This window comes from Numenius arquata, chromosome 3 (genome assembly GCF_964106895.1).
Source record: "Numenius arquata chromosome 3, bNumArq3.hap1.1, whole genome shotgun sequence".
NCBI classification, from domain to species: domain Eukaryota; kingdom Metazoa; phylum Chordata; class Aves; order Charadriiformes; family Scolopacidae; genus Numenius; species Numenius arquata.
The window spans coordinates 15,207,688-15,784,403 of NC_133578.1; the positions used below are offsets into that span (position 1 = coordinate 15,207,688).

A 576,716-nucleotide genomic window follows, 5' to 3' on the forward strand; every position below is an offset into this window, starting at 1 on the left:
AGACATATCTGTGTGTACATGAGTGTTAATGCATATATACAGAGATATATATTAATGGCATTTTCCATCTATCATAAATACAAGATCTATTGACTCAAAATTAAAGTTAGAAAAATTTAAATTAAGAGGAGTCTTCTTTTTACATAATGAAAGTGATTATCTTGGGAATAATGACTGATCTTCATCAGTAGCAATTTAAAAAAAATTAGGATCAGATAGTTTAGTTTTCATGGCAGAATTTAATTCAAGTAATAATTAATTTGAGTTAGTATTGTGACTGGGTTTTCAGGAAAATCAGCTTAGATGACCACAATGGTTTCTTCTGGCCTTAGACTCTATGAGCAGCATTTACTGAATAAAGAAAAGTCATCAGATTTCTACAGCACTTTATCTGAATTTTAGGCAGACTTGCATTGCTTTCACACAAACACACTGTAATCATTTGCCAAACAATTACTGCGACATGGCACATAGAGCACTATGATTGAGTGTCACGGCAGCCAGCAACCGAAGATGCCTTTCATTCAGTAGCAGAGTGTGGTAACAAATAAGCAGTACTTACAAGAGAGGGTGTTATAACTTCCTATGCTATTAACTATAGCTCATTCATACGTAGACTATTGTCAAAAATCAATGATACTAGTATCACGCAGAAGCTGTATATTGATATTCATTTTTCTCTGGAATATGGCTATATTTTATATCCCTTTCATCTTAGGCAACCAGCTCCTTGGCTTGTGCAACTCAATATCGTTTCAGTGAAACTGCAGTGATAGATATATATTTATACATATATACACACACATAGGCACACATACACATCCATATTTTTTTTACCTTGGACTAGATTTTGTCCTATAAAACTTTTGTAAAGTAGTGCTATACACAGTATAGCAGGGATAATTTGTATTGTTAAGGTCATATTGTATTATACAGTCAATATTGTTTCTCTGAGCAGCATATCCCATATTTTTCATATTTTTTTTTCAAGGCTGTCTGCACCCTGAGAGGAGAATTTTGCACCCAATTGGCTTTTTTTAAGAATAAGAGTTGACTACAAAAGGTCTGGTAAAATGTCAGTGTGCTCTTCATAAACTTTCCATCATTCACCTTTTTCCTTTCTTATTGCCTTTTCACTTCTTGCTTGACTTTTCCCAATTCACAGCTCTTTGTTTTTCTCTTGATAGCTGGGGTTTTCCAGCCAACACCCAATCCACTTAACAGATGGCTGGCAGGCAGAAACCAGATGTGTTGTGAATCCTTGTCCAACATTATGACTTTGGCTCAGTTGCATCCATGGCTTTTCTAGGCAAGGGTCCCAGATTTCAAGAACCCTGCCTTCATCCTCTCTTGGCTTCAAGTATGTTGTACCAGGGGGACTGACACAGAAAACAGGCTAATGGTGACTGATACAGCGTATGCAGAGAGACTTGAAATTGAGAAAAGGGCAGTCTCTGACACGCTCATTTCAAGGGGAGTCTCTTTAAACACCCTTAGTCCATGTTAGATCTAAAGTTTCAGAAGCAATACCAGCATTCAGGAGCGTCCAAGCTGGTGAACTGGGTGGTCCTCAGCAAACTTTTGCTGGAACATGTCTATGACCTTGAATGCATGCTATATAGGTTGTAATAAATGTTGTCCAGTTGGTGTCAGAAAGTTTTTGTTTCTCAAGGCTGATGTGGAAAAAGCCCTCCCCATCGTTCCCTGCTCTGTCTGATGATTGTGAATGAACAGGAAAATGGACACAGCTGTTAGTATCTAAAAGCAAGTTCATGTAATACAGGGCGGTTTGCACACACTCCTTGTGGACAAGAGGATTTTTTTTTATTTTTTTTTTTTTGGCAAATGATTCCAACTAGTGTAAGTGCCTTCTGCAGCTGATACAGATGATGAGGAACCATTGCCCAGTGGAAACTAAGTGCAAACCGATTAAATGAAGTTGGTCTGGAGTGCTTGTTATGATGAGAAAGCTATCCTGAAAGACTTGGGGCTGAATTTGGTTTTTGTATTTACCATCACAGCCGTCATGACCATCTAAATCTTTTATTATAAATCATTTACTATTTGCAGACATCTTTAAGAAGCCTTAGTGTGTCAGTTAGAAACTATATTAGTGGGAATTGCCTAATTTTGCATCAACATACAATTTTCCTGGCCTTTGTCTTTGTTACAAAGTGTCCTCCGGAAAATGTGATTTAATTAATCTCTATTCATGTCTAAATGCATCATAGTTCGCATATCACTGTGAAAGATGATCCTGTCTGTTGCCTTTGGTCATAACTGAATAATGAAGTCTCTGGCACCTCGAGGATGGAAACCTTGGAAGTCTGGGTCTGAATTTGGCAAAGTAAAATCTGAAACCTGTCAACTACTATACTGGTCATTGCAATACTGATCAGCTAAATATCATAAGGGACAACAGCAAACTGTTGCACTAAATCAAATGCAAAATGTAATGCGCTGACTCGCAGGCAGATCTGTCACGCTTACCTGGCAGAGTGAGAAGGGCCCTAGTAAGACAAGTTGAAACTGGTGGATTTCATAAACTGGTTCATCAATGCACAGATGATTCTCTACAATAAAATAACTACTTTACATCTGCTGTAATAATCTGAAGTGATTCTGTTTTCCTCTGTGACTGAAGGAGTTGGTCATGGTGTGCTGTACTTTTCTCTTTTGACTTGTCTTCCATTTCAACATATTCTAACAACATCCTGCTGCTGCCTGGTTTTATCACTATTCCTAACAGTTTCTAGCCCCCTCCCACAAGTAGGACACTCACCACTAACTTCCAAATGTTATCCTGTGAAGTACATTATGTGGTGGGACTCATCCCCTTTAGCTATACAGGACTTCAGCACAGATCAGAGCAATTAACAGGTTAGGACCCAAGTAGCCCACAGTCTTGGAGAGTTTAATGGATGCACTAGAAGGGACTCCTTGTTTTTCCAGCTTTCAGAATTTAAAACCTGCTCATCAGCAGTTAAACCTTTTTGACAGAGCAGAACATGATGCCTTCCTATGAATCTTAATGGATTGCATTTGCTCCACAGCAGTGTTTATAGTGAGCATGATTTTATACATGATTTGTTAATTAAGCAAATTACTGTTAACAGCTTTCTCAAAACCCCATTACCTTTATATCAATTGACTTTTTACAAATTAACATGATTAATTTAAAAAGCATGAAAAATGAGAAACAAGACTAGGAATATAAGGATGAAACTTAAGGTCACTCTTTCTGGATGTGGAAACAGTTTCTTATATGAAATTTTCATTAACTTTACACAACAAAAGGAAAAAATACTGAGAGAGAGAAAAATTCAGTCGACTGTCAACTTACAGTCAGCTTTCAGTTGGCTTTAAAATCACCCCAGAAAATTTGGAGAAAAGCCAAACCTGACTGAGGGCTAAGATTTAAGAACCCCTTCCAAAAAAAAAAAATAAACCAAAACACCAAAAACCCCCAAATGACTACCACCACCAAAAAAAACCCAACCAACAAACAAATAAAAAAAAACCACAAACTAAGATTATGGATTCTATTCAGAAATTCAAAAGCTGACTGGATGACACCCAGAGCAGCCTGATCTGGCTTTGAACTTGGCCCTGCTTTGAGCAGGGCAGGTGAACCAGATGATTTCCATAGGTCTCTTCCTGCCCTGCTCTATGAATCTAAGTATCTGCATTCTCAGTGGTGAGGATTAGCCTGGGGAACACACATATAAAGGGAATGGGGCTCTCTTCCATTGCTTCAGTTTGGTAAGGGAGGATTCACTCGTCAGGCACAAATCAAAAGGCTGGAAAAGCGGGGCTACCCAAGCTTCTGCAATTTCAGCTGGAGGAAGTAAAGGAAAGAATGTGGAGGTCTTGCCTGATAACATTACATTTATAGACCAGCAGCTAGAGACCTCTCTGTGTGAGCTGCTGTATACGCTTGCAATGTGATAAGGTCTCTGCCTTGAAGAGTTTACAATTTAAATAAATGAACCAGAAGGGAAGGGAACAATGTCTGTATTGTTCAGATAAATGAAGTGTATTAACTTTAGGTTAACCAGGAAGTCAAGAGAACTGAGTTTAGTTGTCAGAATCTACGTCCATCATTTGAAACATAAGACCATCTTTCTACTTCAAGTTTCATCAATCAAGGGGTGTAAGTGCTACTTGAAAAAACATAGTTCCTCTGTACTTTTTCAGTACATTTCCTTTTTCCATTTGACTTTGTGTTCATTCAGTTTTCCACATCCTTTTGTATAATTATCCAGACAACATCCTGTTGTTAGTGTGGGCATCTCAGGCAGTCATAGGGGAGGGGAAAAGTGCATATAAGAGAAAATCTGTGCTTGTCAAAAATTGGCTTGGGGACTCTGGAACCAGCACAGATCCTGAAACTGCTTTTAACTTTGATTTTTGCTGACAGTGTTCCTGCATATGTAGAAAGAACTGCAAAATTCCAGTCTGCTCTGTGTGTTTATTTCTCATTTTATTTTTACAATGTATTAGAGGCCAGTTACGGTAGTAAATTTCAGTACTGCAGGTCTGTATGTATTTGCTGACCTTTTTTTTCCATATGATAGAAATCTCTGACAGCTGAAGCTTTTCTGTATTTTAAAAAAGTCAAACAGTTAATGTCTTTGATGGGATATTGTACATATTCTGAGAACCTATAGGACCTTTTCGTTTCAGATTCCAGAGGCAGGTAATGACCTTTTAACAACATGTCAGTCCCATGTAGCCCTTTGGTCTTTGGGGATGCCCCTGGGGTATTGTTAGTAAAGAATGTAATGCAATGTAGCTAAAAGTAGCGTAGTCCTCTTTAAGTCAACTAAAATAATGACAATAGAGTATTAAACAAATGAATAAATGAAATACAGGTGTTTCTGACTTTGCAAATCTCAGCTGCAGATGGCTTTAATTCCCCTTCCTATTTCTAAATGCCTTCATTATGGCAGTATTCATGATTATGTCCTTTTCTGAATTACAAAAAGATATTATCAGATGAAGTAAAGCTGGTCCATTTGTGCTCATACTCCTATTTTTACCATTGTCTTTCTTTCTGTCAGAAGAGAATTAGCAGTTTGCACTCATAGTTCCTGCAAAGGTCCTGATACCTCTAGTCTTGCAAAGTAGAAGTCTCATTTCCCCAATGAGAATTCTTACATGATTCATCTAATAAGTATGTGGTCAAGATTTTGTCCTTTATCTTGGAGTACATATTCTTTTGTATAATGAGTATGGATTGTGCCCACAATGAGGTCCCAAGTTTCAGTACTAATCAAAACAACATGATAGCACTTAGAAGTGACCCTGGGATCAGGATCTCATTAGTTTTTGTGGTTGGTTGCGTCTCTTCAAATCAGTGAAAATTCAGTTCTTACCAAATAAGCTGAGGCAGAGGCTCTGATATTGTTCTGTGTTTATAAATTCTTGACAACAACTATGGTTTACAGCGAAAAGATCATTCATATCAATACTCATATGGCCACATGAAGAAAAAGTTTCATTATATACAAGGAAAGGCTATTTTAACAGAGAACTGACAGTGTGATCTGAGATGTATTGTCATTGTCATATAGTAATGCAGAGAAGTGAAAATGACCCCTAAAGTATTTCAAGTACTTCTTCATTTTTTAAAAAGCTGATAGTCTGGCAGAGCAACATGTATTGGGTTAAAGAGAAGGTATCTTGCCTTTGAGTAACTATGGAGGAGCTGAGGTTGGATATTAATTTTATTTTATTTTTTCATTGTTTAATTTAGAAGGATTCGGCACACATTTGAACACCCATTCAAATCTCCATCCTGCCATATAATATCCATATGAAGCTCCTACTGGGAAGTATCAGAGCTATGGCAGCTTCTACTGAGATACTACCCGCAGTTATAGTGCTAGTAAAACAGAGCTGTATAAATGCAGTAAATTTTCATTTAAGTGTCTGTGAGTCAAATCCTGTAAAGGAGAGCGCAAGCGGGATAATCAAGCTGGTATCTCAGGTGAGACTGAAGGAAGAGTCACAGTGCAGCATTCAGCCCCCTGCGGTACACTGTACAGATCCCTGCAATGCAACCAGAAGGGCTTTACATTTCCTGCAAAGTGATTCTTTAAAAACAAAGCAATGCAGCGCAAGGAGCAGTTGTTTTGTTAGCACTGAAACAATCTTATTCAAACAAATATAAAGTGGAAGAAAAATGGGCATAATACAGACCAAACAAAACCTTTAGTTTTTCTTATTTCTTTACTGTCATTGAAAATGCCAGTCAATTTATTGACTTCATAACGACTCTTGTGGTGTAGGTCTAATCATCATTTTCTGGTGGAAACCTGTTCTTTTCAAAAAATGTCTTTTGACTGGCTCCCATTGTGACTTTTGTTCGACAGTGTGGATGAAGTGCACCATTTTTCTTCCTCGGTGTTGTTCCCCCACCAGAGGAGGATGTCTGTGTTTGCTTAGCATTAATTCCTCTGTAACCTCAAGAAGTGGACAGAATTAGTTCATTCTGAGCATTGCGCTATTGCAAGGCGACTGACTGAGTCTCAGGATCTAACCTAGCACATTTAAAGCAACCTCAAGTGTATTCACACAACACTGCAGACTGCAGTATAGACGTATCCTGAGTAAAGTACCAGGAAAGATTTAAAGAGTTTCTTCATATCTCGTGTCTTGGGAGTTATAAAATGAAAAGAAAAAGGGGGGATCCAGGGGGAAGATGTGTTTCTGGGAATTGCAGCCAGCAGTTTGTCAGCAAAGTTTTATTTTGTTATTCATGTCTCTTCGTTTCAAATAGTAAATCATGCTCTGAGGAAATGGGCCTTTAAAGGACTTGGCCATGGTGCTTGCTTCTTTTCCCTACATTGATGAAACAGCCCTTCCAGTTTAAATACTATCTCCTGATCATGTAAATCCAGGCAGCCCAAAAAGACTGCAGAATTTAAATACATACTGATGCCTCCAGCCAGATTTTGATGGCACTAGCTGTAGGGAAAGGATGTTTTTTCAGCTGAAAAGCCATCATTGCCTGTGTCCACAGTAGAATGACCTCAGATTTACAGCAGTGTAGCTAAAAGCAATTTGGCCCACTAAGGGTGTCATCCATATGGCCCAAAATCCTAGTCATTTAGGTGTCTCATAGGTTGAATAGATCCCCAGAAGTATTTTTTTTTCAGTTGCCCTGTTGATTTTACAGGGACCATGGTCCATGTCTGTTTATGAGAATCCTACTAGGTGCTTCTGTCCATTTCTAGGTCCCTAAACATATATTAAAATATGTCCTTCTCAGTCTTGCTAGGGGAGTTTTAAGAGCTTATTTCCCCTTTTTATCATTTCTCTCCCATCTAAAACCCCCAAGGAATTAAGGCAGAAAGGTCTTCTTAACAAGTTATTGTTGGTTTTGTTGTTAACAACTGCCACAGAACTGGCCCAGGAGCTCCACAGGGCTTCAGGTACCAGTGTCTGCAGAACCAGAGCAAGGGGGATTTCTGTGGGCCCCAGCAGAAAAAAATAGATCTTTGTTCCAAGATTATTCTTTAGTCTTCAGTCTCACATTAAGGAAAATGCATAGTGGCATATAGATCTTAGTGGCATGGCTGAGCCCCATGTGTGGTTTCTGATATTTTTTTTTTTTGAGAGTAGCTTCCAGGGAAACGAGGAGACAAAGCACAAAACCCAGTTGTGCACTACAAATTATTACAAGGTAAGGGGAAATGAAAACAAAATGAACTCTTGTTCCAATTACTAGCTTTCATGTCAGTATTTCCCTTTTGGCTCACTTTGTTGCTAATCAACAGGCAGAGTCATGGAAATAAAGCAGGACTGTAATGCCAGGTCTTTGGGACTCTGATTTGGATGGCTGGGCAAAGGTATCAACAAGACTTAACACAGATCACACTCAACACCAAATCAAATGCCAGGGTGGCCCTCAAAGGCTGAGTTGAAGAGAAGATGAGAGAGAGGCGTGTTGTGCAGCTGATCTTAATAAACTGAGAATATGATACAGTTAGTAGACAATTGCCCTTTGACAGGTGAGTAAAGGAGAGGTACAACTGCTTAAAAATCAAAATGTTTTAGGAGCTCTTCAGAGACAGCCCTCCAAATAAAGAATGCCAATAGCTATATTGAGCTAAGTAGTTAAATACAGCAGTGTCAGTTGCTCTACTTTTTATAATGTTTTGACTATTACTTGGTGGTAAGCAGTAAGGAGTTTTGAGTTCCATGTTAAGGGTTATGAAAGATTTCCTATATCACCATGGAAAGCCACTGAGGACATATTTTTAAGACTCTAATGCTTTTAGGAGCCTCCGTTGTGGAAGCTGAATCCAATAAACTGAATCTAGAAACAAGGGACCAAAATTATCTAACTATTTTGAGGGCCTTGACCTTAATCTCCCTGTGGTATAGTTTTTCCAAATATGATATTTGTTTTTCGCAGAGCTGGTCTGCAAATAATATAGCTGGCATTCAGAAGGAAGTTAGGCTGTAGATGAAACTATAAATCTGTGTTTGGAAACATGAAGACGGGACTACATCTCATTGTTTTGCTTTGCTCTAATATTTTTGGTGTTGCTACTAATGCATTTCTGTCAACTGAGTTCTACAATTGTCACCAACTTCCTGTGGTATCTATTAGGGGTGAGTAAAACTTTTAAGCCACATTAATGAAAAAAATGTTCATCTAAATCTGAATCTGAGCCAAGTATAGGAGACAGTTATCCAGAATGCCTTAACCTGAGATTTTGCCAGGGCTATAAAGTAGGAAGCATGGTCAAAAATTGTCCCCTTTTGCTTCTACTCCTGAATCCTTTCCTAACCTTTCTTATACATACAAAGCTTTATGATTCAGATTCATTTATCTGACTTTAGATACAGATTTTAAATGAGGTCGTATTTTTAACAAGTTGAATCACAATCTAGGGATACCCGTCTCTCATCATTGACTATGCAGCTTGCTTCAGGCATCTAGGGTTCACATTAATTGCCTCACTTTAAGTGTTCAAAGCTAAATGAAACTGATTCCACCTGAACAGAGTATTCTCAGGAGATTTTCATTAGGGTACATAAACTGAAGTTCTCTATTGAACTTCCTAAAAAGTTGGGGAGATGATGGACGTTGCATGTCATGAATTCTTTTCCTTTCTATGCAGGGGAAAAAAAAAAAAAAAGGCAAGGTCTGAACATTACTATTGAATCCATATAATTCGTATCATTATTTTTATGTGGAATTAAGAAATGAATGATAGATTTGTCCAAAATACTTTAGTGTTTAAAAGCAGCAGTACTAGGAGCAGTTTACATCACGTCAAATGCAAACACCTTATGAATATTCCATTTTATGGCTTGTTCTGCCCTACTATTTTCAACGATTCTGCCTTCTGACAAATAAATATTTGTTCTACTTAGCATTTCAAAGACAGCCAGGAAAGAAGAAGAAATACTGTAACTGACTGTTATTGTCATTGTCAGTGGAAAAAACAGGTATCATTATAGAGACATCAAACATTTTGGGGCAAAAAATCCCAACAGCTGTCTGCTGTCAGTGATATGCCAATAGGAACATAGGAACACTGTCTTACTTCAGAGCATGTGTTGGCTGGCTTCAAGAAAGTTAATATTTTAAAATACTTCAGATTTGTAATAGTCCAAAATATGAAGTTTTGCAGGATACTTAGGACACAAACGCAATGTAGTGCTTTTTTTTTTTTTTTTTTTTAATGATGAAAGCGCATTATAAATTATTGTGATGCAGGACCCCAGAAAACATATGCTGTCAGACCTGTGCTGGCTCTCTGCTGGCCTAGCGTAGATGTTTCTGTAACAGGCTTTTGAAACAGAATAGGCTTGCATGATAATTTCATATATACAGTGTATATTTTTAAAAATTCAATAACGACCCTCTGATGAGACCAGAAAGGAAAAGATCTTATGGAATGCTAGGTGATCATAGACATCATCTAATAGCAAATTTGTAAATATGATTCTCCAATACAAGCAAAATTGAACTTGAAGTTATTATTTAAAAGATTCCCATTGGTGGATGCAGGAACCATTTTTTCCTTATTTATGATTTCATTCACTTGATCTACAAGATGATCCCTCCCCCCATTCCTCTTCAGTGGCCCCAGTGTTAGCGCGTGATCGTCTTCAGGGGAAATAGAGATGAAAGAAGGAAACAAACAATAATACCATTCCAGAAATAGCAATGAGGTACTAGCTGTAAACCACCACAGATGATCACATCTTTGCACTCTGGGATGGAATTTACTTGCATTAATATTTCCTGATCTGAAAATTAATACATTTTTAGCTTCTCTTGTTTTTACACCTCTTTGTGGTCCAATTTCCTATACAGCCAAGATGTTAATGTAATATTTTCAGTCTCTGGTCCCAGGTAATTTTCTTATCTATTTTTAATGGGATTAGCATAGAGTGTGCCATGTCTTACTTTCAGCTATGAAATTTTAACTGCATATTGAGTTGTGTTAGCAAGAGTTCAGCCAGCAGGTGGATGTGAATGATTGATCCCCTCTATTCACTGCTTGTGAAACTACATCTGGAGTGCTATGTTGACTAACTGGAGGGACTTTAGAGGAGAATCACTGAGAAGGTTGAGGGATTGGATGTGCTAGGAGAGTTGTTTTTTCAGTGTGGAGAGGAGAAGGCCAAGGGGAGTAAGTATCTTCTGCCCTCATCTTCTCTATAAGCACCCATTAGGAAGTTAAATCAGACTATTCTCAAATTACAAGGAATTGAGAGGACCTGGACACAAGTCACACCAAGGCAAATTCTGGTTGGATATGAGGGGAAAAAAATCACAATAAGGGTGGTTCAGCCCTCGGTCAGGATGCCCAGAGAAGTTGTAGAATCTCCATCCTTAGAAATATATTTTAAAAAAAAAATAATTAACTGAAATGTTCCTAAACGCCAAAAGAAAGGGGGTTTTAGACTAGAGGACAGACAAAAAAAAGAAATAAAACCCACACAAATAATTTCAGCAAAGGATATGAGGAATAAAAAAAGGTTAAATTTTATTCCAGAATCTTAGCAGAGTTTGTGTAGGTTTTTCCTTGTGTCTAATAACAATGCTATACCTAGTATATCAGATGCAACATCTCCTAACACCTTTCCACCCCAAAATTACAGCACTAACTTTTCATCCTACATATAGATGACACCTAGACCAGAGTTTAAATTTTGTGTTCTTTACAGGAAAGAAATGGAATAACAGATGGTTCCAATTAAAAAACAGCAGGAGAACTATTTTTTTTTTTAAACTGAGCAATCTGGGTCATGAGCAAGTACTGTTTTTTCTCTCCTGCTTCATCTTGAAATTGCAATGAATTCTGAAAAAAAAATCATAACCAGAGATCTGTGAGATAAGAAATGTAATTAAGCCTAGTAGGAGTCAGACTCTTCTTTAACACCTTTAAACAGATGGAAGGATGGAATGAGGCCTAAGGTAATATCAGATATCCTTTGGAAAGTGGGAGAATTGCATTCATTCCTCAGTAACCACTGTATTCCACTGTTATCCCCAATGGATTGGATAATCTGGCACTAAATGCAACTATTTTGCATTTTTTCTATATAATTTGTTCAGTATACAGACTTGGGGGAAATTGCTATTTTTGTGTTCCTAAGCAGAACACAAGTGGTGTTACAAGAATTATCAGAACACCTCAAAAAGTGCAAACACACCAAAATAAAATAAGAATCACTTTCTCAGTCTCCAAACTGCTCACAGAAATAATCCTGTAATTTATTCTATTATTCACTCTATCAAAGGAGTGTTATCATGGCCAAGGGTTGCTTGTACAGGGAACAAAGGATTCCTGCTGCAATTGGTGAAGTCATCCCAGTTCTGAAGGGGGCAGAAATTGGTGATGAGACATGGATTCAAATCTGATCTTCGACACAATTTGTTGTAGCAGCTATTGAATATTCAGGACATCTTTGGTAATCAGTACCTATTTCTTTAATCGGGGGCAGTATTCATTTGCATAGATGACAGAAACTAATTTCTGTTATCACATAAAAGAGCTGCTTTTTAACTCCAAAGGGCCAAGAATTTTCTTGATATCTAAGATGCCAGGTTTGCTGAGGTCAAGCCAGAATAGCAATCAATCCTGTGCGTAAAGCATGTGCTATGTTCTACTCATAATGAGAAGCCACCCACTTAATACTGGAAAATAAATACATAGATAAAAGTAGTTATTTAAATTATGAACAGCACCAGCAGTTTAAAAATGGTCTTTAAGTAATTAATTTTTAGCAACTAATAAATGTCTTTAATAGTAATTAAAAGCTAATTGAATAATTTCCTCAGGAATGTATTTACTAATGGTATTTCTGGAAATTCCTTTTCCTTTTAAATGTTTCATAACTGTTGTTGAGTAATTAATGTTCACTAATTAATTTTGAAGTAAGAGTCCTGACCCTTCGAGCAGTCTAGGAATGGAATTCCCTTAGCTGATGTGTATTCATTTAAAGCAATTCATAGTAAGACCAAAAAATAGTATGCTTATAGGGGGAAAAATATTGGTGCCTTAGACTCCTGAAACCTATAGATTCTTAGTGAAGTTTATCTCCTAGAGGCATGTCTGCAAGGATTCAGGCAATTGGACATAGGGTCGTGCTTTGAGTGACTTGGTGATGAGCCACTACTCCAGTGTGGCATCCATGAATAGATATTTAAGTTTTTGCAGTTCCCAGGTTAAATGAATTAACTGAAAGATGACAGTGTTTCTGAGTAGAATTTTTAAATGTCTCCCAAGTTCAATGGAAGCCATTTCCTCTTTCTCTCCTTGCTAGATTCTAGCGAAGAGGGAGCTTTCATAAAGCTCGGGAACCGGTCAGTCCGAAGGGGTGTTCACGGCACCTGCAGCTATAGACAGACCCTAACGCAAAGGTAAGGGCTCTGGAGGCAGCCTTGGAGGACTGATGCACAGTTTTTGCAGTGCCCAGCAGCAGGTACATTTAAAAGATACATTACATCTCTGCTTTGTAAAAGAGCATGGATGGAGATTCAGTGTGTGGGGGGCCTCACTTCCTAAAGACCTCGGCAAGGCTCTCTTAGCCACTGCTCTAGGATTTGGAAAGAACAGGCTGTTTCAAATGAATTATTTCAGGCTTAAAGTACTTTTTAAATGAAAATTTGCATTGTTTGAAGGTTTCTGAGCGTGTCTCTCATCAGGCACAATTCCTCTGTGGGCTACAGCTTATAATCATATCTCTGGCTGGATTTTTGGCAGTAGGATTAAATATGGATGTTTTAATTTTGAAAGCACAAGCCGAAGCTCCAATTTCACAGGGTCAAATCTCATTTCCATTAACAATGGCTGTAGAAGGGTCAAAAAGCTCTGTCTCAGTCAGTCAATATTACAAGATCACGAATAGTACAATGAATGAGTTATAGCTGCTTGAATGCACATGACCTGTGCTCAGTGTTAATTGACTTCAGAGTGACAATTTGTGGGTATTAAGTCAGAGCATGTTCTTAGTCCATGGATGTTCTCAGTGGCAGAGTGTTCTCTTTAAAGCATATTTTTCAATTCATGTATATCTGGAAAAGTCAGCAACTAATGAACTACTGAAACCATCCTAAATCTTGAAAAAATATTAAGAAAAGATAAAATAATAATTCTTTCCTACCATTGGAATGAAAAACATGGATTGGGTTCATTATGGTCTCACAAAGATAACAGGCTAAATAAGAAAAGGAAATAATCTGAACCTGGTTGGAAAGGTAGGCCCAATTCGGCTTTTATTCCTGCTGTTGTAAATCTGGAGCCACTCATGTACAGACTGAGGGTGGCCTTTATTCTTAATTGCTGCATTTTAGTGCTATTTATTCAGCACAAAAAGGGAAGGAGTCAACCTGGGAAGCAGAGGTGGTGATATCTGCAAGCTAATACTATATTGTGAAAAAGCTGTCTTTATAAGTGTAAAGAAAATACTAATGACTTCGTTGGAAAAATAATTAAAGGATATTGGTGACATTTTTGTCAATTGAAAACATATATTTTACTTGCTTTCAGTTTATGAAACAATGACTAATTTCACCAATTAATTGCTCTGATGGAGAACAGTGTATTTTAAGTTGACATACCCCTTAATTTTACATTATGCTTCATGAACCTAGTAATTTTAAATGAGTATCATTTAATTCTGAGGACAATGAATGAAATAAAGGAGACCTGCAAAGTTATGATACAATACAGAGGAGTTTCTTTCACTCCAATCAAGCCTATACTATTATTTTTCTCCTGGTGTTTTTATAATATATTATTCCTCAAAAGTCACTGTGAGGTCATTTCTACAAAAGCCTGGAAAATCCTCAACTTGCTAGCTGGGAAGTGCAGCTCTGCTTACTAATCTTGCCTCAGCTTTGAGTCATCTGTGGGTGTCTGCAGCAAACTGTGACTGTTCCCTCTATACCTCTGCAGTGAGGATGGAGGCAGGTCTGTCACAGCGTCGTTGCTGCTCCCCCAAAGCCCTCTCTGGCATTCTCAGTGCAGGACAGGCACGTGCTCTCAGTCATACACAGGAGGAACACTGTGCACGAATGACTGAGTCTAAAATAAATAAGGTGACAGCAGCACAAGCAGACCTTTGCTGGGGGAACAGGACCGGGTTGTCTGTCGTGACACTACCCCAGGCAAAGACTCATCAGGTGAGAAAGGCAGAGGGTAAGTAGAGAAATGGAAATAAAGTGACAGATCAAGTTGCAGCAAAGGCTAATAACACATATTGGATTAAAAATACAGGTTTCCTGAGTCTCAGGTGAATCTGTTAAACCTAGGTTTATCTGCTCATCTAGCCCTCATTTAATTTGACCCCAGTGGGATTCTGTGTGAGAGCAAGGAGAGAAGCAGGGAAGGAAAGCAGCAGCTGTTGCTCAGACAAATGCTTAATTTTCCTTCTGCCATTTATGAAAGTCTGTGCAACCAGCACTGGAAATCCCATGGCAAGTTTGCCCAGGAAATTAACTCAAATGACGTATTTATTCAAACTGTGGGTATCTTTCAAGTAACTCCCCCTTCCAAAAATCAAATATTCTCATGTGAGAATGTTGTGACTGGTGAAGGTGAAGGGCTTTTTTACTCTCAGATGAAGAACAGCACAATATAAAGCTGAGATCTTGCTGCTTAATGCTAGGGTGGGGCTATCAAAGTAACTGAGAGCAAAGTGTGTGTGCTCAACATGCTGCCCTGTGCTTTCCAGGTATATTCATTTGCTTCTTCAAGTGGTTTATGTGCGAATGAGACTTAAAGCAATAAGACAGAGTGACAGAGTGTGTCTGCAAAGTGTTGGGCATACCATATCTTGCACTTCTGAAGGTGCACTTTGTGTGAGGGGTTATTTTGCCAGTGTTAGCTTACCATCTAGGTGCTGGATTTCTGAGGCATATTGCAGAGGTGGCAAGTATAGGCTGGATCTGTGTGTGTGTGTGTGTGTTTCCAGTACACACCATTTGTTTAAAATCAAATTCTCTACCTGAAAGTGGTCTTGCAGAATCTAGTTGGTATGGACAGGGAAATGGTTTATGCTGTGTAAGACTCCCTGTCACAGGTGCCTTTGGGGAAGTGTCAGAGAATGAGTAAGTGCTTCCCAGACAGCCTAAGCAATATAGGGGACTTGCAGTAACAAAATAATAATAATTAATAATAAATAAATAATAACAATAATAATAAGTAGTAGTGAAATGAGATGATGCACAAGCAAAATTACCTTCCTGTACTTCCCAAATGCTTCTTTTTTTTTTTTTTTACCATATTTACCTTTAAAAAAAATAAATTTTCATCTCCATCTGCTTCATGGATACATAAGATGAGTCTTTAAATTTGAGAACCGACAGAAGGTCAGTTGTCAAGGCAGTTATCCAGCCAAGAGGTATGAAACTTGATGAGCCAAAGATAATTTGGCACTGTTATATCAAAAAGACTTAAATTCTGTGCATCAATTAAATACCACGAAGAGTTAGCTGAGCGGGGAGAGAAGAACTTCTTGGCTCTTCCTATGTCACGATTAAAGTGTAGATGAGGTACTTCTATGATATTCCCGTTGCTCTTTAATGTTTGAATAAACTCAGATTCATGGGATTAGAGAGGTTCAAGCTGATGGTCAGTTAACCAAATTCACTCTTCACATGTTGCTTTGGAGAAAGAAAGGATAGTCTTAGGAGTAAAATTGAAGTTTATGACATCAAGGAAATGGTCTTGGATCTGTTCTCTGCTATGGTATTTCTTTGCTGGGATGTCCACTTAGTTGACTTGTGTCTCAGTTTCTTCACTTATCTGAAATAAATTGTACATAGCACTTCCAAGTCCTTTGAAGTTTAGCACTCCCTACTGCTATTGCTTCTTACAGCTTGATGCTTTCTCCAAGGCTTCTCCAATTTTGTACGTGGGTGCACAGCCCTGGTAGAGAATGAGGAAGATGAAGCCATTCTGCTATGGTCTGCTCTGACCCTAGCTTTCTCTTCTTCCAAATGGAGATAATCTACCTCTTGATATTTATGTTTTGGAAATAAACTGTACAATAAAGATGGAGTTAATGAGAACAGATAGTAATGAGGGATGAAAAACATGATACAACTTTGCCTCTCTTGGGAGGGGGAGTTACGCAGAGGACGCTGTGTTGTTAATGTATGTACTAGAGTGATGAAGAGAAACAAAGTTTCAAACAATCAGGGGAAGAAACAATGTTACTTGAAATGCCTTTGATGTCCCCGACTGTACTGCAACTCCTGACCTATAAACTTCTTGCTTGACCTTGGACTTTGCATGCGTGCTTTTCTGTTGTAATTTAGAAGCTTAGGTCTGCAGTAGAGGGAAAGAAAATAAATCTTAGTTGGTTACTGTTTGTTACCAAACACTAGCAGAGATTAGAACATAGATTTCTCAGCATTTGAGAGCTGGGCAGTGCATCTCTCCAAAGCATTTGATGTCACAACCTCTGGTTTATTAATGTTTGAATACTTCTGGCTTCTATGAGACCATTCTTGCCAGAGAAAAGTCACCATCATGCTCCCACATTGCCTGTTGCTTGGTAATTAGCCTGTTCTTCTGGCAGTGAAGATGTGAATTTGAATCCTTGTTAGGGAAGGAATTGATTAGATCTTACTCTTACTTCTTACGATTCTTATTCTGACTAAGTGGAGATTATTAATAGAAGCCAATGAAATGGTAAAGGTACCAATGCCAGCTTTTCTGACAAAGTTTTGTACAGAGCTCAACATGTGTCCTGGGTGTATTTACCAGATGGACAGCTTTTGGCCAGGGGAAGCATGTGTTTGATGTTCCTGAGGAGATCTGGGTGTCTAGTTCATACTCTTTTAGGATGAAGACAGTCCTGTTCAAGCTCAGCAGTAGAACTCTAAATACCCAAGTGATCTAAAATTGACCTCTGTGTAGTGTGTCGGTGACTTGCATGGAGAAGTGTTAGCTGAAATCAGGGATCAGGGGCTGTGGTTCTGGAGTTGGAAGCATCTGTTCCAATGTGCTGAAGTATATTCACAGATCCAGCCGTCAGCCTTTTACTGTGAAAGTGTATCATCAAAACAATATTATTTGGGAGGTATCCATACCTTCTCAAGTCATTTAAGTGCATTAGTATTGGTTTCAGTAGAGTGATTTTCCTATAAGCTGTCAAAACTTGCTGGGAATATTCAATTTGACTGTAATCAGAGGCCTTTGGTGAGTAATAGGACCTTACAATAGAGCACTAATTATATGAGGGATGAATGAATCTTAACTGAGTGACAAATGAACATGTCTGTCAGTGATACCCTGGCACATATCAACTTGAAGTTCATTCAGATTCCTCACTTATTGTGTTCCCTGGGCACTGCTGAATTACAGTCTCCTTAGGTTCAGATGTTGTACATGCATTGGGTTTGACAGTGTCACTATGGGATCTTTATATTTTAAATGTTGCTTTAGGCTTAAAAGGAGAAATATGTCAGTAGAAGTCTTTGCAGCTTGACAGACAGCTCTGGATTCACCTTGTCAGTCAGGTCTTCCTAATGCACCCTGCTCTGGAAAAGGAGAGTACCTTCTCAAAGACATACTAGGCTGAGCCCTGTGCTTGTTATTTCCTGTGAGATTTCTACATTGAAATGTCTCATGAGTCATTCTGATAATTGAGTACCACCTGACACAAAGCACAATGGGCTTTATGCAACTTCAGATTTCCATTTGGTATGAATAATGTACCATTAGGTATGCCCTGTAATGATCACAGAGGTTGATTTTTATTTTTTTTTTAAACTTGTTAATTTTACCAAGTTGAAATTTATCATTAAACAAGCACTAAGAGTCACTGGGGTTTCCATTCCATGCAGCTCAAGTTTATTTTTTTCCCCTCTTGGCCATTTTTGAACTACAGTGAAATTTTAACAGGCTCTCTTGAGGTCCAGAAGAACATGCAAAGTTCAGCTGCTCCCTGGTGTTCAATTCAAGAATCCCCAGAATAATGCTGTTTGGTAAGCAACAGTAATTCTCATTCCCTAATTGCCCCTGTTTCCCCTTCATATGTCTTGAGGGAAGACTAATCCTTGATGAGTGATAAATTTCCTTTCATGGAGTTTTACAGCATGGTTTAAGGTCCCTCTCAGAGAGCTGGTTAATTATAAATCACATGCAATTTCTGGCAAAGCTTAGGGATCTTGTGTTAATGATAACTTCTTGACTTTTTTTAAATCAATGTAAAAGTTAGTAACAAAACACTTTACAAGGAATCAGCTGTGTTGTTGATATCTTATGTAGCCTAAAACTAAGTTGTTAGCTGTCCTTTTCTGAGATGAGAGAGCTTTTAGGCTGCAGATAATGTATGGTCTCAGACAGTCAGGATCAGGCATGCCATAATTTTCAGTCTTTAAAATAGCAGTGATGTTCTGACAGTTCCATGGGATATATACCCTTTACCAAACAAAGAAAACAATTTCACATTTCTCAATCCAAAAGCCATAGGAAGAGATTCCTCTTTCCAGAAAATCAGCTCTTTCTGAGGAAAAACAAAAGCTGCAAAAGAATTCTGATCTTTTCATAAAGAGACATGAATATTGCTGTTCCAGGTAATTATGAAAAAAGTCATTAAAATTGAAACTCTCATAGCTATGAAGGAATGCTTGGTGTGACATCTATGTATGAGAAGGGAAGGATTGCACTTATAGATTTAGGGGCAACTCAATAAAGGTCTTGCTTTAACAGTGTTTGCATATGGAGACAAACAGTAAGTAAATAATGATTAAAATACTTGACAATCAAATACTTCTAAACAAAGGTATTCTTTGGAAAGTACTTATGATATATAAAGCTGGGAGCCAATTGTGCAATTTTTAATGCAACATGACCATGATCTTATTTTGTTTATTACTTGCAGGAAAGTTGTTGTTCTACGTGGGAGGATTTTACGTTTTACGTAAAAGGATTATGATAACAGATATATACACAGATTCATTCTATGTAGAATATAACTCAAACACTTGAAGATTTTATAATAGTTAAAAAAGATAATCTTGTTCAGATTGTGGCCCAACACCCATCATTCAGAAAAAAAAAAGATCAATCAAATCAGCATCGTGTTTCTTAAGTACATCCAATATAGTTTCTGGTTAATATCAACAATTAAATGCTTTCCATTTATGGAAGTGGAATCAGCAACCTTCTTTAAGCAATTATAAAATGTCAATCTGTTCAAAGAATTTGAGTAAACATTGTCATCTTATTTGCCTCTTCCAGCACAAAATGTCAGAAGTTTGAAAAATTCATAAAATGCTTCTCATTTTTTCAGACTATTTTTGGCAAAGTCTCCCTTTTGGTAAAAGTTGAGAACATGTTCGCTCAAGTAATGAAAGGCAAAATAATTTTAATTTCAGATTTTGCTTTTGTTTCATGAGTGACTACCATGAAAATTTTAAAAGCTTAAATACGAGCTTCTGCCAGTCTGCAGACTTTCAATATTGCATGGAGTACCTGTTTTGTTGATCGATTTATTCCTCCCCTTCTCTCCTTGGTGAGAGTTCAGATTCATTCAAACAGAATAATTTCAAAATGATTAAACTCAGTTTACAGTGCTGCAGGTAGACTTTCACCTTTTTCTGCTTGGTTAAATTACATTACCTTGGAGTAACCGGCTAGAGAATAAGTTTGTACAACCACTTTACTACAAGAGGCATTTTACTGATGAACGTAACCCTATGGCTGGAAGAAGGAATATTCCAGTTGTTGATCAAAGGAGATCATCACCAATTTTGATGAGCTATGTACTTCTAGCTGTTTTTCTCCACTTAATCTCTTCAGAACAATACTACTAGTTGAGATGCACTAATACATGCTGGATAGGAACCAGTTCCTGAACCAGAGCTGTGGTTTTTAACATGTAAGACACTGGGAAGGGGGGGAAGGTTAGAAGCTGGAGGCCTAAATGATGCTTTTGAAATTGGCCACTTAAAGTGAAATTTTTTATTTGCTGAGAGAATTTTTTTTCAGTAAATGTTAATTTACATCTGCTCTCTTGAGAGATTCTGAAATTACTAAGTTTTCCAAACTAACTTGCTGTTAGGAACTCATCTCATATCCAAGAAAATTAGGTTATTTTGTTTTGCTTTCTGTCCTCCTGTCCTCTTGTTTTACTTCAGATCTGTTCACAGTTTTCCATGCCTCACATTTCCCACTTTTTAACAGCCATATCATCAGCAATAGGTGGGGAGGAGGGCTTTCATCCAGTCTGGAATTTTTTCAGTCTCACTGAAACAAGTCCTATGTAACTGTTCATCCTCCTCTCCCGGACTTTCAGAGAATATCTGAATTGATATTTTCCCCTCACACTGGCTAATCTCCAAGAGCTTGGTTTTGCTGCAAGATTCCCCAATCCCCACTGTCTTGGCACACATCTGCCTTACGGCATATAATGTTCCTTTTATGAGCGATCCAGCTGCAAATTACCCTGACACATGGGAATTTTCTTATAGTGTCTCGTTAGTGTAGCTACAGCAATGCCGGCAAAATCCACTAACCTCAGGTATAGGACATACTTGGGTTATATCAGCATTCAAGACAGGCTGTACCCAACTACAAAGTCTTGAGTCCCTTCATGGTAGAATTATTTCTTTGAGATTGCCTCAGCCAGAATTATTTGGGGATATGAGCCTGCTAAAGCATGGCACCCATTTACAGGGCCGTTTGCCAGTTTTCAACAGCATAAATCACACTGAGAGCATGGCTCTCCTGGGAGCCAGTTGTCGGGTTTGGAACTTGTTCAGCAAACAGCTTATCTGGAATAGGAGAAGGGTGGTTTTTTCCTGAGTTACAACACATCTTTCTGTTTACAGAGCATCTCATACTGCAGTGATCTATACACTAGAAATTAATGAAGGCTGAGTTAAAATTACCAAAATAATGCTTCGTATTTATAAATGCCAATGTTCTACATGAGTATGTTATTTGTATGTATAATCTCCTCTAGCTGAGGGAATATGGACACTTGAAATTTTTTCTCATTACCTTTGCTGGTTTTAAGTTTTTGCCACCTTCTTCTCTCCCACAAAAAGCTATTTCCCTTTTTAAGCAAGATCATGCTTTATGGGCGTAAAGATAGGGCTCATGGACAACCTTGTATGCTCTATGGGAACAAAGGTATAGACTCAGCATGAAAGGAAGAGCCAGAGCTGAAAGGCAAGAATCAACCACCAGGTGGATCAGCGATTGTGGGACTAGAGTAATGAGAGCCATGGAGGCGAAGGACCAATCGAACTGACAGGTTTTAAAAAGCTTACTTTTTCCAATGACTAATCATGCCAATGGCCGGATTACTTTTCCAGCTGCAAGGATAGTGCACCAAGGTGCACACTCATAAACCCTGTTTATTTTTAATAATTTGAGGTTTGAATTTAGCTAAGAGGATAGAGAACTGGAGCAAGTAATGAGAATAAGTATCCTGATAGCCAAGCACCAAAGCTAGCTCCTGCCCTTCTCTGGTGACTGGGTATTGATGCTTTCTCTAAATTGCCCTTTATATATACTCATCTGTAGAGTATGACTCCTTCCCACACTTCAAAAGGCTTGGGTGTAAATTGCTTGCTCTGGGTTATATCATCCCTGGTCAGACAATGATCTTTGTGAATCCTCCTCCCAAACAATGTGGAAGAATGTCTGTCAGAATGTAAGCGGTGGCTTATTCTGTCACTGCTCTACCCTGCTGTAGGCCATGGCCTTGAAACAAAAGGATGTAATATAGATTACTGTAGTCAAGGTAACACCATGCCTTTAAATGGTTCCCACTGTGCCTCTCAGAGAAGGAATAAAGAAATGCCTTATGCTCAGCTGAGTAGGACCTCACTCAGGAAATAAACCTTTTTCACACTCCCCTGAAATCCTATTTTAGGTCTAAGAATAGTGATGCTACAGTTTAAATGGCAAAAAAAATCTGCTTAAATTTCTTTTGTTGGCATCTGCATTGTTAGCGCCCCTTCCCTCTATACTTTAGAAGCAGTTTTGTTAGAATACTGCAGCATTTACCTTTGCACTGCTGGCTGATCAGCGCTATGCATAACACAACTAGTAAATACTCAGGGTATTTAAAAGAAAACAAAAAGAATTTTTGTTCTGGTTTTTGCCAATTTTATTATTGAATGACAGATTTCTTTTCACTATGATGCTTCTGGGAAGAGGGTGTAGATTTGTATTTTTCAGATTTCAAAAGAAAAAATGCATCCAACACTGGCTAAGAAAAATTTTTTAGCCAAGGCACTGCTTCGTAGAACAGTGACTGCTTTGAGATTGTGGGATCTTGTGTTTTCAAATGATGGAAATTGTAATTATTCTGCAAATTTAAAGAGCAATAATGAATGTGTTTTTCAGGCTTGTGCACACAGGTAAATACCTGTAATAAAGATGAAAGTTTTCCTGTAGCTCTGCATGTCAGTCACAGTGCTACTCAGCCCTGAGTGCTGGCCACGAGGGCTAAACATAGAGCTCCTCAGACTGTGTTTGGTCTCCAGGATGAACTGGAGCAATTTGAACACTGGCCTGAATTAAGCAGTTGTCGGCAACTCTCTATGTTGCGATGTCATCTGAGAGATGGCAGCAGATGACAGCATCTGTCCCCTGAATGTTGGAAAAAAGAACCTATTCTGTACCCACTAACACCAAATCTGCTGGCTGGTCCTAGATACTTTTTTGTAATCAAAGGTACCAGCTTAGAATCAGCTGTTGAGAAAGTTGTCCTAATCCATAGACTTGCAACACCAAGTGAACTTACATTAGAGAAACTAAAACACGTTTTAGTCTTCAGGTAAGTGTATTAATGCTGCAGGAAAAATAAAACTGAGATTTAACTTCCAAAGGCAGAAAAACATGTTCCCTGGTTTTCTTTTCTGTTGCCCAGAGAGGTGATACGCTTAGTTCTGAAGAACCATAAGACAAATGCCAGTCTGGCCAAAACCACAACAAAAAGAAACCAAAATGAAAAAAAGATGTTTATTCCTCTAAAATTTTCTTAGACGTTTTCCTGGGGTTTTTCTCCTTTTCTCCATGTAGTTCAAATGGAGACATGGGTTTATATACGGTACAAATACATATTTTCATGTATGAAAGAATTTAAAACATCTAAACAAACCTTAGTTTTTCAACTCTCATTTTGATACTTTTGTGCTTCAACTACGTTTTGCTTCTGGAGTGGAAGTGGCAGGCATGGAAGAGAAGAGGAAAGCTTATCTCAAAAAAACCTTCTGTGGTATTAGTGTATTTGTCTTCTAACACTGCAACGTCCAAGATAAGTGTTTATAATAGACTTGCAAAAGTACTACATAACTCTACTGGTCACAGCATACAACAACTTTCTTGGGGGAAATTCTTAAAAGCGTGTGGACGGTCACGCCAGGTCCAGTAATATGTATTTCTGAAGCATGAAAAAGCAAAAGGATTTCCTGGATTGACACTTCATTTGTGTAAAACGTTAGTGGGTCAGTAAACTTACCTTATAAACATACCAGGAGGTTTTTTTGCATCCTCTCAGGCAGTTTGAAAAGATATTCGTATTCAGAGCAGCGATTTAAGCCAAAATGTCTGGAATAGGTAATGTGATTGGTAGTGTTAAAGGCAGTGACCTTTATCTGACATGGTCTGACACAGCTCCTTCTTTGGTAGAGGCTGTGTTTGAACGAATCTATCATTTAATGTCCCTAAAGCTGGTGGTGAGCTGTAGAAAATGCAAAGGAAATACCATTCAGATCTTTGCATTGTGATTGGATGCATCCTATGCTGGTGGTGTGATTTTTAGTACATGTGCTTTGTTCACTCTTTTGAACATCTGCCACAGACAGATCACATGTTTGAAACCCTATAAATGTGCAATACGCAATTGTATCTCCCCAAAGATGGACAAAACCCATAGAATTTTACAACTTTTTAGAAAAGATACAACACAGGACAGGGATAATGCAGTAGGCTGGGATGGCATAGCCCAAGTGGGGCTACAAATAAATATATGGGGAGGGTTTTTTGATAATTCCAATCAATTGTGGTGTTCCCCATTAGACAGCTGTCTTTGGTGGCTACTCAGGATTTATAAAGATGGACATCTATTGACCTGAGTACTGCTTAGGCTCTACTTTTCATCATTAGAGCTAATAATTAAATGCTGGATGCTGATCACTCCAAGTAACATTTGCAGCTTCAAAATTTGTTTGATAGCTCAAAGCAAATGAAAAAGAAAATGATATCTGGAATTGTTTCCAAAAGTCTGTTTTTTTTCAGATTAAAAGCTGAATTTTTAACTTGAGGAAGACATGTAGGCTTGAGAGAGACTATGATATTGAATGCATGGTTCTGGGAGAACAAAAATTAAATCCTAGCCCAAGTGATTCAAAACACCACTGCCATTCTTGTCCAGTTTGAGGAAAAAGTGTCGTCACTGCTGAGGCTGTTGCCTCAACTGCAAGGATATGTGTCCTTTTTTGGTCATTGCCAGGGCATTCTGGGTCTCTCCAGTTCATTTATTTGATGAGAAAAAAGTGTTATTTGGCTGCAAAGTACTTCTGCTGACATGAAACGTCATTAGTGGGAAACTGCTCTGTCTACCTCTGCTGTTACAGCTGCAGAGTCAGCCATGTCATTTTTGAGAACGCCATGTAAAGCGCTCACCAGTACGTGGTGTTTCCCAGGTGCCATGTCATTTCAGAGCTGGAAGCTGGCAAATGTATTGTGTTTCTAACAGGTACCCCTTTTCTTTCATGGCTACAGTGTGAATTACAAAATGCATGTAGGTACTTTGTGTAACTGCACAAAGTTTAAATATTTTGGTTTTTTTTCCATGGTGCAAATCATAGAAATCCCATTGGTTTGGTGCCTGTTCAATCTCAGCACGAACTACAAGGACTTTTATTCCTTAGCTTTTATATCTGAAGTATATGTAGCTTTCCTGCATCTGAATCTTTTATACCTTCTTTGGTTAAACATATTTCCCAAACTGTAAGTGAAATCTGCTTTTAGCTTGAATGGCATGTAGAGTCACTAAAGAAATAAGGATAAAATGTACACTTAAAACACAGCATCAAACCTTTTGTGTGGCTTGGAGTCACATTGATTTACAATATTACTGCTCTTATTTCCAAATCAACACAATCCTGAGAGGAGTCATCTTGGAGAGAACAGATTAACCAAAAGTAAATGTTGCATCAAGGGTTTTTTGCTGCCATTTCTTTTACCTCATGCAAATCTTTTTGTGTTATGATTTTTATGAGTTATGATGAGGTGGCCTCCCAAATCTCATGAGGAAAGAAGAAATTAAGGCGTATCCCAGCTTTCTGCTATGTATCCACAAGACTTGAATGGGCTAATGAATCAGGAATAAAAGCCTCCTCTCGGCTGCAGAGGAGAAGCTCAGACTCTCTGGGATATAGCTTTTTGCAGCTTCCAACCTCTCTATGAGGGATGGAAGTTATCCATAGGACTTCTAGGAAGAAGGCTGTCCACAGGGAAATAGAGGGACGGAAAGGAAAAAAGGAAAATAGAGGCTGGTTGTCTCATGGCATGCCTTGAAGTGAAAGCTAGAGGCCTGTCAGTGGGTGCCAGACTAAAAAGCAGAAGAAAAAGGGAACTTCCCTGTCTCCCAAGCAGGCTGTGACAGGGAACTAGGCAGGTGACCTTTTCATTTAAATGGCTATTTTTGTTGCAAATGGCTGTTGCCGTAGCTGCTTCATACACTTTTAAAATATTAATTGACTACAGAACAGACTAGAAAATGTTGTGGTTTTCAATTGCAGAAAATGAAGAAGAAAAAAAATATACCAACAAAACATATTTTACATTTGTTATTGCTATGTTGAATCTTATGGTAAAAGCTAATATGTCCCAAATAACTCTCATGGGTGATACTGCACTTTGTGAGCAAAGCGAATAGAGCTGGCTTGTCACTGAGTCGACGGCCCAGAAACTTCTCTGTGGCTTACAGAGTCTTACCATAGCAAAGTGGTGGAAAGAGAGTAATCACTTCATCTTCTTTATGGATATGCTGGCACATGTCCCTTGTGGGCTAAAAGCAGGGGGGGGAAAAAGGGAATTTATACACAAGGTTTGAGACTGTCCAGCTTTTTAAAATAAATCAGCCTGTGTTGCTGTTGGAGAACATGCACTCCATTCAGCTGGAGTGGAAATGCATCCTGATTGCCTGTGAAAAATGAAACTGCAGTGCCTGACCTTCATCCATAGAAAGCAAGCTCAGAAGTCCATGCCCAGATCTGTGCTGGCTAATTTTTTTACATCTGTGTGTGAGGATGCAGAGCGTTGAGGCATCCTCAAAGCATCAGCTTGACTCCAGGAGCACTAGAGAAGGATTTAAGCACTGGGACAAGTTTTAAGAAAGCAGGACATTTCTGTGTATAATGCTGAGATTGACCAGTTGGGGTTTTAGAGTGTAATTGTCTGCTATATAGGCTGAGGCACTTCTTTGAGACTCTGCTTCTTTCAAAAAAAACACAGGTAACGTGGCAGCAGAGAGAAGATGTAAATAGCTCCTTGATGAGACAGCCCTGTAATGAAGCAAACACTCTGGCAGTCTCGCCAACTTCTTTCTACAGCAGTTCCCTCTAATTACTGGGAGAAAACAGGCTGTAGTGAGGAAGGAAGAGCAGGAAAGAGCATCTTGAAATAGTAAAGGACACAGGGCGGGAAACAGAGGATGAGGCTTGTGAGCATGAGATCTAGCACTAACACCAGCAAGAAGCTTTCCTGGCCTGTGAAGCTAAGGCACAATACTGTCCACTGGAAAATTAATCAGGGGGAAAAGTGCTTCTGGTGCAATCATCAGAGTTATTTAAATGCTGTGAAATCCCCTGTTGTTATTCAGTTGACAAATAAAAACTATATTTGTTATAAGCAGCTTTATGCTTTGAAAAAAGGATTCTTTTAAGGTTAGCTTAGCCACCTTATACGAAGGGGGACGAAGGGGGACGGAAGGGGGACAAAAATACATGGCTGTGACTCTGTTCAGCAGATAGTCTTCTGTTTTCATATAGATATCAGCCGTGTTATGTTCCTGTTGTATAGCTCGCTCTTTGGACAGCAAAATAGAGGTTTGTTTTGCACTTTTTGATATATCAGCATTATTCCACCAGATTAATACAGAGAAAACCTTAATTTACTCTGGTAGATATCATGTGATGTGTTTTCACTCAGAAGGATTGATAAGAAGCACCTTGAAGCAGAGCAGATATTCCTGTCTTGTTTTATACTTTACTGTGACCATGGAGTCTGCCAAACCAACTGGCACTTCCTCACTGCAGTCTTCTGTATGCAAAATTATTTCCACAATATCTACTGTACATCCATCCAGCCCTGACACATTCTGTTACAAATCCAGCCTCCGTAACTCTTTTAAACGTGGTTCTTCTCCATATGAAGGATAAGTATGGGATATACTTGCATTCTTTAGTGCTCTTAGTACATATGACTGCTTCACAGGCATGACTTTTGGGGACCTTACAGAGAGACTGAGAAAATATTATACCTTTGATAAATGTCTTACATGAATCTGAACAAATAATTCCAAAATCAAGGTACTGTTTTGGTCTCTGTTCAGCAATAACAAGTACATTGCAGGAATGAGAGCTTTGTAAGTCTCTGAGTGGGTGGCTATACTCTAAACACAGGTATCTCCAGATGCTATCCTTGAAGCCGAGTATATAGTTCTTTAGGTTTAAAGGCTTATTCCGAAAAAATCCTTTCTCTGAGCAGCTGAGGAAGGTCGAAGAGGAAGGTGCCTGTTACAACCTGTCTGACCAGCAATCTTGCAAGATTTGACAGGGGCACTGTCACGTTTAGCTCTCTCATCTCTGCTAACTGGAGCTCTTGTAGCTATTCTGAGCCACTCAGTGGATCATGCTGGAAAAGAGAATCGAATCCCAAAGTGATGCCTCTTGGGGTGAGAAGAGGAGATGGAAATCACTGACAAGAGCATGAATCAATTATTTTGATGGTCCTGTGCAAAAGCAGAAGCGTTTTAGAACAGTTTCTTGTGGCTGTTATTCACCGGTTTGTACTTCTGGAACCTTTAACAAGTTCTTACGCTGGATAAATCCTAGGTGCTCCTGGCACTACCGTGTGTATGAAAGAATACGATAAACATTGCTCCTGCTAGTATACTACATAATGCAATAATAAATAAAGGTAGCAATAAAGCCTGATGCATTTGTATCACACTATGCAGGCAAGATCAATTGATCACATAAATGGTGTCTCACTCCTGAAATCACTACCTCTAGGAAGAAACACCACAAGTGTTGTCACAGTGCAGAAGAATTTGAGAAAGGAAAGGTAAAAATACTAGCTACGACTGCCTCAGTGCATAAATTTGTACAGTTGTAATAAATTTATCCACTAGATTCTCTTGCTTAGAAAATTCAGGGACATATCTGATTAAAAAAATTCAGATCAGTGATGATTATCCCTCTTTTCCCAATCAATACAATCACCCTGGCAGGGTAGCTTATTCAAAAGCACTCATCACATCTGCTTTGTGTGTAGAAAGACTCTTATCACCTCTCTGTGATTTTATAGTGGTGAGTATTTTTCTAATGCTTCTTCCATTTCGGGCACTGAGCCGTGGATCAGGGTCACAGATGTGGTCAGAGAAAAACAAGCATGATCTACTGTGTGTTTGTGAAACTGAAAACTTTGAAAGTTATTGTGCTCAAGGCTTACAGCAATAAATTGAGCCTTCCTAATAAATCACAGGCCTGTGTTTGCAAGCTGGGGTGTATAACAGATCCTTGCCTATTGACTTTCACTGGGGTTACTCACTCCTGCTTTCTTCAAAACACCCCATTTACATCTCTCTCAGTCTAAAGACTGTATTTCTCTCTCCTTTTCTGCCGTCAGGAGGCCTCTCCTTCTTCATTATCTTTCTTTCAGGGGCTCTGTGTTTATCTTTGTGTGGCAAACATACTTACTTCGGTAGAAAGTATCCACTATCAGGGCAGGGTAAGAATACAGGTATACTTTTACTTAAACATACATCCAATCCTACTGCCAGAACCAGATTTTCCATCCACCTACACTGTTACATTTCAAGCCTTGCTAAAATACTTTTTTCTGAACTTTTAGTCATTTTTGCATAGTCAGAGTCCAGACATAGCTGGTGCTTTAATAAGAATCTTAACTTTATGTTGCGGGCAGACAGCTGCCTGTAGCTTGGGCCTATTAATGCCTAATGTGAATCAAAAAGCTCTTTTTCATCTCACAACTCTACTATGATTCTGTAAGCGTTCACGCTCTTCCTTATCTTTTGTCCTGGCTGAGAGCAAATCACTGAGGAGCAAACTCAGTGCCTTCCTGCATAGGTGCAGTGGTTGCCGTGGGTGTAATCAAGGTAGGTTGTAACCAGCTCGATAGAAGTCCTGAGCAACCTGGTCTGATCTCATAGCTGAGCCCACTTTGAGCAGGAGGTTGGACTAGAGACCTCCCAAGGTTCCCTTTATCCCAGATGATCATCCCATGATCCTGCGATCCTGTCCTATGGTTGTAGGATCTTACTTGTCTGCACCAGCCACTGTGGCTTTACCCCTACAATGCTCTCAGTCCAGGGTAAAGGAACTTAAAATAAGACATACAATATATATATTTTGGTATGGATTAGGTGTACTCTGAAGCCTGCTCTGGGCTACTCAGGCTTTGTTAGTCAGGCCCCTAAGTCTTGCAAGGACTTTGAAGAAAGGAGAGGAACAATGCAGTTACTTGAGCTGCTATTATTTTTTACCTTGCTACATTTTGGGCCATCTCACTTGGTTCTCCAAGGTTGAAGGCAAATCTATAAGAAGTCACTAGAGAAGTACTATTATCTGAGTGATACAGTCAGTGTGCTCACTGTAGAATCAGCCTTAGTGAAATGGAAAACTGAAATTTAGTCCAGATTGTCTTGTGTCTCAGTTTTCTAGAAAGAAATTTCCCTATTATTCACTTAACCCATTAATGGCCTGAAACTTCATTAGCTCAATGTGTTACAGTCCTAGGATGTTGTGAAGGACTGTGGGGGCCAGCTCCTCTAACAGTAGCCTGATCGTGCTTTGCTAATTCCAACTCAAGAGCCAGGACTGCTCATAAACATATTGCCTATTTATCAGCAAGGCAAGTATTTTTGCTTTCTTGCTTTTTCCGTTGCACACATTTTATGCTTGAATTCTGTTGAAAATTCCTTTTTTAATATAATCGAATAGCTCAAAAATATTCTGTGTGGTTGCTTCTAAGCTATGATATCCTTACTGCTGCTGAAGTTATTTGAAAACAATGCTTCACCATATTTCATTATTGAATTTACCTGTGGCTGTCTCTAGGGTGAACTGAAAATAACAGCCACCTTACCTCTAGAGGGTGGCTTAGCCAACCTGAAATCTAAATCCAAGCAAGTAAGACCAGATCGAGTATCATTCTAGTCATATCATCGATTGCTTTCTCTGGCAAAAACAATTCAACACCACACGTATTGACTAACTAATTAGGGAGGGCAAAGAGGTACAAGAAGTGATTTAAAAAAAAAAGGATTTAAAAAATAATTCCATAAAGTATCTTTTTATATACACTCAGCACTGACTGGGCATTTATCAATGGTTTTAAAAAATCCCTCTTTCAAATATTTATGTTAATGAACATAGGGTTAAAATTAATTGCCAGCAGAGCAGCACTGCAGTTCTTCCTATGCAGTCTGTGCTCTGGACAAATCGTCATTTTAAAACATGCCTTTTCTATCAGAGTGGCAAACAGATACCTTAGCGATCACATGGAACTACACCAAGAATAATAATGACTATTTGTTTTTTATTATGAATTTAATATTGTTGAAATGCTTAGCTGACAAGTACATTTCCAGCTCCACATGCAGTGAAATCCATTTTCATCAGCCTCTGCTTTGGGAGATCTATGCACTGTAATACCATCTATTAGAATCTATGTGCTGTATCATTGCACATTATGGATAAACTTACAGATTTTCACCTAATGTTTGGGGGGTTGTAAAGAAGGAATAGAAATACAGAAAATGCTATAATCTCTTTAGCTCCTTTATGTACTTCATTTACAAAAAATCATAAAATGGATAGTAAAATATTTGCTAGTACTTTGCAGTCCTCAAATGGCAAAAATTGAATTGTATAGTGTCTCACTTCTGCAGAAAGACAGCTTGAGTCCCAGGAAGGCAGCCACTGAAAGAAATAGACTTTTTAACTGGTGTGTTGTAAGGACTAATACAAATCTCATACCTGTCCCTGCATCACTGGGATTGGAACGTTTGGTGTTTACCGTAAATCCAGAGAAGTCAAACAAATGTGGGCGTTTTTTGTCAACCGAGGTGAGAGATTAAGGGTATGTTTTGATAGCTGCAAAGGATACAGTTGAAGTGATAGAAGAAAAACTAAACAACAGAAAGTTTCAGCTAAACTGATTTTACATTGTAGTAGACGGCTCACACTAATTGCAGCTCAGCTGAGGAACAGCAGCCTTTTAATTCTGTGTTAAGTGTATATCACAAAGTATGTGTTTTACTAGGAAAGGCTTTGATTCAGTAAAGCTCTTGAACCTTATCAGTGTCATATTTAAGTGAAGTGTATGTTTCACATTCCAAATCAGAAACGTCTCCCAACCTTGTAGTTCCATAAAAGGAAAGAATCTAATGGATTTTGGATTGTATTATAATGTAACATGCTGGAAACATAACATTACAGTCATCAAATAGTGTCTGAAAAACACTGTTTCACAGACTTTAGAGTTTCTATCTTTCTGATCAGCCTTTTTCTAATTTCACCTCTACCTTACATGAACCAGTCTGTCCAGTCTAAGCTGTTTTCATTTCAGCTAGTGGAAAAACAACTCCTGCCTTGATTGTACCATCCACAATAGCAATGTAGGGATAATCCTCTTTCTGGTGCAAATCATAATCTGAACATAGTTAACTCATGCAATCTGTGTGGATTTTATGTTTTTTTTCATCCATTTGATGACACTTCAAGATGACTCAATAGAGACAAGCACATGCCATTGTTCTACTATTTTACAAATTGTTTTCTGTATCTCTAGGCAGAAAATCTTTTCTATTGTTTCAGAGGGCTTAAAAATTCTGTGCATTTCATACTAATGTCTTTTATATGTATTATATTTTCTCTTATGCAATATGTTCTTTAGGAAATGTAAATATATACATCCTGACATTTCATGCCTGAGGTAATAGCCCAATATTCTCATTCTGGAATCCAGCTCTTTATTAATGAAATTTTAGAAAGCCAAAAATAGAAATGAAGTGCAAATGCAAAGCTTGGAATTGCCTGCAGAATACACAATAGAGAAAGATTTTATTAATTTAATCTTTAATAGGACTTTATCTGGCAAACAAGTTTGTCTTTGTTCACTGAGGGAGAAAAGCCTTCATTAGCTGCATCTCCTTCTCATTGTGTATTGGGCTAATTTTTGTACTAAGTTTTGAAAAACCATCACGTCTAGTTAACTTGAGCACTTAGTCTCAGTGAGGGAATGCATCCACGTAAGAAAAGAGAAGCAATATCCCTTTTTACCAATAGAGGGTTCTGTTCACCAAGGGGTTTCCCTGTTACACTGCTCGTTGTTGGCACTTCTATTTCCAGTGTTTCACCGGTGAATCCTCAGGAATCCAGCGGTGAGTCCCCAGCTGTTGGTGAGTGAGGTGGCAACTCTGTCCTGGTGGGAGAGGTGGGGACCATGGCATGGTCTGGCCATGGCATGACAGTCTGATTCCTTCTGATTGGGAAGTCATCTCTACTAGCCAAACAAATGCTGGAAAGGATGGAAAGTCCTAAATCCTTTGTGGGAATTAGGCACCTAGATAAAGTGGGGATATATGGCTCAAAAGACACTCCTGCACCTGCACAGGTAAACACTTCTTTTAAAAAACTGCATCCACAGGAGCAACCATAAACAATTTAGTGCAATCCAATCTAAAGTCTTTCTGTCCCTCATGTTCAGACTTTGAGACTGTGCAAAGAAGGAAATCAGGCCTTACTGAGGCAAAGTAGAGGCTGTGAGAGGGATGCTCACTTCAGAGTGGGAATTCGTTCTAGTTCTGGCTCACCACACCAAGCACAAGACATACTTTTCTCATTTAAGAGCTAGGACCCTCTTCTTACCTACTGCCAGTCAGGAAATCAGCAGTGCTGAAGTGAAATCTGTAAAGTCATAGTCTTGGAGCAGCTCCTTTTGTTGAACATTGAGTTTTCAGCTCCCCTGGACACGGCCAGGTTTTAGTCATCTCTCTGGAATACATATATTTATGTATATAGGATCTAAATCTCCTCTGACTTTCTCACATTGATCATTGTGTTTTGGGCTTTGTTGATAGACACTTGGAGGTCAATTATAAATGTTACATATAATATAGAATTATAAGTAAACATTTGTCCTTAAAGAAAATTACCAGTCCTGTCAGACATGAATATGCAACTGTTTAGAGTGTAATCAGCAAAGATTAACTTTTTTATTTTTTATTATTACTCTTGCAGTTCTTAAGGCATGCACATGAGCTCATAGAAACTCTGCTATTCTGTAATTGCAAATAATAAAACCATGTTGTGGCTGACAACTGTGGAGTGGTCACAGTAGAGTGACTATCTATAGTCTAAAGATATCTATTTAGACTAGATATCTTCCTAATATCTAGTCTAAATCTACCCTTTTTTTAGTTTAAAACTGTTACCCTTTGACTTTCAGTCCCTCCATGTGTTCAGCAACGTCTGACATGGCAGAAACACTGGTGAAAATGGGCATAGAACTATATCTAGATCTACTTTGTTTTGATGCAAATGAGAGATTAAGTTCGGGCAACTCAATCCTTTTTTTGAAACAGGATCAGTGATGCTTTGTGTTACACTTCCTATGGAAATAGGGTATTTACTTTTAAATGACTTTTCTATTATCAACCTGTTAAGATATCCAAATTTATTAAACAATATAGCAGGCGAGACAATTGCTTGAACTCCTGTTACAAAAATAAGCCAAATCGCTTATTTATCATTTATCTGCTTCTCTCATCTGTCAGTCTAATTTTCCTGCCTCCACTGATCATATTTTCACTGTCTGTTCCTTAACAGATTTTGTTTTGATTGCTTCTGTTCAGATTCTGTCTGTCATCTCAGTGTCTAAGCCGACCATATGTTAGCTTGACCCACTACCAAAAAAACTTCATTCTGAGTTCACTTGAGAAGTTACTCTTGTTATTATTTGAAGATTTATTAATTTGTCAATGGCGTCTGGTTCTTTACCACCTGCCCTGAAATCTGCTCTTGTTTTTTCACTGCTGGGAAAAAAATAATAATAATTTTCTGCCTTCATATATAATGCAGAAATAACAACTCTTCCAGCCTTTCTTCCTACCATAAGGTGTATAATAACAAAACAGAATCTTTGTGCTACTAAAATGCTTTCTATCTGAGATACACAATGGTGAAATAGTACTATTGCCATTTTGTTGCTTCAGAAATTGAGGCACAGATGAACAGTCTAATTCAGCTGATGTTAGTCAAAAGGATGGTGGTAAAATGAAGACTGCTTCCAAGCTTATCATCGATGTTGGAGAAATAATTAAACTTTCTCCTTAATCTTTGGGGCTGCAGAAGTCAGAGAGAAAGCATAGGCAGTCTTCGAATCCTGCCTTCTCCGACACACTCTATATTGTTGGTAGAACTCACTACCTCCTTTGTCTCTCCTGCAAAAACAAGGGAGGAGATGCTGAGGAAGGATACCCATCACTGGCTACTTTGCTTATCTGTCCTTAGCACTGGCCTTGAGTGGGGTGATGGACTGAGCCACTGCTTCCTGACTCTTCAGCTCGTGGCATAATGACAGGACTGTTCACTCCGACTGAACAAAAGAGACACCCAGGAATGAGTGTAACCGGGGGTGTGTGCTTCCTTTCCACTGCTTTGGCAATGCCCCAAGCTTTGCATTTTTAGTCATTCACTGTTGTCATAATAAATCCCTCAAAGCTTACATCTGAGCCTTGTCTTTGTGCATGAAAATGAGAGCTCTACAGCTTGTGCCCAAAGCTGCTTTCTTTGTAATGAATTGTCCATCTTCCCTCTTTCATTCCCTGCTGAAACACAGCTAAATATTGTGTTGCATTGAGCTTAGCCCTTCAAAGCAGAGTGATGTATGAGAGTCATAAATGCTGGAAGATACCCATGGGAACACACTGAAGATACCCCTGGGGAGGCAGAAGGAGAATGCTGTGCTAGAAACAGGTAGTTATTATTTGAATAATGCAGAGATGTAATCTGAAAATTCGTTCTCACTGTAGTGTTGACCGGGAGATAAGTAAGGCTGTATATCTGTACCTTGATCAGGGTTCAATATTCATTCCTATATTTTTACTTGACTTTATAATTCCTACCTTTTCCCTTCAACTACCCAAATGATAAGCAGTGCATTTGCTAAACAGTTGTGTTGTTTGTGTTATCTCTCCACTCGTTCAGAACTATAACAGGATGTTTATATACTGAGGAAAAACCTGCCTCTCATTTACTCTGCAAAGCACTCCACTGCCTTCACAGTAACTGTAGCTGCAATTATCATTGTTGGCATCCAGAGATAGTGATTTTTCTATTTACACTTCATGCCTGGCCCTTGTGAAGTTTAATAAATGAAGTCAGCAGTTACATTATCATTTGATAGACTCATCACCCGATAGTAGCTGCTGAAATACGCAATAAATAAAAGTCCTAGAGGGAAGGAAAGGGGTTAGAAAAAACAACATTATATGTTTTTTCAAAGAGAATTGCATTTTTACCCTGTATGAAGAAATTTAATTGCAGGTTTTCTGTTTTGTTTAGTCTTTACTTTCTTTTGTTATTTTATAAGTCACCTTCAGGAATTCATTAGTCTAAGTAAAATTTAACTCAGGGTGCAGGACACAAAGCAAAAAAGAATAACAGGAGGAATGGCCTGGAATTTTGCTGAGATCTTCACTGGCAGTAGTTGAGTAGGGCTTGTGGTTTGTTGATAAAGACACATTAATTCAAATCCTGCCTCCAGCAGCCTTCACTAGCAGGCATGTTGTGATGCTCCTTTGGTGGGCCTTAAGACTATCCTCTCCACAGAGCTGGAAACAGCCCAGTCAAGATGAGATAGAAAATATTCAGCCTTAACAGCAAACACAACCAGATCCTCTGGAGGCAACTAAGTCTTGGTAGTGGAGCAGTCCTTTCTATTGTGAAATCAATGGCAAAAATCCTATTTCAGCTCAAGGATGAAGACAGCTGGATTTTACCAATTATGCCAAGAATTTGCCTTAGCGGTTTTGCTATTTGAGCCCAACAGCAAACACTATCATGACTAGCAAGTGCTGAGCATAAGCTCAAATAGACTATTCACCACTAAGCAAATAGTAATACCCACCTACGCACATGTATGTTTATCCTGGTACTCCTCTCATTACATTTTTCAAGTAGACAAGTGACAAAGTCATTGGAAGAGGTTAGCTCACTGGTTGTATTATAGATTCTCTGTAGTGGGAATTGAGAAAATACTAGCTCTAGTCACTGCAGAATCTTAACAAGAAATGCATATAAGCTAGATGAATGTAGATGAGAAAAAATATGTTGGTATGTTTTACTGTCAGCAACTGGAATGGCCACTCCAAGTACCAAACACACACATATTTAGAAGTACAATGCATGGGTACCGCTATTATTAAAGACACTAATAATGAAGAAACATCTAAAATAGTTGTGCAGTTTAATTCTGAATAGTCTCCGAGAGCTGCTTGATCTTTACCCTCTGTAACATAGATTCTGTCGCCTGGAGATTCCTGGATTATTTGATGAGGTCTTTGCAAAGATTTCATTTAGGAAGAAACATGGATGGATATGCGTTCTTCCTCTCAGCCCCCCACCCCAAGCACAAGGAAAAGAGTTTAGGTGTATGTAGATTTGGATTTAATGTGATTTCTGTTCCTTTCCTTTTGAGACTTTATGTTTGTTTTTCTTCCTTATGCTGTTAAGCTTATTAATTTCTTTTTCTGCCTGCTTCAAGGATATAATAATGAGCACGAATCCAATATTTCGCTCGATCTTTCTTCAGGCACAGGCAACAGCAGCCTCTACCAGAGAGCAGGGATGTTTGGTTCTGAACCCAGGTTCTCTTCTGCTGAAGAAGCTTTGGTTCTTCAGCGCTCTGAGGACAACAGCTGCAGCTGGGAGCTTAAACCAAAAATGATTGCTGTAAGCTGAATTAATTCAAAAGGACTCAAGAAAGGTCTTGATGAACTAATAAATCCTAGGAAAAGTAGTATCCCTTTTCCCACGCAGAGATGGCCCCAAGACCATCTTTGCAGTTGGGGCTAGTAATAAATAAAGCAGTGATCACCTGGCTCCCTAGTTTGTTCTGATTCTTAAAAACATGTAGGCAACTTCTCTTTATGTAGATTTCTAATTCTTAGTCAACTATTTAGTCTTCCTTATCAGTGACACGTGGAAACAAACCCTACAACTCGAATAGAGTTATAAAGCAGGTATGTTTATTGCGGCGCCGGGTGCAAGGGGGATTTCTCCTCCTAACTTGCACACTGGCTCGTAAAACAAGCATCTATTTATGATAAAAATCATACATATTCATTAATGTGGGCTGGGTTATTATAATTAATTCTAAGAAAAGGCATTACTATTCTAATTATTTCTAGGAACTCATTATCATAAGTCTCCTCCCCTTGCCACATGCGTACTATCGCCTGGTGGTTGTGGGCCTGGGTCTTCTGGAGGAAGGCTCATAGTCTTCTTCACCGTGTACTTTTACCTTTGGCTTAGAATGCTGGGCTGGCTGGGCCCCAAACCATGAAACTGGTCCCGACCAGATGGACACTTTACCCAGACAATTGGATTCCTCCTTAGCATGCAGGCTGTTCCTACTATCTTATACACAGGGCCATTTCTTTATCTTGGAATGCTGGGCTCCTGGGCTCCGAGCTCTGTTCTTTGCCAAGCTGTACTAAATCTACACTAACGACCTTTAACCATTCATTTTCCGAATCATCAGTCGGACCTTTCTGAGTCCTGTCTTCACCAAAACAATGCTCTAGATGCCAGTAACTACAAATATCGCCTATAAATACAAATATATATATAAAATATACATATTTACAGATAAGATGTATATGAATATTTGAAAATATAAAATAATACTAAATATAAAAATCATCCTGCCAGCATGGATTTATCACACATTCATTTCCAAGCTGTGTGAACTATCTCTGCTTTCATTTTTCTCCTTAATGAAATGGAAAAAAGGTGGAAGGCCTTAGAAAATAAATAAACAACGGCATGCAAGGCATTGAAATCACCCAGAATTTTGTGCAAATTGTGCAACCCATAAAAACCCAAAAGATTGGTCTCTGTAAGTTTAGATAGCCAAAACTCAAAATGCACTTAAATAATAATAATTAAAAAAAATCAGCTAAGCCAAAATGTTCACAGCCTAGCTTGCGTGAAATGTGCTATACTTCCAGTTTCCCTAAAATAATTTGATTTTTAAATATGCTTTTTAACTAATGCTCCCCACAAGACATTCGCCACTAATCATTCTGCTGGTCTCAGATGATCTGGGAGCAGACAGAAGCTCACGGGTGAAGGCAGAGAACATGTGAAATGTCTTTGTCTCACGCAGTAGGCAGTGTGATGGCAGTTCTGCTCCCAGCCCCACTGCATCACCAGCCCCGCTGGGCTGTGTTGCAGAACAGTTAATGGCAGGACAAATGCAACTGGTGGATATAGAAGTATGCCCCTCTGGAGCCAAGATTAATGCCTTCCCATGATACAATATATGCAGATTTTTTTTATTTTCAAATTCAGTCCTTTTTATTATTCCCCAATGGAAAAGCTGAACAGAGCAAATAATGCTTGAAGAGATCATAATTAAAAAAAATTTTTTTTTTACTACTATGAAATCATGCTACAATATACCGTGTTCACTAAATAACTACTGAATATGTTTCTCTATAGAATGAAGCAGGTTGTGTATTTTATTAAGGGGAGCTGAGCTGTTAGGAAGAAGCAGTATAATTCTGAACAACGGTCACAATGAATATTGTTAAAGTCACCTAAAGCCTGTAAGAGCCTATTGTTTTTCTTACATGAGTCTGTTCTTTTTCTTCTGTGAGTTTTGCATCAAGTCCATTATGAAACATTGTCTGCTGACACCTTCCTGTTCCGCAGAGAAATGGGCTTGCTGATTAAACAGTCATTTTCTGTCTCTGAACTGAAACTTATACATTATGGATGATCTGATTGAAAGTTTTCACATGAAATCCTAGTCACTTTTATATCAATACTAAAACTGCCATTAAACTCAATAGGGTTAAAGTTTCTATCTGGATCCTTCAGGGAACTTTGGATCAGATTAGAATGTTAAATCTAACCTGTTCCCAAAACAGGCAGAAAAAAATTTGAGAACACACACATGCCAGGAAATTCAAAGTTAATATAACGTTGATATTTAACTCACCTTGGGAGCCTTTATTTTTAGAAACAACTAAGATAAGGAAAAGATGGTGCCTGTTGAGCCTTAACAGGTTTTGTCATTTTGCATTGCAGAGTTACTTAGATCTTAGGTTTTATATTATCTGTGAATATCAATTCCAGGTTTGCAATTCTAAATACTATAGAGCAAGAAAAGCTGCTGAAATATCACCTGTCTTTATGGTGCTGAAACAGGCAAGTGTGTTTCTGAGATGTCAAAAGCAACTCAAACAATACACCAAATCCTAATCAACAGAAGTCATCATAGTTATTTTTTTATTGCTCTCTACATCAGCTTGTTTTCATAACACAGACATTTCACTTTTTGCAGGAACAGATGTATTTGTGACTATTTGCACTGAAATATCCAAACATTACAGTAAAGCAGCAATTTACAGTTGGCTGACTGTGTCTCCTCTTTAGTATACAATTAGTGAACAATGAAAAACTCATTATCTTCTTATTTCATTACAGTCAGGGAAGCAAACAATTAAATTTGGTGGTTTAAAAAAGATACAAACAAACAAAAAGCGTGTTGACTTCCCAGAAAGAACAAAGTGCAAGTCTTTCCATCTACAGCACTCGGGTGAAATTCATCAAAGGGGTGCATTCTTAAGCAGAGTTCCTCTTAAATGCTTTCTCTTAACTTTCAGGCTGAGGTAGAGAATGATAGAGAATAAACTTACACATCCACCACCATCAATATACTTATTAATATATTATAGTGTGGTACATGTGTAACATATATATGAATCTAAGCATCTCTGAAGTATTTTAAAACATAGCTTTTCTTTTTTTCCTTTCAGACTTGGTTAGTGTTTAACTTAGGCCATGAAGCATGGATCTTTGTTTCTGTCTCAGGCTCTCTAACCGTTGCTGTTTCATTGACCAAATAAATGACCAAATGTTGCTCGAATCTTGAAAAACTGATGTATACAGAAGTTTTCATATTGCAGAAAGGCATGAAAATGAATTTTAGCATGGAAGATTAACCCAATTTTAACAGCTTTAAAATACGCAGTTTCTCGTATTTACTGGTTTCCCACTTGTGCTTATGTTGCTAAAAAGAAATAAAAAAGCCAGCTCAGTGAAATCTAGGCATGCCACATATTAGTACATAGAAGTCTGATTTGTCTTTTTCTCTTATCTTCAGCTTCCCAGTATTCATTTTTTCCATCTTTCTTCTGATAAAAATCAAACATATAGGAATCTTCACTGTCAGTATCTAGACATTCATATTTTGCTTGTGAGGTAGAGCAACTGAGCTGATTCCCAGACTCAGAGGTCAATCTGCATCCCTTTTTTATCAAATCACAGTATTCTGTTCTGCACACATTCTCATACGTTATAGATAGTGTAGCTTGAATTTAGAATTCGCATGGTAGACAAGGATTGATGCTTCTTATACAGGTCCATCAACACAGAATTTTGCTAAGCTATCCACTCATATAGTTCAGTGTTCTGGAATGTCTTTCAATATTTTTTTTTCCCTTTCTTTCTTCTGCCTCATCTGAAAAAAAAAAGGTTGATTAATTCATGGTTTTCCTACAGTCCAGACTCTTCTGTAGTATACTAAACAATGTATGTCCTAAAGTCCTGATTCGTTTCAGGTTGTTTGATCTCACTGGAGCTACTTACATGCTTAACATTGAACAGAGCCAAAGGGTACAAAGCTGCTGTAGTTGCAACATTGTGATAGATCTTTTCCTCTATGACGCAGGGTGGTAGAGAAAAAGATGTTCAAAAGCAGAATGAGTTGTCAGTTCACTTACTTCATGTTGATGTTCACAAAGAATCAAGAAGGCTGTAGGGATCTAACTTTCTTTTATGAATTCAGGCTTACTTCTCTTTCACATCCTGTGTCATTCCTCAGTTATTGTTTCACCGCTCAATATTAACTGATCCTGTTCACTTGTTGCCTTTCAGCTTAGATGAATATTCTCTTTTAAAGCCTTAATTCTCTTCTTAGAGGAGACTCGCTTGTGGATAGACATCTTGCTAATAACTTCTTATGCAAAGTTGATGCAAGGTATTTTTATTCCGTTGTCTCCTTCTCCCTTAATTGTGCCTTACTCTGATAACATCAGTAGGAAAATGCTGAATGTAAAATTTCATTATGGCATTCTATTTAATATCTGGTCTGACTAACTATAAAAAAAAGTCATATCTTACTGCCGGTTAGGGGTTATGAAGCACTAAGAAGTTCTCAGGTGGAAGGAAATACAGAAAGGTAAAAGATGCTTATACTGAACACCACAGTAAAAGTCACATCATTCTTTAGTACTTAAAATGAGCATGTCTAGGTGAATGCCTAACTGAGAATTAATCTCAAGGTAAGCATCTAATTGCATCTCCTTTTCCCATGATAATCAGAGGACAGAACTAACATCGGGAAGGCGGGTCCTTCTGTGTGTTCTGCAATGGATAAATCTTTCTCTGTCGGTGCCCATTGATATTGAGGGAAGATAGACAACTCTTTCTCTGCTCTGATTATTGACAGAGAATAGCTGATTAGTTTCAGATGGCCATACTTTCAGGTATCAACAGTTTAGGTGAGGTGAATCATTCCTTGGTGATGGAAGAGCAAGTATAAATTTAGGACAATACATCATGGCCTTTCCCAGCCTGGGAAAAATCAGACTGCTGCAAAGAGTAATTTTTGATAGCACAACACATATATCAGGTTTACATGATACTTAGGAGAACAGATTAGATTAATTCATGAGGTCCTTTCCTTATCTCCTGATTCCATGCATTTTTTTTTCTGAATGACAGAAGCCAACAACAGTTGTTTTGAAGAGAGATACAAACATCAGAGCAAAAGCTACTGAAAATGACACTGATTAGAGCTGTTCAAAATCCCTGTCCCATGGGAAATGCTGATATTTTGACATATGTTTTCCTCTCAAAATGGGATGAGAAAGGTTTAAATACCAGCAATTCTCACGGTAATTTTTTCACAAATGCTGAAATGAAGAACAAATATTTCATTTTGAAATAACTATACTTTCAACATTTCAAAACATCATTTGAAAGGTTTCATTTTGCTCTCAGGTTTTCACCTTTAACATACATATATTTGTATTTATATGTATCTCTGTGTGAATGTATATTTGATGCTGACTTTTTACTTTTGAGAAGAAAATAGTAATTTCAAAAATACTTGCATTCTTTCAGGAAAATTTTTTGGCCACTGCATTTGGTCAGTCATAGTTATGGCCCACTAGCCCCTTTCCTAAAGGGAATCTGGACTGTTGAGTCAGTCACCATGACAGAAAGCAGGCTGTTTAAGACAGAACTCTACCAGGAAACAGTTCACAGTTTGGTTGTGAAATCCTTCTTCATAGTGACTACATTTTATTGACCTAGCAAGGGGCAGGGAATAATCTAATCAACATCTCACATGAAAACTTGCTAAAAGAAATTATCATGATAGCTAAAGAAATGCAAATAGCAATTTTACCCATACTGTGTCCTCTGAGCACTTTCGTGGTGCTTTATACTAAAACAAAATGGCCTATATTTTCTTATAATTTTCTCTATAAAGATATATGTATATTTATCTGTGTGGTGCACTCTAAAAATGTTTTGAAATCTGAAATACCATCCAATGTTTAAAAAAAACTGGTGTAAATAAATAGACAACATTATTAAGGCAATAATGATATTTTTAAAATTGTTTTAAATGAAGAAGTCTTTCAAGTGTTACTTATGAGAGGAGGAAATTTTACAGGTCTCTTACTTTAGGTACAAGTAAGAAAGACAAGACAAGAAAGACCTCAAATTCACACATACGCAGTTTATAAAATAGTGGCACCTTTCCTGACTTAATTTATTGTCTGTGCTCAGAGACACAAGACCCATATTTTCTTTTCCCAGTAATCCAGAAGCTTCTTGAAACTAACAATGATATTGTCTCTAGGTCCCTGTTTGCAGCTTCTATCTGGAGCTAAATCCTGGTGTGAATTTATACAAACCTGCTAAAGAAAAACTTTGAAAAAGCATTTAAGACATTAATGGAAGTTAAGAATCCAATTTCACGTTAAGTATTTTCAGGGTCTGTAATCACTGAATCACTATTATGTTTTAATTACTTGAGGATAAAGAACCCAGAAGATACTTCTTTAGCTTCCTGCCTTTTTCTCTGCCTTGTTTATTTGGAGCCTGAGTATTTTAATATATGCTGTTTCTGTGACTCTGCTTAATACCTAGGACACCAGTGGCCCCTATGGCTCAGGCTACAGGCTGAAATTGCAAAAGATGTCATTAAAAATACAGCAGGAAATCAATTTGGTGACTTTAGATTGGTTCATAATGGACATTTTTGCCTCTAGCTCTGGATTAGACTAGAACGTGTCTGAAAAAAAGAACATCCTGTGAAATCCAAATTGTCACTGATCCAAAGCCCATGAATGGCAATAAAAAAAATCTTACTATTTTTATTAGGATTTCAACCCACACCTCCATGCTTCAACTTTCACAACTGTTAGCCTAAGATTTCTTTCAAGTTGCAAAAGAAAAATACTGTGTGTCAAAAATAGTAATATGAAACAAAGAGACAAAAAAAGTTTAGTATCATAAGTGAGTCCTACACAGTGATATTTGCATGTTTTAGATTAATACAATGAGATGACAATTTATTTCATGCAAAAACCCTGTGACGGCACATTGTTACTGCAATTTCCTGTCCTTGAAGGAAAGTATTAACCTTCATTGTGACAATGTACAGAAAGCAGCACAAAGTAACACCATGTATGCTTTTCAGGTATTTTTATTTCGGATAAAATATCTGTATAAAGTGGGAATGGACTCATTGGATGCATATTTCACCCGTTGCATCCTTTGAACATCCAACTTCTTTGTCTATGGAAGTGACTGTTCAGCCTGTGTGGCTTGCCCCAGCATCAGCCTCTACACAGAAATAAGGGTTTAATGCATTAGCTGTGCTGGGGCTTTGCTCCGAGACCAGCGTTGAAACTCTCTGCTTAGTATTGCTACGTGTAGGTTTGGTGTAAGAACAAAGAAACAAAAGAGTGTAGAAAAATGTAAGTAAAGTATCTTAGTTAGCACCACAGATTAAAAAAGACTAGCCACAAAAATTGTTTTCCTTTTATTTCTGGATGTATAAAGATAGTATCTCCAAAATACTGTATGTAGGCATGCCAAGCATATTTGCATTTTTAAGAAATATATGTGTGCCTTTGGTTATGTTTATATATAAGCACAGAATTTCAGTTTTGATTTTATATTTTTTCTTTTTTTTTCTTGTTTTTAACTTCTTAAACATTCTTTTTCTTACCAAAATAGATAAAGGAAGGAGATAAGTCAACACACAGTAGTAAGAATAATTATATTTTTCTTTACTTTACAACACAGATTTTGGTTTTGTGTGTAGCATTTTAGCTCTCGTGTAAATGGATATTGCTAATCATCAGTGCAATCTGAATTGTGGTCTGTGAGTGCAAGCAAAGCTGGAGAAATAATAAGAAACCCACAATCCAGCAGCAAGCAAAGAAGGACTATAAATGTAATTCTCTTACCAATCACAAATGCAACTGTGCAAGCACATATACAGAGAAACACTGCCACTCTCTTAGCTATAAATCCAGGGTTTCTAAGATGCATTCCTTATCTGTAACAACAGTTATTTCCCTTTCCTATGTATACTGGCTATTGCACCTTATCCTACCCTGGGTTGCTGATAGAGGTGGATGAACTGGTTCAGATGAAATTAGAACTGACCTAAATTTTCACCCCTGGCCTGAAATGTGTTATTATCCATGGCTGAAAAACCTCTGATATTTTCTCTCTTCTTCTATTATTCCAAGCGGTTCAGAAAAAAAGCAGCAAACACTGAAAACCGAAGAAGGAAAAAAACAAGCAAAAAACGCCAAATGTGCGAGATTTCACGGGTTTAATCTGAATAGATCTTCACAAAAGCATATAGAAGAAAATTCACCTATCTCTGTTTGGAGGGATAAAGTTCTTTTGAAATGAATGAATTTGCAAACATTTCTTCCAAACACTAACAACTTTTAACAGTCGTTTTTTTCCAGCAGCTGATGAGTTTTGGGTTAGGTGTTTCTGGAAATCCAAAGACTAACTCTACAAGCGAAAAGAGTAAGCATCCAGCTGTTCCAATCTAGGATCTGAAAGCAATACTTTGCAAAAATGCTTATTGTCAGCTGTGATGCACTTATTTTTAGAAACGAACATTGCTACCAAAGGTTGTTCTCATTCCCAACTTTCCCCTGCCTGAGGGTATGCTCGTTCCACATTCCCAAGGTACGTTTGCAGCTCATGTAGTTATATTTGCTTTAGATGTAATTTAGCAAGTGCAGGTAGCAACAAAAATGAAAGAGGAGCTGCAGAGAGTCTGAAAGTCAGCACTGGGATTCTGGGTGCTTTCTTGGCTTGCTAGCACACCACAGCCTGTGCTGCTGTATTGTCATAGCTACTGCTACAAGCTAAGCGATGGAAACTTCAGTCTCCTGTAATTGCAATGCTGAACTGCAGCGTAGGTAGACACCTACTTTTCTCTCTCCCTGGCAGAGCCTATGAGTGACAGTGTTCCTCCATTTCAATAAGAACCAGAGATTTAGGGTTTTGGATCGACTGGTTAGCCAAGAAATCCACCCAAAATGTATTATCTCATAATCTTTTGACCCACAAACATGAGCCACAAGGCATCAGAATATCTAACCAGTGGCTGAAATCTGAAAAGCTGCAGTTTCTTCTGGAATGACTTGTTATGGTGGACATACCGCATCACGGCTTCTCTCTCTACCTGTGATTTTAAAAAGTGGTTTCTCAAAGTCAAGCAAGGAGCAGTGATCTTTTCTAAGAAGGATGTGAAAGAGGGAGATTGGTTTTGAGTTCCTGTCCCTACTAATGGCTGCAGGGAGCATCAGCAAGAGAAGAGCTTGAGAGGGAAGGGGAATTTCACATTTGTTCTGCTTCCTCCTGTTTCCTCTCCTCTTCTGTGAAGCGGATATCCTTCCCTGAACTTGGGGCTTTGAAGCTTATTTCGGACACTGCTCTGCTTTTAATAGGAAGAGCTGAGAGCCCATTACTGTCAGGAAGGGTTTCCTCCCACACGTTATTAACAAATGTTGCTTCCTGTCTTTCTACTTTAAAAGGGCGCACACTATGACCACAGAGCTCATGTTCCAGTTCAGCACTTATATTATACCTTGATGCCACTAAAAACTCGGCACCACTGGAAATAGAGAGATCTCACTGTTATATTTCTTCCTTCAAGTTCCCAGGCCAAAATGATCAAGCAGGTCAGAATTTTCCTGAAGGTCAGGAGACCTTTCCTCTGAAAGCAACTGCATGACCCAAAGCTAATTCCTGACTTTTCTTGCTTCTGCTTCATGGCTCAGTCTTGTTAATTTAGACTGTAACATTTCAAAAGCATTAGTTAGCTCTTGATTATGTCTCATACCTGGGGCAGAGCCACAATACGTGGTTAGTTAGGACCTGAAAGCACTACTCTAATTAGCACTCCCACTGTGCAGAAGGGTGCTTTCCTGGGGAGGGAGGGAGTCAGATGGCATTTGTGGAAAGAGATGCGATATGTTCTTCCAGAGACAAAAGTTTCTATTAAGGTCCATTTAAAATGAAGTGTCTCCCTCTCTCCAGATTCCTCCCTCTTTTCATGCACTGCCAGGTGCTCTTCTGTGCTTCAGTGCTGAGTCACGCAGGCGCTGCCTGCTCCACAGTGCCAAGTGACACCATCTGACAAAAAGACACATCACAGTTGGACTGAAGATGTCTCTGCTTTTTCTGAGAAACAAAAAAGAAATGGGACTTCTATGGCCCAGCCTGTTATTTATAATTCTAACTCGCCTTTGACTCCTAAGAAATGGAAGTGCCTGTCACTAAAACTCTGCTTTTTGAGGTGTTACTGGAAATGTGAGCATAGCTGCAATGGAAAGGAAGGATGTTTTCTGTGTTAGTCACTGGCTTGGGAAAATCTGCACTGTGTTCTCATCTCGAATCAAGTCCCTAGTGTTCCCCTGGGCCGGTCATTCAGCCTTTCAATGGGTCTGCTCCATGTCTGTGAAATGGCTTCCCAAATATGTCCTCTCTTTTTACCCTGTTTTGGCTTTTTAGACTGACAGCCCCTCACTGGGAAGCCAGGCTATGGCTTAATGTTAGCACAGCATCTAGCCCAGCTGAACTTTATTTCTTGCATCTAGCTGGTATTGCAGTACAAAGCAATAATTTTGTGTCCATGCAAAAGCTGTATTAAAATGACGGCTTAAAAAACGAGGACTTAAAGTGCTCCTTAAGGATTTAAAGCATGCCCCTTTGTGGAAATGCATTAAGATGCTGCCTTTAGAGTGTCTTTTATTCCTAGAAGACTGCTGTTTTCTTTCACACAGAGAATGAAATGAGCTTAGAGAATGACCCAACTGATCAATATTTTTTCCAGTCATTGAATCAGTGGATGTTGATTTTGTCTTTTATTTTCTTTTTTTTTTCCCCTGAAGCCTACTCACATCTTGCAAAGAATGCATGATTGATCTCTTCATACAATTATGAAGTTCTAGGGAACTCTTGATCAAAACATTAAATTGCTCCAAAAACATGAATTAAATAATGCAAGCATTATAACCCTTAGTATCAGAAGAGAGGGCAAAATTAATTTTCCATATAAAAGAGAGAACTTATGGCATGATTAGAGGTATGTAGCAAGTCCTTCTGCAGTAGGGCAATAAGGGATGAATATATGCTCTTCTGTGTGACACAGAAGCTAGATGCACAACACTTTATGGAAATTAAATATCCTACTTTGGAGTATGAGTCTTAAGCTGCTTTTCCTTTAGCTATGGTGTGATTTCTTACGAGCTTTCACATCCTACTTTACAGGTCACTTGTACTCTAACATGTCATATTTGGCATCTTCTTCTTACTCTTAACTTTGAGAAACATGGAAAAACATTAATTTAAATGATATTAGTAGTCTGGTGGCAGTCCAATGAAGTTCCCGCTGACTGAAAAAAGGGGAGACATACCCCCATTTTTAAAAAGGGAAAAGAGGAATACCCAGGGAACTACATGTCAGTCAGTCTCACCTTTGTGACCCCCCAAGATCATGGAGCAGATCCTCCTGGAAACTATGCTAAGGCACATTGAAAATAAGGAGGTGATTGGTGACAGCCAACATGACTTCCCTGAAGGCAAATTGTGCCTGATAAATTTAGTGGCCTTCTATGATCGCATCATAGCGTTGGTGGATAAGGGAAGAGCCACTGATGTCATCTACCAAGACTTGTGCAAAGTATTTGGCACTGTCCAGCATGACATCCTGGTCTCTAAATTGGAGAGACATGGATTTTGCAGATGGACCACTCGATGGATAAGGAACTGGCTGGATGGCTGCACTCAAAACGGTTATGGTCAATGGCTCGATGTCCAAGTGGAAACTAGTGATGAGCGGCGTTCCTCAGGGGTCAGTACAGGCACTGTGCTGTTTAACATCTTTGTTGGCGACATGGACAGTGAGATTGAGTGCACCCTGAGCAAACTGGCCGATGACACCAAGCTGTGTGGTACAGTCAACATGCTGGAGGGAAGGGATGCCATACAGAGGGACCTGGACAGGTTTGACAAGTGGACCTCATGAAGTTCAACCAGGCCAAGTGCAAAGACCTGCACCTGGGTCATGGCAGTCCCAAGCACAAATACAGGCTGGGCAGAGAATGGATTGAGAGCTGTCGTGAGGAGAAGGACTTGTGGGTGTTGGTGGATGAGAAGCTCAACATGAGCTGGCAGTGTGTCCTGGCAGCCCAGAAAGCCAACCGTATCCTGAAGTGTGGCCAGCAGGTCGATGGAGGTGATTCTACCCCTCTACTCTGCTCTTGTGAAACCCCAACTGGAGTACTTGCATCCAGCTCTGGAGTCCTCAGCACAGGAAAGACATGGACCTGTTGGAACGGGTCCAGAGGAGAGCCACAAAGATGATCAGAGGGCTGGAACACCTCTCCTATGAAGATGGGCTGAGAGGGTTGGGGCTGTTCAGCCTGGAGAAGAGAAGGCTCTGGGGAGACCTTATAGTGGCCTTCCAGTACTTAAAGGTGGTCTACAGGAGAGATGGGGAGGGACTCTTTATGACGGAGTGAAGTGACACGATGAGAGGTAACAGTTTTAAACTGAAAGAGGGTAGATTTAGATTAGATATAATGAAGAAATTATTTTCTCTGAGGGTGGTGAGACATTGGAACAGGCTGCCCAGGGAAGTTGTGGATGCCCCATCCCTGGAAGTGTTCAAGACCAGGCTGGATGGGGCTTTGAGCAACCTGTTCTAGTGGGAGGTGTCCCTGCCCATGGCAGGGGGGTTGGAGCTAGATGATCTTTAGGGTCCCTTGCAACTCTAACCATTCTATGATAAGATGAAATCGCTCCTTCCATCCCTACATTGGTGAAAGAACAATAGTAGATACTACCAATGATTTCTGGAATCCTCCATTTAAACGAATGGGATTTTTTTCTCTTCAAGGTATACTATCAGTTTTTTCTGCAAACTAACCTGGATTGTGGTTACCCTCACTTGACACTTTGCAGATTTTTGATCTCATAACAATTTTGCTTTTTTTTCATTTAGTTTCTTTTTGTTTTCTAATGAAGATGGAAAATAATTACCAAAGTGGCTACTGGATCTATTTCCTTCCTCTCATTTGATTGCCCTCAATCCTTTCTTAAAGGCATTACACATTGGAGCCTGCAAAAATCAAAATAGTCAGAAGTGCCTTTAAAAAATATTGTTAATATATATTTGCAAGTATTTACACTTCTTTTTTTTCTTCCTTCCAACTTTATGCAGTACATATTGCTTACAATATATCTCTTAATCCAGATCATAAATGAAGGGATTATTCTACCCCTAAGAGCCAAAGCTGTTTATTGTTTTCCTAAAAGATAAATGAGGAAATAAATAAATAAGCAATGCAGTTGAATTCCCCTTGAGATGGAATCCAAAACATTGATATAAAAACAAGGAAGGAGGAAAGTCTGTGAACCTGCAAACAACTTCCAAATATCATCATTAAAGAGCTTGCAACTTTTAAAAGAATGAAGTAAACACAGATGGACTAGCCTGGGATTCAGTCCGAGGGAGAAGTGGTTTCAGATGTCATTGCAGAAAAGGTGAGGTGGGAGACGTGAAAGTGAGATTAAAAAGCTGGTTTTGAGGGCAGGAGCTGTGAAGTAGGTGGCTGTCTCCTCCATAGCACTGAGTGACCAGGAACAATGGGAGTGAGCAGATGAGAGAAAAAGAACAGGCCCGCCAGATTGGTGAATTCAGGGCAGGAGAGCTGTGCATAGGAGACCTGTTCACATACTGTGCCTTGAAATGCTCTGGGATGTGTGTGATACTGGGGAGAGACTGACCCAAAACTTGTGTAAACTGCTCGCTGGGCTTGTCTAATGTCTGCTGTTCTACCATAGACATCTTGTGAGACCTTGTCAGACATATCGTGAAGTCTGCACTCTACAGCCAGCTCTTAGGGACAGTATTTAGTTTAATTCATCAGTTTTTATGAACACACCTGTTCAATTTCACATTTGCTTGTTTAGCTCAGCAGTGTCCTTTCTAATTCTGAACGGTGTTCAGCTTGGCAAACTTCTGTCATTTATCTAATCTCTGTTTATAATCTCTGCTATGTCTTTTTTCTGTATAAAAGCTACCAATCGCTTGTAACTTGACAGGAGAATTCAGATACCATTTGCCCAACTTTCCTTTGCATAACTAGAAGGTTTGATCACCTTTCATTTTCATTCCTATCAATGTCACCTTCTCTTTGTCCACGAGCAAAATCATAAGCTAGCCAGATCTTCCCAATGTAGCTTTGACGTGGTATTAGTTTCTAACACAGAAGTAGAATAATTTCTACTGATTCTTTATGGTCCTAAATTCTTTTGTATTTCCTAACACATCCAGAAATTATTTTCTTTTTATATTTCCAATATTATAATTTCTCTTAAAGGGCTTAGACTGTCTTTTTTTTTTTTTTCCCCCTTCCTAACACAGAAAGATTAGATTCCTCAGTGAAAAAGACATAAAAAATAACATATTTCATAAACACTGACATCAAACTTTCAGATCATTTTCTGCTCATCTTCTGGGCCTGCAAGCTCAGGTACCTTGCCAATAGAGGTAGAAAATAGATCCCTCTAAGGTACCGTCCAACTAAGATAAGACTTCAGTCCTCACATGAGAGCTACTGCCTCCCATACCCATACGTTTGGTATGGCAGAGGTTTTCTATGCAGAAGCATCATTACTATTTTAGTGTCAAAAACCTTAGATTAATCTGGCAAGATTGGAAAGTATTAACTGTTGATGTTTATGACCTCACTGAAAATGACATGACTTTTCCCATTATTTCCTTTGCCCCCTTGCCTCACAGCCATTGCTGAAGCTGTGCAGGAATAGGAGAGCAGAAAGAGGATATGCAGAGCTGTCCCTCTGTTTAAATTGTTGCTGACAACACACCTATGTCTGTGGTATGTTCTTGAGGGTCTTTAATATTTCACAGGACAGAATAACAGTTGATCACTTTTAAAATCTGTTCTAAGCAAGATCACTTTCAGTGGGGATTGAATTCTGGGTTTTACACCATCAACAGTACTAAACAGCAAAATACTGCAGCAATAATAAGCTGGCAGCAAACACTGGGCACATTTCAATCACTTGACACTAGTCTTCTCACTGAGATCAATACTTTTCTCCTCCTCCTCTTCCCTGTTTCCCCTCTCCTACCTGACTATGCATATGTAACAATCAGTATGTTCCCACCATCTTTTAATAATCTTAGTGAGTAGAGGTCCTGAACATTTATAATCATCTTCACTTTCCTCTGGATCCATTTTATTCCTCACATGTGCCTTTTCTTTACATTTGATTGCACTTTTCACTATATAGCTTATCCATTTGCTTCTTTCCCCCCACTCTAAACATATTTATTGCTAGGTAGCTCACAGCCCTTTGGGTATACATTAATTTACGTAGGAACACTTTCCATTTCTCCTCTGTGTCCTTTACCTCTGTTGCCTCATTCCATTGATTTCAGTGAACACTTCTTACATGTCTACACAAATTATCTCTGCTGAAATTCAGTGTCTATATTTATTATTATTTTTTACTCTTTTTATGGCCCCTATTACTTATACCATACATTCTCCTCCTTTCATCTATCATCAGTTTGTGTTACAGTAAGCTAATCATGAATTGCCTCCTTCTTACAATTCTTTTTGATCATTTACATGGTGAACTGTGTATAGAAAAAGCTCCAAGAAGCTGCCTACCAACTACTGGCTCTCTTTATATACTAGTAGGATTGGTTTGAAAAATTCTTATCTTTTTTTTTGGGGGGAAGTAGTTTTTTAAAAAAAATATTATGTGTTTTCAGAATGCACATACTTCATTTAGGAAGTGTTTTGTTTTTTTTTCTCTTAGAAAACTGAAAACCTTTTGGGATAGTTTACATAAAAAATCAGTGTGCTATGGGAAATCTAAAAAAATAATCTCAACGTTGTAGGAAAAATAAATCAGTTTTCTGACCAATTCACTCTCCTGAAACAAAATTGCCTTTTCCTGAAGACGCCAAAACACGCTTATTAAGAATGTTTTAGTGATATTTTCAGCTTTTCAGGTAACATAAAAATAATTACCAGGGAAGATCCTGACCTGATGTGAATCTGTTCTGTTAAAATAAGTGGAGTTTTTTGATCAGGGAAGGGTCTGGCTTGTGGTAATCCTAATTGTGAATCTTACAATTTTAGGCTAGACTGATTTTGATATTCTGCCTCATGCGATATAAATGTAACTATTGGCTATAGGGTGGAAAAGAAAAGAATTAACCTTAATGGCTAAAGATGAAACTCTTAACTGAAGCTCCACATACTATTGGAATTGTTTCCTCAAATCTAGATGAACTGTCAGCTGATAAGAAAAATTACTGTCATGGATTCTGTTACCCAGCTTGGTCTCTACCTATTGACAGGCAGCAGATAATTTTCATCAGCAAAGATTGGTGAGACATGATGTTTCTCATGAACTCAATTGATTTCATGCTCTTGGTGGTTTCATGCTCTATGTGGTGGTTTAGCTCCCTAACTGTCCTTCCACTGACTAAAATAGTGTTACTCTGTACTATCGCTTTGGATCGTAACTCTGGACTTGCGTTATATATGCCAGAATTTTTTATTGTTTTACCCAGCGTTATCACTACATTGCAGACCGACAAGAACTTGGAGCCCTGCTGTGGGCCCATGGTGAGGGAACTAGTTCTCGATTCAAAGGCTGGGGAGAAGTACACAGATCCAAACTGATGGGCCCACAGCAACTTCACATGAGTAGAAATAGGTAACACCCTCTCCTGTCTTCTTGAATAAATTAGTCACCTCATTCATGCCTCTCTGATGCCCTTTTCCAGCTTATTGTTGTTTCTTCCACTGCTTATCCACAAGAACATCTTGGTTGCAATCTCTCTGCCTCCTAGCTACAGAGAGTTCCTCACTTTAGTTGTATTTTTTGTCTGCCAGCTTCTGTGTAGATTCTCACTGCAGCTGTATTTTTCTTCTCTCTCGCTCTGCTTGTGCACAGACTCTCCTAAGTATACTATATATTCATTATGAGCTAGAGTTACCCGTATTGTAACTCTCAATTCTCCAAAGCCCAAATGTATGACTCAGGCTTCTGAAATAAGTGAGAGAGACCTAGAGCAAGGTACATAGCAAAAATAGCGGTGGGAATGATGTGAGATTATTAGATACATATATTTTTTTAATTAGAGATGGTCCCAAACCAAATCAGTCATTCCCAATGCACTGAAGTGTTGGGCGAGTTTGATATGAGATCTGAGTATGAACTTTGCAGTTCAGCCTCACCTCTAATTTTAATATTTATACAGTTTTCTATAACCTCCCCTGTGAAGGTCAAAACTGATAACCAGTTATCTAAGCAGTGTAGGATTTTACAGCCAGCATTTGTGGACCACCACACAACTATATGGTAGAAATGATCACTGTGTTTTATCTAGCTCACTAAAACAATGAGAGCTTTTAATATGAACCTCTTATTGGGCAAGACAGTAACAATACAAGATGCCCTGATGAAGAGGCAGCACCAACTGCCCCCTGGAGTCCCAGGAATCAGTACATGCAGTTGCGACTTAGAAAGAGTCATAATGAAACCTTTATTTTCTTGCTTGTTCTGTCTGTGCTAGCAGTGAGAAAATGGAGTCATACAGGGGGCAGAATACCTGCTCAATATGAAATGTAAATAAGACGCATGGAAGGGTAATCAGGCTTTAGTCTATTCGGGCCAAAATAGATATCTGGGTGGAATATTGTTTCCCTTCACTGTCCTCAGTTACGAAGAGGGTATACAGCATCTGGAATAGCTAGAGGTGGTGCACTGCTTTCAGCCAACAGGGCCACAATACAAAATGAATCAAGTAGCAGTGCTCATTTCTGCTATACTTTTACTGTGCCATCATATCAATCAGTCCCTGCCAAGGCTGCCCATCTTCAGTTACTCATTTCTTGATCACATTAGGATGTATCCAGGCTCTGTTAGAGTGTGTAAAATGGAAAGCCTTTGTGGGAGCTTATTTGTAGATGTGTTGTTTGTCCTTCTGGGGCTGTCTGCACTTAGGGATAACTGTAGGAGGCCTGTGTTCTGGAAGTCAGAAAGGTGTTATGGGATTGCTCACCCAAAATTTCTGTGGGCAGAATTCCTTTGCTTGAAGTTTGAAGCATGACGTTAAGTTTGAAAAATGAAGGAGTGTGGTAGGAAAGCAAACTTCATCCCCAGAAGCTCAGCTGAATTGATTTTATTAGGAGATACTGCTTACAGGCTTCGGTGGCTTGTAGGTGACCTGAAACTTGACTCAGATAATCAATTTAGACCTGGCTGTGGCCTCTGCTGCTTCTTTTATTTGTATGTGATGAACCTGCACCCCTTCTTGTCAGAAGCTATTGAAAAGATGAACATGCTGAAGATTTTGAGGTATTCAGTTTTTCTATCCATAATAAAAGAGAAGCACTTTGAAAAGACATTCTAACCTTCTCTTTGCCCTTCTATCAAGATTTTCAAATTACTTTGCAAGTATCACTATTATACACGATATTCTTATTTAGTTAAAACTCCTTTTGCAGGGTGATGGCTTCAGAACATGGACCATTAATTTTATGTAATACCTCTGACATTTTATGGCTTGGTGATGGGGCTTCAGTTTGCTTTCACTTTCCATGTGCACATGTATTTATATTTGTGAATTACTTGTATGTACTACTGTGTATTTGTACACACACACTTAAGTGTATTTGTGCACACACACTTAAGTGTGTGCGTGAGCGTCCATATGCACACATCCTCAGAGCAGCTCCAGAAGGAGAATGTGTTCAGTAGATTAAACAAGATACGGTTCTTCACGCAACATTTCTCCACTTCATTTAATCTCAATATTTTTCAAATCCCATTTTTAAAATATCCTTTCTCCTTTGCTTGTACTTCTTAATTTCCCTCTACACCTAATACTGAGTTTATAAACTGTACAAATGTTTTAATATGTCCACCTTGTGGTGTATTCCCAGGACTCTTGTCTGTACTTTATAGCAGAGATTGCTTTTTGTTCTGTGTTACTTAAGGGCTCTGAGGTCCACGTGGCAGGAGAGAATGCAGTTCTCCCAAGAAGTGCATGTTGGTATCAACTGAAATCACCACTATTTTAGAAAGAGAAAGAGTAGAAGACAAATGTTGTAGAACTCATTGATAGAACCAAGAAGTCATTTTTCCTATAACCTGTTTAGTGAGTAAAAAGGTTCTTGATAGAGGAAGTGTTACCAGACAAGGACATTTTTCTGAAGCTTTTTCAGCTGAGTATTGGAATGGTTCTGCTGGTTGAAGTCCAGTGGGCTGAGGGCTGTAGGTCCAAGTATAACATTTTGCCTGCAATTTAGAATAAGTTTTAAAAGTTTTGATTCATTGTTAAATGAATTTGTTTAGCTTGCTTCAAACAAAGATTCCTATTGTCCTCTCTTTGTATATAATATGTGTGTGAACACATACGTGTGCATACTGCTTTTTAGCATTTTATCTTCTGCATAAGTCAGCCAAATCTCTGAATGCCAGGTCATATGTATATAAGGTCTAGCTAGGGCTATAAACCTGGCCATGTGGTTTAAACACCAAATCTGACATTGAAACTGAGACAGCTGCAGTAACATACATCTATAACTTATAGGACTTCAGGAGCTTTTTCATTCAAAGGAGTGTAATTAAGTTCACTATACACAATCACACCAGCAAAATCAAGAAAAGACTGGAAGGCACGCTTATTATCATTTAATATAAATAAGGTTTGATTGCTATGTTACAGTTTTGTAGGTAATACAGGAGAATGCATTTGTTGATATTAAAAAGATGAAAACAAGCCTGTAGTGTATTCCTTTTTTTTTGGTAGAAAATAATTGCAAAAATCTTGAAGTACTCCTGAGCAAGCTCTGAGATAATGTGGGGTCTTACAGCAACACAGCCCAGAAATCACTCCCTTACAATCATTGTATATGCACCACTGTCACACCATCATAAGAAATGGATGACTCCTATAGTTGTAAAGAAGACAAATCTGAACAGATATATGCAATGAATCCAGCCAAACCTGCAACAAATAATTACCTTTTCAAGAGTCTGAGTGGGGTGAGACGATCTTAGCATCCCTAGACTCAAACCTTGATATTGTCACCCAAGGCTTGCTCAAGAATTTTTCCCAAATGAAAATAGATTGAAGGATTAAACATTCAAGTCACAATGATTCAATCAGAATCATTTATTTATAAGTCATTTTGCAAAACACTCTGTATATTTTCCCATCTCTTTCCTTTCATGCACTTTGAGCCTTCTGGTATTGTAAACACTGCATGCATTATCATTTAGAGGAATTCACAGTGGCTTAATAAGGAAATTGGGAGCATCTTTCATTTTACCTCTCTAAAAAAGCTACACCATATTTAAAATGCCTGTTAATTATATGTGAAGCAAATGAAAAGTTGACATGTGTATACAGTGAGAATGTGTGGCCATTCCAGGATGTCTGAATTTATCTAGACTATCCTTCTCTTGGGGTTTATTTTAAGTTTATTGCAAAGAATATCCATATTAGTCCTCTCCAACCGTCATCTATCTTTTTGCCTGTCAAAAACCTCTCCTGATTGTCTGCCAATCTTTCCCTTGATGTCCTTGGGCGACAAGAACAAATAAGGTATAAAAAACCCCTTTATCTGATGCCTGAGCTAGTTTTACCCTCTCCAGGCCAAAGTCTAGTAGGCACCATAAATCCTTCAGGGTAAGCATTCCTGCTCTGTGGATCACCTGCCTTCCATGGATGATGAGTGGGTTCTCTCCACCACTCTGTCAATTGATTTACTTCCGTTGCAACCACATTCACATCCTCGGTTCCTGATGTGTCATAAACTTAAAAAGTCAGATTTGGGTCTGACCTTGAACCCCTCATCTCAGTCACTTAGAAGTCTACCCCCAATCACTCAGTTCTGGATCAGAACCAGCCTTCAGAAACTAGGAAGAGAAGGGGCTGTCTCTGAGGAATGGGTTTATGGGCATGTCCCTGGAAAGTAGTGCTAATGGCAGTAGTTTCTGCCCTCAGCTACCCTTTGTTCCTGTTCCCACATCTCCTCTTTAGCTGTGTCACAGCAACTTTGTATGGGACCAGGCAGAGAAGTGAATAATTGAATTGACCCAAGATAAAACTAAGCCTTAAAAAAAAAAATAAATGGGAAGAGTATTTTTAACATGGATAAGCCTCTTAGATTGGTTCCCTGCCAGCCTCCAAAAACATCTATATAACACGAATATAACAGCATAAAGAATAGATGGTGCAGGGGTGAGAATAAATGTGCATAAAGTTGGAGAGGAGGTGGCACAGGACGGGTGTGAAATGCTCTGATGAAAAATGCCCTTTGAATCATGACAGTACTTCAACTAAAATACAGCCCTCTGCAAATGGCCTTACAAAGGTGTCACTAAAAATGCAAAGAAAGGAGGAAACCAGATGAGGAGTAGAAATCCTTGGAAAATATACAGCAAAACACTTGAGTTTCCACACAGCTCAAGTTCCAGCTTTGTGCCTCTGTTTTATTAAAGACTGTAGCTGGTTCTGTATTTCCTGTATCGTTAGCACATTTCCAGTGGTAATTGCAGAAGGTGAGGGCTGTTGATGCCTTTAAAAATGCTTTAAAACGCTAGTGACTCAGAGCTAAATGGATATTGTTCATTTAAACGTAGTGCTGACCAACAGAGAGATGTTGTGTGGTCCGTTCTGCTACTCTTTTTGATGAATAGCTTGAACAAGGTGAGGAGTTGTGGATCAGAGAAGCTGTTCTGGTGCAAAAGAAACTTTTCAATTGGTGGCTTGCTTTGCCTTCTCCATTTCAAGTCTTCTAAGCTTATAAACTAATTTCTGTATTCATCCCATTCTTTAAGAATAATCAGCATCTTCTCCAAGTTATATATTTAATTGTAATTGTGAAAACATCAAGAAAGAGACATTGGGATATTGCAATAAAACAGGTTCCTTCTACTTCTCACCAGTGAATGGAAGCAGTGTTCCACCACTGGTGTGCTGACACATGGTTCTTTCTCCAGAGCCTTTCCAGAGACCTGTTACGCATTTTGGTCCTCTGTCTCAATGTTACATTTCCAAGATCCAGGCCAGACCTGTCCTTTAAAAGCAGTACTTTGCATTTGTATTACATACATATATATATGTATGAAATTATATGTTTATATGTATAGAGATCATACATCCACTAAATAAATTAGGTAGGAAGCTGTGAAGCTGGCCCTGCTTTAGGTAAGGTGAGGTGTGTTGAGGTGATCTCAAGTGTTAGATTCAAAGTTAAATGAGTTTATTTAGGGGTATATATTGTTTGAAATATACTTACGTGTGTGAAAAATATCACACATATAAACACACATCTCTATATACATACTAGGGTTTAGCTCTGTGAAAATTGAACTAGAATCTTACAACTCAAAGCAGTACAAGGGGATGATACATAAATGTGCTATTCACTACACAACTAAAGTCTTCATTACACACACTCGTACTGATTTTGAGTATAACACAGCTGTATTAGCCTGAAGAGAAATAGAGCTAAGCTGAGGATTGCAGTCTAGTGCTTTCTTGTTTAAAATGTTTACCTTTAGATTTTTTTGAATGCTTGCTACCTGCCTCCACCCAGCTCTCTTTTAGATCTCTAGCTGATAGATATGTAGCAATGAGAAACGATTTAGAACTTAAGTTACTAATGACTGAATTGATCATAGCAGCTGAATAACATATGTTTACAGCTGTTCAGACATTGATAGTTCCTTGCCTTTGTATTAAATGATAGTGTTTATGGACATGTAAGTTTTGAGCTGTTGAGGCTTGATTCAGATCTCATTTCCCATCAGCACTAAACTGGCATACTCCTATTGGTTGCAACAGAGTTTTTCCATGTTTACCCCTGTGTGTAAGGGGCCAATCCATCCTTTGTGAGTTTTACTGCTGCCATATATTAATGTGTGCTGTATCTAGCCTGTCATTTTTTTTATCCTTCTTTGCTCTCTGAGTTTATGAGTTAGATCTCTGCATAAATGTCATCATATAACATTGTGCTTTGAAAAGCCTGTTACTTATTAAGAGTGTGAGTTTACACTGCTGGGGACATTTTATTTTCCCACCAGGAAAATGAAAATGTCATTGAGGTCTAACCAAACCCCTGAGCTTTTCAGACAGAAGAAAATTGTTTTTAGGATTCCCTGCAGGACCTGGTAGCCTTTGTGCACATACCATATGTCTGAAATACAATTTCCCCCTCATTAATAGCCCCCCACCTCTTCCTAAGGAAGCAATGACATGATATTGCACATTGAGGCTCCCAGTTCCTATGTATTACTTTGCTTGTTGAAAGATGTGACACTGGAGCTATGTAATTATCCTGGCAGGAGTCATCACTACATTTTGTGGCTGCAGCTCTAAGAGCTAGATTGCAACCCCAAGTGCAGCCCTGAGCAAGGGATCATGTCTAAAAACTTCCCGTTTCCTGTGCTCCTCTTAGAATAACTCAGAGGCACAGTGTTGAAACATGCCAGCGTTTTCCCACTCTGTCCCATTTAGATCTCATCTGGTTCTCTGTGGCTGGCTGTGTTGAGGTGCAGAATGCCTCTGGGACTCTACCACTGACTCTCTTTCACGCTGTGTAAGACTGCAAGTGGGCTTACTTTCAAGACTGGATTCACCCACTATCCACAAGGTTAACCTTCAAGCCTCTGCTCTTAAGCCACCTTGCTCCAAGTTCTGCACTCATCTGACAGGGAGGAAGCATTTGACGCTTGACCACCGAGCTTTGTCATATTTATAAGCTCCAGAGGCAGAGGATGGCCAGAAGGGGTGACTGTCAGGTCTAGTAGGTGATGTCCTGACCTTGAATGCTACCCTTGCTCCAGGTAAAAGGAAACATACAAGTGAGGCTCTCAAAAGCCACAGTGAAAGCTGCAGAGCTTGCAGCGGCTGAAAGATGGAGTTATCCTTTGGTACCTTCACTGGCTTGGGTCAGAAAAGCTGACTTCCAGAGGAAAGCCCATGAGTTAGTTTAGCTTTGCCTGTTGCTGTCCCTGAGAGACTCGCTGCAGTGACACATCTCTTGGCGACAGAAGGATGTGTGGGTTTGTGAGCCAAAGAGGCAAAAGCACTGCTGTAGCCCTGCTCAATCACTCAGCAGTATTTAAAGCTGTTTCAAAAATGATAACGGAGGAATAAGCCAGAATTACTGTACCTGCACTGGGGCTTCCTTTTCCTCATTGCTGAAAATGGAGTCAGTGCACACTGTAATTCAACTGGTCCCCTCCACAGCCGAGAGGTTCCTCTGAGAACCTCTACCAGAAATGCTGCCAACATTTCACTTTCTAAAGACAAGATCATGGGAAAGGAGAAGTGACTCACAGGCATCTTTCTCTTCTCTGAATTTGACACTGCCAAGAACCTATCCCATAATGGGTATTAATTTCAAAAGCAAAAAGACGATGATCACCGGAGTTAGAGGCAGTAGGAGTTCTGGACTGAACATTATTTTTGTTAAATTTCAAAATGCATTTTTATATAGTTAGTTCTCCACAGTAAACTTTGCTTCTTCTTTATATTTCCTTATTTAATTCAATGAATTATCTATACACACATATTATATTTTTGTTTGCTTATTTTGTGTGGGTGTCCAGAAACTGGAAAAGTTCTGTAGAAAGATTAAGAAGTGGTTTAAAAAATTGTTCCTGCTGACATTTCCCAAATAAATTAATGATATTTTTGAGTAATTCTCATCTGTGTATTTTGTACATTAGATATATATTTGTCAGCAATTGTATATTTAAATTAATTTTTTTTCCTTAAGACTGAAGTGAGTCTAAATTGAAGCTTAAATGCAAGTTATTAATCACATTCACCAGAGCAGTTAATGAGATGTTTTCTAGCAAAAGTGAAAATGGGAGAATTTGTTGAGTCATCCTTGCCATTCAGGTGTCTTGCCAAACCTGAGGCAGGCTTCCTGTGGATCTGCTTGAAAGCAAAGGATGCAGGGCATCTTGGATGAAGTCAGGATTTCGGAAGCCCTGGAGACCTGGGTCAAACCAGAACTGCAAACCATTGGACTGATCTAGAGAAGGGCATTAATTCCACCGAGCAGCTGCAGATCTTGCAGTACATATATGCCTGTTTCCTGAATAAGTATTTTCAAATTTGTTTATCTTTATTCAAAACTAAGTTAAATAATAATTATTATAAGAATAACAAAGCCCTCAGAAACTGAGTGTTTTCCTTTTTGGCTTGCTTTATTGAGATTAATTCAGTGTTACACCATTGCTTACATCATTCATCTGCAATGCAAAGCTGGAGGAACAAAATGAAAACTCAAGCTATTCCTTTCTTTCCAATTCATTAGCAGATGCAATGAGCATTAATATTTATCCAATAATTCTGTGTTTCCTACTGCCTCCAGATTTAAACAAAGACTAACTTTAGTGGACAGACTCAGTTGTTTGTGAACAGAAAACTTTGTGAGCTACGCAAAAATCAAACCCTTCCTCATCTGCTATGGCCAAAGACAGAATTCCCAGAGAAAATCACAAAGAGATGGATAATATATCTTAAGTAGCTAACAGAAAGTAGAACTGGTCATCACTAATCAAGAGTATTCAGAATTTTTCAATAAGCAGTGATCCCATCTTTCAGTAGTGGTGAACAAGTAACGTAGAGTGACAGTACTGGATTGTGCTCTTGCTGTTGGCTTCAGTTGTCGGTTCCAAGATTCTTGTGAGTGAGCAATAGTGACGAATCCTCACTGGCAATTTGCCATCCATGAATGCCGGGTTAGAGAAGACCACTAAAAGGAATTAAAAAATCATATGAAAGCTTTCTGGATGCATCTCAAAACAAATGCAAAGAACATATGTAGCGAATAAAAAGAGATTAAAGCAATGTTTGGAACATGGAAGGTGAACTTTGAGCAGCTGAAGGAGCATCTTGAAGCAGAAATCCATTCCAGGCAGAGAGAAATAAACCCACTTAGATTACACAGAGATTTGTGGGATTATACACAGAAACTGTTCAAAATTATCTGGCAAAACCAACGAAAGCAACAAATAGTTTGACATCTGCAGACAACTGAAGTCTTGCCCAATGTGATATAAGAGGAGAAGACAGGAAGATGGGAAAAATCATTTGAGCAAGAAACTCATGAAAATTTACAGACCATCTGTGGGTTTTTCAGCTTGGAAATATAACAGCAAGATGCTAGAGAATATGACATGGAAATTTGACATGATACTTCTCATTCAGGAGGAAAACTTTGTATTAATTAAAAATTATCTACTGACTTCAGTTAGTGTGGTCAGGTTTTAATCCTGTGTTGAATCAGGCATATTTTATTTTAGTAAGGAGGTGGCAAAGCTAAGGGAGTTTTGCCCATTTACCAGCCTTATCAGTTCCAACTGTTGTCTGGTGTTCTCCTTACTGAGGCCTACAGCAGCGTCCTCACGGCTCTAATGCCCCCCTCACTGCCTGTTAGGATCATGGCTGAATTTGCTCCTGGAAATACTGTAAAAATGTGATGATTTAACATGGAAATATTATGGGAACATGGAAATACCTGGGAGATACGTTTAGCTTCATGTTAACTTTGTATCCCAAATCAAATATTAGGAAGATGAACAATGAGGGGAGTTTCAGTGGCAGATAACCTCAGAAAGGAGGCTCACGTAACCGGGTAACAGAACAGTTTATTTTGGCCTAGAGAGGATAAGGAAGAGGAAATGATCTACTTGAACCGACAAAGCAATTAAATGCATTAATAAGGGAAGATAAAGATACCAGGAAAATATTTTTGACCTGGTTGAACTAGATACAGAAAGAGAGGACTTTTTTAGCATAACGGGGAAAAATATTAAACTTGAGTAAGACTATTACACCTGCAGCTAGTAAAGTAGTTATTATTAATACATTAAGAGGAAAAGTGCTCAATAAATATTTGTGTTCAGTATCTGGGAAGAAGAAGGATTAACTTTTAGCAGGTGAAAATAATAAAACAACTCCTGGTCCACTAGTAATTAAGAACTTCAAAATAAAACAAACTTTCCCTACAAGGAAAATATATTTTAAAAGAGAAAGCTCAGACGAATTCACTCAGGAATCCCAGGAGGTTTTGTAGAGAAAATCTTTGTCTAGCCGTTAACTTTGATCCCTGGAGAAAAGCCAAAAGCCTGGAAGGGAATGTAACTGATGTGAGTAGCCATGGAACGTTAGTCTACCAGCAATCCTATGTGAAATAATGGAAAACTGATACAGTATTGAATTAAAAACAATTAAGGCCTAGGAATGTAATCAATGCCAAAGTTATTTTATGGAAAATAAATCTTCTTAAACAATTTATTTTCTCTGATGACTTTAGAAGTTCAAGAAGTAATAGAAAAGATGAACTACTCTTAAACTTTTCTGACACATTTGATTAATACCCTGCAAAATACCCTGAAAAAAATAGTAGCACTATATAATGTTAAAAGGGCACACATTAAATTGATTAAGAATTGGCTAATTGAATTGTTTCACTGCTGGAAGTAGCAGTTGTTATTCAGTAATTTTGTCAGTAAGATGTGTGTAACATTACTGCTGCTAAAACTGTGACCTGAGATGAAGGGTGGCAGAAATACAAGTGATGGCAAAGATGGAGTAGATAAAATACATTTTAATAAATAAAAATTCAGAGTTTCACAGCTTGTTGCCGTAACTGGAAGCTATTCTATAGAGTGAGGGGAAGAATACCTGGAAAAAAAATCTGTAAGCACAAAACTCTCCTTCCATTTCTGGTATGATTCTGAGCCAAAAATAAAATTACAATATGATCTTTGGATTTATAAACTGGGCAGCAGTAGCTATAAGGAGGTGATTTTTAGATTTATATATTATACCAAAAGACTGATAATTTAAAACTGTCTAGTTCTGGTCATATTTTTAATAGGTTGTTGCAAAACTGAAGTAGATGCAGGAAATAATAAAATTTAATAGAGAAAAGGGAAAATGTCTTACAATGAAAGAGCTTTGTGGGCTTTGAGTTAGCATCTGCTTCAGCGTATAGCCTTTCTTTAAAGGATGCTCAGCATGAATGGGAATGCATGGATAGAGAGACAGGATGCTAACTGGAAGGTGTAAAGCAAAATATACCTTGGGTATTGTGACTGGATGCAGAAACTTGCTTTTCTTAACTTTAACCCTGTAAAAATCTGAAGTCTAGGCTTATGTTATTTCTCTAGGTTCTTCCCCATGGACAATGGGAAGATATCAGCACCTTTTGAAAATGACTCATCCATTTATCTGATGCAACATTTTAGGTTAGGCTTGTGTCATGCTCTATGTATACACCATGCTCCATGGGTCACAGAGAGCCTGGGTAACTAGATGCTTAAGTTTTAGAAGGCTAAAATTAAATAGAAAGAATTTCACCTGTAGTTCTTCTCTTGAGGTATGAGAAACCATAGGCCATCATTTTTGCTGGATTTTTGCCAAAACTAATTGAGAGATCATGGATCTGTATTAGTTCTGCATGCAGTTGTAACCATGGCTGAGAGCCTGGGCATGTTACCTAAAGAAAAAGATGCCTTTCACATGGCTGCGCAGCGTTTTGACAGGTTTATGTCCAGATGATTCTGTGTTGAAGAGGAGGGAACTTTCTGTATGTATCTGTGCACTTAACAACTCAAATTTCTCATTCACATTCTTCAAACTTTACATATCCAAGCAAGTTTTTTGCAGAATTCTCAACTGCCAGGAATTAAACTATGATGCCGCAAAATGCCTTTGCCATCTGTGAGTGAATAAGTCATACTGAAGTTTACTTCCCCAAAATGTGCCTGCTGGTTACTTTTGTACAGTAGCAATACACTCTGAAATTATGCCAGTTTATTTTAATTACTCAAGCTTATTATTCAGACCACTCTCTGAAGGAAGGCAATTATCTGTAGACACAAATGCAATACTGTAGTAGATGAGCCTTCTGTGATTAGAACAGTAAGAGCAATATTAATCATATTATGAGATATTACAATTTCTATTTCCTTGGATCAGGAGGAAAGAGAGAGACACAATTAAATTTATTACTGTATAAATATGTCATGTTTATTCAGCCACTAGATAGGAAATATCTCATTTTTTAATAATCCTGAATTGAAATGCATTATATTTTCTTGAAATGCATTTTTTTTTTTCTTAATACCAATCAGAAATTGTTTGGAGGCTGCTTTCTTCACTTGTATCAGAGCAACTTCATTTAAGCTACCTCAACATCTGTTCCTGTGTTGTGAGAGTTGTATGGACCTTTTATTCTGAGAAAAGGGAAATAATTGTATGGTTATGAGGGATTTTTCTACACAGAATCACAGAATTGTAGAGGTTGGAACAGACCTTCAGAGATCATCTAATCCAACCTCCCTGCCAAAGCAGGTTCACCTAGTGCAGGCTGGATAGGAACACATCCAGGCACGTTTTGAAGATCTCCAGGGAAGGAGACTCCACAACTTCTTTGGGCAACCTGTTCCAGTGCTCTGTCACCCTCAAAGTAAAGAAGTTTTTCTTCATGTTGAGATGGAATTTCCTGTGTTCTAGTTTGGATCTGTTGCCCCTTGTCCTGTCATGGGTGCCACTGAGAAGAGTCTGACCCGATCCTCTTGACACCTGCCCTTTAGGTATTTATAAGCATTGATAAGATCTCCTCTCAGGCTTCTCTTCTCTAGACTAAACAGACCCAGGTCCCTCAGCCTTTCCTATTAAGAGAGGTTCTTCATTCCCTTGATCATCTTTGTACACCTATTTAATAAAACAATGTGATCCACAGTTATTTATTAATTAATTCTGTTGAGAAAGGAACAAATCCTTTCTTTTCAGAAAGACATGTTTGGACCACCTATGAAGCAGTAGAGATGAAAAGAGAGCCAAGCCAAGCTTTTGAGTGTTCCCTGAATGCTTCAGATCTGTGTACTTCAAGAATATTTATTGATGATACAATGGGCTGGAGAGAATTCCTGGAAAAGAAGAGACAAAATTAAATTCTGAGATTTAAGGAAACCAGGTGCAGATGTGCTCCTTAATAGATAGTTCCAGTAGGAATAGCATCAGGATTTCACCATTTCATATGTCCAAATTGCCAGTTACGCATTAAGAATTATTAGCATGTATTATTATTTCCTTATGAGTCAAATTAATATTTCCGTCCACACAGGTATTATCCTCTTTTCTCCAGATTGATAGGAAATTATGTCTAGATATCAGTCTTATTTTCCTTCCTTATAAAGTGCATCTTATATGTAACATGGTAATTGGACTCAGAATATGTAACTATGTAACATAGAATTAGACACAAAAATACAAAACCAAATCTTCTTTCTAGATTTTTGAACAAAGAAAAAGATTTCTTTACGTTATTACAGTTAAGCATTTCATCTCTGTCAGGTCATGTTATTGACACAGCTAACCTTAGAAGGATGTTCCAGGAATCCTGTTAGAAAATATACTGATTTGTGTCTAATTACAGAAGAAAAGTTTCAACCTAGTACAATTTGGGAGTATTTCTTTCTTGGTCCATTCAGTTTGGAGTGCACGCTGATCTCTAAGTATATGAGAATGCCTGTAGTTGTACTGTTGAACATTTTCATTGAAGCTTGATGGAAACCTTAATGGAACCTTAATGGAAAGACCCAAGGAGCTGATGGTGTTTGTCAGATAATAACATATGGATTTGATCACAAGAAAAGTCACTAACTTCTAGTTACATGCCAGCCGGACATTTAGTTTGAGCTGGTTGTCTAGGATCTTTCTTCAATTCGTCAAGAGAGTCACATATATTCCCAGAACAGATATGTGGATCCCACCAAAGGCTCCAAGAAGATCTCTCTTATTTATATTGTTAACAGCCAGGAGCAGAGAGCATCTGTTTTTATGCAAGGTCTGATGTCACAAAGTTTTGGGGGGTGACCTGGACACGTCATTTACATCATCTTAAAAATTAGTAGTATTGGTAACAGTATTTACAAGGATTTTTGCAAATGCAATTTGTATAATAATACGTTGTTCTGCATCTTGGCAATCTGATGCAGCACGGTAAATTTGGGATATGCATATATTCAAGTGTTAGCAAAATATAGAATAAAAAGCCTATAACCCCAACAGTAGGATTCTTTTTATCAAATATTTGGTCAAAGTTAATCAGACTGTAGGAACAATACGAGACTAAAAACTGAGATGCCAGAGTGCTTGAAGGGATGAATAAACCATCCAAGCAAATTTAATATCTTAATCCCCGGACTACTATGAATATCTCAGGGGCCTTTTTCAAAGGCCTTTACAGAATGAGGGAATGGATGACAGGAGACAGATGGTGGCAGAAGAAGCAATGGGAATGATACTCTCTGTTTCACTTCTGCTTTCTGCTGGTGTAAGAATATTGGTGCCATATTGTGTATTGTACTGGCACATGAGAGATCAGAATTTGACTGTTGTAGAATCATGAAGAGTATTAAAGGAACTGTTAAATGGGAAGTCCCACCTGGAGAGAATAATTATAGTATCTGATATTTGAGATCATTATAGATGTTATTGTTTTATTACCATGGATACATGACTCTGACGTTACAGATAATGTCTATTTTGTCTTTGCTTTCTCTTTTTTTTGTTTTTTTGGTGGGATGTTGCTTTTATTACTTTAGTGATGTTGATGCAAAGTAACATTTTATTCCTTTTGTTAATGTGCTCAGGTAATTAGAGGGTTACATTAGACTACTGTGAGTTCTTGTAGTCTTCTGTGGTTATGATCAACCTTAGCAAAATGAAAATTGTGCTTGCAGATGAAACAACATCTAATAGAAGCCAATGAAAAGGAGAGAGAAAGTAATGTAACTGACTAATTAAGAGCCCCATCTGTGTGATGATGGGACAATACTTACCTCAGAACCACTTAGCCTTTCTGTTTTTGTCCACTTAAGAGTCCATTATACCATATTCAGCATAGAATTATATACTCCAGGGAATGTACTCAGCTGAAGTACCTACATTTCTTATATCTTCAAGGTACATGGCCCTCATTATACCCCTGGAGTATGTAATTATCTTGTAACAGCTACACACCTTGGTGCATTTTATGATCTCCTTAAAATGTTATATTTATTCTTTTCTTCTAAAGCCCCAGGCAGACAAAAAGTTGGTAACAGAATGATTAAGGTATCTTGTTACAAACTTAGAGCTTTGAGTTTCAGCCCACTTGAACTTATGTGGAGAGCTTCCTCCAGCTGGCAATCTTTTAAATGAGAATCTGATCCCCTGTCTCAGGGAAGTGGTTAATATTGAATCTAATGGGGTGATCTGACCTCTTGCACAGGGTCAACCCACAAAAGAAGTTGGCTTGCTTCTGCCATAATAGCACAGCAGACTATTGAGCTCCTGGGAGATCTTTAACCTGATATTATTCGAGCAAAAGTCATCAACAAATGTATTATCCAAATCTATGTGATCCCCTGGCTGTTAAAGATAACAAAGGTACTTTTCAGTATCTTGAGGGGAGGGGATTTGATCAAGTGCTTGCAGGTTTTGGTTGCCTTCACATATGAAAAAGTACCTCTGCCATCCTCAATTCCCGTTTTTTTCTGAGCGCGCTATAGTAGAACTCCCTATATGAAGATGTTCTTCAAGCATTCTTGTCCACAAGTTTAATCTATATGTAGTCCCCTTTACATCCATATTTTTCTGAATAAAAACTCAGAAGATCCTGTTCCTGTGGCTTTAATTAGTGTGTGCTTAAATGCTTTGCTGGGCAATGATATGGAATGCTCGGTCAGACATAAAATAAATAAAATTACCACATGCCGCAACACCAGAAAAAGGCCAGTAATTTCCATTGTTCAGCTTTCCTCTATGGGTAAAACCATTTTTATATGACCTTAGAACATAAGAACAAAAGTATTTGCTCAGACAAAAGATCGATCTGTGACTGGTAAAAGTGAAATCCATGAAGGCATAAAATACTAGAGCAAACATTTCTCAGAGTGTTCTCCTGCTCCCCAAGAACATTCAGCTTAGCTGTGTTTGATATACCTCAATAGATTTCAGATCCATGAAGGTGTTCAATCACCTGTAAGACTCCTGTAAGTAATGTTTAGCATCCAAAATATTCTGCGTAAGGAGGATCATAGCTTATTTATACACTGAATAAAGAACGACCTGTGTTTTGTTTGTTTGTTTTGAACCCAGAAACTGACTTCATTTGACATTCTTTAGTTCTTTACTGGTAGAAACAGTGAAAACGTATTCCTGTTTGCCCTGTTCTGTAATTTTGTAGCCCTCTATCACTTCTGTCCTTAATTAGCTCTTTTTTAGGCTAAGTGGATGTAGCTGTTCTTTATTTGGCAGATGTTTGACAGTTTGACCCTTATTGCATCATCTTTCTGTCTCCGTAGTGCTGCTATCTTCTTTCAGAGATGGCAGACCAAGCCTTCCTGTTGTAATGGAGATGTTTAAAATGTCATTACGATACTATGTTCTGTTCTTTATGTTTTTGCTGATATTTGTTTTTTGATTACTAGTGAGCACTGAGGTGAAATTTTCATCATTATCTGTTGCATACCAAGAACTCAAATATGAGTAGCAATGGTCAGTTCGGAGATGTCTTTTTATATGTAAAGGTAAGGTTTATGGCCCCAAGTGCATCACTTTACATTTACATACACTAAATTACATCTGCCATTTTACTTCTTAATCATGCAGTCTCATTAGATTCTTCTCTGTTTTTCACCATCAACCCTCAGCTTTCCTATCATGAAAATTTCTGAATGATCAGCAAACCTTTATCACCTCACGAATCCCTCTCACAAATCATTGATGGCTGTTTTCAATGAAACAGATCTCTGCAAGATGCTACCAGTGACAGCCTTTCCTTTGCACCCAGTTTTAGTGTTATATTAGTTCTCCTTTTTTCTTAGGCAGAAGCATCAAACCAACATAAGAACACTTCATCAATCACAAGATCTCATGCAAGTTATTGCTTCCTGGCAAAGAGGGTAAAACACAACAAGGCTGTACTCTTGTTTTAAATTTACCTTTGGATTTTTTCTCTGTTTTGCATTACTCTCAAAGCTAATTCTCATTTCCTCCAGCTGTAAATCTATCATGACTTGCATTTAAATAAATACAGGGTTTTTTTCTGTGATCATTTGAGAAACTGTAAAACACTTCAGCCGTTCACAGCAGAGTTTTACAAATCCAACACTTGTACCACACTAAATACAGAGGTTTCACAGTGAATTGCATGGATTTATTCCAGATTTACACCAGGAGGGCATAAGAGGAATGTGATTCAATCTCCTACAGTGATTTTCATGCCACTTGGAGTTACTAGCTGCTAAACAGAGGTATCTAATACATATTTACTTTCTATATATTAATGTGTTGCCCTTACCAGCACATTTATGGTCAGTCACAATAGGTTTTTGCTGTTAAACTAGTTGCCAATTGTGATTTATGAAAGTAAAGGTGTTCACATATAATGGTAGAAAATAAAATCAAATCCTTCCGGTTTTCAGTGCTTTTAACCTTTTTAAGCAATTCTCCTCATTCTTGTTTCTTTCTTGCCTTCCGTATGTATTGATTTTGTGTTGTATGGTGATTAACAAATATACACACCTGATGGGATTTCAAAAATCAGAAGCTAACAGTATCTAGAGAAATCAGTCAGTCCCAAAAACTATGAAAAGAAGAAACCAGTTAGAACACTTGTTGCACTGCCATAATGTCTCCAACTAAATACTGATTGCTCCTTCATGTGTATTTCCCTGTGCTTTGTCGAGAGTAATAAAATAAAATTGTTTTAAATGATCCATGTGATGAAGGTTCCTTACAATCCCTGCAGAATGGAGACTGCTCTCCAGTCTAATGGATCTACCACCTATGTATTTTCTTGTTACTCACCTTAAATGCTCCTTTTCTGTGTATAATTCCATTAATTCCAACTTTTATGTGGGTTGCCTAGACACCACAGTGAATGTAATTTCAACTTTATTAACTAGGATGTGGTCTGGCTTCCAGTAGTGCCAAGTAACCAACCAGCCATTCTTGAATCTCATAGATATTTTCTGACTTACCAAAGATGCACAAAAATGCAGGTTCTGGTCTACTAATTCAGCTGTAGGTCAGCAGCACATCTGCAGCTTATACAAATTCATTCGTGCTGTTCTGAAAGTGTGGGATTGAGGAAGTGTGTCCTTGCTATGTGGTTGGTGTGTACGTGTCACATCACCGATCAAGATGACAGAGGTTGTCGAGCATGCCAAAGACCAGCTTTGCCTTACTGTCTACACAATCCTTTTCACTTGGTGTAAAATGGCATAACTTAAAGAAATAACATTGGTTCCATGAATATTTACATCAGCCAATCTATCCTAGAGAAAGAAGTCGAGCCTGCAGTGAACATGAAAAAGGGAGTGCAGGCTTATAGAAAGGCCTGGCCTGGTTTTAGTGGTAGATCAGCTAAGGCACTCATTAAAAACTGCTTTTCAGCATTCCACAGATTTTTCACTGCTCATATGCAAACGTTCATTCTTACTTGGGTATTTAATGCTTAACCTCATGGGACCATAGCGTGTCTGAGCTGAGTCAGTGAGTTGCTCAGTAAGGGTTAATCAAAACCTCGGAGGGATTCACTGGCAAAGTTGAAATTACAATAGTTACCTACTTGCTTTGAGGCTCTTATGTCTTTTTATTTTGCAATTAACTCCTTTTAATTGTTGCAAGATCTTGGAATTTTTCTATTTCTAAATCTTCCCATGTTTTGTAGGTATGTCCTCTCTGCAGTAAGAAATGAGGAATTAGTCTAGTTTCTGTGTGATTGGCATGGAGGCTGTATGTCTATCAGATACTAGTAGAAACTATTAATCGTAACGATAAGCCAATCAAGATGATACTTTATCTAGAGGAATGTGCTGTGCCTGTTGCACACTGATGGGAGATTAAAATTCAGCACTGACAGCTCTATGATTTAACAACTTCTAAAAATGACAGTTAAGGACTCATTCCCACAAATACCCTTCTGGTTGTTTACTCAACATAACTCCAGCATCTGAAAGTAGTATTATTCCAGAGTCAGTCTCAGCTGTGTTACTTTGGTCTGTTACTCTGAAGCCCTTGTTCATGCAAACCAAACAACTGTGGATCTGAGCCAGAAATTTTCCCTCTGCTGACAGCTGTGGCTGAGGTTGGAGGTTTTCCTGAGTCAGGGTCTTACTGCCGCATCTATTTTCAGATGATCTTCTTGTTTTATTTCTTATTGTCCTGTTGCAATATATTTTTGTTTCTATTTCACTTTATCTCTCATGTCCATTTTGATATTTTCTTCCTGGGAATTTCCATCCGCTGAATATGTATGGGCAAATTTGCTTTCCCTCATCTCATTACCTGCATTTGGTCAAGGTGAAGCCTGGGCTGATCCCTGCTCATTTTTCTAACCTGTCTCTTTCTCTTTGTATGATTTTCCCTTTCTCAATGGTGTTTGCAAGACATCTCAATTCAGTTGGATCCACAGACTTTAATTAATGTCCTGTTTGTTTCTTCTGCAAGACCATTAATAATGCTGTTAAGTAAAAGCAGGCCTAACACCAGTCCCTTTCTTCCTGCTGAATGTAGTGTCTCATCTTAATGCATGATTATTTATTCTTAATTCCTGTTTATGATTCTTTAGCCAGTTCTCAGTCAACATGATATCATTACTTTTTGAGCCATGGTATGAATGATTGTGATTCAAATTTAAAACAATTCCTGGAAGAAAAACAAAAGCTAATAAAAATATCCATAAACATTGTTACTGCTTGTTTTATTGCAGGTTTGTGTAAGTATTATAAAAGAAGTTTATTATCTCTTTTTCTAAGTAGTCTTCTATATTGAGGTCCCATCTCTAGGATTGTTGCACTGGATTCGTGCCATTGTAATGAAAGCAATGGTGAAACTGGTTCAAATAAACAGAAATATTCCTATCAAATACAGAGCAAACCTGAGTCAAGAGCCAAAAGCACAGCTGATACTATTTGTTATAGCTCTAATGAAATTAATAATTTTAAGTCGTTATTTTTACATCAGGAAAATTAAGCATTGGAATGACCCAGTATGGCATTGGGAAGATTTTTGTTTGTGCATCTTTTCATCAGGACGAGGTATCTTATTTGAATATGTTTTCTTAGCACATAGTTCAGCCAAAAATTATGGGTCTAGCTGCAATGCGTAAGGCTCTTTGGCTTGTACTCTACAGGCGGTCTGTCAAGGTTAACATTTATGATTTCTTTTCACCTTGAAAACTGACAAGTTTATGTTTGATAGCAGCTAATGTTCTTATGTAAAATCTTCATAAATGGAATATATGTATGTAATTAAAATACAACTTTCTGTTATATTTCAGCACTGCTTTTCCAAGATTATTTAGATCAATAGCAGTATAATATATAAGCTCACATGGGGAATAATATGAAACAGTCCTTTCCTTGCTAGCTTCACTCAGTCTTGAAGAATCAAATTTCAAAACACTGCTCCAGCCATTGTATGTTTATTGAAGCAGAACAAAATTTGGGTACTATTTGAGATTTGTTTACAACTGCAAGCACGACAGCGTCATTCTCTGTCCCTGGGGCACAGCAATGGAGAAGATAAATAGGATTGTTCTCCCCAGGAAAACCTGACATCAAAAGGAAAAAAAAAATACCTTTCCCTACCACGGTCAAAGTGGAACATGATTTAGAGAGACTTATCATAGCAGAGGGTCTAAGTCAGTTCATATGAAATTACCTGTTTGAATCTAAACTCATCACACTCATGCAGTGCTGCACCTGACCTAATTAGCCCTGAGTGATATAGTTGTTCTGTATGTGGATTTGAATGGACTCTTTACACTTTTAGTCCCAGAGTTACGGAAGTAGAGTTTGCTTTTTATCTGTTCCCATTTATGAGCGCAGTTCTACCAACAGTGCCCTTACGGAGGGCTGAATAGGGTAAAGTAGCCTTCATACTGGGATCTAGAAACATCTGCCTAGGAAGAAAGTGTGATTTGCTGTGGCTATTGCAGGTGTGGGAATACCTCACCCCTTGGACAATGTAAACTGCAGGTCACTCGTAGGGCCAAAAGGAATCTCTGCTCTAGTTTCCAAGAGTACAGCCAGGCACAGCGAGAGCATGGTTGCGACTGTCACCATTGATGCCGGCATAGATTTGTTTGTTGTGACTTTTTGATATTCTGGGATTATTTGTACATTTTAATTAGAAGTGCAGGTCTGTGCTCAGAGCATGGCAAGGGTTGCTTTGAAACCATCAAATTTTTCTTCCACAGCTTTGCAGCATCCCAGTAATACTGGGGGTGGGTTTCTTTTTCACTTTTTTTGCTTGTAATGTAGGATGAAAAACGATGAGGTAATCTGCCAGCCTTTATGCAACTGGCAGATGGATTATATTAATATCATAAGAACATATTGTTCCCAATGCCTGCTTAAAAGAAGAAATGCTATATCAGGCCTGGATTCAGCAAAGTGCCAATGCACGTGCCTGTATTTATTGCTCTTTAGCAAAGTAGTTATGTACGTACCTGATTTAATTGAAATGGATGTTTTAACTGGTTTTCCTCTGAGGTGCAGCATTACCAGTACATGAGAAAGTTGCTTTTCTTTTGCCAGTGTTTTGCTTCTGATTGGTTAATAACATTCTCTGACCCAGCATGATGAAGTGCTACACACGGCTTTCCTAGAGTAACTACAACAACACTGTGTTGATATTTGGGTACATGAAAGATTATAAATAAGAGCCAGGACTTTTCAGGATGTGGAAGACAATTTCCTTTGCTGAACTGTGATCTAAAATATGTGTAAGACGTCCAATAAGGTTGAGTATCTCATACATTGAGATCCCAACTCACTGAACATCATCTCAACACTGTTGATTATACATAGTTACTGTACAGATGCCATTTATGCATACTGTCCCTTCAAACTTCACATTAAGGAGAGGAGTGTAAGTAGTTGGTGAAATCCTAAATTCAGAATAGACATTTTAGTGCACAGATAATGAACACTGATACATCAGTAGCTTTCTCATAACTACTATCCTATATAGGCACCCCTGGTATTTTCTACAGGTATTATTACATTCATCTATATATGTTAATAGCTCTAAGATTCCTATAAAGTGCCTTGATAATATATTGCTACTGCAAACTTTCACCTTTATTGTTTAGAGGGACTCAGAAGTCTGCAGATGACTGTTTCTTATTTTCTCAACAGGGGTCTGCAGAACATTTCTCCTTCTCTTCAATGGCCTTGCTCCAAATAGAGCAAGGAAGGTTTCTTCTTTTATCTAAGAATCACACTGCCAACAGGGAAAGTGCAAAAAGGAATATTTCTGACTAGATTGTATCTTCCTTAGCTCTCCTTCCACCTATGCAGCAGCAGCAACAGCATTTCTAAGCTTTGGACAAGCTGCACTAAAATTAAAATGGGTTTATTTAAAAACCTCTCCGGTCATCACACAGAGAGATCATAAGGGACTGGTGGGAGGTGAAGAGCCTTTTTCATCTCCTGCAAATGTCCTGGGTAGAAAGTATTACTTGTATTGTAAGACGGCAATTAAACAACAATAAGTTAACACAAACATAAGCACAGGAGTTGCTCTTTCATTCTTTTTCTCTTCTTTTCTGAAGAGAGGGATTTAACTGTGATACTAGGCCATTTCTAGAGGATTAACAACCTGTACCTTTAGCCAATCTGTTCACAGGCTCTCTCTGCATTCTGTTCAGCTATGTAATTTGGGCTTGCAAAATGCATTGAATCAAGGAAAAAAGAAAAACGCAATTGCTCTGATTCTTCAAATTGTTCTGCATGGGATATTTTATTAATATTATTTATTTACGTATTTATTTATGCACATTGTTAGAGCATGGAAAGCCTTTGGCTTTGTCATGTCAGGCACTTTATTGACATATAACAAAAAAGACAGTGCTTGAAAACTTTAGGGTCTAATCAAAGACCTGCTATGGTCTTAGCTTACAACTGTGGGGGCTCAAGTACACAACTACGTGCTGATTTTAGGCAATGTAGGATCCTTTTCCTCCAAATAAAACGGTTTTAGGTGAAACAGAAAGACAGGAATCTGAATGCTGTGATTTCATTGCTCCTGCCTTCAGGAGACAGCTACCCTTTCAGAGGCAGGGACTGTGGAGAATATATTCATCAGGGAGGGGAAGAACACTGATGGATTTACTAGTGTCTTCTTTTTATTTTATTACCAAAACAAAAAGCTGTCTTTTTGATATACAATTCCATAGGTTGGCTTGTAGAACACGTAAAGTGAAACACTGTCAGGACTGAAATTTAATCACCTTTGACTTCAGGAAGGCCAAGATTTCAATCCAGCATGGGTTTCAGTCAGTGTTTTAGCTTAGGTATTCAAAGGCTGTGTTCTCTATTCATATGGTTTTGTTGTGGTTTGGGTTTTTGGTTTGGTTTGGTTTGTTGTTTGGTTTTTTGTGTGTTTGCTTTTTTTTTTTTGTAATTAATTATAACCTCCAGTACCTTTTGAACCTATTGACGAATTTCAAGCAAATATGTCAGGCAGGCAGTTCTCTCTCCTACAACTTCATGGAAGTTGTCACCTGGCTAGAAGAAAATATTTAAATACTGCTCCTAATTGCAGAAAGCCAGTTCAGTCCCTTACCCATTTCAGGAGAAAGAAGCCAGTAAGCAAGTGTATACAGGACACTGTGGACAACTATACACAGGCAGCGCTTGAATGTATATGATCTAGGATCAAATGCAGATCAGTTTAGATACAGTCCCCCTGCTGTTTGTTTAGTGAAATATTTAAAGGATGTTGGGAGACCTTAAAGGAGATTAAGGTGTAATACAAATACCTAAGGTGCAGATCCAGCTCCAGTTCTCACCGACCCTGTGGTTATAAAAGACTATTAATTCTCTAGAGCACCTCGTCTCTTTCACACTCATTTCATTGTACTGGACTTTCATCTGGAAGAACTTAAGCCAAGATTTTTAATTCAAATTAAGAGATATTTGGAAAAAGCTACATATTTGTAATATCTAAAAGACAGGATGGTCTCTTTTGTATTTCACACTAAAGAATTTGTAACAGGATCTTTACTGAAGACCTGGCCTTGCATTTTACCTGCCTGTTGCTCCTGTCCCTCTGCTGACACGTTACACTTTCATCGGAGTTTATAACCAGGCTAAGTCTACAGTAAAGTGAAAAATTACTGCTAATAATAAAAGAAAATAATACAGGTTAATCCACCATTGCTGAGGGGACACACACTTAGAGGTTTGATTGCTTAATAGAATACAGAGCCCTAACCAATATTATCTATAAATCTGTGGGAGCAGTCTTTGCTAATAAGGGACATTTCTGTCAGCACCAGTACAGCCATCAAAAGTAGGAAGGGGAGATGCTGAGGAGGGAATGACCTGGGACATGACTCTCATATGCCTTATTCTGACCTGTGAGGAGACAGCAACATTCAAAAAGGAACAAGGTCTGTGGTCCATTTCTTGTACTAACACGCTTGCACTTACTCTGGCTTATAAAATATGGCTAAAGAGAGCTGCAGTGCCTGTCACTGGAAGGTTGGGTAGTACAACTACCCACAGTGTATTGATGCAAGCTGAAATCCTTTTTCTACTGGAGGAAATGTTAGTACTTATGTATTCTCACTTTCCCATATTAACTATTAGAACAACTTGTGAGGTACAGGTTATGGCAGCTGCCTTGGTGGTAGCTGATGATGCAGTTCACATCTTTGCAGAGAGAGAACTGGAGTGACCGCAGATGTCTATCAGGTCTGGGTGACCCTTTCATTACATAACTGCTTGAGAAAAGGGAACATTGATGTGTCCTTCTGAAATACCTTGTGTAGTGGTGTTCAAACTACTAAATAAGTGTGGAAAATGTGTGCTAGCCTGAGTTATTGCTGAAAGGAGCACCTCTCACTGAAAAATGCATAGGGCTTCGGTACTGCCAAGTTTTACACACTTTGGCTTTGGCACCTTTACTACTAATTATTATTCTAAAAATTCAGGATCTGCGGATGCTATGTATGTTATGGGGCCTGAGGGCTATGACAGTGAGATTTGGGCACACGCTCTCTCTGGTAAATCTAATCTATGGCCTTCCTTCCAGATTGCACATTGCTGAAGTAGAGCAGATCCTTGTACAGCTTAAATCATTATTCACTTCCTTGGCTGTGGTAGGATGCTAAACACTCACATTTACTGTGAAAAGATTAACACTTGCTCATACATAAGGTGGCAAAAGAGCTGTTGGTCCTTAAAGATTCTGTAGCAGCTGCTACAAATCTGGAAAAGTTCCTCCAGGTAAAAGCACAACCCAATCTATCGCCTTATTTCTGGGCTTCCTCTGTCAGCTGGGACTAATTAAGATAACCAGACTATAAAATGGCAGTGGAAAGCATTTCCTGGCTTTTCTGGGGTGAGTTTTGATGTATTGTGAGCGGGGAGAGAAATGGAGCATGTTAATGCTACTGGCCAGGGAGAAGGGGAAGTTGTGGAATTCGGTGCTCTGCTAGAAACTTGCCCTCTTAATGAGGTGATCATAAAATGCCAATTCCCCAAAGCAAGCACATATTTTTGTATAGTGTCTTTATTTTTATATGAGGTTGGGATAGCTATTTTTCCACTTTCTCTGACAGCAGGCTGACCAAATACCACTCAAAGGAGTATTGTGGCTGCTCTATGCTTTCCTCTTTCCTTTGGCTGTACAGTTCTCAATTAGCTTTTAAGTTGCATTATAGATCTGCTAAGAGTTGTGCAGTTAAATCATTAATTACCTTCTCAGTCAGCTGGGAACTCAATTTCACTTTGGTTTGCAGTTTGTGCTCCACAGTAGATTACTTAGCTAATCCATAAACATCTTCAGACAGTATAATTTAAAGAAGTTAATGATGAGGAAGTTTAGACAATTTTATCACAAAATAATTCTTAGTTAGGCATGTGAAATAAAAAGTGTTTATGAGGGAGAGGTTTTTAGCTATGCAAATATCGGGCCAGTCATGTAAGCAAATGGAATGAAAAAATATGTGAGATTGTGAGGTTTTTTTCCCCCCAGTGAGTAAGAAAACTGTTGTTACTGACATTATTGTTGTTGTTATTATTGTTATTTTCTGTCTAAAAGATTAAGAGAGAAATAAGGATTCAGCAGAATAACTGGACTGGGAGCCAAAACATCCGAGGTTGTTTCTAGCTCTGTTCCTGACCTGTATTCTAAGTGAATCTCTGTGCTTCTGAGTTCTGGTTTGTTTTTCACCCTTTGTCTTGCCTATTTAAATTAGAAAATCTTCAGCTCAATCTGTTTCTGCTGCCTATATATTTATACTTACCACAGTATGGTCTTAGATTCAATTTACATGGTAAGAAAAGATTCTATTGCTACTAATAAATATACATTCAAATGCAGCAAAGCTTCTAGGTGTATTGTGGGTTTTATCTTGGGATGGGGGTGGAGGCAAAGCTTTTCAAAGGCTGTTGATTTCCTAATTAATCTAATTCCTCTGGTGTGTTTCAAGGCTGCCTCAGTCCAAACATTATTTGTTTCAGAGTATGGAGGCCTGGACTTGTTTCTTCAGACAGGAGAGCGAAGCTACCTAGAGAGACTGTTATCACCCTGTCTAAATCATAAGAATAACAGCAGAGAGAAGTAGAGATTTCTAATAATGTCTGATAATCATTTAGTAGGAAGCAGGAATTCCAAGAGGAATATTTGGGGGCTGGTATTAAAGGATGTTTTCTAACATAAATTTTAAAAAGAAACATCCACTAGATAATTATTTTCTGAGAACTGCTAGGGCACTGCTGCTAGAGGTATAAAGCATTTAAAATTAAAGCTGTCACTTTACCACGTGTTCTCAGATAGGGGAGGCCTTAACTTTCCCTACCAAATAGACTGAAAAATTGTGAACAGGCCTTCAACCTATTTTGCTGTGCTAATGACAGAAAAGTTGTCTTGGAGCAATTATTTTTCTCATGAGTTATGAAACTGGAGAGAAGATAGGAGTTGAGAAACTGATGTGTGAAAATGGGAGTAGAATTCCCAGTGAATGCAAATGTTCTGCCCATCCAGAAGATGAGTGAGACTGCTGCAGACTCAGCCCCTCTAATCCAAAAGGGAAACGGAAGGAGATTTTACATCTGGGATGAAAACGGTTGGAAGACAAACAGAAGGGCAGGCTGAACCATGCAGAATTGTTGTAGATAAGTTGACAGTGTTTCTGACCATCTCCTTTATGGATCTGAGATTTATTCAGATCAAGCCTGAACAGTTAACAACATAGCATTTCAAAGAAATTGGTATGGTATATACAATAGAATGAAAACATAGAAGCTAAAAAGAGGACTTTGGCTTCTCTGGTGCAATGCTACTTGGTTTTTCTTTTGACTGTTCACTGGGACAGGCCAGCATGCCAAAAGTTCTTTATGTTCCTTCATTAATAATTTGCCTCCATTATGTCAAGCTGTCTTGTTCCTCTTGTGCTGTAAGGGGGTGAAAGAGCTCTATTTTGTAATTATAATCATTTCACTATTATAATAAAAAGGAAAGGTTTTGTTGGAAATACAGAATTTTCTCAGTCTTCTGTAGTCGAATTTTAGCCATGACTTTAGACAGTTGACTGATTTATTTACAATGAACTATTAGATATGCTTGAAGACAGCAGCAATACATTTTACAGAAACACTTAGAAAATGTACATTACTTCACACAAAGTTTTAAATTTTTGATTACAGATCATTTCAAAATGAAAAAACTGAAAAGTTCTATTAATATTTTGAGGCTTAATTTTTTTGTCTGAAAATGCACCTTGACAAAAATTGTCAGTCTCAGTATTTTGATGATGTCAACCAGCTCAGGAAGGTATAGGGTAGCATCTGATGTATATTTTCCTCCCATTTTTAGATACATTTTTCATTTGTCCTTTTAGGAAAGGATCTGTGATTTTTAAATATTTGCAAAATTGCTTCCATTCTGGTTAGCCAAGCAACTACAGGACCATTTTTACCTTTGTTGATGAAGGCTGAAGGGACTTGTTGCATGCCAAATTAACTGTCCAAATAATATGTTTATACCCCAGCTAAAATGCAGGCACGTGATAGGCATCCTTCCGACTACACTAATGGCTGCACCTCTTGTGCACTCCTGAGGATCTATTATGAATCTTTTCATCTGACTAAAAGTCATGTCAGGTGGACCATCTGTGTATTCCATCACATTCTTTACCATAGCTTTTGGCATTTTAGTGTGTTATAATAAGCCCTGTGATCTACCCCACGGTGTGTTATGCTAAAAGAACTGGCCTGCATGGTGTTTGTTAATTATTTGGATCCTTGATGTGTGAGGAAGGGCTCACCTGAGCATGTTTTCCCCTGTCTCTACTTCCTCAGCAAAGAGAGTGAAATGTGCATTTTGCATAATAGAGTTTGTATTTTTCTAAGAAACTTCCAAGGGAAGGAATTGTACACAGCTTTCTGAAGTCCTTATAAAAGGGTTGGCTTAGCACAATAGACCTAGTACAAAGGCATGTTCCACATGGCAAAGATATTAAAGCTGTTGGCTTTTCTTTCCATCCTGTTTTTTTTCCTAGAGGTAGGTTACAGAAATTTAGCTTTAAAAGGGAAACTCAAGAAGGTAAATTCACTCGGTACTGGATCTCTTAAACAAGTCATCCTCTCCCAAGGAGGATTTTCTATCTGAATTGTTCCCTCTTGTTGATGAAGAGTATCTGTAGAATTTGGCTCTCCTACAAGTACAACCATGAATAATGCATGATGACTAGAAAAGAACGGACAGCAAATAACAACAGGAAACAAATACCACACTTTGCAGGACAAATTTCCAGGTGCACAATAATTCCTTCTAAAATCTGTGAACCTCATGGGATTCTCATATATTTTCATGAACACCTGCAAGCAATAAATATCCTGATGCCGCATATTGCAGCTGAATTTGCTGCCTTCATTTGTAGGGGGGGAGAAATCATATTTGTATAACTCATCTATCTCCTGTGTCAAGCTCCTCTGCTCTGCTTCGCAGTTCTGCAATTCAATATAAATAGTGGGATAGTTTGCAGCTACCACACACACTGAATAGCCTCTTGTGGGGATCATGTTTGCAGGTAGACAGAGTAATGCCACAGGACCTGATTAAGTTTGTAGGGAGTAATGAACGTGTTGTTGATAGCAGTCTGCTGTGGGACTGAGCCTTTCTTCTCTCTCCCATTCAGGTATCCCACATCCAAGGGGTGTAAGAAAGGGTGATATTAGCAAGGCTTTTTTTGTGGTTATCCCCACAGTGAGGATTTATTCCGCCAGCAACTGTAATTTCTCCCTCTCTGCCAATTCTGCAGTTTTATATTGAGGTAACATTGATAAGGCTGTGACAGCAGTGGCTCTAGGAGTTAAGATTCCCTAGCAGATGAAAGAGCACATTTGAGGACAGGACCCCAGCATTGACAAAACAAGTTTGGAAAACAATACAGGCCTTCTCTATGAAAAACTAAAGTAATCTGTGACATATGATCTTAGTTAATGCGTATGCAACAAATGCTGTGGGGTTTTTTTTTCAGTTGAAAACAGCCTTGAACTGGAAAAAAAAAAAAAAAAAAAAAGAAATTACCAAGAACTTGTGATGTGCTGGGTTAACAGTGGAATCTGATGGGAAAGTCAGAGAAACACCTTCCAGGATGGCTGAAGTTGCCAATTGAGGGAAGAAGGCCAGGGTCATCAGATCAACAGATTGTAATCCAACTCAAGAAATGCCCTTTGATATGAAATCACTTCTGTTAGTGTTTTCTCATTTTGCACTTCTGTGATTGTGTATTCAATTTAGCCAATGAGAACACAACCCTTTACTCAGCTCAGTGGCAGCAATAGCAGTGAAATAAGAGAAAAGCCCATTGCTTTTACTTCAAGAGTGTTGAAATAGACTCGAGAACCTCAAAGGCACAGATAATGTTGTGTCCCTGAAAACAATGGATCCAAGAAAATGCCCCAAGGACAGGAAAAACATGTGAATCCCAGGACAATTCCATCTTTCTGAGGCTTAGTCCAAGTCTATGTACCCTCAAGCACCAAGTCTGTGTAACCTCAAGCAAACTTTTCTGGTTTGTACTTTTCAGTGTCCATGTTGTTACAACAGAAGAGAACTTTGATTTGGACACAGATGCAGTATTTCAAAGTCTTGAGGAACAGGACAATATGGATGTATAATTCATTCTCTATTCATCTCATTCTGTCCAGTCCTTCCAGGGGAAAAAAAAACAACCCAAACTTCTTCCCTTAATCCTGCTGGAATTCATGTTCCCTTCACCCCAAGGGGGACTAATGCCCCCATCTGATCAGTGTAAAAAACATTTCCCACAAGTTTTTCTGGGCTTATTAATTTACCTTTGTGCTAAGGGGTATTTTCATGAGAAAGTGAGTGGGTCAAAGTGGCCTTTGTGACAGATTGAAATATATCATGTTGGGTTTTTTTCCATTAAACCCTTCAATAAAGAATGCACGCACTTGGACAGCACAGTGGCTTTATAATCTGTAAATGGAAAACCTGGAGTTCATTAATCAGACTGCAAACAACAAGAAGGTGAGACTCAGCCTATGGCTGTATGTTTTAGAACTAAAACTTGTTAAAATAAGTGGTATATTTTACATATTTTACTAGCTAAGAAAGCACTATGTAAATGGAATCAGACTAAGGAATAGTGCACAACTTTTCCTTACTTTACAATACTATTCCTTAGTCTGATTTCCCAGACTGAGATAGAAGTTTTGTATTATTGCAAGAAAGGCAAAAATATTCAGGAAATTACTTAAAAGCAAATGAGCTGTTATTCCATGGTAGTGCCTAGATTTCCATCTATCCACGTTTTTCAAGCCTAGTCTTGTAGTTTTATGTGAAAAGGCTTACCTGTACAGACTAATCTCAAATCTCAGGCACTGGGGATGCGAGGAGAGGGTTATATCTTCTTGCTGTCTATTCGCTGTGGCCATCAGTTGCAAAGAGATTGGCTGCAAAGACCTCCTAATCCTTGGAGACCTTATTGCAGCCTTTCAATATATAAAGGGGGCTTATAAGAAAGATGGAGAAGGAGTTTTTATCAGGGTCTGCAGTTACAGGACAAGAGGAAATGGTTTTAAAGTGAAAGAGGGTAGGTTTAGATTAAGTATAAGGAAGAAGTTTTTTATGATGACAGTGGTGAGACACTGGAACAGGTTGCCCAGATAAGTTGTGGACACCCCATCATTGGAATTGTTCAAAGTCAGGTGGGACGGGGCTTTGAGAAACCTGATCTAGTGAAAGATATCCCTGCCCATTGCAAGGGGGTTGGACTAGCTGAACTTTAAAGATCCCATCCAACCCAAATCATTCTATGATTTACATGCAGAACATCTGGGTGCTGTATTGAGAGAAAATAACCTTCTCCTCAAAGAAGCAACATCCTCCTGGGCAAAGCTGAGAAGGAAAGGTGGCAACTTTTTCTTATACCTTTGAAGATATTTAGTGACATACTGTCCCTTAGTATTGTAGGATGCTGTCTATTCTGTAGTGGGCAACTGCTTCAGTCTTAGAAAGTTTGTAATTAAAAGGCAGGGAGTAGTATCTGGAATAAACAAAGTAGAGGAGGAGAAGGGAAGACACTTGACAATAAAGATAGATTAATCCTGACTAGCTGCAAGCTTACTTTGTAGCAGAGCAGTGATTGTGATCCCAGAGAATTTAAAAAAATATTTCCTTTCTGGTTTGGACAGATAAGACAGCAGTTAAGCAGGGTGAGATGGATTTTCCACAAGGGAGAGAGCAGTCACCACTGACACAGCAGGCAGCAGGGTGAGAGGACATGAGGATGAGAAGTTGTCTTCACAGAGAAGATAACCAAAGTTCAGGGACATCATTCTAGCTCTAGACTACTAAGTAGATTAGGTTGCAGTAAAGCTATGGGCAGTTTTAATACACCTTGAATCAGTTTAAAAATTGGTTCCTGGAGAGGGTGGAGTATCCTGCCTACCTCCCAGATGGGTGCCTGCTTCACTGGCACCATGCTGAAGTGGCAATAAAAAACTGGAAGAAGGAGGGCAAGTGCGTAGTGAGCAAGGCCAAGAAAGGATGGATCTTTCCTTATGAGGGAAACAGGGTGAAAAAGCAATAATGATCTACAGTTGCAGTGCTGGGACCTAAGTAGGCTGGTGGATGCTCAGGGCAAGGAGCTTCTGATTCATTACGAATCACATCAAGCTCTTAAGAAAGGTGGTGCTGCATGCACCCGTACCCCAGAGAAAGCTAAGGCCAGCGAAATTGCCATGGCATGGTGAAGGGATGAAGGCTGAGGAAGGGTTGGCAAAGAGAAGAAACAAACCTGCTTTTTATGCAGAAAAGATGAACGTCAGGCTTCTAAAATAACGAGTTTAATTTCTTCAAGTCAGTTTTATTTTGGTCAACAGCAAGGGTCAGGACAGAGCATTAATACTACACTGTGTACTAGTGTTTGCCAACTGCTGTACTGGAAATACATTGAGCTGCTTGCAGACTAGTGAAACAAATAAAAATAAAAAGAAAGATTAAGGGTTTGTAAACATGACTGCCCCATAATTCATGGATGATTTTCCTCAAAGTATATATTCTTTTAATGAGCCTCCTTTAAATGCAGTGATTGTAATTTTTGGTAAGCATTTTCCTTTTGAGAAAGCAATAAAATGTAAGTGATAACATCAAAAATATCCTTATTTCAGTTATAGTGCACAGTGTTTCTGACTGTAAGTTAATGGTTTACATATTAATTTTCTCATCTCTCTGTTGGGCAGAAAATTGCTTTAATATAAATGCAGTTAAATTTGTCAATTTATATCTACACAGCTTAGGTTTAGAAATTTATTACAAGGAGTATCAAATTGTTTCATAGCAATTTAGCAGCTTTTGTGGAAGAAAAATGTGTCAAGTTGGAGGTTGAGGTAAAATTTTTCTCACATTATAATTAATGTACTTTTTATGTTTATTGTCTAATCAATTATTTTAAAGGTGACTTGAGGAATGTAATAAAAGCGTTAGGCTGATTCTTGGAAAAGTTAGGCTGGGCTTCTGAGTGCGCAGAGCAATTTTATTTTTTTTAACCACCCAAATAAAAATATTTAAAATTCACTTTTTACAAATAAAAGTAAAAATGACAACAATTTTGGTTCAAAAATTCTCCCACTGTTCCAGCAGGTGAGAGAATAAGAAGGAAAATAATTTATATATTTTATTGACTCAGCTTTCCTTTTGAAAACCATACTTCTGTGCCAATAATACTGTTGGTCACTCAATCAGCAAAGTAATAAAGCGTATTCTTATGCTGGAGGAGTATAATATCAGCTTCATTGAGGCTGTTCAGAACCATTCCAGTGAAGGGACAAAGTCTAATCTTAATGTTAAGCAGTTCTTTGAGTTCATCTCTCATCCAGTAGTAACCAATCCTGAAATGCTTTTGTAACTTAGATCATCTGCGTAGCAATAATGCTATCCAAAGGGACAATAGGTGTACTTACTCTTGAACAGCACTTCAAGGACATTTTTCGTTAGAGACTTGAATTCTCCTATCTCATCTGGAATAAATCCCACCCAATAATTAATTGAATATTATTATTATTATTATTACTATTATTATTACTATTTTGCATCAAAAGCCACCCCTAGGCAATGCACTGTAAAGGACTATAGTTTAATCTCAAGCCTAAGAAAAGGTTATTACACCAATTTCCCATACTGGGAAAAGGGTGTCTAGAAGGAAAATGTGACTCTCCCTCTCTCCTCCCCACCCTGCTTTTTGGAAATTGTTCATGGATTTTCACTAGCTCTATTCTCTGTAACATCCACTATAACTAAGTGTACCAGTTACATTGATTTGTGTTCTGCCTGTGTGATTCATGGCATGCCAATGTGGTCATTATAATTGAGTTCCAGAATGAAGATAAGCAAGAAAAAGATAAAGCGATAACCTCCAAAAAGCTAGAGATTAATGAGGAGCACTTTAGTCCCTAAGAAGGTGGTGAATGCCTGTGTTTAGAAAACTTAGGTCTGCGTAACAAGGGGTAGAAGGTAAATAGCTTTTACTATGTACATGTCAAAAAATAAATAAAAGTGTACAATTGTACAGTTAAGGCAAGATTTGGAGAAAAAGAGTGGCCCACTTCCCATTTGACAACATCACCTCCATTACTTTTTTACTCCTTTTCTTTCTGCTGCAGGGTATCAGCTAATTATCAGAGTGAAGAAATGTAACAAAATTTAAACATCTAAGTGCCAATATCCATTTCATAAAATATACTCATTGAGGTACTGAGTTTTTCTTGCCTTAGCATTGAGGAGGTCCCCAGGTTTAAGTGTAGAAGAATATAACCTTCAAGGGGAAAAAAATCCAATCTGGACTTTAGAATTACCAGTGGTGGTGAATCTATTACACAATGGATCTCTTATATATACTACTGAGTCCTTTGCATCTTTCACCATAAGGCTCATCTTCCAGTGAACTCATTCTTCAATTTTTGAGTATCCTCCTTGAATGTCAACTCCAAATTTGTCATAGGATTCCAGTTATACCATAATATGGATACTCTACTCTTTCTCAACTCGTTTTGTCTTTAGCTTCAGGTATTACTATATCTGTTGGCCATGGCATTTCATTGATAACACAAGTTCATTACATTGCCACCAAAAACTCAAAGCCTGTCCCAGAAACTATTTTTCTGAGACAAAGCTTGCAATCCTATGCCCAGGAACACCTTTGTTCCTAAATGCGTGGTTTCAGATCTGGCCATACTGAAACACAGAATTTGTTGTACTCCTTTTCTAAAGTTCATGTATTAAAAATGTGTCCACTGAATAATTCACCAGTCCCCTAATCTTTGTATTATCTGTACCATGTCAGTGATGGATTTATGTTTTCTCACCAGTCACCGTTTAAAAAAATGTCATTAGTACTGATCTTAATATTAGTCCTTCAGAGTCGTGCAGACCCAGGAGGAGCTGGGCTGTTTGGTCCTGACCACTGTTTGGCAGAAGGTGCTGGTCTGTATGGACTGCTGGGCTGATACAGTGTTCCCAATCTTTTGTTATTTTACACCATTTAATAATGAATGCTTATAATCATTCAGAAATATAAATTAGCGCATTGTATATCCACTGAACACATGCTGTGTTGATTGTACATTGTTCTTAAATAAGTGGTTGCATGGTACCAAGTGAAATGCCCTACCCAAATCTCCTACATTTATTAATGGAACTCATAATATCATAGAAGGGTATCACATCTATTTTTCATAAAACTGTTCATTGCCATTAATTATTTCAACTTTTGTTAATTCTTTATTGAGTCTTGTACCACTGTTCTGGTATTTTGCCCAGGATCAATGTGAACCTGACAGACCTGTAATTATGCAAGTAATTCCATTTACATTTTTAAATAATGGCATGCTACCAGCTTTTTCTAAGTTCCTGGAGCTTTCTGAGAGAAAAAGACGTTTTAAAAAGTATGGATGTTTCACATGTTCTCAGTTTTTTCTGTAACTTTTTTAAAAAGAAATGTTAATATTTTTTTGTATATCAAATACACAGATTATATTTCCAGTTTTCCAATTTTTTGGCTTTCAGTTCTCCTCTCCACTTTCCTGCTTTTTTTCCTTCCTCTTTTACTGAAGTGTTTCCCATTTTACCGTAGAGAATGGGCTGGGAAGAGAAGAAGCTGGAAATAGGAAAACCAGTGATATGTATCTTGAAAAAAGATCTGATATGTATTTATTTTTCATTATAAAGATCTTGAGGGTTCTGCTTTTAACTTCTATTAATTAAAAACTGGAAAGTGAAAATATTAAACATTAACAATGTGAATATAATTTTTAATTTAAAAAAAGGCATTAAAATGTCAAGTTTTTTTTAAATACGGTCTTAGAGAATTAGACCTTTCTCTGAACACCATTTTTATCTGCCTTGCACAAAGAAAAGCATAGCTACTTTAGTTGGTGAATAGGAGAATTTAGTTCAGCAGTTCTGGAAAGCCTAGAAGGAGTGGTCTCTCCCTCATCTAATACCAAATGTATTCTGGATAACAATATTTGTCTGGCAAAAGAGAGTCAGACTGGAAAACGTCTGCTACCTCAGGAAGCCTGGTCCCCTCAGTCGGTACCCGTACTGGATGAATGCATGTGTCAGGAAGGGGAGATATCTAGCAAAGTGTTTTGAAAGCAGGAAACCACTTGCCTACAAAATGAAATGTAAATATTTTAGGACAAAAAACCCTACAGATTTCATAGAAGAGTCACAGAGACCTATTTGTAATATTAATTCGCTAATAAAGTCAGGCAATTTACAAGGTTGAGTGAGATTTTAACTGTTGTGGAAATATATTAGCTGGCAACAAGCTGTAATACAAAGTATATATGGATACAGCCTGTCTCAGAGCTTGCTAAATGCTTTGTTTTTTATGCCATCTGTGTGCTGCTATCTTTATCTAGCTGAGGATTTTGTTTATACATCTATATTTAGTACATTGAAAAGAAGAAAAAAAAAAAATAATGGTTTTGTTTTATTTTTCAAATGAACCTAGGAAAAGATTTAATGCCTACCAGAGTAGGAAACGTGGGCCGGGACAGACCTCAGGGCAAAATTTGCAATGATTTTTGTGTAAGCATCTGATATTTGTCAGAAGATAATATTGATGAAACAATCCTAAGTTTCTTTAAGAATTTCTTTCATAGGATGGATTCAGGTTCCTAAACATATGTGCCTAGGTGACCCAAGCATCTGCCAAATGTTGACAGATACAACAGAAGACCTATGGGAGCTGTGTCCAGGAGTAGTGAGGGCTGGAGTCAAGGAACAGCTGTATTAGGATGTGTGCAACAGAGTTCAGACACTCTGCAGGTGAGGTGCCAGAAATATGCATGGACGGAGACTAGAAGACTACTGGGTTGAAAGATCCTCAGGCAGGGATGGCCATGGGGCTTGTATCTTGAAAGAATTGGGTACAGAGGGTTGGAAGGGTGAGGAAGCGTGTACCCTGGTCACCAAAATATCTCTTGGTAGCTTAGTTATGAATGGATCTTGACTAAGATTAAGGCAGCTATTATCTCATCATGTAAATGAGAAAGCAATGACACCTATCATCTCCTTTCCATGGGAAACGAACTAGCACTCATTTTCGATTAATCATTTTGTAGAAAATGAAAACCAAAATACTCAGCTGCCTTTTTGACCCAGACACAATACTGTGAGCTATTTTCTGTATAGGCAAAACCTTTATGTAACTAGGGGATGGGCTGTGTGGGTGGGAAGACCTGAGCTCCAAGCTCCTCTGCAAACTTTCTATTAACATCGGATAAACAATTTCCCTTCTCTAAGCCTAGTTTGTTAGGTGGCATTTGGTAAAGGGAGGAGTAAGGCGCAATAAGGTTTTAAAAGATGCATAGATTGAACCAACATCTTTCTTGCATGTGTCCCTGTAATTCTAGTGAATTCTATAGGGCAATTTATATTTACCGAGTGAATGACCCAACATTCTTGTTCCTTTAGAGTTTTAGATTTCCTTTTTCGTCCTTTATGTCCCTTAAATCTACTTTCTGGTCAGAGTTTGAGAGGATGTACATGCATTTCTTCCGCCAATCAAGGAGAACAAAGACAATTTTGGCTTAAACTGGCTAGGAATAACATTAAACTGGAAATAAGAAAAAGGGAAAGATTTGTACTGTAAGCTGCCGTCATTTGATCAGTGGTAAGCATTTGTTTCTATTGTGTGGGCAACTTGAATGCTTGACAGCACATCTGATCAGTTGAGTAAGTTTTGCTTTGAGTCAAGCGAAGTCTGGCCTGTGCTGGGATTTTCTGGGGATTTCATTAGTAAATCTTTCTTGCAGTCCATGGTCTTCACCAGTTTTCCACTCTTGCATTTATACCTGGGGGAATATCTCCCAGAAGACCTTTCTCCTAAAGTATTCTGTGACTTTTTCTAGCAGCAATATAAACTAAAAGAACATTTGTCTGTCCCCAATACAAAGGTAACACAGAATGCTAAATGAATGGATTTTTAACTCTTTATACTCTTGATTCTTTGGAAGTTTCTCTAGGAGTGTGCTGGTGCGAGTTATGATGGATCATTGTGATAAGAGCCTGGACTACCTGTGTTGCCAGGACATATCCCGTTAGAGATATTAGAATGCTCAGTTTTAACTCTGCTGATCTTACTGCTTGATACAAGATCTTAAAAGACCCTGGAGTCATGATGACAGCTGGGATAAGAATGAAGAATGTAACCATATGGTGCTTTTCTATGTTATAGGATGCAATTGCTAAACTTGGCATGGTTCACTTTGTGAACCAAGAATGCTGGAGACAGATATATCATAGGCAGATAAAAAATCTTGCATATCCAACACAAGACTGAAGCTCACATCTCTGCTAGAACTGTTTTGATCTTATCTACAAATTTATCCCCATGCTATGCTACAGAGCTGTCAGTTATCAGTGGCGTATCCGCTGAAAGGCTGAAGTTTTGGATTTTAGACCATCAAGAAGTAGAATTTTGCCACTGCTGAGCTGAGTGACAGGTGACTTATTTTGTTCTTTCTACACAGCTTGTGCTTGTGACCTCCTGTAGCACGGACAGCTGCCTATCTTTTAAAATTACCAGCCTCTCCAATCTATTTTGTGTGCCTCCGTGTAAAATAGGATTAGATGAGCGGGAAATGCAATGTATTATTTTGGAGAGACCATTTTCAGCATTTAGCTTGTAAGCAGAGCCAGTCATATTTCTTGCTTAGCAAGTCATTCAGACTGATAGAGGTGAACCAATCTCCGTTGTCTAAAAAGAAAAACCAGAAAAATAAAAGTACTTAAAATTCAGGCTTTTGAAACAGCCTCCTCATAATGACAGACAAACCAAGATCCTGAACTAGAATCAATGAACTGACTTGTTCGCCATATTAGCCACATGCAACAGAAAGGAATGAAAATGGCTTCCTGATAAATCATTCATACCTTATAAATGCATTTGCATTGCTTTATGCTGATACATAAATGCATGGGCACTTAATTTAGTCTGATGTCACTCTCCAGTCTTAGTTATGGTCTCCCATGCTCCTACAGTTACTGTGAGACAGGGCAAGTGCCATCAACTAGGGAAGAATGAGTGGCACAGCATATTTCTAGAGTAGGTATAATTACCATTTTGTGTGCCATTTAATATTAGATTAAAAAAAAAAAAAGACATCCTCCAAAGGAACCTATTTATTATTTAAAAGCCCCCTAGGGTATCTTCTGACATGGATTGGTGCTATAGCAAAGCAGAGGCATGAAAGCAGCTGAAAGCAGACAAACTGTTAAGCAGCATTTAATCCTTTATGCATGTTTTATACATAAACAAATTGGAATGTGTAGATCAATGTCCTCCAGCTGTTTTTCAAACACCATTCTGCCTTCATTAAAGATTTAGGAAGGAAGTTTCCAAACAGATATGATATCGGGAAAAGCAGGATAGGATCTTTTTTTTTCTTTTTTTTTTCCCCTGAGAGGTTTTCTTAAAACCACCACTGCTTCTCGCTCGAGTAGCAGTACATTGTAAAGTGTTCCTTTGCCACTGTAGCCTGCACATTAAATGTTTTATACAGTCATGTCTTTTAGTGCTGAGTCCCGTTAATTAGACAAAAGATATGAGTCCCTGATAAAGTGTCCTAAGAGAGAGCCAATTTGGCCACATTGAGTTCACACGGGAGTCATAAAATACCAGACTCAAATCAATTCCATGTAAACTCAGCCTATTTTCAATGACGTAGTGCTCTATGGCTCCTTGAGCATTTATTCTAACAGCCACAGTGAGAATTCATTGATTTAATCAGGAGGAAGGCTTTTCAATTTACTCCTCCTTGTCGTTAGAGGTCTCTCACGTACTCCTCTCTCACTTCCTCTCCTGCACTCCTCACTTTTCCAGGCTGCACTCCTCTTTCCCAGCCTGGTGGTACGTTTGGGTTTCAGAGCAGGAACTGCCAAAGCCAGGTCTCTGTTACAGCCACCAGAAGGTTTTTAGGAATAAATAGCTTTTCTGTATCTTTCACTGAACTGCCGTTGGCTTTACTAGCCACACACCGATTATAAGTCCCCAAAGCTGACTACTCTTCCATCTAATTGCACAAACATAAAAGGACAAATGCAGCGACTTGCTGAGACGTCCTGGCAGGGAATATGGTCTTGTTTCCTGACTCCTTTGTCCATTAGCACATACCTCTGCCTTCACCACATCCCATTAACAGCAACTTGAGCTTTCTGGTTTTACTTCCTAGATCTGTGCATGCTGAAGACACCAAGCACTATCCTGAAACCTCTGTTGGAAATACAGGGATTTGAGTCCTGTGCAATGTCATCCTTTCCCTCTGTCACGGAGAGCAGCGTCTCTGCCACACTTCAAACCTGGCATGTATTTCAGTCAGATCTTTTACCTGGCTACTGCCTGCAGCGAGTTAAATGGGCTGCCACAATGCCAGATGGGTTTGTTTCTTGCTTTCGTATTACTTGGCTCCCTCAAACATACAGAACAGAAAAATACCACTTCCACAGCAAAAGATGAGCTGGGATTTCCACTCTGTGTGCCTTGAATTTAGATTCCTGAGACCTGATTATTTAGAGGTGTTTGCAGCAGCACTATAAAGTCAACGAGTCTTGCAGATGTTCAAAAGCTGTAAAAATCACACACGCACAAGCACCTAGAGACTTGCCAACTTAAAGCCTTCTCAGCAGCTGCTGTTAGATGCAGCTTTCATTTACCCTTTACTCCTACACTAAGGTTATTGCTATTTAGAATTAATATACAGCTGCTGTATCACAGACCTGGGGGGGGGGACAGTTTTGTAGTGGGTGGGTCCTCTCTACACAGAAGGCTTGCAGAACACTGTGAGGTGAATGGTGCCATATAAATGTAATAGATTAATAGAGCACGCAGCCTGTATTGCACATTCCCAGTGCAAAAGCACTCCAGCCTTCCTAGCTGGAGAAATTAAAATGTAAACACAAGATGCTGCTTTGCTACATTCACATCTGGTGTTGTGGCTGGTGTTTTCCTGTGAATATTTTCAAAACAGCCAGATTGTTCAGAGCAAAATTGCAAATACCACATCTGCTCCCTGAGGCCTCTGAGAGTCTTGCACCCAGATGAAGGCAAATAAAGGGAAACTCAGCAGCACTTGATAACATATCAAGAAATCCAGGAAAGTATAGTAATAAGCGCTTTGGCTGATTTTACATTAGGAAGACAATTGCTTTCTGACAACACAGGTTGCATACCTGAAATCTCCGAAGTATGAGATTTCATGCCCTTTATTGTATTCCAACTATGTTTGAATAATATCATTTGCATCCTAATTATCTAACTCCATCTGAGGTATAGAAGTAAGGATAAATATTAGCTGGAAACTCTGGGCACACTGTCTTTCACTACAAGTTGCTTCAGAACATCTCTGTGGAGCAGAGGAAAGATACATTCCTGCAAATATATATAGATAGACTCAAGTAGTCGTCACTGAAGTTCTTTCCCAGTCAGAGGTTCCCACTGGCTAAGACAATGATAATAAATCAGGAATTTACCATCAAAGAAGAGATTTGTCATGTGCATCATTTTCTGCTGACATGAAGCCAGCAAGTTGATCTGTCTTCCAAATCATCCGCAAGGTTGGAATTCCTTCTTTCTTTGTCTTATCCTGCTTCCAGGCTGCATGGGCTCTACCCTAAACCCAGGTGATTTATAGATGCCTCTTTCCACTCTTTTCTCAGGTCTCTTTGCAGTAACCTAAAGATCCAAGAATGAAAATGTCATTTCTCACAGATCTCCTAGCAGGATTAAAAAAAAAAAAAGCTGCCTGTAATTTACCTCCCCACTGTGTGAAATCTTCACCCATATTTACCAGTGATATATCTGGATAGTGCTGCTTGCTCGCAGGACTATTAATAGAAGTTGGCTTTAGTTGAACCTTAGTGAGAAAAGTGATAATAGAAAAAACTTGATGTCTACACAGTACAGTCTGTGACTGCAAAGATACTTATAAACTTGTGTGCGTGGGCTTGAATTTTCAACATCCTCTCAGCGCCAGCTAGTGTTAAAATGGTCGACATCATACCAGCTGCAATTGAACCCAACAGACCAATCTAGAAATCACAACAACCACGCTAATGTGGAGTCCTAAATGTAATCTGTATAGTACAGCCAGCACTGTCTTGCATTGATTTGGTGTTGCTAGAGGACACCCATCCACCAAAGTGACCCTGAGGTATGATGACTTTAGGGACTCTGCTCATGGCTGTGGGCATTTTTTAATTTAGGCCTGGATGTCAATTCAAGATCGCTTTGGATACAGAGGACTAATTTTCATACGAAGACTCAAGATTTCAGTCCATTTTCATAATTGATAGATAAATATGGCCTTTCTCCAACTGGAATGGCCATACACCTGCTCCTTGTGGTCTCTTCTTGACTCAGTTTTTTCAGTAGAAGCCACTTTCTGGAATCCAAATACACTTGAGCAATAAGATAAAGCAAGAGGGGCCAGGACTGAGATGTTCTGTTCTTAGCAACCAGCTAACTTCCTTCTCTTAAACCAAACTCTTGTTTCCAGCTGTGCATTTGCAGCTTTCTGTGACCGATAACTTTTGTTATTACATTTTATTTCAGTGTCACAATAAATATTTTGACAAAAATTTCTTTGACTCCTTGTAAGATTGGATGCGTTTTGTTGCATGCCAGAGGTAGCATATAGATAGTGCAGTTTCCTTTTTAACAGGCACTGGTTTGATTGCACAGGCTGTAAGCTGTCAGTTTGGCTCTCCAAAGAAACACAAAACACAGAAAATGAGTACAAGATATGTTCTAAGGTGTTACCTGAGCTAAAAAAAAAAAAAAAGGAAAATGGCCACTAAATATATATATATACACATTCACTTGACTTTAAAGCCTATCAATAATCAATTCCTAAAAATGCTCCCCCATCTTTACCCAAAATCAAATAAGCAAGCAAAGAAAAACTGTTTCTTTACTACTGCTGCAGTACTCTACTTTTCTCTTGCTGGGTGAGATGATAATTTTTCTAGTGGTATTAGAGTGTCTCTTGTGGCAATTTCAGGTAATTATGATTTAGTAACAAACCTGGAAAATGCATGGAGAAATTACCATAAAGTTTAAAAATCCTTGTTGAGAGCAAATGTCATAGGAAGGTGGACGGGCAGATTTTCTCTATTCTTTGTGTCACCTTCTATCTTATTGAGAGAAAAAGAATATAATTGTGAGGAGTTTCTTCAGATAACTTACAGGCCTTTTCCTTGGGCATCATCTGAGGGGACAGTCGGCATGAATCTAGGAGTGGATGGATATCTTTGCATTTCAGCCACCATATCCTTGCAGGGGCTCTTTGGAGGGGAACAGGAACCAAATGTGCTGGAAGGTGGCGGCAAGTAATATGCAGATGTATATGCAGATGCAGCCGTTCACAAAATAAACCTTTCCTGTTTAATGATGGCTCTGCAGGCTTAGAAATGTTCCTCTGAAGTGATCTACTGAAGCAATAGTGACACAAAACCAGAGGGGCAAAACAAAAAGCAAGATGACAACTCTGGCAGATTTATGACAAGAAACCAGTCTACCTCTCTCTGAGTGTCCCTATCTAGCCCAGCCATACAACTATTTCTTTTGTAAAGAGCATCTTTTGAAATTTCATAAGGTAAACTTCAAACTTAATAACTTCAGTTATTAAACCAAAGTCGATTCTTAACTGTAGACATAAAAAAGCCTGTTTGCAGACCTGGGGACTGAAAGGAGTGCAAGCCACCATCTGAACTTCCTTCATATTGCAATTGGTCACAGACATCTGACCTCCTTTGGCCACAAGAAGCATATTGATATCTCCAATGTGTGTTCTGATTCTACAATTTCTTTCTCCTTTTTCCTCTGCTAATTCTAGCCTTTACTATGAAGGTCATTGCTGCTGCACTGTGCTAAGTGACAGCCAGGAATGAAATGGAAATAAAAGTTATATAAACTTTGTAAAGGTGAGAAAACACCTGGTGTTATCACATCCTGCTTGAGCTCTACATTCTGTCAACAATCCATTAAGCTGCTCGTAGAGTGAATGGCAGATTTAGGTATAAGCCCCTTTTAAAGTACATTGTCTGGCAAAACAAACCCAGAAATCTGTATTTGCTGGATTGTTGCAAGGACTACAATTCTACAGTAAGATGTAAAACTTAAAAAACAGAATTTAAGAGTCAAGCCTTGTCAGCAATATATAAGCATATTTATTCAGTAAACTCAAAGATAATCTACTTTTTGAACAACTGCTTTCAGACACAGAAATGAAGTAATTTAAATGTGCTTGAATGAACCTCAGGTTTTGAAAGAGAATACAGAAAAGCACAAAGCACAGAAATAAGGTCAGCTAATGAAACTAACTTTTGTAACAGCTGTAAAGTAACCATTTCAGTGAATCAATATTAGAGACCTGGTATTTATGACAATAGTTAACATTTTAAGTTCAATGCACTGTACAGTCAGTAACTGATATTTGAAACAAGGAAAGCTGGAAAATACTTATTTTTGTGAGTTTTAGAATTTGTAATTAAGGATACTAAGAGATGCAATTAAAGTGATTTGCCCAAAACCAAAGGAAAATAAAAAGTCAGTGGAAGAATGAGGTCTAAAAACCAGGACTGGATGATTTCTACTTCTGTATTCTTTCTCACAGACCTCTCTACTTATCTTTTAATAGAAAAGCTATTATGAAATATTGAAGTAGATAGTCGCTCTAGCTATCCTTTCAAATGATTCAGCTCTACATATTCCATGGAGTGCAAACAGTTTAATTTAGAATGCTGGCCTCAGGGAATACCCAGAAAAGATCAGAAATAATCTGCCCCCATATTATCTCTATCGGTGCTTAGTAGTTAAGCACTGGTCTCACAACTTTTCTTAGCTGCAGTTTTTCTTACTCAGGATTCTAAGTGGCATCACTTGAGTGCCTCTAATGATAACCAGCATGTTATTTTATTTACCTCCAGTATCAGCTTGTTTCATTCATAAGACACCTGCTACTAGGCACAAGAAAGTCTAGATCAGGGTTGTGATTCTACCTCAGTATGACAGACTTATAAAGTCCCCTGTACCTGTGCTCCTGAGGCTTCCCTGAGACTGTGGCAATAGCAATCTCTCTTCTGCATCAATCCTTGGAGCCATCGACCAAGTCCAGGAAGGTATGAACTTCCCTCCTGAAAATCACCATGATGCCACTGACGGTCAGGAGGGGTGCAAGTAGCACAGGGAAGCTTTCACTTTCACAGCCAGTGCATGATCACCAAACCATTGCAATGTGATAAAACCTGGACGCATCTTTCCTTCAGCTCTCTTCATCTGGGTTTCACTTTCTCCCAGTGAGTTTTCCCTAGCATGTGCAAGTCTTAGCAGGCACAAGTGAAGAAGTAAAGTGAGGTCTGGCTACAGCTGAACATGATGAAGCACATCCAGCCTGAGCCAAAGAGTGGGGGGATTCATCTTGTCTGCCTGAAAGATGTCCAGTCCAAGCCTGCTGAAGAGGCTCTTGTAGTCACTAGAAAGAGAGAGGCATTACATCAAGTGAACTATCACATCTTAAACTAGGTGTCTACCATCAACGGAAAGACTCTCCCACCATTTCTCAGCTCAGTCTTTAATCAGTCAGCAGAAAATTGTTTGCCTATTAAGTAATTGCATTTAGACAGAGTGAATTCCTACTGAAACATTTGCCATACCACAAAAGACTTCAGAATTTGAAAAAAAAAAAAAAAAGTAAACAACAAGTAACAAGTTAGTTAGCTTAAACTTACTCTCTCTACCGTTTGGAGATGTCTATATCTTAAAGCAGATCCACCCCATTCAACAGCCAAAAGAAAGCATTGACTCTCGACTTTCTCTGTAGCCTTGAAGAAGTACCATTTGGATCTAACATTATTATTTCAATACATACTTAAAGATTATATTCACTTTCTCACCTTCTACTTAGTATCTCATCTAGTGGCCAAGGTGCCTTCACAGGTCCCAGGTGCAAAACAGTCTGTGGCCTGGTTCACTGCTTCCTTTTCAGAACACCTCAGAAAATTTTTCATCCAAACTTCAATAAAAGCTGAGCATCTACTAGAAGAGGATTTAAGTGGTGTATGTTTCTTAGACTAAAACCCTGCAATGTCCGGCTTTGTTCAATCCACCTAATTTCTGGAGGAAGTCTGGCACCAGCAAAAAAGCATTTAAAAAGATAAATAAATAAGCCTTGGCTTTGCTTGAATTGCTGAATTCTTGTTTTTTATTCTATGTCTTTAGTGTTATTACCAAACAGGCACAAATTGTATTACGAAATCATCTTGTTCACTCAATAGTCTCATCAGCTTAAGCATTTTCCATAAACAATTTCTTAAAACTAGAGATTACACTTTTTTCTTTTTCCTTCCTATTTCTTCAGCTGGTCTGAAGGATAAACAGGTTTTAAAATTGAATATATTTTGAAGGCAGAGTTAGGAATTTGCATGTTTATTGGTTTTGTTGTTGTTTGTTGCTGTGCTGTTTCCTCTTCTTCATTATAAATGAATAAGTTGCTTTTATGCAGCAAACAATTTTTTGCCTGGCTAGCCTGGCTCTTGCCATCACAGAAGACAAATTTGCAACCTCAGGATTATTTTCCTCTTGCTTTGGTCTTTGTTCCTCTAACCTGTTGCACATGCGGATATCAGAAGTGTTGCTCAACATGGGCAAGAGATTTTTCTTTCATTAAACTACCGAAACTGAGTTAATATACTTCCCCTTTTTAACTAGCATTCATTTATATTTGGTGGGAAAAGGTGGGAGGGAGAGTATTTCATGTTTCCCAAAGAAATGCTGGCAATGAATTAAAAAAAAAAAAACGCAACAGAAAGAACAGGGGGAAAGAGCATTAAATAGTTCTGTTCCTACTTGTTTCCAGATTTACTTATTTCTTATTAAGGGGAGAATAGAAAGTGCCCATGGTAACAATGCTAACTCTGTCTCTGAGAGGTTACAGAGAGCATTTGGCCCTGAAGGACACGAATACTTTGGGAATGAAGTTTTCTTTCTGTTATAGATTCATAATATTTCAGGTACCTTATGACTCTGATCATTGGTTTTGATCCAGCAGTTGAGAAATAGTTGAGTATAGTTAGCTCAGGCATCATTCCTTAAAACATCACATATGGAAAGGCAGGAGCTCAAAATCTTTACCTTCTGATTGATGCAAACTTGATAAGTAGAATAAATAACTGGCCTCAGCCTCGTTATTTATGGCCAGTATCCTCAGAACTGACATCACCTGAGTCCAGTGCTCAGCTACACTTGGGATCAGAATTCTTTACTCATTACTGAAAACAACACAGTGGTGCAAGTTATTTCCACAGGCTGCTGGCTTTTGTCTTAATGCGCAACTGGTGTCATGTGAAGGGAATATCTCAGAAGGCACACATATGGCCATATGCCTTAGTCTCTATGACAAGTTACAAGGAGAAAAGGCAATAAAAGAAGCAGCATGTTGAATTGAACAAATACTAAACTCTCTGGCATAGTATCAGCTTGAAGATTGAGTGTCACAATTTCCTCTCTTACACTGCTGTCAAATAGGTCACGTGGGAAGCTGCACTGTCCAATGGTTATAAACTGGTTTGAACTTAAACTGACTTTTATTTCCAGCTTTTACTCTCATTTTCTATATAAACTGAGACAAGTGACCCAACTCCTTCTGTCCTTATCCTATTTGGACCACAGGTTAATCAAATCTGGGAATGTCTCTCTTGATTATATTCTCAGCTGAGATCTCACCACTGTCTGATTCCAGTAGGGAGGTAAAAGACAGAAGAGTGTTAGAGCCCTGAATTGTCTTAAGGTTTGTTGTTGTAACTTTGTCCACAAAATGGCCGCAATGAATCTCCAATGTTAGGACCCACAATTGAGTCTTCTGGAAAGTGCTTAGCTGGTCTTTCTCATTGTACGCTGCATTGTGGGTTTTTGGTTGGCTACACTAGCATTTTCTCCATTTGCAGACTTTCTTTTTGATGGTCAAACAAGGCTTTTACCTTAAAACTTCCTTCCCTCCACTGAGCTGAATGGAAATTTTTTTTTTTCTACAAATGCAAAAGAGTTTGCAGACCTCGGAGAGTTAAATCACACCAGTCGCAGGAGTGATGGTAGAAAGGAAATAAAGGTTTTACTGGTTGATTATCTACACAGAAGTTTTTTGAAAATGAATATCCATGACGTTTTAACTTCAATTGAAATACCACCCATTTAAAACAACATATCCCCATTACGTGATTGTGTGTGGACAGTGAGTGGAGAATAGCATTTCCAATTCAAAATGCAGGGGAAATCAGATAGGCAGAACATTACTGTCTGGATTAGAATTTGGTTCTGTTACCAGTTATTAGCTTCTAATACCACAAGTTTTATACACTCACAAAAACGCACACACCCATATGCGTATGGAAATGTATGTGCTGCATTATGAGCCATTTCCTCCATTATTCAGGAACAAAATCATGCTTTTCTTCCAAATTATGTCTGCAGAAACAGCCACAAGGCTTCATTAATACTCCCATTCCCACCCAGAAAGTTTGAATAATTCTACAGGTAAACTATACATTGTGAAAGTATTGAAAGTTTGTTCATAACTGCTGAGAAATTAATAGAGGGGAAAGTAGGGAGTAGATTTTCTTTTTAACAGAGCCAAGACTGAACAAACAGAATAAGCACAGTTGCTGTTGTTTGCCAGCTCTTAAAAAGCAACATTCAACCCTGACAAATGTGCAAAAACTTAAAAAAAAATAATGTTAAAAAAGACATTAGAGTAAAATATTTAACAGATCATTTCAGTCTCACTGTAGGAAATCTTTATATGTACCTCTTGTCTCATATTGCTAGCAATATTATGATTTTGTATATGATATGTGTTTAGGCTTTTGGGGTAATTTTTTTATTCGTATTTGGGTATTTATGATATATGGGTTAGAGTAGTGTCATTCTGAGTTCTTTTACTCATTATTGTCTAAAAGAGTCCTGGAAAAGCACCATATCTCTTGCTTAGTATCTGTTACGCCTAAAAAAAATAAATTATGACATTTATTGAATTATTAAAATTGTGACATTTTAAGAAACTAAATCTGATTTTCTCCAACATTAGGAAACTTTTCCCAGGACCCACAGAGGCATTTCGGCTTCTAACTCCCAATTTCACTGGCAGAGCTGACTAGAGGGGTTTATCTACCTCAGTTTAAATGAGTAACAGGTTCACAGTCTCTTTAGAATATCTAAAATATTAATCAGAATTATTTAGTGGATATAGTTTTAGTGTTTTAAATTCCTCTTAATAGGGACAGTTTCCACTACAGTTCTTTTTAATTATGGATTATACGCATGAATTCCTGAATGTAAATGTTGCTAACCTTGAGGCATTGGGCTAACTTATTTCTGTCCATGAAAAAAAAAAAAAAAACAAACCCAAAAAAACCACCAAACAAACAAACAACAACAACAACAACAAAAAAAAACCTGAAAAAGTTGGAAAAGGAAAAATGTTTCTTTCTATAATTTTTAAAACTTTGTAATTTTTTTTCAAATTTTTATAGTGTTTTCTAAGTCAAATAGTTTTGTTTCTCTGAAATGACATCTTATGTAGAAATTCCTGCAACTGCAGTTTTTTTAAATAAATGGATGTCCAGAAGAGGAAACTTTTCCTTCAGATCAAGCAAAGCACTTCAGTCTACTCGAAATGTGTATGTGAGAGGAAGAGCTGGTTGGGTGGCTGTATTCATCAGGTTTCAGAACTATTTCTGAAAAGAAAACTATCACAAATTCCTGCTCACTAATGTTGCTTCTGAGGAACACAGGACTGCTTGTTAAGTTGTGTTTGAGACAGTTACCCACGTGTTAGCACAGTATTAATAACAGTATAGCTGAAAGAGTGTTGGGTTCAGCCTGGGCTGTAAAAAGTACCCAGGATGCTGACTAAATATGTAGACTTCTAGACAATCTTGATTTCCATGGACTGCATTTATTGCTTCTATTTTTAAGGCCAGTTTGTCCTAGACTAATATGTCTATACAAGCTTCTCTCTGCATTATAAGCTTGATTTATGTGGGTAGAAAAAATGGACTTTTAGACCCAAGTTTTGTATCTCATTACAAGAAATCTTTAATGTCTCGTTCCAGCTCTTGTTTTGAAGAAACGTAGTGGTTTAAAATAATAAATTGGTTCCTGCAACGCTTGAAAAATTTGGTATGTTTGCATTAGGATCAAGCAGCACAACCCCGTAGCTGACAAAATCAGTGTAGATCGGTTGTTTTCAACAGAGTGGTTTTTAGGTGGTATCTGCCTCAGTGTTCCCTGGTATACCTCGCATGCTTCCTAATTTATAGCTGTTTTTCTATCCTAACTTTCTCTTCCTCTGTCTGTCATTGATGTTTAAGAATTAGATGCTTACCCAGGATGGCTTCACACGTTTGGTAAAGGTTAGTCAATCCATGAAAGAAACAATAGGCATATGACTTGTCTGTACCAATATAAGGTACTGTAGATTCATTGCATTGCACATAATAATGAGTGAAGCTGAATACCTGCTGATAACTAACTCCTCACTGACTAATACAACTGCTCTTCCCGTCTGTGCAAACCATTAGTGAGCATAGGTGTGCTTCTAATTATGTTATCCACAAAGAAAGGGTGAAAAATGAATCTTTGCAGTAAAAAATAAATCCCAGACTTTTTATGAAGACCAAGAGAGATTTTCCTTCTTGGTTGAGACTAGGGCTTAAGCACTGCGGTAGATCAAGGAAAGGACGCTTCCCTCCAGTTGCCAAAGGTGTTTTTTCTCACCACACAAAAAACCACAGTTTTTTTCCCATGAAAAGACCTCCCTGAGGTCTTCCTTTTCCACAACAAGTTTAACATCTCAAAATAGGCTCCTGTTGATTTACTAACGTATGAGAACATATAATTTGAAACAGAAATTAAGCAGGCAGTAATAAAAATTAGATATCTCTTCCATATAATATAAGACAGCAACATTTCAAAATAACTTTACCAGTTATACTGATAAAAGCTAAATCATATTCATATTTGCAGACTAAAAGATTCATGTCCCTTACATAGCCCTTGCACCACACCTTCATCTACAGAGGTAACTTTTAGAGGCAGAACTATAACTCATTCTCAACAGTCACTCAGTGGCTTAATGTCTTGATCTGTGTCTTAAAATATGACTATCATGAGAGTAACACTCCTAACTCCCTCTTAATGATGAAGGAACACATACAAACTAGTGAGCAAAGATGATAAAATTATCCTCATTTCTTGTAAGAGGCCAGAAAGAATTAGCAGAAAAGCAGGACAGACTATTACACTGAATAGATGTGGTTGCATAAGTACAAAGAAAAAAGGCTTGGAAAATTGAGCTATTTATTTATCTTGACAACAACGTATACTTTTGCACTTTGCATCATGCCAATAAAGCCTAATTTTGCTCTGGAATTTCATGGTGTATCCCGGTTTTCAGAATTTGTGAATGTTTATCATTTCAATCATTTAGAATTTGCGACAATGGCAGGGATTACCTTGATGGGAAAGAATGCCACTGAGATGTTCCTTGTTACAGCTTAATAGCTTCACAAGTAGATACTAAATTTGCTAAGATGAACTGTGAATTTTTTATGGTGCTTCTAAAAAGTCACTTGCCGGAAGCATTGCCCTTGGAAGCTCCCTTGATTTATCTGCCATGCTATTACACTATTCGCTCTCCAGACTTGGCTTTTGCAGGGTAACCTGAAACAAGCTGGCACTGAACACTCTGAAGGTCTAAGAAATGTTAAGTGTAAGTAAAAGAGCTTGTGATCTGGTGAAACTGGAAGCAGAGGAAACAGAGAGAGGGTAGGGAAGCAGCACTTCTCATTCATATTCCAGAGCACAAAATGTGCTACTCTCAGAGGAGGAAAGTCAGTGAACAATGGTTATAAATTAATTAATGCTTCATGGACTCCTAATTTTATATCTTTTGCATTAAATAGTCATGGAATGAAATGCATAAACAGTACTTTTATAGAAGACAGGGACCCACATTTCTCTGTTTCCAGGTGAGTGCCTATCGCAAGAACATGGAGTCAGGCTCTGCTGCACTCTCTCCCATTCCCTCCAGTCTTTTGTGCAATGTGAAATAGGTTTTTACAGGAGAAATTGAAAATGCCAACTTACATTAGCCAGTTGATTAGTAGTTATTGCACCCTCAAGAAGAGTGGATTTGCATCTCAAAAAGAAGAGTTAAATCCAGGTCTCCTCCTTTTCAGCTGCATGGTGTAACTGGAGAATACTTTAGATGGGTGCATATTGTGTATAATGCTGTGTGGTAGATGTGCCCCAACAACATTTGCTGAATTGTGGGCATCTGGGTGATACTTGGAGAAATGCCTAATGCGTGGACCACAAAGGGCTGAGGAACTAAGTACTCCTTGTGTGAGTCAGACCGGAGGCATTTTTTAGTGTAGCTTGTGGAGAAAGAGAACCAAAGCATTTCACCTGCAAATTTTTATAAACTGTTCACACACACAAATAATCATAACACACACAAAACAAAACAACAACAAAAAAGCAGGGAAAAAAAATAACGCCCAGCAGCCCAAATATTGTTAACGGTATCTTTTATGGTAACTGTGTAGTGGTCCTGATTAATTGGTCCCTTCGTGCCCAATAGTACACAGTGGGGAGAGCAGGGGTAGTTCCTGCTTAGTAAAGCAGTAATAAGCTTGCTAGACTAAGAGGAAAATGTCTCAGTACAGGTCCCAGCTGCTACGGGACAAAAACAACCAATGATCTGAGGTTTCCTTAAATCCAGGGTAAGACACTGGATTTCATTTATGTGTGGAAATACCTGTTGCAGGTTGAGACATCAAGATATCAAATCACTATTAGCCTTTCAGAAATGCCTGTTGGGAAAGCAGCTTCAATAATGTTGACTTTCCACAGCCTCCACTGTTGCCAGCTATAGCCCTTGATAGTAGGTTTATCATTGCTTTGAGAGAGGCAACCTGATCTCTCTCAGGCAGCTGTTGTTTTTTACCCAAAGAAAGGGCCATTTTTGTAGAGTAACACATAATTTGTTTAGCATTACCCATAACGTTTTATGATGGCTTTCATAAAACTCCCACTTTTTGGCAGCTTTTCTTACCCAATAAAGTGTGTAAAGGAAGGAAATAGAGCCAAGAATAGTTGTTCTAGCCATCACCAGAGCACTTGGGATAGAGGAAAGTCCTTAAATATGGGGGACTAGCTCAGAAGTGGGTGGAAGATAATCTGTGTGAATTTGCCTTTAACAATTTTATTTACCCTGGCTTATTTAAATCTATTTTTATTTCTCTATCTCTGTAGACGTGTGTCTCAGCCTATTTTTTGCCTCTCTATTTTTTTTTTTTTGTAGTTTTAAGCTTTTGTGGGAGTCAAAAATGGAAGAAAAAAATGAAAACTTTCAGGGCTCTGACAGGTGTCCTCTGACAAATCTTTCTAGGGAGGTTGAAAATGTTATTTTCCCTAAGCTTGCCCCTGCCTCTCTTCCCCCACACTATGTAGAAGGCTTGACATAATCCAGAAGGAGCCTACATGTCACATTCACTGACTGACAACCTGACCCATGAGCTTAACCCCGTTTTATCAGCTGTTCAACCTAGGAAGTAAGGCTGGGTACTGAAGTTGATAAACCTCCCATTTGCCTTCTGATTCTGCTCTGGAGGTGATCCTATCTGGCAGGAGAGCAAGCACAATAACATGTTAAATCACTGCAGGACTCAGACAGAGGGTGCCTGTCTGAGATCTCAGATCCCTCTATCTAGCTCCCTGCCTCCCAGCAAATTTCTGGTATTTTAGAATTTTCTTGTTTCTTCCACATCCCTCAGGGAGGCTAATTTCATGGCTCAGTGCATCTCCACTGTCCAGATTATTGTTTTTCCCTTCTGGATACTCAGCCTGAATTTTCCTCTTACACTAACCTCATTAGTTACTTGCATGATTAGACTAAGTGTGTGAGCCTGACAGAATGTGAGGTCCTTGAAAACCCTCCAGTTTTGGAGCGTGTGGGTTTGCAATCTGCATTTGAATTGGAGAATATTCTGATTAAGCGCTCTCCCGTTATGGTAATGAATCATTAAAGTTAAAAATAATTGAAATCTATATATAAAAGCAACTACTAAGGTAAAAAGAAAACATGTACAGCTCATTGTTGAAGTGATCTGGCTGTGAATTGGGGATCCCTTGAATAAGATTCTTCACATTTGTATTATAGGCCATCTTCTGGCGCTTCAATGGTGGTTCAAAGGTTTTGAAACACTTTTAGTTTATTTTCTTAAACAGAAACTGCAGTTTCTACTTAAACTGCAATGGCAAGAAGAATTTAAGGACAGAAAAGTATGCTATTTTCTGCACTTTGCTGTTGGAAGTGCCCAACGTTTTTTCATAGTAATGCTTCTCTCTTCCTCAATTATTCAGCGTCCTATCATCTACTATTTAATTGGATGCAGAGAAAAACAAAGAAACCTAAAACCTTCTACTAAACCCTGCAAAATAAGATTGAATTCTCTTATATCTATCATTAGGTGTTTCATGAGAAATAGAATAAAAACAAATTAATCATTCATGCAGTTATGTCCGTGTTTCTGAAATTAAAAATAAGTAGTCCTGGAATAAGGGGCTAATAAAAGAGCGTTCCTATTGATGTCTGTCATGAGGATGATCCTCTGCACGTGGGGGTTCCTTTGGGTCCTGTGTGGTTTAGACTCACAGATTGGCATCTTTCTCACAGAAGCTATTCATAACTTCTCTTCAGCACACTCACTCTTTCTCACAAATCTTGTAAGAACTCAGTATGAGACCGTGGCCGTACCATGTAAGCAATGGATCTAATCAAGGTTAATAAGCTCCGTTTAATAAATGAGCACATTTTTCGGGGCATCTATAATTTTTTCTTCATTTAACCACCTCATTTAAAAAAATGCCAGCACAATGGTTTTAAATACTACAAATTAAATTTACTACCTAAATGAAGATCATTGATATCACAGACAAGCAGGAATAATTTAGACCTTAATTAGACCTCTAAGGGTAATTAATTTTCCAGTGATATTTGGTATAAATATTCTCTCTTTAATTTATTGAAGTAGAAATCTGCGATGTTCATGCATCCAAGTATACTCCAGTTATAAATAGAAAAGTTAGGAATGCCCGATACCATTTTTGTTCTTTTTTGTTGTTGTGTCAGCAGACTGTGGTATGAAAGTGGTACAAATACAGCAGTTATGCCTTAAAGGATTTAATAGCTGAGGCCCTAATCCATAACCACATATCAGTACGTGCTGGCATTTAACATAAGGAGTTATATTTGAAACCAAAGTCATTGAGTATGTTTATATAATGGGACATAGCATATTTATTCAGTGGGTCCTAAGCCATTTACTGAACTAAACCTAAACGCCTTGGAATCAAGGACATGAAGGAAGTGGGTCAGTGTTTTTTCCATGTAATATTTCCAAGTGGTCTGTAGCTAGGAAAGACCAGACTTTGGCCAGTAGGCTTGCATTTGTTGTACAGGATCCTGCAGTTCCACTGGAAAATACTTAGAAATCTGCAAATGAAAAAGGCTTAACACTGTGAGCTATTAATTATGAAGTTTCCATAGAAACTTCATGATTCCCTCTTCTTGAGAAATGAGATAACTTCACGTATTGTGAATGGGAGAATGTAGTTATCGGGAACTAGCTGTAACTTGCTTGTATATCTTTATATAAAATGCGGTAATGGAAGAAGGGCAATGCAATGCTGCATATACCTTTCCCTTTTCTAGTTGTTGCATGGGATTGTTCTTTTCAATACTTCTGTGAAAGTAGGAGCCCATTGGTCTCTTTAAAGAGATGTGACTTTCAGAAGCCTGAGAGATATCAAGGTGGAAAAAATTTCCAAGCATCTCAGGCATAGGATTTAAAGCTTAGGATAAAAGAATAAAAGATTATTGAGAACAAAGAAATTTATATTCTGTGGTGGAATCTAAGACTCCATGATGGATCCAAGGCTTGCAGCAATCAGGGCATACTTCCACCGGTTGTGGTCACTGTTTGGGTAGGACCTTGATTTCAGCATTTCTCCAGCCTTTATATTTTAAATCTCTTCTCCAAAATGGAAACATCATATACTAAAGTCTGTAAATCAATATAATTTTCCATTTTGGGCTCTTCTATTACACTCTGCCAGTCTGCTCCTCTTCCCTGTTTTGATACTAACAGTGAGCTGACTTCCCTGCCTGCAGGAGCTGCCCAGCTCCTCTGACTCTCATGAGACATTCGGCCAGCTCACCAGACTTTACTGCTTTGCTCTCAGGAAGGTGTTTAAGGTATTTAAATTTCTCCAATTTAAATCTGAGCTGCTGTTTTCTGCCCTTCCTGCTGGCGTTAGCGTGGGAGTATTTTCCAGAAGCTGATCTGGTCAAAGATTAACATGGTCCAAAAAAAGTGATTAGTTGCCTCAGTAAGCAGTGACGTCCAGAGCAAAGGTGTGGAGTCATCTGTGGTGGTGGTGGTTACCCAGAGGCACTTCTGAGTGCAAGTGCCTTGAATTTTGTGAATTGTTGCAAAAATTACGGTGGGTTTTTTTTTTTATAATTAGTCAAAACAGATCATCATTTTCCCCCAAAATTGACAGGCTCACAAATGCTGTAGGAAAATATGGTAGTTCTAACTTCATTTAAATTTCCTCTAAGAAGATGAGAGCAGCATTTCCCAAAAGCTCTAGTTGAGCTTTTTTTTTTCCTTTCTATTTTCCTTCAGGTTTCCACTAAGTGAATAATAAATGTGTTTTCCTCAGAAATTACATGCCTACAAGTGAACTTCTTTCTTTATAAGCTATGTAAGAAACCATTTCTCCTATTGTACCTGCATGAATAATATCTAACTTTACACAAAAACTCATTAAATGTTTTTTTTCCAAAACAAAACCTAAGCAGTAGAATGTAATACAAGGATTTGACTTAATAGGACACTATGCACTTCTGTAAGGTCTGATTTTTTACATGCTTAAAAAATAATAAAATGAGATGTACAAAGTAAAAATGGCTAAGAATGATAAAACAGATACTGAGATGACAAGTCCTGATTCTTCAAAGGCACGAAACAGGAATATTTTTCTCCTGATATTAGTATTTCAGGTTGGCACTACTTTAAACCCTTAATTTTTTAATAATACATAACAATTTGGAGTTATTTGTCAAGCATTAAATTATCACCCACAATTCTATTAGAAATTAAATTAAATCAAATGATCAAATGTACTAAGCATCAGTCAAAAGGTAAAAAAAAAAAACCAAAAAAAAAACCCCAAAACTCGAATCCAAAAAAGGAAACCGGGGTAAAGAATGCAGAAGTCTAGAGATAAAAATATAATGTCATTTACATTTAAAAAAGCCAAGGAACACTGTGTTCTGATCAGGCAAATGCCGTAATAGTATGAATTCAAGACGAAATAGCATAAACACTCAGATACTAGTGACTTTCTGCACCATCTGAGACCAGTCATTCTACATCACTGAGTCCGTGACAGGAAACACATGAACCACACAGGCCACCAGGAATACACTAATCATTTACTGTCTTTGGGTACAACTTTGCATAGTATCTGCAGAGGTGCAGAGCAGGTGGAGGAGGGAGAGGGAAGGCTGGAGAGTAGCCTGGGATCTCTGGGTGGGAGAGACTTGGCATCCAGCTCAGACAGTCTTGAGGGTCTGTGTAAACCACATTGTCCTGTCCCCAGACAGGGCAGGGAGTTGGATCAACGCCTGAGAGGCCCACCCTTCAAAATGTTCTCAGTAATTCCCATGTTCTCCTGTACACTCAGCCACTAAGTGCTTACAACCTGGTCTTCAGACAAAACAGTTCGTTGCCATGACTCCCAAATTTTCTCCCACATGTATACAAGCATCTCTGAAGCCACTTCATGCCATGCAGGGCCATGTCGGGGTTACAGCACGAGGAAGGACCACATTCACTCTGCCATCACCAAAGCGATACCTCCTTTCCTCACCATCTGACAACTTCATTTAAAATTTTGGCTTCATTGCAAGTCCGTGGCAAGATTCCCGCTGGATACAGAGAGAATGTGTTGTCAGTACTGACTGCAAAATCATTAGATGATGGAGAAAGAGTTGATCTCAGCCTAACGATGCAGCAGCGCAAGTAATGCTCCCTGGGATTGTGAACAGGCTGGGAACCATTTTCTCTTCCTGGGAATAATTGGCACATGTGAACCTTTTTAGTAGAGGTTGTCACATGTCAGGGGAGGCTACAGTCCTTCATAATTTTTGAGGTGAAAACCAAGCGATCTAGGACTCTTGACCGAGGTGGAGAATCACCTTAGTTTAACCTCAGCGTTAAAAAACTTGTTGCACACTTTGCACAGCAAGTTTGCTGGCTTCAGGCACAACACTTATGAGGCTTTTTGCTCTTGATTTGCAACAGAGCAAATTTGCTAATTCACTCATGCCTGAGTAATAGAACACAGAATTCAGATGTCTTTAAATAAATGTAAATGTCAATTATCAGTAGCACATCACTCTGGAGAGGGAACAAGCTGCATAAGATGCTCAACCTATTCATGTGGCTGGAAAGTTTTTCTCACTGACAATGACAGAATTGACACAATTGCTCAGTTTCTTCCTCTATTTTTTTAAAAAATAAATTACCGCAAACATAAATATTTGAAATAAAGTACAAACTTTTCTCAGTGCTCATCCCACTGTAATGCAAAATTTATTCAGTGGCAAGGAAGTAATCCTCTTAAGATCAGCATATGAGTTTCTCTTTCTTTCTCTCATGGACTTGCAGCTATTCTTACTTGTCAGCATAATCAGGCAGTTCCTTTCGTTGATCTGGTCCAATGGTCAAAAAGCTCAGGTAAAAAAATACAAACCAAAGCAACTTCAACTCTGGGATGAGCACAGCCAAGTACATTTGATTTCTAGTATTATCGCAAGGACACTCTCAGACTGGAAACCGCCCATTTAAATTTTGCTGTTTTTCTCAGGGAAAGCACAGATTCTTCCTTCAGCAGTGCTTTCTGTAGATTGGAAAACTCTTTTCAAATTGTTTCGGTGGGGAGCAAGGACTACTTCTATCTTGTCTGTGCTGTAAAATTAGCCTTTAGATATTCTTAAACACATAAAAATGAAATGATCCTTACTGAAGCAGGAAACTCAACTCCAGTTTACCAGCTTGCCTCTCTGGTGCAATCTAGTTGTCTCTTGAGGCTTTTTAATTGCATTCAACAAATCCAAATGCAACGATGGCAATGCCAATGAAAACTGCAGCTTGCTAAGTCAATATAAATTACTGCAGCGACCAAAGCTGTTGTAGTTTTGACTTTTTAAGGCCCGAAAACCAAAGAGTTGCAAAAAAATATAGTGGATGGTAGATATTATCTTATTTCATGGATTGCGTTTTTGCTATAAAGGGATTCTCTTTCCTTCCTGTCTTCTTTCACAAGGCATTTTGATTTACAACGGTTCTGGACAAAAGAAGATATCAAGTTGCCTCTTCCACTCTTCATACAGCAGACTGTGCATAACCTCTGGGCTGACGCTTTCAAAACCATAGGGTATCCGAGGTTTTTGCCTCAGATGCAACAAAATGAGATAAGAGATGGATTTAAGAAGTATAAAGAGCAAGAAAATAAAAACAATTGAATTATTAAAAATAATAGATATTATTTGAAATTTAAGTAAATTTTAATTTATTAAGTGTTGAATATGCAGATCAGTGGCATTTACAACTCTGTGGAGGCTGATGGTTTGCTGATAATATTACTCTTTATCAGAATGAGTTAATTAAGAATTGCATATCTAGTGCTTAGCACAACCTATGGATAAACTATATATTTAGCTTTAAGGCTCAGCCATTTAGGTCCAGAAGTGCTCACAAAGCTTTATTGAGCTCAAGGCAGTTTCAACTGGGAATGCTGTTAATATGAGCATCATTCAGATATTCAACTGCTCTTCTATCTGGAAAAACATTTTCTCATCTTGCTTTAAACCTAACAGAGACTTCTACTTGATTTTCCCCTGGCATTTACTAGAGCTTTAAAATTAATATGTTAACATACAGTCAATTATAGCTTCTGTTAATCACAAATGCAATGTTCAAAAAATTTCCTACCAAACTGATGTGGATGAAATTTTGACTTCAGAACTAATTCTGCTTGAGTAAGAACTGAGGTAATTTCTGCCTTTAGTCAGCACATACAAAAATGTAGAGAGAAATCCACAGGTCAGAACCTCAGCTGACACAGCCTGACACCAGCCCTCGGGTTTCTTGCAGCTGGAGCCAGGACTCTCCCTTTCTCATGGAGTTACCAGGACATGAGTTATCCATCCACAAAATGGGAAGAGATTTCCTGCTCAACTCAGTTACGTTTCAGACACATGGGGGATTCCATTTAATTCCTGGCGATCTCTAGTCAGATGACAGTGTCATCCTCATAACAACGAGGAGAGAACTTATGGATTGCTTCACTTGGGACTCTGTATCTGATTTAAAGAAAATGCCAAGATGCTCATCAAAATATGAGCATTTATCCCACCCCATTGTTTCAGGATGGTTTGTTTATTGTCAGTCCAGTTCAAAAGCAGACCCTAAGGATGCTCAGTTGTGAAAATAATGATCTTTGAAATTAAACCTTTAATGCCTCATTTTATTTCTGCAACTGATTTTAACAACTTTGAGATTACATAAAGTGCCTTTCAATTTCGTACAGAGTAGCTCAAAAATTATGGTGATAAAGGAAGCCTTATATTACATTAGACCCCTTCCGATATTAGTTATTTAACTTTGAGTATACAGAGAGTATAAATGGATGCATTTGGTGATGGTAGTTTCGTTTTGATGCGAATCAAGAAAGCATTGTTTAAATTGGGGAAATGGTGGTGAATTTAAATTGCCAACATTCAGATAGCTGTGGGTTTGAAACACAGACAGATACTCCTTCAAATCTGTGGATTTAGCTAGAGAATAGGTCTCATGGACAGCTCTTCACGCAACGATTGCAATGCAAGGTCCGAATGCCACTGGTTTTGAGAATCCTGGGATGCACATGACGTGCTAGACCAATTCAGTTGTGTATGATATTCACATCCTCCAGCATTTAGTATCTAAATTAAGTGTTTTGATTAGGATTGATCTAATTTATACAAGAAATAGAGAAAAACCCTAGTTTTGGTAAACTGAAAGCTCTGTTGTTCAGGTAGGAAGTACAAACATCTCATTTAGGTATCAAAACTGCATGTTAAGTTTATAGACCGGTCTGTATAAAAACACTCTGCTCCACTAGAAGTAGTAATAGGTTTCAGTTTGAGCTGTTTCGATCCAAGTTTCCGTTTTGACTTGTGAGCTAGAAAATGTCCATAACCTTCCAAAGAGCTTTACATTTCCATTTGTTTACTGAAGAAGAGAACTAGGGTCTTTGAAAAGCATCTTTGAATATTTGTTTATACAAAAGTTGCTGTAAAGTGCTAGTTATTAAATGCTTGCTGGGCTTAGTAAAACACAGATCTCTCAGAATTAAGTAGATATGCCACTAGCAAAAAGACATATTGAATAATAAAATGCTCAGTATGCCTAGCATTGTTTTGTGTAACTCTATATTTATTTATAGATTTTGACTTTATAATAGGTTTCAGTGTATCTCTACTTTATGGTTTGCCAATGCACCCAGAGGGAAGGTTCATTCTAATCAAATTTAGTATCACAAAAATAAGCACGGGAACAAATCAACAAACCCCTGGCATTGTAAACATTGTAAAAAGACAGATGATTATGTTGCTAAGTTTCTTCTACCTTGAAACTCATTCTCCATGGTTCAGCTGTTGCTGCCATAACCATGCAGAGCTTCTGTCTCTTGTTGGAGTGCTGTCCTTCAAGGCAGATAGACACTGCGTGTGGGTAGGAAATATGGCCAGCTGAGACAGCTCTGTTCGAGTCACTTGTTGGAGACAGGCCAGTGAAACATCTCACGTCACTGAGAAATGGCTGAGAGGAAGTTCTGGAAAATAAATGACCCCTTTGTTTTTGCTCATCAAAACCTGTTGAGAGGAATCCTTTTATAGATAAGTACACAGACGTGGCATTCGTGACTGCCTTTAACAGTATCTTTGAACTGACTCTCTCTATTTCCTGTGGGAAAGGCCATTTAATCCTCTCCAGGCTTTCCTAAGCTATAATAGCATTATAAATTATTTTCAGGAGTTTCTGTTTTCTCATATTTAGCAATATTGCTAAGTGATTGGGATGCGTGCACAGGTGGCTGCCCTTGCCCTTGCCATATGTCCTCGCTGTGGGAAGCTGTGCTGCCGACACAGTGCCCCAAAAAAGGGAGAGTCACTCTGCTGCTGGGTTAACACACCCTGGCATTGTGCTGAAACTCTTGTGTTGACTGAGAACTTTTGTATTTCCAGAAGGTGACTGTATTTTGGGGCATATGAGCAACAGGAATCTGTGTGAAGAAAGTTGTAACTAGGTCTAGGTCAATCCTTAATTATAGAGTTACTTGGAAATTATTTTCTATTTTGTATATAGTTAGTTATATATAATATATATAAATAATTACATATGTATATTTTTTATTTTAAAAATTATATATTTCTCTTGAAATATAATTCCTCAGAGTAAAACCAAAGCCTTTCAGAGTGGTTGGCTCCGAAACGTCTCCTGTTTCCTTCTGGAGAGCGCCCACATCTTCCCTAGTCTTGCCTTTCTCTCTGATGTACTTATAGAAGTTTTTCTTGTTGTCCTTGATGTCTCTGCCCAGGTTTAATTCTATCTGGGTTTTATCTTGCCTAATCTGGTTCCTGGGCACTCGGACAGTTTCTCTGTATTTGCTGAACTTGATCTTTGGCTTCATACATTACCATGTAATGATGATCTCTTCTGCTGTCATTAATTAATATCTCATTTAGGCAACACAGAGAGCATAAGCACACAGATAGTCCTAAAGGAACAAAATTATCCTACAGCATTTATTTGTTTGTTTTTTAAAAATGACTGCTTAATCTCCAGATAAGGAAACACATCCACAGCTACTGACACTGGACCAAATTGCTTTCCTTGTAACACTTCAACATCTCATTTACTTGGGGCTGAAAATTTCCCAGCTGAGAATCTGGCCAAAAATATTGCAAAGTTTGACATACAAAGAAGAGAGTTAATCTGCTGAGGAGAAAAATGAAACTGAATGTGTTGCTGGAAAGCCTTTTTTTTTTTTTTTTCTTCACAAAATAGAAAATCTGCACATCTAATTTCATCATGTTGTAACTCCTTTGAGGCCACTTGATGTTTAGTCATTAGGAGGACTTGCAGCATCTCTCCTTAGGTGCACTTAGTGGATTTAGTATTTCACTTTTGTGGCCAAAAAAATGTCATTGGTGTGAGGAATAGCACAAAACCCATAAACTATAGACAAGGTGAATTTGATTCTGTCATTTTCATGACCATGATCTTTAAGCCTTAAAAAGTTGCAGCTGGCTCTATTTCACCCTGTTCTCAGTATTGATGAAGCAATAAAAGGTGGGTATTAACATCAAAGAACCAATATTCGAATAATTGTTTAGCTATGTGGGAGACAGCTAAGCTGCAGTCAAAAGTACATAAATTTGAAAACCACATGCAAGCCCATGGCTGGAATCTATGGAGAGCTGTCAGAAAGGGCAGGTTAGAAAAAAAATAATCATATAGTGTAAATGATCAGAAACTATTATTCTTACCCATGATTTATCTAGTGTTAAAATTGTGTTCAGTGATCTACACACAGGTATGAAGATACAATAAGAAATCAGAGGGTGAAGAGACTTATGCAGTGCTTAATAATGCAGACATCACCATCTAAGCAGGCTCAGTGGGAATATATTTTGCTCATCCTTTGCTTTTCAGTTTAGGTCACGACACTCACAAGGCTCTTGAAGGGGCACCTAACTTTGCAAGCCAGGCTATAAGTAGTGGTGTGGTAACTGATCCGTGTTAAAACTAACCACTTTTGTCTGCCGGGCTAAGCAAGGAAGGTGCCTTTGTGCTCATATGTGGCTGCAAACTAGAGCAGATGAAATGTGGGCACATATTGTTCCTTTCTGCTGCTTTTGCACTGAACCAGGGAGCTGAACCTGAATCTTCCACGTCCCAAGTTGTCACCCTGCCACCAGGGAATACTTCACTGAATGCCATTGCATAATGAATGGAAAAGCAAGCATTTCCTTGCTCCTGCTTTGCAGGCTTGTCTACAGCAAGCAAGGACTGTGCCTTATGATATTTCTACAGAAATGTCATTTCCCTGCATAAGTGTTTCTGTGCCAGAATTCCAGGCATTGACTCTAGCAAACTTACACTGGGATTATAAAAAAATCTTCCTGGAGGCAGTCATCATACCAATTTCCTTGATTTCCCAGCAGCTCAGACTTCCTAGAGAAAATCAGGGAACAATGATTCTTCCATCATTAAAAGTCAAAGCAAAGCAGAAGAAAATGTATCTCAGAAAACAAACCATCATAAAGGGTGATAAACTGAATGTGGCAGTGGGACTTCATCTCTGATTCCCTAAAATGAATGAAAGCATAGATTCAGAGTCCTGGGATTTAAAAATTATTTCCTTGGGACCACTGTTTGTCAGGGACATTTCAGCTACTTACAAGAGCACTCTTTATTTCACACTGTAGATTACATATGCGGCAAGGTCCACATCACAGCATGTCATTTCTTTAGCTAGTATGAAGCATCACAGGCTGTAGATAGATGTTAACTTGTAGGGGTATCCCATAATTCACAGGAAGATTCAGCTGTTCTGTCTAAGAGGGTCAATTCCTCAGTCTACAGCTTCATTTACTATAGCAATTCTAGCCTGGATATGGACACTTAATCTTTTTTTCATTATTATTATTCTTTCTGAACAATAGTAATTTCTAGGTTGAGGATACACCACAGTAATCCCTTCTTTTCTCAAAGGTTGCATAAATTATTAAGGTTTTATCTTGTTTTGTAGGAACCACTACAGCATTCGACTATTTAAAAAAATGCAAAAAAACCCCCAAAACTTCCATTTTTTAGCTCAGCTTTAGCCTTCTATTAAATAGCATCAGGAGAAAAAAAAAAAATATTAATCATTTCCTGTTCCATATTCAACTACTGGAGAATGACTAAAAGAGAAAAAATGCCTATTGTGACAAAATTTGACCACAAATATGTACGTTCATACCTTATTTTGATCTTTATTTAAAAAATGTGATTTGTTGTCTTGATTTCTAAGGCCATGGGCTGTTGAATAGGCTACTGTGGGACAAGTCAAGTTATTCCAGTTTGAAAGACCTGCAGACATGTCTTGAAATCCCTGAATAATGAGGTAATCTTACCACAAGAGTAGAAAATTTACATTAAGATTATTTGAGATTGACTTTGACTGTCTTTGGATTCAAAATCTTCCAAGCACTCAGTCCTCTTGTCAGTACAAGTGAATTTAACCACTCCAAAGAGGACCTTCCTGCCATGGGAAGGCGAAGGAAGGAGGAAAAGTCTCACGGGGCTGAGCTTGCCATTGAGGTTGTCTCTGTTTCTCCTTTTTCATCTCATTTTGTATGTGTCTTATCTTCATCCCTGGTTCAGTGATTGGAGTTTTGTAGAAATATTATACCACTAAGTGCAATGTGCCACAATGTGCCACAGCCTCCCCCATACCTGGCCTGATGGCAGATGGGAAATGGGTGCAATAGATACGCTGAAAATTTTCTCTTTTTTGGCATCTTTTTGTTGACTCTTTCTGAGGTGATGGCTACTTACCCGGAGGCAGACTAAGTCTGATACTTGTGTGTGCATCAAGCTGACGGCAGCTTGGTATTCCTGTTGTGAATTTTTCTGGAGCACAGTTATGTACAATTAAATGGATTAAAGATCCGTTTGAATTGCAACAGTCTCTACAGATTGTGTAGAAGCAATAAGGCTTTAAAGAAAATAAATGGATCTGGATATGCCAAGGTTCAACATGTGCAATAGTTCCAGCATGAGCACGAGAGGGCTTCTTAATTAAAGGGATGGGGGCAGGCAGCCTGCTATCACAGTGTGGGGTCTGAAAGTACTCTGAAGATGGCACTTTACAATCATGAAATGTGCTCGTTTGACAAAGATGCCTGCCTGCCTGCCTGGTTTTAAGAGGTGATTATCTGACTGGCAAAGGATCACATCAGCAAAACTCCTGAATGCTACTCTCAGCTGAAGCCTGCCCGGATCCCTGAGGGAGCACATAAGGGTAACGTGTATTAAAATGAGGTTCCTCTTGTAGTTTTGGTGGAACAGCTCCCTGACATTACATTTTGGATCGCAGCTTACCCGGTGCAGTCAACTTCTCCTAAAACTGCCGATATGAGAAAGGAACTTACTGTGAAAGGAACAGCAGCGAAAAAGCCAGGCTGCCTTTTGAGCATTGCATGGCTGCTTTGTACCTGTGTACCAGCGTGGGACTCAGCAGGCATCTTAAACACCTGTGATGGTTTTCAGCTGTTCAGGGAGTTAGAGATAGACACTGGGAAGGTAACAACTTAATAAAAAAGGGCCCTGTGTGGGACAAGTCCCAGGCCCTCTGGAAAGCTTTTCTTGGTTAAATTCATTTCTAAAGACATATTTGTGGTTTTTTTGTAGTTTTGGTCTTCTTTGGTTCCCTTCTCCCACCTTGGAATTGTGATGATGAAGAAAAGACTTTGAAAATTTAGGTCACGGGCAACATATTTGTTGCTGCTAAGGAACTTTGCAGAGCACATTGAGCAACGTGTCTCCTAAGGACTGCTGTTATTCCCACTCTGTGGTCTCCCTTCCCAACACACAGACTTCCCATCACTGTAATTTGCCTTTGCACATCTGGAAAACTGTCCTCAGTGATCAGTTCGGTAGAAATACCAGGAGACAGACAGACAGGTGTGTTGCTGGGGCCAATTTCAAGAGTGAGGCTGAAGACAAATTCCAAGGTTTTTGTGTTGCGATCAGTACAGCAGACCTGATGAGACTGGTTATTATGCAAATCAGGTGCAAGGCCACTGTTTCCACCTCTGTAGGACTCACTACAGAAAAGTGAGAGGCACAGGTATATGGAGGGTAGTGTGTTTGTGTGAGTATCTGGGCGTTTACACAGGGGACCAGTTGAAACTCAAAGCTTTGGATTAGCAGGAGGCTGGTATTTTTTTTTGGAGCAATATTTTCTGTTCCATGCTTTTGTGTGATATCTGGGCCGTATGAAGCTGTTGTTTTGTCCCAGGTTTGGGCTCCTCCCTGAAATGTTCATGAGGCCTGAAACCTCTTTAGACGTGAAAGGTACCACTATTCTCTTCTCTGATACCCAGGTATCTGTAGCTCAGATATGCTATGTCTATATTCTTTCTTCTCTGCAAAAAGACAGTTATTCCATATTAGAAATATTCTGAAATAAGTACCATGACTCAAACAGTAATTAAAATGGGAAATTAGGAATTTTGTTATAAACATCATAATGTAAAAAATGTGTCAAAGGAGAGCATTACACTGAAAAAGAAGGTAATGCAAAATATACAGAGATGTGGACATACAGAAAATATTTTATGCAACTGTTTAGACACATCAAGGTATGGAGAGATTGTGTTCAATCTGTCAAAACATATTTTTCCTGTTTCTGATTAGTTTTATTTTTAAAATAAGATTGTGATGAAAAATGGAATTGTTGCAAGGTCCATGTGTTAATAAAACACTAAAACAGGCGTTTAAACTATAAGAAATTGGGATCAGTAGAATGACTCACTTGTTCAATGTTGAGTACTTAAATAGATTGATGGAGTGGGGTACCTTGTTCTCCAAAGAACAGAACTCTTAATTTCTTTGTTAATCAGTGTTATCTCATTCATTACATTTATAATGAGTATTCACAAGCAGCAAATCTTCTCTTTCTTATCTTTGTCAAAGCATATGGTCCTAGCAAAGGAACCAAGATAACAGTGGCAGAATGCAGATGTCCTCTAAATTCAGGATGCTGAGTTGTTACGTCCACAAGAGCCGAAGGGAGCCTTAACAAAATTTAACATTTTATGTACCGTGGTATTGTGAAAAGGAACTAATTTTAAAGCACATCTATCCATCCAGCCTTTGATAACCTATGTGTAAGCAGACCATGCTTTTAAGGGAAGTGACTCTTGGTCCTCAATAATGCATTTATTCCAAAAGCCACAGACTATAACAAGGGATAGAACTTGTCAGGAATCTTCCAATAAAATATTTTCATTGAAAATGCCAGTTAATAGGAAGAATACTTTTCACAAGTTTCTGCTTCAGGGGACCTCTTGGTGCAATTTGTTTTAAAAATCAAGATTTTCAGAGTAAAGCGTTTCATGTTGAAACCATTTACAGATGAAGCAACTTATTGTTTTAAAATACCAGTTAAAATGCAACTCAGATAAAAATTATAAGCATCGCATAATCATGTAACAGTAATACTTCATTTTTCTCAGCTATAGTTGTTGTTTTACTTTTTTTTTTTTTTTACTTTTTTTTTTTGTTTGGTCACATGGAATGCTGGATCTGAATATGAGTTTAAAAAAAAGTTTAAGATTCTTAAAAACTTTAGATGGGTGGAAAATATTCTTTTAGGATAAAGATTCACACTTTTTATCAGTGACATCCTAGTATGCAGACAGGTCAAAACTCAGATCCCAAAAGATCAGTGGATGTGTTTCTCATGTTGATTTCATAGACACATTAAATGTTTGTCTTTTGCTTGGTCATAGCATCTTCCTCCGTAATGGTTTTATGTGGACTTGAGAGTCTAAATTCCTAATTTAAAGTTCCCTTGATCCTTGCACTTTGAACATTGTTAGTTGTGGTGCTATTTATCAAACATACAATTTTTGAAGTTCCTGCTGAATCTGCTTCCCAGGAGAAGTCTTTTCTTCTTCAGGCCTGACAGTACCATAAATTATTTTAAGATGTTATAACCTTCTATATTTACTAGTGAGTTATACTGCTAGTTAAAAGAGGCTCTATGTTTCTGAGGAGTCTCCTATCTGATTGCCGAGAGCAACATTCTGGAGAGAAAACTCGGCCATTGGTCTTGAGCTCTGATATCTCATAACAAATGGTCTCAATTAAAGGCAATTCAGTGAAGTCTATGGAAATATAGTCATTTATCAAAACCTGAGAAAGAAATGCTTTGAGAACACAATTTGACTTCATTTTACAAGGTACAAAAAAACATGCAGTACAAATAAAACAGAAAAATAGCGTCACACGAGGCAAAAAATAACATAATACAATACTTAGATGGCGTGTTTTTCCTGCACTTGAAATTTCTTTCCCAACTTCATTAACAATTTGCAAACTCCTTACTTACAGTAAGTACTTGAATGAATGTTCATTTAGGTCTATCTAGTCTGTTTTGTTTCTCTAAAATCTATACTTAATGCCACCTGAGTGAGAAGTTACTGGCAAGGCGAAGGGCTTGAAAAATTAAACAATTTTACATTATGAAGAGAGATAGCCCTCCTGTCAAAACTCAACTGTTTTTTCAGGTATGGAAATTGAACATCATTGCAATTATTATCATAGTTTCGTTCAGCTCCTTAGGAATCATAAGAAAAGGAAGATGATGACATGCTAAGAAGCAATATTTGCTATAGTTGTATTCATCCACAATTTAATAGCAGTTTCATAAAAGCTACCTCAAAACCAATGCATGTATTTTGGACAGAAATTAATGTGTTACATCAGAGGTATTCTTCTAAGTTACTATTATTATAAATTGCTTTGCTGCTTCCTTATAATCCACTACACTTCTGCTATCAGAATCATAGGTCCAAAGAGATACATGATCTGTGAAGTCTTAAAAATGCGTTAATGGATTGGCGGGGTCTTCTGTGAATGGACTGCAGACCTCTGGTGCTGCTCAGACAGGGGGAGTTTTGCATTTCTAACTACTCAGCCTGAGAATAGAAGTAAATATGTGTAAGCACAATATCAGGAACCATCTGCTGGAAATGTCCCCGTAGAAAACAACCTCCATCAAATTTTGCCCCTCTTTTCAGGGCTACCTAAGGGGAAAGGCAGGAGGATGCTTCTAGCCATGGGCCACAGCCCTGATCCACCAAAACTCCTCTCAATTCCTTCCCTCCCCAGCAAATAACTGCAGTGTGTGCTTAACACCCACCCTGTAGGATTCAGACATATGGCAAAAAGGACTTCCGTGAATGAAGGCCAAAATACCTAATGTTGTGTATAAGCACCTCACTTTAAGGCAGGCTGATTTGAAAATATTTTTCTAGCTCCTCCCCAGGCTGCTTGGTGTGTTTTTGGCTGCTGCAAGCCAATAAATAACAAAAGTAACAATCATAATAAATAGTAAATATTTAATATTGTAAAAACAACGTTGCTGAGTACACAGCATTTTGAGTGACAGATGTGTATTTGTTAGTGATATTAACTAAATGGAGAGTGCCTTGCAGTTTCTTTAATAGTCACAGAATTAATCACACAGATTAATAATGCTGCCACTCACAGAGGGAAAATGATTTCTCCTCAGCACTGCCTTTCTTCTTGCTAAGAATATTTTTGGCCAAAGTACATGGTGACACATGAGGAAGTACCCCAGCTTCTTTAAACTAATTTTTTAAGTTTTTACACGTCCACTTCAGAGACTCAGTTTTTGCATCCAAATAGGATGTGGTCCTTATGCTGGGAAGCCCAAATCTGGCCCACGCGGGGATTGCTCATCTGATGCTGTACAATGGGAGTGAGAGTTTCTCCACCCAAACACGTCCTGGACTTTGCGTAAAACAGCAGTATGTGAAAAAGGATTATTTTTTTTCCCTTGCTCTAGAGAAATACCTCTTGAACAGGAAGGTGGTTGAGACTTAGGAAGCACAGCTTAGAAATGCCTTAGCTAATCTCGATGTAGTAGACAGAAAGATCAGCACAGCAGTTTGGGAAGGAGCACTGCACACTGTCCTTTTCCCTGGCCAGCCTAAAAAGGAGACAAACTGACCTATGCTGAGCCAAAGTCAAGGGCAGCATTTTGTTGAATAAGCGTTTACGGTTTCCATGCTCTCCCTGCAACTGCAGCTGGTTTCCACACAAAGCTGATGCACTTGGTTGAATGGATGACTTGGTATCCAGTCAGACTCCGAGCAGTAAAGGGTTTAGCATGAAAACAGTAGTTTGAAAACTCAGCCTGTGTGTTCAAACATCTGTATTTGATGCAGCATTTTCTGGGCCATATAAAGGCCAGTTGAAACTATACCCAGCAACAACGTTGTACCCTACAGGATCAAAGTACCATGTAATACCACGTACTAAATAAATTATGGTTAGACTGCTGGGAGAGAAAGCAAGGTCACTAGCTTTCTATAAGAAACCTTTACTTTGGAGTTAATAGTCTGCGGTAGCTTGAAATGAGGGATGCAACCGGCTAAATTGAAGCTAGTCTTTTATGCATACCTCAGGTGCCAAGAGAGTTTTACATACACTTAGAGAACTTTACATTGCCTTTTGAAAACAAAGTAGATTTCCTTTGAAAACTGAAAGTTTAAAAAAATTCCCTCTCATGCTAAAAGTATGGTATGAAGCAATTGTTTTGCAGAATAGTCCTTCTAGCAACCATGTGGAATAGCAAGTCATACATCATGCAGCATGACATAAAAGTAAAATTCTAAAATTCAGTATAATTCAGCCAGCAAGGACTGATGAGATTTTATCTGAGCCAGCATTTTGAGATGAGATTTTATCATTGATGAAATACTGCATTATCTCATCAGTATTTTTTTACTTTTTACACAAATTTTATGCTGACGCCCCTCAGTTTCAAACTTAAAATGCAAGGTGACTCAGGACAATCACCTTCAAAGGAGACTTTTCTGTCTCACATAAATTAAAGAAATAACAGATTTATACAATGTCCTGTTGTAGAAAGGGTTAAGCTGAGTAGTGTGGCAGCTCAGTATCCTGGTTCTGTCTCCAGATGTGAATACTTGACAAAAAGTTAAAGAAACAGAAAATCTGAAGTTATTCTTCCCTTGCCTCTATCCTTCCATTCTTCATCAATCAACACTTCGGAGACATTTTGGCAACAGGTTGCATTCAGACCATTATGTTTAATAGCAGCTGATGAGTTCGGTCTCCATGTGTGTGTCTAATCTTTTTAATTTAGGCTTTGACCCAAAACAGCAAGATGAGCACAAGAAACTCATAGACATCCAGGCTGGTCCCTAGCATATCATCATGCAGGCACATCATGCATGATCTGCTTTGCTATGTGAGAGCTTCTTTCAGAGGCTCCTGTGCCTTTAATTAAGCAATGGCTTCAGCAGAGACTTTTTTGGAAGCAAGATCAATTGCTCTCCATCTTCAGAGCACAAAGGTGCTTTGATGGGGCTGCTGATAGTTTGTGTGTTCGCCACATAACAAACTCTGAAGAGTGAGTAATTCCAGATCAGGACATACAGATTGCTCAAAGCTCCCTGCCAGAGCGGGTTCAGAATATACTAGATGTAATTCTATTATCTGATACTGACCTCGTTTTTCAGTTTATTCCTATACCTGAGACATTGTTTTGATTGGGATGGGTATACAGACTGGAACTCGTGGTGTCCAGGCCCTTTCCAGCTCTTCAAAGTGTTATGGTAGGCTCCATGGAAACAAACAGATATCAGTGATGTTATCCAGAGCTTGAACTAAGTTTCTTTAGATCCTTCTTGGTTCTGTTTTGTTTTGTTTTGTTTTGTTTTTTCTGTTTTGGGCTTTTACTAATCATCTTGGCTTAACTGAATGGGAGACTGCACTGTCTTTCATACAGGTGCAAACCTAGAGTAACTGTGACATTTTAAGTGCAATTACTCCACTCTTACATTTAGGAAAATGATCTGGCATGTTTTCTAAAGAAAAAAAAAAAAAAAACAAAAAACCAAAAAAACTGAAATTCTCACCTAGATATTTAAATTTTTGATTTATGGCAATGTATCCAGTTTATGTTCCGATTTTTCCTGGCATTTTATTGGGGAAGGAGGAGACATTTGAAAACATTTTTGTTGACTTTTTTTTCCAAGGGTCATGAGACAATTGTATCACAAAACATCACTGCATCTTCATGAGCACTGTTGTTAAAAAATAATACAGCAGTTACTGCAGTCAGGCTCTGTATGCTCAACACTTCAACTAAAACCCTTAAGAAAGAATTTAGCTGTCCAGACAGGTGACAGGAGAAGAAAACACAGACAGATAAAGTCACTGAGTGTGTATAGGAGAGGAATAAGAGAACCAGGTAAAGGGTACAGAAATCCTGTTTCATAGTCTGCCTCAGATGATACTGTAATTTCTCCTAAAATATTCATTTAAGACTAGACAGAAAGGTTTGATTTTTGAGAGAAGTCTCCTCCCAGATTTTTAAACCGTGCTTCAAACCCATGAAATTATCTCCAATATTTTTTCCAATGTGACTGACACTGCTTTGATGTATGTTACTTCCAGTTCGGTTTCTTCTGATTATGTAACATATGTAAAAATTTAAAATATACAGTTAAATGTCTGAAAGTTCTCTTGTTTTTAATAGGATTTAGATTAAATGACATTAATAAACAGCCCTTTGTGCACAATTCTTCCAGAAGAGTTGCAAAAGCAATACTAAAAAGCCCTCTCAAAAACTGTAACTTCAAAGTAAGGTAGGAGGCTCACTGTGGTTTCATCTTCCTCCAAATGCCCTATTAATTCTATTAAGCTTGAAACCTCAAATCATTTGCTGCTTCTGTGATCTGGCCAGCAAAAATATTACTTGTTCTGCTGGCTGGTGGGGAGCTGGCAACTACTTTTTGCCTTTTGCTAATTCCATTTAACCAACACAGTTCAGCATAAAGGAGCAGAAACTGAGTCTTCGTCTGTTTTGTTCATCTTTAACAAAATTGTCAACCATTTCCCAAAGCCCTTCTGTTATAACTAGTTCATTAAAACGAAAAACTACGTAGGATCTTTTTCTACGGTCATATTTGTTGTGAAGTTGCTGCAGGGACTCCTATGGGGAAATTGTCCTGACAGCTTTGATGCAGAAATACTGTAATATAGAGATTATAAAGTTGATATTACAGAACATCAGCTTCTTCTCTAGTGATTATAAAATATACAGTTTACCAAAGCACAGGGAACTTGAGAATTCCCCAGTGCTCTTCATGGAAGACTGTCAAAAATAAATAATCCAGAATGACAAAAAAAAAAAAAAAATTAAACTCTAATAGATTTCATAAAGAAGTGATAAGTTATTAAATGAAAACATAGGGAATCTGCGTGTTTAGGTTTCACTTCCTTCTGCACCTCTTTGTGCCTGGTATTCATGTCTGACTATTTGTGTCTCCACTATTTTAATTGATCGTTTCAGCTGTAAAAAACATATGTTGTAATTGGTTTAGAATTATTTTAAATAATTTTTGTGTTTTGATTTTTCAGTGGACAAAATAACTTTTTTTTGAAATAATATATATTCCAATGGAAAAATATTTAAGCAATTTTAATATTAACAATTGATAGGATTTGGTATATGTTTTTGACATGGTCTATATTTTCCTTTTAACTTTGGATCACAAGAAGCAAAACATTCTTCAGCAATATGTCAATTAAATATTTTACCTATTGCTACCACCTATAGATGGTTGAGTTCAGCCCACTATACCCTTCCTTTACATTTGTCATGCTTTTTTTCCCCACGCTAATCAGGCTTTGCAGTCTTCCATGTGCTGTTTACTCAGTGATTTCACTTCTTCCTTTCCAATCTCTTCTGCAAACTCATTTAGCTACGCTACCCTCTCAGTATAGCTGTCTCCATCAGTACTATCTGCTCCTACTCCTCTGCTAAATCAGTAAATAAGTAAACAGTTGAGAGCTGTGTAAAACAAAAGTTATGTGATCAGCTTTCTGTGAAAAAGCAATGCTCTCTTCTCATATTTATTTTCACCTCTCCTAGCTCTGAAAGTCTCCATTATGGATAATGATAGAAGAAATTGAAATAGCTTAATATTGTTTAGTTTAGAGAGAGGCAGAATCAGAAAAATCACAATATAGAGAGACATGACCTGAGGAAGGTAAATCTGACATTCTTATTTACTCTCCCAGAACAAAGAAATTATTCTGTCCAGATGTAAAATGCAGAGGATGAATTATTGCTCCACAGAGCACGCTCTGGGGCTCACAGCCATGAGATATTGAGGGCAAGATAAAAATGCTGCTTTACAGAATTAGTCAGTATAAACATAACACCATGAAGAAATATGGTGGTGAGTAGAACAGCCGGTGAATATGGGGGATGTCCTTTTATTTATTACAAGCCCTCCTGGCAGTTCTGCTTACCCACCCCATGCTGGACTCTTTAACTATGACCAGACAATATTACCCTTAGGCAGCTCAAATTGCCTAAACCAAGGTGAAATTAAACTGCAGTTTATTGTCCTTGGGGTCATTAATTTCCCAAAGAGGTGCAGACACATATTCAGGGGACTGGTCCCATCAACCAGATCCATCTTTTATTTTTCTAAGCTTTGCTTATGTTTTAAGAAATGGAGACATAAGGAGTTGCAAAGAGTGAGATCTCTGGATCCATATCACTGAAACTACCATCAAGTTTAGCATCCACAGGTGCCCCATTGGTCAAGAAGCCTAAGAGGACACATAGACCCACTCATGTATTTGCATCCGGAATGTGCTTCACCATTTGAGAAGCAGCAGGCAGTGACAAAGCACAGAAGCCTTTATATGTCTTCCTTACAAATTCAAGACACCGCTCTGAAAACTGATCAGTCCAGTGTATCTCTTGGCCATTAAAGCAATCACAAGAAAAAGAAGGAAATCCATAATTCATATGCCTCTTCTTAAGATCCGATTTCAAGGAACTGGAACATGCTATTGTTAATATTTAAGCTAAGATTTGAAGATGAAAGGAACAGGTGTCTGAGGTAGCCATAGATTCCTTCACAGGCTGCACTCAGCAGAGAGATCTGTGGCTCTGCCTTTACTGCAGCAGGTCAGCTTATAAACTGCTACAACCAGGGGAAGTGTTACCTTTGATTTTGCATTAGTGCATAAACTTTTTGTAAAACATCTGTGAAATTTCTGCCCCTGGTCTGCCTTTTCAATATATCACTCCTATTTTATAGAAGAAAAAAACACACCTCTGAGTTTCAGAGAAAAAAAATATCAGATAGTCTATGAAGAAATGAAAACACAATTTAATATGAACTGATTGCACTGGTAACATCAATTTACATTAGAACGTTATGGTGTTGCTCACTTATAGGCTTATTACAAATCTCATAATTTGTAGACTATTTCGTAAAGTTCCAGCTTTTCATTTTTTTCAGAATCAAGAAACTGCAATGTTTTACAAGTTTTGATAACAAAAAAGTAAAACCCAGCTTCAATAATGTACATTGGTGAAGGTTAAGATAACCATCTGAGAACTAGTCACTGAAATCTCACTCAGTGATTTTCTTGATTTTCTTGAAGATGTAGGTGGGATATCATCTCAGCGTTCAAAATGAAAAAGGAACAAAAATATATAGTCTTTCTCTCTATTAATTGCATTTTTTTAAAAATTGCTCTCCAAAGAAAAGGAGGGCAACAAGAAGTAACTTCATCTTAACCTGCTGCAAAGATCCCCCAGAACAGATGTCAGCTGTTTGAGCCCAGACTGAGCTCTTCCGGCTTCTACCTAAACCCCCAGGTATCACGGGCAACCTTGAGATCTGCATCCTTTACCTCTAAAGCCATAGTCAGGCTATTTCATTTCAAAACCCCTAAGTCACAGTTATTACAGAGTGGTTTTACTGCAAACCTTTGCTTCCCAGCCATATACATTTGCACTGAGACTCAGACTTACCATTATTCATCTGCCTCTTCCTAACGTACCAGAAAACTGTTCCAGTACCTAAAATATGAAGTCTCTGCAGAGTTCCAGATTAAATGCAAGGGATACTGAAAAAGAGCAATAGTGTGCTCACCTGCAGCTATGCAAATGACAGAGGCAATGTATCCCTTAACTAACTTAAGTTTAGACAGACTGGAGAGTTTGAACAAAAGTTTGCTCATTTCCTTCCTTTCTCCTCTTCCATCTTTTGTCATATTGACATTAACCGTTTTAATTCAGTCGGTGTCCATTAGCACAGTAATTATCTGAAAGTTTAGAGCTCGGATTAGCAAATAGCAATTACTTTTTAACAGCCTTCACCAGGTACTTAGAAATAACTAACAACATCCACAAAGGTTTTCTACATGCCTGCAGTTTCTCCCAAGGCAGACACTTCAAGCTTCAGTTTCAAGTCTGACTACAAAATGCCTGTCATTTAACTCTGGGTCAGATCTCAGAGCAGAACGAACATAGAGCCTGAAAAGCCTTGTGCTTCAATGCTTTTTATTTTTTTATTTCCAACTTTTCTTACATAGATCATATCCTTATATTAGTTGCACTTATTAAAGTCTAGAGCACCACTATGTAGTCAGTGGAATAATCAGAGATCGGTATCACCGTAACCAAAAGCACAATACAATTTGTTATTTTCTATTGACGTAAGAAGCACCATGAATATTTACAACACTGAATAAATATGTTACACTTAGATAGTGCTACCTTGTATTTCTAAAGTGCACTACACATATATAAATGTACTCAGCATAATAGTTATAAAGAACAGCATTCAGTTCTAATGCAGAACATCTCAATGTATCAGACTGTTTGGAAAACTGCGTGAAAAAATGGAAAGATTGTGGGAGAATTCTGATCTATTAACTCATTTGCTGGACTTGTATAAGCAAATGCATGTAGCCAGGAATTTTCAAAGACAAAACCTCTCATGAATTAGTCCAAATTCTTTAATAAGCCTAACAATTTCAAAGCTGAGTTCTCAGACTGCTAAGGTTCACATTCTTTTTTGGGTTTATTCTGCCTTCTGGCCTCTTCCATTTTATGCAAATATAGATGATTATAAATAGCGACACATACACTTGCACAAAGATTCTTAATAAAAGATGGTGAATAAAAGCTTTTAAGAAGGTCTGTGTGTACAATTTATAGCAATATGCCAAATGAGAAACAAAAAAGCTGGCAGGAGTTCCTTCCTTCATCGTTTGACAAGAACAAAGGAGATAGCAGAAGATTACACACAAAGGAGATTTTAAATGCAGAATACAATCTCTAAAACAAATGTTAAAATAACACCTCACTTGTACAAAGGAGACAATTCAAACCCGACTTGAATAATCAGGTGCTCATTTTAAAGAGGGAGATGGCTATCTAATGATCTTTCTCTCCTTAAGTAGATTATCTGACCTCTGTGAAGGATGATCCTTGGGTTTCTCTACCGAGTTCAACAAGTCATTTACTAATTTTGTTTCCGCATCATGTGCTGTTAAACAGTTTGGCACCTGTGAGATTAAATGTAGGGCTGATAATACCAGCCATATTACAGCTGCAGTCAGGTATTTTTTCATGCAAAGCTGCTTTTTTACAAATTCCCTAGTGAAACTTCTTAGATAATGTGCAAAATAGTATATTGAATTTTCTCTTTTTCACTGCAATGGAAACAGAAGTAAAGCTCAGTGTCTGGTGGCCCCAAACCAGCCAAGACACATCCAGGCCACCACCCATCATAAGGTCAGAACCACTAGGTGACAATGCCAAAAAATCTAGGCAACTCCTTTTCTGCCCACAATGGTAGAAAAAAAACCCCACAAACCACTGTTAAGTTGGAAAGGGATGTCCGTTAGGCACAAGGACAGGACTACCAGGAAGGGCTGCCAGAGAGGACCTCTCCTTAGCTGTCCACTCCACCTCAGCTCAGCTCTGTTGCAGTCCCGCTGTTGCAGCTGGGAGGGGTGGACTCCTTCAGCCCACTGAAACCTCCAAGAGGTTTGAATCCTGGAATGATGCAAAGAGAGCCCAAGCTTGGCTTTTGATAAAACCATAAAATATTTCTAGATGCCAGAGCTGAGAGCTGACAGAGTTGGTGTGGTCAAAGACCGTTTTTCATTCCCCCTCATCCTCTTGGCTCCGCTCTAGAGGACACATCCTTCCCATGGCCTTTTTGCTCTTGAGTGGTGGGGTGGTGCAGAGCTCTTAATTCCCTCAGACTGGGAACACAGCTTCAATTTCAAGCTTCTGAAGTTGGCAAAGAGTGGGCCACAGGCTCAAAGGATGAATTTAGTTTGTCCCAAGACACATGTGAGCATTAGGAGATGCTGTTTACTGACATGCTGAGATTGTTTGGGGAGGTTCTTTGCATGACTGGAATGTGTACATCATTACCATTACATGTTTCTACACGTAATGGTAATGATGGAGATTCTTATGAAGCAGCTTGAAAACATGTGTGAGTTTAATTGATACCTTTGCAGAAGCTAGTGAGAGCCTGAAACAACAACTCGTGGGTGGGGGGAACTGGTCTTACTGTAAAGCTGTTCTGGGCTAAGGAGTTTGCTCAATGCTTAGTGAAATTCTGCCTGTTGCAGGACTTGCTGCCCTCATTGCTCCCATGCTGCATGGAGCATGTGCCTTACGGGCTACATCGGGTACTCCCGTGCCTTAATACATCTCGTAAGACATGTCACAAGTTATAGGGCTGGGTAAAAGCCTAAATCACTTGTATGATCAAAGGATATGTCAGGCCCAAGCTTTTTTTTTATTTTAATGTTGTCATGAATAAACATGATCTTCCAGATTTTATAGTGATGTTGGAAGGCTTAGGAACCCCAAATCTGTAGGGAGTGGATTAGCATTCCCTAATCCGCTTCAGATGAAATGAGTGGGGTAAACTCAATCCACTTTCCTTAATGGTTTAATGAGTTGGTTTGAAGCAGATTAAGGAGAGGTCATGCAACCTCAGTGTCTAGCAGAGGGGCAGTAAGAAACATTTAACAGTGATTTGCAGAATGAGCATCTCTTTAACTGCTGTGGTGATCAGTGACTTCTTTCAGTGAAGAGGAATCAGGATTGCAGTCATTTTCATATTAACAGTTTTAATAGTTTAGTTCAAACCTTTAAGTGTGAAATAGTTGTTCCTCTTGGAAAGTCCTTTCCAGTCTGCCCTCCATATTGTATCTCTTACCAGCTGAGGAGAGGCCAACTCACTGTTCCCACTGTCCTGGTACCCATTTTACTTACTTGTTAAATTTTCAAGCAAGCACTTATAGTTTTCCTGCCATTCCCTCCTGCTGTCTAGGAGAAGTTTTCCAAGGAACCCACAAAGTCAATTCATTGTCCCCTGTCTGTTCCTCTGTTAAAATGTTTTTCAGATATCCACAAAAAATATTGACAACAGGTAAATTGTGAGACCATGACTTATTCTACTTTCAAATATTCTGTTGGATTCTGTTTTGTCATTCACCTGTTTTCTCTTATTTTATTTTTTCATGGAATTGGAATGAGTGCCTTCTTTTGGTTCCATATTTTTATACTGTGTTCACAAAGTCCTGCCTCAAGTCTAAAATTTATGAAGACTGTGATAATACTACATAATGATCAGGAGAGCATGAAATACTCCATACCATTTATTCTCCATGCATCTGGGATCTCACCACGGGGATTTCAGAAGAACAGTGCATGCATTTCACATACTGTTTCTATTTGATGTTCCAGTAGTTTTTTGTGAGAGCTGGACTGTTCAGAAAGCATTTCTGGCAGACAATGCTAAAATATTCACCAGTCTCTTGGTCTAATTCAAACTCGCATTTGCAAATTGCTTTCTTCCTTCCTAATTCTAAATGTCAGAGAGAAAATAACAGGTGTATGCCACTTTAATATTTGCTGTGTTACTTCTCTTAAAGTACTGGAATTGCAATGTATGTGCATTTTTAAGTGTACTCCAATTATCTACGGTTAAACAAGGAATCTCTATAGTGTTAAAATACCAGCCTGCTGACGTACAAAAATTACTTCCTGCAAACATTTTATTTGCAGAGCTGTTTGATGCAATTGAAGATTTTCCTGGAACATGAGAAATTGGGATTTTTCCTGGTCTTGGGCCTATATTACACAATGTAGCTCTGTGACAAGGATGCCAATTAGACTGCTGGACAGGGACTGCTGAAGATGAAGCTTTGCAGCATCCCAGAAGCATGTTCTTGCTACGTGATTTCTTGTTCAATGCTTGTCTGTGATCTCTGCAAGTCTCATATGTAGTTTGGCATCATTGTTTTTCAATCAATAAAACCATTTATATCAAAGAACCTCTCCAGAAGGAGACTTTATGCTCTTACTGAGACTGGCATGAGCAATGAAGACAACCTATTTTATTGATGATCTCTTGATCTCTGTCATAATTACAAAAGAATAGTAACGACCCAGGAAGCTGCTTTGAAAATCAACATCAGCTTCTGTTGCTTGGATTCCTGTTTTGTTTTGGGTTTTATCTTTTCAATATACTTTGGGAAATAGAAGGAAAAGATTATATCTGAAAGTTCTGTTCAAAGAGTGAATGGAGATTTAGCAGAATACCTGAGAACATGCATAAGTATAAGCTCATAAGTAGTCCTGTTGAGTCACATTCCTGAAGTTTTCATGTGGTTAAGTATATACTCTTAAACTGGGGTCAAAGAGAAGTTTGTGAGGCAGCCAAGCAGCTGAGGAACTAGACTAGGAGTCAGAAGTCATCATCCAATTTCTCCCACAAACAGAGGCTTTTACTGCAACCCTGTTCTTGCTTATTGCATCCTGATCTTATTCCTACTGAAGTCAAAGTGGGATTTCTTTGGATGAATCCATTGTGAGCTGAATCAGGCCCATTCTATCCATATGCCTCAGTTCGCTGCAGGTCAAAACAGAGACTGTGATATTCTCTGTTTAGCTGTGAAGGATGGGTGCAGGAGCTGACAAAGACATATTCAGTTAAACCTTTTTTTAGGAGACTTGTGACCCCTTAAATCACCAAATTCTCATTCCTGCCTCTATTCCTCTGTTGCATGAGTCAGTGGGCATGTAAATAAATAAACGGATACATAAACCTCTGAAGTTCTTAATAAAATGTAAATTGATAAAATAGATTAAATAAAGAACAAACTTTGGACATTAAGCACTGAGAGATTAGTGAGTGATTTGCAGTTTCTAATTATAAAATGAAGGAATTATTTTACTAAAAAATCCCTGAAGACTAAAGAGTTATTGGCATTCCTCCACTGTAATGCTGAATCTTAGCTGTGTGGCACATATCAGAAAGCTATGACTTATCAATCGGGACGCACTGATTTCCCAATGAACAGCTTGCCACATTGGTTAATTGATCTGCTGATCCGATAACCTGGGGCAGATCAGCATTGTCTTGGCCACATCATGCTTTCAAGCTTGAGACCAAACTACATACGTAGGCAAAGATTGATGGTAGGTATCTTTAGACCAATGAATAATCATCCGGCACAGTCAAATTCAGAGTGTGGTCTGTCATCAGGAATCACATCCAGTTCACATCCTTCTTGCAAGCTCCAGGCTGCCTTACTCTATTAAAGCATATGAGCACCTGCTGATTCCTGCAGGTTTTTGTATTCAGCAATATCCAGCAGGCGGCTGAAACAAAACAAGAGCCTTAAGCACAATGCCACTGTCGCCGGTGACTGCCTTCTCCATTTGAAAGGAAGAAATTCACTTCCTGTGCTATAACACTCCTGACAAACTGTATTCAGAAATATGGCCATCTTGTGGCCACAACAGAGATATGCTGCTATTATCACAAATGTTGCCTTTCTAAGGCCGGTAACAGTTAACATTTCTCATTAGTCGTATGTACCTGGCACAAGCATGTGGTTCAACAGAATTACTCCCCCTAACTTGTTTTAAAACATAGTTTATCACTGGGTTCTGCTGGGACATAGAGGCCCACATCCTTGCTTAATATAAATCAGTGTAGCACTCTTTAAATCAATAGAGCTACATCAATATACACCAGCTGTGGGAGCCATTAGACTTACACCAGGACAAGATCTGCTCTGAACTGCTGCATTTTTTTCTGCACATAAGCAAGATGAAACTTAAAGGAGATCATAGAAGTTTTTCAAGACTTTAGAAATCCAAATTCCTTTACTGATTATTAGTTATTCTAAAGTTATATTAAAGTGAAGTTTCCCCATAGACTTTTATTTAGAGGAGTATTAACAGGACTGATAGAGAAAAGGACAAATGTGTAAAAATCATCACTGGTAGTTTCAGCTCTGATGCTTTTCTCTTTTCCCAGGAAAATTTGAAATGCCCAAGGTGCTCTAAGGATAATAAAATGTAGGGAATGGTTTACTTTTGAGGAGTGACAAAAAAGACCAGGACTCAGGCCTCAAAAAGAGGTACTGGATGCAAATCACAAGTAGATCAGGGAAGGTCAGTGAGGAATGATTCTTCCCTGCTTTTCAAAACACAAAACTTGGAGGAATCCAATTAATGTTCAAGTGATGGGTTCCAAAGAAAGAGGAACATGTAATATTTTGCAGGATGTGTTAATATGGCTCATGCTGCAGAAGGCTGTGCATCCCACAAACTGTTTTTGAGAAATACATGAATAAAAAACTACACAAAGACTGTCAAACACTAAGACATTATCTCTGACTCAGGAGGTTTCTAAACTGCAGATTAGGTGAAATCTGGGAAGACAGAGTGAGAACGTGTTATTCTTTTCTTGATTATACCCTTTGTCCTTTGTTATACTATTTCTCAAGTATCTGTTACTCTCCCTGCTTGGACACTGGATGCTGAGCTAAATGGACTGACTGGCTGTGACTGTCCTGATGTTCACGGTGTTTATGATCTCATGTAGCTGATATCGCATGCATTTGAGATTGCATTGATTCAGTACTTCACATATTTCAAGGCTTACAGGATTTACCTCTCTGACAGGGGCATAACACCTAAAGCAGTGTGTCTGGACGATGTTCTACAGCCTGTGAACATGGGCAGACTCAAATCTCCCACAACAGCTAATCTGTAGAGGCTAACAAAGACTCTCCCTCCTTCTAAAAATAGCTTTTAAAAAAATTGCTACACTTGAGGTGACAATAATGGTGTAGCTCAATAAGCAGAAAGAATCTGAATCCTCAGCACCATAAAAAGGAGTCATTTCATAAAATAACTCAGATGAAGAACAGAAGTGAGCTATAAAAATAGAGCATTAATGTTTCATGACTGAGGGACACTGCTAACAAGTACTAAATGTAGGGAAGCCAGGAAACATAAATAATAATTTCTACATCAATATTTAATCAGAAAATTTATCTTTAGTTGTTATTTCTTCCCATTATTTTTATTATTTGGGTTCAGTTCTCTTGATGGGATATCTATCTGATCAAACATTGCTGTGGTAGTGTGGTGCTGATTGGTAATTGCATAATGAACAGTGGCTTGAAGGGCAACTGGGGTTAATTTTCACTTAATACTATGGGTTTTAAGGTGAAAGCAAGAAGAAAGTCAGTATTTGCAGTTGTTCGAGGGCCACATATTTCATATTCTCTTACTGCAACTCATTTTGTTTGGGAACCCAGTAGAAACCATAAAATAGTTGTCAGTTGTTCTATTTGGGATTTGGGGTTTTTTTGCCTTTCGTTACTGTGATACCACAGCTATTTGCCTTCTTGCATTTGAGCATCACGGTTTCTAAAGGCTTTGTGCTGGCGACATTATCAGGAAGAACTTTGAAGCAATATTTTGAAAATACAGACGGCCAAAGACTAAACATTTCCAAAAATATTGCAGTAATTAGGGGACCTAACTTCCTTCAGCCTTTAATTAAGAGTCTTAATTTTATCCTCACAGTTTTGCCAAGATTAAATAAGAATTTGTTGTAGAGCAGAGACTTAAGCCAGATCATCTGAACTCATCTGTGACTCATGGGACTCATGCTAAGTCTTTACGCTCTCTAAAGATTTAGGATTTCCATTACTGGATACATATCGAATATCAATTCCTGGGCAAAAGCTCTTGTAAGTTAGATTGTGTTTTGAACCAAACTTTTTAGCAGTTTCTGTTCTATCAGGGGCATCTGTCACTCCCTGCACTTACCCCTTCTGCTCCAGATCTATAAGCAAACACGACTACGTTCAGTTGTGCATGCTTTGCACTAACACATCATTGGCATTTCAGCTTTACAATATCACAACTGACCTGATTTTACAGGTCTAATTTACAGGTCTAATTACCCTACTCTGGTGAAAGTTTGTGGGATTCCCAGAGACCCTCAAATGGAGGGGCAGGCCAGGACACGAGGGATGCTGTCAGGGAATGGAGAAATGCAGAGTCACTTTTGGGTGCACTTTGATGAAGCAACAGGTTAATAAACCCCGCAAGTGAGGTTTTAGATCTTTTAATATTAGGTAGACACATATTGCTGGAAATGAAATGAATTGTAGTCAAGCCAAGAAACTGCAGTTTTTCACCTAATTCATAAACCTTCCACATCCACAGTAATTCCGTATCCTGAACTCAGGCTTCCATGAGGCTTTGCTGTTGGTAACTAGACCAACTGCTGATATTCACAGAATGATGATGGTGATCATAAAATGAAATAAATTACACATTTTTTGAAGATGGGGAACTTATAAGAGAATAAATGTGCTGGAATAAAAATCACACAAAAAAACCCTTTTCCTTTGCTTTCCTTGATGTCTTCGTTATATGCTGGTTTCAGAAGTGGTGAGTTGCCTGAAATGCAAACCCAAGCAAACACTAATTTTGCTGACTACAGCCATGTGTATTCTAGTAAATTATGGCCTGTGCAACTAACAGCTGCTTGTACAGTTCCCAAATTGTGTTTATTTTTTAAACTTTAAAGCCCCTAAGTTTTTTTTTTCCCCAATTTTCTTTTCTTCTGCTCTTGCAGAATAGCAAAGAGAGAAAAAATGTTCCAGAGAAATTTGACAAGAGCTAGCAAAAGGGAAAGGCAGAAAAATAAATAAAGGAAGGCAGAAAGATAGCTGACAGCTCACTGCTCCTGTAGGGAAACTTCACTTTTTATTAGGAAATGCATTCATGTACTTTATGGTGACTTGAGCCAAGTGCTGAGTTAGTATCTGGACAGAAAAAAAAAAAAAAACAAAAAAACAAAAAAACCCGCACTACAAGATATTCTGTTATTTTGTTATGAATGATCCTGAAAGATTCTCACACATTTTTCATGAGTATTTCGCAGGCAGAGAGGCAACAGTTAACCCAAGTGTCTTGGGTATTTCTAGTTGGGAATATTAACACTGTAACAGAGGCCTGCTGTAGTGAGGAGCACAAATGGTGCATTCAGAATTTCAACTTTTAGTCAGTCGGTGAGAAAGTATTATAAAATCGCTGCTTATTCAGCTTTGCCATTTGATTAAAAATTAAATTCCTAGGTAAAGCAAGTCTGGAAAAATTAAAGGTGTCTTAAACCAACAGGTGCATATTCAGTCATTATAACTGACATAACATGTGCTGTAATGTACTGAGAAACCTGTAGTACTGATTTATCAGAGACCCAAAGTGCTTAAAAATCAGAACAGAAAGGGAACAATAAGAAATAAGAGGTTTGAACTATAATTCTCAAGACCTGAGAACTCGCTGAAAGCTACTTGCACTGACTTCTACCAGAGACTGCACAGAGACAAAACTTCTTGCCTAACAGTGAGAGACAGCTCACAGTCTGGGATTCCTGAGCAGAACTGTTCTGCCTGGTTACCTGATTCCTTATAGAATCATAGAATCATAGAATCGTCTAGGTTGGAAGAGACCCTTGGGATCATCGAGTCCAACCATCTACGCTACAATACAAAGTTCTCCCCTATACCATATCCCCCAACACCACATCTAAACGTCTCTTAAACGCATCCAGGGATGGTGACTCAACCACCTCCCTGGGCAGCCTATTCCAATGCCCAACCACTCTTTCTGTGAAAAATTCTTTCCTAATGTTCAGTCTAAACCTAGCCCATTATGAAAAATGCTATGAGAAGGCACAAAGCCAGCTGGAGACTGGCTGATGATCATGGAGCCTGTGGCTCCTGCCTCTTCTCACCTCCCTTCCCCATGTGTGTCTGAACGCTGTCTGAAGACAGCTTCTCCAAGCAAATCTGGGAGCCAACTGCTCCATGGAGGGTGCTCTGGAGGGCAGAGGAGCAGAAGCTGCTCATGGTGGAGACCAGGCATACAGGCCGCCTGGCCTTGAGGGTGAAACAGATGCTCTCACCATTCCCCAGCACTCCCACCCCTTTGGGCTGGAGGGTGTCCCAGTGAGCAGCAGCAGAGAGTGCTGCATCATTTGACAAGTCAAAAAAGCTGTGATTGTAGCAAATGAAAGGGGAAAGAAGGGGAGTGAGATATGAGTCCTCAAAACTGGTGCTCGCCCACATCTATGTAGCATTAGTTAGCAACAGGCACTAAAGACAGCCACAGCCAGCTGCCTAAATAATAGGATGGTAGGAGTGTCAAAGACAATTACAATGTCCACTGCAGGCAGGCAGTGCTAATGCAGCAGCTTCAGTGCTCTTAGCCATCCTGGGTAAATCTGCACCTGCATTAGAAACATACAGATCACCAGTAGCAATTGCAAACACAATAGCAGCCCCATCAAGCCAGACCAAAGTCAGTCCAGCCCAATGTAATGTCTACAGCAGTGGCCAATGTGAAGGGTATAAGGAAAGAGCAAGCATGAAGAAGTAGCATAATCCGTATAGTGCTACCTGAAGGTAATAACACAAACCAAACAAGGACAGGAACAGATGAGTCCTAAGAATGAGAGAAAAAAGGCTGCATAACAGTGCAGGAAGATTAATACTAGCCTGCAAATATCAGAAACTATTCACATCATATAATGGGGGATGGCAAAGAAGATAATAGCAGTTAACTCAACAACTGTCTGATAAGTGATCCGTAATAGGATGTTATTAGATGTCCCTGACACACTGTGAATTATACACTGATAAAGGAGGCTGTTCCAAATGCTTAATTGTGCAATTTACATTTTGTTTTTACAATAGCTATGAACAAAAAATGCAACCAAAACTCAAATAACAGCATAAAAAGAAGAATCACAGAATCACAGAATATTTTTGGATGGATGGGACCTTTGAGATCATCGAGTCCAACCAACAGAAAACAAACAAACAAAAAAAACCCCCCCAAAACCCCAAAACCAACCAACAAAAAAAAAACCACGAAAAAATCCCAGAACACCAATCACCAAAACCAAACCAAAACAAACACCCACAACCACACCCCACCCACAAACAGACACAAACCAACAATCTCGGCCACTAGAGCATGCTAGCAGAAGCATCTCGGTCACTAGAGCATGCTAGCAGAAGAAAATAACTTCTTTTTCCACCAGCTTCGTAGTATTGTACTGGTCTCCTGACTTTTAAACTATTCTTCCATCTATTTAAAATGACCTTTGAAAAACCTGTTTAAAGATAGTAGTAAAACAGTAATAGTATTTTCCCACTTCCAGAACACAGGAACACAAAATCCTTCAAAATTTCTTGCATCTCCCATCTACTCCCTGTCTCTGTGCAGCAGGCAAGTAATCATTAGTTCTGCTGTACAAGTGGTTAAACTTCTAATGAGAAGAGCTTTAAGACTGGCCCCAAACAAGACAGAAAATTTTCTCCAGTTGTGAATATCTGCAGTTGTATCTACTGGAAGTGGCATGAGAAGGTGCACGGGTTTTTTGAAAATTTTGCCTGTCAGGAGTTAAGGGCAGAAGCTACAATGTGCTGCTCTAACCTTTGGGTTTCCCCCCCAGAAAAACCTAAACAGGAATAGCTTGTGCTCTTCTTTCTTTTCCAAATGCTGGCTGCACTCACACAGTATCTTCTCCAGTATCTGCAGTAGACCTTCATGTTCTTTTATTGACTTCTCATAGCATTTCCTAACAAAAAATGTTGTGTTGTTTCCTTCACACTCACTTAAAAAGAGTGTTCTAAAATTTCATAAAATTAGTTCAAGGGAAAGAAAATTATTTTGAAACAGCAAACTTTTCTGTGTGAAAACATCCTGAAAAGCATCCATAAGAACATCATCAATTTAAAACTTTCCAGTCTCTGTGTGTTGATATAAAAAATAGCATTTTTAATTTTCCCTTTTTTTTACAAATGGAAAGCAATAAAAATCATTATATTTTCTGCAGGAGGCACATTATCTTTTTTTTTTTTTTTATTTCTAGAGCAACTCCTATGTGCAGTTTAAACAGAAATCTGGAGCAGCAAAGACTATTTTGAAACCTAACTTTGAAAGGGATAGACCTAACATTAAAGCTTATTTAGCAACCCCAGGACAGCTCTGTGTTCACAGTAAGGGTGGGAGGTGGGCTTGTGCCTTGCTCTCTCAGAGTCATGCCTTTTGTTTATTTGCTTGGTTGGTTTTGGTTTTTTGGGGGTTTTTTTTGTATTTTATAAAGGATTTCTGTGAGAATAAAGCCACTTAACTTTCTGGGAAGAAGCAGCAGGGGGGTGCTCTGAAGAAAGGATAAGCCCTGGTGCAAGCAGGGTTGCATCAGCTCTTGCCATCTTCCCTGATGAAAAAGCTTGCATCTATGTCTATACATACACACAAACGCACACAGAGAGTTATTATTCAGGCTAGCAAGGACTGTGATTCTCAACGGAAGTCAATGGAGGACAAGAAGTGCTTGTGAAGCAGCTCTTCACTTGTGCTTGGTCAAAATCAGAGCAGCAAAAGCACTCACACATGCTGTGTTGAGGGCTTGGTTTCCACTTCTCTTCTAGTATCTTTTCTGCTTCTGGAAAAAATATCACAGCTTCCTACTCTGACTGCAATCACTTCTGTGTACTGAATCCCATCATCTGATGGTGAATTAACTGATTCTTCCATTGCCTACTCCACCAAAATGACAGCACAGGCTTTCAGAGGGCCGAAAGACATCAGGTTATCTGTTTCCAGCTCTGCCCCACAAATAGGTGAATGCTGGTGATGATCTGTGATTTATGATAAAGAAATTAATGGATATATACATTTAAGACAGAAGATATACTATTTTAAGATCTTTTGCATAATGCAAGCCATAGATTTTTGTGAAGTAACTCATATGCTAAGCCAACAACTTCTGGTGGCATTGAACCCTGTCTGTTCGAAAGGGACCAAATACAATCAGAAGACCCCAAGTACCGTTCTCTAGGTAGGTTGTTCCAGTGACACATTCTAAAGTAGAGTGAAATCTCTCTTCTCTTTCTGAGAAATGTTTTTGGTTTACAGTTTCAAAAAAAGAGCTCTCGGGAAGGCATGAATTGGCCTTGCTTTATGGCTCTGTGCAAGTCTTGTAAGATGTCCGTCTAGACCCATTACAAAGCTTAAATGGACAGAAGTGAATATGAGTTATTTAGTTCTGTTGTGTTTCAAAAAAAATAAAAACACAGTTTCCTTGACTTTTTTCCCTCATAAGAGCACATTATTGAAAAAGGCTACCTTCTTCCCAATTAAACATCTATGCTTTTGGTCAGGCTTTGCTTTATGTATTTATTTTCATTTTTATTCACACTTTTAACATTGTGACAAACGGCAGCATGACATGGAGACAGAGATTTGAAACAATTAAAGCTCCATACATGAAAGGCTTGACCAAGATGAAATTTGGTACATAAAATGCTAACTTCCTCCTTCTACCCTTCTCCATCCTAACTGAACCCCATGCCAGGCCCATCAATTTCAAATGGCATAGGTGTAAATCATGGATGCATGCCAAACCTGGAGTTAATTTTCTGGGAATGAAATATAGTTTACATATACCCAGGACTTGGAGTCTGAAACTCATTAGTTAGATCTTGCATCAAAAATTATGAAAGAGAAAATAAGGTGGGGCAGGAGGAGTCACCGCACAGACTTGGTTGCCCTGAGGTCTTCACTAGCTTTTGGGCCACTGAGTTTATATCTACACTGAAAGAGTGAGGAAGGCTCAAGCCCTGTGTAGCTCTGGGATTCTGTACCTTCAGTGCACACCGACAGCTGCAGCCCTGCTATAAGGTGCACTGCCCAGTGCTGTGCTAATGCACAGCTGGGTATATGCTGCTGGGCTGAGTTTTGTGCTTTGCTCTAAGGTCCTGCTCTATCCAGATCACACGAAGGGAGCTTTCAGTGTCACTGAGTGTCCTCAGGCTCCTCTCTGCCAAGAGCTTAGCTTGAATTTGCCTCTGAGGAATAGTGAGTCTGGAGAGAGGCAGGAGACTTCTCACCCTAACAGCCAGGCTGGGAGAGAAATAACCTCCGCAGCTGCTCTCCACTAGCCAAGAAATCCTGGAGATGATTTTTTGCTTTAGTTGTGTTAGGCTGCCTTGAGATATCTGAATTCCAACACAGCTGGGGATCTGCCTTTGCATTTTCAAAGCACTGTGCAAGCATGATATAATTAATTGTCACAAAACTCTTATGAAGGTGATGGATTGTATATGGATTGTTCCCTACTAATCATAAAAGAGAGGAGGCTTTAAAGAACTAATGGTTTGTACTTGTTGAGCTTTCTGTGTGAAACCTTTCTTATCAGTGTAGTATCTGTATCACTGCGTTACCAAAATGCTCCAGCCAAGATCCGTGTCCTGTTGTGCTAAGCACAGCCTGTGTGGTAGATTTTGTCAGCTTCTCCCAAAAGAGCTTTTAGCTTACGAAAAAAAGAGGGGTGCAGAGACCATCAGAGGCAGAAAGCTGATATGCCTTAAGTAACACAGCTGGCTACCAGGAGGGCTGTGGGCTACAACAGGAACTGTTTTATAGCAGACTATGAGCCTCTTCCAGGGTTGGTTACTGTCTAACTTATTGTTGCTGATAAAATATAACAAAGACATCAACAGCAACTCCAGCTTGCACCCTGAAAAAGCTAGGCTTTTCCTCCAATGTCAACATGATACCCTGAGATATGTCCTGCAATCTTTAAACAGTAGTAGAATTAAGTTGTATACCATCCTTGAGAGCAGGAAAAAACAATAAAGTGTGAAAATGCATTTTAAATATTTAAAACCAAAATATTTTCAAAAGACAGGAAAAGACAAGGGAAAAAGGCTTTTGGGTGTGGCTTTTTTTCCTAATTGCAAATAATTTGTTTTATGCAAAGTCATATAAATCTAATTTCAATGGCTAACAGACTATTGTAATCTTTAAAATTCCCTCAGAGGATCCTTGCTCAAGCTCCATTTAGTCTTTTTGGTTTTGCATTACTGGTTCATCCTACGTACTATCACAGCACATATCATGCCTGCAATTTCAAGCCTTATTAAAATAATCATTTTTATCCCGAACAGAGAGCTGTTACTTACCACTGGAAATATATTATTAGCTCATCCTAACTGAATCGCTCATTCCTCCCCAGTAGAAGTTAGATGCCTGTCAACATTTCAATATTACCTCTAACATTTTGAGACTCTGTAATTACAGAGAATTTTGTTGGTGGTTTGTTTTTAAGAAATAATAGGTGGAAAATTCTGTCTTGTCTTTTCTGTGTGGGATATGAAGTCCATAAAGGAAGGGGAAAATATATACCAAGAAAAGAAGGCATATTTCACATTCTAATTTATCCAGCAGACATATTTTTTTTTTTTGTGAGACAGAAATATGGGCAAGGACCTCATATTAATCAGCTTAATTCAGTGGAATTACAATGGGTCTCAGATCTTTGAAACAGGAGCTGCGAAAATCCTTTTGCCCCTGTAGTAGTAACCAAATGTATGCCAGCCTCAATTTAATGCACACAGAGACGTTACTCCAAAATGGACGCCAACATAATTCAGGAAAAACATTTAAGAAAAAGGAAAAAAAGAAAAAAAGGATTTCCAGTAGAAGATTATGCAGAACCTCCAGAGTGATGAGCAGGTATTTCTCAAGGTTAGGGTTAAACTAACAAAAGTCATAGAGAAGGATGTGGCAGTCCAGCCTGACCTCCACGATGGCTGAATTTAACAGGGCTTTCTGATAAGGCTACTCTTAATGGTTTCTTTTGTCTTATTTCTATTTTCCTTTTTTATTATTTATAATTTTTCCCCCTTATTATTATGCCTGACTTTACATTTTTACTCAGCAGTATTTGCATTAGGAAGGTACTGCTCTGTAGTACAGGTTTGTTTCTCATTTACTATAATTTGTGCCTCTGTTTGGTTTCTGCACAAACTGAAAAATCTGCCAGAGGAAGCTTAAGATGGCAAGATAAGAAGAGAGATGCTGGATCGTTTAGTCACAGCCATTTCATACACAGATGCAGTAGGGTATGTGCACCAGGATAACTCATACCACAGCAGTATGAGACATCTGCATGGAGCACACGACCTGTGCAAGCCTCCTACCCCTCTAGAGAGGTAGTAACTGGCCAAATAGGAAACCCTACAATGTTTAAAATAACGCTATATGCCCATACTTAGGCAGCTGAGTCCCACCCAAAGAGCCTTTAGTGATGGAAAAAAACCACTTCATCAAATACAAAAGAGCGATAGAAAGTACACATAGCAAATAGCAAATACATTTCAACATATATACAGATGAAATATGAAAGCAGTAGGCCAGATGAATCTAATCTGTGGTTGCTTCACTGTCATAAAACAGCCATAGATCAAGAAGAAGAGGTTGTAGGGAAATCTTGCATAGAAAAGTTTGAGCATTTTAGCCATTGGCTTTAGCCCTGCAGCTTTCTATCAGCAATATTTCCTCCATGCAGCAAAATACATAGCCTGCCCTCCATTTTTTAAATCAAGGGCAGACAGTGACAGGTGAAGATAGGTTTGTAAAGATAGCAATAACAAAACAATATGTAAAACAATGAAAAAGAGTGAGTAGGAAAATTACCCATTGTGGGATTGAAGTGTTTCTCCCAAACTAGAGAACAGGAAGCAAAACTAAAGACAGCAGAGCTCTCACTGGAGCTCTCTAAGCCTGGAGGAGCACTAATGGAAGAGTCAGAAAGCAGAGATAGAAACAATGCGGAAAGTACAATAGACTTTCAGGGAAGAAAGAAGCAGTTAAAGGGAACATCAGTTGCAATCAGAAAAAAACCCACAAACAACAAGTGCAAAAGAAAACCAAACCAAAACTGCAAAACCAAAGCACCTCACTGATGATTTTAGGAACAATATGAGAACCAAAGAGATCATGAGGAAGGCCATAATTTGATGGCACATGACCTGACTGGTCCATGAACTACTTGAGAAGAAAAAGGGTGTTGATAGAGTGGTGGGAAGAAGCTGAATGAGGCAGAAAGCAGTGAAAAGGATCAATGCAGGAAAGAACAGGAAGAAATGGTGTAACGCAAGACACAAGTACAGCCATTTTCTGTCTAGACAAAGGGACAGCAATAACTTGCAGCAAGACACAACACCTCCCTGGGACACAATTTCTGTGACTGCATAACTTCACAATTACACTCTCAGTCATGATATCTTTACAAATGGGAAAACGGCATGGAAGGCAGGCTCTTTACCACTCCGGGCTTCCTGTGCACCTCAGAAAAAAGAAAATTCTGACATCAGCAAAGTAACACTCAAAGTATATAACAAACATGACTATAACCTACCACTGAGACGCCTGCCTACCTTGCCACCCACACAAAGAACGTACGTGCCTTTTGAAATGAAATTCCCCTGATAATTGCAGCTTCTCTTCCAACAGACAAAGAATATATCTGTTTGCTGATTAAAAGACTTTTAAAAAATCTCAGCAAAGACTATGTTTGTTTTAAATATTTGCACAGTGGGGTCTCTAAGGACCAAAAATACTCCCTCCCCCCTGAAAAAAAGAACTAGCCCAGCATGGCATGGTGACAGAAATGACAGAACAGCAAAGCATCATGTCAGGGAGATGGAAGGTTTCAAAAGGAAAAACATAAAGGTACCTCCAGATTTATCCAAGTCTATTTTTTTCTTTGAGAATTGTAATTACTCAACAGTACAAGATTTCTTCTTGAATGTCTGCAGGGGGTTTTGAGGGTTTTTTTTCCTTCCCTTTCTTGACAGCACCTCCCGCTGACATCAGACCAACAGTCATTACCCCTTCCTAGTAATGTCAATGAAAAACTTAACAAATATATTTTTGCATTGTATAGCTCATCTGGACTTGAAGAGAGAAATCTGCAGCCAGCAGAAAGCTCAAGGACTTTACAATGATTATGCAATCTCCTGTTCCATTAAAATAACTGTTTATCTTCAGAAAAGTATATAATAGAGAAGGAAAGCATATAATTTAGTCATTCAGCAGACAAAAAGTCAAATAGCAGAGAGCTTGTGGCCAGATGCTGATCTTTCTTGCGTTTAGGATATTCTGGAATTGGGGGATGTTTGTTGCCCTTCATACTGGTGTGAGAAAATTGGGCCCCATACTCGGGTGAGAAAAAAAGCTCACTAAACAAGCCATCAAAAAAAACCCAACATTAAAATCACTGAAATTATTTTTAATGTCTTTGGTGGGGTTTAGTTCAAGCTCTTTCAGACCCTTCTGACATGCAGGGGATCCCTTGTTCAACACCTACTGAGGATGTTGCATGATGCCCTCTCACCTTAACTCTTGATGTCAAAAAGGCAAAACTTTTCTAAGTGTCTTTCTCACATCCACATTATGGTTTATGCTTTGTGATTTGACATCACAGATACAGATTATGTAGTGCAATAAAGGTGAGATCTCTAAGAGAAATAGCGCTAGGAATCACTTTTTGATTTCAAGTGTTGATGCCACTGTAGAATGAGATATATAGAGAGATGTGTGTATACAGCACTATCTGCCTAACAGGATTATTTCCAGTAAATAGCCTATCATCTACAGTTTAAGAAGAGTTTATAAAAAAAAAAAAAAAAAAAGAAAAAAAGAAGGAAAAATAACTGTGAAGATTAGCAGAGAATTAAAAAAATCCATTTGCTCCATGTCCTCTTCATTTTATGTTATCTTCTTATGTATCAGTGTGAGACAAGCTAGCACAAGATCCCAGAGCTAAACACTCCCGATTTCTCCAGGTAGTTTAAAATGATACAAAACCTTTAGAATTTGGCTTCTGCATTTTTCTGCTTTTTATTTTAGCACCATATGACATCCAGCTGATGTAAGTCAAGATTAAAATTAGGTGGAGCTATGCACAGTTCCATCAGGGGATGCTCTAACCCAGAAAGTTTAAAAAGTAGTTTTCAAAATAGCAGTTCCCAAGGGCAATATGGTATATTCAGCAGGTTTGGGAACTGGGTAATTCTCAGAGAGGAGTTTCTTCAGAAATCTGGGGTGCCAGAAGCGTAAACTAGAGTTATAGCATATCACCTAACAAGCACAACATCACAGATTTCATCTTGACCTTTCGTTTCCATCACTGCTGTGGTGATAGAAAAGAGAAGCGATTCACTTAGGAGTAGTGAGGTATCTGATCTTTTGTTAAACACCCCTTTTTCTCCTGACACTGACCAGTATTTTAATTCTTAAGAAATATATTTTCTAATTCAGGACCAAAATGATTGTTAAATGGTCCATTCATTCATTTAAAAAGATTCAAAATCTCCAAAGCTGAAACCAGTATGTTGTAGTTTTGCTGAAATCACTGATGTGAATTGGTATCAGTTTTTGTGAGGTACCTCAATAACGCAATTGTCTCCAGTGAATATGTGTCAGCAGACAACTGTATCCACTTAACAAAATGGATGTATCAGTAATGTTAATCCACAGAATGCAGCTTCAGTAACATGTTTTTGTGATAAAGGAATTAACCCTCCATCTTCCTAAGTTCTTTGTGACTCATTTCCTTTTCTTATTGTGACTTTTACACACTGATATGCTCACAGACCTCTACAATTGTCTCTATAATGGTTGACCTATGGTGATATTGTGCAAGCATCTGCAGCTTTCATAGTGGAATCAGGACTACAGCACATATACACATAGATGGGGAAGAAGGTGGCTGTTTCTCAAAGGCTTGTGGTCTAAATGGACACAAAAATAGATACAAAAAGGAGAAAAGTGGAGAATAACGATTATAGCTGCTTGTAGTCACTGCTCAGTCTTTGTTAAGGAGAACCTGATGGACAGAATAGCTCACGTTCATCCCTGATACAGCTTCACTAGTTTTGCCATGTTAGGGATACTTATACTGGGGAATAATTTCACTTGTATCACTGTCACATTCATATATCATTGTCTGACAGCCTTTCAAAGCTTTATTAATCAGTGTTTCATGCAAACAGTTAAAAGCAGTGAAGCTGGAATTATGCGATCATTGTCATAAAGTGAACAGTATATTGCATCTTGTTTATCCATCTGCTATAATTGCACTATGGGAATTGAGTTGCTTATCATAAATGCAATGACATAAGTGGTACTAACACATGTAGAGGGTACGTGTCAATACATACTGCTAATTTCCACATTTCTTCATATTAGACAACATTAAAGGCTTCTATGTGGCACATCTGAGTGCCTGTGGCCTTCCTATCATTGCAGACATTCTCCGCTCCCTGAGTCTGCCTGCAATGAGCATCTTAACCCCTAAGATGGAGAAACAAAGTCAAGTAAGGTGTTTATGCCCTACTTTGCTGCCTATTTGGATAAGATTTGAGTTGTCCCAGCTGACTATCATCCTCTTGAGTTGTTACATTTATGAAACTGATTTACATACTGAAGGAGAGGTAATAGAGGACATAGATTCCAATTAAGAAAGCATAGGCAACCTGTGCTAACCTTCTGGCTCTGCCACTTTCTTTCTCTAGGCTTTCTTTCTCTGTGGCTTAATCCTGTCCTGCATACATCTCGGTGACCTTTGAAAGTGAGCCTGAATCCAGTTTTAAGCTTCCTATTCAAACTGTGTGGATGATAGGTTAAATTCTGGGGCTTTGGTGAGCTCCAGGGTATGGTTTGCTGCACTTCACCCCTCTGTCTCTGCACACAGAAGGTCTCTCTTCATGTGAGCTCAATGAAATCTCTGTGGTACTGTTTCACACTGTCTACCTGAACCCCGACTGATTCAACATACATCTAAGAACAGAAAGTTGGACTGATTGAGATTTTTCACCCCTTCATGGGAACCTAGAGGGACCTCTTTAAATCCTGGGCATAAAAAATCTCAGCAGCAAGTTTGATTTTTTTCCTTACCCCGGAATTCACAACATCATCTATGTATAGATAATTATCCTTAGAAGAAGCAAAAAACAGCCCCTGAGAGTCAGAAAAAAGTGCATCGAGTAGGATTTTTTATTTTGGCTTAGTTTTGATAGTAGTTGCTCAAAATCACTAATGAATATATTTTTTTTTAACTAATGCAAAATACATTGATTGCAAAAGAGCCTCTGAACATCCACCCCTCTACATAGCTACATTATGTTAATATTCTCATGTTGTCAGCAGATCTTTACCGAGTAGGAGGGATTCATTAACTCCAGTGTAATCTGCAATCCAGACTGGCGGAAAGCAGAGGCTTCCTATACCTCAAGCTGGCTCAAGTCAGAAGTAAGATGAGTGTGTCTGACTCAGGCCTACACATTATGGTATAATCAGCTATCCCTCATGGAGTTAAAATCACTTTGCTTTGAAAAGACAGTGGTAGGTCTACATGGAATTGTTTCATTCTGATGCAAATGCAACCGCTTCCTAGAGGAAATAAACATTTTTAGTCAGTAAGTATCAGATAAATGGATCTCCTACTGAGGGGTGAGTTTACCTTGTTTGATTTCCTGTTCTACACATATTTCTGTGTATGTCTCCCTGCATATACATATGTACCTATATATGTGTGTATATACATGTGTATACAGCATAACGTATATATATATATGGGGATTTTTGTAGTTTAGTCCAGACTAATTTCCAGCCCAGCCCTCAGCAAAGACTTTGTCCAGAATAAGCTCAGAGATACTGTGACTAAGGGAACTCTATTAGTTCCATTTTTTGTTCCGTGTCCTTCAACGTCTGCATAAAAAAATATGAGAGCAGCAGCCTTAGGAAGGCAGGCTGGTGTTAAAACATGGGCCCAAGACCCTGAATCTCCTGTGCCTACACTGATACGTGAGCAACACAGGAGTGCTCAGGAGCTGCTCATTCCTGCAAGATTAAACCTAGAAATCCTGACGGATTGTGGGAGAAGGTATATTCATTTACTCCTCTTTTTCAGGGAAGTATTGCTTGCCATTATTCTGAGTTGGCTCCTTCTGTCTAATTGCAGCAAGCTTAAAAATGACCTAATGATTGCATTAGTTTCCACATAACTTCCCTCTTTTCACTCCTCTCCGACCTCTACCCATAACAAAGATTAGTGAAGGACGGGCAGAAAAGTGAAAAGAATGCCTGAATGTAGGTTGTCATACCCAGCCCAGCTGTTGCTAATAATAATTTTCTGAGTGCTAGCACTAGATGAGCCATTTGTCACGAATGATTTATTTGATGAAATTAGCTCTTTTTCACTCCTTGCAAACTTTCTCTGCAAAATGATGGAGACATTCAAAGTTGTTCGTTATGTTTATAGGCCCAGGTGATTGTTTCTCTCCTCAAGCATGAGACTATGGATTAGTGGTGCTCTGAGGTGCAAGTATTCAATAGAGACTAATGATTTTGGATGTCTCTCCTTCTAACTGTCCTGTTTGGTCAGACAGATCATGACACTCATATTCAGCAGGTAAAGGCCCAAATCATTCTGCAAAATCGCCCCTTAAGGGATACCTTGGTTGTTCATGCAAAATCTCTAATTGCTTCTGAAAATTTATCCCAGTGTATATTCATTACATGTCATTACTCACATCAGTGACATGGCAGATATTATAATTCCATGACTGGATGACTGGATTTCTGCAAAATGGAGTCTTGGTAACCCACTAGTGAATGACAAATGAAGATGCCTCCTTTATGTATGGAAATAGACATTCATACAGGTAACAGTGTCTCCCTTCTGACTTTGTGGCCTGAACTACAATGTCTATAGAATAGAGATTTTTGCTAAAATGCCTCCCCACCTTCTGCCATTTTTTTTTCTCTAGTTTGCCTTGAAGTTTCTAAGTATTGTAAGGCAGACTCTGGGCTTTGACCTCAGCTGGGACTCAATCTTATTATGGTATGTTCCCATTAGTTAGTCAGCTGTTCTCCAAGGATTACATCCATCATGTGACACCTATCTGTCCAGGGACCTTTTAGGGGTTTCTTCATTCTAATTTGTTTTGCTTTAAAATAGAGAGGAAAAATTACATTATTTAGTTCATGTATGAGTTCTCTCTTCAGGACCGATTGTGGTTGATGAGGTCACAGGAATGATTTTTGTATTTATGCCAACACCTCATGAAGTACATCCTTCTGTTGGACACTGGTGGACAGCTGCTTCTGGGACAATAAATGTGCCAGCATCACATTGCATTTTAGTGAAAATATGATGTTGCTTGGGGAGAACTGGCTGGCCCAGCTGGAGCTGACCACTGTGTTTGGTCAGGAACCAGCACAGAGAGCAGACCATGGATGGTGTCCTCTGTGACCTCTGTGACTCTGTCCTGAACTGCAACATACACTGTCACCAGAATTGCACCAGGAAGGCGTGTGTCCCATATAAGGCCTATTGAAGTCCCTAGGTAATTTGTAGCCATAGCCATTTGTAATATTATTTAGTTGGGTTATTGATCTTTTAAGTCCAGTAGCTGTATCTGGTTGTGATTGACACAAGCATCTTCATAGGCAGAGCAGACAATGTAATGGAAGCTGGAATACCAGCAGACAGTGGTAAAATAATATGGGGAAAGGTGAGGGGGGGGAGGAGGTGATTTTAGTTCTTTGTCTTCCAATAATCACCACACAGCTTGATGTCTGATTTCTTTTACCCTAATCTCAGCATGCATCTTAAAAATGCTACTGGCCATCAGATTATCCCAGCAGATCATTAAATTTTCTTATCCTCTGGACTTGTGTATACTGTGGAACTATCCAAGGATAATGAGCAGCCTGCTGTTGCACTCACCTGGTTGGGGTCGATGTGTTTCATGAAAGCTCCCCACATATTCTCTCTAATGAATGAGTCCTTTCTTTTCATAGAGGAGAACTCTAAGGGAAAAAGAGAGGTTTTTTGACATGACCTTTAGGGTTTTTTTGATCAGAAACATGATATTCTTCAGACAAATTCTTAGTTATCAACAGGAAACAGCAATATGTGATCCAAAAGTCATGTACAATAAAGTTTGTGGTGGAATGTGCTCTTGGAAATTCGTATACATAATGCTATTCTCCTTCCCTGGATGCTATATGATTGGGGTCAGACATAAAGCTTCCAGCTGCAATTACCCAAACAGCTGGATTGATTGAATTCATGGACTAAACTGTTATTGCTTCTAGTGGCAAACTCAATATGGGTTATAGCAATACTAATGCTGCTTACTGACTCTAGGAAAACAAACAAGTGTATCTGATCACAGATAAACTTATGTCCTCAAACAAACCTTTAAATAAAAAAGCTTTTTTCTTCAAAAATGTGTACCCTTATTTCCCTTGTGGCAGCCAGCTTTTCCTACTCTTTCTTATGTTTTCACGTCCTTCTGTTGCTCTCTTATTCATATTCTCTCATCTAATTCCCACAAATGGTTCCTTCTGCTCAAATAACAAGGCTCCAGAGTGGCAGAACAAACCTGGGTAGGACACCGGGGCTGAAAACTTAAATGCTGAATTTCAGCAATTTGTCACTTGCAGTGTAAAGCCAGTAGGATAGGAACAGCTACTGGTCTAATGCTGCTCTTGTTCCTCTCCCCATCATGCAGGTCATACACTGCTTGTATCTTGAGCAGCATTAATGTGGGCACTCAGCTGCCATCGAGGAGGAAGACAATTGGATGCCCATGTTAGGCTTTCTCACCCAGAACTAATTAGCCCTTTCTGTACAGTCTCAAATGACTTCATCATGATCTACACTGCCTCTGAAATTATAAAGGTGCTCATACAATCACCATGTGCCAGACACGAGTGTATTTCTCTTCCTGTTACCTGTGCCAGATGAGGTAGTGTGTGTTCCCCTTTAACAAACAGGGAGAGAACAAGGCTATAAATTAAAAGTGTCAAAGAAGAGGCAGGAATTGAAAGGGAAGATCTCAGGGTCTTCACTCTTAAAGTCAGCTTTGCTTTCATCAAGGAGGAGAAAATGTGCCACAGTGAAGGGGAGAGTTAGAAAGGAGTTATCACTGAGTTGGGAAGGAGTGTTCACTATATGCTTCACAAAGCCTTCATTGGTTGCCAAGGCTTGCAATGCCTTCAGTGGCAACCATGGCAGTCATTTTGAACAAAGTCCAGATACACTAAAACTGAATCAAAAACTGAGTTTTCCCCAAAACTCAGGGTACCCAGATCTGCAGCTGAGGATGAGCCACAATTTTTGTCTGAACAGCTTTAATAGTGATTAATAAATTTACTCTAATAAAAATCTTGCTGGCAAAAAGCCCTTAAACGTGACATTATTTACATAATTTCCTGCAAAGAACGGCTGCGTAGCCCTCCACTCCGGTCATAACTTCTCAGTTGTAGTGTTCCTGCACCCAAACATTCACAAATCTTGAGGCACCTGCCTGGCATTTATGATACAAAGGAGTTTATGGACGAGGTGGGCCTCCGGGAGACCAGCACCTCACAAGTGTGACTTGAAAATGGATGGTGTAACCAGGGTCGAGATCCTGCAGTCAGATCCATATTGGTGACCACTGGGATGCATTGCAGGATTGGGCTCATATTTATTGATAGCTTTTAATTAGTCTACATAGCTCAATTCCACATCTGCTTTCCTATAAACAAGCCACTAATTAGTTCAGTGAGTCAGTTAAAAAGTGTACCGTTGTGCCAGAGAGTTTAAAGAGACACTGAAAATATTTGAAACACAGTCCATTTAATTTTAATTATTTTTTTAAAAGGAAAGCATGAAAAAAACCCCATATTTAGTCTCCTTCTTCTGAATTCCTCTGCTAATTTCAGAATAGACAGTTGCAAAATTGTGACTGTGTCAAAGACTTGTGTGTCTCCAGAGCAAATCCACTCTGGATTTACGCTTTCTGATACATTCTACTGCTTAGCTTTACTCAAGCGATAGCTCTGGAAGCACTGCTAGCACTTCTGAAGCTTGCTTACTTACCTGAAAAAGTCAGTTTAATGACATGATTCTCTTAGTACTCCAGCCTCCTAGCCTAATGCAGCAAAGTAATAAGGTTCTTGGTTTCTGGGCCAGAGTCTTGTATATGATCTGTACAACTTATGGAGAAGATGAGATGTTTCTGACTGGGATCAGAAAACATGAAGGTGAGACCCTCTCTCTCCCCACCCACTGGGGGAAATGAGCAGAGCTCACTTCCTTCCAAAATGGGCCTGCTCAGAGATGATCGTGTCTGTGCCCTCACACAAACATCTCTCGGGTGATTAGTTGAACACCTTCTTCAGGGCCTTAGGAAGGGACAGTAGACACCTCACACCTCATCTACATGCGTTAGCCTTGGACTGACTCCTGCCCCTAGTTTCTGAAATCTCACTGGGCTCAGACATAAGTGAAGCACAGAGCAACCGGGTCAAGTCTTTGCATGAGCAAAGATGAAACCTTGGTGTGTGCAGATGTATTGAAAGTGAAAAATGAAAGACTTGGAGAGCTCATTAGGCTTTTAAGTTGCTCCTAAGTCTTGGTTTTGTCTGACTAAATCCTTTATTGACTCTGAGTGAAAACCTCAGTGCTGGGCAGCTATCCTTCCTGTTTAACCTTGTGTCGCTTGTGTCACTTGTAACAACAGAAGGTGAAATAATTAGGTCATTTTTTAAATGTGAACTTTTGCTTTCCAAGCTGAGTGCTCCTTTAAAGCTAAGGTGTCCTCCTGACACCCCTCTTTGATACAGCACCTAATAGCTAAGCACGATGTCTTTCCTCCACCCTCCTTACTTTTTAATATGCTGGCTGAGCATGCCAGCAATTTAAACCTCCGCTCTCCATCGGCAAGTCAGGATGGCTTTGGTGAACAGTCTATTTCTTCTGATTATTCCTCGCCATTGTGAGGGATGATGGCTGAGGACCAGCGACTTTCCCCGCACAAAGACTTTAATGGTCCAAACATACTCTCCTTGCAGATTACAGCGGAATCACTAATGCAATTTTGACCTGACTTTGATGCAGCACTCTATTGATGTGGGGTGACGCCGTAGCAAAGCAACAAGGTTAGATCTCAGCAGTGATTAAGCTGGAGTTCCTGAAAGGACGCCTACCTCCCGGGTGCGCACGGAGGCAGATGGGGACAGCGCAAGGTGCCGGCTCAAAGCTCGCTCCAGGTGCCTGCGCACAGAGGGCAAGGGGAAGGCAAGATGCTTTTCAAACTCTGCTTTCCCGTACCCCTCCTCTGGAAGATAATCCCAGCCTGTTCAGCTGCTGAGCAGTTGGGTAATCAATCAATCATGAAATCTGGTTTCGTCAAGCATCACCCTCGCCAGCCAGGAGTGGGTTGCAGCCCTTGGGTGTGGGTCTGGTCTGGTCCGCAATCCCAGGGGCCACCTTTCTTTTCGGGCTGGGGGGCACTAACGAGAGCTGCCTGCGACTCTGCTGGAACCCCCGGGGCCACCTCCGCTCACTTTTTAGGAGGTCTAGGCAGGGACGCTCTAAACCAGCAGTGACAGGAGAGCAGACCAAGCACCAGCCCCATCTGAGGCTCCATTCCCACTCCCCGGGGGTGAGGCTGAGCCCCGGGAGTGGGGCTGAGGTTTGTGGGGCTGTGGCGGCACTGTATGTGCCAGGACATACACGTATATTTTATGTATGTGTAGATAAGATATCCATTTATAAGCAAACAAACAACTGAGCTGGGGGCTCTTTAAAATGTTCCAGCCACAGCTGTACTCAAAGGAGGGGGAAAGGGAAAAAAAAAAAAAAAGAGAGAAAAAAAGAGATTTTTTTTTTTTTTTCCTCCAGGCTTCTGATTTACTCCGTGACTCTGATGCTTATCAACAACGCGTGAAGATTGCAATAAGGATCCACCCTGGAAGGCGAGGAGGAGTGACTTCCAGGGGGCTGGGAGGAGGAGGTGGAGTGCAGCGCGGCTCTCGCCTATAAGGAGGTGCCCAGCGCCCGGCTGCTGCTTCCCAGCCGCAGCTCGCAAGGTGAATTTCCGCGGCAGCAGCCGGGGGAGCGGGCTCGGCTCGGGCGCTGCCGCCGGCGTTTGGAGCGGTTCCTCCAAGGGCCGCGGAGGAGGGTCCCCCGACCGGCTCCGGCTCCCCCTTCCCCGGGAGTGCTTGGATGCTGGATGGAGTAAATGAGCGGAGGAAGAGGGAGCGCACAGAGGCTGAAAGGCGCTCGGAGACCGGGACCGGGGGAGACAGGCGGGCGGCTGGCTTCCCCCTCCGGGGTTGAGCATGGATTCCCGAGCCTCCGGGAGCTTCACTCTGCTGCTCTTCAGTTTTTGGCACCTGGGATTAACTGCAACAAATTGTGAGTAGCGGGAGCTCAAGGAGTTGCCTGGGGTTGGGGCGGGAGGGGGGGGCGGGGAGGAAGAGATAGGGCAAAAAACTCCCTGAAAAAGGGGGTTATTGTAACGTGACCTCTAAGAAAGTTAGCCCGGCTCCGGTTTGCTAATGGAGCTTAGAAACGCAAAGTTGCTGCCAGATGGAGGAATTTGCTGGTCACCGTCCTGCCGGTGTGGCGGTGGAAGTGAACGGGAGCCGCCAGAGCCTGCAACGAGCCGCTCGCTGGTTTTCCCTCACGGTTTCCTGTCATTCCGCTGGCCACGTCTTGGTTTTTTTTTTTTTTTGCGGTCAGTGTCGCTGCCGCTCTCCCTGCCTCAGCCGCCCGCCGCCGGCCGGGACGGGGCCGGAGCTGCCGGGCTGGAAGGGGTCGGTCCTTCCCGCATGAGTCGGGGGTTCTGGGAATTTGCGGGCGCAGCCTCGCTCCATCCCGTTTGGCGGAGCAGCGCTGGTGGCACCGGGGATCTTTCCCCGGCCCGGCCCGGGGGGCGCCGTCGGTTCCCACGGGCGCGGCTGGGTCCCGGAGCTCGCCCGCCGTCCCCGCCCGCGACATCCCGGGTGGGAAACGGTTGTTCGTTCCCTCTTCCTCGGGAGATCCCCTGGGAAGTTTCCCGCGTATTGCCGCTGGCCCTACGGGCGGTGCCAGCGGGGTCTGTCACCGCAGGCGGGAGACTCCCTCGCCGCTGGGATTTGCGGTGCCGCGGCGGGCGGGCACCGGCGGCGGCTCTACGGGCGCTTCGGCGAGCCCGGGTGCGGCCGCGGACCTTCGGCACCGGTGGGCCCGGGAGCGCTGGATGCTCCGTGACCGGGGAAGGGGGCGGACGATGCCGTAGGGAGCGGGGCCCCGCGGTGCGCGGCCTCCCCCGCGGACGCGGCCCGTCGGGCGGAGCTGGGCGGGCGGGGGCCCCGCCGGGGCGCGGCGGACGCTAGAGGGCGCTGTTGCCCCGCCGGCGGCGCGGGGTCCCGGCCCGTCCGGTCCCGGGGCGGAGGTGCGCGGCCAGCGCTGCCTTCCCCTCCTTCCCGTTCGCTAATTGCTTCCAAACGAGCCACCGCGCTGAAGGCGGCGAACTTTTTTTTTTTTTTCCCTTCACCCCCCCCCCCCCCTTTTTTTAATTCTCAGTCAATTAAATTACCGTTAATATGTTTTAATAATGTTCGCGAATACTAAATGGCAGGCGATTTAAGGCTGAGGCTTGCCGTTACTGATGCAGTCATAAAGTTAATTCCTAACACTTAAAAAGAAACTCTGCATTAATGAGTTTTACTATTTCACGGGTGACAGTTTAATTTCCCAGTGCCAATAAACATTTCCATTGAATACACACTGCTTCCTAAATATTTAGGAGTCAATCTTTTTAAAGCGTAATGATCAATGGTTTTATTATACTGTACAGATTTTACTTATTCATTGGGCAATGAATTAGCATGGAATCAGCTGTAAGTGCTTTCCCAGGAGCTGAGTGAAGGAGCCTGTGAATCTGTAATAGCTACAAGTTCCCTAGAAACCTCGTTAGATTCGCATGTGAAGATATCTGTGTGCGTGCATGGACCTCAGTAATTGCATCCAGTATGAAAATTCATCACCTTCTTAAATAAATCATCTCTGTATGTTGGAGCTCAGGGAAGCCGTGCTCCCTTTCTCAGTTTTAGGCTAAGAAAGATTATATATGAGCAAAAATATTGAATGTTATGTGCCTATAAGTAGTATCCTGAAGTATATTTAAATAACTACATAAAAGTGCCATTGGTCTTAAGGACTACTGAGCTTTCAGGTACCCAGCAAACTTTCCAAAAGGAGAAGCTTCCAAATCCTGCAAATGGGAAGCTTCAGCGCAGGCCACTGTCAGAGCAGAGGTCCTTCTATTTAAAAGCCAAAGTGCAAATGGGAAAGCATTACTTCTGTGCCTTCCTCAATTCGAAGTTTGGCCAAAGGGATCGCATTCAGATGCCTATACTGATATATTTACAGTGGCTTCAACAAGCTTCTTTCTGACAGATTTTGCAAATGAGAACAGAACTGGGGGCAGTATTTACAATGGAAAAGGAGTATGGTTCTGGGAGGAAGAGTGCAACTTACTTAGTTTTCTTCCTAATATTTAACATGGCATTAATCTAATTTGGGTTTTTTTCCTTGCTTCTACATTAGGAATAGCTTAAAAATGATTCTTCTCTCATTATTTAGTTTCTGCAATGTAAAAATACTGAGTAAGTCGAAATTTTCCCTACCGGTGAGATATTTGATTCCAATTTCCTCTTTGGTAATAGTTTTTAATTAAACAAAGAATTGCTAAAGAAACTGCTTTGAAACACAGCTCTAGGCTAGGGGTCAGCAGACATCATTATAAAGATCAAAATTACCAAATGCTAATAAAACATAAGAAATTCCTCCCACTTTGCTTTTTGCAATAATTTATTACATTAGGTAAATAGAGTGGCAATAGGATTTCTCTGCAGGATACTAATTACTAGAAAATGAATAAATAGCCATGTACATTACATTGGAAATGAGTTGCATACGCTATCTTGGGGAACTGAAACTTCTACATTTATCAGGTAGACAAGGAGACACAAAGCCTTGCCTGCTACATGACAAATTAGTTGCCCTTTAGCAGCATGTTCTGTGGTCTGGAAACCTTAGTAGCTTTGGTAAGTCTAGAATTCCAGTTGTATGCAATTTTCTTCTCTTCCTTTTCCTTTTTAAAGTTGGAGGAAGGGTGAAATAGTGAAAATATGAAAAGAGAAATGAATTTGTCTTCCCCAACTACTTTGATGTAGCAGGTCAGGGCTAGTCTGCAGTTCTGAAAAAGAATTGCTGGAGCTTTCCTGGTTTGTGATCTTCCAGCTAGTTTGGTGTCGTGTATCTTAGAAATTTTTCCTATGGTTATTTTACACATTATGGCCCCCTCTTCCTTATTTATATCTTTCTTGACTGAGGTGACCAGAAGGGTGCAGCAGATTAAAACACCTCCTGGAGAAGTGGCACCTTCTAACTCCTGTTGCAAAAATTATTCTCAGAAATGAGTACGTTTCCGTTCCTGAACGTAGCCGCCTCTTCCTACCAGAGAATCACTAGCATTTACTATCCCAGCTCATTACTATTTATTATCTGATCATGAGACTTTCAAACTTTGCACTTAAACCTGGTCATGACTGTCAGTCAAAGATGCAGAAATTCCATGTGTGGTAGAATCAGATCTCTTATTCAACTTCATATTGAAATATATGGTCAATGTATTAAAATATATGGTCTACTACTCTGCAGCAGATTTAGATGTGGCCTTACAGGAGACTGTCTTTAATAACTGTATTCAGTTAAAATGTAGGTAGAGCGTGTCTGTGTTTCTATTTGTTTTGAAATGGAAAAGAATGATCTTTTTGGCTTTGAAGAAAACACATTTTCTCAGAGAAGGAGACTTCTTTTTTTTTTTTAGGCAACAATAGTGTTGACTATGATTTTAGTCTTCCTTTAAAGTGATCTAAATTGATAATAACTGTGCAGGAGTCAGACAAGTATAAGTGAAAACTTACAGGAGAAATCTTGACTCTGGATACTTGAGGCCATCACGATCAGTAGGTATATTTGGGACTTGTAACAGCATGAATGAGACCTGTCAGGTCAACAGTGGTAAAGGCAAGAGGTCTGTTAAACAGTGACCTTTCTACCCATGTGGTCAGAAATGTTAAGTTTTTAAAAGATCTGCTGAAATAGGTAGAATATTGATCATCTGATCTCAGTCTGTGGCTCATTTGCTTGCAGGCTGAATAAAGTGGATCAGACACACATCTCTGGCTTTTCCTCCGGCTCCAGTACTTAAATATTCTTTACAAGAGACTAGCATTCAGGCATGCTTTCCTCCTTTTAGTTCCATACAGGGAGAAAAACATATGCCTTCAGATGCAACAATGAAGAAATGGTACAGAATAATGAGATTTCCTGAGAGAAAGGCTGTGAATGAGATTCCTTCCACGGCAAAGTCCAAGGGACCCACTGCTCATCAGAGCCGTGCTCTTGCACGGCTGTCATTATCTCGCATTCAATCAGTTTGACTCAACTAGCGCTCCTTAGCTTTGAACCAGTCTTAAAGACAGTCTTTCCATGGACTACAATGGTCTTTGGATTCTGCATCCACTAGGCAGATGGCATTGCCAGCCCACAGGAATCTATCCAGGGTTATTATCAGCGCAGTATCAAATACATTGTCTGCTTGGACAATTTTTTCTTCTTTTTTTTTTTTGCTCTTAATGTCATACAAATGCAGTAGGATTTTTCATATAAATTAACAGCAAGAACAAATTGTTTTCAAATGTGCTTGGTACATTTATACAAAGTATAGACTTCAAGTGGAAAATATGGTGACTCTGGGTAGAACAACACCCTTGTCAAGCACTTCCAGGACATGGCAAGTACAGGCTTCTGCCAACACCCCAGTGAGTGTAGGACTGGTGAATGTTTTTTTAATCACTATAGTAATTCTTTCACCAATGGGAAACTTAGGCAGTGTATCATAAGTAAGCCTGGAGGTAGATTCTCACATTGATTATACGTTTAAGTATCTAAGATAAATCCTTTGGGGTCAATTGAGTTGATACCATATGGTGCGATCATGCCCTGTGCTTTGTTGTTAGATCATATTCATATTTGCCCTGCTATATGTAATATTTTCTAAATCCATGGATTTCTCTTGCCCGCCCTCCCTCCCCTTTCTCTGCTGCTATTTGAAGCAAGTGGGGTTTGGATAGCTGAATACCGAAATGAATAAGAATCCGAAGGCAGGGGGAGTGTGGTATGGCATTTATTTATTTTTAGCCCCCAAAATGCATTTTCTATGTATGTGACAGGTTTCAGCTCACTTGGCAGAATTGAATTCCTGTCTTAACCCCCCTACCTCTGAAAGAGACGAGAATGGGAGTAACACAGAATTGCAGGTATAACTGTCAGCATCACACATGACAGGCTCTCTATTGCATCTGCTTTGCCTTAGCCTACCAGCTCTGGAGTCCTACCGAATGTTCAAGGGAGTGGGCTGGCTAAGTAGGGTGCCAGGACACCTGCTGTGCTTTTTTTTTTTTTAATAATAATAAAGGACTCTGCTGGGTTTTTCCACCCCCAAAATTGGGGGAAAGATATTCTGGTCCTGTAGCGTTCACTTTTTCAGACTGCTGCTGTCTTACTGATACAAAGGCCACATTTGCATCATGTCTGTAGGATGTGGTTCTTGCTGGACACGTTTCTTCTGGGCCTAAGCAGAAAGGAGGGCGCAAAAAAGAAAAGATCTGGTAGATCTGCATGAACGTTTTCTTTCTGCTGTCAGTAAAGACTAAGAGATATGGACTTGGTTTTTTCATTCTTATCTAAACTCCCTCTACTCAAACCAAGAAGGAGGGAAAGAGAATAGTATAATCCTGATGTGATAAATGTTGAAAATTGCAGGCAATTCTTGCAGGCTTTGAACGCATCACTTGGTAAAGTGGGAAGCATCAGTGGACCTATTAGCATGTCTCAGTAGAGTCAGAGGAAAACAAGAATTTTTTTGTACACAGTGCTCGACTGATATCATTGATAATCTATTTCCTTGTATTAGTCTTGTCTCTGAATTTTCTAATTGCCCTGTGCTGATTCTTGTGGGCTGATAACACCATCTGTTCACTGGATCAGTGCAACTGATGATGTTTCCAATAATAAAAACACTGCAATATAGAATCTAGAGGAAAAAGAGATGCCAAATTTATTTTTAATTATCCACTCTGTTAAACAGTTAAAAAAAAAAAAAGGTAGTTCATAATGTGGTGATCTAACTGCCCTTCTAAATAGATACACATAAGATATTTCAGATTTTAGCTAGTATTTGCTCCAAAAGTAACTTAGTAAGAGAGAGCATGAAGCCATTTGTAAATGTCATGAAGGATCTTGCCTGATCTGTATTCCAGGAGAGGAAATCCCATTTTTCTGACTGTGTTTTGCCTCTGCATGATACTAGCTCTTTCTCTACATTCTTACAAACATATGCTAGAACTCGGATAACTCGGTCCCTTTCCTACAGAAGTTTCTGCTCAGAGATTATGAACGCAGGTTCTGAATAAAGCAGTGGAATTCTGCATGAACCTATCTATTTACAATACAGAACAGGTATTACAGTACTGGTTGGTTCAATTATTATTGTATTTTGTAACCTGTGAATTAAAAGCCTGCAGAGTTGACTTTTTTTTTTTTTAATTACAATTGTAGTACTTTAACTGAAAATAAGATACAGAGCTCGGAGAGACAATGTAGCCTTCTACATAATGGTAGCTTTTATTTTATTCAGTGTTTCTCTACCATAATAAAGACCTCACCAGTTCAACCTCTCAGTCTCTAGTGCAACGCAAGGGGTCTCAGCCTGCACAGGCATTCAATAACCCCAAATACCAGCATGGTGCTACAGAAAGGGCAACAGGATGGGATGAGTTCATGGACATCTGTGATAGAAAGCTTTTTCTCCCATGACAGGAATAGTCTGTGGATAAAATTTTGGAAGAGGTGCTTGTTTTACTCTCTTTCAGACACTGTATATGTATTTGGAGACTGTTTCTTGGTTGAGAAAAAGGCTTTAGTGTTCGAAAGAAATGTCAAGAAATTATTCATGTGGCAAAAGCTGCACTGGTGTCTTAGTCTCCTTCTGTATCAGTGGCAGCATACCAGTGTAACTTTTTTCCTCATCCTATGCACGTGCCAAATCAGAGAAAGGAGTCAGGCTTGGAATCAGACCCCTGTGTGGCATTGTGTTAGGGATGGGAGGAGGCTTCTAGTGAACCAGGGTGCAAATGGGTTTTTAAGTGACCTAGCAGATTTTTCCTTCAGTCTAATTAGATTTGAGTCTAATTGAAACTGGGTTAGGATAACAGCAACTCAACGATTTCTGTTTTGTCATGAATGGTGACTACCTAAGAAGCTAAATTTAAAGTAATATTCATCAACATCACTGTAATTCAAGATAAGGACATTGCTTCAGCTCCAGAATTGTGTTGGTGTGCTTGTATTGTGCCAGGGAAGTCCAGGTTCCCGACCATAGAGGCTGGTTTATCGATGAGTTGGATGGAAGTGCTGGAGGTTTGCTGGGAAGAGTCTCTGTGACTCCCTTCTATCATAGTCAACATCAGACACATTACACCAGTGATTAGCTTATAATGTGCCAACACTGCTTCTGTGCTGGATGACACAAGTCCAAATTTGAGGTTAAGGGGTATTCTTAATGAGCATCACTGTTACATGGATTCATAAGAGCAAGGAAAAGCTAACTTTATAATTGCTCATTCAATGCCATTCTAGACCATAAAAGGTTTTTAGTGGCTGGTGTTAGTGCACTCTTTTCCAAACTGTTAATTGACTTGGAACTGTGTGATCTTTATGGGATAAAAGAGCATAGAGTTGCAGTGGGACACACTGCGCTCCTTTCAGCCTGGTACCCAGAAATACTCAAAAGATATTCAGCAACACCCACAGCAGTGGAAACTGAAGAATAACTATGGTATCATTCTAAGGAATGCTTCCCTTTTGACATTGGTAATTAGAGTTTAGCATAGAGCTCCAATGCATGAAACTGAATGGTATTCGATACTAACCATTGTGGCACAGTAGGAGTTGGACTGGAACGGAAATAAATTTGTTTTCATTCTGTTTTATTGTGTGTATTGAGAAGGATGGAGTGTTGGCCCTTAGGAATTCTGGAGCATAAATTTTTCTTCTAAAACTATTCAGTGCACTGTGTTGCCAATACAGTAGTAAATAATAATAATAATTTTCAAATGGGTAGAATCCTCTCTTTGTTCCCAGCTGGGCAATAAGGAGTTGATAAATGCTGTACTGCCTGGATAAGAATTGGCAAGTTCCATTTACTTCTGCTCTAAATGGTGAGGCATTGTTCCTGGATGACAATGGTTCTTCACTGATGACAGCTCGTCAGCAGTCCATGAACAGAGAGAAATACCTTGTGATCTATGTCAGCAGTGACATAGCTGTAGTCACTCCTGTATTAGTTTGGTGATGTCTCTATATGTTTGGGCCTAAGTTGCCCCTACTTCTGATGCAGATGCCGTGAGCCATTGCTCCCTGTCCTCCTAGGTCATAAAAACAACCTACTGAGCATTAATAAGGCTATTTTCTTCCTTCCCTCCATGCAAATTTATCAGCAGAGCAGGAGAGGAAATGGCATTTTTTTTACTGGAAAAATCTGGTTTGTCTAAAATTATGTATAAGGATAGGAGCAGGAGATGGAGTCTGTTCTTTGTATGGAAAGAGGGGAGGTCACAAAGGATCTTCCAGTTTGCCGTTACTAGTGGCAGCTTCCTAATGCACTCAGTGAGGAGGTCTGAATTAATGGTCCAAGTGAGTCATCAGTGAACCGTTAGGAGTCACATATTCATTTGTAGTAATCAGGATTGATTTATGAATAGGACAAAAGGGACTAAATATGCTATGAAAATGCATGTTGTAGATTTCCCTCCTCCCCTCCCCCAATGAATAATTCATCCTCTTCTAGTATCCATGAAAACAAAAACACTGTGCACATAAGAATCCATTTAAAAAGTTAATCCCACAAATGGCTGAACACAGAGAAAATCAGCTTTTGTTTTAAAAGGTAGATTTACTCAAATCTTCTCTAATTTGATTTGCCAGTGGGGTATAATTTAAGTCAAACAAGTTAGCAGCATTACTTGCTATATGAAGGTCTAAATATTTAATAGATTATGAGAAATGCCTGCCCCACAGGATAATGAGCTAAGGAGCGCTCATTCTCCACAGCGCAGAGGGTAAGCTAAAGCCAACAGTCATAGCAAGCAAAATGAAGAGTGAACTTCTATTTACAGGATATGATCTTCTAGAGCTGGCCTTGGGACCACTTGTAGTGCACCTTCTATTCTAAGTAATCCTGAAGAAACTACCTCTATGAATAATGATAGTAGCTTTTTGATAGCTGTAAGAGTTCATGGTCTTCCCATGGTCTCTACGTGTTTGTGATGATGCCCCCAGTGAAACTCTCCTAGCCAGAGCACATGCTCTGGAACATGCAGGATGCTGGGTACTCAGATAAACCCCATGGACATCTGCCCATCTGCTCCTGGACAGTCATGTCAGCAGGAGGGGGAGCACTGGTGCCTCTACAGAGGCTGGTGCTTCAGCAGAGCTAAAGTGTTTTGTCTGAAGCTGCCTAGGAAGTTTCTGAAAAAATAGAATATGAACTTGGGTGTATTGGATTCTAGGTGGGCATTTTACCCGTAGGCTGCCCTACCCTTGGTGCAACTGCTTATGAGGACACTAAACAGAGCGGCAGAAAGAAGGGAGAAAAGAAGCCTTAGACAGAACAGTGGCGCTGGATTTCTTCTTACCTGCCCCAGAAAATGCAGAGGGGTTAGTTTGTGTTGTTTTATTATTTTTTTACTTTTGTATCAAAATAGTTTGCATTTTAATTTTAGAGGAAGAACCTCCTTCAGCAACCCCTAGCAAGATTAAACAGCTATGGCATTTTTCACAGAGACTGTTTGTTTGGAAAAGAAAATGAAAATTTGATGAATTTCAATCAGATGTAGCTTGCAGCATTCAAATATTTAGAGATTATCAAATTCCCTTTTCCCAGCTCTGCTTCTTAAGTGCAGAGCTCATCTTGTATGTAATATTAATTCTCATTATTCTTGGACAGTTGCTCACTGAATTCTTGTGCAGACTCAGTTCATCTAGGGCCTGGTCTAAAGTTCCTGAAAATGAAGGGAATGACTTGTACTTGAATTTCATATCATCTTTTCCTCGGAAGTCAGTTCATCCAGTGTGTAAATCCTTGTTATTGTTCTGCTGTGAAGTTTATTCTCCTTAAAACCTGTCTGGCAATGTATGCAATACAAGATGTGTTTTTACCCGTCAGTATGAAGAACTATTCATTTTCCTAACGGTTGCTGCTCCTTTTGAGTACATCATATGAGAGTGCATTGGCCTGCTTCTTCATCATATTCTATGCCAACCTTGTATCCAACTTATTGACAATATAATAAGTTAAAGTTGCACACCTTTTTTGATTTCTTCTTCATATATTTTACCAACAGTTGTTCTGTTTCCTAGGTCCTCCTGTTCTGTTGAGTTGAGGTGAATACTAGGCACTATAATGCTTAGAATTATATTGTGATAACTTTTTAGAAAGATTACAGAAAACATTTTAAATGGTCTGAAGAGCTGGCAGACTAAGGGTATTCCTAGTTGTCTCTCTTCCAGGCAGGTATGAGCTTGCATTGCTGGTGCTCCTGGGTGGACAGATGAAAGCTTGTTTTCCAGCCTGGAAAACACATAGCTAGTTTTTTTTGTTAGTAAAATCAGGTACGTGAGGTTGCTCGTGACAGTGTACAAAGGCGGCATAAATATATTTTAAAAAAGTAAATCCCACAGTTTTTCCCGTCCCTGTCTCTATGCTCTGAAGAAATGCACTGAGCCATTTCCTTTGTTTTGTGGCCTAGTTTTCTGGTGGAGAGCTACTGTATGGTTTCTATGCTCTAGGAAGGCCACCAACGAATTTAAGAGTTTGACTCTGCCATTCATGTGAAGCATATAGGCTGGAACCAGGTATTATAAAGAGGAAAGGATGAACTGAATCAAGCTGAAAACTGATATTGTCAGTCATTCCCGAGTTCCAAACTTCCCTAAAATGACTAACATTAGACATTTTAACTATAAAATTAGATTTGTTTGCAAATTATAAAGTCTTCTCTTTGAAATCTGCATCTGGTAGCTGGTATTGTTCCCTGGGGCCTCCTGCAGAGAGGCTGCGCGTGAGTCGAAGTAGTCTATTTACTGCATCATCATGAGTTTGGATTACAATCTCCTTTACACACTCGCGTTCAGCAGTGAGTGTTTGCAAAAACCTAAGGTGTTTTTCAGACAAGCAATGGAGATGTGCTTTTCATCTGTGCTTTTGCTCAGGAGCTGCAGTTGGCTTTGTTGGGCAAGGTCCACCAATATGAAAAAGGCTTACCTCAGCAAAATAGATAGAAAAAAAAAAAAAAGATCTGCTCACTAAATCATAAGCAGTTTACCAGTTTCGCTTATTGAAGGAGGTATAAACTTCCATGACTCGTTGTATTTCACAACAAATACATTATTTCACTTGCTTTGACAGCCCTGAACCAAACTCCACCAATTCTGTCATTGGGTCCCGGACATCAATGATGACTTGTGCGAATTAAATAAGGAAGTCCTGATTTGACAGCCTTTCTCTGATTACAAGCAGACAGTGAGTCAGAGCTATAACAGAACAGATTTTCCTCCTACCCTCTCCAATCTCCCCCTTCAACCTTAGTAGCATCTGATTTATAACGCCAGTTTTTTTGCAACTTCATCTAATTAGCACAGGCTCTGGGGTCAGTATTCTAACACCTGACAGACTTTGCAAGGGAACACCACAATTACAAGTGCAATTATCTGTTTTTCTGCTGCACTGAAAAATGTAGCATATGAAAATTAACATAAAACTCCTAAGTGTTAGGATGACAGTGTGGGTGTTAGAGGGAGAGGCACCATCTTCAAATTTGAAAGGCCTGGGTTTGATGCTTGATTTGTTGAAAGTTTTCTTGGGCATCATTAGGTGATGTTTAATTGCTTTGAGCTTGAGTTTGCCTGCTTTATCTCATTAGGGTTAAATGTTCATCTCTTCTAGTGCATACAGATGTACACCTAACAACAGAGGTTAGAGAAAGTGGCTTTTATGCTAGGCATTAACTTAATATAAGCAATAATGCTGTTAGCACACTTCTTTTAAAAGTACTGACTGCATCAACCAATAATGGAGTCTTTAAACTGTTGTGATTGTGCTGGCTCTCCCTGGTGACTTCCACAGGGGTCTGTATGCAGCAAATTTAGGATCTTTGTGTAAATCTACAATTATGCAGTCTTCAATGTGAGAGCTATGGGCTGGTTGGCTGTGAGCCAGGAAAGCAAAATTTTTTTTTTGAGCATTGTGCCCTTCCAGTCATTTCTATAAGGGATGTGGGCAGATTCAGCTTGCGTCTCCCTACAGAAGCATGTAAGCTTTCACTGAGTTGCCTGCACTGGTGCTGAACTAAAATTGTGCGATGGAAATAGTGCGTTCATGTTAAGTTAAAGAATAATAACCAGTTAAATGTGACTATGAAGTACTGTCCTGTGATAGCCAAAAGAGCTGCACAAGAGAAGGGTTATTCCTTTTTATTTCTGACATTAAGGAAAACTACAATCTTAGCTTAGAGGAAATTTAGAGCAAATCTATAAAGTCATGTTCAAGCTAAGCTTTTTAAATTCCAAGACAGGCACTTAATTCAGTGTTCAGGCGGGGAGAAAAACAGTTCACAGCTGGAAATGCCTGTTCTTCTCTTCCACAAGACGCACAGAGAAAGGTAATTGATTTAGACTCCTTCAGGATAGAAATGGGTTTTCTGTGTTAGTAAGTGTGAAGCACAAGGTCTTCATCCTAGTAGGAGGATCTCTTCATGCCAGTGATGATAACAGTGGAGTCTCTGCTCTGAAGTCTACGTATGAATGCATCTCCTGCCTCTTCAGCTTATTTGTAACTATGTCATTGACTGGTGACAGTCTTTGATGTCTTTGAGGAAATAGCTTGTTTGATGAGAATGGCCAGACTATTCTAGTCTGGGGCTAGTAAACCAATCCTTCAACTCTGAGAAGAAAAGTCTTTTTGGAATAGCCCTTAACTAAGAAATAGGAAACTCGCTAAGCTGATATTGAAGGCAAAAAGTTTAGGTCGTCTTAAATATCCATGATCTATGTGGATTTTCTTCAATGAGGGAATAATAGTGATGGAAAAACCTTCCTCCTTCCCATGTCTGTAACCTACTTGGGAATGTAAATACATGAAAGAAGGTGGAAGTCATTCATGATACTCCAAAGCACTACATTAATCAATAAGTCCATTTATTTCATTGAAGCTATTCTTTTATGAAGCAGAGTACCAGATAGAAAGTCTGAGGCTAGTACTAGTATGTTTAAAGCCAGATACAACCATATGATTATCCCACTCCATGACAGTTATGTCAGAGTCATTAAAAACTGCTTCCTGTAATAAACTTACATATACTAGCAAACAAAGCTTCTGCTCATACTTAGTGTAAGTATTATGATTAAACAGCACATAAGACATAGCCTCACTTCGTTCACTGAAGTGACCAAGAAGATCAAAACAAAGTGAAACAGTCATCAGCTATGCAAATGAACAAAGCTTATAGTGAATCTGCCTATGTTAAGTCAGTAATTTGATGGGCTTTTTTTTTGATTGAGCTTCCCTGGGGGGAAGGAAAGATTTAATTAAAAAAGAGATTCAAGGGGAATTCAGAATAATAAGTCATGTCTATTTTATCTCTGTCAGAGCATTGGAAAACTGGTGGCTGCTGCTGGGACAGGTTGAGGTGCAAACAGGAAAGAAATAGGACCATCTCCTTCATGAGTTTGGACCTTTCCATCAGCACTAATTACTGTTTTCAAGTCTTCCCTCTCTTGACAGCAACAGAATCGCCAATGGCTGCTCTTCCCCAGTTTTGTCCTTTATTTCTTTTTTCTAGGTAGAGCAATTTCAATTACACCAACTTGTCAAAGATCTGAGATCTGGCAGGTTGCAACATCAAGCTACCTAGGTGTTGTGGTATCATTTCAGCTAGATTAAAAGCTGAGTCCCTCAAATATTGAAATGCTGGCTGAATCAAGTGTCTGTCAAATAAGTAAGGTAATAGAAAAGACCTTTCTGAATACAGAAGAGCACTGGTATTTTACAGGTCAGTAAAGGATTTGTCTCGGATGTCTTCTAGAAATGGCTGAATAGTTTTCTAAGGTTGTTGGTCAGTTTTCATGAAAGAACAAGTGAGAAAGTGCTTCTGGTTCTGTTTCTAAGAATCTTTGGGGAAATTATCTTCATTTTTTTCAGTTCACATTATGTTTCTGTGCCTGATGCTCTTTTTATTTAACATTTAAATACCTGTCTTTGTAGTTTGAAAAGCAAATGGCTACAGAATCTCATTAGGACTACTGAGGTTAGGTTTTACAATATAAACATGTTTCACTTGAGTCCAGAGGATTTAATTTTTAGCATATTGTTTAGAAAAAGCAATAGCATACTTAAACAATGGTAAACTGAAACGAATACTCTGTATGCTCACTGAAGTCAAACATTCCAGTAAACAGTATCAGAAGCCAGAATGGTTCTGGAAGTATTTATACCTCCCATAGACTGAGTATTGAAAGTATGTAGAGCTGATGAAAATAAATTCTCCGTCTTGCCCTTCCTTTAGTGGAATTTGACTTTTCTTTCTTTCATTGTCATCTAAATGTTGGTTCCTCCACCTTGAAATCAAATAAAGAATGCTCAGCCCTGACGATGAGACATCAAATCCTCAACACATGCTGCTCCTGAATTCTGGTGACTATTCAGTTCACAATTTCCCATTGTAAATGGTACGCTTGAAATTTGATCTCGAATCGGTATGTCCAGATATTTCTACTGACTTGTGTTGTGCGTTTACTTATATGTGACATTTTACTGGGAAAGTTGTACGTGTGCATACTTTCAGTTCTTTGGACAGAGTAGGATAATATTTTAGATGTCATTGCTTTTATCAAAACCCATTTCTTTACAATTACTAAAATAAAACAAAAAATGAGGTGGTGGAATCAAACAGAAATCCACTCATTTCCATCATTACATTTTATTATTGCCTTTGTGACACTTTTTATTTTGGGGAAGGAATAATTTTCTAAGATTGAGTAGCTACAATATTCTGCTTAATCAGACATTTATAACTTTTTTGAAGATGAGTCATAAGCAATTTGACTCTCGTATGTAATCCTGACCAAGAATTTCTCTAATTTGTGACTTTGCATCATTTCTCATTTAATAATGGCTAGCGAGCCTCTGATGCTCTGTAATACCAAGAAAAAGGTGTTGTGGTGACCTAAAGGTAAAGGAATCTGCTTTGATTAAACTCTCCCTGTTTCACTGTACAATTCATGCATAGAATATTTTGTGGTGTGAGGGGTAGGTTATCTACTGATTGTGTCCCATTTTAAGAATATCAAAAAGGTTGCCTAGAAAGGAACATCGTTAGTTACCCGTACACCTTCTGAGCCTTCAGCTCAACATCTTGCTGCTGTTTCTGGCAAGAAGAAAGATTGCATCCAGAAGGACCTTTATGCAGGCCATGTGCTCTGATTTCTGTCTCCACCATTTAGTTTGTTCTCTCACTGGTTTTCAACTTGTTTTCAGTAGCACTAACCTCTTTCAACTTGTTTTCAGTAGCACTAACCTCTTTCAACTTGTTTTCAGTAGCACTAACCTCTTTTTTTTTTTCTCTTTTTTTTTTTCCTCTTCTTGCTTATTCTGTTCATCCATCTGATTCAATGACTAATCTGTGTCTCAATGTCAAAGAAACCAAGCACTGAGCTGATTTTCCTCCCATGATCTCTTTAATTCTCATCACTTTTAAGTGCAGTATCACTGTCCTATGTGTCCTTCAGGTTTACCACTGTAGTCTCCCCTGGCTTTCCGCAGTCACTGTCCAAATCTTGTTACTTTTTCCTCAAGATTAAATAGTTTTCAACCACTCCGTGTCCTGCTGATAGATAACAATCCTACCTCTTCTATTAGAGGTGGTTGATAAGATGGAAAGTGTTTATGGTGAAAGTCTACATAAAGCGGAAAGACAAGGGAAATGGAGGGTCCTGTGATATAATAATAACAAAAACTAGGAGTAATACTCTTGATTTCAGGGAAATCACCTTCCAAACAAAGAGACACAGCTCCTGTTAGAAGAAGCAAAATATAAAACTTTATTTGAAACTGCAGATCAAGTTGCTTATGTTCAGGCTGAATGAGCAGCTCAGAGATACAGCAGAGTCTGCTTTATCTGCTTCAGTTTAGCACCTCTCCTCTAATCTATTGCTTATTTGGCTCTGGAAAGTCCATTCTTCCGAGCCGTGAGGTCCAAAATCTTGTAGAACCTGGCATTCAAAGTTAATCCCCGTTTCCTTTGAATGCTTTTATATTTGCACACAGGTATAAGGGTGTATATGTATATAAACATACACAGGTAATTATCTACACTTTATGTATATGTATGTGTATTTTTATATACAAACATGTACCTACAAATAAACATAAATCTATATGGAGGTTATGTGGCAGCTTTCAGATGTTCATGCTCAAAAAAATACTAAAAATCTGTACAGAGTTAATAGAATGCAGTGTGCTTCTCTGGAGACTGGAGAGTTTCTTTACATCTCTTTTACTGCCTCTTTATGAAGCCTGTTTATGAGTCTTTCTGTGGGACTTGTTGCATTTAGCACCTCATCTGACAAAAAATTCAGATACTAAATTTTGAATTCACAGGATTAGAATGTTTTAAAAGATTTTGCAGTTAAATCTAAGGGATAAATATGCTGTCTACAGACTTGTCCTTTCTGTGAAAACTATATGATTGTCCTATGTGGTAATAAGGCTTTTAAATTACTGCAGCTAGTAAGCCAGCTGAACAAGGACATCTTTAAGAAGAAAAGAGATCTCTTGTGTGGGCTTGAACAAATTACCAACTTGCTCCATGCCTCTTCTTCTGCTGGATCTTCCTGCATGCTTTTCAGAAGTAGGTAGAGTGGCTTGGTAGTGCTTTAATCACGTTTTTCAGCCTCAAAAATGCTAACTCAGTCAAGCCACAGAAGACTTGTCAAGGGATGTTTTGACATAACATTAAAGATACTCAGTTTATGGAATTAGTATTTTTATTATTCCTTTTATCTTCCAATGATCTGAATCAAACCCCCTCTTACTTTGTAAACTGTTTTTATTATTTCAATTTATGTTCTCTTTCAGAGTGGAGTGGGAGGATAATAGAATGACAACAAACAAGCATCCAAGATTAAAATTTTCACAAGATAGGAGGACATAGTTTTTAGTTCTCCTTGGATCTAACTGGCTTATTTTATAAAATATGCTAGGTTTTTTGTTTTTAAGGAAGAATTGTTGTAAGATAAAATATTTAGCATATTGTATCATATTTATAAAAATGAATATATAAATCAGATTTCTGATAATGAAGCATGTTTACAAACATGCAATTCCCTAGAATATAATTAAGGTTAACTATTAAGCAAAAAAACCCAGATACATATGTTTGAACCATCATGTTTAGAAATCCACATAATTTTCCTCCTGTAGGATGGGAAAGTAGTTACTACAGGAGAATAGTAAAAATACAATATGAAAAAGCAGATTCATATGAATATTCATAAGCACAGAGGTGCCTACACCAACACATTGACACACTGTACATCAAAGAACAAGTAAGAGCCCTGAAACAGCACTGTGGGAGGCACTCTGCCAGAGCCCTTCTGTATGCTATATCCACCTATATATTGGTTGTAAATATCCCACAGCTTACTTTGCTCATTCTTGTTGGCAAACACAGGGCTTAAGTGAAACGATCCACAGCTACCCTCGGGTGTCTCTCATGCTTGCTTTTCTGGGTTTATAGAGTATCTTATTTTTCATCCCTAATCTCATTACCTTGCATTCTCTACAGGGAGCTGCACAAGACTCCTATTTGCCAATAAGACAAATCCACCTGTGTTATTCTGATTCTGATTGTAACATCTCCTTTAGTGGTTTGTGTGCATATGTGTCATCAAGAACAATACTGGCACAGGATGAACTAGGGAATACTTCTCAATTGGTATCTGAAGTTACTGCCATAAATCTTTCTTGTTAGAGTCATCTTTCAAACATGCCTTTTTGTACCATTCCTAACATGACCTTGCTCTTATCTCCAGTGCCATATCATGTGTCTTGGCAGATTGACCATGCCAGGAATGACTCAGAAGTGTGACATTTGGCCGGTGATGTCCTCTTATCTTCCATTCCTGGGAAGCAGAAAACAGCATGGTGGCAGGATTTCCAAAACTTTTTTTCTAGTAAGGCCAACCACAGGTCAGAGAGCAGCTCAACTGTTTGCCATCTGAATTATAGAAGGCAATCAATATGAAACCTGTAATACTTTTCCCCTGTGTACTATTTAACCTCTGTTTTCAGTATGTAACTCCAACCAAGACTTTATCTCTTGAAGACTGAGTGAAGGAGGTTAACTAATGTTAGTATAAAGTGTAGAGCTGAAGATCCAGAAGATATTACTCTAGAGATGGGTCCTGTTTCAGAGTCCATGACTGGAGCTGAAGATACCCATAACGTGATGGCTCTCAGTGCAATATTTATCCTGGTAGAAAACTGAGGAGAAGGATGAAGTTTAGCTGTGAATGTTAAATGTTATTTTTAAAAAAAAAAAAAAAAAAAAAACAAACCCCATGGATTTGTGGTGACTCCTTGCTGTGAACTATCTCAGGCAGAGATAACTGGGCATATGGAGGAGGAGAGAGTTTTAAATCCTCTTACCTTTCATAGGATTGTGGACCCCAAAAGCCATTAAAAGAGGGAATGTATGCAGAGAAAAAGCTGCAGAGCAAAAATTACTTCTGCAATGCTCTGAGAAATGGGCCAAGCATGTCTCAAAGTATTAGAATATGCAAAGGTTTGGCAGTTTGAATGAAAAGTTTCGTTACTAAGAAGTGGGTTTGATTTATTAATAAGGAGGAGACTTCTCAGTTTTATTATTAGTTCAAAGAGCCAAACAATCTTCCTTTTCTACCCCCTTTCTTTCCTTGCTTTCCCTCCCTTCCCTCATTTCATTTCTTATCTTTGTAATTTTCTCAGAGCTGGAGTAGTTTAAAAAGAAAATGAGTCCTTCTATTTGGAGGGATAGTAATAGAGAAGCAGGAAGGAAAGACTTGATCATTGTTTTTTTACTTCAAAACTGGTTTCATTTTTTTTTTAACATAAAAATGAAAATTTCAATTCAAATGGAAATGTACCATTCAAAAACTTGGGGAAATGAGGCAGATTTTTTCCCTCCTCTGTTCTTTAACGTTTCTTTTACTGTCTCTGTAATGCATATCATTAGGCTAGGAATCTCTGCCATTTAGCCTGCTAATGGCAGTGGACTGAAACCCCCTTTATCACGTAGTGGATTCAGCCTTGTATCACCAAAGTGAGTGGAGATTTGTCAGCATCATTTTAGCATGCTGGCTTGATCAGGTGATGCTATAGAGATTCCTATTGCTGCTCTGCATTATCTTTCGTGTCTTGCAATTTGTGCTATTCATACAAATTGCTCCCAATGATGGTATTCAAAGCCAAATTTAAACATACCACTAAACCATGGGAACATAGCACATAACAACCTACAATGAAATCCAAGAATTATTGGATCATATGATCACCTCTGGCTTTAGAAATACCTAATGAGTGGTAAATGCAGTTCAGTTCAGCTAAATGTTGAATAATGAGCTCAAACAATGATGAAAGAAAGCTGATCTGATGAAAGGGTGGAAGCACAGTAAGTGAGGAATAAATGTGGGAGTTATTAAAGAAATGTCTCCTAAAACTTTGGAGAAAGAATTTAGGCTTGCTGCAAGGGAACAGCTTAGGCAAAAGAAATACACAGCCAGAGGAAAGCAAGCCACAGGACAGAAGATGTGTTTACCTGGACTTCTGCAGTGGTGAACTGAGACAGTTTCCCTTCACAGACTGGAAAAATTGCTCAAGTGTGAAGCATCGGTTAATCTCATATTTTACCTCACAAATTTTATTTAAATCCATAGGGAGAAGGGGAGCTGTCAGTCAGATTAATGAAGAGTTATAACACCCTCCTTGGGAGAGAGAGTAGAATCATCATTAATTGTGGGTTAAGTGGTCTCAAGATAGCTCATAACCCTCCAGTTAGCACCACCTATGTCCATCATTTGGCATGGAAGAGAGTGGGTTACTGCTCAGTCCTTCCACCCTTGGTCCCAGCCCAATTTAGGTACAGATCCAGTTATTACCTTTTTCCAAATAAGCGGTGTGGGCAGTACCTGTGTGTTTTCCATCTTTGGTGCCCAGGCCTTTCCCCCTGGGGAGCTTCCTTTTCAGCCACCCAGAGGCTCTGTCTCTTCCTGACACTTCAAAACAGAGGCATGCATCCAGGTGGGGAAGTTCTTCTGTATCTGAAAGCTGAAGCACAGCTCTTCCTTCCAGCATGCAGAAAACTTCCAACAGGGCAGGGATTGGTCTCTTACTGATCATACAGCAAGTTGGAAAAACTGGGGGAAAAGGGTGATGAATGAGCTTCCCCACCTAATGACAAAGAAAAAGTATATTTTGGGAAGATATTCACATTGAGATGGTTTAATTTATGCATCTGGTTCAGCCACATACAAATGATCTGGATCCAATATACCCCAGGATACTTTGTTCTCTGAATATGGTTTGTAGTTCCCTCCACATTTATTTCCTTCTTTCTCCCCATAAAGGGAGGAGAAAAGGAAGCTTTTGAATCAGTGGGAAGTTTTGATATTTCCATTTGGGATGAGATGCAGCACCTAGTTTTTAAAAATATTTTGTTGTTCAAATAGATTATTTTTTTTTTTTAGGAACCTTCTAAACAATCTTTAGTCAAATAATATTTCTGTGAAAGGTTTTTTGACCAGTTTTAGATACTTTCATTACAGCTTTCCTTAGTGAGGTATTTTCAGTAAGAGAAAGTCTTTTTAATTGTGGTAAAAGTCGGAGACATGCAAATACAACCTAATACGCTCTGCTGAACACTGTATAGGGAAGATCAACTCAGCGGATGCAAAACACTAACGCATCAGCACTTGACATTCATTTATTTTCTGGTGCCTGCACAGAGGAGCTGCTCGTGGAATCGTACCGAGTGTGCTGATTCTCAGTTTCCTATTTGATCTCAAGAATACAGCAATGGAGAAGGAAAATGAAGGTTGGAAATCATAGGTGCTGGGAGTTGATGAGGCAGTCTAAACTATATTGGAAATGGTAGTAGGGAGGTCAGAGGCAAAGAATGGAGCACATTTTGGGGAAAAAGAAGCAACATAAGAATTTGTCTTTGCTATGTTTCTCTTCTTCCTTATACTCTTATCTGTGATTCATCTCTATGAGAGAATTCTTTATGTAAAACCAGATTTACTGTGTGGTCTGATTAATGCAACTTCAATGCTCGCTTTCTCAGAGAAACATTCAGTCTGTTAGAGGCTTCAATGTGTCTTAAGTGAAGTAATACACTCTTGGCAAGGGTTAAACAGACACCAGCACAGTAGTACTCAATTTGTTAGCCCCAGTGTGCTCTGTAAGCAATTTCTTTAGAAGCTTTAAATTGAGGAAAAACACAGCTCTATATTAGTGACCCTTTCCTTGCCTTTCTTTTGCTTCAGTCTCTTGCTTGTCTTGTAAGTGAATGAACTGTGAGCAAAAATTCTGTCCACCTAAAATATAATTTGCTCTGCATGGTGCTGAATGAATAATTTATTGAGCTAACTGTTTGAGTAGAGCATGTCGAAGCACTTGATCAGATATCCTTGACTGCTTGGATGGGTGACAGGGAAAGCTGAATGAACTATTTTCCATCAGCTTTTGTGGTGGTATAAACTTAAAAGCAGCAAAACTGTTAGACAATCTAGCTCTATGTAGTCTCATGTGAGCCAGGACGCAGAGAAAATGACAGTTTGGCAAATAATTTATTCAATCAATCTTCCGGTAACTTTATTTTAAGCCTTCTTTTCTTTGTCTCTGATATACTTAACACTGCTCTCTGCATGTGGGATTTCAGGTAGTTATTGAATATTTTTTTTAAAAAATGTTGTGTGCTTGCTTCTGGTATTATTTGATATGCTACATTTATCAGTGCAGGGACAGCGTTTGTGTCAGTGATGTTGTGTATTCTAAAATGCATGGCACACAAAAATTATTGATCCTTTCAAGAAGCCCAAATGATTTTTACCTTCGCCTCAGGCTCTATTAGCAATGTGGAAAATTGAAAAGGGCTCTCAAGAAAAAAAGCTAGTGTAAGATTGAAACTGCAACCGAAGAGCTGTCAAGTGGAGAAGTACTTATGAATTATAATGAGAATGATCTAAAGATGACATTATCCTTTAGGAGTTTGCTTAAATCTTCCCTCCTATCATATGACTCACAAAGGTCCCTTGGAACAAACAAAACCAAAATAAGAGCAGTTTTAGGAAATGTGTTTAGAGGAGGTGCACATTAAATACAGAAGGGCTTATAATATGTTGTGCAGTAGAGAGAGGGTTGGAGGAGTGCCAAAGGAAAGCTTCGAATTATGAGGCTGGCACAGGGGTCCAAGGTAGCTTCAGCAGAAGTTGTCCACAAACTTACTTTTTATGTATGTTGGATACAGCCTCCAAAACTTCTCAAGACTTTTCCCATTACGCTTCCCCATGTATTTATATCCATGTAGACGTTTTACTCTGCTTCATATTTTTGATGGAAGGAGAGTCCATTTCTGATACTCGTTTTGGTTGTGTATTGAGTTCTGTGTTGCACGTGATCTGAGGTGAAATGAAACCTATTTCTTTCTGAAGATTTCTCAAATACCTTTCATAGGGCTGCACGTTAACAGATATGTTAGCATTCACTGGTAATAATATGAAGGAAAATACTATTACTGTGAACTGTATGACTGGAGTAGAGGGCCACATTTTGTCCACAGGAACTGGCCGTAAATACCACTCAGCTGTATTTCAGGTAGAGGGAATTATTTTTCCTTCAGGCTGCAGATATTTTTTCTGTGTGTTGAACTCTTTCATATAACTTCTGCTTTTTAAAAAAAACAGCAATGCCAAACCCTGGCAGAAGATATAGAAGGCAGATTTTCATTTACCTTTATACCTAGAAGGAATGCACTCACCTTTGACAAAACAAGTAGATTTTTGTTTAATTGCTCCCATGTTGACAGAGAGGATGAGAAATGCAATGAACAGCAGGTTCAAAAGCATTTCTAGGATCAGAAGAATGATTCCATCAGAGCTGTACTTTGGTGCTACTAATATCACTTTCCTGGATATCTTCCAGGTTATATCTCTTTAGGTTTGCTGCCAGAGGAAACTATTTAGTTTTACTGTTGTCAGCACTGTGGAGACTGTGTGGATGCAGAAAGGCACACTGGATTTTTCTCAGCTTCCATGCTTTTGAGAATATATATATATGTATATACACACACACACACCAGAAAATTGCTGGCAATGAGCTATGTGAAGCAAGAGAGGCCTAACCCTTTCCAGATGCATAATCACTATGTGAGCAACCAGTTAGAAAAAACTTAACTTGCAAGTTATCGTGCAATCCACTGAGGAAAAATAAATGCAGAAAAAGGAGCAACCTTTACAACCACCACTCTGAATACAGCTTGAGTACTGATCCAGCCTTCTAACAGAGTTTAGTGTTCTGGTGATGTGTCCTTCCCTCCTGCCCACATTACAAATGTACACTTCATTCATGAGTAATACATGAACTCACAAAGCACCTGTATTTACACAGCTATAAACTGAATTAATTGAAACATGATTGATAAAAGCTTGTCCAGGGAGATGGTATTACTAATTAAAATATAATGCATTAGAAATACTGTAAATCAGTTTCATTTTACATCATTAAGTATCCCAGCCAAAATGTCCAGTAGTGACTGATTAGAGATGAGATTCCTGTATGATTTCCGTTGGCTTTGCTTTTACGTGGAAGGGGGACAGGGTCTGGCCATGGGTGTTTCTCTGGAAGGGAGACTTGGGAGGGATTTGGTGTTTGGTTTTCCCCTATGCTGTGTTGTTGTTTGGCACTTGTTCGGCAGGCGGGGGGTAGCAGTCATACCAAGGAGGGGTCTAGCCGCCTGCTGCAGCCATTGTCAGGCACCAGACCCTACCTTGTCTTTCTCTTGAGGGTGCTGAACCTCATGTGTCTCTCTGCACATATGGACAAGAGCAGCCTCATGGTGCTCTCTGTGTGCACACACAAGTATGTGTTATTAAGAAAACAAATATTTGGGTCTGAATTTTAAACTCAATATCCCAGTAGAGGTCAAGAATATGAATTGCTTCATCTTCTGCTTTGTTTGAAGCAGATCTTAAAGAAAAGACCTTGTGTGTGCATCTTTCTTGTTAGATGTCTAGCTAGCAGTATTTGCTTTGATAAGTTATAACACTGAAGAAATGTGGTTGAGAATTGGCATTTATCTAATTACCAAAACTTAGACAGATGCCTCGTTTAAGGAACCTTTTTAGGTGGCTGAGATCATGAGTGAAGCTGCCTTTTTTTTTTTTTTTAATTGTCAGAGTTGGAAGGGACCTCTAGAGATCATCTAGTCCAACTCCCCTGCTGAAGCAGGATTGCCCAGAGCATGTTAGAGCATGTTACTCAGGACTGCATCCAGGCGGGTCTTGAAAATCTCCAGAGAAGGGGACTCCACAACCTCCCTGGGCAGCCTGTTCCAGGGCTCTGTCACCCTCACTGTAAAGAAGTTTCTCCTCATATTTAAATGGAACTTCCTATGTTTTTTGCTTTCTAATTATTGTAACTATTTTTAAATTAAAGGCAAGGTTCCCACACACTTCATTACAATGTATGTGAGATAAAACCTTTCATTTTGTTGAGATAAGTAGCACTTTTTAAATACTGCCTGCCCTCAACACAGTATTTACACCATCACATTACTCTTCGTTCCTTGATACGGAGTGAGTGCCATTGTTCTAAGATACACTGTCTCCTTTTCAGAGGGCAGCAGGACACCAATCTCCCATTCAGAAAGCTCAGTAAAGCACCTTCTTTAGACATTAAATTCCACATTAGGACATAATCTCAAGCTTGGGGAAAAATAAGGTCTTCTTGCCAGGTTGTACCTTATCACTTGGGAAGCCGTTATCAGGGTAAATGGATAGTGTGGTAATTACATTTCTGAAACCTTTCCCCAAGAGAAAATTATTTTTCACTGATTAAAAATTGGTTCTCCTGGTACAGGCTTGGTGCTTGGAAATAATTTTGAAACAGCTGCCAGTGGTTATATCATTTCATCTTTCATTTTCAGGCCACTTTAAATCACTAACTTTCATTGTTAGAAATTTTTCAAATCCTACCATGTTGCCCAAAAACAATGAACTTCCCAATCCTGAAGGAGCAATATGGATGATTTTGTCATGATCTGTGAAGTGTGGCTTGGCAGCAGTGTTGAAGGCTACTTTTTGTCCTGACTCTGCAATTTGGAGGAGGAAAGAGAGGGAATGGCTCTTCCTTGCAGCACAGCTGAGCTAGCTGGAGTGAAGGGAAAAAGAGGGACGAACAGTGGAGAACTTGTCGGGGAAGTGTGATCATGTATCTGCAAATATCACAGGCCACTAGAAGAGCAATTATCAGATTGTCCTAATGGCAGACACAGCCATGCCCTGATGGGAGTACAGGGTTTTTCTAGGGACATAGAGAAAACATTGAAAAAATATTCTTAAGACAGAGGTTGCTAAAGTTTTAGTTACATGCTGGACTGACAACAGGCCTAAGGAAATAAACTGTCCATTTAGGACACTGTGGAGACATGGGGAGACTTGTTAGCTGCAAGTTTTCTTTACTTGTAAAAGTGTTTTTTTATTCTAATTTACCTGTAAACAAAGTTTTCCAGGTTGGAAACTCATTTGGGATTGTGGAGGTACTTCAGGGAGAAGAGACAGGCATGCCGCCAGGTCCACCTCTGGTCTCACTGTGGTGGGATCCTGTTGGTGTAGCTTAACCAAGGCTGTGCATGAAGACTTTGACCTTGCTTGGTTTTAAAAGCCTCATGGGCCTATGTCTTCACACGTTTGTCATAATCCTCCTTTGAATTCCTGTGTGTTCCATCCTGCTGTTACGTCTTCTCACTAGTCAGGATTGAACTTCTGATGATGGGCCCTGCCCTTGTCTGTAGAGACTGGCGCAGAGGGGATGGAAATGCAAACGAAGGGGAAGGGGCACAGGGCTCTGGCCCGGCTGGTGGCTGTCACACTGCTCCCTGGTAATTTCCTTGTGGAAAAGTTTGCACATCAAGAAAATCAGCATCAGCCGTGCCCCAGGGACAGCCTTGTCAGCTTGTCTTCTCTGCAAAGGTGAAGCTTGTTCTTTTTAGCTGCAGAAATTATTTCAAGATAAAAACTTTCTTTTAAGCAGCTTTGCCACTAGTGGGTGTTGAATGTGCATACACCAAGGAGTGACCGGAGAAGTACAAACGGGTTTCTCCTGTCAGAATCTACGTGGAGTTTTGTTTTCAGGGACATTCCCCATGTCTTTAGCTCTGTTCATACCTATTTTTCATTCACACATCTCCTTTAGTATGAATGTAAACAACACAATATGAATATTCATAATAATATGAACAGGAGTAGGGAGAGGTACTGTACATAGTTTTCCTCAGTATTAAAGTTAAAGCACTATTAGAATTTAAAAGAGGTTTTAGGTCAGAGTTTGGGCTTTAGTTAGGAGATTGAGGAGTTGCATGTGTTGTGGTTCAGTGAAATTGACCCAACCAAGTGCTGGGAAAACACTAGGTTAAAATTTCACAGGTCATGGTGTAAGACAAACTCATACTTCAAGGTCACTTCAATAGCTGACCTTTCCAATGGCTTGCTTTTAAGGTCAAGAAAGCAGAATTTCTTCATTCAACATCTGATGTCCCCTGTTGCATTGTAGTTAGTTTGACAGAAATTAATTCACAGTGGAAGTCTGCAGAATTTTGTGTGATTTAAAGGTCCTACCTCAATGTGAACTACTAACACGGGCAAAAATTCTCATTAATATAAACCCTAGTATGTTCCTAGCCCTGCTCTTAACCTTTGCTTTTGTGGCTATATGAAGAAATTTATCTTTGAGAACAAATAAATAAAATGCAGTGACAAGAAGATACTTAATGCATAGTTTTAGCTTAACGAGATTTAAAATCTTTCATCTGGTAGTCTTAAAACACGAAAGAAGAAAAAAGGTCACTAGAGAACACCAGTGATGACAGATTCCATGCTTTGATGCAGTTGCTCTTGGGATTGTTTCTCTTGCTTTCTCAATATCCTGCATTTCAAAACGTGATGGGGAAACAAAGGTGGAAAAATTTTCGTTTGGAATTTTTGCTAATTTGTAAAGGCCAAAGCCTAAGTAATGTACATTTCTCACTATAATTCCTCAGCAAGTTCATGGAGCTGTTCATATGAAAGGTTCATTAGGGATCTAATCCATCTCTCATGCTGCTGTTGTAATGAAAGTAAGAATTACAAGGACGATGAGATTTTCTTCATTTAGGGGAAAAAGGTGCAGAGCTATTAAAACTCTCACCATCCTAATTAAGTTGTGGAAAAAATATGGGCAGAATCTTCATGGCATTTACATTAATTGCACTTAGGTTGTGGCTAGTAATAATGGTTTCATTAACGCAAAAGTACTTTTGGAACAATATATAGGAGGCTTCCATTAAATGGAAGACTACTGCATTATTTTTATTTATTTATTAGTTGGTTAGACATAAAATGAATCCTACAATGATGGCACATAGACAAAGGTTGACTTTACACAAGTTCATTGATATTTTACACAATACAAAATTTGAGTTTAATTTCTCCTTTTTTTTGTATGTGGAAAAAAAACCCTTTACAGGTGAAATAGTTTTTCTCCTCTATGTCTCATTATCTTCAGTATGATGACGTTTGTGGTTATAACCCCAAAAATGATTATTTTCTTCCTTCCTTTCAAACTGTTATGACAGCAACAAATTTCATGAAAATGTAAGATTCTTGCTTGAATGTATCAAGTTTTGCTTCAGTGTCTGCATTTGGGGGCTTTGCATGTCTGCCAGTAAGGGCTTTTCAAGAATCCATCTGGGTTGCTCTGGACAAATGGGTGTGATTTATGAAGGAAGGTTTGAAATGTTAAATACATATTTCATACATTACAGGTGGGTGTGAGCTGCCTCTTGATGGAGGTGGGAAGCATACTTAGTCTTTATTGCCCATTTGACATATTCACATTACCACACAGATATCAACTAATCATTTCTGTAACTCTAAGGTAAATTAATAAATGTTGTTAATCCCATTTTTATACAGGAGGAAATGGATGGATTGCCTTGACCCTTGTGAAAAAGTAGGGGCAGAGCCAGGAACTGAATCTCAGTTATTACTCACACATAACCTCCTATCAGTTTTTTTCAGCTCATCATTACCATCTAATGCACTGAACAGACATTCATAAGGTAAACAGTTGTGCCAGCTGGAGGCATCAGCACCTTTCTTTTTCATTATGACCCCTCTGCCAGATGCTATACTTCTCACAGTTGTGCTGCTGGGGGCATTTGGGAGAGCTTCTCCTTCACTACGTTGGGACAAACTGCCTGGACTTACTGAGCTGCTTGGAGCAGGAAATGTTGACTTGGTCCAGAGCAAACAACAGGGGAAGTGCAAGATCCTTTTTGCCAGTATGGGAGAGGTAATGTCCAGATGGCAAGTGGTGACAGGCTGTGGGGATGAATGGCACCTTCAGCCAATGAGGCTTAGAAGAGGTTGTTTGTCTACAGCATAACAAATGAACCCAGTAAGTAAAATGCATAATTCTGAAGAACTTGGTATTTTCAATTAAATTAGTAGAGGTTTCTGATATATGAATGATTGTCTCCTAGTCATATGCATAAAAAAAACCCCATAAAGATAGTATACAAGAAAAAAAATGACCATAATTACCACCCAGGCCAAATGTGAATTGTTTATCTCTAAGAAGTAATGGGCATCCTCATGTTACCCTGAGGGACCTGCTCTGAAGCACAGCCCTAGTACCCCTGCTCAAGGGATTTCCATCTGACAAATAGGTGCTTTTTGTGTGTTTCGCTGTAGCCAATCAATAAATATGATTCTGCTTCTGTGAATGTTTGACTTCAGCTTATTTTTGAGGAACATGCATATTCAAATTGTTGGGTGATAAGTGTGATTCATGTGATTCTTTTCTAATGAGTTCTTAAAAACTTCACATCACCTGTAATTAACAAATTTATGAACAGATACTGTTGTTCCAAGACTTAGTCTATTAGGTGTTGAAAAGTAGCAATGCACTGAGCATCTGTTTTAATTTTTCTTCCTAGGTTTGTAGTGACACAACCTCCCCCATTTGCTTGTTTGGTCTTAACTGTATTAATGAGAGTAACTGTTCCTAGGATGAACAGATGGTATGTTTTTAAGACAGACTCATGACAATTCAGTAGAGGTGAGTTTGGGGAAGATGTAGAGATTAATCTCTGCTCCAGTTATGTCTGTCTTTAGGTTCAGAGCCAGCTCAGTTGTAAAGTTGTGATGATATTTACTAAGTTTAGTTTGTAAATTTGTAAATGAGACATTCAGTGTAAAGATAGTAAAAGGTAGCTGCGCCTGACACCATTAGGATTTTGGGTGGCTTTCAGGACAGATGATGTATGTGACAAATTGATTGAGAAAAAAACTGTGTAAATACACAGTAAATTAACTATATGCTCAGACAACAGTGGGATAGGATCTATTCTGCCAGCCTCTAGAGAAGTCCCTCCTTAGATTGTTTATATATTTACTGATATTGAGGGTCTTTGAGCAGTCTTGCCACCTGTTATAAATAATCTCATGGATTTTGCTTTTGTTGTACCATCAAAGGCAAGGAGGAAGACCAAACAATGCCAAACATCTCTTCTCTGTTATTCAGGTCTTTTATATGTGTAATTACCTTTCTTCAGTCATTTTGATGTTATGGAGTAGGTGCCTGAAGCAGCTACAGTTATGTCTGGAATTGACAAGTTGTTCATTGAAGAACATCCATGCAAGAGTCCAAATTCCCTTCTCTCCTAATGCTCTAACTGTGAATAGACAAGTGCTTTTTAGGGCTTCTGTATTTGCTTTTGGATTTCAACTGTAGAATGGAACTCCAAACCCACTTCAACAAAGCACAGAGTTACTAGCCTTCTGCTGCCTTTCTTTCCTTTTTATTTTCTTAGCTGCTTCGTGGTACTCCGTAGCTGATACAATTTTCTGACATAAATATAGCAAAAGGCAACAAGTTGATCCTACCAATACTATCAATACGGAAATAAATCGGTCAGAAAATGTGAAGAACTATCTTAAGAAATACATATCTCCTTTTCACTCGGATAATTATCTATTAGATTTTATGTTTTTAAGACCCAAAACCTGCTTTCGGCTGCCTAGTTTAGGGCTGGTGTTGTTGGGATATCCAAAGACACCGATAGCTCAACCAATCCAGGGGAGATTCTCTTTCAGAGTCATTCTCAGTTTTGACCTGTTTCCTCCTGCACTGGAATCTCATAATTAACACATCCCATGCATCATTTCAGGTTCTTTTAGGATCATGCACATTCCAGGCAATTGTATGTGTAACTTTGAGACAGACAAAATACTGGCAGCAAGTGCCTCTCTGGTGGGAGTTTCCTTTCTTCCCTAATCTCATTTCCTCTTTCCTGAATGCAGTTATTCAAGCTGCATGGTAAGGATTAAATTTATCCTTTTGATATTTTCATGTCCTACAGCAGCATAATTAAGATGGCATTGCTATATTCATGGTTTGTTCAGTGGAAAATCCACCAAGATCTTGAACAGTATGTTATGTGTGGGTTGACTTCATTCAGGGAATTTAAATTGGATCCATTTCATATAACTGCATATGGCAAATAATTCAATGTAAAAATAAACATCTTGTCCATGTAAATACCACTCATTTCAACTGACTCTTATTTTCATGTTTCTTTAGAGCAATTACTGCCTGTCAAGTTGTTGTATATATATTTCCTGCTGTCTTGGAAAAAAACCCAGTGTATTTCTTAGCTTTAATTTCTATTGCACATTTAGCAGGGAAGTCTCTTTATGTTACAGTTATAGATAAGGACTAACAATCAAATGAAAATACATGTTGTAATTTGGATTTATTAATAAAGTTAGATTAATTAGCAATATGCAGAGCTCATTTGAAAAACCAGAAAGTTTTGAAGTTTAATAGGGAGTTATTAACCAGTATCATTCCTTCTTTAAAATGTCAGAAGGAAGAAAAGTACAAAATGGAAAATAATTGCACAGAGTCCATGTGAATGACTGTACACTATGAAAATTATTAGTGTGAAACAGTCATCCAGGGCTTATCAGTAAGAAATAGTACCAAAAATCAAAAAGGTACAAACAATTTCTGAATCAAGCACAAAGGCACAACCATCTGAAATAGCCACATCTTTTTCTTATAGTACTTTTTCCACTGCCTAACTACTAGTGAAGATCCCAGATTATAAATATAGGGATTCCCTTTTGAAGTTGTAACTATCCTGATCCATGAAACAAACAGAACCACAGATGAACCAACAGGACCACATTTGTGCTTTCATCTCTGCTCTTGCAATGTGTTAATAGGGTACTCACTTTTTTTCCCACAAAGTTATTTGTTTTTCTCTTAGTGGATATCACAACCGAGAATTAATCCAGCATGGCTACATTTCTTCTGTATTTTTGATGCAAAAGACCCTCTGTGCATTAAGAAAAAGTATATTTTTGAGTGGAGTAACTAACTTAAAAAAATATAAAATTAAATTAATCTTTCTTCCTTATGCTGTGTTGCATCTCTCTACAGTGACTACTGAAGTAAGCATAAAATGGTTTCATTCCACTTGCAATCAGACTTGTCAGTTAAGATTCAAAAAGACATGGTCGTTTATAAATTTCAGTGATGTTTATATTCTTCTTATAGTCTTATTAAATATGAATCTGTAGAATATTATGTCAGATCAAAGATGGAGCTTCTGAAAGAGGCTGATCATCAGAAAGTAGACACAACTTTGTAGCTGTTAGAACTTATGGACAAATCTATGAGTGAAGCTGTCTTTATCATACATAAAATCAATCTGAGAAACTGTAATAAGTACAGTGGAAGAGAAACAGATCTGGAATAAGGAGATCCATGAAATTCAAAATTACATAGCGAGGGAGAAATGACCAGGAAGATTATTTGCTGTGCTATCAAGAAAGTAATTTACAAGAGTTACAGGCCTTATGGTAATTTCCATTATCTCTAGACGATTAGGTACACATTCTAACATATTATGAAAGCATATATCAGTGTCACCAAGAAGAACATAAAATATTCTTACAATGAAATATATAGCTAGTCTTGCACTAACTTCAGTGGAGCTGAAGGAACAAACTCGTGTTTGGAATATGATCATTTTGCTCTATAAATAGTCAAAAACCATGTTTCACAGCCAAAATGGATCACTGCAGGAGTGTGAAAATCTCTTCCCCCCATATATATTAATGCACATGTGTTTCAGGATCATTACTCAGATGGTTAGAACAGGTTATGGAACTACAAGAATCAGTAGCTCAACCTAACAAAGCACATCTGAGCAATATATTTCTACAAAAGTATCTGCTAACTGAGGATGACTTGATTTACATGCAGATCTCAAGCTATGTGGTTGCTTGTATCAGGAAAGAAAGGTAAGGGAAGCAGGAGGGAAAGAATAGAAAAGCCCGAACTTTATCAGAAGTGGAAGTGAAAGAAGAATAAAGTTCTAACATTTAAAAAATTACAAACATCTCCATCCAACAGCAGTCTCCTCAACAGGCTCTCAGTTGTAAAGAATAGAGCAAGTATTCAGTGCTTTAGAAAGTATAGGTGATAGGAAGCTACAGAATGATAAGACATAGAGTGAATCATTACAGTTGGAAGTTTTCCTTCCAAAAAATGATGGTTTTGGCCAACTGAAGCTGCAAGTGTATTTTCTCTTTGCCTCCATTCTGTGTTACAAATATTGGATACAATATTTGGGAGCCAAGCAAGCGAAGAAGTACATGTATGAGCATGTACACATGGGGTTAATTACCATCATTTCTATATAAATTAGGTAAAAATAACCTTGAAAAAATTCTTATAGCACATATATAAAACAAGCTGGGAAAAACTAAACATATTGTAAAGGAAATGCATTCAGGATATACTTTCTGTAGCCTGTTGACAATATCACCTAGCATCTCAGCCTTCGTGATTATTTTAAGTGGATTCAATTTTTTTCACCTCATTCTCATCATTTTAAGATTGACTGAATGGACTTTCTAATATTCTGTGCTGGTTTTTATATTCTATATATTCAAAATATCTTTGTCTGAGAGTTTTCTTCAATGAAAAGTAAGGTTCCCCGAAGCTCATCTTTATAATTTTCTTTCTGCAGGAACAGTAAATGAAGCATTTTGTTCAAAATGCTTTACATCTATTAAATACTCAGATAAGACATGCTTTGATACATCACAAAATTGGATTTTTCAGGTTCTTAGTGTGCTTATTCTCTTACTTAGATCAAGGTTTCTGGATCAGTTATGTCCCTCATGATGTGCTACTGTCTCCTTCCTTTCTGATCCCACCACAGAGCATCATGAAAGATGAACTCTGAACAGAGACAAAGAAAGAATCTCACAACTCAGAGTGGTATAGTTTTATGTAAAAAAGAGAAAATAAGCCAGCATTTCTGCATTTCTCTGTTTATCTTTCCTGTTTTGTGAAAAAGCTTGGGTTTATTGTGTAGTATTTATTTGGAATGGAATAACAAAATTTTAGGATTTCAAGAAGGAATAAAGTTTTTATTTTGCCTTAAAATTTCATAAAATAAGTAGGAAAAAGACAGGACTTTTCTGGGGAGCTGGCATCCTGAAAAATGAGGTGTGTTCTCTGTTTCACTGAGTACACTTGTGTCCTTCACGTTTCAAGTGTGCTTAAGTGTGTTTTTGGATTGAATTCAGGGGTAAATTTCCTTTCTCAAATCTTGTAAGTGGTAATGCAGAAATAGGGAAAGTCTAGTAAAATGGATTATGGCTGGATGGGGAAAAATGAAGGCAAGACAACCGTTGTAAAATCTTGCTGAGTATGCACTGACACAGAACCCAAGGAGAAACGTTCACCTGGAAGGTTTCATGTTATTGCATGACCCAAATTTCTGTGTTCTCTTCCTGTGGCACAGTAGCTTCTTGAGGTGTTTGATACTCTGTGTTCAAGGTTGAAGTTTGCTGTTGAGATGTTGGTTTGCAGACAGAACAGTGCAAAGTAGATACAGACTGCTGCTCTTTAGTGCAGCATTGCAGTCCAAAGCACAGGAGTTTATTTTCAGTTAATGTATGCTAGAATCATATGGGACATAAGAGAAATGATCCTTGTTAATACTGTCATTTCCCAATGCTTTAGGAAAATACACTGCTAACAAGTTTTCTTCACAGTCCTGTACTGCTTCACTCAATTTATCAGCTATCAAACTTTCAAGGACTCCCCAGGCTGTGCCAAGAATTTGTATTTTGATTCTGCCCATTCCTGTGATAGTGGTGTAGTTTGCAATGTAACGCTTGGCTCACAACTAGAAGGCTAGGTAAAACTTTGCATGAGAAAAACACATCCAGGTACCCTCCAAACAATAACTTAGAGTGGAATGAAATTAAGCAGTATGGGGAAACAACAAATAGAAAGCCTGTAGTAGTTTTTTTTAATGAACAGAGAAATAGAAGTACTTGCAAAAACACCAGGGCAAAACTTAGAAATCTAGCTTTATAATACTGGAAATGCTCTAGGCCTTTGTGGTCTGGCCCATACTGACAGGATTGCAAGTGTGACCCAGTTATGCCTGCTCAGCTGTTACCAGGTGGCCACTTATACCTGGGCATCACCTGGCAGAGACCTGCACCTGCTGGTGTGGGATAGGTTTCAGGGGAAGTTTTGGAGAGAACAGCCTTGGAGATGAAGCTGTTGAGATGCAGCAGTGAGGCATAGACTGAGAAATCAGTGAGAAAGCTGAATAATCTGCCAACGTAGAGTTTCAGGAGGAGGCTTGAAACTGTATAAGGTCAGTGTTGTGCCTCTTTTCTTCTGAGTGGGGATACCTATGGGAAAGGTGGTGGTTTTCAGAAGTTAAAAAGCCCCAGGTGACAGCAGGCACTGGCTAGGAAGTGTTTTATGCCTCTTAGTGCAGTCCTGTGATACCTTGTGACATCTTGGAAATGCTCTGTTATCCTGGCATGATTTAGCCCTGAAGTGTGATAGCTCTAAGATGATGAAAGGGGCAGGTATTTTGGTCAAAAACTGTTGTGGGATGTTGTTTGGGGTGTCCTTCAATAGCTGGTTATTTAGTAAAAGTCTGATGTTCCTGGAAAATTAGCTTTGAACTGCTTACATCTGACTTGAGTGTGGAAGTGCGTTATTAAGTGTGTGGAGCTTGTGCTTCTTGTGCTGCTGCGAAGTCTTCGTCTCTGAATAATAACCTAAAGTAACAGTGTGGGGCTGGCAGGGATCTGTCAGGGAAATAAAGCTCATCTAACTGTGGGTATCTTATTAAGCACATCATGCATGAACATTTAGTACTGTAACTTTCAATGGGATCTGTGTGAAAACCAATCAAGATAGGCATATAATAGCTAGAGATAAAGACATTCTGGTGCTCGGAAAGCAATGGGGAAAGCTGTTAACTTCCATGTTCTTGACTTTAGCCTCAAATAGGTTACGAGCCTTAATTTGTAAAACGGTAAAAGGTCAAAAGAATTCTAGAGTTTTAAAAGCCTTTCAGGAGGAGGAAAGGAAAGCTGACACTTCTATGCGGTGTAAGGGAAAGTATATTTGAAAATAAGTAATTTGGAAACTGTAGCCCTTATTAAGCAATAGGAAAGGTCTGAGACTGAGCTGAATCTGCAAAGAGGTCTGCTGACAGTGGCAGTTCCACTTAGGTGTGGGAAGCCAAAAGCAGGGCTAAACTTGGTATGGTGGCTGACCAAAATGTGCTCTGCAAGCATGGCTAGCAACTGTAGATGGGAGCCTGAACAAAGCATTGCGGCAAGCTGTGTTTGCTTTGTTTTTCACTGTAAATGTAAGTCAAAGAATGAGTGAATCATCTTTTTGCCCACTTTTTGCCCTTACTGTTCTGAATAAAGGTGGTAGCATTTTGGGAACAGTGCTACCATATTGGCTCTCAAGGAATAATGCACAACCTCAGTAACGTACATGTTTCAAGAAACAAATTAAGCTGTCCTGGTACTGTAGCTTTGTCCATTCACTAATAGGTGATGTTCTTTAATCATAAATTGGCAGTTGGAGTTTGTGTGCAAATGAATCTCTGGAAGAATCAAGGAGGCTAGATGCTCATCTGGGTCGATCCTACCCTCCATTTTTTCTTCTCATTTCTTACCTAAAAAACCCCCAAAACAACCCAACCGAAAAAAACCCCACCAAATAAACCAAAAAAAACTCCTTACCTTTCCTCCTGAGCTACTACATTAGTAACATGGTCACTCAAGGCAACATATACCAATGCTTAGCTGAGGATGTTGAGGTGGGAAGGAGGCATTTGCATGTTTTGTAGAATAATGCAAAATTATCAGCTATTTCTGGGTTTGAACTGAATGTCACATCTGTAGACACTGGCATTGAATTTGTAATGGCTACAAAGCTGGGAGTTCACAAGCTGTGACCAAAGCTTTGTTCCAGAATCCTGTGCTTAAGGTTGACATGAGGCAATTTCCCTCTTTGTGCTGCAGGGTTTGTAAATTTATATAGTACCAAATACAGTAAAATCCTATTTCTTTTTGACAGCATACTATGCACTTGGCATTCTGACTGTACCTCAATTTTGTCTGCTGCAGAGATTCTGTGTTCCTCTTATGAAATGTTTAAATAATAAAATCCATTTTTAATATTTAAATTGTTCAAGCTGTCATCCTTAATTGCTTGGGGGCTAGGGACTTTTTGAATGTTTGCAACAAGTTGGACAAACAGCAGGTATTTCTTTGCCCACTTGTCTACTTCTTTCTTTTTTTTTTTTTTGTTTTCAATGAATTTTTCAGAGATTGCAGTGCAACTACCGCAGCCCAAAGAGGCTTCAAATGTATAGTGCTCCAAACAAAAACAGCAGGAGTATGGACTTGCAGAGTCTATGCCACTAAATAAGATGGGTGTCAAAAATAATGAGGTAAACTAAGAAGATATTCTGTTTGCTGCCCAAAGAAAAAGGGGAAATTATGCCTATTATTAGCAAAAGGAACTGGGAGTGGAAATGAAGTGAATTATGGAAGCCTCGGCTGTAATAAGAGCAAGGCAATAAGTGAGCTGCATCAGTAGAGAGAGAAGTAGCACGCAATTTTTGCAGTATTTATTAGTAAAAGGGAAGTCGCAAAGATTAAAAGATAAATGACTAGTTTGGAGAGGAAGGAGTATCTGAATTTGTTTGTTGCAGTAGAAACTCATTGAACAATGAAAAAAAAGAAGTGTTGTCCATGAAATAAGTTGTTTGGATGTTTGTTTTTTTCTTTTTTCTTTTTCCTCTTATTCTTTCAGCTGAAATGTAAGAGTGTAATTAGGTTAGTTTATTCTGAGAAGTCAGGGTAATGACTGATTTATTTAGTTGTTGCTGCACTTGGAACATAAACTAAGAGCTTGTTAGAACTGTCCTTGCTAGCTAATTTGGCAGTTGAAGAAAGTCACGTTGTGGTGAAAAAGTAGAAAAATACCTTCCTGGCTTCTAAAGCTGTTTAATTAGTAGCTACCTGATTTTCCATTTACTTAATAATTCTTCCCTCCCTTTATTTTTCACCTAAATCATTCTTATGCTAGCTGTAACAGCTTTAGCTTCAGTAGAATTTGCTCATTGATTAGTGTTTTTTATTGGTCCTCCAAGGTAAGATGTTTCTGAAGGACCATATGTGTTGTTTGGAGGAGGAGGTATGGGTCGATCTTCCAGTAATACAAATCTATGCCTGGGTCATAGATGCACCATCACCAGATCTTGTAGTGTTTGATGCATGTCTGTGACCTCTTCAAACTGCAGTTTGGTCCCAAAGCATGCAGACAAGCTAATCAATGGAAAGTGGTGTGTGATGGCATTGAACCATGGTTTATTAAAGCAGTGGATGAGAAGGAATCCAGACTATGAATTCAGAACAAGAACTCCACACTTAGTGGGGCAGTTTAAACAACTCATTTTATTCTTCTGTAGCAGGTGGGCAGGGAAATATTGGAAAATACTTTGAAAGGGGTATATCTATGGTGTTTCCTGTGCCTAACACAACTGCTCACTTAAGTATTTATTGCTTCTTGAACCTTTTGCTTTAAACAACTTTCAGCCCTTTAAATGCTTGCTTGTCTAGAGAGACCATGAGTTGCTGTGTTTATCTGTTGTCTCTTGGTAGAGCATAGTCCTTGTTCTAGTCAAAAAGTCTGTTTCTTCACTCAAATTAATCCAGGCTACGTGGGGCAAGGAAATCGCCATCTAATCTTCCAAAGTAAAAGATACATAGTGTGTGGTGCAGCATCTTCTTCATGCTACAGGGGAGGGTGGGTTCTTTTTTTCTCTCTAGATCTGGTCACAGTATAACTTATTACTTCCAGATTGGGTTATTATTGGGTCCTTAGCACAGTGAATTGTTGAGTATATCCTATTGGTGTTTCACATATTCAATTTCCTTCAATCTCAAAGCCTGTTGATAGGACAAGATGTACTACAGTAGTCTTGCTCCATTTGTGATTTACTGAGAATATCCTATTCCAAGAAAGCTTAAGGAAGATCATCAAAAGATCTACAGAGAATATAATCAGGCACTGCTTTGTCTGAGAAAAGGTAAGATGGGATCAAAACCCATCTTGCTGATACAGAATTATCAACTTGCAAAATGAAAGGAGACGCAAAGAGGAAAATCACTTGTGAAATCCTCAAAGCACAATACTCTATAATTCTAAACTATTGTAGTTAGTGTCGTCATGCTGTAGTGTAAGACGCTCTGGAAATAATGAGAGTGCAACACAGGATTTGCAAAAACATTAAGTGAATTTTATTGTTGTTCATTTTTAAGCATTTTAAATCATAGTAGCTGACTCTCAATAGATTTTTATGTTCCTTAAATTATACTTAGCAGGTCTTTATTCCAAAGCATTTGAACATGTATCATTTTTGTAATGCTTCTCTTCCTTGATGAAGCATGGCTATGTTATCACTGTACCTTTGTATAATACTGTCATCTTTTAGCAGGACAATGCCTCAAGAGCAAATGCAAAATTTTAATATACTTTAAAAATTGCTGTTATCTCCCTCTACTATGGAGGACAAATCACTCCCTTTTAGTGTATTGAACTATGTCTAGGCTGTCTCAGAAGCTGGTACAAGTATTACAAGTACACACATTCTTGTGTGTGTTTTAAACTTATTTTCAAAGTGCTTTTTGACCACTTCGAATTTTTGGCTGAATTGGTGAGAGTCTCCACAGATAAGACTTAAGGTTTTGAGTTGTCATTTGGTTTGTTTTTTTTTGTTGTTGTTTTTTTTTTTTTTTTTTTCAAAATCTAGAGAAAGGAGAGGTGGCTCTTCTGTTTATTTTTATAAATGATCTGCATTATAATTATTAGGGAATTGTCAGTGAGAAGAAAAAGTTTTGTTTCCTAATATGTCAGTAACAGCTGTCAGTGTTACACAAGTGGGTTGCATATCTTACAAAATGAAATTAAACCTTTTTGAAAATACTTCTTTCTTAGTCATATAGTAGCATTGAGAAAACAACTTCTGCCAAATTTAAAGGATTCCTGTGTCCTGTGTTGTTTTGCACATGCTTTGACTAGAATCAAACTTCTCTTAAAAAGGGGTTTTTATTAGGGAACTGCCTGTGCACCTTCACCACCTTCCAGTTCTGGATGATGTGTCTTTGCAGTTTTTCCCACAGGCTGGGTGCTCAGGGAGAGGGTATTATGTTCTGCCAGTCTGGAGCTTTAGGGCTGGAAGGATAAAGCTAAGATGGTTGCTATTTTATTTGCTCCTTATTGACTTGTATTTGTCAAAGGAAGTGCTCCAGAAGCTGGAAGTCAAGTGGTGAAGGAAAGCTTAGATTATTAGTGTTGCTGGTTACTTGTGGTAGAGCTCAGTGCATGCAAGTATTGAGTGTGAAGAGTGTGTTTTGGGGAAACTGCAAGGACTGGTTCCTTTAAATTCTATTTTCTATTCATAAATTTTTAAGAGAAAATACATGCTCTTTGAATTATGCAGAACATGTTGGACACTCATGTTCTTACTCACATTGACAGTATCAATAGTGGTTGTGCTTCTGTAATACAGTTGCTCTATATTTGCACAAGAAGTCAAGCAAGTTTCCAAGGAGCTTAGCTTTTCCCTTCTATAGTATGGTTTGCTGCTGATGCAAATAATAAACATTCATGCAGCCTCCCTTTTTAATTCCTGACAGCTGTAGGCCCCCACATTTGGCATTGTTCATTCCTGGCATGTTTAACTACATTATGGCCTGTTCATTTAATCCTAAATAATTCAAAACGGCCATTAAGATCACTCAGAGTTGTGCTTGAGTGTCTGCCTGGGGAAGCTGAGGAGGGTCTAGGTGATGAGTCAACACAAGAACGTCTCTCCTGATGTCTGATCACCGGGAAGAACCTTGAGTGGAGTAGGACTCTGTGAATGGAAGAAAGTGAGCTTGCACCGTGTTCGTTATCCACAACCCAGATGTATTTGGGGAGTTTTTGTAAGCTTTTGGTGGGAGGATGCCTGTCTGGGTTTAGGCTGGTAGCTTAGCAGCTTTGTGGTTCTGAGGTGGGTGAGCTGGTGGTTTTTCTATCTCCAGTGCGGTTCCCTGCAGAAACCTCTCTTCAGTCTGGTGCATTGTTTTCAGCCTGCAGTGTGGGAGAAAAAGAAAAGGGTAAGAAGTTGCACATCCCATGTCAATTTATGACCTCAGAATAACAAAGAAGGAAAGGAATTTTGGGGAAGAAGGTGAAAGAAGGACCGTAGGTAACAGTTTGGAAGCTGCTGCTTAGATATGGTAACTATCAGTTAAAGCTTTCCAAGTCAGTTTTCAATAAAAAACATTTTTAATTAAAAAAAAAAAAACCACAAAAAACAACCTACCAAAAACTGATACACCAAAATCAAGTCTCTGAAACAGAATCGTATTTTTTTCACCAGCCTCATTATTGCTTTTCAAAATTGCTCATGTAAATGAATTTCTCATTTTAAATTCTCTTTCTCTTGCAAATTCAACTTTCTTTGCATGAAACTTTAAGATGAAGCTTTAATCTACAGCTTCAGATTTCATTTCCAAAGAAAAAACTTTAGAGTGGCATGGGAGAAAATCATAATGAACCAACTGGGTTTGGGTGGTATATCTGTGGATACCATCTTGGAAAGCTCTATGTTCCCGAGAAAGGAAGGGGAAAACTGTTGAAAAACCTCTCTTGAATTTCATTCATATTGGATGGTGAGGAATTGTTTTTTCCTCTTACCACATCTAGTTTTAGACATGTTGGAGCTGTAGAATTAAAAAGATATAAGGAAGCATTTATCCATGTAAAAAATGTTTCATCTTTTTTTAAAAAAAATTTGATTCTTTTAAAAAAAAACAAACAAACCACACTTTAAAATTTTCTTATTTCATCCAATAGTTAAGCCTGGAGGTAAATATCTGTCATTATTCTGATGTATTTTTGGGGGGAGGCATTTTTTTTGTCCTTCTTAATGGTATATTTCGGGTTGTTTTTTTTTCAGATGAAACAGGATATGTCATAAGCCCTACTAAAATAAGCTCCTAGTATGAAAAGAGGTTTTGTTTTACATTAGCCTGCTGCTTGTCATGTAATCATCTGAAAATGCGGAGAGGAGGGAAGGATTTTGAGAACTCAGCTACTTAGCCTTCCTGTGATGAAACAGATCTTAATTTACTCCTAAATGCCACTGTGGGCTGTGTGTGGTTGGTTGGAATTTTTTTTAATAAAATATGTCCTGTTGATGCCACTTTCAAGCAAGGGGCTTGCTGAAGGGGACACTAGGTTCAAGATGGCTTATGGAGAAGGGAAGCGTCAACACTGTCGAGGTTTGCAGCCTCGTTTGTCTTTTCACAATGGCCAAGGCCTTGCGGGGCAGGGTGTAGCTCTAAGCTGTAGCCACTTTGTCATGACCCTCCTGCGAGGGGAGGACTGTGTTCTGCATGGCTCTTCTGGGACCTCTTGGCAAGGTTTGGGTTTTTTGTTCTGTTTGGGTTTTGTGGGGGTTTTGGTTTTGGTTTTTGTTTTTTTTTTTTTTAATTTCCTGAAACTGAAGGTCATCTTTGAATACAACTCCTACTCTATCTGCACCTCCAGCATACAGGCTTTTCTAGAGAGCATGGCAGCTTTGGCCTGCATCTCAGGAGAGCCTGCTTTGTTTTTTACTCATTCAAAGTCCCCTGAATCTGTAGGAATCACTGAACTGATTGTGCCAGCTTGGTCTCTTCAGAGATGCCATGTTTCAGTGAGAACAATACCTTCAACAGCCACTTCCTAGGAGTAGCATTTCATTGTGTTTCATGCTTAGACTTTACACTGCAGAGCTCTGTAGTTTGTGGGAACTGTTTGCTGGAGGCTGACATGAGCAATGGGAGCTAAAATTGTACCTGGACCACATGAAATGATTGCCTTTCTTTATCATGTTGAGCCATAACCTATTAAATGATTGAGAGGAACTGGTTTCAAACTTGTGCAGTGGTGTAAAATAACAACTTTCCTAGAACTTTACACATGGGATGAAAAGTAAACTTTTATTTAGAAACAGCTGAAGCTCTTCATAAAGGCCAGTCAATATAGTCCATACTGGGCGGTTGATTTACGCCCTCCCAAGTTAAAATAGATGCAGGAAAGAACACTAGGACTGTAAATGTTGTCCTCATTGTAAAAGCACAAAAGGTCAAGAAAAGAGTTGAATGGGGCCCTCATGGCTTCCTTTCAGTGTTCAAAAAAGTAGTTGACACGATAAATAGGTGTCCTAAGCAGCTCTGTAATTGGCTCATTATTTATCTGTGAGGCACAAGTACAAACCAGTCCGACAGGGTAGCAGTTGTTGAACTGTACACTGGGCATGGATTACATTACACGCCCTATTGTTCAGTTTAAAATTAACATGCCATAATCCTCATTAAAACATCATATGTGATATTTCATCATGGTTATTATGCAGTTCAAATTATACAGGCAAATTGTATTACTGAGATACTTTTAATAATGCAGCACACTGTAACAGTTGCATATATTTCAATTAGAAATAAGATTATGCCTGTAGGACAATTTAGCATTTTGTTTCAGCTTATAAGAAGTTAAAGTAAAACTTCATAGGGACAAGGCTTGTCTGGCTTTTTTGTTTGTTTCTTCTTATTAGTTGTGGATTAGCTGAGGTTTTATTCTTTTTCACACATCCTTGCCACCTCATTCATAGTCTTTCAGCTTTGAAGCTGAATGTCTGGGTGAAGGTGGAAATAGCTTCAGCAGGACAGGCTCTGCGAGGGGAAAATTAGTCTGGTTCTGACTACCTTTTATCTCTTTCTCTAAGCATACAAAGAAATTAATTTTCACAGCAGCCAATCTTGCTCCTTCTACCAGCTTTAAATTTACCATAGCTCTAGAAATCTAAATTTAGTGGGTCATATTCTTATCTTAGTCAGAGGAACCTTGGGCTTCTTTTTGCTGAGGAAGTGGCTTGATAACATAGCTGTCGTCATTCCCCCTCCTGAGTATCACCTGGGACTTGATTAAGAACAATTTTCCTCAGTGCTGCTGTCATCAAATGTTGCTGATGTAGGATGTCACACAGGTTCAGTTCTGGTCTTGCTGCGGTTTTCAGTGTTCATCCTGAGCCTGGCACTGTTGTGCATTTTAATGCAAATCTGCCACCATATGTGAATTGAAAAAAACCCCATATGTGAATTGCCTATGGAATTTTTACATGAGCATGTTATACAGGAACAATAACAGGTGCATAAAATAGAATGCAGGTACATGTTTATGCATTCAGGTGCTCTCATTTTTTTTTTCTGCTGTTATGGAAATGCCTTTGTTCTACAGAATAGCATAATAAAAGCTGAATTTAATTCTAGTTATGGAGACTGGAGCAAAGTGTGTGTGGGCTTGCATTACAGTTGAGATGCATGTGAACGGTAGCTGCTTGTAAATATGTATTCTTGCTACAGATAGGCTCACAGTCCTGCTAGCATTGAAATTGCAGACCTGTGAGACAGGTGTTCAGTACTGTAAGCCAATTGAAGATGTATTCATACATCTCTTGTGTTACAAGTAGCATTTGGTGATAAATGCAAGAGTGAAAAAGTATAACCTATCTACTCTACTCCCATATACTTTGTGTAGCTGTATTTATACCCAAGAACTATTTGAGGTGGGTCAAGTCCTCCATATTTGCCTGGTGTTGGCTATTGAAGGTTAAGGAAAATTCAGTTTGTGTCTTCTCTCCTTCTCACAACTAGACACTTCCTTGACCAAGGTAGACCTGATTATTTCACTGAATGTTTTCTACTTCTAATGCATTGAGAATATTATGTTCTTTAGGGTGATCTATAACTCTCATGGGGCCAAAACGCTCTCACAGACAATGTCACCATCTCAGTATAGAAGGGCATACTTGTGCTCAGTTACACAGAAGCCCAGGAGCAATTTTGAAAAATGCCAGCTGAAGACTCTGACCAGGTACTTGTGCTGTGTTTAATAAGAAAAGTATTTACAGGGTAAAATTAACAAGCTCATCTGGAAAGAAAGGGGCTCTTTATATAATCTCAAACCCTGTAATTGCAAACTAGAGGTCATCTCCTTTAATGCTTGCTTATTTAATTTATAATGAAATAGCTAAGTGCAAACTGGGTAGTAAATAAGGGTCAGTTTGGTTTTCTAAGTTCTGAATTTCGTCTGCTGAATGAGAAAACATGGACAACAGGCTTGAGTTCAAATAATAGTCAAATTTCTCTTTGCTTTTCAATCAGAGAAAAGATACTTTATGGGAGACTAGGATTTTGTAGAAACTGCTTTTCATAAGCAGGAAATCATGACAGAAAACTTCCAGCCAACTTTAAGATAACCTTTTTACTTTTCTAACTTCCATTTACTAGTACTATACATTAAGGGAATTAGAAACAAATAAGAAAAAATGTTATAACTTTGGTATTACCTACTTGTGCTAAACTTTATGACTTGTTTGCAGTATCTTCTACTGTCTCATTCATAGTTCAGGACTTGTCCTTGTTTGCTTGCTGAGCATTGCATAAAAATAAATCCTCCCTAAAAATGTCAAGTCAGTCTTTTGGTTCAAGTAATTGGCATGAGGATGGAAACATGTCAAACTGGGTTCCCAGCACCACAGCTTGTCTCTGAAGGAGATGTGGGAATATATTGATACTTTGTATGTGATCAACACTATTATTAGGAACAACAGCATCATTACATAAAATGAGTTAAAGACATAATCAGAAAAAATAACTTTACTGTAGAGTCTTGCCCATTTCTAGATCCATCCAGTTTGGATGATTCAAGGCCCTGGTTGAAACTAGAAATACAATTCTTGTACAATAGCATGACAGAAAGTCTTCCTTCTATAGTGTGAGCTGAGACCAGAAGCTGCAGATGTCTAATTTGTTTACCTCTGCATAATTTATTGTTTAACAGAAGAAATTAAAAGCCTCAAGTCATATTTCTCACTGCAAAGTTGAATTGCAGTCTGGAAGTAAGTGCAGCCATGTTTCTGATGATGAATGCCATACGTATTTATTAGTCCTCACTTAAAAGATTACTTTAAGTCAGTATCAGGCTTGTAAAGTTAGCACAGAATTTTACTAATATGAAAATATAAAATCAGTTGACTTTCAGGTGTGCTTGTGCTTATAATACTTGCTTAAATGATAAAAAATATTTTGAAACACCACTTTCTTCAGACCTTGGGAGTGAGTGACAATAGAAGTTAAGGTAACATTTTGAATCTGATAATCTAAGACCAACTAAGCAGAGGAGAAGATTTTCTGTCCTAATTTCTCTGAAGGCGGGAGTGCTCCAATTTCCCTTCACTAAAACCCTCCTAAACCCTTTGTGTCTTTTTGAGAATTAACAGAACTTTGTGCATCTTTGATAAATTTGATTTTTAGGTCTCAGCAGCTGGTACTTTACCTCAAACTGACTGTCTTCATCTTTCCTCCTTGCAGGCATGCATATTGTAGAAAATTTATTTTAAGGTCTTCAACCAGGTCAGGTAGATCTTGGTAGAGAAATAGAAATGTAATCTTTTGTTGTTGTTGTTCCTACTGTGATTTTTGGTGACCACATGTTTTGAGCTGTTTTGATAAAAAAATTTTCTGCAGGAATTCAGTTGGAAAGAAAGGTGATGTAGCAAAAAAAATAAAATTAAAATCTTGTATCCTTACTCTTTCTCTCATGCAATCTATGCCTTTAAACAAATTAATAACTTAATGCCTTGTACACAGGAGACTAAAAATAGGGATAAATCAGAGCTGACACTGGTCTGTATCCCCCACTTTGCTCTGGGAAGTCCCTAAGTATTCATTAAGCCAGCTCTGTGGTTACTTTGCCCAACAGCTGGATGAGAAGAGCTCCAGGGTGGTAAAGGCACTTTAAAGGGCTTTTAGATCGAAGCCCTTAAAGCCTGGATTTTGCTCTAACTAGCATTCATACTGGCAAGCAAAAGTTAATACAATATGATGTTACCAGATTTGTTCAGTGAACTGGGCACAGTTTTGGAGGCTGGTCAGTGGAGAGTGAGAGGGCGAGAGCAGAACCTACTTTTACCTGCTCTGAATTGAAGAAAGCCCCAGTAGATACATGAAGGTCAGCCCTCCCAAACCCCTGTGCTTGCTCAGCTCCGCGCTAAGCCTTTCTCTGCAGACAGGAGGCAAGTTTATGTAAGATTTAACCCTTCTGTGTAGGAAGGGCATTAGAAGCTGTCTTGCTACTTTTTTAGCCAATTATAAGATCTCCTGGCCAGATGTGAGGGTTGAATGCCTTTCTCTTCTATTTTCTGCTGTATGCACTACATATTTTCTAACATGAGCAAAGATGAGTGACCCTGTAGAAAGACTCCTGAGGATGATGACCCTTTGTATCATTCACCCTACAGACTTTATTACACAGGCTTTGATTTTTGTCTTGGGCAATGAGTGACCCGGAAGCCCCACAGTAGCCAGTGATCCTAGGCTGTGTCATGAGGGTCCAACCAGCATTTCACAAACATCACTCATTCTGGCACTTCTGGGACTTTGTGCCCTTTTGTTTATTTAAAAAAATGCACTAGTGGTTGATTATAGCACCTTTAAATAGCTCTAAATCTGTTCCTGAATTTACTTACTTCTCTACAGCAATGCATCGCTTGAAAGTGCTCTCCAGTGAAATAGCTCACCGCTTGTAGCCCATGTGTGCTTTGATTGCTATCATTATCTGTATGAAGCTCCACTTCGCCACTCAGTGTTCGCTGTGGAAATATTCACTGCTGTGTTGACAGTGATTAAGTACATTTAATTCCAGCTCGGACCTAAGAGGTTTTTTGTTTTGTACAATGAAACTCTTTTTATAAGATATGAAATAAGGTAACTACCCCAGTGTGCAAATCTAAATCAACTGTTATGTTGCTTCATTCTTTTTTTTTTTTCTGTTTCTTTATTTCATTAACTCTTTGTTCAGTTTTGTCTTAAGCTAAAACAAGATTTAAAATAATTGAGATCCCTGTTACTTTTTAGCAGAAACATCTGTGGAGGCAAATGCTTTTTAAACTAGCTGGAGTTATGGAGAGGACACAATTTCCTGCATGCATGATAACTTTCAGTGCTACCAAGAGACGTTTTCTTTTTTATAGATATAGGTAATATCTGGTGGGCAGAAGTAAATCAGCAGTCAAAGGCAGTCTTCATTATGACAAGGGGATTGCAAAGGACTGCAGGTGAATTTGATGAAGATGAAGGGTTATCTCTGTTACTTCATAGTGAATAAGCTGCTTTCAGTGAGGAAATTGGGTGTCCTGTTCTCCTACTTAATACCTGAATAAATTAAAGTAGTGCACAAACAAAAGCCTGGACATTTTGGCCTGGACTGGAATTTTTTCCATCACATTTCAGCTTAAAATTAAATAGTCCCAAGGTGATAAACTGACCTTCTAATGAAGGAAAACTTAGTAAAGATGTAGATTTTGATAAGCTTAGTTGTAGGGCAATGAAGGGCAAATGCCTAGTTTTTGAGCCCTCATGTTTTGCTGAGTGACCAAGTATGTTAGTACATGCTAGTTACTAATGCATGGTTTTTCCTCAGAACTTTTGTCTGGTTAGCTTGTCCTTGCCCGCAAATCGCATCTTTCACCAAGACATGCTCCCTCAGCCTCAAGGAACTGAATGAAGTTTGAATGGTGGAAAAAAGGTGTATTTTTCCCTTAAGAGCTCAAGAGCTGTATTCAGTGGGACTTCAACACCTTCACAGTTTTCTAATAGTAGCAGTTATATAGTTTCTATTTCTAGCATTGCTTGAAATAATACTCTTGGGACGAACCTGAATGATCTGTTTTGTTAACATTCCCTGAGGCATCGCTTTCCCTGGGCCTACCCAAATGTAAATATCAATAAAACTGGGCCTGGCATCTCCTCTGCCATTATTACAAATTTTTCCCATCATACTGTAAGTACGATGGGCTCTGCGTAGGCTGTGCTGTGTTTTACTATGTGCTATGCATCATCCCTGCATAAATTGATAATCACAATGAAGTAGCAATTAGGGATGCCTGGTTTTGAGACACTATCACAAAGCATGTGAAAATGGGTCTTACTTGCTTCCAGTTGAGGCTTATTTTAGGAACAGAACTGGTTTCTGTTCTTGATGTATGGGCTAACCATACATATGCCTGTGATCCAGGAAAATAAAGGACCTTGAGATTCTGCTGCTGCTTCTCCTTGTTATGGAGGCACCCCCAAAATGACTTCATACAGATAATAAAGTTTAATTTGTAACTAAATCCAAACAGCTGAAAACAATGAGACAACAAGGGTAGCTGAAATAATAATCTGATAACATTTAACAAATTGTACGTTTGATGCACCAATTGGGAAGTTACTATTGTACACCACCACCTAAGAAAAATGGCACGTAAGAATGACGATTCCAAAGTGTGCACACACTCACTCACAAGGGAAGGCCTCTCACGCAAGGGTACCCAGAAGATGTAACTGCTCACCCAAAGAGAAAGGGCTCACTCAAGGATATCCAGGAGAAGTATTCACTCACCAAGGGGGAGGAAGGCCCTCAGTCCCAGGAAGCTACTTTGGTTGACATTTTGATCCAAAGGGAGGGCTTCCAATCACAGACTTGCTGCTGCCAGGAGAACCACTCAAAGGTGGTCTCTGGTGGGGGCCCCTTTTTATAGTCTGGTTGGAGCTGAACTATAGTCATCTATTGGTTGTTGTCACGTAGCTTTCATTGGTCAAGGTGTCTCCAAGGTGGGCTCTTTGGCTGAGGTGGTCTCTGGAGCTCAGGCATCTAGGGTGTGTGGCTGGGGGTTGTTTGTCTACCTGACCAGCAGCTCACATGCTTCCCACCAAAAGAGCCACCGTGCCCCTGTATCACGCCGTTAAACCCACAGGGTGGGGGGTGCACACTGGTCTGCACCTGAGGAGTGTGCATGCCTGCAGCAGCCGCAGTGTGCTGCCAGTGGTGTGAGAAAAAGAGTGTGAAAGTTCCAGAGTCTGCTGTGTTAAGAGCCCTTGCCCCTGTTGGGGGGGTGTGTGTGTATGTGGGTGCTCCTGCCACACCCCTAACAGCTAATTGCTCTCCCCAGAACTTAGAGGGTTTTGAATATGTCTTTTTCAGCCCTCCACATGTAGGGAAAGTAGTGTAATAAAAATTAAAGTGAGATCTTACAAAAGGGGAAGGTAATATTTATTTACAAAATGTTCAAGCAAGTTGATTTTACATGTTCATACTCCGCACTCATAGATTTCTTTCTTTCACGTCTGTGTACTTGCAAGTATCAAGATGAGTGCATCCAAGTGGACTAGTTGCAGAGAATAAGGGTCAACAGCTGACAACTTCTCATTGTGTCTGAGAGGTACCTCTTGATAATGGTGACAAACTAGTTTCTGGAGCGGTCCTTTACGGTATTTGGGAGTAATCAGCTCTTGCAGGGTGGTGCTTCGCCTCAGGACCTTGCTGACTACAGCTTCTGTAAATCTTCATCTGAGCTGCTGCCTATTGTCTGTTTCTTGGTTTGTTTTTTTTCCTCATTTTGAATATGGAGGAGGTCTGGCCTCCTTTTTGTTAACAAGAAAAGGATGGATACAGGATATACGTGATATGTTGTAACCTTCTTGCCAATGCTCCCTGCTGGGAGGATACAGAGTCTTCTGCTGATGAGCCATCGTTCTGTGGTTGCATCAGAGTGCAGGCTTTGTGGCTGTGCTGTAAGCAAGATGTTCCTCTGCATTCCTGCTAGAACCAGTATCCTGGGAATGGAGTCCTTCATTATCAATGTAGGCTTTTTTCTTTTCCCTTTGTGCTGCTTTCTGATGTTTCGCACACATTTCCGTTCATACTTCTTTCACACCAATCGCTAGATAATATTCCTGTTACAAAACTATACGGCCATCGGGTAAAACATTAGGTACAGGTGTATGCTTTGCTTAAGTTGTACTTCCTACTACAAACTAGCTTTTGAAAATAAGGTTATTTTTCTTTTCCCTCAAGCACCCAGAATGCTTATTAATAAGTGAAAACTTAGAAGAAACCCAACCAAACAAAAATAAACCCATACACACTTTGGCTGAGCATGCAGTAAGTTATTGCTTCTGAAAACTCTTTTTGGATTGTTATAGCTTCCTATTGGCAGCATAAAAATCCTTAAATTCCTTGTGCAACATTAAAATATAAACTGATAAAGCAAAACAAGTTACTTTTTTTCCCCTGTGTTAAGCTGCATTAAACTATGTGGGTTGAAAGGGAAGACACTGGTATAAAACTATCCTTGAAGGTTTATTGCTAGTTGTACAGTAATGCATAGAATTGTGGCTGTAGCTGTACAGGTAAGTGTCTTCTAGAACAGGGGCATCTCTTCTATCTTAGTTTACCCCACATAAGATCCTGACCATTGTATTGGGGTTTTTTTGTTTATTTTCTCCAGGAAAGAATTTCATAATATTTCTTGTTTAAGTCCCTGTATCACTGTCTTTAAGACCCAACAGCTGAAATAGCAGAACAATTAAAAATAACAGAAGGATTATTGGCAGGGGAAGACTCTGTTGGAAATACGTGCTGTAATGTTTATAAACCTCTTTAAACTATTTTCATTTAAAATCAGAGGCAGAAACTTGTGTGGATTCTCTAGGCAGTTTTACAGGGCTTGCATGACACTTGGGGCTATGTGCAATTTGCTGGGAGTGATGGATGATTGATTTTGTGCTAAGAGAAAGTGGATGGCTACATCTGTATGTGTTTGAGTTCAAAAATCCAGAAGTTAGGTACATGGAAAGAAAACATTATGATGAAGAGTTGAATTTTGCAGAATACAAAATTAATTGGAGGATATGTCTATTAATTAGTTCCTGGGCTGTGCTTCCCCCCCCCCTTTTTTTATTCTTTTTAAAGTCATTTCAGTTCTCTGTGAAAGGTACTAAAATTAAAAATTTGCCACCTTCTCCTACATCTTGCTTTTTCAGTGTGAAGAAGCATTGTAACTTTATTTGAAATAGTCAAGAAGAAAGAAATAGGAAAAATTAATTACCTACAGTATTTGTTGATTATGTTTATAGTGTCTGGTTTTGTCAGTGAATAGGTGTTTGCAACTTGATGACACTGAATCAAAGGGCAAACCAGACTTTTCAGTTGTTTGAAATAGTCTAAAATGTGAGTTTCTTGTTTCTGTTGCTGTGTCTTTTTTTTAATTGCTCAAAATCTTTCATTTTTGAGAGACAGATTTTAATCTTTTCCTAATTTGCTTTCTTAATTTCCTTTCTCAGTTGTATTCCTCACAGAAACGTGAGGTGTTGGAGGAAAAAAATACTACTCTAGAAAAGCAGATGATCTATGCACTTCTCACTGGGAGAGAATCTTTTTTCTTCTTTTTTTAAAGTGAAAGTTGTTGGGTTTTTCCTTTTTGGATTTTTTTTACTCCACGTTTTGGAAGTAGAAAAATAATTTAGAGGTTGTTGCACTTCTAGTGCAGTTATCTTACCATTTTGTTGGCCATAAATTCTGCATATTGCAATGCTATCTAAGGAGTGCTGACAGACCAGTGCTTAACTTCCCTCCTTCACTGGGCTCCACATCTGCAGTTGTCTGATCTGTTGTATGCTCCATGTAAGTATTTCTGAAAGAAGCAGGTTGCTTTGTAGATAGCTGTTTCTCTGTGACTAATACGTTTACTGCTTGTTCTCTCGTCTGTGAGACTTGGACAGAACCAATGCTCTGTGGGTTAATAATGTGATAATCTGAAAAAGTACTAACCCGGTATGCTACAGTCAAAGTAGATATCTCAGACCTCCATAGGTAGGACTCAAGTCAGAGGTCATTCATCTTTTCAAAAAAAACCCCTAAATCCACAGCCTTCAGCTGGAGTCCATTTTTCACTGTGTTTCCCTCTTTACTTGCCTTCTATTGATGCTGGCAGATAGCACCATTGTCCATACTTGGTTTTAGACCTCCTCCTTTCAGAGCTGCATAATATTCAGGAACAAACCTTGCTGGCTTTGGTAGCAGAGAACTGATGTGGCTTACTGATGGTTTCCGCTTTGTGTGGCATCAGCACCAAGGTCTTTTGTTTTTTCCCCTCCATAAAATAGCAACCAAATATAATATTAGCTTATTTTTGATATTTAAAATCTTTAATGCATCTCTTTATGTCCCTTTTTCCTGTTTTTTATCAGCAGTAGTACAGAGTCCACAATGCTACATAGAAATGTTAGTGTTTGGAGATCTTGACCGATAATGGATTGTATCAAAGAGGTGTAATGAGGTTCACAAGGTTGTGCGTTTGCTCTTTCCATGAAAAATATAAAGGGCTGAATCATGCATAGGAGCCTGTGTTGGGTTTTTGGTTTTTTTTCCTTGTCATCTTATCAGCACAGCTTTACTCTTGCCCATTTACATAGCAATACCATTCGGTGGCTTGGAGGGATCTTAAAATAACACCTTTGTTAGGGTTCTTATGCAGGCAAAGTGCAGGAAGGAATATTTTCAGAATTGCCTTTGGGGAGCTGGATATAGTCAGTGCTGACCCTGCAAATGTTCAGAGATGAAAATAATGGTTGGATTACAGCAATTCACAGTGCAGGAAGGAAGCACGAGATTGCACATTAAAAAGAAAAAAAAAAGGTCCTCATGCATTTAAAAAAAAAAACAAACCCTGAAAGTTCTTTCTTCTATCTTTTGTTTTGTAATTTGCTCTTCTCTTTAAAAAGTACCTATACACATTTTAAAAAAAACCCAAAACACCCCCTTAAAAAAACATAACCAAATAATGCCAATCCTCAAATAAGTTTTCCAGCACTTTATCTGTACTCTGCTGTGTGTGGTGTAAGAATGGCTGTGCAGAGTTGTGGAGCCAGACTTATGCTGGAGGTTAAACAAGGTGATGTAACAGTCCCTTCAAGCCTCAGAAATGTGTAGATCTAGATACAGAGTGAGAGAGTGTGAAATGCATTAGTAGGAGTTTCTTTCCATACCACCCACAACTAATAGCCTGCTGGGACTGATCCCAAGTATAAATGAATCCTCTGGGATTTGTATTCATGTCTTTTGAATTGGTAATGAAATGAAGCCTGCAGTGAAATGCCTTGGTGGAAAAAAGTCAGTGGCAGCACTTGGAACGTCTAGTTCAGCAAATCGGAGACCTGTGATTCTTTTCCTTTGCATGTTAATGAAATCATCTGCAAAATCATGAAGGAATAGCCTAAAGGCAAACTTACTTAGGATGTTATGTGGTGGTCGATTTTCTAGCAAGTTTAGCAAAAACCAAGGAGTAAAATAGCAAATGAGCCAAGGCTTGGAGCACGTTGTCACAGGACAGGTCTCAGCGCTGTCTCAGAGACTAACACTGCACTGCATTGTCACATTGTAGAGGCATGTCTGGAGGTCCCGAAAGTGGTTATGCCATGGACTTCTCTGTCACTGGTAGCTGATTCCTGGTGGCATCAAAGGTGGGCAGCAAAGTTGCCTTGCTGTACAGCCCCATGCAAGATGCTTCCACTGCTGCTTTCCAAAAGGGAGGAAAGGATGAGCCAGAAGCAGTAGTGGCAGGGCTTTCTTCAGGCCTGGGGAGGCTTCAACTTATCTGAGAAGCTTTCATTGTGCAGCTAGCTGTTCCCTGATCCTTTGGGAAGAAGGGAGGAAGGAGCACTCCAGTAGGATCTGCTCTGCAGGCTACCATCTCTTAACAGTGAGCATGCTGAAGTGTGACTGGACCATAAAGAGCTTCAGAGCAACTTGATAGAAATGACCTTTGAGTCCCAGAGGGTGGTGGGAGCTGTGGTTAATACAAAGAGGGGATGAAGGCTATTGACTATAAATGTTAAGAACCATCAATAACAGAAACGAGCATCTTCAAGTACAAGAGAAGAAGTTATAAGAAATTAGTACGAGTTAAGCATGGCCCAGTCCTCAAGAAATTCTAAGAACAATGGAAGTAATATTGCTTGATAAGTTTCACAAAAAGAAATATGCGTCTGCTTACAAAACAAACTTTATTTTGTGGAATGCCTTAGTTGTTCCAGTTTTGAGCTAAAAATAGGTTTTAGTCCATAGTTTGTTCAAGTAAAATGATGAAACGAGAAATGTAACCTTTACTTGTGTCAAACATGTAAATGGCAGGTCCATTACAGAGCTACATGGAAATAATTCAAATTTACATTGTAAGTTCTTAAAATAAGATATTAAAAAAATATTTTTCTACGGAATTACTTGTTTAAAAGATGTTCGTCAAGTGGAAATTCACTCTAGAATATCCATGGGATTTAAATACACACGTATTCAGGTCTTTTTCCCCAGGAGAGGAATGCAGGAAGATACATTGAATTTTGTTAGAACAAGTGTTGGATACTTTTAGTTTACTGCAATACTTTTCCATCTTAGTTGTTGATTGGACTTTTTTCAGTACCCAGTCCTTTGAATTAGAGAGATAAGTATAGCTTATTTCACGTGACAAGTTGGTAGGAGGGTGTAACTATTTGGTTTTTTTTTTTTATTCCAAACGTTACTGAGATTGCATGGGAAAAAAAAAAAGTAATGGAACGTATTAGGAAGGAATGGTTGATTTGCAAGATTGGAAATGAACTAGTTTTCAAAATAAAAAATGTTCTAAAATTATCAAACTTTCCCACTTTTCCACTTATATTTTATGGGGGATTTTAGCTATGGAATGCTACTTAGTTAAAGGAAGAAGTTAAAACTAAAACTGTTTACTAGTGGTTAAAAAAATAACATAAAACACGATAGCAGGACTCAGAGACCTCGTCCCTACTTGTGTGATCAAAAGGCACTTTTCCTAACTGAGGGCTGTGCTACGAAGAGAAGTGTTATAATAGTAAACGTTGCCAGAAATCTGTTTGGACTATGTAAGGTGTGAAAAGCTTAATTATGAATGAGTAAGCACACTCTTGTTGGCGTGGAAATGCAGAAGCTAATTTTGCACCTGTCATATTTTCACGCTGCAGTTGCTTGGCTTATTAGCTATTACTTTCTCATAGCTCCAAAATCCAACCTCCTTTCTCCATGCTTCCAAAAATAATAAAGTTGTGCTTTTGGTAAGGGACACTGCACAAATACTTCCTTGTGGGAAGCGGGGGTGTGTGCAAGACTTTGTGCCTTCTTTCTGAAAGTCTGAGCACAGGTTACTCACCTTTTGACTTCTATCCCTCCCCTCATTGAAACCAAAGGTTTCCAGATGACGTAATTCAGAGGGCTGGAAAGTAAACAGACCTCCTGAAGTACTCTAGATTGTTTTTGCATACCAAGTTTTCTGAAGTGCTGCCTCTCCTCCAACTCTAGCTCAGGCGTCCTGGTCTGTATGACTTTTATAGAGAAACTATTTTTGAAAGCAGACTTGAGTTGCACTGATCTGGATGGTTCTGTGCAGAACCAGTGTCTTGGGCATACAGAGTACACAGTGGAATCTGGGTCATAAATCTGGCCAGAGACTGGAGCTATACCTCTCCGTTGAGTCTAGAAGGCATAGTTGGGTATAAGCTCACAGAGGGAAAGACCTGATGCCTCTTCCAACTGGAAAAAATAAAATACTTTGGCTTCATAATGTATCAAAAAAGGTGATTTCTCCTTTGGAATATGTTGGACATGAACTCTCAAGTAGATAGGTATTCTTGAGACACATCTGACCACCTGTAGTTTTGACAGGTGGAACTAATCCAATTGATGTCTGAGATGCTGTTAAAGCCTGCAAAAGATTTTATTTTCTGGACATAATTACATGTCTGCCTTCTTTTGCTGACATTAACAATATGAGTCAAGTTTCTAAAGGCTGCCAGTGACATGAATTACTACGAAGCTGAGAGAGAGTATGTGCAGTGACAATGTGTATAAAAAAAAAAAAAAAGCAGTTTCCAGGAAATGAAAGCAAAGTGCCTTTGACTCATATGGAAATGCCATGAATTTATGGATATATGAAACAAAGAAACTTGATAAGTGGCTTTGTTTTTTAGAAAGTAAAAATGATTCAAAGTATGGGAGTTGTCCCATATTGTATATCTGTTGTGCAGTGACGAAACTTTCCAGATGGAGTTGTATGCAACTTGAACTTCTCAGACCAGCTACATGATAACGTGCTTTCCTCTAATATTTATTGAATTTGATATCTGGGGAAGGGGCAGGGAGCTGGCAGGTTGGGTCAGTGATAGGGGACTTGACACCAAATAACAAGATTCTGTTGAATGACTTGGGTAAGGCTTAGTGCGTCTTCACAAGGTCTTATTTGAGTCAGTAAAGCTATATGATAGCACAAGTTTGGCACAGTGATTATTTTAACAGGATTTATGTCGTAGCTCTGAATTCTAAGTGCTTTGCAGCTACCCATATATGCGTTGTATGTACTGCTTGGTAGGCAGGTCTAATGATGGGGAAAGGCAGTGCTATTTAATACATTTCTCCCCCGTGAATTTTCTTGATTCAACAATCTGTTAATAAAATTAAAAAGGGTATTTTCAAGCTAATTGTCATTAAATCTTTCAAATTTTGGAGAAGAACCTCAGAGTCTTCAGCAGATGGTTGGAAATGAAATGCACATTGGGGGGAACAGAGGCTCTGCCAAATCTGGACCTTGCACAGAACTAGTCAAATAAACAGAAGTGAGACACAGCAGGGATGGTTTGGAATAGGCTTTATTATGGCCAGAAAGCTTCAGGCTGTGAATGACCTAATCAACCTAAGCTCCAGACATGTACCTAAATTAGCTACTTCTCTACCATCCTCATAGCACTCCATTTTGCTTCATTCAAATACTAACAGATCTGAGCTCTTTTAAAAATGGAAGTTTAAAACTGTTCTGGCTTGTCCTCTTCTCATTTTATTTGTCCTATTCAACTCTCCTAATGCCTGTATTCTTAATTTTCTCCTTTAGTTTCCCTGTCCTTTTCCCTGACTCAATTCAACTCAACTCAATAGCACTTTCCATGCATTTGATGAGTTTCAAATGACTTGTTCTTGTGGTTCTACTGCAACAAGAAAAGCAGTAATGGAAGCAGAGCTGTTTGGTGTTGGCGGGCTCCAGAGGGCAGTTCAGTTCCCACATCCCAAAGGATTTCTGTGTGACCTTATTCAAGTCTCCTGTCTCGTTATAATGTTTGCAATGTGGACATAAAGTAACATGCCTAGCCAGAGAAAGGGAAGGCATGCTTTGTGTTTTATACAGCACCATTCCAAAGTGGTCTCTTGCATTTCCTACCCTGCATGGTCCCGACTTTAGTTAGGACTGCTGTATGTTACTTGAATAACAAACAAGCTTCGGTTCATTTAACTGGACTTGGCGTGATTTCATATGTGCTGCCCACGGACATTACTGTGCGTAGTCCTGCTAGGACAACTGTCTGCAGAGAGTATCTATGAATGTCACAGGGACATGGATTTGTTCTGAAAACACTTGTGCAGACAAGAAACAAAAATGAAATAATGTGACTGATCACATTTAAGTGTTAGCCAGGGCAATGACAAAATGTTAAGTAAATAACTGCTAAACAGCATTCTGTTGGTGACCCACGTTTAAGGAATGGTCCAGTGTGAAATTCTGTATAGCAACAGATTGTCATTGTGCTGTGAATTTGGGTAGCAAACTGACCTAGCTTTATTTAAAAAAATAAGATTATATACGTGGCCATATAAACCTTTCTCACTTGATACTTTTTATTCATAAAAGATATAGTGTCATGGCCTTTGAATCAGTCTCTGCTTTATACCAATAGACATGAACTTTTGAAATCTTTTTGTGAAAAGTAAATTACCTTTGAGAGTGAGAAAGGCTATTTAGGGTGTTTGATGCGAGTACATAAAAAATCACTTGGATTTAGAAGGAATTATTGCCCTGGAATTCAAGGAGACAGGAATTAATCTGACGTACTAGGTGCTGGTTTGCATTGCCTGAGGTACTATTCCTAAATTCTGAGACAACATTATCACGGTTTTGGCATGAATTCAGTGGTTGACACAGTGATATGCAAGGGATCATGTAATTTCCCTTTGTCATTCTGGTTTCAAGTGTCCATAGTTGGAATGATTTACTAGGATTCTAATTCCCTTTATAATTAGTAGGCATGCTTGAGCCCACCGGCTTTTATTCAGAGCCCATTGAAGCTAATGGAGGGGAAAAAAAAAATCTCTTTGACCTCATTTGGCATTGGCTCAAGCTCTTTGTGGCTGAAGCTGATGGCTTCATCAAAATCCACTTAACCTTCCAGGGATGAGTGTGTGACAGGGACTGCTCATGTCATTCTGGAGCTTCACGAGTTTTCTGGGACGGGCTTGACCACTTTCCCTCATTATTCTCTTTATGACCAATCTAGGTGAAAGGAGCAATTAGAAAAGTAGCAAAAGCCAGTGTGATCTCTTGTGTGATTTCTAAATATATGTGGTCCAACTTCAGCATCTTTTGGGCAACACAGGATTCATACAGTTAAAAATGAGTCTAACAGAGAAATATATGCCTTAGAATTAAATTCCTGACAGGTTTCTTATCTTTTTTCACAATTTTGAAAGTCCCTGAGGTTAAAAACCAAACAATGTTTTGCCCCCCCTCTTATTCAGGCATATTGCTGAATCTTGCCATATTTTAGATGTATCTCCAATGAACAAACCTACCCAAATAAACACCTAAATATAAGCAATTACATATCATGCTGATTTGGAACGGATTTATTTTTTTCAAGAAAATAGGAAAACAAATAGGAAGAATACAGATGAAGAGAAGAAAATGATCTGTGCTCCTTAACCCTTCCCCAAAGACACGTGACAAATTCTATATCATCATCTCTTTAGTCTAAGGCTCTGCATTATTATATAAACAAAAATTTTGAGATGTTATCATAGTAATTTTTTTTCTATCCTGGAAAATTAATTTCTCTGAAGCTCTCCCACTTGCATTCAGCTTAGTAGGACACAGAGGGTGGCTTTGATAGAGTTTCTCCAGGCTACAGCCCATCAGGACACCAGAAAAGCTTCTTTATTCCTGAATGCCATGTTCTATAGTAAGATAGGATAGATTTAATGAATCTAAAAAGTGGACTTTGCTTCTCTTCCCCTAAGGGTTAGGGAAAAGACTTACCAGCACCAACATGAGTCTTGACATGTGCCTGGGAAATCCGTCGTAGGGAACGCAGCCTGAGCGGGGGGGACTGGAAAAATGACCTCTGAGGGTCCCTCCCAACCTCAATCGTTCTGTGATTCTGAGTTTCATGAGTGATTCTGCTCAGTGGCAAGAAAAGGAGTATGAGATGGTTGTTGACTACTCCAGGGCAAAACTGAAGGGAACAGATCTCTCACACCTTTTCACTGGACTGATGTACCGAGTTAGGATGCTGTAAATAACCGCTTGTGAGACAACTGGACTTTGCATTTCTTGGGGTAGAGGCCTTGGCCATGGATCTTCTGAAGATATATTCCTGGTCCCTTTGATTAGTTCTAGCAGTAAGGAAAGCTACTTCCACCACTGAGGGGTACATTTTCAAAGCTATGTGCAGGCTTTGGTGTGTGACACCATTAAATGTTAACGTGCGTTTTCAAACAAGGAGCCTCAAGGCTAGAGGTAGCTCTTTGATCTTTAAAAAGCTTGCCACATAGGGGAGTGAGTTTGAATGTATACTTATGTGTGTGAACACTTGCAGGTAATTAGATTTTAGTTTCAGGGCTGCAGGACTTTGCAGAAATGATTCAGGTTTCAAAAGGCTCAAAATAAACATCAATTCCTATTTATCTCAAGGGATTTACAGGGGCATAAAATAAACTTTTAATGGCTTGAGCCACGCTTTATTAATTGCTTTGTTGAAGAGATAAAACCTGTGGGAGTTTGTGTATTAAAATGGGATGTGAACCAGCAGAAATCTAAGCAGGATCTGAAATTGGTTTAAAGAGAGTAAGAAAATACACAGCTGAGCTTTCCTCTGAATTTAAAAGATTATTACCCTAATATACACAGATTCTTTGTTTTTAAGGAAGCATGCCTGGATTGAGCCATAATTATATGTGAAAGCATTTGAGCTAGTCATTCAGTATTGAAGGAGTAGGATCTGTCTAAACAAAGTGACAAGCAATTAGGGAGCCTGGAGGAGCTGTATGTTTGTCATATCTGAAAATAAAGTTATCAAATTATTACTCAAATTTTTCCACATCTGACAGTTGTATCTACAAAGGCTTCTTACCGTAACTTTGCAAAGATGCCTCTGCTCTGTTTTGTGTATTGTTTTTGACATAGGGCAGTGGAACATAGGGGTTTGGTTTTTTTTTTTTTTAATTGAGACTTTTTTATTTTCCATAAGCAAAGTCCATCACAAGGAGGACTACTGATAGAAGGTGAACCCTTTTCCTTGTTGGGTGAAAAATGGCCTCTTTAGACAAAATAAAAGGTAGCTGATTGCTGGAGTTCTGCTGGCTTTTAAACTGATACATTAATCAATACTTCAAATCAAAATTGCCATCTTGTATTTCCTCTTTTTGATTTTTTTAGTTGCTTGAATTTTCACTGTGTTTTTTAAAATGAAGAATGCTTGGTTTTATTTAATCCCATGTGAAAGCAATGCTGCAGTGCAGTCCTTAGTGTAATTTTACCTCTTAATTCTGTTGTTAATGTTTGTGAGCTTGTTGCAGAACAAATTTTGCAAAACTCTAGTCCTGCTATGTTCTGGTTATGACCCTTTCCCTTCTTTTTCTATTATACTGTACTTGCGTATGTTATGAGAGTTTTCTCCTCCACCCTCCAGTCCTCCTGTATTCTGTGCTAAATCCAGGAGAGCCGCTGGTCATCTGTCTTTTTGAAAATGTCTTTGGTGCAGGAGACACTAGATGGAATCAAATTATCATGATAATAAGTAGATATGTTTATATCAAGTTTGTATCTTTGCATGTAAAACTTCTCGTTGATTTTGAACAGGACAGGAAAGTGAGCCACTAACTAGATGTGACAAGTGTGGCCTTGACACCACCACTCTAGCTGGCTTCTAAGATTTCCACTAAGGAAAAAATCTCGTTCTTTGGGATTGTGAAAGGCATTCCTGGGTTCATACAGATTTTCCTGGACACTGAATTAAAAAGCATCATCAATGTGGATGAAGGGAACATGTATGCTGAATCTATTAATAATATATAATATAAATATTATCTATTTTTAATGAATCTTTTGGGGCATATTTGTTCTCTAAAGCATCTTCAGTATTGACTGAGAAGGATACTGTTTCTGCATACAAATAAAGTTCAGTTTTTGGTAGTCTCTGCAGGTCCTGAGTAGTTCTGCATTTTCATCCCCAGTCCTCAGCTTGTCCTCTGTACCCTCAGGCAGATGCATAGCTCTCACCCTTGCTTGCTATGAGAGTGAGAAATACCTTTACCTCAGACTGTTGCTGTCCTGACAAATGAGGGCAGGAAATAATACATTTGAAAAGCTGAGCTCAGCAAGGTTCAAGTCCTGAATGGGTTTGTGACTGAACTAGCGATTAAAGACATCTTTACCAGTTCATTTTCTGGACCACAAGCTCATCCTTACTAACAGCTCTAGGATTATATTTGGGGGTGATGGATAGGGCATCACTGGGAAGGATGGTGCTGCCATCACCCTCATGGAGTGCCCCAGTCTTGTGTTTGCTTGCTGGGGAGTCCTTTGTCCTCACGTTACTAACTTCTTCTAGTATACTTGCATAATGTCAATTGGTGGGTCAAGAAATACCTTTCACTTACAAGAAAAATTGATGATAGAGATGCTGAAGTGAGTCTAAAGTCATGGGCCAGAACCGAAGTGATCTGAAGGCTGAGGATCATGATCATTCAGTGCCATGGATCTTGTTCAGAACACGGGCTTGAAGCCTGATGTAGCATAAGATTGTACTGAAGGCTATAGCATGAGGGTCTCAATACTGATTCCCCAAATAATTATGGTTAGTTAGAGAGAAAAATCAAAATTTGTGTACAAACTCTCTTGCTTATTTGACAATGTGTCCTGTCTAAGAGATCTATAGGTTTCTTTTCTCCTGTGGCTCTAAAATGCCACTGTGACTGATGAAGAGAGAACACCCTACCCTAAGAAATGCCTGACAGAAAAGTTTCATCTTTAAACTGACATCAGAGCTGCTTTCACCTTGCTTAAGAATGGGAATTTTTAACTTTTTCTGAATCCAGTCCCTTATCTGAACCATTAACTTGCATACAAGAGTCTTAAAAATTGGTGTTTTGGGGCTAAATAAGGCGGTTTTGTTGGAGGTTATTGAGACATGAAATGATTACTTATCATCCCTTGAAATGACATTACATTTAAATGCAATGGTACGTGGGCACTTTCTGCTACCTTCATCTCTGCTAATCCTTGCTCACAGCCTGCAAATTGAACATTCTCTCAGCCTTATGGGATGCACTGAAATTCTCAGTTATAATTGCTTTTCAGTATGCCACCCTGCATGTTACACAATTTGACGTGGTTCTCGTCAAACCAGAAAATATCTAGTGAACCCCATGCTGTCTGTTTTTTTTTTTCCCTTTAATCAGTTTTATCCATGAGTTCACCAAAGATTAAAAGGAAAAATAAAAATTGAATTCACTTGACCATGATTGATTTGAAAATTCAAGGGACAACCTCTTGGTTATTGATGGCTTTTAAATTGCTGTGCATTGTTACCTGGGTATGCTAGTGAAATTCATCAGTATTCTACACCTTTCTAACTGCTTCTGTTGTTTGCTTTGAGACAGCAGCTTTAAATTTAGATGTACACAAAATAACCTTAGCAGACCAGATATGGCATTGTCTTGAAAGTCTTTGCGATGACTGCCTATATAAATGAGCCTTTTTCTGGGAAAACCAGAGCAGAAAAATCTTGTTTGAGAATGAGAAAGCTGAGGCCTCATCAAGTTTCTCACATGATGGAAGTTGGCCAACTTCATTGCCCTTCTGAAGTGGGGGATGGGTTGAAGAGAGAGAGAAAGAGAATGGGGCATCACACTGATACAGACACTCATGGCTCGTGCTCCAAGGTGGGGCTGTAATGCTGCAAAGAAACTGAGAGTATGTGAACCATAGTACTGTGCTGGGGAAGCACAGGCAAGAAATTTATAAAGGGCTAGTTTTCCCTTAACTTCTCTTTTTACTTTCATCCCTGAAATCATGGAAATCAAGGTCCAGTGTGAATCCTGAAAAGGAAACCCACCATGGTAATCAGATCCTTGGTTTTGTTCTCTAAGGTACCCCTATGAAAACACTGCACCTCCGCAAAGGCAGAATTAGATAATAGGAGTCCTCCCTTAAGGGTCTGAGCTTATGTGTCTGTGATCGCAGGTGTGAGGGTGGTAAGCAGTTGGTGTTGAGATGCTCCACTGAAATTTGCAGCAGTGCTGCTACAAGCATGCTGAATTTGAAGGTCACTGGAGGTGTGGGGAATAGCATAGACGTTTGTCTGTATGAAAGACCTATCCGGTTTGGAAAAGTAGTCGGAGCTATATTTCCATCTCATGGGGCTGAATATCAGGTGGTAGAAGGTGGCACAACGCTGAATATCAGGTGGTAGAAGGTGGCACGACGCTACTTAGATTGCTACAAGCAATTATTTAGCTTAGAAGCTATTCTATTTCCAAATTAGACTAGAAAATGGTTTTCTTTCTCCAATAGTGTTAGCTACCTGAGATGGTTAACACTCCCCCTCCCCTGCAAATAAACCACTTGTGTTTCCCAAATTGGTTTTCATGTCCCAGTCAGCATGGTAACCTATTTGGTGACTGCTGTTGTGCAGAAAACTTTTCTTTATTTCTCTTCTGTTTTGCGGTGTGGTTTTGTTGTTGGTGGTTGTTTTTTTTTTTTTTTTTTTTTTAAATAAACCTTATCTTCATTGAAACAGGTAGTTATATTCCCATTTAAAAAATTGTATTTAGACAGGTTGGAAAAACTGATTCACCAATGAATTCCTGAACAATCTTAACACTCAATAACACCAGCAGAAAATCTGCCTTACCCTCTCTGTATTTTAATTTTATGTTGGTGGTTGCCTGTATTGAACTCAGTCCAGCTGCCTCCAACTATTCTTACGTTTTTCTTCTAATAGCAAGCCTGGGAGCCTTGCTGATGGGTGCAGATACATCAATATTATTTTTCTGTAAATTCAGTATTGTTTTAATTGTACATATTACAATATTTTAAAGCAAATGCTGTTCTGGTTTTTGGAACCCATGGTTTAATTGATGGAGTCCTGAACTACTCCTTCAGTGATGACCTCTGGTGAACAGGGAATGCTTGTAGCAAAATCTGATGCTTTTGAAGGACATCAAGTTTATGTTTTTATGAGTACTATTAAAACTTCTGAAACTTTAAAAGGCAATCTTGATCTTTGGAATATATCGACTACTTTGTTTGAAATGCACAAGTACCAAGTCTTATGTAGGCCAGGATAAAAAGGATGCTTGTGATGCTGTCTGGACGTAGGAAAGGGCCTCTGTGTTCTTGGATTGTATTTTTCATAACGTAGCAAAAACTTCCCTGTGCTGACAAAATCACGTCTGTGTCTTCCTCTACAGAAAGGCAATCTCTGCCTGTATTGCCCTGCCATGGATTGAAGGGTTTTATACTGTCCGTCCACTAAAGTGTGTTACATGTCAAAAGGGAAAACTTCGGATATAAAAGCTGTTCCATCCACTGGGTCAGCTTTGTTGCTTTCTGACCTCAGGTCAGAGATCAGAGAACTCTTAAATTAGCAGGATCTCGCAAATGCAGAAGGAAAAGGCAAATAAGCACAACAAGCATTATATTCTGAGTAGAAAGTAGTAAGAACCCCTGACAACTGCTGTTACACCCACTGAGAGTAAATTGCAGCTTTGGACAATGATATGCTTTGGCAGGTTTGTTCATTGGAATATAGGTGTTGACAAGCTGAGTGTCGTGGTTTAACACCAGCTGGCAACTAGGACCACACAGCCACTTGCTCACTTCTTCCTCTAACCCTGCAGTGGGATGGGGAGAATAATTGGAAAAATAAGGAAAACCTGTGGGTTGAGATAAAGACAATTTATTAAGTCAAGTAAAAGCTGCACATGCAAGCAAGGCAAAACAAGGAATTCATTCACTACTTCCCATCGGCAGGCAGGTGTTCAGCCATCCCCAGAAAAGCAGGGATCTATCACCTGTAACAGTTACTTAGGAAGCCATCACTCCGAACGTGCCCACTTCCTTCTTCTTCCCTCAGCTTTATATGCTGAACATGATGTCATATGGCATGGAATATCCCTTTGGTCAGTTGGGATCAGCTGTCCCAGCTTTCTCGCCTCCCAGCTTTTTGTGCACTCCCAGCCTAATCTCTGGCAGGGCTGTATGAGGAGTAGAAAAGGCCTTGACTGCTTAGTAACAGCTAAAATCATTAGTGTGCCATCAACACCACTCCCATCCCAAATCCAAATTGCAGCACCACACCAACTGCCAGCAACAAAGTCAACTCTGTCCCATAACTGAAAACATAACATTCTCCACCCCTTATTCCATCATGCTCAGGTCCCATGCTACCCAGTACATCCTCATTAACCACTCCCCTCCTTCCCATCCTTTGGTATAATACACAGATATCATTCCCGTAGTCTGTGGACCACCCCTCGAAAATGTCCGTTGAGTTCATTTAGTCCATGACTCTGGGGTCCGTCTGTCATAACAGTCTTTCAGGGCAGGAGAGATGGTGTGTGGTGTTGAATTGTTGCATGCTGCATCTGGAGCTCACAGCTAGTGTATCTGGTGTGGCCCATGCCCTTGGTCTGCGGGTTGAAGATGTCGATCTTGAGAAAGTTGCCGGGCATCAGTTGTTGAAGTCAGTTCTGGTTCCATCACCGCTGCATTTTGCTTGGTTTCATCAAAGTTCATTCTTCATAAATTTGGGCGATTCTCACTATAATACTTATATACATAGAGCAATTGTAGTAGTGATGACATATAGTGGTAACTTATCAATTAACATAATACAGTTTAATTCATTGGCTATTCTCACCCAAAATTAAATCCCTTTGAGGTACACATTGGACTTCCGCATCCCACTGTGGCAAGGGCAGGGAGAAGTGAGGGAGAGGCTGCATGGTCCTAGTTGCCAGCTGGGGTTAGACCACGACACTGAGTCACCACATCCTTTCAACGTGCTCTTTTTTTCTGTATAGAAATAACAATGATTTCAGCAATTGTTGAAATCTTAGAGAATCCTCTTATTCAATGCATTTCTGTGATGGATTTGCTGTTCATTGACAACAGCTCATTCCTGTAATTAAAATGTCTGTGTTCTAATGAAAAGCATATAGTATAAGATAAAGTGATGGATACCTTCATTTTGTAGATGCAGACATTATGGTTAACCTAAATGGCATGGACTATGGCAGAGCCAGAATTTGAGAACATTTTTCCTGAAACATAAGACTATTTTTCTTAAACTAATTTTTGTTGGTAATTGGCTTTGTTGTTTGACCCTCTTGAAACTAGTATTGCTTGTGTATATTATGGAGCTGCATTGGTGGTTACTTGAAATTCACATTTTGGCTTCATAAACCCAAGGGTCACGTGATTGCTCTGTTCCCCAAATTTGACACATACTTTATTGTGAGTAGGAGTTAGACAGCAGACATGCTTGTTTCAGTAAAAAATAAAAAAGACCCGGTATTACATCTGAGTTTTTTGAGAGGCCCTTGCATTACTTAAAATCAGGCTTGACCACTTTTTGTGAGACAAGGTTACGTGTGCAGACTGTACCATAAACGGATGCTCTATAAATGCACTGATTAATACTTTTACATCAAGATTTACTGGCATATGTAAGAACACTTACGCAATTTACAGTCGTTTAGAAGAGTTCATGATTAGCTTAACTAGTGATGTTTACTTGCAGTGTAGTGAGGAGGGAAAAAGGAATGTTGTTGTGTTGTTAAGTACTTTCTCTAGTGTCTTATATCTTGAAAAATACAGCATGCCTTTCAGTTAACAGATGGAGTTCACAGCTGTGCATGTGAGTGTAGCCAGTCTCTAGGAAAAAAAAAAAAGAGGAAAATAGAAGGAATTTCTCTTTACAGAAAACCAGTTCTTTTTTATTTTTTTTTTCCCTCTTCATCTTTCCAAGAATCACTAAGATATTCATGGTAATAGAAATACTGTATGTGGTAGACCTCGTGAGATGCTTTCTGTTAAGGAATCTGGATATGGAAATAATCTCTCAACCTCTTCCAAATCTGTAGCCATACTCTGTGTTGCTGCATTTCCTTCCTGTATCTTTTGTGTGTATTTTTTTACCTTCTCCCAGAAGCTCCTCCTTTTCCCATACACATACACCTCATTGGACTGTAAAGGTGGAAGGTTAATTTCCACAGTCAGTCCCGATATTTATTTCTTGTCTTTACAAAGGAGATTTGTAGCTGCAGAAGACAGGAGAAAAACAGATGAAGTGGAAGGCATCAGTTGTCACTCCTGAGCACTGTTAGAGGCATGATACAAAATGCATGGTTTACGTCTTTAAAACAAAGTATGCCATTAAGTGGGTAATGCTAAGAGGAATTTTATCTAGCCTATAAATACCAGTGAATCTTTTCAACTTCAAATCCCAGTACGGAGACAATTTACAGTTGCAATCAAAATGATGCACACAATTTAACTTCAGCACCATCTGTAACTCTGCTGGTATTTTAATAATGAATAAAATTATATCTTGGCAACAAAAGTCCCACTTAAATAAAATACCTTTAAGTTCCAAGCAAAACCTCCAAGAGGCAGCTGCAAGGCCTCTGATTTACCCTGAAATCTCCTTCATGCTTGCTATAAAATATATATATCTACATTTAAATAGCAAGCTGCGGACAAAAGGTCTGTGGGATTCTGTGAAACCCTTGTTAAACTACCTCTGAAGCTCAGGGGTTGTGGAACAGGCAAGGTTTTGCACAGCTGGTCACATCCACTCCTGCCGTCATTGCACAACTTGTATCTGGTTCAGCAGAGGCATGTGGGCAAGGTCCAACCTGGGAGCTCTTTGCTGACGTGACAGGCCCTGTGTACTTGAAGAAAAGCATCTACAGGAGGCAGTTATCTTCCCTTAAAAAGCCCTTTATTACTGTGGGATGATGCAGGAGGCAAGTCACATCCTCTTCTGAATTCATCCTTTGGACTCCATTGTGAGACCTACCCACACCAGTTTCTGGTTATAATTTTCTCTTCTTTTTCATCTTCAATTTGTGTATTTTACAAAAAGGAGGTAGTTTTTGCTCTGTAATAGTTTGCATGCTGGGTCTTTTTCCCTACGCTCCCTTCAGCTGCATTGTTGAATGATACTAGTCCCATGTTCCTACTCTGGATACTGCTGTCTTGAGGTATTTATAACTATTTCATGATGCTTATGCTCACTAATAGAGCAGCTGCAGCATAGACCACAGGCTTACTGTGACTTGTCAAATACTTTCCATTTATGGTGATATCAGATTGTTGGCATAAGTATGGTAGTATTTATCCTGATAAAAGATCCCGACTAACAATATACTAACAGGTAGAAGTAATGCAAGCTTCACAGTCAAAGATTTTCTGCACATTTTTCTCAGTGAAGGTACAGGGCTACTAAAAGCAGTTCAAATCTGATGTATGGGAAATCTATGGAGCCCAGGGATTGGTGATCTTTCACTGATCGTGTCCTCTTCATCAAAGCTTTCATTAAGGAAATGTTAGTGACCTTTCTGGATGGCCTTCACATGTGGAAATCAATATGTTTTGTCCCACTGACTCTTCAAATGGACAAGGGAAATAACAGCAGGACAGGTTTGTTAACATATCTCAGTCATGGCTGGTAATGATCCTGCCTGCATTCCAGGGATTGATCCTCTTTAAAGGACAGGGTGAAAGAAACACTAGTGTAATCACGATGGGGTTTTGGGTTTTATGGCTTCCTAAAAATCTTGTGTCCTCTAATCAGAAATCTCTTAAATTCATATTGGTTGCTACTGCTGAATGTTATCTCAATCTTGAAGAAGTTATAGATGACATCATACCATACCTACCAACACCAATCTAAAACGTGTACTAGAAGAGTTAGTAGAGTTGGACTGAATCTCTGATTTCTATGCAAACTCAATTTTGGTAATACATTAGCTGTGTTTCAGAAGCCTGCTGTGCTTCAGAAGCGTTTGAAATCCTGTCTCTCGAGTACTTGGATACATTTTTCTCAGTTATTTTTTTAATCTTGTCACAGGTGTTGCAGGCCTTGACAAAAGATAGAGCTTAATCAGATATTTGGGCAAAAGACCTTTTCTGAAGTTTACTACTTTATGGACTATTAGCTAAAGCTGGTGTTATTTTGCATGTTTCAAAGGAGCCCAAGAGTTTTGGTGTCTAAATCTCACTTGGATGCTTTTGAATTGAAAAAGATTTGCATTTGTTTTTTAAAATAAATGGGTTTGAACAAAATTAAAATACATGGGATAAGGGAGAGAGAATATTTTGTTGTTTTTACTTGGAGGGCAATTAAAGCTCCAAGAAAGGAATCAAAATCAATAAACCAAATCACTTCATAATAGGTCTGTGAGTTTCTCATTGGTTTTTTGTTAATTTATTATGGTTTTCTAAAAATCAAAAGTGGAGAAAAATCAGAAAGAAAGAGTTGATATTAGTAAATATTTTTCATTTCAGGAGCAAGATTGCTGATGACAGTCCTAATAATACACATGACACCGTAAATGCTGTCCATAATTGCCTGTTTCTCAAAAGCCAGCATAGTCAAGGTCAACATCCATTTCTAAAATGCAAGTCAACGTTTGTATTGTTATGTAATTTGCATGAGGAAGATGGCTTATAGATACAACTAGACACCCTTTTATTCACGTTTTTTTTTCTTTTTTTTTTTTTTCTAATTACCTGGTTGGCAAGGAAACACAGGAGAAAACAACTGGCTAGTAAATGCTTTTCTTTGTGAGTATCCAGATATTTTAAATGATTCTGTAGTGTGAAATTTTATTTGTTAAAAACAATGTGTTTAATAGACATATAATGTAGTTGACACAAAGAAGCAAAGTTCTGGTTCAGACGGGCAAACTGCTAAGGCAAAGGAGTAGGGTCAGAAACTAGAAACCTGGGAGCACGTAGAATAAAGGTCCTTTTCTGTCGCACCAAGTGAGGGAGGTAAGTCTCTTGAAATGTGTGTGCTGGGATTATGTGGTGGGAATCAGGAAACTTTGGCTTTGCTTTTGGATTTACCATGGGTCTTCTCTGAACTTGCATAAGCAGAACATTTCATCTCTTTTGCCTACACTCATCACAAAAGGAAATAACAACATCCTTTTTCAGAGAGTTTTGTGATCTTGAGAGGTGTGTGTTGGGTGGTTTGTCTGGTGGTTGTGGTTGCTTTTTCAATTCTGCCTTCTCATGGAAGTGGGGCCCATGGGATGAGCCTCACTGTATGTGCACATCCTACCTTTTTGCACCTTGTGGCTTCTTTCAGCTAAGTTTTACAAAAATATATGAATCTCAAATATGTACACTTTGTCTGTCTGACAAGGGATGTATCAGAGCTACTCTGCATATGACCTGGATTGTTGTGCATGTACAAGTTGACAGTTGCATCTCAAGCACTTTACTGTACTGTACTTCGAAGGTTCATTTGGCATGTAAAAGCTGTGCCATGTCCTGCTTTGTGGGTCTACGTGTGTAGAGCTGTCAGGTGCAACCTCCAGTGTTGTTAGTTTTGACTGAGGGAAGGGCATCAGAGTATCCATTCAAAAATCAACTTAATTGGAGGAAATTCCTGGTTCCACTCTAAAGTCAATTGATGTTACTCTCTTTATCTATTGAAAGTTGGACTGTATTGGTCCTGGTGCTTTCAGAACTATCTTCAAATCGTTAATGCTGCCCTGAAGCCTTGTAATTACATGTTTTTTATAGTTAGATATGAATTCAGGGAAGGATTCCTGGCAGCAGTGTTTTGGTTTTTTTGTAGAGGATAACCAAATAATGATCCCAGAATTTGGTGTGAAAATGATACTGTAATGCTGTAGATCCAGGTGAGTGTGTCTGGGGACAGAAGCAAAGGATGTGGAAATACAGACAAAGCATCTGGTAGTTAGAGGAGCTAATTGTCACTTCCCAGGCTGCAGCCTCCAGAGATGCCCGGGAAAACCTTAAATGTGTTGTTCTGAAATGATTTACACTTGATGCTGTGCTGAGACACTTGGTGTCCTGTAGGTATCCGATCATACCTTCGGGGAGCAGTGAGAACCCAGAGATTGTCACTGTGAATCTTGTCATGGACAACTTGTGGATCACAGGCTGATGTGCTGAGCTGTCTTGTGGTCCAGGAGCAACAACAGGAAACTGAAAAGATCCAGCACTCTAAACGCTATTGAAATTTAAGTCTCTGCATTTAATTATTTCCAACTTGAGATTTTAAGCATTGCTGAATAGTCATGTAGATCTGTTGCTAAGACCTTGAACCTCCTTTTGAGAGGTTTCCAACCCCTCTGTTGGGTTTCATAGAATGCAGAACTTTGGGTGAATTTGGTGCCCCAATGTACTTACCATTTGACATCTTTAAGTCACTGTTCAGGTCAGCAGTGACGGTGAATTTATTTTCAGAGCCTTATTTTAATTTACAGATTTTTTTTTAAGTCCAGACAGAACAATTAGGGCCTGACCTCATGCCGTACCAGGGGGCACGGCACTCCACAGACCTTTTTGCATTGCTGTCAGAAGGTCTCTTTGAGATTTAAAGTCTGTAAATGATAGAGAATCTGCTCAATACCTTGGTAACCTGTTTTGTTGGCTAATTGTCCTCATGGTCAAAACATCAGTGGTATACTTGTCCTTAATTTGTCTAACTCGCAGATCTTATTAGGAATTTTTGCTGATGGTAACTGAGGAGATGGAAAGGATTTCATACTTAGGTTTGCCTTTTGAGGTCCATCGGTCAATGCACTGATATGAATTATATTGATTACTGATTTTCCATATAGAGCTGGATTTTGATTACAAAAGTGTCTGGGCTGTTCTAGAGAGTCGTTGCAGAAAGAGATGAGAAATATTTTAATGTGATCTGGCTCATTATGGGAAAGGTATTATCCAATTTTGGATCAGTCCTAAATTTGCTGTCATAACTATAAAGTAATTTTTGCTTTCATTCATTGCCTTTTGTAGCCCTGCAATATCATTAATGTATTACTCCCTGCCCCCCTCCCTCCCATCCTTACAAATTGTATATTTACTCTGTTAGTGCAGGAACACTGTGGTGCCTGAGATTCTGCTAACCTGCAGGACTTTTCCAGTAATTAGATCCATGTTTGCTCTGTGGGAGATTCAATTAAAATGAGAGGGTTTTATTATTATTATTATTATTCCCTACTGAAACCCCGCACTATGTTCTTGAGTGTGTATGTGACAGTATTGTAATGAGCAAACTTACTTTACCTAATTCCATCCTTATTCAAACATTATGGACTCAAAAATCTACTTGAGCATTAGTCTAACCCGTCTGTCCTCAGATAAGGATGTGAAAATAAGAGGGGAAGGACATAGTAGACTACTCATTTGAGCAAACAAAACAAATTTGGCTGTGTATACGGGTGTAAGCCTGGGGGAGAAATGAAGGAAGCGTTCAGGTTTTGTAATTACAGTGCAGCATAGGACTCTTGTGAAGGATGGGACACACTTTTACATGTTGCAAAAGGCCAGGTGGCACATCCTCGTATGTCACTTCCATGCTGAAGTATGAAGTTGTAACTCCTACATTACATATGTGCTCTGTGGAGAGACTTAACACAACACCTGGGGTATTCTCTGAAGTCTGCCAGGGCATTACTACATTCTTCCAGTGGCTTTTGCAACAAAAGTAGATCATCAAATTTCATTCACTGAAAATAAAACATTTTCTAGATTTTTCAAGTATTCATTGTCTCAACAACAGCTTCCACCCAATTGCCGTCCAACCAGACTGTCATTCTGGAGGTAAATTTCAGTCTCGCACATGAATTCAAGCACAAGTGTGCTTTTTATGCAGTCTCTGTCTACTAAGTAGAAGCAAACACCACCTCAAGATAGCACAAGTTGGCATATTTGTTGCTCGTGTGATGACCTCTGTATGCTTTGTTTTTTTGCTTTTTTTTTAGATAATTGTGATGATGCATTGGTATCTCCCTTACCTTCAACAGCCCTTACCAGTTCCTCTGAGCTCTTCAGTACTCACAGTCCCAGCTTTGCAAAGCTCAACAGGCGAGATGGTAAGGTTGCAGTATGAAATGCCTAAACTATTCTTTTTATTCACATTTACAAAGAATAACATTTTTATGTTGTTTGTATGCAGTGTATTCAGAGCCAAGTTGAATAGAGCGGTTAATTTATGCTTCTGAGAGAGCTCTATTGAGGAGCAATTCTTTCCTTTATTATAGAAATCTTCTATTAAATTTTAAGCTCTCCACTTCTCTTCTAGAAACATGCTGAAGGAACTTCAGATAGTCTTTTTGCTTTTGAAGAGTTACCATAATCTTTAGAGCTTGAAGGTCATTAGGCTTGAGGCCCTATTATAAAATGTAGGTGTTTTTTAAAGCTAATAGCAACTCGTTAACATTCCAGTGGAATGCAATGATTATGTAAATCTGCAGAAATAGTGAAAATGAATGGAAAAAACTTTATGGACATTTGCAATGAAGATTGTTTGAGGCCTAGATAATGAGCTTGCACGCAAAATGAAAATATTAGGATCAAACTTGGTACAAGAAAAGAGAAGTTGGCAGTATCTAGGGGATCATTTGGCACCACATTGCAAGTCTGGGTTGTTGGCTCCCGTCTTATTCACAAGTTACAGGCTCTAAAAGAGGACAGCCCTGTATTATCACATTACATATACTTTTCATTTTAAGAAACATTAGAAAGTATACTACTAGAAAAAAGGTTTTAATTGAAAATAAATGAGAATTTTCCTACTTAAAAAATCTCTGAAACATCTGTTTTAATTAAACATCGTTTGATAAGTCTGTAGAAAGACAGTAAAGGTCTCTCTCTTAGATGCTTGGCACTAATGATAAGGAGTTGCTAGGCTGTTAGGGAAGTGTTAAATGGGAGTTACTATACCATAAACTCCTGAACCAGAGTTCCTCAGCAAGTAAAAGTAAAGGTACTTTAGCTCAACATAAAGAAAATTGTAAACATTGAGCATGATCTTTGAGTTTGCCCTGCCTTTTGTCTTCAACTGCTAGCTGGGATGGTGAATAGATGTGCTTGTACGATATTGCAAATATCTCTAATGACTATTTTTTTCTGCCAAAAAGAGGAAGAGATTCATAGTCAATATTGTTTCAAGGCAAGCTCTTGCCGTACTGTATTTTAAAGTGATACTAGCAAAATCTAAAATAAATTGACAATGATTGCAATTTAAGGGCAGAAGATGAAGTAGGTCTTATTTAGCTGTGCCAGTGTAATTTTGCCATGTAGCAGGCGGTAAGATATTCTGGTTTTTTAGACATACAGTATTGCATTGGCAAGGTCCACACTGTCCTTTATCACAAAGCATGAGAACAGGAAGACAGAGCATTGAAACTGAGCCCTAAGTAAGGAATTTGTGTCAGCAGCTTTTTTTTTTTTCTTTCATGTTTTGAAGGCTTATGCGGTAACTGATGAGCTAAGCCCAGCACAGAGAGCTAGAAGCTAAATTCTGTCTTGTTTAATTTTTTGTTGCACAGACTTCTGTAGAAATGCACAGATGTAGTGCCAGCAGAATTCATACGGGTTCCTTCACCCCCCCATCTACCAGTGCTTGCATCTTGGTACATCTTGGGTTGGAGGAACAAGCGCAGGTAGATGGGTGGTGAAGGAACTTTCTTTGGCTGGCACTTGAATACAAACAGTAGATAGCTTTACAAGAAATAATATTCACTAACAAGGACTGTGCCATGGATTTCTAATAATGTTGGAATATTTTGATGAGTTGGCTCAGCTTTCTTTGTAATTGATAAGACAGTGCTGCAAGGAACAGTGCCTCAAGGTAGAAAGACAGATAAATCTATTTGTTAATGTAAATATGAATGCAACAGGTGAAGAATTTCTAAAATACAATCCAGACCTACATCGATAGAAAGTTCTAATTCATCAAGTTGATACAATAATAGATAACAATAACTAAAAGGCTGTTGCTTAAAAAAAAAAGCCTGCAGCAGTGAAATTTGCCATTAAAATAAAATACCACAGAAACTACCCATGAGTAAAGCTTTGTGTGAACTGCTGAAAGCGCTCAATTAAAATGCTGATAAATATGTACTGGTAATAGTAAAGCAGTTAGTATAATTCTGATAAATATGATTCTGAGGTATGAAATATATTACTTACCCATGGGAGAGACTAATCGGCCTTTTTGTTTACAGTAAATAAATAATGAAAAAGAATAAGAAAATTGCTACAATATGACTGTATCAACTAAGCTTTTTCAGTTCTCTATTAACTCTCAGCCTGAGTAGTCAGTATAGGCAATTATGTATGGGAATATAAAACATATATAATGTCAAAAAGAATTTGTTTTATGGCCAGGAAGTGTTTGATCTGGGCATTAAATTAAAATTCTGCAGCAGGGAAGCACTTAGTTGCAGCAGGAAGTCCAAGAGTTTTTAGCACAATATAGAGCCATTTGAGCTGTTTGTAAGGCACTGTAGGGTGGAAACAAGCATTCCCTTTGCTTCGTATTAATGAACTACAAATAAGTATGGGCATCCTGAGTGGCCCTGTGGAACATCAAGGAGCATTGACTGCATAACACTGGGCTTAAATGCAGTTTTTGGAACAATTACAGCAAAATGTACAAATGGTCTGTAAAAGAAAAAAAAGTATTTGATCATATTTCTTGGAGTCATATAGGTCTCCAACTGAGAAACGATCCGATCTTTGTTCTCCTCATATTTCTAGCATTATGATTTGTTGCCATGGAGAATATGAGCAATATATCAGATTCCAGTGGTACTGTTTCTCCACTAGGGCATTTTTTCCATATCATGTTGAACCTCTCCCTGGAAATCATCCACAGAAAATGTGAAATGTACGGACTGTGAGGAATGATAGTGTAGCTCAATGTGCAGAATCCTATCAATGTCAGTGGGAATCTGGTGGGCAGATTGGGAAAATTGTATGCACCTCAGACACGATGTTGTAAAGCATTGACTTTATTGAGCATCCTCTTGGGTCTGCCCTGACAAACGTTCCCCAGGGTGAGCATCACTGGTGGGCAGAGGAGCAAATGGCTGTAAGAGAGTTATGATAATTTGGATGTGCTTTTTGGTACTTAATAAATATGTATGTGGTTGGGTGTTGACATGCTATAAGGAATGATGTGCATAGAAGAAATTTGCAGACACAGGTCATGCTGGAAAAAGATGCCAGTATCCCTTGTGCCACCTGCTCTGTATAACAGAGCAAATATGGAGGGAAAAAAGAATTATTGATTTTTGGCACTCACAACAGTATTTGGTGAGGATTTGGGAAACCCACAAAAGTAAGCAGAAGTTACGTGTTTGCTTTACTAGCAGAAGTGAGAGAGACCCAATGGGAAAAGCATTAGTTCTGCCCTCAGTCATGCAGCCAATGCAGCTTTGTTGTTGCAGGGATTTTAACTGCCGTTCTTACAAGCCAGTAGAACTACTGTCCATCTGTGGAAATGGTAATGGTAGAAGGTTTGGGAGAGGGAAATACAGTGGATTTTTTTCCCATGGGAAAAGGTGTATGAAACAGTTGCTTTTCTGTAAAGACGTGGTCTGTAACTGATAACATCTCCCTTGCAAGACCAGCTTCTGGAGAGGTGATGCTATGAGCAGGTGTCACTGCTGTGTCCTGCAGTGTTTACATCTAAACAGTGACATTCCCAGCTGACAGATGTGCTTATGTGAAGAGATGTGCAGTGCAGAGATGCCGTGTAATCTGCAATTTGAGAGTTTAAACTCAACACAGGTCTCCCAAATTTCCATTCAGTGTGTATCATTTGTTTGACTTCGAAACTGTAAGCCACTTGTGCCATGCTCAGATTGGAAAATAGCAGTGCATCGTAAAGCCAAATACTTTGTGGAAAGCTTATCACCTTTCTGCCACCTCTAGCAGCAGGAGGGAGAGAGCATAAACTATATAGAGTAGATGTTAGTTATGATGTTTAACAAACTACTGGAAAGTATTTGTGTTAATAAGCTTGGCTTAAGTTATGTATAAACTAGAACACAGAAAGCAAAATTTTTTTTTCTTTTTTTTTTTTAATGGGAAAGTCATCAAACAAATTACTTGTTTTAAGTGTTTTTCCTCGATCTATCTGTTCCTTTTTAGGTTGTAGAAAGACAAATATGCTGACCTTTCATTTAATATTTACTGAAAACATCTAGAATAAGCTCTTTGGAGCATTGAGGGGAACAACTTTGTGCCACAGACCTGCCAGAACTTCTGAACTGCATTTCTGTTTCCTGCCAGTTCCTGAAATAAAACTGTAAACAAAGCAGGAACTATCATGTTCAGACTCCCTTTGGATTTGTAATATCCAGTATCCAAAATAAAGTTTTCCTTTGGCTTCTGTGTACATTAGCCACAATTCTGTAGGAGAAATAGGCAGCCTTTTGTCTTTGAAAACAGTTACATAGTTTATATCTTAAAAGACAGACAGAAATATTCTTTATATGGCATTTAAGATTAAAAAAAAGGGGGGGGGCAGACAGGGATAAGAAACTTTGTTAGAATTTTTAACAAGTACTATAGTCTTATATAAGCTATACGTATGTATGGAGTTAAAAGAGAGCTATGAAGTAGTCAGAGAAGAATTGAGTGATGAAATTCCTAATATTCTCGTTAGGTCTTTCATGGCATGGTCATAAGGGAGAGTACTCTATTTAAAGCAGGTAAAATAATGATAATGACGATGAAGACTTCTATTGTGATTGAAAAAAGTAAAATAAAGCATGGCACTAGCAGGCAGTATGCATTGGTTTGGTTACAAACTATTTTCCCTGGAGAGTTGTTGTAGAGAAATGAAGACTGAATCATCCAGGGGAGCAGGGACAATACTCAGTTCTAGCTATGGAATAAACACACTTCTGTTTCAGGAATTAGGACTAGATCCTATCTTAATGAACTGTAAATAATGAAAATTCTAACACTTATTCTTAGACAAAGGAATTTCAGTTGTGAGTTAGAAAATACAATGCAGTCCAGGAAAATCAAGAAATTTTTTAAAGGGCAAAGATATTGACATTGAGTTCTTTGATATAAACAACATTATTGATCTTTCATCTTAGTTCACCTCAATAAACTCTTCTTGGAGCAGCTTTGAAACAGATCAGTTAATAAGATTATAAATAGATGAATTTATCATAATATTTTAACAAAAGTTTAGTAATGCCTTTTGTTTGGAAATCCATTCTTGGAATCATTCTTGAGTTTACATGAGGAATTGTTAATGCTTTACTCTCAATTCTGTATTTCCCCTTTTCCTTCCCAATGTGATTTGTGTTCACTATAATCACAGAGAAATGCTTTTGTAAACTTCACTAATAATGGCAAAACAAACGAGACGATGGGTTGCAGAAGCAGTGACAGCCTGTAAATTTGCTGCTTTGGATACTTTGTTAATGGCTTCTGTGCTCTTCATAGCTGCATTGTTCACTTATTTGTAAGGATGAAGTGAGCACTGAGTCTATATGGAGAATAAATGTGTGCAAGTAGAAAAAAATTAAAAGAAAATAAGCATAGCCTATAATTAAGGGTGTAAAAGAAAGCAAGAGAATATAAAAGAATATATTCCAGTCTGGAAGGATTTGCCTTTTAACCATAAGCTCACATTTATTGTAGTGACTGAAGTGGTGAAATTCAAGCAGTGGTTGCAGTTCTGTGTTTCATTGGCTTGGCATTACCATGGGCCGCTTTAACCTCTAAAAGAATTCAAGGGATAGTACGTAACTTTACTTTTAAAGCATAAAGACGATTTACAATCTATCAGCTTGCATGTGATCGTGACTTCTGAAGTCTCCATTCCTGAATGGACAAGTGGATAATTTGCAACTTGTGTTTGTCCTTATGAAGGTCTTGTTTGTTCTTTTGTTTAAGGTAAAATACATGTTCACTTAACAAGTGTCTTGTATAAGGAAGAGGCTACTTTCCAGTGTGAAGGCAGTCCTTTTAATTGTTCAATTGAACGGTCTCTAGCTTTACAACGTATTATCTGAAGTACATTTACAACCTGTAATTAAACCATTCTTTCAAATACATATTAGGGCATAAAAAAGATAACTAACATTTTTACATGTCTTTCAAAACATAGCAAAAAAGATGATGTCAAAGCAAATGAAGAAGATGTCAAAGTTAGAAATCAGCATTCCCAGATTTGTACAAGCATGTGAGTAGGGGATAGATACAGTTTTTTTTTTGTGACTGAGGATCTGCCAACCTTACTGACAAAGAATAGATTTCCTTAAAAATTCTTAGAAATCCAAAAATCCTTTTTAACTTTAGATTAATTAAGGAAACCTTAGGGAAACACACCTCGTGTAGCATATTTCCTAATGCAAAATATGAACAAACAACTGTATGTTCAGGAAGTCCACTCCTCTGTGATGACCTGAAATAATAACATGGTGCTTTCTCAAGTACAAAGTTTTGTGCTGTCATTGCCATCTAAATTATCTTTGTCCAATCTCTTTCAGGAGCTGGTGGCTGGTCCCCGCTGGACTCAAATAAGCAGCAGTGGCTCCAGGTTGATCTGGGAGACAGAGTGGAGATTGTGGCGGTCGCTACCCAGGGCAGGTATGGGAGCTCAGACTGGGTAACCAGTTATACGCTGATGTTCAGCGACACCGGCCGCAACTGGAGACAGTACAGACAAGACGACACCATCTGGGTAGGTCTGAACTGTGGATGCCTGTGGCTCCATTTCTTTCTGCTTCAGGCTCGTTTTGGCATTTGCAGAAATGGCTTCGGTTTCAGATCAGAGGAGTGCTGTTGTGGTGAGAGAGCAGACCTGAGCACCTCTACTGGGTGTTTTGATCTAAATGAGTTATGTCACCGACTGTCTGTGTAATACACGCTTAGGCCCTCAGGACTACATTGTTTTTCAGACTATGAGGATGCTCAGGGCACTCAAAATGACCTGCATGCTTCTGTGCCTGGTTGGCTTTGATTCAGGCACACCGGGGTAAATGGGGCTAATCACCTACATACTTTCTCCAGGAAATAGGGAAATTAACTCTGTGTCTTATGCACGCTTGCTGGCCAGAACAACAGAGGTCATGCTGGGGGAGGTGGGTGGTAAATTGCTCCTTGCCTGGAGAAGGCTGGAGCTGCAGCATGAGTTGTGGGATGATTTAGCACATCCACTTAAAGTGCTCAAGGCTTTTCTTGAAATTTTAATGCAGACTTGACACTTACTGTGTCTCATGTTCAATGTGTGGCCCGGCCAGGTGCTGTCAGTAGGACTTCTTGCAGCAGCAATGCCCCTCAGGTGTGGATGGAGAAGTTTAAGTCTTCCTTTCATATGGAAAATGTGAATTGTTGGTAAATTGTTAACAAACGACAACATCCTCTCTGTGCTATATTCTCTAGTTCTGAGGATCAATAGCCTTGGTAGCATGACAGTGTGTGGTGGTAAATGAAACATATTCTTCATGAAAATAAAAAGGAACGTTGTTAAGTGTGATCAAGCAGACTTCTGTTTTTTGTCTTAAATTTTCCTTTAGTTAACACCTTGATTAAATGTTGTGTCACAAAAGCATATTTTGCTTCCAGAAATAACATAATGATTATGAATGAGGAGAGTTGTCATCCAGTAGGAAGAAAGGAGAAGGGCTGCTGGATTTTTTCCTGAGAATGTTGCTGGCAGAGGGAATGCATGTACAGGGAGGTTAACTTCTGTGGTTTAAAAATCCATAGCATTAATGCTGGTTTTGTTTTATCATGGTTTGCTTTAGGGAAAGCTAATGAAATCCTTCTTCCTTTAGAAAGGCAACTTTGGTCCAAAGATGGTCATAAAGTTGTCAAGTGTGGCTCTGCTTCAGCTGTCACTTATCCAGTTATATTAGGCTGGTTTTGCTCCAGTTACTTCTATTTTTTTAATTATTTATTTTTTGTGTTTTCATTTTTAGTGTTTAAAAACAGTGGATTTTCATTCTGGTCTGAATATAGTGATCGTTTAGTCTCGCTCTGGACTTCCACCCTTGGGACTCAGAAATCCAGAATTGAGATATTTTTACAGACTTGGTATCATTAAGTGCTTTCTTCCCTGGAAATATTATGTGCCTTGTTAAAATTTTATATTAAGACAAATTAATTTTTTATTACATATCTAACGTTTCAGTCATTTCCATTTTGGAAACTCTTGACCTTTTATTTTCTTTCAGAAATTTTTCTTCTTAAAGGGAAACTTGAAAAGACAACATAAAATTTCCCATAGCAAATATTCATGCCCTAAGGATCCAATTTTGTGAGTTTCTGATCTGGCACCTAATATTGCGCACAAGACTAAGAACAAGCCTAGCAGGCATTAGACAGTGGATTAGGATTTATGAAGAACCTGAACTCTCTTGTTTTACTAAGTGGTCAGGCATGAAGGTGATTCAGAGCAGACCCTGACACAAGTTCTAAACCTTCAGTAGATCTGGAAGCTTGCATTCTGGAGAGTTAATTTTTTTTATGCTTTTCTAATGGAAACCACCCTAGGCTACAGAGGATAGTTTTGTATATAATCAAGGAAATAAGAAATAGAATTTTGATGTGGAAAAGGTAGTGCTGGGGGAAGGATTTGGTTATTCTTCCCCTCAGGTTAATTTCTGAAAGTCACACTGCCCATATGAGCCAGTAACTTACTTCTAGTCTAGAAGAATGATTTGCTCCATGTCCCCAGGCAGAGGGCCTGAAGGGATTGTTAGGGTTCATTGCCAAACTTTGGTATTGGAAGAATCTGATAGTGAAAATCCAAAGTGGGCTCAGTTGACATTTCATTAGACTCCACAGTCCACATTAGCTGGCAAGTCTCATTAACACCTATAAGCTTGTATGCCTGCCCATTTAATGAATGGAGATTAAGAATTACTTCTGTGCAATTTTTATTCAAACTAAAGAGAAAGTTGATTCTTTTTTTTTTTTCCTGGCACTTTTGGTTTTGTTTCACTGAATTAAATTAGATCTTGAGAGCCATTCAGAGCACAAAGAGCAAAGCCAAAGAGGCTTTCAGAAGCGTGTATAGAATTATAACTTCTGTTTTATTGGTAGTAATCCTTTCCATAGGCTTTTTTCTAAATAAGAAGAAAAATAGAAGTGTTCTGTCCAGCTGTATGATGAATGTTTTTCTATAAAAGGCAGACCTTTGGCTGAAATGAAAACATCTGGGCTGTTAAATAGCTCTAAGGGAAGTTGTACATTGCACACCTCTTGGAAAGAACTTTCACCCTTGAATTAAGGGAGGGCAGTGGAGTGGGCTGTTTCACTGGGATAGGAAAGGAGCACCCCAGGGTAGCCTCCATTGTCACACTCTGTGACAATGTACACTGTACGAATCTGCCACAAGATTGCTAGTTTCAACCTTAGAAATCTGTATTTCATTCTTTTTGGGTGTGTCAGGGCGGTCTGTCAAAGCAGGATTCAAAGTAGGAGTCTCCTACATCAGGGCAGGTTTACAGTTTACCAGGTTACCTCTCATCCAGAGGGAGTGGAAAGGTTAAAATCTAGGTTTTTGTGGAAAATACACCACTTCAGAAATCTCAGGTGGTTGGGTGGGAAACACATCCTCCCTGCAGGCTTTAACTTTGAAGTTTTTTTTTTCTCAGTCCTTAGGGCAGGGTTTTAGTACGCTCTACAGCCCTCAGGACTTTGGTCTTTTTAAGGTTTCCTCTTTAAATTTTTGTGTATAGCTAAAAAGGCTAGAAGTTTACCTACTTTATTGCTTTTTGGTTCAGAAAGCTGTGCTGTTCCTAACTTTAGAGGTGGTCAGCACTGACTCATAGCTCAGACGGGGCAGTAAAATCGAAATCATTGCCTGGAGACTGTTAGATGACGTCTGCTGTATCAATGTAAAATATTGATATGCACTGGACCTGTCAGGTTCACTGATACAGTTTCTACTTTAGTAAAACTAGCTGGAAGTTTGTGCTTTGACGTATGGATATTACCGAATATCTCACAGCAATTGCTCATTAGTGACAATTTATCATTCATTTACAGCTGTTGAAAGGGGAGATCATGTGTCCGTATAAGGGACCTACATAGTTTGGTGAATTTTTTTGTTTTCTGAAGCAATATAACTATGTGGAGAATAATAATTACTGAAGTGCTGAAAAGAAGGGTGTAAGAAATACCTGGGTTTCAAGGGAAGCATTTAATTCAAGCAGAAATCTGAGGTTTCACTTTGTTTTAATTTGTTTGCATTCCAGCAAAGGAAAACGAGGTCTTGAAATTTTTTCTCCAGTATGACTATTAAACTAAAACTGCCTTAATCTTCACTCAGCCCAAGTCAGATTTGAACTTCAACTTCTCCCAGCCTATCTGCATGACCCAGAGACAGAGTTATGAGGTATTCCCAGCTGGCTGTACTGCAGCGCTCTCTTGGAGGAGGATGTACCAGCACAGACTTTCCCTGCTGCATGTCATGGGCCATCGGCCAGGTTTGGTGGAGACAGCAGGAAGGCAGTACCTCCTTTTGTAATCCCCGAGTAAATCTGCCCAGATGAAACTTTTCCTAATCATGTCTTCACAAATGTCTGATGCTCCATATTGCAAGTAGTCCTCCTGAGGAGTAGTTTCCAGCCATCTGGGTGTAGGTTTTGTCCACCCATATGGCATCTGTGTCCTTCAGTGCATCTGAAACCTGGGTACATAAATTCTTTATTGGGCTGCCAATAAGACAGACATTTGCACACCAGTATATATGACATATGACTAGTAAAAATCCCTTTCTCTTTATAGAGATTACAAGGCTTATTATCCTCCTCTCACTGCATGCATACAGCTCCCATCAACTTCACCGTTAATGAGCGCTGCATAGACAGATCGCGAGGAGAATCAGAAAACCTCTTACATTTTCACTCAGCCTGTGTTTATGATGTTAGTAAATTCTGCAGCTGGAGTTGGAGACAAGACAGATTAGCCATTTAAAACCAATTTTCCAACCCCATTTGTATTTAAATAATCTTGTTACAAAAGGACTCTGTGGTTCAGAGCAAACTCGACTTATAATTATATTTTCCATATGGATAAATCAGCTGTGTGTGGACACAGTAGCTATTGATTGGGAGACATAAAACATAAATCTTATTGCTTGTAACAAGTAAATGATTTTTCAGTGTTTTTAAGTGTTGAATAATTCAGAATTTACTTTACCTGCATACGCACCACAGCTTGAGTCAGTCCAAATTGTGTATATTACCGGGACAAAAGTGTGGGCTGTGATACAATGCTATTTAATTTTAGATAGCAATTTTTATCCTATCTATATTGAAAAATACTTTACAAAGCTGAAAAACACAATTATGCAGGAAGACATAATGGAAAGGGGAGGGAGCAGGCATAGATGCATGCAGCAAAAGGAGAAAAAAGATGTTCTTTCTCTAAAGTTTTGAAAGGAGAAGAGGAAGTTGTGGAATTGGAGATAAAGGGAGACTGCTCTGACAGTGGCAGAGAAGGCTCTTATATTAGAACAATGAATCTGTGCAGAAAGGCACTGAAGGGGAAAACTGGCATAGATAGCAAGGAGATACTTCATACTGTGCAAACACATGCAGGTATTCGTGCATATTAAGTTTGGAGCTGACTGTTGGTGAAGCTTCTTACACATCTGCTGTCAACTGCACATAGAAAGGAGAAGATGGCCTCTGGTGGAAGGGGAACTCTGAGCTCTAACCCCAAAGCTGGATCTCAAGACAGGAAGTGCATCTCAGGTATTGGACGGTGACACCTGGGTCATGCAAAGTACAGAGAGCTTTCCCCATGGAGAAGTGCCACAGTGTCAGTCCCGCTTCCTGCAGGTGGCAGGGTGCTGTGTGAGGGCTGGAGAGCTGACAGGAGGCTGAGGATGCATTAGGAATATGTAATTCAGAGGGGAGCAGGAAAAATGTTTAATAGAGGTGATAAAGATCCCTTGCAAGCCCTTTCCTCAGGAAAAAATTTGCCTGCATGTGTGAGCTTTTGCTGAACCAGAGCCTTTTCTAATGAAATCTAGAGGAGGGTCACTCTTAATTGGCTTATAAATCTACAGGAGTGCTGTAAACTTTCCCATTTCCACTCTAGCTGGATAATGATTGTGGAACTGTTTTGGTGAGTTAATTATCGTGAACATAGTTAGAATATTAATCTTCTTGTCAGATTTATAGTTGTGCTAATTTATTCTAAAGCATCTTTTAGCTCCTAGACCTAACACCCTCCAAGTAAGGCCAGAGCAAAATTCTACCTGTAGTGATGAGAAGTCCTGCATTGTTTGCTTGGATTAGAGAATGAGTTTCTGCTTGTCTTGTTGCAATGTTTCCTGCTGTACTGGTATTCAGATATATTTAATCTTCTCTATGCACAGTAATTATTGCCAGGCAAATAGATGTTAAACAGTAAGTATCTATGGATTATTTTCTTTTCCATCACCTTTACTCTAAGAAGCAAAGAAAAAAAAAAGCCAGTTGCTACTTTCAAGTAGGAATGAAGGAACCAATTCAGTCTTGCTGCAGGGAAGCAAGGCTTTTCAGAGGTTTTCATCGCTTTTCTTTTAAGAGCTATGTTATTACAGGTTTTGAAGAGGTGACCATTACCCATTTGTTGTATTTAAGACTGCCTAATTCCGAGATGTTGTTTGGATGTTACTAATTTGCTTCTAATTCTGGTTTAGCTTACTGAGCTGGCTGCAAACGTGGCCTCTTGAGCGTGTTCTCAGGAAATCTGTCTTTCTTGATACTGCCGGGGCAGTTCTCCCATTGGGAGGATAATTCAAAGTGTCAGTATATCTGTTTTTGTTAAATGCACTCTGTATGGATTTATGCCTGAATAAAATGGATATACTTAGATTGCAAATTACCCTTTAGTGTTGAGATATCTGAGTTAGCCTTAAGCTAACTGAATTTTGTATGAATTCTGTGACCTTACAATGTGCTTTTATAGTTGGTTAACTGTAAAGTGATATTAAGGTGAAGTCTAGAGAATGTGATGCTGATATTAACATGATATCTATCAGTAATGTCTTCAGTAATTCTCCGTGCTTGGTATTTGGCAGCAGTTCACCCTGACCCAGGAAACTGCAAGAAATATGGCTATTTGCAGCCTGTGCCATTGTCACTGACCTCCCAGTCTTACTCCTTTGCAAGTTGTTTGAAATTTACCATTTCTGTAACTGTTTAGCACAGGAAGTCTGTGAAATGTTCCTTGATTTCTCATTCCTGTATCCCAGATCTTCTGTATGATCTTGTCTCTCCACTGCTTCTTCTCACCTATAGGGAATGTAAGGTGTGAGTCTGTCGTGTTGGCTCTAACGGATTGGAGTGGAAAAAGTGGCTGGCACGCTCCCGGTTGGTGAAGTCTGGCCCTAAAACATACGCCTCTTCCAAGTGTCTTCAGCAGATTTGTCTGCCACAGCCAGAAAGCTTTTGTTTTCCCTTCCAGGCGTCTACTAAGAGGGTGAATGTTAGTGACAGCACACTAAGATGACTAATGTGGAAAATAGTGAACATTTCCCATCAGATGGGGGATTTTAGCCAGCACCTCCTTTATATCAGTAGACCAAGTTTCATTATTCTTGTTTGCAAATCGTGTTCTATGGTATGTGAAGCTATAAATAGGTGCCTTTACAAATTATAAATAAACACGGAACAAACAGTGCTTCAAACCATTTGTAGTTTCACCTCTGGTGAGCAAATGACCATTTGCAAATGGGCTAAAATGAGAAAGCAGTGTAGAGCAAAGAACAAACGGTAAAGCTATTTTGCTAAAGGAAAATGCATCATTAATTTGTTCGTAGCAAACAATTTACAAAGATTAGCCAAATAAAAATGTCCTAGGGATAAGCACTAAAGCTGATCCGCCCACAGCTGAAAACCATTCTGAAACAATAATAGTTGGATTGACTGTGGTGCTGCAGAGAGAAGTTACCTGACTTTTCAAATTGCTTCCACGGCGATAGATACTGAACCAAGAAAGACCCTTTACAGAATACAGTATGCAAATATTTTTCTTCTGCACTTTCACAGTGAATTCTATGCTGCTAATTTCCATAGTCCTTCTGGGTCATATTAATCAGGATTGAGTGGCTTCTGGGGCTGGTAAACAAGATCTGGACTTTTTATCATCTTAAAAAGCCCATTCAAATTGAATGATTCTAATGCAAATAGCTCATTTGTATTGTGTGCTGCTGAGCATCCTGGTAAAAGCTAGATCAGTGGCTAAATGCACAAGGAGGAACATTCAACATCCTCAGGAGTTGTTTGTGCAGGATCCTTACTGGGAATATGATGGGAGCTTTTGGGGCCTTTCCTCATGGAGTACGTGGAGCCAGGACGATGCAAAAAAAAAAAAAAAAGGCACTGCTTATCAGCACAGGATACACTTCCAGAGCTCAGGTCTTAACGAGTTTCTTTGTAATTGTAGATTTTGGAACTGAGAATGTCTCTAGTTGTCTTAACATCCAGTTCTTTTGGGGAACTTGCTAACAAGAGTACTCTTACTGTATTATCATGTACTATAAAATAAGACAGGTTGTCCTGCTGCTGAAAAGTGTCACTTCTACTAATTAGCTTTTAGATTAGATTAATCCAAATAAATAACTAGCTTATCAACTTTTGATGAGTAGTTTGATTTGGAGTGTTCAGGTCTTCAGTAACTGCTCTAAGATTGTACCTGTTTTGGTCTGAGCCCTTTCTAAACTTTGGATTATTCATTCCTGTAGCAAGAAGTTCATGAACAGAGAAGTAGAAACCTGTTGTTTGTGATTAATGAAAATGGCACAATAAGAAGACGAGGCAAGCTATAAAACATTGCAAACCGCTCTAGGACTGGGATTTTATTAAGATATTAAAAATTGTTAGAGAATTGGCTAAGCAAAGGAGTGTGACGTTATACAGGCACCAGGTTTAGTGGTAAGACGTGCTAGTAAACTGGTGAGCACCGTGGAAGAAGAAAGAAGATTATTGCCATGATACCTGAAATGGAGATGAGACCGAGGAGGAGGGAGACAGACAAAGAGGTAGAAAGCTGTAGTTAACCAGAGCTTCAATACCTAAGATTGGAAATAAAGAACTTTTTCATTATGTCTTCAGTCAGCATCAGCAGAAACCAAGAGTCTCTTATTTCTGCTCATCCTCTTCTTGTCTCCTTGGTTAGCAGATTTGTATCCCAGTTGGAGTTAATATACTTGGTGTTTCCTGCTACTAGACACCCGTCAGCTCCAGAGAGTCCTCTACAAACCATTTCTGAAATAATTTCTTGAAAAAGGTTTGTGTTCATGGAAACTTTTCATCAACGGCATTCAAATTGGACTTTTTCACAGTGGCCCTGCAGGGGAGATGGAAAATCAGGTATCGTGCAAGGGCCTGGATGATTTAGAGGAAGGACCATAATGTATTAAAATTTAATTTTCTTAGGCTATTTGTGAAACTTCCCTTGTTCTGTAAGTCTCTCCAGTTATGTGGGTATTCTGCTGAATTTCTCCTTTATGCTCTGATTGGAAGCCTATTGTTGTCACTGGGGTCCTTCATTTTCAGGGACCCCAGAACTCTAAGGATAAAGAAAGGTACTGGCTAAAAGTCTACCCCACATTTCTTCCATGGATGAACCCAGGAACCAATTACTTTTTCACTTTTTTTACTGAACTGACATACAAAGTAGAAACTGATGTTTCTGCTTAACTGAGGTGACCTTGTTACGTATTAAAAAAAAAAACAAAAACAAAAACAAAAAAACCCAAACAAAGAAAAAAAAATCGACCCCCCTTCCCCCTTCCCAAATCCCCATCGATCTAATTAGAATTGTCTGACAGGTAATATTTTCTTGCCTTTGTGTTAATCCAGAAGTTCTGTAGATTTCAGTAGATTTCCCTCCCTCACAGAGTTCCAGTAATTTCAGCAAAACATGGTTTTATTTTTCAGAGGCTGAAAAAAGAGGCCTTTTTTTACCTTGCAGACAAAACTAAAATTATCTGGTTTCATTCTCATTCAGAAGTTTTATCAGATATTTTTTTTCTTTTAGCTGCCAGTGCTTGTACTGGTATATTCCAAGTCTGGAAATAGTGCTGCTCTAATGCCTAATATAGATAAAATATAAATATTTAACATACTTTATTATAAATGTTTCCTAATTACAAAAGAAAAAATAATTGGTGAGATTACTGATATTGAAAAAAATGAATACAAGTATTATTCTTAGTATGAAGGTCCTCTTTTAATACAACGCCTTTCCAAATGTGTGGTGTATGCTTTATGCTCTTTCAGTGCCTTCCAAGTTTTATTGCATGGGAATTTTAAAAACACTTATAGTCATTAATCTTGAAGGTCATTATACCAATTGTACTTTTGATTCTCGAAGTGGCTTCTCGAGGGAATTGGGAAGGATAGAGATCCTTAGAAGATCCCTTGAGGTACAGAAAAAGTAAGAATAAAAATTGGTATCTGCAGAACGAATAAGTCTCTCCACATTCCTTTGAACTTTAACTTAACTCTGAAACTTTTTAATATGCATCTCACACTTCCAGGGAGCTGCATACACCTGTTCTGCAGGATTCAACTTATGCTTGTGCAGTTAGTAATCAAAGATAAAAATGAAATAAAAAAATAAAAAAATAATAAAAAAAAAAAGACAGAGTAAGTCCTGAAGTAGTATTACATGAAGAACTTTCATCCTTTAGGGAATAAGTATTCATGACCTAGGGGTAGTAAGGTAGTCCTGGAAATATGATAAAAGGTTCTGTACGTATACGTTTACAGCTTGGAGGAGAGATGAGATTCGGCTCAAAGAAAAACTAGTCAACCTGTTGTACTCAGGGAACACTTAATGTGAGTGACTTATTTTTATTTTAAATATGCAGACTCCCACATCAGTGATAAGAATGGGCAGATCTTCTCTGGAGAAAATTCTTGCTTTCCTGAGATGAGATTTGGTAGACTTTGGAGAATTTATGTGGAAAGACTGGCTGTCTTGGAGGATTTCATGTTTAGGTTCAGTTCTCAAAAATAATGATTTCACTTACTTCCATTTGGAAATTAGACCTATCAGTTTAAAATATGTCACGGTTGCCTCAGGAGGGTCTACGTCTTGATATAATGTAAAGAAAGCATCCAAATTTTTGCCAGTTAACTTAAGAAAGCTGATTCAAAAGAACTTTACACCTTCCACTTGGGAGCTGTTTTGAAGACTAAAGCAATTCTGGCAATGCCTAGCAATTCTATATAATCTCTTTCAATAAATCTCCACAATCCAAGAGGTTCAGGTCCTTTCTGATGGCGCTGGGATCATAGCTGATTTTGGCTGATGCTTTGAAATCTTTTCTTTGGGTGATGTTGGGGGAGAATTGAGATTCTCGAGATTACGGCATAGAAGTTTTATAGCAATATCAAAGGAAAACTGTAGTCTGAATTCTGGATTCAGGTTTTCTAATACACTTTGTTGTCATTAGGAGGCTTTCTAAACATCTAAACTGTGTCCTACATTCTCTGTGTCAGATCCAAACCTCTGTTTTTCTGGTAGTCTCTGGGCACAGATGCTCACACTGCACTAAAGAGCTGGTCCACAGTTACTCAGCTCTCCTTGTCAAGTCCTTCAGAGCGAGAGCATTTGTATGCCATTGATAGTATATGTGTGGTGGTGAACAAAATCTTTCCACTAACAGTATCCATTAATGGTAATACTTGCAAGTCGCATATGCTTGGCAGATGCTTCTTGGTGCTTTATTGTTTGCAATTCAGTTAAAAAATAAATAAATAGGGGAAGCAAAGAAAAAATGCCTCTTGAAAAGCCTTCTCTAGTCTTATTGTTCAGTAAATAAATACAGATAGAATTTAGTCAGGAGAGCAGATGCCAAGATTCATCCTGTTTGAAGGATATCTTTCAGATATTGCCTTCTTGTATCAGCTGGTGCTTCAGATAAAAGATTTGCTTTCCAAGGAAGAGAGCACACTTCAGTGTTTTTATAAAAAAGCAGTCTCTGGAAAAAAACTATTTTTTAGAAATTTAGAAAAAGTGTCCACCTTATGGCTTCTAAGTTGTTTTACAATGGAGTCATTGTTCAAGCATCTGTCACTGTGTTCGTTACATGTCTTCACCACAGGTCGTTTTCCTTGCTTTTAATTTGTGTCCCCGATCTATATATTCAGGCTTTTATGTGCATCCAATATGTGGTCCTTTATAAACACTCTCTAATCTCTTTAAACTTTGTAATTTCAGCTTCTTCCTTGTTACAAGATCACAAACACGCAAATAAAAACATAAATGATTTATGCTGAGCAAGGTTTGGAACCAGTGCGCTGGTATGTGTAGCCCTTTCTTCGTTTTGTTTTCTCTGGAAGGAAAATAAAATATCTCTTTCTTTTGGTGTTGAGAATGCTCAGATATTACAGATCCAGAGTTAGATTGTTTCCCAAGTTTCTTAGTCCTTTACGTTGGTGAAGACAGCTGAAGGGTGCAGCTGACTTCTGTAGCGAGCATATTGTGTTAACAAATTACATCCAACAAACCATAACAAAGTTCAGCCAGCCAAAGAAAAAGTGATCCCTGTAGAATGATTTTGAAAATTTCAAGTAGTTGTGATTTGTATAGCAGTCACGTAGTTCATGATTGACACATTTACAGGCAGCAACTTCTTGTTGGCAGTAAACCTTCAGATTAGGTACTATAGTAAGGAGAAAGCATGCTCTCCCATCCTGCTATCTGCAGAACCTGTGGGACTCATAAATATGCACAAAGAAGGGAAAAGATAGTGTCTGTTAGAGGAACTGATTCTTTGACATGGAGGTCGTGTCTAGTAGCTTCTGGGTGTGCTGATGAATTTTACGCATAGGAGGAGGGAATTTTGTGTACTGCAAGAATGCAAAAGGCATTTTCGCAACTTCAATTCATGCTGTTCCCCTTCCTCCCCTCCCCCCTTTCTTTTTTTTTCTTTCTCTTATTTTACATTTTCCCTTAACTCATCTATCCCATTAGACTGGGCCACATTAGACATTAAATTGCTTTTGGTTTTGGTTGTTTTTCCAACTTTGAGTATATATTATAGTGAAAAGGATAGCACATATTAAAACCTAGGTAACCTTTACTTTCCTGTATAGTTCAGAGGGGTGTTTAATTTCTCTATGGAAATTATCAAGTGGAAAAGGTTCTAAAGACAATTATTGAGGTTTTGGAAGTCCTCATTATCTTCTTTTTACCATGGCCACTTTCTGGTACCTCTACTTAAAGCAAGTAGTAACTGACTTTGAACAATGCTTTCTAAAATTTGTGAGATTATTCAGGTACAAGTAACTATATTTTAGCCCGTGATCTGGAAAACATATGGACACTTAATTTATGCATTTACATTTGCAGAATGAGCCATGAAGCATAACAATTTAGAAATGAGGAAATCTGAAATGTTGATTCCAAATAACACTATAATAAAATTTCCGGTGGTGGCAGGATTTAATCCCACACCTGTAATTAGGTACTGAACGTGTTGTGGAGTAAGGTCTATACAATTATATACTTGCTGAACTTGAAAGCTTGAAAGTTACTTACTTAGTTAGTTACTTAGTTTTTTCATTTGCTGTGAAGTTTGTTTTCCTTCCCCTCCCCCGCCCCCCGGAAAACTGTTTCTCTGCCTATTACGGGGCTTTCTATGCCATCTTGAGGGCTTTCTTGCCTACATTTTGTGACTGGCCAGAGTAATTAGAAGCAAACATGTATCGGCAGTGTGATTTTTAAAACAAGATGCAGCAGCACATTGGTATGAAATAACGTCTTGACTTCTCACTATCCTTCCCCTAACTTTGTTTCTTCTTTTCCCTCTGCTAGGCTGGAGGTCAGCTTTTGGTGCTTAGCCTTGGTATTTGAAGGCTTATAATGGTACCTATGTTTATAATCCATGGACATTTGGTTATAGCCTTATAAAATATGTCTGCTATTTCAGCCTGAGAAATATATGCATGTGGTAACACATACATCATTATAAAGATACAGATACATCATTATAAAGGTTAACAGAAATGGTGATCTGCAAGGAATAATCTTATGAAATTACAGATTCACAGATATTTAAAGCAGGTTTGAAGAGTTATTGGCAAACATGCAGAGCAGTTGTGTGTGTGTAAAAATAAATTAAATTCATAGGACAGTGGAGAAGCAAATCTGAGACACGGAGGGAAGGCAGAGTTTCAGGTGGCATTCATCCAGCCATATCTGCAAGAATGCAGCAATGATGATTTATAATTACTGTGATGAAAATAACGATGATTCTGCTGCCACGTTTTTACCATAGCCTCGGGAGTATTTAAGTAATTATTTAAGTAATTATTCGATGATCAGTTGATTCTACATATTCACAAATTTAGCTATTTGTCATAATTGGTTTAGTCCCTTGGACTTAGTCCAGACTCTTATTTCTTACCATTGGTTGTAAAAGGGAAGTGGAAGGAAGCAGATTTCCTCTAGCTGCATATTCCAAATCAGTTCCAGATTCCAAATCTACCCTAACAGAACCCTTATTATTAATTGCACTGGTTGTTTATTCTTCCAGGTTTATAAAAGCAACAAACAACAACAACAAAACAAACCCTCACACAGAAGACACCTACATTTCATCTTTGGAGATGCTTTCATTGGGTATCTAAAAATAAGCCCATTCACACTTCAAAGAACCCCTTTTCTGCACTGTATCTGTATAAAAGCTGGATGTTCAGTGATAAATTAGACTGAATTTGGGGGATCCAGGTTTCATGTTTGGTTCCATTCCCACCAAAGCCTTTCCCCCATGGTCCCCATCCCAAAATTGTCCTTCAAGAAAAACTCTTGCTGATCTCATAGCCTGCAAAGCCCTTGTTAATTATAAAGCCATTTTATCCTAGACTGCATTTTTGATAACTTTGTAGCTGCTGGAAAATATTTTTTGCCAACTCCTCCACCCTTCTCAAAAAGATCCTACCAAAACTGAAAACACCATTGGTTTTGAGGTATGAAAAGAAAGAGGGATACTAATGGGTAGCTGGTGGGTTTCCAGGTATATGGCCAAATTCTTGGATATTACTACACAATTGCACATTAAGTTGTATACTGATTTTGCTGCCATTTTCTGTAACATTACAAAGTAGCTAGAACCCTTTTGCTGCCTTCTAGGGACTCTTATGCATTCAGGCACAAAACTTAATGCAGCATCAAATGGTCCCAGAGGGTTTCTTTGTCTGGTCAGCAGCAGGCACAGCCATAAACAAAAGATCGCAATGCCACAGATGAAGTAGCAGTGCAGTCAATTCTAGATGTCTGGCAGCCCTAGACAGTGAGGCATGGCCTTTCTTTTATCAATTTGTCTTTAATCCCCCCATTAGACATGTTTCTTTATCATATGTTAATCATTACTTTCCTGGCCCAATTACACCTGCTATCTTCCAAGCACGTGTTTATTTAAATGGGTTCACTGTAATTCAGTTTTGGCAAATAGGCTGAAGTTTTCCGATGTTCTTTATAGCTGGCTAAAGGCTGAAATCCCAGCATTTGTATTGCTCAAATCACATAGGTCTTTCGTCTCTATGTAGCCATATATTCCTGCTACCTTGGGCCATTCTTCTAGGTCTTGGTATGCTTTGGACCTCCTTCAGGGATGAAAGCACACCTGATCAACACCAAATGCCTCATCTCCTGAGGTTCTGCCATGATAAGGTGAGTGGTTTTGGCTCAGAGCTACATTCAAGTTCCCTGTTGTTTTCTGATTTTCTGGTCCAGTGAGCCAGAATGAAATGTTTCTTTCACAAGTAGTAGCAAACAACAGGAGAAATGATGGCTCCATGGTGAGGCTTTTTTCAGATGAGACGCAGAGCTCAACCCAGGTCTTTAATTTCCAAAGGAGCACAGTTGTTTCATTCCCAAGGTACCCGTTTCTTATTATGTCACATTCCTATCTTCTGGCCACTTCCATTTGTAACAACACCAAGGCCCCTGCTAGCATTGGAGAACACTGGGTGTTTAGTAGGTCCACCTTCAGTAGGTCCAGTGTTAAGCATCAGCAAAATATCTGACTGCATAGACTTGCAGCTCTGGCCATCCAGAGAAACAGAGTTGTAGGAAAGTGAGGAACCTTAATGTCAAGAGGTCAAAGAGTTTAGGAATCTCCTAGGTCAACCAGATGCTTTGCTGAGAGGTTTAGAATCACAGCTTTGAACTTCAAAGGCTTAAATCTGCTCGTCCTTTTGCAAGTCTTTAGATGAATCGAGTTTTATAGTTACATAAATTTTGGGGCAGTGGTAGAAGGGACTCTGTTCCATCATGAAAGAATTGTAATGAAATGTCAGTAGACTTAGGCAGATCAATATCACTCTTCTGTGCAATTTTTAAAAACCAAAGTTGCAGCAAAAAAGCCAGTTATTGCAGTGCTACTTAATTCATTTGGTAATAGAGTGCATTGATTGATATTGTCATAAATAACAAACCGCTTCATCTGTGCCTCCTCAACACCCTATCATGTTATGCATACAGGCTAAGATGAAAAAAATAGCTACAGCTCTTCTGAGCCTCAGGCTAACAAGCCTTATTGATTGCACTTGTCATGAGTAATCTAAAGCTAAAAGATAGCAACCCACAGGATTTGTATATAAGCATCATGGGCCAGGTTTGAACCCAACATATTTTGTACGTGGGTAATGCCTGTAGAAGCTATGCTGGTGCCTAGACAACTGACATGTTTTACTGGAAACCAAGTGCAAACAGAAGACTCGTGTTCTGAGCAGTGATTGGCAAAATCAATCTTAATTAGGTTGCAGATATTCAAGGCCACTTCTAAACCTGAGCCTTTTCTTGATCTCCTTTAATTATGTATTCAGATCAAAGTGACATCCTGAGCTATTATCCTGCTTGTTAAACCCACTCAGTCACTTGTTGTCTGAGCAAACGCATCTACGTTTTACTAAGCAGAGTAAATGGTTTCCTCTGTCAGTCTACTCTCTGTGGGAGCTGTGGCTGTGTCCTTCAGTGTCTTGGTTTCCAGAGCTCATTGCAAAGCTTCAGAGTAACTTTGTACAAGCTGCTTTTGTACTCAGACCATCTTGAACTGTCCTTTGGCATTTTCACCCCACTGCTGGGTTCCAGAGGCACCTGCATTCTGGGTGGTAGATCAGCGTATTTTAAAATAATGTATCGGGGAACAAAAAATGTTACTTTTGTTTGCTTGTTTGTTTTTTATCTCAAATATGAGCTGCCACTCATGTGACTACTCATTCCTTTGCACTTCCCAGGAAGAGGCAGAGAAGAGCATGTTAGGGGTGGGAGCTGTGTTGCTTGAGTTTACTAATTAGCAGGGCTGACATTCAGGAGTACGAGAGGAGCAAAGGATGCTTAATCACAGAGCATTTCAGGGCTAATTTGGTGTTGTACACATGATCTTTTCTCTAAAAACCTGCTTCAGACTGATTTCTTGGGCCTCTGTGGCATACTGAGGTGTGAGATGTTCAGTGACACTGAGCAAAACACCTGAGCTAGCATAAAATCCCCTCAACTTGCTCATGGGTAAAATAGCAGGTGGAACGGGAAGGTAACAAATCTGCTAAAACTATATTTCTAATATATTGAAATTTATTTTTTTTTTTTTAAGAGGGATGAGCAGAACATTGTGAGGCAATGCACCATAATCCTGGCACTGCTCATTTGGTAAAAAGCTAAACTATATATGAAAATGGAAGCTAGAAACATTGCAAGTGTTAAAATAGGGGCACAGTGGAGATTATGCTAATGAAGCTGTTTGCTTCACATGGAGATCAGCACATTTCAGTGTTAATTTAGACCAATGAGTCATCTTCCCTGCTTATAGAGACTGTTTGGCAGAGCTCCTTTTGTAGAACCCCTTCCTCTTTCTTTCACCTTTCATTTCTAATTTCTATTTTTTATGCACTTCCATATAGCTTTGCTGCTTCTATTATTTAGTCTTTCTTGTAAAGTTTTGCTGGATGTAATTTCCATATGTACTTGTTGTAGTGTTTCTATTAACTTTTATAGCACATGTTTTGTTGCCACTTAGCTAATAAACATTAATGTTGTGCAGACAAAAATTATACTTTGCTACTTTGATAAGTAGCAAAGGGAACGCTTTGGTGCCAGTCCTGTAAGAAACAGTTTTCAGGAAAAAAAAAAAAAAAAAAGAAAAAAAAATCTCTCTCTCAAAAAAAGCTCAATTTCATTAAGCTTAGTCCTCTGAAAGTCACTGTATCCTAATTTTGTTAGAGGGCACAGTCATGTCTCTAGAAAGGAATTTTTTCGTTTTCCTTTGACTTTAGGATACAACTGAAAATTCTGGTCCACTACTGCTATCAAAAAGAAAGCTGTAAGTAAAGTTGGTTGTTTTTTTTTTTTGTCTGTTATACTGGACCTTGGGATTCATTCTGTGACTCCAAGAGTCATTTCTAGGGTTCATTAGTCCTCGTGAGCTTCAATTTTCTAGTAATGTTTGAGTCTGCAAGACCTGCTACATAGTGAGCAAAACTTTAGAGAACTCTTTGGAAGTACCTACAGAATAATGCTATTCATGTGCTCATATGCTGTAGTTAGTCTGAATTTGCTTTCTTCAGGCTTTGGTAGTAGTTTTGGTTTTAGTTGCTCCAATATAATTTCTGACCCCTGGTGAATTCATCACTAGTATGAACTAGTGCCAGTGTTGTCCAATTTTTAAGCTGCTCTCGTCATCTCATCATCACCTTTTGTACAGGAGTGAGACATACCTTGAGTTTCCTTCAGAAAGGTCCCGACAAGCGTCCTGGCCAAAGTGTCAAAAGCAGAGCCAAGGAGGCAGGACTTTTGGAGGAAGAAAGGAGTTTTACTCTGGACAATGCAGTGTTGGCTGATGAGAATACAGGGCCCCAAAGTATCCTATTGTGTGCATGGATGCATGAAATCTTTCAAATTCTATTGTGTATTAGTATTAACTTTTACTCTATTTCATCTTTTAATTAGAAAGAAAAGTTGGGGTTTTTTTGATAGTTAATATGGTTGTTTAGTACCGTTTATGTTTTTGGGCTGCAAACATTGCAGATAAGTATTTTTCTCTCTTTTTTTTTAATTTTATTTAAAATTAAAGGGAGAAGAAAAAAGTTTGTTGAACTGATAAAATTGCAGGCCTACCTAATTGGGAGGATCCTAAGTTACGTGCTGCCTCTTAAATTCATTACTGTATTGATGAATATACCTTATCAATTTTCAATACGTAGCCCTGCAGTGCTATGAGTAAATTAAGAATCCAGGATTACAAATAATTCCTTATTACTCACTTTAGAAAATAAACATTGCAAGCTTCACTAATAGTAGAAAAATCTCTCTGTCTTTTCGTATCTTTTATTTGTGATCCTTTATATTTTTTGCTTAAGTTTTAACATGTCCTGGAGTTTCCTAATGAGAGAGAGGTTTTTTAATTTTTTTTTAATTTTCTTTTCGTTTTTGCTTTCTGGGTAAAATCATGACCTTCAACTTTCCTGTATCACCGCTGGCTAATCACCAGCTTTCAAATTAATATTCTTCTGTGTAAGTGATTACTGCAGCATGACTTCACAAAGTTTGCTTGAATTTTAGCCCAGATTCATGTAGGTCTAGATTTATGATGCATTGTTGCCAGGTGTCCAAGAGGGATGGTTACTTTTCCCAAGGCTATCAGATACCCTCAGAAGTAACATGCACATTAGCTGTAATGTTTTTCTTAGTTTTCGTGATCTGAGTGGCCTGGAAGCATTAAGAAACATGTAAGGATGCCTGGGATCAGGGCTGGATCTGACCTTTTAGTACCCATGACAAAACAGAGGGCAAACAAATCCCTTCAGAAAGGAGTTAACATTAATTCCACGCCACCTCCCTAAACCTGCCAAAGGTTACGACTCATCCGGGCTATTAAGATGCTAGTGTTTGCAGACTCAGAGAAAATTACCGGCTCTTGGGAGAACAGTTCTTTCACTCACCATTAGAAATTTGTTTCTAAGGTCTTTTCTACTCGCTTTCTCCAGATTACATTCATGTTTTGCAATGATAACTTGGTGGGGCACTGAATCTATGTTTGAGATAATTAGCTATTCTGCCTTTAATATGCACTTTACTTTCACTTTTTACAGCGTACCATTATCTTTCCCAGAGGTATCATGTTCTGTTTCCAGGCATGCTGACTTTCTATCTACACTGTACGGAACTGTTTGCAGTACTAATACTTTTGTTTTAAAAAGATGTATAAGAGTTGTTATTACTGTAAGCTCAGTACTTTGTTATCATTGCTACCCAGTAACAGAGTTGAAGAAACTGGAGCATAAACAGAAAAAAGACTTACCTGAAGACTTACAGAAATCTGAAGTGAAATACAAGAACACAACTCAATGTTTCTTGATGGAGTATTTCACTTATCAGGTACCACTCTGTGTCTAATCACAGTTTGGCTGGATGGATGCACGAAGCCTAATTCTGTTTTCCCTTGGCTTTTTCTTCAGGAAGTGAAGGGAAGCTCCCATCAGTGTTCTTAAAAATAGATTAGACCTTTATGATGAAAGAAACTGATGTATTTGATTCTTTTTTGAGAAGAACATGACCTAAGTAAGACATTTCCCAAGGTTCTCCAGACGCCCTAAATGCAGGACTTTGGAGAAACTGTAAAGCACATCTGCCCATACAGCCAGACCTTGTCTAGCCCCAATATCAGCATGAATCACGTCATCTTCCTCCCTGCTATTTTTCCTGGCATGCTTATTACCACGGGAAATCTAGGGACATTTGCCTGGAGGGGCACACGGTAATTTCCAAGAAGTCCCCCCCAGTGGGCACAGAAGGAGGGCCAGGACAGCAGGCCTGCCTCTGAGGCTCATCTGTTCTGCAGTTCAGGCAGAGCTTCTGTATTTGCATTTTCAAACTCCAGTAGAGATTTCTGTAAAAAGAGTCTATTAGCAGTCGTGACTGGTAGCTTCAAATATGCCCTTTCCTTACTGCGGGCTGATGGGCGTGTAGCAAACTATAAAGTCATGCATAACATTTACAATGGTGAAATACACCACTGACATACTACAAGATTTTGATTTGCTCCAGGAACCAACTCTGTGACTCATCAGCATTTTATGTAAATAGGATGATTTGTTTTCTCCTACAGACAGTAAAAATAAGAATGCAGTTAATGTTCTTGATAAAATATGTTAAAAAAAACTAATCCACAAATGTAGGTTTTGGTTTTTTTTTCCCCTGAGATGACAGAACAAGAAGATGATGCAAGAAAATTGTCCCATGAATGCTGAGTTTTCTTCCTGTTGCTACCTTAAATTAAAGCTACACTATATTAGTACACAAACTGTAATGGTAATCTTGTATTCCTGAGATACATGTGTAATTCAAACACATAAAAGTGCTGAGCAAAATCAGTGTGCTAGCAATGCCTGTGGTATCAGAAGAAACAAAGTATTCAGGTGGCTTTCCAAAGCACAGCCTGGGTGTGCTTCTCTATTATATTTTTTTCTTGTGGTAGCTACTTCTGAGAAATGTGCAACTTTGGTGTTTTCTCTCTCCCACAAAACTCTCCACTCAGCAGATTTTTTTTTTTTTTTTTTTTTCATTATGAAGCATTTGGAAGTTTGCATTGCTTGACATAGGGATGGAAATCTTATATTCATATTTTATCAGCTTGGCAGTATGTCCTTGGCCAGGACTGGGGCATCTTCTTCAGAGAAAGTGTAGAGTGACATTTTCCCTACTGAAATGACAGTGGGCAAATCTCTAGCGTTGACACCACACTGTATTAAGCAGTTCTGCAGTTGGGTTATTATGATGGGCCTTCTCTGTTTTCAGCTCCTGTTTTCCATATCTCAGTTTATCATGGCAATTTTGTTCCTTCACCCCATTCTCTGCCATATTGCAGAGAGGTCTCAAATGCCTGTAAGAAAATCTCCTGAGAATGTGAAAGTAGTTTGATTATTGTTAGATCAGTGAAAGAGAGTGTCTCCTCCTGTATTACATGTGTAAAAAGCTCCCTATAGATTTCAATGTTTTTCCTATTCAGAAACAAAATTAACTGTACTGTTAATTTTGTTTTTAATGGGTGATATATTCACTCACCACAATAGAGAACACTCAGCTGTGCGTGTCGCAAACTCACAGATCTCTTAATAATTACATTCAGATATACAACTATGTACAAATATAAATAGCAAGGCTACAAAGTCAAGTAGAAAGTTAGGAAACGGCAAAACTAGTTGCCTGGGCAACATTAGCCTGGTTCCTTTAATTGTATGCATTTTGATCTAGGACTTAAGGGCCAGATTTCTCCCCCCTGCACCTGCATGAGGGATGCCTAAGAGGGGAAAAAAGTAGCTTCAAGTTTACTAACTCTCCATATGAAGTGTGAGATAACTATAATAAGGGGCTCTCACAGAACTCCTGTAATAACCTTTATCTTTATTGCATAGATGGAAGGAAAGGTCAAGATCTGTTCAACTAGTATCTGTGTGTGACAGACTTAGTGTTAGCTCCATGCTTTGTATACATAATGTGTCCTCAGAGATTGCAAGGAAAGCAAACAGACCTCATCAATTTCTCTAATGATTCCTCTGAAAGATACTTTTTTTTTTCCCCTTGGTTTGTATTTTTAGCTCGCTTTAACAACACCTCTATTACCAGGCTGTCGGAGACCTCATACATAGAATTTATGTTGGCTTTCATAAAGAAGAATTAGATGCTATCTCAAGGACAGGCTCTACTTTTAATGTCATTAAAACTAAATGAGTTATTGTTGATATTCACTGAGGAACAGCAAATAGAATTAGATGGAGAAAAATCTTAGTGATAAGAAGAGGTAGTGGCTTTAAACTGTCCACTGCAGGGAAGAGGTAATTTATAAGCATTGCTTTCTTTAATGTATATGTAACCTGTACTTTATGCAGTGATGGTTGGTCCTATTAATCCTAGGAGAGGGATGGAGGTTATGGAGAAGAGGTGTGGATTTTAGTTATAATACTCTATATTTCTTCAGTAGCACTGAGAGCCTGGCTGGGCAGGTCAGCCCCAAGCATCCTCAGCGCCTCCGAATGCAGCAGAGGAAAAGGCAGGGTGTTGGGATCCACTGGCTGCTGGTACCGGTTCCCTGTCAGAGTGCCTGGAGGAAAGCACAGCTCATGGAAAGGGAAGATTTTAAGTACGGTGGTGAAAGATGGTGTTCATCAGCACAAGATGAAGTGATACCTCTGATCTGAGATCTGTATTCTCATGTTTCTTAGGGTATAACTGGGTATCACTGGATGCTTTTCAAGTCTAGCAGGAAAAACTTCAGTCTTTATTAGGATAAAGAAGCAGAGCTGGGGCAGGAGTATTTCACACCGTAGAGGATTCCCACATCTGCACACTTTACATTTAAATTTATGCTCTTTGGTTTAAACTGTCTGGCTCTGTAAAAGAGGGAGGAAAGAAGCAAAGTGGGGTTGAAGATTTCCCTGTTCTCACAAGGCTTGCCCAGGCTCACAGGAAAAGCAGAGTACTCTGTAGAGAAGAGAGAGTTTTATAGAAGTCTGGGAAATGGCTGTTTTCTATGATAATCCCACCTGTTTGTAGATCTGTGCTACAGACATCAACTTTATTTCTTGTATAACTGAGAGCTCTTTAACTGTTACCTCCAAAGCTGGAGTGAAGCTGAATATAGAGATCCCACAGCATGTTCTAAGGACTCAAAGTGTCTGGGGAATAAAATGAGGCATTGAATTTCCTGGTAGGCAAGAAAGTGCTACATATTTCATTTTATGTCTGTGGTATAAAGACTAAGAAAGTCTTTAAAAAAAAAGATCAAAAGCAGATGCATTTATATATAACATGTTAATGTATAAAAGTTTTGTTGGGGCGTTGTGGAGAGCTATTACAAATGGAGAAATGTTAAAAGAACATTATTAAGCTGTGAAGTTAGAAACTTGAAGGATAGAAAATGTCATTGCAAACTTAATTAGACCCCCTAATGTGTATGCAGTAGGAAGGGCTTTTTAATTACGTGATCACAAACTATTTTTTGCACAGCATCCTCCACTCACTTCAGCAGAGAAACTGGGTAGTCTTTAATTAATGAGCAAGTATTCAATATTTTGTTTTCTCCTCAATACGAGGCCTTAAGTTTTATTCACTGTATAATCTTCAAACCTAGCTCCAAAACCATAATTATTTATTTCTTGATGGGAAACTCTGAAGTACCCTTCACAAGAAAATTTGTTTCACAAATATTTGTTTATTTTTCACACCATCCAAAAGGGATGATGGGTTATTATGATTTTTCAGACAGTGACTTGAATCACAAAGAAAAAGCATGCATTGATTTGGAAGCTTAGTTTAAAGCAAATAAAACTGTGTTTCAATACTTTATATGCATTTGAAGAAAAATTTGAGTTTACTTCAGTTGCATATACTACATGGTGAAGAAAATCAGATCACAGAATTTTAGATAGAGTTTTGTTTTCCCCCTCACTAGCTTAGGCTGAAAAAAAGACTTCGACCTGTTTAAGGAAAAAAACAAGTGAGAGCAAGAATGTGCCTTGTGCCACAGGGAGATGTTGGCTCCCTAGCCATGTCATTAAGGCACTAAACTGCTATCTTTGAGATGGTAGAGAGCTGCATTTAAAATTGTTGCCGTGAATCTGAAAGACCAACCCTTGTGATAGTGAGAGGTAGCTACCAAAATAAACATACCTTCTCTATTCCCAGGAATGTATACTTCCTCTGCATTTAAAAATTATGGGATAGTATTCCTGGCAGTTGGGGCCTGAACCTTTTGCTGATGAGGAGAGAGTCATGCTCGCTCCTTCTTCTTGGCATTTCTGTCTGCATTGTTTACTTTCAATTGTACCCTTTCCACAAGGTGGCCTCACTCAAATAACTTACGGCACAGTAGTATAAGTAGTTGCCCAAATGGCAGGAGGAGTGACCTGTCATTTGGAACACTGAGTCAGTGTCTCTTGCTTCCAGATGGATCTGTTATTAGCGGTGTTAGTGTTTAAACCAAGGGGGTAGAGGCACCAGCACTAAATGTAGTGAGCCAGCTCTCTATCCTTTAAGGCACAATTCAAAACAAGGCTCCAGATGGTCCTTCCATTTCCATTTAAATGCCCACATTCCAGGTGTGAATAAGGATCAATAAGGATTTGAGCCTAAAATTCCCCGATTATGTTTGAAGGCTCTGAAATATCAGTTATTCTGACTTGTTCACATACGAGACTGTAGAAAGTCTTCCCGTGAATTAGCATTTTTTTATTATATATAAACAGTATTTTAGAACAAACCTTTTAATGGTTTTTTACCTATAGTTTGTCTCCATAAAACTGATATCTCATAATTGGTAGTTCGTTCTGTCTCTGAGGTGCATGTGGGATTAAAGTGTATTGTCCCAGGCCTTGTAAATGAAACATTATTTTCTGGCTTCCTCTCCTCTTGGTCATTCACTGCTCAAGCCCCAAGTTCTACAAGGATGAAGGTGTTAGACTTTAATGAGGAGCAGCATCTAACAGTAGAGTTTTCTAGGAACGTTCTCCACTGCTGATTGAAACCAGGATCGTGAAGAAATAATAAATGACCATGTAATACAGAAGAAGGGAGGAGTCCACAGTAGTCTCTATGGCATTGAATGCCAACATTTCATAGTTTTTTAAGTATCTGCTTGGCAGCCTTAAGATTTTTGACAAAGGACGGTGGATGGATGGGTATGCATGTGTTGGTCTTCAAGCATGTAGATATCTGTATGTCCATGCTTTAAAAAAAAAAAGAAAAAAAGAAAGAGGTGGAATAAACAAGCCCTATTTTGTAGCGTCATTGAGTCTTGTGTGGCTCAAAACTGGGGAACTAGAGTGAGAAGCCCATATCTGCTGCTTTTAAACACCTACAACAAGCGTGAACACCTTGTTTTTCCTTGTCTGACCATTGGTAAAGCATCCTGAAAGACTAGATCAGATGTTTTTCAGAAAGACTGCACAAAAAAGATGATACTTTTGAAATGAGAACGGCCACAGTAAAATGACATTGTAATGGCCACAGTAAAATGACCCTTGGTCAGTTCTATGAACTCTAAAATTTTTTGAATTGGATAAACCATTTGAATAATCTGCTCTTTATCTATAGGCAAGATCTAGGAGAACAGATCCAAAGGGGAACATAATCCTCAGAGGTGCTCTCACTTATCCTCTCTAGGATGCCTGCTTACAAAAGTAAATTCTGTCTGTTGGGGAAGGAAAGGATTAATCTGTCATGGAGAATTTAGCATGCTAATTGCTAGGAATTTACCTCAATCAAAAACACACAGAGCAGCTACAGGGAAGAATAATAACGGTCTCTGGATTACACTTGATTCCACTGAAATGTGGCACTCCAACTTGTGTCAGTAATTTCTACTTCTAGCCAGGTAATCAGGACATTTAACTTGCCAAAGAAATAAAAGTTATTTCAGGTTTAAACAAGCATATGTAATTTGAACCAGCATGTTTATTTTATTTAGCCCTACTGAAAAATAGTTGACGTTACTTAAATTTTAAGTAAACAGTCTGTATCTTTTAGGTGATATGCTGGAGTCTGAACCTGTTTATTTAATTCTTTGAAGTCTCATGTGACAGGAAATAACATAGCTTTGCTGCAGCATCAAGAGATCATCAATGCTTATTAATTTCATTTATCGGTGAGAGGCTCACCCTGAACTATCCCCCACAAAAAGATTGTGCAACATCCAAGCAGGTTCTAAAAGTAGACATTTTTCTTTATTAGGGTTTTTTTTTTCTTTGGGGGGGTGGGGAGTGGTGAGGGGGCAGATATCAAAATCCATCCAGTCCATTAATTTCCTTTTGCAAGCTGTTTATATTCTTAAAGCGGAGTATTGTCACAACTCCTCTATCTGTTATTTCCTCCACTCTTTAGCCATTCCAATTTCTCTATACCTTGGAAAAAATTTGTGCATTTAATTTTGGAAAATTATTTCAGTTTTTAGCACTTTTCTGTGATCTCACGTTTCTTGACACCTACAATTAGTGGCAATTACTTGGTGGACTGTGGATAATGATTTTCTAGTGAAAGAGACAGAAAATATGTTTTTACATTGCTATTACTTTATAGCATTTTTACAGAAGTATATAAAGAGTTCTCAGCTAAGATCAGAGCTGTGTGCTGCCATGCACCACAAACATCCATCAAGTGAGACGATTTCTTCTTAAGAGAAGTTGTAAGTAGGTGAAAAAGACTGACAAGGTATTATTACCCCTATTTGACAGATGCGGAGCCAGGACTCAGGGACTCTCTGGACTAAGTGACAAAAAAAAGTAGTGTGGTAGTGTGTGACTCTTTGGACGCTGGTGTGGTGCATTGTTCAATCCAGGGACCTGAATCTGGAGCATGGTAGAAATTTCTTATGGTTTATAAAGTTAAGTTTCTTTGTCGTGGAAAGTGGGATGCAGAAGCAGAGGAAAGATGGGTACGCAGTCAGTATAGCATTTTGAGACAAGGCCAAGGTATCCACATGGACCAAGGAGCTCGGTAAGTGCACTTCAGATGTCACCAGAGAGACTGTGCCCAGCCTATGAGCAGCCCACATGTGTTAAACTACAGACTGGTGAACTTTTCTCCTAGCGTTTAACCTGTTAAATACCTGTAATGGCTAGTTCTGAAATATTTCGGTCTGGTTGTGTATTGCATCTGTGGTGGGTTGCCCCTGGCTGAACATCAGGTGCTCATCAAAGCTGCTCTATCGCTCCCCCTCCTCAGCTGAACAAAGGAGAGAATATATAATGAAAGTCTCATGGGTTGAGATAAGGACAGGGAGAGATCATTCACCAATTACTGTCACAGGCAACACAGACTCAACTTGGAGAAATTAGTTTAATTTATTACCAATCAAAATCAGAGTAGGATAATGAGAAAATAAAAACTAAATCTTAAAACACCTTCCCCCCACCCCTCCCTTCTTCCTGGACTTAACTTTACTCCTGATTTCTTTACCTCCTCCCCCAAAGCAGTGCAGGGGGATGGCGAATGTGGGTTGTGGTCAGTTCATCACACATTGCCTCTGCCACTGTTTCCTCCTCAGGGCAAGGACTCCTCACACTCTTCCCCTGCTCCACAGCATGGGGTCCCTCCCACAGGAGACAGTCCTCCACAAAATTCCCCAATGTGAGTCCTTCCCACAGGCTGCAATTCTTCATAAACTGCTCCAGTATGTGTCCCTTCCATGGCGTGCAGTCCTTCAGGAACAGACTGTTCCAGCATGGGTCCCCCATGGGTTCACAAGTCCTGCCAGCAAACCTGCTCCAGCGTGGGCTCCTCTCTCCATGGGTCCACAGGTCCTGCCAGGAGCCTGTTCCAGTGTGGGCTTCCCACAGGGTCACATCCTCCTTCAGGTATCCACCTACTCTGCCCTCCACAGGCTGCAGGTGGATATCTGCTCCACCGTTAACCTCTATGGGCTGCAGGGGGACAGCCTGCCTCCTCGAGGTCTTCAGCATGAGCTTCAGGAGAAACTCTGCTCTAGCACCTGGAGTACTGCCTCTCCTTCCATCTTCACTGACCCTGGTGTCTGCAGAGTTGTATCTCTGACATATTCTCACTCGTCTCTTTGGTTGCAGGTGTGCAGTGTGTTTTTTTTTCCCCTCTTCTTAAATATGTTACCCCAGAGGTGCTACCACCATAGCTGATGGGCTTGGCCTTGGCCAGTGGTGGGTCCATCTTGGAGCCGACTGGCATTGGTTCTATTGGACACGGGGGAAGCTTCTAGCAGCTTCTCACAGAAGCCACTTCTGTATCCCCCTGCCTCCCACCCCCAGTACCAAAATCCTGTCATGCAAACCCAATACAGCGTCTTACCTTGCAAATGCTAAAGTCAATCATATATATAGACTCTATTATAAAATGCTTTTTCTCACTGTCATTAGAAGTCATGTATTTTTTTAATCTTAGGAATAGCATGATGCTTTTGGGAGAAACACACCCAAATTTCTTCAATTCAGTAAACACTGGAGGTTCATGTGCTCTGTTCCTTGCTTTGGTGGGGTTGCGATAGCTTGAACTTGCCTAGAGATGCAACAGCCAAGCATGTCACTTTGTGGTGTTCATTTGGAAGGACACTATGCAGGAATGCTGAATTAGCCCTCCTGTGCAACCCGAGATGAGCAAGAGTTGAGTGATTATAGTGTCAGAATGAGAAGTAGTTCAATGGCATATAAGGGATATAATTTCTGTGCATACCTCAGGACTTGGACAACACAGACTGGGCTGTTAGTGGAGATCACTTGTGAGAGGAAATACGATTTCCTGACTATCTGTAATAATATTAAATCTAATTCATATTTTTGTATTCATTGCTGAGCATTATGCAGACTTGGCAAGTCATTAAGGACAAAACAGAGTTACTTTAAGATACGCTGAGCACTGAAACACAAGAAATTGAGACTCCAGATTTAAAAATGTAAACGCCAGGGTTATAAGCAAGAAGTTTGTGGGATAAGTGAAATGAGCACACTGCTGTCTTGGAATTTTTGGTGCCAGGTTGTAGCCTGAGAGAGTCTTTCTACTTTAGCTGCTCTTCAGCATAAAGTGTCATATTACTGCAATAAATTAGATACATTTTCTTGTACACTATTTCAAGGGACAATAGACGATAAAGCAATTGTGGAAAAACTCACGCTAGCTGTCTGCCTTTCTGCATGCTAGGGAGTTTAAGCTGTCCTATTTTTTTTTAAAATGTTTGCTGTCCACCTCCTCTGCCTACCTGAGTGCTTTTTAATACATCTATTCACCACTATAACCAATTTCAGCAGTATTGCTGCTTTGCTAAAAATAGACTCCAAGACCATTTTCATTATCCACAGTGTGAATTGTTTGTTTTAACATGAAACTACTCTGCTCCAGTACTGTCTCTTAAATTGCATGTTACTGTAACAACCACATCCACCCAAAACATAGTGATTGTGACTGAAGAAATGCAGTTCTGAATCATGAAGTGGAAGGCACAAGAGTTTAGGTGTGAGTGAAATCAGCTTTCATTTTGCATGTACCCACACACAAACACCATTGAGAATTGTGATTACAACATGCTGTGTCTTCTGCTCATAGAATCATAGAATGGTTTGGGTTGGAAGGGACCTTAAAGATCATCGAGTTCCAACCCCCCTGCCATGGGCAGGGACACCTCCACTAGACCAGGTTGCTCAAAGCCACATCCAGCCTGGCCTTAAACACTTCCAGGGATGGGGCATCCACAACCTCCCTGGGCAACCTGTTCCAGTGCTTTACCACCCTCAGAGTAAAGAACTTCTTCCTTATATCTAGTCGAAATCACCCCTCTTCCAATTTAAAACCATTACCCCTTGTTCTATTGCTACACTTCCTGACAAAGAGTCCCTCTCTGGCTCTCCTGTAGGCTCCCTTCAGATATTGGAAGGCTGCTATGAGGTCTCCCTGGAGCCTTCTCTTCTCCAGGTTCATAGCAATGCCAAGCCAAACTTCAAGTGTGGATAAAAATATTTCCTAGTGAAATGAGCAGGATTTTAGTGATGAAACAATGTATTCCTGAGAATCATTTTAATTATATTCTTTAATCATGTTTTCAGAAGGTGATATTGTATGTATATCCAGCAGTTGTATATATTCAGCAGTTGCATTGTGGTTCTATGAGTGTTGTCATCCAGAGTAGCATAGACCTCGAGAGGTGAGCTGGCTTTGTGCATTTATAGCAGTGTCAGCCACTGCTTGTTGCTGAATAGACTCTCTTGCTCCTTCTCATCCCACCTTGCCTTGTAAATCCAAGTTGGTTGCCTACTGTAGTGAACAGGCTGAAGGACAAGGACTGGCAGAGCCTTCCTAAGGAGCTGGTGGAGACCATCAAGTCAGCGTGATCGAGACAAGTCAGTGGTATAGTAGATGCATAAACAGCCTTGCCAGTGGTTGCTGCCAGCACTTGTGAAATTGCTTTCATAATTCCCGCATATGATAAGGGCGGAGTAGGACATCAGTGGAGAGCCCGATGGGCAGAATTTTCAGTGACCTAAAATAACGTTGCAGATAGTCAGTAGGGCAGACTTTTACTTCTCAATACGGGTTTTTGAGGAGTATAGGTTAGCTATTATTCTCACAGGTAGGAATTTTTGAGCTTTGATGCCAACTACACACTGCCGCCACCATCACACACCACCATCCCATAAAGGAAAAAAAAAGAAAAAGCTGAAGCTTTTGAAACTTCCTTGTACTCTTCTTTTGAGAATCAGTTCAGTACCTTGATTTGTTTAGTCTGGGTCATGTTTCAGGCCCTCTTAGATCCATATCCCTCCAAGCAAGCATTCAGAAGGTTATTTATGAGACTGAGATCAGGAGCAAACTGCAGATCTTTTACAATATTATGCTGTCATTCCTATCTAGGAGAATATAGTACAGTTTGTCATACAAGAATTATCTGTCCCTTTAGGAGCTCTTGAAATAGATAAGAGACTCCTGTTCTCCTTATGTATCTAGGCAGTGCAGGAAACCATAGAAAGGAATTAAAAGGTAGTTACGGTAGCCTAAAAGGACAATAAACTCATAGTTGACATTAATTATGTTCTTATGAGTTGATGGGGGGCAGTTACTGACAGTAGCACATTTAAGAAACAAGATATTGTCACTGTGATATTTTTGGCTGGAAGTAGTTATAGTAGCTACTGACTGAGGCTTTGTATTAAGGTTCATGCAAAGTATAGGTTTTTTTATTCTTAAAATCAAAGAATATCAGTTCCAGTTCCTGATACTGTGTTACTTCAAATCCCAAGGTGTTAGTGAGTCTCTAAGCTACATAGAGACAAAGGATGTCTCTACTCTGTATATTAAGATGTATCTTAGTATTTACCTTCTGGTTTCAGTGGAGTTGCAAAACTCCAACAATTATTTGCAAGTACCCTCATCAGTACCTTCAGCAGAAAGAGGTTGTGTACCATCCTTCTAGAAGCACTTGTTGCTAACGATGCATGAAGTGGTAGGCAAGTGTAAATAGCAAATACAAGACTCAAGGAGAGAAGTGGAGATTAAAGAAAACTTTTTTTTTCCCTAAACTTTCCTCTTGTTGTAACCCTGTGTTCAAATTTTAAGTGAAATTAAAATTTACCGGCATCCACACTGATATGCTGACATAAAGAGATGCTACCTGTTAGATTTCAATAGGATTGGGATTTGAGGCAAACTGCAGGTCCTTACTGCACTGCCCAAACCTTCCTGCTTTAGGAGATGAGGAAACTGATTAGAGGTATTTACACTTTCTCAGCTTCCAAAATGTTCTGTTTTGAATTTTGTTCCTCTCAAGAAGATGTTTAAAAATATGTTCTGGTTTTTATTTGTATTTAACAAGAAGGTTGTGATTTGAGATAAAGTATTGATTTTTACATCCTGCTACAGGCTCCTGTCCTCGCCTTGGGCAAGTTTCTCTGTGGTTCAGTGACCTATTATAACAACAGGGATGAGAATTGTCTGCAGTCAAGCTTTTGTCTTGTTGGTGTGGACTGGGAGCATTTTGTAAAGGACCATACTTTGAATTACCTGGCAGAATGTAATCTGATTTCTGGTTTGGGGTTTCTGTATTCTAGTGACATACTTATCACTGAGCTGTCATATCATCTGGGAGAAACGGTTGAATAGCTATAAACTTGGTATTCTTTTTCCAACATCAGTGTTTCCTTATTTCATTTTTTTCTTGTTTAATTTGCTTCCTTCATCCAATATTTAAAACTAACAAGCATAAGCAAACACAAAAAAAAAACTTGAAAGGCTAAAACTCAAATGAAAAAAACCATCCCATTTATATAATTCAATTAAACATATTCTTCCCATGATGCATTGGGGAAATATATTATTACAGACACAAATCACTTTGTAGTGTTGTATTATTAACTGCTCCTGGGACCAGATGATTTTTCTGCCGGAGTAGAAGGAAGGAGAAATAGGATGTAATGTCAATTAACCTAATTGTTATGGGTCTTTCAACACTAGTATTTCTAGTTCCTAGAAAGTGGATGCAAAGATGTGTATATTTGTGCATACTGCTACAGGCCACATTCCTGGGTAGGGGTCTGCCCCAAACAGCCTGGAATTTGAGGACTGAAGATGTTACATCGTTGTATCAAGGAGACGTGGTGCCCCACGATGCAGAGGGCTGGTTTTGGTAGTGTGAAGTCCCAATGGTCAGAGAGGTGCAAACATTCAAGCACATTTCGGTAGCAAATAGGGATTTTACTAAGATGACATTACTAGGGTAGAGAAAACTCTTCAGGAATTATTTGAAAGTTGTTTTGCTTTGCTGATTCAAATATCTGTAGATTTTGTTAAAACAACCCTGTAAAATCACCACAGTAGGAATAAAGAAATGGTGGGTGAAGGATTAGGTGATTCAAAGCAGTCAATCCATTGCGCTCAGGCGGGAGAAAGAGATGAGTATCACCAGCACTGCAGTTGGCCCTTAGGAGTTGAAACAAAGAAACGTGTCTAGTGACGTCTTGCTCAAGATCAGAGATGGTATATCACGCTTTGAGAAATTAGCAATGGGAAGAAGCCAGTTTTTTACTGCATATCCCTTTATTCTGAAGCCTTCGCTTCCCCAGTATTCTTTCCTAGAGATTCATGCCAGTTGTTTAAAATGTCTTTAAAACTTTAGGATTTCTAGATCTTTGGAGAGAGTTTAAAATGCCCTGGAGATATTACAGGTGATAGCTGTGCACGCATCTGCTCGAGTGTTAAAAATATACTGGTTTTATTTAATTGGATGGTGGAAAGCTAGATTTCTCACATCGCTCCGATGGCAGATTCAGGATTTTACGTATGTCAAAACAAAGCCATCTGGGTTTGTTTATCTCGCTGTTAGCCTTTTGCAGGAGTCCAAGTGCCTATTTGAAAACCAGTGCAGCATCAACCTAACAAGTAAACAGTAAGTCATGCTATAGTTCCTTCCAGCTTCTTGGGCTGACGTGGAGAATTGTTTGCTTACATAAGTGGTGGATGAACGTGTGTTAGTCAAAGTTGTGGAAACGAAGACAATGTAATAAAAAAAACCTTGGAGAACATATGAATAAGAAGACTGAGTTTTAAATGTTCTCACAAACATTCTCTCTTTTTTCTTTGACCCTTTCACCTCTCAATCCCTTTGGATTATATAAAATATAATTTTATTTTGGATTATATAAAATTTATTTTTGCGTTTACAAATGCAAGATTTATCTAATACAAGATTGAGTTTTTTACTCATTTTACTTCTGATTTAAAAAAACAAGACAAAACAAAACAAAAAAATAAACCAAAAAAAACCTGAAACCAAACATGTCTGCTTGAAATAACAGAAATCTGGTTTAATTGATTGAAGGTAATTAACAAGATTGATTGCTCATCCCCCCCTACAATCTAGTTTAGAATTGTAGATTGTATGAATGATAAATTTGGATGGTTTGCAAAGTTCCTGGTGGATCTTTGATTTGAGATTAGGGTTTTGTAAAGAACTAGGGAATGGAGTGCTGAAACAAAGCTAACAGATGGTGCTGTCTCTCCTTTAAAGAGACCTCCAACTCATCTGGCAAAACTCACTGTTTTTCTGTTTGTCTAGGAGGCTAGTAATCTCTCCTTTTTATGGTAGTTTGGGAGGGGAATAGTTTAACAAAGCTCACAGAACTCATACAAGAGAAATTAATACATAATGAATGGGGTCTCTAGGGCACAGATCAGGTTAGTCTCCAACAACCAAAGGAGTTTGTAACATTTGATAGTAAATGGGACCCAAAGTCCTTCCAGCTCAATTTAATTCTTGTTTTGATGTGGCAGAGCTCATGGGTAGGTTTCCTCAGCTCTATGCTCTCATTTGCTTTGTCTAAATTGGGGCATGTATCAGCTCACGCGTTGTCCTAAGTACCAGGCTTGGAACTTGCCATTTGCAACATCTGAAGATGCTTGAAGAAGTTTTCACTCAGCATGATCTGATCGTGCCTCGGGTGCTTATGATAAGGAAGTGATACCTTGTGATATCTGACCCAACTGTGGTGAAAACTAATGCCAAGGCTGACCTTAGAAATAAACCATGCCTTTTCTATGAAGCTTTATGGTACAAAAAAATGAAAGAAGAGTACACCTGTTTAAAATATTCAGTTCTGTTTTTATTTGGTAGATAACACTAGCTCTCGTTAAGGTTAAAAGTGCATCCTGGCCCTCCTGATTTCTGCCAACTGCTTCCCAAAGGGTGAGAGAAGGCCAGTAGCTGTCGGGCCTGGAGACCTGTGCCATCTCCATCTGCTTGGATTTGGAACTGGAAATACCATTAGACAGTGAACTTTGGAGAAAGTCAGCACTGAACAGCAAATCCACAAGAGCTGCCGAGTATGGTACTTTCCAATGGCTGAGATAAAGCCCTTTGGCTTGGAGACACCTAAACCTGATACACTCATAAGTGTGATTCAGTTTGTAAGGATGGTCAGCTAGGAAGGAGTGGAGTGGAAACCAGTGGGCTTGTGGTGCAAAATCTGTATTTGATTTCCAAATAACCTTGCAGTTACAATCCCAGGTTCTGACTAGTCAACTTATGGAGAAATTTTCCTTTTGAAAAATGAACGATGTTGGTACCATTTTTTTTTTTGTTCAAAGGAAAAGAACATTTTTGGTGATTTTTTCAAAGAGAAACTTTGAAATCAAATTAAATTTTTATTGTTTTTCAGATTTCTTCTGCTCAGTATAGTTGTTGCGGAAAAAGACAATAAATAAATAGTCCAGAAATAAATTTAGTTAGTTTGTTGTTGGTTTTTTTGATGCACAATTTCCTATAAAATGTCAACAGCTCTAAATAAGAATTTTTCTCAGTCTTTTTCGCTGAAGGAAAAAGAGTAGAAATTTTGCAACCTTTTTGTCAGTAAATGCACTGAGACACTAAATAATTATGAATCTCAATATACCTGTCTTTATCTAAGAGCTTACAAGTTTTATTAGTTTTGTAGTTTCTGTGGTCTTTTTTTTTTTCTTTAGACGGTTGGTGAAGTGATCAGCAAAATTTAGCAGAAGATTTGACATTTCACGTAGGCAGACCTAAAAATTGGACTAGAAAAGACATGTCCAGGAATCCCCAGCAAAATGAAAGCTGCTGGGTCCACAAGTTGTCTGAAAATGCTATTAGTTGTTTAGCTTTTTTGTGCTAGTAAACATGAATAATAGTACCCCAATCTCCTGCTATGTCTGTTATTATTATTTTATAGCTGTGTATTGTATTCCACTTCAGACATCTTTTTTTTTCAGGCTAAAAAATGTCAATCTGCTTAATCTTTTCAGACTCTGAAGATGTTTTATACTATTGGCCTACCTTCTTTTTCTATATTTTTTCCAATTCAACTACATCTTTGTCAGATGGACAAAACTTCACGGTTTTCAAGTTGTGGTCATTTAGCTGTTTATATATATAACATAATATTGATGGTTTCTGGTTGCTCGTTTCCCTCTTTTTCTAGTAATTCCAAATATCCTCTTTGAGGTTTTGGCCATCTGCGAGTTCAGAACTGATGCTTGCATCCAACAATTTACAAGACTTCAAGATTCCTGAATGACAGTAGCAGATTTCCAACCTATTTTAAGAGGTAGTGGAGTGGGGTGTGTGGTGAGGATGATTTGGTTTGTGTGCTGTGGTACTTTGCATGTGCTGACACTATTAATTTTCCAATTTAGTGCCTAATCATTCAGTATAATCAGATCCGTGTGCACCTTTTCACAGTCAGTCAGTATTTTTACAACCCACCAAATTTCATGTTAGCATGAAGTTGTGTCAGTTTTCTATATTCTGTGTTTTCTTTTGTATGGCATTTATGAAGTCAAGAAATAGCATAGATCAGACTAGGTCTCCCTGGTGTCCACTGATAATTTTCTTCTCAACCTTTATTTCCTTTCTTTGTTATTTTCTCTAATAAATTACTAACCCATAATGGCACCTTGCCTTTTGTGAAGTATCAGCTTGGATTTTTGCTTTTTATCTTTCAGTGTTTATCAACAAAAACTCGATGAAAGTGCAACTGCATAGTATCAATTGTACCGTCATTATCAATACATAAATTGATTCCTTTGAAGACTTTTAATAAATTTGTGAGGTCTATCTTCCATCCGAAAAGAAAACCCAAGACATCTTTTAGTCATGATATAATGATCTGCTTGTTTACTTATTCTGATTTATGGATTTATTTGCATGTGGGTACCCAGGCCTGTCTTAAAGCCCTTTAAAACGTGCTTCTGCATTTGCCACCTTCCGTCTCTCTGGTAATGAAGTAAATTTCCTTGATAAGATAGACATCACAGCTAATAGGTGAGCAATTTTATATTGAATTTCCTTCTGGAAGAAAATTAACAGAGTTTAGTGGCTTTCTTTTGTAATTTTATATGTTAATTCAGCACTTCAATTTAAAATGCTTTTTCTCACCTGTTTTCCCAAAAGAAAGAACTTAGAGATGAAAATATCCTAAGCTGTATCCTGCTTGGTTCAGATGCAAAGAATTCATTTAACATCTCGTCTATGGCCTTGTCGTCTTCAAGGCTGTCTTGCAGACTTTTTCTCAGGTTTTCTTCCTATCACATGTTTAAAAAGGTATTCATTGTTAGTTTTTATGCCTTTATATAAAATTACTTAATATTTTTTGAATTTCTACATTATGCTGGTATTCTGTATTTACAGAGCTAATCGTGATTTCCATTTTCATCATTTAATTGTGACTACTTCTTTACAAGGAAGCCTTCCTACTTCAAATAGATTCTTTTAGTCTCTTGTTTTACCAGATTGTTTTTATTCCCTTCCTTTTACAGAAATTTGTTTTCAGAATGAATGGCAAGTATTTATTTTGATTGTCTAATATGATGACTTTAAAATACCTCTATGGTGCTTAAAATAATTTTTCCTGCTTTTACTTTTAATTTCTAACTATCAAGTCGTAATTTTTATGTATTTTCTCTTTTTGAAATTAATCTCTGCTTTAGAGAAATATTTTTTTCTTTGTGTGCGTTTGTGTATAGCTCTCCTTTTGAGTGTGTTGAATTTCAGTGTTGTATGGCTGGTGTTGCAGAGTACCTCCTCATAGCGGTGTTTTCATCCTGAGTACTGCTTAAGTCTAACATGAGCATTGCGTCTCTCTGTTAGGTATCTTGCTTACCAACTCCAGCAGTTGTGAATTTCTCTTTTCTAAAATTCGGAGTTTAAATCACTATAGTAGATACCTTCCTATTCAAAGGTGACAGAGGTCTGTTTTCTCTAGGCATGGATCTTTTTTTACAGCTTTATCTACCATTGTGTGAAATAATAACATCACCTGATCATGTTCTTGGTAACCCAGATCTAACACTCGAATGTGGAGAATTTCAATCCATATAAGTATTTGGATGATCAAACTCATTGTCCCTGTTGGGTTCTAAACTTTTTTTAAAATGTAGCACCTTTCTTTTACCAGTGTTTCCCACACCGTCCTTAAGTCATTTGTACCCTGCAGCTGCACTGCCTCCTCCAAGTGTCTGCTTTCCACTAACACGTCTGCTGGGATTATTTTCAAATGCACAAGGCATTCTCCCAGGTTCGTTAGACTTCCAGAATTAGCATGTATACATTTGACATAACCCTGGAGACCTGTATTGACATGCCCTGCTTAAATGGGACTTGACTTCCCGAGACTATGTTTTACTGGTTAAATGTGTGCGTCTTTTCCATTTCTGTCCTATTCCGCAATAAAGAATAAAGAATTTGGCTCAATTCATTCCTCAATAAATAATATGAACAGCAACATAGAGGGAAATTGAACTCTATGAGAATGCTAATCTGAGACTCTCCAAGGATATCATTTAATAAAAGATCTGGGAACCTGCAGAATCGCTGCATATTCTTTTAGTCATAGTGTGTTGATTTAGTGATGTTTTAAATAACTGTTGTCTTAACGCTGTGTTTTCTCAGCATGGGTACCAATTCAGGTGTTCATTAACACTATGCTGCAGAAACCTGATGAGTTCAAATGTGCATGAGACTATAGCATAGATGCAGATGCGGTTAAGGACATAACAGTGTCCTTCTTCATTAGAAGATAAATTTTCGTATTTGCACAGTCCTCCTCTGTTTGGTAGAAAATGAGTTCATCTTGCTGAGGACTGAAGAGTGAACACACATCCTAGCACAGCTTATTATGCAGGCCTCACAGTATGCAGAAGTTTTGAAAGGAAATCCTGTAATAGGTTAATTTTCCTCTCTGTGGGTTGCATTGTCTAAAACACTTATTTCTTTCTTATCTTTGTTACTTTTCAAGGTGTAGCTACTCATACTGCTTTTGGGGAAAAAAATAAACACAACGTCCTCCTCTTAATATTTTCAAGATACTTGGTGTTTCTATTGTTGTTTTAAAGGCAAGCTCTTTCATGGATGCAACTCATGGGTCCTTTCTTTTACCTACGATCAGGAGATTAAAAAGAATAAAAGAGCCCTGTGTGCTAGATTTCATGCCTCAGGAGAAGGGCTTGTTAAGCAGCTATTGTTTTTTTTTTATTATTTTAAAAATTTATTTATTTATTCCTTCCTCCCTCTGCCAATCTCTTTTTCCGTATTTAAAGGGAAATGTTGGTACCATTAAAGAGACTCCTAAGGTTTCTAGTTTTAAAATGCTTTCCTGGCTATGGTTTAGGGAAAAAATGTATGGAAGAGAAAGGAGAAAGGGCAGCTTGCAAGAAGTATGGTAAAAGAACGCTCTGGTATTAAGAGGCATTTTATTGAAATTACTGACATATATTTTTAAAATATAATTCTCCTGTTCCCTTCACTTAAACCATTTTCCTTCACGTAAGTCATAACTCTGATTCAATTTCTTTAAAAGTATCCATTAAGGTAAATCTTGGGCTGCAGGTCCATACAGAAATAAACTATTTTTCTTAATATTCTTACATCTCTCAAACAGTGTGTGAGGCTCCTGAGCCTATTGCCACATAGTGCAAGGCTCAGAAATACTATGTTTAGCAACACAGTGATCATGCTCATTTTGAAATATGCTTTTTTACAAAAAATTTCTAACTCATTGAGCAGTTCCCATCTTCTTTTCACTTCCAAAATTAAAGTTATGGAGTACTTTTTATTTACGGCCAACTGTGATCTTGGACCTACTGAATGTATCAAGACTTGATTTAATGTCCTACCATAACAACAATTACAGGACTTTTGCATATGCAGGCAAAATTTACACGTCGGAGTCAGAATACCAGGCTGCCTCCTCCTGGGATCACTAGGAGCATGTTACTTTTTTTCATGCTGTAGTTTAGAGAATATCATGGTCTTCAGAGCCTACTGCTGGGGATTTTTTGGTGTGGTTGGCGTAATAAAATGTGTGGTTGAAACTTAATGGGTAGACACGCATTTGGAAGACATTGTCCGTATGACTGCAGAGATGATGTAAAATCTCATCTTACTCTATTTCAGGAGGAAGAGAAGTGGTTTAAGTTGCTTTTCTGTCCTGGATATTAATTTAATGTAGTTCAGTGACGGACTCCGGTGTGAAAGTGGAATGACAAGACTCAAATGTAGGATGCTGCAATCATTACAATTATGCTTTTTTAGGAGGAAGCTATGCCAATTAGATTTAACCCTCCTGTGGTAAGAGAGACATCTATATAACTCACTAGGGCCAAGACTATGGCCGATGTACACGAGCATAGTTTCACTGCTCTGAAGTGTGCGGTAATGATTAATGCCAATACAGCGTATAACTCATGGTGTATTGACACAGGAGAATTTGCAGTTTAACAAGGAATGGTTAAAAAGTCTAGAGAAATACATGGGCAAAAAGGTGTATTTTTTTCTAATTTGCAATTACATGGTGGCTTTGTAAGCAGACCATAACAAACCTTAAAAGCAATCACTATAGCTAGTAGTATTTGTAACCTCATGTTTATGTACTTTCTGATGATGGCATTCCTGAGAGAAGACCCTATGTAAGATAAACAGTACAGTGAGATCAGTCCACAGTGCCCTTTTGAGTGCCTTTTGTGACAACACAATTGTTGTTGTCTTGGCTAGGATGTGAACTTTCTCCTATTCAACAGAGGAAAAATACAGAAGGAGGCGTATAGGAAAAAATATGTGTGTATGCATGTGTATTTCAGTGCATTATAAAACACTGGAGAAAATCAAGCCTACCTGTTCATCCTCTTCCACAGAATATTACTTTACTGATCCAAATGAAAATGACACCAAAATTCAGAACAGGGAAATAATGTAAGATAATGAAGCACAATATTCATCTAAGGTCACAGTTGCATGGAATAACTAACACCTCTCTGGTGTCATCTTGCTGGCTCCGTCTGGCAAATTATAACCAGAGAGATACCAAGTGTACAACGCTAGCTATTTAAACATGCTTTGATGAAGCTAAATACAGGGAAGGTTCCCAGAGTTCACCAAAATTGCCAGACATAAACACATTCACTGCACTGTTAATCCCACTAATTTAATGTAAAGCATGAAGGTCTCCATGAGATTTATGCAGAACAGCTGAAATCTATGATTAATGTTGGCAGTGGAAAGAGCAGTTTCAGTCTGTTGGCTAAGGTTAATCTAGTCAAGGTACTGGAGAAATATTTATCCTTTGCTGTGATATAGCCTAAAATACTATCTATATGTAGGATTGCCTTTAAGATGAAGTACAGGAGGCTGAGTAGAAACAGGAATTAGCTGCCGACTTTTAGCTGAGACTTGTAATTTACGGGTTTAATTTTGCTGCTTCTTGCTTCCATTATTATTAATTTATGTAGCAGTGATAATAATAACAGTGATAACAGCTTCACCTCCAAGTGCTTCAAAGACAGAGCTGATTTTAAAAACTAAAGATGGGGATCGGTTCTCCATCACTGAAATGCAACTATATGTGAGATGCAACATCACATTTGTATGCACACTGTGTCTCAGTAGGACAGGGAAATTGCACTTGGTCCACTGCTGGGAAGAAGTGCAGCCTCACCAACTACAGGTTGGATAAGACAGTTGGGCTACATCTGTACGAGTAAATAGAAGAGCACAGGGACCATTTTCTAGTCCTGATGTCAAATGATATAGCTCATATATTATCCATTTGGTAAATTCTCTTTTCTTCAAATGAGATCACCGTACCCAAGCTGCCTATTGGGAATGGTCTCTGGTGGATGTGATATCTCAGACTTTGCCAAGGTACAGTCTGGAAGACTTTGGAAACAGATTGACACTAATTCAAACTGTTTGGAGATCAGACTGTCCATTCCAGTATAGAAACCTAGTATTTTGACAGGTGCTGCTGACCAAAACATGAAAAGAAATTAGAATTTTCTAGGGGTAAATAAGAACAAGAGAAACAGAAAAGAAATAAAGCACAAAGAATTAAGAAATTCTGTAATATTTTGTTTCATTTTCTTTGGTCTAAATCAAAATGTTTCATTATCCTGAAGGGACCCAAGAAGCTTCGTGTTTTTAATGTCACTCTCATTAAACTGATGTTTTCTGGATTGATACAGACATAAAACAAATTATTACACAGATTGTCTTAATGTATAGTCTTTGAAAAAAAATTAAAAATGTTTTCTCTTGAAAAATTTTTGATAGTGTAAAAATCTGGTTTTTATTGGAAAATCTGTGAATATTTCTACTAACTGTTAGCACAAGGATAATACACAACATCCTTAATATAAATGTGGTTTATGTTGGGCAGTCATCTATCTGAGGCTAATGATGTTGTTAACGGTATTTGTTTCCTGTATTTGGGAATTAACTAACCAGAGAAAAGGTATGCATTCAGTGTAATGGGGTAGATTAGAGGCAAATAACCTTCCCACCTGAGCAGATTATTCAAGGAAGTGATGAAATAGTATGGACACTGACACATAATTGTGTCTTCTCTCCCCTGGACTACTCTGCTACGTGCAGAAACTGCCAGTAGCTTAGAGGCGACTAGTATTTAGGAACCAAGGTGGACATTGCATTGCTGAAGCACAGCAGTCAGCCCCTCAATCAGTATCAAATGTAGTGCATATTTCCCAGTAGGACCCCCACTTGATAAGCTGTACTGCAGCCATTTGTTTTAATTCTTACTGTAGAGGGAAGTTAAACTACCTCTTTGTCAAACTTTCACTTTTTTTTTTTTTTTTTCTCCCATTGGGGCTGGAGGAATGGGAAGGGAAGCTGTCACTTCCTCAGATATATGTTATGGGAGGATAATTTTGACAGATACCTCTTCTATTTCCCCCCTCCTTGCTCCTCCCTAATAGCAGCTCTGACTCTGTGCCAGGGGATATTGGTTTTGAGGCTCTTGTCAAAGATGGGTGTTTCAAAGAGGAAAATGTAGCTGCTGATAAGAAAGAAGAAAAGCAGAATGAAGGCTTCTCTTTCTGAAAGTACAATAGACTTTAGACTAGCTAGAGTCATAGTGTTCAGCCTGGAAGGGAACACGTGAACCTGGAAACAGGCAACTCGTCTCAGAAGGTCGTTAACCAGAAATGACTGGTTGCATTTTGCTGTGAAGACCATGGTGCATTAAGAGAAAAGACAGACAGGAAGTAGAAGGAGATGCTCGGAGGCGAGTGGTGTACTAAGAGGACACATTCCGCCCTCCGGTCCCTGGACCAGGCTGGCAGCTGTTTCCTCTTGGGCTCAGACTGAAACCAGCTTAAATCAGTGCATAAAGTTGCTATTGAGTCTCCAAAAAAGGCAACTTTTTTGTACTTGAAGTAAAAATATACTTCATTTTTAGAGAGTGGTTGAAAGAAAATTGAATGAAAATTTAACTTGCCTTTTGAGAAAGAGAAGTGAGAAAACACGATGTATAGGTTTGCTGTCCATGTGCCAAATGTGGCTGTGTGGTACATGAAAACAAAGACCCGAACTGCAGCTCTTTAAGGAGCTGAGCAGTCCTCCTCGTCATCCTTTCCGTGTCCCCATGGTCTGACCCCCTCTAATAGCAAAAGGATTTTTAAGGCCACATGCTGAAAGAGGGCAACTCCCAGGGGCCAGGTCTTGACATGCACCCCTGGGCTGGAGAGCTGCTCTTAATGCACCCTCCAAATGAGGTGGAGCTTTTAGCAGCTCCCAGTCTGGACATGGGGTGATTGAGATGACAGCAAAGCCATTTCACTGCATTTCTTCAGAAAGGCTATTAACAGTTCTGGCTTGATGTGTTGGGCAGGGCTTTTTCCATTACATAAGCAAAGCAACATTTTTCACTGTTGACATGCACGGTATGTAGGAAAGATAAAACGTAAGAAGAACGTTTAGACTTTGGAGTTGGTTTTTTTTTTGTTTGGTTGGTTGTTTTTTTTTTATCTGTGTATAATCTCTCTAAGTTCTACAGCTGGGCTAAGGTGAAAGGGGGAGTTTCTAGAATTGCCTGAACTGATGGTTGTTTTTGTTTCACAACAGAAACTAAATGGATTTTTTAATTTTCATTGGTATAAAAAGTCAATGCAAACCTGTCCAGGCCCAAGGTGTTGCTAGCAGGCACTGATGCAGTATAATTTTTATGTGAAAAAAACCCTGCAGCATACCATTAAAATCAGAGGCTGCTGAGTTTCCATATGGTGCGTTTCTGGCTGTATTGTGTCCTTGTCATGGTAGCATTCAGTCTCTTTCCACACATAGAAGCAGAGACGAAGAGCCCTTACTGTAACATGGTTTCAGTCACTGGCTTCCCAAAACCCAGATTTAATATCCACACTCAATAGCCCCACTGAGTTACATCCCAGGTAATGCAAATTTGAGCAGAACTAAAATCCTGTTGCCTCTGGAGAAGGTAAAAGCTATCCTTGGGTCAGAGTTTATTTCAATCTAGAAAATGTGAAAAGCTAGGTAATGCTTTCTCCTTCCTGTTTCAGGTTTTCCTGTTGTTTCTTAGTTGGAAATTCATGTTTGCTTTAAAGTGCATGTGCACTTAAATATTTGAGGAGGTCCTGGGAGGTATACACCAGGAAGCATGTTCTGTATCACAGTGCTAACTCCTAGCTCCTGATCTTGCTCATCCTGGTAAGGAAGTTTAAGAGGGAGAATGATATTGTTTTACTCTAAGGATTGCAGTTTGGGGATTTATTGCAGGCTTAGCTGCTTTTTATCTCACTTTGGTTCCTTCACTAAGCTGCTGGATAGCTTGAATTAAGTGCGCTCCTGTCCTTATTTCTTTAGGCACTGGAGGCAGCATACTGCTATGTCATGGGTGAGATTTGAAGGTGGAGTGCTCTTTTCTGTGCTTGTATTTCTTTCACTGAAGGTTGAAACGTTGTAAATTGCTAACATCTGTGTTATGTGCCCTCTGCACATTCGTAATCTGATTTTTTTTTTTTTCTTCTTCAGCTCAGTTCATCAGAGTGACTTTGGTAGAAATGAGAGTATTCAATACGTCTTAAAATATCTCCCCTAGAAGGTAGTTAACCTCAGGTCTGCCTGCTCACTGCTCAGGGCTGATTGTGCCTATGTTGCTGCTTGCATACTCATTTTGAACCCATCCCGTTACCTGCCTAACAAAGTGGGAGAGCAAAATATATTCAGCAGAGTCATCATGGGAACCACCTTCTGCAGCTCTGTAGATAAGTCACCATTTGCTGTGCTGGGGAGGCTGAGATAACATGCCTCATCTGATACTGTCTTTTGAGTTGATTAGGCTTTCATGAGCAGACGCTTTTCTTGTACCTGACTTCCACTTGTGTTTCTAAGGGTGGAGACCAGTCTAAGAGTTTGGCCAAAGGGTGATCTAAAGTTTAGCACATCAGATCTCACTGGTATGATCTGACATAGATCTGAATTAATACATGAGGTAGAGAAACAAATGTATGTCTGCAGGGTTATTAAACAACTGTCATATTTCACCACAGTTGCGTGACGTTTTCCTGAACTACCCTTGAACAGCTTTTGGGATCTCCTTGAATGGGAAAGTTGTATAAACAGCCCATTCATTTGAATCATTGCTTTTCCTGAGGGAGTCATACGTCCAAATTCCAGATATCGGTGGTGGGTTTGAGATTTAAACTTCATTTGAAAGTTTTATTTTTCATCAAAACTGGAATTCTATTTTGTTCCGCTTCAGTATAACTCATGAACCAGGTGGGTTGATCTCTGGGAAAAGCGTTGTATATACTTGTTTCCTTCTTCCTCTTCCCTACGTGCTGACAGCCGCTGCTGAAGAGGTGGCACTGGTCTGGTCGGACCCTGCTCTGAACCACCGCAGCTGTTCCTACCTCACCTCTTTGTGCCAGTGGGACCTGCCTTTGCTGGCTCATAAAAAAAGCTTCATAAAATATTACTGTAGTGCCATGGTCTGTGTCACAGCAGGGCAGTACGCAGCCAGGCATCGTGAAACAAGCTTGGTCCGAGAGACAGCCCTGCCTGTGGCAAGCTGTTAACCTTCGAGCCACTAGCACTAGGGAAAAGCTTTTGCCTGCAAGAAGCTGGTAGTAATATTTGGTGTTAATGGACCTTTTTGATTTATAAGACCCATAGAATGCCAGAAGCAGAATTTCCCAGGTAAATCATCAGTCTGTTGTGTTTACAGGGCTTGTAAGAAACCGCAGATTTCAGTGTTATGCTTCCCCCCAGAGCAACTCTGTTGCATGGGAAGTGGTATGCAGGTCCTTTGTTTTCTTCACTAGTTTGTTGGTTTGGTCCTGTGAATTAATCCATATCAACAACAAGTTGTAACAGAGGCTGTTTCTCAAGAGGAAGTATTTCTGCCATTCTCACCAATAAGTTTGCTGTTAATCAATATTTGAACCTCCAGGGCTACGAAATCTGGTACTGCATCCTTGTTTCATCTTCTTTAATGGATGGATTATTTCTGTGTCAGCTGTGGATCTAAGTTTTCAAGTGACCATCTGTGGCAATTGGTGTTATTCAATCAATGGTCTACAGCCCACAGGTGGTCCATAAAACATCGAAAGGTGATCTGTATAGCAGTGGGAGTTGGAAGCAAAAATCAAAGCAGTCCTAAAAGCATACACAGCAATGCCCCACAGTTAGCAGCAAGCAGTGATGTGCCAGCTGCAGGCAAAACCGTCTCGTAGGCGCAGATCAATGGGTACAGCATTGCCCGTGGATTTTTTTCCCCCAAAGGTTCATTGGCTCTTTGGTTATTAGAGAAGCTTGAGAAACACTGCTTTAAGTGATGTATTGGACTCTTGAAGGGTTCATTTTTACCGACATGATGTTTCAACGTGGGAAGGACATTTTTCCATAGTTGCACGTCAGGTTTGGAATCAAGTGATCTAGAGGCTGGATGTGGGTAATTCTGACTCTTCCTTGAGGTGTTGTAAAGGAAACTATCTAGCACAGATGCCTGTGGGTGGGCACCTGGGTCTGCTTGCAGACGGTGGGGTACAGCTGTCTCTGTTTTACCTGGCAAAATGACAAAGCTCCTTTGACTGCACAGGCAGTCCCTGAAGTGTGCGGTACACACCATCTGCCCGGAGGCAGAGGGCTGCCTCTTGTGTGCGAGCAGCGGGGACGCTCCCGTGAGTTGTGCTTGGGTGTGCGGTTTGCACAAGTTTTGCAAAAAATGCCTTTACAGGTTTGCAAAAGAGGTGTCAAGACTGCCCTTACCAACAGTTACAAGAGGTCATGAACTGCCTCGGTGGTTTTCCAGTGGCCACGAGGGCCCAATGATCACAGCGAGGAATGTGTGGGCTGTTCAGCACACAGTCGTATTCGCAAATCACCTAGTTCCCATTAGTTTGTAATTGCAAGGAGATATTTCTAGAGGTGCTGTGCTTTTCAACTTGGTCTTTCTCCCAGAATGTTTTCTTTTTTTGTATAAAACAAAAAATTATTACCTTGTGGGCCTGTGATGGAATGTGCAGTATTAACAGTCTGGTGTATGAGAGGATTATGAGAAAAAAACAACACAGACCCTTGTTTCACAGTATTGCTATATTAAAGTGTAATTTATTTTTTTTTTTTAATATTTTTTTTTCTCTTAATTTTCACCTTTTGCTTGCATTCCAGTCACTGCATTTTAAGCTTTTCTTCACAATTGGGAGGACTGGAAAACCTTTGCTCCCCCTCTGTTCTTTTTCTTCTTTCCTTCTTTCTTTTTTATCGTATGAAAGGTGAGATTTTTAAATAATCACAGGATTCCAAGAGGATCAGCTTTCTAAGCAAACAAACAGAAAACAACACTCCCCTTTATCCATCTTACACATCCAGGAGTGTCTTAATAAAAATGTGAGTGCTGCCACACCTCTGACTGTAAGACTTAGTCTCTGCTGACAGTTTCATTACTGAGAAGAACAAGATTTTTCATTTGAAATACAAGGGAAAAAACTCTGAAATAATCTCTGCTGGAATTTGAATTTGTCTCCTATCTGGAAAGCAGTATGAGTAAGCCCAGGATATCTTGAAGTGCTACTTGTGGCACTCCTCAAAACATATCTGATGGGCAAGGCTGCTGAACTGCTGTACGTGGTTAACTTTGAATTCAGATCAACAAGAATCCCTATCCAAAAATTTTTATTTATATTAGTTGAATTTGTGAGAGGTTATTTAACCATCACACAATACTTGCAGAAAACAAGATCTTGTGCATAAAAAGTTTAGAATAAGGGATACAGGTTAAGCAAAGCTTCAGAGACAGTTGGGATAACTGAACTACATACTTTTTTCAGCCTAATAAGCTCCTAATAAAGGGAATTTTACAGATTACATGTTTTGAAGAGTCCTTCCTCACTTCACTGAGGTAACTAAGGTTGTGAGAGAACATTTCAGTAAAACTGTTAATCTTCAGAGGCAAGCAATACCAGCAATGAAATGCACTTGCAAAGCATGTTTTAGGAATTGAGATATATGCTGTCTTTGGCATTCATGACTGGGTGGAAAATAAGGCTTATTGCATATAAGGGAATTTTCCCAGCTTAGAGTTTTTAAGGTGAAATGAAAAAAACATGGTATGATTTCAAAGCATTGTGCCTTAGGAATGTTCAAGGATATTTTTTATTGAATATGGTTCTAATAAAGCAATGGCATGCTGGGTGTAGTACAAAAAGAACACACTAAATTTGAAATTTTACACCATTTTTAACAACATTTGGGAAAAAGTTGGAATGCTTGCATTTGAGTAAAAAATTAAACAGCTGCTAATTAGCCTTTGTTTTCAAAGTGGGAATGAAACCCTCAATCCCTATAACTCATCCTTCACCTGTTAGGAATGAATTGTAGGTTTGTTTTACTGGGGTTATTTCAATTTGTACTTGCAGTTGTATTGCATAGTTGACTGGTACCAGCTTTTGAACTGCAGAAGCGTTTAAAACTGTTATAACTTTTTGTGATGAAATTTTACACTCGCAAAGCAAAGGACCTCTTACAAATACAGCTTTCCTATGAGACTGTTTTTTTGTAAGTTCTGTCTTTGGTTTTCATGTTTTACAAGACTGTTAGCTTCAAATTTAAATCCTAGCTGAGTTACTCAAATGTTTTGAAGATAGCAGGAAGTCTGTGATATTTCTAGCCTGATATTACAGAGTAAGGGTGTAAAGATGAATTGAAAATTCTTCAGGCAAGATCAGAATTTGGATGCTTGTCTTAAGGTTTGTCTTTGAAATTCTGCAGTCATTCTTCATCCATGAGAGAATTTCCTCTTGTTGAGTGATAATTCTGAGTAAGGCCATTAATTTTGGCTTGCAGTTGCAGGCAATTAATCAAATAGGCAAGAAAAAAAGTTAAATTATTATTGTTTGCAAGCATTAACTCTCTTTGTTGCAAATGCAGTTGAGAGACTGACTCTCCTGTGTACTGACTCAAGCTTTCATCTCTTCCTGTGTCTTGCTTGAGTTTTATGTGGCATATCTATATGTTCACTTTCCTCTTCATCTTCCCAGGCTCTGGCCAGCCTCAGTGTCTTGTGACCGTCTTTTTCTACCACCCTGAATGCACCAAAGGCTAAACTGGGCCCCATCCTACACTTGCTGAAGGGACTGTGGGTATGGTAGGGGACAATAGAATATTGTGGTGCACAGAAACATCCTGTGTTTGCAGAAATTATGCAGCGTCTCCTGTAACATTCCCACCTACAAACCTTCTTTTGTAACTCCCTGCATATGTCCCCCCATTCTGCTGAGGTGCTCAGTGTGCTGATGTCTCCGTCCTTTTCCTGCATAAGAGACAGAGCACTTAGAAGGAAAATTGACCATTTAAATAATATTGAGTAATTTATGAGACAAAGAATCAGGAAGAGGGGTGGCAGTTCACAGCCTTAATTCAGTGTATTGCAGTCACCTCTCAGTGCTAAATGTCTCACCAAGGCTCTCTGTCCTTCCAGGTTTTCACAGGGAACAGCAACGCTGACAGTGTGGTTCACCACAAATTTCTGCACTCCATGAAAGCCCGCTTCTTGCGTTTCGTCCCTCTGAAGTGGAATGTTGATGGGCGGATAGGACTGAGAGTTGAGGTCTTCGGTTGCTCCTATAGTAAGTGGCTACATCTTAACTCACGTTTTCTCAATGAGTTTTTTGTTGATGCTGCCAGTACGGTGGGAGCGGTCCAGCACAAGATTTATGGGTTAAACTGTAATGTGAAATACATAGCCATCATTTATTTTTTCAGTAGTTGTTCTTGCCTTTATGCTTATGGATGTGCTGGCCCATCTACCTCAGCTGGTGAAGCTTTCTGAGTGCACCACAGGGCAATTTGCTGCTTCTTGTGAGTGCAAGGCAGTCAGATACTGCAAAACCTCCTGCTCTGCTGGAGGGCACAGTGCTATTTGGGAACTTTTGTAGGGCTTTATTTAGGACTGGTACCACCTTTTGCTAAAATAGTTTCTTTTTGTTTTTAAGGCAAATTAAGTAGTCATTGAGGGAAATGCTGCAGATTGTGCAGCTAGTACTTCTATTTTGAGGCTCATGACTTATAGCTCCAGAAAGCAGAGAACTCATCTGGTGCTTAAACTGCTTTTGCACGAGAGTTTTTTTGGCACTCTTCTTCATAATACATGGTGATGATGCTCTAAGACACGGTTCTAAGACATGATCTGCAGTGCTTTGTCACATGGACTTTGGAGCAGCCTATAAACATTGTTGCCTTGGGACATTTCGGCCACAAAGTTATGTTGGTGTACTGCTACAGATGTATGACCTATCACCACAGAGGACTATGAATGTAAAGAAAAAATGAGAACAAGTCCACAAATGAGGAAACACAAGCCTGGCATTTGTTCCTCAGGTGGCTGTGAGTTTGTTTCTAAATGGTCAAATGTGACTTGAGACACTGCTGGAGACAGGAGAGATTTTGCTGGGGAGAGTTCAGGGGACTAACAGCATTTTGCCAGTAAATTCAACATGGTGTGGCACAAGTCACCATCATGTGACAGTGCTATATGTGTACATCTCTCAGTTTAGCTCAGGTCTCCATCTGCTCCTACTGAGTGCAGAAAAGGGATTGTAAGATAATAAGTGGAAGAACTATTTGAGAGACTTTTTAAATTCATCTGAGCAGAATTAAAGAGCAAAGTGCCTGGAACCTTTTGATTTACATGATCCCATTGAACAGAGACACAGCTCCAGGACTCTTAGTGGCCTCATCACTACACTCGGGTCTTAGGACTGATCCACATGGCTTAACAGGAAGCTCCTTGTTATGGTCTTGTGTGTAGATCTGTGTGTAGATCTATGTGTATATCTAAAAGATCCATTCAGCTTTTCTTAAATACTGCTTCTCCACCTACTTTGATGGAGACTTCTTTGATGGCACTGTGGACTATCATTCATTTGAGTACAGACCTGCAATATACTGATCTGGATGGGTGGTCACTAGGGCAAGAGACCCTTTCCATCCCTCCCAGTGGACATGGAAACTGAAACCTATAAATCAAAAACAACTGCCTTACCTGCTTTGGAATGATGTCATCAATCTCATCTGTTTTCAAAGAGCTTTCTTCTGTTAATGATGACCAAACCTCTTCAGTGAAGAGTACAGTCCAAAGAGATGTGCAACAAACAGAACTCAAACTGATGGTTGAAACTTCTGTAGCTGAATGTGTTTTGGTGCTACTCCATGTGAAATACTACACGAGTGCTACTTTCATGTCAGACTGTGGTTGTATCTTCTATGATATGAAGAAGACTTCAGAGTCACTTGCAGGCTGATTTTTTTTTTGTGCTGGTATCATCTAAGTCTTCATCTTTGTCCTGTACCCTGCAGTTACAGGAAATAAAAATGGTTGTGCAGAATTAAAGTATGAGATCGAGGCAAGCCAGAAAAGAAATAAAGGGATTCATAAAAGTTTTACAGAGTGTTGAAATATTCATTCCGTTTATATAAATGTGCCATTCAAACTTCTCTCTGGCAAATTGCATATGCCAAGCAATACCTGCCTACAAGTTTTGCTTATATAGTTTCAGAGTCTTGGCTACTCCTAACCCAGGCACTCCAGCACTGTACAAAAGATGTTTGATCATTTATAAAATGTCATCTTTACTGTTATACTGACAGAATATCTGCAGCAGATCCTGAGCTGATGTACACCTACATAACAGCATTTTGTAATGTTTGATAGCATACAGGCTCATCCACCATGTTCAATTCTGGCACAAGATATATATTAGTAATTTGAAAAGAGTTTAAAAAAAATGACAAAAAAGTCACTAGAGACAGGCTGTTGGACAAGACAGGAAGGAAATGGAGCTAGAAGGAGAACAAATGTTCCAAATGTGCATCATCTCTAAGAGATGACCCTTCATGCAAGTGTCTGTCTGTATATGACAGAAGGAATGTGAGGCTAGGAGTAGGAATACTATTACAGTCACTACCTGTACCAAAGTCTTCAGCTGATATAAATTCATCTGTAAGAGCCTAATTCCCAGTTATGCCCAATCCTTTTAACCTGTTGGAATGACTTAAAGGCTTCTATAGGTAAATAAACTCAGAGTATTTGATCTTAAGTCCACTGAAGTTGAAGAAAGGATTTTCACTGGCATTTTAGCTTTGAATCCAGTCCTGAAGTACAAGATAAAAAGGCAACGTGCATGGGGAACACATATGAACCAAATCCTTCACAAACATGCCTTTGTGACTGTGGAGTCATTTCTACCTCTTAGCCCACTTGTAGAAGCAGGTTGAAATTCAGATTATGCTGGACTCCTGGATGTCTGTTTGACCTTTCAGGCAAATGTTGCCCCAGAAATGCAGCACCTGATCTGGAAACAGAGTTGTTTTATATTGATATCTGAGACAAAAAAACTGAAGAAGTAAAGTTTTCATTCACAGGCAAGTTGGAGACTTTATGTGTGAGTGGCAGCATTCATTGGTTGGCTGAAACAAAAGTCTGGGGACACTGACAGCTTAGGCTGTCTGAGTTTCATGTGCTGCTGCACATCTGTTAAAACCCTGGGACTACTGCCAAACATGCAGCTGAGCACCTCTCTGCGATACACCAGGGTGTGCAAAATATCCTGTGGTTCCTTGGGTGGTCTCTGCTCACATCAGCTCCTTTTTAACCTTGCGTATTTGAGCAGATGACGACAGCTCTAGGAGAGGTTTGTGGCTTCGCTGCTGCTTTTTTTGTGATTGACAGCATTTTTGTGCTGGCACTGTGAGGTGAACGTGACACTCCTGTGCCAGGAAAAGACTCTGATATCCCATTTTTGGAGTATGACTGTCCTGTGCAGCATACTCTGCTGAAGATGTCCCAGGAGCATGACCTTGTGCTAACTTTTGGCAAATGCAGCTTTCAATGATGACAGTTTAGTAGGGGGTGTGTGGAAGGCATCAGATCTTGTAGGTCACCAAATACTGCCAGGACACAGTAACAATAAATACTGAAGAATCATACTAGAGATTAACTATTATGTGCAGTGGATGCCAAAGTGGCTAACTTAACATGTAATTGCACTGTGCTGCTGAGCGACACTCACTGTTGTTACTCCTGCTAGAAGTAATTTACTATTAGGAATTTATCCCCAAAATGCCTCTGTTACACAAGAGCGCTTTCTTCTTTTTTTTCTTTTTCTTTTTTTTTTTCTTTTTTCTTTTTTTTTTTTCCCCCCTCCTTATTTCTTTTCACCCTCTAATTGGCTGCCAGTTGACATTGTTTCTTTGGAACATGAAAACATGTTTCTAACAGCAAAGCTGTTTCAGACATGTGAGTGTGCTCGACCCTATCCCATACAGATTGAAGTTCCTGTACGACAAAGCACTCCAAGGCTGTCAAATCGGCTGGAATTCACAGATGACTAATGTTGTTTACTTTCTTACACAGAAAGTATTTATTTAAATGAAAATTAATTATATTTATTTGAAATTCCTGTACAGATTCCATCTCACATCCTCAAAATAGGTTCTGAGATAGAAAGGAGATTATCTTGATCTGAAAACATATATTAGCATTTCCTGTTCAGAAAACGATTTATGATCAGTTAAATGGAAATTTCCATGCAGAGGTATGTGTAAGCTTTCAGTGTCCCTTTGCAGCAGTGGCTCCAGAAGCAGTGTGATTCTAACAGATAACCAGAGCTGAAACAGTGGATGTGTTCAGACAAATGGCAAACCAATTGCTTTTGATGCTGGGGGCAGTGGGGGGGTGGCAGGGGGGACGGGGCAATGGGTATATATTTATACTTGGGAAAAGTCTTGTTAGCTTAGTGCAGGAAAAAAAAATATCTGCTGACACAATTGCTTTTATAGGGTAAGATTTATGGCTGCATTGAAGATGCTGATCATATTCTATAACTGGTTAACAGCCCAAAATGCATCAGCAGAGTCAGGCGTATGTGCAGTTAACAGGCTGGGAAAACACTGGAGAAACAATGATAGGGTGTGAGACAGAGTATCTTCTGCTTTTGAGAGCCAAGTTCTTCATCTGCAGTTCAGGACTCCAATTTCTAGTCTTTTGCTGTCGTTGCCTCATTGCTTCAGGGAATATGATCTGATATTGTGCTTTTTGATTAAATGATATTTTTACTGGATTTTTTTTCTGTCTCTTTTTTTTTTTTTTCCTTTTTTTTTTTTTTTCTCTCCCACATTTCTCCATACACTCTTTTGTCTTCCTATGAGATAGAAAAGAATGCGTTGCAGAGAACACTTAATGGCTGGTGGGCATTGACCACTGGTGTTTGTAACCAGCTGCATGAAATAAATACCCAAAAAATTTCTTACCAAGAGGCAGACATAGATTTGTGATAGGGATAAAGTTGCTCATCAGAACAGTCACTTCTGCAGTGCTCATCCACATTCATCCCTTGGATTGCATGTCTGAGAGGATTATGGAGAGGGAGGTCAGATTTCTTCAGACTCACTCAAGCTAGTAAGGCATGACTGACCAGGAGAGACACCTGTTCAGACCAGGAACAGTTCTCCTCCCTTCTGCAGGGAGTTAAAGCTTCTGTTCATTGCCGCAAGTGCAAGACCAAGAGTTCCTGTCTCAAATTGCAACTGCTCCTACAGGATATTTTTGTATTTTGTAATAACTTTGCCGTGTAAGTGTTTTCTTTTTCCAAAATCACTAGGAGAGTCATCTTTGTCAGAATGAACATGTATCCTTTCTGCTGCCAGGAGCAGATTGCTGCACAAGTAAATCCCATGCTCTCACATCGCTCCCAGTCTGGCTCCTCTCAGCATAACTGGTCCCACAGGTTGAGCTCTGTGGTCACATTCCCCCCCCCCCTTTTTTTTTCAATGCTGAATTAACCCGGTAATCCAGCTTCAACTGCCTGTATTTCCACACACTCCCAAGTGACTTCAATGTTTGAAGCTGTGTTGGGAAAGCAAATTCAAATGGAACAAGGTAACCAGGACCCCTGGGACCAGAAACTCTACCGAGTTTCACAAAAACATGATGAATGATTTCTATTTTATGGGAACATCTTCACCTGTGAGCAGAAGTACGTATAGCATTTACAGCAGAGGCATGTGTTTGAATTGTTGGTCAGAGGGGAATAACATGAAAGAAGTGTCTTTAGCCTGATCTCACTTTTGATTTCTGATCCCTGTTCTCTTGCTGCAAGTGGATTATGGACATACATGGACAAAATAAACACTAAGTAAACAAGCAGATTTTCTGGACTGACTGTATTAGAATTGTGCTGTATCTTTCAATTTTTAACAGGAAGCCAATGATTTGTCGTCATGCAGACTGCCACTAATGACTTTTGGCTGTCAGTGTTAGCATTTATTTGACATATTCCCATTTCGTTCAGGGCTATTTATTGGCCAGTGTACTCACAACCGATAATTAGTGAAGCAGAACTTTTCAGAAACAGGTTTTCCTTTGTGTTATACTCTGTTAATGTCAGTGGTAGAGCTCTTCAGAAAATTGTGTGTTATGCTGTGGAGAGTTAAGAACAAGGACTGAAGTGTGAATTCAGACTGGTTGAAAGCTTAGATCTTAAGAAGAAGAAAAGGCCACTACTACAGCAACCTTGAGTCAGTGCTCTCTTACAATATTTTTGTTTTTTGAGAGCTAGGAGGAAAATCAACTTTAACTGAAAAATGCACTGGAAATCAAAGACTGTAACTTCTTTATAAGCTATTTCCTAATTCCTGCCTGTGTTAAAATGAAACCATTGTATGATACACTTGCAATTTACTTTAAACAAATTGAAGTATTTAATGTAGCTAGGGGAAATTCATAAGAACTAAAATATGAATTTAATTCTCTTTATAGAAGCTGGCAGTCAAGCTGTCAATAGAGAGAAATCAGCAGAGCTCTGAAGGAGCTCTTTCTGAACACCTAATTTAGAAGTAAAAAAATAGTAAAATCAGGTGGCATGAATACTTTTGTATTCATGATACTTCCTAAACTAGCAACTGTTTCATGTATGATGCTAAACAACATATTGTAATTCTGACATCATAGATAAGAAGTCAGTCGTAGTCTATTCTGGAGTGAATTTTTTCCAGGATAGAATTTCTTTGTAGTTTTATTTTCATAAAAAATAATTAGTTGCCTTCTGATTGGGAATGGAAGTAGTTTTGGAGTGACAGAATTTTGCATCAAATTTAAATGTTGAGTTCCCTCCAAGTCTGTAAGCGTGCCATCAAACTTCTGTACAAACTGTCATACTGATATGGAAGTTATCAATGGTAGTTTTCATGGTAACAAACCATTAACAGGTCCTTTTTTTTCTGAGTTTATAATAGGTTTTAGTTGCAAACCTTTTTAAATTTTGGTTCAGTCTTAAAAAAAAAAAAAAAAAGAAAAAAAGGTGGGAAAAAACTCCAACCCTTATTATTTCTGTTTTTTAAAGAGGAGCAAATGAAACTACAATTAACGCTCAAAAGAACTCTCAAGGGAACTTAAGTGACTTAAATCACCAATCTTAATCATAATGCAGTTACTGACCTGGAACTCTTGAGAACTTTCAGTTATTTTTCAAAAGAAAATGGAAAACTAATATCTTTGGATTATCACTAAAATTTGGTTTGCAAAGAAAGATAGTCTCTGCTCTTTCTTCTTTGTCTTTATGCATGTATGCCAGTACTTATGTAGATTAGTAAAGCTTTCCTCAGATTCTTCATCTTCTAGTGTTCTTAATTTTTATTTTTTTTCTTAACAACAGGAAATACCAATTGATAGATTTATTATTTACTAGATATGTTATCCATAATTTGGATATTGGAAATTGGAACTGAATTTACATGTTAGTCACATTTTGAATACAATGTGTTAGTTAAAAGTATTTAAAGCTACCTGTAATGTTCTAGTTATATACTTTTTTTTTTTCAAATAAAGTTTATTAAAAATACATTTTGCTTAAAATGACACTTTAAAAAGCAAAGAGGGTACTGCAGGCTGCTGCTGCCAAAGGAGATATTAATTGCAATTGAAGAATTTAAAGCTTGTTTCCATCGCAGTGATTGGGTTTTAGAGGCTGGCTGAAGGGGAAAATATGTTTCTAATAGGATTTTCAAAGGTGTATAATCAGTTTAGATGCCCAGTTCCCATGAAATCCCTTCAAAAGCTTTTTGAATTGATATTTGGCTATTTCTGCCAGCCTAGTCATTTTGCATGCAGAAACATGGTTGATAAATGCCCATCACAAACAAGCAGCTAACCCTCAGAGGCTAAGATGAAGCTTATTTGGATGCAAAGGTGGATGCAGGCATGGCTAACACACACAAACAGCTCAACAGATGCTTGTGAAGCTACAAAAAGTGGAGTGAGAACTGAAGTGTTCAAAGTAATGAATAACATCCTGGGTGTGTTTATGAAATAAACAGCCAAAGTGGCGAGGGATGCTCTGGAGATCTCAAAACGATGGAAGTTTTGAGATGGTTCTGTTCTAAGAAGTTGAGTGAGAAAGCCCTCTTGCATGAGAGAGAGGAGGAAAAGTGCAGAGAAGTTCTGCTTTTGTCTTAGTGTTCCTTTTCCCCAGACAGAGGGAGAGGATTGGAAATGGGTGAAATGGGGTTGCCTAGATGCCATGTGCGTCCTGTGAATGTATGCTGGCTCCGAGTGATATTTGAAAAGATCTTGAAAAAATACAGTCCCTCTCCTTGTGCTGCCCCTCCTCTTCATTTTGCCTTGTTCTTTCTCCCAGAGTCAGATATTGCAGACTTCGATGGCAGAAGTTCACTCCTCTACAGGTTCAATCAGAAGCTTATGAGCACGTTCAAAGATGTGGTTTCCTTGAAGTTCAAGAGCATGCAGGGGGATGGAGTTTTATTCCATGGAGAAGGACAACGTGGAGATTACATTACCTTGGAACTGCAAAAAGGAAAGCTCTCCTTGCACATCAACCTAGGTAAGGGTGATCAGGATTATTAGTTCATATATTACTGTAATGAGGATTATCTTGGTTTGCTTGTATAAATATGTTGTTTATGTTAGGCAATATCTAGAAACCCCAGTTGAGATTAGCAAAACATGCTCTATGCCTCAGACAGCTCACAGCTTAAATAGTAGTCAGAGGAGGTGAGAGGGGAAGCAACAGAGAATAGACTTGACAGATGTCATGCAGAGCATGAGCTGAGCCAAGAAGAGACCTTGACTCTTCTACCTAGTGCTGACCAAGGCTGAGCTACTCAATGGCTGCTTTTGAAGTTTTGACCTTTGCTTGATGATGCTTTCAAGCAGTGGCTTTAAAAAAAAAAAAACTAAAACCAACAAAAGTTTCTTTTCTTCCCTTTCCTCCATTTTTATTTTTATTATTATTTGTAAGAATAACATTCCCAGGAAATTTGATTTGGAGTGCAAAAGATTTATTTCGGTTTGTGTCTTATATTTTCTATTCTGTGATCAGAAGTGAGAAGAGAATATAAAATTTAAATGAAAACATCCTGGTGAAAATATTGTGCACACTGGTATTGCTTTGCTTCTGGATATGGTTTCAGCTGAAAACTGTGAATATCTGGAAGGCCATCACTGTGTGATCATGTTGGATCAGAGGGACAGATGAAAGGCTGGCTTAATTTCCTTCTTTAGAAGGATGATTGCTTTTTCCTGGTGAAAACACTAAAGCACTTTGATAATGGCAGGAGCTACTGTAGTAGGAGTGATCATACCCCCTCTCTCAGCCTTATTTCAAAATCTTCATTAGATTCATCTGTGGGTGACCCACAGTACTGGCCTCAGCAGTCCCTGCTGACTCACATTTCTCATACTGAGGGGTTTCAGTTGGGCAGAAGTTTCCATACCTGCATTTGCTGTATTTTGGTCAGCGCAGGAGCTGCACTTACCATGTTCATAGAATCATAGAATGGTTAGAGTTGGAAGGGACCTTAAAGATCATCGAGTTCCAACCCCCCTGCCATGGGCAGGGACACCTCCCACTAGACCAGGTTGCTCAAAGCCCCATCCAGCCTGGCCTTGAACACTTCAAGAAATGGGGCATCCACAACTTCTCTGGGCAACTAAATCTCCCCTCTTACAGTTTAAAACCGCTACCCCTCATCCTATTGCTACAGTCCCTGACAAAGAGTCCCTCCTCATCTCTCCTGTAGGCCCCCTTTAGGTATTGGAAGGCCGCTATAAGGTCTCCCTGGAGACTTCTCTTACACAGGCTGAACAACCCCAACTCTCTCAGCCTGTCCTCATAGGAGAGGTACTCCATCCCTCTGATCTCATGTCCCTCCTCTGGACTTGCTCCAACAGGTCCATGTCCTTCCTTTGCTGTTTGGGCATTGAACTTGGTCTGAAAGCCCTAGTGGCCCACCTGGATGGAAAGCTGAAACAAAAGCCCTCCCTGTGCTAACCACGAGGGTGTGGTCAATGAGGTGAGGGAATTAAGGTCCAAGGTTTTCACTGCTACTCTCAATCTTAACAAATTTGCTCAATAAAGTAATCCAAGCCATTTGCAGTTCAGGTACATGTTGCTTATTCTGCCAAGGCTGGTTTTAATAAAAATGGGAATTGTAGCATCTATTAATGTATTGTATTAGAGGGCAGACCTTGGACTAGCAATCCCAGGACACATTAAGAAGTTTGTCTAGAGCAGATAAAGCAGGCAACAGTGCAGTATCTATTTCAGTCCCCTGTTTATGACTTGGGGAATTAGAAGAAATCATAAACTAGTGGGAGAAAAGTGGAGGTACTAAATCAGAATTTGTAGATAATTCTGTCTGCATTTCCCCCCTCATGCTTAACTGTGTTTATTTTAAATTCAGTAAAACATAGCTCTTTGATTTGATTTTTACATAAAATAATGAATTGTTTAGTCTCCAAATAATATTTTCTGCCTCTCTTTCTCTCTTCCTTCCTCTCTCTCTGTTACTTCATCAAAGAATAGAAATGATAATGCAGCATTTTCCTGATTTGTTATTTGGATGTTACTTGGACCAAGTGGCTACATCCTGAATGTAGGATTCTTTGACACCATATAATTGTCCTCATCTTCCAAATGTTTCATACTAGGATAAGAATATAGTTTAGTTAAATATATTATGTTACTTCTTCCAGAGGAGATGCTGTTGTGAATACGTAGTCTGAGATAAGATTTTTTTTTTCCTTTCAGTAGTAGCCCCAAAGATACAGATTTCAGCCATTTCAAATCCTCTGCGTGCATTCATATGTCATGGGCAAGGGTTCTGATGTCTGTTCTTTAATCTTCTCTCATGTTGCCTGACAGTTTTGGAGCATGTGTTCCCTCCATTCTGCTGAGATATAAAAAAGGGCACCCACTCCCTTTCAGTGAGAGGCTCTGAAGTGTTTAGACGTGTAGCCAGCTGGAAAACAGAAGAGTGCTTGAAATCACCAGGGTTAGAGCCTAAATATTTTTATGACTCTTGATCTAAACTATTGGAGATCTAGGCCAGGTTTAAGAATCTTTTTGAGCTGAAAGAAACACTTGCATTCATGTTGCTTCATCGATTTGTGGCTTTTTTGTTTTCTCTGAAAATGGACAGGTATAATTTTCTTGTTAAAATACAAGAAGCACATAGTTGAAACTGAAATGTCAGGAGTGTTCTATTAATGTGAATAGATAGGAGATTTTGGTGCACCCTGAAGGGAGCTTTTAAGACACCAAGGTCTTGAATGCACAGCAGAATAAAGGGCGCAGGCAGAGTGGCAATTCCCTGTGTGGTTCAGTGCTTGTGTGCAGCATTGAGAAATTCTCCTGGTTTATTGCAAGGATTTCAGGGGGTGAAAAAGTACGTGTGTGCATGTGCGTGTACATTATATATGAATAAGAAACCCAAAGAATCTAACGCAAGCTTTGTCAAGGGTCTGTTTCTGATGGGCAGAGATGCGTGCATCTGGATGTGCATTGCTCTGTGCTTCCCTTGGGCCCTCCTGCTTCAGTTAAGGGCCTGGAGATAACTCTGTGTCTTCTGCCTGTCTCTGCCCCTCCAGGGGACTCCAACCTGCATTTCAGTAACAGCCACACGTCCGTCACCCTGGGGAGCCTCCTGGATGATCAGCACTGGCACTCAGTTCTCATCGAGCGCTTCAACAAGCAAGTGAACTTCACGGTGGACAAGTACACCCAGCATTTCCGAACAAAGGGGGATTCAGATCACTTGGATATTGATTATGAGGTGTGTGAAGCCTTTTAGGTTATAACCTGGGAGATGAGGCTGAATTGGTATAAAATGAATGTGACTGAAAACATCCACCCTATGAGCTGTTTCTTTTCAGCAAAGATCTTTTCATTATGTAATATTTCCTTCCCACAGTGCTCCTTTCATAGTTAACAAATATAAACTACGTCAGTGCGACTCTATATATGACAGTCTCAGAAAATAGCTTGTCTCTGGACAAATATGCATTGGAGTATGCTTACACTTCAAAGTACGGCAGACTCTGAGCTAAACTAAAAAGTATAGCTTGGGTTCTAGTCAAATTTTCAGGGGGCAACCACACTTTTCTGTAGGGAGAGGTGCTGTGTCATCATCTCCAGTGTGGTTTTAATGGGATCATTGCACACCATCCCTGCATCTGATTGACATGTCCATGGGGATACCAGCTCTGAGTTGTGCCTTTATCCAGCCACCACTTGCTCGGATTACAGCTCTCTACATAGAGATGAGCAGGTAAAGACTATTGCCTTCCCACTGGGAATGGAAGACCCTCAGCATGACTGTCAAGACAACTAGCTCTGACCCAAGTCCTTTCACATCTGGGGTTTTGATGCAGAGCAACCTGGTCTAGGGTACCAGAGCAGCTCAGCCAAGGAAGGACTGAACAGAGGAAACATCCTGTCTGCCCATAAAACCCAAGGCTGCTGTGCTCCCCTGTGATGAGGCCATGGTGTGGCAGGGTGCAGTTTATATCACTCCAGCAGTTCAGTGCTGATAGTCAGTAAAAAATACCTTAAAAAAGTTTTCTGTCATCGTATCTATATGCAAGGCAATTCCTCATCTCTTCCACCAATGCACACCAGCCTGCAAATTACCCATGTTCATTTTTATCCCCACGTGCTTGTCTACTGAGTCTTGCTAGTCCACAAGGCACAGGGTCATGCTCGCACAGTCAGAGCCATCACCCTGTCCAGATGCGTTGAGCTGGCATGGTTCGTTGCTTAAGAGACCACAAGTTTCCCCTCTGCACTTTGCATTCATTTCTCTGCAAAGGATCAATTCCCAGCGCACCCAAGGGACAAAAGCAGATAGCTCAGCAGTGGCAGGTGCCTGCTCTCCGCTTCTCATGTGTTCCAGCTGAAATTCTCTCCTTTGCATTTCACAAAGCAGAGTGGAGAACGTGGTACCTGTCCCCTGGCACTGCTGTACCAAATCACAAGCACATTTAGTAGGGAGAGCACACTGGAGCAGTAAGATTCTGGAACAGCTTCAGGCTGAACTAGCAAGGGCCAAAGCTGTGACTACTTTTAAGATGGAGTTAAGAAAAGCCAAAAAAATTATTCATCAGCTTTCCTAATTTCAATGTAATAGAATCCCTTGCTTCCTGATACAAGGTTGATGCCTATTAGGGAAATCTCAGGCTCCAATGTAATTTGCAGGACATTTTTCCAGATGTTCCAAAACAGGGATCATGGTAAAGAAGATCTTTAGCTGATGTACATCAGCATTACGACTGACCTCTTAGTTTTTCACACAGTGTGTTTCTTTTTGCACTGAGACAATCTTTCAGTTGAACATTACAGCAATACAGTATACTGAAAGTTTATCTCAGCAGACTTTAGGGATTAAAGGCCTTACTAAGGGTAATAAAACCATTAGTTTAGTAATTAAAATTATTACCAATCAGAAAGGAAACCATTTTCTTAATAATGTAGTGGTATAATTGATATTGATTTTTCTTCTGGTTTTGAAACCCAGTACAGAGTCCCTAAGCAGGAGACTTAAAGAATAGAACAAGAAAGAAAGAAAGTCTGGTGTTTTAAGGAAGAACTAATGATTCTCACTGGAAAAAAACATTGCTACCACATAAGCCCTCATGCCAATAACAAACCTGCAAGTGATATAAAGTAGCAGGCTGTTTACTCTTTATTTCTCTGAAGTGATCAATTAATACAACTGAGGTGTGAGTTCATTAAGGACTTGTTTTAAAAGAAGTGCTTTCAAGGTTATATAGGGAGTTTTCATTTCCTTATGTATCCCAGCTTGTTAGGTGGAGTGAGAGAGAAAATAACCCCCATATATAAAAATAAATTCCCTTTATTTTTATAATAATGAGCTGAGGCAAGCCATTAGGAGTCATGACAGGAGTAAGGCTGCCCAGGTTCCAGCAGCCATCAGCATGTCAGAGGTACCACCCAGCAGTGCATGCCCTTGCTGCAGTGGATGCCGCAGGATTGCAGCACTGCTCCCGATGCGCTGGAAGCACTGTGAAGTGTGGTGGCTGCAGGGCCTCCACCTGCATTATATCAGTCATGATGCTCCTGGCTCTGATGGGAAAAATGAGTAAGAACCCAGCAGTACCACCACTAAGACTTTTCCAAAAAAGCCAGTGAAGCTAACTAGAAATGAGCTTTGTCATCTGAAAAATGAAAATAGGGTTGTCAGGAGTTTTTTGGGTTGCGGGCTTTGATTTTTGTTTTGCTTTGTCTTTTTATTTTTTTTTTTTCTTTTTCCCGTAGGAATCTGAAGTAATTGTGCTTCTAGGATTTGGGAAGCTTTATTTTCCTCAGCTTTTGTTCTTCCAGGGCTTTCAGCCCTACAGATAAGTGATGAGTTGTAATCTGCACAATACTAACATCTTTCAGTATTGAGAAAACAGCACAGTAGAAGTTTTGTTTAGAAGTTTGTTTTGTTTTGTGTCACCTGCAGAACTTCCCCATTACACTGCTCAGTCCCAAACACTGTGGTCTGGTATTGTAAAGACCAAACCACAGCGAAATTTAGGGAAAACGATTGCAAGGTGCAAATGGGGTAGTTTGCGTGTGTGATACTACCCTCCACTGGCTGAAAGCAGAACTGTTCAGATACACGCTTGGTGGAAAGGGGTGACTCCAATTCACAGGCAAACCCAGTGCTCCGTGGGCGAGAAGGGTTCATTCCCCCATTGGTCGGTGGTCCCTGGTCGCCGTGGTCCGCTGCTGGGTGGCAGCCTCCAGGCCATTGGGGGCTGTGGGCTGGAGAGCATTTGGTCATTACCTGATGCATCGGGTGCTCCTGGGTCGGGAGCTGGTGATACTGGGAATTAGCAAAGTAGTGTGTCGAGGCACTTAAAAGCTGTTTCCAAAATACTGAGGTATATGCAGCAGTAGCGTTTCTCCAACAGCTGTAATGCTATGCAGCCTGTAATTCCCCTGCTTCGTGCTCCGAGATGATGCTGTTAACATGACTTGGTTCTTGGATAATAGTCCGGCTGGCTGAATGGAGTCGGGTTCTGCCCTCTTGTTTTTGGGGTGATAACTAAATACTGTTCTTATTCTTTCCAAAAGCTCAGTTTTGGAGGGATTCCTGTCCCGGGAAAACCAGGAACCTTTCAGAGGAAAAATTTCCACGGGTGCATTGAGAACCTTTATTACAACGGAGTCAATATAATTGACCTGGCAAAAAGGCGCAAACCTCAGATCTATACTGTGGTAAGAGACAATAACCTATGCTTTCCTTCTTCACTTCTCTGCTGTTGGTGGTGCCAACTGCACTGAATGAATGGAGTGCAGATTTAGATAGCTATGGGCATAACTAGCTTGTTAAAAAGATATTGCTGAGGCTAATATCAGCCAGCGCTGACTGCTGTGGTGAGAGTTATTGAAAGACATATGTGGAAATTAATATATTTCTCTGACTTTCCAGGTGTATTAGAATTTGTTTGAAGAAACTTTTAAATTCCAAGATCAAAATGTGTCATTTTGATGGCGTGATAGAAGTCCTAGAGACTTTTTTTTTTCTGGTTAACTCAGATAAAATCTTATTTTTCTGAACCATTCCCCATCACTGTTGTGGAGTATGGTAGTAGCAAAATATTATTCTGCTATTTGAGTTTGTATTACAGAGAAGAATACAGGTTTCTTTTATTATTGGAAATATTTTCCCTTGTGCTGCCCCTTAAATCTAGCGTATTTGCAGTTCTGAGAACCATTGACCTGGTACTAGTGTCTCTAATTGGTGTCTCTAACTGGGGAACAGTAGAGGTAAAGGAAAAGGAACTACAGCTTATCCAGCCTGCTAACATAAAACATAAATTTAACTTCACACCTAATAATGTAAAAAATTAGATGTATTTAAATATATCATGAACAAAATAAGGAACATTTTATTTCATAAAAAGAGGGAAAAGTACACTCCCATGCAGTCTTGACAAATTGTAAATAATTCAGCTCTTTTGTTTAGCTTGTGCCTCACTCCTGCACCATGCTTTGATATCTGCCTTTTGGCTAATATTGTGCCTTTGGAGAATGAGGAGGTGAAACTGCTTTTGGCTTTCATGGCATCTCCTAGTTTGTACTAATGTGTATAAACAGACTGAAGCTACAACAAAGCAACCCAGAAGTCCTTCCTTTCCTCACTTTCCCTGCTTAGGGCAAGGCTGAATACACAGAGAAATGGAAAATGCAAAGGTGATGGGTGAGAAGTTCTGCATTTTGTTGCTGGCAGTCAAGACTGCCTCCAGGATGCTCCCCTAGCCTGGGACTGAGAGACTTTACTTTAATAACCTCATCTGACTCAGGACTCTAAGGCACAAATATTATGAACTGTGTTAAATTGCTCTCCCCCTCAGCTTATTTTCTAAGGGGAGGAAACACCCCTGATCTGCTTCTTAGGTCATCAAAGAGCTGGTTGTCTTGCCAGCCGGGTTAAAAAAAACAAAAACAAAAACAAAGACAAAACCAAAAAAAACCAAAAAACCCCCAAACCAACAAAAAAACCCTACCAGAAAGGTCTTCCTAAAGGAGAAAGAAAAACTTTGTAATGCGCTTTTTCTCTGAAGGGTATTGCCCGGGTATAATATGGCCCCAGGCAATGAAACTCTATCATCACAATACTTGGTTCAGCCAATCAGCTAGATTGAAGGTCTAGGAATCCTGCTCCTTTTGTCAGTTTAAGGTAGATGGGATCTGCCCCCATCCTTCAATCTCCCTCACAGAAGTGATGATTTTAATGCAATAGTTTCCAAAGGCTGGCAGCTGTACTGCATTTTGCAAGATTTATGAGCTGCTATGTGCTGTATATGTGACACTTGAGTATGCAAAGTGCATGGAAAGGTTGCCACACTCACAGTGCCTCATAATCTTAGATTAACATACTTCTATAGGAAACAGCCCCCAGAAGTCTGTTGTTTTCCAACATCCTTTCCATCACAGCTATTTATCTCCTCTAGCAACTCTCAGGTACTTCCAGTTTTCACAGGTTGATCGCCCTCTCCCATCTTCCCGCTCTTCCCCACTCCTTAGCAATTTACTTACTCAAATTAAAATAACTTGTTCTTGCTAAACGTAGTCTTTTGCCTGCCAGACTTCCTCTGCACTAAATGCTTTTACTCAAAGTTCATTGAGGTTTTCAAGCAACAGTCCATATCCCCAGGGAGCTGCAAGCTTCTCTGCTTCACATCTTTGTAGTTGCTAAGGTTGTCTGGAGTGGAAGTGCAATGAAAGGAACAGCACAGAAGAATAATTAAATATAGCAGAGACTTGGAATCACTTCTTCCAACAACATGTTGTGTACTTGTGCTTGCTCCCCACAAGCTGGAGATTACCAGAGATGGCTCTGTATTGTTAGTCCTCAACATACCTTTGTCTTCTAACAAAAGATATTTGAGGACAAACTGACCATTTTTGGATTAGAAATCTCTTAATGCTCAAAGACACTAGTTTTGGCCTTCAAAAGTGAGGCAGACTTCCAACACTCAGTCTCTGCTTCATTCTTTGTGCCTTTGTGAACGTTGACACAGTAAGTGAGCCAAACTTATGGGTTTTCATACCCATCAACTTGGGATTTTTTACTGTTGACATCTTTCACACAAGCAGGAGAATGATACATCAGCTTTGGAGTTATAGATTTCCTCTTATGAAGTGGTTCCTCATCCATATAAATAATGGTCCCAAATCAGCTGCCTTTAAAGTCAGAGGAAGAAACTATAGGTTGTCAATAACAGAGTACTGTACTGTGTATCATACTCTTGGGTGGTGGCTATGATTATCATTCCGCCTGTTCTTTTCTATAACTCATTTGCAGTTGTCAGACTTGCAATAAATCCCCTTGAGAAGACATCTCAAGATAACGAGACAGCCTGCCTCTTTGAACCGGAACTTGCCTTCAGAATTCCATTTTTGTATTGCCTCATACTTAACCCCTCTGCATGGTAGCCCTATCAATTTGGACAGGCTATCTGTCTTCTCTCTGGGGTTTCTTCTGTCCCTGATGGCATGTGGGTATTTTGTTGTGTTTGGTTTTTTTCCTCTAGGTCATTAAGTATGGTAAAATGACAGGGTTTCTTTTATTTGCTCTCTGATGCAATTACTGGTTTTAATTGCAAGAGGTTAGGAGAAATCAAATTTCTGTAATTACCACTGTCATGGTCATAGGGCTGAACACTTGGGAAATCTCTGCAAATAATAATCAAAAGATCTGCCCTATTTACTAGCTGTCTTTTTAGCACAAAAGAAGTGCAGACTGCCCATTATAAGAAATTTTACAGCAGTTACTTGCACTTGCTGAGCAAGTAATTAGGGGCAGGAAAATACTCTACTAGGAGCCACATTTGAAAGAAGCCGAAGGGGAATTGTTAAGAGTGTAGGTAGATGGAGGGATGTGGGACAAGTACTAGGAAGATAAATCCATTGAGAATTGCTAAATACTGAGGGAGTAGTAAGAGAAAAATAGCTATAGCATCCTGAAAACAGTTATATTATCCTGGCCACCAGCTACTGCTAGATTTAGGTTGCACCTTTAGAAACTGCTCTAATGTGACCTGTGGCCAGGGTCTTAAGTCTTTTTCTGTGTCACTGATTTGTGATGCCAAAATAAGAAGCTGTCTAGCTAAAGAAAAGAAATGAACAGGTCATGAAAAGACACAGGGTTTGATCTTCTCAGTGCTCCACCCTATGTATTCACTGAAATTGAGGAAAACTCTATCCCTCTTTCCCTTCCGTTCCTTCAACTAATAAGAATTGGAGTTGCATTTTCATTTAGCAGAGCAAATCTGGCACTGACTTGAGAGGAGTGCGGGATATTTGTAAGGCAGAAGTTGTCAGCTCTCAGGTATGCTTGAATTTTTACGTCAGCCTGCCATGTTGAATCTGGGAGTGACAATTCAGCACAGCAAGGGATGTGGTGACATGTAAATGCATCACTGTAGTGCCTCAGGGAGATAACCAATTGCCAGCATCAAAGAGCAAGAAAAGATACCTAGTGACAGGAAAATGTAAACTAATAATTCATTCCCTTTATAGAGAATCCAAACACGCTATTTTATTAAGCTGATTTTAGATACCTTCATGTTGAGAAGAACTTGTCTACGCACGTCTCGTTCTACCAAAGTGCTATTGCAAGTGTTGATATATCTCTGAATATCAGGCTGGTGATTTGTGAAGGGTTCTACTAAGGTTTGGAGAATGAGGAGTTAGATATATCTTTTATTATTTTTTAGTTTTCATTAGTTTTTGTGATCAGACTATAGGTAACAAATAAAAAATGTTGGAACTATTTAGTGACATTTTTCACAACATCCTATAGGACTAAATTTAATTTACTAAAAATAAAAAAAGTTTTATCTAATTATTTAATGAAAGCGTGAGTCAGACATGCACATTAAAAAGAGAACTGAATTTGCTGGTTTTTAGATAAGGCAGGTGAACTTAGGTTCCAGAAATATTTGGTTCCTGTAAAAATAACAATTTTGGGGTTTTTTTCTGTCTTCCTGTGTGCTTTCTGGGTCTTCAGAAGAGTCTCCTTCGCATCCTACCTGCAGTGTGGAATAGTAAAGAAATCTATATAAATAGTATTAATTTTAAGGTCCCTTTTTATTGCTGCTGAATGGTATAAAATGTTTGTTTTGAAAGAAATTGTGTCACCTCAATCAAGGTCTTGAAATAAAGTCTATTTAAACGACAGTTTTCCCATTGGTTTCAGTTGACCGTCTACAATTCTAAAGACTTGCAGTCTCTAAATACTTAATCCAGCAGGTAGCTGCACTAATAAACTCTCCTTTTCTTGATATAAAAGAAAATTCTTTGTGTTAGGATTTTGATAGTTGTGATGACCCCAAGCAAAGAAGTCTTTCAGGGAGGAGATCATATTTTTTTATAAGACTAGTTGACATATGCAGAAAAAAATGACATGTTTTTGGGCAAACAAAGCCTTTTTGAGAGTCATTAGCCTTCAGCAAATTACAGGTTAGAAACAACTTTTCAGAGTTTAATCTATTACATTATCTGGGTAGTCAAATTGAGTGAATAGGGTGGTTAGTTCTTGCTGAGCAAAGGAGGATGTTTCAAGGCAGGAGGTGATAAGGCTCTTATTCCATGTAGGAGAGGAAGAGAGATGGCTAATTAGGGTCATAGGAGTTAGCAGGGAATGAGGAAAATGGGGGAGAATGTAGTTTGCTGTAAAGCCAAGGCTTAAGTGTCTGTTCTTAAGGTCTTATTCCAGTTGCTAAGGCCCTGGGAACTGCTTGGTACTTGCCTGCCCAGCATAACCAAAAGGGGCAAGCTGGCCCTGTCACAGTCAGGAGCCCGGAGTGTGTGCTGCTCACACCAGCCATTTAGGCTGGTGCTGTGCTATGATATACAGATGACTGGAATCTAAAAGAAAAAAAAAAAACTAATAAAGAAAACTAATAAATAAATTAAAGAAAAGCTGATGAGAATTGCTTTCTATGGACTTTTCTATTTTAAGGTAGATGTGGCTCTGTTTGCATAACAATAATAATTAAAAATACCCTCCTTATTGCTGTATTTTGTTCCAGGTACTAAGCCTAATAAGCTGTAGGTCGGTTTACCCTGAAGTGGAACAAAAATTGGGCTTGGATTGTGCTAATTTGCCAGTTTGATCGAAGACATCCATCTTACCCACTGCTGGCAAGATGAATTTGAAAGGCTGGCTTCATTCCTGCTTGTTGTTCAAAGGAGGGAAAATATTGTGGTCTATATTTTTTGTATATGTGTTTCCTCCTGTCTCTTTTTTTGCCTTTTCTTGTCTCTCCGAGGGAAATTATATATGATTCTTCCAAATTAGCTCTACATTTGCTCCCATCTTTTGCCAGCAACTCTTAGCTATTGTACCACATAATGAAACAATCATGTACAGTTAGTATGGGCAGAAAAATAGTAAAATCCTTTGTTCCGCTTCTGGCCAGTGACATAGTCAGCTTAGGAGTCTGAGAGAAAGGACATCCAGAAATGTCTAGCCAAGCATCTCATCCCTGATTCTGTCACAGTCAGAGTGTTTCAGTTTTTTGGAAGCTTTCTTTTTTGTTAAATGCTACTTTTTCCACATAAGAACATTATCTTAATGCAAACAGCTTAAGTCAATGTGATAAACAATTAGCCTTTTATTGACATACATGATACCTAGAGTGAAGATAGGGCAGTTCTCTGTCACAGGGGTGATTATCACAAGGATATGTTAGTTTCAATGAAACTTGAATCAGGAAAGCTTTCAGATTTCCATCATGAAATTTTGCTCAGAGAAAGAGAAACCCACCTCAATATAGGAACATCTCTTAAAATATGAGCCCTTCTCTTGGGATGGAATAGTTGTTGACTCAGTGGACTAGTCCTAGTTCAAGTAACACCATGTGTCCTGGTGCTCCCACATCCTGTTTGAAGACAGTTTGCACCAGTATGTCAGTAGGCCGGAGGTGGTATCTTACTTTGATTTGCTTTTCATTCAATGCTTAGCAATGTCTTGATTTGAGAAGCGCTTGAAATCTTTGTGGGTCTGTCTCCTGACATCTGTACTGCCTGAGACAGTTAATTTAAAAACAGGATTTGAAGGGACCGCCCCCATTCTTAAAATCCACTTGCTCAGAGTTGAATGACAATTTTTCATGTTATCTTTTTAAAACTGCATCACCTTTTTCCTCTGTTACTCTCTTTGTAAATCCATCTGCAGCCTCAGTCTCTTCACAGCTAGAATAGTCCTCCAATTTCCAAGCTGGAGATATTCTTGCTGGTTTACTCGCATTTGTATCTTAGCCAGGACTGGGAATTTAGTCCCCTTACCTGTCATATGAAATCTTCCTTTCTAATCCTCTGCAGAAAACAAGGTATCCGTTTTATTGGATAGTATCCATATAGTGATTAATGAGGAAAGTAAGTGCCCATTTGACTCTCTAACCCACAGGTAGTATGAGTGCCCAGAAATACTCATTTATTGTTCTTCCTGTTCAAGCTGTGATCTTGGCCTGTATCCTTTGGTAGGCTAAATGTTGAGGATTTCAGTTCAGCTGTCAGTTTGAATAATTTCCCAAGTACACGTTACTTTTGATTAGTAATTTGTAAGAGCGAGGGGGATGTATAAGAAACTCATCATCAATTGCCATGAATGTGGTGTTGCACCAGTCTTTTGTCTTCATTCAACAGTACATAATACTACATGAAGAAGCCAGAAAAGACTTAAATGATTCATTAAAGTTATATAGGTCTTATTGAAGTCCCACAGAAGTCACTGGAAAGACTCCAGTCAGTTTTGGATGAGGCTTATGGCTCAGAGGATCTTCAATGTAATCCACTTTTATCCTCATCACTTAGCAACTGTGTCATTCTATTCTCCTTTAAATAGGAAAGGCTCTGATTCTTCCTTAAAATGCTGTACCATACTATCGCCTGTTCATTCGACACCTTACTGGAAAAAGAACCACCTCTGCAGCTGTATCCTGCCTGCAGAAATCTGCACTCTTGACTTGAGACACCCATCATGGCAGCCGGCGAACAAATTGTAAATATCTCCATTGCATTTTTAGGTTCAGAAGGTTCCTCTTGTAAGAACAGTAAGAACTCTTTTGGAAAGATTTCACTGCTTATTAGAGGAGTCATTAATCTGTCTGGAGACACCGGGCTTACTGGAGTTATCAAATGCCACATGATAGCTGGAATTTCCAGCAGCTGGGTAGAGCTGAGTGTCTCCTTTATTTTCTCTAGGGATTAGATTCTTCTTATCCCATTTCCTAGCCAATGAGCTTTTACTTTTCAGTTAAACTGAGTTCAATGATGAAATCAAGTGTCTGCCAGAAGTCTTGCATGTATCCTGGAGAATTCCAGAACTGCTGCCAGTTAAAGCACAACACTTCTGATCAGATGCAAGTTTAGAGGGAGCCGTTTACTTTTCTAACTTGGACCTGCTGGAATAATTTGTCTGAGACTAATATTCAGGGCAAATTTTACAGTTTTTGTAATGGGAACCTAACCCACTTCAGTGGATGAACATTCTTCAAAGTAACTGTTGTGTATTTCTTTTCCAAATTTTCATGTTACTGTCTCTAAGAAGATATACAAAGTTGGTCAGTCAGCAACTATTGTTGATGTGTATTAACTACATCATCTGCTTTTGCTCTGGAATTCTGCTTTAAGAAGGTCTTTCCCTCATAAATGACTCAGTTGAACTGACTTAAGTTCCCAAAAGGCAATCAAGCCTCTTTTCTATCCTCCAAAATTACCTTTAATCCTACATACACAAAATACCACAGCACCACCTTTACACGTTTCCACCTGCTTGTTCTTGTGGCAGGTGGGATCACACCTGCTGTCCATCAGTTCAGTCAATGGAGAGCCTGAAGTCTCACCTGGTTAAGGATGGGAGGAGAAGCATAGATCCTGCCCATATGTTCCAGCATTGGCCATGGGTTCAGTCAGCACTCTTTGCTGCTCCTATACCAGGACAAGACTTTTGTGCAGATTCCAGATGGCATGAATTACTAACTAGTATGAATGACTAGAGAGTATTGCTGAGTCACAGCAATCCATGAACTTAGGACTAGTTGTGTGTGCTGAGAACCTCATATCAAAAGCAGACAGAAATTTGGCCTTATATTTGGGCCCATGCATATACATTAGGGATACTTTGCTATTGGTGCTGCTGCAAACACCTGAAAGCATATTTACTACACGGGGTCTTTACTGGCTTATTTTAAGGTTGTCTGAAAATTTGCATTGTAAACACTTTTCTTCATCTTAGCATTCATCTTCTCTGGCACTATTAAGTCAGTCTAGGCATAGGTTGTTATGCTAGTTGGTAACATCTGCAAAGAGCTTTGAGAAAAAATTCCTATCTAAATGCTACAAATCCTCCCCTCTAAAGACTTGCATTTTGTTACAGCCTCCCACTGCCAGTGAAGCAAATTAGATACTTGAGTGCAGACTCAGATAACATTTGAACTTTCCTCCAAGCTCTGGTGTTATGTATGTATAAGATCTGTAAATGTCTTACTACTTTGTGTGGAGTTACTTGAATCGCTGTAAATGTCTAAAATTCCAAAGAAAATTTGTCATCAGCATTTTAAATGTCTAAACCTTTAAAAAACTCCAGAGAAAGTTAACCATATTCGTATACATCACTGCAGTGTCTGTTTTGTGTAATTTGTCATGAACTCAATTGAAAATGGAGGTGGAAATATAAACAATAATAACAAGCCTGTGGCATCTCTTATGCAGACAAAACCCAGCAGATAGTAGAAACATTTTAAAGGTTGAGAGCAAATTTCCATTCTTCTTCCCACCCGACTAATGTTCAGGTGGTCTGGATAAATTTTGGATTATAACTCAAAACTTACTCCAACATGATGTACCCATGGACACCTTTAGTCATTGCTAAATCTGGTATGTAGCATTCTATACCTAACAGGTATACAGAAATAGCTTGATATAGATATATATCCATCAAGGGTTGGTTCATCCAGTGATGACTTGGTCTCTTTCTGGCACTTTGTTTCTTTTCCATTTTAAAATAAAGAGTAGAAAGACATTTGAAAGTGATAGGAAACAGTCCCATCAGCTGTCTGAGATTTCAGAGAGGAATTCCCTAAGCACTCTGCAACTTTCTAGACATCCATCAAATGCTGTTCATTATAATTATCCTGTTAGAACGAGGTACCAGCTCTGATGAGAAGTGGTGCCATGGAGAAAGCCTTTAACTCCGATGTTTTTATTGGATTCCATTTGGTATTTTACAAAGCAGCCTAGTTCAAAGCAAGCTGGCTGCAACAGTGTCCTGGAGTGGCTTTGAAAGACGCAGCTCCTTAAATGCGTCCTGACTTTATATATTGTTAAGGTTTTATTACATGGCTTGAATGACCTGGTTGGGTAATCTACAAGGGCTGAACAAAATGGTGGAGTCACTTCATCTACAAACTACAGTGATACATGCTGGTACAGATTCTGCTGACTGCTTTGAGTAAATGTGCTGCTCTTCTGGGCAAATAGCACCATTGATTTCAGGGCTGGATGACTGAGGTGATCAACTAAGTTTGGCATTGAAATGGTGTTTGATTTCACTGTGCTTGCTGTGTGTGTAATCTTTTAATAATTCCTCAAAATACCCCCTGGAAACCATGAGACTTAGAACTGGCTAGGAAATCTCACTGTTGTTTCGTCCCACTACAAGTACTATACTCAAGTGACTTTTTCTTTGAATTTTCTTATGAATTTTGAAATAATTTCAGAAAAAAATATTTTAATCATTTGTGTTATTATTGTTAAGATGACTTTTATAATTTGGTATAGCACAGGGCTGTGTAACTCTGAGTAAATGAAAACATAACCAGTGTTGCTACTGCAAGTTATATATTGAGTATTTGAAATAAACCCAGGAAATTTGACTCATGTTTCACCGCATGTAATAGATTCAAGTAGATGAGAGCGTTTTTACTTTAAGATTGTGTAGTGTTGGTGTAAATAGGCAAAAAAGTTTGGTTGTGTCCCTGTGCATTGGGGGATGCTTTGTTTTTTCACTTGCAGTGTGCCTTGTTCATAATCCCGTAGTCACATCAGCGCAGAGCCAATGCAGGACATTTGTATCACATCCCACAACAGACGAAGGTTCAAGTGGATTTGCTAGGGCTTCAATGTCAGTTCCTGAAGTCAATATAGATCCAAATGCGTTTGATTTTATTGATATAAAGTTAAACTTGAGCTTGAAATGGGAGGTGCTGGGAAACAAAGCAGATATAGCCACATGGAGATGGTCTGTCTGAACTACCAAATGAACCTTTCTGTACCCAGGCATGGTCTTGATATGGACATGTTTAAATCCTTCTAAGAATTGAGGGTTTGATTTTTGATCTGCCCCCCCCCCTTCCACTTCGGGGTTAAAGTAAAATATTGAAGTCAGATGTGTTTTCCCAGAACGGACAGATACATTTCCTAATGAGTTCCAAGTATTTATGTCTGAATAATGTTACCTATTTCAGCCTCAAGGGCCATTAGAAAACCAATGAGCTCATTTAACTATGGATGTTTTGGAATGACAAAAAAATAATAAATTGTCATGTTGATTATGTTTGATTTTTATTATTTGCAGGGGAACGTGACCTTTTCCTGCTCAGAACCACAAATTGTTCCTATCACCTTTGTCAGCGCCAGTCGAAGCTACTTGCTACTACCCGGCACTCCTCAAATTGATGGTTTGTCAGTCAGCTTCCAGTTTCGAACATGGAATAAAGACGGCTTACTTCTGTTCACTGAATTGTCTGAAAATTCAGGACCTCTCTTGATTTACCTTCATAGTGGGAGATTGACACTACTTATTCAGAAAGAGACAGAGAACCCAGTGGAAATCAATGAAGGTACTTTAGTTTTGTTTATTCTCATTTGTTTCCTTTTAAAATACAAAGGTCCAACCCCACAGGATGAAAGGGTTGTGAAACTAGGAAGTACCCAATCTTCCTTTCTCTTTTCAAATTTTCTCTTGCTTTCCAGTGGTAGAACCACTCTGTGCAGCTTGAGGTAGATCTGAGCATGGCAAGATGGCATTCTGAGACTTGGTGTACCTGACGATTAGCTCAGCCTCTGTGCTCTTAAACAGTCACGCTAAATTTTCTTCAGTCAGGTCACGTGAAGACCTTCTTGTTTCCTGTCCTCAGATTCTAAACTGAGAACCAGCTCAGCTGCTGCACCATTCCCCAGCACAAGTTAAGGCTACCTCAGAGGTGATTTTCTTCCTCTGACTGTAGCTTCAAGAGGGTGAAATGGGGTTGCTTTTCTGACCTAAAATTCAGGGGAAATTTCTTGTAAACGCTTATCAGAACAGCTATGCAGAGACAAGAGGGAAACAATTCCAGACTGTACAACAGAGGCCCACCAGTGTGACCTATATAGGCCACGCTGGCATCCGAGGCAGAAATGTTCTTAGCCCAGGGCCTCTGCACATCCCTTACTGATGTGCAGCCATGGTGGGTGGGAAACTGGGAAATTCATTTTCTGCATAGGTTGAATACTCAGTTTCCAAAGGTTGATGAGTAATAGACTGATGGAACTCAGACGGAACTAAATAATAATAATAATATTTTCTAAAAAAGCAGCTGTTTAAAATATGTAATATTAAAGTATTCCCAGTACAGACTAAAAGAGGGCAGATGTGTCTATTAAAAGAAGGAGAGATAAAATCTGACAGAGTTGTCAAACCAGAGCTGTTCCATATGCGTTTCATTCCCCTTCACGATAGAAAATGAGGTAGCCCTGCATCTATCCTTATTCATGTAGATTGCTACAGCCTTAGTTTGCTGCATTTCAATGCTGAAAACTGAATTTCCAGCCTATATTGCAGTCCTAATTAAATTGTTGATGAAGCTGAGACAATGTCAATATTTGGTTGGGTGTATTTGGTTTTATGTAGTTCTGAAATCATGAACCTGAGCCCAGGCTTTGGTGCTATCCAAAACATTGCTAAACTACCTACTTACACATGGAAAAATATGTAGAAATTGCAAGTGCCATGTTCTGCAGATGTCAGGTACTCACAATAAACCCATGCTTGCTCAAGAATGGACCTATTTTTGCCCCAAATGGGACCTATTTTGTTTTGACATCTTTTCAAAATTCAACAACATATTCCACTTCAAAATGGACTTGTTCTTGTTGAAAAAATCATCCATTTTTGCTGGGAAACCAGCCTCTTATTCTAAGGAAATTGTGCATACATTAACAGCCATTACTGTGGAAATTGTCTCATTTTCAAATTCATAATGAAATGGCTTTTCATTCACATAACACCCACAATTTTTTTTATTTTGTTTTGAACTGTTCTCACACCTCTTTGTGTCACTTAGTGCTCGTTTGTTTCTTCTGAAAGCTACATTAGCGAAAAATATTCTGTTAGGAGAGGAGTAAATACTAGTTGTCTGTGCCTGGTCTTGGTGACTTCAGCCTGACAGCAGTGTATTTTGAACCATAATTAAGTTACTTTTGATCTGCACCACTGTGTGTGAGCTCAGAAGCTTGCCCACTGATTTTCATGGCTGTCAGAACAGAGGATGTGGAGTTTCTTTGTACCTGTGTGGGTGTTATTTCAAGAGCCATGACTGATTTTCAACACTGATTTTCAGAATAAGGAAACAGAGAGATTATTTCCCACTTTGCACAAGCATCTAGAAGAGAAAGAGACTACTCAGTACCATAATGTCTCATGTACCTTCATAGGTTCCTGGTCAGAGCAAAAATCCCAGCTCTCACAAAACCCATGTTGAAATCCAATATAGATTCGGTACATCCATCAAAAAGACTGTGTGCTAACTTAGTGCTGAAGCATTTTAAGAAACACAAATCCTACTGATATCTACTGGAATTTGTCACATTTCATATTGGAGCCTGAGACAGGGTATGACCATCTCACTGAATCTAATCCTTTGCAATCTCAGGCATGTGTTTTATACCAGAAGTTGAACAGAGGTCTTCTCTGCGCGCTCCTGTGAGCTATAAGCATTTTCCAAGAGACTGAAAATTAGACATAAACACCCACGAAATGGTAATAATTGCTAACAGAAAGTCAAAGGGCCCTGCTGGCTTGCTGAGTGCCTGCAGTGCCAGGAGCAGGTTAGATTAAAATGTGAGATGTCCTACTTAAGTACTCTCAAAAGTTTTCTCTTTCTTGGGCCTTTTCTTCTATACCAGGTTTGTTTTTTTTTTTCCAGATGTAATGAGTTCTTTTCAGCTGCCAGTGCTCCTTATTTTGGAGTCATCTGCACATTTGTGGCCACAAGTTGGAAGCAAAAGAAGGTTTGAGGAACACGGTTGCCTCCTGCACCCCTTTTTTCACTCTTTGTACTTGATTTTGCCAGGCACCAATCTCCACGATGGGCTTTGGCATTCTGTTAACATCAATGCCAGAAGACATCGCATTACCCTGACACTGGATAACAACGCTGCCACTGCTAGCCATGCAACCACTGTGTCAAGGATCTATTCTGGGAACAACTACTATTTTGGAGGTAGGTTGTTTTAGACAGATGCAGGACAGGAACTCAGCATTGAGGTCTCCCCAGGTGTACTCTGTTTGCAGCTAAGAGCGAATGTTGTAATGACTTATTTAGACCCCCTTCTGAGTTGCAGTGCATACTGTGAGAAGATTGAAGGGCCAACCCTGACAGAGAGAGAAAGCGTAGAACTACTAACAGAGCTGTAAATGTGGACTACTGGTACTGGTAACCAATGGGTACCTGCATAGACATGGCAAAACATGCAAAAGCTACACAGCTGTATTAGCCACAAGTGTTTTTTCTAATTAAAAGGCCTGAGGACTATTAATATTATTAATATTCCTGTAGATATCACTGTCCTGATCAGGCTTAATGACTTTAGACTTCAGAGCTTAATTGACATATGGCTCAGATCTACAAAAGTACATAGGTACTGTGCTCTATGGAAATGAATGTAGGTTTAGCTCAATTTTGAAAATGAAAAGAACAGTCTTGAAAAATACTACCTTCTGGTTTTTGGAGTGGAAGCATTAATTTAGATAAAGGGAGTGCCATCAACTGTCTTTTTATCTAATATATTTTTGTGTAGTGCTTATTGCAGTGTGGCTCTGATCTCAATGAACTCTCTCGAAACAGCACTAAGTGAGGACACACAGAAAGCTTTGGATCTTAGAGCCAGACAAATACTGAGGAAGCTCAGATACAAGTGGTTTTCTTGTCTGCTGTCCACAGAATTTCATCCTTTATTCTGTGGGTTGCCTCAGTAGCAGAATATAACCCATAATGATTTGACAATTTGCACAGCTTTTTTTATGGGAGTCAGTTGCTATCAACTGTGGAGTTTAAAGATTGAAAAAAACACATTTTGATTTTGTGTAGTACATGTGAAAACCATGTACTCTGATATTTCTAGTGGCTCTTCTCTCTTTTTTTCTCTTATAAAAAAAGAAAAAAAAATAATATTTTTTCTTACTGGTGGATTTATAAGACAGAAGGTTGCATAGCACAAGGAATGAAAACACTTGAAATAATGAGCCTCCAAGTTCTTGCATCAGAAAATCCCAGCAGAAATAGATGAACATTCCAATATTCTTCTCTGCCTCTTCTCTTTTTCCCACAGGGTGCCCTGACAATTTCACCGATTCCCAATGTTTAAATCCCATTACTGCTTTTCAAGGCTGTATGAGGCTCATCTTTATTGATAACCAGCCCAAGGACCTCATTTTAGTTCAGCAAGGCTCCCTGGGGAATTTTAGTGATTTACACATTGATCTGTGTGGCATCAAAGACAGGTAATTATTGTTTCCTCTTTCTTGTATTTGTTCTTTTTTTCATCCTAGTGGTTTATAAATACAGGTTGCATTAAGTGAAAATTCTAATCTGCCAACATTATGGATATTAGGCATAATAGAGCTACTAATAGAAAATATTACAGCAAAGATAGGAGGACTGGAGGGGAAATGGTTTCAATTACATGAGGCTCTCTTCACATTGACTTGTAGGAAATAGAGTATGCAAATTCAATCAAACTACAGATTGGTGAAAGGATTAAATTTTATGCACAAACAACATTTGATTGCTTTGAAGTTTTAGAGGGGAATGAAAGAGAAGGAAAAATTATTTGATTCATCAGAACATGTCATCCCCTTAATATACTAGCTGTTTTTACTTAAGTAGATCATTTACAATTTTTCTTGTTAGCCATTATAGCACAGCACATTTATAATGAAGATATGGTACACTTCATGTGACAGACTGCCCATTCAGTAGGACAATATAATGATGAAATGTCTGTATCTCCCAGAGACACATTTCAGTTTAAATACTGATCTGAATCCCTCCTAAGCTGAAACCTGACAGGAAATCCAAACTTTCTCATAGAAAGTAGAGAGAACATAAGCAAACAGGGTTTTGTTTTGTTTTGTTTTGTTTTAAAGCATTTAATAATTTCTCCTTTTCTTCCTATGGATTTTTAGTGTCTAAATGTTTCTGAATTATTTCTGCAAATGTGTAGTTTGAAGTTAGCACATGGAGTAATGAGCAATGGTTTGTTGGGGTTTTTATAAATCTAACTAAGCTCTGAAAAATGGAAATGGAGCTGTGGGAACTTTCCTGTGCTTCAGATTATTAAGGGAGTAGTAGGGATATTTTCGAATGCATTAGGAGCTTAAGCATTTAACCTATTTTTTTCAGACAAGTTGCTTAGAGAGTTGGAGCTGAAGGCCGATATCCATTATCGCTTACTCTAGGGAGGGATCAGCCTGCTGGAGCTGAAATCTTTTGAAAAGTGGGCAAAACCTCTGTTGTGTGAGACCTCTGTGCTCATCTTTGATGTTCATGTTTGTTAACTTGTCCAGAGAAAATACTGACTCTGCTGATCAAACCTCTTTCCATCTTTAATGATGACTGAATTCAGGGGGATGTGAATTTCATGCTTGGTGTGCCTGAAATGGTAGACGAAATTGATAAGGTGCAGCTGATTTAACGAAAAGAAGTAAAACGTAAACCTTCCTGAGAAATAAGAGAAAGAAAGGATTTTGGTGTTTTCTTGGAAAAACAGATTCCTTAATATCAAGAGTTCAAAGGCAACTTGTATATTTGTATATTGAAATAGAAGATAACTCTTCTGTTGGGAAGCAGAGGTGCTGGGGACATCTCCAGTGCCTTCATTGTCACCAAGTCCAGGCTACAGTGTAAATATGTGGCACCTACTGCAAGTGACTTCCTCATCTTCAGTATCCCAAGGATGACAAGCATTAGTCTGTGATCATACTGTGCAATTATTTAGGGCAAGGATCCAACCATAATAAGAATGGTGGCACTTTACATAATTATTTTCTTGATATATCACATAAGTAAACAAAAGTTATATGTGATCTAGTGAAGATTAAAGCACTATCTTCCAATGCAGTTCTCTGGACAGCCTTAAATTTGTGCATCTGTACTATATGATCTAGGTAGACCTATATAAGGTATGATCTATAGTAGTTAAGATCATATAGTAGATATAATTGCCTAGATCATATAGTAGATATAGCCACAAAACCAAGGTAGATTAAAAAAAAAAAAAAAAAAAGGAAAAAAAGGATTTGATTGGCAAAAGTGATTCTCTTATGACTGGACTTGCTGTGTCAGTGGAGGTGCCCTGATGGGGAAGAGAGAAGCCTGCGGTGTGAGAAAGTGTTGGACCGAAGTTTAGAAATTCCCTTTGCCATGGAAAGGTGTGAGCCTTGCTGGCAATGTGGAGATTACAGCTTTCTTGTTCAGTGAAACATCCAGTGCTTTCCCTGTCCGGCAACTCCAATAACTGTGCTGAAGCTTTTCTGCAGGGAAGAAGAAAGGATTTTTGTTTTTTTTTGATCCAAATCATATTACACATTTTACACATCTGGGACACAATCTTGAGAGAAGTTAAATTTACAGAACAGATTTCAAGAAGTTACAAAAGTTGTTCAAAGTGAAGTGCTGGTGCAGTACTGAAGTCAAGAGTGGTCATAGCAGCAAGGGACAGTTGGAAAGAGGGATGAAATTCAAAGAAAATAAGTAAAGAAAATATAGACAAGAGGCAAATCCTTTGTGTTATTTTGTTAAAACAATTGATCCTAAGCCAGTGGATGAGCGGGGTAAAGACTGAACAAAAAATTACTCGAGGAGTGTGTTCCTCCTAAGCATTTTTGAAAATTGTATGTTCTGCAAGTTTTTATTATAGCATAATTGTTTATAACAAACTATAGATGGAAAGTTGGGAGAACAGATTTGAATTCAAATCTAAAGACTGTATTGCTATCTAGTCTGCACAGTGTACCCTTGAGTATGTTTTCAGATCTTGTTCAAATTGCACAACGTCTGACACTTCCAGTCACTGTAATTCAACTAGTCACCATAGTTCAACTAGTGCTCTGTATTGCAGCAGCTCTGGACTGCAGGAAAGTTGGGGTCTGGCTCCGGGCATGCAGTATCCAGCTGCTCGTTCTCTCTATATAAGGAGTGTTAAAACTCTGTAAAAGCATCTTCTCTGAGAAATGTTATCTTCCCTTTCTTAATTATAAGATTTTTTGCTGTGTGCACTGTAAAGTATGTGTTTTTGTAATTTTAACATGTGGGAATCTTGTAGCTTAATTAACATGTAAATGGGACATTTGTCTTAGTTACCTAAGCAAAAACCCTCTTTTGAGGAATATGCCTCTATTTAGAAAGCAGTTTATTTGTTACAGGCTTGTAGGCCAAGGTCATTCAGACCTGGGCTCTGAAAGCAGTGATTAGACAGCTCCCTGCAACTTGTGCCTACTCTTAGAAAGAGAATTAATGACTTTGTTTTGAAAGATGATAAACTGCAACTACTATTGATGTAGTTTTTGAGAAAAAGTCTTTGACTATGTTTTTGGTGAGAGAATCTGGTTGTGTAAGCACATTATACACATACACACCCACACATACCCTGGGATTCCCTGTATAAAGCGATGAGCCTCCATTAATCTACATGGAGCCATCTGAGGGCCTCAGCCTTAATATCTCATCATGTCTCATTACTAGTATTTTAACTATATGCATGCTCAAGTGAACTTAACATGAATGCCTTCTGTCTGCCTGTATTTGTTATTTCCACTGTTAAGCAACTACCTTTCAGGAAATAAATGCCCTGTCACTAGCTGAGCTATCAGAGAGTACACACACACACAAAAAAGGGAAATATTGAGTTTTACCTTCTTTCCATTTAGTGACTGGGGAGACAGTGTCAAGTGAAGATGCTTTTGGAGACAAAAGCAAACTTGACCCTGTTGCTGACCCTGCTTTGAGCAAGGTTTTTTTGCTGGAGATCTCCAGAGGCTCCTTGCAGCCTGAGTGATCCTGTGAATGAAGCCACCCAGTAGCTGCTCTGGTTCTGGCTGAGGCAGTTCAAGATGTATCTGTGACAGCTGGGATTAGCAGATAACACACAGAAAAGTCATGTCTTCTGTACTTTTAGTAGGATTTTAAGATGTTATACAGTCTGGAGTTGAACACGGCAACCTGGACTGTCCCTATGATGGAAGAAGGCTAGGCAGCACCATTTCCTATTAAGACACTGCTTGTTTCTAGCCCGCAGCTGCATTGCCAGTGTCACTAGTGTTCCTGTTGCTGCATATCAAGTCGTCTCTGATTTGCCATCCCCTCCTATGGTACCTACACGTTGTCCTTAGGTGAAAAACCCTGTACAAGGAGAGGCATCCCCAGTCTATTCATATCAGAGCTGTGTCTGCTCCACAAGCCCTGCAAAGTAGTGCTGTATTCCCTTCTTCACCTCCTTCAAGATAAAGCTGTTCTTGCAAATTGTTCCCAATGCCTTGTAGAACAGGAAAGTAGAATCTGTAGGAGGAAAACATTTTTTCTTTTAGTAATGTGTGTATAGGACTCTTGGCATTATCCGCCCTGCTTGCCTAATGTTAATCCAGCTAACCTTTTTTTTTTCTTTTGTTCATAGTATGTTTGCTCTGGTTGTCCAAATACACAGATTGCTCAGTCTTTTCTGGGGATGTTGCAAAGTGGTGCTTACACTGCTCCCGTTACAAACGTCAGAGGTCATAGCTGCCTGCAATGCACTTATCCCTATTCCAATGAGACGTAACGAAAAAGTGAGACAATATCCTGCTAAACCATAGAGTTCTACTCCATATTTAAAAGGAAGTGGGTTTCATTCATTGTTGTTGCCTTTTCAGGATTTCTGCTTGGTTAGGAGTGCAGGTGCACATCAGGGGTTGTTTGCTTTACACTGAATTAGTAAGTCAGAAAATACAGTCTCTTACAGCATGCTGGCATTTTCCCTCTATGGCATGGTACAGAGCAGAAAGTAGCAAGACAGACATGTCTGGAAGTGGAGGTGCCATGAAGTCCTTGAATTCAGATACTTACTGTTGGGGAGAGAAAGAGATATCTTTGGATATCAATGCAGACTTTTGCAGAAGTACATGTGCTACATTGACCACCTCTGACCAAAAACCATCTGGCGTAGGCCCAAACAAATAAATGCAGAATCTCTTTTAATTTATTTTCAGTTCAGAGTGATATAGATTAAGTTCATGGCTACAGGGACTGTACAGCCCTCACTCCTGGTGTTTTGCACTGTAAGTGTTTTTTGGGAAGGGAATCATCTTCTAGGGGTTACACATTAAACGTAGAAGCTTGCAGGGAAAGCCTGAGCAGTAAGAAAGTCTAATGAGAACAGAATAATGTTTGCTGTCTTTGGCCCTTAATCTGTAAGAAGGGCATCAGTGTCAAGGGATGGGAAGGTGGCAAGCAACATAAAGAATCGATTCGCTTCTCATAGATGCTGTAAGTCAGAAGGGATTCACTCCCTTCTCTTGAGCTCCGCTAAGTCTCTGTCTTTAAGTGCATGGCCAGAATCCCTGTCCTTCACCTGCAGGTAGTGTGTTAGGGGCTTTACAAATACAAGCTGGAAAGTATTCCCTAAGTACTTCTGGTTTAGAGAAAAACAAACAAACAAAAAACAAAAACAAGAAAAATAACCCACAAAACCACAACAGGATGTCTTTTTCTAATGGTGTCTTCGCTAATGCATTTCCCTTCTTTACAGTGTTTGCAAAGATTTCTTGACCCTGTTAAACAGCCTCCTGGAAATGGTTAGGGATGCAGTTACAAAAACTTCTCACTCATCAGTGTAAGAAATCACAGCTGCATCAGCAGCCAGCAGGACAGCATGGCTGGTGCAGAACTCTTCTTTCAGTCTTTTTAACACTGATGAAAGTCACAAGGCTGCTGTCCCTAGAGATGCCTGTGCTCCTTTCCTTGGCTAGCACGTGCATGTGGCAGAATGGAGGGTTGAATCTTCTTATGCCTCCTGAAACTAACAAACTTTAACCTGTTTCTTCAGGAGAGTGGTAAGAAAAGTATTGGTTTCTCTAGTGCTAATACTGTTTCTCTAACCTGAGGTTTATTCAGTGCTGTGATGGGCCATAAATTCACATCAGTTGCTGTTTTCTTCATGCAATGTTTTCTCTTGTTGGCTTAGAAGGAAAACTTGTTTGCTGTCATTCCCCTGATCTAAGCAGGACCCCTGAGCCATAGCATCAATATCAAAATACCAAGCTCTTAGCATCTACAGCCTTCGTTTTGAAATTTGAGGTAACTGGCAACTCTACAAATCTTGAAATACAAATCTTGAAATACAAAATTCTGCTCACAGAGCTAGTGAGCAGAACAGGTGGGCAAACATGAAGTAAACACTAGCCAGGGTTGCCACTTGGTGTTTAGCTGTCCTACGTTCATTAGCAGTCCTGCTTCTAAATTTCTATTCTCTCTAGATATATTCAGAGCCCCAATTGTTTCTTGAATAGCCCTGTCTATATGAAAAAACACAAAATAGGTTTAGAAAACATCCCCTGCAAAGAAAGATTGATTAAATTCTGTTTTTTTAATCAGAAGAATTTGCTGAGGGGAGGCAACTTAATGGTCTTCAGATGCTAAAAGGCTGCTGCAGCGCAAAAGAGGAATAATCGTCTTTTCTGACCAGGATGAATAGGAGAGCAGCCATGGCACAGACTGCCTGAGGAAACTGTCAAGTCTCTGTCACTGGAAGGCTTTCAGAAAAGATTAGATGAGTCTGTGAGAAATAACAAACACAGGTACGGGTGATCCTGCCTTGGGGTGTGAGCATGGACTAAGTGATCTTCTGAGTTCCCTCCAGCTCTGTGCAATTCTGTTGCTTTAGCTCAGGCATCTCTTCTAGCTGGAACAGCTGTGTATTGTTCTTGCTTTAGGGGTTCTGAAATGCCAACAACAATAACACTACTTAAGAAAAAAAAAAAAACATAACAAAAAAACCCAACCAAAACAAAAGTGGAAATATCTTTCAGGAATTCAGCTCAGGATTTCTCACACCCGAAGAAAGCTCATTTGGTGAGAAAGCTCAGACAATCTAAGGCAGTGCTGTGGCAGGGAGTATGGGCCATGTAGTCCATAGGTATGGTTTGGTGGCCTTTTTTTTTAACCCAGGATGTATTTGTTAAGTTCAGAGTGTAAGGAAATGGGGGACAACGAGCAACACTTTCTACTCCTTTGTCACTTCCCTGATTTGCTTTTTGCATCATGCATCATGTAAAAAAGCATTATTTTTACAACTGCAGGATGAAGGTCTGTGATTGCAGAATTTATTGCCCTGTTTTTTTCTTGGGATTTTCTTCTTTGCAGATTCCATGATGTCTAGAATGATGGTTCAGCTCAGGCTGTGCATTTGTGCTTTTTTCTTTGATGAACAGTAACTTGATTCCCTTCTACTTTTCTCTCTATTTTCCTAAGATCTTGTGACTTCTTGGAGTTGGGGTGTCTTCTCTCTCTTTTAGATGTGGTCAAAATGAGGGTGAGAAGTTTGCAAGCTGTTAGGAGAAGGCGGGGACTGAGGCACTGGATAACTATGGAAACATCTTCCCCTTAGTAAATCAAGCTAGGAACTGTGTGTTGATCCCTTCACAACCTCTATTTCAGTTGCTAAAAGATGAAATGCAAATCCAGTTGGATGTATTTACTGACCTTAACCTTGGCCTGATCAGCCCTTTCCAAGAAGTACGTCCTCTCTGGGCCACTCAGAGGTGGTGCTGTGTGCAGCTCTGACTTCAAGAGTCTGTCATTCAGGCCTCACGGCTGTTTCTAAAACTGACACTGTGTTCTTTTGCATGCCACAAACTGTTGCCTACAAGGAGAGATTAAATAGGCTACGACTCTTCAACTTGGAGAAGAGCGAGCTAGCCAGGGCTCGCAATGAGGAGCAGCATGAAAGAGGTGAATAATAAACAACAAATTGCTGTTTCTCACAAATTCAAATCTTACACAGCATAAAATTGGATGTTGTTAGTTGCTGTAGAGGTCAAATATAAAGGAAAAAGACAGTAAGGCATACATGAATCCATAAGCGACAGATTGTTGGAAGCTGGCAAAGTGTTCAGTGGAATGCTCTTAAACTCATTTAATCAGCATCTTTGCCATGACACTGTCAGAGTATGGAAATTGGAGGAGGTGCTGTTGATTTGAAGCGAAGTCTGGAGGGAGGTGATCTTAGAACTAGGAAGCCCAAGTTTGTTACCAAAGCCAAAACAAAGTTTTAAAAACCCCCTTTCAATTTTGGGGAGCTCGATGTACCTCCGTTGTTCAAAACCAAAATATATTTTGTCATAGCTGTGCTAATCTCAAAATACATTGGAATCTGACTGTGAATTTTGCTAAGTATTAATACTCTCTGCACTGTGTTTTCTCTTCCTGTGTGGCAGTGGAATAGCGGGGGTGTGGGTCTGTCTGTGTGTGAGCAAACAATGGAAGGCATACCCTGGGGGAAATTCAGGCAGCCTCTCATTTAAAAATAAATGAAATGGATAGGAAAACAAATATGCAGATGCTGAGAACTTGGCCTCACTGTTGAGAAGCTCTGGGATTTCCCATTCAGCAATTGGCTGGAATGCCAAATTTTGGGTCTAGAAATACGAGCTTCAGTCCTGAAGCTGAGTTGATCGTTTGCTGTGGTTGGCATCCTGTTCAGAGAATAGATGCAGGAATGTGGGCTCAAGAGATATTGCAGCTCAAGAGTTGCCATGGATATTAGGAAAATGTGCCAGAAAATCATTAAACCTCAGTCCAGAAACACCATGGATTTCCAGCCCTTCATCATGCGGCACAGATGCTCCCTTTGGGCTGAGCAAGGCTGTCTGCTCTTACAGCAGATGGACCCCTTGGAATACAGCAGCAAGGGCTGCGGTGTTGCCTGCAGCCTGAAGGCATGGGTTGATTAATCTAATCCACTTCTTACATGCAGTGGAACAAGCTGCTTTGCAGCTTGTTAGTTATGGAGAAGGATTTTCCATTTCCAGAAGTTCTTGCACTCTGCATGTACATAAAGAGGTAAGATCTGGTGTGGTTTCCCATACCAATTCCTCCAGGCTCTGTAAATCGAAGTGCTTAGGAGTCATTGCAGTTGGGATAGCTTGTGCCAAACAGCTGTCTTAAGGGGAAAACTGACTTTGTTTTCCTCTGGCTTGACACCTCTCATGGAAACAGTCTCCTTTGCCCCTCGAGATGGTGCTAGACAAATACTTGCTTCCACCAGGCTTTTGAGGCACATCCTTAGATGTGTCACATCCTCTTGAGAGACATCCTTAATGATGACATTGGGTACACTGATGCTTTTGAACTCCTCAACCCCCATCACAAAGGATGTGGTATTTAAGCAGACCAATGACAGAGAAAACTCTGTTAAGGAGCCTGAAATTTCATAAGATTCTGCTATTCCTACCAGGGCTAAATTAGCTTAAAATTGTTGACTTTTTGGTAGCAAAGTTTACCTGGATAGAGGTAGGGCTAAGGCAAACGCAAAACCATGGTGTTGTGCACCCATTGTTATATTGTCATAAATTTTATACGCCATTTTGCACTTGTGTATATGAGACTAGGTAGTCTTGGGATTAAGACCATTTATGTGTTGAACCTTTCAGTATTCATAAAAGAACTATGAGGGTAGTCAGAGCCTGCTTTCCTTTAGGCTTGGATTCGCATGAATGCATAGATAAATGCATGCATTGCTCTCCCTGTCTGCAACGGCTAGGGTACTTTAATCTGATTGCTGCAGCTCATGTCGATTTTGTGCTGATGAAGCTTTGACTGGGTTGTCCTATTTTTACTTGGCTGGCACCCTGCCCTCACTGTAGCAAATACTGACAGTGCTTGTCAAGGACAACACTGGGAACTTCAGTTCCCTTAAGTGACCTGGGGGAAGTAAAAAAAAAAAAAAGATTCATGTTGAATCCACCTTGGCAGATGGATGGATGGTGCATCTGGCAGGACATCCTGGGAATTCCAGAGACCTGCAATGAGGAACACAAACCTGACCTCAGGTATTTTCTTATGAATCCTGGCAGTGTTTCATCTCTGTAGCATCATCGGGCAGTCACAAGCACACACTGATATTGCTGTCCTTATTAAACCAGAATTCATCTGCATACTCCAGTTCTCCTAGCAAATACAAATGGAGAAAGCAGCATGTGGTATACATAATAATCACTGCGATGGGATTGGCGTTAACAGCTTACCTTATTAGGGGGAAGCATACTGAGTTGATTCATGAGTTTGCTTCCCTATACTACTTGAGTTACGGAGCACAAATAGCATCCTTAGTCCCTATCCTTTTATGCCTACCAATGTTTTATCTGTGAAAATTCTTCATAACATTTTCTAAATAAATTAGGCTGAAGTGTTCTTTTTTCTTGCTAAATAGAGCTGACCTTTTAAATCCTGCTTTATACCTACTTCCTTTGTAGATTACATTAGATTTTACTATCAATTTTTACTTGTAAGAAATAATAATAATTTTTGACTTTTTTCTTCTTTTCTTTTAGTACTGAACTTAACATTGCTTCATGTGTTGTACTGTCAAAATGGGCCTTTGGGAAATTAATTACTATTGCAGGTGAAGGGTGTTAGGATAAATCCAATGAAAGCACAGTCTCTTTTTGCATTTCCCAAATCTCCTCTAAGATTTAATCTATGCCCTGCAGCAGAAGCCAAACTTTATATGATTTTTTTGCTTCCCCGAAGTTGGCCATGCAAATGAGAAAATATCCTGGCTAATTATGCCCAGTGAGTTTTAATGTTATTTATTACAGTCCCAGGCTGGGATTGAAAAAGCAAACACTTAATATTGCATTCACCCCCACATAAATACCTGCAGTGTGTTGCAGACAAAATTAAAACAAAACAAAACAAAAAAAAAACCAAACCAAAACCAACAAAACCAAACCAGACAATTTGACATCCATTCTTTTCATTCTCTCTAGTATTGCTATTGTCAGTATATAATATCTTTTCTGCAGAAATGACAATTATTTTGTATTCCAGATTATTTTCTTATTGTGAAAAGTCCTCTTAGATTTTTCCGTTCTTGGTTTTATAGCAATGAGTTGGACATTTCTAGATCACACTTCTTGAACTTGGATGGTACCAGTTGAAGACACGAGAAGGGATGTCATCTATTCTCTTTTAAAACATTTCTGATTTTGGATAAATCCCAAAATAGGTTTGAATATTGCCTGCCTATATCTCCGTCAACCAAAACAAAGCATTTAAACTGCACACCTTCAGATACTAGAATACCTGGATCTTTTTCTAGAACTGTTCCATTAAATGCTACATACAGGAGGGACTGTCCTGGCTGGTTGTAAGGATCTGATAATCCAGGTTATAGTTCCTTTGTTTTTTGCGTCACGTTAAAAAGATCACTTCAGTCCTGTGAGTGACTATTTTTCCCCTCACCTTTTGTCTGTCTTGCAGGTTTCAAGCGTAGGATCCAGTGGACATGGTTACAAATAGCACAGGTCACACTGAAGCATCATGTCTCCTTTCAGTTTCTATGTTAATTAGGGAAATTATGGACAGGTTTTCAAAAAGTTTCCCTTTCTCATGCTTGTGTCAGTACTTTGTAAAACACTGACAATTTGCTTTGTGTTTGTACAGCAAAAATTACAATATTGTTAGAAATGCCTTTCTTTTTTATCAAATTTTCCTTACAGAATTTATCTTTTTCTCTGTACTAAAACCAAAGCAAAATACTGGAAATAATGATGTGGAAATGGAAGGGGGAAAATATCTTAAATCCAAACTATGTTACATGGTCGGGAAGGAAAAGGTGAAAAAGGCATCTTAATGACTTAATCCTGTATAAAGATCAATATACAGTGGAAAAAATAGTATTAGAAATAGAGAAATACCTGATGTTTTGTGAGAGTGAAGAATCCCTTGGGTCCTTCCCAAAATTGCACCTACATCACAAATTAGACATGCTAATTAATGTAATTAAACCACTGCAGGTAGCTCATTTTGGAGTGTGAGTCTTGGAAACCCCCTCAATATAATCCCACTCAAGTTTTAGGGTAGAAGGGCAGGATGCAGAAAAGGTGACCAAGATTTTAAGAATCCAAAACCACAGGCACCCAAAACCTGGGTGTCAGAATTAAAATCACAGCATTTCTAAAGACTATCCCCCACCATCTTCTCATATCTATTCTAATGTTTAAACTTAGCTGGATAATGCAGGTAATGACAGATCTTCTGTCTCTGATAGCTTAAGGGCTGACTTACAGTGAAGTGTAATAAAACCATGTAGAAGAATTCCCTGCTCTTGGACTGGTATATGAGCTTTGCACTGTCAGATGAGCTTGATCTGTGGTAATTGTAAAACAAGAATTTGTACAAAGCAAAGTCTCTGTAAAAATAGGCAGTCACAGTGGAAGATGCTACCTCTGAAGAGGGGGAAGTTTTTTGTCCTATGTGCTTCTTTAATATGAATGCAAAGGAATGCTCAGATTATTTGGACAATGCCAGGAGTTGGTTTTGCCTGCCCTGTCTTAATTTTAAGGTTATTTTCCCTGACTTTGTTTCATACATGCAAGACCAGCCACAGAAAGCAGAGATCCAGGACCATGAAGGGTTCGCTGGTCTGTAGAAATACTACGTTTCACAGCAAAATAAAGACAGGTTCTTCAGACTCATCTGCCACACTCACATCACCACATCTGAATTGGGAGATTGATCGTGTTGTAACTTAGTCTTGTTCTTTCCCAGATAAGTTTGCTTATTTGTTTATTTTCATGTGAAGCATGAAAATGGTGCTGAATTCAAATCTCATTTACCTGATGTCACTGCAGAGTAAGTAAGAGCAGTGCTGATCTGGTCCTTTAAAATGTGTTTAGTAAATGCTGTAAGGGGTAACTACAAAACTGGTTTGAGACAGGTGAACTCCTTCCTGTATCTGCAATGACTTGTACATGTGCGAAGATGCTGGAGCTGGAGAGAGTGGCTTTTGTCTCAAAAAAAAAGAGACAGCTTTTGTCTCACAAAGTGGAGGGACATCCCACTAGTGCCGGAGGGGGGATTTGCCCTGAACGAGACCCCTGTGGAGAAAGAAGGCAGTTTGAAGGTTGGTAGGGGTTGGCTTATGTGGCTTTTTGAATCCAACTTGAGTGTGGAATTGAGTTTCTGGGGGAACCCTAAGAGAATTCACCCCCATTGCTATTCCTTTAGAGTAAAAATTCATGGGAAGTGCAACCCCATGGTAAATTAAAGGCCAAGTGCAGGGATGCATGTAGCATATAATATCCTGTCCTTGTTTGTTTGATTTTTGCAGATGGCTTTTCTGCTTTTGCTTTGTAAAATGATGAATTCTAAATGGAACAGCTGTCTGTACAGGATGGTTTATTTGTTTCCCTTTTTTCATTTTCAAATTTATTTATATAAAATCCTTTCTGCTGATGCCAAGCCAAACTGTCAGCACATTTACCTCTTTTAAAAATGTAGGTGTTGTAACAACAAAGCAATCAAACCTTAAAAAAAATGCCTTTTATCCAAGTCATAGGTAACAGACTCTTCCCCTTCACTCATGCCGATCCCAGCACAACCCCCTCCCACAGTTCTTTCCCAGGCACATGCCTGAGGGCAGTTCATATCGACATTCAGATTTTCTAAATATTCGTCTCACAGTGGTATACAAGTGCAGAGTCCGAGAGCCAAGATGGCCAATAATGGAAATAATAGTACATTTTAAATGTTTAGTCATCAAGTTTTGCAAATCTCAGAAAGAAGAAAAACCTATCTTTGTGACAAATTATTTAAATGACCATTTTTATTTTTTTTTAAATCTATTAGTGTGATAGAGTAAATGACTTCCAGAATGGAAAAGAATTGCCTTTGTTCACTTTATTCTTGTTCTTTTTGTACTCCATGATTTCTCATAACATAATAAATTAAGGGAAGAAAATGTAGATGGCTTAAAAAAGAATAAGTATGGCACAATACTCTTTTTTAAAAGTTGTTGATCAGTTTTTTGCAATTGCAAGAAAAGAGAGAAGTTGGGAGGTGTGGTGATGAGGAGGGAATGTGGAAGGGAAACTGAGGAAAGCTGAAGAAAACCAAAAATCTGGAGAGTGTTATGCCTTCTGTAGCCTGTGTTAGCAAACAATGCCTGAAACTAAGAAAAAAGAAAGACAACGTGATTCAAGTGGGGAGTCAATATTGTTTTTACGCACTCTTTCTCCCTTCCTCCCTCCGGTCCTGGTAGTTCTCTTTTCTCCCTTTAGTTAAGGAGACCTAGCCCACCATTGTGCCACAAATCGACATCCAGAGAGAAAATAAGAATGGAATGTGCTCATGTGGTACTTTCTTTTCTAGTGCTCTCTGATCTTTATTTGTTTTATATTGGTGTAAACTGTTGAGGCAGTTACACTTTGTCTCTGTAGTAGCATTGGTGGATATCTCTTCCCTTTCTCTTCCAAACACTTACCTGGTCTCCCTTGAACTTTGTATCCAAAATATAGAATCATAGAATCATATGGTTTGGGTTGGAAGCACCCTTAAAGATCATCGAGTTCCAACCCCCCTGCCATGGGCAGGGACACCTCCCATTAGACCAGATTGCTCAAAGCCACATCCAGCCCGGCCTTGAACACTTCAAGGAATGGGGCATCCACAACTTCTCTGGGCAGCCTGTTCCAGTGTCTCACCACCCTCACAGTAAAGAATTTCTTCCTAATATGTAGTCTAAATCTCCTCTCTTTCAGCTTAAAACCACTACCCCTCATCCTATTGCTACAGTCCCTGACAAAGAGTCCCTCCCCATCTCTCCTGTAGGCCCCCTTTAGGTATTGGAAGGCTGCTATAATGTCTCCCTGGAGCCTTCTCTTCTCCAGGTTGAACAACCCCAACTCTCTCAGTCTGTCAAGGAATTTCATAGGTTTATGGCTCAGTAGAGCAGGGCAAAAGTCCATGCTGTTGCTATTGGCCTCAGCCTGTTGAGTTTAGTGGAAAGACACCTTTACCGGAGCAAAGTACAGGCTGTCCAGGTAACGCCATGAGTTTCATCATACATTCATGCTATACTATATGAAGTCATCTCTGTTAATGTTATTCTTTGTTAATTATACATGAAATAGCTGCAGCCCTTCAATGGGAAAAGAGGCTGAAATATAATTAACTTCAGATAATATTTAGACAAATACTTTCTTGATACAAAAACGTTTAACTTTCATGTGTTTTCTTGTTATGGCATTGTTGAGTTTTAGGGACTTGGTGGTTGTCTCAAAATGATGTCATATTGGCACTCAATATTGAGAGTGTGTGTTCCTTTCTCTCTCTGATAGCTCTCTTTTTTTTTTTCCTCTCTCTATTTAGGAAAAAGAGAGAGTGGTGCAGCCGGGATGTGTTGTGCTGACTATAACAAAATCTGAGAGGTGCTTATTGAAAGTACCGGGTTTATTTCCAGTCAAGTGTAACATCAAATGTGTAGAACTCCTTCAGCCTTCCCACTCAAGTAATTTTGTCATTGTTATTTCTTCATCATTCCTATCAAAGGGCCAAATTTTGCCCTCCAATTTCACTGAATTTCACTGAATTTTTAGAGTTGGAAGGGACCATAAAGATCATCTAGTCCAACTCCCCTGCTGAAGCAGGATTTCCCAGAGCATGTCAGAGCATGTTACTCAGGACTGCATCCAGGCAGGTCTTGAAAATCTCCAGAGACGGGGACTCCACAACCTCCCTGGGCAGCCTGTTCCAGGGCTCTGTCACCCTCACTGTGAAGAAGTTTCTTCTCATATTCGAGTGGAACCTCCTATGTTCCAACTTGTGCCCATTGCCCCTCGTCCTCTCACTGGCAACCACTGAAAAGAGTCTGGCTCCCTCCTCCTTCATCCCACCCTTCAGATATTTATAAGCATTGCTAAGGTCTCCCCTCAGCCTTCTCTTCTCCAGGCTAAAGAGTCCCAGCTCTCTCAGCCTTTCTTCATAAGGGAGATGCTCCAATCCTTGAAACATCCTCGTTGCCCTTCACTGGACTCTTTCCTGTAGTTCCCTATCCCTCTTGAATTGGCGAGCCCAGAACTGGATGCAGTATTCCAGTTGTGGCCTCACCAGTGCAGAGTAGAGGGGGAGAATGACTTCCCTCGACCTACTAGCCACACTCTATGCACACATATCTAGCCACATATCTATGCAGTTTTTAATTTCAATTCAAAGGAGGCACACATACAGTTTTGGAGGTGAATGTTTCATCTAAGGACAGTGAATGCTTTTGTGCAGGCTCTGCATATTCCTCACTTAGATGGCTAAGGTGTGTGTTTTCCAGCTTGGCCGAAGGAGGGAAAATTGTATTTGCTTCATTTATTTTTTATAAGATTCATTCAAAGTGATATATTCTATGAATTAATCTGGAATCCAGAAGATCAGAATCCCTCATCTGTCACAAACTGTCTTAGGCAAATCATTACATTTCAAGGTGTCCCAATTATGATACTTGCAAAAATTGAGTTGATCTGTTTGTTCATTTCAATTGCAAATAGGTCAGGGGCTGCCTGCTGCAAATTTTTGCAAATATGAAACCTTCTGTGAAACCACTGTGCTTTTTGCTAAAATTTCTTGATTCTACTAGAATACAAATATTAATTTATATTTTAAATTATATGTATTTAAATCCTTCAACATGAGTATCTAGGACAATTAGCAAATGGTACAACCTGTGATTTATCCATGCCTTGATTAATTTTAATCATAACTATTTCTTAATTTTGAGTTCTCTGACAATTAGGCTAAATTTTGCTTCTAATGAAGACACAACTGCTCAGCTAGAATGGGATTATGGTAATTATTAGAGTTGCAAAGAAATTTGTTTCATAAGCTCTTAGAAGGTTTAGTTATCTCACCAAAAACAAGATCAATGTGGTTGGTGCTAATTAAAGCAAATAGACTAAGGAATAAAAAAGGTTTAATTCTGAATTTATGAATATCATTAAAAGCTTACATGGCTAGTTTGACTTGCGTTTTGTGCATTGTTGGGGGGAAGAAAAAGTGTCTGCATTTGTAAGACAAGTAGAAAGGAGAAGTGACCTTCAACTTTGTAAAGCCTTTAAAAGGAAACTGTTTTAAGGGAATGAATTTGGCTAAGCCTCTGCTATGGGCCTTTGGCAAACCACAAATGACTAGCAATTAGCTCTACTGCATTGGGTTAATTAATAAAAGGCAGCTTAAAACAGGTAAAAAGTGTATATGTCCATTACTCTGATGATGTAAATTATGATAATAACACAGTACTGTTCTTTTTACCTCTCCAAAGAGCTTTATTAGCATCAGATGTTTCTTGTTGCCAGCACCCCTGTGATGTGAATGTAACTACTGCTGTGGTACAGGTGACATAAATGAATGTTTATCACCAAATGGCAGGTAGAAGCAAAGGCAATATGCTGAGGGTAAGGGCAAGCATGACCAGAGCACAAATATGAGCAAATCTGCTCTTATAGGCAAAATTCATATATATCACTGTAGAGCTGTTGAACCACTGTGCTTCTGCCACAGCCTCTGCGATGAAGCTGTTGGGGAGTTGCTGGTTGGAAAGAGCTGGCATGGTCCTGCAGAGCATCGCTGGGTGCAGATCATGCACCAGCCAGACCCATTTGTGCCATCCTGTAGGCTGCTCTTGCTTTCTTCAGCATTGACCCAAACCCTCTGAGTCTCTCTTCACCATTGCCAAGAGTAGATGTGGTGGCAGAGGGGCTGGCTGGGCTGTCACTGTAGCAGCAGGGTGTTAGCCTCTGTTAGATGATTTCCCAGTATACCATTAAAAGCCAGAATTTCATCCCTTCTCAGACTTCCTGCCCTGTAAGGATGGGACAAACCCAACAGTTTTGGCCTTCTCCTTTGTTTCTTTATTATTTTAGAAATAAGGTGCTCTCAACAGCACTGAAAAAAGCTTATTGGTGAGCTGGAGAACCAGAACCATTCTCTTTCCTCATTTTGTATTGGATCCCAATGATTAATAGAAGCCATAACAAAGATTTTTATAAGACCAATATATCTTATAATTGGTTTAACAGATGTTACAGATAGTTATAAATAACATACTTCTTGATTTCTTTATGTCTCTAATACTTGAATAATAAATAATGGCTATAATAAATGAATAAGCATTAATAAAAATTAATTAATCTTTCATATTAATTTTTACATGATCTTTATAAATTTATGTACGGTGGCATAAATAGTGATCAAGCAAACCTGAGTTCTAGAACAAATCTCAGACTCACACTTATAAGGAGGAGTATATATGTATGTATGCACATACTTGCATACAGCATATGGAGGATGAGAGGTTAGTCTAATAGGCCTCTATGCACGTAAACAGGTTTCTTTGGGTTGACAATGTTTGTCAGCTCTAAGCAGCCTTGGACTCAAATAAGCTGACAAATGCTGGCTGGTGGGGCTCGGGAGGCTGTTGAAAACAATGGCTGTTAGTGGCATACAGGTTTTCTGCTTGCACACACGAAATATGTTTTCATTGTAAAGATTCTAGAAGCAGACTGAAAGCCATAGCTAAAGGCAATATGCACACTTAAATGCAAAAATATTTCCTAAGGATGAGATGAACTACAATAAAATCATGTCTTCCACTGGTACAAATCTAGGTAGAAACAGTGACTTCACCACTAACACCACTGAAAGATCTGGGCCATAAAAAGGGTTTTGAAGCTCGATTTACAACAAAGCAAAGCCTAAGGAGTGCTGATGTGTAAGAGAGAAAGTGATTTCCTGCTTTCTATCCACCCACCCATCACAATTGAATCAGGGGTATAAACAAGTTACTCATTTTTCAAAAGTCAAACATCCACCGTAAAAGAGATTATCTAATATACAGTAAGGGGAAAAAAAAAAATCAAAGGGAAAGAAAAGGCAAACAATAGAACAAGTTCTGTTTCCATTTAGGCTGGTGTGACTCCATTGCACTGCCTGTGTTTACACCAGTGTATTTCAGATCAGCATTCACTTCTTGTCCCAGAGATTGAATTTATCTCCCACAGCTTTTGTTTCTGTTCACTTCCCAAGCTACATGTTATTATGTCTCTTTCTTCTTTTAATAATTTGCTTCACGTAATGCTTTAGAGGCATACCAACTAAAATGAGAGAAAGAAGAGAGAGTACAGCACTCATAATTGAAGTATATTTTTCCTCTCACATCTGAGATTTTCATGCTGTTTGTGTTATCACAAATGTAACTGCCTAATTTTGATAACGATGCCCGTTTAATCAGAGAACAGGGGATTCTCCTTTGAAACAATATTTCAGTAGCGTTTTCAGCTGTTACTCATCCTTCTCTGTGCTCGGAAAGTTTGATACACTTTATTGCTAAGAAGTGGAGGACAAGTGGAATGTTTTATTGAGTGATCTTTACCTATTTGCTGGATACTTTAAATGTTGTATTCCGTGCTTGTATTTGAAGTGAATCACAGGTCAGAGGAATAAGTAATTATTTCGGGTACTATACAGTGGTTCAGCCCAAGGAAACTTTTGCCTGAATGAGGAAGTGAGACAGTTTTATAATTAGTTTTTTTTCCAGCACACTATTTTTACAGAAATGTTCATAATTAACTGGATTTTCTTTTTTAAAACTGTCTCCAATTAGATGTTTACCCAACTACTGTGAACATGGAGGAAAATGCTCTCAGTCCTGGACCACCTTTTACTGTGATTGTAACGATACAGGCTACATAGGAGCTACCTGTCATAACTGTAAGTAAACCCACACATACAGTATTTTCTACTACAGCTGGTACATCAAGGTGCACATAAACCAGAGAGAAGCTTTGTGAGAGGTCATGTCATATTATAGGATGTAGCATGTCTGACGTGGTTTGACCAGATCAAGAATTAGACTGGGAATGCCAGAGGAATCGATTTGCAATATGCATGTTTCTTGGCAAGTATTTTGGAGAAAACAAAACCAGATTATTTTAATTAATTTTCCACACTTTTTCTCATGTTATATGTTGATTTGGAGAATCTTATATTAATTTATATTACATACATATCATAGACACATTGGTCATTAGACATTTAGTTTAATTTTGCTGGGCTGAGCTGGGTGATTTTAATCTGTGTTTGTGGCTTCATCAATTTTGGCACCATGGGCTTCTTTATTTTTAGGCTATCCAAAAGTTCATGTTGCAAGAACCTAGTTTTCAAGACTTTAAAATTTTGGAATTTTTCTGAACTTTGATTTGGGCTGCTGCTATTAGCAAGGATACAGTATCTGAAACAGTGGCAGTACAAGAGGCATTCAGCTACTGAAATCCACAGCAAAAGGAGTATTAAGGGGTTTTAATTTTTTTTTGAAAAAAGATATATTGAACAATAGAGGCATAGCATGCTGGGAATTCTAATAAAAGTAGATAAAGGGGAGGCCAAAATAAAGCCTGTTCATATAGCTGATTAAAAGGGAAAACATTTAGAAAATGAAGGTAAACTTCCTGTTCTATCACTGGAAATATCGAGAAAAAAAGGAGTAAGGATAACAATTTCAGGAGTACAGCTATAACCACTCCAGGTGTTTGATGAGCACTTGGACCACAGATAGGATGAGATTGGTGAGAGATGCACTTTTTTCCCTGTTCAGCTAAAAAGCAAAAGAGAAGAAAAGGTTCTTAGTGGTTTGAAGCTGAGAATATTGGCAACTGTACTGTAATTCTGGAGACTTTAATGGTTTGCTAATTAACGATGAAATCATTTGTGGTGTGAGGTCTGCAGCTGATGGGGGAGGCTGTTGAGAGTTCTATTCATAGATTCATCACCTGAACTCTACATTGTAAGCACAGAGGAAGCTAAGGGTTTGGTGCAGAAATCATGCCAAGCTAGATGAAGGATGGGAAGAAAAATGCTGAGTTTATAATTTTTAAAAGTCGTTTTACTTTTTGTCCAATGTTTTTGTCATTCCAAAAGGCACCACCTCTCTTCAAAACCTCCAAAGCCAACCCCAGAGTACCTGCAGTGATTAAGGCCATAGCAGAGTACTTACGCCAGCTGATGGTTGGTACAAAACCAGGTGGCCGAATCAGTTGGTGAGAAGGGAAAGGCTCCTTGGGGAAGGAAGCGGCCAGTCACTACTGACAGTCAAAGGCAATTAGGGACTCTAACCTCTAGGCTACATCTGTGCTGTCATATTAGCTCAGGGCCTGAGGCTCACTATGTCTGTGCCAGCTTAGTGTGGCTTGTGTCCAAAGGAGACCATTTCATTACTGCAGAGGACTGGTTCATGACTAGTTTTCCCCACAGACATTTCCATGGAGCTAGTGAAGCCTCCTGCTTGTATGAACTCATGTCTGCACTCTCAAAGGCCCATCCGTAGCTGCAGTTATTTAAGGTTCACTGATGTAAAAACTACTCTGAGAAGTTTCTCTGGAAGATCTTGTGTTAAGACTTTCCAGCAGATCAAGCTGCGCACACATGTGATGTACAGCTATTCAGCTGCTCATCTTATTTACAACCATATTATCAACAGCTAATTTGATTCCAGTTAGATTGTAGAGCCAGCTGCCCTGTAAGCCAAGCAACACTGATAAACAGCACATTAGTCTGCAGCAATGCATTTCTGTGCTTGAAATGTGCGATGAAACCATTTCAAAGCCGGTGGGCAAATGCAGACTGTTGATAAGAAACCTGCAGAACAAGAGACGTTATCACTTTCAGCTGATAGTGGCTGACGTACAGGAGTACCTTGTAGCAGGTGAATGAAAGCCGCAGATCTGATCACAGCATAATTCCAGAATATCCTCAATGTACAGGCAGCTCTTCCAATCATGTAATGCAGTGTAGTTCTATCAAAGTAATACATCTAATTTCTGCAGGTTTGAAACATTATCTCGACAGATTTTGATTTTTACTAGAACACTGAGGCTGACAGGCCTGAAATTGAACTTGTACCACTTTGGAGAGGCTATTTCTTTTATTAAACTGCCCTTCAGACCCAAGTCCATGCAGCAACAGTGGAAAGATTTGACTGGCAATCTGCTGGAAGTCAAACACAGTGTGAATGGTTCCATTGTTAGCTGGATTTCTTTTCTGTTTGAGTTGTGTCAGTGTGGTTTTTGCCTCTTTTTTGGTGTGGTGTTTGTAAGAAGTGGGTAGCACTGGTTGAGTAATGTAAAAAGACCCATTTCTTGTCATTTTTTCAGGAAGAACTACGTCACATGCATCTGCAAACCAGAATTAATTGATTTATATTTTATCAGCTCAGATTGGGACACCTTACCATATTAAGAACTGAGATCTGAAGATATATTTTCCCTAACTTACTGTCATCATCTGTGATGATCAAGTGTTGAAATACATTTTGTGGTTGATACATAAGCAATCTCACTGATTTCTTCCAAATATTCATGGACCGCACTGGATCCTGCTGTGAAGAACAGCTAATAATACAGACTATCCCTGCTCCAAAGAATTTGCAGTTAATTTTCTGAGGGGGAAAAACATGTTGGCACAGGTGATGGACTGCCAGAAAGTGTTCATCAGCATCATAGGTGGCAGTTTCAATCTAGCAGGTACATAATTATTGCTAGGCTTTCTTGCAGGCAAAAAGTCATAAGGTAGAGATTAGAAAGAGGAAGAAATTGAATGCTCGCAGGCATGAATGAGTGACATGGGAGAAAGCAATAATGTGCTTGTTTGAAAAATATAAGGCTATGGCCAGAGGAGTTTGACATTTTTGACAGGGCATATGCCAGAGTCACGACAGGTAGAGAGGTTGAATATATGCCATGAAAAGCAAAGGTAAATAATTTACATTTGATGCAACATTTGATGTAGACAGTGGCAGGGCAGAACAATAAGTTCATAGAAGACATAGCTGGGACAGTGTTTGCATGACCATGTTGGATAAGTGGGACAGGATTGTGTCTGTCATGACTGAAAATGGGTATAGTTGAAACTCAAGACATTTGGATGAAGCAAAAGTGCACTTCTCAAGGTACATATAAAGAACTAGCTGGGTCTAAACATGGCCATAATATAATCTTTCTAGAGGCAATCAATTTTCTGCAAACCTCAGGTATCCTCCTGCTTGCTCAAAATACCTTCTGATCCTGAAAGCTCCTGAACCAGGAGCAACCTACCTGATCCAAATGAAGGTCCACCATTGAAAGGGTGTATGGTTGTGTCCTGTTAAATACCTATTCTGTGGCAGACAAGTTTCACCCTGAAGTCTCATCTTGTCGTGCTTCTGTTCTCCTGTTCTCTGAACTTTGTTGTAAATACAAGTAAAATAGTGCTAAAACCCATTGGTGTTTTCTGGGTTGCAGTAACATATAGGAAGAGTCTGAATGTTTTCTAAACAGGTTGTTTCTTTCTTGCATAGCTTATTGCCTGATGCATGAGTCCATTTCTCTGTCTAGTAACTCCTCCTTCACAACCTGCCACATGTTGAATTCAAGTATTTTGTTGTTGTTGTTTTTTTCCCAATGGGGAAAGAGAATTTGGCTTTACCTCTCATCATTCCAGTGCAATTCACATCTTCTTGCTGGCTAGTTACAGCACTGACTAGCAATTGTGTTTTCATCTCTGTACTATCTGTAGCTGTGAAATTCTAAAGCATATGTTATTGCCTTGCTGTCATGAATGCATGTGGACGTGCAATTTTATAGGAAATATAGAGCTCATGCTGACTGTCCCCGGTACTCATTTCACTGCCCACACTTTGGGGAAACTAGGAGTCATGGAATAACCATATACGATATTAAGTCAATGGTAGGTGAGTTACATTTGCTTGTGTATGAGTTATGTGGTGCCTTAGTTTCTCCACCTCTGTTGGAAATAAGATCCAATTTGCAGGTATATTAGAAAGTGTGTGGTCTATATCTATCATCTACTGAAATGGTATGGATTCTTTCTTTTGAAATTACTGTTTGCTTACTGCTACTTGAGCTGATCTGTAGCTAAGACAGTGCTTTAAGGATATAATCTTATTTTGAGTTGTAAAATGCAGGGGTTTGCTTTTTGGTTTATTTTTTAAATGTGCTTCACACAGCTTGCATTTAAATAGGTTGGAAGATTAGCTCAGCTGAAGCCTTTTTAATGATAGATACTTCCAGTTTCTACAGTGTGGTGGGTAGCCTACTGATCTATCAGGTATTGGAGTAGTCTGATATCATCCAGATAGATAGGAGAGGATTCTTTATGTAATAACGTGTGAACCATAGCAGATAATAGTGTTTGTTTTCTGTTTTCCTCTTTTAGATAGAAACACTGATGTTAGCTCACAGCTTTGGGAAAAGGCCTGGGTGGGATTCAACTCATCTATTTTTTGCTGTCTGATACTGGCATCTAATCTAAGATAGTAGTCTGCTCTCTATACGTATATGTAACAGAGAATGAGCTATTTTCAGAATTTGACTAATCTCACTGTGAGGGTGGGTGCTCATGGTAAGTTCATGGACCACCCCTGAAACACACCAGTCTCTGTCTAGAGAGGGAGGCTGTCTTAGGTTAGACATATAGTAGGCAACTGAAGCTAGATAAGAATTTTAGTTGTGTATATATATAAAGAGGAACAGAGGAAGAGGAATTACAGGCATACATATATATATACAGAATATTTTTAATTGAAAGGTCATAGTTTAAAACCTGCATAGTCATCTCTCTCATAGTGTTAGTTCTCCTTGCAATTATCATGTGACAGTGAAAGCAGTAGACCAGTGTAAAATGGCCCTGAGATACAGAAAGCTATAACTTTATTGCAAGGTAATGATTAGTAATCTTCTCTTTCTATGAGTTATATTAGTCCCTTAGAAGCCTCATCTTCCCCTTCTGTATTTCTATTATTTTTATATATGATAGTTTTCAGATGGCCTTTAGTCTTGAGTGTATCTTTTTATTCCGAAGAGTGCTGAACGTTAATATAAAGGATGATAAGAAATATAAAATAATGGTTTTATTCTTCATGTTCTGGGGATGTAAACATGTCCCAAAGCTTTGCAAGGTGATAATTAACAGAATGTAATTTAATACTGCATATTTGCTTTGGTGTGTGATCTATCTTGCACATACAGGCATGTGTCTTATTGGCCTAGGTAATTGCTGGAGGAAAGATCCATCCAATAATGGAAATGTCATATAGCCGTTGATATGACATAAACTTAACATAACTTCAGGCTTTGAAAATGTATTTTTAATATTAATATGCTTACTACATATATCATTTTTGATCTGAAAAGCTTAATATAGCGTCAGCCAGATCATCAACACTATTGGAGCTACATCTTAAAGTGCCAGCCACGGATTTGGTAATTCTCCCATGTTCCAAGGTACAGAAATACGTACACAGTTTACTGACTGGGCAAATGAGGTTCAGAGAGTTTGTCTGGCCCATGTCTACCAGTGAGTCTGGTCATGTAATTTACATACCCTGAGTAGCCAATTTTCCCGTGTGAGATTCTTGGGGTAGGTTTTTTTCCATGTATATTTAAACGCATTGGTGTTCTTTGATTAAACAGAACACATTTCATATTTGTGTCAAGCCTTCAGTACTGTACTTGGTGTTCCTGCATATTTTTGTTCATGCCATGCTTCTGGCATATGAGTTTTCATTGTTTATTTTGTAATAAGTTACTGTCTTATTAATGCTTTCCCGTCAGTTTGTGTATCTGTAAATTGTACATTTGCATTTCTCAGCAGTGTTCATTTAAAAAAAAAAAGTTTTTCCCGTTGCCTGACATTTCCTTATAAATACCACAGAGAATATCCACTTTGGGACTTTACTGCAGAACAGAGTGGGTGGAGACTAACTCAATCCCTTTTGAAGCCTGCCTGTGTCAGGTGTGACCAACACCACAGGGACACCAGTACTTTCAAGAGCAAGGTTGAAATATCGTGCTTTGCACAGTGTCCTTCAAGTCTTTGATTTCTCCTTTGTCTCCAACGCTGCTCTTAAAATGGTATAGGTCTCCCTGACTGCTTTCTTGCAGCAGCAGGACTTGCAGGTCACCCTGCACCAGCACCAGGCAGGGGCCGCTGGAGTACGTGACTGACACAGCCGCCTTCAAACCTCAGCGGGGAAGCGACAGGGGAGGACAGGCTGACATGGCCTTTTGTTCCTCGGCCAAGGGGAGCCTTAGCTTGACTTGTAGGAAATTGTCTAATTCCCAAGTGTAATGTAAGGATCCCTCCCAAACATCCATTTAGGTGACACTGTGGTAAAAGTCATTTTAAAGCTATCTATGGAAATAACACATTCTTTATCACACGAGTAAATACATATTTTAAAAAGGAAAAATAAGCCATCTGTCATCCAGGCACATCACAACGAAGACTGCATTAGCCTGTCAACAACAGAGCTGTCAAAACCCAGTTTTTGAGAGTACAGATTTCATTTTCTGGCATTTAACAAAACAATTGTATCATAAGGGTGAGAATGACGATCATTCCCAGAATTCATTGCCTGTACTAATCCCTCTGCTATTGGAATGTAAAGAGAAGAAACCTCCCATTGCACATTGCTTTATTTGTTATTTAGAAAAATCTTTGACTGAACACTCATTACTCTGAGTCTGTAAGAACAAATCTGTCAGGCTGAGGTAGACAAGAAGAGGGTGAAACAGTCATCTCCAGTATGCCTTCAGGAGCTCTGAGCGTTTTGGTGAGGTGCTTAATTCAGTCTATGTTGACATTTGTGCATATCAATTTGTCCAAGGTCAGTCCAGGGCTGGTTGCATATTCCAAACTGAATTCCCAGCTTTTATTTGCCTTTCCATTCTAATCAGTAAGTTTCCGCCTCAGAATACAGTATTAATTATTATTATAGGGGTTATTATTACTCTTTGCATCTAAGGTACAAAGAATTACAAAGCAATGAAGTGAGTCTCAAATGATCTGGCAGTATGTATTCTGCCTACAGGTTTTCATGACTGGGCAGTTGTTGGGTGTGGTGAAAGCAATATGCATCTCTGCCACATTTTACCTGGGGAACAAAAAATGTCAGCTCATCCCAATGAAATAAAGAATTAAAGTTCTTTAGGTCTCTTTAACACATTTTATATACTATATCACTGTAAAATGTTATATCCATCTGAGAAACTGAAAATTATCAACTACATTTATTAGGGTATGAGAATCCAATCTACATATAGCAATATTATGGGATTCATTTTGGTAATCATAACTAGTACAGCTCAAATTCTGAATCTCCATCTCAGAGTATTTGCAAAGAAATGTGTGTGATCAATTTCCAAAGTAATTGGAAATACAATAGTAAAGAAATATTAGGAATTTTAAGGTTGACTTGTAAATAATTTCAATTTTGGAGAAAAATTACGTAGGTATTCATTAAATTTGAGAAGTACAGAGTCCTTTGATTAAAAAAACAAAACAAAACCAAAAAAACCCACCCGTAATTGCTTGTGATTTGGAGTTTATGCTCTTCGTTGTATCTGTACCAGTAATGTACTGCTGATGGAGGGGAGAGAGGTTTACCTTGTCTGGTCTCCCAGTACTGAAACTGAAGTCGCGGTATCATTGTGACCTTCATGTTGAGTCCAACAGCCAACACTATCTTAAATATGGGTAAGGTGTGTGTCTTACTGGATGAATTAAAAGTTTATTCATCCATTGAAGATAGGAGGCTTTAAATATATTGCTTCCTGTGGACTATTTGTAGAAGTCCTTTGCACAAAGAAGTTTTCTTTTTTTTTTAGCCAAAATGCAAAGAGAGGTGAAAAATGAGATTAAAGTGGTCTGAGAGAGAGGAGAGGTTTTATTAGTTAGGAACATGGGGGCAAAGGAAACAGAGCTCTTAAGTGCTCAGGAAAGCTGAGGCCAGCTAAAGGCTTATCTGCCAGGGAAACTCCACAATGGAACAGTGAACGTTTGCTCAGTGAAGGCTCTCGTGGAGACTGCAGGTGAAGTGGTGAGGGCAAAAGTAAGATTGGAAGCCAAATGTCAATACAGTAACAGGTATGCAGTGAAAAACTGAATAAAAAGCTGCTTTATTGGGTACAATGGAAGTTTGACCTTGCAAATGTTTGTGCCCAGACATGTGCTGTTAAAAGATTTCAACTACAGCAGGGATACGATCTCTTCTGGTCTGTCGACTGTAATTAAAACAGTTGGATTAACAAGTTCAAGATACTTCAGAGAGCTGAACAGTGATGAAATTCCTCATTTTTAAAACTTGTCAGGCTCTTGCAGCATATTGAATCAAGGCTGAAGTTTCAATTGCAGAGCCAAGCTAAGAGGGACCCCAGCCCTGTCGGGCCTGACTGCAGATAGCTATTGTGTGTGCTCTGGCTGACCAGCCGTAAGGGTCTTGATGCAGGAATTAGAAAATGAAATTTTGGAGTAGATTTTGTACAAGAGGTCAAAATAGATTATTATAATGACATTGAAATCTCTTAATGCCTTTCTAGCATTGAATTCTGAATCATGGATCTGTAGCTTGAATCTTGATCAATCAAAGTGCGTATTTATACTTTTGCTAGTATGCTTCTGTCGGTTATGTAGTGTGTGGCTTGAAAGAATATGGGAAGTATATATTTCAGATCTATAATTTTGATTTTTGAGTTCATGAATCTTTATATCTGAGGAGATACAAGAGAACATGTAGAATTGGGTGATGTTCATCTGACTTGGGATAAAGTGTTTATTTTATAAATGCTGATCAAAGTTTCAGAAACTGTTTCGTAAGCACCTGGGAAGATGAGAAGTGAGAACTAAAGGAAAAGGTGGCCATTGTGATCAGTGGGTAAAGCAGTGTTCAAAATGAATGCTCTGATGGGATGAGTTGTTGATCTGAAAAGCTAGTTTAATTTCAGATACTTAAGACTGAAAGAGATACCTGAGGGAGAAATTGGGTATACGTGTTTCACAGAGGATTATAAGGCATTGGGAGATAGATATCTTGAACTCTGTCAGTATTGTGCATGCCTGAACACCATCAGCACGGCTCATCCTAGGAGGTAAGCAAGAGCGCAAATAGTACTTGGGGATAGAATGGTGCTCTCAGGCTGCATCAGTTTCAGCAGTTAGCTCTGGGAGAATTTTAAATTTCTTTGTGAAACACAGCAGTAGCCTTTAAAAAAATTCCTTAAAGAGCACTGCAAAAATGTCAGCACAGGGTCCAATATTATAGCTTATAAGTGATTCTGGGGAAAAGATGAAGAAAAAAAAAAAGGCTATAAAAGACATCTGGTCTCTCTGTGACCAAATTAAACAGATATTTCTGATGTCCAGTTTCCCTTACTAAGTCTGGGACCTTGGAGTCGAGCTGTTGCTTGTTTTGTCCTCCTGGAATAGCCACTGTTACCAGCAATAGCCCATCAGCCAAACTCTGCCCGTGACACCTTTTACACTTTGTGTTTTGCCTTGTGCTGTAGTTTACCCTAATGCTTTTACCTGCCATACCTGACTGTCAGGTCCAAGCCATACCTGCAGGGGGTCAGCATGGGTTCATATGCACTGCTGACATCTCTTTCCATTGAGCACTAGTGTAATGCAACCCCGTGAGGCAAAGAGCTCCATCCCGACTGCCTGTGGGAACTCGGTGGCAGGAACTGCAGTGCTATTGCTACATGGCAGTGCAGCTCGTTCCTAAAGGGCCTGAGGAAACGTGGCAGGGGCTGAAAGTCATAAACTGTGATTTTCAGTTGGTTCTGGCTCAGTGAAACAAATGCTGCTGGAAACTATCATTTTATCTTCAATGGCTGACATAAGTCAAAATTAGTCCAAAAACAGTGTGAGACGGTTTGAGAAGGAAAACTGATCTTGCTTCTCTGAGACAGATGACAACTTAGAGGTTTCGTTTTTGAAATTGTGTTTTCAAAAAGTGCTAATGAGGAAACAAGCTGTGCATGGGCAGCCTATAAAGAACATTATTTTTGTTGTTTTGGTCCCATTTTGGTGGGACTTGAAAGAGTGAAAGTATAAACAATATTAAAATGCTTCACAGAAAGGAATAAATTCATTATTTTTTTTTTTTTAAATTTAAAAATAATGCTTGAAAATTGTTGATGGGATCTACTCTTAACTGATGAATAAGCCTACTTTATTAAAAAAGTACAGTTACTGCAAATGTTTGACTTTAAAATGTACACATTTCTCAACAGTTCCATAATTTCACTTGGTGTTTGCTTTTTGAAAGTGAGGCCCTATTACATGCATAAATGGTTGGTGACTCTTTAATGACAACTACAATAATGGTTTCCTACTGTTCCCAAAAGGACCACATCTCCATCTACATCAGAGAAGTCTGGCACAAAACGGAACATAAATCTGAAAGCAGTTTTCAAAGTTAAGGCTCTGGGGTCTTAACAGTCACAGCTGACTGTTCGTCTGGCTTTTACTTTTGTATAATATTTCTGATTGCATAAAGAGAAGAATGACTGCAAAGAGATCTTGTCTTTCATTGAACCATAAAGACAGCTTCAAGTTGTTGTCACTGGAGTAATAGGGCCTTTTTCAGCAAATGGAATTGCATAACTTTATTCTGAAACAAGCGATCAGCTCAGCCTGCAAAGACGTTGAGCGGAGCTCGGAATGGATGGTGCACTTGAAATGTCTGTGGGGGCATCTATGTGCCACTGACTGGAAAACAAATATAATTTTCTCCTTGATGCATTATACAGCATAAAATAGCAAAAAAGAGAACTAAAAGCAATGGCCCATCCAGTCTAGTAGTATGCAGTACCATATGCTTAAAATACAGGCATGTGAAACTTTCAGCATGCAGTTAGAAAATAAACTGTCCACAAAACTAGCTTTTCTCTAAGTCATGATAGTTAGAATGTGTTTTATGTGCTAGAGCTTGAAGTTTATAGCTTTTTCCCTCCCTAGTATTTACTGCTGGAATTCTCATATAAGTAAACAGAAAACATACCAGGATGAATTTTCTTCTGGCAGACATAACTGTAGTTTCACTGAAGCTTGTGCATCCTTTCAGATTTATACCAGCTGAGTACCCCTAGCCTGATTTCTAGCTCTATACAGACTTTTTTTTCCAAAGTTGCAGTGACAAAGGAACCATCTAAAAGTGAGTAGATCATCTCTGTTTGCATCTACCCACATTATTAATGGCTGAATCTTCACATCTTTCCTTATTAATTTGAAAAAAGTATATCTGGGCTCCAGCCAAAATGACTGTCAAGAAGAAGCAAAATACTCAATAAGAAAAAAGTTTGTGATGAAGAATGAGTTTCTAGCTGTGCCAGTTCACTGACAACATACTAGTTTTTTGTCTCTGCTTCTTGCACCATCCTTTGTCTTCAAAAATACTCAGCAAACAATTCAGGGGAAGCAATTGGCATATTCCCTAATGAGATAAGATAAAGTGTCCTGTAATGATGATGACAGCAAATTCACTAAGTGAACTGCAGTTTGAGAACTTTGCAAATTGATCAAAGCATGATTCCTTGATTGCTTACTTAATCGCCTGTTACGGTCTCTTTCCTGACCCTCCATATCCTACTTGCTTTTGTCAGCACTTCGGTGACTGAGGGACTCTCTGTTAGCCCCTCAGGTTGTGAATAGTGGAAGAATAGGTTCTGGTTTGGGGATTTTATTTTATTTGCATTTAATGTGTACTGTTGGCCAGCTATCAGAGGAGGAATTTAGAGATCTTCTGGACTCCTACAGTGCTTTCTACATCAGGCTAATGACTGTCAGGAAGACGTTTTCTTAATTCTGTTTATTATAGGATGGATACTAATTAAAGCACTGTCTCACCAGGTGCTGAGTACCTTAAACAGCTTCTTAACTCCGGGAAGGGAATGCTGTGCATATTTAGCACTTAGTGATGTTCTGCCTGATAAATATGTGTGGTCAGGAGAGAAATGTACAAGGGTAAAGCATATTTTGGTGAGTGGTACAAGTGATTGACTGGTGAGACTCTTAATTCGTAGTCAGTTTGGGATCAGAGACCCTAGAACTGTGATTATATTTTGTTGGCAGAGTGAAGAAATATCCAAATTTCAGTAAAATCTGAGTGATGAACTATCTTGCAGCATTCTTCAGAATAATAGTCAGACAAGGCTACTTCAGTGTCGTGGTTTTGGCTGAATTTACCAAAACCGGACCGGCAGATGGCCCTTCCCCCCCCCTTCCCCCCCCTAAAAGAGGAGAGAGGAGGAGAAAGAGATAAGGAGATTCAGAAGTTTAGAATGAACTAAACTACTTTAATGAAAAATTAATATTAAAATAAAAATAAAGAAGAAAATAATGAAATAGATACAATATATACAAAACCGTATCAAGCTCCCAGGATGTCAGTTACATCACCGGCAGGCACTGGGGAAGTCCCAGACTAGACTCAGTGACGAATGGGAACTGGATTCCAGCTCTGGAGTCAGGAACACACGGATCGGGATCAAAGGCAGATGAACAGACAGAGTCCTCTCTGGACGTCGGCCATCGCAGGAAGGGGGCTGACCCTTTGATCCCTCAGCCTTTATACTGAGCATGGGGCAGATGGGATGGAATACCCCAGTTGGTCAGGTTTGGGTCACCTGTCCTGTCCACTCCTCCCCACTGATGTGACCCCTCTACGTTTTTTCCGTTTCCGACCCTCTAAGGGGGCAAATAACGAAATTGGCTGACCTTGGTTGTTATAGCAATAAGTATAAGCAAGGGCCTCCCTGCATGCCATTCCTTGGCATGGAGCATAAACATTGGGCTTATCACTCTGAGAACGAGCAGTTTTCTCCACAATATGCCGTTAATTTCAGAGAGTTAGAGGAGGCCTAGCTAGGATGTAAAGTTACAGAACAGAAAATTGGTTCGGTTTTACTTCAAACCGGGACATTCAGGCTGACCATTTAAGCCTTTCTGGAATTTATTTCATTAGAGAAACTACTTTTAGGGAATGAGGGGAAGGGAGGGGTGTGAATTCATGCATGCAGAAGTGGGAATGAGGAACTATTCCTCCTCCTGGTGCAGGGCAATTGCTGCTTTCTGAAGGAGAGTCTGGGACTGGGCTTCAGAAGTGGCAAGGAAGTGCTCTCCCTGCATTCAGCCTGCAAACCTCCAAGTTCTTTCCAGATAAAACGCACTGGGAACTTTGCAGTTGTGTTTACAACCTCGACACAGCAGATATTGTGACATATCAAGTTTAACTGTACTGCTCTGCTGCCTGAAGAGTGAGGAGCTTGGAAAAAAGATTTGCAGTGGATAACAAGCGTGATATGCACAAATTCCCCTGAGTATCTCCCTATCTGTGTAAATCCAGTGTTTGCTGTATAATGATGTACAAATAGTAGATAAAAGTGCTCTTAAAAGTAAAGGGTAAGAAAAAGATAGATTTGACCTTGCAGGAGCCAAAGATGATGTCCAAATATATTTCTGTCTGTTCTGCTACTGGTAGCACTCAATAACTTACTTAAAGATTAGAGGTAATTCTGTTTGCTTGCATTTCCGTTACTGTGACTTCCACATAGCTGTCTCTTAGGAAGAAAAAAAGGGAGTCTTGATCTATCTGCCAAGTAAATCTGGGTTTTTTATTGTACTTGTTAACATTTAGTTGAAAAACAATATGCTGTTATGGAGAATATCCTTGTTGGTAAAGTCAGGTAAGAGTTTAAATGGGTAGAAAAAAAGTCAATCCTCCTGCAATACCATTTAAGGTTACTGTTGTTCAAGATCCAGGATCATACATGTGACTTTCTGATACCTCATGTGAAGTGACAGTTCTAATATCTTGCCTGGAAACATGCCTCAAATACAAGTAATTGCACTGACCTGTGGGAGTTTTTTATCTCCTGTTCTTGCTCTTGGAGAACTGCTGTGCTTGTTTTATTGACCACTTGGATTTTCCTGGCCACTAATCCTCCAAAAGAAGAGTATTGATAAGCAGAAAGGAAGAGTTGGTTGTATAAAAATAAGTCTAAAACAAAAAGATGTCACCATGATGGAGACCATATCTGAGCTTGAGCTTTTCTGCTAGAGGACAATGGCTTGGTTTCATTCAGGTTGTAGATGGTGGAGGGGTTTATAGATGCCTGTTAACAATATCCTGCAGGGAAGCTGAAGACTGGCAAAAATATCTGTCTTCTCTAATAAGAAGGGTTGACCACATGCCTAGGTAGTAAATGGTGTACATGTGTGTATATATGTATGTCTTTGAAGTATCAGTATGTGGATGCATATAGGTATCACTCCATAACTAGATGGTGGCACGTTTGAAAGTTCATATTAATTTACTTAAGTATTTACATACTTTAATCCAAAATAAGGCAAATACCCATATCTTTAAAGCCAGAATATATTAGGTTTAAGGAAGTAGTTAAATACATGGCTAATTTTGAGCATAGACTCAGGTCCAAATGCAGTAAACTCTTTCACATGCTAATCAGAAGCAAAGCAACAGTTTATGTTATGACAATGATTAAAGCAGTGCTCATGTTTGAAATGTGTCTGTCTGTTTTCTCCTTGTTTATGTGATACAATCTCTCTCTCTCTCTTTTTAAGCCATCTATGAACAATCTTGTGAAGCTTACCGACACCAAGGGAAGACGTCAGGTTTCTTCTACATTGATTCTGATGGAAGTGGACCACTTGGACCACTCCGTGTTTTTTGCAATATTACAGGTAATGACCTAACATTGTCTTTGGTGCTTTATGTTACCTCTAATGTCATTGGGATGTCTATTATTGTATTACTAAGAAGACCCCACAATCACGGGTGTTTCAGTAACGGGAAAAAGGAGAGAACTGGTAGTAACTGAGGTTCCACTCTGAGTTGTTTCCTTAAATATGGTCCATGTAAAAGTGATTTTTAAACTTTAAGTTTGAAGGACTCACCTTGTACTGTTGCTAGGTGGTATTTACTATGGTATTTGCACCTTTTAAAGGGCACTGCTGATGTATTTTTCATAATATCATAACTTTTAATGAGATGTGTGTATTTTTTACTAAAGATGTAGAAACCTACAATTCAAACCTTCTTTTGTAACTGGGAATGGTTTCTCTGCTTTACTAGAACACTAGATCTGGGAATGATTATTAAAATACTTGCACTGAGCTAGCTGTAAACCCTTCCAGTTTGACTTGAGCAGGAATACCACCCCTTATATGAGTGTCCCAGAGAATAGGAATCCTGATCGTCCTGGGTATCTGTATGGAGGAGAAGACTCTAAGGAGGAGGAACACCAAAGAGACAGGTAGCGGAGCAAGAGCCTGGCAAGGTGACCTGTTGGTTGAGACTTCTCAACCTTAATGTTCTGTAGTTCTAAAATAAAAAGTGTTTCAAATGAATATACCTGTCTGGCAAATTCTCCCCTTAAGTGGGTCCTATTTTGTATATAGGACTGTCATGCAAGGTTATGAAAAAGTATTACATAGCCCATATTGTGGATTGGGGTAGATGGTAGAGCATCCTTTCTGCTTTTTATTTTTGAAATGGAGAGGAAATTTCCTAGACTGTCTCCTGTTTGGCATTTCTTTGCTTCCTGTGGCCAGGTGCAGATGAAAGAATATTTTATTACCCCTTCTAAATTGCTAATTCTGGTTGAGCTTCTTTACCACATATCACCTCCACACTCAGTCCTGAAAACAAAGGACTCAGGATATTCATATTTTATCCTTAATCTTCTTCTACTTAAAGTGGCTCAAATTAAATTTTCATTTTGATTTAATTGGGCAATCATTATGTTAATTAAATGCACACCAGTTAATTATTAAGTATGTTTTTTATTCAAGTGTAACAAATATTTAATAAGATGTGTCTTCTTCACTGTTGTTGAATCTCGTAAGAATTGAAAGAGAGTTTCACCTTTCTGTCTGAATATCCTTCCTTGATCTCCAGTATGGGAAATGTGCTCATTTTTATTATTTATCATATAAATATGTGTGATCAAAACATTGTCAGTGCTTTTTATCTCTGCTGAAGAAGTAGGATTTTTGACAAACTCCTTGCAGAAAGCATCTGCTTTCCTCAAATAAATTTTATCTGGCAGAAATCCAGAAGGCATATACCTGATTTTCTCTCTATCTGTAATGAACTTGCTGACATTCTTATTTTATTTTGGTTACGAGAAAAGTGGAGGTGGGGAAAACTGACAGACCTCCTAGCCTGGAAAACTTTTTCTTTTCTGTATTTCTTCTTTCCTCCTAGATGTCTCATTTGAGGCAGGGGAAGGTCATTTGTCACAGGCATCTCTGTTATTCCTATTGCATAAAAGAGGACTGAAGGACAGAAAGAAATTACTATTTTACAGTTGTCCAGAGAGTTTGAGTTACAATTGGGGTATGCTGCTGTATCATCTAAATGTGATTTGAGTGCCTTAATCAGAACAGCTTCTTTTCTCTCTGGGAACATACCTTATTGTTATGCTGATAATAATTGTTTACAGTAATAGATTAAGTGCAAAGTATAGAAAAATAACTCGACTTTACTGCATTTATTACTCTTTTCAGGTAATGCTTCTGTATATTTTTCTGAAAGTATCAATATTCAATATTTCTTTTTCCTGATGCAATGAATAATTCAACTTGAGACTTATTACCACACGACATCAAGGAGGCCAATGTATCAACAGAGAGGGAGAACCCAGGCTGGGAACAGCCCCAGTCTTGTCTGATAGATTCAGAAGGTGCAATTAAACGTGCAGGTTTAGTTGCAGCTCCCAGCTCAGGTACTTGTGAGGCAAAGATCGCTGGGAAATGAGAGAGAGTTTCAGGAAAACTTTTTGCCTTCCCTCACTTCCCTGGGTATCTGTTCACCCTCAAAGGCAGAGGTGGATTCCTGGGCTAAATGAAGCTTTGCTTTTACTCAAGCTGGCAGTTCTTTCTATATACAGTTCAAGAAGAGGTAACCTCTTTATGCCCAAAACATGTTCAGGCTGAAGAATTTGGAGGGGAAATGACTCATTTAGTGCTTTTAAAAGTAGAGATGCAGCGAGCTAATGACTTCTGGGAATTACAGTGCCTTGAATCTGTGAAGGATGAATTCAAAGAAGGAATCAGATCATCAGAAATGAGCAGCATCATTGCATTTAGAGAACAGTGGTGTTCCTTAATGTTCACTTCCATTTGTTTAAAATTCTCTCTAATTTTTACCTGTTTAATTGAACAGAGAGGGATCTTGTTTGTAGCCAGTTATTAACCAGGGCAAATTAACACCAGCTTTGTCGCATATTGGTGTCTGGTCACAAATGTCCAATATATGATGTGGATATGGGAAGTATCAACATTACAAGTCAATTTATTATGTCTATGGTCCCAGTGATTTCTCTGCAGCCTGTCAACTTTAACAGCCCACTGCTGAATAAAAACCCTGAAGAAAGCAGAAAATTGTCATTGTGTGTGTTGAGAGGGAATTGGACAATCATACAAAGACAAAGAGGGAGAGAAAAATAAGGGAAGGGAAATTTTGCAGGGGAAAAAAAAAAAAGAAGAAAAAAAAAAATAAAGCCAATTTTCAGCATGGCAAGAAATTTAAAAGTAGACTGTCACAGGATATCTGATACCAGAGTGGATAAATGTATTTATTCATTGTCTGGAGAAGTGGCTGAAAAAGCAAGGTGACAAAAATTGTAGATGACATACTATTATTTAAGTTGGTCAAGAAGAGGGAAGAGTATGTGAATTACCTTAAAAGGATCTTATCTTGAAGACTGTTTATCTCTAGTAGAAGTAAAATATGTCATTGAAGGTTGTCAGGAACAGTAATTTACCTAATTAAAGGCATAGAAAGATAACTGTACAAAGAGAGGTTAAAAGTAAATAATCCAGGGCTATTTAGATTGGGAAGACCCAAAGTGAACGGACCTCACTGACAGAAGAGATTTTCATTTGCATTTTCTTGCAATAAGAATAAAGAGACAGTTCAATGACATCGAAAGACAGCAAACTCAAAATTAGATTAAAAAAAAAAAAAAAAGACAGCACCTTATTAACATAATGTTTTCTTCACCTTATATACCCATTACACACCCAAAGCAAAGTCACTTTCACAGGGAAATTCATCAACTGTTAGAAATAATAAGTCCACACCAAATATGAGTGTGTGTGTGAGAAGTTAATTTGGGCATGTGTGCCCAAACCATCATTGTGTGTAGGTGGATGCTATGTGAGACGCCATGAGGATTTGTGTGGGTCCATGCAGGGATTATTAATTTGGAATCATAGAATCATAGAATCGTCTAGGTTGGAAGAGACCTTTAGGATCGTTGAGTCCAACCATCAACCTAATACTGCCAAAACCACTACTAAACCATGTCCCTAAGCACCACGTCTACCCGTCTTATGATTGTGTTCAGCATCATGAGAACATGGCTAGCCTGTTCCAGGCCATCTGCATGGGAATGTGAACTAGCTCTTTTTGCCTTACATGGGTTCTCCCATCACCCATGATGGTCTACACCCACGCTTTTTTGCATAAAGTACAGAGAGAATGTATCTTGTCATGCTTTGGGGTAATGAGCAGCCACCAGCGCTGGGAAAGAAATTTTCCCTGTGGGTGGATAGTTTGATAATTAGTCCAGTTGAATTAATCTTCACTTCCCACTGAAGTGACTGACAACAATCAATACAGAAAATGTCTAATGGGTCCCTGAACCTCTGGTCTGGCAGTCTTCCTACTATTGTGAGGCTTATGCTTTTTCTCTTGTTGCTTAGAAATCTATTGATCTGTCTTGAGTATGACTTAAATGCTAATAATCATATTGTCCAGTGTAAATTCTATCGACATGCAATCTACATCCATGTACTTGTTTTGCAGCCCTGTATGGAAGGAGTTTGTAATGACCTTTCCTCCTCTCCTCTGGAGTAAATTTTACCCTTGATATCTCAAAGATTTGCTTACAATACACTTGAGTCATTCTGTCACCATACTTCTTTACTGATGCTGTTTTACAGTATGCCAACCCTAGGCTATAAAATCAATAATGCTTAGAAATTGCCATGACGAGATCAATGGTTAATTTTATCTTGGCCAGATAACTGTCCAATCTTCAAATAGCTTTCTGCTTTTTTTTTTTTTTTTTCTTTTTGGCACTTTTTTTTCTGTAAGGGCGTAGATTGGGGAAAGATGAATCCTTATTTCAGCTCTTGTTGCTAGTCCATGATCTGTTTTTGAAACTGCCATAATGAAAAAATCATTAATGAACAAAAATATATTTCTCCTTGTTGCAGATCATGTCTGTTTTGCAGTCTCATCTCGAAATGCAGATATTGCCTATTTTTCTGATGCAAAAAAAGCAAAACTTTATCTTCTCTGTCTCAGAAAACTGTATAGAAACTGTTTAAATCTCAAAGTAAGAGATTCTATAAAGATACAAAGGATATTGCCAAAGTTATGCTTGCAACTTTTTATTAATTGCCTCTAGCCTTCTTTTTTTTTATTCAGCTAACAATGATACAGATTTTATTCTTCCATATAGTACATATTCTATGGCATGTAAAGAGGGTTGAATTCAGGAGGATACAAACTGTGTTGGTACCTGAAGTCTAAATACTTTAAGTATCTGAATAGTCCCACTTACCGTATGATATTTGGACGGCTTTTTGAGGAAAATACTGTAGCAGTTCAACTTTACTCACTTTGCTGTGAACAAGGAACAGACTGGAGTAACAAAGAGATGGACTACTACAAAGCAGAGATGCATAGACCTCAGTCCTTGCAGTAGGGATCCCCATTGGTGCTCCCAACTGGTACTACTGTCCACAGCATCCACCTTTCCCTTTGTTTTCACACAAAAATCTCAGTTCATCTGCTTTATAATTAATTAATCCATTTTTTCCATTACAAATCATCTTGTTTTACTTTGTATAGCAATTACACTGATAAAGAAGTCATCTTGAGATTCAACCCTTGTTATGTTTCCTGTGGACTTGGTAGTCTCTCAGATGAAAATGAGGTCTGCCACTGGTTAGGCTGAGGCAAAAAGAGAAAGGAGAAGGAAGAGGTCATGCCCTTAATTCTGGCTATATTACCTGCAACTACGTAATTGTGGGACAAGAACTTAAATGGTGAAACTCTTTGAGATTCTCAGAATGAGCTAGATAAGATTTTGAACTTTCTAAGGAAGCTTTTGGAGTGCCTTTTTTGTTATTTTTGTTGTTTGTCTGACTTTTTTTTTTTTTTTTAATGAGTATACCTTGCAGCTTACTGTCTGTAATTGTGATTGACTTCATCACTGGAGAAAACAACAAATGGGAATCTTTTACAAATTATTTAAAACTGCTTAGATTAGAGATTGCCCTGGAACATGTACAGTTTATGCCCTCGAACACTACAGGTCTTTTGACACACAGTAGTTCTGACAATTTATACATTTATGTTTTGAATTTTCATTAAGTATTCCAGAACTTTATAAAATGAAAAACTTTTAGTACATATATTATGTCAAAGGCAGCATGCTGTCAACAGCTGCCTTGCCATTTTCAGTGAAATTGTTCTGTTTCTGATGACTGTCACAGCAGAAGTCCTGCAGGCCTTCTTCACTGTCACGCTTGCAGGAGGTCCCCGAGGAGGTTTTAGTATAGAAGAACATAACAGTAGGTATTTTCCTCTAGCCTTTACCTTTTAATCAAGGGTTACTGCAACTTAATCACTCTCCTGCCACATTTGCAGTCCTCAGAAGTTAGAGGTAAGCTGTGGCTCTCTAAAAGTCACTCCAGCTGTCTCAGTTACAAGGAGTGGATCCATTTGCCCCAGACATAGGAGTCTAGTGCCATGTTGGAAACATGCAGATGTCCTGGTGCTGCAACAAAAGAACAGCAGGTCTCCTGTGGGCTCCACTTCTTGTCTGCCAGGCTCATGCAGATGTCTGAGTCGCTGCAAGGCATATGAAATAGCAGAAGAGTGATTATGTTGAGTCTCTCAAAACTCACCTTAGATGAAGGAGGTTGAATCAGAGAAGACTGCACTGGTGTAGCAAGTGTGAGCACAGTGGACAAGTGTCCATTTTGTACTAAGAAGTAGTTCAGCAACTGCCTCTTCCCTTTTTTGAGAGGAATATTTCTTTCTGCTTGTTATAGATACCCTGTATTAGAGGAAATATGGAAATGGAGAGTCATCAAGAAGTAGGCTGGCAGGATAATGGTTTGCCATCTCTGGGCTTCGGCACAGCATGGATGATGAGAGTGCAGTAGAGATGTCATTCTCATCCATCAGAGCCATCTGGCATGATCAGTCTGCTGATAGAGACACCTCGCACCATGGGCTCAGAGTGAAAAGACTTCATGTCTGGCGGTGTAAGAGAGTTGGGAACCCAGCTCTTCCCTCTCTGCTAGGGCTGGGACAGCAAGTCTGTGTGGTCAAGGGTGTGGTGCCTTCCTGGTGCTGGCTACTGACTGCCAGAAAGGATTTGCAGATGGGGAAGGGTCCCAGGCACAGGCATCCCTGAGGAATGCACACGGGCAGGTGCAGTCGGCCAATACCATCGGAGAGTGGGCTGCATGCAGGACTGGGGGGACAGGAACCCCCCCCGAATTGTTTCCATGGAAATGCATTACAGTGCTTCTGCACTGGCTGGAAGTGGCTGAATCAGAAACTAGGAGGAAGCTGATGAGCACAAAACAAGCTGCAAAAGCACATATTGCTGGGTCAGCCAGCAGGAAAAAAAAAAAAAAAAAAAAGTAGATAGAAAAAAAAATGGTTATGTTTCATCGGAGACTCAGAAAACATCTCCTTGGAGTCAGTAAATTAAAGCTGTTTGTGATAAGAATTGTTTTTTGAGGGGTGTATGTTAGAGTGGCTGGGTTAAACTGCCACTGCAGCTGAAAACAGTACAGTGTTCAAGGGAGAGTGTGTCTTTTGTATGATTACTCCCATAGTTATAGGTACAGCTTTCAGGGCAATATTTGGCATTCAGTGTAGAACACTATGAAACAAATGCATCATATGCGCTCTCAGAGCAATTTTTCTCTCTCTCATGTAGCACTTACCGTATGTTTTGCTTGTTGGCAATTTAATCAGTCTGAATAATCTTGTTTTGTGACAAACCTCCTAAATCACAAAGGAGTGATGCAGTTTGTATGGGTGAAATGTGCTCCACAGAGATATTTCAAGTTGAAGAATAAAAATGAGAATTAGACAATACAGAACTCATTGAAAGCCAGTTTTCCAGCTGCTCTAATTTCCCACAATTTAATTTGTGTGCCGTCAAAAGCAACTTGGAGGTTTCCAGCAAGATGATAAAACTATGGGTGAGGCTAAAATAAGGGTCTAAAATGTGCTGAATGCATTGCAGTCCCATGCTCTAAAAACATCTCCTAGGACCAAATACAGACAGCATAATATCCTAGTAAATTGGACCATTAAATAAAACTGTGAAGTCATAAAGCTGTTGCATTACCCTGAAATTAAAGCATTGTCACCTTTGAATTATGGAACAATTTAACAAGCATTCAGGAAATCTGCTTTTCAAGGCCGCATTTAACTATTCCTAGTTATACAGTAGAAGATGTGGCTGCACTCTCCTACTGGGTTTTGAATGACTTTTATCTTGTGTGTGGTTTGAAATTTTACCAAGCTGAGAAAGTAATAAAATAATCAAGTGGAGTAATAGAAGGTAAAAATAAACAGTGACCTTTGCCTAGAGAACAGGTTTTTCATTTTCATTGCAAATTCACAAGTGCAGGGAGAGCTCATTAAATTGGGTAAATAGGAAAAATATATAGTATGGACAGATGTAAAAAGATAATGATAACTTCTTTGTTGAAATAAAGGAAAAGAGGGCCTTATCTGTGTAGTTTAACAGTTTCCAGATATGGAAATGGCTAGAAGAAGCCAATGGCACTCAACTGGGTTTGCATCTATGATTGCAATGTCACTGCCTAAAAATATAATGAAAACCAACTCTGGATAGGGAAAGAAACAAATTTTTGAATGGAGGTATGCTCGCTCGTGCCTGTGACTTTCATTTCATTAGATCAGTGAGCCATATATATTTTTTGAGCAAAACACAGGTCTGATCTGTAAAAGTATTAAGTGTAACAGATCAGGCATATGTAGATTAGGAAACATCTGAAACGTAACTCCAGGATTCTTCCCTTCCACCATTACTCTGTTAACTCTTTGTTCTGAAGTACTTGATAAATCACAATTTCTGTGAGTACAGAAAAAAACTTGATTTGGTTTTCCTTTCCCTTTGCAATCTAGAGGATGGAATATCTGCAGTTAGCTTCTCATTTGTAAAAGATCCTGTGGAGAAAAGCAGTTCTTGAATGTCTAAGTTCAGATCTCAGAGGGACAGCTGAGTGCAGCTGTAATGATAACAAAACCACTGAAAATTAATGAACAGTCACAGAGGAAAATAAGAGAAAGACATGTTGCATTATCTGTCCAACACACTTGTTAATGAGTGTCTTGTCCAACCTCCTTTCAAATATGTCAGTTAATTACATTTCCAACGCTTCTTGGGAAGAGTGTTTTGTGCTATGCTACTTTTAATAAAATTTTCCAAATAATCCTTCATTGCTTCTAAATTGCTAGATCTTGATACTTTTAGCTTTTGAAGTACTCACACAGCACCCTTCCTGGTGTGCAAGTACACAGCCTGGAAAGCAGTAGTGTTAACCACTCTGAAACTCTAGCTTTGGGCTGTTGTACTTCCTGAGCAGCATTGTAGTCACTATTGTGAGCATTGCTTTTGTTGTAATTTCTCAAAATTATGTTAATAACCCTCAGTGGGGAGGAGCTTATGACTGCCCATCTGGAGTTTCATCATCTCTTGGTTTTACATCTCACTTACAGTATCAGTAACTTAATGTTTGTCTTTTTAGTAGACTTTTGAGTGAAGACAGGGGTTAAACTTCTACTAGCTTCTGTAAGAGGGAAGTTAGCTCACCCTCAACTGCTTCTGAAACATCCACTCTGTGTCAATCCTTGAGAGAACAAAAGGAAAAAGAGAGTCTCTGGCTGATAAGAATCGCTACTTTCAGATGTACAAGATATGTGTTATGAAGTCATTGAATTATATCACGTTGGAAGCAATACATTGTGCAGGACTGTGCAGGGTATTGTGCTACAGTGTTGACTGTGATTACAACCACTGGGGCAACTTTTAAAAGCAATAAATTTGTAATATTTCTTGTGATTTTAATCTAACTTTCCTGTATCACACATTGCAGCAGTGTTTTATTGAGCTTCAACTCAAAAGACCCACAAGCAGGATCCTGGACTCAACAAGAACCACAGAATTACAGATCTGTGCACAAACTCTTTCTGTCTACCATCACAGAAATGATTAAAGCGTTGTGAGTGAATGTATGGCTTCCTGAGCGTAAACTGTCCATACAGTTAGTGCCATACATTACTGGAAGAATAATTTATCCATAACGTGCAGCCAGGTCTTAGAACAGACCTCTTTAAATAGTCTCCAGATGGTTTTTTTACTTGCCTGTCATCTGAATGCCTCCATAATGACAATCCATTAAGTCATCTGAGTGTTTCTGCACAGATAGTCCATTTAGGATTTTTATACACCTATTAGAGTTCTATTGAAGTAACCTGTGGGATATTTGTAGCTCAAGGAAAACAATGCAATGCAATATAATGCAGTGGCCACAAAGCTACTCGGCTCATCATGCCACTGTATTAGGGAGTAACTGGAAAGCTGATGCTCTCCAAGAACTCAGATCAGGTAATCTGGTAAAATCATCTCAATAACTAAATGCACAGTTTTTAAGATCAGTTTAGAAAAGATCTGATTCAGTGTTATCCAAGGTTTCCCTGTTGAAGCATGAATAACAAAATATAAATCTTTTGTCTGGATCTTGCCTGTTTCTCCATAACTGTCTGCAGGTTTCTGCAAGTGAGATTGAAATCTTCCTCTGATCAAATTATTAAAATATAATTCCTTAATTTTTTTCCCTGTTAGTATCAGGTATCCTCCCCGGGCAAGCAGGGCCTTTTATAAAAAAGGAATTTACTGGAATTTACCTCTTAGTAACATTGTGGAGCACGTGCAGGGCTCAGTCCTGTGAATCCTTGTTAAAGAGTTTGCCTGTTACTCTGGATCAGCTCATCAGATTGGCCATTTAGGCTGTCCTTGTTATCTTGGCCATTGCTATCTCATGAGAACTAGCAGGGAAGCAGCCTCCCTGCTAAGCTAATGGCTTCTAATTGCTATGTTCTCCTTATCAGGCCAACCCCAATGCTGGTCATTAGCTGGGTCGTGAAGCTGTAGGTTGTGCTTAAGCCTAGATTCTGCTTTCTGTCACCTATGAAATCCCTTGTCCTGCTGGGAAATGCAATGAAGGAGATGAGAATGTGCTCCCCAGTATGGAAAAGCATCAACATTTACAGTTAACTACAGATGCCAAGTCATATGTTGTTCTATACCATCATCCAAGCAGGGCATCACTCAACTTATATGTAGAAAAATCTGAGAACTGAGTAAAACAAATGATTTGACTTCCAGCTGGGTGGTAGGAACATACTCTCAGTTTCAGCTTTTGGGAAAGAGTTTGTTGTTTCTGTTTGTGGTGAGTTTGTGTGAGTTCATCAGCTGCAGTTCTCCGCTACCATTTGTTGTTATAGCAGTGTGGACTGTGGTCTCAGGTCTCAGCTGTGTTTGCAGAAGATGAGTGTTACCATTATGAGCCATACTATTATGTCTTTTCTCTCAGGAACAAAGCCAGTAGAAATGTATCTAATTTTCTTAATATACCTGGCAATAGAAGATGCTGAAAATGTCCCATTGTTCCCAGGGAGCTTGTAGTTTCTCTCTTGCCCAGCAGTCTCTCTATTGTTTGCTCGAGCTCATTCAGGGAGAAACAGCTCTGTGGGCTACACTGACCTGTAACAGGTCTTCATCACAGGGTGACCGTTTCAGAGCCCAGGGTCCTGCTGATCTTCTCTCCAGTGCAGTAAAGTGTTAGATTTCAATGGGGTTTGTTTTCCTTGCTTGTTGCAAGTTTTTTGCTGTTAACTTCCCATTCAATCCTTTTTCAGAAGATAAGATCTGGACTACAGTGCAGCACAACAACACAGGGCTAACCAGAGTCCAAGGAGCTGGTCCGGAGAAGCCGTACACCACATCCTTTAACTACAACAGCAGTGCAGAGCAGCTTGAAGCTGTGATAAACAGTGCAGAGTACTGCGAACAGGAGGCAGCCTACCACTGCAAAAAGTCACGTCTCTTGAACACTCCGAGTAAGTGCCATGATCTCAAATCTTTCCTTGTTAACTCTTATTGATTAAACAGCAGATACAGGCCACACTGCAACTGAGGAGAAAAAAAACAAACCACAAAACAAAACGAATAGTAACAATACAGAACAGAGTGAAAAGCCTTTGGCCTTCTGGGATATCACTGTTCAGTGCCTGTTCTCAAATGCAAGAGGGTCAGAGCTCTGCAGGGAAGTTTCCATTCTGTAAGTTCATGTGTACAAAGGCTCTGAAAGCTTCTACAATGGAAGATACTACTTAGAAACCACAAAAGCTGTATTTAGCTCATGGTAAATGGATGCATTTATTCATTTAGGTTTTTTAACTGTATATAAAGATAGAAAGAATTCAGGTGGCTCCAGATGATGTTTCTGAAGAGGAGGGGTGTACCCTCTTCTGAGTCCCACAGCTCTGAAGGTGATGATTGAGGTGCTTGGTGTCACCATTTCTGGGGCAAAACTAATTTTCCCCTCATGATAGAAGGAATAAGGTTTTTTTGCCCTGATTTAATTTAACAACATGAAGAAAGCAGAGGGTCTGATCAGTTTGTGTCTGTGGTAGCAAATTTCTACTGGCTACTCAGGATGGCTGCCTTCCACTAAACCCTCTCTTGGGGTCAGGATTCTATGTTTGCTTAGCCAGAGAGATGAATGCTATTAAGGACAGGCTTCTGAATGTCTTCAGAATCTCGTCTGGTTACTTGTAATGTCTGTATGATCCTGGTGATTCTTTGATTATTAGGAACTCTTAAATTTGTTAGTAGGTTAGAAAAATCCACAGAAAGCCTTAAGGGGAGATTGCAATGGGAGTTCCTATTGTGTTAAAAATACATTGCCTAATGAAATGTATCAAAAACCCACCTGGTTCCAGCAAAGTTACTATAACACTGAATGTTTGTGGATAGAGTAATCAGATGCCTTACAGCCAGTTTATTTTTAAAACCTGTGAATTATGTCTTTTGTTATCATCAGAATTTACCAGCCAAGAACTGCTTGTATTGCTAATCATTTTTTAAAGAATAAATTCTTAATATCAGCACCCAGGGTAGAGCACAAAGGGAAAACAAAATGCAGGCATAACTGCTCATAAAGAAGGGGAACTAATGTCTTACAAACACTTTGTGTTGCTGGCTTCTGTATCCCACACCACTCTTGACTTGTTCTAAAGCTATAATCGCACAGTGATTATTTAAAAGAAATATTTTTTAAGGCTGAAGGCCACAATATTAGAGCAGGTCTGCATGTGTTTACACATTTCTGTGAGGTACTTGGTTGTGCACATGCAGAAAGGTACACTATGAATGTATTTTGAGATACCTTTTTATACGGTATAAAGCTAGGGATACTTCTTAAGGGTCAAAAACCATTTTTCCTTTTTAAAAAAAAAGAAAATAAAAAAATAGTGATAATCTTGTATCCTGCTTTAGGGCTCAAGCTGCCTACCAACTGGCAGACTGGCTAAGCTAATTCTTGAGAGGCAGCTCCTTCTCCACTTGTCCAGGACCAAAGTTGTGACTCTGACTCCCCAAGGGAGAGGTCACAGAGATGGTATCCAGCAGCCCAGCTTGTGCTCTGGCAGCTGCTGCTGTGCCACTGTGGTCCTGACAGTTGACCACACAAGAATTGTATGACTCATAACTCTTTAGTACAACTCCAGCTGATAAATCAGAAAAAATCACAACCCAGTGCTGTGCATGTGACAACCACCATCATTTTTTCCTCTCTCTTTTTTTCCTCCTGTTGTATGCTTTTTAATTACACTTTCAATTTTTCATCCTGAACTTTCTCAATAGCCTAGGGCTGTAAGTTTGGCGAGATGTGGAACATGATCAAAAATCATTTGAGTTCTTGAAATGACAAGATATGGGTAACAATTTTTTCTTAGCTAAGTATTAAGTGTTTTTAAATAGTAGACATTTTTTTTCCCCCAAAGCCTTAAATAGTCCTATTGGTATCCATTTTGAGGTGAACCGCTGCTGTATTACAGAAGAGCCTAGAGACCTAGTGGTGCTGAACACTACAGGTGTCTGGAAGAGTCCTAAGATTTAAAGGATTTCTGTTCTTAAATTTACAGATGAGCTACAAGTGCAAATATCGCTACGACATTTTGCTAGACTCACAGCAGAAGGTTCTCACCTGTGTGGTTTATGCCTAGAAGTAACTGGAGGGAGAGTGATTTGGGGTCAGAGCAACAGAACAAAAATCAAAACTCCTGGCTTTTGTGTCTTGATTCAGCTTAAGCTTTCGGATGCCTGAAACACTATGTACTCTCTGCTGTTGCAAGGCTGTCATAATGTGTAATTATGGTTAATGAACCGCACTTCAGAAGTTGGTATGCAATTGCACATGGATTGATGGCAATGCTGCATTCATAGGCCAGCAGGAAACATTACATGACCTAATCCAGCCTGCCAAATATCACTACTCATTAATACCTCTGGATGAGCCCAGCAGTGAATGCTTGATGGACGGGCATCTCCCAGGGGTATATCCGATCTTGACAGAGCTATAAAATTTCCCCTTCCTGCAAGGACTCTAATCCATTTCTGAGCTTCCTCTAGTTTTGAGTTTTGTTCTTTACTTTTTTCTAAGAAGATGGAATGCATGATTAGGATATCTCAGCTGGTAACACCAAAACCCCAGATCCTTTTCTTCAGGATCTAAACACTATCCTATTTCACAGAGAAGCAGTAAAAGGGTTTCTCTTTCCTTTTGCATTCATAATGTTACTCTCCAACAAAGATGCATGTTGTTACAACACAACTTTGACTTTCATAGCTTTGATGTGGGGGAAAAAGAAGGGAAAAAAAATCATGTGACTGGACAAGCAGACAAGCATGGCGCTCTGGGCTGCCTCAGAGAAAAACCAAGGGAGGGTCCTGGCTTGCATAAAATTGTTCCAGTTTATATCAAGGAATTTGTCTTCTTTTCCTACTACCTCTTGCCCTGAAGACATAGGCACATCCCCAGCGGGTGTGATTCAGCGCAGTCTCCCTATTGAGTTACTTGGATTTACATCTGCAATGTGTCAGACATGCAATCTGGTAGTTGGCAAAGGAGTTTACTCATCTCCACCTCCTGCTGTCTGGAACAGCCTTATCAGTTCTCACTGTCATACTACGGCTTAGCTGCAAGCATGTCTTTTACAACTAAAATTAAATTGCCCTGAACTGCATTTTTGTATATCTCTGCCACCAGATAGCTTTTTAGGAGGTTTGTGAACATCAGAATAGATTTCTGTTCATCAAAGGAACAGCTAGCTTTCTCACAATGCTGGCAAATGTTATTTATAATTTATGACCAGTAATTGGAAGTCTCTTGTGACTTCTCCATGCCTGTTGGAGAGACACCCACATAACCAGAACGAATCTGACAGCAGGCATTAAATAGGAAAGTCATTCACACTCTTCGTAAAAGATTGCAGACTTTGCCAGCACCTCATCCTTAGAAGCACAGGCCATATGATGAGGGCCGAGACAAGCTAGCAGGAGAGGAGGAGGGTGGGTAGGAAGCTTGGGCTACCTCTAAATGTGCAGTCTGTATTCTGGGAATCTGAAAAGTGATGTGGGTCCCCAAGGCTCTGATTTCCTTTCTTTGTGGAGCATCTCAGGTAATACCTAGGAGAAGGGTATGTGTACAAGGATAGGTGCATGTGTGCACATGCATGTTTAATTACAGTTAACATACAAGATGTTTGAAGGTATGAAAACACTTTATTAACTGAACAAATCCTCAGCTCTGACTGAATTAGCTCAGTTTTCTAGAAGCAGTGGGTGTGTTCAAAAGCTTAACATTTGGGAAGCTGCCTCACATCCACCATATCAAGGACTTAACACAGTGACAGCTGTATCAGTGGCAGGATAGCTTGCTTTACAATACTTGGCTGACAGCCTGTCAAGTTCATAGCACATTTATGTAGGCAGGGGCTGAGAAAAGATCAGTCCTAGAGCAAAAATCAAAGAAATAGGAATGTCTTTAGGTGGTGTTTTCTTCCTGCCGTCTTCCTTATTCTTCTCTTTCCATTAGAAGTCCCACACCATGTCACCTCAAGCTTTGATTTCAAACATCCGTCCTAAACTACACATCTCTTCCCTGAACTTTCTGCCCGTCCCACTTAAGACCTGTCAAGTCCCAGTATTATATGACTTGCACCCAGGTTTCCACCTCCTCTTCTCTCCTCTCCCTCCCAGCTAGACCTGTATGTCACATGCTGTCTCCAGGTCTGTGACCCCTTATGCCAGACAGCTGTTTGTCCTCACCTGTTAACCACTGCGTTTGCATTTTGCACCTCTGTGATTGGGGGAAAAGATGTGGTATTACCTCACAACAGGGAGCATGCCCTAATGCCTGAGTTTAGACTTTAGTTTAGACTTAATTATGCTGCTGAGACAGTTCAGTGGTCTTTTATCTATGTCCTGTATGTTGCTAGAGCTCTTCGTCTGTGCAGGCTTCCTCTTTAGTTCCAGATGAGATCTCCAGTGATGTCAGAGCATAAGAAATGATGCTAAGAATGTCCTGCCTCCAATAGTGGCTGCTGGAGAGATGCAGCTTAGGGTGAGTACACAAGTCCAGATGTCTTCAGCACATCCCTCAATATGTTCCCATCACCCACAGTTGCTCTATTAAGGCCATCCCTTTTAGTATCCGCTATGGATTTGGTGTTCATAAATTTGTCTAATAACTTTTTGAACTTTATTATATTGTCTGCCACTGCAGCCTCCTAGGAAAGCAAGTTCCAGGAGTTCCCTACTTCCTGTGTACAGAACTACCCTTTTTTCACAGAATCACAGAATGATATGGGGTTGGAAGGGACCTCTGGAGATCATCTAGTCCAACTCCCCTGCCAAAACAGGTCTACCTAGAGCAGGTTGCACAGGAACGTGGCCGGGCGGGTTTTGAATGTCTCCAGAGACAGACATTCCACCACCTCTCTGGGCAGCCGGTTCCAGGGCTCTGCCACCCTCCAAGTGAGAAGTTCCTCCTCATGTTTAGATGGAACTTCCTATGTTCAAATTTATGCCTGTTACCTCTTGTCCTGCCACTGAGCACCACTGAAAAAAGACTGGCCCCATTCTCGAGACCCACCCTTCAAGCATTTATAAGCATTGAGCAGATCCCCCCTCAGTCTTCTCTTCTTCAGACTAAAAAGACCCAAGTCCCTCAGCCTTTCCTCATAAGAGATGTTCTAGTCACCTAATCATCTTGATAGCTCTTTGCTGTACCCTCTCCAGTGCTTCCTTCTCCTTCTTGAAGCGGGGAGTCCAGAACTGGACACAGTACTTCAGATGCGGCCTCACCAGGGCAGAGTAGAGGGGGAGGATAACCTCCCTCGACCTGCTGGTCACACTCTTCCTGATGCACCCCAGGATGCCATTGGCCTTCTTGGCCACAAGGGCACATTGCTGACTCATGGTCATCCTGTTGTCCACCAGGACCCCCAGGTTTCTCTCTGCAGAGCTGCTCTCCAGCAGGTCAGCCCCCAACCTGTACTGGTGCATGGGGTTATTCCTCCCCAAAGGAGGATTTTTTTTAAACATTAGTTTAAAACACATATATTTAAAATGTGTTTTAAACTAATGTTTTACTCAGTCCACTGAGTTCTGTTTTTAATACCAGATGATGTGGTGAATCGGAGTTCTGTACTCATCCAGTGCTTTTATAGTCCTTTTAGTTGCCATTCTTAGATCTTCACTAGCTTTAGTATCTTTTTTCAGCAGAATTGACCCACAGTGTTTGAGGAGTGGTTTGCACGCAGGTTTCATGTAACCACTGTTTAGAGCAGTATAAATCTTTATGGAGAAAGGAGTGTGAATCCTGGGTTCCGATAAAGTTTTTTTATACAGATGTACCATGAGGTGATATAAAATGACCCATAACAAGCAGTCATTTACCACTGGAGTTTTGCTCACTATTATTTTATGTCCTTCAAATATAATTTCCATTTTATCATTCCAGGTACTTTAAATTATTATTGCATTACCAGGAGACTATTTGTCATTGCAGAAAATAACATAGAACAGGGCAGCCTGCCCTCAAAGTGGTTCATATTGCAGGGAGTGGTAGATAGGTGGCAGGTGTAGATTGTATGTTGCAATTATTCTTGAGTAATTAGGATCCCCTTCTTGAGAATGATTGACTTGCCATCTGTCTTTCCGTCACCATACCTTGTCTCTCCCCTCCAAAGTGGCAGTACTGACAGCTTCTCACAAGCACAATTTTGGATAGCTTGTGCTATATTCAGAGACTTTTAAACAGAGTTCGCCATAGTAATACAATAGGTCCCCAAATTTGTAGGGAGAGATATAGGTGCCATTTTTAAAGATGCTGTATTGTTAGTAGTGTGCAGCTGATTAAAATGCAGGTGGTCTAAGCAGAATAAAAAAACTGCGGGCGGTAACTTGGCATCTAGTATGGATGCACCTGTGAGTAATAAAAATATCATTATCCCAATTTCTGACCCTTTACTTCCCTCACCATATACGATTCCTCCTGACTGGCAGTGAGGTAAAGTGTGCTATACCTGCCAAGGAAGGAATGGCAGCTGCTTGCATTACTTCTTCTCTAGTCCCGTTTTGCTGCTCAGAGATTGCAGTGCAGCCAAGAGGCCAAGTGATGAGAAAGACGTGGGAAGAAATCCTTGCTCAGTCATTCACTGGGTGGCTTCTAACCCAGTGGAAGGAAAGCATGCTCCCTCCCTGCACCTTGCTGCAGGAGAGGACAGGGGACAGGCTTAATGCTACCTGACGTGCTTCTGGGTAGTCTCTTGGGACTACTCCAGTGAACACAGGAGCACCATTGTCTGTGTTTACTTTAGACACAATATGTGAATTTAAAAATGCTTGTTGAGGTGGGGACTGATAGAGTAGTTAGGAAGAAGCTTATATGGGTAACTCCTGTTTGCTTCTGTGGAACATGTCCTTCGTACGTCTGCTGTCACTGGATATTTCTGTTGGCTTTTTTTACTGTGGGTTTTTTTTCTTCCCTGGAATGATTCTTGATTTTTTATTTTTTATTTTTTTTTTTTAAGTTTAAGGAGCAATTCTGGAATTACACTTCTATTTATTTTTTTTAAGAGACCTTTTACAGTTTACCTGGAAAACAAATTTGTCAGTCCAAACTGAATAGATCTACTCTGTTTTACTGTCATGAAAAGTACCTCTTCCAATATACAGGAAGCTTGTACCAGAGGTATTAATGAAGATATATAGGACAAGTAAATGAAATATAAATCTAGACAACAGATTTTGAGCCTCGAATCTGGAAGTCATTGTGTGAACTGTTACTGATGGTACTGTAAGCAAATCTGTGCTGTGAACTGATGCTGCAAGATGTTTGCTTAACCTTTGTATTCCGTTAGGTTAGGACTTTTTTTCCCGAAGAACCTCTGGTTTGGAGTAAAGTTGATGATATTTTTTGCTTAACCTGTGAAACCTGTGTTATAAATGTTTATAGCTCAGTAATGAAGAAACCTTGAGTCAGGGGAATTCTATCTAATACTGGATAGTTTTATGAAACACACATGTGTTCCAGAACCAAATATCTTAATGATAGCTCTGATTTGAGACACCCAGTCATATAAGCGATTCATACACACAATTCGAAGAAGGAAGGAATTACACATTTCTTTCAGGCTATCCCAGCCAGCATTCCTTAATCACAAGCAGTGATATTCTTCTTTTTTTTTTTTAATTTGCAGGATTCAGCATATTGTTAACAATAAACAAATAAAGGCAATTAGAAACAAACAGCTATCCATGGTTTGTTGTATTAATGGGTCATTAGCTATGACAGCAACCTGTCCACCATTCCAGAAAGAAAGCAGTACTGCTGCCTGAGCAGAAAAGTGTGCCTTCTCCCTCATTAGAGCCACAGCGGGGAGTGTGTTCTCATCACACTTCTATTTGTCTGCTCCATTCGGCTGTCCTACTTTGAGCATCCTGGGCTCCATTAGACTCAAACTGTCTTACTAACATTAAACTAATTTCTCCATCAAATTTGGGCCAGTGCAGAGAGTGATGTTTTCCAATTCTAGAATAGAAGTTGTAAATCATAACAGTGGAACAGTTCTTAGCTGACCTCTTCTACCAAGATGCCACATGAGTGAAGCAATAGTAATTTACATTTCTATTCACATTATCTTTGAGGACAGCAAAGCATTTGGGGGTGTAATCTCTCAGTTTTATGTGTGTGTTGGGGTTCATTTGACTCCTGGTTTAGATCTGGGGAAAGAAGTATGTGCAAAGCAAGGCACTTGCTGAAAATCAGATGGGATGGAGCAAGTGAATGGGACAGAGCCCATTTCCTTTGATTTTGCTTTAATTGGTCTGACCTATCCAGGAAGACAGAGGTGTTAAGGCTATACACAAATGAACAATGGCATAATTTAATTATATAGTATAATTAGGAGCAAAGAAAATGTAAGCCTATGGAAAAAGGAGTCAAGCTTTTACTCTATATAGATTGGGCTACATTCAAATTCATTGCTTGTAAATCTTAAGTTCAGGAATTCTACCCCCTTTACAGTGTGAAGATGGCCTATGGGAAATGTATTTTCCATTTTTGATAGTATGAAGGCGGAAACAGGGGAAAAAGAACAATAAGGATGAGCTGAAGGCTGTATTTTCAGATTACTTTGTGTTTCATGTTCAAACAGCAACAGAACAAGAGCCCTCCCTAAGAGTATTTAGTTCAATGTTTTGCTTATGTGAACCATCTGATGTTAAGGGGAGCATAAAAGTAGCTCTTCTAAATGTCTGTTACTCTCTTTTGTAAAAAACAAAAACAAAACAAAAAAAAACCCAAATAAACAAAATGTAGCGCATACTTAGAGAAAACATCTCCAGACCTTTGGGGAAAAAAAGTTGTGTACTTCTTCCCCTCCCAAGAAACATCTAAAAGCAATTGAGACTTATTTACCTCCCCCCAACCCAGACTGATTTGGGGAGGATTAGATCTGACTGAGACTTGACAAGTAGCTAGAAAGATGTGGTGACCTGAAAGAAAACAACTCTTTTAAAACTTTCTTTAGAGAAGTTTTTTTTCACATCTGGTCGGCCAGAAAGATTGAGAACAAAAACGAAAAAGTTTTATAGCCTGACTTTGTTCCAAGCCCCTTTGATAGGAGGAAGGCTCAGGCTTTAATAGGGACTGGTTTAGCCAAGGGGTGTGTTCCTGCCTGAGCTGTCCAGGACTCAAAGCAACATTAAGAGTCTTCTTCCTTTGCTCTCAAGAGCAGAATTCAAAAGTCCCAGAAGAAAACTTTTTTTTTTTTTTTTAACATTAGCATTTAGAAAGGTTAACCAATTAATCTATGCAGTCCTCCTTTAAAGGTAGTTTTCTTATCTCGTTTAGCAGAAAAGAAAATTGAGTCATCAGGCTGCTACTGATGACAATTTCGCCTGAAACTGATATGGGCCATTAGATCTATTTGGAAGTACCACCCCAAAAACAATGGCCAGGTTTGTCCAGCCACAAAAAAGAACCATAAAAAGAGTGTTTCCTCCCAGATGAACACCTCTAAAGTCTTGCACCTTAAGTGTAACATTTATACAGGTACCTCTTGTGCCTTGTCCTTGTGCTGATAGTGGAAGAATGAACATATCATCTCTTAGAGGTGCATTTGTTTTTTCTAGTGAAATGATTAACACAGTTACTTTGATTCAGCAAGGAAGGCTTGACTCTGTGAATTGTTACAGACCTGCCAAGGGAGATAATGGTATATTCAGGTGGAGTATAGTGGGATATTCAGTCAGGTAAGGATGCAAAGCTGTGATTCTTCACTGTAGCCCAGGAATAGTATCACCAGTCTCAAGTACCTCTTAAGAATCCAAATTTCTTTCTCTTCATCTCCCAGGCAGTGGATTTTGCTTTGTTGCAGTGATTGATTGTAGAGGGAGAGTTGTGAGAACCCCAAGCCTACTTTGTTTATTAGACATGCGAATGCCGTATGATTAAACATTGTATGTTCTCATGCTTCTGCCTAGTGAACAGCCCTATCTTTCTTGTTCATAGATGTTTTAAGAAAATATAAGTTCACCTGAGGATGAGTGCAATGCATTCAGAAAATGTTAGCTTAGCCATGGTGGCTCGAATGGGTCCTAACACAGCCAGACGCAGGAGGCAGGACTTCAGTGTAATCTAATCTTCAGAGTAGGTCATCAGTAATGTTGATTCAATGCTAGAATTCATCCCATTCTTGATAGACAGCTGTCCTTACCCACACTAATTAGACAGAGACCATTACAATTATTCCACCCGTTGCCTTGTCATACTTGTGATTGTAGTCGTAAGACAAGGATGTTGTCTTCCATTGTAAAGGGCAAGAAGGGACTTGTAATTAAGACGTGTAATAAGAGACGTGTAATTAAGAAACAGTACCCTTGGTTTTGGCAGTGACCCCTATGAGAGCTATTGGAAGCAGGCCTGCATTTCTAGGATGGGGTCCATGTGGTCTAACTGTAGCTGTCTTAAGGTTGTATTCAGCCCAAGGTAGATGCCCAGGTTCTTCCAGGCAGAGTGATATGCAACTGAAGATGATATTTCCAACTTACTTTATGTATCTTTCTAAACAGGAACTGATCAAAATTATTAAACATTGTATATTCTCATGCTTCTGCCTAGTGAACAGCATCCTCTCACAACTCTGCAGTTTTGGTTATTTTACCTGGGCTGCTGGTTTTTTTGGCAGTTTAGAACATTGTTTCTTTGCTTATTTTTACTAAAACAATAATTCAATGGATGGTTGAGTAATAAATTATGTTTATTTTCCCTATGTTTTTGTGTATTAGTGTTAAGCTTCTGTATGGATTGTCTGATAGCTGACTGAAAATACATTGCTTTTCTGCTTAGGCAGTACGTGAAACCTGTTGGAACATATTTTTCAGTAAGATGTACTTGAAATTGCCAGTGGATTCATGAGTTATTTGAACAATGGACACACAAACATTCACAGAGCATGTTCCAATGTCTCATTTCTCTAGAAAACCAGAAATATAATATCTAAAGCAGGCTGGAATCAATAGGGTTTAGAGGGTTCTGTACCAATTCTGGTGATTCCAAGTGTCCTAGTGCTAGGAGGAAATCTTAATTTGGACTAAAATGAAATGCAGATGTGCATATTTTCTCACCATGTCAGATACACAAATGTGTGTCTCCTCCTTAGCACCGGAACAAAAACTTAAGCCAAAAGTACATCTAAACTCAACTGAACTTCATCACTATGCATTAGTGCTTCAAAGATCTTTGGAAACATGCTGCTATGCTGGATTTCTTTCAAATCAGTGCCTGTCCTGCTTCATGCACTGCCTGTTTCTGTATCTAAGATGCTTAGTTCCATGTCCCCCTTTCCCTATATTTTTCATTTGCAAAAAAAAAAGTTTAAAATGACATGTCTAATTTACAACATGTAGTGATTCCAATATATTAACATTAATAGCACATGAAAAGTGCTCGCAGTAGCTTAGTCCGCAATCAGTAGCCATTTTCTATTCTTCTTTTTGTTCAAGCTGTCTCATTCAATGTGATCAAAATGTTACTAGTGGCACTTGTTGGTAGGAAAGAAAAGATGATAACGGTTCTTGGCTGTTCTTTTTCTCAGTTTTGTATTACTGAACCTAATTCAGGTCTGACAGTTTTGTTTTACTGATGAATCCAAGACTATGATAGGATGAGTAGAGATTCAAAAAGTGGTTCTGAACAAAAAGTAACATCAATTACATGGTATGTTTATTTTAAATACTAACTTTTCACTTAGCTACTGAATGAAATGATCAGTACAATCCATAAAATTATCTATTGATATAGATAGTGTTCTTTTTTTGGGAAAGTAGGTTTTTGCATATTTGTGTAGTTTTGTGCAAACAGATTCGGAGGAAAAGAGTGAAGGTTGGCTGTAGTTAACTTCTTGGGGTAGATGGATCATTGTCAGGCCTGGTGCAAGACAAGTTAAGAATTGCTTACTCTCTTCCCCATTGACCTAAAGGCTTTCTGTACATTAGCATTTGTTTATCACCCATTGTCACCATTATTTCAAGCTCTCCGATTTTATCCAGATGAAAATATTTTGGTGTGTGACATAAGTTTAAGGGCTGTTCCTCAGAGACTCTCATGACAGAATGTTAACATTACAGCAGAAGGTGGGAATCTAGAACAAGTTTTCTTCTGCTCAAATAGACTGTTTCAGCTCCCTTTAACTTTTTCTCTAGCTATGAAAGTCAGTTCAGTCTGTTTGTTTTGCCATTTTGTCATCTGTTGCTGAACTGGGGAGGGTCCTCCCGGCAATGAGCATTTTTCAGGTTCTGTTTTGGGGTCCTGTTTCCCAGAGCCTTTAGGTTCAAAGCAGTGCCAGCTTTCTAGGTCACTTCCTTCCTAGTGCACATTTATGTTCCAGATTCAAAGAGATTCAGTGTTGTATTTTGTTTACTGCTTCTGTGAGACAGGCTAGGGCCACCACTCAATCTGCAGAACATTAGAAATACCTACTTAATAGAGGCAGAATTTTCATAGAATCACAGATTCTTCTTGGTTGGAAGGGACCTTTGAGATCATCGAGTCCAACCACAAAAACAAAAACAAAAACAAAAACAAAAACAAAAAACAAAAAACCAAACACCAAAAAAAACCCAAAACCAAAATCCACACAAAACAAACACCCACAACCACACACCACACCCACCCACGAATGCAAACCAACAATCTCGGGCATTAAAACATGCCCTGAAGTGCCATGTCTACACATTTCTTAAATACCTCCAGGGATGGCGACTCCACCACCTCCCTGGGCAGGCTGTTCCAGTGCCTGACCACTCTCTCAGTAATTCTTCCTAATATCTAATCTAAACCTCCCCTGCCACAACTTTACACCATTTCTTCTGGTCCTGTCATTATTCACTTGGGAGAAGAGGCCAACATCCACCTCTCTACACCGTCCTTTCAGGTAGTTGTAGAGGGCAATGAGGTCCCCCCTCAGCCTCCTCTTCTCCAAACTAAACTTCTCCAAACTAAACATGACCAGTTCCCTCAGCCTCTCCTCATATGACTTGTTCTCCAGACCCCTCACCAGCTTTCTGGCTCTCCTCTGGACAATTTTATTGAGTGAATAATTACATCCTATTAATGATAAAGTAATCACCTTAGATACAGCTGATGCCTCTAGAGGGAGGTATGTTCTTTCCAAAATGCCACCCTGGACAATTCATTTTACTTCTGCACAAAGCTCCAGAATCTGTTTGACCATATTGTACTACAGGTTGTCATGTTTTCAGAGGATGAAATTTATGTTCCATGAAATATGCCATTGCCAAAATTAATAGGTAAATGAACAAAGTGAAACAGACCATTAGAACCATTGTAATACTGTAGTTGCTGGGTTGTGGCACAAAAACAGAAACTAATGGGTAAACATAATTGTATTATAGTGACAGGAGCTATAAATGTATAGTACACAACTGTGGTTACACAATGGAAAGCAGTCAACCGTTATGAAATATGATTTAGCAGGCAGGCCAGTTGCAGGTAATCTTGCTTAGAACAATACTTTCCTTGGCTAGTTTGTTTTAGTGGATGGAAAATGATAAATGGCAGCTATTTCTTTCCTATCCTACTGGAATTTCTTTTCAATTTCACTTTGATAATTTTCATAATCCTTTTTATATTATTCTGGACAACAATACTGAGATTTTTTTGTTTGCAGAAATGTTCCTGAGGCATGAACAGATTGTTCCTGAATATTCATGCAAATAGGAATTCAGCTAAAGGTCTTCAGAGTAAATGTTCACTATAACACCTTAAGGTCTTTTTGATGCCCTTGTCTTTATTTCTGGTCTAAAACAATGCTTCATAATTTTAAATGAACACTAACACAATATCTAATCAAGATAAACAATTCATAGGCTGAACTGTGTTTGTATAACATGATTAAAAAGCTTTGAATAGCTAACATAATCATAACATTCTATTAATGGGCAGCTTGAGAGAAGCTACAATATTGAATGATTCAACTATAAAAATACAAAGCTCAAAGATATGCAGGATCAGTTCCATTGGATTCAGTATATTTAAACTGGTTTAGCCAAGTAAATTAACTTTCTTAAAATTCCACTTCAGTGTAAAACCAACTACATAACACAGAAACATTGTAAAAATTCAGGTATGTAGAGAAGCTAACAAGTTATCCATAGCCTGTTGGTGCAGTATTTGCAATCAGAGTCTTCAGCGCTGATAGACTGAAAAAGCCAATACTGTATTCCTGCACTAAAATAGACAGGTATATCCTGCACAACTGAAGTAGAGGGGGGTGGGGAAGCACCTTTAAGCCTGGTTACTGGAGTGGTACAATATAAATTAGAATACCTTCTCTGGCCATTTTTCAGAGCCAGGAAAGGGATTGATGCAGGAGCTTTTTCAGATCGCTGTGCCACTCAAGAGTTTACCCATGCAGGAGGACTTTGTCAATGACTGACTAAAATAGATTCAGAGCTGCTCTATTCTGCTAAAGCAGTTCAAAGTAGTTGGAGCATGGGAGAGAGTTGGGTGCTCAACTGTTTACCTTTCTCTCTCAGAAGTTTTCACTCCATGTATATGCAAAATAAAAAAAAAAAAAAATCAGTTACTTTGGTCTTCACTGAGCAACATCTTTTGAGGGAATATGTAGTGGGGAATTAAGTCCTAGCAATCTGTTACAGGGAAGGCTGAAATGGTTCAGAGCTAGCCTGGGCAACATCCAGCATTGCTAATTGCATCTTTGGATGGCAGGCCAACCAAGGGTTTCTCTACACAGCAAAATAAAACTGTGTAGAAGTACCTGAGCCAGTTTAGACCATGGTATTCATTACATGTGTTTTAGCATACCTTTCAGCAACACATAACTGTTTCCATTGAACAGTATGTGAATTTTTATAGCTACTGCCACATTGTACATTAGTTTTACCTGAGTTTTAACCTGACACTAGTTTTTACTGAATAGACATGCTTTATTGCTTTCACCCACAGAAAAAAAACAAGCAAAGCCAACTGAAGTTGCAAACACAGAGGTAAATCTTGAAATTGTAGTCCTCAAAGTTCTGTTTCCATTTATCAAAGAAATGCTGTCTTACTGTTATACTATGTTACTTAATATGAGATACTGCTATGAAGAGTGTAACCCATGACAAAACAGTGAAAACCTGAATGCGCTAAATGCAGAATTAGGTGACTAGTTGAGTGATAATATATTGCCTAACCTAATGAAAAGACATTACCTTTAAATAATGGACCACATCATAGATTTAATTATCCCAAGGCAGGGTAGTAGGTGCTTCATGCAGACAAAGTCAATTACCTTATCCAGAAGAGCCTGTTTGAAGTGTATTATGAATAATTCACAGACATTGAAATTAGCTTTGAAAAAGTGTCCCAGCTATAATGTGGTGAAAGCATTCAATTTCTTTTTTAATGTATTTAAGATAACACCCAAAGGACAATTATGGCTGCTTAACGGTAAGACTACTTAAATGACAAGAAATGACAATTGTGTGGTCAAATTCACATTAATGCATTATGCAGAGGGAAGCATCACCATCGTGGCATAGTCATATCAGGCCACAAGAAACTGATTTCAAACCTCATCTATAGTTTTAAATGTTGAATGAAATTTGATCAAAAGACAAATAGTCCAGAGCTATTGAGTAACTTGTATGATTTTGGAGAGTCTGACAAACCCAAAGGTGGAGCCAGAACATTTGATTTTCCATCTTTAATCAGAAGACCAGTCTTCTGCTACAGGCACTAAATTACACTGTTTCTAGGACAGTATTGTTCCAGTCTAGGACTGTTTAGCTTTAGAGTTAAAATGATGACAGTAGCCATGGTAGCAGAATGCATACTCACTTGACATATGGTGACCTTAGGTGTGAATTAGAAACGCAATAAACCTGTAAGCCTGGGGAATAACATGCGCTCTCAGCATATTTTGATTCCACAGGCAAAACAATAACCTTAGCTTTCTCTCTTTGACTTTGCAATAAGTGATAATGGCCAGGGGAAATCCCTCGGGGGCTGCAGTTTTCTAAGATGTCTGGCAAGAAGATGGCTAATTCATCAGGTATCTCAGTTTAAGTGTCTGAATGTAATAGTGACATTTCATGGCCTTTGAGTTTACCTGCTTTATTTGCTTGAAAGGGAGAGTTCAGCAGAATTTTAGAGGGTGCTATAGAATTGCGTATCTAATGAGGCATACAGCTGGCCTAATCCTGTTTCCATTCACGTCAATGTCAAGAATCCCATTTAGTTCAGCAGGAGCAGGCCTGAGATTCCTGACACTTTCAAGAGATGGTTTGAATAAAGGGGAATAAAAATTTGACACAACATCCATTTATATAACAAACTGCTAAAATATGTGATGAACTAGGAAACTGGTACAAAAGGACAGGAAAGAAGATTTCCATTAAAGCACACATACTGAAAAATAGAAAGCATGGGAGTTGAGTTTTTTGGTATTCTCCATCATCCATCTTTTCTCCAAGGATCAATTCCCCAAAAAAAGCTTAAGAATTCCCTTTCCTCCCTTTTCACACAGTTGTTGTCCTCCACCCCAGTGGTTTCTGGGAGGACTTGATAAAGACTAATCTGAGCCTAAGAGACCTGCTAGCTGATGTACTTATTTGCATGCATGAATGTGAACAGATGTTTACATAGTAGTGTTAAGTAGGCCAGCTGTTTGGGAGTCATTTATGTATTTTATTTAAAAGTAAAGCTGTACAGTTAAAACCTTTACTCACAATGTGCAAATGAAACCCACATTCAGACAAATATATTTTTTTCTTGTATTAGGGGATTGCTTCCCTTACGCCCAACAGTTTTCTGTGTCTCTGAATATACAGCATAATACAGCCACATCTTACGTGAATCTCTGGGCATCTGTACCTTATCTTGACCAGTTGCATGTGAATGGAAGAAAATACACAGCATGGCATCAACATTGCCAAATGTCATCTGTCTGAGGATGAGGGGAGGAAAAAAACCAATAGTGAGATGAGGGGAGGGGGGGAAAGTTGACATTGTTCTTTACAAGAGGTTGCATATTGCTGATTGTTTCTTCAGTCTGTTCTGTAATGAAGCATACATCAGGGTAATGTTTGCCTTTGCATTTGTTCTGCTCTTCAGATGTGAGAAAAAGCATAATCCTTAGGAGTGTATTACAGCCATAAATTTTTAACTTATATTTATTAATTTCTTAATGGAAATCTGAGCGAAAAGCTTCCATTATGGAGGTGTACATATGCATGCAGGCATATGTATAGAGAGAAGAGGTTGGATGGAGGGGGTCTTGTATAGTTTTAAAAGTAGTTTGCCCCTCAGGGATTCCCATTTTGTCTGATCTGGGACTGGCTCTAAAATACAAGTCTTGAGTCTGACCTTGTCCATTACTTCATTTCTTCTGACCTCTGGCCCCCTGGAGCTCTGCGTCTTGAAAAGAGAGAAGGCACCCTTTCTTCACCAAAAGGGTTGTCAAGCATTGGAACAGGCTGCCCAGGGAAGTGATGGAGTTGCCATCCCTGGAGGCATTTAAAAGATGTGTAGATGTAGCGCCAAGGGACATGGCTTAGTGGTGGACTTGGCAGTGCTAGGTTAGCAGTTGGACTCAGTGATCTTCAAGGTCTTTTCAAACCTAAGGGATTCTATGTTTCTAAAATGTTGTAGACGGTTAAATGGAAATGATTGAGCCCAGTTACTTTTTGCATAGCTGTGGGAGAACTCTGATGACTTATATTAATGTATAACTTGTCAAAATCCTACACCAGTCTTAGACTTACCTGCCTTGGTTGTATTTTTTCCACTCAAGCATCACTACGTGAGGAAGATGCCTGTATCTCTCCAAACCAGAGTAGAAAGGCTTTGGAGAAGGTTATGCTTGTCTTGAGGAAGGTACATTCAATTAAGGAGCCTTACTGTTGGAAGGAAACATGGTGATGTATGTGATGATCTTGTGAGAGTTTGGTTCACAGCCTTGATGCAGCCCACAAGAAAGGTTTTTCATCAGCTGTGATGAAAGTCCTGTGGGAGAAAGTTACACCTTGTGTAAAGATCTTGACTCTTACTTCATCAAGCTTGTAGGTTGACTGAATGGCTCCAATGGTGGTTCTTTCTCTCACTCTTAAATGCAGAAGGCACATAGAAGCAGCCACCTCAGTTAAGTGCTGAAAATTAAATTAAATGAACACAAGATTAATTTCTCTGAAAATAAGGACTGTAACCTTGTTGACTGTATATGCCATGAGAAGAAAGAAAATAAGGAAAGTATTTGATATGCTCATTGCAGCCTATGTGATTGGCACAAGTGATGTGGCAGATGGAGTTCTCTCAAGAGTTAAGAGGTGTGCTCCAGTACTGCCAGCAAATTAATGAATGAGGCCAGGTCATCTTCTGCTGGATTCGGATAAGATACCCTGATCTTGACCAGAGGGCAGGAAACGCTGTCTCTGAAAACTGTTAAGCTTTGTGACCGACTCCTTTATACTGGGCATTTGCTTATGCATTTCCCAGAGCTCTGAAGTGCCCAGCCCCACCCTGCAGTGTGTGCATGCATGTGTGGTGTGGGAAGGAGTCTGTCTCCACGTGGTTCTGTTCAGTGTTTGGAAAAAGAGGAAGGACTTCTTGTGGCTGTATGGTTGTCATTCTTCTGCAGCCTCTGCCCATTCCAGTATTCACTGCAGTGGAAAAGCTACAGCCAAGTTCTTCCTTCTGCTCCAGGAGCAGAAAACTGTCTCTTGAGCTGAATAATAATCTCTGTTAGTGACAGTGGAGCTAGGGAGTGTAGCTGAGCAGTTCATATGCTATCCAGTACAGTCTGTCCATGAATGTATATACACACCCATGTATATATCCTTCTGTTTGCTACAGTTGTATAGAGAGATATACAGGAACCTGAGACTAATTAAATAGCAAAAACTAAATAGAAGATCCATTTGAAAGATGTAAACTCATTGCTAACGGGGTGAAGAAAAAAGGGCTGCAAACTGATTAAGCTGTTCCACAAAGATTGTTGTCATCCTGACCTTTAAAGCTGGTCAGGATATATCAATAGGAGCATCTTCTGAGTACAGTATTCTATGAATTTTTTCATTTATATTCTCTTGTTTTTCTCCTAACATGCTGGCTTGCAGCCAGTTCATTTCATGGTCTTGCTTATACATATGTTCTGCTACAGCTGCATTTTTCCAAAGTGCCCAATTTCACAGCACTCCAGCCTTCCTTAGGATGACAAATGATGCCCCTGCTGCTCTGACCAACAGAACTGTAATTGCAGCCTGAGTCGGGGACAGCTGAACCAACGCCATGCTGCAGTTTGGGTTTATCCTTAAGTTGAAACTTGACTGCATTTGTTTATTGTAGTTGAGTTTCCAATTCCACCACTTAAGGCATTAACTGCTGACATTAATTGTAACATTGTGGAAAGCAGAATTGCTCAGCAGTTGAAAGCAGTGTCAAATCAGCAGTTATTTATTTAGCTTTTCTCTGTAATGTGTTGTAACACATCGGACTATAAAGAAATTTAATGAGTTGCAACAATGCTTGTAGCCTCTCAGAGGCACTGGGATGCAGTTCAATTTTTTTTTTTTGATAAAGCGCTTAAAACTAGACTTTCTCCACTGCTGTGCTGAATGTCTAGATGGGTGCTGTTATGATCTTAGCAAGTACAACAGAGTGTTGTCTTTTGCCGACTAACACTTTTTGGGAGCAAAAACTAAACAATCCAGTTCAACTGGCCCTGTGAGATATCAGTTCAGCAGGGATGTGACAGGAGAGTAGGAGGAGAGGCTAAGAGCATGGTCTTTACTCTGCTTGTCCAAGCTGCCTTGTTGGCTTGTAATTAGTATGACTCGTAAATGTGCCTGTGTTATTTTCTAAACTCTTTTCTGGATGTTGGTTTCATTTTTTGGTTGCTTACAATAGTTGGTTTTTAGAGTACAGCAAATATATTGCATGCTCTGCACAGAGATTTTTTTCAGCTGTTTAGCTAAATTTAAATATACTGCCTTTTTACCTTAAAAAAAACCAACAACAACAACAAAAAACAAACAAAAACCACAACCAAAAAACAAAGCCCCCTAAAAAACGCCCTCTGGCTTTTTATATAAAGCTGCATGGGTAATGATACTGGGTTTCCCTCTTACCGAAGATACTCATTTGCCCAATTAATTTTACAGGGAACTTGAGATGTTCACATCTCATTGTCTGAAGGATTCTTTCCAAAACAGAAGCACCGCTGCAATAATATCTGAGTTCTATTATCAGTTTTAAGAAAATCCCTTCATTTATTTAATTAGGGGTCACAGCTTCAAAGTGATTAACAATATATTATTATCTCTTCTAATTTATGTTCTATTAAGACTGTTTTTCTATTATTATTCCAGTCAGAAATTCAGCATATTTACTGATGATATATTCTGATTTCTTAAGATCAATCTAAGCCATGAAAGTCAGTAGTTATTACCACACACTTACAGAAACCAGTTAGTGGTTACACTTCAAAAAGGCACTCTGTGGAAATGACATTGTCCCAATGACTTTCTGATCAGATTCACTCCGTGTAAATAGATGTTATTCTCTAACTGTCAGCCATGCTGTATTAACCTGGGAGCTGAGAGACAAGGTGTGTTCTCGTTGCTTCATGAACCAATACTGCTAATAAAGATTCTCTATACCCAAATCTGGTTTTTATTATTCCTAGAAGCTGTCATTGCAAGTATAATGAGAACAAAATTAATCTGTCTTTTGTGGAGGGTTGTCAAATCAGAAGACAGTCCATTGCAGTCACTAGTGACTGTTGGTGCTGTGTGAGCAGGAGGGGAAAAAAAAGTAATAATAAGGACACTTTTCTCATTATTAATGCTGCTAGTTAAAACTGCATCTACAGGAAACAGTTCTGTCGAGTAAGGTAATTCCATTTTTACTCAGACACTTTTCAAAATACAGTGGGGGGAGAAGAACCATTATTAGTGTATGTAGTTTCTCCCAAAGGACCAAGGAAAGATTGCTTTCCATGCCATGTTTGTCTGTAACTTATCCAGTCTCCTATTAAATGTCCAAATGTCCCCATTTTATTGATTTTCTAGTCCATCAAATTGCATTTTGTTGTGTGTATGATCCAGCAAATCATCCATGGGTTCCTGCAAGAATTGGATTAAACCTTGTATTAATTCCACTCAACTTTACCACAATTGACTTGTGTCCATAAACTTGAGCAACCTGCTCTGAGTTATGCCCTGGCTTCCAGACTACCATTAGGCCAGGCTGTAGACTAGGGTTTTTGTGGACTCTCTTAATGAAGGTCTCAGGCTGGTAGGCAGGTGAGAGTGCATGAGTCTGAGAGCTGTGCAGAGCTGGCGGCTTTGCTGTTAAAGCTCTACTGTTGTACTACATTGAGTGCACGAGGTGCAAAGTAGGGTCCCTCTGTTACTCTTCATCCATGCCCTATTCCAAGAGCTTGAGCTGTCATGATGGATCCTTCAAGAATAAATGGATCAAATATATAATTAATATTCCTTTTTAAACCCTCTTTAAAAATAGATACTTTGGGCCTTTATTTCAGTCACTGCGTACCTGCAGATGGTGTTTTTACCTGTCCCAGTGACAGCCCCAGAGTTTGTCTAAGGAATTCTTACGACCCAAATCTGTTTCAGAACAGCTTGAAGCAGAGGGCTGGACTAGACGGTCTCCAGAGGTCCCCTCCAGCCTCAACCATTCTGTCCTCCGGCTAACAGCCTGATGCCCCGTGAGTGCAAATCAGCATGAATACCCCAATTTCGCTGGAGCCAGATGCATTTAAACCAGTTGCTGGTCTGGCCTTTTTTATCCCTGGAAAATAATAATGAATGAATGAGCTGCAAAGTGTTTCTTCCTGGCAGTCTTTCCTGGGACAATTGCTTGTAATGAGGTTTGTACAGTTCTGTAAAAGTTGTCTCACTTCAATATTTCCATGAATAATAGTTGAATACTAAGTTTTCTTGTGGTGAAGTGATTGGTTTATGGTTTGATGCACCATTCATAGTCTTTGATACTTCAACTATTCCCCTCTGTGCTCTGTGATGTTATTTCTAGGCTCTGAAATGGCTTTCTTCTATGAAAACTTAAATAGCATTTAAGAACAAAAACTGCTATGAAAAACTACTTCTCTCACCTTACAGTAGTTTATAAGGAGCATTAGTTCGGTAGCATCTCCTTACCCTGTAGCCCTTTCACATCCATTATAAAGCTCTTTAAAAAGAAAGCTCTGAAAAGGGCATATGATCTGTCTAAACTTACAAACCTATTCATCTCTGCCATGCTTTCCTCCAGTCTATGTGGTATATAGTGATCAAAACCAGGCCACCTCAACCGGTGAGCCCATAAGATAACATGGGTAAGACTTCAGTAGGACATTGAGAGACTGGGCTGTGTTGCTAAGGGCATACAGGGTGGCTGCAAATGTCTTCCTCAAGCACTAGAGAACCACTGAGGAGCATTGGTCTGCTGCAGATACAGAGAACCCCAAGCCACATATGATCCCTCAGTAGACCATGGCATTTTCACAAGGACTGGAATGACACAATCTGGTTTATCTTGTGTTTATTAATCTATTAATTCAGCACTTGCTACTATTTACTCTCTCTAACTATTTTTATACTTGTGCAGAAGAACTGATTAAGAACAAAAGACCACTGTACTGGGCCACCACAGGACATGGCCTTCCAGTGGAAATGGGTGAGTTTCCAGTGGAAACTGGTGAAAGAGGATGAGAATGAATACATAGGAGCTGAATGAGCAGTGTGAGGGCAACAAATGATGGCATCATCTCATTGCCATTATTCTTACTGTCTATACTATCTTACTGGAAAAAAAAGTCCAGACATCTGCTGAGCAAGACCAGGCAGGGTCATGATGGATCCTGCTGTGGCTTATCTATGGTGATTGTCCACTTGCGATTGAATCTGGGCCACTGATGGGTTTCTGGTCCCAGCACAGAGTTAGGATGTAGCAGGACATGCATCAATGTCATAGACCTGTCTGTTAAGGCAATGCAGGGCTTGTTTATCAGAATTTACCTGGAGGAATTAGGCTAAACAGAGAAAATGGGAAAAGAAAAGGGGAATGAGGAAGAAGAAATGGAGTTGAAAGCAAGAATGACAGATTTGAAATAAAGCTGAGCTGGAATGTAGGAGATAAAGAAAATAAGATAATTTTTTGGTTTCAACATGGTAGGATATCCAGTCCATCTTGAGCAAAATATCTGAGGATTCCAAGCGGATATTTTCTCTGTTTTGTCATTTGTCCTTAAAACCTGTAATCTTCTCTGCATTTTTGTTTTTGGGTTGGTGTGGTGTTGTTGTTGTTGCTTTTTCTTCCTAACCTGCATGCCTTCAGCTGTTCCCATAGTTTCTGTTGCTGGCTGGAGTCCCACTTGCATCTTCCAGGAAATTGTCACTTGGCCAGAAATTTATTGAGAAAACAACCCAGCCTGAGCTGGCAGAGGAGAATGCAAGTACTCATAGTATTTTCATCCTTCTTTGGCCTACAGTGGAAACTTTAATGAGGTATAAAATTTTAGTTTGGATGTAGATTTAATCTTCCTCAGCATATAAAAGTGTTTGGGTCTGAAATCCTTATGCCCATCCTCAAATCTGTCTCTCAAAGGGTTGATGATGATTTTGCTTTTACTGAAGCTCTGTTAGCGTGTGATGGCACAACTCTGTCATTGAAGCTCAGCAGATCTGCTCATTAGCCTCCTGTTAAACCTAGAAGAGGCAAAGGTACATGTTTATTTACCTTCTTTCTGCCCATTCTCATCTGTGAGAATAGCTTAAGAATGCCAGAAAGGACTGAGCACACCGTGGTAACAGCTGCTCCAGAGGGAGATGTAGTTTCTATGCTTAAGACAAAGAGATGCAGACAAATGCTGCTGCATGGTTTTTTTTTCTTTTCTTTTTTAAGCAATTACTTCAGCCTGGGACTCTATAGGAAGCAGTGCACCTTGGCAGCAAAGCTGCGTAATGAGAAAGAAAATGTCAGCAAAATACTGCCTTTCTTTCCCTCTTTCCTAACCACACTTATGACTAAGTAACATGTGCCCAGGGAGTAGGTCCACTGGCATTAGCAGGACTACTTCACTTTCAGATAACTGCTCTGACTAAGTGTTACGGGATCTGACCAGAAATTGAAATCAAATTCAGTGCAAAACTTAGTAACACTGGCCAGCAGTGTTGCTACTCAGTGCAGGCTGGTGTCTGTCTTGCTGTGGTGTTTGATCAGCCATCATTTCCAATGCAGCCATGTTTGTCGTCTCTGAAAATAAAGGTAGTGGTGTGTGGGTTACAGTTTTGAGAAAGGAAAAGGACAATACTGAATTGGACAATAAAACTGAGTTGCACAATTGGTATGGGGAAGGTTTTGGGTAAAAGGGAGGAATTGTTAAATGGTCATTATGGCCGTACTGAAAGGAGAAGAGCCAGGCTTTAAACAGGTATGTGTGCACATGGAAGCAGAGTAGTAAAGTACAAAAGCAACTGGATGACTTGGTGGCTCAGTCAGTGAATAGTGTTCAAAGGAACCACGTAATTGGGGATTCTCATTTTTCCCATCATCCATATTACATATATTTTTTTTTTTTTTTTCCCAAGATATCCTCATCTTGCATTAAAAAAGGGATTTTTTGTGTTTTGTTTGTGAGGTTCAGAGAGCCTGCCACCTCGGAGGGTGAGTGTTGCTTCCCTCTGGCTGGGGCAGAGCCACACAATCCTCACTGGGGGCTGGAAACCAAAGAGCAACTTTTTTCACTGTTAAATCTCAACCTAAACATCAAAGAATGGATAGCACATGCTGGCTAATACAGCACAGCCTGAGTTCACCCCACATTGTGTTATTAATGTATTCTCCCAGAGGTGTGAGCTTTCCTTTAAATCAACACAATTTCCAAGTCATTAACACCATATACCTCTTCACTGAACAAACAGCCTCTAAGAATATATTAATTTTGTATTATCAACTAAATATGGAATATTTCTCCCATTTGTCCATAATTTTGTCCAGAATTATTATAAACACTTTTTATTTGATTTGTCAAAAAGTTTATCTTTTTTTCCTGTTGAAAAGACCAGACCAAAGGGGAAGAATTTGGTTTTACTTCAATTTAAATTTTAAAATTATCATGAATAAGGCTAGAAAAATGTTGTGATGAAAAAAAGAGCATACAAAACAAGACCTTGGTAAACTCTGACAAGAAATACTGAGTCATAGTTTTCCCTTCTTCTCACTCTCTTAGCTATTCCTCTGGTTTTTCAAGAGCCTTTTAAAAATGGATTAGCTGAGATCATAATTTGTACTCTGGATTGATCTCTAGATTCAGTTATTCAGGTGGAAATTGTCTCATGAACATATGTGTGTGTGTGTATACACATATATATATTAAAAAAAAAATCTGCTAACTGCTCGTTTTACAAAATGTTCAATATACCAGGTGAGCCATGTGCAGGATTTGATATTATAGAAATGGTTAGTGCGAACAGATATTTTAAATTTTTGAGTGCAGTAGAAAAGAATTGGCTTTGATCGCTTTATTTAATTCTACAATTGGTATTTCCCAGTTTTCACTATCTCCTGATATATGAATCTTTCAACAGCATAGATATTAATTAATCTACATTTTCATCAGTAAGATCTATAGATAAGATTTAACAAATTCTGCTTAACTCAGTTTAATTTTGGAGAAAAAAAGGTAACATGAAGACTGCGAAGACAATGTTGTTTCAATGCAATATGGTTTCAGTGTTTCAAAAGACAGATACAAGTAAATTCACTTGCTGTGGTGGTTGAAAAGACCTTTAACTGACCTGCTTAAGTAACTTTGGTGCCCCAGAAGCCTTATCTGTATTAGGGGTATGGAATGAATGGCTCAGACTTTAGGTTTGTACAGCACAGGAGTATAACATGCAATCCAGTTTAGCTTGTTATATTTCCATCACTAGATTTTTGTTTGTTGCAGTAACAAGAACCTGGCAAATGATGCATACAAATCTTGACAAATATTCCAAGTGTAATACTGTTTAAAATGCCTGGCTTTGTTTTAAATCATGCTGTATAAACATAAAAACCAATGCCAAGACTTTCTGCCTATATAAAGCTAAACTGACCCCATATATATACCCCATATATATAGTAATTTAGTCCTAAATGCTGTTGGAATATGCTACTTCTCCCTCTCCTCCAGCTTCTGAATGCCTATACAAATAACTTTTGAAAAATTTCTCTCCCATTTAAAACATGAGCAAGCCTAAAACCTTTAAAAATAGCTTGTATTGCTAGCAGCATCAATGGCTTCTAATACAGAAAATGAGGGAACTGTCAGTACAAGGGAGATTTAAGAGGACCGACATTTTCTTGTAAGCTGGTAGAGGGACATCAACTACATGTTCAGCCATTCTTGTCACTAGAAGAGCCAGATGCGCATTGCAGGTGAACCTGATCTCAAACCATATCTCCTTCTAAGGATCATTGGAAACAACCTCTCCGTGTCTCACTGCTATTCTCTTTGTAGTCCTCAGCTTCTGGGCTCAGGAACTCTACAGTCTGTGCCAGCCTTGCTTCTGCCGAAACAGATTTCGTACAGAGAACTAACAATGAATGGTTTAGTTAAGTGCACTGATGGAGCTGGTACTGGAGATCTACTGAAGAATTAACATCCAAAAGAAGCTTACTATCTGTGCCTTGTAGGATAGAGGAAAACTAAGTTCTTATCCATGTGCTTCAGTTTTGTATATGCTAGGGTTTCTAAAGTCTTACTTGGCTATTCAGATACATACATGCAGTAGCTGTTGAATAGACCAATAGATCACAAAGGACCAGCCCACAGAGACAGGTAAAGGCAAACATCAAGATGATCAATGGAAGATGCAACCCCTTATTCTTTCCTTTCACAAGACCTATGCTAACCTTGCTTTCTGCGGCCTGTGCCTGGTAGTGTGAACAAGCAACAGTACTTGGTTTGATACAAAATACTGTCTGCCTGCTCAGTTCTTTTATTCAATACTCTATTAAATTATGGTACAAACTGTGTTGTAAATATCACAGCTGTTTTTAGGTGCTTCCAGACAGCATCATCACAGAAAGGTTTATAGTCCTCTGCATGAAATTAAAAAAAAAAAAAGCCTTTTTTGAGGATTTTGTTGTCAAAATTAAAACTTTCCAAAGGCAGCTTGAGCAACATGGGAAGAAATCATTTGAAAGAAACTGTCTGGTCTCTAGTTCTTTTCCTTGTGAATTCAGGCACGTTGGGGCTTGTTTGCTTTGCTTGGTTTGGGATATTTTCCACACATATTCTCCTTTGGAATCATAGTAGGGAGCTTGAAGACAGCCTTAATATATTTATTATAGCAGGGTTTTTATCAGTTCTAAAGAGACAAAAATGCATGGAAAATAATACTTTCGTTTGTGCAGTAGGCTTTTGACTAACTTTTTTGACTAAATTAATATGTTACTAGGTACAAGGTAAGCAAGCACAGAATGAAGAATTGGTAGCACTTCTTATTATATGGACTTTTTAGCTTAGAAATTTTAAAGTGGAATTCTACCGATCTATGTAACAATTAGTTTATGGGGCCATGTTAGCTCCTTAATTAATGTGATTTACTTAGTCCATGGTTTCACCACAGGAAGGAAATAAATTAGTTTTGAGGTGGTGGAGAATTCATAATGCTTTGAAAAAATGATAATACCATGATAACAGGTGAAGATATTGCAGCAAATCTACAGGCTTAGGAGAAAGGAACTTAATCAACATCTGCCAAACTTAAACAACTCTGCCAAACTCAATCTCAGTGCAAGGCACCTTCCAAGGTATCACAGCGTAAACTTCCTAGAAAGAGCTCAGGGATAGATTGATTGGCATTGCTAGTGAAATACTGCATTACTTCATCATTACAGGTATATGACATAAAATATATGCTTCGGTAATTCCTAAACACTTTGGACATTACTGAAGTACCTTAGATTTAAAAGCTTTGTTGAATACCTCTGTGATTTCTCATGTGTTGAAAATTAACATGGAAAAGAGTTTTTGAAGAATCAGGGCATAATTTTCCTTAATACTACAATTGATTTTTAAGGGACTAGTTAGGGAGAAAAATTTACTCATCTTGAGTAAAGGGTGGCAGAACTCTGCCTAATAAATAGAATTTTTGAAAATACACTGTTTTTTAATAGTCTGTTCCCTTGACAATCTAAGATTGTTCCTTATAATGTTGAATGCTCTATTTTTTAGCACTGTATTTAATTTAGTTGTAAATGACTCAAACTGCAGTGCTTCTACCACTTCCTTGGTCTATATCATAAATCTGAATGTGTATGTGTTTGCTTGGTATTGCTCGATAAAAAAAATAACAACAGAGCTGAAAAAGACATCAGAAAACTACTCATTCTTAATTCCTGTGAATGATTGCTTATTTCACTGTTATGTTTAAGTACATAATGATTTTTGCAAAAAGAATCTGACATAGGTTGAATTTGATTAATGAATATCATTATTTGCTGATGGCTGGAAGGATTTATCTTTATCTAAATATTTTTTCCAGAATGGGTACTTTTAAAATTAGATTAAGCACTTCTATATAATATCTATTTCAACTCCTAGACAAATCACCCTTTTATTCAATTAACATACTATTCCAAGCTTTACCAAGTAATTTCCCAGTAATATAGTATAGACCTGTTTCACTGGATGCAGCAATCAACTTCTGCAAGAAAATCAGCTGAAGAGAAAAGAAAGAAAACATAAATGTGTTTACAATAATAAGAACCCTAGAATGAGTGTGCACATTTTTGTAAGTTGAATCCGTAGACATTCTTGAATTTTAGTTTTCTAATGAGTACCACTGGGTATTGGTGAAACTTGTCATGTCTTAATTATTGGTATCATGAGAAAGGAATTATTCTTCCTATTTTTACTTTCCTTTTTTCATAAATTGACAGTTCAGCAGTCTAAGCTTAGAAGGAAAACAAATATGAATTAATTTTGCCAAGTGATTCTAAAACTCAACTTAATTAGTCCCTTACACTCTACAGTTAACCTGCATTGCATTTCATATTTTAGACTTTCTTCCTTTGTATAATGAGGATTACTCCCTACTAATAATGTTACTAAAGCAGAAGAATAATTTTTTCTACATTAACAGTGCAGTTTATTTTTCAAGCTCCTTTGATCAAAAAGTCTCGATATGTCAATTTTGCTAAATTTTGCCATCTACCTGTATGTGTAACTGATTACATTTCTCGATTTAAGGATTAAGAAGTTAATGAAACAGTTATCTGAGCTGGAAGACAAAGTCAATCTTAACAAAATGTTAATCCATGGATTTTATTACATCTGAATCTGCTTACTGTATCTGACTATTAATATTTAATGCTTGATGTATAACGGATTATGAAGTTTAAACAAAAACTATCTTGGTTTATATAAATACATAGATCTTAGAGCTCCTGTAGATAGAAAATAACTTCACAGAGACAAATTAATTCCCAAGAAGGGAAATATTTTTCTGCACTTATCTCCTACCTGAATACTTAATCTAGGATGTTTTAATATCTTATGGAGCTTTGCATTTGCAAATTCCACCCTTGGAGAACACATTAAAATCCCTAGTCCTGCTCCCTTAGAAAATGATGCAAATTTTGGTCTTAGTTTGAGAGGAAGTGTATTAAGCCCATAGTAATAGGTCAGATTCTGTGTTCTTTCTGAAGATTTTTGCTCTTTATATGAGTCTTACGGTAAAAAATCCTGATCTAAGAGCTAGAGTCTGCTTCATAGTAGGAAGACTCTGCAAGACGTCCTTGGCCAATACTGGGTGGTTCAAGACACCAAGTTGTGCGGTGTGAGTCATGGCAGGAGAATTGTTTTCAGACTCCTTCAGTGATCAGATCTCCCCTCTAACATCACACAAAAACACCGGACACAGCTGGTGCAGACAGTGGTGTTAAGTTCGCACATTAAAATCTTTGCAGCTGAAATGTACCAAGGTTCTCATGGGTGATTGGCATATGAGCCCTGTGGGGAAAACACCTGCTCCTCAAACCAGAAGGGACTACCATAGAGCTCAACATGTATTTCATAAAATGGAACTTGGGCAAAGTTTATGGTTTATTACTTCGTCTGTAGTTCGTATCTTTTCTTTCAGTATTATTTAACATGTCCACCGCCATTCTCTTTTTTTTCATTCTCAGGAGAATCCAATTTGCTTATCAAGTTCTCTTTCTCTCTCTTTTTCTCTTTTCTCTTTTTTTTTCCCTCTCTTTCCCTTTCATGCAGATGGAATGCCATTTGCTTGGTGGGTTGGCCGTGCCAATGAAAAGCATCTTTACTGGGGAGGATCTCTTCCGGGCATTCAACAGTGTGCATGTGGACTGGAAGAAAGTTGTCTGGATATGAGATATTTTTGCAACTGTGATGCAGATAGAGAAGAATGGTAATAATTTTAACATGTGTATAGTAGTGTCTGTGTGAGAGCTGGGCATAAAAACTAGGGCAAGAAGGCTTAAATATTTTCCTGATTCACAACTGAGGAAGCTTAAATGGCTTGAGTATTGTCAAATGTGAATGAAAGTCAAACTAGAATTTGAACTTCTGATTTCATCATAATTTCTTATTTGAACCAAAGAAAAGATATCTGGTTGAGGCAAGTTGCTGGGATGTGTTGCCTTCAAAAAATCTTTGCTGTTGAATGCCAAATCCAGTAATTTGATTTGTTTAAAAATTTCCATTAATTTAATTGTAGCATTGCATAAATAAAGGGTCTACGAGGTTGGTGCATGGGTATACATGAGAGCAGAAAATTCAGGCAGAGACAGCAAAATTTAGGCAAAGACAGCTAAAGAACAAGAAGTCTGTACTGTCAAAAAGACTTGTATTTTTCTTATGAAACCGTATATCTGTATGTGACAACTTTCTTTTACATTGGGTCCCAAGCTTTTTAAAGTAAATGAAAAGACTTCCTTTGGCTTCTGTAGGTTTTGGTTCAGTCTCCATAGGAAGTTCTAAACTGAAGAGTATGAACATTAAAAGCCTTCCTTGGGTTCAGACCTTTGCTGTGCCTTGATGCCACATGAATTTGCAAAAGCCACCTCACAACCTTCTGCCATTCTCTGCACCTTCAGAGACTCTCTCCCCAGCAGCTGAGAGCTATTTGGTGAACTTTCTAGTTAATTCCATACTTGTGTTGAAGGGGACAGAAATGCCAGATGAGTGTTGTTGAATGTACAGTTTGAAACAGTGTGAAAATACATGTGAAAACTCTGCTTCGCCTTCTCTCCGTTCTGGACCACTCACCGACAGAAGCTGCTGCCCTAAAAGATATCTTTACCTCGAGTAGTTCAGAAATTACAAATAATGGAAGTAGAAAAGAAATGTCTTACTGTAATTGGCTACTGTGTTTGAAGTAGTGTCCAGATTTTCCCTGTAAAACCTTCATTCAAAAGAGAATGAGTAGAAAGGAACTTTAAGGCATCTTGAAACAACAACAAAACAAATAATCAGAAATTACTTGTCACTGTAAGTGTTGGACTTTTTGGCTGCTCAACTTCCAGACGGTGTGATTATTTCCTTGAATGCTTTATATCCCCAGGGTCACTGTTCACTTTCAAAAATCATACCTGTAAGGGGATTTCTTGGGGAGTATCTTTATGTAAGTGTTGGTTTATGAATGTGATTTGCATGGATTTGTGTAGAAAGGCCTGGCTGTGCATGTTAATCTCTTGCTTCTTTAAGGTTTGGTTATCAGAAGCACTTTGGTACGGTTTGTACATGATCCACAAAAGGATCAGTTTTTACTGGTGCTTGGCTCTGTTCATAATCCACAGTTCACTTTTCAGTGAGCTGCTACTGAAGCAGAGCAGGGTGTGTCACGCTGGCAGACCACTGGAGTTGTAGTCTGAGATTGCAGGACAGTTCGCCACTAGATTGTACAAAGCACTGCCAGGTGAAAGCTACATGCAGTTTTACAATATTTCAGCTGAGACTCCTAATGAAATGAGACCTAAGTGAGTGGGTGTTTATCTCCACATTCCCCCCACACCCAATGATTTTGAACAAGCAGACACAATTCAAATATCTTTCATAGAGAAAGAGAAAACTCGAAAGTATTAGAAATTGCACATTCTATGAAAATTTATGCCAGGCTGAGGGGGAAAAGCCAATTAAAATCCACAAGAAGGAAGTTAAGGAAGTTTACACTTCTATTAGATTTTGGAAAACCCTCATGGGAGAGAGATGTTGGAAATCATGCTTCATTAGCTTGGCAGAGCTAATGTTTCTCCACTCTCCTCTCCTCTCACAGAGCTACTTGTTTCTCCTGATTTTATTATAACAACAGGATATGCATAGAGGTTTCCTCAACTAACTGTTTGTCAGTTTGGGGGTTCAGGTGTTTTGTTTTGGTTTTTAAACCATTTGAAATTTGGATTTTGGTGGCATTCTAAATTGCAGGTTGCCTTTTTTAAAGCTAAAAAAACCCCTGACTTTTGCAAAGAGTTTCTAAATGTAAGAAATTTCATGCCTCTTGAAGATTACTTTTGTGTTTCTCTGCTAGAACACTGACCCCCTGATATATAATGAGTATTTGAATTTGAAACCTGCTGAGATCTGAACTGTGACTTTAACCTGCTATACATTATAGTGGAAGGAGCAAGACAGCAGTAGATGCATTTATTTGCCTTAGCAGGAAATAAAATGGGTGCTGCAGAGTGGAAAACCAGAAAATAATTTTCACTCCTTTTAGATAAATCAGGCTGCTCACTGCAGCTCCAAGGTAGGAACTCACCAGAATAGCTAGAGTGTCATTCTGAAGAGGAGACAGGCTTAGGATTTTGCTTTGATTTGGTTTCCCTAGGCTAAGTCTTGGGTGCAAAAGATGCTACTACTTTCTGAGAACAGAAAAAAAAATAAAAGGGAAAACAAGAGAAAACAGACCCGAAAAAAGTCCTGAGCCAGGTGTTTGGCAGAATGCAATATGCACTTCTAGGCATGCTGACTTTTAAATGATATCTGAACAGACACCTGAGCTAGCTACTGTCTCTGGGTTCTTACTTGACATGACACCAAGGTAGTCCCCCTGGAGTTATGCTGGCCAGATGAACAGGAATATAATTGATTGCATGCTATATAGAGAAGGCTTTTGTATTTTTCACCTTTCTTTTTATAAAAGCGTTCTAGTGAAAAGTATCTTTTTCCATCCAGCTCCTCCCATACTTTGCAGTGTGATGACAGCTAATTCTGTCACTGCGGAATTGTGGAGCCTTTTCATGGTATTTGCTGGTGAATGGGAGAAGACCTCTGCTGAGGGAGCAGAGGCACAAGTTGTCACCCTGACCTAACGAAGGGATCTGAAAAGGTGTTAAACGTGACTTGACTGTAGTTTATGCATGCCTCCAAAAAAGAGAGATTGCTAACTGTTCAAAGCTCTTGCTAGGTGGGAACATTCATAGAAATACAGTGGCTGCAAGCTGGAGCTAAATCTAGTCCAGAAAGTGTTTTCTTTCTCTCTCTTCCCCTTCCCCAACACTGAGAATAGTTACCTCTTGGGACAAGTTATGTATAAATGAGACCGATTTGCCATAGCTTCAAGCACTTACCTTCAGAGCAATTGTCTTTCAAAAGATATGCCTTGGTTCGAACAGAAGGTGTGTTCTTGATGCAGGCCTTACTGGGGAAAAGTGTTAAACTGATCTAAAGAATAAAGCATTTCTGAAGTGCAGACTGGGTTGTGTTATCTTCAGTTGATTCTAGAGATCCTTTGGATCCTTAAATACCTCTCCCAGGTTATCTTTCATCTCAAGCAAAATTCTCTTACCTTGGCAATGAAAGTCTTGCTGCTCACCAATCCTTTAATTTTAATGGGAGTAACCTCTTTCATGTCATGGTAGAGCGTGACTGTCCTGAAGTCTGTTTGCTACTTTGGTCTCTCTATCTGGAATCCATTTTCCACTGCAAATGTAAACACTTGATTGAAGCCAGTCACCAAACCAAACCTATGTCTTACTGACTGCATTCACCTGGATGCTTTGTGAATATGGAGAACTTTACAGCTTTTTATTTTCTACATAAATAGCAGCAACCCTAGAAGTCATTTCATACAGGAAGTTTAGACAATTCAGCAGAGTGTGGTAGACAGTGTTGTTTCTAACCAATAGTTTGGCCATCTTTTATTTCTGTTCTCCAGTCTTATTATTCAAATTATAGGAGTATCCTCTTCTTTTATCTTCTAGAACAGCCTTCTTCACTGTGGAACTAAGCCTTTGAGTCTTTCCATTTCCAAAGTAACATGCATTCACCTATTTAATGTGCCTTTGGGGTACTGCAAGGAAAAAGGAAACCACAAGACACGAGAAGAAGGGAAGGAAAAAAAGGAAGGGGGGGGATATTACTATTATCAGACCCATTTTGGCTCCCAGAGCTTGCGTATACCCAGCTTCGTTTAAGGAGGATTGAAGCTCTCTTTGGACAGCCTATATTTGTGCAAAACTGTACCAGAGCCAGGATGCTAAAACTGGAAGGGCTGAGGAGAGCAGGGCAGAGAAATCCAGCCACTGACGAGCCCAGATTTGACAGGTTTTGTTTGCTCAGCCACTACCCCACACTGAATCAGTTCCCCCAGAAGCAGTGCAGGCAACTCCACAGAGCCTGTGAGCTCATAAATAAACCCTGCCGGAGGTGACCTGGACTGTATAGAGCTGTCTTGGATATCTGCCTTCATGACTGCATTTGTCAACAAACTAGAAAAGCTGCCTGCGGAGAGCTGGCTGTAGCAGGCCCCTGAGGTGTCAGGAATCAGTTCATTACTATCATTACCAAACTCTTTCTCTGCACCTCTTCTCTAATTCAACAAAATATAGCCACTGCATCTTGCCTTCAACTATTAGGTTTGTCCCCTTCTGCTGCTGTTTTTTTTTCTTTATCATGACTTTACATTATTGTACCCAGTAAAGCATTACTGAATGCAGCTGATGAGTAAGATAGCAATTAAAATGTATTCCTTTGGATTATTAATGATATATCCCGCACAGGGCTCAAAACTTCTTCTGATGGAAGCCTGTTTCACTGGTCCATTCCTCATGCAGTTCATTGATATCTGCTTATGATGGTATTCTTTTCCCCAAACATAGTGTATTCATGAAAATCTGTACTGAATATCTGAGCTACCGATGCTCAGACCCCACCAGAGTTTTCATTAATGTACAAGAAGGAAAATGTACCAACGCAGGATCATATCAGAAGAAATTATATTGAATGGCACCACTGTTCTACCATCTGTTAGAAAAAATATGGAAACGGCTACGGAGAGGTTACCAATTTATGATGGCCTACACTGTTAGGGTACCACAGAGTGTGATTTTCTTGAGCATGCTTTTATTATTAGCCAGGAAGAAGAAAAATAGTCTCATAGTGTTACCATCAAAATAGTTATTTGTCATTTACAGGTAAGACTACCTGTGCTACATCTTAAAGTGTCCAGTTGCTGCACTATCACCTTTAGCATCGCTGCACTAGCAGTGAGGTTTTTTTCTTCTTTTTTTCCTTTGCCCTCCTTCCCCCATACATAGATGTGTAACATGGCTCATAGCTTATTGAGGAAGTCCTTTGGGTAGATACAGACATTAATCTTCAGATATGGATAAATAGATGACATCCAACTGTATTTAATACCCATAACTAAAAATATTTCAGTGATTTAATTTAAAGGGCATTATTGGATTTGTTTTGGTTTGGTTTTGCTTGTGGGAAGTACAAATTAATACTCCCCTTTATGCAAAGAGCTCAGAGAAAAATCTGTTCATTAAGGGTGCTTTCGACCCTCTGAAAAATATTTGGATTTTCATCTGCATTTGTGCCGAGTTGAGTGCCAAGTCTGGTAAGCAGAAGGTCTACTTCCTAAGTTTATTAATTTATTTATTTATACCATTTTCTGTGTGTACAGAACTCCTTTCAGGAAAGGGATAAAACCTGCATTGATTTTTGTGAAATCAGGACTTTACTTACACTTCTGGCCAAAGAGCATCACCTCCTCATCCCCCCGGGGCCTTCTTTCAGACAGGACCCACCCATATTTCTCAGTACTGAGAAGTGGAGCACAGCGTGATACAAAAGTCATGCTTGGTCAAAGTAGTCATGGAGTGCTATGTGAAACCTGCTGGTTTTGGCTAACCTGAGAAGCAGCTACAGAAAAGCAAATATAATCTGGTTTTAAGTGTATGTGAACTGCTAAATTAAAATACATTGAAGTAAAATCTGACTCTGGGAACAAATTAAAAATAATGAATCTAATAAGGTTTTATTTCTGTTTAAAAGACAAAATTGTGTATGTGCACATCATAGTGCAAATGTCTTCTATAAGAAAACAGAAATTTTTATTTGAAAACTGTAATACATTAAAATAGATCCTCAAGCCCCCTTCAGGCAAAATTCCAAATGTTTTGTCCAAAACCTGAAATATTTGTGTTTTGTAGTGCCACAACAGTGACTCCAGGAAATTGTTGTACAGGTACCTGAAGCTCTCTTGCTCTTCTCTGAGGCATAATAGACTGTATTTGAGGGGCTGCCACGGTGTACCATGTAAAGAGAGGAGGAACTGTGGTGCTTTTTAAGAAATGGAATCTGAAATAAGTTCAATGTAAAGAATACCAGGAATTTAAGACATACAACTTTAGCTCCCATGAGGCCCTGCTTAATGTCTTCAAATCTCTTTTCTGATTTTCTTAGCTGAAACTTCTTAGGTGTTGACTTTTCACCAAAATCTTGATTTTCCACCATGAAATAACAATAATAATAATAAACTGTAACAGTAGGTATGTTGTTCCTGTCATTGACACATTTTCTGAAGGGTATAATGTTTTTCTGATAGGTTTTATTTCAACACCTACTTGTATGAGAATATGTATCCTTACACAAGTCTTTTTTTCCATGTGTGAGAGAATAAAGCACATAACATGCGCAGTTTGAGTTTCAAACGAAACTTGATTGAGTTTTCAAGACATTAACATAAAAGTGAAGATTTTTATTAGTTCTAGAATATTTTTCTTTCTCACAGTTGGGCTATGCTACTAAAGTTCTCTGCAACACTGGCATATAACTAGTGAAAACTCAGTCATAAAATTCAATATAAAAGAACTTCATGCAATATAACAGAATATCTAATAAGCAATGCAGTTTACAGAGATGTGAAATAGATATCTTTAAAATGTCACCATTTCATTTTCCTTGTAGATATCTTCAGTGCTAGCTGTAGGAAGATACTGGCTTTTATTTTAATGCTGATCCATAGCTAGTCAAAAGACTGCACTATTTTTTTAATGAAAATAAATTTGCAGGAAACCTCCCTAAATATTTTGTGATTTTTTTTTATTTATTTTTAAAAAAGTAAATGTCAGCTTAGTTATTCATGTGCATATTGCATATTTTATGTCCTCTTTCTGTGCATCTTTCTGCCTTTCTTTCATTCAGTCTGCCTACTCTTCTTCCTCCCACCCACTGAAACACCTTATTTAATTATCTTCCTAAGAAATACTCAAATAGTTCAGCTTTTGTTACAACTGTTTCATAATCTGTTGAGAGAATTTACACTAACTTTCAAAGATTGATACAATAAGCTGTATGAGTATGCTGCTGAGAGACCTCCATGAAGAGATTTGGAGAGGTGTTTTTCGAAGTCTGTATTGAAGGCATCCCTCTGCCTTGTGCCTCAGAATTTCATCTTGCTGCAATTTTTCTGTAATTATCTGCATGTCAGACACCCACTGAAGCAAGAAAAAAATGTTAGGGTCGGAGAGGGTACCTCTCCTTTTCCCCTTGGAATTATGAGACAATTAACTGTGCTGCATGCAATTAGAATAAATGAAAAATAAATGATATGTATGCAGCCTTTACCAAAAAGATCAAAATACCCCTTCTATTTTTTCTAACATTAATCAGAGTAGAGCACTTAGCTAAGCAAACATCCGAGGTTGTGTGTCAGAGCACAGCTACAGTGTTCATCCTGATTATTATTTCTTTGTTGAAGTCCTGTGTCCTTTCCCATGGCTGGAACTATAATGAAAGCTATGTTTGTGGAAGGTGGTATTACAAGCAGCATGTAGGTAGTCTGGGATCCTGCCTGGTATGTCAGACTCTTCAGCAGTGGTATTGCTTAAAAAGTGATACCTCTTTCCTGAGGCTTTGCGTCATACGTGCTTGAAAGAGCAGTGGGTGTAAATTTGGGATTATTGGCATTTTTGATCTAGTCATTGTTGCCATCCCGATGTGCAGCATGTAGTCTTCCACCTCTGAGCAGGCAGGTGAGTTGAGTCCAGACCCTGAATACAGATTTCTGGGCCATGCAGAGGTAGGGATCCTTTTCTCCAAAACTATTGAGATTCGGCTCCATGAAGGATGCTCTGCCAGGCTTATGCACCCAGATGAACAACAGACTTCAACCCTGACAAAAAGATCTAGGAGAGAAAAAAATCATCACTGTGGAGATAAGATATGGTAGCACTCACCTTTCTATAATCAATCAATAGAGAAATACCTTGAGAGGGCAGTTTGGCTGTGGTAAGGTCAGGGCTGGATGACCGAGGAGCTCAGTTCAGTTCCTGAAGTACAGTGGGATGAATGCACATCTGTATACCCTGCCATAGTCAAAGCCACTGAATCAGCTTAGGGACCAGAGGGCTGCCATGAAATGCTGTACTGCATTTTGTGGACAAGTTGCCCAGCACACTCAGAGCAGAAACAAAGGAATGATCCTTTAGGAGTCTTTCTTTCTTTTTTCTTCCTTTCTAGCACCGTGTATAAGTTAGTTGCAGTTGAAGAGCAAGCCCAGCTGATACAACCAAGAGAGTGTAGTTTGACAATGCAGTAAATCAGCCTTCAGTATTTCAGTTGCTGAATCAAAATTTCCACAGGCGCCTGATACAAAGGGCTGATTCAGCACAAACTCACTGTGCCAACTCAACCGTCTTTGCAGTGTGCTGAGTCGGTTGTGTACCAGCCATCTTGAAGTTGGATCAGGTATTGTCTGGCTGCCCCATGCTAACAGCACGCTGGATCAGGTATCGTGTCTCCTCTTCCTGCCTAAAGCCAGCATATATGCAGCATATATATCTGTCTCCAGCTAACTTAACAGAAATGGAGACCGGGGCTTATACCTAATGCAGAAATTCATCCTGCTGAGGAAACCCAGTAGGGCCCAGTTTACACTGATGCCCATGGCAGCACTCTGCCTTGGCTTCACAGTCACTCTGCACAGCTGGAACACAGTTACAGCCCATAACAGACAGTATCATGTATCCAAATACAGCCTCTTCAGTGGTCAGTATTATGTATGAGCATAGAGCACATGTGCACATATGCATCTTAAAGAGTGTGGTGTACCAGTCACAAGTCTTCTAGGTAATTTGGCAAAAGACCTTTCATCTTTATGTAAGCATCTTTCAAATGTTGCCTTGCATAAGAAACGTTGGGGGTTTTGTCTGTGGTTAATCTGTCTCTTTCTGTTTGTTTATTATAATCCAGGACAAATGATACTGGCCTCCTTGCTTTCAAAGACCATTTGCCTGTAACTCAGATAGTGATCACTGACACAAACAGATCAAATTCTGAGGCTGCTTGGAAAATCGGCCCTTTGCGTTGCTATGGAGACAGTGAGTACTAGCTCTTCTCAATTTCCATAGGTACAGAATGTTCCCTCTTTCTTTTTGTTTTGGTTTTTATTTTAAAATGTATTTATCTGCTGAAAGGTGACTTTCCACGTGCAGCTCGCAGCTGCTCTCCTGTGCCAATTAACTATAGAGAAGGGGGTTGTGTTTGCAGGGCAGTTTTGGAACGCCGCTTCCTTCAACACGGAGGCCTCGTACCTGCACTTCCCCACCTTCCATGCCGAGGTCAGCGCAGACATCTCCTTCTTCTTCAAAACTACTGCCGTCTCTGGGGTATTCTTGGAAAACCTGGGGATTAAAGACTTCATACGAGTTGAAATAAGCTGTAAGTTTCACCGCCAAGAAAACTTGGTGTATTTTCCCAGTTTGGCAGGTGCAGTGACTTGGGAAGGGCACATTTTCTTCTGTCTTGAGGTGGTTGGAGGTGCCTGAAGAGGATAAGATGGAGACGTTAATCACTAATCATTAATCTAGACTTATCTACCTCTCCTGTCTGAGTTTCCCTGTATAGCCTTGGTCATTGCATTTAATCTTGTTGTGGCTAGATTTACTTTTCTTAAATAAACAGGTGACTGAATTTACTTTTTCAACACTGATATTAATTTATTAATTTTTTTGCTCTTTAGAGAAAAAGCTACTGCTTATATGCACCTGTACACTGTAATTTTAGTTGAAAGACAAAAAATATAATGCAACCACTCTGATGGTTACTTTTATTCTGTATCAGCAACATACCCAGTCTGATGCAGCCCTAGTGTTTCAGAGGAACTCAGCGTGTATGGTACAGCTGCGAGGTGAGAGTCTATGAAGGACAGGATGCAAAGGCAAGATAAGTCAGTCACAGTTGTAATGGGCCTTGAATACTTCAAAATCCAGTAAGTGACTGCAGTATAACTGTTACTCAGTATATAAAGGAGAGTAGCAGAGAACTTAATTAGTGAGGTTTTGCCTCACTCCTGTTCTGATGACTTCAAATATTTATTAGTGACAAAAAGAGTACCGTGGCTTGACATGAAGTATGACTTCTTTATTCCAAATTCTGTCAAGCTTAGGAAAAACAAACTGAGTGCTATGCATTTTATAATATGCTTATAATAACCCCAACATAAAATTTAATAAAACAGGGCCCCAAGGCCCTTTGATTCATTAAACCAATGGTAAATGTCATGGTGTATTATCACAAGGTAATGAGGTATGATTTACTGTTAATTGCACATCAAAGTCCAATTTGGTTGTAATTCAGTGCACTGCATTTTGTTCTCAGGGATATAGAAGTAAAAATAGCATTTTGATATCAAATATAACAAATGCTGTAAACTACAGAGATGATTGTTTAGTGAAAGCTTTTTTATGTGTGTTAAATCCATATTCCTAGAGAAATGACTTATTTAAAAGTTTGGGGAAGGTCTTGTCTTTTATAACTTAAGCTTCTCATTAGTAGTTTGGTGGTGTGTTTCTTGCTGCCAGATGGAATTTGCAGCCTAAAGGCCTTGTATCAAGGAAGTTCCACAGACCAGCTGCTTTGAAGGGAAACGGCCTTTTAGCAGATGCAGGGGCTCAGAATAGATCTTTGTCGATCCCTATGGAGTGTTTCCTATCTTAACTATCTAAGAAGCAGCTTCCAAAACCAAACCTATTCAATTTGCTCAGCTTGGAATAACAGGTTTTTTATGAATTTTCAATCCACAACCTCCTGGTTGTGTGGTCTGTGGACCTGGCTCTTGGTCTTTCTGGTGTATTTAGCGTTTTAGGGAGAGGAAAAATAACCAGTAGTAAGAATGTTAAAAAGCTCTGGCCCCTTTCAGGCTTCCAGCAGAGCAAGAAGGACTCCTTTATATGGCTGTTGTTTTTCAATTATCATCCTGTTTCTATGAGCCTTACTATCTCTGGACATGTGTTACATATGCCTCTTTAGCTTAGGATCACCAATGAGCTACTTCTGCTCATCTGTTTTTCCTTGCTTCCTGGGTTAGGTTTATTCAGGCAAATGAATGCTTGTAGGTTTCTCTCCTACCATATGCAGCCAAAGTTCTATAATTGTTAAATACATGTATTTTGAAAGATTTAGTCAGATAGAGCTCCTTCATCCTTTCTCCTATCTTAGCATTATTTGTCCAAAATCTTTTGCTACCATTGTGTCACTTTTGTACAGCATTTGGCACTTGTACTTCAAACGAGAATAAACTACGATTTCTAGAGCACTGTAATTGTTATGGCAAAAAAAAGATGGGTATCCACAGCCAAGCATAATCACAGCAGAGATCAAACAGTGAAGCTGCAGGCTTAGATTTATGTATAAGCTGCTGTGTAGGAGATGGGAGGTAAATGATGCTATACTATGTGCTGACATAAAAGTTAATGGACCCTATATTTATGTAAGATTTCTTGATGTCAAACCCATGATTTAATTCAGATCTTCACTTCCCCTTCACATCTGTTTATCTATTCCAGCCCCCAAAGAGATCACCTTCTCCATAGATGTCGGGAATGGCCCCACAGAAGCCACTGTGCAGTCTCCCACACCCCTGAATGACAACCAGTGGCACTATGTCCGAGCGGAGAGGAACCTCAAGCAAACCTCTCTCCAAGTGGACAGCCTCCCCAAGAAGGTCCTGGAGGCACCTGCTGAGGGGCACTTCCGCTTGCAGCTCAACAGCCAATTATTTGTAGGTAGGGACCATTTAAGGGTTTCTGTAGATATGTACAATATTTCTATGTCCATACCTTGGTAGTGCTATTGTTTCATTCTTGAGCTTGCATGAGGTGATCTAATTCTGCTTTCTCTTCTTCCACTTCTGCATAGGCAACATAAAGTAAACCCAAACTACTGCACTAATCATAGTTTAACTATACTATACTAGATGGTACTTTTACAGTCTAAGATTCCTTGAAACATATTTATTGCCAAAGAATTAATAGTATTTCTTCTTGTGCAGCACTGGCTGTGTAATTTGCTGTAGGAAATGTGATATCTCTTTTTAGATGCAATGTAAAAGGCACAAATTCTTCACATAAGTTTCTGGAGCAACTCCTGATGACAGTATGGTCTTAAAGTCTGTTCCTTCAAGCATGCCTGTTAAAACCCTTATTTGGCCATAGAATGCATGTGTGAGAGAACTATGAACACAGTCAAAGCAAATACAGTTATTTTAACTGAAGGTGATCATTCAAGGCTGGGGGCATGGGGGAGGAGGCGGGGGGGCAGAAAAAAACATCTCTTTGTATATAGTTTGTTTTCTTATCTCCCTTGCAAATGAAACCTAGATTGGGACCAGCTTGTATTTGATAATATAATCAGGGATTACAAAGGGACTTCTCCCTTTTCTATATTCAAACACTGTCTTTCTGAGTAATCCCTCAGTGATGGAGTGGGTTGTGACCTGCTTCTTATTCAGGGCCACTCAGGTAACCACTTATTCTTCCCTTAGAATGGATTCTCTTACTTAGCTGAAATGCTATAGCAAACCTCAATCTGTCAATTAATTTTAATAAAGCTTACCCATGTATCCACACCATTTGATTTAAGAAGATTTTGGGGTATTTATTTGTTTCTCGCATGCTATGATGATCCTAGGAACATGTTCTGCAGTAGGCCAGGCCTGAAGGCAGTAGGGTTGGGCTGCTAGGTGCCTTAGAAACATCAGAGAAATCTAACCAAGGTACTGTTTCCAGTTAGAAAACTTAGAGAATTTAATGATTGGGTAGACTTTTGAAAATTTTTTGTTGTTTCCTTTCAAAGGAGTAAAAATGGAGGTTTTGTCATAAGTCTATCAGAAATGTCATATACATCAGCTGCTTACTATCTCACATCAGAAAATCAGTATCTGCCCATAGGCTTGTTTCTTTGCCTAAGCAAAATGAGGAGGTTACCTGAATGAAGTTCATGATGGTTTTAAAGTGACATAATTGATGAATTGCATGATGAAAATCCATGGTGGTTAAGGGCCTCAACAGAGAAATGTGCCAGCAGGAACCCTTGTCAGTGAAGACAAACTCAAAGCCCTGCACTTGGGGCAGAATAACATCAGACATCCGTACAAGCTGGGGATTGAGTGGAAGAGTAGCAGCTGTGCAGATAAGGTCCCATTAGTCTTGGTGGAGAAATTAATCTGTACCTCATCTGAATGTAGCTGTGCTTTGAGGAACAGGTTGGACCAGCTGTCCTCCAGCGGTGACTTCCAACCTAAATTTTTCTCTGATTGTACTTAATGAACACTTGTGCAATAAACTCTAGGATATAGTTACTTTATCTCATCCAAGAGGTGAAGAGTTCTCACTGTGCAGTAAATACATTGCTTATTGTGATATGCAATATGCATATTGTATGCATATTTAGTTGCATACAACTGAATACGTCCATCCACACTTTGACTGAGCCCTGAACAAAAGGGACAGAAAACCTAATGTTTTAGGAGTGCTTCTTCCTCCCTTAGCTCTAGCATATCGAAGGCCAAAACTGTCCGTGACTTCCTGAGTTTTCCTAAGAGCAGTCAGAAGAGATGGAAACCGGGGCGCCTTCCTCATACTGTTTGTCCCCAGGTGCTCCAGGGAAAGGTGGCAGAAGTCCAACAATACACAGATGTGGCATAATTTATCTCCACTGAAGGTCTCATTCTAATCTAATAGAAAGCAACTGATTTAATACCTCAACCATGTGGAGTGAATTTTATTCCATCTGAAAAATAAATGCATAAGCAACATTGTAAAAAGGAAAGAAGCAGCAGTACATATTACTCCCTGATCTCCCTATAATCCACAACATATTTGTTTCTGCAGCATTCTGCATACTGACAGTGCTTAAGGGGTTTCCACAATTAGTATGCACATTCTTAATTAATAATCTATATAACTGATGTAATTTGCTATTTTCAAAACGTTCCAAATATTATTTTTTTTTTTATTTAATCACCCTATTTCATTCCATTTGAACATGGAACTTTGTTTCCACACCGGAGGTAGCTAGTCATTAAGATATAACCTTTTTTTTTCTTGATTCTTCTCCAAAATCAATTCAAATACTTTGTAAATCTCATGAATAAAGCTCAATGTCAAAATTTAATTTAGTTTATTTATATTCTGGAAGGATTTATTGATTCTTTAGGGATGAAGGAACTATATTATTATCATGTAACATTACGATGATGATAGAATGGAGATCCACTGTAGCTTTCAAACTATGATTATTTTCCTGTTGCTTGAGAGATGTCAGCCTATGTACGGTATATGTGAGATGGTTATATAACTCCATAAAAGGAAAGGTCTTTTTCCTTTTACAAAGTTATACACAGTGGATCACGCATATAAAATAAATTTGGACATTTGTAAAATTTAACTACAGGGGCAGTTGGCATACAACATAATTTTAAAGGAATTCTGCTAATTTGGACCAATTAATTCCTTGTAAACTGTTTCTACCTGTTTTATGAATTATTTACTTCAGTTTTTTTTACTTCAGTTATTTACTTTCAGATTTTTCCTCTTTAACCCAAGAACCAGATATATTTGGGACTGTAAGTAATAGAAGAATTTAGCTCTGGGGTTTTTTTTTATTGGTTTGTTGGTTTTATTTAAAAGTTTGCCTGTCAAACAAATGTTTTACTTTCTATGATTTATAATAAAGAAGGTTGAACAGAAGCCTTCTCCAGCAACATTGTAGGCAGTCACGGAGCTGTGCTTCATTTACTTCTGATCCAGCGATACTGACATGTTGTGAGGAAGTTAACCAGCCTTTAAATACTTTCTAAGGGTGGGAGTTAAGAAGGCCTGACTTTCCTTGGAGGTTTATCTTTAGATTGACAGACTTAGGTATTTTAGGAGATTTAGGCTTTTACTAAAGATTTTCCAATGACTGAACACAGAGAAGGATTTCTCTTTTATGTGTGCAGGTTCTTTTATGTCCAGTAAGGGATGAATTCACATTTCAGTCTTCCTGAAGTGGAGACCTTGATGCTCTTTCTCTCTTATTTACTCTGCTACCAGTTTTCTTGAAATATGAGAGAACCTATTATTCTCTCTCTTAAATTTGGGCAAGGAATTTAAAAAGACTGGATTCAGAGATAAAAATATACCATTTGTGAGCAAATATTCTCTTCCATAAGAAACCAAACCCCAAAAAACCAAATCACAACTGTCTAGTCCTTTCAGATGGAAAAAGCAATTATTGTGAACTAATGCAAAGCTGTGTCCTGAAGACTGAAAAATGCGAGCTTGCGTTGTCTCAGAGAGATACCAACTGATATATAATGCCAGTGAGTTCAGTGTTTGGATGTCATGGCTGCTTATTCCAGCAGAGAAATCCAGATGTTCAGAGACTATAGCAGAACCTGGTAGTCTCACCATGACTTCCATTGTCCCTATGCTAATTTTGAGTTGTGCTTGTTCTTGAACTTAAGCCTGTTTGCGTCATTGCTAGGGTAAAAATCAATGTTCAGCCTTGCTCTATGTACTTAGATGTAACCACGCTTGTGTTCAATGTTCTTAAACTGTGCTTCTGTGGAGTATGTCTGAATGTTCAGCATGTCTTACTGGGCTTGAACTCACATTACATTACTTGAATTAACAGTATTATCTGCTAGAAAGCTTCTTCACTCACTTCTTGCCTTGATAAGCATAGAGTAGCCATAATTCATTATCTGCACAGTAATGCACCCACAAGTACTTTCGTGTTGGAGCTGGTGCAACATCTCAGATAGAGAAGTTCACTTGAGTGTTACATATCCCGGAAAGATGCTCTCTCATAGTGATTTCTGTTTACCCCAAAGTCTCCTCTATACCTCAATATTGTATAAAAGGAATACTGAGATAAGAGCTGAGAATTAGATCCTTCTTCCCATATGTTCATACTATTCCTTGTATTCAGAGAAATGCTGGAATTTGGGTGTCATTTCTCTCCATACCACCTGTTCTCCATTCAGTTCTACACTGCCACCTTTCATTGCTCTGTTTTGTGTTTGATTCAATGGTCTTGGCTGTTTTTTCATCTTGCTGACGTGATGTCTGCCCTGCACATCTGTCTTTGGGGAATGTTCCTGGGGGAGCAGAACCCAAGCATTTGCCCTGGCCAGCAAGCCACACAGCACGTGCAAGAAATTGTCATTGCCTGATGTTCCCTAGATTCCACTGCAGCAATGATTTCTTACACATACCATTATTTTTAAAATAAACCATACAAAATGGCTACCTTCTTATTGATCTGCCTGGAGATAAAGCCAGAGGAGGGGGAGACAAAAAGAAGTGTGGCCAGCAGGTTGAGGGAGGTGACTCTGCCCCTCTACTCTGCTCTGGTGAGACCCCACCTGGAGTAGTGTGTCCTGCTTTGGAGTCCTCAGCACAAGAAGGACATGGACCTGTTGGAGTGGGTCCAGAGAAGGGCCACAAATAATTATGATTCTTATACACTTGTGCTCTTTCCTTATCTTTGTGTCAGTTACATAAAGCAAGAAAGCTCCTAATACTTCTTCAGACTGCTTCAGCTTCCTTAATCCAGTTCTTCCTGGCATTATAAAATTAGTACAAAATGAACCTGTCTCACACATACTATCCTATAGTTCAATTATTCTAATCCAAATTCAGTATTTCTGCTATGAGTGTACCAAAAAGAATAATATGCTAGAATGGTGTAGCAGAGCAATAGGGTTTTGGTGAGATTGCTTTTCAGACCATTGCTTCGTTCTCTTAATTTGCAGAAGTCTTGCTTTAATTGGAAAATTTATGAAAAAAAAAAAGTGTTCTTCTGCAAGGGCTTATAGAAAGATGTAATCTCTTATCTCATGCACTTCAATATAGAACCAACCTCTACAGAAGAATACTTTGGAAAGATAACTTCTTTCATACTACTTTTGCAGGAGAATCACTAATAAAGGTAGCATTTCAGAGCCTACAAATGCTGTTAACTCCTGAACCAGAATTAGATTTCTTAGCAGCAATCAAAATTGCAACATCTTCAAAAACAAAACATTGACAACTGCCAAACAAAGCCTACAATAAGAAAAATGGTGATATTTTCACAAAGTATTCTAACAATCATCATTATTATCGTCATTCTCAGAGACTACCTCTTATGTAAAAAGTGTCTTCTACACTTTAGCAATTTTATTGGACAGATAAGAAGCTAGTTAGCTTGTAGAGACTGAACTTCCCTGTGGAGTAGATCCATGCAGCTCTGGTCTTCAGGGAGAAATGCAATTATGTTTAACAATTGTAATAAATAACACCACTGTGACCTGAACTCATGCTTCTTGCCTACAACAACCATTCACATGCAACATCAGGTTGGGCAGTCATGCATAAATTCTGACTCAAGTCAGTTCCCTTCAGCCAGCAGACCTGGTGCCGATCATGATTCATCCCTGCTATCTGGACTCATCAGCATGTGTAACTCACCTGCTGTTGGGATTAGGGTGTTATTTATACTCTGTACTATGGCAACAAATAGGAAAAAAAAAAACATTTTGGGTTTCTGTTCCTCATGTATTAGGTGATATGCAGACATACGATAAAGAACCTAATCTTTTTCTCAAATGAATTCGCAGTTTAAATGCCAGACAGGGCAGTAGATAAGGCAGGAAAGAGAAGAATGGCAACAAGAAAGTGTCACATACAGCTTTTTAGTCCTTTCATAAAGATAAATAGAGAACTTTAGTTTCCAGGGCTGTCCATCTGTCATCTTTTGCCACTGTATGCATTGATATACAATAGATAATATTTTTAACAATTCATGGATTTATATTTGTACCTTTGGATTGGACTTCAGGACTTCGATTACTGTGCAGATGCACCAATGAATACATGCCCTTTTTTCTCTCCTTTTCAGGGGGAACAGCTTCCAGACAAAAGGGATTTTTGGGATGCATTCGATCTCTGCATTTAAATGGACAGAAACTTGACCTTGAAGAGAGAGCTAAAATGACAGCTGGTGTTAAACCTGGATGTCCAGGACATTGCAGCAGTTATGGTAACCTGTGCCATAATGGAGGAAAATGTGTGGAGAAGTATAATGGTTACTCCTGTGATTGTACCAACTCAGCCTACGAAGGACCTTTCTGCAAGGAAGGTAGGCAGCGAGCTTTGATCCTACGTCCTCAGTGGTCTCCAAATTACAACACAGTTTCACCCGTGTCAGCTTGGCGTCCCCCCATGTTACAAGATGTTCTAATAGCAGCTATCACTTCAGCATTACTGAGTATTTATCTTAAGTGGGCTATAATGCCTCCTTTTGTTGACTTCAGTGATGGCCTCAGAAATTAAAATGGTGTTAGTTATACTATTAAAGTTACCAACTATATCCCACAGTGATTTCTGTATTTGATTGCATATAACTTGGCCCAGACATTAACAAATAGGGCTGAAATTTTTCGTAACAGTTGTCTGCCCATGTCTGAATATTTAGTTTCCTTATTTTAAAATCTCATCCAGCTTTGTCCACCTTAACAAAACCTTGAGAGCTTTTCTTTACAGAGTTTTGAAGCAATGGTGTGACAAAAAGAGATAGTCTTTTTATGGGTTTTTTTTTGCCATTCCTGTGACAACCCATCCAAATGTTAAGAGATTTTAAAAATAAGTGTGAAACATTCAGGAGAAAACTGGTTTGCATGGTTCAGCCTCAGGTGAATGTGTCCTTGTTGAACCTTTCTGGTGGCTCATAGGAGATGTTGTCAACACCAGAAAAAGGAGCAGGGCAAATAAAGGACATTCAGTTTAGATAACATGTTCTTTGGAAGAGGAAGGAACTAGCAAAACTCATGCTCAATAACAGCAAGGTACAATGTGAGTGTTTTAATTTCCATGACTGCCACTCACCTCACAAACACAACAGGTTTACTAAGTGGGCCACATCATCTGCTGGTGTAAATCGGCTTAGTTGTACTGCAGTCCATGGAACTATGCCCACTTACATGAGCTGAGGATTTGGCACCAATACCGCGAGAGGCATATCAAATAACCATACAGTGTCCTATTAGGAGATGCTGCTGTAGAGGTGGAGATGCATTGTTGGAAAAAGTACTAGCTGAAGATACCATCATCCTGACTTCACTGTGTCTCATATTAGAAAAAAAGCTGCTGTTACCATATCTGTGTATTTTATGGCCAGATTGTGTTATGTTTATTGGAAACACAAGTGTGAGTTCTCAGGATCTAAGCATGCACAGGCAGATATTTTTCTTCTTTTGGAGCTACGAAAGAGAGCTTCCCTTACTGGCTGTCTTGGGGTCAATGTGTTACTTTAATAATGACTCTGTTTAAAAAGGAGACTGGAAAGGACAAATATATTGTCTTTACTGTGGCGGGAAGACAGAGAATATTGCCTTACATGTCAGCTGTTAGAAGATGGTGAACCGAGCATTTATTTGGCTGACAGACATTTTGGCCTGTTCTACCTTGTGGACCTCTGATTCCAATATTAAAATAGTTGAATTTAGAAGCCTGTCTCCATACACTGTCCTTCTCTGTACCAGAGAAATAGACTGTAAAGAAGCACACACTTCTCATCCAAATTAAAAAATGGTGATGTCAGCTGGGTCAGGGACACTTTGCAACGTTCTGCTTCTGAGGCAGTCAGCTCATGTCCCCCTCTGTCTAGGACAACTGAAAATACAGTAACTGAAATTATTCCCTTGGTTTATATATGCTTTCAGAGGTTTCTGCATTATTTGAAGCTGGCACTTCCATTACCTATATTTTCCAAGAACCTTACCCTGTCACAAAAAATGCGAGCACTTCAAGCTCTGCCATTTATGCGGATGCTGTTATATCCAAGGAAAATATTGCGTTTAGCTTTCTTACGGCACATACTCCAAGCCTTCTGTTGTACATCAACACCTACTTTCATGAATATTTGGCTGTGATTCTCTCCAAGAATGGTAAGTACTCTTGATTTGCTACTAAAGGAAGACCAGTGTAACTGTGTTAAGGTATTTTTTGAGAATAGTATAGAATTCTGCACTGATTTAAGTTCATTTCTGTGTCTGCAACTTTATCAACTTCATGGTATTCAGTTCATGCAAATCACCATCACTCTTGTTTATGTCCCTTTATTTGGCATTCAATGCTACATTTTCCTAGTCAGTCTTTGAATAATCATGCTGTTGGGGCTTAAAATGTGCTTTGACTTTCATTTGGCAAGACTATACAATAGCAATTCCTTGCTATTTATTCCACACTGAGATCCATTAGGCCTCCAAGATAAGGGAATGAGAAATACCACAAATGTACAAGAACACTTGGTGCAGAAATATATTATTATTTTATCTTTTGCATTCTGTCTTGGCACGTGTATTGCTCTTCACTGGGTTGTTTCAATGGAATATGACTGGTTCACCTGAATATTAAAGCCAGAAAATGTCAAAGTTTTCTAGATTCACTGACAAAAATGTGAGCTGTAAATCCATTTTCTGTTCAAAGGTATGTGATATGAGGACTTTTTGAAAACACGTACAGATTTTGGGGGCATAGGCCCTACATCTTCTCAGTAAGACTGGCTCCTGAGTCCATGCAGTGCTTTCAGAAAACTCACTCCAGACAAACATCATCCTAGATAAATGAGGATGTTTGAGTTATTCAAGTGTTATTTAGGCACTGGAGCACTGGAAGTCATGAGTAAGCATATTGGTCAGTCACTAGCCTGCGGCAGAACAATAGAAATTTAATGCTATGTGGTTGAATATGTTCGTTTGACCAAATGACCCAGACCACTCTGAAGCCTTGCAAATTCCAAACTAGCTAAGCTTTCATCAAGTTCCATGAAATTAAACTATAAGGGAAGAAAAATAAAATAAAATAAATGGTTTTATCATCTACATGGCCCTTGCAGTGGTTTGTTGCATGCAGCTAGCCATGGTTATGCCATGCAGCTAGCATTCAGGCTGGCATGTGATGACGCTTGTATCCAAATCCCTGGCAGGGGCGGCTGGGACAGTATCAGCCTTGACCAATCTCCCCTAAGCGAAGTTGCAGCAGGGTGGTGGGACTACTGAGGAAACCCTCTCTCCTCTCGTGTCCAGTCCCAGGTTTCCATCTCTGATTTGCTCTCGGAGGCAAGTGTTTAAGATTTTCAGATTTTTGAATATTCCAATGTGCAGCTCCAGGGTGGCAGAGGTTAGCCCCTGCTGAGGTGAAACCTTGAAATCTGCTTCTCAGTTAGATTCAGGTCTCTTGATGCCACTCAGGCAATCAAAAATAGCCCTAAAGTGAATGAAAATGTAGTATCCATTTAAATCACCTTTACTGCTGCCAGAGTATTGTAAAATGACCTTATAAACATGAGTCAACTGACTTTTATTGATGAAATACAACCATAAGCAAGCTATAATTGTGAAGTTCTGGAAGGGGGGAATCTCTAATAGTGGTTAGGGAAGGGGTTGGGATCAGGACACAGGGATCTCTTGTAGCAGCTCAGCAGGAGCAAAGATAAGCCTTTCATTTTGGCAGCTACACCATCTGCAGATCTCTGCTTTGGTTCAGATGGAGATAGGGACTCTCAGTACTTCTGAAAATTAGGTGGAGTGGCTCTCAGCGCACGCAGGCAACTTAAACAATGGTGCTTTTCTCAGATCTGTATCTTTATTTACTCACTTGTAAAATGAAGATAACAGTAGTTTAAAGGGTTAGTGAGATGTCAGGCTCCAAAACTCTGGACTACAAAATGTAGCACTGTATGCAAAGAATTATTAAGATAACGAGCTGACCTTGGTTAACTCCTGAAAGTCTCTTTCAGGGTTACTCTTTGCATGCTTCTGTGTCATTATTTCAAGACAGTCATTTCAGTCAGGTATATTCTCTGCCTTTTGTCCCAAATGTAATAATTTTTAAATCTCATATCCTCTTATTTTTTAGTCTTGTTGGAATTGAAATTATTCCAATGAAAATAATGTTCAGATATGTTACTCTTTCTTCCTCCAAGAGGTTTATGCTTGCCATAAAGTTACTGGACTATGAATAATAATGTCCTTTGTAGCATTAAAAGTAAGCATGATTCTTTCTCTCTTATTGGCTCATTTTCAAGGAATCTTGCTGAGTCTGACAGTGTATAGTAGGATCTAAGCAAGTCCCTGCTGGATAACTGATTGGTTAAATAAAGGTTAGGCTCCTTTATGGGAAATGGGAATGGGCATTCTCACTTAAGAAGTGAACAGTAATATTCTTTGCCATAGTCCCAAGACCCTTCCACTTGTTAAGAAACTATATTGGAACAGTCTATATATACTTTAATACTTAACTTTTGGTAAGTATTTTTCAAGCTACTACTCATGTACCTTGTTATTGCTCTTTTCTATGATCCACAAAATAACTAGGCAAATTATTAGATAATAAAAGTGACAATGAGAAGAATGCTTCTGGTAATTCAGACTTCCCATGTTAAATTTTTAACATAAAAGAAGTGAAAGTGTCTGCAAGGCTTATTCATAGTTAGACTATATTAACTTATATAGGCAGCTATGGTCTAATCCAGTCAGGTGTGAAATGTTTCTTGTAAAATCAATTGGTTTCAGTAAAATTAATAAATAACCGCATTTAACCCCAACACACTTTGCACTCTCAGTCTGTAAGGGAGGTCATGTCATTAGAAGATACAGTACATATTGATTGAGACACTAGAATTGTGGTGGTAAAGTGATTCATTTAGAGTTACCCAACAAGCCAGCGTCAGGTCTAGGAAAGGAAATAAAATCCCCTCATGCCCACTTACAGCTTCACTGACCCAGATCAATACTGCCCCTACAAAAAACCCTTCCAGAGCTTGGAGCCTCAGAGGGCAGGTGGTTCATGAAGGAGGTAAAGTTATGACAGATGTTGGGTACCACCATATGTCAATGTAGACGCTACAATTCTAGACCTGTACAGATGACCTCCTTCTATAAAATGAGATGCTTAGTAGTGCCTAGCAGCTAATATTTCTCGAAACAGTTCCCACCCAAAGAACTTATCTATATTACAAGGTTGTTCTTACCTCTGATCAATTGACTCATGTCCTGGCAGCTTATGGGTAAGTTTTTGAAAGTTGATGTTTTTAAAGATGACCTAAGGATTCTTTCTGCCATTAGTTAACAGTTATGTTTCTAAATCATACATGTGCCTTTGCAAATTGTACGCCATAACTTAGCATTGACCTCTCCTCCCCAGTCTTACATATTGTACCCAGGGATTTTTACATTACACATATATATAGATGTGTATGTATACATGCATATAGATCGATATGTATATGTGTGTCTAGATGTGTATGTATGTAAAGCTCAAATAGCCCTATTGATTCACATCCAAAAGATTAGCGGTACTGTAATAACTGTCAGCGCATTTTAGCATCAGTACTGTAGAAATTCCAAATTATACTGCCCATTACTAAGCTGCAGAAATTGGATAAACATCTCTAGCTTTTTCAGTGGTGCGGTCCACAGAAGTTATTCACATCATGGGAAGCTATTGCCAAGAAAAAAATATTTTTTTCTTTCCCAGGCTAAATTTACACTGTACATTTTTGCTAATTTACATGATTTCATCAAGTTACCAGTACCTTTGTATTATAATCTTTGCCTTGATCCCTAAAGACAATGATTGATGAGGGAGAAAAATATTAAGAAACTGACAGTGCTTCTCCTTTCTCCATTCTCCTTTCCCCCCTGCAAGTAATCAATGTGATATGAATATGATGAAGTATATTGTCTAGAAAATGTTTTACCAAGCCTTTGATTCTCAGCGTTGTTGGCTTTCTCCATGGAAACAGTATCATTCCTAATCTAGAAAAACAGCAGATAGCCAGCATCAAAGAAAACAGATAGAATCTCAAACTATCCTAGAGTGATTGAAAAATTTATCTATATTTATTATCTGATCTCATAAGAAACTAAACAACTTGAGTCCTTGTTTTTCTTTGTTTCTATCTAGTACCTGTTGCCATCACAGTGAGCTCTGTTCTCAATTTCTTTTGGAAAGCAAGACTCTGAAATTGCATAAAAAAGATCAAAGACAAGGAAAAAAGCACAGTTAAAAACAAAAATACAAATGAAAACAGCTTGAGTAATTCTTCTGGTAGGTCTCTTATACTCAGAATATAGTAGCAGGACAACTCCACTGCCCTGTCCTACAAGGTCTTGAAATCAGCTGATATTTGAAGTAAATAGGAAAATAAGTCAAAACCTGCAGTAGAGGTGAGCTGAATTAACACTGTGCAAAAAAAGAAGTAAATGTCATCAGCGAGAAGGTACTGATTTTTTTCTTTTTAATAAGCTAGTAATCTCCTTCTGTCTCCAAGTCAGAAGCAGCCTTTGTGTTGAAAGCATGTAAACTGTCCTTATTGCTTTTGCCTTGCAAGTCTGCTAAGGTGCATCTCCAACAACTTCTCCCAAGAAAAAACAAAGCTTTTGTCATTCAGTGGCAAAGAAAGGCAAAAAAATCTAGTTCAGTCTTTGAGGCAAAGAATCTTTTGATTCTGTTCATGCTGTGCACTCTGGAGTTCAATGGGGCAAAGCTAAAATAATTAGGGAAAATAGGACTTAGTGAAACACTGGGGTGGGTTTGGGGGTGGTTTTGCTGGTTTTTTAGCTTTACCACCTCGTGGGCTTTAGTTTTGAAATGTGGATACCACAGAACATAACTACTTGCTGCAGAAAGACCCTCTAGGATATGCTGTTGCTACTGCAATAGTCATCTTTTGAGAACACCTTCTGGCTTACAGACTTTTAAGAGCCATTGAACAACCTTCACAATTTACGTGACTGAAGTGGAAAATGGTGCCAAGGTTCAGGTATAGTTATTTTTAACAGATCAGGAGCGGGAAAGTGAGTTGTGTTGGGAAGTGTGGGAGACAGCTTTGTTGAGGAGACTAGTTTTCGAACAACTGTCTGTGAGTGACTGAGAATTGTTCTTGGTCTAGCTCCGAGACCATTAAATGATTTCATATGGCAGATAGGACTATATATCTTCTAAATATAATTTCAAGCAATTGTTGTAGCTGGCTCTGAAATCTTATGTTATTTAGTGAGTGAGGAGCCAGCGAGAGTTTGTTTGGGAATGGTGAATGTAAAAGAAATTTTCCCCAGTTGCCTGTAAATGGGAGGCTGGCTGTGGCACCAGGACTAGAAAGGGTTGGGGTGGCAGGAGATCTCCCAATCAGTTTCTTCATGTAAATAGAGAAACTCCTGCGGTTAGAAACATCTCTGGTTCCTTGGATGATTCCCTGCTGTAAGCATGCTTTACAGAAAATAGGAATGCTGATTAGAGTTTTCAGTTCAAATCCAGCACTAATTTTGAGTTCAAAATCCAGTTCAAAATCCAGTTCAAATCCAGCACTAATCCCACAGTCTTTGAGGGAAGAGGTGGGCTTGGCACCCAAAACCAATTTTTTTTGGTTTGTTTTAGCATATGGCACTCTAAATCTCTAAGTGTGCAAAACTAGCTGAAAGGAGAAGCAGCCACAACATTCAGCCAAGGACGCTGGCAGATTTCTTTATCTGCTTTCCAAGAGGAGAGAACTGAAAGATCTGTCTCATTAGCTGAATTCATGGACATGTTTGTACTCATGAAGATCATTTTGCTGTACGGAAGGGTCAAGAGGTGTTCTGGAGACCCGCAAGGGAAAAACAAGGGAACTGTAATTGGATTACATTGAGCAGGAAAGGCTGAGCATGCAGTTAATAATTGATCTGTGCTCTGCATATATACAGACTGACTTTGAACTTACTGGTATCTGGCATAAAACACCAGACCACTGGCTGCAGATAATCAGCTAGAAAGAAAACATACATTCCCATTTGCTTGGAGGAGGTGTTTATCTCCTAGAAGACTTAAGTTCCTAGCTCCCATTTTGCAGTTGAAAGGCCATTTTTAGTGTTGGATTTCTGTGGAGCTGTCCTGAAAGGGTGGGGAGGAAGGACAGAGGGTCACAAGTTCCTGTGTTCAAATGGATGCTGCAGATGTTTATATGCTCTTCAATAATTCTGAAACGAGGATCTTTTCAGAACCCATTTTATCAAAGCCATATGATATCTATCAAGCCATATGGATTGATAGCAGTCATTTTTCAGTTATTCTTAAGTAGTGAATTATCTGTGTTGTGGACGTAGACTGCTGTGTAGTAAGAGCTGTAGTTCAGCAGAACTGTTGGCTCAAGTGCTGCCTTGGAGCAGTGTAGCTGTTTCCACAAAACATAGACCCCAAGCTAATAATACTTGGAAGAGCCAGTCTGGGTCCAAGCAAACCTCCTTCTCTATCTTGCTCATAGTATCCCTATTAGCATGTTAATTTTTCCTATAACATATCAGTTAATGAAAAGGTAACTTCATCCTTCTTGCCTGATGAAGTTAGGTGTTTATGCATTAGTCTTTACGAGCTGGCCTGGCCTTCAGGAATCTGAGGTTGAGACCAGGGGAAAAGTCTGGAGCAAGAAGGGCGTACACTTGGTGTAAGGCGATCAGATCATGGAATTCCTAAGCAAACTGGGCATACATAAATCCATGGGCCCTGGTAGGATGCTCCCACAGGTGCTGAGAGAGCTGGCAGATGTAATTTCAAGGCCACTCAAGAGGCAATGGGCACAAACTGACACACATGAGATTTCATTTGAACATCAGGAAGCTCTTTTTTACTGTGAAAGTGACTGAGCATGACACATCTTGCCTAGAGAATTGTGGAGTCTCCATCCTTGGAGATATTCAAAAGGCATCTGGACGTGGCCCTTGGCAACTGGCTCTAAGTGTCCCTGCTTGACTGGAGAGGGCTAGACAACAGGACCTCCAGAGGTCCCCTCCAACCTTAACCGTTCTATGATTCTGTGAAGGACTGCAGAAGTATGCATTTGACAGTAACATAGTGAAAGTGTATTAGCATGTATATTGCTACAAAACAGTCATCACAATGCCACCATTATATGGTTCTTGTACTGGGACTAAGTAAATGTTTCATCCTTCTTCTAATTTTCTCTATCGTGTTCTCTTAAGAGCACAAGTCAGTTCTTTGTATGTGAATGGTTGTGGCCTGTTATGAAACTCAGATACTTCCCTTGAGAGTTTGCTATAATCAAGAGAAGGGCACTGATTAAAGGATCCAACTTCTCCAGTCACAGAGGCTGGCATAGCCTATGAAATAAGCAGTGGTTAGATGGACTTACTGGTCAGAGGAGCAGAACATTTCCCAGAGATTCATGACCAGCCAGGCAGTGTCTATAGAGTTCAAAACAAACAAGGATCATTAACCTCGGAAAGCCATTAATCCACAAAGTTCTGTGCTTTATTATGAGTTAAGTATGAAAAGGAGGTTTGAGAAAAAAGGCATATGATTGTTTTTTCTCTAATTTTATTTAAAATATTATTGTTCACTTTCCTGCTCCACAGACATCATGTAGTGCTCAAATAGATTGTTTCTATTTTTTTTCTGTTCAGACTATCTTTTCCATGTTCTTATTGGTAAACATTATGGTTATTTGTTAGGTCGGCATGAAACAAGTCCTTGCTTGAACAGGTATCTGTACTGCCAAAACTGAAACATGAATGGTTGAAAGATATTAGAAAAGAATGGCAACTATGAGCCAGGATCTCAGTGAGGGCAGGTTGGTATGAATTCCTCAGGGCATCGTAACAGAGGATCTCAGTCTTTTTTTTGCCTGCTAGCTGTTCACACAGTTAGTGATGATGTATGATTTGTAAAGCCAGGTTGAACTTTTGGAATTGAATTCATAGGATGATACTTTTATTTCATTCACTGGGTAAAGAATAAAAGCTCTACTTGACAGCCTGGCTGCTAGACTAGTCTTAAATGAAAAGTACAGTGTGAGATGAAAGCCTGGCAAGATTCTTCCACATGCAAAGATGAGTAAACCATAGGGCATACTGAATATCTGACCATGAGAAGACTAATGGCATCCACTGTGAGTTTAAAGACAGGAGAGGAGATCTGAGCATCTGATCCAATAGTATCATACGGATAGCTTTTGTTACTGAAGGGTCTTAAAGTGACTTAAAATTCTACAGAGTGTGTAGAAAAGGTATAGGTATTTAAGAAACGTGTAGACATGGTTCTTCAGGGCATGCTCTAGTGTCCAAGATTACTGGTTTGTGGTGGGGTGCTGTGTGGGTGGGTGATGGTTTTTGGTTTGGTTGTTGTTGTTGTGTGTTCAGGTGGTGGGTGGTGGTTTTGTTTGTGGTGGTTTTTTTTTGTTTTTTTTTTTTTTACTGTTGGTTGGACTCGATGATCTCTGAGGTCCCTTCCAACCACTACGATTCTGATTCTGATTCTGATTCTGAAAATTTACCAGAATAAATCTCACCATCAGAAAGCAGGTAATTCGGTAATTAATGTAGCACCACTTTGTGAAAGAAACAGCAACTAATTCCTTCAACAAAAAGAAGTATCGAGGAATGGAAAGATAATGATAATGACTAACAGTATTTTTTAAATAGCTGCTCACCCAGTTGTTTCATGTCATTTTCCAAAGGGTGTTAACATTCATCTACTTCACCAATGGATAAACTGTGGCACAAAGAAGGAAGACGATTTATCAGCATTCATCAAGCTGGCAGATCCCAAATTGTTGCAGTGCTCTGTCCATCGCCTCCAGGCTACATAAATACACCACTGTGTATGCTTACCCATGAACTAAATGGGGAGACAGTGATTAGTATTATCCCACATCCATGGGTTACCCTGGTTCCCATTTTAGGCCCGGCTACATTGACATGGGCACGGCCTGTTCTGTTTAGATGAGTGTTCCCCTTATCACTGGAAAAAGCTCTCTGTTTAAGCCACTCAGTATGTGCATGATGAGCTCTCTGACTGTGGTCCTCTGGGTCAGCTTTTAGACTCGCAATATTTTATACCTTTGGAGCAAGAAGCATCTGCCTGTTCCTTTTTAATTGCTGGTCAGCCTGTGTTAAGCCAACTAGCGGCTGGTGGGAATGAGATGTCTAGGAAGGTTAAACACATTTGTCAGTAATGTGAGGGAACTAGCTACATTTGTTGATGTTTAAGTAACATTCTCAATCTGGCTCACGCTGCCTAGCAGGATTGCAAAGTGATCTGAGGTCATGGGCCTCTAGATAGGCTTCTTTAGAGGCTTTTGGGGATGTGTTTTTCTCTAAGTTGAAGAAATGCAATGTGAAAGTGCTGTTTCATTTTTTTGTTTGTTTGTTTTGTTTTTTAATATAGGATGGCCTGAATATGGTCCTTAAGTCCTGAATGTCTCAAGCATTGAGTGGGAGGCATTCAAATAAGCACCTGTTTTTTTTCACTGTCATGAGATATTACCAAAAATTGGGGAGTGGATTTTCACTTTTTTTTAAACTGTATGAAACAGTGTCATCTAAGCAAATGCAATAGTTGAGTAATCATATCAACAAACATGTGCAGCAGTTTCACCTCTTTCTTTTCTCCATGCAAAACAAATAGCAAGAATCGCCTCCAAAAAATGTGTAAGTACTTTCTTAGTTAAATGCTGGCCACTGAAGAGATGGGCCTTGTTCTTTCGAATCACCAGCAGCACTTCCACTGAAGAGTAAATTTACTGAGTAAATATCCTTGGGGAGAAGCTGCTAATTAAGGAGCAGGTTTCTTAGCCAGCTGCTCCTAACTGGGAAAACGGTGGTTCATTTTTAAATATCTAGGCTATGAAGAGGGACGTTGTCACTCTGAAGCTGTGCAGGTTGCCAGAAAGATATATTTTGCAGTAGAGATGACTGAAAACTGTCATGTGCTGTTGTGCATCAGGAATGAAGCAAACATTTCCACCTTAAGAGCTGCAAATGGCTTTCTGGGCTAAATACATTTTTTTTTTTTCTTCATAATAGCAACATCAATAGCCTCACTAATATATTCCACCCTTTCTTTAATTGGTGCCTTCCTTAATTATTTTCTCATTTAGCTGTAGCTCAGGTGAGCAGTGAGGGTGGATGCAGTGGGGTAGTTAACAACTTACAGACTGACGAGGGTGACTGCTGGTTTGAGACAGATGTAAGAGGTTCTGTTTCTGGGTGCCTCTGAGGCAATGGGACATGCATGGGTATTCCAAGGCCCTTTTCCTAATGCAGTGTTTCGTTATTTGATACATACATATTTCTCCTAAATCAGAGTTGTCAGCTGTCCTAATTTAAATGATTTTTCCTGATGTTACCTGACAGTGAAAAAGTTTTATGTTTTACGTGTGCGACCCACATATGATCCCTGAACTAACCTCACTTTTTCTGAGAGGTGCAAGATGTCTTGCCAGCTGCTCCAGCCAGTTTGTCATTAAAAAGTGCTATTGAAGCTGGCAAAGATTTTGGGTTCAATCTAGGCTAATCTAAAACCAGTTTCTATAAATTAAGGTCCTGTAGAGAAGTCTCAGACACCAAGAGTATGTCTTTGCCTTCCTTGCTGTTTGGTTCTTCATGACTCAATGACACAAGACCTGTGGTCCTGGTGACATGTATGACAAGAACCTTTCTTATGAATAATGGATTTATAGACCAAGTTCCTGGTATCCATTTTTCTGTTTTCTGCAGAGCTACTTTAATCTTTTTGCCAAATACCTGGAACTGGGCAAGGCATTTCAAGCCAGGAAGTCTTTTCCTGAGCTAGAACACTCTCTCTAACATTTTCGCATGCTCCCTTTTCCAGCTGATTATTTAAAAATTACTATTTGATTTTCAACACAAGCTTTGGCAGTCCAGAATGAATGTAAAGTCAGTGGGCATAGGCCACAAAGCCACGAAATGTTTCTGACATTCCACTCAGGCACTGCTGTAGACACAGGTAAAAGAAAGACAACTCTGCTGTTGACATGTTTGATCAGAAAAGGTTTTGGACATAGAATATCTAACTTCATGGCCAAGGTGTTTCTTCATTCTGTATAGTTTGGGAATATTTTTTTCTTCTCCAGGCTGAACACTTCGAAATCCCTAACCAGTTTAATGTCCATATTACCACTAGATTTAAGAGTTGCTACTACATCTTTCTTGTCCTCCACAAAAAGATTGAAGTGGTTTGAAGGCACCATGCTATTCCTGTAGCTGCCTGGAGGTTGGTTACACTGACACTGATCATTAGCTTACTGCTAACAAGTATTAAAACACTGGCCTCCATCAGCTGTGTCCTGTGAGTGTTTTGTTTCAGAGTCATCCCCAACCTAGTCACCAGGGCATAAATGCTGCCCTTTGGTCTCTATTTCCCAGAACTTCCTTCCGCACAGGCAGACCCCCAGGAATCCTGTTAAAATGGCTCTGTAGCTGTTTGATGTCAGCAGACAGATGTCATTTAGCCCTACAGTCATGGATTATACTACTACAGATTGAAGACCACAGGGATGTGTAGCAAACCAGTTTTGATATTGGTAGTGGTTTTATCACAGTAACATGGCAGCCCACATGGACTCATTTCCTCCAGAACTGAGGAAAAGAGGCCATGTTGTGCTCTGTAATGCTGTGGATAAACTATGCTTGATCCCCTCTTGGGCTGTTGTGGTGCTAGCACAGCATATCTCCATGCAGATCTTCAGTCTGCAGAATTTGAAGCTGAAAGGGGTGACTATAATAATCAAGTGTGAATCTGCTCTTACCTAGCACTGCTGGGGTAATATGCCCAGTAAAATTTTCCAGCCCAAGGCCAAAACCATGATACTTCTCTCTTCCCTCCTTCTTTCATGGACTTAATAGAAATTGCCTCCAGCAATTCCACATACATTAGAGAAGGAAGAAAACAGAACAGGCAGTGCATTGCTTGAGCATTATGGCACTCCAGGTGTGCATGCTCAGACATGGGGAGCTAAAAAGAGGATGACAGGCATGACTGCAAAAAGGCTGCCAGAAATTACACTTCTCATGATTAGTGTGAATCCCTATTGTGAAGCAAAAATGATGCAAAATAGAGAGAGAAGAAAGAATAGGGAGAATAGAGCTGGTTTATGCAGATTTTTATTTGCAGTTAGTGACACTGGGATGATGTGAAGGAGAAAGTCAGTGGACCAGATAATCAAAATTCAGAGGACAAAAAAATTTCTTAATAATAAACGTAATTAATAATCCATTTATTTTGCCTGTCATGTAGGAAAATGGCAGACAAATTATTCTGACTCTGAAAACAGAAGAAGTTTTGGTACTGAATGCAAGCCAAAACAGCTCTGAGCTATGCTGGTATAAATTCCAAAACACCTCTGGAGAGATGATCCCATGTACTTCTGGTTTATATTAATGCAAATTTGACCGCAGGCAAAATGCCAACTTAAATTCAATGGTTTTGAAGAGCAGCCATGCAAAAAAAGTTGCCATTGGAATTCAAAGCAATTTGATAAAATAAGATGCTATCCACTGATCTCTTTAAATAAGGTAAAATTGTACCACTGTAGAAAGCAAGATCTGTTCTTAATGGATGTCAAGAACCTCCTTCATTGTCTCCCAACAAATGAAATAGATGGTTTCTGGTTTAAAATCAGTGCTTCTCTAATGAAGTGAATGGGTAAATCCCTGTTTGCAGCAGCTAAGAGCCTAGATAGATTGCATATCTTGCTGTCTGTCTTTGATCACAAACGTGATGGCTGCTATGCTGACCACCTGAATATAGTAGTACCGTTTATATTTTATATACTGGTGCGTTCATAGATTTTGAAAAGACCAGAGAAGTTTTTTCCCATTTACAAATTAAGCAACTAGTACAAGGTCATAGACCAAATCTAGGCCCTGTTCCATTTTTCACATTACACCCCTTTCAAAGGCTCCATGTAAGAGGCAGTCTATGAAGTACTTCTGTTGGAACATGATTTTTAGTTTGGACCAATCTGTTACACTATCATATCTTAGTTTCAGCTTATTCTGCGTGATCATCTCAGCTGTGGTGTGCATGGTCAGGCAACCTTTCAATTTTTATCGACTCTCCCACTGCGCTAATGCGCAAGCCTGAAGAAAGTCCCTTAACTTCCTTGCACTTGGGCTTCTTTTCTCATGTCTTTCTAGAGTAAAGTGATTGTAAGATGTTTACACTGTTATTCCCTGTTGATGCATCTTTCATTAAGTACCAGAAAATGGGATTGTGATTTAAGTTTGGACCTTTAAGTGTGACATTAACGGTGATAGGCAGTAGCTCCTTGTCCTGGTTATGCACTGAGGGGATGGGAGCTTTGCAGTATAATTTGGTATATGAATCAGGACTTATAATAACCCACTGAATAAATTAGCAGTTGTTACTGACCTTGATCTCTTCACAAATTCCCCTATAACATCCATGATATGTGTAAGAAAGTAAACGTCTTTTATCTCCTTTTTTTTTTTTTAATTTTCCCTTTAAAAGCTCACCTGATCCAGCAGCCCTCTCAATCAGCTAAAAAGCCTTCATCCTAGTAGTACATTCTCATTGTCCTTCCCGTTCTTGGAAGCTTTGTTTCTATCCTACAAAGCTCAGAGAGCAGCAGTGCTCCTCTGGGATATATTGAATGCTAGAAAAAGTGCAGCTCTTGGGAGCCTGAGCAGCCAAACATCCTGGTGAGGGAAAAGGAGGAGGGAAGATCTTAACTGGACTCTGGGTCCAGTCTGGAAGGACTCCCAACTTCACTGTGAGTTGTGTAGAGGTGGCAAAATTCCCCCTCTGCGGGAAATTTATACATTGTTTTAAGCTCTTTATTAAATGGTTTTACAGTAGCTAGTAGGACAACAGAGCTGACCTTATTGAGGGAGGACTTTAAAGGCTGACGGGAGCAGGTATGTCCACACTATGTAGTGAAGGACAACTGCCTCACGTCCTCTCTCACTAACTCTAGACCTGCAGGCAGTCTTGCAGTGTTAATATGGCTGAATACAGGACCCAAGCAGGGATGCTTGTTCACCTCATTAAACAGCCAGACTGCTTCTGGAGTCAGAGGTGCCTCTGAATAACGTGGCAGTGCACCACACATAGGCAGCAGCTGGTGCAGGGGTACCATGGGCTTCTCCGACATGGCACTGCATCGCCATGTGCATGAAAACGCTGCCTCTGCAAACACTGAAACTGGTCCTAGAGCTAGAACAGCGTGAACACATCCTTCAGTGACAAACAGTCAGTCGGTCCCTATCATTCAACATAGGTAAGGTTTGCCTGTATCCTGCAAAATCTAGTGATATTTGGAATAGTTTGAACTTGTGCTAACAGAAGCGCTGAAATGGAAGAAGATAGGAGGGGTTTTTGTGATGATTTTCAGAACAGGGAATAAGTGAAAGACCCTTTGCTCTGGGTTGTGTTGTTGTCCGCGTTCATTTTCTCCTTGGAGACAGTAACAAAGTAGCCCCAGAAAAGGTTTTTAACTCTATGGTACTACTACAGTTGCATGGATTTTGGTTGCCGATGCATAAAAAGTTCGGAGGATTTTTTTCTTCCTGCTACTTAATTCCTAGAAAAGTAAGCTTGAAAGGTTTTTATCAGAATAGAATCTTCTCTTTTTAAATTATATGTGTGTATATATATATATAACTATATTTCCCTGTATTCATTTGTGGAAGGATTAAAATTCGTACTGGATTCCTTGTTTTCTTGTGCATTTTGATTTGTTATGATATTGTTATTTATCAGAAGTTCCAATGCTTTTTTTTTGATATAAAAACTGAAAGAGATGTTTGACATTCATTTTTATATGAATACTGTTTATTTCTTCAGAAATAGATACTAACTACTTTAGAACACCAAAGTAAAAATATTTTTCCTGTGTAATCATTTACAAGAAATCTTTAATTGTACTGCATATACATTACAATGAGTCTGGGCCTTTAAATGCTTGAAATTAAGTTACAATTCTTACAGTTGTCACTGTCTTCTGCATTGTCTGTTACATCTTGATGAAAAGGAATAGTAAAATCTACCAATATTAGTTCAATAGAACAGTGCAAGACCTGCATGCCCTCTGGTGGAAGCGATCCTTAACAGACTAACGTAGATCAGCTTTTGCGGCAGTGCTAAATGTCTGACCTGCAGACAGACACACTTTTCTTTGATATACTTAGTTACTCAATTAAATTATGTTTCTCCATAGCAAAGGTTGTTAGCTAGTAGGAAGGAAAACTCTTCCAGTGCATTATTTTTTTTCACACTTTTCATTACAGCTTGAACTCTTTCATTTCTCTTCAACCTCTTTCTTGACTCTTTAAACTTATTACTCCACTGTAATAAAAAGAAAATGAGTTCTATGTTGTGTAAAGGTATTGAACAGTGTCTCATTATTGACACAGGTTTTATACATAGAATTTTGCTCTGCTTTTAAGGAAGTTTACAGGTCCGATACAAGCTGAGTAAGGACGGACTCCTCATTTTCACCATTGACTCTGGAAATTTTGCCAATCGAGAGCTTCACCATGTGAAGATTAATAGAGAAGGCAGAGAGCTCATCATTCAGGTATGCCATGGCTTATGTTGTGTGTTAAATAATACTTCACTGACCCACTGATTTCAATGCCTAATCGCCAGTAGGAGGCAACAGTTTCACATTGATTTGGTGCAACCAAAACTGGCCCAGCAATAGAACAGCCCTGTAGGTTAGACCAAAGCTCTATCCAGATCCTGCTTCAAAGAGTACCCAACTGTGGTGTTTTCTGCTGGGTGATCCTTCCCTTGTCTCTAGCAATCTGTGAATTAAGAAGCACCTTTGTCCAGAAGCTCGTCTGGATCATTGGAGTGGTTCTGGGGCTTAAGGATGTCTGTGTGACCTGTAGTCCCAGAGGAAGCACACAGTATGGATCATTAAAAAGCTACCAAAGGGAGAAAAACAGCTGAAGAATTAGTACCTGGGAATGTAATTTCATTTAGGGTATGTGCCCGAAGGGAGAATGTGATCCCAGCTGCCTTATCCTCTCACAGAAAAGGAAAGCCTGAGGGAACACAGGGTGCAGCCACCATGTGCATGACAACGCCCTGTCCCTTTGCTAGAAGCCACACTGAATATGACAACGTTATTAGAGACAAGAACCCTCCTCTGCCTTGTTTCCCTGCATTGCCTGTTTTTCCAAGGCACGGAGAAGAGAACCATCTTATTGCTCCTTCTGCTTTCCTTCTGAGGCTAATAGCAGTTGATAGCAGTTCATGTTACAAAGCAAATTGGCTAGATCTGGGCGGCAGTCGTTTAACAGGGAAAGGTGGCAGAGTCTAGAGAGAAGCAATGTGTTAAGGAATAGAATGAGAAGGAGACAGAAGCACAGGGAGTGCCACAGTTTTTCTTTCCTCTACAGTTTCCATGTCTGGGTGGTAAAATGATAACACAGAGCGCAACTAGGGTGGGCAGACTTGCTTATCTAGGAAGAAGGCTATGCTAAAAGTCAGGGCTTCCCTCAAGTACTAGTCTTCTGTCTGCTGCACTGTGGTTTTCTTCTATGCAGAACTAATTCTTCACAATGCATTTCTAGAGAGGGCTCCTTTGAGTATATTCTGAAGAGACTAGACATGGATTTTAGGAAGCAGGGGGATTTCAGTGTCAAACATTTTAAGCTTTTCTGCAGGGGAATTTTCTTCAAAGCCCTATATATGACTATTCTGGTGTACCTTTCAGCTTCTCATGCTAAAATCAAAGCACATTCACTTCGCTATCTTTAGAAACTGAATCACGCTTGGGGGCAGAATTAACTGATTTGCAGCTGAGAGCATTCCCAGAAGTCTACAGTACAGAGAGATCTAGGGGTGTCTACATGCTGTTGTAATGAACTAATTTTATTGACCTCTTCCAGGTTGATCAAGTTCTCAAACTCAAACACAACTTTTCTGAGACTGATTTTAAGGCCATCAAATCACTCACCTTGGGCAAGGTCACAGGTAGGTTTTCCTAAAAATATTCCTGATTCATCAGTTCTTATAGTGTTGGAGTTAACCTGTGCTGTGTGTTGGCTTTTTAATAGGTCTGGGGTTTTGTTTGGCTGGTTTAGCTGTAAGAGTTGGCCCCAGAATTCCACTACTCCTATTTGTATATCTCATCAATGCAAAAATTTGGCAGCTCTCCTTGTTTGCACTGATAGCAATATTAAATTCTCCCACTGCTCCCTCCAGTAAAGTGAGTCATACTGCCTATGTGGCTGCACAGGGTGGCATCTTAGCCTAATGATATAATTTTGCTGACTACAGCTTGCTCCTCTCAAGCTGTCTCTGTTTCCTAATGATAAGAAGAACAGCACTGTGAGCCTTCATCCTCTCAACCCTTTTTTTACTCCCAGTCCTTTTCTATTTGAATTCTGCAAGGAATATTTATGTTACATACAACACTGAGGCCACCATTCTGCATGCTCTGTACATGGAACTTCTTCATCTTTACCCCTTCACACTATAAAGCCATTACAGGACCACGAAAACTCTGCCTGAGATTTGGAAAGTAAAACTCCTCTATTTTGTTGTAAAATGTGTCCTATTACTTTATATAAGTGTCTTATTCATTCCCAGTAAGATTCTAAACGCCTCCTTGTTTATAAACATTTTAGCCCTTTGTTAGAATTGGGCCTCCATATCAAGCCTGACAATTCTTTCACCATTGAAATTTTATGTTTTGTTAATAGCACCCAAGGCCTGAGGGACTGGTAGCTAGACAGAAACTCAAGACATCCTCTAGTGTCTACTTGTGCAATGTAATTGTATATAAGGACATTAGTGCATTCTGCATCATGTTTTACTAAGTAGATTAAGGGCAGAAACTGATTTTCCCCTTAATTACATTTAGTATTTGTTCAAAATACAGCAGTCTTCCAAGCCTTTGTGGACAGGTTTGGGGACCTGACACTTTTCAGCTCAAGTCAGAGCTAAGCTAAAAATCTCATTTTGTCAACGGTCAGCTGTAGTGCTGAAAATCTCAATCTAGTATCTCAAGGGTGGGTTGAAGGAGGGGAGAGCCAGACTCTTTTCAGTGGTTCCCAGTGACAGGACGAGGGGCAACGGGCACAAGTTGGAACATAGGAGGTTCCACTCGAATATGAGAAAGAATTTCTTCACGGTGAGGGTGACAGAGCCCTGGAACAGGCTGCCCAGGGAGGTTGTGGAGTCCCCTTCTTTGGAGATTTTCAAGACCCGCCTGGATGCAGCCCTGAGTAGCATTCTCTAAGCAATGCTGCTTCAGCAGGGGAGTTGGACTAGATGATCTATACGGTCCCTTCCAACTCTAAAAAAATTCAGTGAAATTCAATGAAATCTAAAAGAACATTGCTCATTATGACCTTTACCTAAAGCTTCAGCTATAGATACCAAATCAATAAACCAAGGCTTTCCTAACCAGCAAGATGGAACATAGCACAAAGACCTTCAAATGTGTAGCCAGCATGCTAACAAGGTGCAGCTCAGCATCATGGAGATAAACTAGATTTAGTCACAAAAATATGATTAACTTGACAAGTACAAGGTTGTTGCAAAGCCAAAAAACCCAGATGCATCTGCAGAGGTGGAGTAGAACTGAACACCAGGCTTGTCTCCAGGCGGCTTTTAATGCGTATATCTCTCTGTTATTTCTCTCTTGCCCCAAAGTTTATTGGGATTTTGTTTTAGTAATAATGATAATAGTAATAGTTCATATTCTGTAATGACACTGAAGCCATATACTTGGCCATCCAGATGGTAGGAGATCTTATTGCTGTACCAGGAATCACAGAATGCATCCCAGCTAGTCACTTTAATTCCAGCCTAATCTTAATTCTAGTTTCTTCTTTGTATGTTAAGTAAATTTCCTCAAAGTTTTTCTTCTATGTCAGGATTTAATTTTCCAGGTTTTATCCCACAGGTGTAGCTATGCTGAGTAGAGTCTTGTGCCCTTACAGAATTACAAATCCCCCTGAGTCTTCCCCTGTTCAGGATGAACAGTCCCAGCTCTATCAAGTTCATCCTCATATGAAAGGCACTCCAGTCCCTTAATCATCTTTGCAGCTCTTCACTGGGCTCACTCCAGTGAGTCCATGTCTGTAGAGAGCCCAGCACTTGACCCAGCACTCCACTATTGTTACACTCATGCAGAGTACGGGAGAAGGATCACCACCTTGTGTCTACTGGCAATGCTCTTCCCAAGACAACCCTGGATGCCAGGATGTCATTGACTGCATTTGCTACAAGGGCACATTTCTGGCTAATGGTCAGCTTGTTGACCATCAGGACCCCCATGTCTGTCTCTGAAAAGCTGCTTTCCAGCTGATCAGCCCCAACCAGTGTTAGTGGATGGGATTATTCCTAATGCAAATGCAGATCTTTACATTTCCTTTGTTGAACTCCATGAGGTTCCTTTTTTTTTTCCATTTCTCCAGCTTGTCAATGTCCCTCTGAATGGTGACACAACCATCTGGTCTACCAGCTGCTCTTCCCAGTTCTGCATCATCTCCAAACTTACTCAGGTTGTACACTGTCCCATGTTGCAAAAAAAAAACCCCAAAATATCTCTACTGCTACAAAGTCAAGAGTATTGCCTTGCTGTATCAAGAGGAGAGCTGGACCTTGTCATTTTAGGAGTGTAGAACTTAGATAAATATGTCCATTCATCATTTATAGTAGTATACAGGTAAAATGTCAACTATAGCTTATTTTAATGATGGCTCACCAGATGGTGAATAATGGTGACCTAAACCAATATCCTTCAAATTCTTCTTTGTCATTGTTCATCCCCTTGGCAAACTTCTAGACACATGTGATGCTTCGAAGTAGGCCTAGATTTCCTGTAGTGTTTGTTTTGGATGCCACTGAGATTTAGGTACCTAAAAGCACTCATTAGAAACATTTCAGTGTCCACTGAAATAGAACCAAATAAAAAAATTCTGTTCTACATGTCCAACATATCCATGCTGTACTCTTCTGGAAATCTGTCTCCTTCTTTCTTGTCACACCCCTGCTCATTTGCCTGCTCTAACAGCCTGATCCTGGCTGCTTAACCAGATGATTATACCATGTTCTTTCTGAACTCCAGCATGCGTTTCCCACTGGCTGAGAAATCTCAAAGAGAGCCTCCAGCAGGACATCATGAAAGCTTCAAACCTCTTCCTCACCAGATTTTCTTATGATAACCATTTTAGCACAACTGGAACTTTTGAAAAGTAGACTTTTATACAATGACCAGTTTTTAAATAATAGCGCTTCCCCCCTTCCTTCCTCCCCCTCCTCCCCCCCCCCGATTACACTTTCTTTAGTAAAAAGCTACTTAAACACTGGTATTTTTTCTGCTTTTCAAATCCATATTTTTCAATGGGTGCTCTACACCCAACTCTGAATTTCAGGAAAAAAACCTCCGTTTAAGGCAAAGGAGGCTCACCTGGAACTCAAAACGTAGGGACACTGACTCTGCCACAGGTTGCTTGAATGACCTTGGGCAAGCCATTTATGTGCAGATATAAAGGTAAGCAGGCATTTTATTCCCACTGGAACCAGTCGGAGCTTTACTATCTCTGTTCTCTATCAGTAAAGCATGGATAATAGAACATCCCTACATCAGAGGGGTACTAGGAGGATAAAAACATTAAAGGCTGTGAACTGTTCAGATCCACAGTAATGGGGCCATATAGCTGCCTTAGAAAGATCAATCTAAATATAAGTGTGGCTTTGAAGACAAGGGAGTAAAAAGAAGCAGCATTCAAGTAGCCAACAGACGTTTGTTGAATTCATCCTCACAGTAACCAACAGCAATAAAAAGTATTATTACCCTGTAGTTTGTTGTCATTTTTACTTCACAAATACAGAGGCAAGACACAAAAGGACCCATCCAAAGCTCATCAGTATCAGTGGGAGTTTTTCCATGGACTTTTTTGAGTACTGGATTCAGGCCCCAAGTGGGTCATACAGTTTATGGCAAAGCCTCAGTGAAATCTTAACCAGAGTCCCAGTTCATTTACTTTAAGTACTCCTTGCAGAGATCATACTGCTGTATTTAACCACATGAGCTCTATTGGCAATCTGACCTAACTGTGAAGCTGACTCTGCTTTGAACAAGGGATTGAACTGCGTGACCTTCAGAGGTGTCTTTCAACTGAAATTATTCTGTAATTCTCTGATCTCAGAGACACATTTGCATATGTTTAGGTCTTGTCTAGAAAAAAAGCTGCTATCCCAATGGAAAATATCTGTTATTTGTTTTGGGCTTGACCTTAATGAATCTTTGAAAACTTCTTACTGTGCCCCAACATGTCTAAATCTTCCACCATTATAGTCTCTGGAAAAATAATCGCTGACGGAGAGAAATGAGTCTCATTGCAGATTTGCTTCTGAGTGATTTAATATACTAACTGTGTAGTGATACCAGAGTAAAAGGGTAACACTGAAAGGGATACAAGAGTATTCTGAAGAAAAGGGTTGCAAAGATTTCTTTAGCACCTGTTAATATTGACCTAATTTATTTGTGTCTTCAAAGTGATGAATTAACAAACCTTCCCATATTGACAGTGTAAAGAACTGTGTAGTTTAGCGTATGATCATGATAACTTTTATCTCTAAAAGCCCAAACTAAAACACACTCAAGTTGTAGGAGTCTTTCCACTGAATCATTCAGCTTTGGTAGAAAGTGTAGGTAGAAGAAAGTTTATCTGGAAAATAATTTTATTAAAATCATTATGTAGGTGCAGAACAATTCTTACGATTTCTACAGTAGCCTTTCTTATTAAAAGTTCACAAGAAGAAAATGGAACCTGTACATTGAAGATATCACAGAGGAATTAATCCAAGAGTGATATTATATTGGGGGAGATGATAACAGGATAATTAAATCAGAAGGGGTAAGTTGGCATTAACTCTGAGATACAAAAGCTTCCCTAAATAATCATCTCCTTTTAGAGATTTTCTATGGAAAAGACCTAAGTCCAGTTTTTTGATGGAAAGTCATTCCCTTTTTTAAACTTCCAAGATCACAACTTCCTTGAGAAATTTAAAGTCACAGTCTCAGAATATTGTGCTCTAGCATTTCAAACAATAGAGCAATGGCTGCAAGAGATAGTGGCTGGACTCATCTGGTCACTGCAAAGGTCTTTCCTTTACTGCATGCTCTTCTCACTCTAAATACCTATTTCTTAGACCATACTCCGGGAAAAGATCTCTTGGGTGCATTATAGGGCACCTTTAAAAGTAATTGGTTTTCCTCCTAGTAGCCTAGTAAAGCAGTAAGGAAAATGGAAATGACTACTTAGGATAAAAGCGGAGAGGCGTTTGGGACCAAAATGGCAGCAGTTAAAATAAGCAAAGTTTGGCTACCTCAGGCACTTCAAGTAATCCAAGGTCTAAGCCAATAATGCCATCATGTCTCTATCAAAAAAAGACCAAATATTCAGACTTTTTCCACAGCAGTATCATTTACCATGTGGTCATAACACTGTGCTTAAATCCTGGTTTTCTTGATGATAATACTGCCTAAATAAGTGTCTAAGGTCATCTACTTCTATCCAGAAATTTTATTTTTAGTCTGAATACTTGCTGGAGTTAATTTTAACTGTCTGCTCTTTGTCTGAGAAAAGCATGTATTCTTTTGCACATCGTCTCTCCGTCTTCTTTCATATTTCTTCTTTTTATAAATTATATTTTGCGCCCATGCAAAATCACATAGGGATGGCTGTGTTGTGACAGATGAAGATTCAAGTGTCAAAAACTGTGACATGTAACAAATTTCACATTGCAACTCCAAGCAGTGCTTCATTTTCCATGACAAACTGTCTTTAAGAAAACATACTAAATGCATGTCTGAAATTATCTACGCTAAACCTAATGAAACAAAAATTCTCAAATGTTCCACTTGGCATGAAATGCTCAATTGCCATCAAGCAAATCCTAGTGCATTCTGCTCATTCCTGGGAAAACCTGTGAGAAAAATTACCTTTACTTTGTTCTTGTTCTCTCTTGCTTTTTCAGAATTGTTTTGGAGGTGCGTTGAATGCCTGGAGCCTGTCTCCAGTTCAAACTCATCCTTTTCTTAAGCAAGAGCCAAACTGGTTGAGCTCAATGGTTCTAATCAGGAAAAATTTCTGTGTTGTTCACTCTACTGCCTTTGTGGCAGGCTCACACCAGGAAATGAGGTTATTCCAATGATGACTTTTTGTGGATTCCAGTCTAATCCTAAACATGCTTTCTACCCTTTTTAAGTTAATGATTAGGATCAGCAATCTTTACTGAGATTGCTGAAGGACATAACAGCATATTTTTCAAGGTAGCCACACAGTTACCTGCTAGTCAACTGTTCTGATAGAGGGGCAGTGAGGAGAGTCTTCTACTTCAAGGTCATGGGCTAAAATCTAGTGACAATGACCAAGAAGTGATCTTGCCAGTGCTGTTCAGCACCTTGGCAAAATTAGGTGATGGATATACTTTAACTTCCACAAAAATAATCTTTCTTTTTCTCAGGCTGAAAAAAAAGGATAACCAGTGCTTCAGCATACAAACTAAATTACCCTTTGCACTTCTACCAGTGATTCACTTAGAATAATTAATTAATTAGGGCACAGACATTTAAAACAGGCTATGTCTGCTCTCACTGATGTTAAAAATAACTTTTGATTAAAGAAATCCACGATGGACCTTCCTGGATGTAAGTGAGCACACAAGTAAACTTTGGACTCGGATTTAAGTTTCTGAGTGACATGAAATTAATGTTTATAAAGAAAGAACAAAAAGATTTGGATAATGTTTGCGGTCTCATTTTCCACAGTGATATCTTTAGAAAAAAGGTCTTTTGAGCCACTATCTCTGCATGCAAATAACGCTTTTGATTTGTCTTTAATTCTAGTTACCTGTCATATTAGTTATCATTTAATGTGTCATTTTGCTGATACGTTGCTGAGCAGCTGAATGCTTGGTCCTTGAGAATTCCAGAATAATTCTATTTATGATGAAAATTAATTCCCCATTTCTGAGATACTAAGACTTAAAATTGTTTTATTTATTTGATAATCTTAGAAGAAGCCTGTTGTATATGGCAGAGGTGCACAAAGAAACAGCAGTGGAACAGGATGTCTGTTTTGGTGAACAGGAAGGATTCAGCAGATAAATTATGTTCATAGAATCAATAAAGTTTAAAAAGTACAACTACATGTTAAGACTTAATCCTCATTACCACAGAAAACCATTGCAAATACACTGAGAACAGGAAAGCAAAACTGACACAAAACTTACTGAGCTGTGACATCGCAGACAGCTTCCAGGGAGCAGCTAGAGGACCCATCAAGAAGCCAGACCAACTTATGCACAGCTCAGCAGACAAAGCTTAAAAATTACCTCCTAAAAATATGAATGAACTTAAGTTGTGGGGAATGAACAGTTAAATTACTCAAAAACCAAACAAGATTGCTTTCTTAGCCCACATGTAGAAAACAGCCAAAGTAACTCAGCTTCCAGTACCAAGAACAGAAACACAATGCTAAAATGTCAGAAGATCAAACCAAGTCATCAGCAGCAATTCAGTGTGATTTTGCACAATTCATGGAAAGATTCACAGCATAACCAGAGGAAAGTCAGAGGAAGCCCACTGATGTGTTGTATGACCTTACTTCAACACAGACCTTGGAACTTAACCAAGGTGCTTCTCTTACTGAGCGCCATGTCACGTAGCGAAAATATCTTTTGGAAAAACATTTTATTATGATTTAAAGACTTCAAGTGACAGAGTGGCCTCTAATAAGCCTTTCACAGAGGTAACCATGTCATAATCACTGATTTATATTATCCACTCAAGAATTCAGAGGGCAGAACAAGTCATTCACATCCAAGTTGTGTATGTCTCTTGTTGAGAACAGTGAAAGCCCCTCTTTCTGAAAGACATAAGGCATGCACCCAAAGCCATATAAGAAAGCAAACTGTATCTGTGCATATGGGATTTTTACTAGAGAACTCTGGGGTTGGTTTTGGTTTGTTCTTTGATTTCTTTTTTTCAAATTGCAAAGCCTTTCAACAACAAGTCTCCTACTTCTCATTCATGCAAAGCTTACTTTGACAAAAGACTCCTAGAATTGGCCCTTAATTTGACTTTTTAAAAAAAGCTTTCATAAGTACTGTATCTTAGACTTTTCAAACTACTGTACCATGAAAAAAGGAATTCATTATTTCTTAGGCTTTACCTTTTGCACATTGGGGCAGAACAGAGCAATTCAGCTTGCCTGATGTCTAAAACATACAACAAATCCACCTTTTGTGTCAGAGCTAAGAAAACAGGAAAGGCTGAGAGTAGGAATGTTTGCAAAGGGTTTTGTAAATTCAACAAAGATGGCAAATACTGTAAGTCACTCTTTTAGTTTTACATAAGCCTTCTTGCAGAAACTGGGAAACAATTCTTTGTTTCATATCACTCCTGCCAATATCTCATTAAAAACCTGAATGCATCTAATTCCTACACACTTTGAGAAGAGGAAATGCAAACCTTTGTAAGACTACAGGTTTTCCAGTGGCAAAGCCTCACTGTTTCCCTTCATATCTCTCTTTCTTGCAGTTACTCACAGCCCAGAGGCTGTCCCCATGACAGCTCTGCAGGCTAAGCAGCTCTCCTGTAAGACCTCTTGGAGAGCAAGCTCACATCATACCTTGCTTTGCTGAGAAGCAGCTAAACTCTTCCACGTTATAGTTCCATGAAGACATTCAAATATAGTTAGAAATCTTTCTTAGCTAACTCCCTCTGACTGTATGACATAATGGTAACAGATCTTGAGCATCAAAAGAATGTTGTTAACCCAAAGTGGGGTCATTTACCCGGTGTGCAGACACCAATATACACACAGAGCAGAGGTATTATCTATTTATTTCATTTCTGCAGAGGTGGATGCTAGGTGGTAATCCACAAAGCTAGCACACTAGCCTAAAAACTCTTAGGAATATTTATATGGTTCAAAACACAGAAATACACACCCTTAGTTATAATTATTGGTTAGTACCTTATCTTAAAAAAATGTATTGGTTAGTACAGTTTCTTGTTTTCATTTAAAGTTACAAGGTCCTTGTAACTTTGCATGCATGATGTGTGCATGCTCCAGTTCCATGGTGAGGATAGTCCAATTTGGCCTCCAGTTGAGTTGGTGGTCATGATCTCCCATTGCTACCTTTACCTTTCCCCCAGTTACTGCAAAATCTTGTTGAATTCATGCCTTATTCAGCAGCTGTCTGGTTCTCAGCCGGTTTCGGCGCCTCCTGTTGTGGGATGTTGCTTATTGTCAGCCTTCTGTTCTTCAAGGATATATTCATCATCGAGGCATTTATTGTTTATATCAAATGTCTGGTTTCACAGGGCCTTGTGACCTTTTTACAGCTCTTTATTCTTACCTAGGGAGAGATTCTACCTTCTAAAATATATTTTACCCTTTTAAAGGTATATTCTGCATTCTTAAAGTACCTCAGTGTGATTTGGGCTCATTTTGAGATTTCTCTGTATTTTCTTGTATGTAAAAGACATCTATGTAATTCAAGTAGCTATGTCAGTTTTAAGAGAAGGTCTACTTTTTTTCCTAAATCCTTTTGGCTGAGAGCTTGTAAAATCATTGTACTTGAATGATAGTGGAAAAATTGGACCTTATTTTAAAGTTCACCATTTTACTCTTTCAAGCTTTGAAAATAAACTTTAAAAGCAGGGAATCCTTATTTTCCAATGTCATTGGAAGTATTTCCAAAACTTTCAATGCTAGAAGTTTGTTCATTAGCAGGTAATTTTTAAGAATTTGAATAAATTTTGACACTATATGTGTGTGCATTTGTGGGGTTTTTTTTGTTTGTTTGTTTGATTGATTGACCTAGATATAAGGCGCATCATGTTACAGACCTCTGAGCAGTATGAATTTCAATTTCTGGAAAGTAAATAAATGAGAGCTTGGAGGAAAGAGGAGATGGCTTGTCTGTCCTTCACTGACTTTCAAAAACAATCTTTGATATTAAAACATTTGGAACCAAATAAAAAACACCTTTGAACTGGCTTTCTCTTTGTGAAATTTAAATGAAGCCAGACCAACAGATAAACTAATTGCACTATCTCGTCTTCAAGCTGGAAAAGAGTATGGAGATATTGGGTTTGGTTTTGATTTAGATAAAAAGGGCTATAGTTTTGCTTTTATTTTGTTACTGGAATGAGGCTAGGCCTGGCTCATAACTCGGAGGATTCCTAGGAACTCTGATTATAAGAATGTAACATGATTAGATGCATCAGAAAAATATGTTTTGAAGAAGGGTGGAAGCCTACGTCAGCAAGCCATTCAGTATTCGGCCTCAGGAAGCATTGTATAATAGACAAGAGAGAGCAGGTTCCTTCATTAAAAGAGCTGAGGTAGAATGCCTTGAATGGTCCATATTTCTAGAACTGATGTTAGCAGATGGAAAAAAAGTTAAAGAGCATCATCCCCAGGATCCTGTGATATTCAGTGTTGCTATTTTTACTGTTTATTTTTAATATTGCTATTGGCATAGTTAGCACCTGTGATTTGTTAGATGCTGTACAGACAGTAGAGAAAATGGATGAGGAAAGAAGCGCAATGGAGGCTTTTATGCCAAGCTAACTAGATTCAATGTAAGTAGCTTTGAAGAGGAGGGACTGGGAACTGGAACCTCATGGGTCAGGCCAGGTAGAACTTCTAGACTATTGAAGGAGAACCTGAACAGTTGAGATTGGAGGAAGAGAAATAAAAGGGGTGAGTAAGGTAAAAAACAATTCATTTTTTTTAATGCCTTCCTAAAACAGATAATTCCTGGAGTGTTTTTTCTGTTGTACTGCAGATAGTTTGTCACTGGACCCTGAAGTCTCAAAGGCAAATGCCTATGGTTTCACTGGCTGCCTGTCCTCTGTTCAGTACAACAACATTGCTCCCCTGAAAGCTGCCTTACGCCATCCCAGTGTTGCTCCCGTGACTGTCAAAGGCTTCTTGACTGAATCCAGCTGTGCATCCATAATGGAAGCTGATGTGAACACAGTAACTACGATATATTCCTCATCAGGTATGTTCTGCCAAGAGGGAAACAGGGAATTTAAAGGATACTGTAGGGTGAGATTTCCTTCCTTTCTGCTGTAATGCAATTGTGATAGTATAAATATTAGAACTGGAAAGTTGCCTTTTTTTCTCAGAATTAGGAATGTTGAGGATGGGCATTGCAGTTAGCCAAGGCCCCTTTAAAAGTCATTGTACTAAAAGAAAGTTTTCAGTCTAAGCTCCTGGATTGCCTAAAACATGACTAGAACAAATGAAAAAGTCCCAAAGCCATAAGGGAAACAGGATTGGAAGTGTTGTTATGCACCTGATTTGCCATTCATGTCCACTCTAGATAGCTCCAGTGTTGCAGATCTCAAAGGAGAACATAAATGTTACATAGACTCTGTATCCCAGTGGTGATGAAGCAATGGGAGTCATACAGCAAACAAGTTGAATTTGTTCCCACCCTGACAGAAATGAACAAAAACTCCTTGTACAAACCCCTTGACACGTGTGTGTGACTCCATTGAATGCTTGTAGTTTGTTCTCTCAGGCTAAGGAGAAGGAGCACTACTTGAGTGGTACCAGTAAGATGATCCCAATAGTTCGTTTATCTTTTGCAATCCTGAAACTGTCCTCTGGGAGTCTTAAGCATTTTGCATATGTGAATTTGTATGCAGAGAAGGCAACTCAGAGCAGCTGGAAGTGTTGTCACCAGGAACAGGGGCAATTAAGTTGCTGCTTTAGTCACCAGTGGATGTGGCAGAATTCTTAATGACCAGAAAGGGGTATAAATTATGGGCTATTTTTTGCTCCTTGACCTATGAAGCCACTTTGTCTTTTCTGATAACTAATAAAATTCTGGTTTAGATCATAATATGATTCCTTTGACATTTGTACTTGCATCAAATCCCCATTTGCTGCAGCTTCTGCCTAAGATATTCAGCAGAAAACAAATGATGCTATTAGCATTCTGCATAGGGAAAAAGGCTCCTGATTACTCTGTGGAGAGTGGCTGCCAGTGTGTGCGTGCTTCTCCCCACCCCCCAACTTTCTTCTCACTGCCCAGAGTTGTCTAAGGTATCTGCTCTGACGCACAGAAGAAATGTGTCTCATAAATACCCAATGGGCAACGATACTGAAAATATGAACTCCTTGCCCTATGATCTGTCACCTCGATGATCTAATTTTTGTAAAGAGTTTAGAAAGCAGTAGAACCTGAAGCTTAGAATGCAGGACAGAACACAGGGCAAAGTGTAGTGTCTTTGGACACTTACAATCAGTTGCACTCAATTGTCAAGGTTAAGCACTGTTATATCAGAAATGCAGAATTAATATAAAAGCTCATGCCCGTCTTTGCCACTCTCTGCTTTAAAATATGATTTCCTCTCCAAATGATGTATTAACTGACACTACTGCCTCACTATTCACACTGGATTTGATTAAAGCCTGAATAAGATCTTTAGAACAAGTTAGTTCTGAAGACTAAATATCTTTATATGCTATAGTAAGAGCACTGGGCGGTAGACTCTTGTTTAAAAAAAATTCCAATTTGTAGCAAATTATACTTTGTATAGATGTGCTTGAGAATTACATTCATACACAGAAAGGAAACATTTTAAGAAATAAAAAGAAGACAGAGTTAAGGATTAACTTTCAAATTTACTGCTCATATCTCAATTCATCAGTTCCCAATTTCTCATTATTGAGTGTCTGAGAAGAAAAATAGAACTTCAAAGTTGACTGTACATGTCTGTGTCAATTTTCTAATGTACAGATACAACAAAAAAGCCCTCTAGGAAATCTCTCTTTAAATGTGTGAAAAAAGATTTCTATATTTATAACTTGAAAACAATTGAAGCTCTTTCCTTCAGAGACGAATACTTGCTGTCTTCAAGAAAGTTTCCTAGCAGACAGATATGGAATAATATCCATTCACTCGTGGCTCAGTTATCTATACACACTCTTTCTGATTAGGAAACAGAAAATGAAAGGTGACTTACTGTGTTTTTAATATATAACAAAGGTCTGCAAATCACCTTCTTCCTTGCAGAGGCATGTGCAGAGGTTTTGGTATTCTGAACTCTACAGTGATGACAGAGATAATGGACCTTTACTGTGCGTTATATATATATATATTTACATAAAAATATTGTAAAAGCCAGAGCAGATTTAGTTGTGTGAATGCTGGAGTCTTGAGCTGTCTACTTCAGCTGAAGAGCTGGTCTTCATGCATTTAAAGCAAAAAATGCCAAAGACTTTCCTAAGTCTGAAACTACACAGAAAAATTTTGCTTCTGAAACTCAGCTCAAACAGTGCAAGTCCCTGTCTCACTGTGCTAGTTGTGCTGGATCTGTTATTCCAAACAAGGAGGAGCTGGACAGGGATGTGCTGGGACAGCCTTGGCTGTAGCAACTGTGATATGTTGGAGTTCAGGATCCTGAGAGGAAGGAAAAAAAGCAGAAAGTGTGACTGCAACCCCAGACTTCAGGAGAACAACCTTGACCTTGTCATGGACCTGCTTGAAGGACCTGCTTGAAGGTCCTGCTTGAAGAATCCCACGGAATACAGCCCTGGTGAGGAGAGCTGGTTCAAGGATCACCTCCTCCAAGGTCAAGAATGCTAGATTTCCTGCTCATTGGGATGGACCAAATGTGGCAGAAGGCCCAGAGAGGTTGTAAAATCTTGATCCTTGGATCTATTCAAAATCCAAACGGATACAGCTCTGAGAAACTTGCTGTAATAGACTTTGATTTGATGAGATGATTTCCAGAGGGGCCTTCTGACCCCAGCAATGCTTCCAAGTGAATTCCAGTGATTCACACTGTAATGTCATCAGTTTTATCTAAAAGGAGGAGGATGTCCTGTTAAGGTCCCATATGAGACACAGTATTGCTTTTCCTTGACTTCAGAGTTTATTGTGTTCCCACTGGAGACGGTTCTGCTGTCATATACCATCTGCTCCATTGCAACAAACCCTCCTCTCCTTGTATCCTGATTTTATTTCTCAGGCAAAACATAATTCTTAAGGCCGATGTCTGTTAGCCTCCATTCTGAAACTCCAACATTTTTTCTGTTTTTTCTCTCGGTGCATAAATTCCGGTAACAGTCGCAAAAAATTGTAAAGCTTTAATAGAGTTCAGTGTCAGATCTTATATAATATCTTAGCCATGAATGACATCTTATATAATTTTTAAGGTTGAAATTTAATTTCATGCTTTTTTCATACATAGTTAATAATTTTTCATGACTCTATTAGACTAATATCATGCACCAGATACCAGCTGGAGATTTTTCTCCAGTACAGGAGGACTGATGTTCAACAGATGTGAATTTTTATTGTAACTGATTTCACTGGCACCAGCTGAGGGCTGTGGTAGAAAATATCTCACCAAAATTCCAGTATCTGAAAGTTAAATCATCTTGAGTCTAAAATAATGATTATGCCCCTCTTCTACTTTGTGGAAAGGAACAGGTGAATCACACTGTCCATCTTTGACAGCCATCTTAGGATATAAAGTATCTGTAGACTCTCTTCCTGTTTGACTAAATAAAAAAAGCCTAAATTACTAGTTTTGATTTATATAAATAACTCTGAGATACTGATAAATAAAGGAGATGAACCTACCCATGATGTACCAAATTATGAGCAACCTTGTATCTAACTTTGAATTTGGCTCTGCTTTGAATTTATGCTCAAAGGACTGAGATTGGGCTAAATAACCTCCAGATTTCCCTTCCAACCCAACCTTTTCTATGATGTCATCTATTTTTATGTGTGAAAAAACAATTTTATTCCCACTCCAATCCCACTAATGTAGTAAACGAGAGGAAGCATTGCCATGACTATTTGTTTCTTGGCAACATCACCACAGGCACGCAATATCCAAGCAAGGGGCTTCTTCTAAATAGGTCTTGAGTGTCCAAATCTGTCATTGGCAATTACCATTCATGTTAATAATGGATGTACTGGAGGTGTTCGGTTGGCCCCAAAAGTCCCTTTTGTTCCTGTAGCTCAGTCAATGAACTTTAGGCATGGGGAACCTTGACTTTTCAGTATGGATGCTTTCAATGAGAAATCCTTCCACTTCTAAAACTAGCAGTAGAGTTTCACCTTCTAAAACATGAAAGCCTCTTTGAGGCCGATGTCTTCTGCACATTTTTGGGGCTGGTATCAGTGATGTAAAGAATAAGGAATAAGTGCCCCATTTAAGAACCTGAATGGCCCAAAAACCACCATCAATACAAACTCAGCACCTCCTGATACACAAATATGAAATTGTTGATTGTTTCAATAAATAAACATCTTCTTGAGCAAAGAGATACCAAAATGTGGCTGAGTCAGCTACTAAGACAAGGGTGTTCAATTTCAATAATCCATGCAACACCGAATTTCTCGGTTAGGCTTCCACCTCTTGCATCTGAAAGATCAGTTTGATAAAGCATTATAATATATAGCAGAGACATTCATCCATAACTCGCACGTACAGACTCTGTATGATAGCCTGAAGGCTTGTAAAGGAGAGAAACACAGATAGGAATCTCCTCAAAGGAGAGATTGAGCTGAAAGGAAAAAGATGTGAAGGTGCAGAAAAGCTGGATTCAGTTAGCAATCGAAAACGCAGCATTTTCTGAAACATGCAGGACTAAAGCTGGTAACTCCACTGCTGTAACTCCACTGACTTCAGGGAGGGCTTGACCTCTTGGGTTTGGATCTGAATTTGAAACTGCCAGAATGTAGACTGTTTGGCCCAGTGTTTCGGCAATAGTCATTTATAGGTAAGGTACAAGAGACCTCCAACACTGAGAAGCCTTTAATATAGGAATTAATTTCTGACCCTTCTCTGTTTTAAATCCAATTTGACCAGTGCAATGGAGAGAAAAACATCCCTTCCAAAAAGCTGTCCGAAACAGAGACTGCTTCTCTTTATGGGATTGAATTGAACCTGTATATCTGCATCTACAAACGTAGGTCAGGTCTCAACCTGCCTAGTCTTCCTTTCCTTTTGCTTCTTTCTGATATTGTTTCTTAAGTATCCAAACAAACAAGCAAACAAAAACCCCAAGCTCTGACTGAGAAAAGCTCCCAATGGGCTATCTAGTTCAAATGTCTCTCTGATTCTTCTACCAATAAACTGAGACAACACTTTCAGATGTTAGTGTGAGCTTTCCTGTTTCCTTTTAAATATACCCTTAACAGACTTTGCTCCTGAAGATGTAGAAGAAAATTGTCCTGCAAGCTCACTTTATTTTTCAGAGAGCTTTCTGGTTCGATTCTCCAGTCCCCCAAATCACATCCTTTGAAAACAGATTAGAATTCATGACGGTAAGAGGGCTCTTCTGTCTAAGCCACAGAGAAAATGAATATAGTTGATACAGAAAATAAGTCCTGTTTTGTTTAACCAACTGCAGATCCTTTTGGGAAGACAGATGAAAGAGAGCCTCTCACCAATGCAGTCAGAAGCGATTCAGCTGTGATTGGAGGTAACTTCATTTTTAAAGATTACAACTGAAAAATAATTCGGTCAAGGCAAACATCTATGGTGCTTTAAATCTGGGCCCCATAAAATCCAGTTCAAGTTTTTTGTAATGTAATGCAGGTCTAGTATTTGCTGTATTTATTAGCACATATCTGTATCAAGCTTCCTAGATAGGCACCTGCATTATGGATGAAGTTAATGGTGGTGGATATTACCCCAAAAAAGGCATTATGGGTTGTCAAGAACCTGAGTGTTCTAAAATATAACAAAAGTGTCTATCTGCCTGCTTGAGCAGGGAATTTGGACAAGATGTCCTCCAGAGTTCCTTTCCAACCTCAACCATTTTCTGATTCCATGTGATTTGTGATCTGAGATCCAGCTTACTAGTAGTTGTTTTACACACTACTCTGATGAGAGCTTCAACACAGTGTTCACATATCCTGTATTTCTTGAGCTCTGTCTTTGCAAGCTGGTGGTGTAGTAGAACTCGTTAGACTGTATGGAAGCATTTATATATCAGTGAAAGTTGTCCTCCTAGCTTCATGTATGGTTTTCATTTTCCTTTAACAACCTGGAAGGCGATTTATCTCTGTTCATTTTATAGGATGCCCTGTAGGGACCTGCCTTTGATAATATCTAGAAGCTAAAAACCAAAGTGTACAAGGCTCATGCAAGGTTTCCAGAGATAATTCAGAAGAAAATACAACAGAGCAGGAATTTGTATGTGCATACAGATTTAGTTTTTTTAAAAACAAACACACTGACTGAGATTTACTTCCAGTGAAAGCAGAATTTGACTGAAATTAGAAGGTCAATTCCTTCAATGCTTGCTGCTTTTAGTCTTACTTGAGGTGACAAAATGTAACTAAAAACTACCAGGTTACCAGGGAGAGTACAAGAAAGGCAGATGATCGTGTATAGACTGAAATAAACTGATATATCATATCTACTAGCTGTTGTGCATTGGTAATGTATTTTTGAGGTAACCCAATCCTTTTTAACCCCTCTTCAGGTGTAATAGCAGTTGTGATATTTGTCATCTTTTGCATCATTGCCATCATGAGCAGATTCCTCTATCAACACAAACAAGCACATCGAAGTAACCAGACGAAGGAGAAAGAATACCCGGAAAACCTTGAGAGCTCCTTTAAAGCTGACATTGACTTGCAGAACACAGTGAGCGAGTGCAAACGGGAATATTTCATCTGAAGGACAATGCAATTTCTTCTTACTCTTTCCTAACCTTCCTTCCTTTCTTCCTTCCTTTTTTTTCTTTTTGTAATTTTTTTTAAACATTCGTTTTTTTGCTGACTTCTTTTTCATTTGGAAAAGACCGCCCTGCACAGGAAACACTGAAAACAATCACAGTACCTCGTTCTCTGCACAAGAACCTGGCAGTCACAGTTTACTTCTGTAGCTCAAGAGACCTGTTATCCCACCCTACACAATATAAGATCCACATGCACACCTGGTTTCTGCTGTGGGTTCCTGGATGTTTCAAAGTCTCTACATTTATTTGTGCTTTTCTCTGGAGCCATTTAATTCATCACTTTTACACTAGAGCTGGACTATGTGAAGTAGAGGTAAAGTAGCTGAACACGTAGCTCTGCAGATACTGGGACAGGATAGAGGGAAAGAATGAGACCAAAATGCCTGAGTAATTTTACAGGCTCATTTAGAGCAATCATAAAGAACTGGCCAAATTCTCAAATTATATGAATTGATATATGCCTATTGATTTCAATGGTTTTACATTAATCTATAGTTGAGAAGCTGGTCTGAGGTAAGGAAAAATAAAATCGTCCTCATTAAGCTCCTTTCCCCAACCTCCTGTCCTTTTACTGTAACTTTTAGGCTTATCAGTACTTTTCCAACAATATATATATCAACAATAAGTGTCATTCTCATGCACCTCTTTCATCTTCATCTCATACAGCTGGCTATGTAGACCCAACATACTTTAGCATAACTCTAGCTGAAGCATGGAAAATAGTAGCTTGAATCTCCAAGGGTTATAGGAAGCTGCTAGGACTTAGGTGCTCTATATTTCTCTGAAATGTTAGAAATGCAACATATATCTGTTCATGCCATATGGAGGGTTATCATGCACTGAGGTTAAACACTGTTGCTGCTGTGGCAAAGAAAAAGTACATAGACAAGAAAAAACAAAAATAGTTTAATCTTGAATATGACTCACACCTTCTGCCAGTTCTTCTAAAAAAGAAAAAAATCCAACTACTAAAAAAACCCAACCAAAACTGCATGAAAGATTGATTGATATTTCCTGTTTGTAGAAATTGGAGTATCTTCTCCAAAGTTAAATAGAGAGAGGTCTGATGTCACATCTAAAAAGGTAAATATTTAATCAACCCTGTTTACAAGGAAGAATATTAGGCAAACAAGTTAAAAAAGATCCCAAATACTCTTCTTTGAATTAGTCTCCTGTCCTGTTTTTCTAAAGTCTTCTGTCCTTTCCTGATTGGGAACAATACCGAAGACTCAAATACTGCCCATTTTACGTGTGCTGCATGGTTTCAGTGTGAGGCTGGAAGACCTTCTTTTGAGTCACAAACATCCTAAGGTAAGAAATGGAGAAGTCCTACCAAGGGAGGTTTTTTACACCTGCTTGTGTCTATGTGACATACTACCTTCACAGGGCTGCTGAAGACTATGTAGAATTTTCTGTCAGACTTGAAGGTTTCTGACAGGAGTTGAATCAAAAAAAAATATATCCTATTTATTGCAGTACTCTTGATAAGAATCAATTCAATACAATTAATTGTGTAGCTGAATCTCTTTCTTTGTCCCCTACACCCTTCTGTAGTCATTCTGGGGTTTCTGCATGGTGATCCTTTTCACATAGATTAAAATCAAAGAATCCCAGTATGAGTGAATAACCTACAGCAAACTAGAGATAAGGTTACACATCCAACAGGTGCTTTTTTTTCCAGGCAATGCATTGCAAAGGTATGTAGCTGGTTATTTTTTTTTTATGGGAGGAGGGGACAGACAAGGAAGAATAAATAAATGACAGTGTGGATGTGGTGATTCTTCACCGCTTCTTTTGGAAGACTTTGTGAGAAGTAGCATCAGTGAAGAGAAAGCAATCTTGGAATGATATCGCTCTCACATGAAGAGGAATATTGAGGCCAGCCCCATAATCAGAACTCTGACCGGGCAGTTTTATAAAGCTATTTATATTGAAATTAGTATTGTGCCATTCTTCCTTGATCGCAGTCGACAACAGCCCTTTTGCTTCATGCTGGCTGTTTGCATGATACATGACTACTGGAGAGTGTTTCTGCATGATGAGATGTGTAATGATGGACACATTAGCTGTTTTCCCTGTACATTGCTTTATCTTTTGTGGTGAAATCCTGGCAAAGCAATTCTCTTTTCTCCTTCCTTCCTCCCCCCAGATAAAGCTGCTTTCTCTGTCATGGTGGGAAGGGAGGAATAAGCAAGCACACGGGCTCCTCTGCCCATGTTTGAGTCATCTTATCTGAAATGGACTCCGTATGAGACATCTCTGAATCCTAATGTACTTAGTTGACTTTATGGAGAATAGAATAGGAAGGAGAGGAAAGCCCACAGCTATATGTTTTTCTCTAGCCAAAGTAACAGATACAAATCATCCTTCTGCTTTCCCACTTGTTAGTTTCCAGGAATAAAATTACTACAAAGTGCAACAATAAAGCACAAAGCACCTCCAGCAGTGGAGTATCTGGAAAAGGGAGACTGAGTTGTGAAGCAGAGTCCTGTCTTTTCTCAAGTGACTAAATTACTGTTGGCCATATTAGGACCTGATTCTGCAAGATCCTGATCTTTCTCAAGGAGGGTCAAGTTCCTTTCACCAAATGTAGATAGTAGTGTTGCTGCAAACTTTTCAAATAAAGCTCAGTGGCTCAGTCCTGGGCCAGACAGCAGGTGTAAGCGGAATGCTGTGTGCAAGACCAGACCTGGCAAAACAGTGTAAGTGGCTTGTTTATCTTTGTTTCCTTATCCTCATTTAATATAGGTCACGCTGGTAAAACTCTTTGAAAAGTATAGCTGCATTGGTGTGCATCTGTAAAATAAAGAAGTGCACATACATAAGTGCATGCCTGAGTATACTTGATTTACTTCAGTACCAGTTAAAGGGAATTAAAAATAATTATTTAAAAGAGAGAAGAAATGCAATTTTGCAAAATTCTACCAGTGTTAAAATTCCTTTAACTTTCCACAGTTCAAATTAGATTTTTTTCCTATCTTATTACAAACCACTTTCCTATTTTTGTTAAAATTGCTGTTTAAATGTGGGGCACTTCCCTTTTTTCTTTTAGCTGTCATTCCAGATAACATTTTTCAGTAAACATGGGGGAAGATACTTTTCATACATAAAATGACAGGATTTATTTGAGTAACCTTTGAGTAACTTGGTCTAGCGGAAGGTGTCCCTACCCGTGGCAGATGGGTTGGAACTAGATGATCTTTGAGGTCCCTTCCAACTCAAACTATTCTGTGATTTGATGACTGTATGATTATTTTAAAGGAAATCTGAGAGTATCAAAGAATTGTTTGGAGCTGTTTGGGTTTTCTTCCTTCTCTCAAGACAAATTTCATAACAAAAGTAAGGTGCTGGTAGAAGGATACCAAGTCTCTTTTTTTCTCATGGTGGTATGGTATGGAACCTCTGAAAATTATTTTTGCTAGGCGGGGATTTTTAGGCTATAGAATTTCTAAATCACTGAGATATCGATTTAGGCACTGCAAATTCCTGTTTTCCAGAAATGATTTGGCCAATAACGGCCATGCTTATAAAGATATTTAGTCATGCAAAGTCTGAGTTGGGTGCCTGTAAGGACTGTCTGAGAATCCTCGTGTCTGGCTACAGAACACAAATGAAGGCTGTCTGACAGAAAATGAAATCCCACTAACTTTCAGTGAGACGTTGGCTGCCACCTGAGTGCAGTGTGGGCTTTCAAAGGAATTTAGTCTCCTGATGATGTGGATCAATGCTTAAGTGACTAAACAAGATGAGCACTTGACTGAAATTAATTTAACTTGAATTTCTGCTTCTGCCTCACTGTGAGATGTTTAAAAATACTACAAGACATTTAAATACCGTTGAAAATTGAGTCCCATTCCTCTTTTGGAAATAAAACATTGGTCCTAAGTCACCTATGTAATTTGCACTAAGTATTTAATCTGTCCTTATTCACTGACTAGAGACAAGACAGTGTGAATGTTTTGCATAAATTTTTATGACGTACACTTTCTTTTCTTTTTCTTGCCATCGCACAGCACTTGGGGTATGTCTGTAGTGAAAACAAAGCCAAACAAAAGACAGGCTTTTAACTCACATGAGCTAAACCAGGATTCTCAGCTTGGTGAACACAGCTGTGAAAACAAGCCATTTAGGGATGTACTGTTACCAGATTGTGTTCAGTCATGAGATTACGCCAACATTTAAGTTAAAATTTATGGCCAAAATTCAAACATGAGATGCTTTCTGGCTGCTTTATTTTAACCTTACTGAGCCAGACTTAACCCATCCTATTTAGCAATTGTTCCATTTTTATAGTGTAAGCCAAAGCCTTATTTTAATGAGATGTTTGTCTATATTAGCATTTAGCTGATCACATATTTCACATATTGGGTGAGGAGCAATCAATACATCATATAGTTTCACTATAGTGAGGGTATATGAATCTTCTCCTAATGAAGTTAACTATCGATTTTGCTGAGAATAAGATTGAGTCCTAGACCTATGGAAGCACTTGAAGATTGCTTTTATCTGAGTCTTTTGGGTTTCTTTCATTTTGCATTTGGCTACCTGTTTCACCCTTGTCATCCAGGCCTGTCCTGTGGTCAGTGAAGACAGGGAAAATGTCTCAGACAACCTTTAAGATTAAATTAATCACTATCTAGAGGTGCATCTTTCTCTCTATTGATTATAGAGGTAGGGTAGGCTCCTGGTAATAGGTTAGCTACTTCTAGCAGAATTTGCCTACATATAGGAATTTTACACGAGTCTTGCAGCTCCGGTAGACACATCTGCACAGGTCTTAAAAGAGACTTGTTTTTTTATTGAGATGCCAGCTGGGATCAAGGAAGGACACCTCCTTGCATCTAAAATTAGACTAGACATCTCTGCTTAGGAAATGCATGCATCTACTTATAGTCAAATACATGAAAATGAGGTGTCAAAGCACCCATTTGAGTTGGTAGCCCGCTAATCAATAATCTGTGGGGCTTGGGAGATGATAGCTTTCCTTCCAGTCTATTCTAGATCCAAGATCCATTCATTGCCTCGTATGGGAGCTTTGGTAGATAGCATATGTGTAGACCAGTCTATTCTAGATCCAAGATCCATTCATTGCCTCGTATGGGAGCTTTGGTAGATAGCATATGTGTAGACAGATCTACACAGATTTTATAACCTAAAGGTGACTCAGACCCCTAAGATACCTTTTCAGCCCTGCGTATCTGGTGCCATTTGAGATGAAACAGGGTATCTCTGCAGCTCCAGTAAGGCTGTAAGTCTCCCGTCTGTCATAGATTCATAGATTCATAGATCATGTCTCATATCTGCTAGCCCCAAGCAGATACGGTCTGATACCTGTTGGCTTTTCAAATTAGAGTAAGGGCCCATCCAGAACTACTAAGTTCTCAATGAGATGAATCACGGAAAAAAATCCCATCTTCAGAAGAAAATCAAGCTTCCTTTCCAGCAGTGTAAGCCAATCAGTTGAAGTATGTCCTTTGCCTCAGCTTAACAAGAGTATTACAGGAGTCAGGATTTGATCACTTTGTGCTCCACCATCTCATGCCATTGTTGTTTGTTGCCATCACTTACACAAAACTTACACTGAAGAAGATCAGTTTCAAGTACTGTTCTGCACTGCCAGCTTTTCACAGACACAAAGGGGTTTTAAATATTTTTTTTTTTCAGAAAGCAACACTATGTAAAAGGCTTGAGCAAAAACTGAGACCTTGTGAGGCTTTCTAAGACAAGTGCTATTTCAAAGCTTTCATGCAGTTTTGTAATGCCTACTTATCAAATAAGCCAAGTGATACAATTACATCCCTGCCAAACCAAGGGCCTAATCCAGAGTCTTTTGAGGTTGGGGGGAGGCCTCTTGGTTGACTACAGTTAGAGTTGCACCATGCCCTTGATGATTTTTTTGGGATTTTCCTCACAAGTTACTGTCACAGCTTCAAAGCATGATTTGTTCCCTTTGGTTCTGCACTTTGCTGCGCTTCCTTTTCCAATGAAAAGTTCTCCACGTTTGCTTTCGGTGTGGGAGGTCCCCTCCTCCGTGCTCCTTTTGTACATGAAACTTCTAAACACACTCTTCTTTTGGGTCTGAACTACCTTCTTTCTTTGGTTGTTTATTTTGAATCAAACATATAGGAGTTTGGATATTTCTATGTATTGGTACTTACTTTTGTGATCTTTTGCACTAAGTTATGCTGACAAAAACAAAAACTGGGGAAAAAAAAGCACACTTTCTGGTGAACTATTGTAATTTGTAAGCTCGTTGTTTGTTGTTTGTAATGTACTGAGTCTACAAGCCGAGCTAAGGAAGGATTAAGGCAACAGTTTGTGTTGACAGTGTCACTCTGTATCTAGTTCACCTTTTTATTTTTTCTCTGCTTTTTTCTTTAACATGTGGGGCTGGCAAATTGGTGGTAAGAGGCAGAGGAACTTGAGTTACAATTCTAACCAAGGTTATGATTTTTCTTGGGGCAGTCACAGAAACCAGAAATTTGAAGAAATTTCATGATCCTCAAAATGTCAGCCGGGTGTTCAGCCAGAAGGGAGACTGCACTCCACTGTAGAGATGTAGTTCCCTAGAGTTGGTGACCTGTAAGGGAAAATGGAGACATTAGCTGTCCAGATTAGAATTTCGATGAGGCAGGTTAGGAAGCAAAAGCTCTCAGAATGGTTATGTTGTTGGAAACCAGGGATGGTAATCACCAGGTGGATATGAGGGTTTCAGGCCTTTTTCCACAATTCATTTTTGCCATGGAATGAATTACTAGTTAGTCTGCCAAAACATAGCCTTAATTTTCCTGATGATCTGTAAAGTATCAGAGATGTGCTTCAAACATGGGAGAGGATTTCAAATCTCTGGCTGATACTAATCTGAATCTCCAGTTAGATCACTGAAGCTCTCCCAGTTACCTGAAAGAAGAATCAGGAATGGTTCCCCTTGAACATTGTAACATTTAATACAATGTTGGGTACAACAGGTGATCCAAAGAAAGATGTTTGCTTAGAGACTCCTCTCCCCATCCCTCCCTTACTTAGGATGTGGCAGCTTTTTTCTAAACTACTGACTGCTATCAACTTGCAACACCATTTGCTTCCTGATACGCTGGTCATTACTCTTCATGGATTTCAGTCCCACAACCCTAAAGAGATTCCGATTGATAAAATTTCTGCATGGGAAATTATTTACTCATTTTGTGCATGCCATAGCCCTTACAGTTCCTTCTTGCATCCTTTAGGCAAACCATTTTCTCACGTGTTTTGACATTGCTGCCAATGCTGAGCACGTGTATCGTTAAGAAAGAAAATTGATTGCTTCTGGGGTAAAGCTTAGATACAGCCAGTCACAGCCTCACATCCCACTCACGACACAGAGGAGTACTCAGACACCCAAGACCCCTCTATGAAATTTCAGATACAGGTTAGGAGAACAGGCAGGTACATGTTTTTTCAGAAATCCAGCCATAAAGAGATCTCTACTCTGTGAGTTTTACAAATGAAATATACATAGACCATTATATTTAGATGATAGCAAGAAGCTAAACATTGTAGTACCTGACCTGCTTTGAAACCCACTTTGTGGAAGAAACAGAGCCAGCTTCAGATCTGGTTGTAGTCCTGTTGAGGTCAATGCAAAGATACATCACAGATGAATTTAGCCTCTGGTTGCCCTAGGCAAGGGCAGTGATGATCTCCTGCAAACAGGGGCTGACATGTATGAATTTGAGTCAAGACCTTATATTCGTCATCCCCTACTGCTGTCAACAAGAGTTGCATTCACTGCAATTGTGTGTGTCTTCTAGCAGAACTGTGGATAAAACTTGGGATAAGGCAATGAACTTCAGCTCCACTTAAGACCATGGCATAGCTTAAGTCACCTTCAGGAGTTTCTGGAAGTGTGTGCAGGGAGAAGGGTGGTCTGTAGGTGGTGTGTTGTCAACCAACTTAGGAGCCCACCCACTGACTTTGGAAGGATTTTATGGCATTTTAATGGAGTTCACCCCTGGGCAGACTGCAGTGAACTGTATCCTACTTGAAAAAAAAGAGCAGTTTTAGACTGTGAAAATTAGCTGAGATTAAATACTTATAATAATAAAAAATTGGCCCTTTCTACAGATGAACCCTTCATCATTCATTTTACTTTGTTCTACTCCAATTATATTAAATAAATCTCTCAGAACACTGCTTATTTCAGTAGCAAAGCAAAAAAAAAAAAATAGTCTTTTTTTTTTCCTTTGTTTTAATCGTCCGTTCAAGGGTAAGGCAAGAGTCTCTCAGTTATAGTAAAAAGCAAAATGGAGATTTAGATTATTCCCCTTTCACTATCTGGTTTTCTAAAGAGAATTCCACAGGACGTTGCCTCAGTCCAAGTCAGTTTTGTAGACAACGTAACATGTCTTAATACACTGTCGGGGGATTGAAAAAAATTTAGCCTTAGCTTCTTTTGTTTTCTATGGTTACTGTTGTACAGAAGAAAGACTTAAACTGTAAATAATGTATATTTAATAAAAAGAGACTTTTTGTATGATTTTGTGTGGAAGAGAAATGGCTCCTCTTGTGTTTTTATCTTATATCTGAATGGACATTAAAAATTGCTGTTTATGGGAAAAAAAAAATTTCAGGCATCTACATGTTAACTCTAAGTCAACAGACCTCACTGGATACTAATAAAAGCTGAAGTGCCCACAACCTGGATTTATTGATTTCAGCTATTGCTAAAAGTTATTGTCAGAGGATATCTGATCATCACCCACATCCCTGACATAACTGATTAATGCCAGTTTGCAGCACCTACTCCAGGGTGCACAAGGGCACAGATGGTGAAGGGGTTAGAAGTCATGTCTGACGATGTGCTTTGGTTACAAAACATGCATAGTCATAGCTCTGTAGCTTTCCAGGTACCCATGAACACATATGTATGCCCACATACATACATACACTCCCTCCCCAGCCTGCCGTGCATGAACAAGTGTGTCCCACTATATCCACGTATCCCCTCATGCAACAGCTGCTCTTCTGGCTGTCACAGGGATCACACCCACACACTGCCGCCTTCACACACATCCCTAGCATGATAAAATGGACCTGGCTCAATCTCAGTGATTATTCCTTGGCTTTATGCTTTCAGTCTCACTGATTATTCCTCTCACTCCCCACCCCTTGGAAACTGAGCACATAAATCTCTTGGTCTACTTTGAAAGTTGCAGTTATTTAGTACTATCAACCAAGAACTAGTAAACACTGACTTTGAAAATAGAAAATCCTAATTAAGTATAAAGAGGAGGACTCTTTCAAGAGTTTCAAATGCTTGGATTTGATGCAACCCCCATCCCAAACTTTCAGGGTTTATGCATTCTGTGTTTCGATCAGCCAAAGACTTTTTTATTAACGGGGGAGCTGTGGTTCTCATTATCTTAGGAACGTCTCTGTAGGTTTTATTTTTATTCCTTCATTTCTGAACTGGCTTCCTTCCAGAAGAGAGGGTTAACAAAGTTTTGTGGAGCTGTGCTATTCTGACAGGGTAACTCTGCAGTACCTACATTGGAATTCTGCAGCCAACAGTGCAAGAGCGCCCATCTCAAGGGTGGCCCAGCCTACCACAAGTGTCCCAGGCCACAACCAGCCATGCGGCATGCAAAAGTCATCCTACCTAGCAGCACCTTCCTGGTGTCTCCTTGTTCCTGATGGGGGTGGGAGAAAGGGATTAATTATCACTTGATTTAACAGAAACATCAAGTTGCAATGAATCCCACACCAAGTTACTTTTCTCAGAAAAAAATGAGCAAGAGCAATATCCATATAAATCTTCCAGCTTTCCTTCTTCTTAGCTAATATTATGGGAGCAGTAACCTTATGAAGGCTTTAAGGACAGTACTGACTCCTAACATTTTAGTTTTAATCCAGCCCTTGGAAATTAAGTTTATATGGTTTACAGTCTGGAAATGTCACTGTGACTTGTATTCTGTTTTTCTGAGTGGAAAGAGAGATTTATTTTTTTGTTCTTTAACTCTTTAGGTGGCTGCTTTAGCCTTTGCCATGTTTTGTTTGTTTTTTTTTTTAATTCATTATGTTTCTTTCTTCCTGAACTCTCATGTGATGAGTTAAAGACGTTATTCAGAAGGTTGCATTAAATTATTGCATTAGTGTAATGGAAATGCATACATCTATTTGACAGCCTGGAAAAACATGAATTGCAGTTTACGGCTAGTTAGCAACATCTGGAAGAGGCGACAAGATATCATGGTGGGGTGTTGTCAAGTCCCCCTCTTCCTCAGCATCTGCTGTCCTTCTCTATCAGGCAGAATTTAAAAAAAAAAAAAAAAAAAAAATCACTGCTTTTGCAGCATTCACATGAGTAGCAAGTGTTTAATGTTAAAGCTTTGTTCCTTCAACCAAAGGCCCATTGACAAATGCATATAGGCAAATACCATTGTGTGCACTGCTGAGAACAAAATGCGGGAGAACCCTGCTATAGTTAGCTGTGGTATTTTTTTGCTTTTTCCCCACAGCATGAGTACTAGGCTGCTGCAGGCAGTGCTTGTTTTTCTATACCTATTAGCCTAGCAAGAAATCATAAAAAGCAGCCATACAAGGTCGTATTGTTCCTCCAAGCCCTTATGCTGGTGATGTCTGTATTTAACTCTTCTTAGCTTGAGACCATTGCTCGCACTTTCTCAAAGCCTAAGATAAATAGCCTTTGCCTCAATTTAATCCCATTACATCCTGTCCTATTCCCAATGAAACAGAAAGAACAGCTCTACCCCTTCCTGTCATGCAGGAGCCCTTTTCTCTGTTTATCAGCTATCTTATCCCTCCAGCTCCGCGTACTCTTCAGCCTTCCTTGTTTTCAGACAAACCAACTCCACTTCCCTTACACCTTTTCTTGCATTTTTTTTTTTTAACCTTAAACAATCACAGAAAGCAGCCTGATAAGAACTGAATGTTTATTTTTAACTGCTCATGTGCTGAGCAGGGCTCATGCACTGAGCCGCTCATCCCAAGTACAAAGAGGTGAAGGGAAAGACTTTTTTTTTTTTTTTTTTGAGGTTGTTTTGGATCTAAGTGACACCTGGGATTAGTAAGGTGGGTGCCTAAAGAAATTGAAAGCTATTCTTATGATGGCAATAATGAACATAATTAATTAATTTATTATGATTCACTGAAATACACAGGAGATAAAAAGCCACAAATTGGTCGATATATAAATATCATGGAGTTTTTAAAAAAGACTCCTTTATATTTGCACGAGATATATCAGAATACCTGACTGAGAGTCCAAACATAAACTCACAACATTTGTAGGCCCATAAGGATGGGCAACATGGCCACGACTAGAAAGGACTTGTATCTATAGAGAAGGTAACAGAGTACTGGTGCTTACCAAGCACAGATAAAAAGGTCAGTAACAGAGTCCTTCTAATGACTAGATATGAATTGATGCCTTTCTAAAGTTAGACACAGTCCTTCTCTACTTGACAAGGTAAAGATGTGAACGTGAGATTGAAATCTATCCTGACTGTTTGACAAGGATGGGATTCAGCTTCAGGTTGGGGCATGTAATTTAGAGGTTAAATTCACTTTCTTAGAATACAGTTCTAGTGCCATTTGCAATACCCAACACAAACATATGGTTGGCAGAGATGATAGAGGACTTCTTATGAGAGATCAGAACAGTAGATAGATAGAGAAGCAGTAGTGTATCCAAAAATGTCTCCAATGGTACCAGATGCCAGTATTTAAGCAACCAGATTTCACCCTTAACTCACTTGTCAATACATAAATGTATGTGTCCTACTTTGCAAGCTGAATCCCTCCAACACAATGTCAAGCTGCCACAACTGCACCCCTACGCATACAGAGCATATGCATTGCAAACTTAAATACAACACACTTCTGCATACTTTCCTGCATGGGATTTCCTGCAGTGTGAAGAACTTTGCAGTGCAAGTGCCCATTTTAATCAAATCTGTACGTTTTCATACACAAGCACAGAATCCAATGAAGTCACAAGTCTGCCAGATAACCCTCTGACTTCTTGAATAGCATGAAATCTGGGTGAAGTTTCCTTTTGTATTGTCAGTGGAAAAGGTTGAGAGAGGAGGAAAGCACGCTCGATGCGAAGCATCTGCACCTTATGGGCAAAAAAAAAGAAATTCAAAGGGGAACTGCCAGAAGGCAGATTTCTCAGAGGTACAGTGATAAGGGAGCAGTTCAGGTTTAAAGAGGCAATGAGCTAAAAATAATCAGCACAGTTAAAAAAATATTGAACAGCTGTTTTTCACAGCTAATGTTCACCATATACAGGCTGGAGCTATTGACATTCAGGTGAAACAGTGAAGCTGACTGCTTTTCAAAAGACTTGCATCTGGGCTGTCAGGACACCGACACGTCAGCTCAAAACTGTCCCTTGCCTTCCTTCCCACTCCACCCTGTTGCTACTCATGTGCTTCAGGAGCCTTTAAGCAGTTCATCATTACCAGAGTCAAAATTCCTAGAAAGTCAGCAGGAATTTTTCCAATTACTTCAACAGGTCACTGTCTTCTGAATGAGACAGAGGGAGTTGTACTTTTCCCATCTCTGTTGTTCCAGTGGCTTTCCTATCTTTAGCCAGAATCACCAAACAGTCCAGCTCCTCTCTTTCAATATCTTCATGGTTTTACAGCTTACTCCCACTCAAAGTACTTGAAAACTGTTTTTTGGAGACACTATGGGTTTTTTCCTATTATTTATATTTCTGTTTGTATTTATGGTGTGGCTTTTTTAAAATTTTATATATAAATAACCTCTACTGTTACATAGGTGTCTTAACTTTCTCCACCTTACCAAAAGGTCTTTCCACTACTTTGCACTACAGAACAAGCTATTCAGAACAAACAAATTACACCATAATAAATTCCTACATAGTTCAATGGAATTATGCTAGCGAAGAATTACCTACTTACCCTTCATCTCATTAGCATCTTTATAGTACAGTTAACTAATGCAATGTGTGGGCCAAATTCACTAGTTACTATTAAGGACTAGATCACCTTGAGATCTCTGCATTTATATCATTATAAACCTGATGAAATTTAATGCTACTCAGAAATAAATCAAGCTCAAAATTCCCACTGATTAAAGCTGAGTTGTGCTTTGTAGCCCTCTGACAAAGTTCTGGCTGAAATAAAACAACATAAAGTAATAAATTATTTTCTACCTTCTGCATTTGCTTATCCCCAGGGAACTGGGAGAAATCTGATTTGGGGTTTTTTGTTGTTGGGATTTTTTTCCTTTAAGTCCCCAAAGCATTAATTAACTGCTTGTATTTTTCTCCACCAAATAATAGATAGTGACGCAGTTTGTTAACTCAACTAGGGCATGTATCCCAGAACTAGCATCCCTTGTTATTAATACACAGCTTCCTTGGGATTACAGATACTGTATTACCTTCTAAACCATTACCACATTATCTCAGCAGGAATTTCCCTAGACAATTTCTTATCTTACCCACAGATTTGTTTCAGCTTTGTATGGTCTGGTTCTACCTGGTGGTAACCAGGTGCCCTCTGAAGGCTGAGAACTGTTTTGCATCGTAACACCCATGTATTCTCACCCTCGACCTTCAGAGAGACATCCAAGTCTCTTTGTTTCCTTACTTGTGCAGGTCTTCGTTTTTCTTCTTCATCTATTCAATCTGTGCTCAAGGGTCAATTAGACCTAAATAAGATCTCACTCCCTTTCTCTCCCCCACCCCTCTCTCTCTGTCTCTCTACCTTTTCACCTCTCTGCAAGGAGAAAGCTCTAAATCTTATAAAATATTTTAGGGCTTATTGTGGGAGGTTAAATTAGATGATCTGATTTGTCTTCTGGATTTAAATCACATGAATATATATGAATTATATTGTAGCATAACCCCTGAAATCTGTCCACTAACTGACTCACTGTGAGATTCGGGCAAAATGTTTAGTACCGGCTCCAACACACGTTGAAGCCAGTAAGAATATTCCCCCAGTTTCAAGGAGTAGAAGAGAGCTCTTTCACCCCTAAGGGTCTCTGTGTGAGCTTGATTCATGGAAAGATTTTTTTTACTGATATAATTGTGTTTGAACCAGTACTCTAAGGCATTACAAAATGGAAATCCAGATTTGGGTCACCAAGTCTGGTTGCAAGTTTTCATGAATTAGTGTTTCTGAAGTCGCCTAACAGAAAAAGGTTTATAGAAAACAAATGTAAATCTGAGTCATAATGAGAATTCTGGAGGCAGTTTTAATGGAAAAATATTGATTTATTTGCATATAAACAATTTGCAGAAATATGAAGATTTTGCCAAGATTTTCATGAGTAAGTTATTCAAAAATCTTCTACACAGTATGAAATAGTCCATATTAATAAGGCTAGAAAGGGGTGCTGTATTATATTTTGCGGCAATGGAGTAAAGGTGAAATTGCAACTATGTGAAAGAAAAACAAAAACCTTCACAAAACACCATGCATTTCCTTCATGATAAGTTGTCAAAAATATTATTCAGGTGCTCATTTGGGATGAAAAGGCCCTTTACAATGCTAGGCTTTCCGGGGGCCACAAATGCTTAATTTTGTCCATTACTCTGGCAAAGTGCTAGCAGAATTTCTCTCTCACATTAAGGCATGCTGTTTACCTCTGTCCACAGCTCTGAGGTCCCTTGCGGCAGAGTTGCTAGGAAAATGGTAAGTCATATCTATGAAAAATTACATAAATTCCATACACACACCTCTGATATTTTTTATTTTTTTATTTTTCAGTCACAATAAATATCTCCTGCCTAGCTTTTGTCATATAAAGGAATAACTGGCTATGGGACATTTAACTTACTAGGCTTCTGTAGTGCAGAAATAATGTAAAAAAGAAAAAAACTAAGTAAGCCAAGAATAGCCTTTCAGCATTACAGCAGTGATGGCAGAGGTTTGAAGAAAGTGTGGGGACTGGGTTGAAAAGGGCAGCAGACTTTTTGCTACCTTTCCCTTAAAATAAGAATAGACACCTCTCCCTGTAGCAGGCAATTCCCCAGCAGCCACTGAAGCATCACCCCATGTATTTTGCTGCAGGATATCTGTGATCTCTTCAAACGGCAGCATGAGACACATGGAGAAAGTACAGCTGCGTCAGCATTGGTTCCCACCACCAGCAACAGTCCTAATTTAATACTCTTTTGCTGTCACCACTCTCTAAAGACCATCTTTTTCTCACGTTGCCTTTCCTGTGCAGTGTTCTTCTGCAGAAGCTGGTGAGAATGACTTGACCAGAAGAGGCAGAAACTCCTCATTCATTCCCTGGGGAAGCTCCATGCACTCCAGCTGGTTGTTTACATAGAGCGTGACACCCCCTCCTTGTCTCCTGTGCCTGTCCTTCCTAAAGAGCCCATGTCCCTCCATTTCAGTCATAGGAGCCATCCCACCACATCTCTGTGATGCCAATAAGCCCTGCAGGTGTGCACGTCTATAACTCTTGTTTGCTCCCCATGCTACTGCATTTGCATAGAGGCATTTAAGTCGGGCCTCTGATGAAGCTGACTTACTGGCTGGAGCACCTTTATGTTGCACTCCAGATGCTCTCCTGCTGACCTGCAACACTTCTCCAGGTTCTGGGCATCTGTTATTGGTATTGGTATCATATTGGTAGGAGTGGGATGGATTGCAGTTCCCCTGCCCCAGTAACTGTAGTTTAAAGCTGTCTTCATGAGCTTGGCAAACCTCTGACCAAAGATGCTCTTCCCTTTCTCTGACAGGTGGACCCCATCAGGCCCCAGTAGACCAGGTTTCACAAAGTGAGTCCCATGGTCTAAGAAGTCAACCCCCTGGTTGTGGCACCAGTCTTGTAGCCATTTATTGATTTGCCAGATTTGCCTGGCCCTGTCACCCCCTTCCCTTTGACCAAGTGTCATGGACAGAGAGATTAACTTCATTCATAAGAGAGAAGCAGTGAAATATTTATTAATGTAAATATTGTTTTAACAAAGTTTGATAGTGAATGCAACAGCATTTTATGAGATTCGATGGCAAGGTACACTTGGTTATTTACTGCATAGAGGACAGGGTCAGACAAGCTGTCAGGGAGACCTTCCTGTTGAGTCACGAGGTTCAGAAAGGACCCCCTTGCTTTCTAAACTCCTTCTCAGAGAGGAGTCTGGCTGCGGCTGGATCTAATTCTAGTCCCAGACTTGGTCAACGGTTTATGTCTAAAGGATTATGTATGCACAATCAATCCTTTATACCACTTAGTTAAGATTTCAAAGTTTAGCATGCTATTAACTACTTACCGAGGATCTGTTGTGGCAAGGAATCTCTAAACCTCAAGGACTAACCTTGAGCAGGTGTCCCTGCTCAAGGAGAGATCCTGGCCTGCTGCCTGCTGCCGTGAGGAGAGCTAAAAGAGCTCTTGGGTTGATCACTATTTATAGAGTAAGGTAATTGACCTATAGTCATATTTGCATAGCAACAAAATGTCTAGGTCCCCATTCCAGATAGTGTTTGGCTATGTTGCCAGCGATCCCCAAAGTCCAGGTGCAACCCATCACAACTCCCACAATTCCCACTCCCACAACTCCCACAACAATCCATCACTGCAGGAGCTGGGGAAGGGGGAGAACATACCACCCCACTGGGAGGACTGATGACAAAAATTTTCAGGTCATCATATTACTGCAGTTTTACTTTAAGATAGTGAGGTCCCAACTGTTATCCTTGACCAACTGGTGATAGAAATAAATCATCTTTCCTTCAAGTGAAGAGTTATGATGTTCTGCCTAGTGTGGCACAGGAAGGGTCAGCGTGGAGGAAGCAGGACCCATGGCACTGCAGCGGCTCCATGGCTTGGTATGCAGCTGGCTGGGGCTGCCTGTCATGTGTCATTGCGGGGGCATACCACTTAGGTTACTTTTCACTTGCCGGGTGTGTGCCTGCCCATTTTGCAAAGCACAGCTGCTCTCCCTCATTCTGAGCAGCTTACCTTTTAGTGTTCAGAAGAAAACACAGTATCTGTAAGCAAAAGCAATGCCCCCTAATAGGACCACTGTGTTTTCACCCACCCCAGATGCAGATGACTCTGAACTGTCAAATACAGCTGCCTCCAGTGTCCAGGAGACTCCTGTGAGGGGGATCCTGTTGGGAGTATTACGAAAAGATCTCCTGGCAAAATATCACCAAAGTGCAGGAGAGGTTTATTATGCTATAGAACCCAGGAATAGCACTGCATATTCTCAAGCGCCATCTACTGGTATTTTACCTATGAATCACTTACACGTGTACAAACGTCCTTTATTTTGGCATTTGGCAAGGTGTGTTTTTAACAACTTTGTGTTCCTATGAGTTTCAAGAAAACACACAGTCACGTATAAGGCAGGAAAAGAGAGATTCTTCTCCACCACTTGGGGAAAGGCAGCTGCTAGAAAGGTCTTCAGGAAAAACTTCAGCCACGTTTTCATTACATGAGAGCTGAGAATTCAATCTGAACGTCCAAAGCCAAAGGAAACTGTATTTCATTCATTCTTCTGCTTGTGGAAGTGCTTCCTCTGATTTCTTCACCCATGCAAGGAAAAGTCTGGAAGCGCTACAAGTATATTCAGTAAACCAAGACCTACTAGATCATATAACTAAATCCCCAGAGCCTGCAAGATTGTTTTATACAAAAGCTGTCTAAATGTTGTATTTCTCTGAAGAGACAGTGGAGCAAAACACCTTTGTTGATTGACTGTTATTCTCTATTGTCTTCATTAGCAAAACTAATTAGAAGTATATATATTATTGTTTTACTGTTTCTTTCACCTCTTTTTTCTTTCTTAATTTTCTTCCCTCCTTTTTTAGTTTTAGAAAAGAACCTTCATTTTCTGTCAAAACTTTGTTGAATTTCAAGTACATTTACTAAAATTTTTCATATCTAAGTGGAGGATGCCTGCTTACTAGGAAGAGCATAGACTCTAAAGATATTTTCAAGGTACCTTTGGATGTTCTCAGTTCTGAAAAAGTTCTTTGAAGATATCATCCCAGCTCTCTCACCTGGAGACTATCATACCCTGAGGTAGCTCAGAGCATCTACTGAAGTGTTCAGAGCCTCAGCAGCAGGTGTCTCAGAAGTCATTATGATAATACATTCCTAATTTCCAAAGACTAACTTCTTCCTGGCAGAAATCATCTCACATGATATTACCGATCCACACAGAACACATTAGTGGTGTTGACCACCATTACCGAGTCAGAATGGCCCACAGCTCCCACACATTGATCAGGAGACTGAGTTCTTCAGAGGACACTTTCATCTCCTCTCACTAATAATAGACTTGGAAGTAGTTTAAGATAGAAAGGCATAACTACCTGCCCAGTACTCAAAATATCTGCAGGCACTGTCTGTGAAACACTGTTTGAAGCATTCCTTTGTATATTCTCACACAGCAAGCAAGTCCTTATCAAAAGGATGCGGTGGTTTTCAAATCATGTTAAAGAAATTAGGACTTGGGAGAAACGTTGGTAGTGAGTGTCACTAGATTCTTTGTTACAAACTCCCCAAATTTGGTGAGCTTTCTATGCAGAAACCTTCCCCTACCCAAGAAGTCAAGTATTTGCAAAACAGTCTGTACACATCTCAAAAGATGATTTTTGCACCAGTAATGGTCCTGATCTGTAAAAAATTGATATCATTTCCCATGAAGGAAAAGAATAAATCACTAAATGGGAAAAAGTGTCCCAAACAACAGACTCGGGAAACAACCTCCCCATGGAGGGGACAGACCTCAGTGCAAGTCACCACCAAAGGTTCAGCAGCAGATCTCTACAGCACCCTGCATAAAGCAAAGCTCCATGTGCTTTGTCACTTGTGAGAAATTCCAGCTATTAGTAAGAAAAAAAAATAATCTAGCAATGTGGTCCTTTAGCTCTTGCTTCTTGAAATTAATGTTGACCCTCCTTTTTATCATGAGCCCTGTAGGTAGAGGAGGGTTGGCCTGTGGCTAATGAAGTTTCCAATTTAGGATTCAAGATAGGCTGGGTCATGGCGCAGGCTTATCAGAGGTGTGGCATCTTTCTTCAGACAAATTAGACTTTCTGGCATTTGGTCTGTCCTTTGTAAAGCATTTGCCGGCTGTCCCATCTTAATACAGCTCTTTGGGGCAGAAGATTGGTTTTACATTTGGTAGAGACAGTGCCACTTTTAGAGGTCCTAATCTTATATTGCAATTCAGTGTAATAAATCACTGTTTCAGAGGAACTTCTCATGATACTGTTGTACTATTTAAACTTCTGCTCTGTTCCCTAGATCCCAAACAAAACTAATTGCTACAGCATCCCTCAGTATCCCAGTTGTGTCCCCATACATTAATTATAATGAAAATGACCTTTTAATATTGATAATCTGCATCTTTGTTCAGATGCATTTTGCTTCATATTGGTGTTTAGTGAGATGCATGTAAAAGAACTGGATGAAGGTTAGTGCGCTTCTCCTGTTTACCGGCTAATCCCAAAATCCAGAACATTAGTAGAAGGAAAGAACAATTTCAAATGCAATAATTTTGGTAACAACTCAGTGGATAGTTTTTAATTATTATTAATGCTTTCCCCTGATGGAAATGTAGTACATAGAAGTTATTATCACCAATGTAGAAAGGCAACAGCACATCTGTGCACCAAAGGTCAGATAAGATAAAATCTAGTCCTATTGGGGTGTTTTGTTAATACCTGATTCAGGGTCCCAGGGAAGCCAGAATGAAACTGTTGAGCCTCAGAAACCTCTTACTTCAGCTTACCTAAAAATACCAGGGATAAACCAGGACCTTTGCAAGTCATCAGGGATATGTTTTCATTCTCAGCTGATTATCAGAGCAAGCTTCCCTTAGAATAATCAATGCACTCTATCCCTAGCAGAATTTGTACTAGGGAGTGGTCAAATATGCTTAAAGAATGGTCAACACCTGAGGCAAATATCTCCTAGTTCCTCTGAGATCTGAGAGACTGAGTCTTTAATACAGGTAGTTTAGTACTTTCACGCAAAGCAAGCCCATTTCCTTTGTCTAAAACCAGCCAAGATCCTTCTCACAGAGGTTCTTAAAATCACCAGCCTTTCCTTAGTGAGGATGCCAATATCAAACACCTTTTGCAAAGGCCTAATTCAACATTGAACACTCTGTATATAAGGGCTGCAGTCATTTCTAATTATGTTACCAATTTAACACATTTTCGTCTTTGCTGCTGTTAGGCCTCATTTGACTTTATTTTGATTATTCCCAGTTGCCATTTTCACCTCTACCTAGATTTGTTTGTCCTATCCCCAACCACCTTCATATTACCCCGTATCATCTGAATTTGGGAGAATTGGAATGACATTTATTACTTACCTCCTGCCGTGCAAGCATCTTATGCTGACTTCCAAAAATACTGGCTACATTACTACAGAATACAAATTCTCTTGGACACTTCAGACCCAGCATCTGTGTGGCTTAGCCCAATTTATGAAACATTTATTAACTCATAGGCAGTTAGATCTAGTTGGACCTGTTTGAAAAACAATAAGAAAAGGGGTTTGGTTTGGCTTTTAGGTTTTGTATGTTTATTTGTTTTAAATAACCTAACCTGGAGATAATTGCAGTTGACATCTTGGACATTCAGAGAGCTGTTTGCATATGCTGTATTGTACGACAGTGTGGTATGGATCACAGTCTCAGAAGTTAGCTAAAACACTGACACATATATATATATATATATATATATACATACATACACGCTGCACGTGCAGAGATAGCCCAAGCGTGGCCATGTCTCATGCATGATGCATCTATAACATCATTAAAGCAGCAACAGAGTTTAGTGTATTGCAGCAAGTCCTATTTGCATACAACATTGAGCTCTCCCAAAAGCCTTGGCTTACTGGTCTGCTTGGCATCAGTCCCATGGCTTTTCCAACAGGCGCAAATGATTATGATTAGCTACACTACTGGCTGGGCAGTGCTCGGCCTCTGTGCAAAGACTTTCTCTCCAGCAAGTTTCACAGCTCTCAGCCATTGCACCATGCAGTCAGCACCACTCACCCGTCTTTTATCACAGGAAAATCCACCGTATGTTTTAACAACAGGTTTTAATTCCACAAAAGCAACTGTGGAGCACTTATGCCAGTAACTCCTTGCCCTCACTTGTGATATTTTTTTCATGTCCCCAATACACATTGTCAGATCCAGGCTCTCTGTTAGATCACATTGCCATAGATTCACATAGAAGCCCCCCTTTACAATTCTCAGCAATGCTTGACTAATGTTGCTGTTAACTCCCATAAGCCTTAACGAGCTTCACTTCTATTTGTCCTTATTCACTTAATCCATAGACTATCACCAGTTTTCACAACAGTCTAGATATATGTTAGTTTTTTCTAATTAGCAGCAGCTAATTAAAAGGATAGTTGCTGGATAAAAAAACAAAGTGATTGTGGAAGTAAATACATGGGATTGCTGTACCGTACCATGTTGGTCGAAATGGAAAAACTTACAATGGCCTGCTAAGAAAGCAGCACTTTTACAAGCTGTATAAATATACCTGCATGTATATATGTATACTTACACCAGCTAACAGTATTCAGCCACCTTTCTGCTGGGCAGCAGGAGAATACTATCTTCCCTGTACAATATATCCACCACCTGCATCCCAGGTGCCCACAAGAATTTTGTGAACACAAATGTTGCCTGGGAGTTATTTCAGTCACCACAGAGATGAATGCAGCCACCTCTGGGGCAGAGGAAAACAATGACTCAGTAGCACATAGTAAATATTTGAAGGGGCAAGAAAGCAACAACAAAACCAACACAGAGTGTAGCATCTAAATGAAGATATGGGAAGACGGGACAAGTAGGTGCCCTATAATGGGATCAGGACAAGTGACCTAATGTAGTTGTCTGCATGGACAAGATGTGGTGCTAAGGTCTGTGGCTAGGCAATATTGATGACATTCACTGGGTCCCCCAGGAGCCAGTAGACAGCTACTGAAAGATTTCTTTATTTTTAACAAGTGACCTTTTTCAGGGGGTTGACTGTGGCTCAGTCCCATTGCCTCTCATATACAACAATTTCAATCTACAGCAGAATGCTTCCAGATTTGAGTGGCTGCTTTATCTGTATTGAAAGAGATAAGTTTCAGTTAATAATGAAAACTACTTTATACTTACAGTTTGAGTATTATTTTTCTTAATTGTTATAAACGCCATTGTGGTTAAGAGACTATATCCAGATTCTCAAAATTATTTAAAAGTCTAATGCCAATTTAGGTCCCTAATCCACACTGATTTCACTGGGAATTAGAGAGTGAAATACCTTTAAGAAGCTGGGCTCTAGTTCTTGTAAGAAAATTAATGTATACCCTCAAGAAAGATTATAAATTACTTGATACGAGATATTCCAAAGTCAATGGCTTTAGAATGCATTATGTTTTATAAGTGGCTGATTTGTTTCAATCTCTTGAAAACTTTTTAAACAAGACACATTTTCTGAAGTCATTATCTAATTATTTCTTATCCAGCTTCAGAGAAGATTGTGTACATACACACACATGCAAATACAGAGACATACTTATAGACATATATATTTGTACATACATAAATAGACTGTAAACACTATATTCTATTTTAAGAGAATTTTTTAGAAGTATGTATCCAGTTCAATAGACCAGGTCTATAATACCCAGCTGTATATTTCGCTAGCTGTTACATCTTGTTTAACATTAACTCTGGTAAACATTATGTTTAATATTAACTTCAGATCGTATACAACATTTGTGCAGGTCAGAGTAACTCTGATCATGTTGAATACATTCAACATTAAAACAGTTGATTTTAAGCAGGAGACCAAAACATGTCAGTTCAACATAACCACAGGAAAAATATATCCTCTAGAACCACTAAATTAAGCCAAAAAATAATAATAAGGGGTTTTTTTCATCTTTATTTTTTGTCCAGTCTTCTGTAAAGTGTATGTTCTGTGCATTTTTGATAGAAAAAGAAGTAACATAACGCCCAAAGTTATGTTGGGGGTCACAGCATATGCTGTGAATGAGCAGCAATCTGATTGAGGTCTTTTTGTGCACAGAATAGTTTAGTGTTTCAATTACAGAGCTCCTCCAGTTTTAAAATCAGCTAAGTATCTACTTCTAACTGCTGGGAAATAAACCTTCTGTGTGAAACATGAGTGGAAAAATTGCCTGTACTGTGTTAATTCAAGCAAAGGGAACAGACTTCTAAAGGGAGTGTCCTAGTCCCTTGTTGCTAGACCAGTTAGAAAAGTTTAAAATATTGTTATTTATTTCTGTGGTCAGCTTAGCAGGTTTCTGCTGATTGCTTCTCTACTATGCAGCCCAGAAGTCTGACGGAATTGAAGTGTCAAAGGTAATCCATAAAAAACGAAAGTTCCAGTGTCTCGACTTCTAGGCTTTGTGACAGTCTTTGCCCTTTGCTGCCTTTGGTAGGGAACATGTAAAAGCAATCAAAAATTAAAAAAAAAATAAAAAAAATAAAAATCACTACTTATGATCTTTGAAAACAGACTCCAATGAGGCTGCTAAAGCTTCCTGAAACAGCCACCTGATGGAAAGCAGCGCAGTCACAAGTTGCGCCGTGGGAGTTGACAATGTTTTTAGCAGAGAAGATGGTTTGCTCTGCCCTTTGCCTTCATCCTCTCCATTCCTGAGGATGTCCATGCACACCTCATGTGCCCTCCAGTTCAGCAACTCTTGGGTTCAGTCCAACAGCACATTAGAGAGCCATGGCCTCACATAGTCAGTTTGCAACCCACCAAATGACTGAAGCCATACCACAGCATGTAGAAAGAAATTATGCTTAAATGCCACCTCCAGCTAACTAGCCCCTTCTTTGAAGATGCTTACTATTAGGGGAAGAGGTGAGTTAAGGAGCCTTTCAGTTCATAAAAATCCTTATTCTCTTCATGTGGGGAAAAATCTCTACTATGCAAAACCCAAAGCTATGAAGCGAGATGTGCTGAATTAGTCCACATCTTCACCTCACCCACAAGACTTTCAGGTTGATATCCTTTTTGTCTGGGCTGAGTAATAAATGACAACACTGTTTAGGAAAGCCAGCAATTTGGTGATCTTAGCTTTCATTAAAAAATGAGACATCCCTTGTTTTCCAGAGTAGCTGTCATGCAGCGTTCTTTACATAGATCTGTCAGAGATATGTTTCTCCACATCTTGTTTTCTTGCTAAGGGGACTTTAGGGAATTAAGTTTGATGAAAATTATGTGGAAGGTAAAAATTGTTACATGCAGGTTCAGAACACTCAAAGATCATTATGTTGGTTAAAACACAAAACTTGGTTTTGAGAAACAAAATTACATATTTCAAAACTTTTTAATAAGGTTATGAAATGGGCTTAAAAGTAATTAATATAGTTTTTTTCTAAATGGAAATTATCTGAACTATTATGACCTTCCATTTACTGAAATACAATTTTAATTAAAGCTTAGTATTTCAAGACTCAAAATTCATTTAGTTATGTCAGTATTTATATGCGATATCTCTTTGTCTTGAAAGCATGCTTTTCAACCAGAAGACTATTTTGTTTTCATTGAATAATGCATGTTTTATTAGGTTCCGGGAAAGAGCAGTGCCCATCTGTTCCTTGCTTCCTTCTAAGAAATCATCTAGAAGGTCAACATTTGACTTCATCTTAGACTGGTTCACCAAATGCATTACTGAGCTATTGCTTTAATCGTGGCCACTTTCTCAGTATTCTGGCTAAACATTTATTTATTTGTTTAGTGCATTTGTTCTCAAAACCACAACAAATACAGGGCTTTTGTGCCCACAGGGTTCTTTATGTGAAATAAAACCAGACAGGTTGGAAGTGTTTAGACCCAAGACGCAGTTTTAACTCATGGGCAAACCTGCAGTGTGCTCTAAGTGCTAAAGTTCTTCATTTGGGCATGTCCCTCCATCAGAAATGTGACCCACATGGATCCAGTCAGGAGTTGTAGTCAAGATCTCAGGTTCCCTACTGGTGAGGTAAAAGCCTGTGTTTTTCACTCCTGTGAAAGTACCGCCTCTGCTGATAAGTATTTTTGGACAGAGTATGATGGCTTCCATGTTAGTGTTGCCAAAACCAGGAGGTATTAAAGAGAAAGTGATAGCAGCCAGGGAAATTAGACAATGAAGTCCCAGCAGGTGAGATGACAGCAGTGCAACAGCATGACGTATAATACAAAGGAAAGAACACAGGGATGAGACCAAAATAGTTGAGAACCAGTGCTCTAGGACCTTGTAAATTTTTTGAAGGAGTGGGTTGAGTCAGAGGACAGCTACTACACACCGCAGCTGAGACTTCTCATATAACAGAGTTTAGGTCACATTCCAAACTCTACCAACTAAAGACCCCACCCAGTAAGACAATCAGGTTTAATTCCATCTTGAGTAGAGAGCTTTGAAGCTCCCATCCTTCACCAGCTGCAATACGACAGCTATTAAATAGGTTGTTCTCACCTCTCTTTTCTCACTGAGCAGCAAGAACAGGGCATGAAGGAAACAGGGGAAAAAAACTAGGGCATAATACTGGACAATCTAGATACTAGGTAATTTATTTTATCTGCTTGAAGTTGGAAAAGTCTGGGTAATGGCATTCCAAACTAATTTTGACTGATACAAAATAATACTAAAAAGGTAGTAAACAAGGATTGTACATACTTCTATTGCTTCCCTGAGTCATATGGACAGCCAAATATTTGGAGTTACTTGGATATCCACCAGTGGAAGACAGCAGTTAAACATATTAAAAAGCATAATTTCCATTTAACTACAAAGATAACTACTGACCTATCAGAATTTGTAGATTATGTTTATATCATTCAATTGCCTGATTTTTCTGAGGAGAACATATTTTCCCATTCAGAGCCATAGTTCATATGAACTCTATTGCCTACCAACTAATTTATGGATATGAAGCTTTCAAGTGTTTAATTGGAAATATCTTCTCTTCTGCTGTCACTATATTACATTGATACAGGAACTTCATACCAAATGCTTTCCATGAAAACAATTTCTAAATCAAATTATTTTTAATGTTGTGAGTTTTCTGCACATGAATAAGTATCTCAATTGAGACGTATAAAACCAATTAGACCCCTATTTATCTCTGCTTAGCAACTTGGCTCCACTAATTTCTTTGGTCACTGTGTTTCACTTTGGAGCTCATTCTGTTCATGCATTCTGATGATTGAATTACTCAACATTTATTTTAGAATGCATTTATTTAGTGGTGCCCTTTCCAAACAACTTTCTTTTTATCTGATCCTGAAATCTCTTCAATATTCTTGCATGAAGCTTGGAGACTGCCTTAAAGAAGACGCATTAGTTACCTTTTAGGTGCTTGTGTAACTCAAAATTCTAAGCAATAAACAACCAGTAATTGTCAGGAAGAGGAAAAATTCTTAGTTGTTTGCCATTGTCACATCAAAACTTACATTCTGTGAAACATTTAATTATTAGCAAAACCACACCTGGTTATTTGGCATTTCTTTTTTTTTTTTTTTTTTCTTTCCCCCCACCTCCCGTCTCAGAAGTGACCACTTTCAAATTTTATTTCACTTCCATAATGAATTGTGTCTAAAGCTTCTGTTCTTTTATGTCATCTGGATATATCCTGCAATGACGCTCTCTGTTGGACAGAAGAGCATGTCCTTCATTATATAGCCATTTTATTATTTTTTTTAATAACATATATATCCAAAGAAGGAATTTGTCCTTTCAATGCTGAACCAGTTTGGTTAAATCCATTACTGGTGTTCAGAGTTTAGAAGCCTAGAAGAATAAAGAATTATAGGGCTGGCAGGATGCTGAAAAGTAATTGTCTTATAGATAAAATATAGCTATATCATGACTAGCAGATGTTCATCCAGCCTGTTCATACTGATTTTTGGCAATGTAAACTAGTCTGTTCCATATGATCCATAAGCATAATTGTTAGCATTTTTCCTATCGTCTAACCTATGGAGCTTAATTTTGAGCCTATTACATCTTGAGCTGCTTCTGTAGGAACATGGACCATGAGTTATTTGCCTTTTACATATACAATATATATATATGTGCATTCTGCAAATATTCCATTTTGCATATATATTATATACATATATTTTATATACACACATATATTATATATGCATATATGCATATTATGTCATACACATATATGTGTATTACATATACAAATGTAACACACGTATACTATTTATATGTAATATATTAATATAGATAATACAATTTGCATATATATTATTAATTATTTATTTTCATTATATTTACTCCAAGGTTTTTTTTTGTCTCCCCCCGACTTCTGTTGCCCAATGTTATTCATTGTCACTTGAACCATGAACAAACAGCAACAAAATCCATGTTAGTAGCTTTTATGAATTACGGTTCAGCTGAGAAGTCATCACATCTATGCATCATGGAGTCATACCTCACTTACTTAGAACAAAGATGTCCTCTTGGACGTCTAATTTGTAGCCTTAATCTTGCAGGTCAATTGCTCTTAGCTTCTTACCTCAGCCTGAATATCACATGCTGCTGTGAGCAGGTTTCAAAGATATCTAATCTTGTTGATCTCATGGTACAGTGGGCCTGATGATGAGGCGTGAAGAGGTTAAAAACATCAGAAGGAACATTAATCTCATCTTAATTTTCCAGATGTCCTAAAGAACATTAATATTTGATACCACATTGTGAATCATCATTACTGAACTACAGAACATGTGTCTCATCCACAGTTTGTAAAAAAAAAATTGTATTTTCTCCTCCCTGGTGAAGCAAAGTATATACAGAGTGTCAGTGACACTGAGCTTGCAGGAAGAGCTCATATGGCATAGGTCTCACCTCCTTCAACTCCAAAAACTTACAGTATTACCACGTCTCAATAATTTATTGTGATTCTTTCACTATTAGTACTATCTCAGTTCACAGAAATGCTCAGCTTTTTTTTTTGAAAGAAAATAAGTGCCTGCCCATTGAGGCTGATTTTTTTGTTTAGAGTTATTATTCAGAACATAGAAAATCAGAAAAAAAAAAAAAAAAAAAAGGACACAATGACACAATGCCTTTTTCTTCTGCTGCTGCCTTTGCTTGTTTGGGTTTTTTTTAAGTCTCATAGATTCCCTAGATCTTGAATTCCACTGCCTGAATCAGTTCTACATGTTTGGCTGGCAAGAATCCTTGGTTATACCTCTACAGTGGGTGCACCTGAATTTTGGTACTTTGATCAGCCAAATTTGGAACCCCACCACGGTGGGCAGCTCCTTTGCTGCCCAAGTCCCCAGGTTTACTGCAAAAGGCTGTGACTCACTCGCACAACTGGAAGGCATGACGCAGGGACACACACAGCACTACAGACAGAGAAACTGTATTTTTATATGACTCTTAGCTGCATCTCAACCCCTATTGTTATGCTAAATCAGATCTCTTAAGTGACTTGTTTTTTTCAGTTTCTCCTGTGAGTTGATTTTTTTTATAAAAATAAATTAAAAAATCAAGCTCTTTTCATTTTTCTCCTGTTTACTCTCTCTTTTAGCATACTGTACTAACTGCTAATGTTGATATATCTTGGTTATACAGATCATAAGAATAATTGTTCTCAAAATTAATAGAAAATGACCTGCTTTCTGTAGCTCTGTTCCTTTGTTAATTTGGTTCTACAGAATTCTACTCCAGAGGGAGAATATTTTTCAGTTGTGCTATTGGTTAACATCAATAAAAATGAATATTACTGCTTTTGACCAAGATCTGTGAAAGTTCCCACAAGAGGATGTTCTGTCTGTTTTCAATCTCCAATTTAAGCTATTAAGCTCTATTAAGAAATGGAGCCATTTTTGGAAATCTGGGCACACAATGCCTCACAGACTTGATGCCAGAACTCATTGCAAATGCCACCTGGGAAAAAAACATATTCCACTGCTGCACAAACAAACTGAAACATGTCAAATCATCTCAAAACAAACACCCTGGAATTATTGCACAGTTAAGCTTGTGCTTTCTTGTCTGGCAAATTCTCCTTAGCCATTCATAAAAAGGGAACACAAATACGGTTTTTGGAAACTGTTAGAAACGAAGAGAATAGTAAAGCTAAGGACAGCTTAATTGACTGTATATTTCTACCTGAAGGGCACTTCTAGCAAAGTGTTAATTATTTATATCACAGCACTGTTAAGAAAGATCAAGCCAGACACTGCTATCCTTGAGGGCTGAGCTTTCAGGAGAGTTTACTGTGAGTCTACCTTTGTTTCCATGGAGTCTACACCTATTTTATCTTGTCTTACATTTAAGTAATAAGATATTTGGTGTCAGAAAAGCACTGTTTCTATTTGTATAGCATGCAGCACAATAGTGTCTAGATAAAACCTTTGTGTTCCTGTTTCTGTGGCAGTAAGGTTTTCTGTTTGCTAATTCACTTCTGGCCTAATAAATCCTAAAGTTGGGAAGCACTGCATTACTTAGTACATTAATAAAAATAATTATGAAAACAGTAGGAATCATTCATCGTTTGAGATTGAAAGGTCTTTGGGCAAGGACCTGTTCCTTCATAGACATCACAACAGAGCAAAAAGGATTCTGGATTATGGCAAGAGCACTTACTACTATAGCAAAAATAATACTTCTAGGGATATCTGGATCTAAGAAAGCTGTAAATTAAAAACAACCCCCATTCTACAGACTTCTAGATGTCACCTTTTAAAGGGAGAAGAACCACCTGTGTGCAGTTAATGCTACTAAATTAAATGGAAATGAACCAAAGCAGTACAGCTGCATTTGAAGCCAGAATCATATACAGTATTTTTTGTTGTGGTTCTGTAATAAGGGAAAGTGTGTCTTGGAGCCATGCAGAGAACAGCAAATTTACTATAACTGCCACAGACAAGTGGGCATGAAAAATGATCAGTTCCTAAAAGCTTTTAAAGCAGCAATGTTTGTCCTTCTTGGCTTTATGAAGGTCATAAGTCTCTCTGGTATGATCTAAGAAATGCTATAACAAGGTTCACTTAAATGCAGCTGTGTCCTGAATCTGTGCTCAGAGAGACAAAATTCCTTTACAGAAATAGCCACTCAACTTTTATCTGCAGGAGACAATATTCTGCAGTGGACTTGTTCAGAGATGCTGCCAACTCCAGACCACGGTCCAGTGACAGAATGATATATAGGACTTTTCCTGCCAGGAAAGCACTGTCCAAAACTAGCACCATCTCCATTTACTATTTACTTTGCTTAGACATCTCTTTACTGTGGCTTCACTAGCTATACATAATGTGTACATAGGTACACAGACAAAAATACACATTTATATATTTATCTACAGATATACATACATATTATATATACCCACATACAGACATATATATGTATATGTACATTCTTGATTGATTATAGATATTATCTAGTGCACCCTATGGTGTGGCCCAAGCAAGGGAGCAGGCAAGCTTTTGCAAGTCCCAACACAAAGGAATGACAAAGTTAAAGTTGACTTTTCCTTCAGGGAACCCAGCTGTAGCTGGTCTTTCCCTACCATAGCTAAGTCCTGTGTCAGTGGTACCTTAGCTGTGCTGGATACAACATGAGGAAAAGGAAGAACTGAGGCTTGATGCCCTTTCTGAGGGACCTCAGCTTGCTCTCTACTCTGCTACCTGATCCAAATAAAAGTGGTTTTCCTCCTGATGGGTGTTTCTCTGACCTCTTCTTCAAAATGCTCAACAATGGAAAATTCACAGCCTTTCTAAAAAAATCTGTTCCAGGGCACTGTCAGCGTCAGTGTTTCTTATTTTATTATCTTTACTGTTAAAACAAGTATGTTGCAGAAAATACAAGGTGAAATTCAAAAGGTGTCTTTATTCAGCTGAGCTCTTGGGCTCAGAAGACACAAATATCTACACAATGTCAGAAAAAAAAATGAAAACAAATAGGAACTTCTGCAATACCTCTGTTACCTAACTCTTCCATAGCATTTCTCCCTTGATAGATTTCCAAGGACTTTATAAAGAGGATCTGTCTTATAACTCCTTTTAAATAGATTGGGGATGGGGGGGCAACAAGCTGAGTGATTTGCACAATTCCTCCATCACTTCAGTGGAGGGGAGAGAAAAGGGGACACAAATGTTTGACTAAACACCATCTGTTTTTATACTTCATTCTTTCGAGGTAGTTTTGAAAATAATGCCCTAAATGACCAAGCAAAGGTGAATTGCAGTCATCCTAGGTAAAGAATCTGATCCAAAGAACATGGATTTCAAAATATACCTTTCCATCAACTTTAATGGGGGTCAGACAATATCCGGAAGCCTTAAAGTGAGTATTTATAGTGCTCTTAGTACCCTGGAATAAAAACCTATTTACTCAATCATGAATAATGATATGAGCTCAACCTTTCAAAATAATATGAAAAACAACTCTTTTTATCATCTACCACATTCATGCCAATACTTAAGTCAAATTACAGAGTTGTGAAGTACATTATATAGTCCAAAACTAAAGTTTGACAATTAACCTTTCAAAGGAGCTCTGCTACAAGAAGCCTCAGAGAAATGTTATGTGAGCAATTTATTATGAGTTCCTCAATCTGGATAGTTTGGGATACAAAAAAAATCCAGGTTAACTCATTAATGCCAAAGGAGCAACTGCTGTTTCACGTTTTGCCTTTGCTTTAAAGGTGCAGTGATTCCTTATCATCACACACTGATAGCAAGAAGGGATGGATTCATAATAATATGTTATTTTTAGAGTGAGATATGAAACAAATCATCAGCATGCTGTCTCTTAGAAGATAGATTATTTCAATTTTAGACTTAGGGAAACTGGGATAGTGAGGATATTGTGTCAGTTCAAGAAACCAGACCAGAATTTCTGGCTTCTTTATATCCTACAATCATACTTAGAGACCTGAATTGAGCCTAGGGCTTCTGGGTAGAATATAGTGTATAAATATAATTTGTTCAGTGATAATGAAGATAAACTTTAAGGTCTTCCTAAAGTCCCATGTCTGATCATTCCACATTCTGTGTAACCCTTAGCTTACCCCATAACAGCTCACCACCCCAAATGTAGAGGCTTCTTTCAGTTCCATGTCTGAGGGAGATTTAACCCCTGCACTTGCCTGAGCTCAAATTTTTCTGCAATTTTTTTCATATTTATAGGGGAATGGAGGAATCAAGCAGAGGAACCCTGCTGGAAACAATGCCAACATTCCTGTTGCTGAATTCCACCTCCCCCTCCTTCCTCCTTATTTCTTGTTGGTATGGTACAGTGAACCAAGGGCACAGCCCAGTATGCAGCTCAGTAAGAGAAAAGCTGTCCTATGGGCTTGGTTACAGAGCTGCTGAACTCTCTTATGCTTTCACCCCTCAATCCATGCTCAGGACATAAAGTACACAATTGCAATGGTTACTGTGGGTTTAAAATGCATAACTTAAGAAAAATGGCATGTCCTGTAGACCAAGCTGGAAAACCATCTCAAATCAAAACTGAAAGCTCCACAGACATTATAAGCCACCTTTTTCCTCCTCCTCCTCCTCATTTTTTTCTTTTTCTTTCTTTTGTGTTTTTTTTTTTTTTTTTTTTTTTTTAATTCACACTCTATATCAAAGGTATAAGGTCTCAGCTGGAACCTGAAACCAAATCCAAAACACAATAACAGGCACAGTTAGCTTGGGGGAAGTGCGAGAAACAGGAACAAAATCATGCTTTCTGACGAGTATGGATTCACAAATCAATGGAGACAGGAAAGAAAGCAGCACCAGGCTCACTTTGGAAGTCTGTGCTGTGGTTTGACAACAGGAAGGCTGGCTCATCATTTAGCCATTCCTCCAGCTATAGTAAACTTTGAAGGACTGCAGATTTGTTGGGTATGTGAAATGCCACTGCAGTTACATTTCACACAAAGAAAAAAAACAGCTTCAGTTGTTAATCCAAATAAAGAAATTCTTAGCAGCTCTAAATGAGCAACACAGGGCAGGTTTTCACAGGATCTTTCCCAGCACATAGGCGCTTAGCAATGGCTCAACTCAAAAAGTTTCTTTGAAGAGCCCAACAACACATGGGGACAGCTGAGCTCTGACAGGATGAAAAAATATACATAGCTCAACTATTGGCCCTACAATACCACTTCTGAGCATGTTTGCAAGGAAGGTCACAACCCTTGCTTCCAGTGAGTCCCTTGTTGACCAAAGGAAGCTGTTAGATGCAAATTAATGAGGACAGGACACCTTTATGCATAAAGTCGTTCTAGAATCACAGTCCTCAAGGCTGTTTGCAAAATGTCCTTTTGCCACTGAATGTAAGTAGAGCTTTGCCAGGCTTTTCCACAGACCTCAGCCTGTGCACATGAAGCAAAGGTGGAAAAACACTCCTGCTTTTGCCTCAGAAGAGCAAGACAAATCAAATTTACAGATGTGAACAAACTTCATGCTTGCTGTGTAACTATCCTCAGCTATAAGAAAAGCAGTGCAACTCAAACTGTTGGCAGACTTGCCTCTAAAGGGAGTGAAAAAATATGTGTTTCTTTGGCTTCCTTAATATATTCCTAATATTGGTACATGGAGTGACCTAGTAGCAATGCAGTTACCATTCTATAAACATGGAGTAAGCCCAAGATACTTCAATGGACTTTCTGAGTAAGAGAAAAATATGATGTGATTTAGTATCATTTGCAATTATACAGTTGGAATCTCTTTAGGAGAATATGAAGGCTAAATTTAAGACTGCAGGGCCTCTCTTAGGTTACTCTTTTTAGGTTACTCTCATAGTTTCTGAGTACTTATTCGGAGAGATATGATCTCAAATCTCATTGAATTTCAAGAAGCATTTGGGTGCAAATGCTCATTTCAAAGAGCATTTATTCACAATTATCATCTCTTTTCAAAAGTACAAACTAAAGAAAATGGCAGAGGCAATTTATCTAAACTCAGATCAGTGCATCCATACCAACACCCTGATTTAACATTGGCAAAATACCTAAAGTTTGTTGATTGAGGAATAACTGAGGCAAACATCAAATGTCAGTGGCAGGAAATATTTCAGCATGAGACAAAATTCTGCTCTAAACCATGAAATGTACTTAGAAGAGAACTGTAAATGTGTCTTAAGTTTATCTTTTAATCTTTGACATGCTCAGGTGTTGATATAAAGATGTAAGTAGCCTGAGCACTTCTTTCTTTTCCCTAAACACAAAAGCAATAAATGTAATGATCTCTACAAAGAACTCCCAATACCTCACAGAGATGAACAAATCTGCAATTACAAAAACAGTAATAGTAAAGAAACAAAAAAAATTTCTGATTCTTTCTCTTGAGGCCAGAGGAATTGGGCAGTAAACAGTAATTTACTCTTGTAAAAGAAGTCTTATGAAAAGGATGATAACTAAATATGTGCCTAATTTATACTAGTCACAAGCCAATGAGTGTTCACTTTTGCATACTTGTACACAAACATACTTTACTGAGTATTGTTCAAAATGCTAGAAAGATAAGAAAAAAACCCAAGTAAAATAGCCAGTTTCTTTCCACATAAATCCCCCTTTCCTCTTGCTGAGATAAACAAGAACCAGTGTTGCAGTTCAGATTTTGGAGCTTTCTGCAGTCAGCTCTGAAGCAGTTCCTTGCAGGCAAAAGAGCCCACTGTGTGACCTCGCCAAGAATTCTCTCGGTACGGGAATAGAGAGAAACACGGACACAAGAAAAATATGCATTTGTTTGCTTTAGAGCTCACATAGCAGTTTACAGCAGCAAAAGGCCAAATGCTTACAATTCAAGGCACCAACACTGTGCCTGATGAGATGAAAATTTCATGTCAGATAAGTGCTCAAGTGAGACAACCTGGTTTTATTTCCACTTTCTAGAGCATGCAGTGAGAGATGGCTGGTGCCCCCAGTGCAAGCTGCCACCAAAAATCAGTACATTAGGAAAATTTACCTTGGCACTTGAGCTATTTCCTCAGATTAGAAAAGGAAATCCTGCTAGAATGGTTGCAACAGTAATCACTGTGGAGATGATGAGCAGGTTGGGTTGTAATTGCAATGCATATTGGAATTATATCACTTTACACCTGTTAAGAATCTCTGTTTTCTCACTGTAGAAACCACTTTTTTTTTATTTTATTTTATTTTTTTGATACACACCTGAAGACACACCTTTACTGATTTAGAAGGGAAGACCCCTGATTGCCAGCAGAGAACCTTGAAACCAAGTGTTAGCACTTTGTGTTTGGTAGGAAGATATGAGCCTTACATGTTTCAGAAGAGTTTTGATTCACAGAATACCCACATGCTGTTAAAATTTGCCTCCTGAAAAGGTTTAGAGTATATCAGAGCTATCTGCTTTGGGGTTTCATATATACATCCATGAACATGGAGAGACAGTTAACCCTCATGCTTGTTTCAGTTGATCGGAAAATCTCTTTCATCTCGTAGATACATTCTAAATGCTTTTATCATTAACAAATGATTGGAGTAGATACTCTCATGAAAGCCTGTCACCTGCTCTTTGCCACACTTTTTTGCTTTGACAATAAACACTAATTAGCACCCAAATGCATGCAAAGCTATATTAACGATTTTGACATTTCAAATACTGTGACTCATTTTACCTACAAGAATCCACTATTTGAGTGTGAAAAAAAAAATTTCTTGCCTCCTTCACTATGCTTTGGCTCACATACATTATATAACATATTGCTGGAATGTGGCTAATTTGAAAGGATACAGTAGGATAAACTCCAGAATGGCCTGGAGACAAGACATCCTACATCCTACACGCTGAGCTATTGGCAGTGTTCACAGCCGAACCCCTCTGGCTACCTAGTATTTAGCATCTCTTTTAGCATCCCACAGTCATTTGTTAATTTTTCCTTACCCTGTGAGGTAAGTCATGTTCCTCAGTTAAAAAAAGGAAATTACTAAGCTATTCAGACAGAGTACTTTTGAAAAGGGATGCATATTCTCTTAAAAACAAATCAGGTCTTTTAAATGCTGTACAGCTATTTGGACAGACTTCTAGACCTTTGTCCCTCTGAAGGTCAGAAACCATCATCCAATTTCTATTATAAATGTATTCATAGCTAGTTTATGCCCATTTTTAATTATACTAACATTGCCTGTTTTTTAAATGCCTTTGTGCCTTTTTTTGGACAAGCTAAATAAATTAAGCATGCTGGTCGGGATGAAGCCAGCAAGCAGACTGGTCATCTCACTGTTGGGATGCTCCAGACTGGAGCCACAGTGTGTGCAGCCTGGCTGACAGGGGACTGAGTGTGAGGCACAGCATCTGAGCTAGCATGTGCGTGCAGACTTTATCTAGAAGAGGCTGGTTATCTGAATAACTAGCCTGAGATACTGGTAGAAACCTATGGCAAAACAAACCAGCGTCCTTTCTACAACACCAGCCCCTAACTACACAGGTTAATTTCAATGTTTTATAATCTTCAAATTAGACTATATATGCTAATGGTTCATAAATGAACTTCAGACTCTTCTTTTTTTGCATGAAGGTGTGACTAGAGGTTGTCTCTGTATGTTAAAAACAAATAAGACCTCTATTGTGTCCAGCAGTAGCATTACAAAAATGAAGAAAACAAAACCAGGTGAGATACAGTACAGTAAAAAAGACCCTACTTTATATGTAACCAGATTAAGTTGTTATTTGTAAAACAGTAGAGCGAAATTTAGTGCAGTCCCATTCAGACCTTAATTCTGCAGACAGTATGTGCATGACCTTGGGTAAGTCACCCACATAAAAAGTTTCACAAGGATTTAAGTACCTTATTCCCAGGAAAGTCAATGGGCGTTGGGCACCTAATGCTCTGTGAGGATCTGAGACTAAATTATAATGTGTCTGAGTCCTCCGTCTGTTAAGAATAAGGTAAATTGATTTTCTTCTACCATTTTCTGTTGCTTTCCTATCTTCTCATATCCTAGCATCTCTAGGACCAGGATTTCCTGCTCCTCTGTGTGCATGGTGTCTCACGAGGGACAAACTTGATTTCTATTTCCTAAGGCCTGTGGATATTGTTCAAAAAAAATCATTATCATTGAAGTTTTACAGAGGAATGAGGGACTGGATTGCCATGCCTTATCTGAGTGGACTCTGACAGCACATCTTTCTCTGCACTAAAGGATAGTTAGGAAAAAACTATTCATCACCAGTTCTTCTCTAATCCAGTTTCTAAAGATGCAGAAAGTTCCTGTGATCATCAGACACTTTTGTGCCCATCTGCCTTTGACTCTACTGGCCATTTTCAACTAAATTTGTCATAGACTTGAAGGCACAATGTTCCTACAAGTTTAATGATGAGGTAAATGAGTGATATCAAAAAATAATTCTACCTTCCTTCTGAAACTAATTTATCTTTACCATGAACATTGCCTCAATCACGTGTCAGGAATCTCAAACACAGAACAGATTCCTGATCCTAGTCAAGAAACCTCATTATGTTAGATAGTCTACAAATACATGAGTCTCAGCCCCAGGCACTTTGCAATGTAAATTAAACTAATCACACCTTCATGATAACAAAATGTCTCAATTTATTCTATTTTTAGTTAGAAGCAGAACTTGCAGATTCTGCTGTATAAGAACAAACCGAGAACAAACCGAAACACGCAGAAAAATTTCTATGAAGAGGTCTGGAAAAAAACAAACATTATTAAATTCAGGGGGTTTGAAACAAAAAAAAACCAAAATAAACTAAGTGAGAAAACCTTTTATCTAGGCAAGCCCAATCTTGCAAGAAAAGAAAGGTCCAAAAGGCATTAATTCCACTTCAGTGTTATTATCCCCAAAATACATCATTGTAATTTGGACATATAAAATGTCTTCAACAAGCTTTGAGAGTAACATGTTGACAAAGAAATATGTGTTATATTAGTTTGAGCTGTTAGGTCACCCGCGGGACAGCAATACAAACAACTTGGCTAATATAGCCAAAAAATAAGCAAGTGGTTCAGACTGTAGGCAGAGTAGGAGGGGAAAAAAGAATCACTAATATAATGAAGAAGGACAGAAAATGAATACCAGGTTGAGAAGAAACATGTTTGTGGAATAGGTGTGTCAAGAGAGATAGCTGCATAGTTCATCTAAATGACAATATGAATGTCCTCTCCTCAGGCTCTGTTTCTTTCTCTGTCTTGTATATTTATTTTTTTCTGTTGTTCTTGCTTACAGCAAGTTGCTGGAAGGGAAACAATGTGAAGCAATGATTACTATCTCCCTAGTCTTTTAAGTCTTCAGACTTCTTCCCTCTCCAGAGGCAATCTAGAAAGAAACAAATAATCAGTTTAGGGAATATGGTAGCATCTTAAAGACAAAAAACGTAGCACAGGGATGAATGTTTTCAGTTTTCATTCAGCCCTTGTTAATAGATAGTTTAAGAGGTGAAAGGTGTTATCTATGGGGCAGCAGTTAAGTCATGTGCTTCTGCTATTCCCAGTTGATTATTGTTTTTGGCTATTTCTCAATGACCTGCCAACTATCTAAGGAATCATACATATCTTATTTCAGCTCCATCAAATTGTATTCTGATGGTTTTTTTAGTCAGAGCTGTAACAACAGGGAATGCAACTGAGGGGGAAAAGTGCAGGAAATCTTTCAGCACCTCCATTCAAAAGAAAAGCATGAAGAAATAAGGAAATATTGGGATCCACCTGTGGCGTGGCAAAGCCTCCCAGGACTGGAAGGAGCCCAGAAGACATGCCAGGAAAGAAAAACTGTGCCTCAAACATAAAAATGTCTTGACAGTGCTCTAACCTTAGCATTTTCAGAAGTCATTACCCACAGCAGTCGTTCGGTGGTTTTAAAACTGCAGATCTACAGTAATCTCAGTGAATCATGACAGAAGCTGAGGACATGGTTGAAGGGATTCTCCCTTCCAGAATCAGTCATAGGGAAACTTGGAGAGAAACTCTGGAGGTCTCTATTCAAGCCTCCTACCCCCAGCAATGTTGTCTTCCAAATTATGGCTGTTACAACTGGTTCAGGTTGCATGTTGAGCTCAAGCAGGACAATTGCATGCCACAGAGCTTGCCAGGGTTAGGAAACACTGTGACGTGTATTTGACTTCAGATCCACACATGATGATGCCTGGTACAGCGTATGCTGATGGTTCCCATCTGTTCTTCAAAGAAAATCAAGTGAGTGTAAAGTTTTGTTTCCTTTGCCAAGGCTGATCAAATTGGGATGTTTTGAAAGTAGGCTCTTTTTTACCCTTCCACTGCCAGAGAGCACTGAGCATAACAAAGACAGGGATCCACAACAGTAGTACTGATGGATTTATTATGAACTCTTCCTCTGAAAGTCAATCACACAAGAGGACCCTTTAGGGGATGGGGCAGTTGACCCTAAGAGAGGTTTAACCATGATCCAAGATGCTGCAAAACCATGGGATTCCTTGATGGGTTTTCAAATCCTATGAACCAAAACTGCGTATTTGCAGCTTGGAACCTTAATTTCAGGAGAATTTGTCTTTCATTTGCAGCGTATTTTCTTTTAATAAAGAACCAAAGATTGAGCTTATAAACCCAGAGACAAATCCTGGGATATTCAAAATGTACTGAATGCTGACTGAACATTATTATCACTTAAATAAAAAAAGCAGATTCACTTCTTTTGAAAATCACATCCTCAAAATCAACCAGGGTGTTTAATCTACCTCTCAAGTCCAATACAAGTTCATGTTCCAATGGATATATTGTACTGTCCAATTTTAAATGACCCACAGCATAAAATTCAATATTCATCTACAGTTTTATCAACTTTCTCCTTAGAAACGTTTTTCTCATCTTCAGGTCATTTCTAACTACTCTCCCCTCACTTCAAACTATTTTTTGGTGTCTGGGAACAAGAGACATTTGAAAACCCTCAACAGGATTTCCTTCAAGACATTAAGTACTATCGCAAATACAAGCTGCCCACTCTGCTGAAAAAAGTAGACATCAAAACAACCACTTTCCTTTCAACATGACACAATGAAAAGAGATAAAATGTTGAGAGTGACAACATAAAATTATAAAATTGTCTATATTTGGAAGCTCCATTTCTTTACATCCTCTCTGCTAAATTAGAAGTAGCTCATGAAAAACTTGCCCAGTAGCTTAAGAAGACAAGCTGAAGTTTTACAAATATTTCTCCTAGGTCCTTCATTGATTTTAACTTATTGTTCCTAGCTTTGCTCTTTTTTTTTCTGGTGTTCTGTCTTTCCCTTTCTCCTGAAACAAGACAAAAATCCAAGATCTGAGTTGATTCACAATGGCTGCATTATATGCCTGCTGGGAAGTTGTAACCATACATTGGCAAGATTACATCTGCAGCTTGGAAGAGAAACAAAAGCAGCTCAGTGACCAGTCAGCTTAGGCATATTGAGAAGGGAAAAAAAGGAAAACTCTTTAAAATTGAAATTGCAAGATCACCTGCTGCTGCCTACAAGCCTCAAGCTTTAATGGTGATGCGTGCATAGGTGCAGCAATAGCATCAACGTGCTGCAAGCCTCTGGTCACAGCTCAGGCACAACTGAAATGCTAAAGCCAGTACAAACTGTAATGCGTCTCGGGCTTTCTCCCCATAGGTAGTGATGCCTCTTCAAGGTAAGGCTGGACACGGATGGACCAACAAAAGAAGTACATCAAACCACATATATAGGAGGTGCCAGGTTGGCTCAGATCTCTACCCCAGCATCCCTTCGTTGACAGTGACAACTGAATTTACCTCCAAAGCTGGTAAGGGACACCAAGGGAAGAATTACCAGGTCAGCTAAGAGTTCATGGCCCCCTTCATCCCTGAGAAAGGCAGGACAAGCTCTGCAGCACATGTTGTGAGCTACTACACTGCTGAAGAGACTATGGACTGTGGAAGAGAGAAGACAACAAGTTCAGATGGCCCTAAGAAAAGCAGACAATGTTGTAAACCTGGGAATGTGGGATGTGCAGCAAGATATCCCTTACTGCCATGTATTTCCAAAGACATATAGGAACCTGGAAAGGTTCAGAAAAGAGCAGCAATGCTTAGTATTGGAAACAGGACAACCATGGAGAATATAAAAGGGAACTGATTGTTCATCTTTTCATAAGTACAAGAATTAGAGTACGCTATGTGAAGCAACTAGTTGCCAAATTGAAATGAACATAAATTGTCCTGTAGGTTGTAGGAGAATTGTAGACATGTAGCTAAAGGACTTTGTAGATGTTAATAGTTTATATGCATTAAATAGCAGAGTGATTAAGTGATTAAGTGATCTCTGTGATTAACAGAGAGTCCACTGACAATTATTACTGACATAGCATTTTGGAGCGCACTGGGGGAAGTGTTATATATGCTTGTGCCATTCTTAATCTGCTCTAGACATTTGCTCGTGACCACAGTTAGAGACTGAGCTAGAAGCTTTTCTTATATTCAAGGAGGGTGGCCATAACTGAGGTAGCTTCAATGCACTGGCATTCAGCTTCCCTGTGAGAAAAAGCCAACGGGGCTGTACTGACCAGCACATGCCACTGCATTGGGAAAGTCTGAAAAATACTGAGATTAAATCCCCTTCCTCCACTCCAGTGAGCTCAACCTAGAGTGAATCTGGTGAGGTTTCCTCATCGCCGGCAAAGCAAGTCCAGATATTTCTTGCTGTCATGCTTTCAAGCTGTCATGTAATCTTTCTGTTCCCTTTCAAATGACTTTTTAAAACATTGTTTTGCAGCCCTTGTTTCAGATGCAGCCACTTCGTAAAAGGGAATACCAGAGCTGGAGTGAGAAACTGCAAATGGATTTGGAAGAACGGCTCTTACTGAGATTTCTGGAGATGGCTTTTTCTGTTCAGGTTTGGTGGGGTTTTTTTTGTTGTTTTGTTTTGTTTTGGTTTTTCCAGATTGTTGACAGCAAACAGTGTCTGTAATAATTCTGTGCCTAATTTGATTTTCAAGCTGTTAGAGACCTGGCACAGGCATAGCAGGTTTTGTCAGCGCTGAGGGATTTTTCATCTGAGAGACTAAATTAACTCTGTCCTTTCTTCTGTACTTTCCTGAACAATATTGAAAAATGTAGAGCAAAAGCAAAAAAAAACAAAACCAAAAGACCCAAAGGTCTGACCATGCAGAGGAAGATGAGCAATTAGATCTCATTTTAGCCTGACCACTGGGATTAGCAATCCTTAAAGTGAGACACAAACGGAGATACTTGAAACAAGGGTGAGACACCCTGGGTTTTTTGTTGCTGAACTCTTCGTTATCTGACAGTCACGAAGAATTAATCTCATACAGAAAGTATTAAATCATCACTCATAATAAACCGTTTTTAAGAGAAAATTAAATAAATATATAAACTCAGGTGCTTACAGTTTTGCTTCTGCTGAGACACAACTGCCAAAATCCAGGGCCTTATAATTAGCTATACTTCAGTAGCATAAAAAACTTGATGAACTCTTGGGCATTACTGAAAGAGATATATTGTACCTTTGGAAAACTGAGTAAACTGAAGATATTTCATAAGTGATGTCAGACATACTGCACAGAAGGGCAAGCACCATGGGAAATCCTGCCTTTAGCTGAACATTTCTGAACATCTCAATCAGGGCTATGCTCTGCTCAGAGCTTGCTAAGCACCAAAAGCTGCTACATAGATTCCATGGTGGCCACTACATAAACACTGCCTTATTGGTATGGCTAAAGACAAGCTGTAATGAAAGCCCTTCAGCTATTAGTTACAACAGTAGTCTATAATAGATAATGAATAGCATGCTTAATAAAGTCTTAGATGATGTATGTAGAAAGAGAAATAAAAGCAGTGTCCTGAGACTGAAAATACTTGGCTTCAGATCCTTGTGCTTCCATAGGACTTTTGCTTGACCGTGGACAAGAGACCTTGTCACTGTTTGGCTTTCCTTAGGGCTGGAGGACCCAAGCCCAGGGGAGACCCAGGTCAGATTTCGGGAGCCCAGGCATGGCTGGTCTGTGCTAGCGTGTGCTCACTTCACCTCTCCGTGACTCAGTTTACCATCTTTGAAAAGGACTGAGAGTTGTTTCCACTTGCCTAAGGGGCTTGTAAATCACCTTGAGGACTTTGAAAATAGCAACTGCAGTAGTCTGGAGCCTGAACTTTCACAGTCCATCATCCTCGTTGCTCACCAGTGAGCTGGATTTCCCAGCAGGCTTTGGATTTTGTGAGATGTCTCACTTGAACACATTTTGGCCCGTTTTTGTGATGGGAGCCTTGTTTCCTAAGCCATCAAAGACTGAACATACCGTGTGATGCTAAGAAAGCCTGAAGATTAAGTAGTGGAGTCTTTGTTTGACACGCAGGGCCACTAATTGCTGTAGAGCACAAGCTTTTGAATAGCCTTGACATTTTCACTGAATGCACACCTGCAGATGTTGTATTTTGCTTCCCTCTCTCCATTTCCAGAAATTGCCTACAGGAAGGGAGAAGACGAGGCCCTTTTTCAGAGCTCTGACCTTCAGAGAGAAATGGAAAGAGGGAAGTTGAGGCCCCATGCATGTACATAAAGGAGATAAATCAAATCTTCTACTGCAGAGGGAACACACATAGGGGGTCCTCTGTACACTAGGAAGGAGATGTTGAAAGAAAATCACTATGATGCATGTACCTTTTATCACGCAGCCTAATAAATGGCACATTCAGGAAATTTAAAGTGTCTGCGATTTTATCTACAGTGAACTTTATTTCCTCCCTCCAGCATTCATTTCTGAATGGAAAGACAAGGAAAGGTACCTGGGTATTTATCCCTCTGCAACAGGGACCAAACTTGTGACTGGTTTTGTAAAGTGCAAGTCTGAATTAAACATTCAGTCTCTAGTTTAAGCCATGTGAAAATCACTAACTTTATATACACAGTCCTGACCCAGAAGCAGCTTCCTGAGGAGAAGACTGAAGAGACAGGATTGAAATGGGGACCTACCCTTCTGTCTTTTTATCTTCTCTGGTGTTCCACTCAGCAGAGCAGAGGGTGCAGCGTCCTCCTGCCTCATCCCCAGACAGCTGCTGGCCTCAGCTCTTTGCCTGTCTAGTCAACAGGAGTCACTCCACTGATTACTCCAAAGGTTAAATCAGACTGTCCATACCAAAAACATGTTGGACATTGTGTGAGAAGACTGAGATCTAGAATTTTGTGTGCTGGAACAAGAGTAAATTTCAGTTCATTCAAACCTGCACTGAATTCAAAAGGCAGTTTCATAGCCTTCATAGTCCAGGGGTATTGTAATGCATACAGAGTGCTTGGTAACCACAGTAATTGCTTGGAAAAAGAATCAATTATTAATTCAAAGGCCAATTATTAATACATATAAAAATATAAATTCAAATGCAGTCAAACACATCAGACAAAGACAATATGCACTTCTGAAAGCGGAAGGTGGCCGTGTGTATGTAAGCAGTGTAAGTAACATACTGCATTTGTCTGCACTGAACTGGAAGGATAAAAAGAGTCAGCAATCAACATCCTTACCCTCCTCATTGTTATACGCCAGCCAGTGGAAAATAATTCATGTGACGACTAATAAAAAAATTGGCTTTCTAGAGAAAAGACTGATTTTTTCTCCGTTTAATTGATTTTGCTTTCACTTTCTATTCTATTTCCTCTCCTTGAATGAAGTGCCAAAGGCAGTAGAATAGGTACTTTAATGCCAATATTACCTTGAAAAGCAAGTTTAATCACACACCTCAAGGTTTTCAGAGAAGAGAGTGTAAAGTATAGAATATTTTGGCACTTGCAAGGAAGAAACATCTTGAGTTGGAATGGTTGAAAACTGTTTTTTGGGAACTTAGTTTTTTATTTTTGCAATTTTTTTTACTTTTTCGGTGGGCTGTCCTTCTTATGTTATGACTCTGTTTCCAAATCAGTCTAAACATCCCACAAATCAGTTAAAGGACAGGGTAGCGCTGCAGTTTTATCTTCAGTCACAAGACGATGCTGAGGACTGGGGCAATGAGATGATCCCCAGGTGGTGCCACATTTTGACCTGCTCTCCCCAGAGTTCATTAGTTCCCATGGACAGTGAATGGGTAGGCTCCTTGGTACAGAACAAAACCAGCTGCTGACAGAGCGCAAAAGCATGACCCAGACTTCTGATCCCCATTTCAGTGTCTTCTTTAGTCCCATGCTTCTTAGACCCTGAGCATTTGTGTTCAAGACAGACAGAAGGGAGAGGTGGCTTAGCTGACATAACAGCTTTCAAAAAGCACTCGAGGACTGAGTTGATGAAAAAAATAAAAATAAAAGCAAACCAGCTGATAAAAGTGTAACTCAGAGATTTGATAGCAGCCAGGAAAGAGCATTGCAGAGTGCTGATTGCAAAGTGATAGACAGAGGTTTCCATTTCACACATTGTCATTCTAATCTTTCAGTCTCAGTTCCACAATGTCAGGACAGATCCCTCATAAAAAGAGGAATAAAAAAGGAGCAAAAGAGGGAAATAACTACAGAGCCCAGGGTAGGAAAGATGGAAAGGGGAGGGGACATTTGTTTAAGTGTTCAGCAATTTGCAGCACAGAGAATTTCCATTCACAAACTGATGTTCCTGACGGTAAAGGCAAAAAGGCAAGATGAAAACAGAAAGAGCTTTTTGGCATAGTTCAAGGAGAAGTTCCATCTGCAGGTGTAATTGACACAGTTTAAATTCCAAGAGTAAAAATGCCAAGAAACTCACAGGACTGTCAGACAATCAGAGGATCCTCTTATGAATCGTCCTAATCCTCTGAGATAGTTGCCTGTATCTTGTGAAGAGCCGGGGCCCTTCAGTGAAGAGGACGATGACATAACGAAGACCTTTGTAGCTCTGCTCTTAGAAGCCTTTATAGGAATGCACAGAATGAGAAAATTTCAATTTAACCTATCCACAGAGGAACTATTGAGAATAGGCAAGAGCAGAAATCCTCAAAAAAAGTCATTGAGAACCACACTGTGAATGGAAGCAAAAGCCTATTGAAGGAGCAGGTGCCAGGGAGATATGTTGGTGACTGAAAAATAAAATCAGGGATAAGGGATGAGGGAAGGCCTGGATGTCTAATTTTGCACAGGATAGACAGAGAATGTAGTGTGAGATAGGAAGAGATGCAATGCAAAGCAAAGAACTGAGCAAGGAAAAGTAGGAAGAAAAGTTACACCCTAAGGCCAAGATCTATCCCAATGCTGTCATCTAACTATTTGTAAAAAATGTGAAAAATATAAAACATGTAAGCCATCATGGAGAGGCTAAAGAGAAGATAGAAATGCAGATATGAAAAATGATAAGACATGGAAGAGAAAGAACAGATGACAGGAAAGAGGGCAGAGTAAAGGGTAAATGAAGTCACTGTTCATTTGGGTTTTGATTTCTCCTCCTCATAGCAGGAAGATGCAGCATTCATATTTATCTTCATATCCCTAAAAGTACCTCAGACTCTTTGCTGATATAGTCTTAAAAATGCATCTTTAAAATTATGATAACTCACAAAATACTCATGCCAGACTTAGTTTCATTTCAAGACATCAACTGAACTGGAATAGAAAACCTTCATTTTCTTAGCAAATCTTTGCATCTCATAAAGGTTTTATCTGTTGCTATGGCAAAGTCTTTACCCAAAGGAGTTACTTGTAGAACACCACAAGAAGGGGGAATTTTTCAGTTCCTTTCACATACACGTTTTCATACCCCAGATATTTTAATTTAATCATATTTTCCCTTCATCCTTCAGAGAATTTCTTTTATTCCTGAATAAGCTGCATGCCTACTTCAGCAATATGGCAGGATCCATTCTTACCTTCCCCACTGTAAATCAAAATCTACTTTTAATTATAGAATATCAGCTATTTCTCTTTGATGACATTCAAGTGCTTATTCCAAATTGAAAGAGCAATAGAGCAACTGCCATGGTATTTTCATACATAGAGCGATGACCTTTTTAATACGATTTCATGGAAACAATAGTTACATTCATCAGGTTATATAGAAACTTGCTGCTTCTTTTTTTCAGACGTTATACTTTCAATTCAAAACGACATTTTATAGGCAACATAAAAATGTCAGCAGATCAGGTTTTTTCCAGCCACCTCATCTGACAAGAATTCCCTCCTCCCTGTTTCTTTTTACAGTGCTATGTTGTTCACTCATTTGGGCCTACTTCAATTTGCTTATTAAATATGTAAGATCTTCACTATGCAACCAGGAGCTGAATCATGTAAGATTAACACAGAGTCCTTGTGAAAGGATTTTTTTAACATTATTAATATTAATAGTATGTGCAGCTCATGTATTTTTGTACTTTCCAAACCCAAATGTCAATACAGTGGATAAATTGTACTTTCCTTCCTTGTCTTCTTTGTCTTCTTCAAAGAAAGGATGACATTCAACTTCACTAAAAGCAAAACTTCACACATTTCCACTTAAGTTCCATTTTTGCATCCCAAAGAGTCATGGTTATAATGGACTGTCTTGTCTGGCCATTGACATGAGAGAAAGGGTAACCTGAGGAAACACATACGAAGCGTAAGGATTTTATTCTTTGTGTTGACTTATGCAACATCATAAATCACATGGGTCTTAATCAAGTAAAGGATTCCACTGATGACCTAATGAGAAGTACTATAATAGCTAATTAGTAGGAACCCGGATTTGAACCCTTGTTCAGAACTCAAGGAAAATTCAGATGCTCAGATGGGATCCAAAGCAGACAGCATGTTAAGGAGGAAAAGATTAGACCTAATCAGTTGGCAATATGAAGGAAGAAAAAGCCATCTTTCATCCCCCTTTCTGTCCGAATGAAGCCTGAAACATGCTCCTGAAATGCTGGCTTAGAGGTTCTTTTTTTCAAAGAGCTTAGCACACCTCATTCCGTCTTTCCAAATTTGTCTGGAGGAGCAAGTACCACATACTAACCCTGGATACACAGAGACTTAGGGTTCACTCAAGAAACAGCTTCAACTCTCTGCTATGTCTGACATGACTCAATTTGACGTCTCAGAGAAGTTCTACAGTGAAACATTTTGACAATTATTGTGTTGTTATCTCTGCGCTTCCCCATCTCCACTTCTGACTTTTCCATGCCGCGTTTGCCTCCTGCTCACACAGACTACAGCAGAACTGCTGTATCTGTTGCTGGAAGGCTGTTGCTGTGCTCCTCCGCAGGAGACTGTCCTGAGGACCACAGTATTGGATTACTTTATTGTCAATGTACAAACAACCCTGTTTTCACTTTAAAAACAGGCCCCTCTATTCCCTTCTCCAGGATTGTTTCTTTTACCACCAGCTAAAATACAGAACCAATTGTTAAAGCATCTCGTAAAACCAGACTTCCCTTCTCACAAAAGGAGAGAGACCTGTTAATTGGCATGCATAATCCTTCTCTCTCTCTCACCTCCTGTTTCACAATCAAGTAATGTAAATATTTTCCTCTACAGAGAGACAGCTTCAAAAGGGAAAGACCAACCTACAGTCTGCCACATGTATCACTCTAGGGAGAGAAGAAGCATGGAAAAGCATCAGGTAGAGACTGAAAGAATCTGAGTCTTCTGTTTATTTCAAGTTTTCTATAAAAAGAGAGAAAATCATCATTACCACCTCCTTCTTCAGCTACATCTTAAAAGAAAGAAGCAGTATTATTCTAATCTCTGGAGGGTTTACTCCACATTCACAAGCTATTCTGTGTGACTGCTAGTAAAAGCCATGAACATTCAAATTTATATTCTAAAACCACTGTCCAGCAAGAAAGAATGAAAGTTCACAATGATCATGTTGGACGTATGGCACTTAAGCTGTAAAAGAATAAAAATACTTTGCAGTGTTGTAGAGCTAATCCTAAACCTGTCAGATAGGTCAGGATGAGACACAGTTCTCTTCATTCATACTGACACCAAGTGACAGCTTGTGCATAGCTTCTGCATTCAGAAATGACCACAGTGATTGTCGATTCAGACATCTTGTTTAACGCAGGACAGACAATTCTTCCAAGTGTAATGTTTTTAAATATTGGGGTTTTTTTCTTTCCTTCTTTATTTATCTTCCTACATCTTTTCTGCTTCAGAGAAACCGCAGGGCCTGAAACCAAAAGATTTAAACAAAAAAAGAACTAAGGAAAAACTCAAGTCTAGAAAAAAACATGACACGACTGGAAGCAAGACACACTGGAGTTGTACAGAAGGAGCTTGTTCACATTATACTTTCAGCCTCATTCCTCAGGATGAGGACACCCTCAAAATCTTGAGGCACTGATCTAAAGTAAAAAAGATTTAAAAATTGATTTATCTTAACCATATGCTGTGAAATGAACTTAGAAAGATGTAACCCATTGGGACACCTCCTAATTTGAGGTGGTTGTGGTTTAAGCTTGGAGCCAATAAAGAATGAGCAGCTCTCTTTTTTGTGATGACTATAAAACCCTTATGTATGCATATACAAGTAAATTAATCTGTGTTCTGGGAATGACTCAAAGAAAATTAAATCAATCACATTTATACACATCTTGTGACCTTTACCCATTTCTCTGGAAGAGAAATAGAATGAAGACAATTGTACCTTGGTTTCCAGAGTGTTGTCTGGGTGTTTGATAGGAATCTGACTGGGAAATGATACCGACAGCGAGATAACAAGAAAACCCATTTATCACTGTGACAGGTGCTCTGTTTTATATGAGTTTAAATTACCAGTGATGGAGTAGGGTTGTCTTTCTCTCATCTCAACCTCATAACCAATGTTTAGACTCAACTAAAGCTTCCATTTCATAGTAATCAAGTTACATGGAGTCAAATTGTTATTCATGAATTCAAGGAGGTTAAGACTTGAGATTCATTAATGCAATGTTGTCAGCCACAGCGAGCAGGTCCATGGCCTAGAACAGAGTGGTAATTGGTAAATCTGAATGCTGGGTGGTTAATGGCTGTTTATTAGCCTCTAATACATTCTGTGTTACTTAGTTCTTACAAGATTTGACACTAGATATTCCTACTGAGTCACAACACCCTGACAGTTCACCTTTCTTGTACATTGGTGGCTGTGTGCCAGAGCTTAAGTGTGCTATTGAGGAAAAGAAATACAAATCACCACTTCTTCTTATACCTGCTGCTGTGCAGTGTGATCTTCGCCATTTGGACACTCAGGGACTTAAGGAACAGTCCTGAAACCTGGGGCATCATTTAGAGACAACGCAGTGTCAGCCGTTTCATTTCTATGCATGTATTGAGTAATATTAATTTCTTCTGGTCTAAATCAGAATTAGGTTTTTATTCCTTTCTTAGGAAAACTACTCACTTGAGTGTTTTTCTGAGGAAAAATCAAACAAAAACATACTTATGATTTCTCTGTAACTTATAGCTTTCTCCATCAAGAGAAATCTCCTGTTTAGTTTGGAAGCACAAAATTGTACAAGGCATCAGCTCTGCGCTTATCTTTGCTTACATAGGCAGGTTTCTCATCATTCAGTGAAGGATACCCTATCATAGCTCTGAAAGTGCGGTGGGTTTTTTTTCTGATTTCCAAACTAAATTCATTTATACATACTTTATTCTTTGTCCACCTTGCCCTTTATCTCATACTCATCCTGTGGTTCTCTCTCCGAGGAATTTACAGAGAGCAGTCATAGCCTTGCGTTTACTAAGTTAAGAAAGCAAAAAATCTTTCATTCTCCTATATGGTGTCTCCAGTTCCTTGATTGTTCTCTGCACCTGTTTCAGTTTGAATTCATTCCTTAACACAGGTGAGCAGAAAAATATATAGGGAATAAAAATAAGAACGATACAGACTTTATACACAGAGTTTTTAATACTTTGCCTGAGACATGGTAGAGCAATATTTGCTTTTTTCCATAGATGTTATATAGTTATACCATGATTGTCCAAAACATGCAGGCTATTTTCCTTCCCTCCTAGTGTTAAATATTGACAGGGCCCAATATTTTGTATTAGTTCTGACATGCATGACCTTCTGTTTCCATTACTCCAGGACCTCCAGGTCATTCAGTAAATTCTGTATACTACCAAGATCCTTCTTCTTTTTTTATTGGCATCCTTTCTTCCTTTAAAATATTAGCATGTTTCAAAAGCACTGTTTATCATGCTAGTCATAATGAATATTAAACCAAATGGGGGTTTCAGGACCTCAGCTACAAAGCTCCCTTCAGCCTAATACTTTTCTTTTCTTGTATTTCAGTTTCTTATGCACCTTACAGTCCTTTTACTAATTCTGTTGCTTTTATTCTTAATTAGTCATTTCTCTTACAGTAAAATATGACAAGCTTCACAGAAGTCTAGCTAGGTTAGATCTATGGAAGTTAGACTTATAGAGAGTTTTTCATGGTATAATGCTATTGAGGTGCTTTTCATCAAAACTCATAGGAACATTTAAAATGAAACCTAAACCAATCAGAAACCCGCCAGCTTTTATGTTTTATAGCATACTCTGGATTCCTGCTTAGTTTCTCAAAAGGTTGCAAATATGCATCAGGGCCAAGATTTTTGTAAAATTCACAGCACTACAAGGCTTTGAGAAAAAAGAAGCAAACCCAGGCAGTTCCAAGTCAATTTACCTTTCATTTAGAGTAAGGGCTGTTCAGATACAAACCAAAGTCACAGCTCTGTGGGTGCATATCCTGAGCCAGTGTTAACTGACAGTCTTTCCAGGAAACTTTATAGTGTTTAACTTGTACAAAGCTCAAAAGCCTAACTATGAGAAAATTAGTTTCCATGTATATTATAATCCCCACCTCTTTTTATGAAGTGTGTGTAACAAAGGTATTATGCATATAAATTAACGTTTCAAAAACACGATCACATCTCAGAAATATGAACTGAGATTGAGCCCATGAAAAGACACCGAGATCTTATTGAGAGGGGGTGGTTTTGCTCTTAAATTGCATACCATCAAAAGAAGAACAACAACAATAAAATAAACAATCTAGGCTTGATAGGTTTCATATTGTGATGCACTGTGATGCATATTAATCACCATAATGAAACTTATCCCAAATAATTCACATGCTGCATAAACAGCTTTGTAAAGTGATGCATTAAATTTTTTGGCAAGAACATGTTATGACAATTAGAGCAAAAACTGTGTCTTTGTACCATTTTCTTTGGACTGTATAATTTGCTTCTATCCAAATAATAGGTTTAATAGAATCTAAAGATGGACCCTGAGGAAACAGTATGAAAATCCTTCTTTTTTTTCTCAGTAAGCAATGGACTTGGAGAAGAGTGCTAGACCATGGCAAAAAGCTCCCACACCTGATGGGTTAAGGCTCCCACACATGACGGGTTGTTGAGCCCTTCCAAAATCATCGCACCAGCCTCTTACTTATCCATGTACACTGGTGGTATAGACAATGAAAGTGACACAGTTGCTTTCATTATTAACTTCATTATATGATCTGTAACATTATTAACAGCAAGACTGCAAGTACAGAAGGCAAGCTGCTATTGTAATCAGCATAACACTGAAAAATTGTGAATAATATGCTATTTGCATAAAAACAACCTCGTATGAAAATCACAGCCAGGGCAAAGAGCTCAAAGGTAAATCCAGAAGCTTTTTCAGTAGAAACCACAATAAATTGTACAAAATCTGGAACAGGAAAGGTGTTTTTCAGAGGTGTTTTTGGCAGTATGTGATCCTAATTAAATCGACTCATTAGTATTATTGTTGTCATTCATATTGCAATTGCTTCAAGTAGCCACAATCAAGAATCAGAAACCTGCTGAGGTAAACTGTTTACCCATGTGTAAAACCCTGTGTTTGCCCCAAATAGATGATGAGCTAAATTCAGTGGGACAAATGCTTAAGTGGTTTGCTGAATGGCAAATTATTTTAATCTGTGATTAAAGTTAGTATGTACAAAATGGTCTTCTCTTATTGGGCTTTTTTTTTTTTTTTACCCACCTAAGCTTTCTTTTGGGTTATAAACACTTCTGGAAATTATCTTTTCTTATTGAATTATACACAGTATCTAGAAAAATTATACCCCATGCGTGGTTGGAATTTTTAGAGACTATTATATTATAAATACCAAGGCTGCAGAGTGGATTAGTTCAGTCAAGATATTTATGCAAAATGCATCTTTAAAACAAGGTATCTGTAAAAGTCAAATCTTTGCCTTTTGGTCCGTAACCACTTAATTTCTCTGAATCACAAGAAAGGAATGAAAACTTTGATTTTCAACAAAGGTTTCATTATGTGTGACAACTTAGTCTGTCCCTCTGAAACCTAAACTTGAAGGATGACAAATCTGACACCAAAGAAATCACAACTATTCTTCTTTGCCTTATTCCTTGGTTTTCTAGGCCCCACAGGTCCAAGTCCAGCTCTGTTCCAAGAGAATTGTGTTCATTTCATTGCCATGGGTCACATTTAGACCCAGACCTATCCTGACCCCATTCGAGTGTGACAAGTCGTTGTTGTTACAGCAATGCAACAACCCATATTGCTCAAGGGTTGGTGCTTGCCAGGCAAAAGAACCACCATGGGCCAAGATCCATGAATGTGTTCAGCTCTTGAACCTCTGTGAGATTGACCTAGATAACTCTATTCCCTTCCTGGCATAACTTGCTGCAAGCTATAAGTATTTGCAGTATTTCTAAACTAGTGATTTAAGTCACAGTACGGACTCCATCTCAATCATTAAAGATAAATGCTTAAATAGTATATGTTGAGTTCTACCTATGTCATCATCAGAAGCTAAGTTATGGTCCTTGAGGATGTTATGACTGTTTGTTAACTGCAGTCAGGGGTGGGTTAATTTTAATGAGAAATCTAAAGCACTGGAGGCCTCTGTAATTTGCTGTAGCACTTGTTCCTCAAGGGAAGTGATTCTGAACAAAACTTCAAAAAATTCATCATTAAAATATTTACCGTAAAACAGGATAAGACACACAAATCCCTCTTCAAGAAAATAAATAAAACATCAGGTTTTATCACACTCCCCTAATTAACATGGCAACCTTTCTATTCCTTCCTGGACCCTCCAGGGCAAATGATGTCAGGTGGTGACATGATGCAAACACCCCAGTGAAAAAGGGAAGCAGCTGGTGTGTGTTCAAAGAGGGAGTTATTTCCTAGCAATGTAGATGCCACTGGCTCATCTCACACCTTTTGCAAATAAATAACTTACACATACTGACAATATGTCACCTTTGGAGAAATTACAGTATGTACAGAATGCAAATTTTATACAGTCACTGTGCATTTTGATTTCTCCCCATTTGTAGAAATGGAAAAGATATACAAGAACATAGAGAAACACAGAGGACTAGGTAGGCACAGGCAGAGAAAGCCTTCATTAGTAAGTAAAGTCCTCATGTGAAGAGGAAGACACCCACATCTGATATTTTGATAATACAGTTATGGAGGTGAGAATGAGTTACATTCCTCTTATCCCAAATCCACACCTGTGCAGCTTAAGAAATAGTTCTCATGATAAATATGTGAATGACTATGTCACCTGTATTGTTAGAAGGATTAGATAGTGGGATCAAAACAACTTCTTTGGGCCTTACACTCCGTGATACTTATTCTACATCTTAATGTGATAGCGACTACCACACACTCTGAACTAACCGGACAATATGGATCTTTCCATCCACTTCCTAACTAAATGGCTGAAGTCTCTCCCCAGACTTCTTCCCTAAGTCAAGTGGCCTGCATTTTGTTCCAATTCAATAAAATCTACAGAGGATAGGAACATAATAAGTGATCCTCAATATATTTTGCCAACAGAAAAGCTTTGGTGATTATTTCTTCAGCTGGACTTAGGCAAAGATATGATCCAAAGGTTAATGCGATAGGATTGTTTCTCTTGAGTTCAATTGTGTCTAGATCACAGGAATTATCCTAAACTGCTCTTGACTTCTTTGCCAAGTCAATGGCTGGGGTATATAACAAACAGTCTGTGGTCCACACCTTCTGGTAAGACTTCTCTGAAGCTTTCAAAACCTGATTAAGCAGAAGCATATGTAGATTGTAAACCCTGATGTAGTTGTACGGTGCAGTGATACCTACACCTGTGTAGTATTCTCACACTGATAACAATATTTTGAGAAGGACAGCTGGTGAATCAAGTTAGATCCCAGCTGAGGAGTACAGAGAATTCACCACACAAGGCTGGTTAAAGGACATCAAAGTGCTGAATATAACGGTCCTTCTTGGTTTGCTTTCCCAGGCGTTTTTACATCAGACTGGCAGCCACAGGGCTTTGTCAGTATGAGGATGCACTAACAAGTGATGGCTGAAGCCAAATATACTGTAGCTGAAGCACATCACTGCCAGCATGTCCAGAGGAAGCACACAGTGAGAACAGACTGAGACCAGATCTGTTTGTGGATGCAGGTCCTAGCATACAGCCTGTGGCAATCTGTGCAGATGAATAACAATGAGTGTGCAAAATGACTGCCCCTTATTAGTTTATGGCCTTGTTTGCTTGGGAACCATTACAAGAGGTAAGAGATTATAATTAGCAGACAACAGATAATGATGCCAGTGGTAAAGAAAAGGTAGCTGCTTTCTGGATGTTATAAACAGCAAAGCACAACTTGCTGTGCAAACTACTAGAAGATAAACAATGAGATGATAAAAACTTCTCCATGTCAGACCCTTTGAAGTCACTGGTGACCACAGAAAATTTCTGCCTTTACAAAAGACAGGCAGAGAACAGGTAACAACAAAGGTAACAATACCTGAAAGCATAGCTGGATTAGGAGAATGAGTGTGGCTGGATTAGGGGAAGTCTTTAGGATGTGCGACAGATGAAAGGAAACACCATCACACCTCATCTGTGCTGAGAAGGATCTAGCCTGAAAACACATACCAGAAACTGCTGATTCAATGGATTTTTGCAGGACAGAAATTTGTAAAAGTGTCACAAATTTTATGCAACAAAAACTCAATGAGTTGCAACAAAGAACAAAAGAAAAGTAACATACAGTGAAAATAATTGATGGTTCATGATTGAATCCAATACAAAATGTGATAAATTAAGGTCTTTGTGATGACATGCAAGTCCATTTATCCTATTACAAAAACAATCCCAGCGAATTTAATTTCATCCATTTACATCATGGAGTACCTTAGTATAGCATCTTGGCAAATGTTTAATTTAAAAGACAGTACTTCAGAGTATGTTATGACTTTTTTTTTTTACAGACTGAAGAAACATAGCTTAAAATGAAACTTGATATAGGATCTGTGCTTCCTTCTGATTTCATCAGAATTGTCAGAGAATGCATGAAAGGGTGATTTTCAGGAAAAAATGACAGCAGCAGCAAACAGCAAGTCATATTAGCATTCTGACTTTGATGGACTATTTAAGGACCATATGTTCCTGATTGCCAAGAAGCTTGTTCTAAATGACCTGAAGTATTCTGTGAATTCAGCTACACGGCACAGACGGTAGAAGGGTGAATACTCTTTTTTTTTTTCTTCAAAGAAAGCAGCTCTGGAACAGATTGTAAGTGACAGTGGAACTTAATTCACATCCAAAGAGTTCTAGTTTGCTGAAAGATATAACGTCATACATGTCATATCAGCTCCTTGCATTCTGTTACAGTGCAGATTACTGTCTGAACTGATGCAGAATTAGCAAGCCAGTTGTGCTAGCAGCCTAATAAACAGCAGTTTATAGCTATAAATACCTGCAAATTTCCCAGTGACGAAAAGAATAACCACAAGATCCCAGTTCTTTGAGTACTAAATGGTAAACTGCGAACAACCGTTCTCATTCTTTTGCCCTAAAAATGCGAGTCCTGAGTTTTTGTTCTTCAGATCCAGATCAGTCATTCTTCAAGCTTTTGCTGCAATGTCAGGAAAGCGTCGTCCCTTCACGCATTTATATACAAAATGAGGACTGTATCCTATGTGCAAAATTATTTTTTTTTTTTGTGGAATTAAGCAGGCAATCAAATTAACAATGCTATTTGCATGATACATTTAACGATCTGGACATGATTACTTTGAAGACTGATCTACAAAGGGACTTTCAAATGAAACAAGCCAAATGAGAAAACTATTCTGTTCTTCTTCATCCAACCAAAATTAGTGGTGTGCCAGCTGTATCTATTAAATATGTCAAGTCTATAAATATGACCATAAATAGATAAACCATCTATTCAGCCAGCCCCCATTTCTACAATGAATGACCTTTAGGGGCAGGAAGATAGTGCTAATACAGTAAGAACAGAAAGTTTCAGCACTTTCCCAGCTCCTGTGTGAAGCCTGGGAGACATTTTCCAGAGACTGAAATCTTGATAACGTTTGTATGCCCTTTTACTCTAAAGGGAACATGCACAGTACAAAATTGGGTGATGTCCTTTTCCATAGTCTATAGTTGCTTTCTCTTTCGTTGCAGGTGATGATCTACAGAAAAAGCCCCTCTGCATTTACACTTAGTTAACACTCACGGTTGTCTAAAACATGCACAAGGTTTTCTCACCGTTTTCTCGATGTTAATCAGAGCAAAGAGTGATAAGAAAGAAAACGTGAAGACTTCACCTTCAAAACCAAGTTAATTACCAAAAAAAAAAAAGGAAAGAAGAATGTAGAAAATAGCATGAAATTACTTTTTTTCCTTTCTTATTGCTCTAACACTAGAAAGAAGTGTCCTTGACTTATTTTTAGCATTTTCTTTCAATGTAAGAATAATTCTGGAACTTCCAAGTAAGACTGCTTTGACAACTGCACTAGAGACACAGAGACTGAAAGCAAGAAGTCTGTTAGATTCACAATACATTTACACCCAGGGATTGTAATCTAACAAATATCAATCTTGGTGAGATTTCAACAGCATCCAAAAACTGCAACATCATTGCAAAGGCCACAAGGAACATTCTGGTGTAAAAAAACAATACCTGAAAATAAGACATCGATATGTTTTTTAGAAGGATGATAGAAAAGCCAATGCAATAATTTAGGCTGAATAATATAAGACACATTAAAAGAGCCTTACTGATGCATGTCTAGGTGCCAAAACTGTCATTTAAGGTGTACCTAACTTTAAGCATTCTGATTCTAATCAATATGCTCTCCTTTCTGCAAAAGAGATTAAACCCCAGTGATATATGACTACTTTATATCCATGTTCAGTATAATCGCTGATCCACCATTTTCAATCAGCATTTCTAAGGATGTGATAGAGGTCCCTATTCAATCATTCTTCAGACTCAGAAAGGCCAAAGAGGACAGTCAATAACTTGTCAATAAATACTCAGGAGGCTAGGCTGGACTTATCTTTAATTTCCCACTGGGAGAAGTGATTGTCCATTCCTTGTCCTGGAATGAAAGAGTGAAGTGTAGGCTCTCCAGATGTTTGTATATAAATCAAGCAGTGCAGACTGTATGCAGAAGATGTCTTCAGAGCATCAGGAGGTGGGCCTGGCTGCAAAAACCCATGGTTAAAATCCTCACTGATTTCAGTGATGGATTCACCGCAGGTGACAGATGGGTTTCACCTGTCTCAAAGGGGGAACAAGATTTTTGCACAGCAGTTGGAAGGACTCATTGAAAGGGCTTTAAACTAGATTTGAAGGGGGAAAGGGATAAAAACCAGGCTCACTAGAGACAAGCCTGGGGATGACACATCAATGTTTGTGGGATGGTGTGCTAGTGAGGTCCTTTGGTCTGTCATCTGAGTGGAGGTAGAGGATTGAGTGCCATGCAACAGCAAGGACACAAGGGATATTGATGGACTAGAAATCACACAAGTGCCTGGGAATGGTCAGGTAGGAATTAGGGCTTCTTCGTCCAGAATTTGGCTGGTTCAATAGCACAACTGAAGTGCATCTACACCAATGTACGCAGCATGGGCAACAAACAGGAGGATCTGGAAGCCATTGTGCACCAGGAAAACTATGATATAGTCACCATCACAGAAACATGGTGGGATGATACACACAACTGGAGTGCTGCACTGGATGGCTATAAACTCTTCAGAAGGGATAGACCAGGTAGGAGAGGCAGTGGAGTGGCCCAGTTGGCTAGGGAGTGTTTTGATTGTCTAGAGCTTAGTTATGGTGATAAGGGGGTTGAGTGCTTGTAGGTAAGAATCAGGGGAAGGCCAAGAAGGCAGATATCATGGTAGGAGTCTGTTGTAGATCACCCAGCCATGATCAAGACAAAATATTCTATAAGCAACTGGGAGAGGTCTCACAATCACTACCACTTGTTCTTGTGAGGGACTTCAACTCTCCAGATGTCTGCTGGAAATACAAAACAGCAGAGAGGAAACAGTCTAGGAGGCTCCTGGAGTGTGTGGAAGATAACTTCCTGACATAGCTGCTGAGTAGGCTAACTAGATAAGGTGCCCTAGAGAAGGGCACCTTCTAGAGAAGACAAACAGAGAAGGACTTGTGGGTGAGAATAAAAGTGTTTCTATAAATACATTAACAACAAAAGGAGGACTAAGAAGAATCTCCATCCTTTATTGGATGCAGGGAGAAACATAGTGAACAAGGATGAAGACAAGGCTGAGGTACATAATACCTTCTTTGCCTCAGTCTTTAATATAATAAGACCAGTTGTCCTCTGGTTACCCAGCCCCCTGAGATGGAAGACAGGGACAGGGAGCAGAATGAAGTCCCTATAATCCAAAAAGATATGATTAGCAAGCTGCTACACCACTAAGATACACACAACTCTATGTGGCTGGATGGGGTCCACCCAAGGGTAGTGAGGGAGCTGGCGGAAGTGCTCACCAAGCCACTTTCTGTCATTTATTAGCAGTCCTGGCTAAACAGGGAGGTCCTAGTTGACTGGAGGTTAGCAAATGTGACACCCATCTACAATAAGCGCTGGAAGGAGGATCGGGGGAATTACAGCCGTGTCAATCTGACCTCAGTGCCGGGGTTATGAAGCAGCTCATCTTGAATGTCATCATGCAGCACACGCAGGACAACCAGGCAATCAGGTCCAGTCAGCATTGGTTTATGAAACACAGGTCCTGCTTGACTAACCTGATCTCCTTCTATGAAAAGGTCATCCACTTAGCGAATGAGGGAAAGGCTGTGGATGTCATCTACCTAGACTTTGACAAACCTTTTGACACCGTCTCCCACAGCATTCTCCTGGAGAAACTGGCTTCCTGTGACTTGGGTGCATACTTCATTGAGTGAAAAACTGGTTGGATGGCTGGGCCCAAACTGTTGCAGGGCATGGAGTTAAATCCGGTTGGTGGCCAGTCATGAGTGGTGCTCCCCAGGGCTCAGTATTGGGGCCAGTTCTCTTTAATATCTTTATCAACGATCTGGATGAGGGGATCAAGTGCACCCTCAGTTAGATTGCGGATGACACCAAGCTGGGCAGGATTGTTGATCTGTTTGAGTGTAGGATGGCTCTACAGAGGGATCTGGAAAGGATGGATTGATGACCCAAGGCCAATGTATGAGGTTCAACAAGGCCAAGTGCTGGGTCCTGCGCTTGGGTCACAACTACCCCATGCAACACTACAGCCTTGGGGAAAAGACCCTGGAAAGCTTCCCGGTGTAAATGGACCTGGTCAATAGCAGGCAGAATACGAGCCAGCAGTGTGCCCAGGTGGCCAAGAAGGCCAATAGCATCCTGGCTTGTATCAGAAATAGTGTGGCCAGCAGGACTAGGGAGGTGATTGTACTCAGCACTGATGAGGCCGCATGTTGAGTACTGTGTTGAGTTTTGGGCCCATCACTACAGGAGTGACATTGAGGTTCTGGAGCATGTTCAGAGAAGGGAAAGCTGGTGAGGAGTCTTGAAAACAAGTCTTATGAGGAGAGCCTGAGGGAACTGGGATTGTTTAGCCTGGAGAAAAGGAGGCTGAGGGGAGATCTTATTGCTGCCTACAACTACCTGAAAGAAGGTTGTACCAAGGGGGGTGTTGGTCTCTTCTCCCAAGTAACAAGCAATAGGATGAGAAAAAATGGCCTCGCATTGCGCCAGAAGTTTAGATTGAATATTAGGAAAATTTCTTCACTGAAACGGTACATGCTGCCCAAGGTAGTTGTTGAGTTACCATCCCCAGAGGTATTTAAAAAGCATGTAGATGTAGTGCTGAGGGACATGGTTTAGTGGTAACTTTGCAGTGTTAAGTTAACGATTGGACTAGATGATCTTAAAGGTCTCTTTCAACTGAAACCATTCTATGATTCTATGATTCTGTTGACCTGGCAGCTCTCGGTTGCAATCAACAAAATGTTCCGATCTCCAGTCTGTATCTGATCTCAGCTCATCGATTTGCCATCATATTAGAACTAAATAATACCATCTACTTTTCAAAGACAAGATATCTTTGTATTAATGAGAACTACACACCAACTGATTGATTGCTGTATTAACTTGTGCTTCTCCTCATTGCTTATCACAGCGGTTTCTAAGGTTCTTCACTCAATGCAAATCAAACACATTTGTGAACTCCTCAGGCTATTCGTGCACACATAACCAAACAAAACCCCACTGCTATCACACAGAACAGCAAGCATACTTATACGTTTCTCATCCCTGAAAATATCTAGTGGAACAAGCATGCCTTATATAAAATCAAAGCAGAACTACTGCTTGTATTGTTATTTAAATATTATCAAGAACTGCGTGTGTACCTGGTGTGGTAGAAAACTTAAAGGTACACAAGGTCATTGCCACAGGGAACGTATGCTGTCAGTACATGTGTGACTATGGATAGTAATTGTTTTGCTCAGTATCTCTTTAATGCTTTATATGGCATTCAGATGCTGAATGCACTGAGCCTTCCAGTGTTATCAGTGCTCAAGAAGCTCTAGAAAAATTCATAGAGAACTCTTCTTCTCACTTTAGCATTTTACTTGCTGAATGCTTTATGTTACCAAAATCCAGTGCCGGTAAGAGATAGTGAATGAGTACAGCTAGCAGCTAGAGTATGTTGGAGTATCTGTGTTAGAATTTCAGTGTGCTCAAGTGGTCCTCTCCAGCTGTAAATTTGCCTCACACTTATACTTCAAGGCACAAGGTACTGGCTCGAGGGCACTGGTGTGTGCTCAAGCAGTTTCCCCGTTGGCCAAAGCCATATGCCAGGTTGCCATCAAGAGAGCCCCACTTGTGAGGTGGGAGGCACCATCATCTGTCGGGCAGAGACACAGGGTTTGCGGGCAGGATCAGCAACCTGCATGAGCCTCTTTGCTGGCACACAGGTGATGTTGACATGCAATTTGAGAACTGGGCTGGATTGTATGAAATCAAACCATGAATCTGTCTCTTTTTTTTTCACTGCACTGGCTGGTAATATAGACAAACCTGAGAATCCTACCTTTTATGTACTACTGATTCATGCAGTAATCACAGGCAAGGCTTATGCCCAAATGTCAGTGGATAATACACCCAACACACGTGTCCCTTAAATTAGCAGCCCGAGTTTAACTGCTACTTATCTCAAGATTTCCCAGTGGCATCTTTATACCATAAGCAAGGTGTTATCAACACTTGCTAGAGACCATACAAATGTGTCACATCTTTGCAAGGATCACAGGAGCCTGGAAAGAGTTTGAAGGAAAGATGATAGTGCCATCATTTCTGTTTTATCTAGAAACTGTTGTGATTTTGACTTCCCTTTCCCTTAGTATGCAGCACACAATTGCTTGTGAGATATTTTTGGAAGTGACACAGTGTGATTTAACACAAGAATAACTGAAGGCCTGTCTTACCCAGTAGTCCTGCTTGGGTCGTAGCTGTTGGTAGTTACTGGTAGGGGTAAGTTCACTCTGCAGAACAAATGGTAATGATGAAAACTAACAACAATATATCTCAGCTCCAGAGACTGGAAAAAAACAGAAGCAGCAGGATGTTTCAGAGTAAGTTTATAAAGAAGCAAAGATTTCTGGGTCAGTTACAGCAGTGTTGTTCCTAAGAAAATGCATTTTAAAATTCACTGGTAAAATTGGTATATATTTTACACTGGAATTTGGCTTCCAGTAGCATTGAAAGGATCATGCTGCAAGGTCAGTTTTTCTGTTTCCCATGCCTGGAGTCAATAAAGGAGATAACCACGGTATTTTGAAATCCTTATGTTATTACTTTCCTTAAGTCACGCATTTTATTTTGATTTCTTGGTCTGTGATAGATCCAAACTTCTCTCATGTACAACATGGTCTCCTAAGGATTTTTTTAGTGACTTAGTGACAGGTCCCAAAGCACTATGAGTTGCATAGAATTTATAATACTTAGCACAAACAGCAATTTTGGCAGTATCTGTCAAAAGACTACAAATGGTATCTTATTATGAAAAAATATGTAGAGTGAACAAAGCATAAAGTTTCAGTGCACCGCTTCTCAAGGGAAATGACCTGCCTGACCATATTTTGGTCATTTGCCTATGATGGTTCTCAGCTCTTGAGTTGCCAGGTTTAGGAAATCCGATGTGAGAGCATGTCACTAGTGGGCTGGATTCTTAGTAGGTATAAACCAGATTTCAGCCTCTGAAATGTCATATCAGGAATCAGAACATTCTTTTTTAGAGACCTAACTCCCATAAATGGTAAGAAGATGTTTTTATTTAAATAAAACAAATGAATTAAAAATACATTTCTTCATGACCATAAAGCAAAAATGGACATGACCAGAACATAATGTTATAGGAGAAAAAAAAAAAAAAAGAAGAGAGAAGCTGTACCATAAAAAAAGGTTAACATTATAGAATTCTTGATAATAGTCCGATAGTTTATATGTTAATAAAGCTCAGCCATGGTGTAAAGTAACAATTCAGATAAATCATTTTTCTTTAAAAAAGAAAAACAACAACGACAACAAAAAAAAGCTGACTGAGATGTCAGCTGATTATTTCATCCAGCATTCTCCATAGCAAAGGCAAGGTAACTTTGACTAGTTTACTTGCTATTGGTTTTGAATTTGTGTTTTGGAGGATCCGAGGCAATTATTGTTACATCTCTACATCAAGGCTATGATTCTGATTTAACCTAGATGTCAAACGCTTTCCAGTGTTTGCTTTCCAGGGATGGAGAATTCAACATATCTCTAGATTAATTGCTCCAATAATTAAACTGCCTTGTGTCTGAAATGGGTATCCTGTCCCTGGTATAAAATAGTCTTCCACTTCCTTCCATCAAGTACTGTTTTCTGATACGAAACAGCAGTCTACTTTCTGAAATCACTTTGTCTGTATTTATTGACCTTATCCAAACCATATACTAATCCTTTCCAAGTCTAAAACCCCAAAGGATCTGATTTTCCTTCTCATATCAGGTCTGCTGTACAGAGAAACTTTTTTGTAGGTAATTTTTAAACCTTTCCAGTGGTGCTGGAACTCCACCCTGCCCACCCCCCAAAAGTCCCATCCTTTCTCAACAAAAATGAAGCATGCATTAAAACCTTTTTAGTCAGCTAGACGCTGTCGAACTCCGAAACTACAAACACGTTGGTTAGATATCAGATCACACCCACATGTAGAGTTTGTTTCCTAGCAGTCAGAATTACATTTCTGTATGAGTGCTTGGTGATATACATACTGCCCTCTGAAGAGTTGTAACATTAATAAATTGAAATGGAAAGATGGCTGTTGCTTCATTTTTGTCCCTTTAGTATTCCTTTTACTTTTTTTTTTTTTTTTTATGACTAATACTTGTCCCTATTCATGTTACGTTTAGTAAGTTTTTTGACCCCTCTACTGAATTTAGACCTAGTAACAGATCTGTAAATGTAGTCCTATTTCCAATCACACTTTCTGAAACTTCACTCGGCAGTGAGCCAGTGCTGGGGACTTGACTCTAAGACCAGAGCCCTATTTTTCAAGGCAGCATCACATGGTGATCTCAGCTGAGAGTCTGTGAATCCTCTGGGTAATACCTTCTATGAGGCAAAAAAATTCCCAAGCAAAAGAGGAAGCGTAAGATATGAATTTTTCTCCATCCGTAGTTTTTAATACTGTAATCAAATGTACACATGCAAAAGGAAACAACAAAAAGAAAAAAAAAAAAAAAAAAAGTTGTCCAAACTATAGGAGTGCTTGATTTGAAATTCAGTATTTACTATCAGGATGGCCTTGCTCATTACCAGGGATTAATTAACCTTCTTAGAGAAGCACTAAATAATATGCTTGAAGACTCATTACCTACATTATGCTTAATTTTGAATTTTTGCCAAAAGTTAAGTTGAAATGGTTTGCTGAAAAAGGATGGAATTGAACACATACTTAACTGACTTGTCAATTACAGTGTATCTTCAGGTCAATGAAAATCCTGACTTTAACTAACTTATTACTGGTTTTGAATTTGTGCTTTGGAGAACCTGAGACAACTGTTGTCTGCATAAAGCATTAAAAACATGAATTCAGAATAAATCATATGTGTGATAGATTTAAAATACCCAGAAATATGTAAGACTGCAGAAAAAAATTAATTCTGCTATCCTGCTACTGTGATAATTTTATGCATTAAACACAGCCCATTCTTGTTAGGAAACATTAAATACTATAATATTTTTTAATCTTGCGTAATGCAAGAGTTAGGAAAAATATGCATGTTGGCTGATAATAGCTTCAAGAGCACATTTTTTCTCCTTTTTTTTTTCCCTCCTTAAAGAGGATTAATCTTACTTTGTCTGGTGCTTAGTAGCCAAAGACAATAATGTGTATGAAATTAAATGGGAATTACTTATGAATTTTAAAAGAAAAATTGGTTTGGGTATAAAATTATAAAAACAAGGTCAACTGCCTGCACTGAACAGCAATACGACCAAATCCAGAACCGACAAGCAAGTAAGCTCAGCAAGACAAGTATCATTAAACTGCTTTTACAAAATTACTACTTTTCCAAATTTGCAGGGTGAATACTTAAAAAAAAAGGAGATTTGGAATTTGTGCACAGATTAAGGAAAAAAAAAAAACAGGTAAAGATTACTTTGAGTTAATGAGGATTCAAACCACCTGCAATATACAGGCAGTCATGGAACTGAGTATAGTAGATGAACATGAGAATAATAAATGAAATCTGTTTAAAATTCAATTGTATTTGTAGGTGGTAGGTAATTAATGCTTGAAAGAATATTATGGTGCAAGTCAACATATATAACTAGTTTCATTTTGAGGATGAGAGGTAACATAAGACAAGGATTGGCTCTAACCCAGCTCTCCCCTGATAGATGATTGTCTAACGTGATCTTGGATCCTATGTGTCCTTTGACAATCTATCACTTCTTCCTCATTTCCATAATTAGAAAGCTTTTCTGAGTTTCTGTCTTGCGTGTACCTTGATTGAGTACAAGTCCATGGCTTCCCCACCTATCCTCAGAAAACTCACAGAATCATGGAATCAAGGAATGGTTAGACTTGGAAGGGACCTTAAAGATCATCTAGTTCCAACCCCCCTGCCATGGGCATGGACACCTTCCACTAGACTAGGTTGCTCAAAGCCCCATCCAGCCTGGCCTTGAACATTTCCAGAGATGGGACATCCACAACTTCTCTGGACTACCTGTTCCAGTGCTTCACCACCCTCACAGAGAAAGAATTCTTCCTGATATCTAATCTAAACCTACGCATAAGGTCCATGTCCTTATGTTGGGGGTCGCAGAGCTGGATGCAGTACTCCAGGCAGGGTCTCATCAGAGCGGAGTAGAAGGAGAGAATCACCTGCCTCGACCTGCTGGCCACGCTGCTGGGGATGCAGCCCAGGAGATGCGGTTAGCTTTCGGGATTGCAAGCACATGTTGCTGGGTCATGTTGAACTTCTCATAAACCAACACTCCAAAACCAGTTTATTCTCTTTGCCTTGTCAGTGACCTTTTTCTTATTTGAGGATCACCATGGCAACTTCCTTTGCATTTTCTTTTGCTGAAATGAAAATCTCAAATTTCCTTCATCTTTCCTCATTTTATAGCTTTGGACATTCTTGTCCTCTTCTCTACTCTCCTCACTGCACACCTAGTTAAAGATGGATGGCTTGGATAAAGGAAAAAGGTATTATCCTTATTACTGTTGTACTGAGATATTAAATGCTTTGCTTCTAAGAATTTCGAGGTGGGAACAAGGTAAATTTGAATGTGAAAGAGATCTGAGTGCTTTTGGAGAGAAGTGACTGGTTTAGGACTTTCCTAAGTGAGCTTAAGTTTCTCAGAGAATTTGTCATTCCCCCTTCAGAGCTCACTCCAGATGATTCAACATCGACTTAATTTATTAAAATATTTTAATTGATTTTTGTGGGGTTTTCAGAACACTTCCTTCATCCACTCACCCAGTAGGCAGCTGATGGTTGTTGTGAGTGATTAGGGAAGGAGTACTAATGAAACTTTTCTATTTCTAGAGTTCTTTGATTCTAAGTGAAGAAATTAGTCATCTCTATGCTTTCAAAAGAAGACGACTTTTTGAAATATATTGGCCATTTATACAAACCCCTCTTCTCATTGTAATCACCTCAAACGGCACTGTTTATCACAGCTACATTATCCTTTTATGTATTACATTCACTGCAAAACTGTAAGAAAACTCTTTGACCTAAATATAAATACAGAGTAATGTATCTTTCTAAATAACATAGTGATATGGAGTGCACATATCCAAAACTGGTTCATATCTGGCTGTGCATGATAACTACAGATCAGATACAGGATGTGAAAAGAGGAAAAACAAAAGCTCCAAAGGTTCCATCACCATTTTTCAGGGAGAAAACTTCCAGAAGCATTTTTCCTTGTAGGTATGACTAGAAATGTCCTATTTTTACTTAGGAAATTTTTTAACAGTCCAATCCAATTTCTAATGACATTAGTGGTGGTTTTCTACTTGCTTCTGTGGGACCTGGATTCTCGTTTCACCATTAATCCCCATGAACACATCCAGCATAAATCCTACATATCAGGTAAACCCTTTAGCTCTTATAAATGCAACTCTAATCCAAATTTTGGGCCTGACAAGTGGCTCATAGAAGTCACAGTAAAAGTAATTACTGGGGGATCCAATTTTTTCTTTGGGAAGGGAGTGTCAGACAGACGGTAATCTGCATTTAACCTGTCTTGATGGAAGAATATGCAACCTCAAATAGCAGCTGGAATGAGCATCCTGTTGCTCATATATTCTGCCATTAGACACATCCGCTTCCAGCCACAGACGATCACAACAGGCTAAAAGCAAGTCTTTCTTATCTCACCTCGAGCACTGGTTTGTTTATTTTGGGGTGGGTTTTTTTTGAAGGCACAGCTAGTCACTCCCATGACACTCTTTCTAAATGGAATCATTTATTTTTGTCATCTTTGAAAACTTGTCATGCTTTTGTAAACCATGCCAATATAATAACCAAACAAATCAACAAAAGATCAATCTTCTGCAAAGGGAAGCCTCTTCCCTCCCTGCTACCCACTGAGATATCAGCTGAACAATGATCAAAGACGCACATGTACCCAGGATATTGTAATTACCATGGGAACAAAAAGAAAAATCTGCAGGTGAAGGGTAGAGACAGTCAAATGTAAACAAGAGAGATGTTTTCTGAGCTGAAACAAATAATTTAAAAATAATAAATTAGTATTCCTTTTATTTCTGCAATTTGCAATCAAGAAGGACAACTTATTTAGCTTTTGAAAGGTTCAGGTTCAAGAATATACACAACTCTGTCACAGCGCTTTCCAAACCATGGATTTATAAGTCTTTAAGCCTTGGTATTAGCAGTATTTGCAAAGAGGGAAAAATAATATACTACATTTGGGTAGCTAGGGAAACTGAGGTACGCAGTAACACAGTGTTTGGCATGAGGTCATTGGGATGTTCTTCCAGTTTACCCTGTCACATTTCATTCTGCTGTCCCCCAAATTGCACATGCGTTGTTGTTCTTACTATACAGGAATATTGTTTTCAGCTGAATTATAACAGTGTGGAAAAATAATCACCTTTGCTCACAAACAAACAAGCCTAAAAATCTATACTCTTTTTGTTGGAAAGATAGTGAGGTGCTGAATAAAAAAAAAAAAAAACCCAACCAAACACCTTTTTGTTCCATATTTCCTCTGCCTAAATGCTAGTTTTGCAGATAGATGGATAGTTACCTGGATATACAAATAGAAACAACTTCTCCAAAGCATAATGGAGTCAAAATAATGGCAGAGAGGTCAGGAAAATAGTCACAAACAAACCTAGTTCTCTTATAACATTTTTCCTCTCTAAAGCACAAACAAGTTGACAAAAAAAAAAAAAGCATCATTCTTTTCATTTTTCAGAGTCACAAATCAGCTGAATGAAAAGGAATTAAAGAACAACTGTGTACCCAGTGTGTACAACTGTGTACTGCGTATATACCTGCAGCTATATCTGAGAGTATATATCCTATACTATGAGACTATTTTCATACCAAAGAAAAAGCATGAGATACTCTGGGATAAGTCCAATACCAAGTGCATGAGAGGTGGAAATGGATAAGGGAGAGCTTTAAATAAAAACAATAATGGCATAGATTTGCTGCTGTGGAAATGTCTCTATGGTTCCTGTGTTAAATGCTGACTGCAGTCAAATGTGAGTACAGAATCTGCAAAAGAGTGTGTGTGGTCAGTCACCGAGATCTCACTGAATAAACAGATGAAGGCTCTGGAGGTTTTTGAAGCAGACACAAAATATGGTATGGCTCATAGGAAGAGGCAGGACTCATAAAACACGGTGATTACTTGTTTAGCAGGTTTACAGATTGCACGGGTTGGCGTACTACTATTTTAATGTAATCTCTTTCAAGTAGGAAAAAGTTTGGTGTATTTGTTTATGTATACTCATACCAAACTAAGTAATTCAAATTGCATGACATCGTTGGAGCCCCACATTTGTTATTATGTTAATGTGACAGAGATGGTGTTGCAGAATAAGCAACAGCATTTTTTTGTGCGTATCACCGTAACGATTATACTTATTGGATATAACAGTCTACAAATCTGAAGTCAGAGAACATCAAATTACCCAGCTCTGCTTTCTTTAATGCAGATCTGGACTAGAATGACTCAGCTGTCAGATTTTAAAGGGTATCACAGACTTGTAGAGCTCAGGTTCTTCTGAGATCTCTTGAAATTTACTCCAAATGTCAGATTTAAATCTGCTGTACAATAAATCCTTAAAGTTAGAAAGTTTAAAAAGTAAAAGGTTTAGAGAGACTGTAAGGACTGTAAGAGAGATAAATGCAATGAATTAGCTAAAAGTGTTTCTTCTTTACAGCTCCTCAGTTTATAAGGTCACAAAGTTAAAACACTTTTACTAATGGAAAATAATATTTTGTTTTAAAATCCTCAATTTATATGAGTATGATTATTTTTTTGGCTATACTTTAGAAAAGACTGAAATTTCCTCTGCACTCAGAGACCTCTTTTCTCCTCCTGGCTAAAATTTTTTTAACTAATTCTGTCAGTTCTTAAAAATATTTTTTATTAAAAAATAAAGAAATCTGAATGTGTTAGACAAACATGGATGTTCTGTGAAAAAGCTAATCTGTCCACGGGATATTTTTTCAGAAAAATGTTTAATCATAGCTTTTTCATCAGTATTTCTGTTCTTTAATATTTCACTCACTGACTTCTTTCTTTTTTTATCTGTTATTTCTAACATTTTTTTAGTCTCTACTCAGACGATTAAAAGATTTTAAGTGAAAACAACTCTGTCTGCAATTTGGACACCTTGAAGACAGAATCTAACCAACAAGCTCAGTTCTTCCTAGTTTAAGAAGATCCATATTTCCCACTGCATAGGCACCCTCCAAACACTTTGTGATAGGAAATTTTACAGCAAAAAGTAGCAGTAAATGGGATTTAATTGGGATGCAAATGGCATAGAAAATTCAGTTAATACAAGATTATAGCCTCCTCTTTACTTTTCCCCTTTGAACACCCTCCTTCCTGAAGGTTCCTACTACAACATGAATCATCTAAAAGTCATTGCAAGTGATTGAAAATTTTCACAAACATGGAATAGTTTCCACTGACTGGGAATGACCAGCCAAGACTTATCAGGTTTGTCAGAAGTCTCAATGAGACTTACAAAAAGCTGATTGACTGCTTGGCTAGTTTCCTGCCATTCATTCAGCTGCCTTCTTATGCTAACATTATTCCTAGCATGTGGGCTTCATTGCCTCCCCAAAGAGAAGTGTGCTGGACCCAGCCAATATTTTCTAGCCTAGGGAGGCCTACAGCTGAAGAGGTCAAAAGATATAACTGGCAGGGAGTAAGATGGAAACAAATCTAAATTTTGTCTTTCAGAGTGGAATTTTTCTTGAGACTCCTCTATAAAAAATACTTTTTAAAAAAAAATTTATTCAAATTTCAGATTTCTTTCTCTGTTCTCACTGCCAAAAATATCCAAAATTTTTAATATATTTTTATTTCTTGGCTCTTCTATAACTCTCTCTATGGAAATTAATTCAAACTTTGCTTATGTGAGAGGAACAGCTGTATCGTTATCGCTCTCAAGGGCTAACTGTATTTGGAAGATGTGTCAGAATTATGGTACTCATGGCCATGGTACATATTTCCCAAACAAATAACTGTAGATGTGCCTCAGGTATTACCCACTCATATTGACTTTTTCTTATCAGCTTATTTATTTTGCTTAAAACAAATGCATGCAAACATATACCATTCCAGTTGTAAAATTATCCCTCGTCATCCACCAGTACCATCAATTTACTATCAGGCCACCATGCAGCAGTTACACAGCTAGCCAGCATGGGAAATAAGGCAGAATCCAGCCTTCCTATAACTAAAAATCCCAAGAAGGCAGCAGAACTACTGCTGTAATCTTCACATAAAACCATTTCATAGGAAAAACAGAGTAGAGTGAATCAAGACTTAAAGCTAATGGATGTAATGGCCGCTTGCAACATGTAAAGTCCTCCTTCTACGGAGAATATTTTCATCAGTGATGTCTCACCAGTGAAATGAGTTTCAGAATAACATTTGAGTTCAGTATTATTTCTGTTTTTTCATATTCGTAATAGTCTTAAGAAGCCTATTGGGATCCATAAATAAAGTTTTAAATTAGAGTTGAAATTTCCATACATATTAAATGTTCTTTCCTGCTTTTTGGTAAGCTAAATACAGAAGTCAAGATATGTGACTTTTTATTACCATATTTGGCCTAAAATGTCTATGTTTATTTATATCCCATAGTCCTGGAAAAGACAGATATAACAACCTGAACCTCATGAGTTTTTTTGATCCAGTTGTATGAGCTATAAATCATAATGCTTGTATTGAAGATTGACTGCTTGTCAAAGGCAGTGACTTAGAAACAAAGACAAAAGCAAACCAAACTAGAATGAAATGTATAGAAAGAGTTTTGAAGTCTAAAATTACGTGCCTTTTTGTTATCCTGTTGAAAGGTAGAGATGGGATCATCAGAACAAAAGCTGAAGGCTCCAAAAAGGGTTCCTAGTAACTAAAGCCAGAAGTCATAGTACAACAAAAACTTACATTTTTTTCCACAGCCCAATTTTTCCCTGGTACTTATAAGTGGTTATTTGACAAAGTGACTAATTTTTAAGATGCTTTGAGGCTAAACACAATCATTTAATAAAAACTATATATGAAAAAACAAATTTCTCCAATAAAAACAAAGTAATAATCACATGCAACTGGAATAATTATGATTAATTGATATTCATTATTTCTTTCTTGAAGGAATGCTAATGTTTTTTTTTTTTAAATAAAATGGGTGATATCTATCACTCAATGAGATTTCTTTTTTCCAAACAAAGAGACCAGCATAGCATTTCTGGCTTTCATAACTCATACGTCAAAACATTGGGTGTTTTAAGCTCAAGAACATTGAAATAGTTGAGACTTCTGCCTTCATATTCCTTTTTTGCTTTTTCACTCTTTTTAAGTAGATTTTACTCCTTGTGATTTTGGCGAAAAGACAGAAAATCTGACTTAAGTGCAAATTGAATACTTTGAAATGATAAAAAAAAATCTATAAAAATCAAACTAGGCTTTTATTGCTATTCAAAGAACCCTCACACTTTTCTTGTTTCTCATAATCTCTTGGGATCTGATAACTTTTACAGCATTTTGATGGAGACAGTACAGCTACTCCTTAATATAATTTTTTTTTTAAGAAGCCTCAATATATGTAGTAGCACACAGCTGAAACCTTGTATAATATATTATCAACATCTTAAATAATATATAGCATAGCTGAGTTTTTAGTCAGCAGAATGGCTGCATTAATGCAGGAGTGGCAAAGACCTGTCATTTTCATGTGACTGTGCTAAATAAAGCTCCCTCTTTATATAGTAGCCAGTTTGCAAGCTTTCTGTTGGTGGTAGGAGGGTATGAAAGTCACCGATATAGAATAATGCTTTCAAATTTCCCACTAAGTCCGTCCTGGAGGGCCAGGGGAAGCTGCCAACCCATTGCCTCACGACGTGCATGGGCAGTCTTTCTGGCTGGGAGACACCCAACACACACCGTACGCCAAGCGCCGGCCTCCACTATTTGTCGCAAGTGTTTTTGCAAGGGTCTTGTCCACACTGTTCATGGAAAGAAGCTGCAGGGGCTGGCCCTCCACCAGGGTTTCTGCACATGGTAGGAAGAGACCAATGTCCACTGCCAAGAGCAGGGCAAAAACCTCCTCTCTGGGCCTTAAGGTAAGGATTAATCCTGGCTCTGGCAGAGGCCACACAAGGATCATAAGCAACACCTAAAACAGAGGTGGCCTTCTCTTGGGTCAAGTCTGTCTCTCTGTTTACCCGGTGAGAAATGGAGACAGACTGATGTCTTTTGAAAGTGAATATTTTTATTTGGTAACCCCCTACTTAGTCTTAACCAATTGCTTTATCTTTTTTTAATATTTCCTTCTTAAACTTCTGAATTTTTATGCTTTTTAAACATTATTTACTAGCTTACAGATGAAACAACTTAATGCATAAAACCCTACAGATTATTAAGACTTCAAAGCAGGATTAGAGTGCACTTGAGTGATACACTGATACACACCACTCTTTGATACCTGTCAGATATATAAAGATTACTAAGGATCTTCCCACCCACTCCCCTTAACAGGTCCTTAAGAACCTGGATTTATTGTGACATGCTTCTATCATCTTTTCTTCTTAATGCTCTGAGATTTAACTCTTAGCTCTCCTTTACAAAACGTTAATGTTTTAGCCCTTGAAGTCACTGAGCTCATTGCACACTGCCAAAGAAAGGTAAGATGGGAATGAAACCAATCTCATTACTCTGTGAAATACTGAATGGCAAAATATTATTTTAAAATCCATGCTTAATGTAATCACAAATTTACTCAGAATCACTTGAAACTAATTTAAGTGAGAGATGTCACAAGTGAAATGTCATTTGTCACAAGTTAATGCTATGCTATTTCTGGAGAAAACAGATTTAGTAAATTAAAAAGGATTTGTCACAATGTAAATAAATGAAGTCAAAGAAATCAATTAATTGTTTTACATATGGGCAGTGAGATTTCTCTGGGGCAGGAAGAAAGAGTATCAGCCACATGGAGAGGAAAAATGGGACAGATATTCTGTGATTGCCAGCCCTGTTTCCAAGCTGGCTCCCGGGCCAAGAGACTGCAGAGAAGCATCCTAACAACCTTAAGTCACAAATCACACTATGTTTGGTGCCAGCCGACACAAAACACCCACTATTTTCAGCCTTTTCAAAGGGAGATTTCTCTAAGCAAAGAAAGAGGTACACCAGAGCAACATAATTTATTCTCTAGACCTGCTTTTTTTTGAGAACAAATCTACACTTCAGATATCTGCAGAACAGGCCAGCAAATCTCATGGGAACCACATTAGCAACATCCCAAGTGGAAAGAGCCAACAAGGGAGTTCTAGAGCCTGCTTTCCCTCACAGCCAAATAAGTCAATATGAAATTTTCTCAGGGGATGGACTACATCTGAGAATCAGGTTGTTTGAGGACAAATAGTCTTTTGAATCTTTTTGCTTCTATAGAACTTTTTTTAAATAGAGAGACCCACTTTCACTGAACACTTTTCGTTTCCTAAGCTTTCTGTAAAGAAAAATGATGAAAAAAAATCAGAGAAATGTCAATAAAAAACAAATTCTCATTTTCCTCTTCTCCTCTCAAGGGAAGAACAAATAATCATCTAGTTTTAATGGAAAGTTGGAATCCTTTTATTCCTGTTCTGAAGAACCCAAGATGCTTGTGGCTGCAGTAAAAATTACAATCAAAGGGACTGATCAAGTGCTTGCACTAGCAAGCAGCAAAATTTTACCAACTCCAGCTGGTACAAAATAGCAAAGTTCTTATCATAGCAATGGAATTGGCAGGTTTAAATTATTTCTATTAGAGCTGCTATGCGGATCTACAGTGAGAAGGTATCTGCCCATATCGCTTCCCACAGAACAGAATTCAGTGAATTCCCAATAGTGTGTCTGATAAATTTAACCTTTTATTTTTACTCATCTCTGGGGAGGGTAGAATTGCTCAAAGATATTCATTATTCAGAATTGTACATTGATTTCTTTGCTTCAAGTATTAAGCCTATGGATTATTATGAGTTATTTGAGCTATCATTTTGTTCAAAGGGTCAGAAGAATCACATGGCACTGTTTTTGCAGTCTCTGATGGAGCACTTGCTTAAAATCCTGTTACCACCAATACGTGCATGGCTTTGAAATTCTCTTTCTGTGATTGTTCATGCTAATGAAACTTGATTGGTGTGATGCTAATAGAAGGTGAAGTTCCTCCTGATTGTAGCAGGCTGATGCATCGTTTTAGTCCTTAAGCACGTAAGGTATATTTTATTTGTAGAAGAAAGATATATGGTCCCTTTCGTAAAGGGTTCAGAATCATAGAATCATATTTTGTCCTATGCTGAGTTTATTTCATGCAGAGCCATATCCTAGATATACACAAATCTATACATAGCAATTGGTATAGAGCTGGTAGGATTTTGACTCAAATAATGAATGTGTATAGATTTATTTTCCTCATAGCTTTGTTCTAGCTGTGATGGTCAGTAACCTCCTGAGTATCCAGTGGTCATAAGATAAACGAACACAACTCTCAGAGCACAGTGACAGCACCACTTTTAATTACTTCTGTTAAGTAGGCATGCAGCTCCATCTTGGAGCAGAAAGAGATGCTGCAAACCTCCTTAACCTGCCATTGGGTGAACTGTGGTTTTGTTGCGCTTTTGTTGTGGAAAGATGAAAGAAAGTCCAAGAATGGCTGGAAGGGATCTGGTGGCTGGCTTCCTTCACTGGAAAAGATACCAAGGGCTATTCCAGGAGGTGCGTATTGGCTAGAGTGTTGATCTTCAGGGGAGGCCAAAGCTACACTGCTGTGTATAAATAAAAAATAAAAAACAAACAAAAAACCCCACTAAATTTTCTGCCCCAGGTGACTGGAGGCAGAAAGCAGCAACGGCTTCAAAACAGATAAAATAAATCATGGTCAGTGGATCCCAACAGATACCAAATGGAATAGGCAAGGATGTGCCCTCTCACATTGCTAATCCAGTGACTGCATATGTAGGGAAGCATGAGGAGAACCACCTATAGACAGCATTCAGGCTCACAGTCTCCCTGACCCCTTCAGTGACAGTCCCAGGCAGGACAGACCCTTGGTCCCAGCAGGTCACTTCTGATGCTAATTACAAAGCCTGGGATCTTTCCCACTTCCTTGGCAAAATAGGGATCTTCTATTGAGAAATTTCCCACCCTCAAATAAGCTTGTCAGATGGACATACTGATTTACTTATACAACATGCAGGCTGTGAGGACTGGAGGCAAGCCTGGGTGAGGATGTATAGCACATTAGCTGGCCACGAGCCTGCTCCACACGCAGTGAGAAAATGAATGAGCTGCTTTACATTTACTGCTGGGAACAGCGAGCTCTCAGGCAGTGACCGCAGGATTACTTGCTCTACATTCACACCCCAGTTTACCTCACGTTAACCAGTTCATGCAGCCACATCCTTGGGCTGCTGCACTGAATAAGAAAGCTATTTGCTTTTTTCTTTTTTCTTGTAAAAGACCCCATCAACATGTCCTTGCCTAGGGTGTCTGCCTATAGCCTGACTGATTCCTACCTGCTTTTTGAATTGCTCATGCATGTTTATGCCACTAGCAAATTTTAGAAATTATATATAAGACACTGCTGTTCTTTCCCTTGGATAGAGGCTGGGTGAGATTTCCCAGCTCCTGCCCTCCTAGTAGAGGCAGGGAAGCAACAAGTACAATTCCCTGCCCCCTGAAACAGTGTGCCCCATGGGACAGGTGGCATCTATTTCTAAATGTAATAACATATACTGGGAAACATAGTGTGTCTTCATGGGACACAAGGAAATCTGAGCATCAGGTAAATGAAAGTCACATTACCAATCACATGAATCTGACCACCAGGAATTTAATCCAACATGCTCCAATTTTAGCAACTACAGGGACACTGATTTGAGACCTCTCTTGTCCTTGGCGGGTTGCTCCCAGCCCTGCACAAAGCTGCCTGAACTTCCCACTCTCAAGATCCTTCGCATATAAAGAAGGACCTGGATGTGTAACTGAACCATGGCTGGTGTCCCCAGTACTCAAATTAGCCATAACAGAATTTATATCCCAGGCTGCTCTGTTGTCCAAATACTTCAAAATATAAGAAAAAAAAACTTTTTTACTGTGGGGGAGATGAAGGGCTGGAACAGGATGCAAAGGGAGGTTGTGGAGCTCCTGTCCCTGAAGATGCTTGAAAATCAAATGCACATTGCTGTGGACAACCTGCCCAAGTTGTCCCTGCTTTGAGCAGGAGTAGGTTTAGACTAGACAATATCCAGCAGTGCCTTCCAATCTCAGCAATGCTGTGATTCTATAAAAAATATGTTTAATGCCATTGCAGGGCTGTAGGATATGCTGACTGACACCCAGCTGCTCCTTTAGAGAGGTTCTAGTACCCTGAAGGTCCTTTTCCTTTCCCCTTGGCTCAGTGCTCACAGATGCTCAGGTGTCCTAAGGCAGTCCAAATGGCAGCACAGCCCTATGTACTGAGGGGTCAGTCTCACATTGCCTCAGCCTCCCCTAGTTAGTTTTGAAATCAGCTTTCAAAAGAAGCCCATGGGATATGCTAGAGCTCCGTGTTTAAGTCCTCACTTGGGAAAGGAGGTGAGGGTTATGGAGGCAGCACAGACTGTGTCTTCCAGCTCCATACCTCAAATAGATTTGGCAAATCTAATTATTGATGATACTAATAGCAGACTGACTCCTGGTTAGTTTTTTGATTGGTTTCCTCAGCAACTGAAAATTGCAGAAATATTTGTTTAATGAATAAACTGGGGATTAGCCTGGAAAAAATATGTTCTGCAGATTTTTCAGCAAACATTTAAATAAGTTCCTTAAGATATATTCATAAACTCCTAAAAGTCACATCACCCAATTCTCACAAATTCATGTATGGTTTTAAACTTCCACTCAAAAATTCAATTGTAAGTGAATATTTCAGATTTGATGTAGAGAGCAATTATTTTTGAAAAAAAAAGCTCTGCTATGCTGATTCCTGATTGCTTACTGTTCAAGCAGGAGAAACAAAGCCTTGAAGTTAGAGAATCCAATGCAAACAGCTTGAATGTTGAATCTCAGTACTCAGTAAACACCATGCCTAAAGAAGCTATATACAGCCAGTGAATCATCCTTCCTCTTCCATTTTCCCCTCAAACTTCAAGCTTCAATGTCCCTAATTATTCTCATACTGAATAACTTTGAGAAAACGGCGATCTGTTCACCAGCAGTCCACAAATAGAAGGGAAAAAAAGAGTCCCATTTAAAAAAAAAAGAAAAAAAAAGTGTTATACATTGTACCCACCTCTGCAAGATAGCTAATACTAAATGTGGCAGATAGAATTCAAGCTTCTGTGGAACAATAAGGAAACAGGGGGAAAACTATATTTAACCATATTTATATCCACAGCCTCCAACAAAGTGGGAGAAATAATCACTTAAGATCAAGAGAGTGGGCGCAGATATCATAGCCTCTTGTTATCTTGCTCCAGGTAGGATAAATAGTAGGCACTGAACACAGCTTATGTAGGCATAATTTTAGTGCTGCAGACAATGAGCTACAATCTAATCTTACACACACTATTGTGAAGCCTGGCCGTACTGCTGTGCTGGGGAGCAGGTGCCCAGTGTATTTGCAATAGCTTTCTGTTGGGAAAATGTCCATACACTTTACAGGCAGTTCCCACACTTCTCCATTAGCCCATGATTAAGTGTAAATGACTGTAAGTGTCCCATAAATTTGCAATATATCAGATTTTCCAAATTCCCTGCTGTTGGGCATGTGTGGGATTGAATTACTAGTGTAAATCACACAGGAAAACTAAACCAGACATACCTACCTCCCTTAAAACGGAGGACTTCTGGGATACAGGGATTGTTCTTGCTACATGTAGCAGTGTCTACAGGACTGATTTGCCAGTATATAGGTGTTCTTGTATGAAAGGATTTTGGAGCTTAAAAATCGCAAGACAGTTCCCATTATGTTCCCCTTCTTTCTGCCCAGCAGCTGTTTGGCTGGAAAGACTCATCAGTACACAAGAAAACAAGAATAAGGGAATAGCTTCAATAGTTCAGACCAAAGCCTAGTAACTGTTTTCCAGTGGTGACCAAAAAGAGATACCTTGTGAAGAATACAAAACTAGACCAAGCACGTTTCTTAGCCTCCAGCCATTTTCATCTCAGGGATTTTCTGGATCCCTGAAAATGTATGTTTTGATCCCAGTATGTTTTGAACCTGACTGAAAGAAAACCTGTGTAACTCTAGAAACCAATAGAAATTATGCCTAGAATGAAAACTAACAAAACTGATGTAGCTCAAAGCTTTCAAATATATATCCTTATCATATCTGACCTGTTACAGTGAGGCCCAAAAACGAGTCTGGTTCCCAAGGTCTCCATTAAAAAAATCCACTGGAACTCAAAGGAAAATTCGAGCATGCGACAGCTCCAAAAAAAATCCAAAAACCAATAACCAACCAACCAACCAAAACAGTATTAAAGTCCTAATATATGAGTTCAAATGTGTTGACATAAATATCTGGAAAGCTGTGCACTACCTAGTGGAGCGATGCATCAGAGGGCAGCCAAGAAACTTGCTCCTTCCTCTCTAATTATTCTTCCGTAAAAAAAGATGCCTTTGCTACCTGGGAGGAGTGCTCTGCCCCCATTCTCATGTAAGATTAGTAAGAAAACAAATTCCATATAATTTCTGCAGCCAGTGCTCTCTCTTGGGGAAGGGGTTCTGCTCGCTGTCAAGGCTGCGGCGAGATAGTTTCTATCTCTAAAAGATTTTTTTTATTTTTATTTTTTCTTTAAATGCCAGCACACTTGCCAAAAGGCATTACTGTTGCAGAAAAACTCATCTCTAATATCTGCATCTTATTCCTAAAACAGTTTAGCTTTTTATTGCCACTGTTTATAGAAAGCCTACAGTAATATAAACGGCTTTCATAAAAGTTGCCAGGTTTTTAGCAGCATGCTGTGCCTCCACAGCAGTTACAACAATTCTGCTGCTACAAAATAGTATCCAATTGCAGTATCTACTGGCAGAAGCACAAATTGTTCTCTTAGGTTGGGCACTGCTGGAATAAGATCACATTTGCTAACACCTTTTTTGTTGTTTTTGTTTTTTTTGGCAGGATGAAATGTTTCTCTTTCTTTTGCCACATAAAAAGGAAGGAACAGGGAGATGTTTGGGTTTGTGCCCTGTTAGGAGAATGATTTTGTTCTTCTTATGATATGGGGCTTAATTATACTTCCCTGTTTGAGGCGTGTATTAGAAATTCAGCTTCCCACAACTGCATTTCTCCAATAGAAGGCATGCAGTGTGTCTAGAGAAATCTGAACTTCTCTCATTACATGGTGCCAAGGCTTCAGACAAAACCACTTGCTCTCAAGCACTCTAAGGGGCTGCCTGTAAATTGGGCTAAGCCTGTTTTCTCTATAAGCCAAACCATATCCAGGGCAACTACCATGCTGCAAAAAATATGTGGTAGAAGAACACTGATAAACCCCTGTCCCAGGAGCAAATATACAGACTAGAAATGAATATTAGCTTTGACCTGCAGAATACATTTTACTGTGTAATCAGAAAGCTATGAAATTACAGTGAGATGTTCAAAAACTGAAAAACTTCCCTTCACCAGTGATGAATAAAGATCACCTCCCTGGACTAGCTCATGTGTTGCACTCATTCGTTTTTAGGCAGTACATTGTGGTCCCTCACATGCATATTCAACTGATTCCGTGACACAAAGGTAATCACTTGCCAGCCTTGTCTGGGCCTTACCAAAAAGCTTTTGAAAACTTTCTGTCACCGTGTTAGAGCTTTTGTGAGCTTCTGAAGTTTCTCCCTCATTCAAGAAAAAAACCCCACTTCCTAAAGCTTGCTAAACCACAGTTGTGATCCCTGGAAGTAGCCAGAGATGTCTCATTTGCAGTACAGCATTGCAAGATGAACTGCGCTTTTCCTTTAGGATTGAGATTAGGGTTTGCTGGGAAAAGATCTCAGTACCATTAAAGGATGTGTGTTTTTCTCAGGTTCCACACACTGTTTATGATGGCCTCCCTGGCATCTGGCTGTAGCATAGAATTTCAAATTTGTTTTTCCTCCAGGGAGCCAGAGTACTAATCTACAGTAACACAGGCTGTAGGAATCTAATCATTGTACCATGACCCCAAATGATCTTGTTATGCATTCAGCTTCTGCCCAGTCTATCTCAGGGATTGACAAAAGTTTCTGCAGTCTGGAGATAAGGGATGTGGTCACATCCATTTATTCTTACTTTACTAGCCTGGAGACAGCAATATATTCCCGTCATTCAGATGAGAGACTTTCTGATGAACATGTGGGAATGAATGGGAACCAGTGAATTGTGTGCAAAACTAGGATGTAGCTATAGTGAAGGGTACACCATACCTCCACAGATGTGCTACTGAGAGAATCAAAAAGGAGGAGAAGGTGGCAGCATCCAGCTTCTTGGGACAGTTTGGACTTAAATAACAAAAGGCAGCACCATGACTCTCAAGGACATTTCCAGTCAGATCTGGAAAATGTCCTGAAAGCAGAGTGTGGTTTATCCACAATTTTCCTTCCTTTATCCCACAGTAGTTGCTTCCTGTAGACGTGGAGTATGTGAGGAAAAGTGAAGCTCTTCATCCTGACATCATTGCCTTCCCTAAAATGATGGATCTGCAGGAAATAATCAATGCATTTAAACACATACTTTCACCTTATTGACATCTCTATCCCAGGCTGGGGGATTCACTTCTACCATAGCTTTTATAGACACAACATAGTGAGACGCATGAAGGAGGCAAAAATCTGCCACTATCTTCTTGCTTACTTTGCATTTCTTCATGTGTTTAGTTCAGGTGATGGTACTGAACTTTCAAGATATAAAATAAAGTCACTGCATAAAATTCAGTCAGGTATGAGGGAATGGTATAGAAATTAAATATGCTAAATGCCTGAGAAATCAGTTTACCACCTTCCTTTTGAGAGGACTTGCCCTATTGCTCCCCGCAGCTCCAAGAGGCCAAGCATGTCAACTAGTGACCTATGCAATCAAACTACCCATGCTCAGCTCATAAAAGTGACAGTCAGTGATATCACTCATTTAATACTATCTGGATTCTGTCTCTCAAGTATCACAGCAAGTCTTTCCGTATCCGCATGGCAGTGCTTGTCACAGTAAGGTCTGTTTAGGTCATTTCCGAAGTCACAGCAGCTGGCCACAGTTTTCCTTTGCACTTCCCAGTATATTTTTGTGCTGTTTCCCCAATGACTTCTGACTGCATTATCTGCCTTTTCCATTCTACAAGTTTCTCAGGAAAGCAAATAAATCTGCCCTGCCCCATAAATCCCCCCATCCCTATCCTATCTGCCCACAGATCTGCTAGGATATGGCACAAACAAGTAGGTGAAGCAGCCTTCAGCTTCACTAAGTTAGTTACTCCACGTAATCTAACATATCTTCAGGAGACAAGTCTAATACAGTATGAACTGAGTTACTTTGATTCTGGCTTGGTGCACTGCCAGTGAAATAATTATCATTTAAAGGTTAATTAAAGAATCTGCCTTTGCAGGTTGTGAGAAAGGCACTTAACAGCAGGAACTGAGCTCAGGAATTGTCGGGTTGTGTGCATAATACATAATGTTACAGGCACTAAAATGCATACATCTTCCTGCCTCACTCTGATCTCACCCGCAGTAGAGTAAATGCCATCCATCTCAAGGTTTGGTGGACCTGTTCTGAATTTACATGTTATGCAGTACAGTAGGTACAGGAAATAAAAATGCTTTGAAGAAATCAATTCCATCATGCCTTTTTATCTGCAGCCCCACACACAGCCTGCTCCTGACATAGAGCTGCACATTTAAAGCTTTCCAAACTTACCCATCACTCAGCACTGAAAAATGTATTTCTTGGTGATGTTCAGCTCTCAAGAGCTAGTCAACAACTGGAGGACTGAGATGTTATACCCCAAAACAATGTGTTTTACCCTGTCCCTGCTACAAGGAGTAAAGCTAGTACCCCAGCCAAACACATCTCTCTGAGCCTTCCCAGTCTCCCTAGACCAGCAGTTATCCCTTCAGCCTTCAATGTCATGGTGAAGCTGTACTGCCTGCCCACAGTACTTCATTTTGTTCCTCCACTGACATACATCGCTGTTGTTGCAGCTTTTCTGGGTCTACACTACACTGGGAAGGATAGCACTTTTCAAAGGACTTCTTGCTTGGCCTCCATATAACACCTACATGACCTCAAGTCCCATGTCCATGTGGGCCGCAATGCTTCATTTCATCCTCATTACATGGGTACACCATAAGTGCTTTCTCTCTCTTGTTTTGGCATGTTCTATTGGAACAATAAAATATCTATGATGATCATGGTTATTTTAGCTCACATAGTTTACTCACTGCAAAGAGTAATTTACCTTGCTGCCTCTGTATTCATTTTTTTTTTTCTTAAAAGCTATTGGTTTCATGAAAAAAGATATAATGATGACAGCAGGATCAATCATTTCTTCCTTATTTCCATCAAGATTAAAGTAATATCATTTTAGGATGTGCATGTGTTTCACATTGAGAGCACAAAACAAGTTACCAAAAATTTAGACTATGACAAACCTGCCAAGGGTGGAGGGAGAGACTCAGCAGACAACTTGAGAGTTGGAATAAGGGCTTCCCTGCACAGTCAGCATCTATTTGGCCCATAACAATGCCAACCCCTAGCATGCTTCCCCACCAGCTCTTCCCAGTGGGTTTCTCGCGTGGACACACACACACATAGTGCCACTCAAGGCTCATGGTAACCACACTTTGAACAGAAGATGGGAGCTGATGTGCAGGTGCCACCATCTTTCAGGAATTTTGCATTAGATGCCAGTGTCACACACACACACACACCCCACTGATGGTGGTTTGCAAACAAGAAATAATTAGCTGAAAATGCTGTGAAACAGGACAAGACTAGTAATCTTAACATGCTGCCTCTGTGTCATATGGAGAAGGGGGAGCTGGTGAGAAAGCAGAGCTGTTAAGGGATGAGATAAGGGAAATATTGTCAATTACGATAAGAACAAATTAGAAGACTGGAGTCCCAAGAGTCAGTATGAAATGAGGGGAGAAAGGAGAAAAAGCAGCAGGCGAGGAAGGGTTCCAAAACAAACTGAAAATACAAAGGTAACATTTATAAGACCCACATCTCTAGGGCAGCTGCTGAGTGCTTTCCCCTGGTTAACTTCCACTCTATGTTCTTCCGTTTGGTTTTCTTTGCACACACTTCATTTGATCTCCAGCAGGCTGAAGGTGAGAACTTTAAAAAGACGCTGTTGCCAATTTGGAAACAAAGCAGTAACTCTAACGAGCTACCTGAGATACATTTTTACAAAGTCAAACCTCAAAAGGTTTTATTTACAAGATGAGGAGCAGACAGAACAGCTGTGAAACAGGAACAATGATAAACAACAACAACAAAACCAAAGCCATTTAGATGGAACCACATATTAAAAAAATATGTGGTATAATTATATATATATTTTTAAAAACAGGGCAGCTTGTATCTTTCTGATAAATAGCTACTGTCTATTGGGAAAGACTTCCTGTAACAGCTACCTATTATTTTCTTAGTCTTATTTTCCTACTGGGAACCAGCATCAAGGATGTGACGCCCTTACATTTAGCAAACATTTAACCAATAAATGTTTAATCATTTAAGAAAAAGCATCATAAATAAAATGCTTTGTGAATGAGAATCGTCAGGGAGTAATTAGAACTCTTAATGTCTACAGAATAAATATGACATCCTCCTGTTTCAGAATCAGTGCAACTCTCCCACAGAGCAGAAATATACAGGAAGCAATTAAGCAAGCAAAAAAAAAGAAAGGGAAAAAAAAAAAAAAAAAAGGTACATTGAGGGGAAACACTTCTGAAGTTCAATCAACAAATTTCATTGTATCTTGGGTCTCTGAGACCCCCTAGGGAGCAACAGACCTTTCAACATAATTGATCTTACTTCAAGTAAAGTATTCTACTTGGACATCTTTTGGCAATAAACAGTCAGCTTTGCCAAAGTTATCTCAGCTGGTGTAAGAAAAGAAAAAAAAAAGAGAAAATGTTTCCTGCCTGTCCATAAGGGTTTGTTTATTGCTATGAGATTCTTGGTGTGCAATCAACTGGGTGCTCACCACAAGTCATTGGAGAAAACACCAAGCTAGAAAGCAGAGACAAGATGTGTCCAGGACCTGAACACTGAGAAAGCTGAGTCATTCTGGTGTCATTCTCCATGACCAGTAATGTCATTTGTTGTCTCCTGTTGATTTTTAAAGAGAAATTTGACAAGATCTTATTTTCAATAAAAACAAAACCATCCACATTTCATCTGGAAAGAGTCAGCAAAGTGTCTAGGTAATTTTCCCAAATTGTTCCCTTTTATTTCATAAAATGTAACTAGAAAGCCAAGCTTCATAGATAGCAGCATTTTTAAAAATCATTGTCAGCACTCCCCCAGGATTTTTAAAAATCATTTTGGACAAAGCGGCTATTCTTGCACAGGCCACAGAATGAAATTCCCTTCTCAGACAGATCCAGTCCATTTCAGATCTCCTTGCCAGTGTGACAAAGCAATATTTCATACACAACACATCCTGTGCAGCACTACAACAGACCATGAGGGAGTTATGCAAACAGAATACGGGCTGTTACCATACATTTCTTTCTTCACAAATAATTCAAAGAATGAATGCTTTGAAGTTGTAGACAGAACATCAAAATATATCATAGAAAAACCACAGCGGTCAGTCTGCACATTACATTTTTGTAATTTTTACGTTAAAATACAAACCTAAAAGACTGTCCAAGTGCAAATATATTCTTTTTATAGATGGAAGTGAATGGACAACCTAAGTTTTTTCTTTAAAAATTGATAGTACCAGGTGCTTCTAAAGAGATCAACAATATAACCCCTAGTCTTTTTTTCAAGAATTAAGTATGAAAACTTGGAAAATACTTCCTCTTAGTTCAAGCTAGGAGAAACAAAGCTATAAACAAAGCTACCTTGTTCAGAAAAAGCTTAGTGCATTTCCTTTTCAGTGAAGAAAATGGGACATATTTGACCTCCACAACCTTGTGTGGGATTAATTAATGAAAAAAGGGGATGTAGAGAACCAGTGGTGAGGAGTCTTCTACCTGTTGTAACCACAGCCAAATCACTTTGTCTCTTTGTGCCTCAGTTTCTCACTGACGCAAGACTGCTGTGAGGTTAAAACTCTTAAAACCTGAACTCCTACTTGTTTGCTAGAGCAGACCTCCAAATTCTTCTAGTGACTTTAGCAAACCCTTTACCATTGTTCTGGGAAAGAACAGGAGAGAAGATGACATGAACATCTTGACTTTTCAAATAATTTCTCTTCTGTTCTGCAGCCTAGTAAGATTTGTTTGATCCTCCCAATCCAAACCTTTAATTTGATGTGGCTGCCTGTTCTTTATATTGGTGAAATCAAAAGGGGTTTCAAAGGAAAACAGAGAAAACAAATAGAATAAAGCCTTGCCAATCATCCTCCCTGCTTTGTAGGAGTCTAATTTGTGACTAAACCTGGTAAAATCCCCACTAAAGAAAATACAAAGTGATGCCGCCTTCTTTTATCTGTGGTGAGATAGACTGTGGTCTCTGGCTGTATCAGGCAGGTTATTTTCTTTAAGCAATTCAGGTTAAGTTCTCCCTTCCCATAGATTTGGCAGCCTCCAGTGACTCAGTACTTGCATTTTGCTCTCTCTAAGCAGAGGCTGAGCCAAGCTAACATGTAGTGCTCTGTGTAGATGTTAATTTTCAGATCTGGTCTAAGAACAGAAAAATTAAAGGGTTCATTAACTAATTACCACTGTGCTTTAATATAATGTAATGCAGAAAATGGAAAGGGTCTATCTGGATTGTTTAATGTAATAATTAACATTCCAGAAGAAGGAACAAACTTCATGTTATTTAAATTCACAGATGATTTAAATTGAGGAGAAGCTGCAAACACCACTCAAGACAGAAATTACAAAGGACTCAAAACGATTGTGAAGAAGACCAAAAGAAAATACAAGGAGATTCAGCTCAAGAAATAATGTCACATACTGATAATACACAGAGGAAAGTTATCCACCAGGTAAACAGACTGAAGGAAGTAACTGCAAGAAGAATTTTCAATGTTACAGGAGGGTGACAAAAGCAATGCCAGTTGTACCTTTGACACAGAAGCAAAGGATAAAAAACTAATTGACTTAATTATCGTTGCCATCCCACTGAACTTGTAGCCTTATATTGATACCTTGTTGGGGTTCAGGGAAACCCCACTGTGCAGGGTATTGTACAAACACCTTCCATGAAGACCAGCATCCTCTTCCACCTGCCCTATTCTCCTCTGCCTTCTCCCTTTCTTTACTCCTCTGCTATTTATTTCTTTTCACTATTTCATCCTTATAACCTCACACCTGACAGGGTTATATCTACTGAGAACAGCCTGGCAACTAGACAGCTTATAAAACTACAGAACCAGTTGGTGACCCAGTAAAACATTTGGTGCCTGGGAATCTGTATAAACTTTAAGTCAATAAAGTACAATCACAAGAGCAAGCAGGTTAAAACACACTCATCCAGCCCCCAGCCCCCTCCCCCCCCGCTCCACCCCCCCCCCCCCCCCCAAGAATACTGTACGGATTTTTTCTTCTTTTTAAGGGAAAAGAGTGTGATATGGAAAGTTTGGGAGAAAATAACATTTTCAATAATTTTTTCACCTTATTTTCCCCTTTTTGAGCTCCAAAGCTACTACTGTGAACAGTTTTGAACACCCCCATCCTGCATCCTAACCCCATTATTTTCTTTTCTTGAAATGAAATAAAAGGAGAAAATTAATTTCACAGGCTGATGATTTGACCCCAACACCATTCTTCAGTCTCTGTTCTGACATACTGCTCTAACATCTAAACGACTCTCAGGCACCTTGTGGTGAAGGGATCCAGGAATCAGAACCAATTATTCAGCCCTGTTTCTTCAGGAGACGTTACCAATACTGTCTGTGCATTTGACTGTGCTTCTCTAGTAATTTTTTTAGCTCTTTGGCAACTATCAGTCAGATTTGACAGTAGGAGATTAAGCTGAATGATATTAACTTCTCTTATGAAAATAAAACATAACCATCTAGAGGAAAAAGAACTCCAATTAGCTCACAAGAAAAAAAAAAACAACAACTTTAAAAAAAAACCCAACCCCAAACCCCAGAAAACTACCCTATGAGTTCAAACATTATTAGATGGCAGAGAGAGGAAAGGCTTGTTGCAAATAGCCCATGTGCTGAAAAATATTTAATTAGAGCTCAAGGCCTATTAGGGACTGGAGAAGTTGGACACTGTTACCAAACCCATGGAAACCTGCCTTTATTAGTGCTGTCCCGTGCTTGGCATACTTAGCAGTTTTGAGTTCTGCATTCAGATAGAGCTTGTTTGTGGTCATCAGTTCTGCTAGAGAAGCACAAAAGTTACTGTTGAAGTTTCATCAGTTGAAAAACTCGTTACTTCCCATTAAAAATAGATGCACAGCATTTTGTCTCATGTGTTCTCAAGAAAAAAGACATCTCATACAGTTTTTTTTTAAGAATGTTTCAGCTGTGCTCTAAAACGTGGACAAGCATATAGTGTAGATCCTATAGATTTTATCTGCAATGATACTAGGCTTAGAATTTAACTAACTTAGAAAAGCTCTTTACATTACTGCTACAGCTGTTTTCTACACTGAAGCCCTCAGATCTTCTGTAGGCATTAATTTTCCAGTAACTCCTTACTGATCAAGCATAGTGTTTTCCCAATCAGCACATGGACTTCTCTGAGCTATACCTTTCCTTCTTGGACCTGTGATGCAAGCTGTACTCTACGGAAGAAATTTCTCTCACCTTCTCTTTATGAGTACTGGTGATATGTCCAACCCTGAAGGAAAGAAGTTGACGTGGGAGAGGTTGCATCACATCTCCAGCTCCAGGGACTGCTGAGTAGGACACTTAACGATTTCACCAGTTGAGCTGATAATTCCTTCCCCCTTCAATCACAGGGCTTCTCACAGAGCTAACTCAATAGCTAAATATTTTTCAGTGACATATTTCTTGGTCCAAAAATGACACAGAAAAGATAATATTCCAGTGTTACAAAAAATAAAATAAAAACAGACAATAAGCCACATTACTATTCACATATGATTTGTGATTTTCTTGTCCCTTTACACCTTGAATTTTCAGTATCCTTTCAACAATGATTTCCAAAATGGGGTTTTTACGAATGGTGTAATTCTGGAAACACAGTCATCAATATTTTTTTTGTTAGACAGATATCAGAGTGCAGCTACAATATCACTTCCATTTATTTGATTTTGAGAGGTCACTGATTACAGCCCCATCCTTCAAATTAAATATCTCAATACACTTTCAGAGGGTAGGCTCTTTCCAGGCGGAAGAAGCTTTGCATGCAATCATTGACAGCTGTAGGTGGGAAATAGGAAAGATAATCACATCCTTATAAATAAGCTGTACTTTGTCAGTGTAAATAAGCTACCTTTCAATACAGGGTTATTTTGGCTTTTGTATGTGTGGGGGGTTTCTTTTTTTCTTTTATTTTCTTTTTTCCTTTCTTTTCTTTTTCTTTTTTTTTTTTTAAGATAATGAGCAAGAACATACACAACTTTATTGCATTCTGAATATTACTTACTGAGAGACATAAAAAGAGAAAACATCTCTTAGCAAGAAGATTACACCGTAGCAAAACCTACAGAGTATAATCATTCTCAAGATCCTTCATTACCCAGCACAACAAATTACGAGTTTGTAACCTCTGAAAGCTCTTTAACCCCAGTCAGGTTTGGGGAGGGGAGCTGATATATAATTTTTGAATAAAAGCATTTGAAACATAGCCAATTACACTGTGACATTCATTGAGTGATTCCTATACTTGTTTAGCTTGCTATGCCAGCATATAATTTGGGGAAACTAGCTTTCACTTGATTTACCCCTCCAAAAAATCATAAAGGTTAAGAATAGCAAACAATCATCTCTTGATTTGAAAACATAAAGCACTGTATAATTGCTACGTGACATATCCAGCACAATATTGATTTTTGGATAAATCATCTCCTGAGATGAAAACATAAATCTGAATTGTGTGTTCTGCTGGGCACAAGTTATCAAAGCACTCATCTGAAGCCATGCCTTCGGGTATGCTGCTTTCCTCAGCTCCATTTAATGTTAACTTTGTAACTCAGAGTAAGAGACAAAGACAGATGAGAATGATCAGTTAAGTCTGGTCTTCTGCACCCATAATATGTTGCTTCATTACCTCATTAGACCAAACAATTTTTGCTTGAAGAATGAAATTTATTTTAAATAATTCAAAATGGAGAAGCTACCACCACCCACTCTCAGAAAGTTCATTCAGCAGTGAATCTGACAGGCTTCAGTGTAATGAAGAGTAATTGGAGGCACCAAAACAAAGCATATCTTCCATTACCTGAAATCTACTCCTCCCACAATCCACTACAAGTGTATTTTTCTAGTTAAGCATACAAAATAAAGACCATATCATCTGCTCTAAGCTTTTCAGAGGTTTGATCCATATCAACAGGTTTAGCAGGGTCTTTGAACAGTTTGCCTCAAATTTCATGGTACAATGGGGAAATTTGGATATAGAACATATTCAGAACAAAACCTGCACATTCATCTGTAAGACTGCATCAATAGATTTGGCAAGGCTGTCAAAAAATATACAAGCTATGTGGTCTTTCTACCTCTTAATCATCTTTTTACATGCCTTAAAGGACTGGAAAATAAAGTTCAGTAACAGCCCAAGGTCATCATAACAAGCAGATGTCTCCAGTTCAAAACACATGCACTGGATGTCATTCCTAGAAGTGATGAACTTTGCTTCACCTGCCCTATCACCAGCAAACTTGGAAATGGAACAATTTTTATACCATAGGAAATACTTGCCTTTCTGAGGCAAAAATGCCTGTGGAAGGTATGCATCACATTCTGGGTACATATTCTGAATTCTAACTCCCTGTTTGTGTACCCATAGTAAAATGATATAAAGAAAATAAAACAACAGAAAACATCAATCTCTGCAAAATGAAACTAATGTCCTGGAGCTTCAGGTTAAATCAAATCTCACATCTCTCTCTTCCAGGGAAGAAGAAATTAAATACTTCCATTTGAACATGTCTGACTGACAAAAGTTTAAAAACTCCAAAGATAATAAGTAGAGAGGGCATTAGCTGCTCAATAAAAGCTTCAGCATTCCTTCCTTCATCTCTTAAAGAAACATCTCATTTCCATACATTATTTATTGTGCTGCTATTTTCTTGAGCGGCTAAATTTGCTATCATTTCCTTCTTTATTCAAAGTGGTTTTTAGTGCCAGTAAACCGCCCAGCTTGGTAGTGCTGGCTATTTGTAGTGTCTAGAGATCTCTGGATCCAGAGCACCTCACTAGAAGATGCGAGAAAGAGCTGGAGACAGCATTACACTACACATCTCTTCAGCTTCACACAGGGTACCTGATTGCCTGGTGCTCTGGGGGAATGGACATGACAACCCAGGGGATCTTTTGGGTGTTCCATTTCCCAGCAAATTATCCTGGTAGCGGTAAATTGTGGGAGTTGTCAGTCAGCCTCCCTCCAACAGAGAGTGAAAAAAGTGTAGGGAGATTGTCCCCATGGTGCATCCCTCATATATAAATTGTGACATGATTTCTTTTCAGTCCCTTTGCAGGCAACTGCAGTAGCAGTGAGATCTCCTGACATGTTTTCTTTTTTAGGTAAGCTGACAATAATGGTGCATTATCCATCAGGGACACAATCTCTCCCAGGAGAGCACCCAACCATACCACCCTCATCTGCTGAATAATGGGATAGGATATAGCTGTCTGTAGCAGATGGTACTTCAAACATCTTCCCGAATTCCAATCTCACATGCAAAATCAAATACACTAGTGTAAAATAGCCATGCTGGGCACTGCCCTTTCCTCATTTTAAGGCACATAACTATGAATTGATCACTAGAGTCTGGAATATAGTGAAGCTGCTTGGTTAGTAATGGGAGAATTTTTTTTTTTTTCTGAACTGTAGTCATGTTTTATGCTGTTGCTACCCTGGCCTTACAAAATCAGACCTAAAACTCTGACTGCCTTTTGGGGAGGCAGACCCAAAGTATGTTACAGACAGCACCAAAAGAACTCCTTGGTGTTAATTCATGCTTTTCAGAATACAAATTAAAAGCTAGAGCTAAACATGGCATGACCAAAATGAGAAACACAACCTGGTTTCCCTTCACTGTTAATCATGATAATTGATCTTCAGCTCTAAGATACACTTTTTTTTTTTTTTTTATAAGGCAGCTTAGCAAGCCTTTCAGATCCCCAGCACAGGTAGTGAAGAAACAGAGGATTTTCCCCTTTTATTTCATGTTATAACCTTGCTGTGAAATGCAATTTTTACCTTATTATTGACTTTCATTTGTTTTCTTCAAAACTACTAAACTAGGCTTTCAAAATGCACATTATCCTACTCCTGCTCCCTAGACCCACAATGAGACATTGCATTCCACCAACAATCAACAGGCCTGCAGGTATTTTTTATTTCTGGTTGCTGCAGTTCTGCTTCTCTCTGATACAGCAAGGCTAGATACTCCTGAAAACTTCACCTGATTATATGGCCCTATTTATATAGATCATAGAGACAGTCTATGGCTGGCAAGCTTATTCTTGTGAAATTGGGTGGTCTCTCCTGTGCACTCTGATTCTCTGAAGTCAGAGAAGACAGCTGAGGCACTGCAAACCAGTTATTTCACTCAAGTCAAGATTCAACAAGGTAATTTGGGAATCCTCCCCTCCACCCCATTTACTTCAGCTGGCAGAGCTGGTGACTGAATTTCAAAGTCTGCAGCAGGCAGTTATACTCATCTATCAGCTTTAAGATCTTATGATCATGAATGAAAAAAAAAAATGAAAGAAAGAGAAAGAAAAACATTTTATTCTAACCCACAAAGAAAAAGCAAATAAGGCCATTAATTTTTTACAGAATCAAATGCACTCAATTACCTTGCTTTCGTACAGGAAGGAGCAATTTCAGTATGAATTGATTTGAGGCAGCTGCTAGGAGAGCAAAAGGGAAGGATCTCAAACTTAGTTGTTTCCTACTGTTTTTTCCCCCCTTTATGCACTTTAATCCCCTGCTGCAAAGAGTTTTAATAGTGATGGGGCTGCGGCGCTAATATTGATAACTGTATAGCGCTGTGCCTATTTGTCAGTTTAATGATTATGTACACGAGAAAAATTGTTGCCTTCCTTCAGAGGCTGATGAGCTCTTCAACACATTATTACCAGAATAAATGTGAAAAGTAAAGTAAGAATTTTCGGTGGAGGGAGTAATTAAACAACCTCACCACTGAATTTTAATTAGTGATACAAGGACTATTTCATTGCTCAGCTTTAAATGTGATTTCTGATGAGGGCATAATATCTAAATAGATCTTGCGTAATGGTCCTTTTGGAAGACAGGGGAAGAGCTCAGGTTTGAAGCAAGAGAACCGCTCTCTCCAAGTCAAAGGCCTGCCCAAGACTAGATGACTTGCAGCAGTAGCATTACCAGGGCATACTGCTTTTTTTTTTTTTTTTTAAACATCAGAAAGGGGAGTGATATGGCTGGATCTGCCTCTACAAGGCTTCAGGGTCGCACAAGCTGGACATCCTGAACAATTTACAAGAAATGTCAAGTCTAGGTCAAGATTTTGATGTGTGCTCATTCTTAGCAAGATGTGCAAAAAGGAGGCCTCTTGAGGGGTGCCAAAGTGCCAGGAACATTCAAGAGCTTTGGCTGAGCAGCAGTTTGCATGATATGTTCTAGATTTCTAAAATCTGAAGAAGAAATTTTCACTAAATTTTAAAAAATGTAGGATAGTAAGGAGGAAAAAAAAATGGAGAAAATCCTAAGATACTAAATTTTAAATACTGGTGATTATTAACGGGACAATTTAAATTGTGATCAATTGTCTGGCCATCATTTAAAATTTAAAAAGTATGGAAGAAAACCTAGACAAAAAGACTGAAGAGAAGCCATAGATTTGCTGGAGGAATATGAAATAAGGACTGACATCAGTATTATACAGAGGTGGGGTGAGACTAAGTGATAAAAAAGGTGCTTCCTATAGTTGCATCCTTAGAAATTCAGAGCACAGAAACAATTTTAGATTGTCTTCTATAAAAAGAAGAGAAAAGATGTAGTTTATGCCAAAATTCAAATTCCTCTGAAGGCTAGATCGCCCAAACATTTTCTTGGTTATTTTGCTGTCAACAGAAATGTAGACTGTCAGACTGGTTGTAATAACTCAGCAGTCACCAAAATTTTTGCCCCACAAAACATATTCATTGCCAACCTTCAAAATTTTTCACCAAACACCTCGTCCAGGTTTTTTAATCACTCTTTTATTTAAAATACCCTCACAGTAATATTGTGTATGTAAGGTGTATGTAAAAGTGTGTGTACTTTTACCATGACCTCAAAGATCATCAATGCCTGTGCACCATGCCTAACAACCACCACTGCTGTTGTCTTCTCTTGTATGTTGTTGTACGGGTATCCTACTGATTTACAATGTCATTGCATCTTTTGTTATGTGGAGGACATTTTGAATGTACAATAATCTTACTTAAAATAATTGCTTAAGTAAATTCAAAATACTGTTTCATAGCCTTGCATTCACCTGATCCAGATTTGTATGTAATCATATGTTTATATGTTTGTATACACACGTGTGAGTGCAAACCCATGATATTACACAGTACTAATGGACACAAGACCACAGGCTGCAGCATTAATATGCAAAAGCCATTAAGTTCCTGAACACACTGCTATGATGAAACCCCTAATAGGATGTAGACTGCTGAATTAATAACATTCATCGTGATTATAGTGAGGTGCCAAGACTAATTGGAAAAGGTGTTTGATCATAAAAATAACTATCAGGGATTTTTTTTTTTCTATTTTTTTTTCTATAATGAGTTTAAATGTGCAGTGAATAGAGAGGGAAAGCAAGAGAGGTTAAAAAAATTATGTCTGGTATTGTGTGTGTTAGAAATACAAGTTAAATTAATTGCACATTTATTTCAACAATCTTCTGTGTTTTGTAAAATTTCTGTTTTTAAACCCCAGTCTAGATCAATCTTTGTGTAAGAACAATGCTCTTAATAGAGTTACATACCTCAGCAAACCTATTCAGAGGTGCTTCACCTCTATGATTGATATGCATGTAGGGAAAAAACAGGCAATTAAACTTTAAATCAGAGTAAAATCTCTGTTCTCCCAACTTTTTGCTAGCTTGCAGCTTACCTGCCTCTCAAATACATGCCTTTGGAAGCAGACACCAATAGATTTTCTCGTTATTTAAAGAACTGGCAATATGAAACATGTTCCTGATCTCGTACATGTGGTGACTGACAGTGTCAAAAATATTAATGAACAAAAAAGACCAGAGTAAGAATAGCAATGCTGGGTTGTTTTCAGTGTAACTGGTTGATATTTTAACTCAAAATTAATTTATGTTAAATACGAGAAGTTGAATTAATTTTCACAGTTTTTCCTTTTTTTTTTTTTTTTGGTAAAGGAAATTATTTTCAATTGTCCTTTCCTAAGGAATGCTTACAGGAGGAGGTCTTGAAACTAATTGGGGAGGGTGGTGAACACCCTATGGACTAAGCAAAACAATCTTTTTAAGATCAGCTGACTAAAAGATTAAAAAGATTAGAACTGAAAACTAAAATATGATCATTTTCAGAGAGATTTGTGTACAATGAAACAGGTTCAAATGATTCAGACAAAAGCTTCTTTCCTTCCCTCCCTTCCTTCAGGATGGCATACCATAAGTTTGTTATACAACGCTTAACATAATAAAACAAAGCAGAAGACACACATTTCCTTTAGTCTTTTTTAATATGCTTCGGGAGAGCTTAATTATTCCTCGATTATGTGATACAAGAAAACAGAAACGTGAGCAACTAGGTAACCTTCCTTCTGAAATCTACCATTCTCCCTCAGTTTGTCTTTTTATCTTCCCTTCTACAACGTTTTCAGTCTCCTTTTGTATTGAATCCTTTCCATACTTCCTATCCTTTTTATTTCCCTTTTCATACCCTTACCTCTGCAATAACCTTAAGAGAGCAACTGGAAACCCACGGGCAATATACCCAGCAGAGGTCTTTTCCAGTCATTTTGTCTTGCATGCTATATGCACTGCCTCTTCTCCAGAGATTGGACCATGCACCAAGGAGAAGGCAAACCAAAGAATCAAGTCCCTCTGAACTGCACTGCAGATGTTAACCTATTTCCTACTGTGCCTGGAGGAGTCCAGCTTCAATTGGGAGGGAGCATTTTTTTGCTAATAGAGGCCAGGATCAGAATATCAAATGATGGGTCACCAACATTGTTTTATTTTCCTGCTTATATTATTTTTTTTCTCCAGCTGACTCAGAGTCCTTTAAATATGTAGATATTTGAAAATAAGTCACAGAGACCCTACACCTCATGAAATTAGTCAGAAAGTTGCAGAAGGAAAGGGCAGTCCATGAAGAAATCATAGAGATGAAGCTCCAAGAGGGAAGAATCCTATCACATGACAGACACCATCATTGTTTGCTGTTGAAACACGGTAGGCTTTTTTGGTGAGAGGATTGCTTTAAAGTACCAATTACCTGAGTTATATGTATAAAAATTGATATACAAGTACAAACACACATGCTTCTGAGGTCTCCTGAGAGCAACTTGTGTCTCCAGATTAGATCACATAAGATCTTATAAGATTCTTATTAGACATGACAAGATCAGAATCTGAGGTTAGACAGTTCCAGGAAACACTTCATAAGTGTGGCAAAATTTAAATTATTTTTCTTTACTTGAAGCTTAGCAGTATAAGAAGTAATTTGTGAAATATAATAATTTTTTTTAAAGGTGCTAAAAACTGTGTTGTGTGAATGAGATTCAGGCAATTCTTGCTACTGTATTTGGTACACAGAGCCTAAGTAGCAATACACAACACCTATGAATTTTGCATACTAAATGAAAACCACCACTTGAGAACTTGCAAACACATACTTTTTAAAAAGAATGAAAAAAAAAACATTTCATCAGTAAATAATTCTGAAAAAGTATAATATTGCAACTGAAATGAGGATCATTTTTTTCTATATTTGTACTGAAATTATTGGCATTTTCTTAGTGACTGAAATTCTTCATTTCATCTTTAAATGGACTGCTTATTACATTAAAACTACCATAATACAAAAGTCCAAATGAAACACTGAAATAAAATGTCTTAACCTTATCAGGAATACACAGCTTAATAAATTATATTAAAAATAAAATAAAATAAAATAAAATAAAATAAAATAAAATAAAATAAAATTTCCTCCCTTTCTTCATAAATTGTATGATAATCTAACTTCTTATTTTATTCAGCACCAAAAGAAATATGGAAATACTGGAATCACCTACAGTGGAAATTCCAAGTTTAAGACAAAAAGTCCAGGCTCAGCACTTTTTACATCACCTTACATTGAAGACCAGTGCACTTTAAATAGGGAATTTTAGAGATAAAATTGGTTCAACTTCATTACATTATCTTGTCATGCAAATACGTGCAACGTTGCTTTTCTGATTCATTTATAAACATTGCATATTAGGCAGAGCCTGAAGTCATCAGTCATTGTTCAATAGAAAGATGATATATCAAAACAAGAACATCAAGAGTATAAGAAAAAAAATTGGTGCTCTTGAATGAGACACTTCAAAATAAAATACATGAGGTTGAGTTCAAGATAGATAGCCATACTATTTTACTGTTCTCTTCACAACAAAAAAAGTATTACAAATAGAAAGAAGCACAGCTCCCAAGAGAAAGGGACACTTGCTAAGTCTAAAGACTTTCTCAGGCTGCTCAGATGCTTATTGCAGATCATAACAACAATTACATTACAAAACTTTCAGTCTCTTTGTCCTGGTTTCAGCTGGGATAGAGTAAAATTTCTTTCTAGTAGCTGTTGTCTTTTGGATTTAGTATAAGAATAATGTTGACAACATGTATTGTTTTAGTTATTGCTAAGTAACATTTACATTAGTGGAGAACTTTTTCACCTTCCCAAAGCTGAGAGGGAGCATAGACAGGACAGGCTGACCAAAGGAATATTCCATACCATAGACATCATACTCAGTGTAAAAATGGGGGTTGGCCAGGGGGCAGGAATCTGCAATCGCCGCTTGGGACAGGCTGGAAAACCCATCATAGGGTGGTGAGGAACTTCTGTTGTAGCACTTCATTTTGTATAGTCTTTCACCATTATTATTATTATCATTATTATTTTCCTCTTCTGCAACACGTAGTGGAAATAACCATGGCAAAGAAAAGCATAGGTGGTGGTAGATATTTAAATACACTGAACTGATATGAAATCAGTACTGAGGGCCAGGAGAAAAGAGATATTCTGGTCACTGCTGAAGCAGAATTCCCTTCCTCACATGAGTTTAACACAGGCAAACTTCTATTAAAAAAATCAACATTGAAAATTATTTTAACCGCCCTATAATTTAGTGCTAACAATGTCTACGTAACTGGAATTTCAATCTATGTATTTGCATACTCTATTCCTTTTTCCCACTCACATGTTTGGGACAGGAAGTCGTTTCATTCATTTTAGTAGTACTTGGACCATTCCATGTACAAACATATGTTTTGGTCCTCAAAACTCATATTTATAAGTAAAGTCAATATAGCCCCTCATTTAATCCTGTGTAGGAAAAGAAACTGCACTTTAGGGCAATGATGTACCTCAGCCACTAGTGCTAAGGTGGGGAAAGGGGTTTGTCTTACCCAGGAGTAGTACAAGTAACAAACCTGGCTGCTCTAACATCCAGAAACATTTTTCAAATGGTGGTACATAAGAATAGATTTTTTACTAACCAATGGAAACATATTGAAGAAAGCTTATAAGGCACGAAGTTATTGAAAATTTAATCCATGCTGTATTGCCTTTGGAGTCCTACTGTAATCATAAATGTTGAAAGCATAACAAAAATTAAGTAGGTTTTGGGGTGGTTTTTTTAATGTTTAACTGTAAAATAAAGAGCGAGAAAGAAATGCTTTGGGTACTATTTTTATTCTGGCAGGGTTTTCACTGCTTGTTTAATTTGGTTCCCGGACTCTGTCCCCTTTTAATTCCCTTCTCTTCTAGAATCTATTACGGGGAGCTAATGCCCTCATGGCACCATCTGGCATTATTTAATATGTAACACCACCTTATAAATCAAATTATAATTTATAATTAATCAGACAATTTGTATTTTTAATAATCAAAATCTCTATTAGAAAAAAACTGAATATATTAATACACCATAGCATTGTAAAAATATTTATGATCTCTGTTTTTTCTTTTTCTCTTGGTCGCTGCTTGAAGACAAATGGTTTCATTTAAAAAGCAGATATTAATTAAAATGCACCTTAAAATTTTTCCAAAGTTTTGTAGAAATATGCCTTCGCGAATAATGGATGTTTTAGAAAATTTTAGAAAGGAACACAAACAGGCATTTGAACCGCAAATCTCTTTCCACTAAACTCACTGCCTATATCAGTCATTATAAACACTGCACTGTGTTCTGCACAGATCACCAGCAGGAATTCTGTCCCTCAGTTTAAGTATCCCCAGACTTACTCTCTCATATGTCTGGCTATATCCAAGAAAAAATATTTTTACCAATTAGATGCTGCCTATGCCTACTCGATAGTTAGTCTTTCATCCTACCCCACAAAAGACAAATGCTGATTGGCATGGCAATAGGAGAAAAACAGGATATGGGGGTTTTACTACAAAATGGAGTAAAATTCCCCCTTTTATAAAAAAAAAAAAATAATTCTCAATATAAATAATTGCATGAGTTCTAAATTAATGAATTTTTTCCGGTCTGGGATAATTCAGTTGTGTTTTAAGAAAACTTTAAGAAAGAAAAGGCCAAAGATGAAAAATTAGTAATATCTGCATCATTCTTCTCCACATTACAGTCTGAACTCTGGGTACCACAGTATCAAGTGCACAAGTAGCACTTCAATATATTTAAAGGAAATAACTAAAGATATTTGTGGCCTGAACACTCCAGTGCTATAAAACTTCTTTCTAAGACAGTTAAGTTTCACTTTGGGGAACTCCTGGTTCCACCCTCCATGAACTGCTGCCAGTGGCTGCAAGGCAAAACAGGGCTTTCACGAGATTAATGAGAACTACAAAAATCATAATAGAAGCTGTGGGCATCTTGCAGCAAATCCTGCTAATCCTCTTGTGTTCAGAAAGCCCAGGGGAGATGAGGAGGAGAAGAAACACTGGTTGGAGACATGTTTAAGCTCCCTTCAACAGAGCAAACTAGAGTGGACATGAGGCTTCTCACCTGCACCCGTGTCACAAACCATGGCCTGAACCCCATGGGGAGCCATGCTTGAGCTGAGTTTAACGCTAGATGTGTGCTGACAGGCACATTTGGTAGTCAAAATGATGAAAAGGAGTTGAAAATGTGAAGTACTCTGAATCTGACCAATGACCCCATCCACACCAGGTCATATGCCACCTGAATCCAGTGACAGGAAAGCAGGTGCCCTGACAGCTGGTGGAGTGTTTGGCTCAGTCTGTCTGACCACTGGAAAACAGGCATTGAAAAAAACCAATAAAATTTACATCCACATTCTCATTCTTGCCTCACACCTGCGCTTTTTATCTAAAACTTTCTTCAGAGTTCAAAATCTGTTTCAGTGAGACATTCCTGACCAGATTTTCAAAGAAGCAATATTCATTTACTTGATGGTTTCTAATAGCAACAACAAGACTTTATGGAGCCTTCAAACAGCACCTTGTAAGTACCAACTTACATTAATCTTAGAAATTCTCATTTTTCACCTTTCCATAGATCTTTATTACTAAGGTACACAAGAAATGGGAACTTCAAGGAGCGTTTAAAGTGCACTTTCCTCTGCTACCTCTTCATTGCACGCACACATAATCCTCTGCTTGTAATGTCACAGTTGGTGCTTGTGTACGGAAAAGATTAATTTGTCAGAAACAGAGGATTACACATTTAACAGGGGCACAGACAGGTGAACAGGGCATACCCCTGGGAAGAAAGCTCGGCTGGCATGCATATCTAACCCACTAGCTCCTCGTTCGCTGAGATCGTACAAGAGAAGAGTTGGCATAACCAGCGCAGAGAAAAAGAAAAACCAGAGATAATGTTAAACATTCCAGTATCATTAAGCTTTAAAAGCATGCATTGAGGTTACTATGGAGAAAAGAAAGTGATTTGGGAAAGCAGGATCTCTGAGCTTATGTAGACTTGAGCTAGCACATCCACACTGAATGGTACTACACAAATATGATATTTAAAATCCCTGTCCCTCAGCCCCATTAACTCTTGCTAAGGAGAGACATCACACAATTCCTTGACTGTATGCAGAGAGAGAAATCCCACTGGTCAGCCACAGCGAGGAGCAAAGGAGGTAAGATCCATGGGACCCCAAGTGAAATGCCCATGAAAGGCAGCAGTTCCCAAATGTAAAGGGACTGGCAGCTGCTGTCTCTGGTAAGGACAACAGAGGTTTAAAGAGATAACAGGTGGCACCTGGCTTCTTTGAAAGGCAAAACCTCTCTGTTCCTTCTTTGCACACTCTGGGAAAGCCTAACTCAGACCACATGGGTGTAGACAGGGGGGAATCACTGTAGAAAAAGGATTTCTGTATAAAGAGAAAAGCCTCCTTCCATATTCTTCCAGCATAACAGATTTTAGAAAAGAGCAGTGCATGGGAGTTATTTGCCTTCAAATCCATCTGTATTTTTCTCCCCCAGCTTCTCAAGCTTTTATTTACTGTGTAACAAGTCAACTAAGGGGCTAAAATAATACACACAGCTTACCTTTTGCTAGGCCTTTTACAAACTCTAGTCAGACACAGAAGAGTCCCTCATGCTGTAATACACATATTGTCCCCAGCTGCCAAAATACTGGGGCAGAGCAACTCAAGAGCAACTCTAAGGACAAGCAGCACGGTGATAGGGGCTCTTCTCTGCACTAAATACCCTTGTGTCTTCAGGCTTCCTTGGTCAGCAAATGTAACGCATTAAGCAGGAGCTTGTAGAAATAGGCTCACGTATCGTGAGGTAACTGCTTGCATTGTATTCTGTACCGTATAATTCATGTCATAATTCAGGACATTTGAGTGTTCATGAATTTTGAGTTCAGTCACGCTGAAGTCTCACTACAGCATTTCAGGGAGCAGAACTTTCACCACTTAAGCGAAGTGGCTACACCAGCTTGTACCAAGTGAACCTGTAGCTGGGGCTACAGAAAGAAGCTTGAGCGGCTGAATGAATTAGATCAGGAATCTGTGTGCTGCAGAGCTGTGTAAAGTGAACTGCTAGCAACTCCTCTGGCAGGTGCGTCGGGTCTTTCATACTTGAGCAGTGAGTGGGGAAAAAGACAAGTTTCAGGCTTTGTAATACAGCCAAAAGGGAAGGATAACTCATCAGCAGCTGAAACATAGGCAATGACAGCTAACTGCCTTTGGCCCTTGGTGGAAACCCCATGGGTCCATGGGAAATTCTGCTGGGGGGTTGGGGATGCTCTTGAACTCTGAATGCAAAATGCAGGAGCACTTGACTGCTCAAATCATGTGCATAAGTCTTTCTCGAATTGGGATCTATAGCAGTATGTATATTGCTACTAACAATGACATACTGTATATTATTGCAGGAAGAAAATGCCTACAAACCTGCAGGTTAGCCTGCCACTAATTTATTGCTGCTGGCACCACTTTCTACCTTAAATATTATACAAATTTACTTTTCAAATAATCTTTGAGTAAATATATGTCTAAAGGGGAATATTTTATCAGATGGACATTTCAATGAAATATTTTATTTCTAAGGTAGGACAAATGGAAAGTAGCTAAAGAAATATAATGATAATAAAACATGCAGTCAAGGGAAGCACTTGTAGCAGCAGCAGCAGCTGCATGAATGACTTGCAGAAAATAATAAATTGTGTTTATAAATAAGCATATGAGGATAACATTAATAGGTGTGTTTAATTGAAACCTGTAAAGCTGGTGAGATTTTTATCTCCTACACTTTAGCATTTTTTTTGTTCCAGTGAAAAAGACTGGGAAGAATGTAAGGGGGAATATCTGCAAAGGACATGGTGTTGACTAAAAGATATCCCATTGCGGTCACTCACAGGATCTGAGCCTTATGGAGAGCAGCATCTCAGGGTGATGACAACGGGATGTTGTACAAGAAATGCTGAGAGTTGGGAGCAGCGTCAAGACCCACCAGAGAATGGGTTTTGTTAGTCCCTAGTCTACCATGAGGCAAGAAAATTCACTCTAAAGCGACAATCATATGCTGGGTTTTCTGTATTTAGTTTGAACTAGGCAAAAAGTAGTTTTGCAATATGCCTGGGAGAGCAAATGTCAGTGTGGCTGTTCACTGATCCCTGGGTCTTGTCCATGCCAACTTTTACTCATTTTTCCACTTTTATTCATTTGTCCCACTTACTTTAATTAGCAGTTTCTGTGCCAGATCCAGGATTTTTCTCAGCCTCTTGGCATCTCCTGGGACATCTGTCAGACCTTTTGGCATGCTTTCCTCCTTCCAAGGCTGCACTGCACACATTGCTGAGGAAGGGGAACCCCAACTGTTCACCTTCTCCTGCACAGAGTGTCAGCAGTGGGGAGCACAGATGACTTTGCTGGGAAGCAAGATTGAGGATGAAGGGAGAAGCAAGGCACAGGCAAAGAATGTGACTTCTCCCAGTTCTCACCGGTTCCTGTTATGGTGTGAAAGAGCTATGAAGAAAAACTAGATGGCAGAGTTTAAAAAGCTTGTATTTAAAAACTTTCTCTTAAGCGGTTTATTTGCCCTGGAAATTTGACTTTGCATTTTCATTTTATTGTACTTGTAATGGTTTCTCTAGGGTTAATTGGAACATGCTTTTTATGCTTTTTAAAAAAAAAAAACTTAGAATACTTGATATATCCTAAACCTTAATGTGATCTAACATTTATATGATAGGTGAAAATTAATACCAAAGCATTCATCTCCAGCTGCCTGAAATCTAAAGCAGTGTTGTGTTTAATGGATACACAATTTGCATGTGTCCAGTTTGTGCTGTAAATAAAATCTGCTTAATCACCCTAGGGAAGTGATTCCCTCTTTTCTCTTATATCTCCCATAAACCTCTACCACCCTTATACTGTGACACACTGTCTGAAATTGTTATATGCCTTCACTCCTCCAATGTTACTTTGTAAATATATTCTGAACCTAGCAGAAAAAATGTTTCATCAGATGGTCAGCTTGGTAAAATATTTTACTTCTAAGAGGGGATGAACAGCAGGCAATGAAAGAAATACAGCTATAATAAAAGACACAGGCAGTGAAAAGGCTGTGGTAAAATCAGCATAAATGTCACCCCCCAACCAGAATAAATTTTCTTTATAAATAAATACTGTGAGAATAACATTAATATCTTTAGCTGAGAGTGGGAAAGTGTAAGAACAGTAAAAACTGCTCTTGTATAAGCATACTTTTCTCTTCGAGTGCATGAGATATGGGATGAGGGTTATGGTACTTATTTAATTCCAGTTTGTTCCATGATGGGTTTTTCAAACAAGGCTGAGGATGGCCACCATCATGCAACTCAGGCAAGTCAGGGCCAAGTATCAACTGCCAGTTAGCTGGTTGGGTAGTTAGCAGGCTTCATTGTAGTCTTTCTTGACTACTGACCTGGTGCACGGTACCATCTGATTTTATTCACATCTTTAGACACTCATTTTCCTCCTGACTCTGCCTTGTTTGTTGAGAGTGTTTGCAATTTAGGGCCTTTAAACGTATACGCAGTACCTCTCCCACCAAGCACTTCCAAGAGTTGCTATATCACAAATCAAAGTGAAGGGTATTTGCACTCTGCATTACATTTGGTGGTGAAACTGAGTCTGAGATAATTGAGGAATATTATCAACTCTTCGCCTCTTTCTCACTCTCCCTATTTTTTTTAAAGTGTGGCTTTTTACTTTATTTTTAAAGTCTTTACAACTAATGAGCACACCATTAGCAGAGTAGAACAGAAGTTTGATTAAGTGGTTAAGAGAGTGAATATAAATAAGGTTGATAAAATGGAAAACACAGCAGAAAAGCAAGCATCAGGCAATGCTTATCCCTACTAGCAAATAGAAATTAAAACCTCTGTCTTAATAAGAATAGTGATGGCTTTAGATGGGGAGATATTTGTAGGACACTACTGATGTAGTCCTTGCTGGTACTAGAAGATAAGGTAAGGGAAGAAAGAAAAAAAGCTGACAAGTTAGACGAAGCATCATGAAGAGAATTTCTTTTTTCAGCCTGATTGCTATGTTGGTTTCTTTGTGGGATATGGAAGTTAGGGTATCTTTTAAGACTGAGAAGACCTACATTCAGTTCCCTGATGTAACCCAACCCCTCCCTGTCACTCTGGAAAAATTAATTGGGCTGAGATCTTTACAGATACCTCAGATTTCCAAATATCACTGTTTTCAAGAAAATCTTGAGTTGTAAATCAGATAAAATTTAAATGAAGTTAAAGTTGTTGAAGCAACTCTGAAGCAAACAGAGTAGAATAACAACCAAATTAGAATGAACAAGTGCAAACACAAAATCAACCTTAGAATCATAGAATGGTTAGAGTTGGAAGGGACCTTAAAGATCATCGAGTTAAACCCCCCTGCCATGGGCAGGAACACCTCCCACTAGACCAGGTTGCTCCAAGCCCCATCCAGCCTGGCCTTAAACACTTCCAGGGATGGGGCATCCACAACTTCCCTGGGCAACCTGTTCCAGTGCTTCACCACCCTCACAGTAAAGAATTTCCTCCTAATATCTAATCTAAATCTCTCCTCTTCCAATTTAAAACCGTTACCCTTTGTCCTGTCACTACATTTCCTGACAAAGAGTCCCTCTCTGGCTCTCCTGTAGGCTCCCTTCAGTTATTGGAAGGCTGCTATGAGGTCACCCCAGAGCCTTCTCCTTCACATGTGAAAAATGATTAAAAACTGTATCCATCAAAACATGTTTGGCCTGCTAATTCCTTAGATGCTTTGTAACTGCCCTTGCATTTGTGACTTTTCATTTGCATTTTGGTTTTGACCTACCTCTGTGTAACCAGAAGAGCAAGAAATCTTAGGAGAAATGACCCCTAGGCTCATAGCTTTCACTTACTTCCTTTATCAGGTGTGCATGCAGCCCTGACATGATATAACAGTCTGTCCTGGGGACCTAACACCTCTGATCTGCCCTATAAATTTCACCTGCCCTTTTTCGCATGTTGCTTCAGTACCAATCAACATCATCTTGAACAGCCAGAAGGGCCAAGCTCTCCAGGTTCATCGCATGACAGAAGTCCTGCTCAACATCTGCATACCTTGTCAGCACTGAACATCTTGTACATGCAATCTTTTGAGGATTTGTAGCCAACTTTTTATAAAATAAACAATGTACAAACTGTGCTTGTTCATTATAGCTTGGCTAGGTTTTAGTATTTTTCTCCCTAAAAACAGAGACTGGAATGACATAGTGCTGTCATCCAGCAGAATTACAAGAAAGTGAGTTTATGCAGAAGATGCTGGCATGGTGAGGACACTATTGGTTTCTCATTGTTAGGAAAAAAGAGACCAAAACACACAACACTTTTTTCCTCTTTACATATAACAACAGTTAGACTTCCTCTGCCTTTGTCCCCTCAAAAGCTTTAACAATTCAGCCTAAGCCAGACAATGTTTGGCATGGAAAAGGTCAGGTTTTATAGAGTAGATGGGGAGAACACAATCATGTAAGAGAAAGTCTTTAGCAAACATCACTGTTGAGACGTTTAGACAAACTCCACATGCAGAAAAGAAACGTATGTCCTGATGGCATGCACAAAGCAATTTCTTTCACAAGGAGCAGCCAGCTTGTAGAACAGAAGCAGATGGGTGATCTCAAATCATTTCAGTGATAAAACATAGGAAGCTCACAGTGTGCCAATCGCAACACTACTATCTGTTCCAGTGCATGCTTTAATGACTGGAAAAATTCTCACCATACATTCTTCCCCACATTTTTGGATTAATGTTATATCTATATATCTATCACTATACATATGCTTTGCCTGTAAAGGAAATTGCCTTCAATTCCTTATGTGCCCAGCTCATATGAGCACACACTCCAGCTTCAGTTCTCCAGATCACATTTATGTCCTTGCTGTACTTCTGAGGGCCAGTTCAACCATCAGTCTTGCCCTGGTTGCTACACCCAAAGGCAAAACAACACCATGAGAGTTACTAATCAAGGAATATACAGTTCACCTAAAGCATAGTCCTGTGTCTGTCCATGGCCACATGCCAGATGCTTTTCTTTTTAAAAAAAGTATAATTTGAAAGATTCAATAGCTTTGAAATATTATTCTTTCTGAATAATTGTCTTTAAAAAATATTTTCATATTTGATTAATTTGAAATATGAAAAGCATCCTGTTTTCCAAGTCAATGCTGTTGCTTGCAAACAGAGCCAATTCTGTGTAGAAGAGAAAGGTCATAAGACATGCAACAGACACTTGGGTAATCTTTATCACATCCTTTTTCAGATAAGTGATCAGTATGAACTACTGTTATTTTGTGCATACTCACTATTTTTCAGAGATGCACAATTTGCTCACCCCTTCACAATATCTCTGGCACACTCCATTTTCATTACTTTCTGCTGGGCCAGAGCTGCTTCTCTGGATTTGCCCAGCTTGTTACACACTTACATGATGTCAGGTTAGATGGTATGACCAAATAGCTCAGCTCTGTTGGTCCATTACCAAACAACCCAAGGGAAACTATAGCAATGCCCGTTTGCACCAGTTTTTCTTAGAGCAGTGTTTTTTACCCACCTTCTCTTCTCAACCTGCTAACGTAAGGACAAACCCATTCCCATTACAGTTACAGGAAAAGAGGAGCCAGACTGCAAATGCACTGATGCCTCTGCCAAATTCAGTGTCCTATGGAGGGACAACATCCTCCACCTGATGACCCTTTGGAGAGTTATCCCTTCCAACACCTGTCATGATGGAACAGATCGCCACAAGACAAAAGATGCCCACCCTTGATCCGAAGATCTTTACGGCTCCAGAAATTCATTTCTTCTGTGTCCTTTGCCAATGCAGGTAGACTGAGACTACACATTGTACAGATCTGAGATGCCACTCACTTCTCTTCCTATACTTCACTAATATGGTTTTATTGGGAGATCTCTGCTGTCAGCTACCTACAAAACGAACATAAATCATTTGCTAAACCTTATCATGCTTATAGATATTGTGCCAAATTAGACCCTGGTGTAAGCACATGCAACTCTCAGCCATTGCTGGCTGTAATCCATTGTGCCTAGAAAGAAGCATTTGTTATATTCCCAGTGATACTTTTATACTGTTACCTTAGTAAAGACTACAGTTGGTGTAAATCAGCACATTTTCATTGCCGTCAGTGGATCTATACCGACATAATTCTTTTTCATCTTTATTTCCCATCAAACTTGTGATTCTGCTCCTATATTTCCTGCTTACTTACATTGTTCCTGCCTGTGTCAGGCTCTCTATATCAAAACTGCATTATTTCTTGCAAAGGTTTTACATGTAAGGTGGACATAAACATTGCACTGGGGTGGAGCTGAGCCCATAGAGTTTAGCCTCCCAGCTCCAGCAAGGGTCTAGAGCTGATTAAGGAATCTAATAATGAGGACATATTGAGAGAAATTTTTTCCTCAGTACAGTTTCCTGATTTATTGTAATTAGTGGTACAGAGACATCTGGAGTTGGAAGTAATGACCAGGCTACTATCAAGAGACATGAATTTGTCTGATCCTTTGGTGAGCCCATTTGTACTTTTGACATCAAAAATAAATAAAAAAATAAAAGTTTTGCTTGTGTCTGCTAGTGAGATATGCAGAAACCTTGCACAGGGTAGGCATAGGCATCAATGTTTCACTGCTTGCTCAAAAATGGATGTTCACTTCTGCAAAGTGAAGCTCCAAGAGATTGAAAACAGTTCTACTACTTTGAAAGGAATTCCAGAAAGGAAAAAAGAAAAAGGTGAAATTAATAAGGTCTGCTTTTTCCTCATGTTTTTGCATTTAATTTATTGGAGGTAAATGGAAGTTGGTGCATAGAACTATGGGGTGCAGAACTGATGAGAATATAATTCCGCCCTTCACCAAACTGGATCTGTAGCAGTCAAGGTGCCTATCCATAAGACAGCTTTTTAAGGCTGTCCCAAGCCCAGATTTCAGTGTAGTTTTTTGGTATTATAGAATCATAAATGGTTTCAGTTGGAAGGGATCTTAAAGATCTAGTTCCAACCCCCCTGCCATGGGCAGTGACACCTTCCACTAGACCAGGTTGCTCCAAGCCCCATCCAGCCTGGCCTTGAACACCTCCAGGGATGGAGCATCCACGACTTTTCTGGGCAACCAGTGTCCAGTATTGTAATATTATGTTTCATCGGCAATAAGCAATTCAGCAAGGATGTAGAGTAATAAGAAATTTTAAGACAGAAGGAACTATTTGTGTGACAAAGCTTCATTAAACTGCCTGAAAGGATTATTGCATGTCAAGTGTCTACTGTTTTTCTAGCAGCAGTTGGCTCCAGGTGCATTCTCAAATGTTACACATTAATCCAGGTCCTTTCTGAACCTAAGCTTCTTTCTCTTGCCCTACTAATCACACCACAAACTTCAGATAAGAAGCTTGCTCCTTTACCTGCACAAAAAAGTCTTTGGAAAATGACAGGCCTCAAAATGGTGTGATCTGACCAAGTAATGTATTCCAGCCCTGTAATTTGTTTTTTCTGGTGTGTGTTCATTAAATTGGCTTCCTGTGAAGCAGGACTTTGGTTTCAAAAGGCCTCCTTTTATATTCAAATGTTTACAGAACATTCAATCCTGATTGCTTGGTTGGAAAGCTGAACTATTTCTTCCTCCTTTCAGGTCATCTGTACAGGGCCTTCTGGTGGCTCACACAACCATGTTTGCAAATCCCTGGGTGATCAAACTTTATTTTGTTCCTTTTTTGCATGTGTCTAACCTTTGAAATAATTTCCAAGGGCTACTGAAAAGCAGAATCCCAGCTTGAGTTTTTTAAGGTCGTGACATAAGATTTATCTTTAACACACATTCTCATTTTCTTTGCCTTTTCTTTGATAAGATTTTTTTTTCTCTGGTGTTTTGCTTTGTATAACACTGTGCTTTTTGTGACCATACACCATTTTCAATGGCTTGTAAGTAAACTACTTTATTGTAATCAGTGCTTTGCAATTATACATAGTTGTTCATTGGTGAGGGAGGATGTATGCCAGCTGATAAAAATGAGAAAAGATACAAGAGATTACCATCTAACCTGCCCCATGGTGGAAAAGGAAGCAGGTTTTCCTGCAAAACACTGAATGTGCACCATCACTGGGTGCACGTGAACGTGGTGAACAGACACTTTATAACAATCAACAGCCAAAGGGCTTTTAGTTGTGTATACAAGGACTGGTAGTACCTTATTGCTTTGGTGCTAGGGAATACCTTCTTCAAGCAGCCCTTCAGAACAGGGCTTGGGTGGTTTATTGTAAAATAGGGAATTATTTAGGGTTTTACCCAATACCATTGACATCCGTGGAGATTTCACTAGTGAGCTCAGTGAAGTGATAGCCAAGCAAATACTGCAAATTATACATATTCAGGGGTACAGGGAGAGTGGCAGAAGATAAAATAGGCAGTATGAACTAGACAGGAATGATACGATGCCACCTCAGGTGTCTGAGCAAAAAAACTAACCTTAGCAACTCATATATCCAGTGGCAAGGAGGGCTGATCTAGACATTTGTTCACAGCGCTTTTGTTAACACACCCATTTAAGTGAAAATACCATCGCAGAATGGTTTTTCTTCATTTATTTTTGTTTTCTATTTTTTGTAGCACTTTTTTATGGAGAGAAAACTTGGCATCCTCTCTCAAGCCACCAAGCATACAGCAAGAATTACCTTAGCAGTGCACAAACCACTGCTCACAGATGGGCGATAGTGGCTTACAGCAATTTATGCAGACGTAGAGTTGCACTTGTCTGTAATTTTGCCTTGTAACTAATTAGTAAAGGTCAGACAGATTATCTTGAATTTATATAAATTAATCATGAAGCAAAGAACACAATTTCTGGTAGGGTCCAACTTGTGCTGACTGGTCAGTTTCTTTGCGTTGGCAGGCAGTGGTTAGCCACTTATCTAAAAATTAACCCGTTCATCTAACAATTCAGCTCCTAAATTTTATCTCAGAAATAGAAAAAAAAGAATGCTTAATATTCATAACCTTGGCATTCCCATGAAGTCAGGTCCATGTAAATCTGAACAGTAATGGAGCATGGTTTAGTCCACCATGAATATAGTATTAACTGCATGAGGTGTGACCAACTGAAATAGTCACCAGAAAAAAACACAACTAACTTACTTTTTAAAAGCATCCACTCCATCCTTAAATATATCGACCACATCCCCATCTGATAGAAACTGATTTAGTTCTGTTGGCTTCAGCAGAGCTTTTATAATCTACATTAGCAAAACACGAAGACCTTTAAATGCTGACCTACCCTGCTGTGTTAGGGACCACGCCTTTTACACCTACTGCATTGAAAAAGATTCCAGTTCCACTCTGTATCAAACACAAAAAATATCTTTTTCAAAGAGACATACCAAAAAAAGGAAGGACTAACAACAAGCAATTCGTCTAGTAAAACATGAGATCAATAGACTTTGAACACAAAGCCAGAATGTATCACTGGAGACATGCAGATGATCTGTGCACATCCTAATGAAACAGCCAATAGAGGATTTTTTAAAAATAGAATATGCCTGTGCTTGTGTGTTCGCATTTGCACTGCCTTTGTGAAATCTCATGGGGAAAAGTAATTATCTGTAGAAGAAAAACGATCTTGTGAAACCAGTCTGCCTAGGAACAGCTAACAAATTTCAGCTGCTATCATAAAATTATGACATATAAGTATCATGAGCTAGCCCAGTGCAGAGTCCACCTTCTGCTGAGGGAGATTCTAGCTAAGCTAGGGTCAGCCCAACCTGCTCACTACCCTTGTCAGTAGAAAAAAAAAAAAAATCAACACAAAAAAAACTCAAAACAAACAAACAAAACAAGAAAAAAATAAAATCATAGTAAAAGTCCCTGAGACATTAATAGAAACAAGACATTTTTGCTGATGTAGTTTAATACCTTATCAGCTCCAGCTGCAAACATCATCCTGGACATGGAGGTTACCCTCCATGGACCAGGCACAACAAAAGGGAATGGGCATTGGCTTCTCAACTGTTACACTTCAGACCGGCATTTTATGTCTAAGGGCCGGGGAAGGCAGGTTTGCACTGTGACTATGAACTGTGGCAGCTGAGGTACCCTGCTTCTCCTTTTCCAGTCCTGGTATGGATGGTAACTTCCCAGTAAAACAGGAAAGACAAGAGCATGACTCTGTGTTTTGGAAGCTGAAACTGTTTTCCAGTTGATGTGGTCCAATAACAGCACAGTAGAACCATTTTGATTTAAAAATGTGTATTTTACATTCATGAGCAGAGAGATCCAGCATTTTAACATATTCACTTCCAATCATAGCCGTCACTGGACACTCCATAGCTCTTATAAGGTATTTCATACTTTGCAGGATCACAAACTACACACTCAGGTATCAGTCCATCCAACACATTTAACTAAAATTTCATTCACAAAGAAAGTCACAGATACATGGTCAAAGCCTAAGATAGAAGATGATGATGGTCCAAGGTATGCTATATTTGGGGATTGACCTTATGTTGCAGCTCTTCTCTCTTCTCATTTGTTGGTAAGGTGCTACATACTCATTTCTGACATCTTACTTCACAAGTTTGCTTCAGAACATTTTGACAAGATGCTTTAGTTGCTAGTAATTAGACAACATCTTTTTGTACATCCTTGAAGTTGTCAAAGGAAAGTCCTATCAGCATATTAACAATCTATGTCTAGACCGATACGTAAATGTGCATATTGGAAAGAAAATTCTGCTTTGTGCTAGGAATTACTATACCTTTTTTTCCGCCCCCAATATATTTTGTACTCAAAGAGGAAAGAAAATACATTTAAGTCAGCCAGGCCCAGGCACAGAGTACAACGTGGTTCTTAATTTCTCATTAACAGCATGTCAGAGGAACTGATTTATCAGGAAATCTGTCTTCCTGCAAGCAGCATTACAAGAGCACCTGTAGTTTTCTTTCTAATTGATTTAGCAATGGAATTCTGCCTCTGGTTCATTTCCAACAAGGAAAAAAAAAAAAGAATCTATGATTGCATTGAAATACCTATTAAAAGATTTTGGCATCCTCAGAGGAGGCATAAGGAAGTAACCAAAGAAGGTCAGTTTGTTGGTGTCCTTTGCCAGATGCCTACGGCTCTCGTGATGTGTGAAACAATGAAATTCAGATCTGGTGTCTGCAATATCTGCCTGCATTTTGATTCACTTGCTGACATACTAATTCAAATGGGTAATTCCTTGAAAAAATAGAGTTGCCAAAATGCTTGTGGTATTTCATTGAATTCTTTATTATTGATAAGGGTACACTAACATCATAAAAATGTTTAAAATATTGCAAGTAGAAGAAATGTGGTGATCCTGCAAATGAAGGCTTGGCTCTCCTCACAGGTCAGTCGTTACCAGGACCTGACTGAATTTTATTGCAAACTTCCAGGTTCACTTCATTTACAGAGGCCACATCGTCCTTCCTGAAAAGACAGAGGCGCTTGGAAGTGATGCACACTTCCAAGCATTGGGTGGGGTTTTGGAAGTCTTCAGTCATCGCTGAGAGCAGATTGCTCATTTTTTGGTTTTTGATGTCTCAGAGGATACATTTAGCAGTTCATGGAGTATTTATGGTCTGTTTTGGAGAAGCTCAGACCTGGAGTGGAATGCATGTACCACAAGGGTGAATATGAAGAGCTAAGCAGACTATTGGATTTGGGACCAGTTCTTGACTGTGCCACCAATCTGTAGCACAACCTGGAGCAATGCACTTACTGTCCCTGATTCTATTCCCTCTCAGGGGAGTAAAGATCATGATTCTGTGTTTACCAATAATTTTCTAGCTCTCTAAAAAGCAAACTGAAAAAAATGTCAGGAATGCAGACAGACAGTTTAGCCAGTAGAGGCTTAACCTTCAAGTGGGTCATGACACCAACTGGTTGGTGACAGTAACATCTTCAGCTGCTGGGACAGTCAAAAGGGGATGCAATGAATACAGGCATCCAGTTCAGAAGAAATACTCTCACACCAGGAAACTACTGAAATACAAATATATTCCCCATGTCTCATTTTTCCATTGCACTTATACCAGGTTTTTGTTTTCACATGAAAATTTTGCTCCCCTAATCTCCCCCCTCTTTTAAGATTATATAATTTTGGAGGGAAGTACTGTGAGAGAAGGTTCCTCTTGAGCATGCATAGGATGGAAATTAGTCATTAATCAACTGAATCCCCACAGAACCACTAACTTAATGCAGTAAAATGAATGATGGAAGGAAAAATAAATGCTTCTGAATTAAACAAAGCAGAAATATTATATCAACCAAAACACAACACACACAGGCTATTCCTGTAAGGGATGAGGAGTTTAGGAGTCCTTTTTAGATTTACTATTTGGATTATTAATACTGATGGGTTTGGGAGAAGCAGTGAGAAAAACGGTCTTCCAACCTGTGGTGCAGAAACCAAATATCACACGGTCTAGAAATAAATGTTACAGATGCTGTTGTGTCTGGAGCGAAGTTGTAGCAAAGAGCAACATTTTCTTTTTTCCTTTACTTTTCTTACCTAGAAAGGAATCTGTGTAGAAGTTTTCTGCCACAAAAAAGACATTATGCACCTTCGGGATCTGGAAGATGGATCCTTCTAAAGAGAATAACTAACCTCTTTGGTGAAGTGGTTCTGTGGTTTTCTCCTTGAGAAAGGTTTTGCTTTAATGAAACTGGTCCCAAACAGGTAAAAAGGATCGGATGCAACATAACAGTTCCCAAACTAGACACATCTCCGCACCTGGGGATGTGAGAAAATAAGCTTGCACTCTTGGAAAATGAGAACTGGTATATGAAGCTTGGCGTGCCCTGCCTCTGGGGTACAAAGACATTGCTCAGAGCCCAAAGCCACAGACCATCACACCTGGTACAGCAGCAGCAGCCGAAGGCTGGCAAAACCTCCTTCCTTCCCCGTGGCCCCATCCTGCTGGGAATGTCGCATCCTCAGTTCATTATGAAAAGAAATAACTTCTAGCAGCTTGAGGGCAGGAGAGGGAATTGAGGACTGAACAACCTCAGGCCTTCAGTCAGGCCCCGCTTATGCTCTTTATGGTTTATAGGTTTTGGTTGGGCACAAGGAAATTAGCCTCAAATTAAAATGGGCTACTGTGAGCTTCATTAGCTGTAAACAATCCATATTTCATTAAAGGGTGAGAGACCAAGCACACCAACAGCTCTCCTAGGAAAAAGTTACACTAAACCAACAACTGGATATTAAAGGTATAAAACAGGTAGTACTACAGTATGGGAAGGAAAAATCAGAGCTGCAGAGATGCAAATTCTTCCAAATGTATTAAATATGCTGTAGCTTGCAGCTGATGAAAATTTCAGCCACTGATAAGAGAACAGATTAAGATTTCAAAAAGCATTTAAAATCAGTCGAGTTGGGATCAAATATTATTTTTGACTACATTTGCATATGGCCTTTCAGATCTAACTGCACAGCCAAGAAAGGAACATTATAAGCATCCTTACATGCACCTTTTTCCTTGAGAACACGTTCTTGTAAGTCCTTTATTTTCGTTGTGTCTAAGATTTCCCACACACTCCCTCCTCCACACAAAGAATTCAGTTTACACTTTCCTGGCAGAGTTAAAGATACTGCCCCAGGAACAAGTTGATGTGCAAACGAATAAGATTCAAAACAAAGAAACAAGCTGTTGTAAAGGGCAGCCTCTACCCCTGCACCAAGCAACAGGGAAAATTGGCTCTAAGCTCTTTCTGATGCTTTATTGAAACGTGTTGGTTTCTCCACACAGGAGAACTACCCTCTGGTTTGTACAATGCAGTGCAAACTCACAGCTCTGTGTACAGGATTTTGGATAATCAAAAGCAGCAAGCATGCCAGAAATCTGTTTACCCTATGCAAACATTGTTACTTTGTATTGATTTCCTCAGTGCATGCTACCATAAATCTGACATTAACACTAGCTTACCCACCACTCCTTTCATAGGGAACACTGATTTACAAGCTGTGTTAACATAGGACATTTTCAGACTGACAACTCTTGGTCCTCTCTACACAGTAATGATGCATCGTTTGCCATTAGCCATCTGATTCCTTGACTGAGCACATCTTTTATTTGATTTCTCTTTTTTTGGAGGCTCTATCACATTACTGGTCTGTTTTTCCAGGTTCTGCTGTAATACTTTGCTGCCCTGTGAGGCAGGAGAAAGACTTAGTGAAATATTTTTCCCCCGAGGATCCCAACAGGGGTTACTGCGAGGAATCACTCAGGAGACAGGTTGTCACGCCTTCAATTTAATGTGTCATATTACTACTCAACCCTCATTTAGGTACTTTAAAAACAACTTGTCTCTGTCTTTCTAAATGGAAAAGTCACCAAGCTTATTCAGAGTTCATTTGACATTTTTTCTCTTAAATAAAAACCAGGTCCCTCTCTTCTGTTCGATGACTTCAAACATGCTAAAAAATATTAACTGTTTTGTATGGGATTATATGCTTTTAACAAGACTTCTCTTTTAAATCTTTACTTTCAGGTGGAAAACATACGCCAACATTACTAATATGTTTTGTGCCATGTGTTTCTATTTTTTTAGATTCTGACAACAATCTGGCACGAATCCCGTTGTAGGGTTATAGCTGTTTTACATTTCTGCTTTAACAAAGAAAACAAACACAAACGTTGCAATTCATTCTTTAACCCATCTGTTAAAATGTTTTCCTATAAATCATTTGCATTCTCTGGCTTTGGCCTAACCCTGCCAAACCCTGACCACCAGCCACACTCACACACATGATGTGTCAAAATGATAACACAAGGGAAATTCCACAGAAAAACAAGAAGTACACGAAACATATCCGCCTCTGAAACACACAGGAGTATTCTACATCCCAGATTGTCAGTGTACCCCATATCCTGCCCCCACATTGTGGCTTTGCCCCTAAATACCTTGGCAGGAGCCATCCGTTCACAGGACCTGCTATTGACTTCCTTTTTAGTGTTGTTTTTTTTTGTACGTCAGCTATTCTTTCCTTATAGATGCTTGTCCTAACCTTTTTCCATCCTTCTATAAAAAACAGGGAAGTAACTTTGAGTATATAGTTAAAATAATAATAATAATTTTCTGAATATAAACCAAATAATTAGCAGCAAGGAGAGCATTTGAAAAGAGCAGAAGCAGAGGCAAGCACTATTAGAAAAACAAGTAACAAATTAGGAACCTGGAGAGTCATCGTTGATATTATGACAAGCTGCCTCTCTTAATAGCTGCCTATTATAAATGAACAGATTCCCACTAGTTATTGGGGAGCTGGCAGTTGGGTACAAGAAAAGGGAAGGGAGAGAAAGAGAGGAGATATTCTTGAAAATACTGAAACTGCAAAGCTGTTTGCCTCCATTAGGTTAAATACTACAATTTAAGCACTCTGTATGCCAGTCCATGAAGCTGCACTGGCAGAAGTCTCGACAAAAGGGCTATTTTTCCCCCTTCTAGTTAGAAATAGCTAATTATCAGTCCCCAAACCAAAAAAAATTTCTCTCCTTGTGAGCCCATGGTTTGCAGAAATGTGCAGTTGTGTTATTGGCTTCCACAAGGTGGCCTCTTCCAGTAACTTTACCCAGCAATGATACCTCTGCAAAAGCTGTATGCCTCATAGGCGCAGACTTATTTCTGCTTTCCCCCCCCACCCCTAAAGGACTGGGCAGTACATGAGAAAGACATTCACATAATGAAAAGACAGTGCCCTTTTAGCCCCTCTAAAAACTGCGATGACTTATCCCACAGACCAAACCCACAGAAGCCAATGCCCAGATTACCTGAAAATGCTCAGACCCTACTGGTTGTAATAATAATAATAATAATAGCCCGCACCTTCAGGTTAGATGAGCCCACCTTGATCTGTTACTTTCTCGTAACATCTGCAAAGTCCAATGCTCTCCAGTCTGTTTCTCCAGAATTATCACATGCCAGATATTGGCATAAGGCCATTTGATTTCTACCATACACAAATAAACCTAGATTTTTGTTGGCAAGTATTTCCCTAAGCTATTCATGCTGAAAAAACAAGATGCCTTCCTTGTCTCGACTAGCAATGCAAGCAACCGACAATCATATTAATCGAGGCTCTATACTCATAGTAAGGTTTTACTCAGATCATTTCCAGTACAAATTCAGTGAAAGCAAGTTGGCAGAGCTCTTTTCACATACCATAGAGAAGCCTTCAACAACAAATAGTCCCCTGGTGGTTTGTTGGTTGTTTTTTTTCCTTTTTAAACTCTTTTCATCTTAAGTGAAGTCAGTGTGGCCTTATCAAAGCTGAAACACGGAAGTCAAGTGTCAGACGTTAACACAAATGTCAAGTGACTGCAAACTTCTGGATGAAAAGATATTTTAGTGATTGCAATGCTGGCCTCAGATTCAGAGAGCCTGGTTAAATCTCATCTCTGGTACACAGCTCCTGAGTGACCTTGAACAAGCTCCTAACTTCAGGTTCCCAGCACTTACAAAGGGGCTGGTTTTTCTTTACTCCTCCTCTTTGTCATCTCATCTATTTGGTATACTTGTTTCTTCAGCACAGAAAGTATAGCTTATTGTGTGTTTATAGTGTTACGCAGTGTCATTTTGTTTCTGTAATGGTATTCGGTTTGACTATAATAGAATAAATGAAGCAAAGAGAGGACCCATACAAAGAAAAATACTTCTAATTTAAGCTCAAATTCTTTCCCTACAAGTAACAGTTCACGAAACAAGGTCACAAGTAGCTTTAAGTCCAGGGATGTAAAAACGGTCCTATCTTTGCTGTCTGCTAGAAAGAGGCTCCAAATTCTTTTATTGCAATATGCAAGTTTTACACAATAGACACAATGACCTCCCCCAGTCAAAGAGAAAAGCCTGTCCTTAAAAGCTGGAATCTTCACATTTCTATTTCTGAAGTTTCCACAATGACTTCACAAATGGTTGATACCAGTTTAAAATAGAGAGTTCTTTGTGCAAAGCTGTATGTTTTATTCGAGGCACAAAATATCTTCCGGACAAAAACATGTTCTGCTGGAATAAACAAACAGAGATCAGAGAAAAGACAAACTCAAAAGAACCCTCTGGGTTTCAGCAGATTGCAGCTTACAAGTGATCGTGTATTTTCTCCCCCATGCAGTCTCCCTTTGGCCATCAATTGCTGTGTTTTCTTCTTTTAAAGTCACTCCCTAAAAGCTGCAAATCTACTGGAATATTTTTACACATGAGCACTGAGGATTCCTTATGAACTGGCTTTCTGTGCCTAAATTAAACCCTGGCATTCATGGGTGAATTTGGAGGCATCAATTTTCCCTGTAGGTGACTGTTGTGTGGCAGTTCAGAAGGGGGATGGCAGCTGGTAATAGATTATAAATTGGGGTGCCAGAGCCGCAGTAAGTCTGAAGGACTGCCTAAATGCACAAAATATTGCACTGGCCTTTGTGGAGTGAGAAGGAAAAGCCAGAAGTCAGAGATATGAGTTATTGACCAGGACAGGACAGGTCTAGAAATGTGATTCTATGTTTTTGGGGTAGAAAAAATGACATAAATGACATCACATGCCATCAGTGTGCACGGGCACAGCAGAACTGAGACAGAAAGTATGAGGACAAAGCAGAGGGCACACAGTTTCCTGACAAGAATTTTTGAAGAAAAATCATAGAATTGCCTAGATTGGAAGGGACGTTTCAGGTCATCAAGTCCAACCATCAACCTAACACTGACAAAAACCATCAGTAAACCATATCTCCAAGCACTACATCTATCTGTCTTTTAAATACCACTGGGGTGGTGACTCAACCACTTCCGTTGGCAGTCTGTTCCATTGCTTAATAACTCTTTTAGTGTAAAAGATTTTCCCTAATATCCAGTCTAAACCTACCCTGACTCAACTTAAGGCCATTACCTCTTGTCCTATTGCCTGTTATTTGGGAGAAGAGACCGAGAGACCGACCCCCACCTCTCTACAACCTCCTTTCAAGTAGTTGTAGACAGCAATGAGGTCTCCTCTCAGCCTCCTTTTCTCCAGGCTAAACAGACCCAGCTCCCTCAGCTGCTCCTCATAAAACGTTTTCTCCAGACCCCTCACCAGCTTCATTGCCCTTCTCTGGATACGCTTCAGCATCTCAATGTCTTTCTTGTAGTGAGGGGCCCAAAACTGGACACCGTACTCAAGGTGGGGCCTCACTAGTGCTGAATACAAGTGAATGATCACTTAAAGTTTTATCAAAAACAGAAAGCAAAGGTGTTAAGTCATAATTTTCATCTCACAAAGTCAACTTGAGAGGAAGGCAAAGACATAGGTTAGGATTGGTTTCACAAGGCCTCCAGTTTTGTAGACACCTTTCTTAGAATGATGGGAGAAGTTGTTTTCTGGAGATTGTTCTCTCTCAGGTGGACCCCGGACAATTAGGTTAAACTCAGCCAGGCAAGATGAATCCCTTTGTCAAGTAAAGTCTGAGATCCTGACCACTGACACCTTCCTCCTGTCTGAGTTCTAATTTTTCTAATTTCTTCCTGTATCTTCCCACCATCCCTGCAAAATCTAACAGAACAGGCATTCCAAATAGGCAAATATCCCAGAATAGTATATATCCCTGATACCTGCTAGGGGGAACAAATTTCTTGAAACTACCTTTCAGAATTAGTTTTCAGAGAGCAGGTTCTTTACAAAATGGACTTGGAAAAAAGTGAGTAGCTTCTATTCTCTGCTAGTTGATCTTCTAAACATTTTCTTAATAAAAATTTTCAGTTTGGAGAGAAAAGAGAGGTAAAATAAAACAAACAAAAAATGTGTTTGGATTCTAAAGAATAATGAAGGGAAATTCAGGGTTTTTTCAGTCCAGACTATTCTTATTTCCTTCCTCACATTTTCAAAAGGAAGCAAAAGCAAACATTAGCACATCAATTCAGTTGTCTACACACAGTCAGATATTATGCTATTGCAGATCCCTTAAGGTGCCTCAGGTGAGGCTAGCAGGTATGGCACAGGACCTACAGAATAACTATCCCTGTTCTGCAGTGTTGGCTGGAGCCTGATTATGCCACTATCTCTGTATTTATGATCTAGCAACTGAATTGATGCCTAACTATCATGGTTGTATGAAAAGCAGTGTTTTTTTCTTTGCTGTTTAACACAACCAAGAGTCTCAAAAAAAAAAAATAACAGGAGGTTTTAAAAGAAAAGCAAAGGCTCTAAAACTTTTAAAGCTAATTTCTAAAAGTAGGTGAAATGTGGTTCTGGAACAGTTAGGGATTTCTATGACTGAAAATCACATTAATCTTTTCTCTGACCTCTATTTACGTCCATCATAGGAACAATTGGGACCCTACACCATTCTTAACACAAACCCATGTCATCATTTCAGTGGAAGCAGGACTGGAATCCTCTCCTCTGTGAGCCCCATTTACTGTTGCTGTATGATTCCAAAGTCAGAAAAAAGAGAGACTGCCAGCAAAACCAAACCAAAACAAGTAAACAAAAGAACAAAGAAAGACAAAGACATTATGAACTCTATACCTTGAAGGAAGATGAGTGCTTTTATAGCTTTACCTGAAGCTTTTTTTCAAATATTGGTTGAGGCAGTAAAGACTTATCCAGTGATTGTGCTGGACTTTGGGTTAGAATATAGATGTCAAAAAAAATTCATGAGAAGATACCTGATCAGAATGCCAGTTTTGTGGTATACTTCCCTAAAAAAATACAGATGTATTCAGAAGTGTCCAGAAAAATATAAAAACAACATGGAAATATTTGCCACCCACTTAAAGTCCCAGACCACACGATTTTTGCAAAGAATAATAGAAAATTCAAATTAAAATCACAGTTTTGACTCCAGCAGAAATCACTACTTGAAGGAGACACTAACCTTAACATACACTAGCTTAAAAGAAATTTCAAAGTCTTTGTTCTTTGAAAAGGAAAAAAGCATGACCAAAACTTACATTATCTTAGCCTGTGAAGTTGTTGAAGTGGAAGTATGAACTATAATAGCATTGGGATGCATTTTTTATTACACAAATTTATTGACCATAAACTTTGGAAATGTTTTATTATTATATAGAAGTGCCAAGCATCAATCTCTTTCTCATGAAAGAGCAACGAAAGAAGATTGACCTCACTGGCATTTATGAAATAGTTCAGGATATATTTGCAAGTTTCCTAGAATCCTACAGCTACAAAATGATGCAGAAAAAGGGGAACCTGGTCTCTAGAGTCTGGTCTGGGTGTTAGCTCTTTATTGCTGTCTTTCCTAAAATGGAGCAAATTCAGGATGTCTATTCAAACAAGATTAAACAAGCTTTAACAAGGGAATTTGACAATCCGTGTTGAATTTATAATTGGCAGTGATCTGGCCCCCCAGACCGTGAGCCACCACATGAGCTCATTCACAGCCCAGAGCTTACTTCATGACAGGACATTGAGGTGGTCTGCTCACTTACTGGAGTTCAAGATGTTTAGTCCTCCAGACCTGCTCCTTGAAGGGCCAGGTTTTCAGAGCACCATAGATGAGTTAAACACCCAGCTTGGATAGCTTTTGAAGGGAAGGTGGACAGAAGGTGGCCCCATGCTCTCTCTTTGTAAGTCCCCATCTCTGATTACATAGGATGGCCCTAGAGCTCTGCGAAGGCACTCAAATCTCAGTATCTATTTCCCACAGCTAGGAATTATGTCTGTATTTCCTCCTGTGCTTCTCAGGTATTCAAAACAGATCAGGTTCTGACTCAGTATTTAAGCAGTGCATAAATTGCGGGTCAGGAGGAAAGGTTTTCCACAGGAAATTGCTTCCAATCTTAAACCAGCACAATTCCAATTTATTTTCCCCCAACCGAACAGCATAGCCCGTAATCTTTTATCTATTTTCATGCTCTGTTTTTTCTGGAATGCAGGTCTACGACTAGTCACAGATGAGGGGCATTGTTTTTTTAGGGTGGCGATTGGTAGGATGAATTACCAGAATTGTAAAGTACTTTTATTTTTGTCACATTCTTTTAATTTTCCGATACCTTAAAAAAATAAAACAAACACATACCTCTAGCCCACCCCCATAATACCAAAGCACAAATGAAATTTTCACTCCTGATCACAGGATGAAAAAATTATGTCCATTTTCAGCCCTAGAAATGACTAGTGACACCTCAATTTTTCCAATCTATATTTCAGAGTTCCTCACAGAGAGAAATTTCCAAGTATTTTCAGACACCCATTCCTTGAAAAGCAGATAAACATAAAGGAAACACTCCCTTTCAAAATTCAGCGCATACAGGGAGACATTATTAAGGTGTGCAGAGAAGCAGCTACCCCTGTTGTTACAGTATGTTTAACCAGCCAAGTGACAACAGAACAGCTTTTTCCTCTCCATCACCAGAAGAAACTGCTTAAGCCTCTATATTCATGACACCTTTTTTGTCACTTCTTTTCTTAAGCTACTCTTGTTTGCTCAGTGTATTTAGCAGACATTTATCTCACTCTATCAGCAAAGATTAAAGACTCGTACTACCTAGTAATCCAATTACCCTACACAAGAAAAGCAAATGTATCTTTGGTCAGTGCCCACAGAGCTCCAGGAATCCATCACAATAGAAAATGAAATCTAATTAATTGTGTGCTTTGGTTTAGCTTCATCCACATCATTATTTCATTTGCTTCTAATGGATACGCTAGCAGAGATTTAATGGGTTTAAATGCATAGAACCACTGGGTCAGCTTACCCTAAAGTGAATGTTTGGATAATTATATTTTTAAATAATCATATCTGAAAAAAGTTACTAGTGGTGGGAGGCTCAAAAGAGAAGAAGAGAGTTAGAAAGCCTTGGGATAACATAGTACTTATGCAGAAATCCGAGTGTTTCACCAATTTCACTAATCCTCATTTTACATTTAGGGAGAACGGGACTCTTATCACAATTTTTTTTGCTTCTTCAAACATGTATTTTCACATGACCTATTAAAGCACATAGGTGAATCCTGAAACAGCACAACACTTTTATCAGAATCCCAGAGGCAACTAGTTGTCCGAGTAAAGTTTGGTGAAAAAAAAAACAAAACAACCACCCCACAGCATGACGCCAAAGATAAATGGGTTGGCGTGACACCATGACAAGTACGCTAGGGAGCAGAAGGGCCTATGGTCCTGCCTAGGGCTGATGTGGAACCATACTGGGTCTCAAGGCTGGAACAGAATCACAGAAGAGCTGTGGGAGCTATTAGAGGACAAGCCAATAATTGTGTAAAGCAGCAGAAACAAAGAAATCCTCTTAATGTAACCAATATAGTGCTATAAAGCAACTTGCCCACAACTGACAGGGCAAGTTTTTAAGATAATGAGAACCAATGGCTGGGAACTTAAAACAGACCCCAAAAAAATCATCACAGTAAAGTTATAAAACACACTGTTAACAACAAAGTGATTAGGCATTAGGAGAAACTACTAATAGATGTGATAAAGTCTTCATTAGCTGTGACTGTTGAATTAAAGCTAAAAGCTGTCTAAAATGTATGGCATAACTCAAATAGAAGTTATAGGGTAAAAGCACAGAGAATACATTAAACCACAGATCAAATTAGGCAGTAATGAAGTTTCTCCTCCGACCTTGAAAGTAATTGAAAATATCATTGTTTTCTTGAATTTATTAATTCTAGACAAGTCCTTATAAGTATCTTACTGGCTATCAATAGTTTGTCTTTAGGAAAAGAACATTTTTAGCCTTTAAACGCTTATATATCTTGTTTAATCAATGTTTCAACTTTGTGATATACCATAGCTCTAGGAAAGGAATCGAAAAAGAGCAGCAAGATCTGTCTCACCAAATAAACAATCTCTTATGAATATCAACATTCATATTTTCCTAAAATATATTTGAAATGCATATATATGTGGATAACTCCATTTCTTTTTAAACGTTGGAGTCGCAACCCATGATACCCATAGGTTTCTGGTAACTGAATGCAGTCTTTGCCTCCTACAGAGTC

At 39.0% G+C, this 576,716-nt stretch overlaps 1 protein-coding gene across 1 annotated transcript; it reads left to right on the top strand.

The window, feature by feature from the left end:
• Positions 1-49,511: 49,511 nt before the first annotated feature.
• CNTNAP5 (contactin associated protein family member 5) lies at positions 49,512-450,834 on the top strand. The gene is made up of 24 exons (XM_074145684.1): positions 49,512-49,569; positions 233,658-233,768; positions 240,201-240,394; positions 289,911-290,058; positions 298,123-298,326; positions 301,374-301,558; positions 304,867-305,010; positions 315,884-316,148; positions 318,639-318,788; positions 319,897-320,068; positions 339,247-339,353; positions 354,060-354,179; positions 365,494-365,694; positions 396,016-396,172; positions 405,247-405,374; positions 405,544-405,714; positions 407,841-408,059; positions 414,202-414,441; positions 416,024-416,248; positions 431,567-431,697; positions 433,019-433,103; positions 443,955-444,173; positions 449,558-449,629; positions 450,638-450,834. The coding sequence occupies exons 1-24, from the start codon at positions 49,512-49,514 to the stop codon at positions 450,832-450,834; spliced, it is 3,903 nt and encodes a 1,300-aa protein (XP_074001785.1).
• The last annotated feature ends 125,882 nt before the right edge of the window (positions 450,835-576,716 follow it).

Excerpts from the sequence above, each read along its gene's own strand:
- CNTNAP5 (XM_074145684.1), top strand. The coding sequence starts at position 49,512 with ATGGACAGTGAGATTGAGTGCACCCTGAGCAAACTGGCCGATGACACC. Across the intron at positions 339,354-354,059 it reads AGGAGCTACCTGTCATAACT|CCATCTATGAACAATCTTGT; the intron begins GTAAGTAAACCC and ends TCTCTTTTTAAG. Across the intron at positions 431,698-433,018 it reads GCAGAGAGCTCATCATTCAG|GTTGATCAAGTTCTCAAACT; the intron begins GTATGCCATGGC and ends GACCTCTTCCAG.